This window comes from Peromyscus eremicus, chromosome 1 (genome assembly GCF_949786415.1).
Source record: "Peromyscus eremicus chromosome 1, PerEre_H2_v1, whole genome shotgun sequence".
Taxonomy (NCBI): domain Eukaryota; kingdom Metazoa; phylum Chordata; class Mammalia; order Rodentia; family Cricetidae; genus Peromyscus; species Peromyscus eremicus.
The window spans coordinates 28,654,370-29,231,085 of NC_081416.1; the positions used below are offsets into that span (position 1 = coordinate 28,654,370).

At 39.2% G+C, this 576,716-nt stretch overlaps 3 protein-coding genes, 1 long non-coding RNA gene and 3 pseudogenes across 4 annotated transcripts; 5 read left to right on the top strand and 2 right to left on the bottom strand.

Annotated features, from left to right (window-relative positions):
- The first annotated feature begins 19,742 nt into the window (after window positions 1-19,742).
- Window positions 19,743-33,102, top strand: LOC131902803 (tear acid lipase-like protein). Its single transcript, XM_059253765.1, has 9 exons — window positions 19,743-19,844; window positions 20,062-20,179; window positions 21,066-21,264; window positions 21,814-21,923; window positions 24,593-24,729; window positions 29,403-29,546; window positions 30,181-30,252; window positions 32,310-32,381; window positions 32,863-33,102. Exons 1-9 carry the CDS (start codon window positions 19,743-19,745, stop codon window positions 33,100-33,102), a joined length of 1,194 nt encoding a protein of 397 aa, XP_059109748.1.
- A 65,386-nt stretch (window positions 33,103-98,488) lies between these two features.
- Window positions 98,489-113,049, top strand: LOC131902804 (serine/threonine-protein phosphatase 2A catalytic subunit beta isoform-like; annotated as a pseudogene).
- A 786-nt stretch (window positions 113,050-113,835) lies between these two features.
- LOC131902805 (tear acid lipase-like protein) lies at window positions 113,836-122,942 on the top strand. The gene is made up of 9 exons (XM_059253766.1): window positions 113,836-113,934; window positions 114,141-114,258; window positions 114,639-114,837; window positions 116,739-116,848; window positions 117,816-117,952; window positions 118,618-118,761; window positions 120,162-120,233; window positions 122,011-122,082; window positions 122,709-122,942. The coding sequence occupies exons 1-9, from the start codon at window positions 113,836-113,838 to the stop codon at window positions 122,940-122,942; spliced, it is 1,185 nt and encodes a 394-aa protein (XP_059109749.1).
- Window positions 122,943-135,488: 12,546 nt separating this feature from the next.
- On the top strand, window positions 135,489-397,743 carry Rnls (renalase, FAD dependent amine oxidase). Its single transcript, XM_059258905.1, has 7 exons — window positions 135,489-135,787; window positions 136,609-136,714; window positions 137,191-137,333; window positions 143,434-143,592; window positions 339,160-339,333; window positions 372,328-372,503; window positions 397,134-397,743. The coding sequence occupies exons 1-7, from the start codon at window positions 135,670-135,672 to the stop codon at window positions 397,284-397,286; spliced, it is 1,029 nt and encodes a 342-aa protein (XP_059114888.1). The 5' UTR covers window positions 135,489-135,669; the 3' UTR covers window positions 397,287-397,743.
- On the bottom strand, window positions 151,694-153,987 carry LOC131895133 (nucleophosmin-like; annotated as a pseudogene).
- On the bottom strand, window positions 179,402-188,197 carry LOC131907829 (uncharacterized). The gene is made up of 3 exons (XR_009378504.1): window positions 188,095-188,197; window positions 186,279-186,393; window positions 179,402-179,588 (listed from the first exon to the last, which is right to left on the bottom strand). It is a non-coding gene; the product is annotated as an uncharacterized LOC131907829 (long non-coding RNA).
- LOC131907806 (cell division cycle 5-like protein) lies at window positions 203,160-205,703 on the top strand (annotated as a pseudogene).
- Window positions 397,744-576,716: the final 178,973 nt, after the last annotated feature.

The window sequence follows — 576,716 nt, forward strand, 5'->3', positions numbered from 1 at the left end:
TGGACTGAGGTTATCAGCATGAGCACTATACACTCTTAATTGCTGAATCATCTCTCCCTCATTGCATCCTTGTCTTTGAGAACATGATACAAACAGAATTTCATAGACTCATCAAAATTATGTTTATTAACTATTCACTGTTTAATTGTAGGAATTCCACTGGACCCTTGTTATCTGCTTCAGTATAAATTCCCCATACAGAAAGCAAAACAAAACAAGACAAAATTTAGTGTCTTCTTTCTCCTTTTCATTTTCCCTACTTTCCCTGTATGCTTACTAACTACTCATCTCTACTAGCACTTGGTATTCACTAGACTCCTCCAGTAATGCACTGGGGTTCACTTTCTGTGCTTCTTCCGGAACACTTCAGGAATAATCACAGTAGTTCAAACTGAGGGAAGTAAGTCATATTTTTTCTAGGCCTTTGAGTTCTCTAAAAACTAGAGAACATGAGATTTTATACAAAGTTATGTCATTTATTGACCCAAAGGAATATGGTTAAATTATTTTTAAAACATCACCTGTAGATGAACGGTCTTATTAAATAAGAAACACAGAGCCAAATACAGAGTTAAAAGCCAAGAGGTCAGAGCAATAGCTAAGAGCTGAGACTAAAAACCTTACCCTTCACTGCCGCTGTTGTCCTACCTCTCCGTGAGAGAGCTACTGTTTCTATATTTCTGTGTGTTTATCCTTTTTATTGACTTTCTATTCTGCCTTCTCATTGGTTGTAAACCCAACCACATGACCTCCTCATCACTGCCCATCTATACAGACCTCCAGGTCTTCTATGGTTGGTATTGAGATTAAAGGCGTGTGTCTCCATGCTGGCTGTATTCTTGAACACACAGAGATCCACCTAGCTCTGCCTGTCATGTGGTCAGGATTAAGGGCATGTGCTACTACTGCCAGACTGCTGCTATGGCTTTTATTAGCTCTGACCCCCAGGCAACTTTATTTATTAACATACAAATAAAATCACATTTCAGTACAAATAAAATATTACCATAATCACCCCCATTTACAAGGATGTCTGCTTCTGGATTACTACATAAATGGTGAATATAATAGCTGTCAATAGGCTGGAATGTTGGTTGAAGTTTCTCTCCCACCTGCCTGTTTCCAAATACCCAGCAGCCACTTTTTAAATAATCGACTCGGAGGCTTAATATTAATTACAAACTGTTTGGCCTATGACTCAGGCTTATTACTAACTCACTCCTATTCTTAAATTAACCCATAATTCTTATCTATGTTTAGCCACCTGGCTTGGTACCTTTTCTCTGTCTGACATTCTCATCTTCCTTCCTCTGTGTCTGACTGGTGACTCCTGACTCACCCTTCCTCTTTCCCAGAGTTCTCCAAGTCTGGTCACCCCATATATACTTCCTGCTTGGCTACTAGCCAATCAGTATTTTATTAAACCAATTACAGTGACAAATCTTTACACTGTACAAGAGAATTATTCCACAGCATTTCCCCTTTTTTGTTTAATTAAAAAGGAAGATTTTAACCTTAATATAGTAAAACAAAAACAGTTATTAAGAATTATAGTAACAATATCCAATCCATTTGCATTTGACAAAATTAGAGAAAATACTTAGTTATCTATCTTATCTTGGTGAGCCTAAAGTTTAATATCTAATATACTTTCTGTTATAACTAAGGAAAACTATAATTATAACTATTTAGTCTTCAACTCCATCAAAGACTCCCTAAGGATGTAATGTTACCTAATAGCAGGGACATCTGGCTGCCTGGACAGTCACCCAAAGTTTCTCTGCAACATTGGGGCATCCATCTCTGGCCTACAGGCCTAGCATATCTGACAGACTTATCTGTGAAACAGGATATTCTAAAGTGCTGTCCTACCTTGTCTTTGCAAAGTTCAGCAGTCACTTTCTATTTTGTCCTGCTTGTCCAATTTGTACAGTGTACTGTCAACAGTCAAGGCAAGGGCATTTTTTTTTACCCACATGTCTAGCTTTTGCTATAAAGAAAACAAACTCTATATGGAGTTTCTTTGATGCCCATCATCTTCTTTGAAGTAATTGGTGCTGCCAGGAGCAGATGTGTCTGCATATCTCTATCTTTTTTCTGACCACATGAGCATTTAATCTGCTAAGCAGGCCTGGCTAGAATTAAAGCAGCTGGCTTCACCCTACTCCTTCGCTTCCCGAGAGTCTAGCTTCATGGTGGAGGTACTGGTGGGAGCTGCATGTATTACCCCCAACTCTGGGGAGGTTTCAGGTCCATGCCACCACTGAGTAGCATGCTGCTGGCAGCTCATAAATACCATATAAATGTTTGGCAGCAGGGCCTCTTAAAGGAGCCACACTGTTTTTGAAACTAACACTGAGTCAGGAAACTGTCTCTTAAAGAAGCTATGGGCTGTTTGCTGCTTTCTTATCACAGATGATTGTGAGCCACCATGTGGTTGCTGGGAATTGGACTTAGGACCTTTGGAAAAGCAACTAGTACTCTTAACCACTGAGTTATCTCTCCAGCCCCACTTGGCTTTCCAGCATGGCACAGGTACCAAGGAGTCACACTTACCTCCCCAGTTCTGGGAAGCAGTATTAAATAGCATGGAGCTGTGTTTTCAAGCCTGTAGGCAGCAGCTGGGAGAAGCCTCTCTATACTGCGACCCTTGAGAGATTGTGGGAGTCTGCCATGTTGCTGCTGAAGCCCACCACAGTGAGGGAGGGAAATGTGTCTCTGTGTTGTGGCCTCAATGAGTGACATGAACTAGGAAGCTGTTCTTGGCTCCATTCTAGAATCTCTTCTTAAGCTCTCTGAGGTTTTACGTGGAAACTCTTGCCACCATGTCTGCACACCAATTGTAGCCAGATAAATCTTTTCCACCTGATAGTATCCAAATAACCAGCCAGAGGCTTAATATTAATTACAAACTGTTTGGTCTATGGCTCAGACTTCTTGCTAGCTAGCTCTTTCATCTTAAATTAGCCCATTTCTGTTAATCTATGTGTTGTCACATGGCCGTGGCATTACCAGTCTGCTGGCATGTTACTCCTTGGGCATCAGGCTGGCATCTTACTGATTCCACCTTTCTTCTTCCTGTATCTTTGCTTGGATTTCTTGCCTGGCTATTAACACTGCCAGCCACCACCATGACAAACAGCATGTGAAGATGCCGGTAAGCCACGAGCCATGTGGCAAGGTATAGATTTATAGAAATGGATTAATTTAAGATATAAGAACAGTTAGCAAGAAGCCTGCCACGGCCATACAGTTTGTAAGCAATATAAGTCTCTGTGTTTACTTGGTTGGATCTGAGCGGCCATGGGACTGGCGGGTGACAGAGAATTGACCTGACTGTGGGCCAGGCAGGAAAACTCTAGCTACAACTTACAAATCAAAAGTAAATAAAAATAAAGAGACAACTGAGAAATTGTTTATACTGAGAAAAATCAAGGGATCTTCAAAACAGAAGAAAAATCCCCACAAACATACAAAAAAAACCCACACATAAACAAATAAATGAACAAACAAAATACACACAAGAAACCATAAAACTGATCTTCATTGGTGCATGACAAAATTTCACTGAAAATGTGATCCAAAGCATCTAAGCCTATTACAAAATCAGTTATGATTATAGCCAGGAATCCTCTTATGGTAAAAGAGCTTGGAGATATTAGCTTCTAAAATTACAAAATCTGTTGGATCTGCCGAAGCATCCTGTCCACACCACTCCACATGATAGTTGGAACCTACATGTTCTCCACCTTGTAAAACTGATAATGGTGATTTCCTGATTAAACCATAAACTTATGTATGGAATCTCAGCTTTGGTCATTTAGGAATAGATTTTTCATCATGTCGTAAATCAAATAAACTGAATGATTTTTTAAACCAGAAGTTCTCCAAATTTTAGTTTCCTTGTATATAAAATTATGGCATCAATAATGTCTGACAAATCACAGCACTATGAGATTCAAATAACATGGTTTCTAGGGATGTGCTTTGTACAGTGTTATATCAGAGAACTAGTTACTGTGCCATTGTGAACACATTCCAAGGTCTCTCTCCATCATGTTCCTGGGAAATATAAAGTAACTCTGTAATAAGGATTGGGTTAGATATTTTCTTTCTCACAGGGAGGAGTCATTACATTTAAATAAAGGAAACTTACTTGATTGTAGTGTTGCATATTTAGAAGTGTACTTCCCCAGTTGTAACCTTGAAATGTACCTTTATGAATAATCTTAAAAAAGACAAAACACATTTACTTAAAAATAAATGGAATCAGAAATTTCTGTATGCTCATTGTCTCTTTTTATAATATAACTGTTGGGTGAAAATTCAATGGGTTCCATAATATGACTACTGCTTGCCACAATTCCAGGTGCCACTGGATAAGTATCTACAGAACATTTTCAAAGAGATTATATTTCAAACAAGTATAAAAAATATTGAAAGTAGCTGGGCGTTGGTGGTGCACGCCTTTAATCCCAGCACTCGGAGGTGGATCTCTGTGAGTTCAAGACCAGCCTGGGCTACAGAGTGAATTCCAGGAAAGGTGCCAAAGCTACACAAAGAAACCCTGTCTCAAAAAACAAAAAACAAAATTGAAATTATAACACTATAGAAGGAAAAGTTTGCACATATTTTAATTATTTTGAACTGTTTAACTGTTAGGCTGTCTCTTAAGAAAATATCTGAAAAATGACGTATAATAACTATTATTATAATTTCATAAAGTATTTGTTCTTATTCTAAATGGAAACTTTAATAATATCTGTTTTGTAGTATATCTAATTTTAATCATGGCAAATAAATTACATCTTATAAATAATTTTTTAAAAATGCTTTGAATTATTAGAGTTCAAGTAGATAAATTCTTACACGAAAAATAGTATGTATGCAATATCCATTTTCTAGCAGTATAAAGATTGCTCTAGTGGTTTATAATTCAGCTGAAATCAAACAATATTTGAAATTCATGAAATTAGCATTTTCATTCAACACTGACATATGACTAAATTTTTCATTCATTAGACTTTCCTTTGTATAAAAAACTTTTCAGTTTCAACTAAGAGAGAGGACATAAAACATAACACAGACTTGTGTTGAAAAAATTGTTAATGTAATTGTTAATTCTACTGATTTGAGAAGAATAAAGAATGGGGATGAAGCAGCAGTCTATCTCAGACAAACATAATACAAAGGTGTTTGCTAAAGTAGAAACGGTAAGGTTGAGGAACTATCTAAATATTAGTTCTGAAATTAAAATAAGACAACAAATCTCTTAATGTGAGTTTGGTTGCTTTATTGGTTATCAGTCAATGAATAAAAAGTCCCTTTCATTGAAGACACGTGAAATTCATGAACGTGTCTTACCTATAAAATTCAGGTGGTAAATAAATAAAATGGAAGTTAAAATAATTCACTAAATTTGTTTGGTATCCTGAGTTTAGAAATCACCTTATACACATGTCAAATGGAACTTATGAGATGAAGTCATTTTGTGCTTAATATCTGGGCTACCATGAGTCCTAACATTTTTTTGTTTGTTTTTTGATTTTTTGGTGTTGTTGTTTGTTTGTTTTTGACTAAGCAAGGACAAAATATTTCATAATTTATAAAAACACATAATGGGCTCCTGAAAGTCCTATCTTTCACCATTCCCTGGAGCTTGTAAAAAATCGGTACTAATTTAACATAAAAAAGTTCATATAAAATTTCATTTTTGAAAAGAAATATAACTTTTAAGGACTAAAAGATGAACTGTAGCATGAATTGTTAGAAGGTCTTATTAATAAAAACAAACCTAACCGGGCAGTGGTGGCGCACGCCTTTAATCCCAGCACTTGGGAGGCAGAGCCAGGCGGATCTCTGTGAGTTCGAGGCCAGCCTGGGCTACCAAGTGAGTCCCAGGAAAGGTGCAAAGCTACACAGAGAAACCCTGTCTCGAAAAACCAATAAATAAATAAATAAATAAATAAATAAATAAATAAATAAATAAATAAATAAAAAAATAAAAACAAACCTGGAGCCAGGTACTGGGGTGAACCCTGAATGATCAGAGAAACAGAACAAACCACAGCCTTAATTTGCCAGCTCCTCAGCTGATGTGTTTCCTCAAACTGGAAGGCTCTGTGTCCTCATCCAAATGGATCTCAGCTGAACTGCTGCTCAAAAGCCTAAAAACTTAACAAAACTATAGTTCCTGGTCCTCACACCTTATTACCTTTCTGCCTCCTGCCATCAGTTCCTGGGATTAAACGCATGTGTCACCATGCCTGGCAGTTTCCAGTGTGGCTTTGAATTCACAGAGATCTGGATGAATCTCTGCCTCTGGAATGCTAGGATTAAAGGTGTGTGCCACCATTTTCTGGCCTCTATGTCTGTCTAGTGGCTGTTCTGTCCTCTGACCCCAGATAAGTTTATTAGGGTGCACAATATGTTGGGGGACACAATATCATCACAATGAAATAATTCAGCTCACACATAATTATGCTCTCTCAAACTATCTATTGGCATTCGAAAATGTATTGCTTAATACTCAAAAGAAATATATTGTATTGGCCAGAAAATCACACAGATATTTTAAAGAGAATTTGAAGGGCAAAAGATCAAAGGAAAGGAAACAGAGAGAATTATACCTGGGAATAGTGCAAAATACTTTGAGATGATATTCCTGCTAGAATCTGCCCCAAGCGCATGTCCATCCAGCTCTAGAGGAAAGTAAACATGATGCGTATTTGTCAGTAAGTAGACTTTTTCAGAAACAGGAAGCTTTCAAGACAGTAGGAACTGCTATTTCTTTGATTAAACCCTTTGTTCAGTTTGGAAAGAACAGAATTTCACCACAGAATGAAATCTAAATATTTTTGCACATGAAAGTATTTGGCAAAATTATATTTTTTCCAAAGAACTTTTCAAATGAGTGATCAATGAGTAGATTATTGACATCAACTCTATTAAAATGAAGGTGGAAGATGCAGATTAAAATTCTTGAATATAATATTATGGATTCTATAAAATTGCATATGCTTCCTTTAGAAATTATATGTGAAATGAATCTTGACTTGTATGAATTATGTTAAAGAAGTTAAGATAATAATATACTGGGTTGGCAAGTTGCCTAGACTTTAGTATTTACCTTTGAAGATAATAACATCATTATTGACCCAAAATTAACTTAATATATCATTATTGACCATCATCACACAAAAACTAACTTAACTTGAAACCAAAATTATACCTCATTTAAATTTTTTGGATTATGTCCAAATAATAATGTAAGTAAATTATCACAAATGGTTCCAACTACTTGATAGTAGCAGATAAATTGACGAATATGGGTAGCTTGAGTGATGGATAAAAAGTCCTTTTGCCAAACAGTACTGAAAATGACATAACTGAAGAATAGATATTAGATGGAGACCATGCCCTTCCAAAGGATAAGCAAGAAGAGAAAGAGTATAAAAGAGATACTTTAAGATATTAAATCATGTCATGATTTAGTTTACTATGATACCATTTTATATAAGATTGAGAATAGTTTTCTGATAAAGTAGCATGTAATAAAAACACTTTTCACCAATTCAGCCAGAAAATAATATTTTTGAGGGTAATGAATTTCCTAGGCTGATGAAAATATTCTATATATTTGGTGGTAGTTATATGAATTTACAAAAATCAACAAACTTTGAAAACAATAATGGTAATGGACATATTCATATATATACGTATAAATTAATTTCATTAATAAGTGAAATAGCTTCTAAAATTAAAAATGGAAAAACAATATTAAGAGGATTAACATGTAGATTAGGTGATTAGAATGAATACCCATGGTACCTAACATTTTCTTGTTGAGATGAGTGATTTTGTATGCAAAACTGTATTATTAAGGAAATGTATTTCATGGGAAAATAATTCATCATGAATATATATGGTTTGCATGTAAAGAAAAATTAACATAAATATAGGAATTTTAAATAGAACTATATTTGAATGACAAGAAACATCTGTACATGGATAGAAATGCTAGAGAACCCAAATTCTTTTCAAAAACACAATAACAAATTCCTAAATTTTTCAGGTATGTGACTTCTACCTCAGTCTATTTTTGGGGAACTTTAGTGAGAACTGGTTAAAACTGTCAGAGTTTTCCTTTATGGTATCTTTGGAATTTAACAAAAGCATGTAACAATTCATTGTGCATTTCTTTATGGAGATGCTGAATCTTGCTAAGAGTGATGTGTGGCAAGGCCTGATTAGGTTATCAGTTTTTTCTCTCTCCAACTTTTTTAGTAGTTTGACAAACAAGACTTGACTTTCAACCCTTCTTTGTAAACAAGCAGCTGTAGACGTAACAATCTTATTAAATAAGAAACACAGAGCCAAATACAGAGTTAAAAGCCCAAGAGGTCAGAGCAGTAGCTAAGAGCTGAGACTAAAACCGCCTTCTTACCCCTCGCTGCCACTGCTGTCCCCTGAGAAAGAGACCTACTTCTTGTGTGTCTGTCTTTTTATTGACCTTCTGTTCTGCCTTCTCATTGGTTGTAAATGCAACCACATGACCTCCTCATCACTGCCTGTCTATACAGACCTCCAGGTCTCTATGGTTGGTATTGAAATTAAAGGCATGTGTCTCCATGCTGGCTGTATCCTTGAACACACAGAGGTGTGCCTGTCATGTGATCGGGATTAAGGGCGTGTGCTACCACTGCCAGACTTCTGCTATGGCTTGCTATTAACTCTGACCCCCAGGCACTTTTACTTGTTAACATACAAATAAAATCACATTTCAGCACAAATAAAATATCACCATAAGCAGCTTTGCAACAACTAGAGTGGAATCAATTGGGTGAAGACTCCTAAAACACACACACACACACACAGTATTCAATTGTCAGGACAAAAATAGAAAAAATAATATTGGAAGGAATATAACTCAATATCTATCACAAATTCACAACAACAATCTTACTAAATGGGAAGGAACTCACATTTACCATAAAATCAGGAATGAGTCAATGTTGCCTACTTTCTCCCTTTTAATTCCATATAGTTCTTGAAGTCTTAATACAGAAATAAGACAAAAGAAAGAAATAAAAGGGATATAGACAATATATAAATGTATATTATATATAAATAACGGGATATAAAGATGAAGTCAAGTTTCACATAATTTCAGATACTACAATCTTGTATATGAGAGATCCTAAAAACTCGACCAGAACACTCTCAGAACTAATAAACATCTTCAGAAAACTAACAGGACACAAAATCAACATACAAAGTCAACAACTTTCCTGTACGCCAATTATGAACACAATGACAGGAAAATTAGGATGAAAAAAATTCCACTCACACTGCTCCAAAACATTTAATTACTTAGGAATAAATCTAACCAAAGAAGTAAAGAAAAACAAGAACAAGGAAAGACCTTACAAAAACTTAATAAATGAAATACCTACAAGAACTTGATCAATAAATGAGCCAACAAAATGACTAAATAATTCTCAAATTGTAAAGACTAGCTGATCAATAGATAGGTTAAAAGTTCAAAATCTCTAGCCAGCCAGCAAATGCAAATTAAAACTGTTAAGATTCCACCTTAAGAAAGAAATCACTCTCCCAAGTAGTCCCCTTACTTCCATGTGTGGTCTATGGCAAATGCATGCTTATGTATGTACACACACACACACACACACACACACACACACACACACACACACAGCACTGTCCTGCTTTCTTTTCTATTGCTGTGATGAAGACCTTGACCAAAAGCAACTTTGGTAGGAAAAAGGCCATTATTGCTCCTTTAGTCATAAAATTTTGAAAGACTTTACTTATCTTTTGTTAACATATCCCCTAAAGGTTTTGTCACATTTATATATGAGTCATATAATCAAAATAATGACTTAAAAGAACAGAACATAGTTCTTGGAATAAGCTGTGGCAAGACAGTGATGAACACACACACACACACACACACACACACACACACACACACACACACAAAACATATCCATTCTATTAAAAACAGAGTTAGAAAAATTTAAAGGTGATGATGGTGAACTTGATAAAATACGGATTACACATTTGCCTATGATAGAAAGCATTAATAAGGATTTCAAAAGGCAGGGAGGACTGATGAGTAAAAAGAAAAACATGGTTAACAATTTAGCACCTTTCAAGATGCATCCCCAGCTGCAGAGAGGGCTGATTCAGGGAATTATACATGTTCTAATGTGAAGACTGTGCATTTTATTTAAAAAAAAAATAGTATTTCGATGTTTTGTGAATTTGTTTTCATGAACTCTTTTCCTCTTATTCATCTACAACCACTGAGCTGAGAAATGTAGCCGTGAGACTCCTTGTTTTATTAGAACATAGCTGAGAAACACAGCTGAGAAAACATGTGTTTCTCAATGTTCTAACAAAAGAAGAGTCTCATGGCTACTCTGTTTTAATGAGTCTCAAGGATATCGCTGATCTCCTCTAGGATGTTGTACTAATTGACAACTGTTTTACTTCCTGATTACTCTTGGGAAGCAGTCCTAACAACCAGATGAAAAATCCTTTTTCCTCTTTCTATGGAAGAATCACTACTAGTTAATCTTCTTATAAATTATCAACAACTCAAATTTTTCATGATCAACATCATTCCATGTTCTTTGTTATATTGTACAATATCAGGATGAATTTCAAGTCAAGGATCCCATAGGATCAATTAAGATATTGATACTCCTACTAAGAGGTTGCTCTATGCCATATTTGGCAATTAGTTAAAATTTATCCAAATGAATTTTTTAGATTCCACCATAGAACTTCCACATAAATTATTGTTTTCTTCCTGCCTCTTCTCTCTTCTCTGAACCCCCTCTTCATTTAATTTTTACCATTTTTTTTCTCAGACAGTGTCTTGTAGTACTGTCTGAATCCACAAACACTATGGAGGACACTAATGAATTCTTCACAGGAGCAAAGTGTTTGCTGGTGTTTTCCTCAGTGGATTCCACATGAATATGTAGATCAGCACCTCTCAATGTTAATTTCTTCTGCCCACCAGAGAGCTAACTCAAGAATGCAGATTCTTATAATGTTGTCTAGGTGAGATGGAAAGTTCTAGATTCCTAGTACCCAACAGATGAAGCTTGTTGCTCTTCTGCAAACTATACAGAAATAGGAGGAAGAACCTTTGCTGCACTTGAACAAAGAAGTCTAATGTGTTTCCTGGCATTTCAAGGCTTCCTGTTGCACAGAAAATAGAAGTCTTTGTGCTTGTAGCATTTTGTTTTACCAGTTGAATTGTGAAATTTCTAAGATGGGGTTTACTGTACTTTTAAAAAGAATTGAAGGTAACCAAACAAGTTGGGATTTGTTTTTTTCTCATCTCTAAGAAAATTTCCCATCTATCAAGATAAAGAACACATTGTGAAGTACCTGTACTTTCAGTCACATAAATGCTTCATGGAAACATTACTGATGAGTGTTTATTCATGGCCATCTCTAAGTGCTAGAGTAAATATTAGTTCTAAGAGATCATATGGCACATCATAATATTACCTGATTATGGGGTCACAGCCTGTGCTCCAACAAGCTATGGTTGGCCACACATCCTTGATTTACCAATGTACCAGTTACATCCAACTAAGCAAGTAAAGGCATAGAAGGGATGTCTCTCAGGTCACGGATACCTGGACTCTATTCTATCCGTCCTGAGGATAATGTTCTAACACCTTAGAAATATTGTCCCGGTTCCTTTGTCAGAGCTAATCTTGTGCAGAATGTTAGTAGTTATTCAAGAGGCTTTACAAAATCATAACTATCACGAATGACCACTTTTGTAGAATGTGAATAGACAATAATTATAAAGCTTAACAAAAACTACTCATTTAATAATTATGGGTAGGTTCTGCTTGGGCTTTCCACTATTTGGCCTGCATAATGTTCTTTTCTGAAGACCATACTCATAACACCATCAGGAATACGCAAACATAAAATTTAGAGAAAGCTGGCATCAGTAACAATTCATTATAACTAACCACATCACATAGAAAATCCCACCTTTTAAATCTGTCATTTAAGGGCAAACAAAATTCGAGATGGTAAAACAACCATGAATATGTGAATCTCAAATGTATTTTTAATCTTTGTTGAGTTAACGAAAGTATGGGGCAGATCTGTGCAAATAGAATGGAAGATACTTGAACTCTACCTTTAAAAACAGAAACTACCAATATCTAGGTTACAGTTTGAATTCCCTTTATGGTGACTGGTCATTCCAGATGCTTATGTCTATAGACAGATGTTTCTGTTTCCTGTCTGTAATTTCAACACAATGAGGGCAAATCTATACTTTCCTCCAAACATGCTATTTGTTTCTTCTCCATTCAAATAAATTAGAGGAGGGTATGGCTTTAGGATGCTTTCCCCAAGAGTCCTTGTTTTCTGCAGTACTGTGGCATCTTTTGGGTTTTTTTGTTGTTGTTGTTTTGTTTTGTTTTTTGTTTTTGTTTCTTGTTTTTTTTTTTCTGTATCCTCCCCTACCCAACACTATGTGACTTGTAGCCAACTCCTTTGATGAACAAAAAAATGAACAATTATCCAACTATGAATGGCTAAAGACACTGTAGTTGAAGCCGGTCTTTCTCATAGCACCCTATTGTATTTCAGGTTGTGCTATCATAGTAAAGCTTCACTGCATATTTAACACATTGCATACGATAACTTCCCCTTAGTATTTTTAATTACTGTTCTTACTAAATTACACCATCCAATATTCCATTACATGGGCCACAAATGTTAGTTTTGTCTTGTGTAAACTTCAATGTCTCCATGAAATGTAGCCTTGTATTGTTTATTTCCACATTTCTTTAGACACCATTTTCCCTAAAAGTGGTATATACCTGGACCTCCACCAATGCTTAACTTATAACAAAAACATAATAGGCAAACCAAAATGTCATACAGTTGGCAACATTATCCTATGTTATCTAAAAAACTAAGAGAATCCCATTTACCTTGGTTCAATCTACCTAAGGCATGGGGAATTTTTAGAAATATTCTGTATTATCTATACTTTCTGTTTTTCCTTGTGTCAGTTCCATTTTGAAATATGTATTCTACCATTAAGATCATTGACAGGGATATTGATTTCCCATCAGGAGCTGTTTGAACAGCTTCAAATTATCCTGTGTATGTCAACAGTTTCCAAAAAACAATGTTAATAAATGTCCACAGCCCTAGAGACTGCTCATGTTGAAGTGAATTCATTTACTATTTTTCTGTAAGAAGAGCCTCATTTGAAACCCAAATGCCCTCGGAGAAATAAATTTATCTCTATGTACAAGTTTGTTCTTTCACATTTTATGGAAATCTAAAAAACATAAAAGTTTTGAATCCCTAGTGCATTTTTCCTGCCTATGTTTGACTTTAAGAATACACTTAACCCTAAACTCCTTAGGGATTTATAGCCGCAGTTGTTAACCTAGGAGCAGAACATCCTGTCAAGGAGTTAAGGGTGCATCAGATCATGGGGCTCCTAATCTGAAAATCTGAAGTGAGACTGACAGGTATTCGTGATGGACAGCAGGGAAGTTAGCAACCATTCAGCCATCTTCAAAGCTATGTTTTGGTTTTGATTTTGTTTCTGCTCATGAATCATAGTCATGAAAACCCACTCATATCATTGCAGACGTTTGTGATTGCTTACGGATACTTTATGACAACAATATTCTCTTTAATCTGTTCCCATTTATTTTGGTTTAGCATACAAAATTTAGTTTCATTGAGACACTTTAGGAACACATTTCATTATCCTCTGTTCTTACTCCCCTCACCTCTGTCCTTTCTGATCCGCCCCCATCATGATGCCTGTCATCTTCTTCCACCCAAATGGACTATTATACACTTACAGATTTCTTTTTGCATTGTCCATAGAAAAGAAGATTGAAGAAGATAGGACCAAGGTACCCACAAGATAATACTACAAATATTTTCAAGCAAGTGTTTTCAGACATCATAGATTATGTAGGTTGCTAGATTTTCCTGTGGTTCTGTGTTGTGAATTCTGTGTTGTGAATTCATTTACTATTTTTCTGTAAGAAGAGCCTCATTTGAAACACAAATGCCCTCGGAGAAATAAATTTATCTCTATGTACAAGTTTGTTCTTTCACATTTTATGGAAATCTAAAAAACATAAAAGTTTTGAATCCCTAGTGTATTTTTCCTGCTTATGTTTGACTTTAAGAATACACTTCTCATTCTCGCTAATTGGACTCCCAGAGATCCACCTGGGGCCTAGTCATGGATCTCTGCCTCCAGGTCCATCAGTAGTTGGATGAGGTTTCTAGCACGACAATTAGGGTGTTTGGCCATCCCATCACCAGAGTAGGTCAGTTCGGATTGTCGCTCGACCATTGCCAGCAGTCTGTTGTGGGGGTATCTTTGTGGATTTCTGTGGGCCTCTCTAGCACTTTGTTTCTTCCTATTCTCATGTGGTCTTCATTTACCATGGTCTCCTATTCCTTGTTCTCCCTCTCTGTTTTTGATCCAGCTGGGATCTCCCACTCACCCAAGCTCTCTTTCCCTCGACCCTCGCCCTTCACTACCCCCACTCCTGTCCAGGCTGTTCATGTAGATCTCATTCCATTTCTCTGTCGTTGGGCGATCCCTGTGTCTTTCTTGGGGTCCTGTTTTCCAGGTAGCCTGCCTGGTGATGTGAGTAGCAGTCCAGTCATCCTTGTTCCACATCTAGTATCCTGTTATGAGTGAGTACATACCATGTTTGTCTTTCTGAGTCTGGGATACCTCACTCCGGATGATTTTTTCTAGGTCCATCCATTTGTCTGCAAACCTCATGATGTCATTGTTTTTCTCTGCTGAGTAGTATTCCATTGTGTATATGTACCACATTTTGTTTATCCATTCTTCAGTTGAAGGGCATCTAGGTTGTTGAGGGTTTATATGAGAGAGAATTGTTGAGACCAAGGTCGGATAAAGCACAGAGACAAATAGCCAAACAAACGGAAACACATGAAATATGAACCAATGGCTGAGGGGTCACCAACTGGATCAGGCCCTCTGAGTGGGTGAGACAGTTGATTGGCCTGATCTGTTTGGGAGGCATCCAGGCAGTGGGATCGGGTCCTGTGCTCATTGCATGAGTTGGCTGTTTGAAACCTGGGGCCTATGCAGGGTCCCTTGGCTCAGCATGGGAGGAGGGGACTGGACCTACCTGGACTGAGTCCACCAGGTTGATCTCAGTCTGTGGGGAAGGCTTTGCCCTGGAGGAGATTGGAATGGGGGGCGGGCTGGGGGGAAGGTGAGGGGGGCGGGAGGGGGGAGAACAAGGGAATCTGTGGCTGATATGTAGAACTGAATTGTGTTGCAAAATAAAAATTTAAAAAAAAAAAAAAAAAAAAAAGTCATAGAGATTTCTTCACAAAAAAAAAAAAAAAAAAAAAAAAAAAAAAGAATACACTTAACCCTAAACTCCTTAGGGATTTATAGCCGCAGTTGTTAACCTGTGAGTTCATCAGAACTGAAGATGCACTACCTAAGCAGACAGTTACAAAATTACAAAGGTTTAAATTGAATGAAGCCATGTCCTCTCATTTACCTTTTGCTGAAAAAAGATAACTACATGAGCTTTGCCTTTCATTTTCAGAGACAAATAACTTTCAAGATGTCTTAATGATTGCTGACCAGGGGTTGAAGACTCAATCTGGTAGCAGATTTGTTTTCAAGTGTACCAATGTCAGAATGATCTGGGAACATACCAGAAACTTACAGTGGGCCAGAGAACTTTAACATAATTTTCCCAGGAAGTTCCAATATGTGCCAGTGTTCTAGAACCTCTGTTTGAAGGACACTATTGTTTAATATGGTTTAAATGTATGGAGGCGATTGCTTTTACATGTGATTGTTTCACAAAATTCTGAAGTTGAAGTCACCAAATCAGTCTGTAACAGTCATTCTACTATTTACTTTTATAGCATACAATTTGAAAAAACTATGAGTGAAATAGAAAACTGTTTTCAGAGTTACAGATTTCCTTCTTGTTCTCAGAATTGTTTAACACACTAACTAGTTAATTAAGTACTTTATAAGTATCTTCCAATGCTATAACAACTTCTTGACCTAACTAAAATGTAGAAAAAGAACCTTCAATTTACTTGTCAATTTACTTCAATATACATTGATTCCAGAGTAAGAGCCACTGAAATATTTTTGAACTATACACAAATATATACTATATTTAATATAGTATAATATAAGAAAAGGCATACTGGAGGAAATAAATATACAAATAATTGTTAGCTGCACAACCATGATAATTGGGAACATTTTGGGAAAGAATCCAGACACAAGGAATTGGTAGCAAGGGAAATTAATTTGACACTAAGTTCCCATTGGAATTCATAATACACATAATGTATATGTTATTTTTATATTATCAAGTGTTGGAAAAAATGAATGGCTGATACATAAAAAAATTGAAAAATGTTTTACATCTTTCTACTGTACTATTTTGTACATTAATTTTTCTGAGTTTATTTAATTTGAAAATTAAATGAGACATAGTGACATTGGTGTTATCAGTCATGATCTATAGCTATGTGACCAAGAAATGAAAATGTATTCATACAGAAAGTACTGAAAAAAGACATAAGTGAGTCTAAGATGTCACTTAGAGGTGAAACATTTGCTGAGCATGCACAATCTCACAAAATGTGACAAAAAGGTATTTGTATGCCTCACTGTGGTCTAGAAATAGCCAGAAGACAGTGAACTCTAACCTCTAACACCTTGAGACTAAATAGATCCCTTCTTCTTAAAAATGGTTCTCCCAGGAAGATGTCACAGCAACGAAAGTCTGATGGACACAGATATATAGAGAGTTATTTCAGGTACTAAAAAGATTGTTCACCAGGTGAGTGTGTACTGCAGCTCTAGCTAAAGGTAGAGATGTGTAAATATCTTCTACCCCTCCAACAGTTCTGACACTTGGCAAGCTAGGCTAAGAAAGCTCTAACCCTAAGCCTAAGGAAAAAAAAGGGGGGGAGGGAGGGAGGGAGGGAGGGAGGGAGGGAGGGAGGGAGGGAGGGAAGGAGGGAGGGAGGGAGGGAGGGAGGGAGGAGAGAGTCAACTGTAATAGTTTTTTAGTTTTTGTGTTTCTGTGTGTCTTTATCTTTATGTGCATGTGTGCAAATGTGTGCCTGTGCATATTTGTGTACTCGGGTGCAAATGTCAGAGAAGAACCTTGGGTTTCCTCTGTGAGGTGACTTTTACTTTCCATTTGCGAAGCAGTCCTTCACTGACCTAGAAATTCATTAAGTGGTCTGTAATAGCCGGCCAGCAAGCTTCCAGGATCTGTCTCTACCTCCCATCTCCCCATCATTGAGATTACAGGTGCTCAACACTATATCCAAGTTTTTAAAATGGGTTCTTAGATCATCATACTTGGAACCAAGCAAGTTGCTGAGAGAGCCTCCTGCACAGCCCTAACATAGTTTCTTGTTGCTTCTCTGGTTAATTGCTAAGAAAAGAGAGCTTTCCTCATGCCTCCTTTTCTGTGGTTCAGTTACTCGGCTTTTGTTCTGCGTTTGTCCCTCTTTTTCAACTCTTTAAAGTATCATCTACTGAAAATAAAGGACAGATGTTCTGAATATCCTTCTTGTCTGAAACCCTGGTTCTAACCTTTTTTAGTTGTACTCTTGATCTGGAAAATGAACATCCTCTTGTAATGTAAAATCTACACAATGAATTCTGGACTCTCTCACTGCTCTATGCTATAGTTTTTCCATTTTACTTTGCTACTAAAACCAGTATTTTCTACTGTGAACCACATACTAGGAGTGACTTTTCAATAACCCGTAGTGTATTGTCATAATGTCGGTGCATGGTGCCAGGTGGCACCGAAAGAAGGTATTTAGAAACACAGGAGTAGAAACATTCAAGGAAGAAACTCTCAATCTTATTTTTAGTAGATAATGCCGTTATGACATAAAAGGTTATATCAGTTTATATAAAAAAAAATAAGAATGTATTTGTTGGCATTTCCATAAGACTTTGCTATTCCAGCTCTTAGTTTTATCCTTTGAGTCGTGTTTATTACAGAATGCATGGGTGTTTTCATGCATGTTGGGCTACTAAGATAGTTCCAAGATTTTAAGAGTCCTTTGCACTTAGTTCAGTCATAGAAAAAAAAAAAGCCTTAAATTTTGAGTTTGTTCACATTTGCAATTCTTATTGTGAGTCATTTTATAACTCTATCAACAACAAACTCCAAAAGCTTGTGATAAAATTGTTGACCATAAATCCTTCTAAATCCACCAGAAGGTCATCTTTATGGTTATAACAAAGATATATCATCAGCAGCAATGATTCTCTTACATAAAACAAACCAAAAAAAGGAGGGCATTCATGATAGTTACAATAGAGATCATTCAGGGAAGCAGGATGTGAGGAGGAAGAATTTTATCAATTGATACATCATAGACCTAATGGAGCTTGGAGGATGTTTAATAACCATGCTCACCCTGAGAACTTACGTAATATTTGATTTTGTATTAAAAAAATATCAGAGTTAACAACAAAAATAACTAACACATTTTAAGATAAGGAAAGGTCATCCAAAAACCACATTCACACCAATATTTATTGGAACACTAAGGGAAAAAAAGACTTATCATTCCCTTTACACCAGGAAACCTGAAGGCTTCACATTTGGTGGCAGTGAGTATGTGCTCTGGGATTTCAAACATGACTGATTTCATTTCACAATGGATATATCCATAAGTGAAGTTCATTCTATCTTAAAGACAGCAGGTTTTAATTAAAGTTTCCCATCTTGATTCTATTGTATAGAATATATTTTACTAAAGTGTGTCTTTCTTCTTTTCTTCTCCTTGGTGGCCTCAATATTAAGGAATTAAGAAAAGACAGAAGAGAATATTCCAAACTGTGTTTGTTTCAGGGCAGAAAAGCAGGGCAGAGTGAGTAGCCTGTCTCTGGGCTCTGTCCCTTCTATGATAGGGGTAATCATTTAATTTTTTAAAATGCATGACTTTACATCATTGTTCACAGAATAATGCTTTAGTAAGAATCTCTGTAGAAAGCAGCAAGGTGAGATTGAAAACAATGTACATTTTTATTACCAATATTTGTGCTTCTGAAATCATGTTTTTTGTAAATTCTAAAAACATCAATGTGATGTTTGTGGTATTATCAAAACAAAGGAAACACCATCGAGCAATGGTGACAAAAGAAAGTCCTTCAATTCTCACAAGTACTGGTTTAATGAGAATGGTCACTGTCTTTCTCTCTAATCCCTGCCTTGTTTTCCTATTATTGTTCCTCTCATCTTCACTCTACAGTTAAATTGTAAACGCCTTTGATTAAGTTATCAGACAGTTCTGAATGAAGAATCCAAATACTAATCTTCATCATTTAGGCCAACTAACAAAGAACTTCCTGTGAAGTTTTTTGCAGAGTGGCATAAATTTATTTAAATTTTGGTGAAAAGTGAAGGGATAAATGGGTGGCTACTATGAATAGTGGGGTCACTTACTTTTAATGACATCCATCTTGTCCTTTGATATATATATAAAGTTATTTCTAAGAGTCTTATTAGAAGATACAGCCAACTTTACAAAGTGCAATGTGTGAGCATAGTTAACATCCAATAATCTGAGTTCACTCTAAGATATTTTCTACATCTTGCTAATAACTATTTCCCAGCAGGCTTAACATGTGGGGGTTACTGAGAACAATGTGCCTTGTTCATATATTTGGAAGTATATTTTGCATATTCAAGCAAAAACCCAGGAATCCTGAAGCCAATATGAATGTTGTAAGTTATTATCATCATTAATGAACATAGTTTCAATGACTTTGTCACTATTAATTTTACTCATCATTTCCAAACTGTCATGCTTATTATAATCTGAAGGTTCTGTTTACATAGGAATTGCTACCCTGTTCAATGAGGAATTTATACTCTAAGAATCATAGATATGCCCAGATGAGCAAATTAATGAAAGTCTATGTGTTTTCTCTTTTCCATTTAGAGTGAGATAATCTCCTTCTGGGGTTATGTATATGAAGAGTATGAAGTTGTGACTGAAGATGGTTATATCCTCCCACTTTACAGAATTCCACATGGGAAGAATGAGTCTAGTCATTTAGGTAAGCTCAGAGTGAGAAAGAAAAACAAAACATTGCATTGTATTCAGTTAAATACGTTCTATGCAGAACCTTCCTATTCAATTACTTATAATAAGAACCCTCAGACCTCTATGATGCAGATATCCAAAGCTGAGGGTCTGAATGACACTTGGCTTATGTTGATTGACATAATAGCAAGGATAAACACAAATTACTTCATGGGTTTAGCTTTCTGGACAGGGTAGAAGCTCAGAGACCTGATGGGAAAGGCCCAGAACTTTCAAGTACATTGACTCTGTAGAAAGCTTTAGTTCCTGCTGGGAGAATTCATGCTATTCCTGATGTATAGCCCCCATGTCATGCATCCATCTAGAATTTCAGACTACAAAGGCCATGTTCAAAATCAGGGTTTTGTTGTTGTTTGGATTATTTGTTAAATTACCTACACACAAGGCTCTCTATCTCAAACATTTGTATATGTTTATTATATTTTGTTTTTCATAAGTTTGAACTCTACTAGATGGGAATATTACTCACAAATTTTAAAAATTAATAACTTCCAGTTAGAAAATTCACATTTATTCAAGGGGTATGAAAACAAAAAATGGGACCCAACAGGTGTGATGATTATTTTACTAAAGAGTATAGAGATATGTTTATGACTTTAATGTAAGCATAATGGCCCACTAACACTTCTTTTGTGGATACCAGGATATAATGGTGACCCAAATTCATGTTATTAAACACTTTCCAGAATGGGAATAAGGGGTCAAAGAGATGATCCTGGAGGATGTAAATTGGCTGAAATTATAATACTTGCATATAAAATGTAGCAATGAGTCTCATTATTTTGATAGAGCATAAAGATAATGATAAATAACAAAGATTTTCTCTCTTTGGCTTTTAGTTTCAAAGCCAGTAGTGTATTTGCAGCATGGGTGGACTCTATCTGCTTCTATTTGGCTTGTCAATCCTCCCAAGAGCAGCCTGGGCTTCTTTCTGGCTGATGCTGGTTTTGATGTGTGGCTGGGGAACAGCAGAGGAAATATATATGCCAGGAAACATGTGTACCTAGACTCAAATTCTGAAGAATTCTGGGCTTTTAGGTAAAGAATACAAACCTTTATATTTCCTTAAAACTGGGATAAACCCTTTTATGTCATCATAAATTTATTATGCTCTAATAAAGGCATTTCATGAAAATATCTTCTTATGGAACAATACTTAAAAAAAGATTGATGGACAAAATTTGCTTAGAATTTTGTTTGTAATTTTGACTAGTAATTAAGAGGGAAGTAGATTATATATTACATATATATGTATTTTACATGCAAAAACTCATGAATTAAACATATAGTACAAGTCAGGTCTAGAGCAAACATGCCTTGAAATTTAGTCTGTCACTTAGCTGTCTATGACAACTCCTTTCAAAGTACACGAACATAAGATCCTATCAAGGTTTCTGTGGGCATTGAATGAATGGACCATCTAGACAGCTAACAGTGAGTAAAATATTGGAGGTTTTTGATTAATGCAATCTCGTTATTCGGGTTTCTCTAGAGAAACTTCTCTAGTTCATGTTTTAATATATAAAGTGTAAGTTTTAATTATTAATAAACAATTAACTCATAATACGTTCTTTTTGTGTCATGCAGTTATGACGAACTCATAAAATATGATCTTCCTGCCACCATTGACTTCATTGTGAACAAAACAGGACAGAAGCAAATTTACTATGTTGGCCATTCCCAGGGCACCCTTCTTGGTATGTGGGGAGACGGAGATCTGATCATTTGTTATTTTTATCGTAAAAGCTCACAAAAAACTTCTGAAAATATATTTATATTTTGAAAATGACATTATCTCAGTATTTAGAGATACTTAGACTAGCCAATGATCCTGTTATTAAATGGTTTTGGGTAATAAACATCCAAGCTTCTTGTTGGTGTTTAGTAGAGGAGTTTGGTGTGTAGCCCAGTATAACTTTAACCTCACAATCCTGCCTTAGCTGCCTTAATGAGTGATGACATTACAGGTTTGAGCCACAGGATCTGGCTAAGTTTTTCAAATTAACAACAGGCACAGTTAATATATTTGCTTATCTACTTTTTAAACACCATCATTCCAAACATGTAACACACTTAAATAATCTGTTTGTGTCACATATATTTGGGATTCTCTGCAACTGGAGTTTCTAAGACTAAGTATGCATATTTGTTTCAATGTCCTTATACTGATATTTTAATAGGAAAATGATATGTAGGCACTGTTTGGGATTTTTTTTTTAAATTTGGGCTCTTTGAGCAAAGTCTGAGGACCCAGTGAGCTTCCACAAAGCTTCAATCTCCTTATATTTTTTCTGGACAGGTCTGAGGCATGTCAATTTTATACTAAAAATCCTATAAATAATAAATGCTTCCAAACCTGACTACCTAGGAAAACATTGCTGATTAAATTGCATATCATTTGTTTAAACATGTGGTATCATTACTACTTGAAAGATAATTTCCTGTCTGTTACTTACAATATATAGTGTACACTAAAGAAATCTGATTTTTCCAAAGCTCAGAAATTAATGAGGCAGGCTATGTCAAGAACAACATAAATCCTCATACATTCAGGGTCATATTTTTTCTTGTGGGGCCATCTTCCTAGGAGACTCATTGCAGGATGCTTAGTTTTATTCAAGTATCTACCAATTTGATCAGCTCATTCCCCTTTGGAATTATGCCCAGCAAAAAATATCTGTGCAAATCACAAATGTTGCTGGAGCTCAAAAGCATCCTTAATGAAACAAACACCACAAAAGATGGAATGGCAATCACAGAAGTTTTATTTGATAGACTTGTAGATAGTAAGTAGGAAAGCAGAGAGATGTGGGGCTGCCAATCTGTGGCCACAACAGAATGAATGTCTAGAGATCAGGATAGATTTAGGAGCCCCAAATATGGTTGATTTCTTTAAAATCTTGAGACTTTTGTATCAATAGTCATTAAATATGATTATATACATGTGGACATACACACACACACACATATATATATATATATATATATCAGGACATTGGAGTAAGGAGCACACAGAAAACCACAGAGATTGTCAGGTGGCATGGAAGGGACATCTTCACTCTCACAGAAGACTGTAGGCCAAAAATATTAAGCTTAACCCAAACTTACAGGCATACTTTTGGAACAAAGATTACTCAAAGAACACAAGCAATTGTAAAAAGTGTGATGATTGTGTGAAGACCCTTAATATATGCTAACCACTGTCAGGGTGACCAGAAGAGAAAAGAAATGCTAAAAAAAAAGTGCACTGGCTACACAACACTTAGGAAACAGTATTCCAAGAGTATAAGTGTGCTGGTTCATTTTTATCAACTTAATGCAAACCTTGACATATCCCAGAAGAGGGAATTTAATTAAGGTACTTCTCTGATGAGACTGATCTTCAGACATGTCTGTTGTTCTTTTTCTTGATAGGTAATTGATGTAGAAGGGCTCATCCCACTATAGGAAGTGGCATTCCTTGGCAGTTGAGCCTGGGCTGTATGACCAAGCCAAAGGAAGTAAGCCAGTACGCAGCATCCCTCTGATATCTGCTTCAGTTCCTGCTTCCAGATCCCTGCCTTGAACACCTTCCCTAGCTTTTCTTGACAATGGTCCCAAATCTCCAAAAATGATAAACTCTTTTCTCTCCAAGTTAATGTTGTATCACAAAAACACAAAGCAAACTAGGACAGGAACAGAGCTTTATTAGTAAGTTCAGGAAAGGTTCATTTATCTAATTGTTGTTTATTAAAAATTCAGTAGGAGCTGGGTGGTGGCGGCGCATGCCTTTAAGTCCAGCACTCAGGAGACAGAGGCAGGCGGGTCTCTGAGTTCGAGGCCAGCCTGGTCTACAGAGTGAGTTCCAGGAACAGGCTCCAAAGCTACACAGAGAAACCCTGTTTCGAAAACAAAACAAAACAAAACAAGATGTACTAGGAGTCACCCAATGTCAAGCTCAGCACCTCAAACCATTCATTCAAAGAAATTGATGCAAGTAAAAGAAAGAAATTCAGTGGTGTTTTAGAGGGGGATTACCAGAGATAGCCTTGAAATACATGAGAAAGAACACACACTTAATCACAGTGGTGAACTAGCCAAATGACATAAGGAGTTTAAATCAAGGTATTACAGTGATGGCTCAGTGGTTAAGAACACAACCACTCACTCATCCAGAGGATCTAAGTTCAATTCTCAGTACCCACAATACATCACACAACTGTTTGTAACTCCCATGACAGGCAATTTTCCATTATATTCTGGCCTCCTCAGGCACCAAGCACATACCTGGTACACAGACCTACACGCAGGTGAAACATCCAAACACATAAAAATAAAATAAACAGATAGAACACTAGTAAATTAATTTCTGTCTTATTCTTTTCAGCCTTTGGGGCATTTTCAACAAATACACAACTGGCTCGGAAGATCAAAATCAATTTTTCACTGGGTCCAATTACAACTCTTAAATATTCAAAAGGGGTCATCCGCTCAATTGCACTCTTGGAAAGAACTACGACCAAGGTTTGTAATACTACTAGCATGGTGCCAGAAACAGCAACACACTTAGAGTTTTCAAAACAAGGGAGTGCTGATTTCACTGCTGTTTCACTCATGGCCACAGTGCGACTCCCCCAGAACTCCAGCGGGGTCTTACAGGGCTCTGTCTTCTCATATTACAGTTAATAGGGTTTTCTTTTCTTCATTTTATCCATTTACTTTTCCTATCTCCTGATATTTTTATTGTCATACTTAATTTTGTGCAAATATGCCACCTGTATTTCTTTTTAATTTTTTTCAATTTTTTTATTTTATTTTATGTGTATGAGTGTTTTGCCTGTGTGTGTATATGTACAGGACATGTGTGTCTGGTGCTTGAGGGGGCAGTCAGAAAAATACATCAGAGACCCTTGAACTGGAGTTACTGATGTTTATCTGTCACAACATGGGAACTGAGAACTGAACCATATCTTCTTCAAGAACAGAAAGTGCTCTTAACTGCCTGCTGGAGCATCTCTCCAGTCCCTGCATTCATTTTAAAGTGTTGTTTTTTGGTTTTTGGTTTTTTTTAGTGATGCCTCAAGTATTTTCCTTTAACATGTTTCCCATTTTCATATTTTGCTGCCCACTCCTGCCAAAATGTTATGAAATGTATGACATCTAGATTTCTGAGACCTACCAGTTGCTGTTGATTTTCCTGAAATATGAGTCAGGGTAAAGATGGCCTCCTAAAACAGCTGTGAACATTTCTCTTAAATTCATTTTTAGGGAAGAAATCATATAGCCAATGCTTTCATATTTGATAAATTTCAGTGTAAATTATCTGGTCTTGTCATTTTTGGAAAATGTAAATTACAAATTCAACTTAACTAGATGTGGATATTTAGATGTTTTATCTGCTGCTGCATGAAATTACGAAATTTGTTTTCAAACAATGGGCCTATTTCATTTGTCATAATGACATTATTGCTATCAAATTATTCCCCTAAGATCCTATAAGAGATACAAAGCATGATCATAAGCTATGGCTTACCTCTGCCATTTTAGTTCTCAAGAGGGTATGGCCTGAAATTGTTGTGTGTTCAAGGGTAGCTTGGGTGTAGGGAGTTTAGCTTTGTTTTGTTTTGGATTTTATTTTTATTTTTCATTGTGTGTGTGTGTGTGTGTGTGTGTGGGTGGGTGTGGGTGTGGGTGTGTGTGGGGGTGTGTATACAGCACATGTGTGCCTGCTTTCTGGAGAGGTCAGAAAAATATGTCAGAGACCCTTGAACTGGAGTTATCTATGGTTATCTGCAGATATTGTAGTACCTGTGGAGGTCAGAGGAGGGCGTCAGAGCCTCTGAAGCTGGAGAGATAAGCCATATGTAAGCAGCCTGATGTGGGTGCTGGTAGTCTAACTCAAGTCCTTTGCAAGAGCAGTCTGTACACTTCTTTCCACCCTTAAGTTCATCGTGCAGTTTTGATGTTACACTTTCAAGTATAATTTGAGTTTAAATCACTTTGTCTTCTGCTTGATGTCTTACTTGGTCTGTTGGTGATTCAAGTGCCTGGAGATTTTGATGTATGTCTGGTGTTGATTTCTACTTCAATTTCATTTTGTTCAAAAATATGATTTTCATGTCTAGATCCTTTTACATTCACTGAGAATTGTTCTATAGCTCTGAATGCCCACCTGTGTAAACACTCTTTATGCATGTAAAATGACATGCATTGACAGTGCATTCTGCTGACCCTGGTTTGCTTTAGAGATCTGTGTTATGTTGCTCACAATAGCTATCATCTGGTCTTCATCTATAGCAACTTCTATCTTCTATTGATTACTGAGAGAGGAGAATTGAATGTGTGGCATGTCACTGGATCTTTAAGTTCTCTCCTGGCAATTATCAAATTTTGCTTCATGAACTGTTAAACTTTTTTGTGTGAATAAACACTTAGTATTTGAAACTTTGGGGATTTTTTTTTTTTCGAGACAGGGTTTCTCTGTGTAGCTTTGCGCCTTTATATGCTCTTAATGAAGTGATCCTGTTACAATATAATCCAATTAACCTCTGAAGACTCTGCTATGTGTCTCCATTGCATAAAACATTTAACGCAGCTCTAATCTCTTTGAATTGCAACTTTTCCTTCATCATAATTAACCTAGTGGGCTAAACGTAAAAATTAGTTTTATTTTAGAAAGCACGATTAGACCTTTCTTAAATATAAACCTATTTAACCATGTTTGATTATTGCATTTAGAATATTTGCATTTAAATTACCATTAATTGCATTTTTAAAATTACTATTTATATTTGAACAATCTGTTTTGTGTTCTAATTTCTTCTATCTTTGTAGTGCATATTATAATTTCATTTTATCTGCTTTATGGCTTGTTGTGACCAAGTACTATTTAATTTTGTTTTGTTTTAGGAAGCTATTAAAATTTGGCAGCAAAATCCAACCTATATCATGTTTTCTGTGCAAATAATAATTACTATATAATTGTATTATTTAAAATCTGTCTTAAATTAGTAAACTCGCATTTCTCCATTAGAACTTGTGTTACTGTGTCTTTTACATTAACATATATTTCCAAGTTCATTACTTTCCTTTAAATAAACTTTAGATTTTAAGGTACATTAAACTATGAAAAAATCTATGAATTTTTGTATATTGCTTTTTATTTTACTGTAGTGATTTTGCTTTCCACCCATGTCCATTTTCCTACAGATAAGAGAAATGCATTTGACCTTCATTGCATTGCAACGAATTACCTTGGCTCACTTATATCCAAATAATCTTTTTCTATCTGTGTATGTCGACAGTATTCTTATTACTGATAGAAATCAGGATTAAGCGGGTTTAAAATACTGGTGGATTAAAGAAATTGCTCCATTTCTTTTTCTTTTTCCTGTGCTGTTGTTTCTCAGGAGAATTCAGCCCCCACTGTCATGCATTTCCTATGTCTCGATGTCTGTTTTTTATAGTCACTTATATTTTCTCATTTATGTTTAGCAATCTGATTATTATGTGCCTTGGTGTGACTGGTTCATGTTTATTAGGCTTGAGTCCATGTACCTTAGTGTTCCTTTGGGAAGACAGTTTAGTTACATAAGGCTTCAAGAGTTACTTACCTGGGGATGGAGGCCCCTGCAGAGCCAGCACTTGGTCCATCTGGGCTGCATGTGACAGTAACACCATCTGAGGCTACAAGTAAAATGGCCTCTAAAAGCTTTTCTGTAATTATTTCTTAAAGTGTATTTTGTAGGTCTAACTTTTCAGCCTCCTCTTCAGGGACAGCAACACATAGTACTTACTTAGTTCTATTCACATAAGAATATAGGAACTGGAGAGAGGGCTCTTTGGTTAAGAGGATAACCATCTTCCAGAGGATGCTTGCTTGATTCCCAGAACCCACATGAGGTAGCTCACAGCTGCCTGCAACTCCAGCTCCAAGGTCATGCCTCACCTCTGGCTTCTATGGCAAGTATTCTTCACTTTTCAATTTATTGTCTTTATAGCCGTTCACTTATCTGGAAGTATTTAGTATTTATTGTAGGCCATGTATGCTAGTAAAAAATTCTGTTATTTATTGCATATCTTGGGAATTTTGTTACCGCTTTGTTTCCTAAGTGTGACTTTACTGCTTATGGAAGTCCTGGTGAACCATGTTTTAATTTAGAAAGTTTAATATATCCTTTCACTGTCTGTGGACCTCTGTGGTTTCTGATGACAAGTCGCCTCTTAATCACATTGAACATTCTTTGTGTGTGAATAGTTCCTTCATTTAACTGGGATTCTTTGCTTTGGACAACTTGATCACAGCATTCTTGGTGTAGTGTGTGTTTGACTGTAGGATGTCTAAGTATAGTGTGGGTTTGATGGTAGGGCGTCTTAGTGTGACTGTAGGATGTCTAAGTATAGTGTGGGTTTGATTGTAGGGTGTCTTAGCATGTCTTGGTGTAGTGTGGGTTTGACTGTAGCATGTCTTGGTATAGTGTGGGTTTAAGTGTAGCATGTCTTGGTATGAGTTCTACTGTACTGTGTCTTGGTGTGGGATTGGTTGTAGCATGTTTTGGTGTTGAGTCTACAGTAATGTGTCTTGCTGTAGCTTTGGCTGCAGCATGTCTTGGTATGGCTTTTAATGTAATGTAGTAATGTATCTTGGTGAGTCTGAAAAGACTATACTTACAGCTTGCTCACTTTTTTGTACACAGGAGTGTTGATGGTTGATATCAAATTTGAAAAATTTTCAGCCATCTTTTCTTCAAATGTCCTATCACACACCTTTTCATTCATCTCATCTACTTTCTAATCTTATGTGTGCTAATATGTTAAATGATGTCTCATTATTCTCTGAGAGTAATAGAACTTTCCTTATTAGAAAGCTACAAATGTGTCAAATAATGACAAATCCTATAAACTGGACTGGTTCAACCTTAACAAACAGGTCAGACTGAGAAATCCTTGATATTTGGTACTTCAGAGGGTTTGTTCTGACAAAATTGATCAAAATTGTTTTAAGTGCCTACTGGTTTTGGTGGAAACTTTTCTTAACTTTGTGTAGAATTATGCTGTAGTGAACTAAATCATCTAAATGTTTATCAGCATCTTAAAATGCTGCTTTGTGATTAGCATACATTCCTTCTATCCTCATTTTTTATTGAATAAAATTCACTCTCCATGTGATAGCTGATGTTTGCACATGTCATTTGCAGATCATCTTCGGTGAAAAAGGCATATTTTTCAGTGGAGATGCTAAGTATTATGCACAATTTTTCTGTCAGCGTGAGAAAATTGCAACAGTTTGTAATAATTTACTTACTTTGCTACTTGGATATAATCCCCAAAATTTAAATGAGGTATGCATGAATTTTGCTTTTCAATCAATATTTTGTGTGACTGCCATCTTCTATTTTTTTTTTACTGCTGTCATCTTCTTGATAGGTGAACATTAAAACTGAGAACTATTTATTTACATAGTATAGAATATATTTTAATTTTTTCCCTTTTTATTGAAAATAGATTTTATTATAATATATTCTGATTATGATTTCCTTTTTCTCAACTCCTCCCAGGTCCAACAGTGAGTCCACAGCCACCCAAACCCACACCCTTAAGAGTAGAATATTTTAAGCTATATAATATGTAGTTAATGTGATAAAGTGTGACACAATTTACATATGATTTATAAAGTTACAAATAGGACTATGTCAAAAGTTCTATCTATCTCATTTATGAACAAAACTGAATATCATGCACAAATAATATTTTTATTCAAACTTCCTCTTTTTAAATAAAACTTGTATTAATAATAATTCATCATTAAATTTAAGACTTCTTTCCAGAGAAATACTATCACATGAAACATGAAAATGTTTGCATTTTAAGTTAATTCAGGCAAGATTTGATTCATAGAAGTAGCACAGTTTTAGAACACTATTTTAAATTTTCATGTTCTTAGAAAGACACTAATTCTGTCTTCCTGTCTCCCAGAGTCGTATTGATGTGTATGCGGGACACGCTCCTGCAGGAACTTCAGTTCAAACCCTGCTTCATTACATTCAGGTAAAATTTGTCCATGCTTTCTTCCTTTTCCTGTTTAAAGTTTCCTCTGATAACACTTGTTAATTCTTTCTGTTTTAGTAATCAATATATTGCATTTGTTTTCAAATAATAATAAAATTTTAATATTTCAAGTTGTAACATTTCTATAAAAATTAGAAATTCAGTACAAATATATTTCATGTAAAATGAACACCAATTTTGTCAGGCTTCAGGGGCTGGTGGGAGATAAGAACGTCAGGTGCCCACAGGAACAGACATCAAACTGAAAAGTTTTCCTCCCAGTTAGTAATAAAATGTCTTCTGTTAGGCAACAAAGACATTCAAACAGATCCCTATAATGCATGCCCACTAATTAATTTTTTTCATTTTGAAATATTTTAATTTTAATTTTATGAGGAAGAGGTATTTTGGGGGTTTGCTTATACTCACTGGAATGAATTTTTTGGTTCCACTGACATACAATTTTTAGAGTAACATGTCACATTCTGATAGCTGACTCATTCACTAACATTTGACTGAGGAAATCTGTTTATCATCTCTCTGTATCTCAGAATTTGAACTTTGTGAAGAAAATCTATGTGTTCATGTTTGAATATTGGACTGCTATGAAAACCTTATTCTTTATTATTATATATTTTTTACAAATCCAAAACAATTTGTTTATCAACACAAATCTGTGATATTTTTTGGCAAAAGTGTTGAGAGTCATTGGAAATATTTTATACAAATTAAATTATACATAAATGATGAGTATTTTAATTTTATACCAATTTTGAATGCAAATATCATTTTAAAGTATTTATTGATGTAAACTAAATATTATGAAAACAAAAGTTTTTATATAGTCAGGAAATTAATATTACATGTGTTTTAATTTGGGTTCAAATAATTTTAGACATTTGGTTATTTTCATAGAGTTATGTGTTCACACATATATGTGTGTTTATAGCCGTGTGTCTGCTGGTACATGTGAGTATGCAAGTCCTTTTCACATGGGTATACCTGCATTTGTAGCTAGAGGAAAACCTTGTGTTTTGTTTTTAGACATTGAATCACCTTTTATCTGAGACACTGTGTTACAAGACATTTGATTACACTGTATAAAGATATGTCACTGTGATTGGTTTAATAAAAAGCTAAATGACCAATAACTAGGCAGGAGATATAGGCAGAACTTCTGGACAGAGAGCTCTGGAAAGAAGAAAGAGGAATTCACCAGCTGGACGCAGAGAAAGTAGGACATGCAGGAGGAGAGGTAAAAGCCATGAGCCATATTGCAGAATGTTGATTAATAGAAATGGGTTAGTTTAAGTTATAAAAGCTAGTAAGAAACTGAGCTTGATAATAAGATAATAAGAAGTCTCTGTGTTATTATGTAGGAGGTGGCTGGTGGTACAGAGAAAGATGTATTACAACACTGTCTCTCATTTGTACAGAACTTGCCTAGTAACCCAGTATGTTTGGCCAAAGGAACCCAGTGTTCAAATGCACACCATTATGCCCTACTTTACAAACTCAGGATTGAGGGCTAAATTTAGACCCTGGTGTTTGCAAGACAAGTATTTTACTGATTGAGATATCTCCCCATCCCTAAATAGTTCCTTATTAATAATTATTTACCAGTTGAATTATACTTTATCTCACTAAAAGTAAATTTAATGAAATTTCATATTATAATTAATTTACTTTTAAAAAATAACTCAAAAATAGTCTTCCCTTTTCAAATTATAATAACTAGATTTTTTTCAGGGTTATACTACATATAACAATGAGCTAAAACAACTCAGGTATTATTAAAACATATATTAAATACACTTTATTCACAAGTTTTTCTCAATCTTTTTTTCTGTATTTGTTTGATATGAAATATCTGCATATATGCTTTAGTCTCCATTAATCCAGGATCACATGGTGTGGCTATAGAGTTCTATTGAACATTTATATGGCCCCATTGAATCTGAATCAATGGTCATACAGAAAAAGGAATTAATAAAGCTCCACCATCCCCAGTTCTTTTTCTTTGGAAAGGCTTTGTAATGGTCTGTTTTATCATTCAGGGAATGAGAACAGGCATATTCCAAGCTTATGACTGGGGAAGTCTGTTTCTGAATATGCTGCACTATGGTCAGGTGAGATTCCTTTTACTCCGTGTAATCACTCCTCCCTTTGGAAAGTGTATAAAAGAATTAGATAAATGGAGTAGGTTTACACTTCCCAGGACCTTGGTAGAGATAGACAATAGAATGGCTTCAAAATTAGGAAACACTTCTTTATATAATATTAATGAAATATTATACAATGACTATTTCCAAATATCTTGTCATTTGAACTTCACAAGTTTTTTTTGAAATATTAGTCATTTGTGATACCATAATTTTACATGTAAAGAACCTAAGATTCAGAAAACTTCTGTTTTGAAAATCATTCAGTTTTTTATGATTTAAGGGTTCATCATTGGCTTATTCCTATCTGACAAGGCTGAGATTTCACAACTTGCTCTATAGTCATAAATTAATAATTACCACTCTCATTTAATAAAAAAGAATCAAGTTACTATCTACAAAGTGATATGTCATTAATTTGAACATTACTATTCTTTACTTCCTTTAGCCTACACCCCCACAATATAAGATAAGGGACATGAAGGTTCCAACTGCCATGTGGAGTGGTGGAGAAGATTTGCTGGCTGATCCAATAGACGTTAGACAATTAGTAGCTGATATCTCCAATGTCATTTATCATAAGAAGATTCCTGAGTATAATCACATGGATTTTGTGATAGGTTTAGATGCTCCCAACAAAGTTTTCAATGAAATTGTTGCAATCATCAATGAAGATCTATCAAGTTGAAGTTTATTTAGCTCTCTGTGTATTTTTCTACTTCTTTTGAGGATCTGTTGATTTTCACAATGTGAAAGATTCCTGATTTTCTCTTTAATCAGCTTTAATTTGTGTATCATTAAATCACTTTGCTAAATTATGTGCATTTGTCCTGAAAATAAGAGCACTTATTTCATGCTTATTTCATCTTATGAAAGCTTTCTGTTTCATGGATGCTTTTACATCACTAAGAAGAGGATTTTTTTGTTTATTTCAAAATAGTATTTATTTAATTCTATGTCTCTCTGTGTGCCTGAGTATATGTGTATGTACCACCAGAGACCAGGAGCCCACAGAGGTCAGAAGAGACGTGAATCCCTTGAAACAGGAGTCATGGATGGTTGTGAGCCACCATGTAGTTGCCAGGAACTGAATATGTACAAGATACGTGTAGAGTATGGTTTTCTGAATAAGATGCAATAAATTATGAAATAATAGCAGGAACTTACATGTGGAATTTCATAAGATTTTCTTAAATTCTTCATAGAAAATAGAACAACTTTTATAATCAAAAGACAATCTATAGAGTAGTAAGAAAACTCTGACAGCTATTCATGTGACAAGGGATTAATATCCAATACATATCAAGATTTCAAAATTAAGCACAAAAGAAGGTAACAACTCAGTCAATATGTAAGAAATGTACTGAACATGTAATTTTTAAATGAACAAATAAATGATCATTGCTTACATGGAAACTATTCATGTCCTTCACTATGAGATAAATGAAAATCAGAACTTCAATCAAGATTCCATCTTATCCCTTTAGAACGGCTATCATTAAGAATAAAAAGAAAACAAATAAAAATAATACATTATTATTAATGTATTATACACTGTTTATGGAAATACAAATTAACCCAACCACTATTGAAATGAGTATGGAAGTCCCTCTAAAAATAAAATCAGAACTATCAGATTACATAGTCATTTTCACTTCTAAGGATATATTGGAAAGGATTAAATAAAATGGAGAAATCTGAATACCCATATTTGTCATGCCACTATTCAGAACTGTCATGAAATAGAATCAGCCTCAGTACCAAATTAATCAACAAAATGTCTTGATTGTGCATGTGTGCATATGTGTTTGTATGTACATACACATAAATAAATGCCATCTCATTCAGTCACAAAGAATAAACTTACATCATTAACAATAACATGGATGGAACTGAAGATCATCATGTTCAATGAATGATCAATATTAAGAGAGACAAACTTTCATATGGTTTTTGTCTAATTTAGAAAAAGGAAAAGCACATGTTAGTAAAATTGGTGATGGAGAAGAGTGTAATACAAAAGGACCAGGGAGATAAAGGAGGATCAAAGGAAGATGAACATTATCAAAACATGTTATATCCTTTTATAAAAATGTAAATATGTTGTTGTTTTTCACTGCTGAGTAGTATTCCATTGTGTATATGTACCACATTTTCTTTATCCATTCTTCAGTTGAAGGGCATCTAGGTTGTTTCCAGATTCTGGCTATTACAAACAATGCTGATATGAACATAGCTGAGCAAGTGCCCTTGTGCTATGATTGAGCATTTCTTGGGTATATGCCCAAGAGTGGTATAGCTGGATCTTGGGGAAGATTGATTCCCAGTTTTCTGAGATAGCACCATATTGATTTCCAAAGTGGTTGTACAAGCTTGCATTCCCACCAGCAGTGGAGGAGAATTCCCCTAGCTCCACATCCTCTCCAGCATAAGCTGTCTTCAGTGTTTTTGATCTTAGCCATTCTGACAGGCATAAGGTGGCATCTCAGAGTCATTTTGATTTGCATTTCCCTGATAATTAGGGATGTTGAGCAATTCCTTAAGTGTCTTTCAGCCATTTGAGTTTCCTCTGTTGAGAATTCTCTGCTACTCACAACTCCAGGGAGGCTACTTAGAAAACAGGACCCCAAGAAAGACACAGGGATTGCCCAATGACAGAGAAATGGATGAGATCTACATGAACAACCTGGACATGAATGGGGGTAATGAAGGGCAAGGGTCGAGAGAAAGAGAGCTTAGGGGAGCGGGAGATCCCAGCTGGACCAAGAACAGAGAGAGAGAACAAGAAATAAGAGACCATGATAAATGAAGACCACATGAGAATAGGAAGAAGCAAAGTGCTAGAGAGGTCCACAGAAATCCACAAGATACCTCCACAATAGACTACTGGCAATGGGTGAGAGAAAGTCCGAACTGACCTACTCTGGTGATAGGATGGCCAAACACCCTAATTGTCGTGCTAGAAATCTCATCCAATGACTGAGGGAACCGGATGCAGAGATCCATGGCCAGGCCCCAGGTGGAGCTCCAGGAGTCCAATTGGCGAGAAACAGGAGGGATTGTATGAGCAAGAATTGTTGAGACCAAGATTGGAAAAAGCAGAGGAACAAATAGCCAAACAAATGGAAACACATGAACTATGAACCAATAGCTGAGGAGCCCCCAACTGGATCAGGCCCTCTGGATAAGTGAGACAGTTGATTAGCTTGAACTGTTTGGGAGGCACCCAGGCAGTGGGACCGGGACCTGTCCTTAGTGTATGAGCTGTTTGTTTGGAACCTGGGGCTTATGCAGGGACACTTAGCTCAGCCTGGGAGGAGGGCACTGGACCTGCCTGAACGGAATCTACCAGGTTGAACTCAGTCCCCAGGGGAGTCTTTGCCCTTGAGAAGATGGGACTGGGGGGGGGGGGGTTGGGGCCGAAGGCGGGGGGTGGGGGGGTGGGGGGGTGGGGGGTGTCGGGAGGGGGAGGACAGGGGAATTCGTGGCTGATATGTAAAATTAAATTTAAAAATAATGTAAATATAAATTTTTAACTAAAAATTATTTATTCTAAAATTTTTAAATGACAAATTAGAAAAGAAATAAATATCAATTAGCCTTTATATTTTAGCCTTATAAATTTTTATTCTACAATGACAGTGTATAATGGCTACTGAATCCTTAAACAGTTGAATTCCTTAGTCTCATAGGAAGACTTGGGTGCTCTTGAGCGCCCCCCCCCCCCCGGTGGCCTTGGAGTTGGTGCAAAAATGGTCCAAAATCAAGAGCCATCACAGCTCCCCAAATAGTAAGGCAACTCCAGGTTTGTGACACACATCTCTAATGACTGAAACCCTCAGACTGTAGGTGAGTGCAAAAGAGAAAGAAGTTAATGAGCTGCCATGGGAAGGGGAGCTCCTGAGAGATGGGCAAAGGTGCTGTCATTCAGCTCAGCCATCACCACAACTGCCCATCCGGAGGTATCCCAAGGGCAGATTGTCCATCTTTGCTTTTTTGTTTCAAGTTTTTAAAAATGCCTTGCAAAGTGGAGAAGAACTGTAGCGAGGGTAGACATAAGCTGCCAATCTTGTGACTATAGGCTTCTCCAGGAAACAGGAAGTCTTTAGCTGCAGCCCTCATGTGGTTGTCCCCACACAGCAATATGTCCACTCAATAGCATGGACTGGGGTCCCATCCTGGCTTCTGTGTGGGAAGCAGATACTGCAGAGAGACCCAAGGTGAGTCCTGCTGAGACCCAGAAAAGAAGATTGCACCAAAATCGAAACACACAAATACCAAACCAAGATTTGTAGAAACAAGGTGAGTGGGGACTTTGCCAAAAAAGATCTTAACTTCCCTGTCAAAATCAATCACTCAGAAGTTATTCAACTGAGATTTCTTTCACAGGTGTTAAAAATATCTCTAGATTCTCTCAAAACAAAAATGGAAGCAGGGGCACAAACCAAAACAAATCAAGGTCAAGACTAAGGGAGTACCAGAAAAAATTCCAAATCATAAAATTGGAATCATTGAAGAGTCTCCACTGATAGTACCAGGCTCCCAAGAACAATCCATTGCTTCACGAATTCATCAAAATGAGTTCACAGGAAACAAACACCAAAGTGGCAGGGAGTCACCAGGAAAGATTCAGTTAACTATGCCCATTCCTCCTTGATTGCTAGAAGCCCAAGCTGTTACTGAGTACTTAAGTCCATGACACTGCCACATTAATTTCTACTTTAAAATGTGGGATGGGGTTGGCTGGAGAGGTGTCTCGGTATTTGTTGCTCTTGCAGAGAACCCAGTTTCAACTTTCCAGCATCCACATGGTGTGGCTCACAACCATCCACAACTCCAATACCTGGGAATCCAACACCTTCTTTTGACCTACAAGGGCACCAGATGTGTGCAGGATACATAAATACTTGCAGGCAAAACAGTCATTCACATAAAATAAAATTTAAAAAATCTAAAATTAGGGCTCAGAATCAGGTAAGAAAAATGAATGAAAATTTGTAAAACTGAATATGGCCTAATATCTTCAGAATGGTGAGAGATCTGAGTGCCTGTTTTGTTTTGCTTTGTTTTTTACATTGTATACTACTTTTGGTGTTTTGTTACAAAAACACCAATTGTCAAAAATATTTTTTTAATTTTTAATTTTTTCCCATAGTGAAAGTACAAAGGAAGAATATATACAATAATGAATAACATATAGTGACTATGAAATTAAATAAAATGTGTTATTTCCCATGCAATAGTAATAAGTATTATTATTATGATGTTTAGATTTTTTACTTTTTATTTGTTTATTGTTTGATTGGTTGATTGATATTTTGTGTGTGTATGTATGTATACATGTGTGCATGTGTGTGTGTATCTGTGTGTGTGTGTGTGTGTGTGAGAGAGAGAGAGAGAGAGAGAGAGAGAGAGAGAGAGAGAGAGAGAGAGCACATGTTATGGCACATGTGTGGAGATCAGGGGACAGCGAAGAAGTACAAAGATCCAGCAACCCTTCTCACCAAGTCCATCAGCTGGGTTTTGGATTCTAAAGTTAGGGTTTAAGTGAAGGACCAGAGCTCTTGTATTACAGCTGTCTGTAGTCAAGGTGTGGGTCTCTCCACTGACCCATCACACTCTCCTGTAGAGTGGACTACCAAGTTGTACATCTCTGTCCAAGAAAAAAGTCTTTCTTCTGGATGGCCCAGGTTTTAGGCATTCTCTTCTCCCAGCAAAAGATTCTTGGGGGAATTCAGTTTGTTGATGTCCACTGTCTTGATAGTCTCATATCCAGTGCAAGGGACACAAGTGTCTCTGGAATATCTTCATCCCTGCCAAGCCTGTTACAAGTCCCCACTTTCTGTTCCAGTGCTTCAGTCTTGAATGGAGATAGATCCTTACAGGAGTCAAGGTTAGAGCATATCAGTTAGTGCCAGCAGCCTTTCATGAGAGCCATTTCTCTACAAACTCTTCACTTTTATTTCATTTAGGAAGAGCTGGACCAGACAAGTCTACATCAGTGGTTTGAGACAGAGTCTCACCATAAAGACTGGCTGGCCTCAGCTATGGGATCCTACTTCATCAGCTTCACAAATGTAATTACAGGCAGTGCTAACATGCCCAGCCTGACTTCATCTCAGTTGAGACAACTACCTCCAACCCTGGTCTTGTCTCTAAACAATGTTCTCTGAAGATATCACTGATTAACTGTCCGGTGGTTTGTCCTCCAGTGTCTTGTGGCACAAGAATAAGTTTTGGCCTAGCTTGTCTGATTTGATTCCATGTTGGGACGGAAGGTAATTGACAGAGTCTCTCCCCAGGAGTCCTGGTTTTCTGCAGTGTGTGGCATCTCTTTCATTCTATCCTCTGCCACTCAACACTGTCCACCTGTGAAAGATGTCACTTGTGGATGCTTCCTCTGGTGAGTGAAAAATGTAATATTCTCTAACTATTAAGGGGTAATAACCTTGCATTTGAAACTTGTTTATGTTACACTATCATGAAGTAAAATTTCAGCTGGTATCTAAGACTTTCGACATGGAAAATTTACATGAAAATGTTTTGTTATTATTTGTAGATAATATTGTTCAATATTTCATAAGATCCCTAATAAATGTTAATCTTCTTTTGCTTGCACTGCAAATAGCCCCATGAACTGCAAGCTTATGTCAAACTTCATTCCTATACTCTCTTGGATATCTTTATTCCCAGAAGCACTGTGTAACTGGACCTCCTTCAAAGCTGAGTTTATTCCAAAACATAACAGGTAAAGCCAAAATGTTACATGACTACCAATGTTATAATCTATGCATTGTACTTAGCTATAATCATTTTAACCAAAGCCAAGAAATTTCCATATCTCCTTGTTTACCCCTATCTACAGGCATAAAGAACTTTGGTGAATATCATGTATTATCTATTCATCTTCTATTTTTCCCTATGCCTGGTTCCATTTTAAAATATATCCTGAAATCTATTTCCTTGATTATGTATCCCATTGTTAGCACCATCGGCTGGGACTTTCATCACTCATTCAGAGATGGTTTCAATATCTGTAAATAGTCCTGTGTGTTTCTATAAGTATACTAATCTTTGGGTCCGAAAGGCAAAGTTAGCAAATTTATATAGTTGCAAAGACTCCTTATTTTGTTATGAATTCATTTGCTAATTTTCTATAAAGCAGCCTCTTTTAAAAATTAATATTCTTAGAGACCTGATGAATCTGTCTCTATGCACATGATTATTCTTTCTATGATGTCATTTTATGGACGTCTGAGAACCACGTGTTACGCTACTGTAGGGAAATACTCACTCTATTTGTATTCAGCATAAATGTTACCTTGAATGCTCAGTGTAATCTGTGCATATTTTAATTTATATTATACTGGAAAAAAGCATGAGATTTCTTGATCAATCAAACTGTGACACCTCAAGCAATAGCCTTACAATTTCCCCATGGCCATGTTTTCTTGCTTATGGAGTAATCTAGTGGTAGCTTCATGAATAGGTGTGGGTTTGAGCAGATTGATTTTGCAGTGTTACAGGAAAAATGCCCATCATAATAAACCTGTAGTTTAGTTGAAATAGAACAGTTGTTTAGTAACATTTTGATACTCTGTAAGGGTAGAAGATACCTTAGGATTTCACTTGGAATTCAAGTAACTGGCTACACATTCCAGATTTTCTTACGTCTTTGAAACATTATCAAAGTCTTTTGGAATGAGAAAGAAGAAAGTCCATAGCAGAAAATGATAGAATTCTCTTTCAGGGAACGTGTTGTTAGGAAACAGATTGCTGATATTGATTGCCAAGACTTGGCCTGTGACAGAGTTCTAGTGTTCTTTGCTCAGAACATCCTAATCGGAGAGACACCTCACTGCTGACTTCTATGCCTTGTGTCTTCTGATCCTCCAACAGAGTTACAGGCAACTGCAGCCATGAGTGCACAGAGGCCTTAACACAGTCTGGCACTCCTTCCATGTTCAAGCAGCAGCTTAATGGCCATCTACTGAGCAGTAATGACTCAGGACCCTGATCTTATAGCAGATGATACAAATGAAATTGAGCTGTGTTATTGTCGACAGTCTCGCAGTAACATTGGTATGACTTGAATGTGAAATTGTTTGAATATGTTGTCCCTAGCCTGGGGCACTACTCAGAATGGTTCTAAGTACTTAAGAGGCTAGGTTGACATAAACATCAGAGTTAAAAACTGTGTTTGGGCCATTAAGGACTGTGCCCACACCTCATTCCTGGTCCTGCTGCATAATCCTTGCATGGTCTTGGGGACTTGACCTGACTGGGCCAATGAGGGAATGAAGAAAAGACAAGCATGCACATTGACAAAAAAGCTGGGAGAGGGTGGACTCCATCTCTGATAGAGAAGCCTCAGCTCTCTGGAAGCTCAGCACATTTATTGTATCTAGTTTAACTAGGAGGCAGGGTTGTTACAAGGAGGTAAGAAAGATGATTGGATTATTATATATAGCTGAACAAGGAGACAGGTTTAGCTAATCTCAGTAGGAGCATTTATTTATTTATCATTCATTCATTTATTCATTTATATATTTATTTGTTTATTATTTTTGTCGGAGAGTCATCTTCAGGCCTGTAAGTATCCCGGGGGCTGGGCAGGAGGTGGTGGTTATGGAGGACATTTTCTGCACACGCCGTCAACATTTGCACTTGGACCAAGAGGGAAGACATTGTCATTTTCCCATGGGTCTGAGGCTTTGGAATCCTTGACATGGCTGTGCCCATATCAAACAATATATTTTCACTTAGAGCTTTATATACTCAGAGTTCCCTACACTTTTTGATCTGTTGAGGTATTAATAAGCCATGTATGAATGTTGCCCTGTGTGAGAAAATATGCATGTTTGTGTTCTGTGCTTTAGGTGACATTTTATTAAGAAACACTGTTGCTTTCACATTTATCTAAGGGGAAATTAAATATCACATCATGTGATCAATTCTAAGCAGGATGTGGTTTCAAAGCATCAGAGGACAGCTTCTGATGTCAGTCCTTCCATAGTGTTTCAGACCAGGTTCTTGCTATTTACAACAGTGTCTGCTGAGCTAGCTGGCCTAGGAGCTCTCAGGGTTTATTCTTCTACTTCCCACATGCCTGTAGAAGCCATTGGGATTACCAGTAGATGCTATAGTTACTAACTTCACTTAGTTTCTGGGCATTCAAAGTCAGGTCCTCACGACTGCAAGAAAAGCAGTCTACATAGTGATCTTTTACCTAGTTCTTGTGCCACACTCTTATGAAAATTCTTTTGAATTGTTTACCTGGATTTTCTCTAACTCATTCTCATTTGAGGCCATTATTATGGAAAGGGTAATTTATGAGGAATCATGCTACCTTGTTGCCTTGTTTTTCATATTTGTGTGTGTGTGTGTGTGTGTGTGTGTGTGTGTGTGTGTGTGTGTGTGTGTGTTTCTGCATGGAGATTTGAATTTACGATTAAGTCAGTGACTAGATTTTGGTTTGTTTGTTTGTTTGACTAGCATCTAAATTTGTAATGTTCCAATGATACTAAATTATACTAGAGATGAATTAACATTTCTCTCCCCCAGACTAGGAATCTATTTTGCTAACTAATTTGCAGGTCACAAGTTCAGGGCATCTAGCTTGATCACTTATTGAAGCAAATATCATCAGTAGTTTGGTCCACTATGAAAACGTAGTCATAGTCAATTAAATACAGTTGCCTCTTGAACATCAACGCCAATAATTTTTCTGAAATATTTTATCTTTTTGAGCTGTGAGATTGTGTCTCCTAAGAATATCAGCCACCACATCCATAAATTCTCACCAACATGACTATGTGAACATGAGCTGAACAAAAAACAACAATGGATACGATAAAGTGGGCAGAGGAAAGTCTATGAGGCCTCAACCCTATACCAGTATCTTCTTGAGGGTGAAAGGATGTGGATATTATTGTGTTTATTAGAATATTAGTAGTGGAGGGTATGAATGGGGAGCAAGTTGGCAGAGTAAGACTGGTGATTATTGCTAGGACAACAGAGATAAATTAGAATAGGATAAAACAAGTTGAAGGGGTGAACAATAATGATAAGGGAGGGCATAAGGTGGTGTTGGATAAAGATAGAATGATATGAAAAAGAAGTAAAGACCATCAAAATACTAACGCAATCACAGTACTCAGAAGGCTGAGACTTGGTGAGCACTCTGCTAAGATTTATGGCCATTTGATTTGGTTGCTTCCTTGATTTTATTTTTTCTAGGTATTTATCCTGTGTCAAATGTTGAGTGGGGAATTTTTCCCCTCTCACTCTGTTGTCTGCCTCTTCACTGGATTCATCATTTCCTTGTCTGCCCAGAGGCATTTCAGTTTCCTGATATGTCATTTGTTGTTTGTTGGCTTTATTTCCTGAGCACCCAGAGCTGTGTTTAGATGTGCCTGTACTTACAGGGTGTGACTTAACTTTTCTTCTAGTGCAGGTTTTATACTGAACACTTGATCCATTTGGATTTGATTTGTGTGAGAGTGAGAAATACAGATCTAGTTTCTCTCTTCTGCATGGAAACACTCAGTTTTTCAGGCATCATTTGTTGAGCATACTGTCTATAGTTGGTTTTCTTTACTCTTTGGTCTTTGGGGGCCCACCACCCAGCTCCTAAATAAATACAGAGACTTATTCTTACTTATGTCGAGTGGGGAATTTTCCCCCTCTCGCTCTGTTGTCTGCCTCTTCACTGGATTCATCATACAGAGACTTATTCTTACTTATGAATGCCCGGCCTTAGCTTGGCTTGTTTCTAGCCAGCCCTTCTTAAATTATTCAATTTACCCGTTGCCTCTGGACTTTTCCTTTCTCTGTTCTATATGCCTTTCTTTACTTCTTACTCTGTAACTGGCTGTGTGGCTGTGTAGCTGGCCTCTGGCATCCTTCTCTTCTTCTTTTCTCGCTCCTCCTCCTTCTCTTCTTCCCCTCAATCGATTTATCCTCTCAGTCTGGCAGCCCTGCCTATCCCTCTCCTGCCTAGCTATTGGCTGTTCAGCTCTTTATTAGACCAATCAGATAAGACAGGCAAAGTAACGCAGCTTCTCAGAGTTAAAGGAAATGTAAAAGAACGCAACACATCTTTGCATCATTAGACAAATGTTCCACAGCATAAAAGAATGTAACACATCTTTAACTAATATTCCACAACAACTGTTCTTTCTCCATCATGTAATTTTGGCATTTTTGTTAACTGTTTGGAGGCTGTGAACCGTGGGCTTGTGTCTGTCTGCTATCTATATGTATGTGTCTGTTTTTGTACCAGTCTCATGCTGTTTTTATTACTATGGCCCTGCAGTACAACAACGTAAGGTGCAGTAATGCCTCAGCCATTCTACTTATCTATTTATTTATTTATTGTTTATTTGTTCTTACTTGATGTATGTAAGTGTATGCATGTAAGTACACCACATGCTTGAATTCTCCTCAAAGGCCAGAAGAGGGCACCAGATTTCCCAGAACTGGCGGCAAAGAACCGAGCCTGGATGAGTAAGTGCTCTTAACCAGGGAGCCATTTCCCTGGGCTCAGCATTATTATTTTATAATGATTTTGTTCAGGATTTCTTTGTCCATCAGGATTCTATTATGCTTCTATGTGAGTTTGAAGATTCTTTCCTCATTTCTGTTGAGAGTAGCATGTGGGTTCCAACCACATTCAATCTGCACATTTATTTTCCTAGGATGATTCTTTTCACAATATTAATTTCTCAATCTGTGAGAGTGGGATGTTCTTTCGTGTTCTAATGCCTTCACTGATTTCTTTATTTGGAGTTTTAGCGATGTCTTGTAGAGGTTCATCATCTCCGAGGCTAAGTTTAGTCCAAGGTATTTCATTTTCTGAAGTTATTGTGAATGAGCTTGTTTCCCTCATTTCTCTCTCAATATGTGTGTTATTTGTGTACAGAAAGACTACTGATCTTTGTACATTACTTTTGTGTACTTTGACGACAGCATTGCTGGTTCTAGGAGTTTTCTGGTACAGTCTTAGGTTCTCTTAAGTATAGAATCACTTCTAGGAACAAGGGTAATTTTACTTCTTTTCCTAGTTGTATCCCTTTTATTTCCTTCCTAAGACTCTGAGAATGATTGAATGGAATTTAGAGAGTGGACAGCCTTATTTTCTTCCTCATTCTAATGGGATTCCTTCAACATTTTCTCCACTTCAGCATGGTGTTCACCATGAGTTTGTCAGCTTTAGCTTTCGTGTTGAGATCTGTTTGCTCCATCCTATTCTTTTCAGGGTTTTTTGTCATGAAGGAATTCCAGATTTTGTCAAAGGTATTTCTCTACCTATTGAGATGACCATGTGATTTCTAACTTTAAGGCCATTTACATGATTTGTTACATGTATTTTCATGTGTTGAGCAACCCCTGATTTCTAGGATAAAGCCATCTTTGTCCTGGTTTATGAACTTTTTCATGTGTTGCTGTATTCAGTTTGCAAGGATTTTGGTAAGAATTCCTACAACATCATGAACATAAGTCTGTAGTCCTGGTTTCACATTTTATCTTTATTTGCATTTGGCAACTGATTAATACTGACTTCAGAAAAGTAGTATGAGAATGTTCCTTCTGTTATGATTATACAATAACTTGAGAAGCATTGTTTGTAGTTCTTTAAAGGTGTGTGGATGCTTTATTACTGCTTCAATCTCTTTGCTTGTTCTAGGTCAGTTTAAATTATTTATATAATCTACATTAAAAGTTGGTGGGTCAGACACAGGGAGAAAAATTTGTCAGCTTTCATGGAATTTAGGTTTTTAAAGTATGTCCTTATTGAAAGACCCTAACCCTTCAGGCTTACACCCCCCAAGCCCCAGGAGAATAAGGAACTAAAAAGAAAACTAGTTCCAAGGGCAAGCTGACTCAATCATTATTCAACCAACCCTGCAACAATGTAACAATGTAAAAAGATTTCTGTTAAGAGATGTGCTCAACTGTGACTGGGATAGTTGTAAGTGTTCCAGGAAGGACCACTGTGACCTTTGTGTAAACTCCACTCCCGCCCTGATACCCCCCTTGAGGTTTCGGAAAGAATGTGCATGTAGATGTGACTGTACTCACTCTGTGATCAGATCTTGTGAAATTAGCCTCTAGACATAAATCAATCAAAACGAAATTGTATGGGAATTGTAATCTTGTGGGTTTTATGGGATTTTCCTTTAAAAGCACTCATATGGCTACAATAAGATACGACTCTTGCTCTTTGGAGCTGAGTTAGCACGACTGTACAACCACTTCATCAATAAACACCCCGTGTTGTTGCATCAACTGGACTGGAGTCTGGGTTCTTGGGGCACTCACTCGAGACCCTAAACTTTGGGGTCTAACACTTATGATTTTCTGAATTTCTTTAAAATATATTACTTTGTCTCTCTTTTATTTCTAATTTTATTAATTCTGGTCTCCTCTTTTGCTTTTGGTTAATTTTGCTAAGGATTTCTCTAACTTACTTATCTTTCATCATTCATTTTTTTTGTTGTTGGTTTTGTTGCTGTTTCCATTTTTTTAACTTCTGCCCTTGTTTTAATTATTTATGCTTATCCACTACTTCTGTGTGGTGATATTTTATTTGTGCTGAAATGTGGTGATATTTTAGTTGTGCTTTGATAAATAAAGCTTGCCTGGAGAATCAGAGGAGGAAAAAGCCATTATAAGTAAACAAAGAAGTCAGACAGTGGTAGCACATGCCCTTAATCCTATCACTTAATAAGCAGGATCTCTGTGTGTTCAAGGCCACACTAGGGAACAGAGAGCCAAGCGTGGTGACACACACCTTTAATCCCAGTACCAACCATAGAGGTCTGGAGGATTGAATAGACAGACGGAAAGTGACAGAGCTATGTAGGAAGAGGAAGTGATGTAGCTGGACAGAGAGCAAATCAGATGGCAGAACAGTAAGGCATATGTGTGTGGGTAGACAGGAAGTAACTTGAATTTGGAAGCTGCAGAGTTGGTGAGGTAAGGTTGGCTGGTGGTTTTCCCTATTTCCCTGATCTCTCTAAGGCTTTCACTCCTATATTTGGCTACTTTTTTTTTTTATTTAATAAGACCATTTAGAAATTCATCTACACTTCTGGATTCTTCTTTCTCCAAACTCTTATGTACATTAAGTCATTTATTTTACTTCTATATGACTTTTTAACATAAGCATTTAAAATTGTAGATTTCCTTCTTACAATTGCTTTCATTGTGTATCAGAGACATTGATACATTGAGATTTCATTTCCTTCTTGACTTCTTCAGTGGCACATTCCTTGCTCAATAGAGTATTATTTAACATCCATGAGGTTGTATACTTTCTGTAGTTTGTTTTGTTGCTGATTCAAGCTTTAATTCACACGGTCAGATGAATATAAGGAGTTATTTCATATTCTTATAATGCTGAGATTTGCCTTGTGCCCCAGTAAGTGTTCTATTTTAGAGCAACTTTCATGGCCTTGTAGGAAGAATACATATTCTGTAGTGTTTCTGTGGAGTATTCTATAGATATCTGTCAAATACATTTTGTCTGTGATATCATTTAACTATAATACTTTTACATTTATATTTTGTTTAGATAACCTGTCCATTGGTAAAAGTGGGGTACTTAAATCTCCTACTGTCTTAGTTTCCTTTTCTGCTACTATGATAAAATATCCCCACAAAGCAATTTACGGGACAAAGGGTCTACCGTAGCTTATTAGCCAACCACTGAGCAATATTCGATTTCAACTGGTTGTGTGTGCTTTTAAATGATTGTTATAGCTCTATTTCAAAGGAGAAGAAATTGGAGTCCACAATAAACACCTTGAAATAAAACCACTAAAAATATAATGATAAACAACAGAACTTAAATTCGTCTCTCAATTGACAACTAAGTACATTAGACTAGCACATCTCAGGAGAGGGATTAGCTTAGAGATATTGAAGTCATTTGTAGTGCAGACAAAAGGGGCAAGGCAATAAACTGAGTGATGTGAGCAAGAAGAGCAGAGGACAGACGAGGATAGGATGACACAGCACTGCATGATGGCGTGCATGTAACAGTATAGCTGTTAGGTACTGGAAAGCAGTGCATAACATTTGTTTATTTTCACTTTTAAAAACCAGGCTTTTTGATTCTCAGAATTTTTTAAGGCGCATCTGACTAGGGTGGGCTTGAACTTCTAGGTTTAGCTTATCTCTTAACACTTATGTGGATCTTTCAGCAAGCCTCTTTGGTCAAGAACCCTTTATTTTCTCGAGTAGATTAATACATAGATGTTCTTATTTATAAAAATAGGCAATACATTGCAAAAATAGAAGATATAGCACATCCTTTCAGAATACAATAAATCATGTTCTAAACTGAATATAGTCCCATAAAATAGCTTTTACATACTATGTCTAAATCCTAGCTTCAAAATGGAGGAAGCAACCAGTCTTCAAATGCTATTGCTGGACATGCTATGAATACTGCAAGTAACTGTGAAGCCACCCCTGGTGAGATATCAGATGTGCTGCAGACAGCAGACCCATAACAGCCCAAGTATAGTAGGAAGGTTTTTCTGGTTCCACCAGGCCCCCACAGTCCTATGGCCTGCTTATAAAAAAATTACTCAGAAGCTTATATTAATTATAACTGCTTGGCCTTTAGCTCAGGCTTATTACTGACTAGCTCTTACACTTAAATTAACCCATAATTCTTATCTTGGTACCTGTTCTCAGTTGTGTCTTGTCATCTTGCTTCCTCTGTGTCTGGCTGGTGACTCCTGACTCAGCCTTCCTCTTCCCAGAATTCTCCTTGTTTGCTTACTCCACCTATACTTCCTGCCTAGCTACTGGACAATCAGCATTTTATTTATCAACCAATCAGAGCAACACATATTCATAGCATACAGTTTGATATCCCGCAGCACCCAAGTGCCTTGAAGTTCATAACACTGTGTACCTCAGAGGCTGAATATAGAGCATGCTGCAGGATTTTATGTTTGCTCTGCTGGGTTTCTGTCTTACTTTTATCCAAACTTTTCCTGCTATTCTCCCATTCCATCATTTTGGAATAGGAATTTTTACTATGACATTGTATATAAGTAGTATCTAACTTCTCTCTTTTGATATTAAAGTGCTAACAATTAAAAGTTTGCTTTGCATCTCAGGATATCTCTCCATATCTCACAGAAGAGATTTTTACAAGGTGTTCATACTTGAAGACTCAAAGTTTAACTAAATTTGTTTAGCCAAGTGAGATGACAAGGAGCCTTTGAGGAGCAGTGACAGAATGTTGTAGTTTTAATATGTAAACTCTGACAGGGGCTCATATAGCAAATGACCATTTCTCTACTGATAGCACTATTTTAGAATATTGTAGAGTCTTTAGGGCGTGGAAGAATTCTTGTAGTGGGAAGTTAGCAGGAATGTGCCTTTTAATTTTATAGTCAGGCTCTTGGTTACAGAGCCCTCTCTGCTTCCTGATCTTCCACATTGTGAATAGCTTTCATCACAGGTTCTAGCCACCATAGATAGAATAAACCACTCTTCCATGCCACCTTCCTTGGATAGATTACAGAATGAATATTTCTCTGTGGTTTCTATGAGGTATTTTAGTCATAGTAGTGTAAAGCTAATTAATACAGTCAGGTGCATAGATCAGAGATGGATTTGTGTGAACTACTTTTATTGGTGTTTACAATGTGGGCTATGAATTTGTTCTCTGAATGTGAATGGAAAATCCTTGACACAAGGTTGATGGTAATGGCTTAATCGTTTTAAAAAAAGTTACTTAAATATCCAGACTCTGGAGTCAGACTTCGTGCTTCTGTGAAACCCTTCCACTCACAGCTCTAAGATATTGAGCTAAATTTTACTTCTCTGCCCAGATTACATCATCTGCAAGTTAAATACAGTGACGGTTCATAAATTATAGTCCATTTTTATTTATTAACATTTCTAAAAATACTTAGAATGTGTTAGCTGCATTGCTGCCTGTAAAATCTTTAGAGTACATTTTTAAGTTACATAAATATTAAATACTGTTTTCCCCAATTACATTTCTATGAAGGTTTAATTTTATTCACTGGATCCTAGATACATCCCTGTGGTTTAGAAATAGTCTAATTTTTACCTAGTACTCTGTGAAGTATCTGTTCAATGACTGAACTTCTCCAGGCTCTGCTACATAATTAGAAAGTGGAAGAAGAGAGGAATGTCTGAGAAAATGTTTAAAGAATTTATGGATGAAACTTTGTCAGGGTTGATGAAGACGTTAATCTTGACATGGGCAGTGGTTATGTTTCCAGTGAACTGTAATATTTGTCAATTGATATGTCAAGGACTACATAAGAACTCGTGTCACAGAAGGATGGATCCTGAAGTATTCCAAAGCTGCACTAACTCGTGATTTACCCTCTCTCCCACATCTTCATTCTGTGATTGCCTCATGTTACAAATGTCTTAAAACACTTGGAGAAGAAGATAATGTTTCAAGATGTGTATTTTCTTTAAAGCTATGACTGTGACACTACTTTTCTTTCAATGGCTGGAGATGAAAAATTCTATCAAAGCTTTCCAATGTTTTTGAAAATAGGCATGTAAAATTATTTATACCAAAATCTTGCAAACATGTACAAAACAAAATTATCAGAATGAAACATAGTGCAAAGTGTTGTGGAAAACTGGAAGACATCCGTCCACAATACAAATTCTAAAACATTAGTGACCAGGCTATAGGAAAATATCCATGAACTGATGAGAAGAACAATTCAACAGAAAAACAAACAAAAGAAAAGGAAGGTGTAGTTGGTTGTTTTTTAACTCTTTGGCTTTTGGGAGGCCTGTGACCCAGCTCCCAAAATAATACATAGAGGCTTATTGTTTCTTATGAATGCCCATCCTTAGCCTGTCTTGTTTCTAGTCAACTTTTCTTAACTTAAATCATCATGTCTACCTTCTGCCTCTGGACTTCCATCTTTCTATATTCTATATACCTTTACTTCCTTTTCACTCTATTGTTGGTTGTGTACTGAGTGGCTGGCCCCTGATGTCTTCCTCTCCTCTTTTTCTTGCTTCTCAATCTCCTCTTCCAAGATTTCTCCTCCTCTGTATTCTCTCTGCCTGCCAGCCCTGCCTATCCTTTCTCCTTCCTTGCTATTGGCTGTTTAACTCTTTACTAGGCCAATCAGGTGTTTTAGATAGGCACAGTAACACAGCTTCACAGAGTTAAACAAATGAAACATAAAAGAATGCAACACATCTTTGCATCATTAAACAAATGTTCCACATCGTAAACAAATGTAACACATTTTAAAATAATATTCCACAACAAGAAAGTTCCACATTCCTCCAAAAAGGAGCATGGTGCTTTGTGGCAGGGTCCTGTGCTGTTCTGTCCAGGGGAGGGGGCAAGTAGGCATAGAGTCAACAGACTCTGGGAGGATGTTGAAACAACAAGCTCAGTTTATTCAGGAAGAGCCTTATATACCCTCCACCCTGCCCCGGGAGAAGGTCTGATGAATATGCACCTGCTGATGTGATATGGCTGCCTCTCATTGGTCCAGGTCATCTCCAGATCATGTCTCAGCTGCTGTTGCTAAGGCCCTTAGGCAGTCCCAGGTTGACTCTCAGAAAGTATCTTATTACTGGTTTGGGCTGGCTGCCCCTCAAGCCTGTTAGGGCTGAGCCATCCCACAGTGCATATCTATTTCCCATATGTTTTATAAATAATTTCATATTATATCATTCATTTTGAATGTATACCCTTCACCTTCCCCTTCCACCTCTTCCCTCTTACTTTTCTCCTTCCCTCTTTCTCCCTTACAGACTATATGTGTATACACATAAACACATATACATACATACATTCATAAAACACAGATTTGGTTTTATGTACTTATAAAAAATTCTAAGATGCACAAATGAGAATAAACATGCAATATTTGTCCTTTTGAGTCTGGTTTATTTCACTTAGTAAGATTATTTCCAGTTGTATCCATATTTTAGCAAATAACAATTTCATTCTTATGTTTGAATAGAACTTCATGAGTATGTTTTCTTTAGACAAATACCTGTTGATGGATGTCTGGATTGATTCCATAACTTCCTACTGTGACCAATGATGCAATATGTATTGATGGGCAGGTAACTCAGTGGTATATTGACTTAGAGTTTTAGCAGATATGTAAATAGGTTATAGTTGGGTCATATGGTAAATTTTTTTCACTTTACTTAGAAGCCTCAGGATTCTTTTTATCAACATATAGAAAAGATTTCTCAGAAAGAGTTCTTCAAGAAGGTTGAGGTAACTCTACTGAGCCTTTGTTTACTATACAATTTATGTATTATTACAACAGAGAGATATGGTGGTCATCAATATGACCAAGTAATACATTTTAGCAACACTAATGGTAGGAAATCCCCTACATTTGTCAGTTTCATCGCTATGATGAAACACCTGAGAGAAGCAATTTTAGAGAGCAAAGGTATTTTGGTTCTTATTGCCAAGCAATTTCATTCATCCTTGTCGGAGGGTGTGAGTTAGCATAGCAGCTTAAATATGGTTTTCAGGAAGGAAGTAGGGGGCAACTATCTGTCCTTCTCCTTTTCCTAAGAATGTGTGGTGGTCAGAATCACTCTGAGGGTGAATTATGTTCCTTAGTTAATCTGATCTTGAAAAGCCTCCACATACAAACCTATATGTATGCTTACTAATATCTTGGTCCTTCAGACTTCAAGATGGCCATCAAGAGTGGCAATCATGATAGGGATATTTCATGATCTTACTATCTTCTTTGGTGTAGAGAAATGCAGACATGATTATTATGAATCTACTTTCCAAAGTCTTTATTCATAAATTCAAAGAAACATTGAGCCTGACTTTATTACTTTACCACAATGAAATTGATGGTGATTTATTGTGCTATAGTTGCTACAGTTTAAATGGAACTTCAAAATTATAATTAAACTCAATTTGAAATAAATTTAAAGCCGGGCAGTGGTGGTACATGCCTTTAATCCCAGCACTCAGGAGGCAGAGGCAGGCGGATCTCTGTGAGTTCGAGGCCAGCCTAGGCTACAGAGTGAGTTCTAGGAAAGGCACAAAGCTACACAGAGAAACCCTGTCTTGAAAAAACAAAAACAAAAAATAAATTTAAAATGTAATAAAGTAGACTAACATATAAGATGAAGGTTATATATATATATATATAGATATAGATATAGATATATATGATATGATATGATATGATATGATTTCTGTGAAAATATTCTTCCAGACTGAGTATGCTACAGACATAAGCACATGGAGGACTAACACCTTCCTCTCACAAGACCATATTTACACAAAAGCTTGATGTCCAAACCATACTCCTGGAGAGTGATTTTCAACAGCTGTGTTATTCACAAGGATTTCTCTCTGTGTTCCTCATAATGAAAATACTCATTCTTTGTATGTGACTTTCTCCCACTCACTGTATCTTATACTTATTTCTAATCCATACTTTGCACAGAAAGTATGGGTTACTAATTATTTAAAGTTAAATAACAAATAATATAAAAGAGCTATTACATTTGGGGAATATAAATCTAAAGATAATTATATTTTGGCCTTATCCATATTCTGGCTTATAGAAGAGGTGTTTATAAGGAATCAGAGGCATGTTATACATGCCACCAAAAAAATGTTGTTTATTGAGCAAATGACCCCAGATCTCTCTAACCTCCCCTTTCTGGTGACTTTGCCCCCTACAGTCCCCTTTGTTCTCCTAGTCTATGGACTTCACTTTCATGTTATATATGAATACATAATTTATGTAACTGTTGTATTAACTTTTCCTGAGGAGACACAAAGGAAGTCCAGTTACCTCAGATGGGCACTAAGAATAAACGGAAATCTGATTTCATGGACGTCCAACTTGATGATACCAAGGAGTTCCTTGGGCTTTCTAAAAGAACATAGGTGAGGGGTTACTTACAGGAGCATGGGTGATTCCCCCAAACAACTATATCTCCACAAAGCCTTAGCCCATCATGGAAGGTGAACTCATGAAAAATGCACCAGTGTGCTCTATGTGTTGACTTTAACTACATTCATTCTGAGCAAAGGAGTTGAGAGAATTCCATTTGACCTTGCTAGGCCCTAGCTAAATGCTTATGGAATCATTTGTAATCTCCTGTGTTATTTACATCACCTTTTCTTTTTCCCCTGTGTCTGGTTCCATCTTTACATAGCTCCTGCCTGGATTCTACATATGTATCTCCCTGTTTGCACTGCCATCAGGGACTTTCATACTCATTCAGTAATTGTATCCATAGCTGAAAAATCCTGTTGTGAGTTTTAGCAAGGACACCTTTTGTTTAAAAAGGCAGTGCTGGCAAATCAATGCAGTCCTAAATCCTTCATACTGATATAACATCATCTTGAAATGTTCTATAAAAATAGCCTCTCTAGAAAAACAGAAGTGGTGAATTTATCCCTATATCCATGGATTTAATTCATATCTAGTTGACATTTAAGGGAAATCTGAAAAATTTTATGTATTATGTTATTATAACAAAATTCTCAGAGTATTTTTTTTCTGCTTTGGTGTTAGCTGAAATGTTTTAACTAAAATGCTAGTGTTTTAATTTGCATATCCTTGAAATAAGAATAAAATTTATGTATCTGTCTGACCACAACACCTAAAGTAATAGTGTTGTGTTACCCCATGACCCCATTTTCTTACTTCTGGAGTAATCTGATGGCAGCCATATGATTGGACCTGGGCACGTACAGTAGGGTTTTCCAGTATTACAGGAGAAGACGCAGTCACTATAAACCTATTGTTTATTTGAAGCAGGGACAGTTGTTTTAGTAAAATTTTGATACACTGTAAAGTCAGATGACACCTTGCAGGATCCCCTGGAATACAAGACCTAGCTACATGGACCAGATTTTTTTTCGTCTTTGAAATGTGAACATAGTCTCTTAGGATGAAAAGAAGGAAGTCCATAGCAGAAAATGATAGAATTCTCTTTCAGGGAATGTGTTGTTACTCTCTGAAAGGAAACAGATCACTGATGTTGAGTGCCAAGCCTTGGCCTGTGACAGAGTTCTAGTGTACTTTGCTCAGAACATCCTAATTGGAGAGGCACCACACTGCTGACTTCTGTGCCCTGTGTCTTCTGATCCTTGAGGCACCTGCAGATCTGAGTGTACGGAAGACTCAACACAGTGCTTGATGCTCCTTTCATGTTCCAGCAGAAGCTTAATTTCCATCTACTGAGCAGCAACGAGCCAGGACCTTGACCTTATAGCGGGCAGGGCATATTAAGTAGCACTGTGGTATGTTCTGTAGTCACACAATAACACTGGTTTTCTTTGAATCAGAAATGTCTCCACTCTGTTTAAAGATTTTTGTCCCTAGTCCTTGGCACTATTTGTAGAGTTTTGAAACCCTGGGACGGTATGCAGACATGGATGTCAGTCAAGAACTGTAATGGGGATTTGAATTACTAGGCCAGACCCTATTTCTGGTCCTGCTTCCTCACTTCATCTGGCAAACTACATCCAGTGTCCTACCACTAGGGACTGAAACACTGCAGCCCTTATATCTTCCACACTGATGGCGAACTGGAACCTGAGCCAAACAAACCTTCCTTGAAAGAAGTTTATTGTCATGTATTTTAGCACAATAGGGAGAACCTTGTTAACATACATGACCCAGTTATATAATCAAATTATAAATCTCAATGTAAAATTATCTTTACCTAAAGTAGATAGACATTTATATAAAATATATGGTATATACTGTAACACACACACACACACATGCACACACACACACACATGCACACACACACACACATGCACACACACACACACACACACACACACACAAAACAGTTGGAACTTGAAAAATAGATTTCCCGTCTTTTGTGATCACAAGTTCTTACTCTCATTCTGTCTAAAGGCAGTACTCAGCTGTTTTCTGCTGTAGAGACTGTGTCTATTGGCTTTTGTTTCGGCTACTTAACATTGCTGGTTCTATTTTTACTGAGCTGCTTGCTTTTTAAAGATAAATTCTTGGGCGTTTTAACACTTTTTTTTTTTTTACTAATGTTTGTCATTTGTTGAATTTAAAAATACCACCCCCCAGGTATACAATGCAGCCTTTTCTACTTTGTTCAGTTGTCAAGAAATTCTTTGTAAATTTTATTCTTAGGATTTAAGTCTGAAAATTCCCCTCAAAGGTTCCTGTTTGTATTTTTGGTTCACAGGTGGTGAAACTGCTTTTGGAGTCTGCAGAGCACATGGAAGATGGAGTCTACTCGACAGAAGTAGATTAATAAGGGTGGAAATGAGAAGATTTAGGTCTGACTGTTTCCTGATCAACCCTTCTGTGAGAAGTGTCCGCCCCTAGCTCATGCCGCCATAAATTCAGCCATGCTTCCTCCACCAGAATGGCCTGGACTTTGCTCTTATCATTGATTTCTGTCAGGTATTATGGCCAGAAAAAAAAAAGAATATCTAATCATTTGGTTCATATTTACAACCATAACTTTAAATATAAACACCTATTAATATTTTAACAAATTATGTATCCCAAATCTTGAAAAAAATGAGTTATTTGCATAGATGAGAAAAGCACGTGTGATATACAATGCTTTGATGTTAGTTAGAAGACAGAACTATCAGAGAATGAGATTGTGATGTGCAGGTGCATTAAAATGTGATTGATGGTGGAAGTCTAACACCTAAGCAAAGCATTGTCGTCAGGACGGCTATTTGAACTACATAGAAATTGGTTGAGATATATAGATTTGGGACATGACAAGTGTTTGAGTGGCTACATTAGCTTAATTTTCTGATGATTTTAATTTGTGAGTTCATAACAATAAAGGGATGTTTTATAAAATCCTTCAAAAATAATTGTCATTGTCTAACAAAATTGGGAAACTTTATAATGCCACATACCTACATTAAAAATTTGGGAAGACTTTAAAAATCATGATTTAATGATGTACCTGAAGGCCCTGCATAAACAGGCACAAAGCAAACTCAAAAAGAGTAGACATAGGGAAATAGCCAAAATGAGTATTTTGCCAATTTTCCACACAAGAGAAGATGATGAACTATAAGATATAAGATGAAGTAAACCCCTTTCTCCTGAGGTGGACTTTGGTTATGGTGCTTTGTCACAGCAATAGAAACTCTAATACAGAAGGCAACAGCTCTACTTTCAATACAATGTGCCACGTTGTGCTAGTAAACAATTTATATGAAGACAAATAAAAATGCATGGCTTATATTCTTTGTCTAATTTGATGATATAGCCTCAGTTTTACAATACATTTGGAAGTTATAAGGTATGGTTTTGGTAATGCTATGGGAATTTGGATTGTTCAAGTTGGTATAAGCCAAGCTGTTTCACTTGCCTTTGGGGAACTGCATGTCAATGTCCTTATCATTGGAAAAATAAAACAAATGAAGCTGGGGGCAGGGCGCAAGGTCACATCCATTCACTTGGAACTTATTTAGATCTCTAATGTTCTACATCTTCTGACCGAAGTCTATTTATTCTAGCATGTGTAAATAATCCATGAGGAAATAAGCATTTATAAGTATTCCTTAATCATGCCTGTGACCTGAGTTACAGGTGGTTCCAAGTGTACCCTGTTCTTCAGAACTGGTAAATTTTCTCTAGAGTGATTAAAGAAGACTACCCATGTTTAACTCCTTTTTGAAATTTTTACCATTGCCAGGATACCAAGTAATGAAGAGAGAATGTGACCAAAAAAAAGACTTTGACAGGCTGGGCATGAGAAAGGTCCTGTGACATGGTCAGCCAAGGAACATAATCCTTTCAGCTTGGGTGGTTGGGTCTGTAAAGAATCCAGAAACTTGCACCTCACCCATACTACACAGAGGTTGCATTTAGTTACATCATGGTGGTTTGCACATACCAAAATTTAAGAAGCACTAATCTAGGAATTCATCACTTTCTCTCACCATGACATTAATCCATTAGGAAAGCCACACATGGAAGAATACGTTGATCCTGAATTTAATGTGGCAGGGTCCTCCACAGAACCACTGTGTTTCTGAGGGTTGAAAGGACCAAAGGACACTTGATGAGAAGACAAAAGAGGGAGAATAGAGTGAAGAGAAATAGAGGGTGTAGAGGAGAAAAGAACAATATTTAGTGAAAGGTAAAGTAGTGTCTAAGCCTGTTTGTGTTAAAAAAGAATATACAGACAGTGATTTACCAACCATAACCTTTGTTGATCTCATGGTACTGATGTCTGGGTATTTCTAGGTCCAGGGGCTTTGTCTACTAAAGATTTTTCCCCTTGTGTGGACTCTAAGCAGAGGCTTGAAGCAGCATTGGTATCTGATAAATGGTAAACAGGATGTATAAGATTGTACAGCTCATGATAAGGATAATTCAGTCCATCCACCCATAAATTCATGAATGTATTAACTCCTTCACTAGTCATCAACTAATACTTCACATTAGGAATTAAGTTAGCATATATTCTTCCTGCACATATTCACATACTCAAATCATGGAAAGTGCTGGATGAAAAATATCATCCTTCCCCTGAGTTTTACAGGAAAAAAACTAAAAAGCCATGTTTACAATATTAAAATAGTGAAAGACAGTGTTATAAAAATTATTTCATCTAAAATGCTTACAATTCTAAACAATACAGATAAAAGATAAAAATGTTATTCTCGGATATGAGTTAAATGGGCAAAGAGGTAGACACGAAGAAAAAGTTTATTTCCCTTCCATCTTGTTCTATCATGGATTTATTTATTGGTGGTTTTTCCTTTCGCTGTGTTTGTTTTGATTTCTGTCAAAACTTTCTGTCACCAATGACACACTTTGAGTTTTATAAGATGAGGCTCAATCTTCAGTCTTCTATGTGTCGCTCCCCAGTTTCCCCAGCACCGTTTATTCAGAGGCTGTCTATTCTCCAAGGTAAGTGTGTGTCCTTTCTGCAAAAATAAAATGGTTAACGCTGTTTAGTTTTGAGTTGTTCTATCGTATCCCACTGTATTTTATTCTATACTTTTGTTCTATTATATTGTATTATTTGCTTCCATTCTATCCTGTCTTTTGTGTTTATACAAAATCCATGCTGTTTTTGTTACTATGTCAAGCCTGACTTGAAATCAGATATTGTTATACATACAACAAATATATAGTTGTTGCTTAAAAAATAAAATGTCAGGGAGTAGTGGTACACATCTTTAATCTTAGCACTCAGAAGGCAGAGGCAGGAGAATTTCTGTGAGTTTGAAGGCAGCCTGAAATACAAAGCAAGTCCAGACCAGCCAAAATTATCTAGTGAAACTGTGTCTTAAAATAGATAGATAGATAGATAGATAGATAGATAGATAGATAGATAGATAGATAGATACATACATACATAGATAGATAGATAGATAAGCAAGCTACTGAAAATCCAGTGCAAATATCCTAAGCCTCTCTGCCTGTCTTAAACTGTGGTTCCATCCTGTAGTTTCAGTCTCCTTTATTGCATTAAGAACATTCTCATTTAAGGGCCAATTTCTACAGAATGGATTCAGGAATCTTCCATTCTGTTCCTCTTTGCAAAATTTCCTATTTTACTTTGTTAGTGAAACCAGTGCTTCTCATCATCTCCCTTTTGGGATGATGCCTCTCCAGCCATCCCTAGTATATTCCCCCAGAGATCCTAGTATTCTATGCATGGCTGTTTGCAGCCATATTCTACCCAAATGGATTTCACATTAAACATGCTTAGATAATGCCTTTTTTGTGTTGCTATAACAAAATGTGAAAAACTGTGTTCATTGTAAAGACAATCTTTTTGTTTGTTTGTTTTTTACTTCCTGTTCTGGAGATTTTAGAACCTGATGCTGGGGACAAAGCAGACTTTATTTTTTAATATTATTATTTATCATTATTATTATTATTTTATTTTACTGTGATTGTGCCTTAGTGCATGATGAATATGTATAAGCTTGTGCACATTGTGCATGTGTGTGTGTGTGTGTGTGTGTGTGTGTGTGTGTGTATCAGAGGACAATTTTGTGCAGTCAGTTTTCTCCCTCTACCTTTACCTAGAATCCAGAGACAGGACCAAGCTCTGGTCATCTAGAAAGAGGAACCTCAGTTGAGAAAATGTTTCCATTAGACTGGCCTGCAGGCAAGTCTGTGGAGCATTTTTTTGAATAAGGATGGAAGTTAGGGGATCCAGCCCACTGTGGGAGATGCCACCTCTGGACAGATGGTCCTTCATGGTATAAGAAAGGAAACTGAGCAAGCCATGAGGCAAGCAAATAATCAGAATCCCTCTAAAGTCTCTGCTTCAGTTTCTGCTCCCGAATTCTGCCTTGATTTCCTGCCGTGGATTCTGTTAATGATGGACTATGATCAGGACACGTAAGCCAAATGAACAATTTCCTCTCAAGCTGTTCTTTGCTGTCATATTTATCACAATAAAGAAAGCACATTAGGATAATAATCATGTGTGTTCTCACATACCTTGGTTCCTAATGCTTTGCCATGTATGTATTTTGAATATCTCCCAGGTTAGACAGCTTTTTTTCCTTAGGTAAGTTACAGAAAAACTGCTTTGAAAACCTGACTTTGTTCACTCTTGCAAGATTTGTTAGTATGCAACTCCAATAACAACAAACAGTAAAAGTGTCTGAAAAAATATGTCATACCTAGCACCTCAAAGTACAACAGAGAGTCATTTTTATAGCTTTAACAAAAACATATACTGATTAATTATCCCCCTCATAATCGCTGAAGAACTCTTTGATGATATTTACCTTAATGAACAGTCAGGGTACTGGGAAGTGAGAAAGAAGAGTTCTACCATGTGACAGATCACAGAGATAGAAAAGCAATAAAGAAATTTTGGGAACATGTCCATCTTGAGAGCTGTTCAAATGTTTGGTTTCTTAGCAAATGTCAGGGTTCACTGCAGTCATACCCACTGTGCATCGTAGGGAAGGTCATCCAAAGACATATGCATACAGATATTTTTATAGAGAGGACAAGGAGAATTAAATTTTCAATTACACTCCAGAAAGCCTAGAGACTTTACATTGGTGACAGTGATAATGAAGTGTGGCATTTCAAACTTTTTAAAATTTCAGTTTGTAATTAACATATTCATAAGTGAAGTTCATTCTATTTTAGGTACAGCACAATTTCCATTGAAATTTATCACCATAATTTATTGTACAGAAAATTATTTTACTAGAGTGTATCTTTCTTCTTTTCTCCATTGTACTTTGATATTAATCGTTTATGTAGAAATAAAACACTAGAACAGAACACAGAGCAGGGTCTACTGTGACTGGACTTTATATCAATGAGAGAGTTAATAATTTGTGTTGAAAATATTTTATTACCAGTATTTGTACTTTTTTAAAGGTATGTCTACAAAAAGTTCTGAAAGTATTTAGTGGAATATCACTTGTGTTAATATTTATTTAAAAAAAGGTCCAAGTTGGCAGTACTGACTAGATAAAGCCCTCTGAGCCACAAACTTTAGTTCCATGTGACAATTCATCCCACTTTGCTCTCTCAAACCCTATGTCATAGTCTTTCTTTCACTCTTCTTAGCTTTATTCTGTTGTGGTCAATTTGTAAACGGTTTTGGGTTAACTTATCCAACAGCTTTATTAAAGAAGCCAAATAATGATCTTGATTAAGCTAAAACAAGTTCTAAACACCTTTCTATAACATTTTGCAGAAAGTGAGATACAATTATTTAAGTTGCATGAAAAGTTAAGGGGCAGAAAGGTGGTTTTCTGGACAGTTTGGGCAATGACTTCAAATATCATTTAAGTGTTATTTGATAAATATAGAGGTATTTCTGAGTCTTATAAGATGATATGACCAACTTTCAAGTACGGAAGGTGACAGATGGACATAATGTACATCCAATAACCTGAGTTTACTTGGGAACAATAGGGTATCAAGTTTGAATGTGGTGGCTACTGAAAACAATGTGCTTTGTTCATGGAATTGGAAATGTATTTTGTTTGTTGAAACCCAAACTGCAGAATCCTGAAGCCGTAAGTTATCCTCATTAATCAACACACTTTCAAAGACTCATCACTATTAATTTCATTCACCCTTTCCAAATTGTTGCATTTATGATAATCTGAAATTTCTCTTTACATAGAAATTGTTACTATATTCTACAAAGAAAATTTACTAAAATTCATCAAAGTGTCCAGATGACAAAACTAATGAAAGTCAATGTGTTTTCTCTTCCATATTTAGAGTGAGATTATTTCCCACTGGGGCTATAAAAGTGAAGTATATGAGATTGTGACTGATGATGGTTATATTCTTCTACTTTACTAGATTCCATGCGGGAAGAATGAACCCAGGAATTCCAAGAATTCATGTAACAGTGAGTGACAAAAAGTACTGAGATTTAAATGCATTCTGTGAAAACCCCTCCATCAGTTACCTCTAATAAGAAGTCGCAAACATCCCTGGATTCCACATGCAAAACCAGGAGTGTGTGTGTGTGTGTGTGTGTGTGTGTGTGTGTGTGTGTGATACCCGCTGTGTTAGTTGATACTATTAGACAAACCAGGACCATCTGTCTCATGAATTTAGATTTTCAACAGGATAAAAGCTCAGAATCCCTGCGTTAAAGGCCAAGAACCTCCCAGCACACAGACTCTGTAATGCTTGAGTTACTGCTGTGAGAATTCACAGTTCTTGATCATGATAGCTGCACCTGATTCATTCTGACTGTATGTTTAGATGTGCCACAAATAATACTCATGTTCAAGGACTTATTGTTGTTGGAGTTATTTATTAAATATTCCTCATATTATCTTTTGCTCTACATGAGTTTGAACTCTTTACTAGAAAACAATATAGCTCAGAATTTTTATGAATTAAAAATACTTAGTAAGGAAATTCATATTTATTCAATAACGAGCAGGAAGAAGAATGGGATCCAATCCAATGAGCACAGTGATTATTTTACTCTGAAGGAAATGCATGATATTTATGGCTATAACATGAGGATAACCAGCTGTTAACACTTCTACTTGGATTATATCTGCACTATGGCAAACAAACAAACCAACAAACATAAAGACAAGCCTTGTTGCCTTTAATCACAGCACTGGGGAGGCAGAAGCAGGTGGATCTGTGTGAGTTCAAGGCCACCCTGATCTACATAACAAGTTCCACTGAGACAATGTCACAAGACAAAAACAAACAAAAACACTAGCAGAAACAATAGCAACAACAACAACAAATCCAACAGTACTATGATGACTGAGAATATTATCAAATGTTTCGCAGGAGAGAAATAGACGACAAAGAGTATAAGGGAGGATGCAAATATGAGAAAATTGCAATATACGTGTATAGAATATAATGAGCTCCATTATTTTGCATTCTTAAAAATCAATAATAAATAGAAAATATGTTTTCTTTTCAGCCACAAAGCCAGTCATGTATTTGTAGCATGGGTTGACTCTATCTGCTTCTTCTTGGCTTGTCAACCCTCCCAGCAGCAGCCTGGGCTTCCTTCTGGCAGATGCGCACTTTGATGTGTGGCTAGGGAACATCAGAGGCAATAACTATGCCAGGAAATATGTGTACCTAGACCCAAATTCTATAGCATTCTGGAATTTTAGGTAAGAGGAAAGATCTTCCTGTTTTCATTTTTGATAATCTACCAACTTTATTGATCATTTTAACATGCCTTACCCAAACATGAATAAAAACTGGTTAGACATAAGTCATAGGAATACTTTATATGGTGTGTCATCTTATAAATTCAGATCCAGAACAAAAGCATTTAGAGATACAGTCAGTCACTTAATTGGCTCTGATCCTTGGCTCTGTTCAAAGTGCACAAACAAAAGATCATGTCAAGGCATTCTGAGCATTGTAGGAAATAGGGGATTTGAGGAGTAACATGATGGAAACTATGCAGGACATATTGATCAGTTTTCTCAGTACCCATGCATCCCCTTAGAATTTTTTTCAAGTCAGGGCTTCCCCTGTAAGGATAATGTTCAATTATTATAACTATCTAAACTCCTTCATTTCTGTTTTATACAGTTTTGATGAACAAATAAAATTCGACATTCCAGCCACCATTGATTTCATTGTGAAAAAGACGGGATGGACATAAATTTACTATGTTGGCCATTCCCAAGGCACCCTTCTTGGTATGTTGAGAGAGACCAAAATCTGCCTATACTGTAATTTTAATTGCAAACCACATAAGCATTCTCTAGAAATAATTTCATTTTTAGAAAGCACATTTTTTGTCAGTATTTAGAAATATTTAGACTACCCCTCAAAATTAAAATCCAGTTATTATAATGGTTTAATTTGGTAACAGACAGCCACGTTTGTTGTTGTTTGGCACAGGATATTGCTGTGTATCCCTGGCTAGGTTCCACTGTGCAAGCCTCTGATTCCACTTCTCAGATGGTGTGATTATAGGCATGAGCAACTGTCCCTGGCTAATCTTCTTCAAAATAACAGAAAGAATAATACATGCCTTTGTTACCTGCTTTTTAATCATCATCATTTCAAAGATACGAGACATGTGAACAATGTAAATGTATTAGAGTTGCTTGGGATTATCCACACTTTCCAAAACTAAGCCTAATACATTTTCTTGATGTCCTTAACTAATTTCTTAAAGGAAAATTGATTTAGATGTACTGTTTAGGAAAAGTCTTACTCATTTGGATACTCTGAGCAGTTAAATTCTGAGGACCCAGTGAGCATCCACAGAGCTTCGAGTAGTATTTTACTGCGCTGATCTGAGGCATGTTAATTTACATAGTGTGAATACAAGAAAAAATGCATGCTTCCAAACCTCATATTCCCTGGGAAATCATTTCTACTTAATTTGCATGCTACCAGTTTAAAATAGTGTTCTTACTACTTGGGTACTTTGCTGGCTCTTAGCTATAATGCACATAGTACACCAAAGAAATGCATTTCCCTAAACTCACAGTCCATTGAGGAAAGGTGTGGGTTGAAAAGCACAGACCCTCATATTTCTTGGGCCACATGTTTTCTCTTGAAGATGTCTTTTTAGGATATTCATTGTATGATGCTAAGTGGTATCTGGAGTTTCTAATAATTAGATGGGAGTAAACGGAGCCACTCATTGCCCTTGACTTGTAACAAGCAAAATTGTCTTCCCCTGTTAGTAATACTCTCTGAGAGCAAAGAAATCCTTAATAAAGAACTACTACAAAAATGGAATGATATTTACCAAAAGTTTTCCAGGCAGTCTTAATCTATAATTTGATTATTGTGTATGTATACACACACACACACACACACACACACACACACACACACACACACACGCAAGGGATTGGAGAACAGACAAGCAGGAATCCATAAATATCATTCTCCATCCATAGAAGGGGGCATATCCAACTACTAGAGAAAATTATTATGGTAAAACAAAAGGTTAAGTTGCAACCTACTCTTCATAATTAATAGCTTCCTGTTTTCTTATTTCATGCACTTACACATATACAATCGCTAAAAACAGATAAAATTGCCAACTGTTCTTTTCTCATATATGACAAGGGTTAACAGCCTCAACTCAGGGATATTAAAAACAGGGAAAACCACTTTCTTAATCTTACTTGGAGCTCTCTTGTCCTATTTCAGTTTCAGAGCAGACTAGTGACCCATTTATCCCTGTAAACACCTTCATGTCAACTCTAAAGGTCAAATAGGTGACTCCTCTAGACTTCAAATCCTTTTTCTTTTTTTAATATTTGTTTTTGTTTATTTTATCTGAATGTTTCTGCATAAGCACATGCTGTATGTTTGTGTGTTGGTGTGTGTGTGTATATATATGTGTGTATGTGTTTCTGTGTGTGTGTATGTCCATGTGTGTGTTGTGTGTGCATGCCAGCACCTGTGGAAGTCATAGGACTATCAGATCCCCTGGACCTGGAGTTAAAAGCAGCTGAGAGATGCCTGATGTGGGTACTGGGAATGAAACTCATGTCCTCTGGAACAGCAGAAAGCCCTCTTCAGGTATCTCTCCAGCACCCACCTTCTTTCCCAAAGTTGTTTTCTTGGTTTTGTTTTTTATACCATGTTAAAGTCAGCATTCTACTTTTTATTAACTGAACAAAGCACACATTTCAACAAAGTCAAGCAAAGACATTATTGGTATTTTCATGTTTTAGCGTTAAGCCCAGCCTTTAGTGGTTGAACCATCTCTCTAGCCTGGTGTCTTGAGCCTTCAAACTTGCAAGAACAGAATATCTTTTCTTTCAGTTAATACTTCATTAACTTCTCTGGGTTTGTTTACCTTGATACCTTGTTGTCTGTTGTTAGTCTATGACAAAACTTCATTTCATACATCGAGGCTGCATCTTACATTGTTGATAAATTCATAAGTTTTGCCCACTTTTTTTTAAGATTTCATCTTTCATGTTTAGAATATCAGGTTTCCTTTAATACAGTTTTCTTCTATTTTTAGTTTTTAGTGTCTTAGTATCTACATTTGCTTTCAATGTGTGTATGTTTGCATCTGTATTTGTGTTCCTGTGTGTGTGTATTTCTTGTTACAAAGGCTGAAAAGTGCAGCTCAATGATGCAGACATAGCAAGTGCAAACTCCCTCTTATGGATTCAGAGGGAAACTATTTTATCTTTTACTATGGTTATACTATTAATTATAGTCCTATATATTTAAATATGTCACTTTCAGAAAGTGTTTGGAGAAAAGGATATAGTGACCAGGCCAGATGATAATCATGTCCTTCAGCTCTTGTGCTATTGGGAGACAATGGGAACTGTTTGTAATAATTTACTTGCAGTGCTATTTGGATATAACCTCTAGAATTTAAATGAGGTATGTGTGATTTTTGTCTTCAGGTCAATTTTTTTTGATAGTGATTGTTGATGCTATGATCTTCTCACTAGATAAACATTAAAAATGAGAACTACTTACTCGCATAGTATAGAATAACTTAACTCATATAATATGAATAATTCATGTAACAAAATGTGGCATAGTTTTAATATCTGGATATCACAAATTAAATAACTAATATTGTTTCTCTGATTTCTTTTCAATCATCATTTAAGATTAAAACTTCTTTCCAGAAAAAAAATATCTCCACCACGTATCTCCTGTCCACTATTATAGACATAATTATTTATGTCACACGGACGATACTGGAGTTGGTGTGGCAATATAACCTCATTGATGTGTATTTAGATAATTTAAAAGGGGTGTGTGTGTGTGTGTGTGTGTGTGTGTGTGTGTGTACGTGTGTGAATGTTCTTTTGTGATGGTGGACATGTGTGTGCCAGTGTCTTGGAAAATGAATGTGCTTGCATGTGGATAACAGAGAACATCCCTGGGTGTTGTTTAAAGACACTATCTATCTGTCATCTGAGATATCTCTCACCGTTCTAAAACTGGCCAGGCAGGTTAGGCTTTCCATTAAAAAGCCCCAGGAAATTGTATGTCTGTGTCTTCTAAGCTTTAGGATTTCAAATATACACACTACCACACTCTTCTTTTTAATAGTGGATTGTGGGAACTAAATTTAGGTCCTCATGCCTTCAAAGCAAACATCCTACTAAGATTATTCTCCACTTCCAAAATATTTCCTTATTAACAATTATTTACAATTTGAATTGCATTTACAGTACTAAATTTAAATATAGTGAAATTTAATGTTATAACAAATTTACACTATAAAATAACTTTTTATTTCCATTCATCCAGGATCACATGATGTGATCATAGAACTATAGCGCACATGTATGTGGTTATATCATATCTGATCCAGTGAGTCACATGAAAAAGGAGTCAATACAGATCCTTAATTCCTAGTAATTTTGCTTTTGGAATGTTTAGTAAGTAACAACCTATTTTATCTTTAAGGGAATCAGAACAGGTTTATTCCAAGCTTATAACTGGGGCAGCGAGTCTCTAAATATGCAGCAGTACAATCAGGTGAGTCTTCTTTTACAAATTGTAATGATTTCCCCATTTTGGAAAGTGTATGAAAGATCTAAAGAAATTATTATTTTAAAAATACTGTTGAATATTTTTATGCTTCCCAGGATATTAGTAGACAGAGGTCATAGAACAGTGTCAAAAGAATGAAAATACTTCTTTATAATACTTTACATAGAAATATGTATTTCTATAGCTTATCTATAGTAATAGAAGTGGTTTATCTATAGAAATAGAAGATAGCTTATCTTTAACTATAGAAAAATGTATTTCTATAGCTTATCATCAGAACTTCACAACAACCTTATGATCTATCAAGTGGTTATTGACATCATCTCTACCATAAAGAATGTAAAGTTTACAGGATTTCTTGTTTCATAAAATTGTGTATGATATATGATAATGCTTTACCAGTGGTCCATTCCTGCCTTGACACATGTTGAGAGTTCATAAATGCTTTCTGTGGTCTGATGTATATAATCACTGAATCAATTTATAAGTTGGAATGTAAAACTTACATTCCTACTTTGGTATGTTATTAATATAAATAAGCTATTCTTTGTTTTCTTTTAGTCTACTCCTCTAATATACAACGAAGAGAACATGAAGGTTCAAACTGTCATATGGAATGGTGGACAAGATATTCTGGCAAATCCAATAGATGTTAAAATCTTGGTAGCCAAAACCTACAATCTAGTTTATCACAAGAAGATTGGTCACTATAATCATTTGGATTTTATAATTGGTAAAGATGTTGCTGAAAAAGTTTACAATGATTTGTTTGCATTCATAAAAGAAGATCAATCAGGGTGAAGTTTCTTTAGTTTCCTGCATGGTTTTTTCTGCTTGTTTTGGAGGGTGCTATGCTTTTTCTTAATGCAAAGCATTTCTTGATTTCCTCTTTCTTTTTAATAATCTTTGCTGTAGCCCTGGCTGTCCTGGAACTCGCTCTGTAGACCAAGCTGGCCTCAAACTCAAAGAGCCTCCTGCCTCTACCTCCCAAGTTCTAGGATTAAAGGCATGTGCTACCACATACAGGTATAATCTTCAATTTTTAATCCTTGTATAATTTATGTAAATTGTTTACATATGTCCAGAAAATATAAAATCTAATAAAATATTTAATTCATCTTGCAAACATTTTCTAATTTATGCATACTTATTTATACATCACTGAGAGAAGAACTCTTTGAGCACAGGGCTAAATATTATCTGAAATAAGAAAATTTCACAACAGTGATGCAGGACTGGAAAAGTCATATTTATAGTTATTTCTTTTACCATTTATTCTAAATAAAACCTGAGATAATTACAAGCAACCATGACACACACCGTCAATGTCAACTTCCTGGCTCAAAAAGGCCACACAATCTCTTGTCCCCACCTCATCCTCATCTGAGGCCTTTCTTTCTCTTGTCCTGAGTCCACAAGGGAAATTCATGAACCATTCCAGCTAGCTGTATGTGAACACTATCTCTCAAACCAAATGCTCTATTCCATTGGATAATAGTCCACAACATAGACAAAATCCCTGTAACATTTCCCCCTTTTTGTCTAATTAAAAAGAAAAGATTCTAACTCTAACATATTAAAATTATATACAATAAAAATAATTATCAGGTATTGTCCAAACAGAAAGAAAAAGTATTAACCTTAAAAAAAATGAAACTATATACAATAAGAACAATTATCAAGTAACAAATACATTCACAATGTCCAGTGAATTTGTATTTGGCAAATTAGAGAAAATACTCTCTCTGCTGTCCTCTCCTGAAGAGTCCAAAGTTTTGTACCTAATTTACATTCTACCATGAATAAAAACAATTATAACTGTAACTATCTAGTCTTCAACCCCATCAGAGACCTGAGAAGGATATAATTTTATATGCGTAAACAGGAAGTACAGAGCAAGCAACTTTCCAAATTATAAGAAATGACAGAAAATAGCTGGCTGCCTGCAAAGTCACCCAAGGTTCCTTTGTGAGAGAATCCAACTTCAGCCTAATAGCCTAGAATATCTGACAGACTTTTCTGAGAAGCAGGAAATTTTAAAGTACTATCCTACTCTATTTTTGGCAAAGTTTGGCAGTCCCTTTTCTTTGTGTCCTATTTGTCCAGTTTGGACATCATACTGTCAGCAGTTGAGGCAAGGGCAGTTTCTTGCCCAAATGGCCAGCTTTTGCCACAAAGAGAATAAACCCCAATATGGAAGTTCTTCAATGACCATTGTCCTTTTATGAGATAGATTGGTGCTGCCAGAAACAGACATGCATCATTGTCAAGAAAAGCCTTATGTTATTAAAGCATTTTAAATGCCATATTCTGCAGACCTTTGAAGTCTTTGAAGATCACCTATCATATCTCTGTATGACCTTGAAAACATACCTAACATGACTGTAAGTTTGATAGTTATGGGTGACTAACCATTAAGCTGTATTTCTTTATTATCCTACATAGTTTTAAGGACTAAAACTTTATATTACGTAATTAAATGAGCTGCATAGGTACAATACATTAAACAGAAATAGAAACATATGTACAGGATAATAAAAATAACCTTAAAGTTGTATCAATATGCAAAAATATCTTAAGCAAGAGTAAAAACATTTATACAGTATAACAAAAATAACTTTAAATTTGTATCAATATACAAAAATCCATACCAATGTAAAAATTTTCAAGATTAATAGTTGCCTTTGGGATTAAAGTAGATTCTATAATCTACCCTTTTTCCTATCATTCTTATATCCCTCCTTTTTTCTTTTCAGAGAAGGGATCCCTGAATCTTACCTCCTATGAATAGTATTTTCTTGCTCATGACTAGTAACAACTTGCTACCAATCCCACTAAACAATGACAAACATGCATAATCCATGGAACAACCAAAAATCATCCACCCCACCTCTTGGGTATGTGGGCATTGTGTTTTCTAGACTGTTTCCTTTTGACATGGGGTGCTGGCATCTCTAGGGGACCCTGAGAAAATAGAGATAAAAGTCAAGTCCGGGGAATCCAGCTGTTGTCCAGTCTGGTGTGACAGGATATTGCAAGTTTATCTGAAATCCTGGCTGGAGTAGTCTAAGAGGCTGGACCTTATTAACTAACTGTCTTGAAATCGTCCTAAGCATTTTACAGTCCAAAACTGGTCTTCGGATGGTGTTTGTCAGCCTAGTGGTGTTACCACAATCCAGGTGGAATCATCATTGTGGGGCCCTATCATCTTTTGGAGACTTCAAAGGTCACTGTTAGGAATGTTCATCGTAAGCTGTGGAAAACTTAAACATCTTAAATGTCATATGCAGCAAATTGGAGAGGGTAAAGGATCATAATCTATTAAATACACCTGGGATACATATACTTAATTCCTAAATACCTGCTTTATACTCAAGCCTGAAGTCATGTACAGGAATCTACATGAAGCCTAAGGTTAGAATTACTTAGTACTCTATATGACCATTAATATCAAAACAGAAAGTTTAAATTTTGAGATAATATTTATACCTTAAGAAAAGTTTTAAAGAGTCAAAATAAATCCCAGGGATATGAGATTAGTGGCAATATAATAGTCTCTAGATTTTGGTTTTCTTCTGCCCCATATCACATGGCTGCTGTGGGATGGTCTGTAGGTCAAATGTGTTGCTCTGATTGGTCAATAAATAAAACACTGATTGGCCAGTAGCCAGGCAGGAAGTATAGGCAGGACTAACAGAGAGGAGAATTGAGAGAACAGGAAGGCAGAGAGAGACACTGCCAGCCACTGCCATGACAAGAAGCATGTGAAGATGCCAGTAAGCTACGAGCCACGAGGCAAGGTATAGATTTATAGAAATGGATTAATTTAAGATTAAGAACAGTTAGCAAGAAGCCTGCCACGGCCATACAGTTTGTAAGCAATATAAGTTTCTATGTTTACTTGGTTGGGTCTGAGTGGCTGTGGGACTGGCGGGTGGGAGAGATTTTTCCTGACAGTGGGCCAGGCAGGAAAACTCAAGCTACACATGGCTAAATAAAGAAGGATGTAATTCTGAGATCAAGTCAGGTTTATTCAATAAAGAACCAGGTTCATTCAATAAAGAACACTCACAATGCAGAATGATGTGGTGATATTGTGTTCCCCAATATATTGCGCACCCTAATAAACTTATCTGGAGTCAGAGAACAGAAGAGCCACTAGATATAGAGGCCAGAAAATGGTGGCATACACACCTTTAATCCTAGCATTTCGAAGGCAGAGATCTGTCTGGATCTCTGTGAGTTCAAAGTCACACTGGAAATAGCCAGGCATGGTGACACACACCTTTAACCCCAGGATGTGGTGGCAGGAAGCAGAAAGGTATATAAGGCATGACGACCAGGAACTAGAGCAGGTTAAGCTTTTAGTCTTTTAGCAGCAGTTCAGCTGAGATCCATTTGGATGAGGATTCTGAGGCTTTCAGTTTGAGATCAGCTGAGGAATTGGCAAGGTGAGGTTAGCTGTGGCATGTTCTATCTCTCTGATCTTTCAGCGTTCACCCCCAATACCTGGCTCCAGGTTTGTTTTTATTAAATAAGATCTTTTAGGATTTGTGTTACAGAATGAGGCTGCAATACCACCACTGAGTTACCACTGCTCTCATTTCCAGTGGTGCTCTGGCAGGTCCAAAAAAGGTCACCAAGCCATGGCTTCAGTTAGCCCTCCACAGTCCAAAAGAGCACATGACCCTTCTCCCTGGGTTTTATCAGGTCACATATCTCCAGAGACGACCACACCCTTTGTACCAAGCTTCCCCATAAAATTGGCTATCAGACTGAATCCCCACAACAGCTTTCCCTTTTAGTCTAAAATAAAAAGGAAATTTCTAATCCTAACAATAATAAAAATTATATACAATAAGAACAATTATCAAGTAAGAAATACATCTTAAATGTCCAGACCATAGGTAATAGGCAATTTTATAGAGATTACTCCAATAGCTGTCCTTTCTTGAAGAATCTAGACTTGTACCTAATATGTCTTTAGCTAAAATTTTTGAGGATTACAACTCCAACTATCAAATCTTCAATCCCATCAAAGACCTGAGAAGGAAAATAATATTAACTGAGTAAGCAGGAAGTATGAGCAAGTGACTTTCAAAAAATGCAAGAAATGACAGAAACAGTTGGCTGCCTGGACAGTCACTCAAGGTCTCTCTGTAACATTGGGACATTTAACTTGGCCTTATAGGCCTAGAATATCCACCAGACCACTTACTGTCAGCAGTTGAGGTAAAGGCAATTTCTTGCCCAATAAGCCAGTTTTATCTAAAGGAAAACAAACTCCTTATGGAGTGTCTTTGGTGCCCATCATCCTCTCAGGAGTAGATCAGTGTTGGCAGGAGCAGGCATGTCTCACATCAAAAGAATTTTAAGATATTAAAACATTTTAAATGCCATAGTTCACCTATTTGGAACATATTTCTGTATGCCTAGAAAACCTAACATGACTATAAGTTTGACAAACATGGGTGACTATTAACCTGTAAATCTTATTAACCTGCATAGCTTAAGGACTAAGGCTTCATGTTATAAATACACAAGCTGTAGAGGTAATACCTTATGCAAAAATAGAAACAAATGTACAGTATAAGAACAATAACCTCAGTATTGTGAACGTATACAAAAATATCTTAAACAGAGGCAGAAATTATAATTCAGTATGACAAAAATAACTTTAATTGGCATCAATATACAAAAATATCTAAAACAGAAGAAACATATATACAGTACAACAAAAATAATTTTGAATTTGTATCAATAAACAAAAATATCTTAAACAGGAATAGAAACAAATATACAGTGTAACAAAAATAACTTTGAATTTGTGTCAATATACAAAAATCCATATCAATGTAAATTATTTTAAACTGATAGTTGCTTTTTTAGTTACAAGTAGATTTAATAATGTACCTTTTAATCCTATTATATCTATCTCTCTTTTTTATTCCAAATGAGATCCTGAGTCTAATCTTTATTGCTCCACCAACAACACTATAACAATTTATTACCAACCCCCAGAGATGACAATTATCCATAACCCTGAGAAAAACCAAGAACTATCTACCCCACCTATTGGGAAAGTGGGCTCTGTGTTCTTAGAATTACTTTCTGTTGTCTGGGGGGTAACAGTATCTCTATGGAACCCTGCAAACTAAAACAATGGTTAAGTCTTAGGAGGACTAGCTGCAACATTTATAGCCAGTCTTGGAGTAATGGGTAAAGCTTATCTGAAGTTCTGGCTGGAGTGGTGCAAGTAGACCATCTCAGCTAGCTACCTTGGAATTGTCCTGAGCAATATGTACTCAAAGCTAACCTTTGGGTGGTGTTTATTGGCTCAATGGCATTATTATAATACAGGTAGAATTGTTGTTGTGGGACCTCATCATCCTTTTGGAGACTTCAGATATTGCTGTTAGGAAAATTTATTGTTCACTGTGGAAAACTTAAACATTATTAATACTAAAACAGAAAGTTTAAATTTTAAGATAGTATTATAACTAGAGAATGATTCTAAAGAGTTAAAATAAATATGAGGGGAAAGAGATTTGTGACAATAATCATCCCTAGATTTTGATTTTCTTTTGCCTCATACTAGGTAGCTCTTCTGATATGAGACAGAGACTCTGAATTTTTCTTTTAACAACATGTTTGGGTTTAGAGAGGAAGAGAGCCACACTCCAACTTCAAAGCCAGCTTTAGTTTTTAATTGAGTCAGGACTACACATATTTTGAGATGTAATGAGATTTTACCCTATAGAAAATAATTGTACCAGTAGGCCAGATAATTTCTTTACTTGGTAATTTTTTTTCACATAGTTTTTCCTTCTTCTTCAGGGTTCTATATGTCCAAAGAACTTTTACTTTTTTTAAGATGAATATTTTTATTTTCCTGTAAAGATAAAAACAGAACCCTGCCCTGACGCTTATTTGGTGAGTTTTCCTTTTGACTTGTTAAATCGTCATATCAGTTAATGAATTGTCACTTTTCCTTATCAAGAGGTTTCTCCTGTTCAAATCAAATCTTTATTAATTTTGATGGCATCAATAGCTATTCTTCTCCTGTGGAAACAAAATCAAAACCCCTTCCCTGCCGGATGGTGGTGGTGCACACCTTTAATCCCAGCACTCGGGAGGCAGAGGCAGGTGGATCTTTGTGAGTTTGAGGCCAGCCTGGTCTACAGAGCTAGTCCAGGACAGACTCCAAAGCTACAGAGAAACCCTGTCTTGAAAAACCAAAAAAAAAAAAAAAAAAAACCTTCCCCAATGTAACATATATCTTGGTTATATATATATATATATATATATATATATATATATGTATATAGACTGATTTAATTTAGTAGGTTTTTTTTTTCTATTGTCCAATGTCTCTGTAGCTGTTGAAGCTTTCTCATTAGCATTTAGAAAATTTTAAGTTATAACGCATTATGCAATCTATTTTGGGGGGGTCTTTATTTCCCCCTTTAAGGCAGGTAAGGCCAAAGCACTGGGCTATGCCTTAAACAAACAATGATCTGTGACATGCACAGTAGCATCTTGACCCAGAGAAGCCTGAAACTGGACCCCCAAGATGACAATTGCTGACATAAGACCCAGAGCCAACCAAGAAATGCCATAGCAGCTAGGAGCAAAAGCCTGCCAAACAGCCCACATATAAATACCTCAGCCCTTTGTTTAATAAATGAGATTGCTTGCAAACTTCCAGAGTCTGTGTTGTTGACTCTGCATCTACTCACCCCCTGCCCCCAGGATCAGAGAGAGCAAGACCCCAGCTGCAGAGCCAGCAACACTTTTTTGTTTATTAAGCATTTTTAAGAGTGTGATTAGATCATTCTATTACTGTTTGTCCTGTAGGATTGTGTGGTATACGTATAACATCCTTTATGTTGTAATATGCAAAAAAAAAAAAACCCTGTTTTATTTTACTAGAGACATATGTTGGAGCAATGTCAGTCTTAACTTGTACAGGTATTCCCATGATGGCCATGACTTCTAATAGATGTGTAATTACACAATCAGCCTTTTCAAAACTGAAAAGTTCTGAGAAAAAAAAAAAGTTGTCCATATTCAGGATTTCAATGGCAGGCCTAGGATACACAGCAAAACTTCTCAAATAAACATAAAAAAGAAAAGAAAAACATATAGAGATTAAATTGCTATATAATTGTCATATTCTCTTTTATATAATAAAATTTTAAATCTGTGCTCAACAATATAAACATTAGAAACAGGTAACTTCCTCGTCTGTAACTCTCATGGCCTTTTAGGTTCCTGAGAAGGCTAGTTGGGCATTACATGCTATGATGATCTTCATGGTATTCTCAGAGGTCAGCTATTCTGGATAACCTAGATTTGTGTGATTGCAGATCATACATTGTACTTTAAATCACCATCCTAATATTCATCCAATACAAAAGGAAAACAAACAAAACAAATAACTTGTTCATTTTCTCTGTCTTCCATCTTCCTAAACCAGAGAAACTGGTAACTCCACCTAGGGTTTTGTTTAAATTGATTTCTGTTGTTTGTTGGCACCTTCAATGGTGTGTGTGTGTGTGTGTGTGTGTGTGTGTGTGTGTGTGTGTGTGTTTTGATCCTGTACCCTGTAAGTTTGCGCCACATAATGACCAGCTTAATCCAGTTCTTTTTGGCCCTTTTGTGGATTCATTTAGTTTTGATGTACAGGATAATGTTTTAAATAACAGTTTCTTCTTTTCCTCTATTCATTTGACCACAGCATAGTGTATGAAACATACTGATTATATTCATCCCATTATCCTCTCTTATCCATCCTCCTCATGCCGAATGCCACCTTCTTTCCAACTCATCCCCCTTTGCTTCTGTAATCTGATTTTTATTAACTGAGCCTAGTTGGGTTTCTATCACAGACATGGAAGGGGCTGTGTTTAGATGGACAACTTACCACTGAAGAAAATTATATCCCCTCTCCTGGACACATATTTGTTAAATTGTCTTTTTCTATTTAAATTTTTGCTTGTGTTTTATTATATTGGGAATCAGTTGGAGAATAAATGTTCATAGATGTAGCAAGAGAAAATATTCTATCATACATTTAGTTGTAGATGCAAAATATTTAGTCTATGGACTTTTCACAGAGATATGGTTCATGATCTGAGAATGTTAACTTCCATTGCCAGTTGTCAATAAGAAATGGTTGGCAGATGTTATTGATGAATGTTTTCTATATACTTTATCATGAATGATCTTTTTTCTAGTCTTTTAACAATGCGAATTACCAATTTTCCAAGAATTAAGCTAACATTCATTCCAGGGGCAAATCTTACTTTTCTGAATGCATCATCTTTTCTATAAATCTATTTTTACCAGAGTAAGCAAAACAACTAGCATTCATATTTTCTGTTTTTAGCATTTACATTTGTTCTCCATTTTATTTTATTATTTAAGACAGAGTTTCATAGATCCTAGAGTGTGCTTGAACTTGTTGTGTAGCTGAGGATAACCTTGAATTGTTCTTGATCCTCTTTTCTGTACTTCTTAAGTAATGGAATTGCAGGTGTTTGTTATTATGTAGGTTTTAATCAACTTAGCCACACACCCTGCTGCCATCTTCATTTCTGAGAAGTATTGGTTGTGTTTTCTTCTCATTCTACATTTAGTGTTCAAGTAATGCTGGCCTCATGAAAGGAATAGGGAAATATTACAATACTTTCTTCTTTATTGGTTTTTCAAGAGAGGATTTCTCTGTGTAATAGCTCTGGCTATTCCAAAACTCACTTTGTATATCAGACTGGCCTTGAACTCACAGAGATCCGCCTGCATCTACCTTCCTAGTGTTGGATTAAAGGCTTAAGACACCACCACCTGGCTTTACTTCCTTTTTTGTAAGATTAGTGTATTTGGTGCATTTCACCTGTAAAATCATGTGGGTATGAGATTTTCCTAGCTGGAAACTATAAGATCATTTTTTTAAATGGATACAGGACTACTTAGATTATTGACTTTTAAGTGAATAAACATACAATTTGACTAAAATCCATGGCCCTATTTAATCTGCAACACTGACTTTATTACTATAGGATATCCCTCTATTATTACACTAATAGTTACGAAATGCTAAAACATAAGGTTTACAGAGGTCTAATTTTAGTTTCTGGGCCAGGAATTCTTTTAGGGCAACATATGGGCAATGTAGCACTCTGTTAGATTCATATTTTGAGAGAAGCAAGAGGGCATGCCATGTGGCAAAGCATAGATTAAAAAATATAGGTTAGTTTAAAATGTAAGAATTAGGTAGTAACAAGGCTGAGCTATTGGCCTAGCATTTATAATTAATATTACACCTCTGTTTGGTTACTTGGAAGTGTCTGGCAGGATAGAAATTTCTGCCTGCAAATGGTGCCCAAATGTTAGGCACCCTCATCCACATAAAGCCTAAGAAAGCTTAAGAAAAGGTTCCAGGCAGGGTGGTGGTGGTGCATGCCTTTAATCCCAGCACTCGGGAGGCAGAGGCAGGTGGATCTCTGTGAGTTTGAGTCCAGCCTGGTCCACAAAGTGAGTTCCAGGAAAGGCACAAAACTACACAGAGAAACCCTGTCTTAAAAAAAAAAAAAAATTACAAAAAACAGAAAAGGCCAGGTGGTGGTGGCACACGCCTTTAATCCCAGCACTCGGGAGGCAGAGGCCGGTGGATCTCTGTGAGTTTGAGGCCAGCCTGGGCTACCAAGTGAGTTCCAGGAAAGGCGCAAAGCTACACAGAGAAACCCTGTCTCGAAAAACCAAAAAAAAAAAAAAAAAAAAAAAAACCCAGAAAAGGTTCCAAACACAAAAAAACAGAGCCAAGCATGGCTTTTTACTCATTCTTACACTCTCATGACAGCCACAGTACAGAGACATGTCTCCCAGCAGCTGCCTGCGAGATGGAAAAAGCTGCCAGCTGCCATGTGCTACCACCATGCACAAAGCTGAACAGTGCTGACAGGTGATATAACAGCTAAAGATTTGCCTCACATGATCAGAAAACAATACAGATGCTCTGTAAAGAGAGATCCAAACAACAACCAAAAAAACCTCTAAATGTGTTATAGTGTATTTAATAATATACATAGGCTTGGGAGAAAAAGAAAAAGGATATATACAGTCATAGATTAAAAATTGTTTAAAAATAATAGTAAAGTCCTTTAAAAAGGAATATGGTAATAAAAACTAATATGTCATATAAAGATAGAAAATACACAGAGAGTCTGGATCCTGTATGTTATTGTGCTGCCTTTAAATTTTTGATTACTGATGAACAAGCAATAGCTGCTAAGATACATTGGATTACAAAGGCGGCTACATTAAACTGACCTATATATTTTAAAAATGCCTTGACTTCAAAATGGAAGTCAAAAGATGTTGGGTCTTTATGTGACTTAGACATCAAAGTGACTGTGGCAATGTTTGGTTTCTATTTTGTGGAATAATTTGAGTATTATTGGGGTTAATGCTTTTTTGAAACTCTTGTAGAATTCTATCTAAAACCATGTGGCCATGGGCTTCTTCTTGTTGTTGCTGTTGGGAGATTTTAATTATTGCTCCGGTTTCACTAGGATTTATAGGTATGTTTAAATTGCTTGTCTGATCTTGATTTAACTTTGGTAAGTGGTATATATTGAGAAAATTATCCATTTCTTTAAGATTTTCCAGTTTGGTGTAGGATAGGTTTTTAAAGTGTGTCCTTACGGTTCTTGGCTTTCTTTGGTGTCTGTTGTTATGTCTCCCTTTTCATTTCTAATTACATTACTTTGGATCTTCTCTCTGCCTTTTAGTTTCTTTGAATAAGGATTTGTCAATTTCACAGTTTTTCTCAAAAAATCAATTTGTTGTTACATTGCTTTTTTGTATTTTTTTTTTGTTGTGGTTGTTTTTCTTGTTTCTATTTTATTGATTTCAGGCCCAAGTTTGGTTATTTTTTGCCTTTTTACTTCTTTGGAGTATGATTTCTTTTTGTTCTAGAGCTTTCAGGTATGATGATGACTTTCTAGTGAGATCTCTCCAAATTTTTATGTAGGCACTTAGTGCTATGAACTAAATAATAGATCAATATTTATCACCCTGCACAAAACTCAAGTCCAAGAGGATCATGACTTCAACATAAAATGAAACACACTGAACTTGATAGAATTAAAAGCAGGGAATATTCTTGAGCTCATAGGCACAGGAGACAACTTCCTAAACAGAACATAGATGGCACAGGGACTAAGATCAACTATTAATAAATGGGACCTCATGAAACTGAATACTCATGAAAAACAAACAAAAAAGAAAAGAAAAGAAAATGGGGCTGGAGAGATGGCTCAGTGGTTAAAAGCATTAGCTGCTCTTCCAGAGAACCTGGGTTCAGTTATAAGCACCCACATGGCAGCTCACAGATCTCTGTAACTCCAGTTCCACGGTATCTGATACCTTCACACCAATGCACATACAATAAAATTAAATAAATAAAAAAAGAAAAGGAAAAAAGAAAAAAAATTCATGAAAAACCTCCATGAGAAAAGGCAAAGGAGACTGTCAATCAGACAAAGAGGCAACTGAAAGAATGGGAAAAGATTTTTACCAACTCCACATCCTATAGACATAAAATATCCAAAATACATAAAGAACTCAAGAAATTAGATATGAAAAATAAATAATCCAATTTTTAAAATGTGGTACATATCTAAATAGAGAATTCTCAATAGAAGAATCTCAAAATGGCTGAGAAACACTTAAGGAAATGTTCAACATCCTTAGCTATCAAGGAAATGCACATCAAAATGACTTTGAGATTCCACCTTACACCTGTCAGAATGGCTAAGATCAATAAGACACGTGAAAGCTCATGTTGTCTAAGATATGGGGCAAAGGGAACACTTCTCCATTGCTGGTAGGAGTGCAAACTTGAACAGTCACTATGGAAATCAATATGGAAGATCCTCAGAAAATTTGGAATGGATCTACCTCAAGATCCAGTTATATACACTCTTGGGCATATACCCAAAGAATGCTCCATCCTACCACAAGGATATCTGCTCAGCTATGTTCATTTTGGTTTTATTCATAATATTGAGAAAGTAGAAACAATTTAGATATCCCTCAATGGAAGAATGGATAAAGAAAATGTAGTGCATTTTCACAATGCAATATTTTTTAGCTGTCAAAAAAAATAGGCTTCATGAAATCTGCAGGCAAATGGATGGAATTAGAAAAAAATATCCTTAGGGAGGTAACCCAGACACAGAAAAACTAATATGATATGTATTCATTTATAAGTGGATATTTACTGTTAAGTCAATGATAATTAAGCTATAATCCACAGACCCAGGGAGGTTAGATAAAGAGTAGGACTCTAGGTGGGAATGCATGGATCTCCTTAGAAAGGGGAATAGGATTGATTTTGTGGGTGGACTTGGGGTGGGTTGGTATAGGAGTGGGAGGGATCAGATATTGTGGAGGAATGGAGCAATAGTTTAGGGAGAGACAACTGGAATTGTGTGTTGGGGGAACCAAGGGGTGTGAAAACCTAGTGCAGTGGAAACTTCCTGTAATGTATGAGGGTGAAACTAGTGAGGACTCATAGAAATGGAGGATATGGAGTCAGAACTGGCCATCTTTTGTAGCCAGACAAGGCTTCCAGTGGTGGGACTGGGTTACATTCATTTGAGTTGTTGGCCAAGGGGGTGGGGGGAGTCCTGGAGAGATCCATTAAACAACTCAGACTGATACTAAGACAGAGGTCACTATCTGAAAAACTGACAATGGGCTGCATTGCCAAGGACAATATCCACACAGCTCATTGATCATAGAGAGGTCAAGCTGGTACCTTCATGGGGCCTTCATCTCTATTTTCTAGTCTATTTAACATAAGAAAGTACTCTGCAGGATACCAAAGAGAAACTTGGGCATCAACCTAGCCACAAAAACCTCGATCTACAATCTGTCCTGCCTGAAAGATGTGTAGGGGCTTGGTGGCACAGAACTTGTGCAAGTAACCAACCAATATTTGATTTAATTTGAGGTCAGAACCACCAGAGGGAGCCCATGCACTTCACTACTCAGATGATGATAGCTAGGAACTGATGATATTGGATAACCCGGAAACCTAGGAAAGAAGCAAACACCACTGAGGGGAAAATCAATGAAATGATTCCATTGATATTCTGCTATACTCATAGATTGGTGTCTTATCCAGGAGTCATTGGAGAGGCTTCTTCCACCAGAAGATGGGAGCAAATGCAGAGACTTACAGCCAGACATTATGCAGCAAGAGAGACTACACTGGAAGTCTCCATCAGGTCTTTCCTCTTGAAGGAGCTCAGGGAACCCCTCGGTAGAGAGGAAGGAAAGACTGTAGGAGTCAGAAGAAATGGAGGTCACCAAACAACATGGCACACAAAATCAACTAAGCAGGCCTCATATAGATTTACAGAGAATGAAGCCAAAAGTATGCCCCTTTATGGGTCTGTACCACATTCTGTGCATATATGATATAGCTGTTAGCTTGGTGTATTTGTGGGACTCCTAACAGGGAGATCAGGTATATCACTGACTCTTTTGCCTGCTCTTATGACTCTTTTCCTCCTATTGGGTTGCCTTGTCCAACTTAGGTATGAGGGCTTTTGACTTGTTTTATTATATCTTGTTTTTTCCTGTTTAGCTGTTGTCTTTTAGAGGCCTGCTCTTTTTCTGAAAGGAAAAGGAGAGAGAGTGGATCTGTGGGAGAGGGAAGGAGAGCTGGGAGGAGTGGAAGGAGGAGAAACTGTAGTCAGGATGCATTGCATGAGAGAAGAATCTATTTTCATTTTTTTAAAAAGAGAGAATTTAAAAAAAGAAGAGAACAGCCTTAATTGTGTCCCATAAACTTGGGTGTGTTGTGTTTTCATTTTAATTCAATCCTAAAATGTTTTTCCATTTCTTTCTTAATTTCTGTCTTGAACAATTTTTCACTCAGTGCTGAACAGGTCAATTTCTATGAGTTTGTAAGCTTTCTGCTATTTCAATAGCAGTTGATATTAAGGTTAAATCCACAATGATCAGATTGGATACAAGGTGTTTTTACAATTTTCTCATGTCTGTTAAGACTTGCTTTGTGCGCAAGTATCTCAGTTAGGTTGTCTATTGCTGTGACCAAACTCCATGACCATAAAACAAATCAGGGAAGGAAGGGTTTATTTGACTTACACTTCCACATCACCAAAGGAAGTCAGGATAGGAACTCAAGCAGGATAGGAGCCAGGAGGCAGGAGCTGGTGCAGAAGCCATGGAGGGTGTTGCTTACTGGCTTGCTCTTTCCATGGATTAATCAGCTTGTTTTCTTACAAAACCCAGGACTACTAGCCCAGGGACTACTACCTACTATGAGCTGAGCCCTCTCCTGTTGACCACTAATTGAGAAAAAGTCTTCCAGATTGCTCTCCTGGAGGCATTTCCTCATCTGAGACTCCTTCCTCTCTAATGTCTCAAACTTGTGTTAAGTTGACACACAAAACCAGCCAGTACACCAAGTATGTGGTTAGTTTTGGAGAAAGTTCCATCAAGTGTTGAGAAGAAAGTATAGTCTTTTGTGTTTGGGTGATATTCTGTAAATATCTGTTAGATTTCTCTACTTCCTTTTGTTCTTAGTGGCTTATCTATTTTCAAGAGAAGGATATTGAAGTCTTCCACTATCATTGTATGAGGGTCAGTATCTGATGAGCTTGAGTGCCCTTGTGTTTGATGAATAGATGATAAAAATTGTATTGTCTTCTGTGGGAGCCCACAAGTGACTCAGTTTGAATCTGGAGTCCATCCTAACAAGACAAAAAAGTTCAAGCTTGTTTGCTTCAGTCTCTTCAGGAGCTGTGAGAAGGTTCTGATTAGCCTGTGGGAAAGAACATTTTATCTAACCAAGTGCATAACTCTAGGAAGGCTGCTGAGGTACAATGTAAGATAACAAAACTGTCTGTTCCTTGACTCAAGGACATGGTGGGGACTTGGTTTTCTTGAGATAGTGTTTGCCTATGGTATGTGACTGTAAGTATTGTTCAGTTTGTATATGAGCAAGCTGGAAATAAACTCAAGGCTACTCAGTATTGACTGAGAGTCCTCCCGATTCTGATTTTCTATCTCCAGCTATTCTTCTGTCTCTGTATTTTCCTAACCCTCATGTGCTGTGGGATGTCTTTCTGTACACTGTGAATATGTTTTGCTCTGATTGGTTGATACATAAAGCTGCATTGGCCTATGGCAGAGCAGGATAAGGTTAGGTGGCACATTAAAACTGAAGACAAGAGGAAGGGTGGAGTTGGGGAAGACATCAGCCCAAGGAGCAATAAGCAGACCTGTAACACCACAGCCATGTGGCAACATATAGAATAATAGAAATGAGTTAAGTTATAAGAGCAGGCTAACAAGAAGCCTGACCTGTAGGCCATACAGTTTGTAAATAATATATGCCTCTGTGTGTTTACTTGGGACCAAACAGCTGCAGGAATCAGGTGGGAGATATTCATCCAGACTGAAGGGCCAGGCAGGATGGGAGAAACTTCCAGCTATACTCATGCCCTAGTCAGTTACCCCAGTTGATTCATTGACAGGCTCTGACAGTCCTCTTGATGGATTTTTCCTTAGATTAGTATTTAGTCTCCTTTCCTATCTGTTCTGCTTAGTTTTTGCTTTTTTTTGCAATATATTAAAATGGGTACACTGGCTTTCTTCTTAGGTCCATTTGCTTGGAATATCTTTTTCCATCCTTCTACCCTGAAGTGAGGGTTATTCTTTACATTCAGGTGTGTTTCTTGATTACACCAGGATGGATCCTGTTTCACATCCACTCTGTTAGTCTGTATCTTTTTATTATAAAATTGAGACCATTGATGTTAGGGGTCATTAATAAACTGTTGGTTCTCATTATTTAGTTGCAATGTATTGTTTTCCTCCTTCTTTTGGAATTGGTTGTCTGATATTGTTTATTTCTTATGTTTTCTTGTGTGTGCTTAATCTTGTCAAGTTGAAGTCCTCCTTTGGTTTGGAATTATAGATAGAAATTGTTTAAATTTATTTTTATCATGGAATTTCTTTCTTTGTCAATCTATTGTGATTGAAAGTTTTGCTTGGTATGTTAGGTGGCCTAGTATCTTTCATCTCTTATTGTCTGTAGAACATTTGTCCAGGCTTTTAGAATCATCCTTCTGGCTTTTAGAGTCTCCGTTGAACAGTTTTATTTATTCTAATAGGTTTGCCTTATATATTATGTTTTTCCCCTTGAAGCTTTTAATATTCTTTGTTCTATATGTTTAGTGTTTTCATTATTATATGCCATGGGAAATTTCTTTTCTGATTCAGTCTCTTTGTGATCTATAAGCTTCTTGTACCTTCATAGCCACCACCTTCTTTAGGTTGGGGAAATTTTCTTCTGATTTTGTTGAAAATATTTTCTCTGCATTTGATTTTGGTTTCATCTCCTTCCTTTATTCCTGTTATTCTTAAATTTGATCTTCTCATGGTGTCTCTAGTTTCCTAGATGTTTTGTGTGAGAATTATTTTGGATTTAACATTCTCTTTGCCCAACAAATCCATTTCTTCTATTGTGTCCTCAATTTCTGAGATTCTTTCTCCCATCGCTTGTATTCTGGTGACAAGGTTTGCCTCTGAGTTTCCTGTTCAGGTTCCTAAATTTTTTGTTTCCAAGTTTCCTTCAGTATGGATTTTCTTTATTTATTCTATTTCCACTTGTAAGTCTTGACCTGTATTCTTCACATCATTCGGTCATTTGTATTTTCATAGGTTTCTTAATGGATTTATTAATTTCCTCTTTAAGGACTTCTAACATAAGGCTATATGGAAGTCCTTATCTTGTGCTTCAGCTATAGTGCATTTCTCAGAGTGCACTTTAGTAGGGTTGTTGGTCTCTAGCTGTGATTGTTTTTACGATAGGGTCTAGACATCTGTTTTGGGAGGTGATTGTAATTGATTGTAATTCTAGGAGCTGATATATAATCTTGTCTTCGATAGACATTTTTTCCTTGCTTTATGCAGCCGTCTGTGGTTCTTAGGAGAGTGTTGTGGTTGTGGGTTGCCTGATAGGGAATTCTTCTGGGCTTCTGCCAGATGTGGCTACTGGGGGATTCCGGGTAGAATGTGTTTCTAGGTATTAGGAGCTGACACTTGGGAATGGGGATGAGCTTGGAGTAGGGCTGAGTCAGTCCACCGGAGGAAGGAAGGCAAGTTTTTTCACCAGGATCTGCTTAGTGCAGTGGGAAAGGGGGCAAAGGGGGGAGAGAGACCAAGGCAGGTGATCTGCTACAGAGCTGGGGATAAAACTTGGGGACTGGGTTTGAAGGAGACGAGGACAATGAATATCTGAAGATCACCTGGCCTATCTGCTCTGCTGGCCAGTATGGCCATTAATTGTTGTTCAAGTCTTAGATGGTCTTTTAATAAAAAACCCAGAGCCAGATACTGGGGTGAAAGCTGAAAGATCAGAGAAGCAGAGCAAGCCACAGCCAACCTCAACTTGCCAACTCCATGAATCCTCTGACTTAAAACCTCTGAGTCCTCACCCAAAAGGATTTCAGCTGAACTGCTTTAGTTCCTGTTTCCTCATGCCTCATATACCTTTCTCCACCCTGCCATCACTTCCTGGGATTAAAGAAGTGTGTGCTTCCCAGTACTGAAATTAAAGGTGTGTGCCATCACTGCCTGGCCTGTATGTCTAATCTAGTGGCTGGCTCTGTCCTCTGATCCCCAGGCAAGTTTATTAGGGTGCATTATATATCACTAGAAGCAATTCCCAGGGAATGACTTCAGGTGTTGGTGGATGAGACAAAGCAATGGGGTTGAGAGGAAGGCTGTAGGAAAATATCTGTGTGATGCTCTTGAGATGGGGTCAGAGAGGAAGAAGAGGCTGCAGCAAGTGGTCTGTTATAGACAAGGAATGGGCAACTGCTGGAAAAGAGACTGGGAAACTGAGTTTGGAGGAAAGGAGGAAGGGGGAAGATCTGGAGACTGCTTCTAAGTACTTAATATTCACATGTACCTAGTACGTATCATGCTAAAAAGCATAAATACACAACATTTGCATGTTGAAAATGTACCTTTGGGAAGCTTTATGCAGAAAAGAAAATGAATCTCTGAATTTTAAAGACTTATAATAGTAGAACATTCCATGACGATGCAAACACTTAAGAGGGAGAGACAGAGACAGACAGAGGGACAGGGAGATAGAGAGATAGAGAGAGAGAGGGAGACCAGGAAAATTAAACAGCTGGTTCATAATGCCAGCTGTGAAAGACTAGAACTGCCTACAAACTTCAAGTATGATGGCCACTCAGAGGTTGAAAACTTTTCCAAAATAGTGTATACAGCCTTAATTTTAATAGATTCTTTTTTGGATATGAAAATATGTATGAAGAAATCCTATTGTTTGATGCAATTTAATACAGATTGTAAAAGTCAATACCCAACATTTATATTTATATCTATGGCTTATAGAAATTGGGAGGATTGTGATGTCATATCCAGAAGGCACTATCATCATTCTAAGCCTCCTGATACTCATTAAGACATATAATTAGTGTACTCCTGAAATGTGAAATTATTCTGGATTTGAATATTTCTTTCTAATACATTCAATATTAGCAACAACTGAACAAAATATTTCATGGTGGGAAACTATTTCAGATTTTTATACATTGTAGAATACTAGACAGAAATACAGCAGTAGATGTTATAGAGATAATAGGGATGGAAACGTAGATAAGTAATTTCTCACAATGTCTTATATTTTCTAATCAATGATTAAAATTAATTAATTAAATTCTTGTACTTTTAGATTGAAAATCAATTTGAGATGTTGAAAAAATAAAGTAGATGTTGAAAAACAAAATGTTATAGAAAGACAACCTTACAGAAGTTCAGTGACCCTATAAAATATAGTGCCAACAGATTATTAGATGTGTTAAAAAACGGAATCTATCCACATCTGAAAGAGACATAACTATACCTTCAAGAAATTTGTTTTGTTTTGTTTACTCTGTGTAGTTTTTGGTGCCTGTCCTGGATCTTTCTCTGTAGGCCAGGCTTGCCTCAGTCTCACAGAGACCCGCCTGGCTCTGCCTCCCGAGTGCTGGGATTAAAGGCATGTGCCACCACTGCCCGGCCAAGGAATTTTCAAGGGAGAAAAAAAAGGTATCTAACTCTAACTGAAGATAAGAATTTGTGACAGTGTTTGGTCTCGTTTAAGTTAGCATAGTCCTAAGACTTCACCATTAGTTAATACTGCTAAACTTCTCATAAATGAACTGTAAATTATAAATGTTCTTTTAAAAAATAATTATTTTACATCCTGACTGCAGTTTTCTGTTGGAGCCCATCTAGGTTTCCTGGTGGCTGTACCCAGCAGAACTGCATAAGAGGTTGATTGGACCATGAACCTGGGTACCAGGTGACTGTAACTAGCAAGGGGAAGGTCTTTTGCTCCTCCCCTTGGCATTGTTTTAAAAAGCCCTTTGGAATAAAATTCTAGGCCAGTGGATAAGGATCCAGGGCCAACCAAGTCTTCCTGTGTTTCTCTCTGTTTCTCTTCCCTCTTTATTTCTACCTAAGTCTCTTATTCCTCATTCCTCAAGAGTCCCTGGGGTAAATAAATGTGGGATCTGGTCTCCCACAGTTTCCCCTACTTCCTCTCCTCTCATTCCTTCCCCAGGTTCCCCTCTACACCACCCACCCCCAACCCACTCCTCCTCTGTTTCTACTCAGAAAGGGGCAGGCCTTCCAGGGTTATCAACAAAGCATGGCATATCTAATTGTGGTAAGACTAAGCACCTCACCTTGTATTAAGGCTGGGCAAAGCAATTTAATATGAGGAATAGGTTCCCAAGAGCCAGCCAGGGTTAGAGACAGCCCCTGCTCCCATTGTTAGGAGTCCAATAAGTAGATCAAGCTATACAACTATCACAACTATATATGTACAGGGCCCAGATCAGTCACATGCAGGCCTCCTGGTTGTTAGTTCAAACTCTGTGAGTTCCCATGATCTCAGGTTAGTTGTTTCTATAGGTTTTCTTGTGATGTCCTTGACCCCTCTGGTTTGTTCAATCCTTTCTCCCTCTCTTCAGCAGGATCCCCCAAGCTCAGGCTAATGTTTGGCTGTGGGTCTCTGCATCTGTTTCTATCTGTTACTAGATGAAAGTTCTCAGATGACAATTGGGGTAGTCACCAATCTGATCACAAGAGATGGTCAGTTTAGGCTATGTATCCACTATTGCTAGGAGTCTTAGCCGGATCATCCTTGTAGATTTGTGGGAGTTTTCCTTGTACCAGGTTTCTACCTGACCTTGAAATGCCCCCCTTTCCAGCCATCTCTTTCAGCACTCCTCAACCCAATCCCTCATGTTTCCATCCACACCAGCCCCTAGTCCACCCAGGAGGTCTCTTCTATTTCCCCGTTCCAGGGAGATCCATGTATCCCCCCCTTGAGCCCTCCTTGTTACCTAGCCTTCCTGGGTCTGTGGATTGTAACATGGTTATCCTTTATTTTACAGTGAATATCCACTTATGAGTGAGTACATAGCATGTTTGTCTTTCTGAGTCTAGGCTACCTCACTCAGGATGATTTTTTTTCTAGTCCTGTCCATTTGCCTTCAAATTTCCTGATGTTGTTGTTTTTCTTACATTCCATTGTGTGACTGAACCACTGTCTTCAATAATAGATATATAGAGATATCACATCAAAATGAAATGATTTATTTTCTCTATCTCATGGTATGAGTGAAAAGGCCAAGTAAAGCACAGGAATTATGAGTTCAGAGTATGGGAATTTAATCAACCTGTTTTCACACAATTATGTGCCATTTCTCTGACTAATATATTCATCTATATTTGTTCTAGAAATAGCTCACAAAAATATATATTTGATTCTAAATTGCAGGTTTAATCTTTGTCCAGTGAACCATTCATTCTATATCAAGTTTAATATGAAGATAATTCCTTTTTATTTTATTTTTATTGATTCTTTGGGTATTTCACATATGCACCCCAATCCCACCCATCACCCAGTCCCTCCACACCCACCTTCCACCCCTGTAGTGTCCACTCAAAGGAAAATTAAAAAACAAATAATAAAGATAAGATAAAGTTAAAAAGAGGAAATAGTAATAAAAGGTAAATAAAGTAAAAAATACAAGTAAGATTATCAATTTCAATTAAAAAAAAGACAAGCAAACAAACAAAACGACTACAAAAGACCACCTTTTACCTCCATCTTTGCCTCTCCATCATCTTTTTCATTTGTCTTAGTGGCATTGGGAGCTGCTCTGTATTATTGAGTATACTCTTCTGTGCAAACAGCTTTCCTTGCAAATGTTCGTTGTGTAATGTGTTGTTGGTCAGGTTCAAGGCCTCTGGCCTCTGGCACACCATCGACCCCAGAACCCCATTGAAACTTCCCAGATATGCCACTCTTGCCCCAAGTCATATAGACCACATGGCCATGGCTCTGCAGGATGTTGGGGTATGCCAGCTCAGAGGCCTGGATATGTACCTGGGTGGTTGCTGAGTTGGTCAGCCCTGGCCTCTTGAACCATTCCCCTCATGTGAGGGGTGAGGCCACCTCTCCCAGGATTGTGGTGATAGGTGGAGCCATCTTTCCCAAGTGTGGGGGCCAGCTCTCATATTAGGGGCAGGGCCAGCTTTCCCATGCCAGGGTTATTGGGGTCTGTTATCCCAAGACCATTGGCAAGGGCTTGGGTTTAGCATTCTGGTGAGGTGGGGATGGCCCTCCCCTAGCCAGTGAGGGGCAGGGCCAGTGAATGGCAGGGCCAACTCTGTTCAAGCCACCCTGATCTGCATGGCCCTGACAGCAGCATGGTCCTTGGTCACCAATATGTCCTCAGGTGTTGGCCCAGACCTCAGGCATCTGCATTTCCTTCAGTGGTAATGTGAGCCACAGACATTGACGTTGACCCTACTCTTTCCTGTGCCTTTCTCTTACCATATCTTGGGTCCTCCAAAATCTCTATTGCTGATTCTAGTCAGCTAGTAATTGACTCTGCCTCCAGATTCAAGGGCAACTTTATTAACAGTTTCAGAGTATCACAGTGCCATCAAAAATCCCACAACACATACACGTAAAGTGCACAAATAAAAAATAACACTCTTAGCCTTGTGTCTATATATATATCACTCCACATTCAAAGTAATATAATTATCATATCTACTTGGGTCTACTCTTCCTTATACTATATGAATAAACATGAATCTCTGTACTAGGTGTTCTTCATTTCTAAAATTTAGAGGCTATAATTTTTTAAATAAATTTTCAAAGTTATTAAAGCAAAATATGATGTACAAAAATGCATATACAGATTATTTGTTATAACTGCTACAGAACAACAGAACCTGGCACTTGAGTATTACCTGTGGAGCCCAAGAGTCTGGGACCTATGGAACCAGAAACAGCTGTTGTCACCAGAAGATGCTAGTGAACTCTTAATACAGTAACTAAAGGTCCACACAGAGCCATTGGACCTAAAAGTCCTGGGGCTTTTATGTAGCCAGGGACTCTGACCTGTCTAGTACAGAAAGCTAAACTATTTCTAAACCTTTGTTGTGAAATTACAAAAATTTCCATCTTAACAATTCCAGCATTCAAATTTTCCCTCCATTTGTTTCTGCATTTGTACTTGCACATCCTTGATATAGATATAAGTGAATTTTTTAAGTTATATTGCATCATAAAAGACCAAGCAAAGTCAAACAACTCTGAACAGAAATAATGGGCCAGGGAGTATTATCATCCTTAATTTCAAATTATAATACATAGCCATAGTAGTAACAACAGCAAACTACTGACATAAAAGCCAACATATAAATCAATGTAATAGTATTGGGAACCCAGATATAAGTCCACACAATTTCAGTTGTCTTTATTTTTTACAAAGATGCCAAAAAATATACACTGCAGAAACAAATTTTCCAGCAAATGGTGCTGAGACAACTGGATTTAATCATGTAAAAAAATTAAATTCTTATCTCTAACTGTGCACAAATGTCAACTCTAACCGGATCAAAGACCTCAACATGAGACCTAATACCTTGAAATCTGTAAAGGTAAAGGAGAGAGCAGGCTTCAACTTATAAGGTAAGGGTGCTCTGAATAAGAGTCTGACACCACAGGAAATAAATTTATAGGGAATGGTATTCAAGTGGAGGCAAATGTTTGCACAAAATTTGTATAAATATTATATACTTACAGCATTTGTGTCACACACTAAAAGCTGTTGATGCCAGAAACTGAAGGAACGGAGAGAATAAAGGAAGTTATGAACTGTGATATACCCTCAGGCACAAGGTCACATAATACAGGATTGACTTTTGAAATTAACTGTTAAAGTAAATATACATAATAATCACTACATAATATCAATGTCTAATTTTAATTTCTATTACTTAAAATAAAATATTTTATGAATCACATGAAACATACTTCTATTTCATATGCAGTCATATGTTGTTTTGACTGTATTATTCTTTAACTGTCACAAATTACTTTATTTTTAACAGTTTGGTAAAATCTCATTGTCCTCTTTTTGTTTCTAGTATCAAAAGCCTGAATGTCTGTGTGTTATAAAGAAAGCAGAATTTTTTAGTTTATAATTTTTTTGGGGATAAGAATATGGCAAAGGTACCACCTCAACACTGGTGAGGGTCTCATGGTAGTTGGCCTTACAACGGTGGGAGAGAAACCCAAGATATTTGGTGAAACAGGAATCAAGAGGATCCAGGTTCAATTTCCAGAACGTAAATGGTGGCCTACAACCATCTATCATTTCAGTTCTAACACCATCTAACACTCTCTTGTGGCTTCAGGCACACATGTGGTGCCCTGACATGCTCGAAGACAAAAGATCCAGACCCGTAAAAGAAATGCCAGTTGTCTCTGGTGAACACATTTTGGTTGAATTTCTCATCTCTAGGGCACCATGTCAGTAAATATAATTATAGAACTCCTAATAAATGACAAATTTATATAAGACAATATGGTTTGGCAATGTAATTAATTGTATTATATTGAAGTGATATCTTGTACTTTGTAGCACGAATCTTAAAAGTTCTTATTAATCAAAACAAATCTGGAGCCAGGTATTGGGTGAATGCTGGAAGATCAGAGAAGCAGAACAAGCCACAGCCACCTTCCTTTGCCAATTCCTCAGCTGATCCTGTTTCCTCAGACTGGAAGCTTCTGAGTCCTCATCCAAATGGCTCTCAACTGAACTGCTGCTCAAAAGCCTAAAATCTTAACCAGCTCTAGTCCCTGGTTTTCATGCCTTAAATACCTCTCTCCTTTGTGCCATCACTTCCTGGGATTAAAGGCTCACTTCGTGGGATTAAAGGCGTGAGTCACCATGCTTGGCTTTTCCAGTGTGGCTTTAAACTCACAGAGATCCGGATGGACCTCTGCCTCCAGAAGGCTAGGATTAAAGGTGTGAGTGCCACCATTTTCTGGCCTCTATGTCTGTCTAGTGGCTGTTCTGATCTCTGACCCTAGATAAATTTATTAGGGTGCACGATATATTTTGGAAAACATAATATATCACCACAGTACTTAATATTTTCAAAATATTTAAGAATGACTTTCAATAACTTTTAAATAGATAATAAAAAACTTGTAAGCTTGTAAATGATACCTTCAGTAGGAAAGGGAAAATTATTTTTATTATGTGTCCAAAACACATCTTTTGCTAACTCCACTACACAAAGTCATTGATGGTTTCTTAATGTAGGCATCAATAACATTTTAAACCTCAAAGAAATATACCTATACCAAAGCACTGTATTCGTGGAGGAAGAAAGGAATGGAAGACATTTGGTGATATTTAAAAAGAAAGGAAAAAGGGTCCAGAAAAATACAGGAAGTAGAAAAGGAAAGAGATGCATTTCAATGAAAGTACAGCAGCATCTAATGCTTTATGGATTCAATATATTGCCTATTTCAAAACAACAAGCATAGAGAAGTGGAACACTTTTTCAGCCTGTGAAATCCACATTGCTTTTCAACAACAGAATTGCCTTATTGACAGAAAAGTTTTACAGGTATCACTAAATTAGAATTAATGACATCTGAATTTTTCTGTGTTGGACTCAGCTCAACATGGAATAAAAAAGAAATTACAATTTGAGAAAGGTAGGGACTCTATTTAACAGTTTCTCTGAAGAAATCCCCAAACACCATGGCTTATGGCATTTGATGAATTTAATGATATGCTCTCAGTTTTACAATTCCATGTGAGGTTATCAGAGAGGGATTAAGAAGCTATGGAAATCTGAATCTTTTAAATTGAAAATAAGACAATCTTTCTCAAACAGGCCACTGGAGGAATTTCAATCAAAGCTCTTGCCAGTGGAAGAATTAAAAAAAAAAAAAAATGAAGCTGAGAGGGAGGTCATGCCCTGCCAACTTGGAAGCTAGCTGTGTGAAGCCATAATGTTCAATATAGTTTGACAGAAGTGATATTTATTCTAGTCTTTATCAATAAGATACAAGGAAATAAGCATTCATACGTTTCCCCTTAGGCTGCATGTGACATAAACTACAGGTGCCTCAAAGTTATTCAAGGTTAAAAAATCTCCAGGAGTTGACCAAAAGGAATCCCTACCTCTTTCAGGGAGATTGCCTCCATCATTGGCTTGTGGGTATGTCTGTGGGGGCATTTTCATTCTTTTCTTTTTTATTAAAAACTTTTAATGCAATATATTTTATCATGTTTTCCTCTTTTTCAATTCCTCCCAGATCTTCAACACCTCCCTACCCACCCAGCTTTATATTCTCTCTCTCTCTCTCTTTAGAAAAAAAGACAAGAAAAAACCCACAAAAAAAAATGAGAATAAAAGCAAACAGGCTAATGACCAATAAAAAAAAATGCCCAAAGTAAAACAAAACAAAAGGTCCATGAAAATGACATGGAAAGGACCCCTATTTCTAAACCTTTGTTGTGAAATTACAAAAATTTCCATCTTAACAATTCCAGCGTTCAAATTTTCCCTCTGTTTGTTTCTGCATTTGGACTTGCACATCCTTGATATAGATTCAAGCCTGTATATTTGAGTCATCTAACTTCACCTCCAGGTCTGTCTAGCAACCACATGACAGAGTTGATATTAAGCTGTCTTTAAATCTCCTCTCTAAGGAAATTAGTCCACTACTTCACAATTTAGCCTCAGTACAGAAAGTAGCCACATCTTTTTCCAAACTACATGTGTGATCTCTAACCCACTTGTGAATATTGTTCTCTTTGAGACCTCTTGAGCTGGGTCGCCATAGTCTCCATATGTTGGTCCATATGGTGAGAAACACGAGTACCAACTGGTTCATGAGTTTAGCTTTCTGTACTAGACAGGAGGTCAGAGTCCCTGTCTGCATAAAAGTCCCAGGTCTTTTAGGTCCACTGATTCTGTGTGGACCTTTAGTTACTGTATTAAGAGTTCACTAGCATCTTCTGATGACAACAGCTGTTCTTGGTTCCATAGGTCCCAGACTCTTGGGCTCCACAGGTAATATTCAAGTCCCAGGTTCTGTTGTTCTGTAGCAGTTATAACAAATAATCTGTATATGCATTTTTGTACATCATATTTTGCTTTAATAACTTTGAAATTTTTATTTAAAAAATTATAGCCTCTAAATTTTAGAAATGAAGAACACCGAGTACAGAGATTCATGTTTATTCATATAGTATAAGGAAGAGTAAACCCAAGTAGATATGATAATTATATTACTTTGAATGTGGAGTGATATATACAGACACAAGGCTAAGAGTGTTAATACTGCCTTTTGGGTTACAACTTAGTTTCAGTTATACAATGACTTCTAAATCATTAAACATTTCTTAGGAGGGAAGTATGGGTAAAACAGAAAGTAATAGATATGAATATGAGAATATTTCAATCATACATATGTATATAATACAATAATGAGCTCTATTATTTGTATGCTTAGGAACAAATAATAAATAACAAGTGTTTTCTTATTTTCTTTTGCACCACATAGCTAGTCATGTATTTGCAGCATGAGTTGACTCTATCTGCTTCTGTTTGGATTTTCAAGCCTCCCAGTAGCAGCCCAGGCTTCCTTCTGGCAGATGCTGTTTTGATGTGTGGCTGGGGAACAGCAGAGGCAGTAAGTATGCTAGGAAACTCATGTAATAGCCTGGGATTCTAAAGAATTCTGGGCTTGTAGGTGAGTATTGGGGGAGGGGGAGATCACTTTTACTCTAGTTTTACTTTTTTTAACTGCTTAAAATGTTTTGTTTCATCCTAAGTTTATCAAACTCAGTTGAGGGAATTTCACTAACATATCAAAGTATTGAACAGCATTTTTTGAAATGTTAACGGACAAAATTTGCTTAGGATTTTATGATTTTAATTTTATTAGAATTAAAAGATGAAAATAAACATAAAATATTAATTCCTATATAACTTTCTGCATCCAAACTAATAATTATTTTGCCAATTCACCTACTAATTTCAGAAAACAACTCCATTGAAGTACGTTTAAATAAAAAGTTTATATTTCATATATATAATTTCATTAGTGTAGCCATTTGTAAATTCCCACAATAAGCAATGTTTCTTTTCATTTGCCATGGTTATTCGATTTTTCTGATAAAAGAGGGAAGGAAAACTATATATAATTAATTTCTGCCAGAAAAATACTTTCTATTTCTCTCAATTTATTAAAATGTCTTCCCATTTTGATCTTTGCACATCTACCAGCTTTACTGACACCTTTAATATGCCCTTCTCATATACAAATATAAAACTTGTCAGCTGGGTGATAGAGTTCTTAGGATCTGAACACAAGTTGGTAGTTTGGAAAAACTGCAGCCTTGTTTCCAGGGGCCACACAGGGACCAGGAAGTGATGCTGTCATCCATGTCATTCCACTTTCCTATGGACCACCAAGGTTAGAAATGAGCATTGAAGGAAGTTTCCTGGATTATATTATCCTTCTTGTTTCTTGGATACAAGGGTCACCCTTTCCCTAGAGCCCCAAGACCTTGCAGCCTTCTGGTATCTAGGGTACCACTTCTCACATGCAGAAGCACTGAGCACTCAATGAAGTTCATGCTAAATGCATCTTAACCCTTCTTTAGTTCTCTGGCGCTCTCTCTCTCTCTCTCTCTCTCTCTCTGTACTAAGAATCTGTATTTCACAGCACGTTATCTCCTGTGTTATTTCACCATGACATATATTCTATTTAAAATATTTATATCTATTCTATTTTATAGTTTTAAAGTGCATTGTTTGAGAATATATAGGGAAAACACAAAATTAAATTTAGACCAACTCATAGATTGGTCTCCAGATACATGTCATGCAGGGAGATGAATTACTCTCCACGTGGAAATCATTTAAATCTTTCTCCTTTTAACTACATATAGATTATCATGGTTTATGACTGAAAGGTCTTTAAAATCCCTTATGTTTTTAAGACAGTTGTTCATATGCATTTATGCTCATTATGTTATTTACTTTCCACCAGCATGTAGAGGGAAACAGACCAGTATTATATGAGAAAAGATACTGGGCAATCTCCTGTATGCTCTATCAACGTCTGTTACAATGTTCTACTAATAGAAGTATTTTATAAATATCAGGACATTATTCTAGAGTCATCTGACTTTGTTTGCTCTGGATTTATCTCAATATGGAATATAACAAAGCAATAAAACCTGAGGAAGGCTTTAGTTTTGTTTTGTAGCTATAGATGATGATATCCTGGTGAGCAGTCTCTCAAAAAGAAAAATATTGCATGGTTGGGCCTATTCTTGATTTTGTGCTGCCAATCTGTAGTAATTGAATGTGGATTCCAAAAAGACTGAACTAGACAATGAGCTCTTTCAGAACAACTTCAGATGAGCTGCCCCATGATGCTATTGAAGAAACAATAAACAGGGCTGTTGTCAGTACAAGCATAAAACAAGAGAAGTGGAAGAATAAGACAAAACCTGCCAATTTGAAAATACTGTAAAACCAAACACTGCATCATTCAACAAGACTAAGACTAATCCTAGCATTTGGAGACAGGTCACATGGACATATCTACGTGTAAATGTCATCTAAACATGCATGTGACTGATACTGCACGTGTCATTCAGGATATCTTGTTAACGAGTGGCTGAACAAATGTTTTCTGAGCCCATCAGAGAATCTTGATGTTTTTATTTCAAGAATTTTCATCTCCCAAGTTTCTGTGTTCAGGAATGAAGACAGGAACATGACCAGAAAAAAGGACTCTGGGGCACAGGGGCCACAGAGCCCATGATGCCTGATGTTCTAAGCACATCTGGCAACAGCGGGGTGAGGTGCAAAGCTCAACGTTTCTAACTACTAGCTAAACCTCCTTCATTCACACACACTAGAAGAAGCTTGGTGTGTGAATAAGGGAGGAACATGGTGGGTTTTAAGTGCATTGAAGTCTGAAAAGGGCCACTTTTCTCTGACTCTACCTTCAGATGAAATTCTAGGACAAACATCTGGAAAGCAGTTGTTTCCTGAGACAAAAACTTCCAGTGTGTCCCTCTCAAGTGTTCTCTTTGTAGATGATGAATGGACTAAAATTTACTGTGTCTGCGTAGGGCACTGAAATACATAAGGGATTGTGGTCTACTATTCTGCTTTACTTTATATTTTATTTCCTTTATTTTTGAGATTATAGTAAAATTCATAACTTCCTTATTCTTTTCCAACTCCAAACCCTCCTATATAACTCTCTTTCTCTTTTTAAAACCCATAGCCTGTATTCCATTAATTGCTGTTACACACACACACACACACACACACACACACACACACACAGAGGCATGTACACACATTTGCATGCTTTGTTGTTGGTTGTTTGGTTGGTTGGTTGGTTGGTTGGCCTTTGTTATGCAATTCTGGGGAGGGACTGAGCATAGAGTCATTTTCATGCTGCTAAGCAACCCCAGGTGGTGGTAGTTCTCACCAGGGTTCTAAGGAAAGACAGTTCAAAAAAGCTACATTCAAGAGACACAAGCCAGCTGGATTTTATAATCAAAATCTGACAAGCTGCATAGGAAATAGAAGGTACACATGAAAGACAAGTCATTCACCAAGGAGCTGGAGTGGGTGGAGCACTTGAAGGAATATAAGCAGCTGAACCAGAACAAGTTCAATGCTGTGCTAGAAGGCTAAGAAAATCTTAACAAAAGAATCAAATGTACAAAAGGTTTGCTGTCCTGTTACTGTCTGTGGAGATGTGCATGGCCAATTCTATGACTTTGTGGAACTCTTCGGAATTGGTGGGAAATCACCAGATACAAACTGTCTATTCATGGGTGACTATGTAGACAGTGGTTATTATTCTGTGGAGAATGGGACTCTTGTAGCATTAAAGGTGCGTTATACCAAGTGCATGACAATATTGCAAGGAAATTATGAAAACTGACAGATCACCCAAATACATGGTTTTAATGATGAATGTATTCAAAAGTATGAAAATGCCGATCAACCCGTGGAAATACATTATAGATCTCTTTGATTATCTTCCACTTATAGCTTCAGTAGATAGAAGGTTATTCTGCCTCCAAGGTGGCTTCTCTCCATCCATAAATACACTGTATTCATAAGAGCCCTGTATCATTTCAAGAAGTTCCACATGAGGACTCAGTGTATGATTTCTTACAGTCTCATCCAGATAACCATGATGGATGGGGCATTTCACCATGTGGTAAGGACTACACATTTGGACAAGATAATTCTGAAATATTTAACCACCCTAATGCCAATGGTCTCAAACAGGTGTCTCCTGCTTGTAATAAAAGGATATAATTGGTGCCATTATCTGATGTGGTTACCATTTTTATTGCACCCAATTACTATTACCATTGTGGGAACTAGGCTGTTATCATGGAATTAGATGACACTTTAAAATATTCTTTTCTTCAGTTTGACCTAGCAGCTCACTGGGAGAGCCTCATGGCACAGATGCATCTCAGACTACTTCCCATAAGTTCCTTCTCCAGACCTTTCTTTGTATGTGAAAGTATACCTGATATATATGTATATATGTATTTATATGTATGTACACATATGTGTGTGTGTGTGTGTGTGTGTGTGTGTATACACAGTTATCTATGTATTTCTGCAACAGATTGTGATGTCGTGACATTAAACTACATCATGGATTAAACCTGCCATACTGGTGATGAGCGCTTAGCACATTTGAGACTGAACTTCAGTACACCACATCCTAGATCAGGCAGCCTAATGGTCTGCCTGCTGTGTTGTAGGAACCACTTTTCTTGACTGGTTAAGCAAAAATGGTCATTGACTGCTTAATCTCCTTTGGCTTACTTGGAAATGTCATTACAATGTTTAACTGGCATGAATTAATAGAGTTGTAGTTATATTTTTAAGAATTCACAAGCTGTCTTCCACTTAATTCATTATTCTTTATTTTATTGAAATATAGAATCAGAAGAGATGCTTGGAAGTATGTTGTCATAACATTAAAGGGATTTCCTTTCATTTAAACTAAATTACTGTTTGATGTTGGTCTGCATATTTCTGAAAATTTGTCATGACAGCACTTATGTCCTATCAGGTGTACTGAAAAAAAAAACTTTGCAATTTAAACAAACAAACAAAAGAAATGTTTTATTTCAGTAATACCCTGAAAAATTTCCATTGCTTTTCAACAATGGGGTTGACAACTGTTTTATTGATAGAAGACATTTTTATAATTACTATGAACTTATATTTAGGAACATTCAGGTTGCTTATGTTGGACTTAGCTGAAAATTGAATAGTGCAAGTGTAGGAAGGCATTGGCTTTGCTTTCAACATGGCATTCAGTAATGACTTACACTAGGCTGCAGAAGTAACCATCTTATTAAATAAGAAACACAGAGCCAATGGAGAGATGAAAGCCCAAGAGGTCAGAGCTAAGAGCCTTACCCTTCACTGCTGCAGCTATCCTCTTCAGCCAAGAGAGCTACTTCCTGTCCATTTGTCTGTTTTATAGACTTTCTATTCGGCCTTCTCATTGGTTGTAAACCCAACCACATGACCTCCTCGTCACTGCCTGTCTGTACAGACCTCCAGGTCTTCTATGGTTGGTATTGAGATTAAAGGCCTGTGTCTCCATGCTGGCTGTATCCTTGAACACGCAGAGATCCACCTAGCTCTGCCTCCCAAGAGCTGGGATTAAAGGCATGCTCCACGACCGTCCAGTTTCTGCTATGGCTTGCTATTAGCTCTGACCCCCAGGCAACTTTATGTATTAACATACAAATAAAATCACATTTCAGTACAATTAAAATATCACAATACTAGGCAGTTTTTCTGAGGAATAAACAAGCAAGTTCTGTATTATTCTGTGATTTTGATAATATTACATTTTTCATTTTGATATCTGAATTTGAGAGTTTTAGGATGCATATTTGAGAAAGTTATAGACATTTGTCTCTTTGAAGTTGGCACAGGCAGTGTGAAATGAACAACTCTGACACTGGAGAAATGTAAGAATAAAACTCTAGCCAGTGAAAAACGATACAACTGACATTCAAGAACACCAGTTTCGTCAACTTCAGTATGCAAGACAGTAATATCACCCAGCAATCAATATTTATTCTAGCATTTGAAAATAAGCCATGGTTATATAACCCCATAATGTTTTATTCAAACACCCGTGTCCTAAACTACATGTGTCTCACTGTATTCCTGTTCTTCACAGCTAGCAGAACTCTTGGGCAATCAAAGAAGAATTTTGGTTGCCACTCCCTCCCATCATTTTTGAAACTTTAAAAATTGTTATCTTTGGTAGACACTAACCTCAGGTGGCTACTGAGTCATCAAAATGTGACAGGTTCAAGTTGAGATGTGCTATAAGTTTTAAAAAAATAAGAAAGCACACATATTTAAAAAACATTTTAAGGAGAAATAATGGAAAACATTATAATATGTTAAAGCAGTCAATGTTGAAATAATAAATTGTATACAATGGGTTAAATATATACAATGATACATTTTTAAAAATATACAAGTTCTAGCCTTCAATGAGTGAAACAAGAAGGCATCCAGAAGGAAGGCGTTGGTGTTCTCTGCAGCAGGGAGCCTGTGCCATGCAAATGCATCTGACTTCAGTGCTCAGCTCTTGAGAGTCCTTCTCCCTGTTTCTTTCTCTTCCAGTGCTCAGCAGAGGAAATGTTCATCTGGGGGATGGGAGTTAAGCCGGGACCCAGAGCCTCCTTCTACCATGCATTGCACTATCAGAATCCGTATTTATTTAGATCGCTGGTGGGTAGTAGAGAAAATAACATTTGTCTAATCAGCTTAGTCATCATTTTGCTTTGAGAAAAAAAAAACTATTTGGAAAGGACACTTTTCTCCTGAGATGAATTTATCAGAGTCCTCCAGTGAACCATTGTATTTGTTGATAGAGAATGTCTACAAGATACTTGAGGAAAGATAGTAAAAGAAGAAAGGGGATGGGACAGGGAGAAGGAGGGGAAAATAGAATTATGTAACTCAAGGTAAAGTTTTATCTAAGTCTGTTTTACACTAATTGGATCTCACAAACAGAATGACTTACAAAGCAAGAAGTGTTATCCTTTCATGGTTTAGAGGCCAGGAGTTCATAGGCCAGAATATTTTATTTTATTTTATTTTATTTTATTTTATTTTATTTTATTTACTTACTTATCTATTTATGTTGCCAGTAGGTGAGGACTCTAAATGGAGGCAATATAAACACCTCATAGCAAGAAGGGTATTTGAAAAGAATAGATCCAATTGAGATTTTTGTGACAGACCCACAGTAAAGATAATCATTAACCCACTAATCCACAAATTCATGAACCATTAAACCATTCACTAGTTGTCTCCTAAATGCCCCACATTTTAATACCTCATAGTGAGAATAAAGTTAAAACATGGATGTTGGAGAGGCCGGCCCCCAGCTCCCATCTTGCCCCGGACTTCCATTCTGAAGCACAGCACAGGAGAGAGAAAGAGAGAGAGAGAGAGAGAGAGAGAGAGAGAGAGAGAGAGAGGAGAGCACCCATCCTCCCTGGACATCCCTTCTGAACAAGAGCTCCCATCCTGCCCCGGACTTCCAATTTGGACAAGAGAGCTCCCATCTGGACAAGAGAGAGAGACTTCCTGAATCTGTCAGCTCTGTCTGAACCAAGTGTGTGGATAAGGCCAAGAACGAACCACAAGGAGATGGGCAGACGTCAAGGCAGAAACACATACAACAAAATGAATAGCAATACACCATCACCAGGCCCTAGCCCTCCTCCAACACCTAGACCTGAACATCAGAAATTGGAAGAAGCAGAAGAAAATAGCCTTATGAATGTCATCATGAAGAAGCTAGAGGCTCGTGTAGAGGAAAAGACCAAAAAATGTGAAGAACGCTGTAAACAACTAGAGGAAAGGGCAAACAAATTAGAAGAAATCAAAAAAGTCCTGGAAGAGAACAATAAAATACTGAAAGAAAATCAAGAAAAATCAATGAAACAAATGAAGGAAACAGTCCAAGACCTGAAAAGGGAAATAGAAAAAATGAAGAAGACACAAACAGAGGGAATGCTGGAAATAGAAAATCTGAGAAAACGATTGGGAACTTCAGATGCAAGTATAATCAACAGAATGCAAGAGATGGAAGAGAGAATCTCTAGCGTTGAAGATACAATAGAAGAAATAGATTCATCAGTCAAAGAAAACACTAAAGTCAACAAAGTCATGAACCAAAATGTCCAAGAAATTTGGGACACCATGAAAAGACCAAACCTACGAATAATAGGGGTAGAAGAAGGAGAAGAATACCAACTCAAGGGCACAGAAAATATATTCAACAAGATCATAGAAGAAAACTTTCCCAACTTAAAGAAGGAAATGCCTATGAAGATACAGGAAGCCTATAGAACACCAAACAGACTAGACCCCCAAAAAAAGTCCCCTCGCCACATAATAATTAAACAATTAAACGTACAGAATAAAGAAAGAATATTAAGAGCAGCAAAGGAAAAAGGCCAAGTGACATATAAAGGCAAACCTATCAGAATAACACCCGATTTCTCAATGGAGACTTTGAAAGCCAGAAGGTCCTGGACAGATGTAATGCAGACACTAAGAGACCATGGATGTCAGCCTAGACTAATATACCCAGCAAAACTTTCAATCATCATAGATGGAGTGAACAAGACATTCCATGACAAAGCCAGATTTAAACAATATTTAACCACAAATCCAGCCCTACAGAAAGCACTAGAAGGAAAATTCCAACCTAAGGAAGTCAGATACACCCTCGAAAACACAGGCAATAGATAAAGCCACAGCAGTAAACCCCAATGAAGAAAAGTACACACACATCACCACCAAAAAATAACAGGAATGAACAATCACTGGACATTAATATCCCTCAATATCAATGGACTTAATTCACCTATAAAAAGACATAGGCTTACAGAATGGATACGAAAGCAGGACCCATCTTTCTGCTGCATACAAGAAACACATCTCAAATTCAAAGATAGACACTACCTAAAAATAAAAGGCTGGGAAAAGACTTTCCAATCAAACGGTCTTAAGAAACAAGCGGGTGTAGCCATCCTGATATCCAGCAAAATAGACTTCAAACTAAAATCAATCAAAAGAGATCAAGAAGGGCATTACATACTCATCACAGGAAAGATCCACCAAGATGAAGTCTCAATTCTGAACATTTATGCCCCAAACACAAGGGCACCCACATATGTAAAAGAAACATTATTAAAGCTTAAATCACATATAAAACCCCACACATTAACAGTGGGAGACCTCAACACCCCACTTTCACCACTGGACAGATCCCCCAAATCGAAACTTAACAGAGAAATAAAGGACTTAACTGATGTCATGACTCAAATGGACTTAATCGACATCTACAGAACATTCCATCCTAACAAAAAAGAATATACCTTCTTCTCAGCACCTCATGGAACCTTCTCTAAAATCGACCACATACTTGGTCACAAAACAAATCTAAACAGATACAAAACAATTGGAATAACCTCCTGTGTTCTATCAGACCACCATGGTCTAAAGTTGCATTTCAACAACAACAAAAACTACAGAAAACCTACAATCTCATGGAAACTGAACAATACCCACCTGAATCACCAATGGGTTAAGGAAGAAATAAAGAAAGAAATTAAAGACTTCCTAGAGATCAATGAAAATGAAGACACCACATATCCAAACCTATGGGACACTATGAAAGCAGTACTAAGAGGGAAATTCATAGCACTAAACGCCCACATAAATAAGCTGGAGAAATCTCACACTAGTGACTTAAAAGCACACCTGAAAGCTCTAGAACAGGAAGAAGCAAAGTCTCCCAGGAAAAATAGATGCCAGGAAATTATCAAAGTGAGAGCTGAAATCAATAAAATAGAAACAAAGAGAACAATACAAAAAATTAATGAAACAAAGAGTTGGTTCTTTGAGAAAATCAACAAGATAGACAAGCCCTTATCCAAACTAACCAAAAGACAGAGAGAGAGCATCCAAATCAACAAAATCAGAAATGAAAAGGGGGACATAACAACAGACATTGAGGAAATCCAGAGAATCATCAGGTCATACTTCAAAAACCTCTATTCCACAAAACTGGAAAACCTAAAAGAAATGGATAATTTTCTGGATAGTTACCACATACCTAAATTAAATCAAGACCAGATAAACTATTTAAATAGTCCAATAACCCCTAACGAAATAGAAACAGTCATTAAAAGTCTCCCAACCAAAAAAAGCCCAGGACCAGATGGTTTCAGTGCAGAATTCTACCAGATCTTCAAAGAAGAGTTAATACCAATACTCTCTAAATTGTTCCATACAATAGAAACAGAAGGAACATTACCAAACTCCTTCTATGAGGCTACAATTACCCTGATTCCCAAACCAAACAAGGATACAACAAAGAAAGAGAACTACAGACCGATCTCCCTCATGAACATTGATGCAAAAATACTCAATAAAATACTGGCAAACAGACTCCAAGAACACATCAAAACAATTATCCACCATGATCAAGTAGGATTCATTCCAGGGATGCAAGGATGGTTCAACATACGAAAGTCTGTCAATGTGATACACCATATAAACAAACTCAAAGAAAAAAACCACATGATCATCTCACTAGATGCTGAAAAGGCATTTGACAAAATCCAACACCCCTTCATGATAAAGGTCTTGGAGCGATCAGGAATACAGGGAACATACCTAAACATAATAAAGGCAATTTACAGCAAGCCAACAGCCAACATCAAATTAAATGGAGAGAAACTCAAAGCAATTTCACTAAAATCAGGAACGAGGCAAGGCTGTCCGCTCTCCCCATACTTATTCAATATAGTACTTGAAGTTCTAGCCAGAGCAATAAGACAACATAAGGAGATTAAGGGGATACAAATCGGAAAGGAAGAAGTCAAGCTTTCCCTATTTGCAGATGACATGATAGTATACTTGAGCAACCCCAAAGATTCCACCAAGGAACTGATACAACTTATAAACACCTTCAGCAACATAGCAGGATACAAGATCAACTCAAAAAAATCAGTAGCCCTCCTATATATAATGGACAAAAAAGCGGAGAAGGAAATCAGAGATACATCACCCTTTACTATAGCCACAAATGACATAAAATACCTTGGGGTAACACTAACCAAGCAAGTGAAGGACTTATATGACAAGAACTTTAAGTCCCTGAAAAAAGAAATTGAAGAAGATGTCAGAAAATGGAAAGATCTCCCATGCTCATGGATAGGCAGAACTAACATAGTAAAAATGGCAATCTTACCAAAAGCAATCTACAGATTCAATGCAATCCCCATCAAAATACCAACACAATTCTTCTCAGACCTGGAAAGAATAATACTCAACTTCATATGGAAAAACAAAAAACCCAGGATAGCCAAAAGAATCCTGTACAATAAAACAACCTCTGGAGGCATCACGATCCCTGACTTCAAGCTGTACTATAGAGCTACAGTAATAAAAACAGCTTGGTACTGGCATAAAAACCGACATGTGGACCAATGGAATCGAATTGAAGACCCTGACATTAATCTGCACACCTATGAACAAATAATTTTTGACAAAGAAGCCAAAAGTGCACAATGGAAAAAAGAAAGCATCTTCAACAAATGGTGCTGGCAAAACTGGATATCAACATGTAGAAGGCTGCAAATAGATCCATATCTATCACCGTGCACAAAACTTAAGTCCAAGTGGATCAAGGACCTCAACATAAATCCAGCTACTCTGAACCTGCTAGAAGAGAAAGTTGGAAGTAGTCTTGAACGCATTGGCATAGGAGACCACTTTCTAAATAGAACACCAGTAGCACAGACACTGAGAGAAACAATCAATCAATGGGACCTCTTGAAACTGAGAAGCTTTTGTAGGGCAAAGGATACGGTCAACAAAGCAAAGCGACAGCCTACAGAATGGGAAAAGATATTCACCAATCCCACATCTGACAGAGGACTGATATCCAGAATATATAAGGAACTCAAGAAATTAGACACCAAAATGCCCAACAGTCCAATTAAGAAATGGGCTATAGAACTAAACAGAGAATTCTCACCAGAGGAAACTCAAATGGCTGAAAGACATTTAAGGAATTGCTCAACATCCCTAATCATCAGGGAAATGCAAATCAAAACAACTCTGAGATACCACCTTACGCCTGTCAGAATGGCTAAGATCAAAAACACTGAAGACACCTTATGCTGGAGAGGATGTGGAGCTAGGGGAACTCTCCTCCACTGCTGGTGGGAATGCAAGCTTGTACAACCACTTTGGAAATCAATATGGCGATTTCTTAGAAAATTGGGAATCCATCTCCCCCAAGATCCAGCTATACCACTCTTGGGCATATACCCAAGGAATGCCCAACCACACCACAAGAGCACTTGTTCAGCTATGTTCATATCAGCATTGTTTGTAATAGCCAGAACATGGAAACAACCTAGATGCCCTTCAACTGAAGAATGGATAAACAAAATGTGGTACATATACACAATGGAATACTACTCAGCAGAGAAAAACAATGACATCATGAGGTTTGCAGACAAATGGATGGATCTAGAAAAAATCATCCTGAGTGAGGTATCCCAGACTCAGAAAGACAAACATGGTATGTACTCACTCATAACAGGATACTAGATGTGGAACAAGGATGACTGGACTGCTACTCACATCACCAGGCAGGCTACCTGGAAAACAGGACCCCAAGAAAGACACAGGGATCGCCCAATGACAGAGAAATGGAATGAGATCTACATGAACAGCCTGGACATGAGTGGGGGTAGTGAAGGGCGAGGGTCGAGGGAAAGAGAGCTTGGGTGAGTGGGAGATCCCAGCTGGATCAACAACAGAGAGGGAGAACAAGGAATAGGAGACCATGGTAAATGAAGACCACATGAGAATAGGAAGAAACAAAGTGCTAGAGAGGCCCACAGAAATCCACAAAGATACCCCCACAACAGACTGCTGGCAATGGTCGAGAGACAGTCCGAACTGACCTACTCTGGTGATGGGATGGCCAAACACCCTAATTGTCGTGCTAAAAACCTCATCCAACTACTGAGGGATCTGGATGCAGAGATCCATGACTAGGCCCCAGGTGGATCTCTGGGAGTCCAATTAGCGAGAATGAGGAGGGTTTATATGAGCGAGAATTGTTGAGACCATGGTCGGATTAAGCACAGAGACAAATAGCCAAACGAACGGAAACACATGAAATATGAACCAATGGCTGAGGGGTCACCAACTGGATCAGGCCCTCTGAGTGGGTGAGACAGTTGATTGGCCTGATCTGTTTGGGAGGCATCCAGGCAGTGGCACCGGGTCCTGTGCTCATTGCATGAGTTGGCTGGTTGAAACCTGGGGCCTATGCAGGGTCCCTTGGCTCAGCCTGGGAGGAGGGGACTGGACCTACCTGGACTGAGTCCACCAGGTTGATCTCAGTCTGTGGGGAAGGCTTTGCCCTGGAGGAGATTGGAATGGGGGCGGGCTGGGGGGGGAAGGTGAGGGAGGCGGGAGGGGGGAGAACAAGGGAATCTGTGGCTGATATGTAGAACTGAATTGTATTGCAAAATAAAAATTAAAAAAAAAAAAAGAATAAAAAAAAAATCCCAAAAAAAAAAAAAAAAAAAAAAAAAAAAAAGGTCTTCTGATTTGGTGGAGTATACCTGAAGCAGGTGAGGGAGCTGATCCTGTGGTCAGAAGGTCGGGAGAGCTGCCCCTGCCTACCACCAGCTACAACACTTGGAAGAGCAGGCCATGTACCTTGCTTGGGCAGCACAATAGAGCAGTCCTGTTGGCAGAAGTGTGGGTGAACCAGCCCCAAACTTATGAGCATGGGAGAGCTGTCACCATTACTCATCTGTCATGCGGCAGCATGGGTGGGGGAGAGATGACCTCCTCCCCTGCCCATCGATGCCTGAGTGGCCCCTATGCCATGCCTGGGCAACATGATGGAGCTGGCCCAGAAGGCATAGATGTGGGAGATCTGACCCTGAGAACATGAAAGTAGAACTGCTCTCACTGCTACCCACTTGCCTTGATCATCTATCTCTGCAAAGGGTGAACTTGCCAAGGCAATGTAGAACAGCTCACCCTGGTGGTGAGGACAAGGGAGACCTGGCAGGCTGACCAACCCTGCAACTACCTAGGCTCAGAACCAGGATTATGTGTAGACCCACCCCATCTGTGATCTGCTGGAGCAGGTGAAAGGACTGGTCCTGCAGACCCAAAGCTGCAGGGTTTCCACAACACAGGGCAAGAGCAGAATAACCAAGAGGAGTTCCAGTGGGGAGCCAACATCAGTAGTATAGCAGAAACCAGAAGCCTCGAACCAGAACAATGACTCTGCAATGAACACTTGCAAGTAAAGATATGTGGACAAAAGCATTTACTTCATGACTCGCTATGTCATACTACAGCTTCCGTGATGAGACTTACCCCCTGCCCCCTATTTTTTCTTCTTTTTTCTCTTAAATTTTATTTTGGAGGGGGAGTTTCAAGGGCAAAGGGCAGATATGCAGGGACAGGAAATGAATGGGATTGAAATGCATGATATGAAAGAAAAAAGACTAAATAAAAAGAAAGTTAAAAAAAAAAAAACATGGATGTTGGTGGAGACAGGTAATCTTTAGCAAGTGGTGGACTAGAAGTCTGAGCCCAACAAACACTTAGAAAAAACACATAAATTCATGTCTAGACTATCATAGATAACCTAATTAATGTAATATAAAACAATAACAAAAATTTAGGTAAATCATGTTTAGAGTTGTAGCCCTTTCTGTAAAATATAGCCTGTCCTATAAGTTAAATGAACACAGATGAAAACATAATAAGAAATTTAAATTTCTTCTATGTCTATTTTTTCCTTTACTTGTTATCAATCCAATAATTGAAATGTTTCTCCATTTCTTTGGTTTTCATTTCTTTCAGTACTTTTTATTGTTTGTTGCTAGTAAAATACATTTAGTTTTTTGATCATATGAACTATTATATCTGTATTTCACTGACTTCAAATTAATGTTACTTTCTTATCCTCTTAAAATTGTATTACAACATGCTGAAATACAAATGAACTTATCCACATAAACATAAATAAATAACTACATATAGCATATGAGAATCACTGACTAGATAGACATAGATATAGATATAGACATAAAACTAATGTTTTATGTGGTTAGGAATATGTATGAAAAATATGTATGTAAGAAATAGGCACTATCATGTAGACAAGGTCAAATCCTACTGAAAAACTTTAACTATTGAAAAACCCTCTTAAGAAAGGTTGATTTTTACACTAAACTCTGAACTGTGTGGCCAGGTAAAGGCCAGGTCCTAGGTCTTCTACAGACTACTTGAGGAATGATTTTATATATATCCTTCATTGACTAGGAACTCACTGCGTAGTGCAGCCCACATTGAACCCATGGGCCATCCTCATGTCTCTGCCTCCTGAGTGCTGTTCTGAGCTGCCATGATCAGCTCTATTTCTGTCCTCCAATATTTCTCCATAGACTATTCGTAACACAATAGAACATTACTTTCATAGATAATTCAGTCAACTACATTTTAACTTTAATTAGAATCTATGGTTTGTTGAAATTTTTAAATTAAACATAAAATAGTGATAGTAGAATAATTAATTACTATCAGTTAGTTTCTTTGTAACATGAGATGGAATACCCAATGTTCAAATATTAACTCAAAGTTCTGAAAATAGAGAGAAAATCATTTTTACAAGTCAGATAAAGATTCTCCATGATCATGTCTTATCTGATCAATTTCTTCTCAATATATGTGTAGACAGGATAAACCAGGGGTAGAGATCACAGGTACAAATGCAGAAGTGGAGACCAATTATCATAACCATTCCCTTATATTCTGAGAAATTATTGACAGCATGTATACCAAAGAAATATATCTGTCATAAAAAATCAAACTCTTGATGCTGGCTCTCTTTATCCTACAGGGAATTAAGAGATTAGACTAATGTTTTAACTGTAGTCTCCTGAATGAATTAATTAAGGCAAATGATATATTTTCTCTGTGACTAAACACCCATTCATCCTTTTATTCACCACTCTCCCTCCAGCTCTCTACTCTGCAAGTATTGTTGTCCCATTTTAGCAGGTGCTTTTCCTATGCAACTGGGAGGTATTAATGAACAAGAAAGAGAAAATAGAACCACATAAAACTGTATATTATAGAAGGAAATAGAAAAACACTTCACAAATAGGTTAGAGTACTTCACATTTAACAAATATTAATTAGAGTAAACAACAACAGTGGAGCAGATTGTCTTAGAATTTGCACTCTGTTTGCACAGCCAGTGAAAGTTTCAATGAAGAGGTAGCTTCAAAATGGAGAGCACAGATAAACAAGGAAGACAAAGTTATGAAGGTTAATATTCCAAGCAGAACCGGATTGTACAAAACAGAAATTTGGAAGTCAATGCATATGAGTAAGAGGTTAAAAGTTATCATTGCCAGAGACTAGAAACAAGGGAGAATGGACCAAGAGATGAGCTATGAAGTACAGAGACTGTCCTGCAGATAGGGCTTTTAATATTTCACACAGGAATGTAACAATAGTAGATATTTCGTGTGAGCTAGTACATTTTACTTATTTTGTTTTATAACAGTTTTATGTACCATAGGTTGTCCCCACATGTAGTTTATGACTAGCTGTAATTATGCTATATTTAGTGTAAGTGAGAAATTTTATTTAGAATAGATTTGAACAATGATCTTGCCCAATTTCTGATGCTGAAACAAAACATCACACACTGCATACTCTGTAAAAAGGAGTTCAAGTGGCTCACACTTGTGTGGATTTTAGAGCATGGTGTGTGTTCAATTCTGGGAATGCAAGATGCCAAGCATCATAACAAAGTTAGAAGTGCAGGGAGAAGAGGTCACATGGACATCTAGAAAGGAAGACTAGAAGACAAGCCAGATATGCTTTTCTCTTACTTTTATGACAAAGTTTCTTTTGGAAACATCACTTACAACCATACATGACCTCCTCCTGAGATTCAGCATTGATCCATATAATGGTGAGGTGCTCCTGACTTAATAACCTCAACAAAGTTCCAGTTCCTAAAGGTACTACCATGCCAGCACTGTAACTCTGGACACCAACCTCGATCACATGGGCCTTGAGGTACAGGTCACATTCAAACAATAGCAGATGCATTCCCTGCTATCAATATGCCAGACTTTTTTATTTATTTTCTCAAGACATTCTATTTTATCATAGGGAATATGAGTTTGCAGATATTTTCATAATCTTTCAGTGATTGCAGTATGTTTTTTCCTACTGAAATTTTTACATGTTCCTGAATGTCTTTAACATTCTTGCTTTTAATGCTTTGTCATTTTTATATTCTGAAAATATCATCACCCACATTTGTACTCATGTTGTACTTAAGTCATATACAGAGGAAAAATGCTTTTAAAATGGCATTGTTCACAGTCTCAATATTTATGATGACTCATATTGTAACTCTATACAGCAGCTTTCAAATTTATTCAGTTAAGAACAAGGGTCACTACTACAGTTTTGAGGAAGGTACAGCACAGTGAGTTCTTCTCCAGCCTAAAAGCTAAAGAAAGCTTCACTAAGAATTAGGACATGGAGAAGGGTGTTGGCATGTGAAGATCCCAGAGCTAAGGAAACTCAGTAGAGGTTTTGGAACTATGTCAAGTTTTAGTGCTTTGCAATATTTGACTTCTAACTGACAAACACTTGAGTTCATTGTTAAAGTCAGCACTGTTCATTATTAGGAAAGGTCATCCAAAAAATACATTCACTGATATATTTCTGGTGAGCAGGATGAAAAAGGAGAATTAATTTTTCATTCAGACTACAGAAAACAAAATAGTGAGTATGATACTCTAAACTTTGTGTATTGTATTACTTTAGGTTCATTATTTAAAAAGAGATAAAATTATTTAGACCTTGGGTGCAACATGACTGCTGAACTTTACGACTTTGATTTTATTGATAAAATTATTGCGCTAATGTGTATCTTTCCTTTTTCCAGGTTATCTGGCATCTTGATATTAGAGAGCTGAACAAAAAATTTAAATAAAAGAAAGATCAGAAGCCATATCCTGTGCTCAGGACAGGAACAGGGACACTATCTGTGGGGTCCACTTCTTCTATCAACCTGAATTGACAAATATATGATTATTAAATCTGTGTGTACAGAGTAGCACTTTAAAGTAATACTTATAGGAGGTGGAAAAGAGATGCTTATTACTCATGTTTGTGTTTTTTAAAAAGCACGCATTTTAGAAATTCTAGTAACATTAGTGGAATATGCATGCTCTTCATAGTTATGAAAGGAGGCCAAGATAGATATGGTGGCCAGACAAGATTCCTTGGTACTCAAAGCTTCAACATGTGAAAGCTCATTCACTCTGCTTCTTTTTATCCACCTGTGTTATCTTTTTCATTAACCTTTCTGACTGTCCTCATTCCACTGTCAAAAACTAAAGTGCTCTGAATTAATTAACTTCTTTAAAGTCATTAATAAACAAATTATATGCTAATCTTGGTGCTTCAGGATAAATCCCAAGAAGGCATCAGTGATGTTTTATTAGCAAATGAGTGAGAAATATTTTATTTTTATGAACAGCTAAGGGAAAGACAGATAACTGTTATAAATAGTATAGTCAACTTGAATTTCATCTAAGCTGTTCTTTGAAAGGTATACAGTTCATCTAAGACTCATTATATAATATGAAAACTTTCAGTTATAGACGATTTCATATGGACATAATACACTTGCTATAAGCTGAGTTCATACTGTGCTGTTAGCTACTTCATGACAATAACTATTTCCCTGCAGGTTTAAAATGTGGTGGCTGCTGGGTACAATGTGCCTCATCCGTGTATTTGGAAAGATATCTTGTTTATCTGCAATAAATATGAATCCTGAATCCCACATGAACGTTGTAAGCTACTCTTATCACTAATAAAATTACATGCATTTGCTTTATCTCTATGCGTTTCATTCATCTTTTCTGAATCATTGTATCTCTTACAATCTGAACATTTACCAGGGGTGATGACTTCATTCCAAGAGGAAATTCTATTTTAAGAATTATGAAACATGACTGAGTATTAAAAAAAAGTCATTACTGTGTGTTTTCTTTCCTAGAGTGAGATTATTATCTATTGGGGTTATCCAAGCGAAGAGTATGAGGTTGTGACTAAAGATGGTTACATCCTCCCAATTAACCGTATTCCTCATGGGAAAAACAATGCTAATAGTTCAGGTAAGATCTGAGTGAGGTAAATATTGAAGCATCCTGAGTAAATGACACTCTAAGCAATGACTTCCTAAATAGTTACCTTCAAACTGAGTAATTTCAAAAGAGCAATTGGAGCTCCTTGACTCCCATAGTTAATGTTGGGGATTTAATGGAGCCTGGTTTCCATTTGTCACTATGAAGACTGAGATTCTGTAGGAAAGACTATTCTTTTGCACAGTTGAATACTGATTAATGTTGACTGACATCATAAGTGAAATGAAGTCTTAGCACATCCCTGTTCATTAGCCTCAAAATCTTTTCAGTTCCATTGTGATTATTTGAAATTTGTTGCTTTCATGTTCAATAGACACTAACGTCAAACATTTTCATGATTGTTTTTGCAGCCCCAAAGATAGTAGTATTTTGTCAGCATGGCTTATTTTCAACTGCTGGTGTGTGGGTTTCCAATCCTCCCGACAACAGTCTGGCCTTCATTCTAGCAGATGCTGGTTATGATGTATGGATGGGGAACAGCAGAGGAAATACCTGGGCAAAGAAACACTTGTACCTAGACCCAAATTCTAAAGAATTTTGGGCTTTTAGGTAGGAAAAAATTCTATGTAACTTTACTTTTGCCTTAAAAGAATGTCAATTTTTTGTTTGTTTTTATGTTTTTTTTTCAAGACAGGGTTTCTCTGTGTAGCTTTGCGCCTTTCCTGGAACTCGCTTTGGAGACCAGGCTGGCCTCGAACTCACAAAGATCCACCTGCCTCTGCCTCCCAAGTGCTGGGATTAAAGGCGTGCGCCACCACCGCCCGGCGAATGTCAAATATTTTAATGGTTGAATAAATCTGTGGAACTAGATTGAAGGCATTTCACTTGGGTGATATTTTAGAAGATTGATTTGGATGACGTAGTTTAGGACTTTATGTATTATGGTTACTATGCTTAATAATTATAATAAAATTCTAATTTTAATCCTATTTTTCTACTCTTGAAATACTAATTGTTTTTCTAATCATTCCACTTATTTTAAGAATTATACCTGTCTCTTTTTCTCTCTCCCCATATGCATGCGTGTGTGTGTGTGTGTGTGTGTGTGTGTGTGTGTGTGTGTATGTGTGTGTGTGTGTGTACACAAATGCTTCAGTGTGTATTTGGAGGCCAAAAAACAAGGCTCTCTTCTTCAACCACGTTAGTACTGGTGATTAAACTCAGGGCAACTGGCTTGGTAAAAAGTGCCTTTGCTCACTGAGTCATTTCACAGGCCTCATCCATGTCTTTATAAAATTTTTTATTGAAGTAAATTTGATATATTTAAACATTAAAACAGGGCTGGAGAGATGGCTCAGAGGTTGAGTACTGGCTGCTCTTCCAGAGGTCCTGAGTTCAAGCATCTGTAATGAGATCTGGTGCCCTCTTCTGGTCTGCAGGCATACATGCAGGCAAAACACGGTATACATAATAAATAAATAAATCTTAAAAAAATAAAATAAAATAAAACATTAACACAATGATTTGGAAAATGTAGAAGTATGCATACAGCCATCCTCCATTACTTTTTACTTGAGTGTGTATCCTGATTTGTGTGTGTGTGTGTGTGTGTGTGTGTGTGTGTGTATACATGCTTGTGTGTATAATACATGTGTATATTCATGTCCATGTGTTTGTGTGAGGATTAGAGCACAAATTCAGGTGTAATTCCTTAGACACACTGTCCAGCCTTGAAATCACTAAGTAGAAAAGGCTGGCTGGTCAGCCAAATGCCCATGATATGTTTATTTCTGCTTCTACATTGCTGGAATTTCAGGCACAGACCAGTATACCTGACTATTTTATTTTAGGTGGGTCCTGCAGGTCAAACTCTGACCTCAATTGCTTTCCAAATTGAACTACCTCCTCAGCCTGATGCTATTGATGTTTTGTGATTGGAAGGAGTAACAGGCAAGGGAGAAAAAACAAGGGTAAAATTTAGTACATATGAGTACTTTGGGTCACAGAGTACTAGAATATCTCCTGGAGGTTATTCTTATCAATTTGTTTAAACAAGTTCCTTCACATGTACATCATTGTAACTCTAACAACCTTTCCCTTTCCCTCTCCCGTATCCATTCCCCCACCCTCTGTTGGGAATTGGGGGAGATTTTATGACTTGTTTCCCAATCTTAAATAATATGATGTTCATATGGAGAACCTAGGATTTTAGAAATTTGGCTCTAGAGCAAAGGTGCTCTGAATTAGTCTAACTATTTATTCACTGTGGACAGAGCAACGCTAGCTTAATTCTGTGTCATGTGTACAGTTGTAGAAACATATCATGAGAAATCTATGAACATGGAGAAATGATGCTTAAAAGGTGGTACCATAGTAAATAATTGATTATTTATACCATTTGTGAGTTATGTCTCCCTTGATATAGACTCGATAAAGACATCATTTGAAACAGAAATTATTTACTTATTGGTTAATAATTGGATCACATTTTGTCCATTTTTTCCATGCAGTTATGATGAAATGATAAAATACGACCTTCCAGCTACCATTAATTTCATCCTGAAGAAAACAGCACAAAAGCAGATTTACTATGTTGGACATTCTCAAGGCACCCTTATCGGTATGCTAAAATTTTATCCTGAAGAATAAAAATATATATGCATAATTTGCAACTGTTTGTAAAATACAGACAAGCTTTTTGACAACCTGCTTTTAAAACACCAAATGTTGAAACTATAGTTTCTAACACACAAGATATTTAAATGAAGTGCATGTGCGAGATACCTCTAATTTCTCTTTAGCCAGAATTTCTGAGACTAGTGACTCACTGTGTGTGTGTTACTCCTCATATGGCATTGTACATGTGGAATATTGGTATGTCATTTCTGCTTAGGAAAGGTTTTATGAGTCTGACTTCACTGAGCTCTTAAGCTATACTGTCTTGGTCATTTCTCAACAGCTTTTACTGGTATTGTTTGAGCTTGTACAAAGTATATATTTTCAAACAAAATGTAAGAAAGGACAGATGGTTCCAACTGTCTGACTGCCAGGGAAGTATTTCTAATTCATGTATTTGTTCAATTTATAGTGTGATAGATGACTGATAGACAGATAAATTGATTGTACACAGATAAGTAGATAGATTTGTATATATGTGTTCACCTGCACAGGTGGACTGGAGCTGATACAGAGAGGACTTGTGAAGATAGAAATGACAGAGTTCATAAAATCAATATGTGATCTTTTGGGTATGTGTCTTCTCTAAGAGTTAGGGAAAAGTTTATTTTTTAAGAGTGCTGAGCAGATCCTTAAAATATGGTCAGTCTGGCTACTCAAATATGTGAGCCAACAGTCAGTAAATAATAAGCAGAAAAACTCAGAGTCAATGTGGGAGAAAAAGCAAATTGAATGGAATTTTAAAACTCTAAAGTCATAGCACTCTGGTAAGCAAAGTAAGGGAACTCTCCAAGGCCAATTTTAAATATCTGACAAAGAGCAGGCATAAGCTCTGTAGAATAGCCTAACCATCCAGACAATTTAAAGGAGGAGGGAACAGAAGCAAAATAATCTCTTTTTATTTCTTTCAGCTCTGGGGGCATTTGCAACAAATCAACAACTGGCTGAAAAGATTAAAACATGTTTTTTACTGGCTCCAGTTGCTACTGTTGCACATATCAAAGGTACCGGGCGCCTTCCATCTTACTTCACTCCAACGGCTTTTAAGGTTTGTGATGAATTCAAAGTGGTGGTTTACTTCAAAATTAGCTTGTTAAAGAAGAGATCTGCCTGTAGAGTCCAGTGCTGACTCACCTGGATAGCCTCACTTGAATGGCTACAGTGAATCTCACCTCAAGTTTGGGCAGCCTGAGGATCGTCTTATGCACTTTCTCTAGAATGATTGTATTTTTCTTTTATCTCTATTTGCTTCTCACTGAATTAATTTTTCATTTTTGAGAATTTCATACATTAATGCTGTTAGTGTCAGTGTTTTTATAGTTTTGCTCATTGAAAACTTTTTGTGTGGACCTGTTTTCATAGTATAAGCATACACCAAAATTTCCGCGTCCTGTTTAACTTAGCAAGCCTGCCCGTCATTAACCCTGAGTAACCTCTCCACAAGATAGAAACAGAGAGACTGCTGGCAAACCACAATGCTCGTGATTCTCAGAAGTTTTTATTCAACTGAAACTGATTTTTTTTAAAAAAGTCTAGTACATTTTATAGGATGTTTATGTACTGAATGTCATAATAATAAACTAAGCCAATCTACCCTTCAGTAACATGCTATGGCTTTGTTTTAGGCCTTTCACTCCCTATAAACTTTGTGCTTTCTACTACACAAAACACTTTCCCAGACTAAGAGCTGCTCTTCAAATTTGTCAATTTTAGCTCCTTTTTGGTGAAAAAGAGTTTTTACCCACTGCTGCTTTCAGTAAGCTGTCCGGATACATATGCAATGTTATGGTAATCAATACTGCATGTGCTGCTCTATTAGGATCGCTGGGTGGATATTCCCCAGGGCAATTAAATAAGGTATGTGATGTTTTCTTTCAAATTCATTGTTTTTTTCATGCAGATGAGATAACAAGTCTATATGGCAATTAATCTTTAATTCATTCAGTATGATCTGTGTTAAAGTCAAGATGTGCTTTGCATACAATTCCCAAGTTATTAACATAGAAAATCTGGTATACACCACATATAAATGAATAACTGGGTGTCATGTATGAATGAGTTTCATCTTTTTCTTCTACTCACCTTGGTTTAATGCATCTGCTGTCACTCATCTGTAACTGATCATCCAGTTCAACACTTCTGTTTCAGAACTAAGAATATTTCCACATAAACTATCATATAAAATATGAATCATTAACAAAACAAAATTCTTTAAGAGAAGACAAGTAAATAAACTGGCTCATATTTTTGTTAATAGCTAAACTCTGCTTAATCTTTGACCTTCATAGCATGTTACATTCTTTGAACAATTTAACATCAAAATCCACAAAATATATGTTTATAGTGATTCTTAAGACAACTAGAGTTTGGGTTGCTTCATCCAGCCTTAATATGACGGGAGGTGCTTAATCTTATTGCCTTCATCTGTCCTGTTTGGCTGATATCCCTGGGAGGCCTGCCCTTTTCTAAAGGCGTAGATCTGGGGGGGAAGGGATGTCAGGGATTGTACTAGGAGGAAAGGAGGGAATTTGGCCAGGATATAATACATAAGAGAATAATGAATAAATGAATGATTAAACAAACAAATAAATAAATAAATAAATAAATAAAATTAGAGTCAACTCTCTTGAGAAGCTCACATTCAACCACTGGTGTGTGCACGAAATCTACTTAATAAAACTCAGTGGTGAGCCATGAAGTCACAGGCATACAAATAATGTTATATGACTTGAGAAGATTGTATTTATATATTTAGGAATATGTAACATCAATTAAGGAAGATATAGGTAATGAATGTGAGAGGGAGCAAGGCAGAGGTATGTGATAGGGGTTAGAGAACCAAGAAAGGGGGAAATCATGTAATTGTATTTTAATTTCAAAAAATTAATAAAAAATCAAAACAAGAACATTTAGATTCTTTACCATGTTCAAAGTCCAGTCTTTCCTTGTAAACTGATTGGAGATATACTGCATGAGTGTTCTATGTGCATGTACGTCTGTGCACCATCTGGTGTGTGTAGGGTCATTGAATACCCAGGAACTGGAGCCATGGGCAGTTGTGAGCCACCGTGTAAATGCTGAGGAATTGAATCTGGATCCTTTGCAAGAACAGCAAGTACTCAACCACTTAGCCCTCCCTCCAGCCCTTAAGACATGTTTTTATGGGAGCAATACAGTTTCAGTATTTTTGAATGGTCTGTTTCTGTGAAAGGAAACTAAATACTGACAAATATATGTGGTGTCTGACTTTCTCCCAGAGCCGCATTGACGTGTATATAACACACAGTCTAGCAGGAACATCAGTTCAAACTCTTCTACATTATGCTCAGGTACAATTTTTTAAAATATATCTCTTTCTTTTGAAATTCTCCTCCTTTATAAGTTTCAGAAAATCTCTCTCCAGTTGGCTTTATGGTCAGGGTATTACATCCCTGTAACACGAATCTTAAAAGGTCTTATTAAGAGAAAATCTGGAGCCAGATATTGGGGTGAAAGCTAAAATATCAGAGAAGCAGAGCAAGCCAGCCACAAGTTCTTATCCCTACGAAATCCTCAGTCTAAAGAGAGCAAGTTCCTGTTTCCTCACACTTTATATACCTTTCTGTGTCCTGCCATAGTACTTCCTGGGATTAAAGTGTGTGCTACCACTGCCTGACCTCTGTATCTAATTTAGTGGCTGGCTCTGTCCTCTGATCCCCAGGTAAACTTTATTGGGGTACACAATATATCACCACACATCCCTTTTGTTACATTAAAAGGAGTATATCAGTAAATAGGACCCTTGTAGGAAAATGTGATAAAAGCACAGTGGTTGTATCATTTTATTCTCAAAGAAAATGGTATTCTATTCCAATAAGTAAATCTATACACACACATTTTATGTCAAATTAGCACCAGTTTTAGTAATTAATTTTACAGATTGGTGCAAGATGAGAACTGTAGGTGCCCTTAAGGTCTACAAGTAAAGTGTGATAGCTTTTCTATCTACTTATTCAGAAGAATCCCGTGTGACAGTGAAAACACTCTACATAGAATGAGGTCTTTATACTAGTGTCATTTGACAGGAGGTAAACTGGAACCTGCACATAGGGAGCAAATCCATCTTATAAGGGTTTTTTAATTATGTTCTAACATATACTTTTTAAATTCTATACATAAACAGAAGCTTTGCATAAAATTTGTCTACATTGACATGGTAAATTTTATTCTATTAGCCCATTATCAATAAATCAGTATATGTCACATCCTAAGAGATGCCTCTTTATAATGCTTTGCTGACAAAATTCTATTCCACATTTTGCAACTCTCTTTAACATTTCCAGTTTATGTTACTTACCTTTGATGACTCTAATTCTTATTTTTTCTACATTTAGATACAGAGATTAGGCAACATATCTTAATATTTTTGAAAATTCTTGTGTAATTCTACAGAACTACTTAAATGAAATTATATATGAAGGATACAAATTTTGTTACATATAAAATATTAATGCAAATAGTAACGCACTAACAGTGAAGTATATTTTGAATTCATTTGAATTATAGAGCAGTAAAGAAAGTTTTACAAGTAGTAATTTGAGATTTCATATATTTGAATTTTCTAATAAGCATTAATTTAGATTCTTATAATTAAAAACATTTTATAATTAAAATACTTATAAGCTGAGATTTACTACATACTACTAAAACTAAATATAGCATAAAACGATGCATCAATTTTGCATACTTAAGTAATTAAGCTTTCTCTTTCATGGATGATATATTCTCAGCTTCTTATGGGCTTTTCTGGCTGTGGAGTACATATGAATTGATACATTTTAAATAATATTAAAATGTTTGCAAAGTATATTTTATTTGAGGTGTTATAAAATTAAGTTTATGTTTTTAATGGTCTTTTTATATATATTCATATAATGTGTAATTTTCTAGGACTGTAATTTAGTAACCATTGATCAGGCAGTACATACCATTGAGACAGAAAATGTACTGGGTTTAATCAGAGCCAATGTGTCATTATTGTACAATGAGGTAATAAAACTCAATAACTTCTGGTGCTATTATAATATAAGGCTTTGTAAGTAATAGTATGTTTTATCTTTATTTAAGGCAATTAACAAAGGTGTATTTCAGGCTTATGATTGGGAAAGTCCAGCTCTAAATATGCTACACTACAATCAGGTAAGTCTTTTCATCCAGTTTTAATGATCTGACCCTTACAAAAGGCATATAGTATGAGAAATCTAACCAAAGCCCTCTTTTTAGTAAGGGAACATTTTATTTTTCTTAGGAAGGTGGACTGCACAGAACTTTAAGAGGACTAAAAACAAATAGCATTATCTTTTATAAGACAATACTGTGAAAAACAATATCCTATCTATCATGTCATTTTAATGTCACAAAATTATATGGGATTTGTCATATAATGATATAGTCATTTCACATGTAAAGAACCAAGGTTCAGAGAATATAGGACTTACATGATTTCAAAATTGAATAACAGTTCACTTCAGCCTTTGTGAGGTGACACATCCTGGTAACCTCAGGATTAAGAATGCTGACTGCAGAGGATTCTGACAAGAATCCAGATTAGGATAGAATAGAAAAGTTAGAAAGTAGCTGTGCCCAAAACTAAAGTAAATAAATATATAAAAAATAAAGTTAAATTATTTCCTGACAAAGGCTGAGATCATCAGTATTTTTTATGGACATAATAAGCACATCACTATTATTATCCTGTCAAGAAAGAGAATAACCCATCAACAGTATTACATTTTTCTGTTAAGCTCTTTATTATTTTCCATTAGACAACTCCTCCGTTATACAATGTGGAAGCCATGAATGTTCAAACTGCCTTGTGGAGTGGTGGAAATGACTTTTTGGCTGATCTGAAAGACGTTGCAAATTTGAAACCCAAAATCTCTAACTTGATTTACGATAAAATTATTCCTGAATTTAGCCATCTTGATTTTATAGTGGGAATAAGTGCTAATCATGAGGTTTCTGAGGAAATTTTAAAACTTATTGATGAATCCAAGTGAGATTGAAATTTTGCTTTAGTTTTCACATGTTTTTCAAACCCTTCTGAAAGTTTCTTGCTTTATAAGTGCAAATATTATCTTTCTTGACAATTTTCTTCTTAATTATCTATGATTTTTAAGCTATTACTTCATTTATTATATCATTTGTATTAGTGAAAAATTATGAACATCGAGAAAATAAATCATTTTGTGACTGTTTCTTAATTGATGTAAGTTTTTAAAAAATAGTTTGACATGCGCGTCCTTGAAGAGAAGGCCTCCTTTTGATTTGAGGTAATAAAATCCTAAAACACCGATGCAGGAAGAGCCAGGCCAATAGTGTGATATCAGATATTATGCTGTCTGGAGAGCAGACTGTAAAATATTTCACACATTAGGACCAAGACTCCGTAAGAGCAATTAGTCTTGTTGCTTAGAATCCACAAGACTTTTCTTTCTTTTTATTAAGAATTTTTTTTCATTTTACACACCAATTAGAGATCCCCCTCCCCTTCTCCTGCTCCCACCCCCAGCCTTCCTCCTAACCCACCCTCCATTCCCCTCACAAGAAGTCTTATTTACTAGTCTTTGGAGGCCCACAAAGATTCCTAGTGAGATCTGAGCTTGCTTTACCCAGCAGAGCTGCATTAGAGGATTGCTTGACCATGTGCGTGGTTACTAGGTGTTTGGAAGGGTCTGCACTTGGCTGTGCTAGGGGGAGGTTTTCGACTCCACCCCTTGGCATCCCTTTAAAAAGTCCTTTAGAACAGACAGAAGGGACCGGTGGATAAGGATCCAGGCCGTCCCAAGGCTATCCTGTGTTTCTGTCTTTTTCTCTCCCCTCTATCCTTCTATCTAAATCTCTTGTCCCTCACTCTTCAAGAGTACCCTGGGGTGCGGAGGAAAGTGGGAGCAGGTCTCCCACACTAGTCTCAGTGCAAATTCCCCCTGTCACACTATCTGTGAGGACCAAGCACTGTTTTGAATAAGTCACTCTGTCAATATTCTCTGGTTTGAGAGGAAGAAGAAACATTTCAAGTGATCTGAGTCATTGACAGATAATTTTCAGCATTGATAATTCATAGAAGGTCCTGAATAATATGATTAATAAAATATTTTATTATATATATGTATATGTATATTATATATGGCCTGGTACTCTCCTTGCAACCTAAACTGACTGAAAATTCAGTGTGTGTGCGTGTGTTGAAATACGTTCCTTGTATTCCAAGTTTGTTCAGAACTTTTATTTGATTAAATGTTGGATCTTTATGAAAATCCTTTTCTCCATCTATTTATGATCATATAATTCCTGTCCTTCAGTCTATTTATATGATAATGTATTATATTTATTGGCTTGGAATATGTCAGACCATCTCTGTGTTATTTCTGGAATAAAGTCACCTTAATGATAAGTAAGTTTTGCTTCTTGAAATTATTATCTTTCTTTTTCTTTCACACATTACATCCTAATCACTGTTTCCCCTCCCTCCACTCCTCCCAGTCCCTCCTATCCCACTTTTTCTCTCCCCTCAGATCCACTTCTCAGAAAAGAGCAGGCCTCTCAGGGACATCAACAGAACACAGCATAAAAAAGTACAATAAGACTTGGTACAAAAATCATCCTGAGTGAGGTAACACAGACCCAGAAAGAGATACATGGTATGACTCATTTATAAGTGGACATTAGCTGTTAAGTAAAGGATAATAATGCTACAATCCCCAGACCCAGAGAGGCTAAGTAAAAAAGAGGGCTCTGTGGGATAGGACATGAATATCCCTGGGAATGGGAAATAGAATAGATTTTGCAGGTGAACTGGGGGCAGGTTGGGATAATAAAAGCAGGGATGAGGGGAATGGAGGGAGAGAGTACTGGGAAAGATAACTGAAATCTACAAGAGAGAACCTAGTAATGAGGGATACAGAGCCAAAAGAGTCATCTTCTGTAGCCAGGCAAGGTTTCCAGTGGAGGGATTGGGACAACAACCCTACCACAAAACCTCCGTCCTATAATTTGTCCGGCCTGCAAGATATGCTGGAATATTCATGGCACAGAACTTGTTGGAGTGGCCAATCAAAGAGTGATCCAACTTGAGGTCTACACCAAAAGAGGGAGCCCATGCCTGACATGCCTGGAGGTCCAGGAACCAGAGGCTGGATAGCCCAAAGACCTAGCATTAAACCAAACATGACTAGGGAAAAAGTCAATGAAATGATTCCTAAAGATATTCTAGTATATTTATGGGTGCCTAACGCAATCATCCAGCAACCACTGGGAGCAGGTGCAAAGACCCACAGCCAAACATTAGAAGGTGGAGGGGAGGGAAGGTGTAGCAGGAATCTTAAAAGTTCTTATTAATAAAATCAAACCTGAAGCCAGTTATTGGGGTGAATGCTGGAAGATCAGAGAAGCAGAACAAGCCACAGCTTCCTCGCCTCAACAGTTCCTTAGCTGATCCTGTTTCCTCAGACTGGAAGCTTCTGTATCCTCATCCCAATGGCTCTCAGCTGAACTGCTGCTCAAAAGCCTGAATGCTTAACCAGCCAAAAGCTTCTAGTTTCTGGTCCTCACGCCTTATATATCTTTCTGCTTTCTGCCATCACTCTCTGGGATTAAAGGCGTGAGTCACCATGCCTGGCTGTTTCCAATGTGGCCTTGAACTCACAGAGATCCAGAGGGATTTCTGCCTCTGGACTGCTAGCATTGAAGGCGTGAGTGCCACCATTTTCTAGCCTCTGTATCTAGTGACTGTTCCGTTCTCTGACCCCAGATAAGTTTATTAGGGTGCACAATATTTTGGGAAACACAATACCACCACAGGAAGGAGTATAGGAACCAGAGAAGTTGAGGACAACATCAAAACATGGTCCACAGAATTAACTAAACTGGGCTCATAGGGGATCTCAGAAACCGAACTGAAAATCATGGACCCTATATAGGTCTGAGCTAAGTCTTCTGCATATACGTTATGGTCGTGCAACTTGGTTCTCTTGTGGGACTCCTAACAGTGCAAGTGTGACTGCATGTAGAGGGGGGTGTCTCTCTGATTCTTTTGCCATCCTTAAAAGTTTTTCAAGGAGAGAATTTTCACCTGTGTTCATCAGGGAGTTTGAGCTACAATTTTCTTCTCCTTGTGTCTTTATCTGGTTTGAGTATCAGGATAATATGGCTCCATGAACATAATCTGTCAGTGCTCTAAGTGTTCTACTTTCCTATTTTAAAGGCCAGTATGAGAACAATTGGTGGTAATTCTTCATTGCTGAGTGGATGGAACTGAGTAATGAGTCCATTTAGCTATCTAATGAGGACTTTATTTTCTTTTCAGTTTAGAGAATTTTTAATAATGCTCCAGTCTATTTGTTACAAATTTGTTTAAATTATCTCATCTTGGTTGTTTATGTGCATCTGGAAAATTATCCAATTCTTACAGAATTTTTTAATTGACTGGAATATAGGCCTTTAAGGAATACCCTAGAATTTTTTTCTTAATTTCATTGGTATCTGACATAAATGTCTCTTTTATTTGTATATTTATTGATTTAGTCTCCCTCCTTCTCTTAATTATTTCTTCCACCTGCTGATTTGAACTTGGGATGCTCTTGTTTTTCCAAGTTGAATTACTTTATTGAAAACTCCCTTTTTTCTTCATAGAGGACATTAAAGCTACAACATCTTTCATGATGGCTTTCATCATATCACACCTGTTTCAGTGTCTTCTGTACTCATTTCAGTTCTCGTAAGTGGTTTCTCACTTTCCTTGATTTTTTCTGACATATTCATTCAATAGTGTGGATCCTGATTAATCTCCATGAGTTTCTGTGTGTTCTATAGCTTCTTTAGCTGTTAATTTGTAGCTTTGTTCCATTGCATGATACAGAAAACAATTATTTCCCTTTTTATATTCGTTATGACTTATTTCATGACATAGTATATGATCTATTTTAGAAAACATTCTATAGGCTGATAAGAAGAATGTATATAGCACATTTTGGGATGGAATATTCTTTAGATGTCTGCTAAGTCTATTTAATCTATGACGTCATTTAACTCTGACATTCCTTTTATTTTCTGCCTAGATGACCTTTCAATGGGTTAAATGAGTTATGGAAATCACCTCCTATTATTGTATAGATGTTCACACGTGACTTTCCATTCAATAGTATCTCTTACATAATTTAGTGTGCCTATGTTTGGCACATATATGTTTAGAATTTTAATTTATTCTTGATGGGTTGTTACTCTAATGAATATGAAGTATCTTGCCTTTTCACTGTTAACTAGTTTTGGTTTGAAGTCTACTTTGTCAGATACTAGAAAAATCACGTCTGCTTTTATCTGATTTTCAGCTTTCACCCTAAGGTAACATCTGCGCTTTATAAAATGCATCTCTTGGAGATTAAATGGATAGATCCTACCCTTTAAGTCAATTCTGTTAGTCTATATTTTTAATGTTGAAATCAAGTCCACTGATATTCAGTTATAACTGAAAGACAAAATTGTTCCCTATCATTTGTTGATTTTGTAGTGTTTCCTAATCCTCTTGCTAAATAATTATTCAAACATTTATTCTTTCTTGTGGCTTCATACATGCATCTGTCTCTTTTATCAGTATGAAAGAGTCCTTCAGTATTACTCTATAGATGCTGCTTAATAATTATGAATGACCTAAGCCTAATTTTACTGTGGGAATTTTTCTTTACCTTTCAATTATTATAGTTTGTTGGATATAGTAATCTTAATTGAGGTTTCTTTCAGAATTTGACCATATGTTATTATAAATGCCTCAATCTTCTGACATCTATATTGAGAATTCTTATGGAACTTGTGCGATATACTTACTTTGTTCTGAATATTTAACAACTTAGTCATGCTATTATGGAGGAATTGTCCCCTCAATGTCAATTTAGGGTTCCCCCAATATCTGTAGTATCTGTAATGACATATATTTAATTTAGAGAATTTGGGGTTATAATTTTATTGATACTGTTTTCTATTCTTTAGAATGAAATTCTTTACTTTCTTCTGAATACAATATCCTTTTTAATTTTTAAAATCATTTTAATTTATGTGTATGGATGTGTTACCAGAATGTACATCTGGCACCAAATGCTGGCATGGTGCCCAGAGAGACCCTCGAACCAGAGTTACAAATGGTTATGAGCAAACATCTTTGTGCTAAGAATTGAACCCAGGTTCTCTGAAAGAGAAGCTAGTGCTCTTAATCTCTGATATATCTCTTTAATCCCATAATATACAAGATTCTTAGATTTTATTTAAATGGTATATTGCATATCCTGAAAATCCTATTAGTACCTTCTTAATAATTTCTATTGTCTTCAAGCTGAGATTCCTCTCCTTGAACTAGTATATTAGTGAAACTTTCCATAATCTTGATTCAACTTACTGTGTTGTTCATTTCCATTACTCTAGTTTCACTTTTCTATTTCTTTATTTAGTTCCAATTTTATATCACATTTAGCATTTTTTGTTTCCTTAAGTTGCTTGTGTTCTTTTGGGATTAGTTCGGGAATTTATTTTCTCAGTCAATTTTTTTTTTAACATTTCAGGCTTTTGATTTTAAATATATTGGCAAAACTAAGTGGACACAGTGGTTTTTTAAAAAGAAAAAAAAAGTACATAAAGTAGGAAAGGAATAGCAAAGGAGGGGATAGAAGAGAGATTACAAGAGAGGAATAGAGGTGTATTAACTAACATTAAAAATAAAAAATGAAAAAAAAAAGTATAACTTACCATAGTTAAAAATATTCTACAACAGAGAGAGAGAGAGAGAGAGAGAGAGAGAAAGAGAGAGAGAGAGAGAAAGAGAGAGAGAGAGAGAACACAGGAGGAAGGAGAGAGATGAGAGATATATACCAAGCAAAGAAAGGAGGTGGTTTGTAATGCTAAATGCGAAGAATGAGAACTGCTCACAAAAAAAATAAGCTGGAATTTAAAAGCTATGTAAAGTTAGAATCCTGAAGTGGAGGAGACATTTACTCAAACATGGAAAATCTATTTGGTGAAATTATGGCAAACCTCCCCAAATATAAAAATAGAAATATATGTCTAATAGAACAGTCATTTAGAACCACAAATAAATGTGACTGGGAGAAGAACTCTCCATCATATATGACAATATCAAAACTGCAACATAATAAAAATATTAGAATTTGTAAGTAGAAAACACTTAAAAGTCAAACATACCAAATAATATCAGATATTTAACCAAAAACCCCTTAAACCAAGAAAGAATGAAACAATTAACAATTAAAAGTAAATAATTAACAAGCTAATTTAAAGCTACTCTGAAGGGGAAACTAGGAAAAGAAATTCTGTTGACCATAAACATCTTACAAATGACTAATAAAGTACTTTGATTTCCTTAAAACTCTGGCTGGCAGCATTTTAGAAAACCTTCATTTACCTACACATGCCTTTATTTGAGCATTCTTCTCCAACCAAGTGCTTCAGTCCTTGTACTATCCCCACTACATGCAAATCCAGTTTCTCTTTAAAGACTTCCCAATGGAACAGCTACTTCCTAAGAACGTCTATTCTATTTTTAGATGCTTCTAATCATTATTTCAAAATATTCTTTGGTTAGATCCATTATCTACATTTTGTTTTAAGTCACTTAATTTTAGTATATTGAAAATACACAATTTCCCATATTTTTTCACATATATTAATATAAATTTCTCTAGGCTGGAAATCTCTATCTTATCAGTTTTTCACTTGAAATACCACCAGTTTCTGTATGATAATTTTAAAATATGGAGCCCAATACTACCAAGCATAGTACTGATCTGGTCAAAATAAATGTTGTTGGCCATCAGCTCTCTATTTCTGTGCATTATAATAAATTTACCATAACTTAGCTTCAATCATAATGAACTTAAGGATAACTGAAATCCTGAGTATTCTCCCTTTATTCTGAAAAGTTGTTTTCTAGATATAGATTAAAACTAAAGAGTCTAACCCAATTGTCTATTAAATTTATTTCATAGACAGCATGTTGAAAAAATTTAAAGTATTAGTTTTATCATTTACATGGGACACATCTTTATTTTATGCCACTTGTGCCATCAATGATCATTTGACTTACTAATAATATAATCAAGTAATCAATAGTATAGTTAAATAAGCTCAGAGAGATGTACAACAAACACCCTATGACGTGTGTTCTTTGCTGAATGGCATTTGTGTATTTTTACACTCATGTTATACAATTAAACACATTCTATGGGAAAGGACAGTTCTAAATCATTCAACTGATTTATATATTATCTTCAAAAATCATGTATATCTTCTCTGAAAAGTGAACTTCCACATATATATTAATATATGTGGAAAAACTGATAAGATAGAGATTTCCAGCCTAGAGAAATTTATATTAATATATGTGGAAAAATAGGGGAAATTGTGTATTTTCAATATACTAAAATTAAGTGACTTAAAACAAAATGTAGATAATGAGAATTCTTTGATTCTAGTTTCCAGAGATACTGTAATGGCAATATTTCCACCCATTTTGGTGATTTTTTTTAGGAGAAAGACAATGAATAAACAAACATGTATAACACAAGATAACTTCTCCAAATGATTAAGTGATAAAAAGACATTAAAATGGGTTACTAATATATGAAGTCACTGGCTGGCTATTTTAGGTTGAGATGTTAGAGATGACCTTTTTTAGTTGGCTTTTAAGCAGGACTTTAATAAACAAAAGATGACAACCTTGCACAGATCAGTAATCAAACAAAATAAAGGTAATTAGAAAGAGTAAATATATTAGAAGAGGAATATATTTCAAATTGTTTTGCAACTAAAGTCTTCTTTAGGTGATAGCATCATTCCCACCTATCTAGAAAGATAAATTAATGCAAGCAGTCAACTATGGGCCCATTACCTTATACCAGTAGCTCTCAACTAAGATTATAATGCACTCTGGAGGTAAAAAGTGATGAGAATTCACAAATCATTAAGTTACCTCTATTCTGTGGCTGTACCAAATTCTAATTCTGAATAAATCACTTACAAGAGCACAGTTTGTCATATGTAGCAAAATTAAAAGAAAAAAGTGGGAGATTAATGTCAGATTTAAATGGAAGATAAATATAACAAAAACAGCATAAACAAAGGTCTTCCATTGCTGTGGATTGTGGAAAATGTGGGTGTGAGTTCATGAAACAGAAATTTCATTAACTAAACCATGGGAAATATGAAGACAATAAAGTAAGATGTAAAGATGTATTGTAGAAATACCGTTGAATACTTTTTAGGCTAATGTAATCAGAGAAGACCTTAACTCTATCTGCCACCCAGAGCTGTGGAAGTTTGTGGAACCAATAATGATTGTTCTACAAGGTAGGTTCCAAATAGAGACTGGGAGCAAGAAAACCAATTAGAGAATGACTGTACTAATTCAGGTAAGAATTAATAATTGCTTGAATTCAAGTAATAAACACTAAGACAATTGCTTTTTAAAACTTGGAATGTCTAGTTCATAAGAATAAGGTGAAAAGAGCTTCCAGGCAATTAATACCTCCTTGACAGAAATGTAATTTGGATACCTTTTCTGTTCTAATATTCCATGAAATCAGATACAAAAGACAATGGAGAAATTGTCAGAAACATCTGATGATAAATCAATGCCATGCATGAGAAAACAGTAGTCCTGGAAGGCGACTGTGAAGTTTCAGGCCTAATTGTCTGAGATGATTTGACTATTAACAGAAATTGAGCAACAAGAAAGATGGTCAAGTTCAGAAAAGCAGGCTCCAAGGATGAATGGTGAAACCCATTTGAGGCTTACTATTGCCATGATTTATAGCCCTGGACAAACTTCCTTTAACTTAAGTGTATTTACCATGTAGACCAGTCTTCACAGACAACAATCAGAATCCACAGCCTCAAACACACCTTACTATTTGCCAATTTTGAGACATTAGCATTGTATGACTAAATATCACATGATTTTCTGGGGACAATTGTAAGAGCCATGCCATATTGCCTGCCTGAGTTAAGTTTCTGCTGTCCAATATTGAGCCACTAATCAGAAACTTTTGACATGACAAGTCCTGAGTTATTAGAAAATAACTTATCATTTCCTTAACTTTCTGCTACACTGACCATTAGTAATAATGTTTTGTGGTTGGGTTGCTTAGCAACTCAACAGTCCTCTGATCTTTTCCCAAAGAAAGTTTCCTGGTCTGCTTACTATAAAACCTGCCTGAGAAAAATAAAATTTTGCAGCTTGATTAGAATACTGTCTTGCTGTCAATTCTTTGTGTCTCTTGTCCCTTTCATTCGCCATTCCCCCTTCTAGAGTCTCCGCTGAAGATCCTGCTGGCCAGGACAATGATTTACACTTTTAATTTCAGAGAATTATCTCAGCCTATAATCAATCTGAATGCAGTAACTTATCATTTCATTCTTTCAAACATGCTAGCTTTACCTTACTTATAGCTAAGAAATAAATGGCTATATTATTTTCTCCACAACATATTTGGAATTATGTGTCTTCTCTTGCATTTCTCTGATATTGTATATGTGTGTGCATCTATTGAAGTATGGGATTACACTATTTTGTAGCCTGGTTAATCAGTATTATGCGAGAAGTAGTTTTTCATACATTTTTTTGGTGTGTGTTTATATCTTTAATACAGATATATGGACAGTCATATCTAACCAATCATCTATTTATTGTATACTTCAGTATTTCTAGAGGCATTGCATTAAATACATTTATAAAGCTTAAGCTATACCTGTGTATTCTTTCCTCCAGCAGAAATATCTAGCTTGACAGTTTTAAGACTTTTGAGGCAGGCCTATCTCAGAGATATTACAGGTTAGGTACCAGATTTCTGCAATAAAACAAATGCAACGATAAAGTAAGTGATGGAAATTTTTGATTTATGAAAAGTTCTCTTAATACTATATTACACTAAAGTAAAATCTATGAAGTATACAATAATAGCATGCCAAAAATGCATATGCCTGGGGTGATGTATTGTGTCTCCCAATATACTGTGTCCCCCAATAAAGTTTATCTGAGGATCAGAGGAAAAAGCCAACCACTATATTAAACATAGAAGTCAGGCAATGGTAGCACACGCCTTTAATCCTATCATTCGGGAGGCAGAGATCTGTCTGGATCTCTGTGAGTTCAAGGCCACACTGGAAACAGAGCCAGATGTGGGAGCACATGCCTTAAATTCCAACACTAGTTAACCATGGAGGTCTGTACAGACAGACAGGAAGTGACAGAGCTGGGCAGGTAGAGGAAGGAATGTAGCTGGACAGAGAGAGCAAATCAGGTGGCAGAACAGCAAGGCATATAGTTGTGAGTACAGGAAGTAGGTCTCTTTAGAAGCTGAGGTGCTGGTGAGGTGAGGTTGGCTTGTGGCTTTTCCTATTCCTCTGATATCTCAGGTTTTCACCCCTATATTTGGCTCTGGATTTTTATTTAATAAGACTGTTTAGCAAATTCGTCTACACATGCCTTTAAAAAATACTTTATTGGGGTCAGAGAGATGGCTCAGTGGTTAAGAGCACGGACTGCTCTTCTAGAGGTCCTGAATTCAATTCCCAGCAACTACATTATGGCTCACAACCATCTACAATGAATGAGATCTTGTGCCCTCTTCTGGTATGAAGCCAACATTCAGGCAGAACACTGTATACAAAATAATTAAATCTTAAAAAAAATTAAATACTTTACTGTTGAGCATAATGATTATCTGAGATGCTGATAAAATGATACCACACAAACTTGCTCAATTATACCGTAGGATTGTCAGATCCTTCAATTTGTTACAAAACAAAGGGAATACACGTGAAACGCAATGAAACAACGGATTCTTACATATTGCAAAACTGTATTCCTGAAAAGATATCCATTACATTTGAGTGGTTTTTCAGTGTTTTTTTTTTTTTTTTTTTGCTTTATCCTTAACAAATGTAGGCATTTAGTATTTTAAACAAGAATTCCTAACATGGAATATTATTACCAGAGTCCTAATAGAGGTCTGCAGTTGAAATGTATCAGTAAGTTAGGTCCAGTCACTCACTTCAAGACAACAAGTTATGCTGAGAAAGCAGGGAAGGATTTTAATCAATTAAGGTGGAAGACAGAGGTTAAGTTCTCAGCCCCTCTGCAGACCTTCCAACAGGAGTTCCCAGATTACATGGGGGAAGGCAGGCACAGAAGTTGAGGCAGGGAGCATAAACACGCAGCTAATCTGTTTTGGACAACCTGTGTCTGACTGATCAGTATTTCAGGATTGGTAAGGTAGCTCTTAGCTCCCTAAGAAAACCACTGTTGAGGTTGTAGTTTCCACTCTCATTACTGATGTCTGTCTATTAGACTCTCCTGGAGTCTAAGATGACTCAGGAAAGAACGAGAGTAAAAGAGACAGATACAAAATGAGGGTAGTGATATTAAGTCTTATCCTGATTCTTGGACATTTGCTGGCCACTGTTAAGTCTTTTTACACTTACATTTTAAAATACATTTATTTATTCTTCTCTCATACATTACATTCCCTACCGCAGTTTCCCATCCCTCCACCCCTCCCAGGTCCACACCACCCTCCATCTCCCCCGGATCCACTCCTTATTTTTGAATGTAAAACAGTTAAAGATATCTTTATTGAATTTTGTGGGGTTTTTTTTAATTTTTAGAATTCTATTCGATTTACATACTTTTTGGCTTTGTCATTTGTCTTGAGATTTTATAAGAAATTCATTTTCACACATAAAAATTTATTATTTCTACTTTGTAAAAAAACAGTTGCAAATCATTATGCATTCAATCCTTTTTCTGTTCTTTTACTGCTATCCTTAGATGTCTTCTTAGGGTAGCTGGGTTCACCCATATTTTCTTGAAGTTCTTTTCTTTGATTAAAAAAAAAGAACTGATCAACTAAAAATTTGATTCATGGGAACATTTGTCATCATGTAGACATTAAGCAAAACTTGATTTTTAAATGTTTTTTGCTACTGACTACTGCCAAGGTTCCACAGCGTTTTTCAGGTAACACTTTATCTTTAATGGTTCCTGTTTTTTCATTCCTTTTTGTTTCACTGAGAACTTCTAGAACAAAGTTGAAGACAGAGCAGTCACTGGTGGTGGCAGAATCCACTTCCTATTACATCCCCTGGTGCACAGTGAACCTATTCGGACACAGAAGTTAGCATTTGTGGACGTGGTAAGTGATGTAAAATTTTCTGGTGAACCAAGTACCTGTATTCTTCACAACTCTGAAAAGGAAGCATTGTTTCCCACATTTCACAGATGGAGATGTCAGGAAAGACACATAATTTGTGGAAGGATACATCATCTGTCATCTAGGAACTACAGTCACAAAAACATCTTCCTGATTTCCAAATCCTTTTCCGTCACCAGAAGCAGCCTCTTAAGACTCCAGAAGAAATCCAGCTGTGGCATCGCCGCTGTTTCAGCCTCCTCCCGAGGCCGAGGCCGCCCTTCCAGATTTTTCTCCGGGGGGGGGCGGGGGGGCCGATGGGATTGGGGACTCACCGGGCGAGCTCCTCGGTGCAGGCCGGGCTGGGGCGGGCTGTCTGGGTCCGGGTCACCGCGGCGGGGTTCCCCGCCCTCTCAGGCGCAGGCGGCCCGCCCAGGGCACGCTCGTGAGCCTCGCGGGGACACGGTGGCCAGCCGCGGGAGACGGCGCCACTCGGAGCCTCCGCCGCCGCCGCCCGGCCAGCCGAGAGCCGGCCGCCATGCCCCGGGTGCTGGTGGTGGGCGCCGGGCTGACCGGAAGCCTGTGCGCCTCGCTGCTGAGGAAGGCCATCGCGGGTCCCCTGTACCTGGCCCTGTGGGACCAGGCTGGGCAGGCAGGTGAGTCGGAGGGAAGGCCTCCGCGGAGCTGCAGGCCGGCCACCCCGCCGCCGCGGCTCGCTCGCCGGCTCGCCCGCCCGCCCGCGGGCTCTCGGAGCGCGCGCCGTCACGTGACCCGAGGCTGCGGCCGCCGGAAGGCGGGGTGCACGCGCGCGCGGCCCGGGGAGGCCGGCGACCCTCGGCCCACCGGGTCCCTGTGGGCTAGGCTGCTCTGTGCCTTTGCAGCTTTCTCTGGCGTCTGCAGATTCCCAAGCCTCCCCTTGATCAAGACTTTTCGGAATGTCTAGACGGAATGTCCTGACTGAACAGCCTTCCTTAGTCATTCTGGCATTCCATCCATTTCGTTGTTCAGGTTCACACAGTATGTACTAGTAACACTGTGAGACCAGGTGCATGATTCGCGAGTCCTTTATTTATTCAAATAAAAATTACAGTGACCTAAGGCCCAGGACAATAAGCAATGATAAAGACTTCAACTTAGAATATATATATGTATATATATATATATATATATATATATATATATATATATATATATAAAATTTTATTTTTTTTGAGACAGGGTTTCTCTGTGTAGTTTTGGTTCCTGTCCTGGAACTCACTCTGTCACCCATCCTGGCCTCGAACTCACAGAGATCCGCCCAGCTCTGCCTCCCAAGTGCTAGGATTAAAGGTATATGCCACCACCACCCGGTTTAGATTAATAATATTTTTAATGTATTTGGACAGAGACAATGAAGCCACCAGACTATCTAGGATGATTTGTATACTTTCAAAAGGTTCATTCAATGCACTGACAATTGTTTATGAATTATTTTAAGGGGGAAGAATGATTACTGCCAAAAGTCCTCATAATCCCCGATGCACAGCTGACTTGGGAGCTCAGTACATCACCTGCACTCCTCATTATGCCAAAAAGCATCAAGAGTAAGTTAGTCACTATTCCGGAGTCTTACTTAACACATTTTAAAACTTAGTCTCTTATGACAGTGAAATAAATGTTCTTATGATCCTTGTGAAGATTGTATAAGATTATATATGGAACAACAAGAAAAAAAAAGCTCAATACATTTTAGTAATTGTTAGTGTTGAAGATGGCAGATAGTAATGAAAGTCAGTATTTCTAAGCACGTTTAGATTGGGGTATATAATACTTTTCCATGTGCTTTTCTTGACTTCACTTTTATATAGAGAAATAGGACTTGAAATAGAAATTATGTCAGTAGACAATTTAAAGACTCTTGAAGAGTTTTTTGTTCTTCACCTGAATTACAAGTTTTGTTTAACACAGTGTACATTGAGTTGGTCGTATGAGGATTTATAGCGTGATTTGATTTTTGTTAGAAGACAAGACAGTGATTACAGAGCTAATCAAACTGTACATTTCCATGTAATTATTTCAGATTTTATGAGGAGCTGTTAGCTCATGGGATTTTGGAGCCTCTGACCTCTCCTATTGAAGGAATGAATGTGAAAGGAGGAGATTGCAACTTTGTGGCCCCTCAAGGAATTTCTTCAATTATTCAGCACTACTTGAAAGAATCAGGTGGGACTTGGATTTTCTCTGCCTTTTAAGATAAAAGTTGTGCATTCAATGTTAGTATCATATAGATGGTTATAAAAATAGTCTCGAAAAAAAACAAAAAAAATAGTTATACTCTTGTCTTCTCCTTTAAAATTAGCCTTTCTTTCCTCCAAAGTAAGCCTGGAATCAGTTTCAGGGTGTGATTTTTTTTTTTTTAACAAATGTTTATTTTCCTATTGAGCTGTATGGCTGTCTCTATTTACTACTAATCTGTTTATATTCGTTTCCTTATAATATGAACAAAGTGGATTATTTTATATAAGCTATTCAGTATCCTCTTTTGTTTCATATCTTTGGCCTATTTTCTACACCAACAAATTTAATTTGCTTTGTTTTCTTTAATGTATGCCCAAAATAGTATAGTATGTGTGTATAATCATTTATTCAACTTTCTTGTGTATATTTATATTTTGAGGAATGGGAGCTGTCTTGAGTTTTAAGTATACAAACAGTTTCCCATCTCTCACCTTGATGTGGTTGTAGGATTGAATTTTAACAGGCTGTGTTACTCTTAAAGACCATCTCATCGGCAGAAAATGAGAATGTTCCTCACACCTTAGTGTTATGGAAATTTTAAATTTTTACTGGCATCATAGATTAAAAATAGCATATTTTTGTAGTTTTGTTTTTTATTTCCTAACTTTTGAGTAAATTTATACCTCTTTTGCTTTGTTAACCAGCTCTTTGCAGTTTTTCTTTGAATGTCTTATTCATAATTGGACCATATTCTATTAGGATTTTCATTTTTTTCTATATGCATTTTATGAATGCTATGAAAGTTGATATTTTATAAAAAGAACAAATAGAGGTTTTCTTAGGTGATAAATTATTTTTTCTATTATAGAGCAAGCTATATATATTGGAATATTTGTAATCTGGCTAAGTACTCCATTCAAGATTACTGTAGAAAGGTATAAGCTAAAAATTTGTAGTTTCACAGCTATTTGTAGAATTATTACAATTTTTGTCTTCTTTGTCAAACATTACTTAATGAAAGCCTCAAGAATCTGAACATGAGAAAGGCCAATGAGATTGAATATACAACAGGACACTTAAAAAATACAGTTCTGGGTTAGGCCATTTCTCTATTCAAGATTCAGACTATGAAAGTGTAGTTGAGTTCTTCAGAGAAACAGAACCAGTGGAGTATATTTTGCTCCCCCTCCCCCATTCAGATATTCTATTCCCAATACCAACTGTAGTTCAGAAACATTGAACAACGGCTAGGCATGGTGGCACATATGTTTTCTTAGCACTTTGGAGGCAGATGTAGGATCACCACAAGGTCAAGGACAATATGGGCCACATAGTGAGTTCCAGGCAAGGAAGGGCTGTAGTGTGAGATCCTGTCTCAATAAACAACCAAATAAACCAAAATCTGAAAAACAATTCCAGAAAGTTCTAAAAAACAAACATGAAGTTGCTGCACAACTTATCGTATGCTCCATGAGAGGGAAGTGATGTGTAGGCACATTCACTGACTCACGGACCCTTAGTCTGTCATTAGGATATGGTTCACCTCGTTTTTTAATCCATGCGCAATGATATGTATAGTTGTTTTTTTGTGTACTGAATTTGTACGCTTTTTTCATTCCATAATTCTCTAACAACACATTATAAAAATCTATTGGCCTATCATTTATATTGTTCTAGGTATTGTGAGTAATCTAGAGATATTTTAAAGTGTATTGGAAGACGTGTTAGTTACCTACAAATATTTTATGTAAGTGACTTGAGCATTGGTGAATTTGGGTATCTTGGGGATAATATATTGGTATCAATTTTCAATAGCTATGAGAGGATGAAAGTGTGTGGGAGAAGCTTTTATTTGTTTTGTCCTGTCAACAGGAGGGAATATTACTGCATTAATTTTTTCTTTATTTTATCATGTACCTTCAAAAGGATGTTGGTCACTATATGCAGTATAACTTGTCAAAGTAAACAGGATTCATTTATTTTAAAAAGATTGTTTAATTTGCAGATGCTATTAGTTCTGGAGACTTTGGATAATAATACTTTTTATTGTCTTCGCTTTTCATTTGTTTGCTTTTTTCTAAAATGGATGTGAGGGAAGTGAGTCTGTGTAGTTCTCTACCACAGTTCTCCCTGCTGAGTAATCATGACATTTATCAGTACAGTGTTCTTTCAAGGAATGCTATAAAGTAGTACGCAAACCATAAGTGAATCTTCCTTTGTCTTTAATCTTCAATCAGTACATTTAGAGCACTTTCCTATGTCTTCAGGTCTCATCTCAGCATTTCCAGGTGCTGTTTACTAAAACGAATCCATGGGAAATGAGACAAGAAAAATTTGCTTGGATTTTCCTCCTTAAAATGGAGGAAAATGGATAGGGAGATTGCTTAGTGAGTAAGAGGCTTGCTGGGAAAGCAAGATGGCCTAAGTTTAAACTTATTTGAATCTCCAGAACCCACATAAAAGCTGGGTGTGGCAACAAGAGCCTGTGCCCCCAAGCACTGACAGGGCAGAGACAGGAAGATCTCAGGAATTTGATAGATAGCCAGCCTAGCTGAAGTGGCCAGCTTCATGTTCAGTGAGAACTTTCCTAAAAAAATTAGGTAGGGAACATCGATTCCTCTTCTAACTTCCACATGCTTGAGCATAGCTAGGTATCTATGCATGTGCGCGCGCGCGCGCGCGCGCACACACACACACACACACACACACACACACACACACTGGAAGAAATTGGGATGGAATGAAAAACTATATGGTAGGAACACATTTGCTTTTATAAAATGTTTAAAGCTGAGTAGTCTTCTATCTATGTAGCTATGTGCAAAATTAAAAATTCTCTTTAAGTAGCATGCACTGGATGTTGTGGAATTCTGTCCTCTGGGCATCACTTGGCTGTTCAGTCTTTCAAATCTTAGCAAGCTATGATTACTGGTCCAAGACCCTCACAAGGCTGTTCCCAGTAATACTTCTTCATTAAACTGGTGGTAAAGGCTTCACAAAGCATCTCTCAGCTCAAGAGGTGCATGAGTTCCACTCTTCCCTGACGATGTTTAAATGGTTAGTGTAGCTGCCTGTAAGTAATCCCAGTTAAACTCATCAGTTTGTCAACTTGGCCTGGGATTGAACCATTTCTTGGGTGTTGTTGCCCTCTCCTGACTGAATAGAAAAAGTGCAACATGGAGAAACTGAACAATAAGACAGTTCCTGTCTGTTAACGTAGAGTGCAGTAGTGGGGTAGGGAGACATTAAACTGTTCCTTTAATAAAAGATGTATAGTAAATGCTAAAGAGGATGTAAGCACTGTGAACAAATATTTAGTAAAAATACCAAATGTGATGTAGATTTTGGAATGGTGAGCTGAAAAAAAATGTCAGGAAAAGTGTCAACAGGGGAATTGACATTTCATGGATACTTTAAAGTCAACAAGGGTGAACTAGGGCAAGAGGCAAGGGCAAGAAGCAAGGGGTTAGAGTTCTACAGAGCAAGAATTGGAGCAGTCATGAAGTAGACACAGCAAAGTGCATTCAATAAATTAGAAGTTAACTATGACTGGGGAGTAGTTTGAATGAGCGAGAACGTGGAAAGATGAAGTACAAGATTAAACTTGGTTCAAGTGTAAGTGCTTTGTAAATGGTGTTAGAAGAATTTACACTTTATCTTAAGTGTGGTAGGAAGCCATTGAAGATTTTCTGCGTGCAGTTTTTGAATGATCAAATTTCCTAAGCTCAGAGTGCCTGTTGAGAAAATGTATGTTATTCTCCAGAGCATTTATAATTTTAATGTGTCATGTCTTAGGAAAGTTATTAATTATTTCTACAAGGAAATTACTCTGTCCTGGAAACTTTGATCCTAGCAGCAAGAAAGACAATTTTCCTTTCTTCTTTGTAAATACTAACTATGGGGTGGATTTTTCAGGAGTCATATTAGCTTTGGGTCTACTCAACTACTGCAGTGGCTTTGCATTTTTCCATGCATCATACTTTACTTACCCTGCTAAATAAAGGATCTTGTAAAAACCAAGGTTTCTGGGCCTTGGAATTTAGTTTTTGTGACTTGCTTGGGGCAATGTGCACATGTGTTCCTAGTGCTGCTCGTCTTGGGTCAGCACTTACACTTCTGATGGTCAACTTACAGAACACCTTGAGCCATTGGAATTTATGTCTAAGAACTTCAGCTCAAGCACAGAGAACTTTATAAACTAGTGGATTGTAATCCCTTTAAATATGCACACAAACACATACATACATACACACACACACACACCACACATACACACACACATACACACACACACACACACACACACACTTATACACATCTTCACACACATACACTCATACACACACTCTCACACATAAACACACACTCACATACATACATACACACAAATACACTCACACACACACACACACACACACACACACACACACAGAGCCAACAATAACAGTTCTCTTTTTAAAGGATTATTTGTAGAGGACAATGTAAACAAAATAGAATTATTTGCTTGAATTGGGGTCTGGAAGAGACCATGGAGTAAGGTAAGCAGAGCAAGACATTCCAAATAAGTCAAAAAGTTAAACAGAGTTGTTTTGTTGGGATAAAGAAATGATGGGTATGGGTTAAAAGTGAAAATTATTTGTACCTTCCCAAAGCAGAGACCTCAGAAAGGCTCCAGGCACCTTAGTAACCCCCCTTGCCTTCATATTTGAACAGAACAATGTAGGATGACAAAGTAGTCAGTGATTCTCTTAGTTCTGATCCTTAATGAGGACTTAATCTCCCCTACAGACATATTTTAAGATTGTTTAAGGGTATATTGCCAGGTATTACTAGTGAGAATTAATTGCTAATACATTTACTGACTGATGTGTATTCATAGAGTCTGCAAAGGTGACAAGCTTGCTCGTCACCTGTATATGTTTTAAGTCATGACTTAACAGATTGGTATCTATTCTTTATTTTTGAAATAAATTGGTATAATATGTAACAAATAAATTAGTATAATATGTAATAAATGTTTGACTAGTATGGTGGCCCTCATATAGATACCTGTGTTTAAATACTTAGTCCCTAGTTAGTGGGACTGCTTGAGTAGGATTTGGATGTATGGCCTTGTTGGAGGGGTTGTGGCCTTGTTGGAGGGGTTGTGGCCTTGTTGGAGGGATTGTGGCCTTGTTGGTGGGGTTGTGGCCTTGTTGGAGGGGTTATGGCCTTGTTGGAGGGGTTGTGGCCTTGTTGGTGGGGTTGTGGCCTTGTTGGAGGGGTTGTGGCCTTGTTGGAGGGGTTGTGGCCTTGTTGGAGAAGGTGGTTCACTGGAACTGGGCTTTGAAGTGTCAAAAGCTCACACCCTTCCCAGCTAGTCTTCTCTCTCTGCCTCTAGCTTGTTGTCTCAACATATAAGCTCTCAGCTACTTCTCTAGTACCATACCTGCCTGTTTGCGCCGTGCTTCCCACCATGATAGGCAGACTCACTCCCTGAAAGTATAAGCAAGCCTCCCCCTCATTAAATGCTTCCTTTATAAGTAGCCTTGTCATGGTGTCTCTTTGCACCAATGAAAAAGTAGCTAAGACAGCTAATAAATATTTTTCTCTTTTATTTAAAGTAGATTCTTTTCTCATACAATATAATCCTGATTCACATACTCAGGAGTTCCATTAAAAAAAACAACAACACTAAATTGAAAGCCATAATATATATGCAGAGACCTGGTGAAGACCTGTGCATGCTGCTTCAGATTCTGTGAGTTCATTTGAGCTTTGCTCAGTTGATTTCAAGGGAGCTAACAAATTCTTAATGGAAGTTAGCTATGATGTAGTAGAAATAGATTTAGAAGAAGTAGTAGTAGTCACTGTAGTAGTGTTGCATAATTGTTTCCTTCATAGCAAACATTGACTGGAGGCCCAGGGGTACAAGTGGTAGAGGGAGGAATTGCTATTGAAGTAGAAGGTAAAGAAAGATTTGACTACAGAAGATAAGGTTAAGGAGTGATCCATTAACCTGAATGGATCTAGTTTGACTTTTCATTTCCTCCTCACTCATGTGGAAAACTCTGGTAACAAGCACCTGATTTTGCCTTTGGAGCAGGTGCAGAAGTCTTCTTCAAACAGCGTGTGACCCAGATCAACCTGAGAAGTAACAAGTGGGAAGTCTCCAAGGAGACGGGCTCCCCTGAGCAGTTTGACCTTGTTGTCCTCACCATGCCAGCTCCTCAGATTCTGGAACTTCAAGGTGACATTGTGAACTGTGAGTATGCCTTGCTATTTACCTACTCAGAGAACAGATTGGAGGGCTCCGATTTGCTCTTCCCTTTGAGAGAAAGATCTATTATCAGTGCTACCGATGTTATGTTTAAAAAATGGTTATGGTATACTTCCTGAAGTTAGTCTGGGTCGTAATGAAACTTACAGAATGGTTTTTAATTAGTTAGAAATTGAATAGTTTTCTTATTGCCCTTGGTTTAAAAATTTTAGTATTGTTTTGGATGTGCTATAATGTGGCTCAAAAGAGCAGTGTCTGTGTGGTCATTTTGAAGAAAAGCTGTTCATCATGGCTTCCTATTGGCTTGTCTCATCTCCTATCTTCTGCTCTCTGGGATACTGCTAAGTATTTACGCTGTTGGATGAAGTCACTTAGCCTTATTGATGAGTAGGTGGATGTGATAGAGGATACATTGCCCTGATGGAACTAAAATTATTTTAAAAGAGCTAAATGTATTAAAAAAAATTCCTCCTTTGTTTGAATAAGAAAAAGGCAAAAAGAGCATTTTCTCCCTAAAATTAACATATTTTAAGAAGGAATTTGGTGGGCCATTGAAAAGCAGAATAACTCATCTTCATAAGCAAATCCAATATTATTGTTTTATATTCTGTTTTCTTATGTGGAGAATCTATTAAATATTACAGAGGTGTAGCTAGAGTTTTCCTGCCTGGCCCATGGTCAGGGCAAATCTCTCTCACCCGCCAGTCTCACAGCCATTCAGACCCAATCAAGTAAACACAGAGACTTATATTAGTTACAAACTGTATGGCCGTGGCAGGCTTCTTGCTAACTGTTCTTATATCTTAAATTAATCCATTTCCATTAATCTATACCTTGCCACATGGCTCGTGGCTTACCGGGATCTTCCCATGCGGCTTGTCATGATGGCGGCTGGCAGTGTCTCTCTCAGCCTTCCACTTCCCAGAATTCTTTTCCTTGTCCCACCTATACTTCCTGCCTAGCCAATGGCCAATCAGTGATTTATTTATTGACCAATCAGCAACACACTTGACATACAGACCATCCCACAGCACAGAGGTTTTGTTGGAGAAAGCAAACATTCATTGTGAACCTGGGAAATGTTGATTTATCCAGCAGGGTGGTCAATTTTTATTTATTTTATGTACCTGAGACATGACAAGTGGGAAGTCTCCTCAGAAGCCATTCTCTCCAAGGGTTTGAGCCTGTCCCCATGGTACCAGTTGTTCCTGCTTCCTAGGGAGGCAGACTATGAATCTCCATTTTCATAGAACCTAGATGGTAAGGGCTGTGGAGAATCAGTCACTCCCAAAACATGCTATGGTGTGTTCAGAAAGAGGACCAGGAAACCCAGCATGGACTGCTTTGCCTGGAACTTACTCAAGATGACTAACTTACTCATGACTTTGAGCTCTAGAGCCTCTCCCCCCCTCCCCCCGCTCTGATTCATGATCCTGCTACCATGATGGATTTTAACTTCAGTGTGAGCCAGAGGAAACCCTGCTTCAGTGTGAACCAGGGGAATCCCCTGCTTCAGTGTGAACGAGGGGAAACCCCGCTTCAGTGTGAACCAGTGGAAACCCCTCTTCAGTATGAGCCAGGGAAAACCTGTAAAAGTGACTAGTATAGTTGGTGTATACAGAATTGTGATTTTTATCAGGCAAAATAGTCAGATATTGGAAATTCCATGTGAGCCAACCAAAGTACTAATAGAGATAAAGGAGCTGGAATAAAATAATGAGTAAGGACAGTCATTAGTGATGTGGATTTCAAGTTTTCTTAGGACAGTACAGACTGCTTTGAAGCCAGGCATCTTAGCACTCAGGAGTCTGAGTCAAGAGCACTACAGATTTGCGGCTTGTATGGGTTACATAGCAAGGGACTGACTTACACACACACACACACACACACACACACACACACACACACACACACACACACACTAACAACTTTAGCTGTATTTTTCCTTTTCTTTTTAGGTTTTTCAAGATAAGATTTTTCTGTGTAGCCCTGGCTGGCCTGGAACTAGCTCTTTAGATCAGGCTGGCCTCAAACTCAAAGATCTACCTGCCTTCTGCCTCCCAAGTGCCGGGATAAAGGCATGTTCAACCACTGCCTGGCTCTTTGATGTGTTATTTCTGATTATGGTGTTATTCATTTTTTTTTTCACAAGTTACTGAAAAGTCTTTAATAGCCAAATCTTTCGTTTTTTTCTTTTGAAATAGCATTTTAAGTGTTACAATTGGTTTAGTGTTATTGACTTTAGATAACTATCTTGTTTTATTTATTTTTGATATAAAATATGCAATGGCTAGAAATGTGTAATGGAATCGGATTTCCTGTATTTTCCCCAGACTCTAATGTACAATTTAGGAATGTGCTTTAAATGCAAATATCTTTTCTGTTGGCAACTGTTATCCACCTTCGTGGGTGGGTAGGGAAAGTTGGATACCTAAGGTTTGATTGAATACAATTAGTGATAGGAGACATCCACTTGCAAAGTTACATATTGCCATCTAGTGACACAAATATATTGCAGTTCCCCAGATTAGGCTAGAAAATGCCTAGAATGTAGGAAAACACTTTGACTATAGTATAAACCACACATCACAAGCAAATTAATATAGTCCCAAGACAATGCATTAACCATGCGCCCAAATCTGCAAAGTTTGCACAAAAGTTCGGGTATGCTACCAGTCTCACAATTATATCAACTGTGAACAGCGTGCTCTTCTCTCTCTAAATCATGTCTAAGCTGTAGAGTCAACATACTACCATATTTTACCTGAAAATTTTTGATTATTGTTTCAGTATATTGTGAGTTATCTTATCTGCTTATCTCCTTTTCTATTTTGTCTTTTATAGAAAAAACAGAACTATTTCCTTTCTTCGGGCAATTAATAATTATTCTTTTTCCCAGCTAGAAGAATAGGGATGCTTTAAGGACCATATACTTAACCTCTTATGATTTACTGCTCTATAATTGTGTTACTTTTTCCATGTTAATATTACCAAGACTGTCTCCATCCCCAAAGCAACCCTAGGCATTATTGTCCTCTCCATTCTTGCTAGGAAGACTGAGATGTGAACCCCCAGCATTCTGGCCAGAAGGCCAGTACCAATGGAGTACTGAAAGTGTCCACTCCAATTGTGATGTTACTCTGTGCCATTACATCCAGTAGATTTTTATTATTGCTGTTGTTTCTTTTTTTTTTTATGAAATTGAATGCCCCAATGAGTATGTTTGTTGGGCCCTGACCCCCATTCCTTGAGTAGCTGTTGCCTTGCTTGCTGACCTTGATCAGGTGTCCTCCCTATGCTAATTTTCTGCCAGTTTCCTTCCTCCTAAAACAGCTTATATGAGGTTCCTTGTTTGTGTATCCTGCATTTGGTGTAAACAGCTAGGATGCAAGATGTAAAACATCTGCAGCAAACTTCTGCCCTCCGGGGTTCTCCCACTGTGCTGTAAGCCTGTATTTAAGACCTCCTCCCTCCTTCAATAAATGGCATTCGGCATTCTACTGAGACGAATGACCTGCTGTCTTGTCTCTGTTTTTAATCCTAACCCCCTCACTCGGACATGGTGAACAGGTGGTAGCGTGAGCACTACATATATTAATGTCCATATATATTTAGAATTTATATATCCTCATGACAGACTGTCCCCATAATCATTGTGAAACTTTGATTTGAAGTATAATTTGCCAAATATTAGTATAGCTATACTTGCCTCTTTTTTTAGTTCTATTTACTTGGAATGCCAATTTCCATCCTTTTTTTCCATGAGATATATTTCTTGCAGGCAATAAATACGTGGGTCTTGTTTTTAATTTAATCTACTAATCTGTCATTTTTTAATTAGAGACTTGAGGTCATTAACATTTGGAGTTATTATTGAATAGTATGTAGTAATCTTGGTTGGAAATTGCTGTTTTACAGAGTTTAAAATGTATTATTCCCTGTCCTCCTTCTGTTTCTAAATCTGCTGTTGTTCTGATGGTTTTGCCTTGTATGTGATTTGTTCTTTCTAGCAACTTTTCATATTCTTTCCTTGTTTTAGATAATGTGATGTGTGTGTGTGTGTGTGTGTGTGTGTGTGTGTGTGTGTGTGTGTGTGTAGCTGGAGTTTTCTCCAGTCCTGCCTGGGTCCACAGCCGCTCAGACCCAAATAAACACACAGATGCTTATATTAATTAAAACTGTTTGGCCTAATGCCTCAGGCTTCTTGCTAGCTAGATCTTACACTTAAATTAACCCATAATTCTTATTTATATTTAGCCACATGGCTTGGTACCTTTTCCCAGTTCTGCCTTCACATCTTGCTTCCTCTGTGTCTGGCTGGTGACTCCTGACTCAGCCTTCCTGTTCCCAGAATTCTCCTCTCTCTTTGTCCTGCCTATACTTCTTGCCTGGCTACTGGCCAATCAGCACTTTATTTATTAACCAATCAGAACAACACATTCACAGCATACAGAGTCATATCCACAGCATGGATATACAGTTCTTTTCTGGTCCTTTCTTGCTGATGTTCCAAATGGCTCATTTCCAGGTGGACATTTCTTTTTCTAGATAAGGGGAGTTTGCTGCTACAGTTTCATTGATTATGTTTTCTAGGCCTTTAGTCTGTGCTTCTCCTGTGCTCATTTATAAATTTGGTCTTTGTCTTATTTACTTTTCTGTTGCTGTGACAAAACATACAAACAACACAGCTTACAAATGAAAATTTTTAATTGAGCTTATAGTTTCATAGGGATAGGATCCATGGTGGCAGAACAAAGACTTGGTGGCAGGAACAGCTGGCAGCTCAAATCTTAATTTGCAGGTAGGAGGCAGAGAGAAAGAGGAGAGAGAGAGAGACAGAGACAGAGAGGAGGGACACTAGGAATGGCAGGAGGAATGGCATGAGTCTTTGGAAACATCAAAGCTGTCCCCATTACACACCTCCTTCAATAAGAACATACCTCCTAATCCTTCTCTAAAAGTTCCACCAACTAAGGATCAAATATTTAAACATATGAGCTTATGGGGAACATTTGCATTCAAATGACTACATTCCACTCCCTGGTTCCCATAAGTGTGGCCATATATGGGAACTAATACAAAATGCATTTAGTCCAACTTCAAAAGTCCTTATAGTTTTTTCAGTCTCAACACTGTTTAAGAGTCTAAAGATCAAAGTCTTTTCTGAAACTCAATACAATATCTCTATTGTAATCTACTATAAAATAAAAAGCCCATTCCATATTTCCAACATATAATGGCAAAGAATATACATCAGCATTACAAAGGGTCTAAAACAGGACACAGTGAGGAAATACTGGAACAAAGCAAGATCAAAATCCAACAGGTCAAACTCCAATTCCTTTAGCTACATCTCTAATGCCAAGTAGCTTATATGGCTCTGCTGTTCAGCTTTCTTGCCTACAAGATGCATCTGTCTCTTGGGCTAGGTCCACCCCGTGGGTAGGACTTCTTAACAGATATCCCTGGCTTTGGCACTTGTAACCTTTTGACATCTCCAATGCAATCCAGGTTTCACTTGCACAGCTTCACATAATAGCTTTACAGGCCCTCCATGTGGAGACAACCCTGATACACACCTGACCTCAGTGGTTTTCTGTAACTATGGAAGAAGAATCCATAACCTTTTTACTAGTGCATCCTTAAGCCACGTGGATGACACTGCCAAGTTTAGCTACCAACTTGGAGTGAACCCTGGCCCCTTGGATCACATTTGCAGCAACTTGAATTGTTGCTTTTTAGAAGCAGAAAATTTCTTAGGCCTTTTCCTTTTGCAGGCTGGAAGCTTAGCCAAGTGGGCTCTTGCTCTGAAGGGACCCTACCTTTATTTAAGTGAGTATCAGGCCTCCCTTTAATCTCTTTATCCCTTTCAGCACAAGCCTTAGCTCCAATATTACATTTCCTGGTGCTCTTTTATACATTAGACTGTACATTTTTTATTTTTTGTACCCACATGAAAATGATAACTAATAACCACACCTCAGAGTCTATATTAAGCTGTCTTTAAATATTTTTCCACAAAATAATTAGTTCATTACATTTCAAGTTAGCCTCAGACAAATACTTAGGACAGGGGCAGAAAGCAGCCACAGTTTGAGCCAAATATCACAAAAACAGTCTCTAGCCTAGTTGCTAATATTAATCCTGTGTGAAACCTCTTCAGCTGGGCCTCCATAGTCCATGTTGCTTTAAGCACTTCTGTCTTCCAAGATTCTACTAGGATGGTCCATTATGCTTTGCTTACAACACTCAACTGTTTTTCTAGCCCAAAATGCCAAAGTCTTCCACGTCTCTCCAAAACTAACAAACAAAAAAAAAAAAAAACAGTCCAATTAAAAAATAGGCTATAGAGCTAAACAGAGAATTCTCAAAAGAAACTCAAATGGCTGCAAGACATTTAAGGAATTGCTCATCATACTTAATCATCAGGGAAATGCAAATCAAAACGAATCTGCGATATCATCTTACACCCGTCAGAATGGCTAAGATCAAAAACACGGAAGACAGCTTATGTTGGAGAGGATGTAGAACAAGGGGAACACTCCTTCACTGTTGGTGGGAATGAAAACTTGTACAGCCACTTTGGAAATCAGTATGGTGCTTTCTTAGAAAATTGGGCATCAACCTCCCTCAAGACCCAGCTATACCACTCTTGGGCATATACCCAAGGAATGTTCAATCATACCATAAGGACACATGCTCAGCTATGTTCATAGCAGCATTATTTGTAATATCCAGAACCTGGAAACAACCTAGATGTCCTTCAACTGAAGAATGGATAAATAAAATGTGGTACATATACACAATGGAGTACTACTCAGCAGAGAAAAACAATGACATCATGAGGTTTGCAGGCAAATAGATGGAACTAGAAAAAAATCATCCTGAGTGAGGTAACCCAGACTCAGAAAGACAAACATGGTATGTACTTATTCATAAGTGGATACTAGATGTAAAGCAAAGGATAACCAGACTGCAATTCACAACTCCAGGGAGACTACCTAGTAAAGAGGACTCTAAGAAAGACACAGGGATCGCCCAGTGACTTGAGCAAACTGGGGGTGAGGGGGAGTAATGGAGGACAAGGGTCAGGGGAAAGTGAGCTTAGGGGAATGGGAGGTCCCAGCTGGATCAGGAACAGAGGGGGAGAACAAGGAAAGAAATACCATGATAAATGAAGACCCCTTGGGAATAAGAAGAAGCAGAGTGCTAGAGAGGTCCCCAGAAATCCACAAAGATACCTCCACTATAGACTACTGGCAATGGTCGAGAGAATGCCTGAGCTGACTTGCTCTGGTGATTGGATGGCTGAACACCCTGTCATGATAGAACTCTCATCCAGTGACTGGTGGAGGCAGATGCAGAGATCCACGGCCAAACCCCAGGTGGAGCTCCAGGAGTCCAATTGGCGAGAGAGAGGAGGGATGATATGAGCAAGAGATATTGAGACCATGATTGGAAAAAGCACAGGGACAAATAGCCAAACTAGCGGAAACACATGAACTGTGAACCAATAGCTGAGGAACCTCCATGGAACTGGACCAGGCCCTCTGGATAAGTGAGACAGTCGATTAGCTTGAACTCTTTGGGAGGCCCCAGGCAGGGGGATCGAGACCTGTCCTTGGTGCATGAGCTGGCTTTTTGGAACCTAGGGCCTATGCTGAGACACTTTGCTTAGCCTTAGTGCAGGGAGGAGGGGACTGGACCTGCCTCAATGGAATCTACCAGGCTGAGCTGACTCCCCAGGTGAGACCTTGCCTTGGAGGAGGTGGGAATGGGTTGTGGATTGGGGGGGAAGGCTGGGGGGTAGGAGGAGGGAGGACAGGGGAATTTGTGCCTGATATGTAAAATTAAATCAATTATAAAATAAAAATATTTATAAAAAAATAACTAACTAACTAACTAAATAAATAAATAAATAAATAAATAAAACTCTCCTTGGAAGATGTCATAGAAACAAACAAACAAACAAAAACACATGATCAGGTCTGTCATAGCAATAGCCCACACTCTGGTACCAACTTATGTCTTAGTTATTTTTTGTTTGCTTTTACAAATCACCAATGCCAAGACAACTTAATTGGTCTTAGAGTTTCGGAGTGTTAGGATCCATGATGGCCGAGTAAAGGCACAGTGGAAGGAACAGCTGAGAGCTCATGTCTTGATCTGCAAATAGGAGGTAGAGAGAAAGAATACTGGAAATGGTGTGAGTCTTTTGAATCATTAAAGCCCACCCCCATTTTACAACTCCTTCAACAAGAACACACTTCCTAATCCCTTCTAACAGTCCCGCCAACTGGGAATCAAGCATTCAAGCTGTGAGCCTATGGGAGCAATTCTGTTCATTCACCACAGTCATCTAATACTAACTCAAGAGATTTGGCATCACCTGTTTGTTCTTTCTTTTAATTTTATCTTTATTGTTTGTTCTTCATACTCAATATTCTACTTTCTACCTAGTCTATTTTATCAAGGAGATTTCTTACTAAGCCTTTTTATTTGAGATTTTTGCTTCCAAAATCTCAATTACATTTTTTCAGTATCTATTCCTTTTCTAATCTTTTATCATATTCTGTATTGAGTTTGTCCTTTTATTTAATGGTTCTCATTCATTTTGAAATTTTGTGAACTTATTCTTGACCTATTGGACTTTATTCTTTGAATCCTCTGATGTTATATCCAATTAACTCTCTCTCATTGGATTCTATCACTCTGGAATTGGCTATTTTGGGCAGAGTTGTACTCTCTTTTTCATGTTTCTTGTGTTTCTAAGTTATGAGTAGCATATCTGGTCATTGGATAACATTTTTTCTTTATAATTCCTATATTCTTTCTATTGCAGTATTTTTAGTATTCAAATGGATTGGAGTGTATTTCCTTCTCTCTGGACTGAATGTGTTGCTCATTAGCTAAATCCTTATCCCACCTGATCATTGTACTAATCACTATCTCTAGCACCATTCTGAGAGTAGGCTATTACTCAACATTCCTTCAGACAAATACTCTATTTCATTACCAAGTGCATAAACTTTTCCATAGTTTGGAAATTCCATGCGTTAGATCTTGTCCCTGTTGATTACTGATTGATAGACATTCATGTGATTTCTGGCCCTTTCCCTACAAAAAGGTGTGTATCAGTAAACATACTTGTCTACATATGCTTGTGTCCTCATGCTTTCAATCGTATACTGAGTAATAAGTATCACCCAAGGGTAATTTGTAGGTCAAAGTAGCCATATGTCTTTTTTTTTTTTTTTGGTTCATTTGAAAATTTATTGAGCAGCATATGAAGGCATTAAAACATGGTCAAAGATATAAGGCATATGTATGAACAGTAGAAAACAGTAAAGTTCTCTCCATCACTATAGTGAAAGAAAATGCTTTAGGAAAACAAGAGATTGCTTCCAGCATTCAAGGATTGAAGGGGAATGGGTGGCCAATCAGGAGAGGGGATTGAGATGAGACTAGGAGCCTTCAGTCTGGATTGTCAATGGTACTCAGTATGGACTATATTTGTTTCTCCTTCTCCTCTTTCCCCATCTTTTAGCTTAACTTACCAGCAGCACCCAGGTATGTCCAATGTTCTTTTTCTATACTTGCTTGTATCTTTGCCTTAATGTCTTCTACAGAACCAGGTCCTTTTGGTGTTTTAGGAGTTTTTTTCCTGTCTTTTGAAGGACTCTTGACCTTTTGATCTTTGGTGTTGATGGTTTTGTCTTTTCCATTTTGGTTTAATTTTTGGCTGCGGTATCTTGTACAGATTTCTTCACTGGAACTTTTTCTTCTGTTTTCATCTCATTAGCATCTTAAATCATCATCATCTTCATCATCATCATCCTCATCATCTTTGACAAGTTTTACTTTTCCTGTGGAACCTTGTTACCACCTCTAGGGGCAGATCGCTTTCCAGACATACTTCTGAGTTTTATATCCTCCTCATCTTCATATTCTGACTCTGCATTTTCCTCTCCAGGTACTAATATGCTCATTCCCTGAACCACACTTCAACTTTAAGACCACAGGTAGTGCAGTCTCGAAACCCCAGGGGAAACTATTGGTTATACAGACACTTTCACAGTTGCCAGTGTTACTTTAATTGCTTCTGCCTACTATGATATGTAATTCGTCTTTTGCCCTGCCCCCAAACTGATGGTTCTTAGTGATAACTGGTGTTCATTTTCATCATTACCACCATGATAATTTCATAAGCCTTTAGTTCACAACCATAAAGGTATATCTGAGGCCTAAGAGGGCTCATGTCCATGTCCATCAAGTCTTCCGTGAGGTGGAGGCATGCACCTGGGTGTGAGAGAATCCAGACAGAGAAAACCACCTATTGCTTCTCAGAACAGACACGAAAGATGGAATCATACCAGGCATGTCTGTATGTCTTAATAGGCTTTGCCATATGTTTGTAGCTAGTCTTCTTAATATTGAATAACACATGGGGTTTTTTTGTACATATATCAGAACTTAGTATTTTTAATTTCATATCATTCTTTTAAAATTTCTGTCAAAGGAATAAAAAGGTACATAACTCTGGCTTTAATTTGCAGTGTCCTTTACTTAAAGTAAAATTCAGCCTTTTTTTAAATAAACGTATCCGTCATTAGATTCTCTCTTCTGCGAATAACCTGGTCATCTCCTATGCTTTGTTTCTCAGTCTCTGTTCTTTGAGAACACTTTGCACATGAGGGTACTGATATTTGTCACGTATAGTTACAGATGTTTAGGAGACTGTCAATTGTCTTCTACTTTTGTTTAGGTCAGTTAGCATAATTTCTTGAGGTTTTTACTGAGTCAGGTATCCTTTTTTCTTAAATTTATGATACACTTCCTGACTTTATAATGACAAGCTACTCCCCCACTATGAAGTCAAACACATATCCTTGATTTAATTATTTATGCTTTATATTTAAATATTTATTCCACCTAGAATATGTGTGTCTTAGTTAGGATTTTATTGCTGAAGAGACACCATGACTATAGCAAATCTTATAAAGGAAAACATTTAATTGAGGCTAGTTTATAGTTTCAGAGGTTTAGTCCATTATTGTCATGGTGGGCAACATGGTACCATGCAGGCAGACATGATGCTGGAGAAGGAACTGAGGGTTCTACATCTTGATCCATAGGCAGCAGAAGCAGACTGTGAACCACACTGGGTATAGTGTGAGCATACAAGACCTCAAAGCCCGCTCTCACAGTGAAACACTTCCTCCAACAAGGACACACCTACTCCAACAAGGCCACACCTCCTGGTTGTGCTACTTCCTATAGACCAAACACATGGGGGCCATACCCATCCAAACCACCACTGTGTGTTTATTATGAAAAAAATAAGACAGGTTACTGACTTTGTTTCTCCCTACAATAACAGCCAATTATATTGACACTACTCATTTAATGTGAGAGTCTTTTCCCTCTGAGCTGAGATTCCTCACTTACCATATGTTAGGTCCCATATACACTTCTTTCCTCTACATATCTATTCTGTTCTATTTTTTTTGCTCCTTTTTTTATATATTTGTTGTTTTCTTTATAGTCACTTGGTGATTGTAACTCAGTTTTAGAGTCTAAACTCTATGGTGATAGGCATGAGACAGCTTGATTTTACCCAAAATTGCCCTCAAAATTCTTCATATTTGTACTTTATATCTTTCTAGAGAGGGCTATTTGATCGTATGTTTTTCATTTACTATGACTTTCTAGTTATTTTGACTGAAAGTGCCACTTGGTTTTTAGGACTCTGTAGTGTTTAGGTTTAAAGTTCAGTAAAAATTTAGAGCTCATTCTGTCTAAATTTCACATAAGATGCCTGTCATATGATGGGCTGGCAACAGAGTTGATTAAGTATTCTGTTCTTAATTGGAATATCTCTTCAATATCTCTTTGAATATCTATTCTTGGCTAATGTTGTAAGGACATGGCTTTGATTCTGTTGTTGTTCATATGCCTTTTCTTACTTATTGGTAGTCTATTTAGAGACAATGTGTAATTTGTTTACTTGATACAGTGAACAATGAGTGCTTAGGTTCACATGACCATTTCAATTGCTATGAACAGACCTGTCTTCGAGCCTAGGCAGTGCTACAGCCAGAACTTTGCCAAAGTCCTGAGGACTCTATAGTTTAACAAATACCATTTCACAAATGAAGGTTTGGTTACTCCATCTCGAAGCTTCCTCCCAGAAGGAATCATTTTTCTGAATCATTCTCTTCCAAGGAGGGATATAATGTCCTTTCCCATTTGCAGGGTTTGTAGAATAGAGCATCCTTCCACTAACATGGTATCCCCTGAAAGCCTGAGCTGTCACATCCCTTTGGGTTTTCCTGTCTTGACTGGCCAGTAGAACTCAGAATAGCAAGGTCAGTTATTATTGGTCTTTTCTAGAACTCATTGTGAACAGCTTTTCCTGGTGACTTCTTAACTCCAAATGTGAGATCATTATTGCTTCTTGTCTCAAGATTAATAGCAAGAAGGAAAATAGGGTTAAATATCGTTGGATTAAGTTATTTTATTTTTTGTGAGGTGGTCACTGTGTTGCCAGGCTGGTTAAGGACTCATAAACTCAAGGAGTCTGCTTACTTCAACCTCCTAAATGACTAAATAATGGCATGTGCCATCATACCTCACTCATATAACCTAACATCTGGAATGCAAGGATTTTTCCTAGTTATATTTTTATTGATATGTCATAATTTAATAACAATCATGACCCTATAAAGAAAATTGACTTATTGATCCCCTCTACCTTATTTTGGGTTCCTATTTATCCCCAAAACTCAATTCGAACCCATTCACTCAAAAAAAAAAATCTCCCTACTCCTTGTTTTCTCTGTATAATATTTTTAATACATAACTTATTGTGATTTATTAATGGCTAAATCCCTGGTGTAATGTGTACCTTAGCTGGTAGAATTTAAATAACATAAAAATAGTTGCTTGCTGTGTCTTTCCCACTCCTGTTTTCCTGGGGTTCTCTTCGGGACCACACATACCATAGCTCATCAGTCTCTCTCTAATGACTAAACAAATGAAAGAGAAGTAGGAATTGCAACTTGAAGGGCATTCAGTATAAAGAGAGAGACTGCTTTAGAGAGAACCAGTTCTTAGCAAAAAGAAAGTTGGAAATAGAAATGCCTTTTAAATATGGGGAAATGAAAATAGATTATCTTGGCAGGAGAAGCTTTGTAGTGAGAAATTCAGGAGATAAAAGTAGATGTGGATTTGGAGGAGTGTGTGGTGAGCTTTGAATCTTAACATTTGTTGAACTTAGTTCATCAGGAATACTGAATCTATCTTTGAAAACTTGGTTAGGCACATTAGATGGCAATTAACTTTACTTAATTGGATTGGAAGAAAAAATACTAGTAGAACTTAATGAAATATTATTGAAAGGTCTTTTAGCCATAACATATGTTCATTTAAAAATGATACTTAAAATATGAGTAAGCTATACTGCAAGGTCTGTGACCTTGGTGTCCAGGTGCTGTTGTGTGACTCTTTCCTGGAAAGAGATGAACTGTCTATTCTCTGAAGATGTGCATTGACAACATGCCAGATGAATATAGCTTCGCAAACATAGCTTGGTGAGACAAAGACTTTTCTTGGTTGATTTGCTTGAACCCACCCCAGCATGGGTGATAATTCCCCAGAGCTGTATACCTAGAACTCCCTGTCCAACCTGCAGGCAGGCAGTTCTATCAGAGTCTTCACCTTTGTTAACTGCATTTATAACTGTGAGGGGGAGCCTTGTAAATCTTGTAATTTTTCTGAGCTTCCTGAACCTTCTAAGTTTCCCTAGCTTCCTTAGGTTTATGGGATTCTGTAGATGTAACCAACCATCCATATAATGATAAATTATAGATTTAGGAAATTTTTTACGTATCATTTCCAATGGCTGTTGTACAAAATATTGGCACAGAGTTGGGCTATTCAACATTCCCTGTGGGAGGACTCTCCATTGAAATCTTTTAACCGGTTGAGAATTATTATAAGTAGGCATTGTGAAAGCAAATCTTTCTCTGTCTTTTTCTTGTAACGGTATTGAAAAGAAACAGTCTTTTAAATCAATAACTATGAGAGGCCATCCTTTTGGTAACAGAGTAGGCAGAGGAATTCCAGATTGTAGAGAGCCCATTGGCTGAATTACTTTGTTAATTGTTCTAAGGTCTGTTACCATTCTCCATTTACCAGTTTTCTTTTTAATAACAAATACAGGAGAATTCCAAGGGCTGGTTGATTCCTCAATATGCTGAGCATTTAACTGTTCTTCTACCAGCTCTTCTAAAGCCTGGAGTTTCTCTGTTGTTAAAGGCCATTGCTGAACCCATACAGGCTTGTCTGTTAACCATTTTAAAGGTAGAGCTGTTGGTGTCTTTGGAAGATCATCAATTGTTGTGCCCTGTTCTTGTATAATATGGATGGCTGGTGACCACGCATTAGAATAATATCTTCTAAGTGACTTACCAAGTCCTTGTAGAACAGTACCAATCCGAGGGAATTTCAAACAGCCACCTAGTGTCCGAGGTGTGAGTCCAGAGAGAGAGAGAGAGAGAGAGAGAGAGAGAGAGAGAGAGAGAGAGAGAGAGCAAGCGTAGCCACAAGTTCTGCCTAAGAGCTTGAATCCAGCCACGTGTTCCCGCTTGAGCCTAGTCAAGCCTTGGCTCTGGCTACCTTAAGCTCCAACCATGTGCGTTGGTTTTACAGGCAGGGGCCCTGTTCGGCAGGGCAGGCCTGAGTTGTTTGTAGCATTGGCTTTAAGCAAGTAGCTCAAGGTTAGTCCGGCCTGAGGCCAAGCCGACCTGGGCCCGGGCTAGGGAGCCGGCCGCCCTGGCGGGAAACCAGACCTGCCGGCCGCCCTGGCGGGAACCCGGACCTGCCGCCAAGCCAAGTTAAGCGGTTTTAATGGATTCTTGTCATGTTGGGCGCCAAATGTAGATGTAACCAACCATCTTATTAAATAAGAAACACAGAGCCGATTCAGAGAAGAAAGCCAAGAGGTCAGAACTAAGAGCCTTACCCTTCCTGCTTCAGCTATCCTGCTTCAGCCAAGAGAGCTCTCCGAAAAAGGGGCCTACTTCCTGTGTGTATGTCTTTAAATAGTCTAGATGTTCTGCCTTCTCATTGGTTGTAAACTAAACACGTGACTGCCTTGTCATTGCCTGTATGTACCGCCCTCCAAGTCCTTAAAGGCGTGCGCCACCACCGCCACGCACTTGCTATGGCTCTATAACTCTGACCCCCAGGCAACTTTATTTATTAACATACAATTAAAATCACATTTCAGTACAAATAAAATACCACCACAGGATTCCTGTTTCCTACTTCCCACCAGAAGTGAATATTTCAATTTGGTGGAAAGGGCTACTAAGCATGTGCTTTGGAATATGATAAAACATTGCCCTAGTGAGTACATTGATCCTCCTTTTTGGAACTTCTAGATCTTTCTATATAGAATGAAAAAATCATATCAAATAGTTTAACTTAAAGTAATTCAAATGTTTGATTTGTCTTTGCCATTGTGCTATAAAGATTTTGACTTGAAGCACAGGAAACAGTTACTTTGTTGACCCAGCAACATGTTTCATTGCTATTTTAGCCTGAAGGTCTCCATAGGAAAGGAGATAATTCAATTTCTCTGTGAACGTAAATGATTGTGCCTAGCTGCCTACAAGTTTCTGAACTGAGATCTCAATTTTAGAAGAAGCAAGCATTAATCAGTAATTCTATTTGATTTTTACCTTTTATACTCACCTCATCTACTTATCTTTAAAAATAAAGTGTTTGCAAAACAACAGATTTGGATCCATTTCTACTTATTGTTCTACCTCTAAATGCTAGAGCAACAGCCCAAACTGAGCTTTCCCTCTGCAAACACAAGAGTCACCAGAAACAAAAGAGATGGTCCTTGCTGTGCTTGAACATGGTTTGAATGTAAAGTGTACCCTGAAGGATCATGCATTTGGTATGGGGGTCCTCAGCTGGTGAAGCTATTGGGGAGCTGGTGACACCTGTAGGAGATAGAGTTTCTCTGGAGCAAGTACCCCACAGAAGCAAGTCTCCAGGTTTATAGACAGGTTGTTTCCAATCTGTTTGTTCTCTTTTCCTTTCCCACTGAGATGTAAAGATTTGAGTCTGCTCCACACTCTAACAGCAGCCATGAAGGCCCTGTCACCATGCCTTCCCCACCATAATGGAGCATACACTCAAATAAGCAAATAAATCCCTTCTCTCAGGCTCACTTCTCATCAGGTATGTGGTCACAGCCACAGAGTAAGTAATACTGTCCTCATTTTGGAGTTGCAGGTGACCAGGCATACCATTGCTTATTCTCGTTTCCCATCTGTGGTCTCAGCCAAACATAGGGAGATTTCCTACATGAGTTCCCCTCTGAGACCAGCTAGAAGATTATGGTAGTTCAAACATCAAACACATTTTGTGAATATGAAGCAAGCATTTGTGTACATTGTGTCCTTTTTTATAAACAAATCATAAGAAATATTTTCCCTGGTTTACAAAAGAGGAAACAGAGACCTAGAGAAAGTAAGTTAACATAGCTGTTGAATAGTTTCAAGTTCAATTTTGGCTTCCAGTTTTGCTCCAAACTTTAGTAATTGTATCAGTTCACCTGTGTCCCTTTTTATCCAACAGTGGTACATGAGGATGTCCCTTGCTTGAGATGGATGCATCTGTGATACAGTTCTCTCACATCTTCATTCTTAATAGCCATGCTCTTGATAGGGTAAGATGATTTAACTAGCATATCTGGCTTCTACCTAACTGAAGAAAATGCCATAGTGCTGCCTTGCTGGTACTTCCTCAGAACTCAGAACTACTTTTCATTCAGAGTTCTTTTATAGCAGACAGACTTGAAAAGAGATATCAAAGCTAGAGTTAATGTGAGAGGGAAAAAAAAGGAAAGCTAGAATTCACTGAATTGCATCATTATCACCAACTGAGTCATTGAATCAAATTAAACATTTTTCCTATCTGAACTGACAAAGACATTTTAAAGATAGAACACGTTTGAGAAGTAAGATGTTGGCTTTCAGGCACAAGCTTCCAACGATTCATATAAAATGTACTGAATTCAAAATTAGAAAGTATTGCTGTAATTACTAACTTAAATTACGGAATTTTAAGCATTAGGCTTAAAAGAGACAGGATAATAAAGGAAAGGAGACATCTCAGCATTTTTAACTGGATGAGCTCTTACTAAGTTCATTTCTGTTTTTCATAACAGTATGTTATTTGAGAAATTTTACGCCATATCCCATCACAGTATGACACATGCTGAAGCCGTTTCCTGAGCCTGACATGTTCTCATTCTGACTTGAATGTTTACTTCTAGAAAAGATACATTATAAAATAATTTGAGTAGCCAGAAAGGAACACATCTGTAATTTTAACTGGTATATTAGTCACAGTTGATTTAATGAAGCCTTTCAAATATTGATCTGTTCTAAATTTGCTATATGAAGTAGCTATAGAAATCACTATATTCAAAGCAGAGTTTACTCTATTTCTGTGAGTTCTTAGATTTTTTTCTTAAAAATTTATAATTTTGTTTGCCAAGTACATATGAAATTTTACTCTAGGAAAATGAATTAAAATCCTGTTTATTTTTAATAAAGATTATTGATACAGCTTTACTTTTCCTTAAATGTTAAATTCATTTTTACTATAAAATCTACATTAAACATTTTCTTTACACTAGAAATTTTAAGTATAGCTGTGTCAAGAAACTTTTATTCAAATATACTCAAAACAACTAGATGTCTATGTGAGATGATACTAATAGATGAGAAATATTCCATATCATTTTATAACAGTAAGAAGAGAAACAATTAGAGATCCATGTGTAAGGATGGTGAGTGCTAAAGGGAAATAAAGCAAATTAGGTACATGAAAACCACGGGGGGGGGGGGGGGGGGATTTGTAGTCCACCTAAGCAGAGCTGTGGGGAAGTGGAGGAGATGTGACATATGGACCTATGAGACTTTTTGATGGGATGTCCCAAAAGAAGGAGCTAGAAGCAGAAAAGCACCAAGAAATGGCCACTGAGGCCGTGTCTGGTCTGGAGAGAGGACAGTGGTGGGAAATGAAGCAGAGAGGAAGCAGGGGCTGGTTACCGAGGGGTTTGTGGACTATGACAAAGACCAGGTTTTGTTCTGCATCAGAATGAGGAATCATATGATCTCACTTGGATTTGAGGACCATTTATCTTATTGTATGAAAATTAGACTATAAAAAGTGCTTTCCATAAAGCAATAGAAAAGCTAGTTTATTTTTAATTGACAAGTTATCATATGTCCTTATGGGGCCCAGTGTGGTACTTTAATATATGTATACGTTATAGGATGATCAATTCAGAATAATATATCTCAATTTTTAGACATTTTCCTAATACCCTCCTATAAAAATCTTTCACGTACATAATTGTGTTATCAATACATACAGAATAACATGCTTTATTATATAAAACAGTTAGACCTTTTTACCAGCAAGAATCAAGTTTTGCTTTGTGTGGGAGATAACCAGTCCTACCGAGAATGGCATGTTAAGAGATGGTTCTTCAGAGGCATTTTTCTGTGAAAGATGGAGCAAAGAATTGGGCCGGTAGTTAGCAAATGAAGTAGGATAGGTTTTACTGCATTGTTTTGTAGGTTTAAGATGGGTGCATTATGCTTGCGTGCCCATGGAGACAATCTATTAAAAGAGAGACAATCTATTCAGGTCATATAGAAGCAAGCCAGAGGTGTCACACACAACCTGGTCTTGAGGAAACAGAGTGGGCCTCTATTGGCAGCTCGGTACCATGCGGCAAAGGAAAGCCCATGAGCACAGGCGGGGGAGACTTGGAACCTGTGGAAGGAAGGCCTGTACTGAGTGATTTGTTTTCCAAAATCATTAGCTGAACTTGAAGAGGAGCTGCAGATATTGAAGACTTGTTGAGAGGAGAGAGGAATTATACAGTCCCTTCACACTTGAGCTAAGTGGAAATTGGAAAACTGGGCAGCACCAGACCCTTTTGTGAGTTTCTTGAGCTCAGTATGAGACTAGGTCATCAGTCCTTTTTTTTTTCTCTCTATCCTTTAGATCAGTGATTCTCAACCTTCCTAACGCTGTGACCCCTTAATTCAGTTCCTCATGTCATGGTAACCCCCAACCATGAAATTATTTCATTGCTACTTCATAACTGTAATTTTGCTACTGCTATGAATCATAATGTAAATACCTGATATGCAGGATATCTGATGTGTGACCCTCAAAGGGGTCACAACCACGGGTTGAAAACTGCTGCTTTAGATGCTTTAAATATTTGAATGAATAAATAAAAGAATCAAGAAGCGAATCAGCACTATTTGTGCTGCCCGTGTCTGAAGTGTTTTTCAGTTTACTACTTACATGGTTTTAATTGGAATGCTTTCTACCAAGCACTGCTTTCATTCTTGTGGTTCTTGTGATTGATAATTAAAATCAGCAGTGTTCTGAGTGCCATTTTTTTTGTTTGGTGATATGAGGTAAAACTGAAACCTAGTTTTGAATATGTATATATGTGCATATATTTTACATATGTATAATTTTCATGTAAATGAAAGAAGAATTAAATGTTAATTTGGGGGGAATGTGGCATTCCTTCTTTATATATTTCTAAACTTCTGAGCTATGCTTAACCACTCACGAATCTGTTTATATTTACTCAGCCTATTCTTGGCTTGCCGTCTCTTCCTAGTCACAGGAGGGATGAAACTGAATAAAACATGGCTCCTACCTCTGAGTGCCTTGTAGCCATCTGGGTGTCAGGCATTTTTAGAAGAGACATGTATACTGTTCCTTAGAATCCATAGAAGATATACTCAGTGTACTTAGGAAACTAGGTTCCTATATAACATCACATAGAATTATCACTGAAAATGCAGAATGTTTTGAAATTTATAAAATAAGAAATAAAACATGGTAAATTTAGCATACAACATACAAAATCTTCCTGATAGAGCATTTGTTTCTCATAGGGTCTGCTTTGTTGTTGCTATAATTGAGTACTTTGTAGAATGATAATTAGAAATAATTATTATATTATTAAAATTGCTTGGCTTTTTTGCAAGATCAGTTGGGTTATGGGGTGGCTAACATAAACCTGTCAATACTTTGTTGAGCCTTCTGAGGCCCAGGGGACTCAGTACTCTTAGACTGCAAGACACAATACTGAACAGCAGGTGGCACCACATGTTCGTTCTTTTGAAAGCCAGTACCTCAGCCCTAAGACACTTTGCAGTGGTTCTCTGCAAAGATTGCAGGTGCATCCCAGGATTCTATTTTCCCTTTAGATTGCTATTTGCCATGCCTTGTTTGCCAAACAAGATACAGAAAATGAATAGGCTGTTTGCTAGTGCATTTCTTAGCAGTCAAATTGTCAGAATAAACTCCATTGCTTAAGAAACAAACACAATTAGTTAATGGTTTGTCTATATAGATTGTTGCTAGGGGGAAGTTTAACTGGACAAATGTTATTTTAAAAATCTAATAGATCAAGGTTCTATTTTTTTTCATAATAATCCCTCCCCCAAAGAAGTAGTCTGCCAGTTTGCTAAGGTTCCAATGTAAACACAACATTGCACATATTGACTCAATAAATTGTGAATTGATTTTGCTATGATTTTAACTATAGCTATTTGAATAAAATGACTCAGTGTCCAACAACTTCTTTATGTAGTTTCCTTTACATAGCATGTACAAGAGAATATTTAAACTATACAAACTGTCGGGGGGGGGGGCATGTGTGCCTGTTTGTGTATGTGCTTGTATGCATGTTTGTGTATGTGTATGTTTGTTAGTGTATATTGTATGTTTGTGTGCATGTGTATATATTCTTGTCATTGACCATCAGGTATTGAGATCACATCACTCCACATTTGAAATTTCATGTAATGGTATACTGGGGAAAACCCTAGGAACACAGTAGCTCTTATAAGACAGTTGATGTGTACAGCAATTTCCCGTCTGAGGCTCTTTGTCCCTACGTGTGAACATCCTTTCATCTCTTCTATTTTCATATGTGCTGTCGTAACAAACACCTGCGATTGAAGGACTTAGAAACAATTTGGTTTCATTTCACTCCCTTGGTGCTATCCATTCTTATATGGTCAGATGGGAATTTAGATCTTGAGTGAGTAACTGTAGCAATTCTGAGCATTTGATTGATGTAATGACATATCAGCAATCATTGCACGTGTGAGTGCATGTGTGCACATGTGTGTGAGTGTGTGTGTATATATGTGATTGGTATTTGAATGGAGTTACTTGAACACAAGTTCAGAAAGTAAACATAAAGGCAGGTGAAGGCATTTTATTGTTATTTATAAGCACCTTGGTTATAAGTTTATATTTTTCTTTGTAATACTAGATTTGGAAGAAAAAAAACAAAATCAGGATTCAGTTGAAAATTTAAAAATAATTGTGTAGCAGGAATCTTAAAAGTTCTTATTAGTAAAATCAAACCCGAGGCCAATTATTGGGGTCAATGCTGGTAGATCAGAGAGACAGAACAAGCCACAGCTAACCTCACCTGGCCAACTTCTCAGCTGATCTTGTTTCCTCAGACTGGAAGCTTCTGAATCCTCATCCCAATGGCTCTCAGCTGAACTGCTGCTCGAAAGCCTGAATGCTTAACCAGCCAAATGCTTCTAGTTCCTGGTCTTCAGGCCTTATATATCTTGCCTTTCTGCCATCACTCCCTGGGATTAAAGGCTTACTTCTTGGGATTAAAGGCATGTGTCACCATGCCTGGCTGTTTCCAATGTGTCCTTGAACTCACAGAGATCCAGAGGGATTTCTGTCTCTGGAATGCTAGGATTAAAGGCGTGTGCTACCACTGCCTATCCTTTATGTTTAATATTGTGGCTGCTCTGTCTCTGACCCCAGATAAGTTTATTAGCATGCACAATATTTGGGGGAATACAATACCACGTAATTGTTTCTCTCTCTCTCTCTCTCTCTCTCTCTCTCTCTCTCTCTCTCTCTCTCTCTCTCTCTCTCTCTCTCTCTCGGTTTTTCAAGACAGGGTTTTTCTGTGTAGCTTTGGCGCCATTCCTAGATCTCGCTCTGTAGACCAGGCTGGCCTCGAATTCACAGAGATCCTCCTGCCTCTGCCTCCCAAGTGCTGGGATTAAAGGCGTGCACCACCACGCCTTTTTTTTTCATCTCTTTAATCTACTGAGTTTCTTGAGTTATTTTCTATTACCATGTAGTGCTCCAAGTAAATATTTCTTAGATAAATTTTTAATTGAATAGCAAAACCCTTAATATTACATGTTGCCAGGAATCAGAGAAAGTCATTTTCAGTCTTTGTTTTCAACTGCTCCATATCCAGAATTTACTTATATTGTGTTGAGGGATAGCAATAACATGTAACAACCCTTTTCTTCTGTCCCTTCATTAACCTTCCCGTGGTGGCTGGAAAGATGGTTCAGCAGTTAAGAATACATGTTCTCTTGCAGAGGACCTGGGTTCTGTTCCCAGCACACATATGGTGTCCTACAACCATCTATAACTCCAATGTCAGGGAATCCTGGGGCATTTTGGCTTCTGGGGACATCAAGAACATGTGCAATGCACGTATGTACATTATTGGTGGAAGTATTAAAGCAACTCCACGTAGTTGAAAGGAGGTTTATTTTGTGGGATAATTTACAAGTAAAGGGATAGGTCCGGGAGAGCTGGAGTTCAGTCCAGCGGTGTTCTCTGGAGAACTCTGCTCAGTCTACCTCAAGTGTCCAGAATCCAGGAACCAAGAGAGCGAGCACATCCAGATCTCAGGTTTTAAGCGCTCCTGTCTTGGCCCCGCCTAGTAGGCATGACAGTTACCGGAAGCCTCAATGGGGGTAGTATTTCCAGGACAAAGCTGGAACAGCTACCCATACCATACATGTAGGCAAAACACTCATATACATAATAAAAAGAAATAAATCTTTTTTTTTTAAAAAAAAAAAAAGAGGCACAAATTGTTCTGTTTGCTTTCTTAATGGCTGGCAGAATGATTTTTGAAGTGTTATAAACACAACTTTCATTTCTATACAAACAGTTACTATCATACAATAAAGCCACTGGAGAATACAGGGGGGAATCTGGGTAGGATTTTTCTACAGATCTGCTGCTGCTGCTGCTGCTGCTGCTGCTGCTGCTGCTGCTGCTGCTGCTGCTTTGACTTCATCCATATATAGAAACCAATCCCAAATGGATAAAATACCTAAATGTAATCTAAAACTTCTATAAAGCTACTAGAAAAGTAAAAAATCAAGACCATGGAAACTCCGTGATGTCTGGGGTTAGTTTCTTGGATAGAACTCTGAAGGCACTGACAACAAAAGTAGAAACACATAAGTGAGCTTGCATCAGTCTTAGAAGTCCTGCCCAGGAAAAGGATCTCATTAAATAACGAAGAGACTACTGATATAATACATATATAATAATACATATATAAAATACATATATAATAATAATATAATTTCTTTTGACAGCAGGAAACATGGCTTCATGTTTGCATCTAGGCACTAGTAGAATGATATATACTATGCATTTATTTAATGAATGTTCTTTCAATGTGTGGAATAGGAAACTATGTTTAAGCTGCCATGATGTCATATTTCTGTTACCTCAGCATTGAGGAGGCTGAGGCAAGAGGATTATTATCAGTTCAAGGCTAGCCTGGGGTACATAGTGGGACTCTACCTTTAAAACCCAACAAGTATGTATAAAATGTGTGACTATATATGTGTAATTATTTAAAAGTGAGCACAACTAGTTATCTCATGAGGTTTACCAAAAGTGAGTTTTAAAATTTTATTTAGGTAATCTCTTAAAATAGCAAATATTTACTAAATGACACCAACTCCTCAAATTCTTTACCTCAAATGCTTGGTCTACAATTATGGATTGGCCTGTTCATATGAATATAGCAAATAATTACCTTTTCATATTTGGAAGCATCCACTCAGACACATGACTAGTGACAAAATAAATTGGAGACAAAACCAGAGGAAACTGGTTTGGGGCCATGAGTGAAATTAAAATATTGTTAGCAAATAATACAGACAGTTTTACTTGATGTCTCAAGAACTGAAATGAAGATCATGTGAAGAATTTTCAGCAGTGTTTAGAGGGCACTGGAGTTAGGGAGTGTATTGAGAAGTACACTTTTTCACTTTGGAAGATCTTTTTAAAGGCTCTGATATTTATTTCCATATTGTCCATAGTAACTTATTCAGGAAGAATTTCTAAAAGTTTTTGTGGACTTCACTGCATAAGGTGCTCAGCAGGTAGATATTCAGCATCTGTTAAACTCAAGCATCTGAAGCATCACACGTTACATTATTTAGATGTGGTATCTCCTCTAAGAACATAACAGTGTAGACAAGACAGACAAATGAGACTAGAACAACCAGATGTAATTAATTCCAACTGTGTAAACTTTAATGAGGCCTCAGCAAAGTCCCTTACTCACAGCCCCTTGTCTTTCAAATGAATTAGAAGATGAAAAGTCAACATGGTCAGTTTGAAGGACATTGTAGATGTATTATGCTAAACGTATTTAAGAAAATAAATATCACTCTCAGTTAAGTAAACAAAATTAATTTTGTTTACTATTACTACTACTACTACTATTACTACTACCATTGTTTCTTAGATTTTTTTTTTTTGAGACAGAATCTTATTCCATAGGCTGCCTTGAACTCACTATGTAGACAAGGCTGGTCTCAAATTCATAGCAATCGACTTCAGTGAGTCTACCAAGTGCCAGGATTATAGCCATGCTCATTTTCAGTTAAATCTTCACTATTATTTTCATCATTGGAATTTGTAAAGAGTACAGTAGTTATTGGGAATTTGTGCTGAAGTCTTGGGTGACAACACTGGTGTCCTATATGGCAGTTCTCAAGAGAGCCTCTAGCTTCAGCATGAGCAAAACTCTAGTATTGCGACCACTCTGATCTACAGCAATGTTTCAGAATAAAAGATACCAAAGGTGTATAGCTCAGGGTTCATCTAGCAGGTGTAAGAGACAAAGTTTGATCCTCAGCTCCACAAATAAAATATAACATATCAATTTCTGTATTAGAGTTGTGTGTTATGCAGTGCTTTTGGTTGATGATTGGCTGCATGTACAGTGATTTTCCCACAGATTATAGTGGAGCTGAAAAGTTCCTTGTAACCTGATAGCATTGTAGCCATGTTAATCTCCATAGCACAGTACATTACCCTCATGTAGGTGATGAAGCTGTTATAAACAAACCCTCTCTCAAGGTCATGTGAAAGTACAGAAAGTACAACTGTAGATGTAGACAATAATAATTTTTATGATGATCATAAATAACCCTTAGTGTCTTATGTATTTTATAAATTGTACTTCCTATGATTGTTTGAAAAAGTACTTCAACTAATTAAAAGAACATTTCCTATAAACAGTATGATGTGGGTTTTTTTTTTTTTTGCAACAGCCTCAAGCACATTATGTTAACTGTATCTGTCTCTGTCTTTCTCTTTGTCTCATTCTCTTTACCCTTCCTTCCTTCCTTCCTTCCTTCCTTCCTTCCTTCCTTCCTTCCTTCCTTCCTTCCTCTGTCCCCACTCTTTCCTCCCCGCTCTTCTTTTTAGATAGTTTCTTGCTGCATAGTCCACTATGTCCTTGAACTGCCATTCATCCTGCCTTTGCCTCCAGAGTGCTGGAATTAAAAGGGTATACTGCCTCCATACCTGAAGAATTTAAATTATTGTTAGTAGTACTGCATTCTGAGGATTAAACTCAGAGCACTGAACACATTAGGCAAGCCCTCTGCCATCTCTAGCTCTTTTCTACATCTACTGATTGCATTTTATTATCTTGTTCTTCACGACTCTAGGAACAATAGATTATATACACACATATATAGTTATAGATATGTAATATGTGTACATTTATTATACTTATTTACGTGTGTATATTACATATATACATGTATACCACATGTACATGTATTGCATAGCCTACTATATAGTAGGCTATACTATCTAGGTATGTTATGTATTCTGTATGTTTTCACAGTGGTGACTATTCATTTCTCAGAATGTATCCTCTCAATCCCCATGTTATAAGTGACACATGATTTACATGTTTTTTTGTAATAAATCTTCCAGGAAGCCCAATGTAGCATGGCACTCATATAATGCAGGGTGGCCTTAAATTCAAAATATGCCTGCTTTGGCCTCCTGAATGCTGAGCTAACAAGCATGAGCCACCCTGTTTAACCTACATATACTTTTGATATAGTAATGATTCTTTATTTGGATTCAAATTTTTAGGATTTATTTTCTTTCCTTATTCTACTTATGGTTGAAAGTAGCATTGATGTTTATTTAAGATGTAAAACATGATGTTTTGATGCACATATATGCTGTGGGATGGTCTGTATGTCAAATGTGTTGCTGATTGGTCAATAAATAAATCACTGATTGGCCAGTGACCAGGCAGGAAGTTTAGGCGGGACTAACAGAGAGGAGAATTGAGAGAACAGGAAGCTGGGTGAGAGAGACACTGCCAGCCACCACCATGACAAGCCGCATGTGAAGATCCCGGTAAGCCACAAGCCAGCCATGTGGCAAGGTATAGATTTATAGAAATGGATTAACTTAAGCTGTAAGAACAGTTAGCAAGAAGCCTGCCACGGCCATACAGTTTGTAACCAGTATAAATCTCTGTGTTTACTTGGTTGGGTCTGAGTGGCTGTGGGACTGGTGGGTGAGAGAGATTTGCCCTGACCGTGGGCCAGGCAGGAAAACTCTAGCTACACATATACATCATAAAGTATTTACCACTGTAAAGCTAAAAAACACATAAGATATTCCACATATAGTGAGCAATTTAGTCTTCACAAGAATTTAAAGATGAGGAAATTGATGATTAAGTTTACATGGCTGAGGGAACTGAATTTGCAATCCAGAGCACATGAATCCATGAGCCATATCTTAGCTGTTACATCACACTCTTCATCGGTGTTTACATTGCTTCTCATACCAAAAAATAAGTAAGTAAACAAATAAAAATAAACTGAACTATGGTTTGTCAGCTGTAGTAGAATTGTGGTAAAAAGGCAAAAAGGACAGTTTTAATTTTCTATAGTTTGATTTCTGGTGTGCCAGTCAGAATAATCACTCCTCAAAGATGTCTGCATGTCAATTCCAGGAACTTGGCAATGTGTTTTGTCATAGGGCAAACAAGACTCTGCAGATATAATTGTTAATGATTTTGAGATGGAAAGATTATCCTGTAGACCAAATGTAATCTGACAAGAAGGGAAGAGAAGGAAAAGAGTCAGAATCCAAGAGGGAAATGTGATGACAGGAGCAAAATTCATAGCAATTTGCCTGCTGGCCTTGAGATGGAAAGGGGTCGGCCAGCAGGAAATGGAGGAAGCCTTTGGAAGCCGGATAGGGTGAGGTCTGTGGCCTTCCAGAGTGTATCAGGAAAAGCACAGCTCTGTGGGACTGCAATTCTGTTCTTGAGAGATCTACTTCAGACTTCTGAATTGCAGAACTTTGAGGTAATAAGTTTGTGGTTTTTGTAGGTTCTGTGTTTGTGGTAATTTGTTAGAGCAGTAATAGAAAACTGATATAGCAGTTCATTCCATTGGAACAATGCTTTTTAAATTTATATAATTAAAATATAAAATAAAATATATTAATAAATGTAATAAATTAATATAAATAAAATATAATAAATAAAAATATAATAATAAAATATATTTTATTTTTAATTACATCATTTCCCCATCTGTATCTTCCCTCCAACACCTCGCATGCCCCTTCACGCACTCCCTTCAAATTCTTGGCTTCTTTTTCTTTAATTATTATTGTTACACACAGAGAGATAAATCTATGAAAAACAACCTTCTGAGTTCATTTACTGCTACTTGTATGTATGTGAATGATTGTTTTAATGAAATTAGCTCATTCTCATGTGATTATGATAATAGTATTAAACACAACCTTTTCTGAGTCCTTTATGTAGTTATCTTTTATGATGAAAATTAGTGTGTGTGTGTGTGTGTGTGTGTGCCTGTCTGTCTGTCTGTCTTTCTCTTTCACTATTGCTAATGCTTTTTTCCAGTTAATTGCTTCATAGTTTATTTAGCAAAAAATGATAGCCTGCCTCATTGTAAGAAGGTTTTGAGAAAGTCATTGGGAAATTGCTAGGAATTATGTAAGCATAGACTCTTTAATGAGATAATTCTCTTCCTTGTCTAGAAGAAAAAAGGGCTATTATTTCATAAAGGATTATTTATATGCATCTTCTCCATAATAGGGAAACCAAATACTTTGAAATTTCAAAATTCAGATGTTTGATAAACATATACTTTAACCAAGATAAAATTTGTTTCACCTGTAGTTTCACTTAGCATGTTCCTAGAATCGGTATGTTAGTAGGCGCTGCATAACTTTACTAACTTAGACTATTTAAAGAGGTAGTTGTCTTTTAATTAAACGAGTTCAGGGTAGTGTACCACTCGAATGTGCACATGCCAGAACAGGCAGGGGAAATTCACATCTACTTTCACTTCAGACTCCAGGGTTCAATATTGGATTAGTACTGCCATAAATCAGTATATAAAAAAGAGAAAACATTATAAAAGTAAATTAGAGGAAACTTAAACCTCTCTAGACTCTATTTCAAGGCGTTGCTATTTTGTTTAGGACCATGCTTCAGAATAGTCAAATGAATAAAGCATATGTTCCCTTCTCCTTAACCTTTCATTTTCAACACAATAAAGGCCATGGATATGAGTCATGAACCCAGTTCAGTGAGCGTTTGCTGCACATCAGCTCCGAGGGCACTGTAGGCCTTCTACACGGCTTTTTTATGTTTTTGTCCATTGCATTTGTCCATTTGTCTCTTGTCTAACCATTACTTTGGTTTCTTAATAAGAAGTCGATTAAATCAGAACTTGAAGCCTTTAAAATAGTGTTGCTGGGTTTTCTTATACTTACTATCTAGAAATTTTATTTAATATACTCTATAATAACATGACATAATTAAGAAAGATTTTCCACATTTCTTGCTTAGATGATTCCTAATTTATCACTGACATGACGGAATTTTATGAACCATAAATTAGACCACACAATTTCTTTTTCTCACATGAAGCCAGTCATTTGGGCTATTTTTAACTGTTACCATTATCAGCAGCTGCTCTGTGGTGCTGTTTTCATTGGCTCATTCATTGTTTGGGGTAGGAAAGTCAGAAAACAGTGTCTAACAATTTCTAACAAAGTTAGAAAAAAGGGCAGCACTTCATTCTTCACTGTTGCTTGCTATGTAAACCAGTGAACTATCTTCATTTTAACAGTTCAGAAATTTTAGCAGCCGTTAAGTTTAGAAGCTTGTACTTTTAAGTTCTCATTCAACTCAGCAAAGAGGTCAGCAAAACAGTTCAAAATATTCACAGTTGTTGGAACGTCTCCAAATGGGCAACAATGTTAAATACTTTGATGAATTTATAAATGACATTGTTATCAGGTATAAGAAATGAATCTAGAATTAATTGTATCTGTTTGATGAATAACACTCCAGAGTGTGTCTGAAACTCATTGTTCATTTGGGTACACTGAAGAATGGTGCATTTGTCCTAAATAGCTTCTCCCTCCAATAACCCAAGTAAGCGACTGAGGAGAACTGATCCTTTTATGTTGCTGGACTTTGAAATAATAAACAGGTATGGGTTCATGAATGACAAACACTACTCTGTCTAGGAGACAGAACTTATATTTTTTTGTGTATTCAGATGAAGACTGAATTTCAGGCTTCTTTCATGCCCTACATTGGAAGCAGGGCCATGGGGACGATGCTCTTGTACATACATAAGAAAGTTTTGAGCTGGTATTTCAAAATAAGGCTTGAAAGATAATGTGCCATTTGTATCATGCAGTATCACATACAAAACTTGCATTCCCCCATGAAGCCATGGAACAGTCTCATTTGGTATCTGTTTAATGACTCAGAGGTACACTTAGTACCTCTGCCATTAGCAACTTGTCTGAATTTGATATCCCTTGCCACAGTACTGTCTTACTGTGGAAGCCCCCTTTCTTAGCTACGGCTATTCTTTTAGAATTAATTGATTCTACAGTATTTAGCACTCATCCTGATTAGTTTTTTGCTGGCCTGACATTGACTAGAGTCATTTGGTAAGAGGAAATCTTAATTCTGAAAATGGCCCCACCAGATTGGCCTGGTGAATGACTAGGGGTATTTTCTGATGTGGGAGGTACAAGCCCACTGTGGGCTGTGCCTTCCCTGGGCATGTGTCCTAGGATGTATAAGAAAGCAGGCTGGAAAGCCATGGGGAACAAGCCAGTGATCAGTGCCCCTCAGAGCCTCTACTTTGGTTTCGCATCCACATTTCTCCCTTGCGTTCCTGCCTTGATTCCCTCAATAGACTGGGGGGGGGGTATATAAGTCAAATAAATACTTTCCTACCAGTGTTGCTTTGCTTATTGGGTTTTTATCACAGCAGTAGAAACCTAAGACAGCAGCACCACAGCATGTAGTTGGTGTAGTAAGTCATTCCTGTGGTCACTTACCTTATCTAAATGTTTGATCTTCACTGGCTAGAATATGGATGTAATTTTTAATAAGCTAAAATTTTAATAAAAAGAGGACAGAAAGAGAGGAAAAATATAAACAAAAATCTGCTGATAGTGCATACACATTTCAGAGTCTGAAAATTTGCCAGGATGTTGAAACGGTGCTTAATTTGTGTCATAAATTATACAATGAGAATGGCAAAAATAAGTATGAAGTGGCATTTAAGAAATTTCAGAAAGATGAGGACTTACAGATTAGAAAACTTAAAAATGTTTTAGATGAATTTTCTCACACGTAGGTGTTCATTTTTGAGATTTATCCATATTTCTACAATGTACTTCCCAAATGAGAACAGCAAGAACTTGGAATCCTGTGAACTGGGGAAGAGAAAATGGGTTGGGGAGAGCTTAGAGCATGGGAGGGCTCAAGGAAGAGGCTGGTGCCTCATCAAGTCAGCAAACAGTATGAGGAATTTGACTGGAAATACTGAGCAAAAGGGCTGTGTGATTGACATGTGTGAACAAAGGGAACCATGAGGAAGTGGGAATACACAAGCTGTGGTCAGTGAAAATAAGCCTACTTCTTTTTAAACACCCATTTCCAAAAAGGCTCCTATAGATTTTTTTGTTTTATTTTTTTCTTTACTGTGCATTGAACCTAGGTCGTTACTCATAGTAGGCAAGTTACTACTGAGCTCTAGCCATACTTCTTTTTTTTTTTAAATAGAGTTTTACTGAGTTTCCAGCCTCTCCTTGAACTTGCTATCCTCCTGCCTCAACATGGCTAGTAGCTGAGATTGTAGGCCTGTGTCACCAGGCCAACAAGAAATGATTTTATGTTATTCTAGGGAAATGTATTCGAAAGTCTCTTGAGATGCCTTAGCATTTTTATTGTATTTTGTGATTACATTTGAAGATGCTGATTATCTTATTTCTTATAAAACTCTGAGGGAAGCCTTCCAAGGACTTCACTGCTCTCCGGGCCCTTCATAATTAAATCTGCCTCTTGAGCAATAATTTTAGTATCTATTATCAGTGCTCAGGCCCCTGGAAGCTCTGCAGCCTCCCAGCTTTGATATCACTTGTGGTTTGCAGACTCTCCAGCAGTGCTGTCTAGTGCTCCTGAAAATAGTTCCTAAATGCTTTGCTAATTTATACTGACTGGAATGGGCCCGTCTTTTCCTAGCAATTGAATTTGGCAAATTAATCATTTAACCTTTTCTGCTCCATGCACAGGCCTCACTGTGGGGTCATTAGTGTCCCACCAAGTGTCACTTCATCTTTACAGAAAAAAGTCAGGTCTAGAATTATGAATGTGTAGTAGAAGAATTGCACTCTGTCTTTGTAGATAAACCAAAGCAAATAAGACTATTTCTTTCCAAATATATTTAGTGAATCCATAGGAGAAGTCAAAAGGGAATTCTATGCTTCTCCGCTGTTTATTCCCAGGCATGATCTAAGCTCCTTGGCTTCTTTCTCTTGTCACTGAAAGTTTGTGTGGGTCTAAACACTCATGCTTCCCCTCAGCCTCATACTTGCTCTCAGAACTTATTGCAAGACATTTGGTCTAAACACTTAGGCTCCTCTGTGGTTGTGAGTGACAGTTCTCCATTCATTGTACTTGGGAATTTGTAAATCACAGGGATCTGCTTTTAATCAAGCCATGTCACTAAGCCGAAATTTGCTAAGAATAATCCCAAAGGTGCATAACTACACCTCCATGCAAAATACCAAGCTGTCTCTCTTTCACCCGCCTCCTGGGGATGCTTTAGCATATCCTTGAAATGAGCTGTGGAAGATAATGTTCTCTTCATTCCTCTCATACACCCATGAGGGATACCAGACTGTGAGGGCAGCTTCTTTCTCTTGAGACACCCCACACACACACACAAATGAACACTAAAAGCAGGAAATCTTTGTTTGTCTGCTGTGGGATGTTCTATATGGCAAATGTGTTGCTCTGATTGGTTAGTAAATAAAACACTAATTGGCCAGTATTCAGGCAGGAGGAAGTATAGGCGGGACAAGGAGGAGAAGAATTCTGGGAAGTGGAAGGCTGAGTCAGAGACACTGCCAGCCGCGATGACAAACAGCATGTGAAGATGCCGGTAAGCCACGAGCCACGTGGCAAGGTATAGATTTATAGAAATGGATTTATTTAAGATATAAGAACAGTTAGCAAGAAGCCTGCCACGGCCATACAGTTTGTAAGCAATATAAGTCTCTGTGTTTACTTGGTTGGGTCTGAGCGGCTGTGGGACTGGCGGGTGTCAGAGATTTGTCCTGACTGTGGGCCAGGCAGGAAAACTCTAGCTACATTTGTCCCCTGTATTTTTTCACAGGTCAACGTAAATATTTCTCTTTGCCTGAAGGGTCAATTTGACCTGGACCTGGACTCGACAAGAATCCAGAGGCTTAACTTTAGAGGCTAACAGAGCTGGCTGTTAAAAGCCAATTGTCTCCTCAAGCTAAAGGAGGTTAGAAGTATTCCTCTTTAAAACCCTAATCATCTAGCCCTGACTTCCTGGTTTCCTAATGCAATGCAGCACAATCTGGTGTCAAGCCAGTTCTTGGGTTGTCCAGAAAGGGCCCTCTGCTCCTTCTCCTGCTGCCTGTTGAAAGGCAAAGAGGGTAAATGCGTCAGACACTGCCGGTCATTTTCATGACAAACTATGTATCAATAAAAATGATGTGTAGAATTCAGGTATACTGGGTATGCTTCATTATGTTTTAGCACTTGATTTCAAATAACTGAGAACAGCCAGAATCTGTCAAAAGAAACACAAAGTGAATGAATTACATGGCAATGAAAAAGTTAAAATATGTATATCAACATTGTCCCTTTTAATCCTCTAACTAGTATCGTTGTGGTTGTTCTTTCCAAGTACTAAGCTTTTAGTTTAAACTTAGAAAACTTGGAAAATTTATGAATTGCTTTATATCCCATTCTGAAATATGCAATTTCAATTATTTTCTCCATTTATAATAGAAATGTCCAGGCTATAGTTTTCGCAGTCAACAGTTTTATCATGTATGAAAACAGCTGCAAATTGGCATTTCTAAAATGCAAGCCATATTTTAGAATGTTTCTTTCAGGCCACTGAAGAAAATTACCTTCTTTGTGAAGTAAGGGGAAATGTATGGTCACCATATTATATCAGATGTGATCATGTTGAGATAGACACCAAGGCTTTCACTGTGGATGTAGCTCAAAGGGCAGAGTGCTAGCCTAACATTCCAGCAGCCCTAGATTTGGTCCTCAGCTGGGGTTTGGCTTAAACTGAAATGATAGAGTTACATAGACCTGTAATCTAACCATTTCAGAGGTGGAAGAGAACGATCAACCTCAGCCAGCTCTAAGCTATCTTGTCTTGAACTCAGAAGAAAACTAGGGTATCTGAAACTCAATTTCTGATATGATACAGCAAATTTTCCTTCTTTCTAACAATTTACCACACAAAGCACTTAAATTTGTAACATATGAGAAATTATGTGTGGCATACCCACAAAATTTTATTTGGGTCCACAGTCTCACAGGTTTCAGACTGTATTTGAACAGCTCTGTTCCTTTGGGCTCAGGCAAATGCAAGCATCATGACATGATGAAGAGTCAATGGTGAGACAAAGTTAGACATCATTTGGTAGCTAGGAAGTAAGAAGAGACAAAAGAAGGTGCCAGGAGTCCAACACCCTTTTCAAGGTTGCTTCCCCTCAGGAACCTTTCTTCCAGTAGGTCCCACCTCTTAAGCCTTCTGCCTCCCAGCAATACCACAGGCTGGCAGCCAAGCCTTTTGTATGTGGATCTTTACAGAATATTTAAAACCCATACCATGGCACACACTATTGTTGCTTCCTCATAGCCCTTAAAAAAATAGGTTCTTTAGTTGTAAAAATATGTCAGCAAAGTAAAATTTCACTAATTGTGAGAAAAAGCCTAAATCTTAAAAATTGGATAATTATTTTAAATCTTTTTTTGTCACAGTACCTTTTATATTTGAAATTATAATGGCATTATTCTGATGAAAGTGACATCTAATTTAATTAGTTTAATATAACTTTTTAGTTTATAATTATAAAAGTTATAGCACAATGTCTTGTCTATAAATTGTTAAAATCTATTAATGACATAAATGAAAAAGTTTCAGTTTAGTTTTTAGAAGTTACCAGTTGACTAAAATATCATTACATCCTTTCTGTTTGTCTCTCTCCTCCCTCTAGCTCCTCCCACGTGCCCTCCCTTCATCTCTTCCCATGTTCCCCGTACTCTCTCTCTAATTCATAATCTTTTTCTTTGATTATCATGGTTACACACACATATATAAATACAACTTATTGAGTCTCTTTAGTGTTTCTTGTATATGTATGATTTCAAGGCTGATCATTTCCTATTGGATAACCAGTTAGGAGTCTCATCTCTGGGGAAGATTGATTCTCCCTCTCTGTAGTTCTTTGTCTAGGGGTGGTGACCCCTGAGATTGCCCCCTTCCACATTAGCACCTCTATTTGTGTTTCCATTGTTCAAATCTTGTTTAGACAGTCATACTGTTGAGGTACCATGGCTGTAGCGTCCCTGTAATGCCTAGGAGACACAGTCTCTCAGCAGATGTTCTAGACCTCTGGCTGTTATAATCTTTCTGCTTCCACCTCCATCTTATGTGATAGTCCCTGAGCCTTAGTTTAAGTGCAGGAGCTTGCTGATGATGTATCCATTGGGGCTTGACTGCTTATTTACAAGTTGTCTTGATGATTATGTAAAAGTAAATAAAGATGTAATTTTATGATCTTAGTTTGAGTGATCAATTTTTTAGTATACACAGTTTTTTACATTGATTCTAAAATCATGAACCTGAAACCAGTTTTAAGAAAATATTCAAGCCAGGCAGTGGTGGTGCATGCCTTTAAAACAAGCACTCTAGATGCAGAGGCAGGCAGATCTCTGTGAGTTCGAGGCCAGCCTGGGCTACATAGTGATTTCCAGGAAAGTCATAAAGCTACACAGAGAAACCCTGTCTTAAATAGATAGATAGATAGATAGATAGATAGATAGATAGATAGATAGATAGATAGATAGACAGACACAGAGAAAACCTGTCTTAAATAAATAGATAGAGATAGATAGATAGATAGATAGATAGATAGATAGATAGATAGATGAATGAATGAATGAATAAAAGAAAATATTCAATATATCTGTGTTAAAGCTAAGTTTGGTATTTATAGAGGTTAACTCATGGCTTATATGTACTGAGAATTCCTGTGCTTCCAGGTACCACATTACCTTTACTAGATGCTGAAGGCAATGTGGTAGAGAACCAGATAGTGTCTTCTTTACAAGTCTGTACTGTATAGTTCCTGTGGGGCTACAGAGAGAATACACAGAATGAATGGCTATAGCACCCTCACTCTGAAAGTCTGGGTCCTGTTCTTTGCCTAGAAAGACAGTGAATTTGAGCTAAAGTCTCTAATTTCATTCCATTCATTCAGAGTTTAATCTATCATTTTCTGCATTTTTCATTATCATCTTCATTGGTATAGACCTAGCCTTCAAATTATTAGTGTTGTTATTGTAGGATATTATATGTAAAAGTATTTTGTAAGCTGTAAGAATTGTTTAACTGGAAGGTAGCTGTTACTAAGCAAAAAAAAAAAAAAAAAAGGTCTATATGTACAGAAAGTAGAAAACAACATAGACTTGTATAAGTGAGTAGATCATAAGAAAGTAGCTAATAGGTTAACTTCTGTTCCAGGGGATGATGCTCTCTTCTGGTATTTGTGGGCACTGCATGCACATGATGCACAAAAACACCCATAATTAGAAAATAAATTAATCTTTTAAAAATAGCTAAGCAGAAGGCCTTTTAGCTTTTTTTTTGCCTGACATCAGTGGTTAATCTGTCGCTTGTCCACCTCACTAAGTCTTTGTAGAAACCATAGTTTGAGTTGCTGTGGTTTAAGGCTTGAATTTTGAGATGGCACAGAAGAGTCACCCCATTAAAGAGAGACAAGATACTCAATATTGCTTATAAAGTCACTCTACCCTGTCTGGCCACCTTCTTTTAGGAAAAGTGATGCCAAATAGTTAAAAGACCCAGTTAACATTGTTTCATAAATCTTTTCCGTAAAGGCAATGGATAACTTCTGTCAGAACTCTAAGTCAGCAGTCAAAGTCTGATGTGGGACCTTGAGTGTGAAAGTCGGAACAAGGCAAATGACAGAGCCAATTCCGACACACTCTCCCATCTTTCATAATTATCTTGTTGTTTTACTTTTATTTTAAATGCCTCACTCCATAGGTAAGCCTTTTAAAAAATTATGATGCAACTGGATATATTCAAAACTCAAAAGAAAGACAAAAAGTTAAATCACTGTTCACTACTATTGTGTTTCACTAGGAATGTATACATTTTTTTTCCTTTCCTCAAAGCCTTCCTTTAAACTCTTAGGGGATTATCTCTGAATGCAGGCATTACATGAGTTTTGGGTATTGTTGTTTGGTTGGTTTAGTTTTGAGGAGGTTTTTTTGTTTTCCAGAGAGATAAATGCTGATCAAAACCAACCATGGTAGAAATGCCTTCTTTCCTTAGGGGTTAATGAGGTCCTTTGGGGTTTTGTGTTGTTTTTTAGGTCTTGCAGATTTTAATTCTGAAGACTAACTGCAGCTGTTTCTAGTCATGGCTTTTAAATAAAACTCTTTCTTAGTTATAAGCATTTAAAATTCAGCAAATTTTGGGGCTGAGCATCAACTTTCCCTTATATGCCTTCTTTGACATTCATGTATCTGTGGGAGTCATGGTAACCTCCAAAGGCAGATTACTTCTGGTAGACTAATATCTGAGCAGATAAAAGCTTCACCTTGCTTTGTACATCCTTGCTTTGGATGGCATGTGTTGTTATTATATATATTTTGGATATTATATATTATTTTGGATAATATATATATTATTTTAGATGGTATATGTTGGGTGCTGGTCTACAGGGCAGTAGGTAATTTTAGCTGCCTCCCTCACCAAGACTTTTAAGGTGAGCTCCTCTGCCCTAGTTGCCCATGGTAGCTAGGCTGCAAAGCCATGCCACTCTCTATACTTAAAGGACATGGTTTCTGAACTGTTGTGAATGAATTTGAAATGATAAATATATCTTCAACTAACAGAGAATTAGCTGTGTCTGGATCGAGGATGACTGCACTGAAGAACTTCCAAATGTTACTCATAAGGTCATCATGTGCTGAAGCGGATAAGTCTTGACCACATCTGAGATGTCCTCAGAGCAGGAATCCAACAGCTATACACTAGATACAGTGTGGTGCAGTCCACATGAAGGAAACACTACACTCACATTGATAACTACTGTACTAGTGTAATCAATCTCCCTAAGCATGGGGCATGGGGGAAGCTGGAATGCTTCCTTCCAAGTTTAAAAAAAAATAATAATAGACACCTGCAGGAGCTTGGTTTGCTGGTTTGAAACTGTACAAACAACTTCAGAAATTTTTGAAGATTTACATGACAAACATTATAAGGAGAGATAATCTGATGGATGTGGGTGTATTGAACTTCTGTACTCAGTGATGAGAGGATTTCTAATTCTTCAGCAAAGTGCTGGATGGAATCTATGCCTATCTCAGTACCCCTTAGGTTCATCATGAATGCGACAGAGGACAAAAGGAGTCTAATCCATTCACTTGCATTGATGACTTGGAGAGACTGTCTTTTCAGGCCATTGAATAAACAGGTAGGTAGCATGCTATTTAAAAACTGTTTGAAAAGTAAGAAGTGGCGAAACCATCAATACCAGACTGATTAGTGATAGAGTATAATCTTACATGTAACTGGACTGAATGAAGATCATGAATTGCAAATTTTAGTTGATATAGAGAGACTTTACAGCAGAGAGAGGACTGACTTCCTGCACCAGATCTCAATTGTTGAATATATAGGAAGGCAGAGGTTGTCTGGAACAACGGAGAGTATGGGTTTGCCTTCTGGAAAGCACAAAAGATGAGAGAGCATGGAAATGTGAGCAGATCCCCATCAAACCATATTTGGAAATTTTTAGAGTTTATTGAATGCTAATGAGGCTGAAGATTTGGGCCACATGTAAAATATTGGGTTTGGAATTCAGGATGGCCTAGAAGAATCAAAAAAAAAAAACTACTGGATATAGATTCATAATCAGGATAGTATATCAATTGATAAGTATAAATAAGCTGATTTTAAATGACCCAAAATGTGCATATAGATAATACTGGACATTCATGAAAAAAAAATAAGCATCCTTTGGGTTCATGTCTGAACTCGATAAAGCTTTTGCTTGCTTCGTAAATAATAATGCAGTTACCAAAAAGGCCCAGCTATCCAGTGACCACCCTCCCCCTACAACCTGGATTGCTTTCTTGATACTATTAGTACTTGTTGAAGCAAAGTTCTAACAATTCAGAAGAGGAGGAACTAGAAGACACCCCAGTCAAGTGGTGGTTGTCTTCAGGTTCCTAGATAACAGATATGTTTCAGAAGTTCTTTGCAAAGACACTGCCCAGGAGACTTATGCATCAGAACACTGTGGTGATGCTGAAGCCAGCATGATCTCCAAGTTAAAACAGGATTGTGGTTTTGAGAATCCCCCAAACTTCAGTCCATATTTCAAAACTTTAGTGTAGGTGAAGATTTGAATGGATAATTCAAAAAGTACATTACAAATTCAGAACAGCTGGACCCCTGTGTCAGCACTCATGCCTGGGTTCTAGACCGTGGACTGGCCTTTTTAGCAGTCTTTCACAGTCACCTTGCTATTTGAGTTAGACCGCACTTATCAGTGATACATAGCTTTCTATACCAGCCATTACAATGACAGAAGATCAACATGATTCTATCAACTATTGAAGGAAAATTTACTAATTCTTTCCAAAAGGGGTTCAGGGGCTGGGGAAATGGTCTGGTGTACAAGAGTGTTTGATTTGCAAGCATGAGGATGTGGGTTTATATCTTCAGCACCAAATAAAAAACTAGGCACTGCTGTGTGTGCCTATATGCCCAGTTTTGGGAAGCAAAGTCAGGTGGATACCCAGAGTTTGCTGACCAAGAGGCTAGACAGCTGAAGCAAGGACAGTGAAATGCTTAAAGTATGTTACATTGGTACAATGTGATACTACACAGAAGAAAAACAGAACTTCTAAATACCTATAGTACCAACATAACTCTCAAAGCAGAGTGAAAAAAAGCAAACAAACTAAATACACAAGAGCATAGAGTATTTGATTCCGTTTATGTGAAATGTAAAAACTACTGTGTGCTATTAGAAGTCAAGGTAATGTTGACTTGATGTAGAAAGATGAAAGAGTTAGTGACTGGGAGGAAGGAGTACATGGGGAACTTTTCAAGTCCTAGTGTGTTCTCTTTCCTGATTAGGATCCTGGGAATGTTGGAGACCCAGCAGGAGTCATCTTGGTAAACAAATCCATCAAGATGTGTACTTAACTAAGCATCCAGTTTTCTAGCAAAAGGCTTAAAAGTCAGGGGAAAGATGTTATTGATGATAATTTTATAGTGTAGTTCTTCAAATGTAGGGTTCCCAGGGGTATTTGGAAGAGAAACAAAGAATGATGTCTCTTAGAACTTTTTGCATTCTGCAAAGCTCTGGAGTTTCAGCAGTGGAAAACTTTAATTGGTGGTCAGGGATGATTAATGCAACACAACTGGGTACAAGTAAGGGATGAATTGATTCATTTTTATTTGCACAGAAATCTTTTCAGCTTATTTTCACATTTTTGGAATAAAAACACGCTAATAGTTTTCCATAGCAAATTACATGTTGGTCCTTTCAGACTTGTCCTCAAAACACTGCCAACGTTTTGGGTGCTGCTTCAGATGACAGCTGTTAATCAGGTAGCCAGTCTTTTGATTTAAATATAGTAGCATGCAACCCTCAGCGTGGAAGGTTCACTTCTCCTCTGTTTTAAAGTTAGATTAAATGGTGTTGGTGTCCATCTTTACAGACATGAAGTGCATCAGTCCTGAGCCGTTTTGCTTTGGTTGGAAGCTAGCTGGTAGGAGCTGTGGTCTTGGTTTTACACAGGGAGGTGCAGGGCTGCTCAGAGAGACCTTGTGGCTCTCTTCTGCAAGGGTTAAGTAAATATCTGTATTGTTTTTAGCACTAACTAGCCACAAGTATTCCTTCTCAATGAGAACGTCAGTACATTTCTTAATCATGGGGACCATAGGTTTGAACCTCCAGGGCAGCTGAGTGAGAACTTCAGTAAGTAACTGCTGGTGTTTTAGGACCTTCCTCATTTTCAAGATTCTCATGATGGCTAACTAAAAACAGAGTTCACCTAGCACATTTTCCTCAAGTGTTCCATGGTGTTTGCCATGCTCTGTTGGAGTATTTATTTGTTGTACCAGGTTTGAAGTTTCTTAAGGCTGTAGTCACATCTTGTTCTTTTTGTATCCTCTTTAGAATTCATGGAAATAACTTATATGAAATAAAAGCTTAATAAATGGTTGCTAAATTTTACTTTTGATCCCAAAAGAAGAAATTATTAAAAATAATACCATAAAATAGATTATGAAGAAAGGAATGATTTATTATTCCCATAGGAGCAAAGTATTAAGTATTTCTATTTCAAATGAGAGATTCATTTTTAGCTATAACTAATGGTATATCATCAAATAAAGTACATAGCAACTAAAATATTCTATGATATATTTAATTAAATAATATTGTAGATCTGATAAAGTTTTTCTTATTATATCATTTACAGTTTCTATGTAGGTATGACAATGCATAAATAAAATGTAAAGACGTAAATTAGATTATGTAGTTAACAGAAATGCAAAGGCAGTCATATATATCGATTCAAATTGACAGTAAATTCTCTTCCCCCTAAAAAATTTAAGGAACTTAGGTAAATGAATTTTATAATATAATGCTTGAAAATATCTCCAGTGAATGTCAAACTGATGCTTTTATTCTTAAGAGAGATAACAGTTGGGAGACAAAAGCAATCCAATGTAATTTAAGTATGTCCATATCTTCTTGTAGGCATGCTCAATGTTTGGCTTTAGAGGCAATTATGATTTTGCTTCTGGGAATGAAGAGCTGATTTGAAAATTTCTGCGTTCACCATCTATTTATCCAACATAAACCCATGCAGTACAAATAGATTTTACATGAAAGTAAAATGTACTTATTCCATTCTATTTAATATCTAGTTGTGAGAATACTTCACATCCATTGGGGAGCCATGAGAAGTATTATCACTGCACTGGAACAGGCTTATAAAAGGGATGTTTGGCAAAAGTTGTGCACTGGTTTATTGTGTGTGATTATGTGAAATTTACTTAGATTAATAAAAGTAGCAAAAATTCAGCACTGGCAAGAGATATATAGCTATTATTGAGTAGCACAGAAATCTGTGCTGTGGCCAGGTATAGAGACCACTTATGTGGCTAAACTCAACCTAGGGAAAAAAAGCATTGATTTTTGTACTTGGAATGTCCTTGCTCTCTCCAGCAGCTTTTATCTGGACTAAATGGAATTATAGTGCACCTAATGCAACATGGGTTTTTCAAATGCTCTGATGAATTCAATTCACCATCAAGATAAAATACAAACAACTTATCCGAAGGATGAATCTAGAAATCATGCTTTTGTACTCTCCTCTCTTCTTGTACTCTTGCATGACCTTCTGATTTTGTGGTTCTCTTTGTGGCCCTGCAATACTTATTAACTTCAGGAATGCTGATAAAAGAAGGCTAACCTCTGATGTCCTCTGTCCCTCATGTAATCACAACAACCGAAATCAGATATTGTCCTCCAGTCCTTAAGAGTTGAATACAGTGGCTTATCCACTTTCATAAATAGTTCTTAATTTTTGCATCAAGCATTGGAACCAGTGTCTTTAGGAATGTTTACTGGAAACACATCCTCATTTTGCCTTCCATTACATGATACTTATTCTTTTCTTTTCATTTTTAAAAGCAAATTCTCATTTTTTTTCTTTGATAGGGAGTCAGCCACCATGCATTTCTGTCAGCCATGTGTTATTTCATTACCTTCTTTGATGATCCTATCTTGGGGTTCTCACTCTGTTCCTATGGATTTATCACATACTTATTAGGAAGAAGGTTTTTCTGAACAAGGCATATTCACCCAGAACCAAGGCCACACCTTCTGAGAATATAATACATTTTTAGTTATGCAAAGACTAAAGGATTATTATCATCTAGCTGCAACCACTGTAAGATGTATTAAAGGTTGTACTTAAGAGAAGCAAACCATTTAGAAAAGAAGTCAGACATGAGAAGCAATGGTGAGTTCAGTCAGATTTGTAGAAGTATTTCATCACTGATCAATCATGATAAACAAATAGCTTTTTCATGGTTTTGAAACTAAAACACCAAACAAAATATGTACATGTATTTGACCAGTAACTAACTTTGGAATTCTAAAAAGAGGTAAGTAAAATTACAGATTCTGAGGTGACAGTAACAAAAATAAACAAATGAATAAATAAAACTTTGAATTTTAGAAATATTGAGTAAATTATTATCAAAAAGTGGAACAAAAGAAATGGAGAGGAGAAGTAAGGGGTTAGAAATCAGTTCAATATAGTAGTAATCAGGACAGAGTCACCTTTTAGGGACAGAGACTTCACTATAGCCACATTTCCTCAGTCACTCTTAGTAACAGTGTGTGAAAAAGGTATAATAATTTCTTTATTTATGTCGAGATGCGTTAGAGGTTTTTTTCCCCTTCAAATTGAATCTCTACTCTTAGTCCTCTCTGTTTTGGTTTTGTTTGGTTTGGGCTTTGGATGTTTGAGAATTTCTTTGTTTGGATTGTGTGGTACCACAATTCCTATCATCAGCTCTGTGTGTGTGTGTGTGTGTGTGTGTGTGTGTGTGTGTGTGTGTGTGAAGATGGGTTTCCGTGGGCTGGTACATTTCACTGAGGACAACAAGGTAATGCTAAAATCATGTAATGTAGACCTCTCAATAATGCTGAAGTAGCTTGTATGAATTAGGTGAAAGTATTCCCCAGTCTAAGCATGTGGATTTAAAAGTTGAAGATTTTATGATGTTTTGGGGGAAATAGTCCCTTATTCTGAGTTACCAAAGTGTTCCCTGAGGAATCTGTGAGAGGGTGCTCCTGAACACTAGTACATTGTGGCCTTAATTTAAATGTGCCTGTTTTTCAGAGACAGGCCTTTAGTGTCCTGCCTGGGGTGTGGTAAAGCTGGAGAGTATGGGGAGAAGCTCAAACCAAGATGGCTGGAGTCTAGGAAGCCCCAATGAGATAGGTAGCTAGGAGGACTGAGCTAGAGAGTGTGGTGATATATTATGTCCCCCAATATATTGTGTACCCTAATAAAACTTATATGGGGTCAGAGAACAGAACAGCCACTAGCTTAGACATAGAGGCCAGACAGTGGTGGCACACATGACATTAATCCTAGCTTTCAGGAGGCAGAGATCCATCTGGATCTCTGTGAGTTCAAGGCAACATTAGGAACAGAGCCAGGCATGGTGGCACACACCTTTAATCCCAGAACTTGAGATCTCATGTCTTGCTTAGTAAAGACACACACCTTTAATCCCAGGAAGTGATGGCAGAAAGTAGAAAGGTATATAAGGTGTAAGGACCAGGAACTAGAGGTTTTTAAGCTTTTAGGCTTTTAAGCAGCAGTTCAGCTGCGATCTCCTCCGGGTGAGGACTCAGAGGCATTCAGTCTGAGGAAACATAGTCGGCTGAGGAGTTGGCAAGGTGAGGTTGGCTGGGGCTTGTTCTGTCTCTCTGATCTTTCAGAATTTACCCCAATATCTGGCTCCAGGTGTTTTATTAATAAGGCCATTTAGCAATTCGACTTACAAGAGAGTGCTTCACCACTGAGGACGTGAGCTCTCACTTCAGTTTCACTAAGGAGAATCAGATGCACCCATATTGCCATCCTATCTGCCTTAGTTACTTTTCTATTGCTGTAAAAAGACACTGTGACCATAGCAACCTATAGAACCTAGAGTTTTGTAGTTGTTTGTTTTCTTACTCTTTTTCTCTTTGGCTCTCTGGAGGGGGACAGCACCCAGCTCCCAAATAAACCACAGAGAGGCTTACTCTTACTTATAAATGTCCGGCCTTAGCTTGGCTTGTTTTTTGCCAGGTTTTTTTTTTTTTTTTCATTTTAATAATCCCAACTACCATTTGCCTCTGGGATTTTACCTTTCTCTATTTCTGTATATCTTTCTTTAGTTCTGACTCCATGGCTTGCTGTGTAGCTGGGTGGTTGGCTCCTGGAATCTTCCTCTCCTTCTCCTTTTCTTGCTCCTTGATCTCCTCTTCCCAGATTTCTCCTCCTATTTATTTTCTCTGCCTGCCAATCCCATCTATCCTTTCTCCTGCCTTGCTATTGGCCATTCATCTCTATATTAGACCTATCAGGTGTTTTAGACAGGCAAAGTAACAACACAGCTTCACAGAGTTTAACAAATGCAACGTAACACATCTGTACATCATTAAAACAAATGATCTACATCATAAGCAAATGTAACACATCTTAAAATAATATTCTACAACTAAGTTTATTGGGGTTTACAGTTCCAGAGGGTTAGAGTCCATGACCAAGTAGTACTGGGGAGTATGGCAGCAGGCAGGCAAGTGTGCCACTGGAGCAGTAGCTGAAAGTTTACATATTTCTCTACAATAGGAGGCAGGGAGAGAGAGAGAGAACTGGAAATGGCATGAGCTTTTGAAACCTCAAAGTCCACCCTTGGTGACATACCTCCTTTAACTAAGCCACACCTTCTAATGCTTTCCAAACAGTTCCATCAACTAAGGACCAAGTATTCAAATACATTATTCTATGGAGGTCATTCTCATTTAAACCACCACACTGTCTAACTTCATGCTTTTGGAGACCAAGATTTCCATCTTCTGCCTTGGTCCAGTTGAGAATCTAGTTAGAACTGAGTAAGAAAAATATGCAGATTGTTAGAATCTAAGTCCTTTTCTACCATTATTTGTCATGCTCCAGTTCCTGAAGCTTTCCATAATTCTGTAACTCTGCAGGCTTCTTGATGGTTATCTTCTTCACACATTTAGACTTCAGCTCTTGAGAATAAAGGGCAGTCAATCTCCATCTATTTGCTACATAGTTTCCAAAAGATTGTTACTCTTGTGTCTTCATGGCAATACTAAGGAGACAGAATTTACACGATCCCCATTTCTTCCTATTTCATCAATGCTCCTATCGTCTTTATCATTTTGGGCAGGAGTTTTAAGTATGTACATCAACTTTTAAATGAGATTTCTAATGTGATCATTAAGTACTTGCTATACTGTGCTGAAGGTTGCTGTGGCTGCATGGCTCTCAGTCTTTAAAATATATATATATATATATATATATATATATATATATATATATATATATATAAAAGGCCTATTCCGCCAACTCTTGCTTTGATTTTCTTTGGCAGTTGTTGAGTTGCTATGGCCTTTGCAAGGCTATGAAGATGAAGTCTACTTAAACCAGAGTACAGCTGTAGATTGCTCGATTCGTTGCACCTTGGAAGCCAATTCACTTGGACTTCACATCACACAATCTTGACTGGTTTCTGTGGCACTGGGCCGGTGTTTCCATGAGTCATATCATAAATTTCATAAGGACGAAGAGATCTTGGCAGATTAAGCATGCTTCTATTATTACTGGGTGGTATAATCTCCAGTGTCTGCTAAAACTGTGATTTGATGTTGCAAAAGAATACAGAAAAGTACCAAACCACACTCTGTTTTTACTAACTTTGTTGTGCCCTGAAGCAATATTCTAATCAAATAAATAAAAGTCAATATTCTTTACCACTCCATGAAAGACCTGAAAATGGTCTTCATGAGTGAATTTCTGTTTGCAGTACCATAATAACAAATGTGAATATCTAGTTTTATAAAGTTTGCAATTTGGAAGATATGAAGGTTCACTCTTTTTGTACTGGATAAGTTTGTATCCCAATATGTGTCTGCATTTATTGTAAGTGAACACCTAAGCCACCGTGGAAACCCAAGGAGCACTATTCACATATGCAGGGAAAACTCCTGCTCAGAAAAGCAGTCCCTCCTTAGCTTTGAATGACCTTCTGCGTTGCTCAGGATGCAGCTGTCTCAACTCTGATTACCTAGGTGATCTACATGAAGTATTGTGGGAGTCTCTAGAGTCTTTATAGATACAAAGAAAGTTTATAGTATCATTACAAGTCAATACCTGTAGGTCCTCCATGCTTTATAGATTATATTTCATATAGGGGTGATCACTAGGATTTGGGGGAATGGGAAGTAGAGAGAAATAATTATAGTATTAAGTATTTGGTCCAACCACACCCCAACAGCAAGCCATGTATTGCTTCCCTGATAACTTGAGCATGTAAATTTCTTGTTGTGGCAGTTAGAACGTGAGATCTACATATTCCTTGTCTTTATGTTGCAGAAGTGGAATAATAAACTGTAGTGCGATCTGCTCTTGGAACCAGGCAAATAATTTAATACTTGAAATTTAGTGAAAGATTAAGTATAGTTAGTGTTTCACCCAGTGCCATACATAGAGCCAGTGTTTGTGTTGATACAAAGAGCAGAGCTTGCTGTGGGATGTCTTTCTGACAGGAAAATCTCCAGCTACATGAGGTGACTCAGTTCTGTGTAGTAGGACTTTTCTGTGATTCTTAGTGTGCTGTCTATATCCTCTGATATGATAAGCATTAGTGATTTGTGGTTCTTGAGCATTTGAGACATGACTAGTGTAACCAAAGAACTGAAATTTTCACTTTGTTTAATCTAAATACCTAATTAAAATGTGCTGTTATTTTACAAAAAAAAATTAAATTATTTTATGCAGCTGATACAATTTGTAAAACAGAAAATGCTTTTAGCATGACTATGGCCCAGGTCAGAATCTCTTTCATTTATTCACTTATCTATGCTAGAAATATTAAGTATTAATATACATTGTACTACACCCACTGTATCATACTAGATACTATAAGAAGTATATTCTGCTGATAAATTCAGCTCTGAGAAAAATGAAAACATTTTCAAAGTCACAATATATAAGTGAACTTGACCCAGTTAGGATGGTATGCAAATTATTCTTGTGCTGCTGTAGAACAGTGCAGAATGAAAACAGTGTTCTGGAAGCCATTAGGAACAGTACCTAAAGCCAAGCAAGAGAACCAAAATCATGAACCTAAATATTAAAAAAAAAAAATACCTAGTCAGATTAAAGGAATAATACAACTAGAAATTACTGGAACATAGAGTTCAAAAAACTATAGTCGGAGCTGGGTAAAGACAGCTGGAATTGCTTCAAGTGTAGAAGAGGGAATGGCACATCCCAAGATGGTTAGCTAAGATGCAAATGCTGTTCTTCAGAGCAGCTGAATGTCAGCGACCCTTAGGTGAAATCCACCCAGGAAGTGTGTGGGTGTGCGTTGGTAGGATGAGCCTGGCTTCAACCTGTATGCCCTAATAAAGTCCACCTGGCTTAACAAGGGGAGGAGGGGATAGTTTGGAGTTTGAGCAGTGATCCTAATATGTAGGTAATTCTGAATCCATGCAGGCTAAGAGTCCAGTTGGCTTTGTATTTGCAGTTTCCACAAAGTACCCTCCTTGTCAAAACTGATCTCCTGCTAAAAAGCTGTAATGATTTTTTTCTTGGATCCTAAGGAAATTTTGGAATACAGCAGTGAAAAGGGAGTGTTTCATCTTTTACTTTTATTCTTTGTGATTTTCTAAACTCACAGGGAGAGATGGAGTGTAGCCAGATGGTCCTGATGCAAAGTAAGTGAAACAGAACAGTCCTGGTAATGCTGCCATGGAGTTACTTTGTTTTGTAGGTTTGTATCGCCCTCTTCATGAATGATTTGAAATTCATTGTTCAAAGGATCTAAATGTTTGGTTTTTAATAATAGAAATTACTCTTCACACTGGGCCAGAAATAACTGAATCAGTTTACTTTTTTTCTCAGCATGGTGGGGCACATATGCAGCAGACCAGGAGCATTCATTTGTGGTGTAAAAGAAAAACAATTTTTTCTTTAAACACTGTATTGCTGTGCAGCTCTGGATGGCCTGGAACTCACTATGTAGACCAGGCTGGCCTTGAATTCACAGAGATTTTTCTGCCTCTGCCTCTTATGTGCAGGCATAAAAGGTGTGTGTCACCATGCTGGCATTTAATTTTTTTTTTTATGAAGGTTAGAATATGTTCCATGTTTTAGGAATCTTAAGAAAAGTGACTCTTAAAAGTTCTTTCTCATAACTTTTGTTGGTATGATGGTTTTAACAACTACAAATATACAAGAAAAAAAAAATACTTTTTGTTGCATAGTTATCCCCTCTTCCTGGATGCCATGGGATCCTGTAAACTATCCATCAGGCCCTGCGGCAAGACAGCTTTTCTTTGGGGAGGAGAAGTAACTGGTGAATCAGGGCTTTTCAGCTTCTGCCTTTTTTGTTTATCTGTTTTGTCAAGGGGGACATCAGAGCTGGACTGTGTGCTAGACAGGAACCTGCCCCAACCACATCCCAGCTCCCCTTCTCTTCTCCTGTCTTCAGTGAAACAACTGCTGGCAGCCATGGCAAAAATATTTGACCTGATTAGTTGCTTATCAGCCTTGCTTTCTTATATCATGTAGTTTCTCTTTTTCTTTTTTTCCCTACATTTAGCTGTGTCCAGATCTGTATCGTCTCCCTTCCTTATCTTGTTCCTTTAATTTTGATTATTTATTTGCTTGAGACTCCTCTGTAATCTATAGATACTTTCAGTTTGCGTGCCTAAAGGGAAGCTGAGAAGTACCTTGATAAGGGAGCCTTGTGTTGGACCAGAGGATTGCACTTCCTATCAGTACCATACTAAAGATTTTTTTTTTTTGTATAAAACTTTGACTTTTATAGAATAACACCATCTGCTTAGAATTAGCCTATCATTTTCATAAGATTATGTGTTTTTGTATCAGGGACACTCAAAATTGGGCTTATTAAATCCTTACTGGCTCAGGATGATTTTACTTAGACAAAGCTCCTATAATATCATTGACATTAAAATTTTCATTTTGCTTAGTATTCCTTTTTCACTTTTATTGTTGAGATACCCTGGCTTGAACCAAGGATCTCTAGCATGACAGGCAAGCATTCTGCCAGAGATACTTTACTATTGCTTAGGTTTTTTTTATCAGGATTTCACAATGTTGTACAGACTGTCCCAGAACTTCTAGAACCCATGACTCCCTAGTGCTGGGATTATGGGTAGGCTACCACACCCAGTTAGTACTCCAAGTTCTAATCCAGTTTGTGCAGGATTAAATTTTTGCACATTAGATTAGTCATATGCTCTTTCAGTATACACTTACTGACCTTTTTCAGGCACTACCACACCATTTGCTAATGTTTCAAAAATACTTTGAAATCCCACTGTAACTTTTGTTTCAGGACAGACCATAAATTGGCCCCATTTCAGGGAAGTGCAGTTAATAAACGATAAAAAGTCCTCATTAGAAGTTAAGTCTTCCAAACGTGCTAATGCCATGTTCTGGAATAGCACTAGCCAGAAAGCTGAGCCTGCCAGCACTTGTTTAAGCATTTGCTCTAGGATGGAAGTAAAGCAAGAGTTACTGGGTCTTAAGTAATATCATTTAGCAAGAGTTACGATGGAAATAAGTCCAAATATTGTCTAAAATCCAGGCTCCGTTTTCCTTGGTGAGTGTTCCAGGGTTCGCTTAGATCCTGGTCTTCTCTTCTTGCTGCCCTTTTTTTTTTGATGTTGTTTTCCTGTGCCACAATTTTAACTTCTCTTTTTTTTCTTTTGTACTTTTGGATATATTTTCCTTATCTATGCTGCAATTGGTAGTTTTTTCAAACTTTTAAAATTATTTAGTTTTTTTTTTTTTTAATTAAATCTTATTAACCAAAAACCTTGTAATCCCCATTCATATTGCCCACTGTGTGTAGGCTGGATTTCATCATGTCTCACTAAAACTCACAGCAGTTTATCATCACTTATGGGATAAGTACCTATCATTGTCTTAATCCATCCAAATCTGGGAACAAAAACAGTCAGAAGGTTAGACACACTTGCTTACTCCAGACTCTGGAGCTTTGCTTTGCCTTCTGGTTCCAACTTCCTTTAAAGTTATCCAGTCGTTCCTGTCAAACCACAGTCTATCAGAGCAACAGAAAGCTTTTTAAGTGTGGTGAGTAGTAGAACCAGTGAAATAGGCATCAGCATTATAGGACCTGACAACATCCTTATTTATTTCATCTTGATGGAGGCTTGTAGTTCTATGGAAACAAGATTTTTAGAAACTCCCTTAATGGCACTATTTTTTCAAGTTGGAGCAAATGAGCTAGAAAAACTGATTCAAGAGTAGGATGATTAGATATTTTTCAGCATGTTTCCATGAAGGACCTGTAATACATAAAACAAGAGAGCATGGTTTGTGTTTGAGGGGGCTGATGAAGTAAAACAAGAAGCCAAGGCAAGAATATGATGCTTTGAGAGGCAGGGATAGATCCTTCCAAGGACCTGCATGTTAGGACAATGTTTACATCGAATTTTAGCACCTGGTAATTTACCCCTGCCCCCAAAGGTGGTTTGAATGTCTTCAATAGATTCATGTTTTTGAATACTTCATTTCCACTCGGTAGGTGTTTGGGGAGGATTAGGAGATGTGATCTTATGGAGGAAGTATGTCACTGGGGGTGAGCTTTGAGATTTCAAAAGACTCACTACTTTGAGTTCATTCTTTGCCTCCTACATATGGATCAAGATGTAAGCTCTTAGCTGTTCCTGCTGCCATGCCTTTGCTCTGCCATCATGGACTCTTAACGCTCTGAAACCATTAGCCCAGTTAAATGTTTTCCTTTACAAGTTGCCTTGGTCATGGTGTTTTGTCACAGCAATAGAAAGGTAACTAAGACACCCCCTGTCCCCTGTAACTCCTCCAAGTTGGTTTTCAGTAGCCTAGTATACTGGATACATAACTCTGATTGTAGATTTAGAATTTCTCCTCCAGGTAAAGACTTTTCTGTATATGTTGTGTAAGACATATATTCAAAAATGTGACTCATCTGCTGTGTGCGTAGGAGATAGAAAGTGGTTAAAAAGAAGACCAGATATAGGATCCTCCACCCCTCTTACTTCAACCATTTCTTTCTTTCCCTTGCCTCATCCTTTAGGAAGCTGTTCACATTGTGTAGACACATCTTCAAAATTTCCATATGTTAGGCACAATCTTTTGGATTACTGGAACTTGCCCATCAGACGATAATCCATAGGAGAGACTAGGTAGCATTTCTAGAAAGAGAGAATACTCTTAGAGGGAAAGTGAAGTTGGGCTAGCTTGTTTAATAATTATTTGGGAAATACTGCTTCTGAGAATATTGTTTGATTCATTGTCAGGGACAAGGACAGAATCTCTAGTTAGTGGAAAAATACAGACCCCCCCCCCCCATAAGACAGGGAACTAGATCATCTTACAGTCAGGTTGCCTAGCAACAGGACATTGAGTAGAGCCCTTGACCTTTCCACCCTGTAAACATCCTACACAAACATCCTGTTAGCTTGTCCCACCTATGCAGATAACAGCTTCTTGCTCCCCCACCACCCTGCAGGAACTATATAAACCCTCCTATATTGATTTAGCTTATGTAGTATGTGGGTCGTCAACTTCCATTCCCTTTCCTTGGAGTTCCATTGGCTGAGCTTTAGCAAGCGTGTCAGTTAGAATGGCAATTCATCACTGCCCCCCCAAATATCGTATAAATCATGCATGTAGAGATGGAAACTGTAGAAAAAGATGAAAACATTCTCTCTAAAGCCTCAGAAGCTTTTGAAACAATACTATTTTGGTATCTGAGTGATTGCTACAGCATCAAATCAAGAGATAAGACATTTCCAGTCTCCAAATTGCTGTAACTTTTACATATTTTAGGAAATGCAAAGCCACTGAATCTATTCAAGGGTTCTGTTCCACATGTAAGAAAGCAACAGGAGATCTGGTATCCATAAGAAATGAGTGTGATTGGCAAGGGAAGCAGCATCCTATTATTTATGGTGATAAGTCAGTGATCTGTTAGCCAAAGGTGACAAATAAACACAATTAGATATCGTATAAGTTCTCAGATACTGAGTTTCAGATGGTTCCAACATCGTGAGGATGGAGCCACCCCTCCAAAGCAGAAGGAAATGTCAAGTATGTATTGCATATGGTAGGCCTTGTTCAAGATCCTTTGTGAGATGATACTCAGAAATCAGTAAATATTGTAGAGCTTTTCAGGATGTTTTAATAGGGTTGAAGGCAGCAATCTGGGTTATTCTTTCTTAGGCTTAAAGAAAAACTTTCCTATTTGTTGAAGAAGTCTCAAACTCAAGGGTGATAATTGGCATTTTAAAGAGACATAAATTATTTTTTAGAAATTATATGTGTTACTTTCATAAGATTAAAGGAGTGATAACTGTGCTTATATAACCATAGACCCACAGTATTCTAAATTAAATTCCATATGGGATTTTACCAAATACCTGGTGTTCATTAAATATTAGTGTGCATATACTTCTCATCTTTCTCTTTCAAGCTGGCAGATGTTTTGTAATTTAAGGAAGGATATAGAAGGAACATTAGCTAGGCCTTAAAAAGAACAACATATCAAGCCTAAATAGGCATCTTATTCTCCTGTAGACACTTATATTGTAGGGATTGGGATACTGGAAATCAGATCTAGGGTCTTCTACACACTAAACAAGTACTCTGCTACTGAGCTATATTTCTAGCACATCATGTATTATAGGCTAGGACAATAATACCTACAATAAATCCTTACAACCCTCCTGCTTCAAGTACAAAGATGCCTCAGGAGGAACCAACCAGCCCTTCTGAATCAGGATCTGTAACTATAGGACTGAAGACTGAGATACTTTTTTTTTCTTAAGATAGGGTATTAGTGGCTCAGGTTAATCTTCAACTCATAATCCCCCTGTCTTAGGCTTCCAAGTGCTGACATTTTGGATGTGAGCCACAATGCTAACTCCCAAGATACCTTCAGAATGTTCTTCAGATAATTCTGATGAGCAGCAAAGTTTTTGAGTCACTGATGTGTACAATGGGAAAGTATTGACATTTTTCTTTTTCAAACAGAGGCACAAAAGTGTCACTTTTTTCTTAAGGATGTGGCCTGGTTAGTTGAAAAGAATACTGGGGTGAAATCTAACATTAGACTTAATGATGTTTCTGTAGCATAGGAGTTCATTGGTAGCAGCAGATGGTAGTAGTAAATGTTACTTGTTCATCCCTTTCCCCATTCATTGAACAGTGATTCCTTAAAACAAATGGCTATCATCCCAGGTTTACTCTGAAGTTTAGCTTTCTGTCTGCATTTATTGTTGAGTATCAGCTATGTGCTAACCACATATTAGTGTTCTTAGTTTCAATTTTTTACAGTTATTTAGTGAGGTGTGTGTGTGTGTGTGTGTGTGTGTGTGTGTGTGTGTGTGTGTGTGTGTACATGAATGTAGATAGAGGTCATAGAAGGTCAGAGAACAATTTGCAGGAGGTGGTGCCAGCTTTCCACTATGTGTTCTGAGTATTTCAAGTCATCCAGGATGGCAGCAAGTGCCCTCATCCTCTGTGCCATATGTCAGGCCCTCCTTTCCAGTTCTGATGATAGAGATGAATAGCAATTTTGTCAATGTTTATTTGTTTACAATTTAGTTATGTCACAAATATAAATGCTTATATTTTTATAAAATATGCTTTATAAAACTCCACAGTAAGATTATCTAACCAAATTTTCATGATCATATTTGTCCTATTTTAACTACATACTGTTATTTTGATATATTGAATAGTTTCTCTCCAATGTTAATGTAGGAAAGCTTATAGTAGGGCATAAAAAATCCTTTATCCACAGCATAAATAAAGATACCTGTGATTATATTATACATATGCATGTTATTGTTATGCATAAATATGTATATTCTTAATGTCATTTGAATGAAAGCCCTTATGTACTTCAGTAAAGTACCGTGGTATTAAATTTTACATAAACTTGGGCTGGTGAGACAGCTTGAAAGCTCTTGCCTTGCAAACTTTGTGTCCTTAGGTCAATCCTCAGAATTCAGGTAAATGTAGGAAACAACCAATTCCCAAGGGTTGTCCACTGATTTCCACATGTACCATGCCCACCCCACCCCCATAAAATAAGAATAAAAATCATAAATAAATAAATAAATAAATATATATATATATATATATATGTATGTATGTATTTGTGGGTATGCCTTTGGGGCGTTGTCTTTTTTTTTTATTTTGCAATACAATTCAGTTTTACATATCAGCCACGGATTCCCTTGTTCTCCCCCCCCCCTCCCGCCCCCCTCACCTTCCCCCCAGCCCACCCCCTATTCCCACCTCCTCCAGGGAAAAGCCTCCCCCGCGGACTGAGATCAACCTGGTAGACTCAGTCCAGGTAGGTCCAGTCCCCTCCTCCCAGGCCAAGCCAAGCGATCCTGCATAGGCCCCAGGTTTCAAACAGCCGACTCATGCAATGAGCACAGGACCTGGTCCCACTGCCTGGATGCCTCCCAAACAGATCAAGCCAATCAACTGTCTCACCCATTCAGAGGGCCTGATCCAGTTGGTGACCCCTCAGCCATTGGTTCATAGTTCATGTGTTTCCATTTGTAGGCCCTGGGTGGATCTCTGGGAGTCCAATATTTTTAATTACTTAACCTGTTAGGGTGAGGGATTGCTCTTACTATGATCCAACTTGGAATAAAGCAGTGATTACAAAACATCCAGTGAGTTTCCTTTGGGATTAAGGTTTATCCTAGGTATCCATTCAGAAAATTTAGATTTGTAACAGAATCTTTGGCTTTGTGTGTGTGTGTGTGTGTGTGTTTAATTATTTGAGAATTTCATACACTCACAAGGTGTTTTGATCTATTTTCTATTCCATTCCTTCCAAATCATCTCTATCTCCCATATTGCTTTTCCCTTCCAACTTCAAGTGCTCTTTTTTTAAACCCACTGAGTCCACTCAGTGCTGCCAGGATGTACATAGGTGAGGGACCATCTACGAGAGCAAGAACCACCTTCAAGGGGCCACTTAACTAAAAACGTCGTTTTTCCCTTTCCTAGCAGTTGTTAATTGCCCTAGCTGCTCAGTTAGGAGTGAGACTTCACGAGTGACCCTGCTCCCACCCATTTTTTAATTCCATTAGGCAGAGCAATACTGTATTTGCTTTTCTCTGTGTTAGAAACACAATTTTCCTTTTCTTTTTTTTAAATTTAACTGTTAATTATGTGTACATGGGGCTGGGAGGGCCTTGGGTATATGAAATCTGCATGCAAATGCCTGCAGAGAACAGAGACTTTGGGTCCTCTGGAACTGTAGCTATAGGCAGTTGTGAGCTGCCTAACATGGGATCTGGAATTGAACTCAGATCCCCTGAAAGACCAGTACACTCTCTTAATTGCTGAGCATCTCCCAGTCTCATAGTGTTTCTTTTCAAATAGCATAAGAATTGACTCTTGGAGCCAGCCAGCCTTTCTTTCTTTCTTTCTTTCTTTCTTTCTTTCTTTCTTTCTTTCTTTCTTTCTTTTTCTTTCTTTCTTCCTTTATTTCTTTCTTTCTTTCTCTCTTTCTTTCTTTTGTTCGTTCGTTCTTTCTTCCTTCCTTCCTTCCTTCCTTCCTTTCTTTCCTTTTCTTTTTTGTTATTTTACTCTCTTTTGTTTTTGCTTGTTCTTTTACTTTTCATAAGTAACTTAGACTTCAGGAATTTGTGTCAATAGGAGATATGAAAAAAAATTCTCTTAACTGGATGACTCAGGGGCCTATGTTGAAAGATTTTTAGAGTGTCATTAAAAATATTAGGTGAGTAAAAATGGCTTGTACCAATTACTTTTTAAATTTATCAGCTTTTATGTATGTTTGTATGTATAAAACAGAATGCAGTTTCTCTCAGTTTACATTACAAAACACATAAAAATAAATACCAAATTGAAACTCTGAGACATCATAAAAATCAATACATTCAAGCCATTTGGATTTCCAAAGCACTTCTGAAACACAAATCTTTTAGATTTGTCTTCAACTAAATATTATTTTCCCCATTTTATAGCCAGTGTCTGAACATCCAAGGACAATGTCAATTTTGTTAATAAATGATCCATCAAATCCATGCATAGTATAAAAATGTTGATACATTTATTCATTCCTTATTATGTAAAAATCTGTCTGTAATAAAAGGATTTTTATGCATAGGGCAATGGATTTATGCACAGTGAATTTATAATGGTTTCCCAGATGTTCATATTTAACTAGCAACCATTCATGAAAGAAGTAAGGCTTTCAAAGGTTATCTTCCTGATTAATAGCTTTTGCTGTTGCTAGCTGGGTGATTTTATAGTCAGGCGGAAAATTAACTATGTCATTTCCAGATCACAGCTATCAATATAAACAATATAATTTCACATATTTCAATAATATTTTGAAATGAAAACAAGACATTACTTTATTTCATTTAATGATTCATGTAGTATCATAGATCTATTGGCTCCTCTTAAATATTACCAGAAATGAACCATTTGTCGAAGTGATTATATTCTAATATAAACATATTGCCACTATCTGAGATGAAACATAAGACCACAAGAGCACTCTTAATGAAGGACTTCATGTTTCATGTTGGAATTTTTTCATAATATTATTGAGTATGCTATTGTGTCAAATTTTGTTTTCTAATAATGCCATCTCTTTGAAGCCAACTACCACAGTAGTAAAGAGGGAAATATTAACGCAGAAAAACACCAGCTTTTTAGGCCGACTAAAAATTATAAGGATTGCTCAACAGACCCAGCAATGAAATATTGCTGTGAATGCATGTGCCTTTATCAGCTTAAGTAGCTTATTATAATCAGATTAAATCCCTACTCATATAAATCTATTATGGCTTATGACTTAAATCCATGAGAATTATAACAGAGCTTTGTCTAATCAAACTCAAATTTAATTATATGTTCACATTATAATCTAGAGAACAGAGGTTGGGGGTTAAAATGAGCTTCATGTTTTTGTCTTGAATGTAAAATAAGAATCTTTTTTTTTTCTCAGTTGTAACATGCTTGCCAATACACATGAGTAATCCCATGTGCCTCTAATAATCTGTATTTAGGAAGACCCTAATTCAGCCATCTTTAGCCCTGTATAGTTCTTAGGGCCCTCGTAACAAGATACTACAGGTTTGGTGTTTTAAACAGAAGAAATATTCTGATATTTCTACACCTAAATATCCATTAGGGTGTTGGCAAAAATTTACCCTTTTTGACATATTTCTCTTAAACTGTCAGTAGCCACCTTATCTCTGTATTCATATGGTCTTTCTGCATGTGTACACATTAACATCCAAAAGTTCCCTTTCTTATAAGGATCCCATTCAGATTGGCTTACAGCCCACAGAATTACATCATTTCACAATAATCACCTCTTTAAAGAAATTATCTCCAAACACTGTCACATCTGAAGTCCTGGGGATAAGGACTTCAGCGTCTGAATCTGAGAGGGACATAATTCAGTCTGTAACACTTCCATGCATTACCTTCACTGTCGTTCTCTTCTTCTAAACATTTATTTTGTGTCTACTAGTATGACAGATAATGGGCTAGAGTCTGAAAAGCATTGATTAATGAAGAAAATGTAGCCCTTTCTTGCAGAGATCTGGAGGACAAAGGAAATAAGTAATTAATTGCATTTTAGTGTAGTGTTCTGATCAGGATGTACAAAAGATACTTTGAAAGAGCAGAGCCACCGAAACCAGCCTTGGGAAAGTTATGGAAAACCTTTGTCATAGAAACAAACTTATAGCCAAATCTTAAAAGACCATAGCCATCACTAGAGGGAAAAACAGGTAGATAAGTCTACAGAGAAGGAACAGGTAAGAACTGATACATGTTTGAAGTAGTACAGTGTAATCTCACCCTCCCAAGTCTGGCAGGTTTCTAGAGAAGTCTGTAAGAAATGGGGGAGTACTAAATTGGAATTTAATACTATGGAAAAGTAAATTTACATAAGATGAAGTTATTGTGCTTAGAAAATAAGTCATGTCAACAGAGAAAGGAAGCTTGGAAAAATTAACTGATAGTATAAAGACTTACTTAATAATATAGAGTATTCTACAAACCAATTAAAAAATGTCCAGTAATCAAGTAAGAAGATAAGCAGTCAAACAGAGTTGAAGTAAAATAAATGTGTCTATTTGTGGTGGTATTTTATTTGTGCTTTCATAAATAAAGCTTGCCTGGAGATCAGAGGAATAGGAACGGCCATTATAAGTAAACAAAGAAGTCATGCAATGTTAGCACACGCCTTTAATCCTATCACTTGGCAGGCAGGAATCTGTCTAGATCTCTGTGAGTTCAAGGCCGTACTGGAAACAGCCAGATGTGGTGGCATATGCCTTAAATTCCAACACTAGTCAACCATGGAGGTCTAGAGGTTTGCACAGACAGACAGGAAGTGACAGAGCTGGGCAGAAAGTGGAAGTGATGTAGCTGGACAGAGAGAGCAAATCAGATGGCAGAATAGCAAGGCATATAGGCATGGATAGACAGGAAGTAACTCACATTTAGAAGCTGCCGAGTTGGCGAGGTAAGGTTACCTGTGGCTTTCCCTAATTCCCTGTTCTCTCTCAGGCTTTCAACCTTATATCTGCTTCCGTGTTTTTTATTTAATAAGACCATTTAAAAATTCATCTACATCTATTATTAAAAAAAAAAAAAACACTTAACGTAAGCAGAAGGTCGCTCTTGGAGGAAGTGGCCTCTTTGTGCCCTGTGACCAGAGCACAGTTACTACTTTCTCCAAGCTCCTCTCGGCCGCTGGCCGCGACACTCCATCGCCAAGATGCCTCGGATTATGATCAAAGGGGGCGTGTGTGTGGAGAAATACCGAGGATGACATTCTGTAAGCAGCAGTAACAAAATATGGGAAAAACCAGTGGTCTAGGATTGCCTCCTTGCTGCATAGGAAATCATCAAAGCAGTGCAAAGCCAGATGGTATGAATGGCTGGACCCAAGTATTAAAGAAACTGAGTGGTCTAGAGAAGAGGAGGAGAAACTCTTGCACTTGGCCAAGCTGATGCCAACGCAGTGGAGGATTATCGCTCCAATCATTGGAAGAACAGCAGCCCAGTGCTTGGAACACTATGAATTCCTCCTGGACAAAACTGTCCAAAAGGACAATGAAGAGGAAACAATAGATGACTCCTGAAAACTTAAACCTGGAGAGATAGATCCAAATCCAGAAACAAAACCAGCTCGGCCTGATCCAATTGATATGGATGAGGATGAACTTGAGATGCTTTCTGAGGCTCGAGCCCACCTGGCCAATACTCAAGGAAAGAAGACTAAGAGGAAAGCAAGAGAGAAGCAGCTGGAAGAAGCAAGGTGCCTTGCTGCCCTCCAGAAAAGACCAGAGCTCCAAGCAGCTGGCATAGAGATCCAGAAGAAGAGGAAGAAGAAGAGAGAAGTTGATTACAATGCCGAAATCCCATTTGAGAAAAAGCCTGCTCTTGGTTTTTATGATACTTTGGAGAACTACCAGGCCCTTTCATGCAGATTTCAGGAAATTACGGCAGCAGGATCTTGATGGGGAACTGAGTTCTGAAAAAGAAGGCAGAGAAAGAAAAAAAAGACAAACAGCATTTAAAAAGGAAAAAAGAATCTGATCTGCCATCGGCTCTTCTTCAAACTAGTGGTGTCTCGGAGTTTACTAAAAAGAGAAGCAAGTTAGTGCTGCCTGCCCCTCAGATTTCAGATGCAGAGCTCCAGGAGGTTGTCAAGGTAGGCCAGGCCAGTGAAGTTGCTCAGACTGCATAGGAGTCTGGGATCACAAACTCGGCTTCCAGCACTCTCCTGTCTGAGTACAATGTCACAAACAACAGCATTGCCCTGAGAACACCACGGACACCGGCCTCCCAAGACAGGATTCTGCAGGAAGCTCAGAACCTCATGGCCTTGACCAATGTGGACACTCCATTGAGGTGGGCTGAATACCCCACTGCATGAGAGTGACTTCTCTGGTGTGACCCTACAGCGGCAGGTTGTACAGACTCCAAATACGGTTCTGTCTACCCCTTTCAGGACTCCTTCTAATGGAGCTGAAGGGCTGACTCCCTGAAGTGGAACAACACCCAAGCCAGTCCCTAATGCCACCCCAGGTAGAACACCGCTTAGAGACAAGTTAAACATCAATCCGGAGGATGGGCTGGCAGATTACAGTGACCCCTCTTACGTGAAGCAGATGGAAAGAGAATCTCGTGAACATCTCCGTCTAGGGTTGTTGGGCCTCCCTGCACCTAAGAATGATTTTGAAATTGTTCTACAAGAAAATGCTGGGAAGGAGCTGGAAGAGCGTGAAATAGATGATAACTACATTGAAGATGCTGCTGATGTAGATGCTCGAAAGCAGGCCATTCGAGATGCTGAGCGTGTAAAGGAAATGAAACGAATGCTCAAAGCTGTTCAGAAGGATCTACCAAGGCTGTCTGAAGTAAATGAAACTATTTTAAGACCTTTAAATGTAGAACCACCTCTAACAGATTTACAGAAGAGTGAAGAATTGATCAAAAAAGAAATGATTACTATGCTTCATTATGACCTGCTACATCACCCCTATGAACCATCTGGAAATAAAAAAGGAAAAACTGTTGGATTTGCTACTAACAATTCAGAGCACATTACCTATCTTGAGCATTGCCCTTGTGAGCAGTTCTCCAAAGAAGAACTGAAAAAGACCCAGGATGTTCTGGCACAAGAGATGGAAGTGGTAAAACAAGGAATGAGCCTCGGAGAACTCTCCAGTGAAGCTTACAGCCGGGTGTGGGAAGAATGCTACAGTCAAGTTCTGTATCTTCCTAGTCAGAGCCGCTACACAAGAGCTAATCTTGCCAGCAAAAAGGACAGAATTGAATCCCTTCGAAAGAGACTTGAGATAAACAGGGGTCACATGACAACAGAAGCCAAGAGAGCCGCAAAGATGGAAAAGAAGATGAAAATTTTGCTTGGCGGTTACCAGTCTTGTGCTATGGGGCTCATGAAACAGTTGAATGACTTTCGGGACCAAATTGAACAGGCTCACTTGGAGCTACGCACTTTTGAAGAACTCAAGAAACATGAAGACTCTGCTATTCCCCGGAGGCTAGAGTGTCTGAAAGAAGATGTACAGCGGCAACGGGATCGAGAGAAAGAGCTTCAGCAGAGGTACGCAGATCTGATGATGGAGAAAGAGTCTTTACAGGCAAAGTTCTGAAGCCCAGCTGATGCTCTGCCACAGAAGTAGTTGCTGGTTTCATACTCTGCAAGGCTGAAACTGACGTTTCTCTTCATTGACAAATTCACCTAGCACCTGTGGTTTTCAGTTGTTTGTTTTGAATGATACCGATCTTGCGCGTTCCTTGTTAGAGACTTGGACTCCAGGATAATGAGGGTCTAAATTATCCAGATGCTCAGCTCATTCTTTGCCAGTGTCACATTTGCAAAATTTCATAGTTTAGGCCTTTAATTTAAAAAGCCTGACTTAAAATACTGCCTGTGAGTAAACCCTTGAATAAAAAGAACATGTGAAAAAAAAATTAACAAAACATGTGTTGGCAAAAGTATAGAGAAATTGAAGCCCTGTGCACTGTTGGTAGGAATGTAAAGTGCTAAAAGTACTATGAAAATGAATATAGAGGTTCCTCAAAAAAATAAAATTGTGATTACCTTGTCATCCAGCTAGCATACGACCTGTTTGTGTGTGTGTGTGTGGGGGGGGGGTGTACACTGAGATCATGAGTTCAGTGAGATATCTGTGCTCTTGTGTTCACTGCAAGGTTATTCACCACAGCAAGGTATGGAGGCAACCTAAGTGTCCATCAGTGCAATGGATACAGAAAACATGACATGTATGTAATCAGAATGAGATTTAGTATTTCATATTCAGATTATAAAGTAAGGACTGTGTCTTTTTTTTTTTTTTTTTTTTTTTTTTTTTTTACTGTGGATGAATGTGAGAAGCATGCTGAATGAAATAAGCCAGAAACAGAAAGAAGAATATTGTGATCTAACTCCTGTGAGGAATATGCTTTTAAAAGAGTTCAACATATCTATATGCGAAATATAATTTTAAAAGCTTCAAACACACAGAAATTGAGAGAGGAATTTTGATGGTCATGAGTAGGGTACAAGAAGAAATGGACAGATATGGTTTAAAGGGTATCACATTGTGGGCATCTACAATAAACAGGATTCCTCTAAACACAATGGTGAAAATCAACTTGTATTTGGCTGAGCATGTTAAAGAATACCTGGAATTCAGAACCTAAGAAATTGAGGCAGGGAAATTCTGAGCTTCATGCTAGCCAAATCAGTGATGTAAGATCCTTTCCAAGAACAAAAATTCTATTTTTTCTGGATTTTTCTTAAGTAAGTAGATTTTAGGTGCTTCGTCTCACATAAAGAGTAACTATGTGTATTAACCTGCTTTGCTCTCGTAATTACTTCACAGGTTTTGTGTATCCCATAGCATTGTGTTATACATCTGACATATGCACAATGAAAGCTATTCAGAACAAAGGTAAAAATTTAGTGTAAAACAAGAAATGAAAATCAAGTGGTTCATAGGCATGTAAAAAGACCAAACTTGTATGTATAAATGCAAAACAATATACTTTCACTTTTTAACATTTGATTATAATGTATCATAAAGATGAAGAAAAAGAGGCCCTACTCTACATTGATGGTAAATCTGTCAGTTGTTAGTAATCTTGACAGAGAGAAACTTGGCATTATCCTTCAAAATAGTAAGTGTACAATCTCAGTAATCATTTTTTAGGAGGTAGCCACACACATATGAAATATAGTGTTTATAAAGGTTTTCAGTGCAACATGAAATTATAAATGATATTAAGTATTTCAGAAGAGGTATAATGATATCCACAATTTATTCTGTAGTGAGAAAGGGTGAAGGTACAAAAGTATGATAAATTTTAAAATATTCATAGAAGCTTCCTAGTAAGTGTATGAGTGTTTAATGTAAAATTATTTAACTTTCATATACATTTAAAAATATTTTAATATAAGAGGAAAATCCTGCTGATAATTAAATCCTAGCATACGGGAATTGCCTTTTAATGAGGGTGCATTTCTATCATAGAGTACTATAGCTGTTTCAAACAAAAATGAGACAAACGCTCATGTGTAGAGAGGGTTCTACAATACATATTGCAAAGTGGAATAAGGCTGTTTCCACAACTATTATTTTAAAATGACATCTCTAACAGAACATGCTAAAATTGAGGAAAATTTAGCCGTTAACTGGAAGAACTTCGTCTGGAGGATGGAATGGGAGATCCATTCTTTTATACATTTTTGAATTTGGAATCATACCCACTTATTATTTACTTATTAGTTATTCAAAATAGAATTTAAATATGCACTTGATATAATGTTTTACTTTATATCATTATTGCTGCCCGCTTGCAGGCCAGGTGTTGTTATTACCATGTGAAGGCAAGCAAATTCAAAAGGTCCCGAGAAACTCAGTAATTTTCCCAAAATCATGTAACTAATGACAGAGATAGTGATCTCTTAATTCCGAAGTCTTTGCACTGCCGACAGACATAGAAGCACTGTGTCCCAGGCAAAAGACACCGTGATCAAAGCCTCGGAGGGGACAGGAAGCATGCTTTGGCAGCTGTGCGCAGCCTAGGGTCTGGAGTGCAAGAGGCATTGTGCAGAGGTGTGGGGAGGGCAGGAAAGGAAGCTGCAGTCCAGACCTGTGCAATCGGAAATGCCTCATTAAGAAATCTATGCTCCAGCAGCTACTTAGGAGTCAGGGTTAATGTTAGCAAATATCTTCAAATTACTTATTGATTATAAGCAGTGAAGAATTCGGAGAAATAAAATGCAGTGTTTGGAGAACCCATGTTGTTTTCTGACATAAGTGAGATAATGGATAGCAAATGTTTTATAAAACAGTATGTTCCATTATAAATTGTCATGTTAATGTTTTATAGGCACCTATGAAGATGCTTCTTATGTATAAATGAAATCTCACAAGTAGAAATATCCACAAATAACATACTGGAGAAAGAATTTTGACAATGACACTTGTTCCCAGTGTGAGAAGATACAGATAGAATGCTGCCCACTTTTATCTTTAAATCTGGCCTTTCAAAAAGAAAGTGATAATAACTAAAAAGAAGACAACACTAATGACAAATTTTACATACAAGAATTTCCCAGCTTATTATAGTATTCATCACCTTTAGTGGATTTTTGCCATGAATTTTATTTTTTACCTTCAATTGCAATTTTTAGCTAACATTGTGTGTATTCATGGAATGTTTCAGTGCATGCTATATAATTTATATAACTTTACTGATTTGCATTTAATGATGATTTTTGTTGTTTATATATAGAAGTTAAAACCTGGAAATTATCTAAATATCCACAATATTAATATGCTATGTAAGCAAACTGTATATTTATATCATGAAAGATTGTATAGATATATTAAAATAAAATTTCAAAGACTTTTGACTGGAAAATGTAAGAAATAGCCGGAGTTATAGCTGCAACACGCCTATGAGTGTGTCAAGTGTCAGGTCCTTTCGCAGACGTCATCACCCTTGGCTGCCCAGAGAGCTTTGTGCACAGTGTCACCCCTTTCTTCAAGCACTGTCTTCACTTGGCTTCAGTGACACTATCCCTCTCTTGTCCTTCTTTTCCCTGAACTGTTTTTCTCAGGAAGTCTGTCCTCTAAACCATCCAGTGTTGGAATGCCCCAGAACTGCAGCCAGTGTGCTCTACCTCGCCCCATGCTTCCTGTCCTGATGCATTTGCAGGACCTTCCAAATGTGCTCTTGGCTTGGGTCTCTCCCCTGACCTCCTCCTTATTCAAAACCTTCTCCTGCTTATCCAATAAACACTTGCAATGAGATTGTCCCAGATAAACATCAGGCTTTTCCCTTCACAAATGTGTTCTTCCTACAGGATTCCCCATCTCAAAAATGACAACTCGAACTCTGATTGCTCCTGTCTTCATTTTTTCATACCCACATCTTGGTTGCCCTGGAGTGAGGGAGCTGCTGTAATTATGTGTGACTTGTGACTTAGTAAGAGGTGATTATCCTGAGAAGCAAGGGCCCAAGTTTCTCAGTACTGATGCAGATGGCAGCAAACCTGCCTGATCACTGAAAGTGGAAGATAACCCTGTTTTAAAATAGGTAGACATCCCCATCTGAATCTGTATCCTTATGTATCACATTGATTGCATTTACAACCTCTGTTTTTCATTTGTAAAAGAGGCATAATAATTGCTTATACATTATATAGTCCTTTTATGTGGATTAGGTTTAAGAATTTGATAAGAGTGTTAACAATGTAATGATCATATAGTACACCTTTAATATTGACTTGCTTATTTGTCTTTTTTTTTTTTTTTTTCTGGAGCTGAGGACCAAACCCAGGGCCTTGCACTTGCTAGGCAAGCACTCTACCACTGAGCTAAATCCCCAACCCTTGTCTTTTGTTTTAATTTCAGGCAATACAAACATATACTAATTATAATAGAAGTTGCTATGCATTAACCATAATTATGAAGCACTTTAGGAATATAAGAAGTTTGACAGAAGCTATATTCTAAAGAGGATTATGATGTAAACCAGTGGGTTTTTTTTACTTCATACTACTAAATAATTTCTTGCTAGTTTATATAATTGAAAAAAATAAAGCATTTTAAAAATTCTCCCTTTCTATACCACTTTTTGTAAGTAAACTTAATAAGAGGACTAACTGCACATAATATTTAGTTTTTTTTTAACGTAGAATCTTTCCTTCTGTTACATAACTCAGTTGTAGCAAGTGTACATTCAATTTCTACATACACCATAGTTTTCTATTGAGGAAACTATAGTGTTCCCTATAAACATCTAATATAACTTTGATATACTTTCATGAAATAAGTAATGGTTGAGACTTCCAATCCTAAACTATTTTCTAAATAGTTCATTTGTATTAAAAGCCTCAGTAGATACATGTATTCTAAATATTAATATCCTGGGTATTACTGACTGGTTATTTGGACAGTGAGAATGGATATCCTGACAAATATATGACAGTTGGAATAAGGCTACATAGACCATATTAGCAACAGCATTCCTCAATTCTTCCAGGCACGTGAGTATCCTTACTAGTGCTTTAACAGATATATGAGAGAGAAAAATTATTCAAAAAATTGATAGTTTAGTGGTTAATAATCATAATTTGTAGACCTCATAGATGATTCTACATAATCCATTTTATCCTTTGCAGAAAATAGATCATATATAATAACTCTTCAGATTTGTTTCTCATTTCTTATATAAACCATAATCATTTCCAATTAAACTATTCTTAGGGATTAGTTTAACCATTTTTTAAATTTTTAAATGGTAATCAAGTGTTTTATGTGTTTCATTCTCAGAACTGAGCTTAGAACTGTCCTTTTTCTCTCTTCTTTGTCTCTCCTTTTCATATTTTCATTCCACCATTCATTTTAATGTTCAATGAATTCTTTCCCAAAAAAATCTGTCCACACCATCTACCTTGTTTGGAGTTGGGAGTGCACTGAAGAACAACACACACACTGTCCATTTCTTAATGGAACTTGAGATGGATTCAATTCTGTCATTCATTTAGGATAATGGGGAATAATGACCTGTCTGCAGTACTGTCAAAACTAGCTTGTCACAAAATCATGATCATGCAAATAGAAAAAAAAAATGATGAGTCTATCAAGGGACTCTTTAGTATTATAACGCTGGCCTTCAGAGTTCTACCTTATATTCCATATCACTTCACTGTGAGCTAAATAGTAGCCACTGAGGGATTCCATTTAGACGTGCACAAGAAAGATGTTGGGCAATATTAGAAAAGGTTTAAGAATTGAAAATAAACAGTTAATAATTAAATAAAAGTGATTTTTTGCTGAAGGAATATGGTAATTCTAAAACTCTTGCATCTAGAGATGTATAAAGTGTAGCTTGAGTTTTCCTGCCTGGCCCACAGTCAGGACAAATCTCTATCACCTGCCAGTCCCACAGCCTCTCACCCGACCAAGTAAACACAGAGACTTATATTGCTTTCAAACTGTATGGCCGTGGCAGGCTTCTTGCTAACTGTTCTTATAGCTTAAATTAATCCATTTCCTTTAATCTATACCTTGCCACATGGCTCGTGGCTTACCGGCATCTTCACAAGCTGTTTCTCATCGTGGCGGCTGGCAGTGTCTCTCTGACTCAGCCTTCCACTTCCCAGCTTTATTCTCCTCCTTGCCCCGCCTATACTTCCTGCCTAGCCAACGGCCAATCAATGTTTTATTGATTAATAAGCAACACATTTGCCATACATCCCACAGCACTTCCCCCTTTTTTTTTCCCAAAAAGGAATGTTTTAACCTTAACAAAGTAAAATTACATATCATTTGGGAATTTGGGCGTAGCTTCTCTTACTACTTCCTGCTGGAAGGGGGCGCTGTATCTTATGGGGAAACAAAGAAAATTTTAGAATTATGGAATAGTCCATGAGGCTGTATCGTCTGAGCCAGATGCCTTCAAACCATTCTGGATGTTGGATCATCTGGGCCATGGTGTCATTGGAGACCTTCAGGGGGTCTTGGCTGGTCAAACCTGATGTATCTTAATCTGGAACAAATCCATAGCCTTTGGCTTTCTGTGGGAACAAAAGTAGAGACTCCTTTCCAAAGTAACATATCCTTATATCCAAATTTTGAAGTCAAGGTACCTTTAAAATATACATTTTGGCATAACTCAACAGCTTTTACAATCAAATGTTTTTCTGCAGTTAAAAATCCCAGAGACAACACAATCCAGATTCTCTGTGTAATATCCATTTTTACGTGGCTTATTTTTTATACTACCTTTACTGTCTCTTTAAAGACTTTATTTTTTAAAAACTATTTATTTCTTTATTTAACTTTATATATCACCTTTTTTGTCTCTTTCAAGCCTACGTATCTTTTACACACATTGTAAACTATTACACCTGAATCTGTCTTATTGTGAATCTATTGCTTTAAACTGCAGCAGCTGTGGCTGCTGACTCCGCCCACCTCAGCTTCCCAACATGGCTACGTTTACCGCCAGCTCTGGGAGCTATCGTGGGTCTATGCTTTTATCCAAGCAGCGTGTAGCCCAAAAACCTCTTTTTTTGTTTTGTACCTGCAAAGGCTAAATCCACCTCGCAGCTTAATGTGCCACTTGTAGAGGCCTGATTCCCGCCATACTGCAGGTTGAGCACGCACGCCAGGAACCCACCAGTAGCTGAAACCAGCAGCTCATTTGAGAGAGACAATTAGGAAGCTGTTTTTAGCTCCGTTTTAGAATCTTTTTTCTCAGTTTTTAGGTGGAAACTCTTGCCACCACGTTGGACGCCATTTGTAGCTTGAGTTTTCCTGCCTGGCCCACAGTCAGGACAAATCTCTATCACCTGCCAGTCCCACAGCCTCTCACCCGACCAAGTAAACACAGAGACTTATATTGCTTTCAAACTGTATGGCCGTGGCAGGCTTCTTGCTAACTGTTCTTATAGCTTAAATTAATCCATTTCCTTTAATCTATACCTTGCCACATGGCTCGTGGCTTACCGGCATCTTCACAAGCTGTTTCTCATCGTGGCGGCTGGCAGTGTCTCTCTGACTCAGCCTTCCACTTCCCAGCTTTATTCTCCTCCTTGCCCCGCCTATACTTCCTGCCTAGCCAACGGCCAATCAGTGTTTTATTGATTAATAAGCAACACACTTGCCATACATCCCACAGCAATAAAGTCATGCATGATACTTTTGAAAATGGTGGAGTGACAATAAATTGTCAGCTGTACCTAAGTACTAAGCTTACAATGGAAGTGGTTGACGTCAACATGGTCAGTGCTACTGTTTCTTTAAACTCCTATGCTGTTTTCCTCCTTAGAAACAATCTCAAACTATCCTAGATGGGATAAAATATTGCAAAAGTAAAAGGAATTGTGGAAAACAGATTCCACTAAAGACAAGGACATATGTTCTGGCAAGCCTTTTGTCACTTGACATGAGCTAAAGTCATTTGGGGAGAGAGACTCAGTTGAGAAAAAGCCTCTATAGGATTGGCCTGTAGGCAAGTCTGTGGAGCATTGTCTTGATCAGTGATTGATATGGGAGGGCCCAGCTCACAGGGGCCATCACTCCTGGACAGGTGGTCCAGGATGGCAAAACAACAACAACAACAACAAAATCAGGCTAAACAAGCCACAAGGAGCAAGCCAGTAAGCAGCACTCCTCCATTGACCTCTGCATCAGTTTTGCCTCAGGTGCCTGCCTTGAGTTCCTGCCCTGACTTCCCTGGATAATGTACTATAAGCTGTAATATGAAATAAAACTCTTCCTCTTCAAGTAAGTTTTGGTCATGGTGTTTTATCAGAGCAGTAGAAACCCTAAGACATAGGATCTTTTAAATTCCACTGAACTATGCAGAATTTTATTTTAAAGTTGGAACTGATATGTCACATCTTGATTGTTAGCAACTAAAGCTACCAGCATCAACTTTACCACCATTACCAACAATAACTAATTAAACATTGATGATGAAACACTATTAAAAACTGTTAGGATCCTATCAAAGTCTGAATAACAATAGTACTGAATAGTAACAACAGTGTAATCTTGGCACACTTACAGAGCACTTATGTATGTGTCCTGATTGTGGCAAATACCATTTTAATGGACATTATCTCATTGAATTTTAATAACATGTTCATGTGGTAGACAGCTATTAATATTCCCATTTTACAGAGGAAGAAATAAAGGCATGGAAAAGTTAGGCAATTTTTATTAGGTTAGAGTATGTGAGTGGTGGGATTATTCAGTTTCAGGCCTTTATAATCTAGCCATAATTACAGTTACAATTCCTCTCCTGACCTTTTGACTTATTCAACAGTGTGTCTCAAGCTACTCATCAATTGGAATTTGTTATTTTCTTAGAGTCTAATACACACACAGCTGACAACTGAAGACAGGATAAGAGACTTAATAATAAAAGGCTTCAAAATAGTGCTTACTTATTGGATAGAGAGCTTTCAGGATTCAAATTTAGAGTTTCAAAAGACGATGATTCATTTTGCAGCTGTGACTGTTAAACCATTAACTGATTAACCTCTCTCACTATTGACTGTTTACCATATTTTAAAGTTGCAGAAATACCCAGTTAATCCCACAGTTATCAATTGTAATGACATTAGATTTACATATAATCACAGCTCAAAATCATGCTTGTGGCTGTAATAAGTGGTTACATTCTTTTATCAGTGGATTTAGTTTCCTAGCAGCTGATAATTTTGAACTCTTGATGTGTGCTGCATTGAAATTAAATATTCATTATGATCTTTTGAAGTTTACATTGGAAAGTGCTTCAAAAACTATCAGTATATCAAATTATAATGCACTGCTTCTCTTTTAAGAAATGTGATAATAGTAATCCTTTGTGAATTTTTCTCTTTACAATTCTTTCTTTGGTGCAGATGTTAGCAACTAACATGGAGCAGCTAAGAAATGCCTTCTGATAAAACTCTGGAAAATTTTCAGCCATAAATCATGAGTTTTAAATAGGGGGAGAGTGCCTTGTAAGCCAGGATAATTTTCAACCACGAATGATTGTAAAAGGATAGGTATAAGACTTTTATTAACACTAACCTATTTTAACACTGTTTTCTGGATTGCTTTGCAGCTCGTTAGACTCTTTTAGGGATATCTTGGGGACTAGCTGTTTTGTACTTTCCAATTGATAATCTTAATAGCTCAGAAAAATATCCAGAGAAAATGAATATAAAAATTAATGTGTGACAGTACATGCATGGGTGTGTATGTCTGTGTGTGTGTGTGTGTGTCTGTGTGTGTCTGTGTGTTTCTTTTGGACGAATAGACCTGCAGACTATGCATTCACATTTAATTGCATTTCATAAATTTTACCTCAAAGTTCTTAAACTTGACTGATGGTTAACAGTAAACACATATAATTATTCTTTCATGCAACTTGGCTACTAGCAGTGATTTTCATGGCAGCAATTTAACAGCTGAGGATGTAAGTCAAGATTCATCATCAAGGATGCTGAACTTAAAAGCATGTGGTTTATGGTGCTGTTAACTCTCTCTGCATCTACTTTGTAGGAAAGGGAATCAGAAGTACAGTTCTCTTTTCTTCTGTTTGGAAACAGCTCTCTCTGTAGTCCAAGCTGGCTTAGAAGTCACTGTGCAGCTTTATTTATTTATTTATTTATTAGATTTATTTTATCTTTTATTTGTATCTAGGGGCTGGAAAATGGCACAGTGACCAAGAACTCATGCTGCTCTGGCAAAGGACCCAGGTTCTGCTGCCACCTGCCAGGTCAGGCAGCTCCGAACCACCTGTTAAGTTCAGTTCCAGGGTAATCTGATGCCTCTGGCCTCCTAGACAGTTATCTGCAATCAAGTGTGCATACCCCCCACACAGAAACACAAACATATACACAATTTCAAAGTAGTCGAAACAAATCTTTTAAAATAAGTCAATTTGATTCATATATTTATTTTTGCTTTTTAATTGGTCTGGGTTTCATATTGTTATTTTGTTGTTAGAGATGTTACTTTTGGCATATTTGAGGTGTTCTAGGAAAGGAATTGGGGCCTCATGTGCTTTTAGACAAGTGTTTTGCCATGAACTACAACCCTGGGCCTTTTTTTTTCTTATTTTTTCCTGAGCCATTGTAAAATAAGCTGCTGTGTTACAGGCATTGTAAGATCTAATCCCTAAGTATTTTATCATATATCACCTAATTACAAGGAAATCCTATTTAAGGAGTAACAGTAATGTATTTTGTTGTTTGTTGTTTGTTTGTTTCCCATAGAAGTTAACTACAACAGTCTGGTGACTGTGGGTTTGGAACTATCCATTAGGGCCTGTTGGCTCATCAGGGTGTTCACAACAGGATACTAAACCCTCTCCACTTCTCAGAATCTCTTAGCTGCCAGAGGTCATCAGAAAGCGGTAGGACCCAGTGAGCCCTTTCCCCATCCACAGCTGTTTGTCAGGAGGACCCAACTTATGTAGGGCCATTGCCAATAGGTACAAGTATTTGAGTTCATGATTGCCACAAACATGTCCTGCTTAGGAAATGGTATTTTGTAGCTCTTCTCCCTGTTTTTCTGACTCTTACATTCCCATATCCCTTCTTCAGGAATGTTCCCTGAGCCTTAAGGGAGTGCCATAAATGTCTTGTTTAGGGATAAGTCCTCAACTCTTCTTTAATCTCAGAAACTTATGCAGCCAAAGGTCTTTGAAATCATCTGCACTCACTACAAGGAGAAGCTGCTCTGATTAAGACTTAGTGTAGCTTTTGCCTGTGGGTATAAACACAGATGCTAAAAGGTGGATGGTGCTATATTAGGTGAGCAAAGTAACAGTATTAAGTCCCCACTGGAACCTAAGACTACCTTGGTTTTGGACTGGGTTTACAGTGGAGGGATGGATACCCACGTGTAGAGTCGTCTCAAATCCAATCAGTGAACAGTTGGTTATACTGTAACAGTTGTGCCACTGTTCTCCAGAGGGCTCATCTTGCCTGGCTAGTTGGAATTACAGTTCATAAGAGTTCACATTTGGGTAAGACTGTTGATGCTTTTACTTTCCCAGCAGCCTGCATAACACCATGGAGCAATATGTAAACTAGCCAGTAGGGAGAAATCGTCCAGTTCAGTTCCAACTGGATTTCTCTATATCCTGCATCTAGAGCATGTGGCATCTTAAGCTACATGCTTAAGTAGAGTTTTACCAACTAGTACTGGTGGGTAAACAAGAGAAATGGTAGGAGCCTATATTGTTGGGGTGGTTACTAGGGCCTCCCTGAGCAACAACTCCTATAGAAGAATCCTACACCTGGCACGGGGCTTTTTGTTTAGTGACCCATTACTTCTAGGACTGAGATTGTCTAGTTTTGTGAAGTGTTGGCCTTTAAACTCTCTTTTACGTTATCTTTTAAAATTGAGTTACCAGACAGTAGGTTTCCTAGTGATTTTTTTTTAAAGATTTATTTATTTATTATGTATACAGTGTTCTGTCTGCACATATCCCTGCAGGCCAGAAGAGGGCACCAGATCTCATTATAGATGGTTGTGAGCCACCATGTGGTTGCTGGGAATTGAACTCAGGACCTCTGGAAGAACAAGCAGTGCTCTTAACCTCTGAGCCATTTCTCCAGCCCCAGGAGTGATTTTTATACCCTCTTTGTTTTGGCCTTTTTGCCCCAATTTTTCCTTCCCAATCCTCATTATCTATGTACTAACATCCTTCTTATATTAGGATACCCCCACACTTTACTGTCTCCTTTAACTGTAGTCTGAATTCTGGAAGTACTCCAAATTAAACACACAAAATGATGGAGTCGAGGCTAGGATATTCATACAAGAAAGTATTGTGGCATTTGTCTTTCTGGAGTAAGATTATTTAATTCTTTAAGGTAAAGTAGATACCCAGGAGTGATATGGATGAGTCATACAGTAGATCTAGTTCCAGTTTTTTTGTTTTTTGTTTTTTGTTTTTTTAGGAATCTCCAGACTGGTTTTAAAGTGCCTCACTAGTTTACACCCCCACCAGCCATGTAAGGGTTCTTCTTGCCCAATACCTATGCTGTCCATTTTGTCAGCCGCTGTACATAAATGCACATTATTGTTTCTTCTAAATTTTTTAAAGTAATTTTTAGTATTAATACCACATTTCCTCATGCTCATGGTATATTTCTTTAAATATACATAATCATAGTTCAATTATCAAAATTAGGAAATTAGCACAATTATGTTTACCAAACCTTTTTCAGACTTTACCAATTGTATCAAGCAATAAAGAAATAATAAGTTGGTTTTTGTTTTGTTTAGTTTTTTTGCTCCAGGATTCTGTTCCCGAATCCATTTTACTATTCTTTGTCACATTTATATAATTTTCCTTGATCTGGAATAGTTCCTATGTTTCTGTCTTTCTAACCTCAATGTTATTTTATTTTCAAGTATTTGGACAATTATAATGGAAAATGCCCTTTAATTTGGATTTGTCTAAATGTTCCTCAGCAGATTTGAGTTTTGCATTGTTTGGCAAAGTATGAAACTGTGCTATTCTTAGTATGTTTTTATGTTTTTGAGAGAGAGAGAGAGAGAGAGAGAGAGAGAGAGAGAGAGAGAGAGAGAGAGAGAGAGTCCATTATGTTGATTTGCCCCATCATGCTGTAAGTTCAGTGATGCTGACTGGGGATGAGCTTGGATAATGTTTTTGCCACTCTTCGATACTGTTTCCTTTTCATTCTTTACATCTTGTCCAAATCCTGTCCAAACACAATTTATGCTCTTTACTAAGATCTTCTGCTTTTTCTGTCCTAAATGATGTCACAATCACTTTCTTATAAATATACTTTGCTCAAAGTTACTTCCAGAACTTTACTTGCCTTGGCTCACAGAGCCTTTCTCTAATATATTCTGAGCCCAGGTGTTGTTGTGTCTCTTCCTTCTCACACCTTCCCTTTGGACAGGTGCTCCTTCCTTCCCAGAACTCTTACTGGCTCAAGCCATCAGTTCCTTATGTAAGACATTTTGCATGACGTTTCTTCTTTGTCCTAGTTTTTCTCCTGCCTGTTCCTAGTCTGTCTCTCTCTCTCTCTCTCTCTCTCTCTCTCTCTCTCTCTCTCTCTCTCTCTCTCTCTCTTGTTTAGGCTTTTGGTATAGTTCTTTGCAAATGGCTTTCCCATATATTTTATTTCATTTTAAAATAGCTTCTTTTTGTTTTTGCTTGATAAATTTTTGTTTGTTTTGCCTGAAATGGCATGGTCTTGTTGCTGCATGGAACAAGTCCAGGAAGGGTCAATTTCCTGAGCTGAAGCAATTCTTTACCTCAGCATCCTGAGTAGCTGCCACTAAGGTGTATAACACTATCTCCAGCTCTTTGTTGTCTTTTTAAATATGTGACTTTTATTCTCCAAATCTCCCATCTTCTTTATTGCATCCTTTTTATATCTCCAACTTTAATGTCTGAAAATCACCTTCACTAAGCTTTTTAAACTCTCTTTCAAAATAGGCTAGGGGAGTTTGATGCCTGCTTCCCAAAGGCTGCCTTCAGACATGAAAACTAACAAGTTAACTCTACTGTTCCTCTCTAGACTGTGCTTACCAAGAACTGACTGGGGCCTGTTTTTCTTCTTCCTATGTTTACTTGAATTTTGTTTTTGTGATATTTTCAATAACTACAGATTGTCCAAAACAACTGGGGCCCACTTTTTAAAGCCACTTTGCTTATTTTCTATTTTCTTAGATTTCACATCTTTTATCTCTTGGCATTGCTGCCAGAACCCTGCGGTTCCTCCTGCTTCCCATGACATGCTTGTTCTCTTTTGTCTTTCGCTTCATTTCCATCTTAATATAATCTTTAAGGTAACATTGCATTCATTAGCTTTTTAAATTTAGTGAGCCTATTCTTATTCTCCCTGGGACCATCTCCATAGCTATGTCTGTCTTCTTACTAGAGTTCTTCAAATTTGCTCTCATATGAGACACTAAGATGTAGTTCCCACTGTACATCACAGGTAGATGCTTTCTTGATCTGCTTACTTATTGTTTCTTGAGCAAGATCATATTTATTTACTTATCCCAACTTTAAAAATCTTCTCCCATGAAGTCATCTGGTTTATGCAAATTCCTTCGTGTTGCTTATGGACAAAGGTAAAGTATATGACTGCTCAGAGCCTCAAAGTTGTCAAAATTGTGGTCAGGGTTTTGAGTATTCATGTTGAGATGTGGCTTATAGTTTCATCAAATTCTCTTGTATCAAGTTCTGGTGTAAGTGCATATTCTCCAACGCATAAGCCAACTGGTACTTTTTGTGCATTTCAGTGCCTGAGGAAATAAACCATCAGGTGCTTGAGTATTCCTTCTGTTACACCGTTCCTGAAGTGTGGCCTCTGCTGGGTAGTGCAGTCGTTCTCCCAGAACTCTTCCTTAACTGGAGGCGTTTCAGATTGCCGTGGACTCGTGAGTGTTGTCACTCACTGTTCTCTGGGTCATTGTCCTCTTCCTTTTATGCAGAGATTGTTTCGCTTGCTTTTTCCCGTACAAGTGTCCATCTGTGGTGCTTCTCTCTACAGGAAGCTGCATGAATGTTCTTTCCAGCTCTCCAGCTCTGCAGCTCTCTATTCTGCCCTCTTTGCCTTCTGCAACCCAGATGGAAGGCAAACAGATGAGTTAAAAATGCTCGCCTCTTTCCCTTTCTGTCCTTGGCATCCCGCTACAACTTTTTTAAGGCAGCATCCTCTGTCCTGCCCCAGTTTTACAGAAGTGTTCCGCCTTTCCTCCTTCCAGAGTTCTCACTTGAGTCGGACACTAAATCCTGAACCCAGAAAAATCTTCTGAGAGCCGCCTATCTCCGCTCTCATTCCGCTCCTGTAGACCTTAATCTCACAAGCTCAGTTAGTCTGGTATTGCCCTAACTAAATTCAAGCCATTTCCTTCCATTTTTCCTCCCACTACCAGCCCTTCTTCACTCCTTCTATGTCCCCATATATCATAGTACTCCCATTTCTGTTTCCTTTCTACATTGTCTTCTTGCTCCTAAAAGTTTCCTCCTCTCTCACCCTCCACATGGGTAGCCAATCCCCTTTGATTTCCTTTTTTTACAGTATGCTTCTTCACTTAAATGGAGATTATTTATTTTGATACAACCTCTGTAGGTATGTAGTGTTGAGATCAGATGTATATATTATCTTACAAAGAATAAATATACAAAGTTTAACTTGAAAGTCTAACAACCCCTTGCCATAAAAGTTATAGTCATGGAGCCACCTTGTCATGCTATTTATCTAATGATTCCCATTTCCTCTTTGAGTTAAAGGTGAAGATTAAAAAAAAAAAATGACTCCATTGGCTGTTTTTCTTGTCACTTCTATATCTGTGTGCATTTTTCTTAGAAAGATAATCTTTACTTTTTGCTACCAGTAAAACATGATGTTCTTGAAGTTATTCTGTAAAATCTTTGTCCAGAAGCTTGGTACCAGTTTATCATCTAACATTGTTTCATAAAAATAGACCAGGGTTGGGGATGGAGAAACCACTCAGTTGATGAAGTGTTTGCTATATAAGCATGAAGACCTCAGTTTGAGTCTCAGAACCAACATATAAAGACAAGCATGGTGGACTAAGTTTGTAACCTCAAGTCCTGGGAGTAGAGGGAGTAGAGATGGGAGGATTTCTGGCATTCACTGGCCATCCAATCTAGCCTAGTCAGCTGTCCCCAGGCCAATGAAAGATCTCCCAAATGACCCACTTAAAACAAATGGGACATGGAACTAAACTGAAAGTTTTCAAATTGAAAATGGCTGAGAAACATTTTAAAAGGTGTTCAACATTCCTCATTATCAATGAAATGCAAATTAAAACTACTTTGAGATTTTATGTTATCCCTTTTGGAATAACTAATATCAAAAACCAAATGATAATCAAATACTAGTGTGTATATAAGGATAGAGGAAAACTTATTCATTGCTGGTTGGAGTGCAAACTGGTACAGCCCATTCTGAAAATAAATGTAGAGGTTCCTTTAAAAGCTAGAATAAATATACCACATGACCCAGCTATACCACTCTTGGACATATATCTAAAGGACCCTATATTCTGCTATAGATATCTGTCCATCCATGTTCATTGCTGCTGTGCTGTGTCCTGCATGTTTCCAGTGATTGACTCAACTAGGGCAGTTAGGGAATGAAGAAAAGATAAATATGTGAATACACAGAAAATCTGGGGTCAGGTGGACTAGAGAAACCTCAACATGCCAGAGGTTCTGCATGTCTCTGCTATACAGTGAACTAGAAGTTGGGGTTATTGTATACAACTGAACAAGGAGGAAGGGTTTATGGTATGCAGCTCAATCAAGAAGACAGGTTTAGCTAATATAGGTAGAAATAGTCTCCATAGGGAAGAAGCCTTGACCATAAATATCCAGGGGTAGAAAACTATGGTGGATATTTTCTGCACATACTATCATCATTCACACTTGGATCAGAGAAAAGCTATACATTCCTTCTAAACATCACAGAAGGGGGAGCTTTGCCAATTTCTCATGGGTCTGAGTTTTGGATCTTTGAGATGGCTGAATCATGTCAACAACATGAATCTGTTCAGGACGTCACATACTCAGAGATTCCTCGGCTCCCCAGCCTGCTCTATTCATAATAACTAGAAAATTGAAAAAGCCTAGATGTTTATAAACTGATGAATGAATAATGAAAATGTGGTACATTTGTGCAATGGAATATTAATCAGATGCTAAGAAAATAGCATTATAAAATTCATAAGTAAATGGGATGGAGCTGGAAACAGTTATTCTGAGTGAGGTAACCCAGACCACCCAGAAATACACATTGTAAATTTCATCTATCTTATTTGCAGATGTTAGCTTTGAATCTTCAGATATGTGTGCTTGTGGTAGTTTGAATAAGAATGTCCCCCAAAGGCTCACATATTTGAATGCTTAGTCATCAGGGGTGGCACTATTTGAGACAGATTAGAAGAATTAGGAGGTGTAACATTGTTGGAGTATGTGTGGCCTTGAAGGAACTATGTCACTGTGACTTGGCTTTGGACTTTCAAAAACCCATATGAAGCTCAGAATCTTTCTCTCTGTGTCTCTTAAATGGACCTAATGTTAAATCAACTCCTAATGACTTATAACTATACCAATAGATTATCGCATCTTCCAGCCCTCATCAGAGAAGCTTCCATTTGTAGTAGATGGCAATTAACATAGAGAGCCCCAACTGATTGGTGCAATACTAAGAGACTATGGAATGCTCAGCCCTGAATGACAACAATAACACTCTCCCTCTTACCAAGGGATCAAGACAGAAGAGGGAGTAAAAAGATTTTAAGAACATTAGGCAGTAGATTACTACAAGGAAACTGTTTTCTGGACATAGCAAATACAGATTCATTGCACCTATCAATTCATAGCAGTTGAGACAGCATGCAAAGACTTGCATGGACTTGAACCAGACTGAATCCTATCATAGAGAGGGTATATGGGCATGAAGTCCTGCCCCTAGCTAAGGGACTACTTTGTTGATGGCTGCTGGGATTGGAAGGGTCAGGTTTCTTTAAGAGTGTATTCCTTAGTGGTAGACTACTCTTCAGTAAATATCATATACCCATGATTATATGGGAAGCCTAAACTATGCTTAATAAGTGTAAAAAAAAAAAAGCCAGGCAGTGGTGGCACATGCCTTTAATCCCTGCACTAAAGAGGCAGAGGCAGGATGTTCTCTGAGTTGGAGGCCAGCCTGGTCTACAGAGCAAGTTCCAGGATAGCCAGGGCTACACAGAGAAACCCTATCTTGAAAAGAACAAAATAATAATAATAATAAAATGATAAAATTAAATAGGACACAAAGTTAGAGAAGTAGGGAAGAGAGTATGGACATGGGATGAGAAAAGGAGGGGTGGATGTGATTGTTAAATAAATAAGAGTTGCTCTAATCACTAGGAATTGGATGTTGTAAATGCAGCTATAAAAAGAATAGGATTCTTTCTCCTTCAAAGTCAATGAATTGAAAGCAAATCAGTGCTGAACCTGTAGACAGTTGGGGGCAAATGTTGTCTGTGTTTGTTCAGAAATACTAAGTAGTGATATTTAAATGCAATTTATTATTTTCTTGATATAAAGATATCAAAGTAAACTGTTGGGTAGTTTTCAGTGAATTTAAATTTACATTAAGTTTTTAATGAAAAGGAATCAAGACTTAGGTTTGGCCTGTAGAGAGAACTCTTCTTTTATTTGACAAGTACTGATCAAATTTGCCCCAGATTCAGGAAAACAACTGGACCAGCACTGGCTCAGTGTCTCTAGTCCAGATGAATGCTCTTCTGTTACATTTTGCATTTGAAAGCAGTTTCTCTACCAAGTTGGTCTATGAATATGTACCATTCATATTTAGAAACACAAATTTTGAGTCAGCTTAGGATCAATATAATGAATATTTTATAAAATTATATAGAACTTTAAATACTTTAATTATAATGCAAAGAAAAAACAATCTGTTCCCTTACATTATAGTCTTTTATTAATTTGATTTACTCCCTATTGAGTTCCTTATTTATCCTAGACAGCCTGTACACAAAGTAGCCACAAGGGCAAATATTCCTCTTGTAGACTGACTATCCATGAAGCAAACACCACTAAACTTCTGTTTTCACCTTTTTACGGGAGGTCTTCATCATTTTGGCATGTAGCCTCTGAAGCTAAGTGCAGCACTATGCAAAGTTTGCAGATCTCAACCCTTGCTTTCCCCACTCCTTTCAAACCTGTCCTGCCCAATGCATGTGCTTTCACAGCATCCATGTGCTGTCTGCTTTTCTCTGCCTGCTTTTCCTGTGTATCTGCTCTGTGGATCATGCCTGGCTCTTGGTGTTCATCTTATATCTGACATTTTCATTTCAGTGTTAGAATCAAGACATTGTTATTTAAATACTACATTGTTTTTCATCCTATAAATGATCTTCCAATGCTCAGAAGCATTCTGGGTTTTTTATAACCTAGTCATGAGCAGTGACAAAAAAATGACTATAGCTCTGAGCAGCTTCATATCACCATTATACCTAAGAAGATAGTTGTGATATTTGTGGTCTTAAGGTGTTCCTTACAGTGGAAGGGAGGATGAAGGAGAAGGAAGGGCCAGAATAGAGAGAAAAGGAAGAGGAGTGGTATTACCCCACAATAAACAGTCTGAATACAGATGTATATCTTTGTGGCAAGACATTAGTTTGAACTGGTTAAGATGGTGGAACAGGCAGCTCATTTGTATAAAAAAATGTTCAGGAAGAAAAAAACTTTGAAACAGGAAAAAATAATCTGAGAGAACAATTTACTGAGTGTTTTAGAAATGATCCTAGAGTGATTGATGTCATGTTGTAGATTTTCATCAACCAACAGCTCATGCCTGACCTACATGCTGCCCACTGTTCTTATGTGTAATTCCTGTTAACCACAAGATGCTTCACATGAGATGGGGAACAAGATTATGACCAGCTTAATCCCCTATTAAATATCCATTCACTACATTTATCATATGCTCTGCTAGTATATCACAGTATCCATCACTAGTGGGAAAATATTATGCTACATGTAAGTCCTATTAAGTATCCATTTATTATCTATTCTAACTATACACAAGATTATCATAATGGCTCATTTAAAGCTGGTTTACAGATAAACTCATGCCAGATCCAGAGACGATGCATGCTGGTAGGATAATAAAGATAGGAGCCCATCACATGGATTTAATTGCTCAGAGAGAAGGAAAAGCAGACTAGTATGTCAACCAGCCAGCCAAAAGTTAATGAATGTAGAAAACACTTGTCCACAAGTATTTTCACGAAAACAGACTCAAGTACTTCAAAACATTTCCTTACTTTAGAACATTTAGTTGCCCATACTCATGATTTTATCTGAGTTGTAAAGTGGCCTTCTGTAAATAGTGGAAGAGAAGAAAACCTGTGCTTTCAAGCTGAATCATTCTTTTCTCCCTATTGTCAGAATCCACCTACAAATCATCTTCTAATAAACATTTGAGGATAATACAAAAGGAAGAAGAATTTAGTGACTCCAAATGCACAAAAGTAGGGAGGAAAAGTGTATGAGACAGTAATTTATATTCGCCTCCCATAAAACATTAGCAGTTTGCATTCTGGTTCTCAGAACTACCCCAATATAGCCTTTCAAACTTCTGATGTTTCTTCATAGAATGCACCGCTACCCTGAAGATTTCAAAGCATCATTTCCCAGGGTGTATCCCAGGAGATGCTCTGTAGAAGAGGGAGCAATGGGACTTAGGGTCAAGTTGCCAGGGAAAGTTTTAAAATCTCCCTTTCCTTTGGAAGTACACAGTTCATCCTGTATGAAAGGCTGTGCCACACAGCAACTCATTTATCTTCAGTTACCCAACTCTTCTCAAATCAGCTTTCACCATTTTAACCTTTTATATGATTTATTTTATCTGTTTTTATAAAACGCTTTTTGTCCCAAATATCCTTTAACTGATATCCTCACTTTGGAAAATACTGGGTGGAGCCAATTCACATTTTCAGTTTTTGGGTCCTCCTTGCAGCTTCTTTACGTCCTGACCACCTCTTCTACAGGCACATACCAATCACAATTGTAAAAAGGCATTAATTCAACACCCCCTATATATCTTGCATATCTGTACATTGGGTATATTAGAGTACCTTTAACATTATTTGGTTATAGTAACGTATTTTTAATGCAATTTTATAGTGACTTAAAGCATTAGGTTAGTACCTAATTTCGTAATATAAGTCAGAGTATTAAATAGACATCATTTTTAGTTAGGTCATTAGGTTGGTCTCGCATATTCAAACAATGATGGAAACTTTTAACTCAGTTCTGCATTCTGAGAGAGAAATATAACCCTGGCATTAAGTATCTTTATTTTTAGGCCTAGTGTTTATAGTTTTTCAATTTCCTGAAAAATTTGCATTTCAGTTCTCCGGTCTAGAATCTTACCATAATCTTATCCAGTGCCAGCCAGGAATCAGACCCACTACCCTAACAGTCAAATGGAAAGCAGGTGCATGTACCTTATGCTAAAACTGGTGTGTCTTACTGGAAATTGTATCCCTGCTGCCACTTTTCTCTTGTGATTTGCAAGCCATGGGGTAGAAAGCCTGGGAATCCTAAAAGGAAGCCTCAAGTGGAGTACTGAATAGAAACACTAGCACTGGCAGGCCAGGCAAGCAGACCAGTTTCCTCAGAACATGTAGAAAATGAGACTCATCAGCTACATGCTTGCCATAACCAGCAGTCTTAAATGCTTTCAATGCATGTGGCATTTTGTGCTTCGTTAGAGGTAATTAATTAGAGAAAATTAACATGTTGTGGGCCTTACTGCGAGGGATACTATGAGCATGAACATAGAGTTGGATCATTGTTTTGGATGAAGTTACAGTCTTAAAAATGTTAGGTAATTTGTCATTGCTTTATCTGTATACACAATTAGAGTCCATTTAATCCTGTTTGTGGTACAAAATCAAGACAATTATTTCTATAAGGTTTGAAATGTCCAAGGTTTTGTTTTGTTTTGTTTCATACCGTATTGTTCTTCTGTTTTAGGATTTAATATGTTACAACACCTAGGTGGTGTATGCTATAGCTTAGGCATCAACATAAGGGAGTTTCACAAGAGAAATGCATTTTATTTCAAAATCCAGTTTTAGTTAAGAAGAGACTGATGTTTAGGTAGTTCTGCCTCAAAAGTCTGGAAATCTGAGTATACTGAAATCTGATTGAATGAATGAATGTTGAAAAGTCTGTAAGTTATACTTTTAAGCTGGGCTTTGTAGCTCACAGTCTATTCATAAACTATAATTTACACTGGCTGACAAGAAACAGGAATTCTTTTGAAAAATAAATAGCTTTCTGTATTATCTGGCCCTGTTCTGTGTTGTGTGGCAGCATTGCTAGCATTTGGTTTTTTGTGTGCACAGTTCTTTGGTGAGTGGATTATAGGAGCTTCCACTCATGGGCTTAAAAGGTTAAGAGATGAGAATAAAGAAATGTCTGCAGCTAAAAATTCATCTACAACTGAAGTAGCTGCATGCTATGTGTATTCTTTTGCTAATTTTCTTTTTTGTTGCTTTATAAAATTACAAACTTTGTATTAAAGAATTAACCTTAGGCCGGGCAGTGGTGGCGCATGCCTTTAATCCCAGCACTCGGGAGGCAGAGCCAGGCGGATCTCTGTGAGTTCGAGGCCAGCCTGGGCTACCAAGTGAGTTCCAGGAGAGGCGCAAAGCTACACAGAGAAACCCTGTCTCGAAAAACAAAAAACAAAACAAAACAAAACAAAAATAAATGTCATTTAGGTAACTGTTAGATAAGCAAATTGAAATTAGAATTCTGTAATGTATTTTTCACTATAACACCTCACCAAAAATCTGTAAAGTTTAATTTTAAAATAATTTCAAATACTCTCTCTGTAATTCTAGGCAGGCTTCCAGTTTAACTGGTAGCACTAGCAATCCCATCTACTCATCTCTAGTTGGTCAACACAGAAATTAGTAACTCTTAAAAAGATAGTGGTTTGATCAAAACCAGACTACTGAATTTTCTTTTTTTCCTTTAAAAAAAAAGTAGCCTGAATATGGTTTGGTTTTTGTTCTGATTTTAGTTTTGGTTTTTATATAAGAAATATGTTTGATATTTTTTAAACTCAGTTTCTTAGCTATTATTTGACATTATACAAAGCATATTAATGACACCATAGACTTAAAAAGATTTGTATAATGGAAATATAATCAGTAACAATGTCTATGTGCAGAATCAACAGGCGTATGATTTATCAGCACTACCTTTCCTTCAAAGCCCTCCCCAAACAGCAAAGCATCATTTACCAAATAATTTTAATTTCAAATAAACGATCTTTAATAAATATATAAGAATGTCTATCCTTTGCATATGATATTTTTTAGAATACTTTCTTCTGATGCAGTAAAATCTCTGGTGTACAAACTGATGGCTGAAATTCTTATACCTCAGGTGTTGAATTAGGCATCAAGGATAAATGCACCAGGCATGGCTATTTGTTGGAAATAGCTGAAATGTACATCCCTGTGTCAGGACTGGTGTATACACATAGCCCTTTCTGTAAGAAGTACCTGCTTTATAAAATAAAATAAAATGGTGGATCCAAACTGATGAAGTCCATCCTATTAAGGTTTCATTGGGAAACATAGACTCTCCATCCATTTTGGCCTTGTCTGTGTTTACACAAAGGGAGCAGCATCAAAGGCTGCATGCTCTGGCATTCATTCCGGCCTCATCTCACAGAGCTGTGGTTTTGATGTTCCCAATTCATTGCCAGGATCTAAGTACCTGGGTACCATGGTGATAAAGTGCCATTGAAATACATAGGTAATCAGCCAGTGTGCTGGAGAATTGATTTTTTTTCTTTCCTTTTCTGAACAAACAAAAGCAGTTCTCTCAGAAGCAATGAGGATAAGAGGACACTTACCATTTACTTCATGAGAACACCAATGATAAAGAGAAAGATGCCATTTAATTAATGATTTTTCTTAGGCAAAGACTGTTTCTGAAACTAAATTATTGAAAAGTCTAATTGAATTCTCCATAAGCAGAACACAGGCCTCCCTTTCCTTTGTTTAAATTGGAAGGCATAGAAAAGGAAAATCTTTTGGTTTCAAGCTGACTTCAGATCCATAAAGGAATTGGAACCAGGATTCAGAACTCATGAATTTTGAGATAAGACCACTGAATAGTGTGTATTATTACAAGTAATTATCCACACTTTAATCACTTGTGTGTCTAAAAGAGCATGTTGCAGTTTAAAAGAAGGCATGCTGTCTAAAATGACTGAAGAATATTTCAAAGTCCTCTAGGATTTCGATTGCATACATTTCATTTTAAATGTTGGCAGTTTTGCCATTCAGAACTATGACCCAACTTTCTTCTTCCAACATTTTACTTTAAGATAAATTGCTTTGCTTTGTGCTTTTACCTAATAATGTAGCACACTCTTTGCTGTGTCAGTAACTATTGAAAATCTGGCTTCTCGTACTTCAACTTCTCTTCATACTCTTTAATATTTTACTATACATCCTCATTTTTGATATTATAATTATTTGTTTCTCTAATCTAGTGATCTTTTCTTTGAACTCATCTCTCTGAAGATTTTCAAGATATCATCCAACCACTTCCACTTTCTTCCATGACAGATTAATTAAAGTATATTTGACATATAGTAACCTATATATATACAGTGTACAGTTTGATGTGTTATGTATGTAGATGTCCATAGACCCATTTGAGACAGTGTGTGCATATGTTATCCTCCCACATACAAACTTCCTCATTATTCTTTGTGATCTGTACCTCCTTTCATCTTCAAATCCTTCAACACCTGGCAATCACTGCTTTCTCTCAGTAGACAGGCTTGCATTTCCTCAAATTTTATGTAAATAGAATTATAACATGCATCTTTTTATGTCCTACTTTTTATTTATCATAATTAATTTGAGTCTTATCCATGGTATTTCATGCATCATAATACAGTTCTTTTTTCTCATTAGTATTCTCTGTGTGAGATTTAGAACACTATCATTCATCCATCTGTTGATAAAAAAGGTGTCTTCAGTTTTGGATTATAACAAATTACTGTGACCATTTGTGGCAACCCTTTGTGTGAACAGACATTTCCTTTTCTTTTGGGTGAACACTTAAGAGTGAAAATCTATATCATATGTTAGATATTTGCTGATTTAAAGAAAGTCAAGTTATTTTACAAGTGGAGTTAATCACTTTAAATGTCCCAACAAATAGCAACACATGATACAGTCTCCTCTATTTTAGCCATTCTAATATATGTGCAGTGGTATTTCATTGGGCATTCAGTTTAAAATTCCCTAGTGACTAATGATGTCTATTTTCTTTGGTAAAATATCTACTCATATCTACTGAGACTTTTCATTTAAGTGCTTCTTTAATTGTTTCTGAATTTTAAGGGGCTAATCTAGATTCTGAGTCCTTTCTTATATATATGCTTTTAAAATACTTTCCTTCAGTATAAAGTATCTGATGAGCACTAAAAGTTCTTGATTTTAAAGATTTCCAATTTGTGAGCTTGTAATTTTAAAACAACTGTGAGCAAAATGTTGCAATCAAGATTTTCTAAACATAAGTATCTTCTAAAAATAAATAATATAGTACTATATGAAATGTGGTTTGAAGGTGGGCTTTGAGAGTTGAAAGACTCTGTGCCACTTCCAGGTCATTCCTTCTACTTCTTGCTTTCAGTTCAAAGTGTGAGCTCTTCACTGCCATTCCTGTTACTTTCCACGCCTCCAGTTCATCATTGTGAACACTTATACCCTGGGATCATAAGCCAGAATAAACCTTCTCTTCTTTAAAAATGTGTGTGTGTGTGTGTGTGTGTGTGTTTGTATATTTGTGTGTGTGTGTGTGTGTGTGTGTGTGTGTGTGTGTGTGTAACCTGCTGAGTCCATTTTTTGTTGTTTGTGTGTATATGGCTCTAGGGTTGATCACTTTGTATTGGATAACCAGTAAGGAGGCTCATCCTTGGGAGAAGCTAATTCTTCCCCTCCCTGAAATCAGTAGCTGTAATAGTTTCTTATCTTGGGACAGAACCACATAAAAATTTTCGCCTTTCAAGTTAGCATGTCTATTGATTCTAACATTGTTCTGGCCATTTTTGTTCAGCCATTTCTAGGAGCATCTGTTTCACAGAAGATGCTGTTATTCCAACTCTTACAGTCTTTCCACCCCCCCCCCCTCTTCCACAATGTTCCCTGAAGCATAGATGGAGGAACTGTGGTGTAGATGTATCCATTGCAGCTGGATTCCCCAAGATCCCCTGATCTCTGGACTGTGTACAGTTGTGGTTTTCTGTAATGGTCTTCATTTGTTGTAAAGAGAAACTTCTTTCATGAGGAGTGGTAACAATACTTATATTAATATCTGCAGATTGGTGCTAGGAACTGAAGATGAGAGAGAGAGCATGGAGCATGTCTTTCTCAATCTAGGTTACCTCATTCCTAGTATGCCTATGCTTCATGTGCAAGTTATCCTAAAGGGAAGGTAACCTGACAAAATGGGACCTTAGAAAATAACATACAGATCAATTAGACATAACTAACAGCTTTAAAAAATTGAAAAAAAAATCTGTTCCAGAAATAAGCCTGAAGTAATATCAATATTTAGGGATATTTCTGATAAAATATCTGAGATACAAACAATGAAATTATAAAACACAGTTGATCAAATAAAGATGTAATAAATAGAGATATATCCATCCAATAAACATTTTTAAATTTTGCCATGCCTTTTTTTTTACCATCTCTTTTCAGTAATTCAACCTCAGGGGCGAAAAAAAGAAAATATAATCTTAAGGGTGTTCTGTTTGCCTCTTTCTTTGATCACAAATAAAAACACAATTTATAGAAAATTTAGTATCATTCACAAATAAATTATTCATGGACTCTTTAGTACTCTCTGCGTTAGCCTAGCAGTCTATTCTGTATCTTCTCCTGCTTTCTGTCTTTGGCACATCCACTTCTCATGATCATATTCTACGGTTCATAGAAGTGGAGGGAAGAGCAGATCTGAACTTGGTTTTATTTTGCTCTGTAATTAAAGGCCTTTCTGAAAAACTAAATTTAATGCCATGTTTAGGAATTGCACTTATCTTCCCTGTCCCCACTCAATGTCCTTCGTTACCATAGACAAATGAGAATTGGCGATAGTTGCAAAGTACAAATATGCACATTTAAATATCAAATGATGCTTTCTAAATCTGTTCATGTGCTTTATCAGTGAACATTCAGAACATATTTGAACTGCATTTCTCAAGAGAGAAGCCTGTCTTTTCCAAGAAGAATTTATCATAACAATAACCATTTACTTTCAAAATTGGCTACATTATAAAATTTGCTAGCTGTTGAGATTAAAACAAGCTTTTACTGAAACTCCCATGGAGTTTTATTCATCCCTCACCCTTAATTTATAATCTTTTATAAAGATTTGTCTAATGTGCTTATCTTGTCATAGATACAAGATATAGCTGAAATATTATGTCATGACAAGACATGTCAAAGTTGTTCAAAACAGTATCCTAAGTTATATAAATTTTACTGTGGGCACAATAAGCAAACAAAATATATATTGTAATATAATCTTTCTAATTATATTCACTTGATCATTACTTTTCAAAATTTGGTCCTTTGTAAGATACTCAGTTTTTACTATCACTATGTAAAGTTTCTGTGATCTGCAAAAGAATAAGGTTGATTTTATTATCAATTTGTAAGGCTTTTACATAAATTAATTTAGAGTACAATTACTTGCACAGTAAAAAAAATAATGTTTTTTGCCTTAATATGAGGTATGAGGTTATTGATTTTCTGGAAGGAAGTATTATGAACAATCAGCAACATTCGAAGATAGTGAAACTCAAATTGTCAAGAAAAACTATAACCCAAGAATTGACAAATGAAATTACATGAAATTAGAAAGCTCCTGCACAGCAGAGGACACTGTTAGCAAAGTGAGCAGACAACCTGCAGAATGGAAGAAGATCTTTGCCAGCTACACTTCAGAGAGCTAATGTCTAGAATACATAAGAACTGGAATTTTTTAAAAAAAGAAAACAACAAGCTGCCAATCGATATATGGGTTAATGAACTGACAGTTCTCAGAAGAAGAAATACAAATGGTCAATGAATATTTAAAAGGTGTTCAGCATCCATAGCCATTAGAGAACTACAAATTAAATCTGTTTGAGATTCCATTTCAGTCAGGTCAGAATGTCTGTCATTAAGAAAATAAATGGCAGGGGCTGAGAAATAGCTCAGCAGTTAAATGTTCTTGCTATGGAAGCCTGGCTATTTGAGTTCATCTCTGAACCCATGCAAATGATGTAAAGGCAGAAGGTAATGGACTCCACAAAGTTGTCCTCTGACCCCCACATGCATGCTATGATATATGTGCCCTACATGCATACCATGCACAAACATACAATATTAGTAATAATAATAAAGTAAAAATTAAAAATAAGAAAATAAATAAGAACAAGTGCTAGCAAGGATTGAAGAAAGGGGAACTCTTATTCACAGCAGATGGAAATGTAAAGTGGTGTAGCCATTATAGTAACCAGGGCAAACCGGCTATCCTACTGCTGAACATATACCAAAATGGCCTGTATATTTCAACACAGATACTTGCACATATGTTTGTTTTTGTTATGTTCACAATAGCAAGGAAATGGATTCATCCTAGATGTCCATCAACAGATAAGCAGAGAATTAAAGTGTGGTAAATAGAGGGTAGAGAGATAATTCAGTTATTAAGAACACTTGTTATTCTTGCAGAAGACCCAGGCTCAGTTTCCAGCACCCGCATGGCAACTTACAACCATCTGTGACTCGACTTCCAGGGGATCCGACACATTCCTCTGGCCTCCAGAGACACCAGGCACATGCATAGTGCACACACATGCAGGCAAGCAAAACACTCATACATATAAAATAAAAATGAATAAATCTTTTAAAATTTGGTAAATATACATAATGGGATTATATTCAGCCATTATAAAAATGAAGTAAGGCAGTTTATAGAAAATGGGCAGATATGGAAATTGTTACATTAAGTGAAATCACCCAGACTAAGAAATACAAAATCTTCATCAAATATGCAGATTCTAGTTTCTGAGTTTAGCATATATGCATTACATGGCAGTGTGAGTATAAGTCATAAAACTAGAAAAGGGACCATAAGAAGGGGGAAGTGACTTTAAAAAAGAGGATGGATACAATAGAATTAGTGACAGATGAAAGTGGCATTATGTAAAACTGTAATACTGGGTGTGGAAGTGTACGATTGGTTAGGGGAGGGGCACAGGGGAGGATGATCACCTAAAAGAAAGTGGTTGTAAAGTACATAAGAAAACCTGTTACTTTGTGTGTTAAGTTTTTAAGAACACAAAATAAAAGAAATAATTGTATTTGATCTTTGATTAAAATAAGTAGAAAAACAACTGTAGTAACAAGAAATAATTAAAAATATCAACAAGCACAACATTTATTCAAGCAGCAAGGTCTATGATTACACATCATCAGACATTGAGGAAATGTTGTTAGCCATCAGTTCAAAAACTCAGTTAAAAGAAATCCATTCCAAATGGTCTTAGGAAATGTATCCATTCTATAGGCTGCCATTTTGTCCTATTGACGGTGTCCTTTGCCTTACTTTGCTTTTCAGTTTCATGCCATCCTATTTGTTAATTGTTGATCTTAGTGTCAGTGCTATTGGTGTCCTGTTCAGGAAGTTGTCTCCTGTGTCACTGTGTTCAAGGCTGTTTCCCACTTTCTCTTCTATCAGATTCAGTGTATCTGGATTTATGTTGAGGTCTTTTATTCACTGGGACTTAAGTTTTGTGCTTGATGATGAACATGGATCTATTTGCATCCTTCTACATACCTGCATCCAGTTAGACCAGTACCATTTGTTGAAGATGCTTTTTTTCTTTTTCTTTTCTTTTATCTATTTTTTTATTTTAAAAAGTTTTTTATTCATTTTACATACCAACCACAGATCTTCCTCTCATCCCTCTTCCTGCTCCCCACCCTCTGCTTCTCCCCTTCTCATCCACTCTTCCAAAAGGGTAAGGCCTTTCTCCCATGGGGAGTCAACAAAGCCTGGTACATTCAGTTGAGGCAGAACCAAGCCCCTCCCCCGTGCGTCAAAGGTGAGCAAGGTGTCCGACCATAGGTAATGGGATCCAGAAAGTCAGCTCATGCACAGGGACAGATCCTGATCACTCTGCCAGGGATCGCTCAAACAAACCCAGCTGTACAGCTGTCTCCCGTAGGCACAGTGTTTAGTCTTGTCCCATGCAGTTTCCACAGCTGTCGGTCTCAACTTATTATTATTAGTCTACTGTTGATTGTGATGAGTCCAGGTGCATCTTATAATTGTTAAGTCACCCATTAAGAACATAAATTCCAAATAAGATTGTTTAAATTCAGTATAGAAATTTAAGTAGCATACAGCAGTATAAGTAACAACAAAAAAAAATTAGGCAAAAAAAAAGAGTAGTAGAAAAACAGAAAAAGCAGCCAGTATACCTCTCCCCCCGTCCTGCCCCCCCCCCAAAAAAAGGAAAGTTCATATCATACTGTGTTAATTTGATGTGACTGGTCAGTCAGTCTCTGTCGAAAGACAGAGTCTGCCACACTAGATTGAACAAAGCAACATGCTACCTTCAGAGATGAATCAGTTTAAAGTGAACTAATGAAGGAAAGGTATCTCATGTGAGAGTGTCCACAGAAAGCTGTGAGGGCAATATCACCATCAAAGAAGACAGATTTAAGACAAGGAAAATATTAGAAAGAAAGGGAAATGTTTCATAATAAAGGCTCACTAGCCCAGGAATATATATGAACTGTAAGTACATATACTCCTAAAAACAAAGCAAAAAAATTACATGAAATGAATCTGACAGATTTAAAGGGGAAAATTAAATAAGAACTAAATCAATTAATTTTGAACAATTGAAAAAAACTTAATGCTATTTTTCATGTCAGTAAAATTAACATCGTATTTTACCAACATGGGCTCCATTTCTATATATGCCATATACATACATAAACTCATATACTCTCATGTGAACATGTGACAAAACACAGGAGTGAGCAGTACTTACTTCAAAGAACTGCACACCAGTTTATAAATTTTACTAAAGCTCTCCTCTACCTAGAAGAAGCAGGTATTTGATAAGAGGAAAATTAAGAATTTGGTAATGTTTCATAAGAAGTTCAGAAAATATGAATTTGACTAAAGATTTCTCCTAAGGATAATATTCAGCAGTTAAGCATCAACTTAGAAGTGATTACCATATTCAACCCAAAGCTTTTTCAAAAAACTGACACTTAATTGGTTACTAAATTGAAAGAACTCAGGGTATGCTTAACAGACTTAAAAAGTCCCACATGAGTTGACATTTTTTTCACCTCCTGATACTGGGAGTGGAACCACCTTGCTTATTACACCAGACAATTGGCTGCTTTGGATCTACATCTCCAGTCCATGTGATGTTTCTAATGTTCTCAAAGGTACGACAAAATCCACAATATTCTACCGAAGAAGCAAGCAGGACTGTGCAAACGAGATGAAGTTCTGGTGAGGCAAGCACACTGGTGAAACTGAGTAATATAAAAAATATGCCAAAAGTGAGTATGACTATGTTGAACCCAGAAGACCGCATCTGTAAGCGTGCAGAGCCCTAGGAATGTGAAGGTTTATTAACAAGGTGTCACATGCATGATATTGGGAATGAAGATTTTCGTCACCATCTGGTGAGGAGTTTTTACTCACATATAGCAGCCATACTTTTCTTACTAGTTACTCAAAAAAGTAGAAACTAAAAAAATATACAGAGAAGAACAATGGGTCTGAAAAAAATTGTTAATAGAAAATGGGTCTTTCATAGTGACAAATAAAAGGAATTTGTTTTACTGTTTTTTGCTGAAACAGACCAAGAGATGGCAGTATAAATTATGCTATTGATTGATAGTTGTAACGTTTGACTCTAGTCCCTTGGGGTATCACAAGTCCAGGGGTGACAATGATGGCATTGCTATTTCTAAAATCACTGGTGATGTTTCTGGAAGTCTGATGCTTGCTGCTTATGTGGTATATTCTGCTAAACCTTCATAATCATGTTGTGTTGTGAATGCTCAGATTCGCTCCATTTTTCAGAGTAAAAAGCTGGATATTTTCCTCAGGTGATAACTAGATAGTTAGAGCCTGTCCTACTTAGAGCACTAGGTAGGAACACATAGATGCTCTGTAACACCTGAGCTGCAAAGTTAATTTCTATCTTTTTTAATTATAGGAATTCTTTGCAGAATAATAGTAAAAAAAAAATAAGTAAGTAAGCATTTTCTTCAAAACAAGACCATTGAATTATTCTTTTAGTGTAATTAAGGTCAACAAAAGAAGTGGAGGGCTGGAGAGGTGGCTTAGCAGTGAAGATCTTAGCAGTTACTGGCTGCTCTTCCAGAGGTCCTGAGTTCAATCCCCAGCATCCACATGGTGGCCCATGACTATCTATAATGAGATCTGGTGCCCTCTTCTGGCCTGCAGGCATACATGCAGGCAAACACTGTATACATAATAAATAGTTTTTTTAAAAAAAGAAGTTGAACATCTGATATATGTTTAACATGGTTCTAGATACAGTGCTAGGGCATAGGAAGAAAAAAGCATCAAATACATCAAAAACAATCCAAATAAGAAGTGTAGAAAAAAATGTTAAACATTCACTCCATGCTCATTTGAAACTCACAAGTTTTAGAAATGGCTGCTGCCATCTTCACTTTACAAGTAAAGAAGTAGAAACTAGTTTTATTTTTATTTTTTGGCATGATAATTTATTTTGACCTAACTCGAATGCACACTTGGTTTCTCATGTGGTTTTAGAGAGAAGATGGATGAATAAATGGTAGGTAGATATACACACACATAGATAGATACAACAATGGTGCAAAGTAATGCAATTATGGCTGTGTGAAGTCAGAAGGGGAAGAACTCAATTTGAACCATTTTGGACAAGTAACCCCAGTATTCCTGAAACAGAGTGAATGGAGTACGTGACAAATGTGTTGTATAGGGATGAACACAGCTTGTTTGATGTAAACAGTTTATTCATTAATTTACTCATTCAATGGGGATTTATTCAGGTCTTCCTGTCAGCTACTCAATGCACTAATTGCTAGCATCTGAGAAACCAGCAAAGAGCATGACCAGCCCAAATGACTCTGCTGGGCAATGAATGCTGTTGCAGAGAAATGGAGGTAGGCTAGCCAGGCAGAGCATAAGTTGAGGGTCAGAGAAGAAGCCCCCTTTTTCCTGTGTCTCTGTATTAGTCACTATTCTGTTGTGATAAAACACCATGACCACAGACAATTTAATTTGGGCTTTGGGTTCCAGAAGGCATGCCAATGGCTGGGAAGGCATTACAGCAGGTGATAGATCAGGAAGCTAAGAAATCACATCTTCAATCATACACGGAAAGCAAAGAGAGCAGACTGGAGGGGTGGCAAAGCTATGGACTTTCAAATCTGTCCCCAAGGATTTGTTTAATGTTCTCTAATTGTATTTCCTATTGTTGGTATTAAGAAAATAGATTACTGTGACAAAATTCATGAAAGAAAATTGATTGCTCTCATAAAAATCAAACATGCAAGCTCAAACTTCAGTAAATTAAAAAAAAAAATGTCTCTTCTGTGGTTCCCTCCTTTGGCTCTTCCCATAAGTAACATGCCACAAAGCCATTGCTTCTTCACATTTTTAGGCATGAAACTGCAGTTTTAATTTTTCAATAGAGCATTCATGTAGGTCAAAATTATGCATTAAAATGTAAATTTCTTCCGATGAATAAGTTGAAATGGAAATATGAACTTGAGCAGGCTGTCAGCGTGGCTCAAAGGCATCAGCACAAATAAGTACCACTTATAATTCTGACTCTATCTGTGCAGAATACACTGCATTTTTAATGAATAAGTTGACTTTACCCATGAAAATATAAATGCAATCACCTGGGCTAAGATAAGATTTTTTAATAATTGCTTATGAGCAGCAGAGGGATCCCTAGAATTCAGCTCAGGCCTATATATTCATGACAACTGCTTGGCTCTTCCTATTCTGAATATGGAGCTCAATTCACCAGTTCATATGAAGACATTCTTCATATGTACAATAGTGATTCCCGATAATGTCGATAAATGGTCTCAGTGATAAAGTTGAGCTAATAAAGTTTCTCCCTTGAAGCATGAGAAATGTGACCAAGATTTCAACACTTTTGAACATATAAATTATAATCTGAGTAAGGAGTTGCTGGTTTGGCAAACAGAGATGGGCAAATAGGTAGGGTTGAAGAATGAAGGAAACATGAAGAGGAAATAGAGACTCTTGTTGGGGAGCCTTTGTGCTTCAACACAGATCATCTAGGTTTTTAAGTAATAGATAAGTAATAGAATTTGACTACTTCTTCATAATTACTGAATACCTATATTTGTAGGGACAGATTTCTATATTGAAGTTTTTTTTAAAACAACTTAATGAAGTAGTTTTTGTGCTGATTTCTACTTTGAAATATTCTGAGATTGCTTATTTAGAGGGTAGCTTTGATGAATATTACTCAAGATAAAGGGATTCTGCTTCTCAGTAGGTCATGCACCCATATTAGAGAAAGAAAAGGCCTTATTCGTGTTCTTCATTGTTCCCTTCCTGGCGTTGAACAGTCCACTGAGGTTAAGGGGAGTGCACAGAATTAGGGACTGCTTTTCAGTACCTGTGACCCATGCCTGTCTGCTAGGAGTCTGTGATGCTGTGAGGCCCATACTGAGAATGAGTGCTTAGAAAAGGGTTTGGTAATTTGATATTGCCATGACATCTAAATATACAATTTTTGTATTTAACAAAAATTAGACATTATTTGATTTGAAGAGTTTTTAAATTAAAAAAACTAAAGCAAAAGAAGTAAATTCTAGTCCTTTCCTACACTATTTACAGAATAACAATTCTGCAAGTAATCAGTAGGTATTTTATAACAAACATACTTTGTCCTTAGAGATATCAGTAAGTTATTAGCTACAAGATTCAATGACTGTCTTGTGAACTTATGGGTAAATGGAGGGCAGACTTATAAAACACTCAATTTGTAGTACATCTACAAAAAGTAGTACCATGTCTTACTGCTTTAGTATAACACCAAACATTCATTTGATTGTTGATTTATTTGATTGATTTATTGTCTCATTATATGTCCCACACTGACCTCTCATTCACAATGAGGCCAATTTAATGAGCTGACATTAAATTTATTATTCTGCCACCTCAGCCTCCCCTGTGTTGGGATATCAACATGAACCTCTACATCCGCTATGCTGTCATTTTTAAACTTAATTTTCGATGACTTAACATGATCTACAATGTTGTTCCTGTACCCAATGCTACTATTTTTCTAACTCCATAGTTTTTAATTATTTTAGAGGTAACAAAAACAGTTGAGTAAGTGAATAGTAAGAGGGAAGGGCCCATCTTAGGAGCCAGAAGTTATGGTTCTCCTATGATTTCTTGATCATCATTAAAAAGGGGAGGGGGATTTCTGAAGTTCATATGAGGGCTATCTTGAGACTAAGAGTGTTGAAGTTCTTGATAGAGGAAGGTATGATTAGTAACTGAAAAGACAACACAGTGAGTCTGAACTGATGAGCTATTTTTAGTGTCCCTTATAGAAGGTAGAAGGAAAGAAAGAACCGATTGTTTTAAAGATTCACTGAAAAGGTGCTTCAGTAAGATGAAAAGTGGCCCTAGAAATGCTCTCAGATGCCAGGCCTCTACAGCTGTGATGAATTCATCCCAGGAATAATGTCTATGAAGAAGATTACTGAATTTCCAAAAAGAAGCACCTTGCTTTGTTTTAACTAGTGTACTTAACTTCCAGTCACCTTTCTCTTATGTATGGTAACACTGAACCAGCTTCATTGGTCATAGGCCACTGTTTCAGAATGGGATTCTTATAAAGTGTACAGCAGATGAAACTCCCAGTGAAACTGGTCACATGGTTCACACAGAGAAACACAGCTTCATGCTTACAGAAGCTGTAGTGGAAGGCCAGAGGAAGCTTTCAACTCTTTTGTGTCCAAGACTTATCAATCTTATAGACCCCTCTTTCTATGTCCTTGATAATAATACATCTAAAATTAATAAGTCTCAGTTTCCCATTGTCTACCCTCCCACAGCCTTTAGGACATATATATTAGTTCAATATTTTAGGATAGCAATAGCTGGCAGTCTACTGTCTTTGCTTTTTATTTTTGCCTTTCCTGTTTTTATATTTTTCCAAAATTGTTGAATAGGGCATCTTATTTCCTTAGTTCCAGACATCTGGCTTCAATAATAATGATGGAAGCAACTGTGCCTTGTTTGACTGAGTGCTGACTCTGCCTAAGGATTCATGCTTAGTGTTTGGCACTCACAACTTCACTGAATCCTAGAACAATTCTCTGAGCTAATATTACTTACTCCTATCGAGATTTTATACATGAGATACTAAGGATTGGATGGAGCAATTTACTACACAGAGAAACTATTGACAGAGCTGGGATGGAGCCCAGGTCTGCCTGACCTCAACACATTCTCTTAACTCCCTCTTTGTTTACTCAAAACTGCCTGGGAAATGTTCTAATTTGAACTTCCCTACTGGAAGAGGTATTGTTATAATCCATTCAGTGCTATTGTCAACTAGTAGTGTCACCACCTTCTGGGGGACATTTAAAGTTAGAGGGGCATTTTGTTATGGGAATGCTGGAAGTGGGCATGTGCTAGTATTTAGTAGTGAGAAGCAGGCGAGAGATAGCAGTAAAAACTGGCCTGCAATTCTGAGAACTGCCTCATACAACAAAAAAATTACCATGCCTCAAATGCCAATAATGCCCCATTTAGAAACAATGATAATGGATGAGAATCTAATAATGGATTTAGAAAGCCTAAATAACTTCCCTGAATCCGGAGCAATAAATCAAGCTGAGTTCTTGTCTGACTGTAAAGCTTGTGCTTTTTTCATTTGATTCAACTCCATCTAACAGAACATTAAAATATTATGTATAATTTGATTTGCTCACAGAAACACTGTATTTTACATGCAGCATCTGAAACATAATTTATTTAGAGACTAGTTAACTAATTTCCTGATTGAATGTTCTTTTAATATGTTTAATGGAGATAGCATGTATCTGAGTATTTGCCAGATTTTCAGAGGAATGTTAAAACTTAATGAATGAAACCATTAAAATTATATTAAATAAAAAGGCAGCATATTCTGGAACATGCAGTCTTCTTCACTTCTAACCAGGAGTGTAATAAACTCATTTAAGAAAGGGAAGAAACAGGATGGAAGAGAGCTCAATGAAGACAATAAGAGAGAGGAACTTTTTACTTGGCTATTTAGTTCATGAACGTGTGTGGTGAGATCTGTGTGTCCACTACATTATTTGCTTCTTCTAAAACTTCATTTTAAAAAATTTCCAGGAATCCACAAGAATGACCCCAGATTAGACTATTAGCAATGGTAGAGAGGGTTCCTGAACTGGCCTACTCCGGTAATCAGATTGGTGAATACCCTAACTGTCATCATAGAGCCTTCATCCGGTAACTGATGAAAGCAGATGCAGAGATCCACAGCCAAGTACCAGGCTGAGCTCTGGGAGTCTAGTCAAAGAGAAGGAAGAAGGATTATATGAGCAAGGGAGGTCAAGATCATGATGGGAAAATCTACAGAGACAACTGAACCAAGCTTGTAGGAACTCATGAACTTTAGAACAATAGCTGTCGAACTTGCATGGGAGACTGTACTAGGCCCTCTGCATACAGGAGACAGTTGTGTAGCTTAGTCTGTTTGAGGGGCTCCTGGCAGTGGGATCAGAATTTATCCCTGGTGCATGAGCTAATGTTTTGGAGCCCATTACCTATGGTGGGATGCCTTGCTCAACCTTGATGCAGTGGGGAGGGGCTTGGTCCTGCCTCAACTGAATGTACCAGGCTTTGCTGACTCCCCATGGGAGTCCTTACCCTTTTGGAGGATGAGATGGGGGATGGGAGGAGGGATGAGAGGGGGATCTGTGGTTGGTATATAAAATAAGTAAAAAATTTTCTTTAAAAAATAATTTAAAAATTTAAAAAAGAAAACAAAAACAAAAAAATTTAAATAACTCCTTCAAAAAAATAAAAAATTCAATCACAAGCATTTTATGGTCTAAAGGTTTGCCTGAATTTAAACAAGGTGATACATCCTCCATATAAAGGCACCTCCTTAATGTGCTTTTTTTTTTCAGAATATATGCCATATTTTTGCCAGTATCTATATAATTTTCCAGACAAAGATATAGCTACTTCTGATGGGAGGGATTATGATTTTCATGATCATAGGCAGCACACCATTGGGATCTGCAGAATGTATTCATCCTTCCCTGACATTAAGGCCATTATTTCGTACACTAGGAAAAATGAAGAGTAGCTGCACATGAAACACACATGTGGGAGAAACTGCCACCCAGGATTGCCTACAGGAAAGAAGGTGTTTCTGTATGCCAATTTTTCCTTCCTATTTTTATAACTTGAGATATATTTAAAATCCCCAGTGTAGATGATTTTCTGGGACCCAGTGAAGCCAGAAATCACAAACTTGAGCATTTGTAATATCTTGGAGTCTTATTTAAAATCAAGATTTAAAAACCCTCTATTACATTTTACCACGCTTAGTGATGGGGGAAGCTTTGTCAACAAGTGCTTCCAAGTCATAGACTACATGGGGCTCATGGGCCACACTCACAAGGTGTTTGGTACTCAATCTCCTTAATAAGTAGTTATTGAATATATGGATTACCTGGAGCCTGGCCTGGCATATCTATTTCTGTCCACAAGGGTTTTAGCATATAGCACACAAGTCTACAGTCTGAAAGGTCTTTTCACCTTTTTCTTCCTATTATCTATTTTCAGAAACTTTTGAATTCTTACTGTGGATAGGTCTTCCATTTTCATGGCCATCATACTGTTTCAAGACATCCTGTCTCCTGGCTTATTATCACATTTTCTCTGATCCAGATGCCTCTTCAGTTCTTCTTTAAAACATCTACCAGCGTCATCTTCCCTAAACCTATGCTTATATTCATTTACTACTTTTCTAATGGCTCTGTCCACTTGTCTACCTAACCTCCCTCTTTTGCTTTCTCTGAAAACATACTAATTCTCATTTTTGTTCCTAATTGTGCTTTATGCATTCCTATACCCTTGTCTTTACCTCTGCAATTGCCCTCTTCTGTGGACAAATAAGGGTTAACTCAGCAGGCTTGAGTTATTACAGAGCTTGTAAAGTTCAAAGAAAGTCTGTCTTCAAGACTAACCCTTGGTGAGCTCCTGAGAGATAATCTCTAAACTCTTGACATATTCTTCCTGATTAGTATTTTGGTATGCCTATGAGCCTTAGGCCATGTTATCCTAGTATGAGAAAATCCTGACAATATGATTTATGGTAAAAGTCAGTTTGGGGCCAATAAGATGACCTGAATCTGATCCCTGGGACTCACATGGTGGAAAGAGAGCAGCAGCTCCCCCAAAATGTCCTCTGATCTCTACTGGGTGTATTATGATGCAGAGGGGGGGGGGATTTGGGAGGAGGTGTCTTTGAGGCATGGCCATAAAAAAGGGCTGGAATTTGAGTAGACAAGATCAGTCATGAAAGCTCTGAAAATCTATATAACTGATTCCCCAAAGCAACTTTGAACACTGAGGCTCAGGTAAGCTTCCCTGGATGGCAATATTATGCATATGTTGACATCAATAATCCTATGAGTCTATGGGCAGAAAGTACATGGAAGATGGTGCTACATTTTTTTCTGGACATCCACATACCCTTTCCCTTTGATGACTGTAATGTATGTGTATATAACCTGTGTATATAACATCTTTTCTAAGGTCTGTGAAGCCTTCCCACAAATCATCAAGCCTTAAAAATGGCTTAGGTCTCCTAACATGACCACATAGGACCAACCTTTATTTTCTTCCTCACAGTACATAATGCAGTAGACATCCCTTACTATGGTTTCAATGAACCAAGATAAACTGGCATCATCACAGATTGATGATCCTTATTCTAACATAACTAATATCAGAAGGTCAGTAGTAGCCTGGCAAAAGGTCCTAATGGATATGTTATTGGCCTCCTGCATCTTATCATGTAGGCGTTGTATGATCTTATACCATCACAAGAAGCATGTACATGATGGCGTGATAGGGTTCCTGAAAAAAAGAAACAACATTCACACAACTTTTATTACAGTGTACTATTATAGTTGTTCTATTTTGTTCAAAGTTATCAATCTCATGCCAGGTTTTTAAATTAAACTTTATTATAGATGTGTGTATAGGAATCAAACTTGTACACTAAGACTTGTCCATGGTTTCAGGCATCCAGTGGATGTCTTGAGTGGATCTCCTGCATGTAAGAAGGAGCCTGAAGTCCATTCCTTAAGAGGTTGTTATAATCCTTCCTTTCTACCTAGCTTTCTCAGAAGGGAAACAGTAAGCAGAGCCCTCTTCTGGTAAGAATGCCTACTGAAAAAGGAGCTTGTCCGTGTTAGCAAAACTTATGTGAGCATATCTTTCAGTCCTGTTTTTTTTTTTTTTTTTTTAGTTCACCCTGTAATATTTCACAGAAGGGTGTAGTGTGTGTATATCTGTCTTGTTGAAGAAAAAATTGAAAATATTCTAATTATCCACTAGTGACAGTATTAATGTAATAATCCCTTAATAATAATAAAGTTACCATTACTCAGTACATTCTATTTAGATCTGTACTAAACTGCTTTGTTTAAATATTATGCTAAGTGTACAGCAGATTTCTGTAGAGGTAGGTTGTATTCACTTAGACAAACACTGAGACACATGCTTAAAATCCATGTGACTCCACCTATATAATTATCACCAGATAATCATGAATAAAGAATGATAGAAATATGTATGCTGTCATGGATAGGTTCCTAAACCTATTAAGTTAAATAATTAAAATTAAGTCCTAAAACCATTTTATAGTATCTTACAATTTTGTAGCACCACGTATACACACGGGAAGTAGACTACAGTGCTATTCATTAATTTGTGGAACTAGTAAGAAGTAACTTTTTTCCTCCTAGTACATTAAATAATGATGAGATGATGAATTTGTCTACCCTAGTGAAATAAATATGAAACAGAAAAAAGATCTGAAATTAAAAATAAATATTATATGTATACATAGGTAAATGGGGAGAGTTTCAACCTAAATTTAAGGCAATAAGAATGCATTTATATATACTATAAATTCTACTAATACTTGTAAAAGGAAAGAGTTTTGGGGTTTTGTTACATATCTATTTCACAGGGACACTGTTTTAAATGTAAGACTATATTCATGGATCTAATTCAGTATATATTGTGCATAATCTCACTTGCAGAGAAATTAGAAAATGGAAAAAAGAACAAAGGAAAATAATGACCAATTATTTCTAAGAGCAGCACTTCCTTGCTGTATTCCAAGAACAATTCTTTGAGCAGATATGCCAGTAAGCTTTCTCAAAGAAAGGAAAGGGAGGGAAAGGTAGGAAGGGGAGAGCTTAGTGCTTAAATACATTTGACTTTCCCATCTTCTCCTTACTGTAGTAGAGAGATGTAGATTAAGGAAGCCTTCCACTAAAACACTTTTCTCTCATTCAATAACTAAGTTGTTTAACTACATAGTTAACTGTATAACTTTGACCCCTAACTACCTATCCTTGAGCAACCCACAAGGATATTGCTTCCTCCCTTTGAGATCAATGAAGGCAACTGTTTTTATATGCAGGACCATTCTGTGTTATTCCATTCTGGAAGATGCAAGCATACATGCCTTAAAGAAGATAGAAATGCTCGTGCCTTGCTTGTGAGCATCTCATTCTGTTCTGTAGACCGTGGAGTCCCTTGCATTGTCCGTGGAAACTCCTGTGCAAAATGAGATGCACATTACATATGTCCAGGTCACTTTGGATTAGAAGACTTCTTCCCTCAATAAGCCAGCTGTGCTGTCATTGTTTCTGTCTGGGCAAATTCAAGGTCCCTGCCATGGTTATGTCCAGTTACAAGAACACCACGCTCAAGGAAGCTCAAAGCCACAGCTTTTGTCAATTATTTTTTAATTCTTCTAGTCTAGGCACCATTTAACAATCCAAGGTCAGTTTTACTGTAAGTCGGGTTGACTTGTAAACATAGTCAGCATACTCCTTCATCAGGTAGCCAGGTAATTAAAAGTTGAAATCTCAGAAAGAAATATAAATAAGTTTTGGTAACTATCAGCAGACATTCCTAAAGATAAATCTCTGTGCATGTATAGGATTATTTTTTAACTGAATTTTTCCTCTTTTATTAAAAAATAGATTGTTTTCTCATATAATACATCCTGATTACAGTTTCCCCTCCCTCTGGATATCCCAGTTCCTTCCCATCTCCCTCCTACCCAGTCTGAATCCACTCCCTTTCACCTCTCATTAGAAACAAAAAAAAAAAACCCAAAAAACAAAACCAAAAAAATCCAGACTTCTAAGAGATAACAACCAAAGTTGGCAAAATAAAATAAATAAGATAAAACAAAACCATCATATCAAATTTGGACAAGGCAAACCAACAGAAGGAAAAGACCCCAAGAGAAGTCACAAGAATCAGAGAGAGATCTACTCATTCTCACACTCAGGAGTCCCATAAAAATACTAAGCTGAATGCCACAATATATCCACAGAGGACCTGGTGAAGACCCATGTTGGCCCTGTGGTTGCTGCTTCAGTCTCTGTGAGTTCAGATGAACTTTGCCCAGCTGAGTTGGAGGACTTGGTTCTCCTTGTGTTTTCCATCTCCTGTGGCCCTTCTGTCCTTCCTGCCTCCTCTTCCAAGGGGAGGTATTTGATGGAGACTTCCCATTTAGAGCAATATGTTTCAGAATCTCACTCTCTACATAGTGTCTGGCTGTGGGTCTCTGTATTTGTTTCCATCTGCTGGAGGAAGAAGCTTCTCTAATGCTGGCTAAATAAGGCACTGATCTATGAGTATAGCCGAATACTATTAGAAGTCATTTTACTGTTACTTTTTTTTTTTTTAGGCCAGTAGTGCTTGGTTCTACCCTAGGTCTCTGGGCTATCTAGTCTCTGGTTCTTGGTCACCCAAACAGTATCAGGTATGGGTTCCATTTTGTGGAGTGGGTCTTAAGTCAAATCAGACATTGTTTGGATACTCCCACAAGCTTTGTGCCACCATTGCCCTAGCATATTTTACAGGCAGGACAGATTGTAAATCAAAGGTTTTGTGGCAGGATTGCTGTTTATGTTTCTCTTTTGGTAACCTGCAAAGTACCTTCCCATACCAAAGACACTAGGGGTGAATGTTCTATGTAGGCACCAGCTTGCCCTCTCCATATTCAGTGAGTTGTGGGGGTGTTGTCTTCAACAATGGATTCATTGTCTTGGTAATAACCTGGGTTAGTTGGGGATTTTCATGGCACCCCTTTGGCCAACAACTCAATTGGATGTAACCTAATACTGGTACTAGAAGCTTCATTTGGCAACAAGAGATGGCCATTTGGGACTCCATCTTCCTTGTGTAGCATGAATCTTAAAGAGTCTTGTTAATAAAATCAAACCCGAGGCCAGTTATTGGGGTCAATGCTGGTAGATCAGAGAGACAGAACAAGCCACAGCTACCTCACCTTGCTGGATCCTCAGCTGGTCTTGTTTCCTCAGACTGGAGGCCTCTGAGTCCTCATCCAGAATGGGTCTCAGCTGAACTGTGTTGCTAGAAGACTGAACGCTTAACCAGCCAAATGCTTCTAGTTTCTGATCCTCACGCCTTATACACCTTTCTGCTTTCTACCACCACTTCCTGGGATTAAAGGCTGCTTTCTGGGATTAAAGGTGTGATGAGTCACCATGCCTGTCTGTATCCTTGAACTCATGGATTTCTGCCTCTGGAATGCTAGGATTAAAGGCGTGTGCTATCACTGCCTAACTAGTGGCTTTTCTGTTCTCTGGCCCCAGATAAGTTTATTAAGGTACACAATATTTTGGAAAACACAATACCACATTTCCTCCCTTTTTGTCTAAAATTTAAAAAAGCTTATAACTAATACAAGAAAAATTATGTCCAATAAGTATATACAATATACACAGTCAAGATTACATTAACGATGTCTAGTCCATTAACATTTGATAGATTCAGATAAAAACTCCGTTAATATATAACAATGTCCAGTCCAGTAACATTTGATAAACTCAGACAAAAATTTTTCATTACTTACCTTATTTAAAACAAGTAATTCCTTTTCAAAAGTAGATTCCATAATCTCCCTTTTTATCTTATCATATCCATATTCTCTTTTTTCTTTTCATAATACAGTAGTCTATCTTTTGTCATTTTATATCTTCCCCTTTTCTTCAGTGTAGATTCAGTAGTCTACCTTTTGTCATTTTATATCTTCCCCTTTTCTTCAGTGTAGATTCAGTAGTCTACCTTTTGTCATTTTATATCTTCCCCTTTTCTTCAGTGTAGATTCAGTGATCTACCTATTTATCCTATTATTTCTTTATCTTATTTCTCAGAGTAGATTCAATGATCTATCTCATAGCTTATTCTCTTTTTCTTTTTGCTTTCTAGGGGTGAAGATATCTTTAGGGAATCTTGAAAAGAAAATTTTTGGGTTAATTGTCAAGTCCTGTATCATTTGTCCAGTCTCTGCATAAAAGGAAAGTTTAGGACTTGTCATAAGTCCTTGCTCAAGTCATCTCGAAATTGTCCTGACCAGTTTGTAGTCCAAAGTCGATTTTTCCGTGGTGTTAATCAGCCTAATGGCTTTACCATAGTCCATGTGGAGTCATCATTGCGGAGTCCTGTTGTCTTTTTGAAGATTTCAAAGTCACTGTTAGGCATGGTCATGGTTCCCTACAGACTTTTTTTTTTTTTTTTTTTTTTTTTTTGCCTCTGTGGTTTGGAGTAATCACAGTCTGAAAAATGTCTGTCTCTCGGAACCATGAACATTCTTCCCTAGAACAGAAAATCTTCACAGCAATTTCTCCCCACCATTTGTCTTGCCAAACTTTTCCAGACTGACCTTTGCGGATGCTTTCTTGTAACACGATGGTCCTGGCAATTCTCTGAACCAGCAGCAGTAAACCCTTTGTCCCAGGTAGCAGCATCATTGCAGTCACCAACACAATGAGAAGGAGCTGGCAACTCGGAGTAGCAGCCACTGCCTCCATGGTCCCACCACTGTTTGGGGTTCGGTCCGGGCCGAAGCTTCTCCCAAGCCTCCTAGGCCGGCCTCAAACTCGGGATCCTCCTGCCTCTCCCTCCTTCAGTAAAACCTACCGGCATGTGCCACCACAACTGGCTGAGTGTAGCTTTTAAATGAATTCATACCACGAACGTTGGGCGCCAGATGTAGCATGAATCTTAAAGAGTCTTATTAATAAAATCAAACCCGAGGCCAGTTATTGGGGTCAGTGCTGGTAGATCAGAGAGACAGAACAAGCCACAGCTACCTCACCTTGCTGGATCCTCAGCTGGTCTTGTTTCCTCAGACTGGAGGCCTCTGAGTCCTCATCCAGAATGGGTCTCAGCTGAACTGTGTTGCTAGAAGACTGAACGCTTAACCAGCCAAATGCTTCTAGTTTCTGATCCTCACGCCTTATACACCTTTCTGCTTTCTGCCACCACTCCCTGGGATTAAAGGCTTGCTTTCTGGGATTAAAGGTGTGATGAGTCTGTGATGATGCCTGTCTGTATCCTTGAACTCATGGATTTCTGCCTCTGGAATGCTAGGATTAAATGCGTGTGCTATCACTGCCTAACTAGTGGCTTTTCTGTTCTCTGACCCCAGATAAGTTTATTAAAGTACACAATATTTTGGGAAACAATACCACATCCTTGTTACATGGGGACTTTATTAGGATCTTAGATTTTGAGAAAGTTTCCACTGCACTAGGTTTCCATACCACCCCTCAACTGCCCCTCAGTTCTAGCTGTCCTTCCCTGAATTTCCTCCCTCAATACTTCCCTCCACCTACCTACCTGATCCTCCCATTCCCATCCCTCCTACCCCCAGGCCACCCATAAAATCTATTCTAGTTTCCCCTCCCAGGAAGATCCTTGTGTCCCCCCAATCCCTTCCTCTATATCTAATCTCTCTGGGCCTATGGATTATAGCTTGGTTATCATTTACTTAATGGCTAATATCCACATATAATTATTTTTATTAAAATGAATCCCCCAAAGTGGTATTAAGTCAAAAAGAATATGTTCTCTAGAAACTCCTGATGCACGAAGCTGGAATTTTTTTCTACAAAGGTATACCAAATTATAATATAATTGGTAATATACTTTTCACAGCTAGATGTTCACCTGACTTTCGAGATCATTCCTATCCCTTTTTACCTGAATAGCCCTACCAGCCTCTTTAACATTCCACATATTTCAGTTACTTTAACAAGCTTTGCTTATCCTTGTCTTCCAAATAGAATGGTCTTATCTCATTTTTTCTATATGGTGCCATCGGCATTATCTTTCAGAGGACACTAGAAATGATATGTAATGTTGAAAAGGTATTCAGCCACAGTTTTTCCTGATGCCAAATCAATTAGAATTCTTACCTCACTGCTTTCATGCCTTTTGTATTTTGTTCCACTAGCTGCTTCAATTTTATTGCAGGTATCCATTATTAAATCAATGTGTGTCCCTCATCCTAGATACATTACAGACTTATATTTGTGATTCCAGAGCTCAAAGCATTCTCAGTGGTCTGTAGGACAGGCACCATTAAACATACCCAAAACCACCATCTTATACTATTCTTGCATATGATCTATATAGTCAGTGTGTACTGGTTGAATGTATGAGTTAATGCTGACACAATACCATATTGACAAAATCCCTGTTCTCAGGAATCATAAATTTTAAAGAAGAGAGAAAAATAATAAAACAATAATAATAATAATAATAATAATAATAATAATAAAAACAATGAGAAAGTCATATATGTTGTATGGTGATATATGATAGGGATGATTTTAGAAAATACTAGCTGACTACTCTCAATAAGGTTGTCAAGAAAGGTTTTGGTGTGGAAGTGACAAGCTGAGATCTGCATGCTTAGGAGTTGGCAGTGCAGAACTGTAGAGAAGAGTGGTCGTGGTACACGTAAGACCTAGTACAGATTGTGCAAGACAGAGGCTAGTGTATTGAAGGGTTTACCTAACCCCCTTTAGATATCATGTAGTTACTTTAGATATTTTTTCTCAGTACTCACTAAAGACCCAAAAAATATTCTGAAGTGTGCCTAGAGGTATATAATTTCCAAACATTTAGTAATTGATACACAAACATTAATGAATTATAACTCATTTCAGCCATTGTCTCTGTGTTTCTACCCACTAGCCCTCCAGTCAACCCACTCTCCATCTCTGAGTCTGCCCTGGACCTGAAACACAAATAGCTTAAAGGGCAACAGGAAATTCAGTGCCATCTTATGTTGCTTTTTTTCCAGTTCTTAATCAGATGTAAGAGCAATCCTCTATTTTTATTCCACGGAATGTAAGGTGCATTAGAATTTTTGTAGGTATTTTGTAATGCTTCTAAAGCTGTTGGGAGATTACGAGGGCAATGCTTTCCAAACTTTATGAATGGAAGACCTCTGAAGACCTTGTTAAGCACTAATTCTGGTTTGGCAGGTTTTAGGTGGGGCCTCCATTTCTATCCTTCTAAAAACCTTCCAGAGAATGCTTGCTGCTACATGTCCATGGTCCCCACTTCAGTAAAAGGGCATAGACCCTCAGCTCTGATCTCAGCTCACCCTTCGATTCTATTAAAAAGCTGTGAAACCCTCTAACCTCCAGGGTGCATCCCAAGATGATTAAGTCTGAGTTGGTAATGTTGGGACTCAAGACTAGTTTACAGATGTCCCAAGGAGATCCCATTATTTGAGAGGTCATAGCTTAAGAGTAAAGGTTAGTAAGTTGTCTATTCTCTTTTATTAGATCCTGGGCTAAATTCTAGTTATAGATGCTCCCCACCCCAAGTATTCTTTTAGAAAACAGACCTCAGAAGAAGAGTTAGTCCTGCTATCACAATTCTAAAAGTCTAAAGACAGTTATAATGACTGAAAAAAACATAAAAGTTTTATTTTTACTGGATATGTGTGAGCTTCCTCCTCTAGGAGCAGGTGGGAGTCCCTTCTTGTCCTTTGGCTGTCTTCATCTTAAACTTTTGTTACCAAAACTGTCTTCTTTTATAACAAGTTTTCATTTCCTGAAATCTTTGGGCAAACTTTTAGGCATAAAAGAAAAGACCAGCTGCTTATTGGCCTTTGCCTTGCAGCCCAACAACGTGAAATAATAGTCTGATATTGTATCATGCTAGTGTTCTTTCCAAACTCATGGAAAAATGACACCCAACTAGAGCCCACTATAATTAACTCTTGGATGGCCTTCCCATTATAAATCCCAGTTTTAAGAGAGTTGTTATACAACTGTGGAGTTGTGCTCTTGGCTATTGCTTGGCTATAGACAGTTCCAGCTGAGAGATGTTTTAAAAATAGTGGAAGAATATTCATTGAGCAAGGGGAGTGGTTTCAAAACCAATGAAATACTCACAATACTCAGACATTCTTACCTCTCTATTTTGCCACAAGAGGTCTTGATTTCTAACCAGTAAAATGTAGTTTGTTCAAACATATTGAATCCAGATGTTTAATTTGTCAAATATTTGGTAGTCTGTGAATTAAACTGAATGCATTTTGAGGGTCACAACTCAGTGAGAAAGATGTTCTCTGCTATTTTTCATGTGCAGAACTAGGAAGAGGCAAGGTTATGTTCTTTGAAGTTACTGGGTCTCTTGCTTGTGCTTTATAAAGGGAAGAGCTAGAGGGGGAAAAAAACAGCTGAACTGCAGTCTAGTCACTTCCAAACTCCCAAAGGGTTTCTAAAGTGCATGCCATAAATTCAAAGTTTTAGAAACTGCTGACACATTTAGGAGTGTCAACATTAAGATAAATATCGACCAGTATCATGATAGAGATCATGATTTCTGCTTATTGGTGTTGTGAGTGTTTTCTGAGATAGCCCTCTCCTGATATCCAAAAAGGAACTGTGGCCTTTTTCCTATGGACCTTTTTCTTCTGATGAGCATTCTGAGCAAGCAAGTCTTAGCCTTCCTGTAGTACATCTGCCTGTAGTATATGTCCTCTTTCCTCTCTTTTCCCCACTTTCCCTCCTGCAGTTGTGTCCTAATAGAACCAACCCATCTATACACTGGTTGCACCAACTAGCTCTATCCAGATCTTCAGTCTAGAGTGCATAAGTATTAGTTGTGTAGTGATCAAGTCAAGCTCTAGGATTTTGTGTGCCCAAAAGATGGTACATATGTGCAACTGAAACAAACTAAAATAAATAAGTATATATTGAAGTCATAAAATTTGATGTTTCCTTTGAATTAAAAAAATGACAAAATAGCATAAAGGTTCTATTTAATAACTATAAATAGAAAAGTGGTCATTAACTTTGAAAGCATACTTTTTTTTCCTGAGTCAAAGATACTAGGGGACCAAAGGTTTTCTGGCTATTACTGTCCAGTTGCTTGGCCATGTTTATTGCACCTAAAATAGCTACTAGCCTGCATTTAATTTAGATTTAATTTCTAAGGAGTGATGCATATCATCCCTCCTCTTCTCTGGACAAGAGATCCCTTCTCCTTGCATACTGTCTGTACTGTCACTTACCATCCACATGACTCACACATACCTCATTGGCATCCTTGATCTCTCTGTTCTCTATCAACAGGGCTCTTAGCTCTTTGAGTTCAGAGACTATGTATGTAATTGTTGGAATAATAATGCTACAACAGTTCTCTAGCACTGTACTCAACAATTATTTATAGTACAAATGACTGATGAATGAACAGATCAACAACATAGAAGTATAGGTATCTCTACCTAAGTAAGAACATGAATCCATTTACTGGTATCCCATAATGCATTCTAGTTCTAGTTAACTAATTTGAGAAAAATTATTTGGTTTGAGTGAAAGAAGTCTCCTTACCTAATAGTGGCAAGTAGGAATAGTAATGGCAGCTAGCATTTACTGTGTGATCAATTTCTAAACACTGTCTGAAGTACTTCACTTCCCATGCTTCCTCTAATATGAAGCGCACTGCTGCTGTTACAGTGTGCAGATGCAAAAACAGAGCTTCTAGTCCAAGTCACTACAGCCAGTGTTTCGAATCCATCATTCTAGCTTCAACTGCTTTGGGCACCACTCTATGTGTATGATATGAGCACACGCATCCCATCCCACTCTCGCCTCCTTTCCCCATGTGTGTCATGACTGGCTGACAATCACATCACAGGATTTGAAGTCATCGTTGTTACGTTTGATGGCCACCACACTCTGTGAAGTCCATATTCTCAGAAGACCATTTCTTGGTAGTGTGCCTGTGTTTTTCTTTCAGTTCTTTACTATTTGTGTTTTATGATTTGGAGATCATGAAGTGGCAAGCTGTGTTGTGAATATAAGCCATTGCCACAGAGATTTCGGCTTCATTTTAGAGCCTCATAATTTGTTAGGAGTTCTGGTTTGAGTTTTCCTCACATCTTAGTGCTGACAGTTTTAGCAGAACATGTCACCATTATCAGTTGTCTCCAGGGTACTGATGGGGACATAAAGATTTCTGTGGTTGTCTAAGATCATTTGCTGCTTTATGAAGTATAAATTGCTCACCTAGGTATGCGTACTACTGCTAAGGGATTTGTCTGACCCCGGTGGCCGTATAGTCATTTAATGATGCTTTAACTTTAGAGATAGCAAATATTAACTTAGAATCATTTAGTTTCATTAACTCATGTATTAAGGCTGTCTTTATACATAGAGAGGGATAAAATGATAACCTGTGAAACTGAGGGACATGAAGAAATCTTTCCTTGTCACACTTCTTTCCCTTGCTGATGTTACTGAATAGCAGGGCTGCTGATAAGCTGTGTGTGAGCACTTTCTCATCTTACAGCATGAATATTTGCAGATTCTGCAAACAGTAGCTGATGGCCAGTATGGAAATCTGCTATTTTTTCTTGAACTGATAGCTATGTGAAAGTTATTTATATGTCCAAGACCATACAGCCTGTCAGCCCCAGAATGAAGGTGGTCTCCAGACACCTAGTTTACAGTATTTTGTATTGTTCTAAATGCTCAAAACTTGTTTGAGAGAATAGCAAATATAAACATTGGAAAAGAGATCAAACATACACGCACATGTGTGCACATGCACACACATACACATGCACCCCACAAATATTTTCCAAGAACCTATAATAACAGATATGAAAACTATATAACCTAGACAGACACTAGACTGATTTAAATTTGAGGTTGAATAAAAAATGTATGTATTTTGAATTCTTCTACAGAGGAATTTAAAAGAAATTGCAACTTCGTAATTCCTTTAGGCCTTTTTTTCTGAGTGGAATTAATGCCTAAGTGATATATAGAATCTTGTCCTTCATTATGTCTCCAAGAAAAATGTAGTGTACTTGGTTTACTAGGCTACCTTGACAAAGTATCACTGACTGAGTGTCTTTTGGTAGAATGTATTGACTAACAGTTTCGAGGCCGGGAGTCTGAGATGAGGGCATCAGCTGGTGAGTTCCGTATGAGTTTGGAGAGGAATCTGTTCTACTTATATCCAACAGCTTGTGTTTGATCTGCTGACCATCGTTAGCATCCTTTGCTACATAGAAGCATTACCTTGTTTGCATTTGTTTTCATACAACATTCTTATTTAAAAGATGGCTTTCCATCTCCTGGGGGCAGGTTATTCTCTTTGCTGTGCTTCAGAACTATTAAATACATGCTTCTACTGTAGCATTTTCATTTATTAAAGCAGTTTTGCTTTTGTATTTGACTCTTCTGACTGAATAACTGGAGCAGACAGACGGTCTACCTTATTCATGAGACAGCATGTTGTTTATTTTCTCAGTACCTAGCATGGTGACTCACACATGATGCTCAGGATGTTTTAGATACACAGTGAAAGTTCATTAAAGCTGAAATTGGCACAGAAGAGTTCACAAAGGAATATTATTTTAAAACTAGAACAGGTCTCATATCAAATTTTATCCATAGTGTTCATCATACCAATTGTTCATCCATTATTTGTTAATCTACACCAATATAAAATGGTAAACAAATAACCCAAAATACTGCTTGTTGAGAAGATATTTTTAAGGATAATAGAAAAGCCAAAACATATTTATAGGATAATTATCATTCACAAATTCTAAATAATATAAAACATATGGTCTATGGAACCCTTGTACATATTTTCAAATAAGTTCTAAGCATTATAATCAGATAAATCACCCTGGGAAATCTTTACCATGATAAAATTATTCTAAGAAATAAGTAATGAATAATGTTTATCTAAGTATATTTTATCTGCTATTTTGCAGAAACCAATAGCAATGAGTTTGTCTTTCTTTGGTATTTACTAAATATCACACCCCTAGTTCAAGTCCCTTTTAACTACAAGATCATATTGCTCAAATACATATCCAAAGGTTATCTAAAGCACAGTTCATATATCCCTAACCTTTTATCACATACCAGATCTTACCTATGTACCCAAAAAGAGTGAGATGTGTTCTAGTGCTAGATTCTGTACACAGTTCCAAAACACATGAGAATGTCTATCACACAAACTTTCTGTCAGAGGCACAAAGACGGTGTGAGATCCTGATTGCTTTAGGAAGCCAGGGAAAGTTTCTCAAGGACTTTGATCTGGGTTTCGAGCTATGGCTACTGAATGGTAACAGAAGAAAAAGAAAAACTGTCATGGGAAAGCCCTGCTGGTTTTAAATTTGGAAGACTTTAAAGGCATCATCTGGTTATCACTTTCACTTGCCTTTGAATTGACATCTGAAAGATCAACTACATTTTGCAAAAGGAACAGAGTCCTACTGAAACTACTCTAAACCTTCTAATCTCTGAACCTAAGAACTGTAATCTTACATCTTACCTAAGCTCTGAGCAGATTGTGACCCCTGAATATAGAACCTGATTATGGAAGTTCAGGATGTACAGCCATAGGGATGGGCTCAGCGGGAGAACACTTCCCTAACATATGCAAAACCCTGTGTTCTGTCCCCAGCAATGAGAAAAAGAATAAGAAAACTTGCTGTAAGTTCAGAATCCAAAGAAAAATTATGATCATTTTCAGGAGCCTCCTGGGAGGATGGGCAATGATTAGGGCAAGTTTCTTCATCCCCAATAAGTCATTTTTTCCTTCTCATTGTGAACTGTTTCCACCATCTCAAATGTTGACTCAGAGTTACCAGAGCATTTATTTGTACAACTAATTTACAACTGGGCCCAACTCAGACTCCACAGAGAGACCACATCCCAGGAGCTACAGAAAAACAGCCCAAGTCTTTTTTGTTACAGAGAAGAGGCAAAGTTGGCTTTCTTGTCCTGTGTCAACTGAAGTTCAGTATGGCATGATAGAGGATCACTGGTGAGGTCACAGGGAAATAATCCTTAAGAAGTCAGAGGAGTAGAAGGAAAGTTCGTATGTATTATCTCTGAAGTTATAAATGCAATTTTTCAGCCATTCCTCAGCCATGCAGTTTCATTCACTGAACTAGTTCGAGTAGCAACTACGTGCCAGGCATGCTGCTAGACGTCAGTCACAAAACACCAGCAAAATAGAGGCAATCCTTTGGTACAGGGCTGCATTTTGTGGAAGAAGAAGAAGAAAATTAATTAGATTATATCTTATGATAAGTGCTATAAAATTGATAAATGGGAAGTGACAGCAAGTTGTAAATTAGGGAGACTTTGAATCTGGGAAGACTTGCTGGAAGCAGTGATACTTCAGCTGGGACATGAAAGAAAAGTAGGAACCCTCAAATATCAGCAGATGTAAATGTAACAAGCTAGTTTTTTTAAGATCTGTTTATTTTTATGTTCTGTGTGTGAGTGTTTACCTGAATGTATAAATGTGCATATGTGTATATAATGCCTGGGGCATCCAGAAGAGGGCATCATACCCAATGGAACTGGGATTAAAGACACTTTGAACCAATGAGAGTCCTAGGAACTGAACCTGGGTCTTCTGCAAGATCAGAAAGTACATTTAACAGATAAGCCATCTCTCCAGTTCCTGAGATATTTTATTTCTATCTCACAATAATGGCTTTATGTAGATGCCACTCTCCATTTTAGTAACAAGAAGATGGAAGTAGGAAAAAAACATATGATTATTAGGTTTTTAAGTTGTGTACTAATAAGCAGATAGTCATAGAGAAGTGAGATTTTCCCATTTTGCCTTACAACATCACTTCCTCAAAGAGTGACAAAATCATTTTTACTGTCTAAGCTCTAGTTTTCACTTCTACATGAGAAAAATAAAGCACCACCTTCCTGAGGGAAGAGTATTAAATGGCGGGTCTTAAATGAACTTGTATGCTTCCGAGAACTGTGATGAATTCAGGTAATGTCCCATCGTTGTTAGCTTGTTTGCTCTTTGTTTTCATTTTCTGTGCCAAGCTGAGAGACAACATGAAGTATCAGGGATGTGAGGTAATTACTTGGTAGCTGTGTATTTCTGAGCTGTAAATTGTAGAGGTCACTTCAATTTCAATTCTGCCTAATAGTCTACTTAGTGCTGTTAAAGATCTAGAGTGACCTAGTGCCCTTTAATCAGAAGCACAATTCTGCAGAACACAAGTGTCTCTCACTGAACGGGGACTGACCTGACTGAGGTGATGCTGGACAGGAGTCATCGACGCTCACATTCTCCATCTGCAACGAGCAATGTTTGTCCTCTGTTGACCAGTAGAAATGCAGAGAGAAGCAAGCCTAGTCGTTTGTTTGCCTATCACTGCAAACCTTGTATTTCTTGAGTTTCTTGGAGTTCTGTTGCCTCAATCCAAAATTGATTAGCAAGTTCCCAGGGGTGCATGGATATACTACTACTATGGCAAATACCAAACAGACCTGAAGAGCAAATTGCTTCATATAAGTTTGCCTTTGTGAATTGCCTCTCTTTCTCTTCCTGATATTCAAAAAAAAACATAGTAGTTTGTAGACCAATGACTCTTTGCAATGAACACTTTCAAGTAAAGATATATGGATAGAAGGGTTTATTGGGTGATTCACTGTGTCACACTACGGCTTCCATGATGAGACTGATTTTTTTTTCCTTTTTTTTCTCTTAAATTTTATTTTATTTTATTTTGGGGGGAAGGTTGCAAGGGCAAAAGGTGGGCACGAAGGGATGGGGAAATGAATGGAATCAAGATGCATGATGTGAAAGACACAAAGAATAAAAAAAGGAAATACACACACACACACACACACACACACACACACATATAGTGGTTTGGTCTTGTGGCATGGACTCTAGATTGAATGCTGAAAACACAGGAATAGACTTAATCACTATAAACTTCTAAACACATTTCCATTAATGGACATAACTGCTGGAAAATATAAGTTATAAGAGCTATAAAATTCATTTTAATGTCAAATGAAAATGCAAAACTGGGCTTACTCTTCTCAAAGCCTTTTGCAAACAGTCACCCCCCTTCTTCTCCCACCCACCTTCTACTGCCAGATCTCTCCTCCCTACTTCTCTATCAGCCAAAAAGGAATGAAAGAAAACCTCATACCATATGTTCCCATTTACCAGTAAATTTCTGTATTACAAGAAAATTTAAATTAAAATTTAAAAAATGGAAGCATTGTCAGTTCTTACTGTGTCTATGGTACCATACAATCTGCCCTCCATTTATTTCATCCTTAGAGACTTGTCCAGCTGTCCATTTTTATAAGCCATTTCCGTGTGTTCTCTAGGGAAATGCACCCTTTGACTTCTCACCTGAGGTTCTTATTTAAAATATCAACCAGACTAAGATGAGAATTGAGAAACATGCCTGGTCTTTTCCAAGCCTTGTTGAGGACTGTTTCATTTTTTTTCTCTCATAATCCATACACAAATAGTATTCTTCTGATAGACTTTGTAAGGAGTGTTGTTCTATACCAGTGGTTCTTAACCTGTGGCCCATGATCACCTTGGGAGTTGTGTATCAGATATCCTGCATACTATATATTTACATTATAATTCATAACAGTAGCAAAATCACAGTTATGAAATAGCACCAAAATAATTTTATGGTTGGAGGTCACCACAACATGAAGAACTCTATTAAAGGATCATAGCATTCAGAAGGTTGAGAACCACTGTTCTAGACCTTATAGGAAAAGCAAATGACAAATTAAATAAGGCCCTATTTTTTAGAGATCATAATACAATAAATTCAAAACATCACAGAAAAATTTAACCACACCAAGTAGTGGGTCCTTACTTTAAAACAGTTGTGCAGGAAGAGCCAATAACATTCAGAGTACAGAAAGAACATCTCAGGATGGTGCAGCTAGAGAAAAACAGTGTTGAGTCCCACTCAACCTATTGAACGGTTCTGAAGCAGGGAGTGTAAAATTGGGAAACAACAGCTATGAAATATAGACATCGATAAAGAAAAAGATAGAGACACAGGATTGCTTCAGGAGGGCTCTGGGTTAACACTGCAGACACAGAGTTAAATTACCCAAAGCCTTTAAATACCCAAAGCAAGGGGGGCAAAAAGACCTCCCCCTTTCAAGGACATCATAGTTCAAGCTACACAGTACAATCAAGTGTAAACACCTCCTTAGTACTCAAGACATCTTGCTGTGGGATGTCTTTCTGTATGCTGTGAATATTTGTGGCTCCCATTAGATAATAAATAATGCTGTTTTGGCCTATGGCAAGAAAGCTTACAGCCAGGTGAGAAATCTAAGCAGAGATACAGAGAGAAGAAGGGTGGAGCCAAAGCATCAACAAGATGCCACCAGAACGGTGACGCCACGGCCACATGGCAACATATAGATTAATAGGAATGGGTTAATTTAATATGAAAGAGCTAGCTAGCAAGAAACTAAAGCCATAGGCCATAGATATAATTAATATAGCAATTAATATAAGCCTCTGGGTGATTATTTTATAAACGGCTGCTGACCCGCGGGGCCAGGTGGAATCGAGAAACATCCAGCTACATCTGGTGACCACGCCTTATGGCAAAATATCCTGTAAATAAGCCTTGAAGTATAAGACACCTGGTAACCACACCTTTGACCAAAATATCCTGTTATGCAGCCTTGCAGGGGAGGAAACAAGCTAGGATTCTCTGACCTTGAGTCAAGATGAAAACAAGCCACAAGCTGGGGTCTCTGTGGGCCCCCACAAAACAGGGCAGATTCCTGAGTGGGACTGGGCTCTGAAGGATGCAAAGTTGTAAATGTTTCTAGAGAAGGAGGATGAAAAGGAAGCATACTAGAGAGGGAACACTTTAACAAACAAAGAAAGCACTATTTTTAGTGGTCTCTGTCTCATGGAAAAGTGTTTTCCATATTGAATATGCCCAAGAGAATAGACTCTTGACATAGAGTAGCCTTTGTTATGCTTCTGTTCACATGTGTCCCACATCTTTAGAATAGATGTGCTGGCATCTAGTTGGAGGATTATGATGAATGACCATAAAAACAATTCAAAATCCACCTGGCTAACATACCTTGCTGTAAGCTGGCCCAAAGTTGGACTACCTTTTATACCCATTTCATGATTAATATTCTTATTGTTATAGGGTAAAGAATTTGTGTGAGAGGTTTTGTAGATGGTTCAGTGGTTAAGAGAACATGCTATTTCTGTAGAGGAACCAAATTTGATTCCCAGTACCCATAATGGGCAACTTGCCACTGCCTGTAACTCCAGCTGAGGAAGATCTGACACCTTGGGCCTCTGCAGGCACCTGAATTCATACACACACCCACCCACACGCACACAAAAATATATAGATAGATAGACAGACAGACAGATTCCTTTTTTTTTTTTTTTGAAGAATTTGAGTGATGAATCAGGAGGAATGCCCAAAAAGTGACAAAACTATGTCTCCACTGCCCCCTTTGTCTCTGTCTCTGCCATTGTGTTTCTCTTCCTGCCCCCCCACAGTGTGTGTGTGTGTGTGTGTGTGTGTGTGTGTGTGTGTGTGTGTATGGGACATTGTTTTTAAGAAGCTCAAAATTGGCTCAAAATCCAACAGGATGGAAGATGTGCACACTGGGAAAATTGCTGCATAATTATCTCGCCCCATTGTCTTGCTACCTCAAAAGTCAAATCTAGCTTCAAGACTGTCAGGCCTTCTATTGGAGGTCTGTTTGAGAGTTCAGAAGATAGATTTAATGGACTCATCTAGATATTGAAGGTGACTACATAGTGGAGCTGTTGAGGGAACGTTCACAACACTTTCTGAGGCGTAGACATTCTAGTAAAATGTACCTCCTGGCTCTAAGTTAAGTTGCAAATGGCCTACTAAAAATTGCAGTATATCAATGGAAACCCAAGAGACCCTATATTCATTTCCTTATGGTGTACCTCTCACCCATGCTTTGATTTGAATGTCCTTGCATTCATTCAGCAGAATATCTATTAGGCATGAATGAGTGTGGGACTCCAGTAAACTACACATGCTCTGGTGAGCAGTTTTGGCAGCAAATGGTTTCCTTTAATGATTTGCATCATCATCTTCATTGTTCCTGCACCCTGCTGATGTTTTTCTCACTGGGATGGATCAATGCTTCAGGTAACGAGCTCACATTTAGTATTATAATTTTGTTAAACATAAATCCTCAAACTCCTTGCAAAAACAACCATTGTATGCTCATGCTTTGTAGATGAAAAAAATGGTGTATATTATCGACCATGACACCTAAAACTTAGCAGAAATTAGGAGGGCTACTTCCAGTTAAAATTCCCCCAACTCATTGCTGTACCACCAAATGCTAATCCCCGGTTCTTGATCAGAAAGAAGAGCTCTTAAGACTTCAGAGGAAACCTGAGGAATTTTGCTAGGCCTGATGTCTTTCCTAAAATGTAGATTTGTTTTAAAATGTGAACAGAAGGAAGAAGCTGCATTTATATCCTATTCTCTTTAGATCATTTAGAAGGGCTATGCTATATAAAATCTGCAAGTAGGACTTAATGGGCTCCTTCCAAAAGCCACTGGTGGTGTGTAAAAAGGCAGTAAAGAAAGAAAAATCTCAAGACTTATTATGGTGAATTTCAATGGTAAACCACAAAGCTGCCCAGTTCTCTAAAGAAAGCAACATGCTGAAGGAACCCAAACTGCAGAATACCTCCCACCTTGAGCATGAAAACAATGGAACAATTGATAGGTTGCTAACGACCCTGGAGTGGCTGCTATACAGCAGTCCTTAGAACATCCACTAGGGTTGGTTCAAACCCAGTGCTGGCTGTACTTCCAGGGCATGTTGCCCATTCTGTTGTGAATGTTGCCTTTGAGTCGTGGAGTGGGTGGCCCTGCCTGTGAGGTAGAGGTCCTTGTTCCCTCATCTGGATCCTATTCTCAGCTCAGCAATTAAATTGTACTTGACGTTGGGCACCTACAAACCTTAGCTTTGCCTTATCTATAAAAAAATCCCCATGCTTCCTTCAATTTCTAAAGTTACCACATGTTTGATTTCTGTTGTTCTTTTTTTAATATACTCCTTGATATTATATTAGGACTTCTGGATACAGGCTTTTATCAATATAGTACACTGTAAAAAATGTGTATTATCAAATACAAATAAATATATAGTATATATTATCAAGGCAAGAAAGAAAAGCACACTGTATGTGTACATCAAGAAAGCCATAAGGCCGGTGGTGGTGGTGGTGGCGCACGCCGGTAGGATTTGCTGAAGGAGGCGGAGGCAGGAGGATCACAAGCTCCAGGCCAGCCAAAAAAATAAATAAATAAAAATAAAAATAAAAAAAGAAAGCCATAAGAACTTTAATCTGCTAGACCTCAGGTGTTTGTCCAAGCCCTGTAGTGACAGTCTGGATCACCTTTAGCTGCCATGCCTAGTATGGGGAGAAACACTGTGGATTGTTTGTGCTTCACATGGTTGAAACAGGGAAGAGTTTTCCAACAACAAGACAAATAGGACACCCTTTCCAAATATTGAGAATTATGCTGAGAACATGTTTCGCCAGCAGGTGTTATTACTGATGACCCCACACATGGCATCTTCCTTCCTTTAATCCCCTAAATTTACTAGAACTAAGGTCACCTGGGACCTCCTCAGCCTTTTCTGGAGGTGGATTCATGTTCACTTTCAAACAAAAAAGACTCAACAATGACTTGGTATACAGTATAACACAGTGATTTAATAGGCTTTTTGTTTTATTTTCTGCAAAAATAACAACAATTATTAGGAGGTATTTTTTGTAATATAAATGTAAATAACATATTGACTATCTGTTCCAGTGTTTTCTCAAAGGAAAAAGACAAGGGAGAAAGGCTTACAATTATAAGACCATGAAGCTAGAAGCAGTTACAGTAATAACTTTACCTGCATAGACTAAAATCCTTGAACTTATTGCCTTAGGTTAAGAACTTTTATTTCCATAAATTTCCTATAAAACATCAGACATACCACTTCTGTTTTACATGCCAGCCTTGTGATGAACATTCCAGAGCTTACTTCCACACCTGCTATTATTACAAGTTCAATATGCATCTAGTGCACACTGGACCATCCCCTGCTCTGTGTCACCATTATGCTTTCATAGCTATTCTTCCAATGCCTTTGAAGCTATGTGGCAATTTTGGGTGCCCCTCTTGTTACTCATATATGAAGTCATTGATGATAGATTTTGCTTATTTTCATGTTTATCATTTTGTTTTCAACCTTTCCTCACAAGAAATTACCACAGTGCTTAACAGTTGATAGCATTCAGTATATCCTGGTTAGTTTTCTGTCAACTGGACATTAGTTAGAGTTGTCTGTAAAGAGTGAATCTCAGTTAAGAAAAATGCTTCCATAATATTTGCCTGTAGGCAAGTCTGTAGGGCATTTCCTCAATTAATATAATTGATGTAGGAGGGTCAAGCCCGTTGTGGGCAGTGGTAACCCTGGGCAGGGAGCAGCAGGCTGAGCAAGTCAAGAGGAGCAAGCCAGAAAGCAGTGTGTCTCCATAGCTTCTGCCTGAATTCCTGCTTCCAAATTCCTGCTCTAACTTCTCTCTCTGTTCCTGCTCTCCCTTAGTGATGGAGTGTGATTAGAGAGTTGTAAACTATAATAAACTCTTCCCAAGTTCCTTTTGGTCATGATATTTTATCATAGCAATAGAAACCCTAACTAAAACAACAAGTATCTATTAAACTGCAATAAAATGACTATTTATATAGATGATAACAAGTGTAAGAAGTACATCCAGACTTGGGTAACTTTTAGAGAAACAAGCAGATTGTCTCTGTTCCTTGATTCTCAGCCACTCCTGCACATACCCTACTTTCATTCCCAAAATTTTAAAACTCCTGGCTCCTTTGTTTGTGGGAGGGAAAGAAATCTGATAAACCTACCCATATTGACTTTGTTATGTTTCCCTTGGGTGACCTAATCACCTCTGTTTATTTGAGCTCTGAGTAATTCTTGATTGGGTTTTATAACTTTCAATAAGGAGTTGACCTTGGGGGAAGATTGAAGGTTAATCATATACCTAACCTCTCTCAATTCAAACCATTGAAAACAAATACAAAGGGCTGTGGAACTGTTGCAGCATTCTTAATGGAACCCCAATAGACTCCTAAAGAGTAATGTTCCTGCTGGGCTGCAACATGAGAACATAACTTTAAAAAAGAAGAAGTTGGAACTTCCTATTACTTCTCCAGACATACTGAAGAAACTACCCACAGAAAAAAAAAACTGGATCTGCAGAATCAACTCAGTATGTATTTCTTCCCACCATGCCACCCAGATTCCACAGGAAAAGGTCAACAAGATCTCTGCTATAGCTTGGATATTTAATACCTCCCAAAGGCTCTTATGTTAAAAAACTTGCTCCCCAAAGTAGAATGGGGACCAAGAGAGAGTCTTTAGATTATTGAGAGCATGCTCTGCAGGAAATTGTGGGACCCCAGCTCCTTCCTATTCTTTATTTCGATCCTGACCATGGGGGAACATTTTGCTCTACCACAAACTCCTTGCCATTGCTATTTGACCCTGCCACCAGAGGTCCAATAACAGTAGTCAGGCTTGGAGTGTCATGACACCTTTACTGTATCGTTTAGAGGAAGCAGTTCCTGTTTAGAAACCAGGATTTCTAAATCACAGGTCCTGGAATTATGGGAACTACTTGGGAGGGACAGAAGTGGAATTTTTTACATAGCTAACCCTTGGTTCCCATGATTATGGAGATACTCATTTAGAGTGTAGACTAATCCTGAGACAATGGCACCCTTTCCTTCCAGAAAATCCCCACTAAACTCTTGCCACAAGTATACTGTCAATGGGCTGCTTAACACATAATCTAGCAACTCCTAGAGAATGTAAAAATCAAACTAACTCTAGTAAGTCCCATTTATTCATGCCTTTGAGATGGAGGGAATTATACTGGGACATGATACATAACCATAGGTCCTAATTTTAAGCCCTAAAAATGAGGCAATTACTTGGAAAACACATTTTATCTATACAGATGAAGAATTTGACTCTCCAGAGTTCTCTCTTTGCCGGTGTCACACATGACTGAAATTCAATATTCATACCTGCTTTTGAATTTGTACCCTTTCTATTCTATCACCAGGTTCCAATTACAAAGTCTTATTTAATTGTCAAAAATATAATATTACCATGAATAACATAAAATGAAAAAAAAAAACAAAAACAGAGACTTCTTCTATTTAGACAGTTTGTAGTGGATTATGTTTCTGGGAAGTTGCTTATCTAAACTGAGAAAAAGCTCGACTTGCCGCATGATTTGTCTTTTGCAGTAGGAAGCAAGCTCATATACATATACATGTACGTATACATATACGTATATGTCCCCATTCTAGCTCACCACTTAGGTTAGGACACATGACCATACTTGGACCCAGTTCTAGTTTACCATTTGAGATTAGGGAATCTGCCCATACTTTGACCCTGGCTTCAGTTCACCATTTGAGGTTAAGGACTATGGTCCATACTTCAGTTCCAACATCTAGTCTCCATTTGAGGTTTGAAAACACACTGAGAGTTCAGCTCCCACCTCATATCATCCTAAGAGGCCAGGGAGTCTGCAGAGAAACTGGCCTCACATGAAGTCTACTCAAGCCTTGATCCTCTCTACAGCTCTTCCTTGTTTAGATAATACCCAAGGCTAACATAATAGGCCACCTTGGTCCTTCACTGTTCCTGCCCCTTTGTGTCTTGCCTCCCCCCCATGACCTATCTTCTTTCTTTTCCATCTCCCTAAGAATACACACTGCCCTATTACAGATTTTCTATGACTCAACCACCAGAGAGAGGAGACTGTCCTGTGTTATTTGTGTGTATCTTTACCAGTCTCTTTTCAATCTACTTTTAATCAAAACTCTCACATCTTGACTCCTACTTCTTTTCTCTGCTTCTACCATTCCTTCTATGTGTGTCCCTCTTTTCTACTTCCTATCCATAAACCTAATAGTGCTCACTAATCCTGCTATGATTTCTTTCTCTTTATTTTTACACTCATTTCCTTAATAACTAAGATACTAGTACATACAGTACTATTGTGTCCTTTTATTCCTCAAAACAATTGGTACTTTAAAAATGGCTGTTTTATAGTCAACTGACACTCTAATTTCATGGTGAATTTACTACCGGACAGAGACTGTGGTTGTAGACAGTAATCAGTATGAAGGAGAGGTCTGAGGAATGGGTCTGGTATCTCTGAAGCAAACCAGTGAGTTAAAGAACACCAATCCTATGGCAAGTGCCAAGTTCACCTGTGACTGTGTTTACTTAGACCTAAGCCATATAAAGTAGAGCTGTCTAGTGGAGAACCGAATGTTAAGGTCTTAGTTCAGCTAACTACTGGAGTTGGGTGTATTGTGTGAGCAAACGCCAAAGTAGTGGCAGGCATGATCAAAGGGAGCATAAAAACACAGAGAAATAAAAATGAAAGCACAGAATTCTGTGCAATTGAGTGCTGTCCATGAAAAGAAAACCCAAGAATCAAAAGGGAAGGAACTGCGTGTGGGAGAAAAGAAACAAAAAAAGAGCTGTGAGAGCATGAGAGATGATGGTAAGAAAAGTTTGGGAACTAAGAAGGAAGTTGAAGTAGTGAGTGAAGAGGCAGGCACAGAACTACAGTGTAAGGGGAGGAAATGCATGAATTCTAATTGGTCCAGACTCAGAAGAAAGACAAGTAGAAGGATGGAATCAATAGAATTTTGTAAGTACCAGTCAGATTCTGAGCATTAAAATGAGGCTTTCTTCAGATGAATACCCCATTCTGAACCATAAATGATAGGGAGGCTAATTTGGGTGAGCCATACATAGACACACTTTCTGGGTCAAGTTGTGGTATTAAATATATATACACACGTATATAAATCATCAATTATGCTGAAGAGACTAATATTTTGTATCAGTAAACTACTTGCTTTCCTTCTCTCTTCTGAAACTAAACAAAATTCCACACAGAAATGCATTATGCTACATATAAGAAAATACTAACCCCTTATCAATTTATATGTAATACTTTTGAGGACCCACGAGGATCCTCCCTCCGGAAAAGGGCTTCTGAACAGTTACTATAGTCCAAAGAAACGTTCCCACTTCTTGTGAACTTGTTACTTCTGTCAGAGAGCTTCTGGGAAGGTGTCACCATGCAGTATATTAGCTGTGCTGCCTCTTCTGCAAGGGGCCACTTCTTTCCTTGCACACATGAAGCTTCAAGTTGGCTGAGTAGATAAACGAAGGCATCATGGCTAGGACCTGTCCTTTTCAGGAATCCCCTTAAGATATTCTTTCTCTGTTTATTTGTCACAGAACAAACTCCCTAACATTTGAAAGTAGCTGATGCATCTTGAGCCCATTGTAGATGCTTGTTTGATATTTTAACACTTCAAAAGTGAATCTCTCAGGAAACATGCCCCGGAATCATAACATAGAAAAGCAGCCCTCACTGCTGTGCCTACCAAGCAGGATGTGAGAGGAAGGGAGTTTACTCGTGCTTCCCTGTGGAAACAGAATCCCTTTCACATACTCCAGATCATTAAGCAGGGGTCTCCAGACTTAGCATTTACCTCCTCATACAGGGGGCAGTGTTGAGCACTGCAAACATACTGGGAGAGAGCTAAGATCCAAGCTAACTTCCCTTTCTTCACACCTTTGAAAAACCTTGACACAAATGCCAATTGCCAAGCACACGCGCGCGCGCGCGCGCGCGCGCGCGCACACACACACACACACACACACACACACACACACACACACACACACAGTACTTTTTTTCCTTTCTTACCATGATTCCTCCAGCATGATTTCAATTAATTACCACCAACTTGTGTATATAAGGGGACCTTGGGGGAGGGGGGCACTAAGCTCCCTCTTCATGGATGCTGCATAGATAAGAATGCAGCAGAATTAGAAGGGAAATTTAACTGGATTTTTTTCTATTAAAGAAATTGTTAAATATAGGAATTTATAAATGGTCATGAATTCCCAAAACAGGTATGGGTACATGAACAGATATGAAAACGAACCTCCTCCTGATGTCTCAGTGTCATCAGAATATACGTAACTTGTAGGACCAATGGAAAGACAACACTGACATTCTTATTTATAGCATCTGATTCTTTTTTTTTTTTTTTTTTTTTGGTTTTTCGAGACAGGGTTTCTCTGTGTAGCTTTGTGCCTCTCCTGGAACTCACTTGGTAGCCCAGGCTGGCCTCGAACTCACAGAGATCCGCCTGGCTCTGCCTCCCAGAGTGCTGGGATTAAAGGCGTGCGCCACCACCGCCCGGCTGATTCTTAAAACAAACAAAAACAAAGCAAAACAAAACAAAAACAGTGTTTGCCTTTCTATTGAGTCAAGTTAGAATTCCATAAAATTTGTACAGATTTACAACTTGAAGAGTTGTCATTCTTAGTGTGCACCTGTGAGTTCCTATTCAGCATTCTACCTCATCCTGCTAACAGAAGTTGAATTTGTTTGAATAGCCACCCCTCCCAAGAGCATTCCAGGAGACTAGGGGGAAACTAAGTCTACTCACAGTCCTGGGTATCAGGGCATGAGCTAACTTTCCTACAGTAGCTGTAATTGTTCTTTTTTTTATATATATATATAATATGATGTAGGAATAAATGAAGGGGAAGATTTTATTGTATAATAGGATGGGGTTTTTTTTCTTCTAGCTTTACAAATATAAGAAAGTATATAGTCATCATTGCTATAAGCTATTGGTGAAATTATTAAGGCCACTCCACGTAGTTAAAAGGAGATTTATTTAATGGCGTAACTTACAAGTTAAGGGATAGGTAGGTCGTGGGGTCTGGGGAAGATGTATCACAGTCCAGCGGTGTTCTCTGGAGCTCTGCTTGGCCCACCATCCAAGGTCCCCGGAACCCAGTCATGCACGGCCCATCCAGATCTCAGGTCTCCAGGCGCCTCCCTTGGCCCCGCCTTGTAGGCGTGACAGTTGCTGAAGTCTCAATGGGGGTTGAAACTTCCAGATCAAAGCTGGAATGGCTACCCACTACAATAAGCAAATACCTAATGACTTGGAAGGGAGGCAAACATTGTTGAAAAACAATAGCCAGTGCTATTGTTTTTCAAAAGAAAGTACAAAAGGAAATTATTATCCCAGATAAACATGAAATGGCCAGTGACTCAGCCATGCTTGTGAGCTTACAATTATGTCAGAGACCCATTTTCTCATATTGAAGTCAAAGTCAGAGTCTTCTTTCTTTGTATTTGAGGACATCCTAGATGATACATTATTGTAAGTGTTTCATAATCCTATCTGGGCAGAATGTAATTAAATGAAGTCATGGCATGCTTGGATTGGAATATTACCAGTCGTAGATCATCTGTTCTGCAAGTCTGAAATCCAGAACTGAAGTCCCAACAGTTTATGTTCTCCCTGCTCTACTCCCGCCTCTCTCATTACTCTCTGTGCCCTGCTAGTCTCCCCTCTCTCACAGACAGCCTGGCCATGCCTAGTCTGCTGGCCATTCTCAGTTTATTTCTTTCTCATTCTGCTCTGGACTCATCCAGATGCCACTGACTGTTCTCTCTCCCATATCTACAATAAAAGCCTCCCCTTAACCATACCAGGGGTGGTCATGTCATCAGTTTATACACTCACCAAAATTACCTTATGTTATCAGCAATAAACAAATCCTCACAGGGTGGCATTTGAATGACAGAACAGATGTTAGGCTCCAGAAAATTGACAAATGGCCCATAAATAAGCTATGAGGCCTTCATTATTAAGTAACACACATTTCTGTTTAAAATTACTTAAATAAGGAGCTGGAGAGATGGCTCAGTAATTAAGAGACTGCTACCCCTGCAGATGACCAGAGTCAGTTCCCGTCACCCACACTGGGTGGCTCACTACCACTGTATCTCCGACTCCAGGGGATCTGATGCTCCCTTTTGGCCTCCACATGTACAAATGTGCTCATAGACATACCAGAAAGCATTCTCACAGATCTCGTTGCTGGGCCTGGACCTCAGGAGCATCTGTGAGCACCAGAATAGTATTTCCATGGTTGACTTGGACTTAATTACATCTTCCCTCATTCCCTGAAAGCCAGGAACAAGTTAGCCTTATATAAGACATGAGTCATATGGGGGTTAATGGGATGCTGTAATGGATTCAAGTTTTATTAGAAAGTAGGATGTGGGAATAAGAATTGGGAAATCTTCCAGCAGTCTCCATGACAGCCCATTATCCTGGGATCTGGAAATTCTTTGCACAGAACTTCTCACTGAGTTTCCTTATAAAATACGTTTTATAATATAAAAAAAAACATTAGGAACAATTATTGTAGTGATTCTTATTATGAAATAAGTGTCTAGGTTTTAACATAAATTATTTTCAGTTATAAATTTAGTTTAGCTTGATCTCTTCCTATTTAGTGCTTTAAATTCATTTTTTTTACTGGTATTTTTTCTACATTAAAATGTTAAGGAAAAGTTGCAGAGATGGGCAGGTAAAACATAACAACCTTCCTCATGCAGACTGATGCTTCTTCAGGGTAATCACACAGGGACAGAAAACAGTCTATTGGTGTCCCACCAAGAGATCCTCGTTATAAAGGAGAACACTTAAATACCTTAGTGAAAGCAAGTGTTTTCTCAGACAGGACCTAATGTGCAATTGTTACTCTTGTTGTGAAGTTGCTTAGTGTTATAAATTATACATTAGCCCCAAAACTGCTGTCAGTACCACCTCTGTTATTTGTGTGCTCCATCAATAAATCATTCTTTTTCACTATTAAGCACATCTTTATCAACATTTTGGTCTTGAAATTATAAATATCAACCTTGTATAAATAATACATGAAAATGTAAATGTTATCTGCAAACTGATGTTTTTATTGGTCCCTTAATAGTAATGAAGTATGACATTTAGTTGGATGAGTTCTTTCTAAAATCTAGAAAGGGGTCCCCAGATATCGTGAATTCTTCTCTTCAGGCCTGTTATGGAGACAAATGGCAGAAATCTGAGGGACAAAGACCAACTTGGAGCCCAAAGGATAGTTTTAGAGAAACAACTCTAAAAGGCACTAGGGGAGTTGTTTGTGTTTTGAGTTTTGTGGATACATATAGTACTCTGTAGCCTGGCAAGGTTTCTCACTAGCAAACTGAAATTAAATATGAGATGCTTGGGTCAATTAATAAATACAGTTGGGAGTGTTTTGTCAAACCTGACTAACATAAGATATAAAACTTGCTTTAAAAAAACCTATAAATTTGATATATGTTATAAGGCAGAGAGCTGTAATTCTTATTTTAATTTGGAGCTGTCTTGGGAGACCCATCTGGTCTATAGTTATCTCTGATCCAGAAGAAGAATAGTAAAATTTTGTAGGATAAGAAACGAAAAAACACAGAATGAGTTCACTGCTGGCATGGGTGGTATAGCACCTGGCACATGCATGGCCCCCACAAGTCTTTGGTGACATCTCTCTTTGTTGAATGACAGTAGAAAGTTAGCATGCTGAAATCTAGAGAGCCCCCACCACCAGGCCAGGAGGTATTCCTGTCTGATCACTGAGGAGGTGAGAGCTTCCTCTTCACTTTCTCACTGTACCTTTACTTGTGTTCTTGGACCTTGCTCCATCTTCCCTAACATTAGTGAGTGTCATGACCCTGCCGCAGGATCCTGTCATCCTTCTCTTGTGGCCCCTCTTTGTTTCTTTCTTTTTTTCCACAGTGCCATTGGGTTAGAGTCAGCTCTGGGACCTTTCAGATAGATTGCCTGTTGAGACACTTTGCTTATAGATACCACTCTGTGAATAGATCACATCATTATTTACTAACAATGATGTGTAAAAATATTTCCTAAGTATAACATTCCTTCTTGGTTTGGTAGATCCTGGATTAGATCATCTTAACTAGTTTATCTTGTTTAATCCTCTAAAAAAAGTCTCTATAAGGGTGTTGATATGATAGTCTATGCATAAGATCTCAGAATCTGGAAGGTGGAAGCAGGAGGATCATGAGTTCAGTACATCCTCGACTATATAACAAAGTGGAAGCCAGTTTGAGTTACATAATACCCTGTGTCAAAAAAAAAAAAACCTATGAAAAACTATAATCTTTTTTTTCTGTACTAGAGCTAAGTCCCTTCCGTGATGTAGATGGATGGATAGATGGATGAATGGATGGATGGATGGATGCCCATCAACACCATAAATGTATCTTTATCACTGCAACATATTTTACAGTCATTTAAATTTTTTTCCTATAATTTTAAGAGATTTTTCATGGGAAGGGACAGAGATTCCTGTATCCAGTCAATCTTTTTAGCCCAAACTTTACTTCCATCCTCCAGATTAAATACTACAAGGCTGAGTACTTGCCTACCATGTGCAAGACCCAGAGTTGTTCGTGTGTAGGGCCCCTATGTTTTTCCCTAGCACCAAATATAAATGAATTACTATAGTTAACTTAGAGATTGTGTCTACAGACCTGAGCTCTGGCTGTTCTGAGTCTTTGTTACTGGCTTCTCTGTCAGCATTATCCAGTCACCTTTTCAGAACACCGTGCATTCACACACCATGTCCTGTTTGACCCACACAGTATAGCCTGGTAGAGATTCTGTCTGTTGTGCCCAGTTTGTTAGTAAGGAAACAGACTTAGAAATGTTGACTATTCAAGGAACTCGTAGCTAATGATATTGTAGAGAAAATATTTCAACATATGCAGCAAATAATGATAGGTAGGCACTAAGAATTACAGATCTAAAAAAAAACAAAACAAAACAAAAAACAGAAAACACTCTGTGCTTTAAGACCCCACTACATAGGACCTGAAGGGTACTCCAGTTTCTTATCTGCCACCATTTTAATAAGTCTGTTTATACTCTAAGCCTTGGTCCTACTGTTATACTTCCTTCCCTCCCTCCCTCCCTCCCTTCCTCCCTCCCTCCTTCCTTCCTTCCTTCCTTTCTTTATTTTTACCATAACATGCACATGTCCTTATTCTTTTGGGAGATTTCAAGCACCCAGCCTAGTTTCGTTTTGATATGAACATATCCATTAATACATCATTGTGTCTTGGAAGAATATATCAAGGAATTAGCCCTTGGGTTTGAAAAAGATTTCTAAGATGTCCTCAGTGCTCAAAAAAGTATGCATCTCTGATTTTAAGATAGCTATATAGTATGATTGGAAATAAAAGAAAATGAAACAGCTGTGTCAATGAGAAAGCATTGATGAATGAAAAACTTGTCTTCCAATTTAAGCAACACTAAATTCTTCTTAAGCAATCATATCAAATGTCAGACTTCTGAAGACTTCCATGTCAGAGACAAAATAGCAAACCTATAATGAAACAGTTGCATTGTATTATTCTGATTTGGGTCCTGTTTCTTTGCTGCCTCTGAAAGAAGACAGTCAGCAATCCCTCATTGGCAGAGGACAGTGGCTTAAAAATTCTGTTACCTTTTCTGAAAAAAAAAAAAAAGAAGCTTGATCTAAATCCTTAGTTAGTCTTCATTAGAAGTTAATGTTAGTAACACTAGTAATGATCATCACTGGATGTTCACAAAGCTGGCATCTCTTGGTTCCAGGGCTGGAATCTTCATCTCTTCATTACACCTGTGCTATCTAATATTTGTTGTCTCACTAACACAAAGACAAGGAAGTAACTAATAGGAGCAGTAAAATTACATTATATTTAATTGATTGTAGATAACTTTATAATGTTTTAGCCCCTATCAGAATATTATAGAAGAAATATTACCATGCCTAGATAATATCTGATAACATCAAAATTATGATAATCAATGGGATAAGATAATATACTATTAAGGAAAGTGATTAGGCAGCACAGCTTGCAAATAATCACATGATAAAATCAAAACTCAAACTTTAGTCACCTTTTTCAAAATTCCCATGGCTATGCTACACTGTCTTGTATGCCTAGCAATGTTTGGAACAACTATGCCATTGATCTTTTCTGTCCTGTATCCATCCATCAAATGGAGATCTTGGTCATATGATATGTGAGTTTAGGATTCATTAATGCCTTGGAGTGTTTCTTCTCTGCCTCCCAACTCAACTTAGTAGATAGTAACGGAAAAATCACAGTATATGTGAGAAATTCTGGACTTTCTCCCCATTTTACTGGTTGAATATGATAGATTTTGGTTTGGGGGGGTCCCATTAAAAACATGAATTGTAAATATTTATTTCAGCCTACTCTCCCAGGTCATTCATTTTGCTACCTTTCCAAAAATTGAAGCTAAAATACATAATCATGGAGTTCTTATGGAAGGCCGGATTTATAATCTCATTGATTTTTTAATATTTATTTTATTTTTTTAATGTGTATGGTTATTGTTCCTATGTGTATTTCTGTGTACCATGTGTGTACAGTGTCCATGGAGAACAGAAGAGGGCATCAGGTTCCCTGGAACTGGACTTACAGATGGTTGTGAGTCACCATGTGGGCAGTGGTAATTGAACCTACTTATATGGAAGAGCAGCCACTGCTCTTTAACCATTGAGCCATGTCTCCACCCTCATTTGTATTTGATTTGAAAACTTTGACTTTTGTAATCTTAAAATAACAACATCAAGAGTTATAGACCATATATCAGCAAGAGATAATAGAGTAGGTCATAAAAACTACTCAGTACCAAAAAACTAATAAAATAGAAATGAGGGGACCTGGAACAAAGTGTACCTGAGGAGTAGAAAACAGTTATATACGTATGTCTAACCATACAAATAATGGAATTAAATGTAAACCAAAAAGTCCTTTAAAAACAAGACATAACTGCATATTTCCAAAAGAAACATACTTCAAATAGAAAGTTAAAAATTGATTAAAATAAAAAGGTGACATTATCATGCTGACCAAATAAAGCCAGAGTGGCTATAGTAACAAAGATTTCTTAGATATAACACCAATAATACACTCTATGAAAGAACAGATTGATGAATGGGACTAGGCTCAGGAAATGATCCCAGCCAGCTTGTCCTTCCTAGTGCTTTAAGACAGACCAGGCTGAATTCCAGGTTCATTTAACATTTCTATTCAGGAAACGAAAATGTATGTATTGCCTAGTGATCCTTTCTTCTTCTTGCTCTTCAATGTAGCAGTTAATAACTAATATTTGTACTAAAGTTTAAGCTACAGATAGCTTTTTCTATGCGTCAACTTAATTGTATATCGTCTTTCTAAATAAAACTGCTTGGTTCCTCTTGGAGTAAACTGATGCTCTGTGAGTTTCAGTTCCTTGCCCAAGTTGCACCGCTAGAAAGTGGTGGTGCCTGGCTTCAGGACACATTCCTGAACCACAGACCCTGGTTCATTTCCTCGTCTCACTTTGTCTCTCTATACAGAGTGTGATTTAATTCCTTGTTTTTAAAGGGAATCTCCTTTAAGCCAGTTCTTGGGGAAAGAGAGAGAGAGAGAGAGAGAGAGAGAGAGAGAGAGAGAGAGAGAGAGATTAATGAGGGAATTAACTCTTTCATCACATCAAGGTAGTACTTAGTAAACCTTCATCCGTGCAATCGATCATGGCTAACATGCATGTTGGCAAGTATTCCGCAGACCAACTAGCTTCTTCATCTTGATGAGATGCTTTAGCCTCCAGTGACACTCTGCCCTTCTGCACTCAGGCTACTGTCACTTAATGTCATTCCCAAAGTGACTAGCCACTGCCCATAGTGTAACTTCTTTGTCCAGTGAGGTCTAGCTTGCTGTTTCTCCAATGCTATGTAAAGAGTGACTCACTTCAGGGAGCCTCCCTTTGAATTCAGTCCTCTTGGCATTCGGCCCAGTTCTGTAACAGCCATACCCCAGAGGCAAAGTAATGCAATTCTGGCAATCTGAGTGTCCTTTTTATTTCTCTTTTACATGTGTTTACATGTTTGTGACTGTCCTCTGAGAATGGCACAAAGCAGAAACGATAACATCCTCCCACAGTTCTCTCAAAGCATCAAAGCCGCATGGACCTCCTTATCACTCTCTATCACCTTATTGTGTTGCCCACACAGTTAAGCCATTCAGAAGCCTCAAACACTGTATTTAATGGTGTTACATTTATACCAGTATATCTATTACAAAAGACACTGAGCAAGATAAATGAATAAAAATGAATTACTCACCAACCAATTAACATGAAGGAAACAGACTCTTTACAGCGTTATAAAAAAAAATGCAAATTCTATTTTCTTGCTAGGAATAGTCCTAGTCCCCTTACTTGAAAAAATAAATTCAATATCATATTTTCACATTATCTTGAGGCAGAAATGGAATAAGAAATTTGAGCAGCAGAGGAATCAAACTAATTTACGTCAGGTGCCGCATAGAGTTCAGTGTGCCTAGCACTAACACACTTTGACCTTTGTGATTTGCTTTACCTCTGACACTAACCTCCATTCTTGTGGGAGCCCGTTCTCGGGTTCCTCGTGGCTTTACCCAGCAGGTCTTCATAGAGGATGATTAGACCACGGGCCTGAGTGCAGGTGTCTGGGATGGTCTGCAATTGGCTGTGCTGGGGGAGGAGGTCTTTTGCTCCACCCCTTGGGGTCTCTATAAAAAACCCTGGGGCAAAGACAGTCAGGGCCTGTTGGAATAGGTTCCAGGCCCTCCGAGGATAGCCTCAAGAGGATATTTTCTATCTGTTTCTTTCCACAATATTCTCCGCAATAAATCCTTCTATCTAATATTTCCTGCTGCTCGCACTCAAGAAAACTCTGAGGAACTGTGGGGGTGGTTGGGTAAACGCCCCACACATTCTTTCCTGGGTTTTTTGTTTGTTTATTTGTTTGTTTGTCTGTGTTGTTGTTGTTTTAATTATGAATGCCTGGCCTTAGCTTGGCTTAGTTTCTAGCCAACTTTTCTTAACTTTACTTTAACCTGTCTATCTTTTGCCTCTGGGCTTTTCCTTTTCTATTCGTGTATACCTTTCTTTGTTTCTTACTCCGTAGCTTGCTATGTAGTTGGGTGGCTGGCCCCTGGAGTCCTCCTCCTTATCTCTCGTTCCTAGCTCTCCTCTCCCACTTTTCTCCTTCTACATATACTTTCTGCTTGCCAGCCCCACCTATCCTTTCTTCTGCCTTGCTATTGACTGTTCAGATCTTTATTAGACCTTCAGGTATTTTAGACAGGCACAGTAACATAGCTTCACAGAGTTAAACAAATGAAACATAAACAAAAGTAACACACCTTAAAATAATATTCTATTTGTTTGTTTTGTTTTTGTTTTGTTTTGGTATATTCTGATCCTGGAACAATTCTCGTAACAAAAATAAAGTTCATTTTCTACCATCTACCAGAGGTAAAAGAGTTCAAAACTTGTATATGTCTAATTGCCTTTGCTACTTGTTAGCTATTTGACATGCGGTAAACATGTTTACAGAGGCCAGGATATAGTTGCTTCCCACGTGAAAAAAAAGGTAGGTCCCTAAGAGACCTGCTGGAGTTACCATACAAGATATAAAATCCTGGGCAGTTGTTTAATATTAGATATTGCAATGAAATTAAATTTTCCAGATGGGATGATGAAAGTTTCTAGTTGCAGATTATCCAAATCCCAAGTAATTATCTCACTTTGAAATGCCGTAAAGAGCCAGCCACCCTGTCAGAGAAATATAGATTTGTTCTTCCATGCCATATTCATCTCATTTCAACTTGGAGTAATTTTGGTGCCCCAACAGATCAACAGAAGCTGGGGTAAATGCAGAGCATCCACCAGTGATCATAGATACAGTTAATATATAGATGGCAGAGATGAATTCAATATACCAACCTTCCCAACCATACAAATAGTGCTAAAGACAAAAGAAACCTCTATGTAGCTCTTTCTCTTTGAACTTCCTCTTTAAAACCAGGGCTTGTGAGAGTGCCTGTGGGAAACACAAGGCAGATAGAGATAATCAGTACGTAGATGCTGTTTTGCTAGCTATGAAAGACACCATTCCCTGCCGTGTTATAAAATGGGGAAAAACAGAACCTCTTTGATTCATTTTTCTCTGGCTGGTTTTATTTTCCTGAGTTAATTCATCTTTATTTCATATGTTTCTGAAGCTCTCCCCATTTCCATGGTACTCATGATCCTATAGAATCATGCTACACATAAGAAATCTATGTTGCAGACCAGTAAAAGTAGAGGCCAGTTTGAATCCACATGAGCCACTTGGTACCTGTGATGTTCAAAATAATATTTTCTGACGCCTGGGGCTGTGATAGTTGAGCTGATAACACAGAGCATCTTAAATAGTCCCATGTAGGGCATGTATCCTCTGTGAACACTACATAGATTAAGTCATCAGAGTGAAGGCTAGGAAAAGGTATCCATCTGTGCTCTACATTCTCCTGTTTGTTCAGGGGCTTTGATTTCCTGTGGGGAGAGGATGAAGTCCTGAGTGAATGTGTGTTGTTGACATAAACACAGCTGTGTCAAGGGCCCAGCGCCTCCAACTCGTGAGAATGCCAAAGCCTTCTCCTGCTTAGGATCAGGGAAATGACAGAAAATGTCAGCTCCAGCTTCTTCCTCCCAGATGTTTACAGCCCAAGACTACACCCCTAAAGAAACCTCACCACCACCAAGATTAGTTAACCTGTCCTTATTCAGCTATGTATAATAACCTCCCCTTATCCTTCAATTGTGTAGAGTAAATCCACCTCCTCAATTTGGATGTATAAAATAAATGTGCTGAGCTTCCATCAGAGTGCACATGCCCCAGCCAATCCCAGCTTTTTCCGGATGTGTCTATATGTCTTTCCTTTCTTTGTTACCCTGTTTCCCCAATCAGATCACTCCCTAAAGCTATGCAGAGCTTGGAAATTGACTATTGTGAAGATTTTCACCCATGATTTCTTTTTTCTAAAGTAAAAGAATGAGGAAGTGTGTTATTTGTATACAACACATAGCCCCCATGGTGATGCAGTTATCTCTGTTGCTATTGAGGATGAGTGATGACTATTTACATGAGCCTGCTTTATTCAAACAGGACTTTAGTGACCCTGACAGCTGTGACTTTCCCCTCTGTTTTAATTCATGTGTTCTTCTCTGTGTTCCACATTAGACTACTATCTTCTTGAGGGTAGAGAAACACATAAGGAGTGCATGAGCAAATGAATTCAGAGATATTGAGTATACTTATTTTCTAGCTTTCTGTTTATAAATAAAGTTCCAAGTTAGTCCTGTAATATTCTAGAAACTTTTAAAGTTGGGGGATTCTCTCATGTATCCTTTTCTGGAATGTCCTGCCTTATCTCTAGTTTCATCATTTCTGCTATAGTTCATCATCCCTCCAAACCAAACACTCCCCTCTATTCTTACCGTCTTTTCTTGTTGAAATGCATTTCCTTCCCTTTTACTTACCTGAATTTTTACTACACACACTTCAGAAATCATTTTTTATTTCCTATAGCAGCTAGTGTCTAAACCACTTAGCTGTCAGCTAACATACACTGCTCTGTACCTTTAATCACCTTTTTACAAGAAATACACTTAACCACATTGTAAACTTAACTACAACCAGGCCTTATATTTCCACAACCAGCTTTATACTTTATGCTTGGTACAATAATCCAAAATAATGTTTAATGCGATGACTTGCTCCAAACCACCTTAAACATACTGCATGGCAAAATAATACTAAACACAGTCTTCTGGAAAGAGTAACCTGTAGGTACATTGGGAAAGTTCAAGTACGGTGATACAGTGGAACCAAGTGGGAAGTTGCCAACAGAGTTTCACCTGTGTTAGTTCCTGTTCACTTTGTACTTTATTTTTATTGATTCAATATGTCCTTTTTTTAGTTTTTGCTTGATTTACACTTTGGAAATAGGGAAGTGACATAAGAGCATTTAACTTTTAATTTCATGCACTAACAAAAACGCTACTGCAGCATTGTTTATTTTACAAAAATCATTTCAAAACAAAGCAAGAGACAGCTACTGAATGTGGGCCATCTGTTCCGATGAAGTGTAGGGAAGGCGTGGATGGGGGTGAGGTGTGATATGCACAACTCTCTCCCTCCTCTTCAAGCTTTTCAGGAACATAGTGCTAATGACTATGGTGTGGAAATCACCCATATTTACAGTGTGCTGCAATATGCTTGAGCATCCTGATTATCAGAGTGTAGCCAACCCCCAGGCTGTCTAGAAGACTGTAAATGAGCTGGACTCTGGAAGGCCATACATGTAAGTTCTTGTTACATATTTTAAATTCTGATGAATTAGTCTAGAACAATCACATGACAGTGAAGCTTGTTCCAGAAACTAAGGTTGTCTTTGACTCTGGACACCTCCTCTAACTCATTGGCTGAGAGCATCTGGTGCTGTGCATGTTTCTTAATCTGAATTCATGTATTAAAATCTTTTGTATCAATTCAACGTGTAAATAAGGCAAATGAGTAATGTGCCAGCATCTCTGGGAAGCTAGATTTCTTCACTCATTACCTTATGAACAAAACATTTGCCTGTGACTATATATCCATAAGGGAGAATAATGTCCCATTTGGATGGACATCATTGACAGCACAATACTTGAGGACAGTGAGGGCTGCTTAAAATCACCAGCTAGCACAGAGCTATCCCCTATGGCTACCCCTATTTCAGTGAGATTGCCATGCTGCTTTTCTTATGTTCTGTTTCCCAGAGAGTCAGAGTCCATCAACTTCTATGAAAATACTTTAAAAACACCACCCTCTTTTGTAGACATGAAGTTCTCAACCTTGTTTCTGGCTTATTTAATTTTTTCTAGTGATGGCCTTCCAGATTTTCTCTGCTTAATCTCGCCAGTCTTCCAGAGGCATCAAGTAGAGCTGACATTCTGCATAGTCAGCCTCCACCTCTGTTTTCTACTCATTCACTCATTCATTCCTCTGTCAGCTTATGTAGATATACTCAGTATGTGCTATTTATTCACTGTCATGTGTGCTGAGAGAACAAGACACAATGCAAGTGCTCAAGGACCTTTAATTCTAGTTGAGAATGAAGGAACAAATGAGCAAACAGACTTCAGCCCAGCAATAGTAAGACTATGTAGGGAAATAAAATAAGATAAAGGAGAAGGACAGATGAGGTGATAAAAACAAGTTTTTGCATGACAGGTGAGAAAGGTGAGATACAAAGGTGACAAATAATTGACCTCAAGTCACATGCTTAGTGAGTGACTGAACCAGATTCAGAGCAGAGATGCCTACCTCAAGAGCCCGTGCTCTTCAGCACTGTACCAAGTTGTGTTCTTGACCCTATGCCATCCCATACTAGAGAGCTGGAGCATTTCTGTGGGAGGGCCCACATCTGCCCTCAGCATTGCTACAATTCCTACAAGAATTAACGCTATAAAAAAGAAGACATCCAAGAGGATTTGTAATACCAGTGTGTAACACGAATCTTAAAAGTTCTTATTAATAAAACAAACCCAGGGCCAGGTATTGGGGTGAATGCTGGAAGATCAGAGAAGCAGAACAAGCCACAGCCACCTCACCTCACCAATTCCTCAGCTGATCCTGTTTCCTCAGACTGGAAGCCTCTGAGTCCTTATCCAAATGGATCTCAGCTGAACTGTGCTGCTCAAAGCCTAAATGCTTAACCAGCCAAATGCTTCTAGTTCCTGGTCCTCACACCTTATATATCTTTCTGCTTTCTGCCATCACTCCCTGGGATTAAAGGAGTGAGTCACCATGCCTGGCTATTTCCAATGTGGCCTTGTACTCACAGAGATCCAGAGGGATTTCTGTCTCTGGAATGCTAGGATTAAAGGCGTGTGCTACCACTGCCTATCCTCTATGTTTAATATTGTGGCTGTTCTCTTCTCTGACCCCAGATAAGTTTATTAGTGTGCACAATATTTTGGGGGACACAATATACACATTTCCCCTTTTTTGTCTAAAATTAAAAAAAGCTTATAACTAATACAAGAAAAATTATATCCAATAAGTATATATAATATACACAGTCAAGATTACATTAACGATGTCTAGTCCATTAACATTTGACAGATTCAGACAAAAAACTCCATTAATATATAACAATGTCCAGTCCAGTAACATTTGATAAACTCAGACAAAAAAAATTTCATTACTTATTCTATTTAAAACAAATAGTTCCCTTTTAAAAGTAGATTCCATAATCTCCCTTTTTATCTTATCATATCCATATTCTCTCTTTTTTCTTTTCATAATAGATTCAGTAATCTACCTTTTGTCATTTTTACATCTTCCCCATTTTTCTTTCTAGAGTAGATTCAGTGATCCACCCATTTATCCTATTATTTCTTTATCTTTTTTTTCAGAATAGATTCAGTGATCTACCTCATATCTATATTCTCTTTTTTCTTTTTCTTTTCTTTTTTTTCAAACAAAAACTCCGAATCTAATCTCCTTTGTTTAACTTTTTTCCTGACCATTAACAATTAACAACTTGTAACCAACCATCATAAACAATGACAATATCCATAACTTATTAAACAACCAAAAACCTCCCATCCCACCTCTTGGGAATGTGGGCATCATTTTCTTAAAATTAGTTCCTGCTTTCTGGGGGTAAAGACATCTTTAGAGAATCCTGAAAAGAAAATTTTTGGGTTAATTGTCACATCCAGTATCATTTGTCCAGTTTCTGCATAATGGGAAAGTTCAGGGCTTATTTCAAGTCCTTGTTCAAGTAGTCTGTCAAGCTGGATCATCTCAGCTAGCCATCTCAAAATTGTCCTGAGCAGTTTGTAGTCCAAAGTCGATCTTTCCGTGGTGTTAATGGCTTTACCATAGTCCATGTGGAATCATCGTTGCGGGGTCCCATCATCCTCTTGAAGATTTCAAAGTTACTATTAGGCATGGTCATGGTTCACTGCAATTTTTTTTTTTTTTTTTTTTTGTGCCTCCTCGGTGGTTTGGAGCAATCACAGTCTGATAAATGTCTGTCTCTCGGAACCATGAACGTTCTTCCCTAGAAGAGAAAATCTTCACAGCAATTTCTCCCCACCATTTGTCTTGCCAAACTTTTCTAAACTGACCTTTGCTGATGCTTTCTTGTAACACAATGGTCCAGGCAATTCTTCTCTGAACAAGCAGCAGTAAGCCCTTCATCCCAAGTAGCAGCATCACCACAGTCATCAACTCGATGAGAAGTAGCTAGCAGCTCGGAGCAGCAGCCGCTGCCTCCATGGTTCCACTGCCACCGTTTGTGGCTAGGCCGCAGCTTCTCCTTAGCAAGCCTCCTAGGCTGGCCTCAAACTCGGGATCCTCCTGTCTCTGCCTCCTTCAGTAAATCCAACCAGTGTGCCACACCACAACCGGCTGAGGGTAGCTCGGATCTGACTTGGGGCCTGCAAGGCTGCAGGCAAGCGGCTTTTTCACGAATTTGTACCACGAACGTTGGGCGCCTATCAATTGAAAACAAGCCAACAAACAAGGCTTTGTTGAAATACCAAGGTGGTCAGTATATTTGATTAATTTTTAAAAATTCAATCAGCAAGATTTTTAAGCATTTACCCAAAGTCTCTTTTGAAATTATTCTGTATGACTCAAATGTATTGTAAACATTGTTAATTTCAGGAGACTCTTAAACACATAAACTCATTATCACTCTCTATTCGATAAAATATTTTCTCAGTCAGTGTTTTCTTGGATGTGGCAAATCCTTAGAAACTTACTTTAACAAAGTCAGTCTTGTGTCTATTTCTATAAAATTAGCTTGTAAACAAGTATTAAGAGCATTGACTATACCACAGTGTCTATGAATAATATTCCGGGGATGAAATGAATAACATGTCCTTATGATGTAAGGGATGTGGAGATGTTGACAGACGTCCATGTGTCTGGGGAGGTGCAGCATATCTGCAAACACAAGGCAAGCTCACTGAGCCATCCTCTCAAACTTGGGCTCACAAGCAATCCTGTTAGATAAAGTAGAAACTAGATTCCATGGAAACCGCTTTAGAAAGAGAGGCTAATTGGATGCCTTACCATAACAGAAATATTCAGCAGTTTTAGATCCATCACCAAAGCCCGTGAAGTTTCTAAAAGTACTGTTACAAATATCTCATGATAAAAATCCTGCAACCTCCTTATAATAGCAACAAAGGAGGACAAAATGACCTCCCCCACTGTCTTTCCTTTTTTTTTTTTTTTTTTTTTGTTTTGTTTTGTTTACATGATCTTGTCTTCTGTGGGGTGTCTATTAGCTTCACACCTAAGAAGACCAGATCATAGCACTGGGACATTTTCTATTTGTTTGTTTGTTTGTTTGTTATCTTGTCATTTGTGGATGTCCATCAAGCTTCATACCTAAGACCAGATCATGTCACTGGAATACTTTGTTCATCATCTTGTCCTTTGTGGATGTCCATCAAGCTTCACACCTAAGAAGACCAGATCATGTTACTGTAATATTTTTGTTTGTTTGTTTCTTTGTTTGTTATCTTGTCATTTGTGAGATGTGCATCAAACTTCACACCTAAGACCAGACCAGGTCACTGTAATACTTTTAAACCAAATATCAGAAATCTGTTCAGAGAATTAGTCACAATTAGCAGATAGATAACTCTGAAGAAGCTTAAATAGACCAACCCTCATAATCTCTAGGTCCCTAGAAGAAATGGCAGTCCAACAGTCAACATTCGCTGAAGGAAACTTGGGCCATTTAAAAAAAAATCCATTTCTAATTCCTTGAAAGAAATGAAAGGCCAAGTGATTTTTAAGTGATTTGCTATATGCCATAGCTTAGATTTGAAATAGTAACTATCAAGATAAAAATTATATTCTTTATGGACTTAACTTTTTCTTCAAGGCTTCTAGTTTATATCCTCCATTCTTCTGTATAATATAATATTTAAAAAACTATCCAAAATAAAGCATTGAGTAGACAATATTAACCACAGGATTGAGTATAAGAAAATAGGGCACTCTCCTTCTCCCATAGTAAGGCTATGCTTAATAAGTTGTCATTTTAAATGTAAGTGAATGTTTCATAGCAGAGCACACATTAATGAAAGACAGAACATTTCTCTTTAAATATATAAGCCTTCTCAAGAGTTAGCTCCTTACAGGAGATACTTGGGTGCTAGAAAGATTTTATAAATTTCTGTCCTTGAAGAACCAGATCAAGAAGAGGTAAGAAAATAAGCACATCAGAGATGAGTTGCAAACTAGAATGATCTTTTATAATGAGTGGTAATGAAAACAATGATGTGTGGGCTTTTACATGGAGCTTTTTAAAAGAGGAGTGGAAAATAAAGAATATACTGTATAGAGGAATTGTCAGCAGCACAGATGAGGGACACATACCAGCAAACAGACTGGCTGAGACAGAACATTGTGTCTAGGTTCTTTTTTTCTTGCATACAATAAAACAGTCATCAAAGGGTCGTGATTGAGTGGTAAAGGGATATTTGAAGACAATTAATCCAATAATAAAATACAATATTGTTTTGAAAGGAGAATAGTTGAGGGAAGGCAATCTAGTTGAGGGACCAATTCAGGAGTCCAGATGTGTGGAGAAAGCACAGACTGGAGAGAAGGCAGTGATCTGACGTGTGAGAAACTTTATTGAGGTACAGGTGGGCCCTTTCTGGTGTAGTTGCTGATATGGACTTGATCTAATTACAGGTAGCCAGTCAGATACAAGTAACTTTTTGAAACCAGCCTTACCCTTATATTTCAAACAGTGGTAGTGCTTAGTGCTGTTCTAATTGATTGATTGGTGCCCTTTGCCCCAAAATTCACACATTAATCACTGGAATTCATAAACATGACATCATTTGGAAAACTGATCTTTTCAGACGTAAGTAAAATAAGTCTTGAGAGAAAACACTCAGATTATCTAGATGGTTCCTAGATCCACTAAAAACTGTCCTTATAAAACAGTCATAAAGAAGAGAAGGAAATAGAGTAGCAGACAGAAATTTGAGTAATGTAGCCACAAGCTAAGAAAAAGCAGCCATTGGAAGCAAGAAGCGGCATAGAACAGACTGTCCTCTAAGTCTCTGTAAGAACTGTGATACTACCAATAGCTTGAGGTGGTCATGTACCAAGTTTCCAGAAAGCCTCTAAGGTCAGACAGTGTGGATTCTCTGAAAGGAGAACCAATATATCATTGCATGGTATCACTCTGCTTCCTGCCTGTGGACACAATGTGAGGAGCCATATCATGCTTCTGTATCCATTCCTTAACCCCCATGATAGACTATGTCATCAAACTGAACCAAAATAAATCCTTCCTTCTTTTCAAAGATTCTATCACAGCAAGAAGAAAAGTAACTAATGCATAGCCAATAAGAAAGATTTGATATTTATGTGATATTTTGTTTTACAATAATAATAATAATGACTGTAAAACTAGGTGCCTACTCTACAGTAGGCCTTCTGTCAGTGGCCTTTGTAAAAATGTTCTTCTTTTATTCTCACAAAAAATCAAGGAGATCAATTCTAAATATCATTTTATAAATGATTAAATAATAATCAAGATAAACTAAAGTGATACATATGCCTAGAGCCAAGGCTGTTCCTCTAACCCTAAATCAAGTGCTCTCTATTAAGTACTATGTAGCATCCAAAAAGGAAAATATGACAGGGGAAATAGTCTTCAAATTCAAAAAATAAGGAAAATGAAATGTTTTTTACCTCATTAAAAGACATCTGAATGTTTTGGGTTTTCTGTTTGTTTGTTTGTTTCATTGTGTTCTGCTGATACTATACCTTTCAAAACATAGAATAATCAGAATAGACAAACTTGGAAGGGAGTGGGGAGAAAACATAGTCCCAGTCTTATTTTCTTTTGTATCCTCACTTCTTTCCATCCATGAAAAAGTCAGAGAGAATTCTATATGGACACAGGGGTGCTTACATCTCAGGAGAGAGACCTCTAACAGCCAGTTGAGTGGCTGCTGGAAGTTTGGGGAGATACTCAGCAGTTAGGAGCTGGTACTGCAGGGGGCCTGGATTTGGTTTACAACACCCACATGGTGCATTATAACCATCTGTAACTCCACTTCTAGGAATCTAACACTCTCTTCTGTCCTCTGTGATCAACAGGAATGGACATACATACATACATACAGGAAAACACACACATAAAATAAAAACAATAAATCTTAAAAAAAAAAGAAAAAAAGGAATGTCTCTGTGGTAAAGAAAATTATGACACATGGTCAGCCAAAAACCCAAATCATAAAAGTCCCAGGGGGAAAAAATATTTTGCTGCTACCCTAAGCTTGCAATTTCATGAAATAAAAATGAAGAACACTTACAATGAACCAGTTGACATGATCCTGTGGGCTGGATGTTGAGATCTTGTCACTGTCTTAATAACGTGTGTTTCAAGGACTATGGCTCCTATTTCAGGAGCTGGCCTTTACCATTCTATTCAGCGCTGTTGGCACTTTGGCCTTTTAGGGAACCATCACACCATACAGCACTTTTTAATTTGTCTATGAAACTAACAAAGTGGACTCTTTACAACTGTTCTATGTAAAGTGTCGCTGGTGAAAATTCCTCATAAATATATATTCCTATCAATTATAAAAGAGCCACTTCATTAGTCAAAGGCCTTTAAATCTAAACTCCGCCTTACAGATAGGCATTGGATACTAAGAGTCTGTAATTGCTGGAAGCACATAAAATGAAACAGTCAATTTAAAAGGTTTGAGAATTATCTTCTCATGCCACTTGATCCATTAGACTAAGTCCCAACAACGTAGTTTTTAGACCCTGCTATTTCAGAGCCTCAATAATTTTAAAACATATAAAATTTTGACTAAAAAAAAATACAACATTCCCCAGATGAATACAGAAAAATAACTTAGCTGACCTTCTACTCCCCTCCTTCATTTCATGAAGTCTGAGGAGACCAAATTCCCATCCTATATTACTGAGAATTCCCATATGGAAGTTTGTGAAAGAATTCAGTCATTTCCCTAGTGGAAATTCTCATCGAGCTACAGAGGATGAGAATCTGGTTTATAAACAATAAACATGAAATTCCTTAAGACTTGACCTTTGCCCTCCATGAAGCCCCAGATGTTAACTGAGAAAAGATACTCTTGGGGCTACAATAACTGTGTTTCCCGGGTTCTCAAGAACTTAGTAGGCCACTCAGAAACTGACTTTATTGCCATCAAGGGGTGTAACTGTATTTATAAAATTGCTTCATCTTTTTCTATTCAATTTTCAATATGGTCAGAGCCAGGATGCATAGGAACAAATCAAATTTTAAGCAGAAGCCTAAAATCGTTTTTTGCAAGTGGGGTTTTAAGTACAAAAATTGCATATGCTTGTTGTAAAACATTTGGAAAAATAAAAAAAATTAATAAATGAAGGTCCATAAAAATAACCAGTAGGCTTTTCTGATTAACAATTCACATATTTCCCTTTTTAGAGAAAAGAGAAAAGATTAGGTCAAGTTACCAGGTACTGATTGAATAATTTTGAAATCTTCACTTACTTATAATTCACTGTATCATTTTCTCTACACAAAGACAAGGGAACATTTTTAATGTACCTCAACTGATAAGGCAGATTTGCAGTGGTGAGAAATGAACTCAGTAGATCTGGCCATGCTAAATTCCGTCAGAAAACCAAAAGTGGCAAGAAAGCATGTGAGAAGTCACCCTGTAGGTCACTGCCAGAGCAGTATGGATCAGATACAAAGAGAGGGGCACCTGAGAACCACAGCTGCTGGAAACCTTCATAATGTGTCCTCTTTCCCGGCTCCTTGACTTTGTTGTTAAGAAATCTATAAACCTCTAGTCTAGGAGATAGAACAGACATCCTCTACAGAGTGTGATGGCTGTCTCTGAGTGATCACTATGTGCCAAGATTCTAATCTAAGGACTATACTTGCTTGCACATCTGATCTCATCTTGACATGAACCCAGAAAACAGGACTACTGTTGTGGGCAGTTAGCAGATGGTAAAACGAGTAACTTGCTTTTTTTTTCCTTTGGTTTGGTTTGGTTTTTTGAGATTTATCTATTTTTATTTCTTGTGTGGGTGTTTAGCTGGCATGTATGTCTGTACAATATGTTCAGGCAGTGCCCATAGAGGCGAGAAGATGGCATCAGATCCCTTGGAACTGGAATGAAAAATGGTTGAAAACCTTCATGTGGATGCTGGGAATGGAACCCTGGTTCCTCTGAAAAGGTAGCCAGTGCTCACTCCAGCTCCAAGTAACTTGCTTTATTATACGACTAACAAATGTGTATGACGTCAACTTTTACTCTATAGATACATAAATCAAAGTCACTCTAGTCACCATATTGTTCTGCAGAGAAAACAACTGAGGAAGTGCCAGTCAGTCAACACAGTCTAATAAATGGTATGTTTGAAGTTTTAGATATGAAATTTCAGTTTTGTCAATGAAGTCAAAATTAGTACTCTATCTTTTGGCTATAACTGCACCCTCAGTGTGCTCTTGAATTATAGGTCTTTCAAGGGCCATATGCCTTCTGAGCTTCATCACAAGCTCCAACTATATCATGGATGGTTTATCTGGGGAGAGGTGTGAACTGTTTCAACTATTTTTAGGCTCATTTGCCCATATGCCTAAAGTATTTCAACCCACTCAGTGATTCTTTTCCAACCTGCCAGAGTGTCTTTGTTCAAACAGGTATAGTGGCCCAAATGTATATATAATGCTAGTGCTTGTCATGCTGAGGTAGGAGGCTAACCGTGGGTCCCTGGGCTACAGAATGAGACACTGTCAAAAGGGAAAAAAAAACTTTTGGACCTGAAGAACCATGAGCTGCCTACGAGTTTACACATTCTATCTAGCATCTGTTTGCTTCCCATCTGAGCTGAATGGTACTTTGGTTGAAGGAAGCATTTAAAACTAAAAGATTTGGGCACTTTTTAGCCTTCCCTCTACTCGTCTGTCCCAGTGCTCTAGACACCCACAACCTGACTTTCTGCCTATTTGTCCCAAAGTATTCCTCCATGCTCAAGATTACGCTTCTATTTTTCCATTGCAGTAGATGTGCGACCACAGAGGCAGTCTGGTAAAGTCATTACAATCAACTTAAAAGCCAAGTTTGGTTAAGTGACTGAATTCTTTATGGGAAGCTTGATGGGGATGGTCATTTGAGTACAAAGGAGTCATGGAAATATTTATAATACTTTTTAAAGGAAGAGTTATGACCAAAAGGCAGATAGTGAAAAAAATTACTTACAAATTTTAAAAGAATATTTCTGTTTTTGTTATTTTCCCATGCAAAATAAAAAACTATGCATATACTTTAGAATTTCATATGAGAAGGAATTACAGTTTGAGCTGAACCTATAAAGCCAAGAACATGAATAATCTGAAACCAAGAGTTCTCATTCATGAAAGACTTTGAAAAGTACAAACAACATATTGATGGTATGACATCATAACTTAGGCCATCAAATAACAAAGAGAAGAAACAGTAGCTAGTCCCTAAGACCAGTGAAAAGAACAGCTTCTTTGCTCTGAACTTCAGTTTCCCCATTCCTAAAATTAAGTGACGTGAACTTCTTTATCTCAGCTTTCTCTTCAAAGTTAGGAGTGGTTGACTACTTTTGTCTTGTGTACATGGGTGGCTTTCTGCTCTGCTAATAATACATCTCTTGGGGGCAAGCTTCAATTAATAAAAACTGAATTATAAACCTGTGCATTTTTATGAACAGATTGAGAATATTGACTTAGTAGTGCCTAGGTGTCAAAAATAAATGGTTAAAGAACTCCTTATAGTTCCTTTAACGTGGAAGATGTGTTTCCATGGAGCCAGCCTAAATAAGAAAATGACTTATGATATTTGTATTAATGACTTCCAGAAGGGTTTCTATTTATTTAATTTTAATACAGATATATTAGTGGAGACTGTTTAATTTTCATATTAAATATAAAATTAGGTGACCGAATTAAGGCCATGGTTCTAAGTGGTGTACCTGGTAAACTGAAAGGATGGGTAAAAAGTACTGACAAAATAAACCTCCTCACCGTCTCTGCAAGAGGAACACAGAAAAGACTTGTCTAAAGCATAGTTGATCATGAAAACTGAAGACAAAGAGAACAAGCCTTTAATAGTGTAGACCAAACTAAAAATAAAACAAAGAACATTTGTTAGCATCTTGGAGAATGACCATCAATGCAAAGCATCTATATTGTAAAATAAATTGACAAAGTTTAGGAACATTTGTGTGTGTGTGTGTGTGTTTGTGTGTGTGTGTGTGTGTGTGTGTGTGTGTGTTCCTAACATATATATAGACATATATGTGTTCCTAAACTTTGTCAATTTATTTTATATATATATATATATATATGCATATGTATATAATAACAATTAATGAAAAAGAGGTCATAAACTTAAAAGAGAGCAAGAAGGGTATATGAAAAATTTTGGAGGGGAGAGAAATTATATAGTTATATTTTAATCTCAACAAATAAAGGAAATAATTTTTAAAATAAAAACTTTAGATGATAAAAAACACTTTAAATTGACAAGACTTGCATAATGGCATAATGACCACACAAGCTGATATGCCAGTGTGAATGGGGGAAATTTCACAAAGCCCCACCCATAAATAAAGAGTTACAGTCAGTCAATGGCTAACGCAAGAGGGAGAATCAGTTTTCTCCAGAGATGAGCTCCCTAATAGGTCATCCAATCTCAAGTGGCCAGTTCTAAAACCATGTACATGTGAGCAACACTCAAATGGACTCAGTAGGTTATGTACACATGAGTGTGTAAAACAACAACAAGTAAATATATCTTACATATATTACATAAATATATGTATATTAAATGAGATCATGAATTTGAGAAAGGGGGAATCATGGGAGGAATTAGAAGGAGGTTTGTAAATAATATAAATACAGTACTCATTTATGAAAATCTCAAAATATTTGATGATTAAGTTGATGTAAAATCAAGTTCTTATACTGTCAGGTTGGAATGGATCCTTCAAAGTAAACTTGCTCTATCAGGGAAAGGAACACTTGCCGTTCACTCTCGTTACCATACCAAAAGCAGTGCTGGCACATACATGCTTAACATTTGTGGAATGAATAAGTGAATGTCAGATGGTAGGAATTAAGTTTGCAAAGAGAATGAGTGAATGAAGCCAGTAGATAGTACAAGCCAATAGCTGGGACATGTGATCTAGAGCAGGGTGGAGGAACAGGAAAGAGGAAAAGATGAAGAGCAGAAAATGTTGTCCAGTGCCAAATGGTCAGCCCTAAAAATATACATGCAGGGAATAGTATATGGACTGAACAGGTTGTGTATGTATAGGCGTGCAATAACAATTAGTGAAAAAAGAGGCCATGAATTTGAAGGAGAGAGTGAAGGGGCATATGAAAGGGTTGATGGGAGAAAGATGGAAAAAAGAAATATTGCCATCAAATTGTAATTTAATTTAAAAAAAAAAAGAAAGAAAGAAAGAAAGAAAGAAAGAAAGAAAGAAAGAAAGAAAAAGCCATTTAGTGCTGGAGCAGAGTTGGGAATGTGACATCTGGAAGCAGCTGAGAATGAGAAAAGTGATTCTGGCCCCAACTTTGATTAGTTATGTGAACTCTTTCTGAGAATCTGACTGTTTCTTCTTGACATTTTCCTCACTTTTTAAGGGACATAAGAAATTCATTAAACAAATAGTATATGAATAATTCTTCTTTAGTGCTGAAAATCAAGAAGACCTGTCCAAAGATACATAGTCTTTAAGTATTTCCAGTTTCTCTTCAAGATCACTGCTAGGGTAAACATTATGCAGTCAGCCATTATTTAGAAAGCACCACTTTCTGACATGTAGTATAGTAGACATGGATAAAACTTTCCATATGTTAGTGGAGTAGTTTGAGGCATAATCTATGAAAAGCAATTGGAAAGCTGTGAAAAATTTAGAATCACTTTGTTTTCAGTATTGCTAATGCCTCTCCGCCTCCTGTTCATTTCTCTGCCCTTTGCCATCTGGTCTTCATCATATGTGCTTTCTGCAAACTACCTTTCTCAAGATCACACATGACTGCCTCATCCCAATTGGCCGATGTTTCTTTTTCAGAACTTTTGTTGTTGTACTTGATATTATTGATATTTTTAAAAACTGTTGCTTCCTCTGGTGCTGTGGTTAGAATATGGTTTGCTACACTCTGACACTTTGGCTAAATTTTCATTGCTATCAGTGTTTGCTCAACAGTGTTGAGAGGGAACCATCAAGGGAAGTGTTTGGGTCATGAAGACAGAACTTCATTTACTGACTGATGCTTTCCAAATGAGAATGATCTCGAATTTTCATATGACTAAACTATATACATTGAGACTGGATTGTTATGAAAGAGAGCTCAGTCTTGGCTTTCTTTTGCTTCCTCACTTGCCACATGATCTCTGCTCAATGAGATCTTTACCAAAAGCCAAACAGATTCAGCCACTCAATCTGAAACTTTCTGGCCTTTCTGGCCTCCAGACCTGGGAACTGAAATAAACCACTTTTCTTTACAAATTACCAATCTCAGGTTCCATTTTCACAACCAAAAATACACTAAGACACCTGATCCATAAGTTTATAAAATGAACTTCAAGCCACAGGTATGTGAATGCAGATCAACTGTTTGTTATGAACCTGAGCTAGTTACTCAAACTAAATTATTCTCTCCATCTGTACCATAAGCTGAGTATAGCGTCACTTAGTACCCTTCCTAGAGGGAGGATTTCATGAGGAGAAGGCCTGATACCTGGTTCATAGTTAAATAATAGGATAAACACAGAAATTGTTATTTTGAGTTCCCATTCCCTCCAGCCATACTGCTACTGACTTGGTGTCAGCTCATTTCTTCTCTGAATTATTCCAGTGGTCCCCTTATCTATACTCCTTCCTCCAGCCTCTGGTGGTTCCACTCTGTACTGGGCAATAATATCAAATATAAATTGGTTCACTCCTTAAATGAACCAATTAAATGCTTCTTGAAATGCTTTGGAACACAGTGAGTTATGGAATAAACAGAGAGCAGACACCTAAGTGTAATCTATCTCAGTCTCATCCTTTCAGCCTCATTTTATACAGCAACTCTCCTCACCCTTCTCTCTGGCCATGTTGAATGACATTTCGGAGTACTTTCTGTACTCATACACTTCCTTGCTCTACTTGGAACAATTTTTTTCTATAATTCTGCATAGAAATTCTCTGTGCATCTTCAAGATTAACATCACCATTATCTCTTTTGAAATTCTTCCTAAAACAAAGACAACTCTCCCTCTGAAGTGATACTATCATGTGATCTATAGTTAAGAGGTAACTATTAATCATCTAGCCTGTCTTCCCAAAAAAGTTCTACTTAAAGAGGGACTGTATCTTTGGCTTTCAGTTCTTTTTGTAGGGCCTGAAATATAGTATACATAATGCATGTGTGTTGGTTTAGCCAGATAAACAATGACTTTTAGTGTTTTGGTGAAGAAAAATGGAATGTATGATTTGAGTCAGTCTGAATATGAAAGCGAACAAAGCAGAATTAGGTGGGCAGATTGAAAAAATGGTGAAAGCAATGTGAAACAGTATTAAAGTTTACCTAATAAATATGTATACATGTTTATTTTTCTCATGATCCATTGAGGAAATATATTTTAATTTTTGAAAAGGAAAGAAAAGTATACATGTATGTGTAAGCCCTAAAACATGGAGAAATGATTAAATATAAATTACTTGGAGCATGAAGAGTGAGGTAAGGCCACAAGGATTGACATGAGGTTGGCTAATAGACTCTACAGTGATCACCTCCTATATAGCTCACTGACAGATGAAAAGCAGAAAAGTCATTACAGGAAATAGCCTTGTCTTTTGGAATCGTGGAAATTTAGCCTGCTCTGCAGCAAGACTCTAAGCCAAGCATGGATCAACTCCAAGAGAACAATATGAAAACCATGTATCTTTTTATGCATTTTCATGATTTTTAACCTCTTCTGAAAGAGTCCTTTGAATTGATTCTTGGGTTCTTGGATAAGTTCAAGTGAGGAGTCCCTTGAACCATACTAAAAAGGGCTGTGGTGCTTGTTTTTAAATACCTCAAACTGTTAGGCTTTAACACTGATCACCAAATTTAATTCTTAGACCTCATTATATTTTTACAGGGATTAGTTTCTTTTGTAACATCCTGGAATTGTTATTATATAGAGAAGAGGTGATAATTCTGTAACTCTAGTTCTCTGGAGCTCTTACGGTACTGTGATCAAAACTCAACTTTTATTTTCTGAAGCCATGGTCAAAGAAGAATGATATGAGAAAAGGTAACAATTAACTTAATTATTAATGATTGATTATGCTAAATATGGTTAAAATGCCAAATTCATACTTACTAGAACTATAAATATATTTGAGGACTCATTAAAAGATCTTTTATGTATCTCACCTATAGTACAAACAGTAATAGAGCCATTGTATTTTTTCTCCCTTACCTAACTTGGCATAAAACATTTTTTGAATTGTTTTCTTTCCTCTAGGCAAATTACTTAATTTTTAATTTAAGATCAAATGAAAAACATTCCACAATTAATAATGAAAAGAATATTCAAAACTATTAGCCTCTGTTTACAATACAGAAAATATATGCCATTCTCTTAATGTTATTATTATTTTGCTTTGTTTTGTGAGACAAGGTTTCTCTGTGTAGTTTTTGGTGCCTGTCCTGGAACTCACTCTTTAGACCAGCCTGGCCTTGAACTCACAAAGATCTGCCTGCCTCTGCCTCCCAAGTGCTGGGATTAAAGGTATTTGCCACCACCACCCAGCTGCCATTCTCTTATTTAAAAAGAGTTACTTTTATTTTATGTGAATGAGTGCTTGCATGCATGTATTTTGTTACCGTTTATATGCTTGATGCCCATGGAGGCCAGAGGAGGGCAACATAGCCTCTGAAACTGGAGTTTGTGAGTCACCATGTGGGTGCTGGAAATCCAGCCCAGGTCTTCTGCAAGAGCAGCAAGTGCTCCTAATTGCTGGGCCACCCCTCCACCCCAATTCTTGAATTCTTTAGTACTGTTTTGTGAATATTACCATCAAAAGATATAAAATACACAGTCCAATGGGCCAAATCCAGTCTGACTTCCAATTTTATAAAGTTTTATTGAAACATAACTGCACATTCATTTATATATTATCTGTTAATGTCTTCACAATTTAATGTCAAAGTTAGTAATTATCATGCATTGTACTATTCATGATCTAAAATATTTACTATCTAAGCCAAAAAACAAAAAATACTTGTTGCTCTTTGCTTTTAATAGTGGATATTAAGGTAAATAAAGTCTGATGTTTAGAATCTGGAACACAGACTACTAAGATGGTAAGTTTGACATAGATTTTATTTTTTAAAAAAAATAAAGGAATTTAAATTAAATTTAATTAAAGAAAAAAGTCAGTCATCAATAATAAATTTAAATCCAACAATAATTTTAAAAATGACTTAGTTTCTCTGTTTGAAAGCTTAATATGACAAGTATTTATTGCACAGTAAAATGAATTATTTGGCTATCTTTATTTCATCCCTTAAGTAAGTAACATATATTTTTCTGATATAGTGGAGATGGCCTGTGATCTGCAACTGATTTCTTACAGAAAAATAGAGACAATGAGCTATCACCATCTGAATTTGGAGACCCTGATGACTCAGAGACTCTTTCTGGGCCCTGTTCAAATCATTTGAAATGGAAATGAATGATTCATATGTGTGATGGCTCTAGCAGAAGTAAGACAGGAGTCATGATTCATCTAATATTAGTCTGTTTGTGTGCTTTGTTCTTGTGGCACAGAGTGAAGAAGTTCATTCCTGGTGCCTTGAGATGTGTGTTCTTGCACAGGTTCCCTTCCAGATTTGGATCCCGGATGGAAAACAAGGCTAATTAAATTAGCTTCCTAATGGCTTTACTGTGAAAATGTTCACATATAATATCTGAATGAGAAGTCATTGATGGGACATGGTGGCCTCAGTGTGCATTCAGCTAATGGCTAAAGGATATTATTTATAGATGATTATTTGCTCATATCTGCAGCACCATATGTGTTACAGCAGATGGTTTCCTAAAGTTGAACAATTTTGTATAAAGTAATACTTTTGTGAACTGAATTACATTTTCCTATTTATTTAAGTTGCATTTTACTAAATGGATCTCAACTAAAGTTTTATTCTCAGCACATTGTTCAAGAAAATATACCCTCAATTTAAATAAAAATTCTCAGAGAGAAATATAATTTACTTACTAGAATCCTGTTTTGAATAGAGTTATAAAAAAATAAACAGTAAGCAAAACTATCCCTAAGTAAAAATAAATAAATAAATAAATAAGTAAAATGGCACTGAGTAAATACAGATTGCAAATATAATTGTCTTAGTCTATGTTGCTGCTATAATACACTACCTTAGACTAGGTGTCTTATAAGCAATAGAAATGCATTGCTCAGATTTGAGGACCAAAGGCTGCAAGATCAGGAAGCTAATAAGTTCCGTGTCTGATGAGCTCTTGTGTTCAGCAGCTGGTACCTCTTACTACATTGTCACATGATGGAAAGGGCAGCACAGCCCAGTTCAGCTTCCTGGAGAAGGCCACTCATCTCACATGTGAAGGATCTTCCTAGAAGACCCTAACTGTTCATACTATCACATTATCTTCCAAAATGATGCTTATACATTAAACAAAGAAACAAAAACAAGGTTTTCATGTCGTAATGAACATTCTCACAAAGCTACCACATTTATCTTTTTACAATATATTTTGTGCACATTTCAGAAACCCTTAGCTGAGATGAAGAAAATATATGCATTTTAGCAGCTACATTTATGTAATATGCATATAATCTCCATAATAACTTCCTTCTTTTGTCTTTCTTCAGCACACTGCTGGTGTTGAGAGTGAGGGTAAAGAGATACATTTAAAAAAAATCCAGCAAAACAGTGGAAAGGACCACAGAGTCAAAGTTCAGATTAATAATGATTCCCTCAAGAGAAAGCATTTGTGTGCTATAAGTTAACCCAGTCTGCAAGTCAGGTCAGCAATGTCATTCATGTTTTATATACAAAAGCAGATTTCCATGTGTTGTAGAACAAATACTCATATTGAAATTAGAGAGTGCAAATTACTTTCAAAGAAGGATCAGCTCTCCTTTCCCCGTGATGGTGGTCCTATGGCAGCAGCTGTGGTTGGGCAGCAGTAGGCACTAGGGGACATGACTGTTCTCTGTTCACCACTGTATTCCTAGCACTTAACACTTAGCTCTTAAGCTCCAGAAGGAGCTAAGGTGCCCTTTCTTCATTTCTTCTTCTAATTCATGCACAAAGAGGTCTTCTCCTCTCTCTTTTCCTCTTGTGATTCTACCTGTTTAATTCTTATTCCTCTTGCCTCTTCTATGTTGTTAGTCTCTGCAAAAAGCCACCCATGAATGACATGGCTACCTCTCTTTTTCTCATTCTCTCATCATTAAAAAAAAAGAAAGAAAGACAGAAAACTAAAAATGTGTAGCTGAAGAAAACTAAATCTCAAGTGAACTCAGCCCTAAAACATTAAAATAGACCTTCCCTGTTGCATTCCTGGCCCCCATGGAGAGAAAGTTGTCACACTCGAGAAGATGGATGTTGTGTTTCTCATTGGTTGTAGGCTCCCAGATAACACGTACATCTAGACCTTAATAAGAATTTTTTGATGTTGATTATTATGATGGTTCAAGGGAGCAGGAAATTGAAAGAATCAAAGAAGAAATGAGTTCTGATCTTTGTCTGGCAGATTTGTATCTGTAGTCCACACCAAAGCAATTATTTTTAGCCACATCTATGAGATTTGAACATAAATCACTAGATACGCATCACTTAGTTATCCTTAAAACTTCAAGAAAGCTACACTAAAGCCATCTCAATGTGGTCATCGTCTCTGTGCTTAGGGATCCCCAGAGGAAAAAACATTTTCTATTTCCCAGGTGCCAGGAAGCTTTTCCTACGCCTAACTGTAATTCTTTCTCTGTGGTGTAAACCCTGACTCCGCCCAGCTGACTGAACAGCTCTTTATCTTCATCTGGATAATATTTCTTTGCCTATTTGAAGATTGTTATTACAGCTTCCCTCTGCTCTAGCATTGAGTTGGCCAAGTGATTTTAGTTCTCTTAGCTTTGCCTAGTTTGTAACTCAGAACGTTTGTCCGTCTTTTCGGTGCCCCTCAGGTATGTAGCATCGGGCATAAATTAGCAAAGAATAATCCCAGTTGAATTTGGGCAATGCTGTGCCCAGTGTCTGCATCACCTTGGGTTTTCCTCACTGCAGTTATCTACACACCTGGTTACTGAGCTTGTGTTGGCCACAGTTTACTACTTTTGTGTCTGTTTGTGATCAGTTATATACTTTAGAACTTCCCTATAATTCTTGAGTCATGTTTTTCACATCTTTTAATTTAATTAATTCTAATTGTTTCCTAGGTAAATGATGCCTCTATTTTGAATACTACCTGATTCATGCCTTGGGGGTTGAGACATCATTTTAAAGTCTCACCTCTTTGATATCAGGAAAATGTTATAGTATTTTTTCAGTACAATGCCATGCAGTAGCAGAGAAGGTATATCCAACTCCTTAATGATACAGATAATGAAACTGAGTCTAAAAATAATTAAACAAATTGTTCCAAGCACAAAGATTCCCAAAATCAGAGCCAGGAATGAAGCTAAGTTCACCCGCTACTCAGTTGCACATGAAGACTTTCTTTAAGACACCAAAACCTTTCAGACCTGCCTTGAACACCTCACCAATGTTGATAAGCTAGAGTTGCCACATGAGAAATGTCTAGAAGCTGACAACTTGAAGGGGTTTCATAGAACATCACTTTTATTACAAATTCCACAGTGCAATCAATGAGTAGTATGTACACCTTAGGCTGTACTTTAAAGTTACATTAAGTGAAAGTACTTAATTTATTTTAGTTATCCATAGAAAAGTACAAGAACTTTTTTCAAAGTAGGTTCTTTTTAGTTGAATTGTGTTTTATTGTTGGTTTTCTTGTTTTGTTTTGAGACAAAAATCTCTGTATTGAGCCCTGACTGGCCTAGAGCTCATACTGCAGACCAGACTGACTTTGAACTTGCTGTCATCCTCCTGTCTCACCTTTCTAAGTTCTGAGATTGCAGGTATTCACCAACATACCTAGCTTGTTCTTTGTTTTTAAATTTCTGAAATGTAGGTCTACAAATTTCATCAAATGTAGACAGCACAGACTAATTGCTACTTTAGTAGATAAACTGCTTTATCAGCAATCCTATGTGTTTTCCAATTATTTGATGGAAATTTTAGACACTATACTATTTCATCTGTAACTATTTCATCACATAAAACTAAAATATCAAGATGCTTATTTTAAATTATAATGGTAATTATAACAGACTCAAATATTAACAAAAATTTCTAAAATATTTGGTCACATATTTGCTTAATAGAATCACATGATCAAGTAATGTTCACAGTTCTGTAGGTTTTGTGTGTGTGTGTGTGTGTGTGTGTGTGAGAGAGAGAGAGAGAGAGAGAGAGAGAGAGAGAGAGAGAGAGATCAATACTACATTTACTTGAGATAAAACTAATGTTTTGTAGCATGTATACAATTTCAACATAAGCAGTTGAGTTTAGTGTCTTTTAATCTATGAATTGTCTCCCCTACACACACCTCAAAACCAGACATTCTTTCTTCTGCTGTTTATCCGTCCTACTAAGTACACTATGTGACTTAGTAAGTTCATCTAATTCAAATGTCCTGTAAATTCATGGTTACACGAGGTATCTGATGACATCCAGCTTTACTTTGGAGGTGGGTAGAGAAGACTACTTCAGGTCATCTCCTGTCAGGAGTTAAGTTGTTACTAACTACTAATGTGAGTTTCTGAGACCCGTTAGTTCATTAGGGATTACAAAACTTTGATAGTTTTCTTTATTGGCTAGAATATTTTTGAGGAGCAGTCCCACATTAGCTATCATCGATTCATCAATGCTTTGATAATATCTTGTCAGTAACCACAGGTTAAAACTTGTTCTTTTGCAGGTTCACTTAATAAAGGTGGACATGAATAACTTGAGCTCTTAAGTCCCTGTGTCCTCATCATGGCTTCTCTATGGCCTCTTAAAGATATTTTAGCATATACTCAATACTTGCTTTTGTCCTCCTTTTGGTGCTTTAAATGTGACACTCCATTGTCTTTTCAAAAAAGGGAGTTAATGCAAGAGTCTGATGATAATCTGAATTTCTTTCCCATATAAATGATTTAATATCTCTGCTTGGATACCCAAAAGTCTTGTTAATATTTCAATAATACTTTTCACTTTGAAGCTATTAGAGTCTTGTAGTGTTAGTGGGCTATGTTTCATCAATGCCTGTTCTTGGTTGGTTTTCTAGGCACATGGTGCACTCTTTCAATGCGTAGTATTGATGAGACTTCTTCAAAGAACGGTTTTCTTGTTTGTTGTGTTCCATTTTTCTGATTTTCTTCTGCTACTCCCATCAAGGCTCGCCCTGGCATCCTAAACCATCTGTAAGGGAATTATTGTTTGCCTCCCTCTTGTCTTAAAATGCCTTTTAGGGGCAACCCATGAATTTTAATAATTTTTGAGAAGAAATGAGCCAGAAGAGATTTTATTTTCTTTTCCTTTATTAAAATTAGCCTAAAATAATTAGGTTTCAATGTGGCATCTTTTCTCAAACAAACTATGTTTTTGTTCTTTCTCTCCCCACTTCCTCCTTCCTCATCCTGCCTCCTCCCCAGTGTCCTCCCACTCTCAACTGTCCCCTGTCTATGTTCATGTCACGTGGGAACCTGTACCCTTGCCCCTTCTCAGCACCTCTTGTTCCCGCTCATGGTCTCCCATCTAGTTGCGTAGACTATGCTCACTCTTACAACTCCTTACTTATATACACACAAACATTAAACATTAGGATCCTCATGTGAAAGAGAACATGTGATTTTTATCTTTCTGAGACTGCGCCACCTCATTTAATATAATGCTTTCCAGATTCTTCCATTTTCCTGCAAATTTCAAATTTTGTTTTTCTTTACAGTTCAGTTAAATTCCACTGTGTGTATGTTTCACATTTCCATTATCCATCCAAGCAGAGTTGTTTTTAATTCAAAACTCTATAGCACTCTATATTACAAGACAGAATCGGGAAGGTTAGTCCTGGTATTTTCAGAAACCTGCCTTTTGCAACTGTTTTCTCTGATCCACTCTCTCCACACTTGCTTCAGTCCCAGCCAATCTGGATTCTCCTCTCAGCAATGTGTCTGCAGTGCGAGGTGAGACTCTGTCTCCATAGGAGGCTGAATTGTTTACTTTTAAGAATTTGTAATGCTGGGCTGATCTAGCATCCCCACACCTTACTGAACCACAAAACCTTAAGCCACTTACACCTGGATTCTGCCAATCCAAGGGTTTCTCTTGTACACAGCATAGATTTGGATCAGGTTAGTTTGGTGGTTTTCCTCTTTATCCATTTGCCAAGGCCAGCCTTTTAACGAATGTGTTCATATATTTTAACATTATTGTTAAGTAGGATACAGCTTCCATTTTGCTGTTTGCTTCTTGCATTGCCTGTGACTCTTTTGTTACATATTCTTCCACCTCTGTTTTTTTTATCATAGAAGTGTTTTCAAGTGAGACATTTTAATTCCTCTGTCATTTCTCATAGGGTAATTTTTAAAGTTGTTTGCTTGGGGCCAGTGAGATGGCTTAGAGTGCAGCTGTGCTGGGTGGTGATGGCGCATGCCTTTAATCCCAGCACTTGGGAGGCAGAGCCAGGCAGATCTCTGTGAGTTCGAGGCCAGCCTGGTCTACAGAGTGAGATTCAGGACAACTACCAAAACTACACAGAGAAACCCTATCTCAAAAAAAAAAAAAAAAGAGTGCAGCTGTTTTCCCCAGGTCTGACAAACTTAGTTTGATTCCAAGGACCCACATAGTGTAGAAGGAACGACCCAATTGTGTGCTGTGGTACATGCATATACATACACACCATACGCAATAATAATAATAATGATAATGATAATAATGTAATTTAGGGTTTTTTATTATTTTAGTAGTTTCCTTGGGGCTTATAGTTACTGTCTTAAAGTTATATGTAGTATATACCAGTCCACTTTGAGTTACTATTAACTTCAATATTATACAAAATCTTTCTTCCTATTTATTCTCTGCACCTCCCCTGGTGCTTTTATGATCATACAAAGTACATATTCAATGTGCTATGTACATACCAACACAAATGGTATTATTGTTTTATAATCTGTCTTTATAATTTTATAAACATGATAATTACAAATGAAATATACTCGTACTTTTTGCTTTATAATTATTGCTTTATAAATCTGTCTTTTAAACATGATAATTACAAATGAAATATACTCATACTTTAAGATTTATTTTATTTTATGAGACTGATGTGCTGCCTATTTTACTAATGACCTTCCTGCTAGATTTATTTTATTTTTAACTATGTGTATGTGGGGGTGGGGGTGATAAGTGCCCCTGAGTACAGGTGCCCATGGAGGCCAGATCTCTCTGGAACTGGAGTTATAGACAACTGTGAACCATCTGACATGTGTGCTGGGAATCAAACTCAGGACTTCAAGAACAGCACACACTCCTAACTGCTGAGTCATCTTTTCAGCCTCCTATTTAAACTTTCTTTTATATTTACCTACAGCTTGTATTTGCTAGTGGGTGGTAGTAAAAATAACTGTTTGTTTGTCCTTCCTCTGGACTCAACTTGCTGTCTATCAGCCTTTCATTTGTGCCTAAAGAATTCTTTTAGCCTTGTTTGCAAGGCTGGCCTACTGCCAATGAACTATCTCAGAGCTTCAGTCTGCTAAATATGTCTTGGTTTCTTCCTCACCTCAAAGGACAGTTTTACTGGACATACAGTTCTTAGTTGGTATTATTATTATTATTATTATTATTTTCAGCATTTTAAATATCATAGGCTACTGTACTCTATCATTACAGCTTCTGATGGAAAGTCATTTGAAAAGCTTTAAACATGAATCACTTCTCTTTTGATCCTCCAAGATTCTCTTGGTTTTTAGCTTTTAGTAGTTAAATTAGGAGGGTCTACATGTGGGTCTCCAAGGTCTTCATTCTCTTTACTGAGTTAAGCTTATTGCAAGCACAAACTAACAGCTTTCATCAAATTTAGAACATTTCTTGTATGTGTTCATCTATTCTCCCCACTCCCCCCTCTCTCTGTGTCTCTCTGTGTCTCTCTGTCTCTCTGTCTCTGTCTCTCTCTGTCTCTCTGTCTCCTCCTCCCTCCCTCCCTCACTCCCTCCCTCCCTCCCTTCCTCCCCTATCCTTCTGTGACTCACCTTTAGAATAGACTGTATTCCTTGACTCCCGATGACACTGTTCAGTCCTCTTGGGGGGGGGGGGGGCGGTGTTTTGTTGTTGTTTTGGTTTTGTTTTGTTTTATCCTCAGCATCAGTACTGCTAACTGACCTTTCTCTGGGTAGCTGATTATTTTGTGGAACTGTTTGGATCTTCTGCTGAGGCCCTTTAGTGCAATTTTTACTCCTGTTAGTTCACATCTCAGCTCTAGAACTTATATTTGACCTGTCAATAATTTTGCTGTGTTGATCTCTACTTGTTGAGAAACTATTCTCATATTTCGTTTTACACAGTCTTACTTAGTTCTTTGGACATAGATAAAATAGATTTAAATCTTTCACTAGTACCTACATCCTGACCCCTATAGGACAATTTTGTATTGACTGCTTTCTTATTTATGGTGTACTGTGTTCTAGTTTCTGAGAATAGTAACTAATTTTATTGAAATAGTACATTTAAAATAATGTCACGTGCCAACTCTTAAAATTTGAATCTCCCACCCCACCATGGTTAATGTTTCTATTTTTGTTAATGTTGACTTCAGTTTCAATTTCAATGTCATAGATGGCCACCTTAGTCTCTGACAGTTAGCTTTGAATTCAGCTAATGGTTGGAACAGAAGCTCACTAACACCCCAGTACTTTCCAAGGAGTACTGTGTGTATTTGAAGCACACCCTCAACACTCCAGGGCAGCATGGAAATCTGTTTTAACTTCCATTTCCTGCTTTCATAGAGCCGTAACATTAAGCAAAAGTCAAAGTTTTGGGTTCTTCCTGAGTCATACAGCAGTAGGTATGCTGACATCCCTGTGAATGTGTGGGTGGCCTTATAGGCGTCAATAACATGCTCGTGCTTTTTAAATCCCCCTTTGGACATCTTCCCCACCTTTTCCTTTAACCTTTGCAAAGCTCCTATTGTGCCTCAACAGTTACTCTCTCAGGTAGCTGTGACGTTAGACAAGCTCTGCCGATTCTTTTCTACAAATGATTGCAAATCCTTTCTACCGTGGAACATTGAGACTCAGTGAGTCCTGAGTCAAGTCACCCACAGCCAATGCTGTGTGCGGTTTATTTTCAAGGAGCCATCAAGCAGGTCAAATTGTGGCAATTGTATGGAAGTGGAGTTTAGATGGAGCACCAACCTGTTCTACTTTCCTGTGGCTGCGCGGCAGCCATGACTGTGGGATGGTAGCTTTTAAGGTTATTACGAAGCTGGAAATGATGTGGTAGTAATTAAACAAAGTAGAAATCTGACGTCACTAACTGTTTTAAAGGGTCGTCGTCCATGTTTCTTGACCAGTGCTCTCCCTGAGTGCTGTCAGCCTTCACTTCCTCTGAACAGTCCCTTCTGGCCCTGTTTGCAGTGGCTTCATGAAGTGAAGGCTCCCAGCCCTGGTCTGCCCTTTCAGTTCATCTCTGTGTCTTCCTGTATAGCAAGCATTTTAGCAACAGTCTTTGCTACACTAAAATGAAATCCATTGGTAATCTGACCTACCCAAACACACATTCTCAAAATGGTTGTTGTAACTGTATAATTGGAAAGAAGTTGGACACATCTAGTTGTGGGCTCTCTTTGAATTGGGACATTACAAATGAAGTGACTAGAGTTGTGTTTTACAGAAGACTCCAGAACCATCTGTGGGCATAGATGTTAAAACTAAAGTTCTCCAAGTGTTGACACTAGTGAAACAATGTGCGGTCTTCCCTTGATTTGCATAAGATTTGCATTTCTGAAAAAAAATGGGAAAATAGTTGGATTTTTATTTGTTCTATTTTGTCTTAATGTAAAACTGAATTTGATCCTGGGAACAAGGCATTGCAGACAAGTTTTAGACTGTGTGAATGGTTGGTAGAGCCATCAAAACCAGCATGGAGTGGAACCAACCTTCATGTCCCTGTCCCCTGAATATTAGCCTCCTGAGACAAGCTACTCATACCTGGCCCTTAGAAACTTTCCAAACAGCCGCTAGGGGGCAGTACTGCTCCTCGAGAGCCTGATTTAGATGGGCTTGCTTTAGATGATCTGCTGGTCATTGTTTTATTTTTCTTTGGACTTGAGGTTCACAAAATTCAAAGATGGGTCTTCGGTCAGTAAAGCAATGATCTGACCAAAAGCAATTATGCCATATTCATAGCTTACTTCTACTGTCTATATCCTATCTTTTAGGAAATTTTAAAAGTCACTAAATAATTGGAGGACGTGTTTATAGATGTTTAAATGCTTGTTTATTTTCCTTTTAATTTTTAAATAAATTTTATTTAGTACATTCAGATAAACAAATATGGAAACTGATCTACTCGGATAAACATTGCTTCCCTCTGTCTTAAAACTCTGGGTGCTTAAAGAACAGCCTTGATATCTTCGTGGAATTGGCTGACCCCAAAATCTGCTTTTATAGCATGTTTCTTTTTGGTGCATGATCCAGATTGCCTCTCAAAAATCCTCACTTTATCAAACTCTTGTGACAGTCACATATCTCTACAAAGAAATGCTGGAGTCAAGACCTGGTGTACTGAACCAGTATTGAAAGCCTTGTCGTTTTGGTGGAGGCATCATGATTTTATCAACTTTTATGATGAGTATAATGACAAAAGTCCTACTTATTCTTAGTGAATAAGTAATTCTTATTCACCAAATTCTACTCCTCTGTTCTGATCATGACTGTTTGTAAATACAGCCATGAATGTTGTAATTGCCATCATCTTTATCTGACTTTTGAGATATAATACCCAGTTAGTCAGCACTGCAAGGTAATATGAACACTATGACTCTTTTATTTCACTCTGATGAATTTCAGAGCACAGTCTTACATGCTTCCTCTGCCTCTGCAGCACCTGCTTGCTAGATCCCTAATTGTGCGAGTAGACTATATCATTTATATTAAAGTTGATTCTTTCATGTCTCTATGCAATCATTTGGTCTCTAGATAACAAGAAGGGAAGAGGAAGGGAGGAGAAGAGGGAGGGAAGGAAGGAAAGAAGAAAGACGGGAAGGAAGAAGGAAGGAAGGAAGGAAGAGGGAGGAAGGAAGAAAATTCCTTGTTTATTCCACCAGAGGGCACCATGACAATTTTCAATTTCAAAGGAAACAATAATAGGCCAGCTTTTCCAAAATTGGAATGTTAAAATAAATGGACGTAATTCAAGCAGCAATAACTCAATCAAGACATTGTTCAGTTATGAGTTTAAAATCCTTATAGAGTGATTCATTTTGCTAAGGATATGTTAGTCTCACAGACATAATTTGACAAATAAAAAAAAAAAAGTAACAATGTAAATGACCAATGGGTAATAGTCATTCATTCCTGCCATCCCCCGAGCCTCAATCTAAACAAGAATTTCCTTTCTTTTTCAGAAACTATGTGAGGAATTCTACAAAAATAATTCCTAAATGATAGCTGTTTATTAGAGATCACAGCTTCTAAAAGAATTAGGCCATACTAAGATGTCCTACAGGATCCCCGTCCATAAGTGTTGGTGCAGAGGTGACATAGAACACAAAGAGAACTAAAGCTGTGGTGCTCTGGCATCCATCCATTCATTCATTCATTCACTCAATACAGTTCTTAAGTTCCCACTATGCACTACTTTCCTGGGCCTCCAGAATAGTAGCCATGTCAGAAATACTAGGTTTTGCTTTGATGGAACGTGACTAGAAGAGAGACATAAAAGAGGGGCTTAGCAGTCAAATAAAAACATACGCATTTTGTGCCGGGCAGTGGTGGCGCACGCCTTTAATCCCAGCACTCGGGAGGCAGAGCCAGGCAGATCTCTGTGAGTTCGAGGCCGGCCTGGGCTACCAAGTGAGTTCCAGGAAAGGCGCAAAGCTACACAGAGAAACCCTGTCTCGAAAAACCACAAAAAACAAAAAAACAAAAACAAAAAAAAATCATACACATTTTGCAACTGAGAAATCAAACAGAAAGCCAATGAAAACGTTTTATAAAAGAAAATACTGGGGGACTTACTGAGACTAGCTTGGAAGAGAAGCCCTTGTGCAAGGGACAGGGGACAGGAAGAAGAGTCTGCAGTGTGATGATATGAAGATGAAAAGGAGTGTGACTGAGGAATCCTGAGCTGGGGACAGAGGTTCTGATCAGGGACACTAAGGAGGCCTCTGTGTGTGGAGCAGTGTGCCCTGGGCAGAGGCTCTCAAAGTAAACTAGGCTGGACCATGTTAAAAATTTGGAATTTCACTCTTAGTGTAGCTTTTAAGCATTTGACATGCTCCAAAGAATTGATTTGAAAGGATGAAGATGAAGTTAGGGAAGAGAGAGTATAAGAAGCTGAAGAAATGAACTGAATCACCAATGCAGTGGCCAGGAGGAGAAAGTGGTGACTGGGGGGGGAGGGGGGGCGGGCAAAAGCAACGTGACTTCACTGTTTTAGAAGGATCCTCGACAGGCCTTGCCGTGGCATTGCATGTGGGGAGGGGATTAAGACACACACAAAAAATGACTTGCCAGTTTTCGGCTGGAACAACTGGATAAATGGTTATGCTGTTGGCTTAGCCTGAGAAATGGGTGGCTTCCCACTTATATAGAGAGGGCTGTGAGCCATCCCAGGTAAACATGCTCCCTCTGAGTGCTCAAGACAGAAGCCTCGTTTATACCACACAAGTCCCTGTCCTAACGTGCACAGAGATGTGCCGTGTGCCATGTTTTCAAGGTCTGTAGGGAAGGGCAGGGAGTCCTTCACCCTTGCCGCATCTCCCACTAAGCTCTATCCGATGTGGCTGCTGATGTTCGTTTCTGTGACCAGAGTGTTAGCTCTCTGTTCCTCAGACTAACTCCCAGTTGTTATCCCTGGAGAATCTGGAGTGTCAACAGCTCTGGGTTTGAGACAGGCGACCTCGGCTTTTTTCCTGCTAACTGTGTAACCTGGGGGATGTCGTTTCACTTGTAGAAGCCTTGAAGGTCTTTCTGAAGGCAATATCAATGATGGTGTGTAACCCATTGTGTAAACTGGAAGCAGTTACATAAACAGATATTTTTGTTCTCAATTTCATCTCAGCTGCCACCTTCCTTACAAATAACCTGCCATTCATTTTGCCCTGTTCTCTTCCCTTTTCTTCTTGCCTGCTTCTTCCACCTCCTGTCCTTTCTGCCAGATAAATTTGCTTCCCTGCAAAAGGCTGATTATTTGGAGACATCATCACTAGCCAATCAGAGCTCACCATTCCTTCTGACTGGGAAGCCAATCAGATGTAAGCTCCAGGTCTCCTTTCAGTGTTGCTAGGGTTTCAGGTCTACTTCTAAAAGCTGGCTTGCTTGCTGCTGGCTCATCCCCACCCCCACCCCCCTCCCTGATCCCTACCCCTTTCCCTCCTCTCCTCTTTTGGGTTTGGAGCAATTCCAAATGCTTAAGCCTTCCGGAAGTTTGGGTTATTAAGAATAAGCAAGGTTTAACTGTGTATTTTTTCCCTTGAGAAACAGAGGACAGCTATTCCATGTTCGATTTTTAAAGCATGTGTTTTAGCAGCTTAATGTCCCTTGGCTCCATAAAACGAAATTTAGTTGTGTTTAAGAGAATTTTTTGGTACAGAGTGACTTTTATTCAGATGACTAGAATATTAAACTGGCATTAAATTTGGCAGTGAAATGTCCTATCACTTGAACCTCATTGGGCTTAACAGAATGAATCCTAAGTATCTTAAAGCATTTCCGGTTTTAACTGATGATGGATGACAGCATCTGATAGCATCCCAGTTAGTATGTTTTGTCTTGAACTTTCAGTGCTGGGATTACTGGAGAAAACCACTGATCAGCAGTGATGGAGACTGTCACCTTATTGCTAAGTGGGTGTCTCTTCACTCACATCTGACTCATCTATGGACCCGTGGGTCCTCTTTAAAGGCTCTCTAGCTGGGCGTGTGAAGATGTCCTAAACACAAACTGGCTCTGCCTTGCAAAAACCTAAGGGCAATGCCAAATTGATTAGGATAACAACAACCACACAGTGATGTCTTTCTCGTAACCTTTGCTACATACTTAAGAACCGGAATAGTATGAAGATTCGCGTGTAAGATGACCAAAGACAAGTGGCACAAAGCCAGAATTCTGTCCGAGGCAGCTTAGAAAGGCTTAATGATTAACAGAGGGGTCGCTGCCTTCAGGCTCTGACCTTTAGAACTAACCAGCTTTAAGCTTTTGGTGCTGTTCATTCAAGTCACTTGTATCTAGGAGAAAGCTACTCCTAAAAGGCATTACCAAAAAGAAAAAGTGCAGTACTAGAGAATGTGTTCTCGGATAATGAGGACTTAGTCCTAAAGACAGTGTTAATTGCTCAAATAATATTTTAGAGGGCTGCATTTAGGGAAGGCCTTGGTGTTACTGCATATCCTGCAGGTGAAATGTATGAAATTTGGTTAACATGGTAACGGCTCTAAAAATACCTAGGCTACAGTTTAACCACAGAGTTTCCTCCTTAATGTAAAAGAGCCGTTGTCGTGAGGTGTTCGAAAGTGCAACAAAAGCGATCTGTCTGACTTCGTGCAAGCAGCCTGTTAAGTGAAGCCTGGCAAGGCCAGTGTGCAGCCTCTTGGCATCAGAGCAATAATTAAACTTTTGTGAGCCTGGCGAGCCTCTACAGCAAAGCACAACCCAGCTGATAAAAATGTTTAAGCATTCTTTCCCTGTTTCAACCTCTTCTGCCCCCACCCTCTGGCAACCAAGCAGGGTGTGGCAGGGGTTCAAACAGTCACTACAGCGTGACCACAGGGCCTCACCCAAGGAAAAACCTGGGTCACAGAGACCCAAGGGGCAAGGAGGCTGCGGCAGTTTCCCCGGCACCCTCTGCACCAGGCTCACGTAGAGGGTGCAGGGAAAGCAAAATTGCTCACTTGAGGTTTTGCAATGAGGCTCTTTGCTTGACAGAGACAAGGGGTGGTGGAAGGTGTGACCTTTCCCTGGATGTCTCTGCAGTTACCAAGGCTGGGCTCTCCTGAACTCCGAGTCGCCTTTACAGGGTTAAGAGCTTTCTTACAAAAATCAGTCTGTCTAGATTGCGTGGTTTGGTAAATGAAAATAGTGACACCCACCTAAACTAGAATTTCAGATAAACAATGAATAATTTATTTAGTAAAAGAATGTCTGGTGCAATATTTGGGATACACTGAAAAAACTCATTGTTCATCTGAAATTCAGATTTGGGTGTCATGTATTTTATCTGACAGCTCTAGTAAAATCCTTCCATTCCTTTTCTTCCTTAGAGTCTTCTCACCTTCCAACGCCCAAACAGCATGTTTGATTGTACTTTTGCTGAAGGTTTTTGTTTTGTTTTCCTCTACCCTGCCTTTTAAGCCTGGGTCAGTTTACAAAGGCAGAGGTGGGGAGAGGAAGCAGCCACTGCTGGGTTCATTCTGACCTCAGTATTAGGTGCTTTTGATGCCTTTTTCACATATTTTCTTTTCTATGTATGTATGCCTTGCCTGCATGTATGCCTGTGCACCACGTGTGCGCCTAGTGCCTGCAGGGGCCAGAACAGGGCATTAGATTCCCTGGAACCGGAGTTATAGGTGGTTGTGAGATGCCCTGTGGGTGCTGGGAATAGAACCTAGGTCCTCTGAAACAGCAGCCATTGCCCTTACCTGCTGAGCCTTCTCTCCAGCCCAATGAATGGTCTTTTTAATCACCATATCATTCTGTGTGATGAGCTACTTAGAGCCCACATTTTATAGATAAGGATGCCCAGCTCAAATGAGGGACCTGACCAAGGTCATACAGCTAACAAGTACCAAAGCCAAGTAAGAATGATGCTAACCAGGTCACAGTTACCTAGTCCACTGCATCAGTCATATGTAAATGTGGTTTTGGTAGTTAATGCATATTAGATTCTCTTTCCTAAGAAATGGTGATGGCACCAGTTCATAAATGAAAAGCACAACTTGACACCTGAATTGGAAGTGTTTCCTTCAACTCATTCTAGACAACTGTGTCACTTTCCTGTAAATGAGCTTTCAATCTACTTCCAATTGCTCTTTCCTAAAGTGACTCTTTATTTTATTTTATTTATTTATTTATTGGGTTTTTTCGAGACAGGGTTTCTCTGTGTACTTTTGGTGCCTGTCCTGGATCTCACTTCTGTAGACCAGGCTGGCCTCAAACTCACAGAGATCCACCTGGCTCTGCCTCCCAAGTGCTGGGATTAAAGGCGTGCGCCACTGCTGCCCGGCTCCTAGAGTGACTCTTAAGTGCTCTCTGCATGATATGTGATGTAGCACCGTACATGATAAACATCACCCTGTGATCTAAGTGGCACTGAGGCTGTGACAGCAGCTGCCACTATGATTGTAATCCCTCATAGACAGATTTAAAAGCCAAGGCTCCTAGGTGTCAAGCCATTCATTGAAAGCCACACATCCTATACCTGGCAGCTAAGAAGACCAGATTTAAGTCAGAGTTGATTGACTTGTCGGTGTACAACCTTGGGAAAGACTCTGAACTTCCATTTCTCTCCTAGATAATTATAAACCGTAGGACTTCTCTCCTACAGACTAAGAGCTTGCCACATAGTAAACACTCAACAAATATAGGCTGAGAAATTGGGTTTGTAAATTCCACTGGGTGTTATAGTTTGGATATAAAATAGTCACAATTGCCTTTCTGATGAAAGCTTAGTCTCATGTGATGTCATGTTGAGGAGTGATCGGATCATGAAGTGCCAACATCACCAATGGACTAATCCTAGTTTGGGGAAGTTGGGACTGTAAAGGTGGCCATACTCTGAAGCAGTGGTTCTCAAAAGAATGACCCTTCACAGGGGTCGTATATCGGATATCCTGCATATCAGATATTTGCATTACGACTCATAGCAGTAGCAAAATTACAGTTAGGAAGTAGCAACAAAAATAATTTTATGATGGGGGGGTTACGACAACACGAGAACTGCATAAAGGGTCACAGCATTAGGAAGGTTGGGAACCACTGCTCTGCAGGGTGTATCTTGCCCTGGCTTCAGCTTCCTCTCTGCACTTGTCTGCCCTATGAGACACTGTTCCACCACGCTCGCTGCATGGTATTCTGCCGCAATGCACGAAGGCCCTAAAGTGAAACCCTTGAACTTGAGATCCACAATAAGCCCTCCTTCCTGTGTCTCCTCAGGTATTTTGTCATTGTAATGAAAAACTAACACCTTTGACAATGAGGGTCATCAGAGAACGTTCCGGGTTAAAGATTGCTTACAGTTGTTTTCGGCTTTGCAATCTAAGAGGCAGAATCAAGGATATCATGTAGGCACTCTTTTGAAAAGAGAGAAAAAAATTCCAAGAATAATAAGTGACTTAGTAATTGTCTGTAATGTAACTCTACTGATGAAAATAGAACACGTTTACTTGGGGAAGGGGGTAATGTTTCAATTAATTGAGACTCAAAGTCAGTGTTTTCTATCATCAAAATCAATTGTACATGTCCATCTGTTAATGCTGGTTCAGAATGAGGTTTTACATATTTCATCTTTGAAGTGTCTTTTCACACAGATCAGCAGTGCCAAGTGCTAATGTGTGTCCATGAGCATTTGATTTTCACTGAGCGCGTTCATTGCTGGGAAGGTACTTAAAGAATTCTGTTCGATTCCTCTCCTGCTTTGCCACTTCCACCTGAAGGCTTGGTGGGACCCCCTTGCGGCAGTTCAGTCAGTTTTGAAATATGGAAATTGCACTTGACTTGCATCAAGGTCCGTGAATGTGCTGCTGGATCTGTAATTTCAGCTCAGGAGAACAGAGCCCCTGCATATTTGTGTGGAAATTGAGGTCTTGCTTCTTGTTTTAACTCTGTCAGCACAAGAAGTAGAGAAAACAGCTTGACGCTACATGTCAAAAACAACATTAGTCTTATTGAAATGACTTTGCTGAAGTATAAATTACACTGAAATGCCATTTTTGTCTTGTAATTTCAGTTGAGTTCATTAATAAACATTATCAAGTCTGTAAGAAAGTTCAGTTTCAAAACTATTTAATGTGCAGTTATAATAGTGGGTGGTAGTCTGTCTCATTCAAAACAAATTTAGTCTTGGCCCTGAGCTCAAAAAAAATCGTAATAACTTATTACCATACTTAGCAATTGGCCTGCTATGTGTTAGAAAAGACAGACACTCAGATTCTGTTCTGAAAAAAAAATTATCATGATTCTAATGCTGCTTAGAGCATCAAAGGTGAAAGGACCTCAATAAAACATGCTCACTCCAGAAGTCCCACGGAACACCTGCTGATGACTAACACAGCAGATAGTCCTGAGTTTAGAGAGCCAGACTTTCGCAAGCTCTGTAAATTTTTACAACTTATCTCTTTTTTTCTACTTCAAAACAAGTGTTTCTACAACTCTTTGTTGACAGTTCTCCTTTAGGTTTTCTGAATTAATGTCCTCTTAGCTCTTCAGGAAATACTATCACCTGCAGTTTTAAAATATAGCTTGTTCGTAGAGGCTAATACTTAAGTCATTTCAAATGCAGGACTGATTCTTCATCTAAGTAATAACTACTGTATCAGTTCAACCTCTCAATGCATCCAGAGGCAAGGTAACCACTCACAGCCACTTGCCTGATGTGTTCGTTTTCAGATGCTGCTGCTCTCAATATCGTGGGTTCCAGTAATTATTTTGCCAAAAAGCTAACAATAATTTTATTTTCTCTGGATAATTTCTTCAACATCTGTAGTCAAACACAATTTAATTTATTCACTGTCAATATACAGCTTCATTGCTTAAGAAATAAATGAGCTATTAAGAAAATCATCTTAGATACAAGATCTTTTTGTGTGAAGAAAATCCACAAAAATACGATGAAGTTACCTTTAAAATTTTTCGGGCTTTTGCTCACACTGTAGTGGGAATAATGTGATGAATGTTTTTAAACTAGTACTAATGATGTATCCTACCCTTTGAACAGAGCTACAACTTAATATTTTACATCTCAAATAATAAGTCAGTCACACTCAATGGTATATATCACTTGAAGTCCATTTGCCTTCTTTCAATGTGTTTGTTGTGAAGTGATAATTTCATTAAGAAGTTACCATGTTACAGAATTCCATGACACTTCTATCACTTAGCAAGTAACAGGCTGATATATTTGTACTATATGTAACAAAATGAGTTGAAGAGCATGTGAGAACAAGACAAAACAGTAAGTCCAATGGGCAAAACTCATTAATGAGCAGTATGCAGAAGAAGTCAAAATTGTCAGTAAACACACAAAAGCCAGCCTCCCTGGATATTGCAGTGTGGCGTACCATCCCACATTAGGACCAAAGCAATCCTTGTACTAGATCAAGAACTCTGTGGCTTAGGAAATTGGACAGGTTATAAGATGTAGAGCTTGTCTCTACAATGTCTGAAGTCTCAGCTGGAAAGGCTCAAAAGCCGGATGACAGGTAAAAAAGTTCTGAAGTCATCCTGAAGCATCCTCACTCACAAGGCTGTGGTTTGATGTTGGTGGAGGCTGGAGCTGTCAGCCAACAACCCATGTTAGCTCCTGCAAATGGCGTGAGAGTGTTCAGAATAGCTGGCTTCCACAATCAAACCTCTCAAGAAAACCAAGCCTAAGGTGTGTTATCTTTTATATGATCTAGCTTAAAAGTCACATATTGTCACTTTTGCCTTAATCACAAGCCTTTCTAGATCCAAAGCAAAGGCATGTGCAGTCTGTGCCTCCTGGCAGAGAGGATGCCAAAGTCACACTTGAGAAAAGAAGGTAGAATGGGGGATATTGCTGCAACCATTGGGAGAAATTTTATCTACAGCACTGTTTATCAGGAAAAAGCAAATTAAGTAACTACAAATCCATTAACATGTACAAAATTGATAATTCCTTTCAATTTCATTAATTCCTTGGTAGAGAGAAGGAGGAAGAAAGAAGTTTAAAATAACAGAAACAGAATGAAAAATAGCATTATTTTTAACTATGAAAAAAAAATTTGACCATAGAAGAACTTCTTTCTGCTCAAAATGTTGTTAAACTTGAGCGTTTTAATTGCTAATAATCATGGAGTAGTAGCAACCAGCACCCTCATGTGTTTCCACAAATCTAGATAAAAACATCCAATTTGCAACTTCAAAAGGAGGTGAGAAGCCTGGAAAAGCAACTAAGCACCACAGCAAACACTGTGAGAGACGAGGTAAAGCACAGAGATTCTAAACACGGGACTGTAAGGGACATGGCAGACAGTAACCTGCCGCACCGAACAGAAGTAGATGGGAGGGGAGGGAATCCACCCCACTCCCAATCTTAAACAAAAATGAAAACTCTCCAGAAGCAGAGACTGCAGAAATAAAATTGTCGACAATGGAGTAACAAGCTCTGTGAGGCAGACACGGAGAAATTACCCACGGCCACCATCCTGTGACACTGCCCATTACACTGGGCATGCAGGGAGCAAATCCCAAGGGAACTCTGCGACTAAAACTGCTCTGCTGTAAAAAGTACAAAATACTGTCACAACTATGCTTTCAAATGCCAAAGCTCCCCACCTGAGCTTCTAAAAGCAGGAGACCCAGAGAACCATAGGGACACCCCGATGGGAGCTACCCCAAGCTGAAACTGACTGGAGCAAGAACACTCACACTAAGGCGAGGCCCCGGGTGGTCTGATCTCTAGAAAGATGAAAAGATCCAGCCCCAAAGGTAAGCATGAGTCAGGGAAGGTCTACAGCAGAGCCTTGGATGTAGAAATCTTTATGAGGAAAAGTCGGACCATCCAGCACCCGTGGGAAAGCAGACCTGGCCTGATTACACGTGTCCTGAAGTGACAGGCCATGCTGAGGGCTGGAAATCCCCTAAGGGAGTGCTGACCATTGATGAGGCCAGGGCAGAAGCTCAGCCCCACAGGCAACCTGGGCATCTACACTGAACACTTCATACCAGCCAGTCCGGTCAAACAGATTTGAACTGGAGACAGGTGGGCAGCTCTCACATTTGCAGAGGTAACTCAGGTAGAGAAGGGACATTATCTAATGCTGTAAGCAAGGGTGGGATTTTTAACTGAAGTTGTAATTATTTTTATTTCCCTTATATTTTTAAATCTTCACTCTTGCAAGTACTGGTTTTATGTTAGTTCTTCTGTTGCTTGGTTAGGCTATATAATTATTGTCTCTATTTCTGCATATATTCTATTGTGTGCCATATGATTTCTCTTACCTAGAGCCCATTTTATTTTCTTTCTATTTCATCCCATTCTATATGAACTTTGTAATTATAATTTCTTATACTTTTAGTGATCTTTAAGCTCCATTTCCTCTAACAATATCCCAATTAGCCCTTCTATTCATTAGTTGTTTATCTTACAAATTTCTCTGTTGCTCTTATGCTAATTTCTAGTCTTAACATAATTTTTCATCCCTACCCTTAATAACTATATCCTAGCATCCTTCATTCTGTTCTTGTCCACTATCCTGCAAAACTTGTTAGAGCTAACGGGCAATTGTTCCTATGATTATATATTTTCCTAGTAAACCTATTTAGTAGTTGGTAGTTGTTTCTTCAGTTAATATTCTATTGCTAGAGTGATGCTGCCGATCATGGCTGGTGTCCTAAGAACATGGACTGAGGGTCTAGGTACTAGACTATACCCTGATCCAGAGGGTGGGTAGGAATGACCTCAACCCTACTATAAGCTAGTCTCACTTCAACATAACAAAATCTTCAACTGAAAGAACATGAGTGATTAAAAAAAAATGACCTAATCCCAAATGTGTAAATGCCAGTGTATAAACACAAGAAACGTGAAAAATCAAGGCAATATAATTGCTCTGAAAATCAACCATTCTACATTAATGGGTTCCATGGGAATGAATTGGTGAAATACCAAATAATTAAAAAGAATGGTTAAAAGAATGTTCAATGGACTCAAAGAAGACATCAACTCCTGCATTGATTCGAAGAGAATATCAATAAATTGCTGAATGAAATAAGGAAGACAATAAAAGATATGAAAGAGGAATTCAATGGCAGATAAACTAAAGAACAATGAAATTGAAATCTTGGAAGTGAAATATTCAAATAAATGCACTACCAAGCCATCCTAATAGAAAAGACCAAGTGAAAGACAGTACTGCAGGAGTAGGACAAGGGAGTTAGAACATTCTGACAATAATTAAGGTAAAATAATAAAGATGTACAAAAAGACTACAGGAGCTCTTTGGGACAACACTCTAAATTAGATTTACAAATTATGGGTATAGGAGAAATACAAGAAATACAAGAAAATGAAAGCATACAGTATACATAATAAAGGCATAATAGAACACCCCCCCCCCCAAATCTACAAGCAGAGATGGCCATCCATACACAGGTGTCATTTGGAATGCAAAAGGCAAGACTATAAAAGAACCTCCCCATATCATATTGTAGTTAAACCACTGAGTCTATAGAACCAAAAATGTGAATGATAATGTGCTATAATAAAACATGGGAGATAAACTGAAAGAAACTCTAAGGAGGAAAAATTTACAGCTACAAAAACCTACATTAGAGAGATTGTGAATAGGTCTTATGAAACAAGAACAAGCCAAACCCAGACTGAGGAGATGGAAGATGTTTCTAACAGAAACAAAAACAATAACACAAAGAATCAGAGAAACAAATAGTTGGTTCTTTGAAAAGATAAACAAGATTGACAAATCCTTAGATAAGCCAAAAGAGAGAAAATTCCCAAATTGATAAAGTTAAAGATAAAAAGGGAGACATTGAAAAAGAATCTCTGAAATTCAGAACATCATTCTGGCTTATTTGAAAACCTGTGTTCTAATAAATTTGAAAATCTAGAAGAAATGGATTCATTTTTAGATATGTGTCATCTACTAAAACCAAACGAAGATGATATAAACAAATAGGTCTATAACCAGTAATGAAATTGGAACATTAATAAAAATAGAAAAAATAAATAAATTCTAGCTGAGATGTGTTCACTGCAAAGTTCTCTTAGATCTTTAAAAAAAAAAAAACTAAGCCAATGCTTCTCAAACTATTTCACAAAATAGAATAGGAAGGGAGGCTAGCAAATCTATTTTAACCAGTAGTACCCTGATAGCAAAACCAGATAAAGAAACAATAAGAAATGGGAATTATAGGCCAATCTTGTTATTGAACTAGGATGAAAATGGCCACAATAACAGACAGGCAAACCAAGTTCAACATTACATTAAAAGATCATGATCAAGTCGGTTTAGTTTCAGTATTGCAAGGATAGTTCAATGAGTGCAAACCAGTGAATGCAGTATATCACATAGAATGAGCCAAGGGTGTTATTCACATGAACCTACCCATAAATGCACAAGAGGACTTTCACAAAGTCCAACATTCCTTCATAATAAAAAACAGAAGAAGTAGGAGTGGAAGGAACACACCTTAATATAATAAAGGCTATATACAACAAACCTACAGTCAATATTATACTAAATGAGGAAAAACTCAAAGCATGTCCACTAAAATCAGGAATGAAACAATTCTGCCCACTTTCTTCATTCTTCTTCATTATAAGACTTAGCTAAATCAAAAAAGGTAAGAGAATGAAATTCAAAGGATACAAGAAGGAAAAAAGCAAAGTCAAACTACCCTATGTGCAGATAGTAAGATCTGCATATGAGAGACCCTGTAGCCCCCACCAGAAAACTCTTAGAACTGATAAACTCCTTCCACAGAGGAGCAGGATACAAACACATCACACAAAAAGGAGCAGCCCTGCTGTGTACCAATAACAAACATGCTGGGAATGATGCCAAAAAAGCAACCCCATTCAGAATAGCTTCAAACAATAAATAAATAACATTTCTTGAAATAAACCTAATCACGGAAGTAAAAGGCTCTATAAATGACATTTAAGAAAGAAGTTGAAGAAGACACTGAAAGATCCAAAGACCACCCTTGCTTCTTGCTCATGGGTCAGGAGAATTCATATTGTACAGATGGCTATATAACTGAAAGCATCTACAGAATGAAGCAATGTGATACCCATCAGTATTCCAAGGACTGCTTACACAGAAATAGAAAAACAATCATAAACTTCACATGGAAGCATAAAAACCTTGAGTAGTCGAAGCAATCCTGAGCAAAAACAAGTAGTGGAAGTATCACCATGCATGTTTTAAACATATACTTTATAGCACAAACAGCTTCAGACAGCATGGTGTTGGCAATATGTAGATCACTGGTGTAGAGCAAAACACTCTAAATAATCTCACACAACTGGAGCACCTGATTTGTGACAAAGATGTCAAAGGGGTACACTGGGGAGAAGACAGGCTCTTCAAACAGTCTAGGAACTGGATACCCACCTCTACAGGGGTGACCCAGATATGTGTCTCTCACTGTATAAAAATAATCTCAATCATACTACAAGAGCACTTGTTCAGCTATGTTTATATCAGCATTGTTTATAATAGCCAGAACATGGAAACAACCTAGATGCCCTTCAACTGAAGAATGGATAAACAAAATGTGGTACATATACACAATGGAATACTACTCAGCAGAGAAAAACAATGACATCATGAGGTTTGCAGGCAAATGGATAGATCTAGAAAAAATCCTGAGTGAGGTAACCCAGACTCAGAAAGACAAACATGGTATGTACTCACTCACAGGAGGATACTAGATGTGGAACAAAGATGACTGGACTGCTACTCACATCACCAGGGAGGCTACCTGGAAAACAGGACCCAAAGAAAGACACAGGGATTGCCCAATGACGGAGAAATGGAAGAGATCTACATGAACAACCTGGACATGAGTGGGGGTAATGAAGGGCGAGGGTCGAGGGAAAGAGAGCTTGGGGGAGCGGGAGATCCCAGCTGGATCAACAACAGAGAGGGAGAACAAGGAATAGGAGACCATGGTAAATGAAGACCACATGAGAATAGGAAGAAGCAAAGTGCTAGAGAGGCCCACAGAAATCCACAAAGATACCCCCACAACAGACTGCTGGCAATGGTTGAGATACAGCCCGAACTGACCTACTCTGGTGATGGGATGGCCAAACACCCTAATTGTCATGCTAGAAACCCTATCCAATGACTGAGGGATCTGGATGCAGAGATCCATGGCTAGGCCCCGGGTGGAGCTCTGGGAGTCCAATTAGCTAGAAAGAGGAGGGTTTATATGAACGAGAATTGTTGAGACCAAGGTTGGATAAAGCACAGGGACAAATAGCCAAACGAATGGAAACACATGAACTATGAACCTGGCTGAGGGGTCCCCAACTGGATCAGGCCCTCTGAATGGGTGAGACAGTTGATTGGCTTGATCTGTTTGGGAGGCATCCAGGCAGTGGGACCGGGTCCTGTGCTCATTGCATGAGTTGGCTGTTTGAAACCTGGGGCCTATGCAGGGTCGCTTGGCTCGGCCTGGGAGGAGGGGACTGGACCTGCCTGGACTGAGTCTACCAGGTTGATTTCAGTCTGTGGGGGAGGCTTTGCCCTGGAGGAGGTGGGAATAGGGGGTGGGCTGGGGGGGAGGTGAAGGGGGCGGGAGGGGGGAGAACAAGGGAATCCGTGGCTGATTTGTAGAACTGAACTGTATTGCAAAATAAAAATAATAATAATAATAATCTCAAGTAGATTAAAGACCTTACTAGCAAACCTGGAACCATGGAAAACACAGAAGATGTAGTCATGGGTGAGGACTTTCTGAATAGGATTCCAACAGCTCACAAATGAAACAAAGCACTGACAAATGAGATTGCATGAAATTGGAAAACTTCTGCATGGCAAGGGAAACAATTGAGTGAAAAGACAGTACACAGAATGGGGGGAAATATGATCTGTTTATCCGACAGAGGATTAATAACTACAATATATAAAGAACTTAAAAATTAAATATCAGAAAAATCAATCTAATCACTAAATGGACTAACAAAACAGACAGTTCTCAAAAGAAGAAACACAAATTAACAACATCCTTAGACAACAGGGAAATAAAAATGAAAATACCATTGAGAGGCCATTCAAGCCAGTCACGATGACCATCATTGAGAAAATAATAAATGCTGGAAAGGATATGGGAATTGGAGTGGGATCACATAATACTCTGCTAGTGGGAATGTCAGTTAATTCAATTACTCTGAAAATCAGCACAGAGATGCCCTAGTAAAAAAAGAGAACTACTATATGGCTTGACTGCATCACTCCTGGGTATGCACTCAAAGGACCCCAAACCAACATAACAAACTTGCACATCTGTGTTTATTGCAGCACTATTCACAGCTGCAAAGTTACAGCATCAGCTTAAGTGTCTGTCAAAAATTAATGGACAAATAAATTTTGGAAATATATATGCCAGGGAGTTTTATTCACCCATAAAGAAAAATGAAATTATATTGTCTGTAATAAAGTGAGTGCAACTGGAAATCATCATATTAAGTAAAATAAGACTTAGAAAAACAGCCCATGTTTTCTTTCATACACACACACACACACACACACACACACACACACACACACACTGCATAAATAGATGTATACATATGACATGAATATTAAAGTGAGATCATCTGGGAGAGGGAATGGAAATATTGGAAAGGAAACAAGAAAAAGGTGGGGTAGGAAACATGGTTTAAAAAAATCATGGTATACATTCATGAAAATGCCTTTGTGAAACTCATCACTGCAGTGAATATGATAATAAAACATCACAAAAATGCAGTTTCTGATTTTAAAGTAATGCTTAGGATTATACAATAAAATATCATTTAATCACAAAACATTTTTAATGTAAGTGTAGACGAATTTCTAAAGGTCTTATTAATAAAAACAAAAGTTTATAACTAATACAAGAAAAACTAAATATAATAAGTACAATAACTATATACAATATATACAAGCAATAAATACATCAACAATGTCTAGTCCATTTTCATTTGACAAATTCAGAGAAAATATTCCATTATCTATTCTATTGGTGAGTCCAAAATGTACCTAATTCACTTTCTATCCTAACTTGTATTATCAAGAGAAAACTATCTTATAATGTCTTTGAAATCTATACACTTTATACTTCCTTAGTGAGTTTCTTTTCTGAAATTTCTTAACAAGGAAAACTGTAACTATAATTATCTAATCTTCAACTCCCTCAGAGACCCAAGAAGGAAATAATACTATACTACCTAGTAAGTCAGGAAGTGCAAAAAAGCGACTTCCAAAAAAATGTGAGTTGACAGAAACAGCCAGCTGCCTGGACAGTCACCCAAGGTTCCTCTGCACGTTGGGGAATCATCTTTGGCCTACAGGCTTAGCGTATCTGACAGACTCATTTGTGAAGTAGAATGTACACAAGGCCTACAGCTCGACCTCACATTCAGTGTGAGTATTCCATGTACCAGATAAAACTGAATTCCACCAGTGTCCTGTCATGATTCAGGATTTTAAATTTTAGACGAATTTCTAAAGGTCTTATTAATAAAAACAAACCTGGGAGCCAGGTATTGGGGTGAATGCTGAAAGATCAGAGAAACAGAACAAGCCACAGCCAACCTCACCTCGCCAATTCCTCAATTGATCTTGTTTCCTCAAACTGAAAGGTTCTGAGTCCTCACCCGAATGGATCTCAGCTGAACCATTGCTCAAAAGCCTAAAATCTTAACAACGGGACTCTAATTCCTGGTCCTCATGCCTTATACAGCTTTCTACTTCCTGCCATCACTTCCTGGGATTAAAGGCGTGTGTCACCATGCCTGGCTGTTTCCAGTGTGGCTTTGAACTCACAGAGATCCAGATGGATCTCTGCCCATGGAATGCTAGGATTAAAGGTGTGTGTGCCACCATTTTCTGGCCTCTATGTCTATCTAGTGGCTGTTCTGTCCTCTGACACCAGATAAGTTTATTAGGGTGCACAATATATCGGGAAACACCAATATCACCAAATACTAGGATATAAAACAATTATTTATCTTCCTCATTGTGCCTTAATAGCCGTCCAGTGTCATATCCAAATAAATAGAATCAAGTTCCCTGTCCTTGATTCAACTCGCTCTTCAACATGAGGGACTCTATGTACTGAGCACACAGGAGCATGTTTTCTGTACTTATGTCCTTATCTACTGGGAGTTGGACAAGAAGGTAGAGAGAATGACAAGAAGATTATGGAGGTGTTGGATGGGGAGGGTTGGGAGCCTTCCCTGACTCTAAAAAACCAAAAAAGATGTTTTACTTAAAGAGAATTTTCCAGTATACAAGATTTCCTTCCATGAATAAATAATTTTTAGTGATGGGTTGATATTGAAATTTGTTTATATGAGAAATGTATACCTTATGTGGCAGTATTCTTTCCAAATCTGTTAGAACAGGGCTTTTCTTTTCACAAAAGAAAATGACTTTATGTTACTTACCAAAGCCACCTGCATATCTTACAATATTGTAAATCTGAGTGAGTGACTTTATGCCTACTTACTGTCCTAATGCTATTCATGTGATGTCAATTATATAGTTAATTGCATAGTATATAGCAGAAGATATTCATGTGTTTCACACAGTTGGATTACTGTATGTACTGTTGTGTGAGTTTCATTATCATACTCTGAGCTTGGTATCTAATGCTATTGAAATAAAGCCGAGGATCAAACCACTAGCATAAAACAACAAAGACTGAATGGTTTTTCCAGCCATGCTAGAGTAAAAAGTGGATCTGCTCTTCCTGCCATATCATTTTGACACTCGTAAAAGGTTATTAACTTGAAATTACTAATGAAATATAAGCACTTGGTTTACAAATTGTATCTTAAATCTATCACAGAGACTTTGACTCATCTATGCTGTATCATTCAATTTCACAGTATGCATTACTTCAAATAGAAGTAAGTTAATGTTTTTATGGGATGCCTGCTCAAATTTTCTCCTTTTGCACATAAATCTTTATGCAAATGGGAAGCTTGCACAGTGAAAGTGTTGCTGAGTGAAAAACCGGAGTGTAAATCAGTTTTCACTCCAGGCATCTCTGAGCTCATGAACTCAGAATATGAAACAATTACTTATTTTGCACATTCTGTTTAAATAGAAATCCAATTTCACATTTAAATAAACAAAAACAGACATTATCCATTCCTAATTTAACTCACTGTACAACATGAAAGCATGTATTCTATTGAACATAAAAATTGCATTTTTTCTGCTAGCTTGTCTTTTGCTGTGAGTTAAATGAATAAACTTATTCAACAAGTTAATAATTTATTTATTTCAAATTACAGATCAGCATTTCTATAGAAAAGAAAATGACCTAATCTTTTTTAGGCTTACATGCGACAAAGGTTATTTATCATTAATAAAGTAGAAATAATACTGTCTTACAAATAAAGTACAGCTGGATAGAAGTAAAAATTTATTTATATTGAAAACTGTTTATTAGGCAATGCCAAACAAAGAGTCAATGCAAGCTTACAAAGGGGATTTCAGGGAACTCTTACAAGTTGGTGGTCCCTTTGGACTTGTGATTCCATGGCTTCTTAAGATTTATTTATTTTTATGTGTATGTGTGTGTACTACATGCATGCAGTGCCCACAGAGGCCAGAAGAGGGCATCAGATCCCTGGAACTGTAGCATTCTGAGCTGCATGTGTACTGGGAACCCAATACCAGTCTTCCGCAAAAGCAGATGAGCTCTTAACCACTAAGCCATCCATCTCTCCAGCCACCGATCCCGTGACTCTGGATTGCACTTAGAAACCTTGTGGCTTTCCTTATGCTTTTATTGCCGAGTATTAAAAGTTATTTCCAAATTTATTTGTTTTCTGTTATTTTCCAGGCAGAGGCCTGTTTTGTTGTGGTAGAGATGTCCTGTGTCGTATTCATAAATGGAATAAAGGAGAAAAGAAAAGAGGGCAATCTGTGTGCTGAGAAAGGATCTTCCTGTGACTGAGGAGAGAAATGGGAGCAAGGAGAGGGAGGGGAGGAGAGAACATACTGCGGGGTTTGGGGGTTTGTTTTGTTTTTAGGTTCTAGACACTCTGAGAGGGAACTTTGAAGGAAGCTGTCAACTGAGAAACTTGGAGGGAAGCAAGGATGAGGTGACTTGGGTTTGGTAGAGGAGAGGAAAGGCAGGAGTGTTGCACCAGGTGACAATCAGCCAGAACAGCTTGTTTGCTGACGAAGATAGGGCGTGAGTACCAGGATGCGGGACAGGCAGTCAGTATGGGGCATGCGCAACTGAGGGTAGAACTGGCTGCATCAGAAAAGGTTCTGACGCTGAAAGCTATGATATTGCACGTCTTTCTGAGAGGAAACAGGACAAAGTCTTCATTTTCTTCTTCCTTGGTTCTCAACACTGAACCTCCGTCAGTGATCCTCATTACAGCTATGTAGTATAGTTCTTTCCTGTGGCAACCATTGTTTTCACTTGCCCTTGTTCTGTTCCAGGGATGTAAATATGAAATTTCTAATCTTCACAACACAGCAGCCCTCTCAGCTGGGTCATACTACTGTTTAGCGGGAAGAGAACCTGGGGTTCAGTGAGATGATGTGAGAAATATAGATATAGATATAGATAGATATATAGATATAGATAGATATATAGATATAGATAGATATATAGATATCACATTATTTTGTTATCACATTGTTTTGTCACATGCTTAGTTAGACACAATGTTTTGATTAGACTCAGAAATGCAGGTACAGTTAACCCCTGTGGTTGGCATTGAACATTTGCAGTGATAGAAAGTTAAGATGAGAAATTAAGGAAAATAATCAAAACCTTACAGTGAATATTTACAGTTCAATATCATGGATAAAGTGGAAACAAAACAAAAACAACAAAAAATGAATAGTATTCCCTAATGTGTATTAAGAATGTACTTTTAAAACATTGAAAAGAAAAAGTTGACCAGAAAATAAAAAATAATTGTGCTTTCCATCAAATTGAAAATGTTGCTATTCATGAAAGTATAATTATTTAAACATAAATAAAAATCCCAAAGGTTACACTAAATGAAGAATAGTGCCACTTATTATTTTTGTTCCCTATTTTGGTTTATTTTCTTTGGCTTTAGCTGAGCATTCTGGGTAGTTGTTATTTTGTAAACAGAAAAGCAGCTTGCAGGTCTGCAAAATACAAAATGAACATATTTTTTTGAGTAGCTCATTCCACCAGATTCTGACATTTTGCCTCAACACCACAGACTCCAGGTCCTGGCAAACATTGTTTTATGATTTCTAAAACCATGAAAGTTTTGAATTAGAATATTAATTCTTTTAAGTCTCAGTACAAAGTGACTCTACCCATATATATGTGTAATACATATAATATCTATGTGAGAATGAGAAGTGACTTGTAATAAAATTTTTATTATTATGAATTTTAGAACAACTATACTGCTCATGAATGGCATGTCCTGAAGTAATTAAGTGGCTCAGCTAGGAAGAATGGTTGTAAAATATGCATGATGTTCTGTGACATTTTGTATAATAGCATACACAATGTTGTATTTTCATATTCTTTCCCATCTGAAACTCAGCACTTTTCCTGCAGAAAGAATGATGGCATAATGGTCTAAAAAGTTTAGAATGCACAGAAATAAGGAAAGCATTTTCCAATCATTTTACTGTGGTTTGCTGACTTACAATATGTGTCCTAAAAGGAGAACCAGAAAGCCAACTCCATTTAGATTCTGAAACGCCCAAATGAAAATTCCTGAGGATGAAATTGTCAGTAACCAGGATGGAACTATCTTACATCTTTGTCCAAAATCCATACTCTGCTCTTGTAAATGTTTGATTGATAGGCATTTTATAGTGGCCAACATAGTGCTAGATGCATAGTGGACTTCCAGTAAACATTGCTTAACTTAACTAACCATTCATTATATCAAAAAAGCGTTTCTACAGCTGAAAGTGGATTTTTTTTTTTTCATAATGGGGTGGTTAGAACTTGTTGCTATAGAAACAATCGAATGTCATTTTAGCTTCAAGGAACCTTCAGAGAGAGAGGAGTGGGGAGTGAGTTTGTAATACAGTGATTGTAAGAAAGTCAGAAGGTCTTATGAGGAGCCAGCTGCAACCACATCTGCACAGCTAAATACTCTTTCACTTTGGTCACTGGGGGACAGGAGGAGAGAGTCAAAGAGGGAATAGAAGCAGGACCCAGGAAAGTAAATGTCTTTTTTACTTGAGATTGTTCTTTATAATTACAGAGGGAGAGAGTCAGAAAGAAAACAAAAACCAAACAAACAAACAAAAAACAAAACAAACAAACAAACAAACAAAAACCTCCTTCTCCCTGGTGTCTGAGGAGAAAACAGAGGACTCAATTCACCACCCATGCTGGCAGCAGGCTCAGTTTGGGCCTTCCCAATGCCATGCCTTCAGAGTAGAGTCTGTCCGGTATGGAAGGATCGATCACCTATTCAACCGCAAAAGCTAAGAACTTGCTCCTAAAAATCTGCCTCAGCTATATGCATCTCCACTAGGAGCAAACTAAGAGGAGTGGGGATTAATTAAATGGTATTCCATTTATATGCCAGAGGTACTTCTATGTTCTTTTCCTCACTTTTAAACAGGATATAAAGTGCTGATAATTAGGATTCCACATCTAGGAAGCATGTAGATAAATTGGTCCTGCTCAATGGGAACTTTATTTTCCTAGAATACCAATTGCTTTTGAAATTCATCCCATAGGCTTAAAAGAAAATCTATGTATAGCAACTAGATACAGCTTACATGCTAAATGTTTTTATTTGAGTAATAGTATTATCAGCAAGCATGTGAGTGTAAACATAGCTTAATTCTGAAATTTTCAGCAAAATACAAACTCAAGTGATCATACTACAAAACAGAGAAATTCATTTTTAGTGGCATTTATTTTTATGCAATTCTGGAATAGAATTAACATTAAGAAAAGTAGCCGAATGTGGTGGTACACACCTATAACTACAATACTTAGTAAGCCAAGGCAGGAGGATCACTAGTTTGAAGCTACCCTTGGTGGTAGGAAATTTACCCAAAATACGGGATCTTATTCATTTCCAAAGACAAATACCTAAATCTTCAGTCTTCTAAAGCAGATTTCTTTCTTAAATAAATCCACAGTTTACATTAGGTTTTCAAAAATATTACCTCTCCCATACCTTTCGCATGCATGATGATTGACCAAGTGTGTGCTCATTTTGTTTTTAACTTCTGCTCTGAGATACAAATTGGCCTTTACTAGTCAGAAGATATTGTTAGTGTAGACTACTCTTGTGTGTCGGAACATCAGAATGTCACCACGCTGGAATGTAACTCGGTAGTAGAGTTTAGCAAGTGAAAAGCTCTTGGTTGGATCACGTGTGTGTGTGTGTGTGTGTGTGTGTGTGTGTGTGTGTGTGTGTGTGTGTATGCACAGACACCTAATTACCCACACAAAGGGTACACTCCAAGACATCCCAAAAGCCTTTTAAAAATCAATTACTATTGTGATTTCTCAATGCTCTTTTTGTACACTAGGTATTATGTTAAGTACTTTCTATTACCTAATTTCATTTTTTAACAGCCCTTTAGGGTGAGCGCTATTATTATTCTCATTTGACAAGAAAACAGATGCTTGCAGAGATTAAGTAACTCCACTAAGGTCATACAGATGTCAGAACCAAAATTCAAACCCAGATTTTCTGGCTCCATAGATGCCTCTCGGGATAAAAGAACTATTTCCCCAGGGAACTCCTCCATAGCTATAACTGCTGAAGTCTGTCATCAATAAACTCTAGATTTATTGCTTGCCAAAAGTACTTCTGAAACTGTGCTCACAGGCTTAATGACTGCTATGCCTATGGAGTCCAAGTGCACACTCGATGTATTCCAGGTGAAATGAAGGAAGACTGCTTCTGTGCCGGCCTTACACGAAAGGAATAAGTTGTGAATAGTGCATTGTCAAGCCCTGTACTGACTTCCTGTGGGAACTATTTATGGAAACTTGGCCTTTGATTCTATTCTTACATCCATTTTAAGTACAGAAAGCCAGCTCTCCTGGCTAAGATACCATTATCTTTGTGTATCCACAGAACTGGATGGCCTGATCTTAGGAGTTGAATCAGTATAGTTACAATACAAATTGCCCTCCTAACTTCCACTGCCCGTGAGCCACAGTCCTTTCCATATGGTGGCCAATCAGAAAAGTAGCAGTGCTCTGTAATTAGCTTCAAGCAACAAACTTGTGGTAGGAAGTTGAGGCTTTGAGCAAATATTGACATGAACAGTGTTGCCATTACCTATAATATTGGGAATGGACACACAGTAATAGTAAGGATAGGTGCTTTATTATCAACATCACTGCATTCATTATCATGCCCAAAATGTCAACACCAGGTGAAGAGGACTACAGTGGAAAGTAAAACCAATTCCGTATAAAACAGTGCAGACTTCAAAAACCATAAAACACTTTCACTTTCACTCATCATACTGCAGGGCCCATGATTTGACCCTAAGATGTTAATTTCTATCATTCATGAGAGTAGAATGTTACCTGACTTTGCTTGGGTGCTTTCCTAGAAGAAACTAGAAAAGCGTAAACTTAACACAATTTCACTCAAGGTCCCAGCAAGAAAGACATTATCTTTGAATGCATCTTACTGCAAAGATTTGCTGCAAGCCCTGGAATGGTTAAAGCAACCAGTAAAGGAAGTTGTAGCATCCAGAGATCAGTAACAGCAGGAAGCCATTACCACCAGTTTGCCTAAATGAGTGTGGGAAAGATAGGTGGCCAGCATCCCAGGAGAATTGGAAACAGGAGGGAAAAGCTGCCTGAAAGGAACTTAGCTGTGGAAAAGACAGTGGTGCTGGCACCAGCAAATTAGATCAAATGGGAGGAATCCATAGTTATCATAGTTTCTGTCTAATTTTACACTGCCAAGCCCTTCTATGTTCCTAACTGGCCAAAGGCTTCGAGAAACCAGAGCTGAAGGGAATTCAGATACTAGACAGTCAGAGCCCTGGCTACAGGTCAACACTGAGGGTGAAGGTGGCTGTGACACATTTCTAGTTTCTAACTGTTGAAATACAAGGAGTGAAGGAGAAACAGCTCCTTGATTACCTGCATAAATATTGTAACATCATATAAACAAATAAGACCTCAAGAGAGTTATACAACACACAATAAGTGAAAAATCTCTATATTAATCATTATTAAAACTCACATTAGTAACATGAAGAATGAAATAGGTTGAAACTGTTAACAAAGTGATATTAACAGTTTCCAAAGATGCAAGTACATATTTGCTACTAGGTATGTGAGAGATGTTCGATTTTATTATATGAAAGCCAAAATAAAATGTCTCTTTCCTTTCATATTAGAAAAAAATAAAATAGAAGCAAGGGTGTAATAAATTGGTTCTTTCCTGTATCATTAATAGAAACTAAAAATTGGCATAGCTTTCTAAAAATTAACTTGTTCTGCTTCAAGTCTGAGGGGTATAAATAGAAACACAGATAAATATCTATACATGAAAATGTTTATAATGGCTATGATAACAGAAGACAGAAACAAGGCCCAACATTAAGGAAATGATGACACCATCACACAACATCTATTTCACCGTGAAAAGGTATATTCACGTAGAGTTCTTCTGTCATGTAGCAAACAAAAGCTTAGTCTGTAACAACTGTGTGTCTAACATGTTCACAGTCCTCTTTGAGGAAAGCCAGGAAGATAGAAAGGAAAAGTATTATCAAAACATTAATTGTTGTTTCTCTGGGTACTGGCAACATAGTGATTTTTTTCCCATTGTATATTCTTATGAACTTACCAAACCTAACATGAGGATGTCTTCATTAATAGCTGTTAATGCCACACAAGAATGAGTTATAGAAATGGACATGCAAAGCCCATGAGATATAGCTCTTGCCTCAGGTTATTTATAATCTAGTTCTTTATTTTATGTTGTGATTGTTTAATAATAATTATTCATTTAACTAGGGCATGTAAAATTAAATAGCATTCTCTGTATTCTTCAACTGATCTCTTTTCCTCTCACCAACTTCCCAAGCCAGACTTAACCCTGTAGCTAAAGTTTGCCTGCTTGCCCACAGTCAGGACAAATCTCTGTCACCCACCAGTCCCACAGCCTCTCAGACCCGACCAAGTAAACACAGAGACTTATATTGGTTACAAACTGTATGGCCGTGGCAGGCTTCTTGCTAACTGTTCTTATAGCTTAAATTAATCCATTTCTATAAATCTGTACCTTGCCACATGGCTTGTGGCTTACAGGCATCTTCACATGCTGTTTCTCATCGTGGCGGCTGGCAGTGTCTCTCTGACTCAGCCTTCCACTTCCCCGCTTTATTCTCCTTGCCCCGCCTATACTTCCTGCCTAGCCAACGGCCAATCAGTGTTTTATTGATTAATTAGCAACACATTTGCCATACATCCCACAGCATAACCCTATCAGACTTAATTTCAAAATAATATCTAAGCTTTCAGTATCTTGACATAGGATATTAGATGCATGAAACCATACTGTTAAAAGAGTAAGAAGTGAGCCTCAGAGGAGAAAGCTTTGCATTCCTCTTGGAAGAGTCACATTCAGAATGTATAAGGAATTGCTACACAGTAATAAGAAAGTCAGACAACCCCACATGCCAACATTAGGGCCTACTCCATCTCAGTCCAAATGGATGGATGCTCATAATTGTTACCTCAGTATGCATACATATACACTTACATGGACAGACACATGCATATATCATATACCTTATATGTATACATATAGATATCCTATCTAAAATGGAACTGCTTCTAAGTTCCTCTGTTGTTATATCAAATTGAAGATTACTGCAATAGCCATTAAGCCCAGTTTCATTCTTACATGCCTACTGTCTTCTCCTGTACCCAAAATTACAATTATTACAACAGAAAACATGTCATGTGTGTCTTTGACTGGCAAAGCAGTAGTAGCTTCCAACGTCAATCAGAGTAGAATCCTCTGAGGAGACATCTCTTTGACAGCTGAAATAAAATAGCCATACTGTCCTCACCCATAAATTGTCCCCTTAAACTGCTTTATTTTTCTTTATTGCTTATTCTCTATTTACCTGGTTCTGCATTTTAGAATTTGCCTCTCTCCAATAACATGGAAGTTAAATGGGAGCACCTACTTTTTATTCCTGTTTTAAACCCCTCACATCAATATGAGAACCTGGCATAGGGTAGGGAAGGATGATGGATGAATATTTTGTCACCAAAAACAGAAAGCAGAAAAAGCATATATTATCAGCCTTCTTTTATAGAGTAGAAAACTAGAGGAATGAGTCACAGTAGGAAACTAAGAAAATTAAATTACTTAGTGTTACTCAGGAGTACAGTCCAAGTCTTCTGTTCCTGCCCTTTCCTCCTCTTCTTCCTGTCAACCCGCATGTGCACAAATGTGCACAAAGACACACATGAAACGGTCATGCAATAGGAACGGTTCCCTAGTTAATGAACTGTTCTCCTCACTCTACCTTTGAGCACTTTGACTGTCATCATAATCATAAAATGTCTCATAATTTATATGTATAAATATATAAAATAATAGATGATTTGAAGGTTATTGTAATATGCACATACACATTACATAACTATAGAGGTTGTGTAATCCCATTGACTCACAATTAAATGAATGTGGCGGATGGTGGCATTCAGGTAAAAGTTGATTATACAGAAATGATACACTTTCATTTGAGCCTTGTTTTGTGGTTATGTGTCTTTTTGTTCCTTTGAGATGGGGCCTTACTGTGTAGCCCTGGCTGTCCTAGAACTCAATGTGTAGATTCAGATGGTCTCAAACTCGCAGACCTATCTGCCTTTGCCTCCAAAGTTCTGAGAATAAAGGTATGCATTACCATGTTTGGTTCTCATATATCTTTTTTATATACCATGATACTTGATAAATTATTATTTTGCTTTCTAGAATATATATACATATGTACATACATATTTGGGGTCCTTTAAGGTTAGTTCCCTCAGCATAAGAAATTTTCTTTCAAACAAAAATGAGACAGTTTTTTAGGTCTGATCTGTATTTCAAAAACCAAAAACTTGACATCCTAAAGATGACATTTTTGATAAGTGAGCCTGTTGGAAATTGGATTGTTTGAGTCAGAAGTCTTACCTCCCATGCCCCATCAGACATGAGTGTTTATGGTTAGTTGCTTTTTCTCTATAGATACCAATTACCTTTTCAAAAGGTTACCCAAGGGGATTTTCCACTTGCCAGTTTGTTTAAAATTTAGCTACATGTACAAACATGGTGGAGGTGAGATCTAATTTGGCTGTCGACCTACTTGACCCTTTAGTTTTGATTTTAAAAAATGTTTCAAGCCCTTGTGGGTACTCAATAGCTCACAATTTTGTTTGGTTGGTTGATTGCTTTCTTTTCAGTTTTTCTTAATTGAAAGATTGTTTGGTTGTGTTTGTAATTCCACAAATGGGCAATTTGGGGAGATGATCTTAACTTCTGTAACTTACAGCTCTCACCTCTTCTCTTTCAGAAAACAGTAAGCATAACTTGATGTCAAGCCACAGCTTGAAAAGTGAATTAAATTAATAAAAATAAGGCCCATCATTCTCTGAATATAATAGGGCCGGTGTCAGGTGAACATTTGTTTGTTAAGCAGGTAAAGCTTTTTAATAAGGCAGAAAATCGTGTTTGGAGGAAATGATAAGCTTTTACTTTTGAGTATAAAATAATCATTAATGTCTGAGAAGAAAGTAGTGTTGGAATTTAATCTGAAACTACAGTCAACAGGAACAGATTGAGGTGATAAGGATGTGTCAATGTCTAAAAATGAGAATTCTAGCTTCATTGTGGCCAGTCAGCATGATTAAACCTCTCCAAATTGCAGCTTCCCAGAGATTTGAAATAAGAATATTTAAGAATATATAACATGCAAGACTGGTTAAACTCAACAACATAATTCTAAAAAGTTTGTCAACTATTGCTCTAATACTATTTGTAATTTTTACTAATATTTCTGTGCTTAAATAATTTATGGAATATTCTTCCCACCTCTTTGTATTCCTAAAGCCGCTTCTCCAAGGTTTGACCAAAGATCCTTGAAATGTGCTCTTCTAAATCAGGATATTTCTCACTACATGAGAAATTTCCAAGTATTCTGTCTAACTGTATAAGTTTATATACTAACTGTCTTCCCTAAACCTTATTGGGCCTTGCTGAAGATGTGTATCAGGAAGGGTCCCATCACACTGATGACTGAGGTGTGGTCGTTTGCCTAAAAAATGACTACAGTGCAATAATGGGAACGTGACCAACAAGCAAATTAAATCGCACAGACATATTGAAGGGGCCATAAGAGGTGAAGAATCAGTCTCCTCACCTACTACATGGAAGTAATACTCAATTTTATAAGATTGTGGTTATAATTATGTGAAATGCTGTGATAATGATCAGCAAAAGCATTCAACTCATAGTTAAGGGGCAAGTATACAAAATCTATAATGTTGCCAGACAGTCCATGGCCAGCAAATAGGATATGAGGCTGGAGCAGCAACTGAGAGCCAGATTTTGAGAGTCTAGTGAACTCAAACCTTCATCTTACTAAATGGAATTGTACCAGCATTAGTAAACATTCTGAAAAAAAAAATATAGAACAAAGAGCATTTTACATGACCTTTCAGAATTCACGGTGAGTAAGAGGGGGCTACTGGAGACACTTAGAACTTAGTTAAAGGAGCTTTGGATTTGATGACTAAAGGGAAAGATGATATTTTTGAGTTTATGTTTTGTTTTGTTTTTTTTTTCTTCCACAGTAATTAGTGAATGCCAAAGGCAGCAACTGGCATCAGTGAGCTACTCCTCTCGCTATGCTCTGGGCCTCTTTTATGAAGCAGGCATGGAGATTGATGTCCCTTGGGCTGGCCAGTACATCACCAGTAATCCTTGCATACGCTTCATCTCCATTGATAATAAGAAGCGCAATATAGGTCAGTACTCGCGTTGTTTCCCTGAAACAGAGTAATGATGGTGGGTGTAGGTTGAGAAAAAATGCTGTTTAATTGAGTGGTGCCATTCTGAGCAGAGCAAGTGTCTAACTCCAAGCCACAGGGGATAAAACTTAATGTCACATTTGCTCAGTCATGAAATACACAGTGAAACCAGAAAGGTTTTTCAAAAAAAATCTTTCACCACGTGGTTTGTTTTACTGAGTTCATAAAAATAGTGTCAGAAAGTTTAAGATTGCAAAATGGCCTGGGTTCTCTGATTCAATTTGGATCCATGTATATGCAAACATTTCTCTCACTGTCTGTTTCTTGGTAAGATTCCGTTGGGTTATTTTGCTTAGGCTTTTTTAAATTTGGTAATTGCTGACCTTCCACTTCCACAGCTAGATTAGAAGGTAAATTTTACCGTGCTATGAAATCCATCACTTCATAATATTTTGATGTCTATGTACATTTCATCTTTTTTAAATGGAGTAAAATTGGTTACATGCAATATCACTAAAGTGCCTGGCAAATGCTTCATGAGAACCTTCCCAGGACTCAGTAAACTCCACACTTTACCTTTTGGTTAAAGATAGTTCTAAAACTTAAATTTGATTTGGAAAACCATATGTTGCAGAGGCATACACAGGCTCTGAGAGTTTCAGGCTAGCCTGGTATGCACAGCAAGTTCTGGGCTAGCCAGAGCTGCAGAGTAAGACAAAGAAAACAGAGAGAGAGGAGAGAGAGAGAGAGAGAGAGAGAGAGAGAGAGAGAGAGAGAGAGAGAGAGAGAGAGAGGAGAGAGAGAGAGAGAGAGAAGGAAAAAAGGAAGGGAGGGAGGGAGAAAGAAAGAGAAAGAGGAAAAAAGATTGAATCACAAGAAAAAGGTAACTGATTGATTTCAGAAAAGTGTGTGTGTTTATATCCATAGGATTGTGGTAATATCTAAGGTAATGCTTTTCATAAATAAACCATAATGATCTAAGATGACAAAACTCACAAGAAGAATCATAGTTGAGTTTGTTTGTGCAACAATGTTTTCATCAGCCCATTAGTTGGAAGTCTTGCCTGATGAAATCACCAACTAGTGTCTCTTGTCTTGCCAGAAGTTTATGATGGGCCTAGGCTGGAGTGTGTTTTCTCTATCAGAGCACACAATCTTAGGAAAATGTTTCTTTTATAACTTAAATCTCCCCAAGGGCTGGGCTGCTTATGTTAACACAATACTACATCTATATGTGATCAGCAGCTGTGAAATGCCTTGTAACAGCAATGGACATTAGCTGTTAGATGTAACCATTTCAACTCTATACCTGTTTGTTCTGAGAAAAAAAAATAATCCTTGATCTTCTCAAGTTATAGACCATGAATTAGACATTATCTTTTGTGTGTTACTTTATAAGCTAGGATATCTATGAGGATATATAGTCAGCTGAATGTAACCAAAAAACCATGTTTGAATAACATAAGATCATTTGTATGATTTACTATGGACAAAGGTTGAATTTCCTAGGTTGATCTGTTAGAGACATAGGATGTCTCTCAGTGGTAGAACATTTGTCTAATATATGCAAAGACGTAGGTCCAACCCTAGCACAAAATAAAATGAAGAAAGAAATTTGTAAGTGAACCCTATGCTGCTCAGTATTTTTATCACTATGACAAATACCTGAGAGATCAACTTAAAAGGAAGAAAGCTTGACTCTGGCTGGTGGTTCCTAAGGTGTCAGTCCATAGTCTTCATATACCACTGCTCTGGGCTTGTAGTGAGGCAGGACATTATAGTGTATGTTCTCTCTCATGTGCCAATCCTAGCTGCTAATTGTGTGTGTGTTGTGTGTGTATGTGTATGTATGTATGTATGTATACACATATATATATATATATATATATGTTTAGAGACAGTCTCAATATATTTTGTGTGTGTTTGTGTGTGTATATATATATATGTTTAGAGACAGAGTCTCAATATATTTTGTGTGTGTGTGTATATATATGCACATACATATATATATGTACTTATGTATATATGTATGTATATATATATATGTTTAGAGACAGAGTCTCAATATATAACTCTGGATTTTTTAGAACTCACTATGTAGACCAGACTATCCTGGAACTCTGCAGTTATCTACCTGCCTCTGCCTCTTGAGTGCTGGAATTAAAGGCTATGCCACTATACCCAGCCTGTATTCCAATTTTTTATATGTATGCATTTATGTAGGAGTGATTGTGGGTATAGGACATGAAACTGGAAAGGGAACCATGAGACAGGAAAAAATGGGATTTAATAAGGAGGCAACATGGGAAGAGTCAACAACATATGAAACATGAAAGTGGAAACTATCAGGGACAGATGGTACATGTGAAAAAAGAGACCAGGGAAAGGAGCTAAAAGGGAGAGAGATCAAGCCAAACAAAGTATGTGTAAAAATGCCATACTGATACCTGTTACTTTGTATGATAGTTCTTAAAAAGAGTGTATGGCAGAGCAAAATTATCCACCTCATCAGGGCAAGATGCTGAAGTAAGAAATGCCAGCATTGACTGGCTTCTTCATCCTTCCTCTTTTACTTCTCCTGGCTATCCGGCCTTTTATGTCTCCTTCCACTCAGTAATTTATCTCCAGAAGCATCCTCACAGACATATCGATAGATGTTCTACACTAATCTAGTCAATTTTCATCCCAATGAAATTGACAGTTAATATTAACCATCACAAAGCCCTAATCCCAATGAGATTGTATTTGGAGATTCAGTTCAGGTAATAATGATTACATGGAGTCCTAAGGGTGGCATCCTAGCCTAATAGGATAGTGGCCTTAAGAGAGAAAACAGAAAAGCTTCCCTTCTCTCTATTGCTACTTCCATATACCAAGGAAAAATCTATGGCAGAGATATAGCAAGATCATAGGCATCTGCAGATCAGGAAGCAAGCCCTCACCAGGGACGACATCAACTAATAACTGGATTGCATCATGGGGTTCTCAGGCTCCAAAACTGAACAGAGTCCATTTATGTGAACTACACAGCCTCCTTAAAGTCTTACATCTGTTCTTTTTCTCCCCAAGTTCCAGAGATCAAAGCTAGGGCCTTGCACATTAGAAACCTAGCAACACACATGGGAAGAACCACCACTGAGTCTTCTCCTTCTGGAGAATCTGTCTAGTACTTCTTTAATGTACCCATTCTCATATTTGCATATCAGACCAGAATTGCTGCCTGGACCAGTTCTCAACCAGGCAGTTGAGAGACAGATGAGAGTATCTATCGTAAGTCTGAGGTGGGAGAGTATTGTATGCCTAAGTCAAATATACTCCTGGAGCTGGTATCACAGTCCTCTTTGCCATCAGAAGGGTCACTACCTGAAGAAATTAAGGTTTTGTTATAGAGAAAAGAGGAAGGCATGCTGATGGCTGTGTGGCCCTCAGTACTTCCTGTCATCTTCAAGCAGAGTTACGTCTTACGTAGGAGGTAAAGTTCTAAACTTATCATAAAAGAAAAGAATCACATATATTCAAAATTACCTTTTGAGACCCATAAAACTACATGATACTTTTGAAAATGGCAAAAATCAGTAAATTTGATTGTGGCAGTTTGAAAGAAAATGGCCCAACTGGATCAGGAGCAGTGTGGGAGAATGGAGAGAGAAATACCATGATGAATGAAGACCCCAGGGGAATAGGAAGAAGCAGAGTGCTAGAGAGGTCCCCAGAAATCCACAAAGATACCTCCACTGTAGACTACTGGCAATGGTTGAGAGAGTGCCTGAGCTGATGTGCTCTGGTGATTGGATGGCCAAACACCCTGGCTGTCATGATAGAACTCTCATCCAGTGTCTGATGGATGTGGATGCAGAGATCCACGGCAGAGCCCCAGGTGGAACTCCAGGAGTCCAACCGGTGAGAGAGAGAGGAGGGATTGTATGAGCGAGAGATGTTGAGACCATGGTTGGAGGAAGCACAAGGACAAATAGCCAAACTAGTGGAAACGCATGAACTGTGAACCAATGGTAGAGGAACCCCTATGGAACTGGACCAGGCCCTCTGGATAAGTGAGACAGTTGATTAGCTTGAATTGTTTGGGAGGCCCCCAGGCAGTGGAGCCAGGAACTGTCCTTGGTGCATGGGCTGACTTTTTGGAGCCTGGGGCCTATGCTGAGACACTTCACTCAGCCTTGGTGTAGGGAGGAGGGGACTGACCCTGCCTTGGCTGAGTCTGCCAGGCTGGGCTGACTCCTCAGGGGAGACCTTGCCTTGGAGGAGGTGGGAGTGGGGGGTGGATTGGGGGGAGGGCTGGGGGTGGGAGGAGGGAGGACAGGGGAATCCATGGCTGATATGTGAAATTAAGTTAATTATAAAATAAAAATTTTATTAAAAAAAAAGAAAATGGCTTCCAAAGAGAGTGGCAGTATTAGGAGATGTGACCTTCTTGTAGTAGTTGTGGCCTTATTGGAGGAATTGTGTCACTGTGGGGGTGGATCTGAGGTCTCCTGTGCTCAAGCTATGCTCAGTGACACAGTTCACTTCCTGTAGCCTGTGGATCAAGAGGTAGAACTCTCAGCTCCTTTTCCAGCACCATGCCTGGCTGCATGCCACCTGCCATGAAGATAATGTGCTAAATCTCCAAACTGTAAGCCACCTCAATGAAATGTTTTTCTTTATGAGTTGCTGTGGTTGTGGTGTTTCTTCATAGCAACAGAAACTCTAACTAAAGCATTGATACAACCGCTTTTCACCATTTGAATAGATTTACATTTCCTTGAGTGAGATTAGGTTAAATAGCTGGGTTGCATGTATAGGATAGAGGGATGTTTTCTACTGGAAAAGTCACACAAGAAGGAAAGAAACAGTCTGAACAGACTGAAGTTTTCTCTACAGATGAGGTGGGTGGGTGTGTGAAAGCACCCACACAACACAAAGTAACAATTTATAAAACTGAATGGATCTAAAAAAAGCAAAACATATCAAGAATCTCATGGTTGTCAATTTTTGTAATTAATAATAAGTATTTAAATTTCCCTTAATATCAGCAGCCACACAATTTTAAAAATGAGGAGCCAGATAAGTTAGAAATCATGTTTTGCTGTATGCCTATTGTGATAGCGTTTCAAGTTGCCAAGAAATACCTTCTTTTGTCAACTATATGGAAATTGATCTTCTCTCATGTATGCATTAACTTGTGTAAAGCCTATAGTAACAACATTTTTTAACATAAAAATCTAACCACCTTCACCTAAGCTGTTTTAGTTTTTCTATCAGAGTCCAGAGTATTAAGTGTGTCAGGCTGACGTAACATGATATAAATGCTTTTAATATGTAATCCCATGTATTTTAGCATACTAACATCTAACTGGGTGAGCAAGAGACATATTCTTGATGTTGTTGTTGTTATTATTGTTGTTGTTGTTGTTTCTCTAATACTACCCCATATCTAGCCTTTGGTGGATTTTCTTGAATGAAGAACTAGTACCATAATTCACACACAAATAATGAAGGGGACATTTGTGTTCTGTCAGGGTAGAGCAATGAAAACGCAAATAAGATAGACAAAACTTACCAGGATTGAGACCAAATTACAATCTGTTAATAAGTCTCCAGGTACAGAAGATAAAGAAATGACCAAACCAGACGAAGGTCAGGATATATTCACTTGTCAGGTGTTGGAAACAGGCAGAAAGTGCAGAAAGCCACAGCCAGAAGCAGCTTTCCCCTTAGGGAGAGGAAGGTAGCTCCAAGGTGTGCCAGACCCAATTTCAAGTGCCCACAGTTTGACTATGACTCAGTATTAGTTCATGTTCCCAAAAATGTTTTCTGTGGGATACTGGTTCCTCGAGTGCTCTTTTCCTAATGAGCTCTGTTATCAAATCAGCTTATTGACAGATTTAGAGACTTCCAGAAAATACCTTATTAAAAGAAATTTCTACAGAAAAGACACCTTCATTTCTTCAAGAATTTTCCAATTCATGGATCATTTGAAGGTGCATCAAACCGATGAATATTTTTCAATCCACACCTGAGAAATCCTGACTTGATGTTATCTTTTGTACTTCCTATTTGGCAGGAACATCGGGCCAGATAGGTCTGGTCCTGAAGGCATTCAATTTTATGGGCTTGGAAACTAATATATTGTAGGATTAAATAAAAAGGCCGTTATCATTTCAATAGTTCGGATCTTGAATGTCCCTAAGGCTAATGTGTTTAAGAGGTCTAAACCTCACTTAGGAAGTGAGGTAAACTTAGGAAGGTGAGGCCCTAGTCACTGGGGGTGTGCCCCAAAGGAGATCCTGGAACCTCAGTGCCTCTTTTTCTCTCTATTTTGTCTCCCAGTCATGAGGTCAGCAGTTCCAGCTATGGTGTGCTCCCTTAGCACAAGCCCAAAAGCAATGAAGTCAAGCAACCGTGGGCCAAACCTCAAAACCTCTTAGCCAATGTAAACCTCAGATTTTAATTATAATATTATCATCTATGGTAATTATCGCTATAATGAAAAGCTCGCTAACTTACTTGAATGATTTTTGAAATTATTTTTCAGGTTAATATGGGGGATTTGGACATAAAATTAAGATCTAGATTAAAATTCTGGTTCTGAAACAGTCCAGCAATGTGCCCTAGCATAAGCCTTTTACTTGCCAGACCAAACATGTGGAAAACTTTAATGGCCTGAGTATGACTGATGTTTATTTCTTGATCAGCCCAAATGGGTGTTGATTGGTAGGTAGCTTTCTTCAAAGAGCTTCTTCAGGCAATCAACATTTAAGGACATAGAAATGCCAATCATCTGGTTTGATCCTCGTATGTTGTACATCTGTATCAAATTATCACTGTGTCCCATAAATAAACACAATTAGTATATGTCAATGAAGAATGTTCAAAAGGTGATGGAAAGATGGCTCCATGATTAAAAGCACTGGCTGTTATTCCAGAGGACCTGGGTTCAATTCCTAGCACCTGTATGGCAGCTCACCCATGTAACTACAGTCTCAGGGGATCTGACGCCTCCTTCTGGCCTCTGTGGACACTGCATGCACATAGTGCACAGACATACAGGCAGGCAAAGCACACATATGCAGCAAATTAAAACTTTTAAAGGGTTTGTAAGTGTTTAAAGAATATTAGAATAAAAAGGAAATCATTAACAGACCCAGAGTCCTCTATCTTTTGACTTGCTATCTCCACAAGCATCCAATCAGTTGATGGGGGAAAATGAAGGTCTAGGCCTATAGACAGTGTACATCAGGTAGACTCACATTCTGTTAATTAGAGTACAAGTAAGTGGGACACACTGATTCTGAAGTCAAGTTGGGCCTGTCTTTTGCCTGTACATGTGGAAGAAGAAAAGTGGATTTGGCAAACATATTGCCAGTTCTTGATATAATATGTAGTATATAGTATTCTATAGAAACCTGATTAGACATATATGAATGGTAATTAGCTTTCAAATAAAAGTGCAAATACTTTAACAAGTAATTACCACAGAGAACAAAAACTGAGTAATTCCAAGGAAGGCTACAGACTCAGACAAAGATTCCAGATATAACTAACAATGTTGTTCATGTAGAGAGGACAGGAATGTGCCACATTAGTGATGTGTTTACCACCTGAGATGTCTGAGGCCCCTTAAACATCTTGAATTTGGTGTTAATCTAAGCTAGGAGTTAAGTTGCTCATATTCGACTTACTCCTACCACTTACTAATTGTATAACAATAACTTACTTAACCTCTCTGCATCCCTATCAATATATTGAGTAACAATAATCCCGGAGTTATTGAGGAGTAAAGAGTTTGAGTATATACTTCAAGTAAGGACTTCACATGGCACTTAGCAAATGATAAGTCGGTGTGTCTGGTACCTACTATTATATTTAAAGATTCTAATCTTCAACTTAGATATTATATTCTCCAAAGCAAGGGATATAAACATAAAAGTCAAACTTAAGTGAATTTTGTCCTCTGTTACCAGTACATTTAGGATTCTGGGCAACTTAAATAAATAAAGCATATTAATGATCTTGAAAATAATTGATTATATTTTTATCTTGCATTCCTATTGTACATCTGCAAGACTGTTGGTGATCAATAAATGGACAATGGGTAATAATCTAAAGCAACTAATGCAACTTGCAACTCTAGAAACATGATGGCCAGTGGACATACTTGAATAGTTTTCAATGTCTGATCAAAGATACCCATCCAATTCTTTTAAAAAAGAAGATAAACAATTTTGAAAAACTATCCTTATCACATGAAACATATCATTGCAAGAATTTTAGTGTTAGGATGATTTAATAACAAATGCCTTTAATGATTGTTTCCCAAAACATTTAGAAATGTTCTTCATGGATTGTTTATTTCATCAGTGTTTTACATCATGAAAGATAGGCGTATAATATAAAAACCAATAAGTAATCATGATAGATACAAGACCTTAAATCCAGTCAACTTGTGATCAGCTAATAGATTATTCTTGATTATTCCAAATAAGTGAACAGTCTGTGATATGACAACATAAAATGATCTGTTCTGAGATTTGAATAATGTGGAATTACTTGGATCTGCAGAAAGTGGAGTCTATTGTAGTCAGACGTTCTCATTGGACATTTTTGGACTGCCAGTCCCCAAATAATGACATGAAGACTGATTATTAATTATGAAAGCTTGGCCTTTAGCTTATACTTGTTCCCAACTAGCTCTTATAACTTAAATTAACCTGTTTTTATTCATCTACATTCTGCCATGTAACTCTTTACCTTTCCTCAATAATGTATGTCTGACTTCCTCAGTGTCTCACTGGAGTCTCTCACATGCCTCAGATTTTTCTCCAGTTCCTCTCTCTCCCTGGAAGTCCTGCCTATTGGCCATTCAGCTCTTTATTAATCCTATCAGAAGGCAACTTGGCAAAGACACATCTTCATAGTGTATAAAAAGTTTATCCCACAACAGTCTAGAGAGGTAAAAATTTTTATAAATAGAATACAAAAAGATAAAAGCAAAGGGAAAAACGGGAAGGGAGAAAGGGGAAGAACCATAATCATAAAAATTTGTCATGGTTCTAGTTCAGATTTCTGCTTTAACATCTGAGTTCTCAGAGTAAATAGCAACCATGCTAAAAATAATAGGCAGTAACAACTTACAAAACTGTATTATAGAAATAGCAGGTTTCAAGTTCAATTATAAAACTGATGCTTCTATATAAATCAGGTAAGACATTTTAATTAAAAATCAAATACTAATTGCAAATGAGAATTATTATAGTTATGCTATAGAATATCACAGGGTGTATCTATATGGATGATAATATAAAAACTTGTTAAATAATGACTTAACAAGAAAAAGTTATATATTTGAGCATGTAAAAATATCTATATACATAGTCATATATAACATATGTAAACACTTTTATAAAAATGCATGTTGTATATGCATATATATTCATATTTTAAAATAATAAGTTGTAAAGTATGCTCATTTTATGTATTTCCCACATTTAATAACAAAAACGATCTTTCATTAGAGAATGAAATAACTCAGCCTATTTTGTAAGGAGAACATTTGCATACAAAGTCAGACCAAACAACAGACCCCTTTTAGCCTCTGTTTGCCCTGTCAATCTGTCCTCAACGGGAGATTACATCTAAAATAACACTTGTCCACCCACTTGCCAAGCAATTTATTTCAGCAAGATAATTGGTGCCAGGGTTGGAAAGAGAATACCAGCTAAATCAACTAAATGTATACATCAAAAATAGTCTAAAATATGAAGTATATTACTAGGATGTGTTTGTGTGTGTGTGTGTGTGTGTGTGTGTGTGTGTGTGTGTGTCTGTGTCTGTGTCTGTGTGTCTATCCTGTGGCACGCACAAACACACACACACACCAAGCATGCACACCACATGCACGCACACCATACACACATGTGCGCACACACACACTCACACACCACACACACACACACACACACACACAGAGTGATGGGTTCTTTCAGCTAAATTTAAGTCTAAGATTTTTTACTTACATGTTTTCCATTTTCAAATTATTCAATTAGACAAATATACACAAATAAGTTTTGAATGCTTTCTTTGTGTCAGTCCTTGCACAAAGAACTGAAGATTCCAAAGTCCCCAGTATAGTTTCATGAAGTGAACAAATGGAAGATTCTGAAGGTAAAAGGCACCATTTGTGTTTGGTTCCACTAATGAGTGGAAAGCCATTTAATGATCCAGACAATATACAGTGTAAACCTTAGGGCTTTTAAAAAACACTTAGAAGCTTCTGTCATCACATACAAAGTAATTCTTTTAGGTGAGAAAACAAAGGATGAGCCTAAGAGATCTGCAGATTTTTAAGTTGTTTGTTGCATAAGTTACACTGCAACCTTCCCATAACTTCCTACTGTCTCAAAAGATGATCCTAATCTGAGCAATTGTTTCATGTCCTTGCTTCCTTTTTGCTTCAAATGGGGCTGGTGTAACAAGTTAAAGCCCAGGCACTTTTTACAATGTCTTGGCTGAAATTAGGTAGGAATGTTTAAGTGGGGTCCTTTGCCGAATCTCCTGTCAGCTGAATTAATATGACAACCCTCACATCTGGACAAGAACCTTATTTTGAATTAAGATAGAATTCATCCTCTGGAATCTAATATAGAAAACTCATGTCGATGTTTCTGTAATGTCTGCAACCATGTCAGCTTTTAGGAGAGATAGAAACTGAACGAAGGCTGTGTCTGTAAGACTGGGCTGTTTTGAAAGATCTTCAAGTTCGGTCCTTATTGCTCTCTGAAATGAGGCTGTCAGCACTCTGAGCTGTAAGCCAGGGCTCAAAATAATGTGTGCTGCCCAGCTTCCCAGTCAAGTGCCTGGTTTTCATCATTCTGGAGGCATCTCAAAACCTTTGCAAGTTGAGAACTGTATTGTAAAATTGTGTAAAACTCAGACAGCTTGTGAGCCTCGGGTCCTGGGAAATAGCAAAGGCTTGAGCTGGATGAAAGCTTGACAAGTCTTCATCGTGGTCCATTTTTATCTGTGACCATGACAACACTATCCAGAAGATGTGGGATCATTACTTTACCTAGAGGCCCTTCAGAAAACAATTTCACCACTTCCCTTACTGTCAAGAATTTCTCCTCAGATCAATCTAAATGCCTCATGGGCTAAGAGGCTGCTGCTCTCACCAAAATTAGAGGTTCTGTTCTCAGTGCAAACATGAGCCCTCACTCATCAGACATGCCATATAGTCACTGGTCCTTCTTACCTTGATCAATATTGAAAATAATAGATAGACATTATCATCATGGGATCATAGGGTTCAATATCCAGTGCTTACCAAATATTTTCTGAGACAGCCATATCTCATCTGCAGGTCTGAAGATCCCTTCCCTGACCCTGAAATAACACTTGAGAATATGTAACTTAGTACTAACCATCTTCATAGCTGGCCATGAAAAGAAATGGCTGGGCAGTGAATTGTTTATCCTTAGGCAAACTGGGAACCTGTTACTGTTACCCTTAAATTGTAGAAAATGAATGAACTCTTTGTTGAATTGCTAGATCTGAAGGTCACTGAAGAATATATATGAATCTCTGGCAATAATGAATAGAAGTCTCCTTTTAGTGATGAGAATATTGGGACTACTGGATTATGAGGTATTACCAGTGAGATCTGGAAGTTTTACTGAAGTTTTTTCTCAGAGAGGTATTCTCAGTAACTATTTTACCAAGGTCCCCAGGGAATATACATCTGCTTTCAATGGTGCCCTGTAACATAGACTTTAATTTCCAAAGTTACACTTCAAAGAATCCTGCTGTTCTCTTTGTGAAAGATATTTCTTTTTAATGCTTGGTTGAAAAACAACTGTGCTCCAGCTGAGATATTTAACTTAGAAAATATGTGATAAACTCAATAAAGTTGACATTTCTCCACTTTATGTTAACAGTTTTCTATTTGAATATCAAAATAACATTAAAATATTATCCTGGATAGTATCTTAGTTACTGCTCCACTGCTATGAAGAGATATTACCACTGAAGCAAATCATATACAAGAAAGCATTTAATTGGGGGCTTGCTTACAATTTTAGAGTGTTAGTCCATGAAGATCATGGTGGGAAACAGACAGGCATGGTGCTAGAACAGTAGTTGAGAGCTTTACATCTGATCCTCAGGCAGCAGGCAGAGAGAGACAGAGACAGAGACTAGGCTTGGAATGGGCTTTTGAATCCTCAAAGCCCACCCCCATGACACAACTCCTCCAAGAAGGCCACACCACCTAAACCTTACCCAACAGTTCACCAACTGGGGACTAAGCATTCAGATAAATGGGCCTATGAGTACCATTCTCATTCAAACCACCACAGATAGTAATCTTTCACAAGTGAGTTCATGTTTAATCCAGTGTTGGTGGGTGATGAACTCTTTATTGTGTAACTCATTGGTGATCAAGTACCAGTGTTACTCAGCATTGTGCAATGGACTTTGAAACATTCAATCCTACCTTTAAGTTGTAATTTAGCACTTAAAATTAGGTTGACCCATGTGATGCTGCTTCTCTCTCTGTAGAGTAAAATCAGTCCAAATCCAGCATCTTTATGTGACTCAACTAACAGCTCTGTAACCATGTTTCGTAGTTGCTGAGTTTTATAGTGCTGTATGAAAAGTATGTTGTCTTTCTAAAATGTTATAAGGTTGAATAAAATAGTATATACAAGTCCCCTGGTATAGCACCAGAAATGTTCATAGTAAATGCTATTTTTATAATGTCACAAACAATGTATTCTATGCTATTAGTCTATCATTTATATAAGCATACTCATTTTGAGAATCAGACAAAACGCCAGTAAGATGGGTGTTTCAAATATTATCTTTGTTAAAGTGACAACTCTTACATATAGTGAAGCTAAACAATATCTTACAGTGTTAAACTCAGAGCACAATACATTAAATGGGATTCTTCCTGTTTCTGGAATCTCAGATCCCTTTTCAATAAGATTTTTGTTTTTAAGATGATGTACAGACTATCAGAGAATAGGACACTATCTGATGAGAGCTGACTCCAAGGAGTGAGACTATTTCAAAAGTCTAACTACAGAGTTTCACCACAGGAAATCACTGTTTCATAAAAACTTTATATCACTTGGCATTTTGAACTGCCCAGAATCACTAGTCCGTCTTTTTGCCACTTTTAACATTATTGACTCAATTCAACCTAAAAAGCCTTTACCTTATTATTAGTGACTTTCTTGTTATTAAGTGAGCAGAGAAGACTTTGATGTATTCTCTAAGATCCTGTGCAGACCTTGGCATTTTTAATGGTAAATCCCCCTATAGACTTAATATATGTGCTCACTTATATAATGAGAGTAATCCACATATACCATACAGGATGTTGAATTCCCTAAATAATATGAATGAATATTAAACATCAGAATCTAAGAAGAATCTGTTGAAATTCCATTAATATTTATAACTGATCTGTGAGACTAGGGGAATTCTTTAGTATAATATATTTCAAATTCATAACTGTAATAATACATTTCTCACTGAAATAGGTTTCTATTCTATGTATTACTAGTGAATCCTTTGCTGCTGTTGTTATATGTCCTTACCCTACTTAGTAGGGTCAGGAAGGTCATTTGAAACCTGAGGTCAATTGAGCCTAATTCTCTTTTTTATTAAAAACAAAATCCCTGCTTGTTTCCTTTTCCCCCTTATTTCTATAATAGTGGCTTCTCAGGATTGAAGAAGTTTCCTTTAATTGAAGAATCTTGCCCAAGTACCCAGATATAATCTCTAATATTTTTTAAGTCAAAATATATACAGGAAGGATAATTCCATTCATCTTATTAGGAAAGGAGATAAGAATGCCCACAGTGGCCTGGTTGATTTCCTCTACAAAGAACATTATAGCACTAGCTTAAATAACTTCACCATCTGATTGGTCTCAGATTTTAAAATTCAAAATTTTGTAATATCAAAGCAAAATCTTCACTGTAATGAATCAAATGAACTAAAGCAAAGCTTTTGGTCAACTCTAGCCAAGAGATATATGTCATCTTTCCACAGAATCCTTTTGAACAGTGACAGATCTAAAGCTGAACCCATCCATGCAGCTATGACAGTGACAAAGTGACATTCTTAGAGGTAAACTAGTATAGAGACTCAAGGAGGAAGTCCTGCCTGATTCAGGAAAAAACGGGACAATCTTAATATCACTTAACACACAAAGTTCCATATGGGACATCAGTGCTGGGTAGGACAGAATACCAATTCATAACAAAGGTGACTTCATAGCTCTGGTAAGTATTGAGGAAGATGGAGCATTTCAGTAGACTCTCATCATAGAAAACCTGGGCTTTTGTATATATTGTGAAAAGTAACTGCAGCTAGCAAGAGCCTAAAATCTGTATGTGAGTTAGGTTAAGCCCTCTGCCCTAGGGACCTGAGTAAGGTCCAGTTAAAAGACTATTGAAACCTTCTGTTTTTTCCTTTTGGCAGTGCAAGTAAAAGCTGTAACGGGCTGAAAATCTCCTGTTGTCCCAGGATAAATAGATGTTTTCATTAAGCTTGGGAGGTCTTAGCCAAAGAACAAAATTTCTCTTAAACGGGTCCAGAAATATATACAGTTCCACTAAATGTGGTTTTAAAAAAAAAATGAGCAGGATCTATGGAAGTTTTAAAGGAATTAATGCTAGGAAAAAATACTCCGGCCCTGGACAAAGGTAGAAATTAGAAATATTTGTGAAAATCGCTTTATTCATTATTTTCACTAACCCCTTTGTTCCTCCATGCTACCTACAAATTGCTTATCTTCACAGCCCTATACTTGGTCCTTTCCCAGTCTTTAATCCTAGCACTTGGAAGGCAGAGGCAGGTAGATCTCTATGAATTTGGGGCCAGCTTGGTCTACAGAGCTGGTTCCAGGACAGCCAAGGCTACACAAAGAAACCCTGTCTTGGGTGGGGGGAAAAGAAATGAAAAAGGGAGGTAAGCTGAGCACAAAGATGCAATGTGAGCAGTTACATCATCTTGACTCTCTGCCATTGTACCTTGAAATGTGTGCCAAAATAAACTTTTTTCCCCTTCAGTTTAATTTGTTGGGATATTTTATCAGAGCTACAGGAAAAATAACTAGGAAAATAATTATATATGTGTCCATGATTTCTTTGTTTAATATCTACCTTATCATCAAATTTTAAGGGTCCATAGATGGATCTGTCTGCTCAGCCTTGTATCCACTTGTAACCACTTGAGTTGATGCTTAACATACAGTGTTCTCAATAGCATATGAGTTGATTTATAGTTAATTATGAAGTCCAATCAAAGAATGAGAGGAAAAAAACAGAAAGATATAACTTGGTTATCTCAGATATGAAATATGAGATTCTGTCTTTGAAGTCCATTCTTCCTGAAATACATCTTTAATGTTGTGTATTTGAATACCAGTCAGGGCAATTAATGGGCATTTCCCAAAATTTTAAAAGTATATAAAGGCCTCGGGAGTTAGAACTCTGAGTGAGGTTTATGCGATCTGATGGATGCTGGGCAAAGCTGCTGCAGCTGGTAGCTCTGCCATCTGAAATATAAGCCCAGAAAATTGGGGTGAGTGGAAGTAAGAAGCACAGGGAATGCAACCACTTTCACTAGTATTGGCCTAAATGTAAAGCACTTCTCTCCTCCTCATAGTTCACTGATCAAAAGATGGTTCCAACTTATTGCCAAATAGAAGGAACTTCTCCGAGAGCGTGAAATGTTTGGTAAAGTTTGAACTGTCTCTTCCAGAATTCAAAAATCAATCTAAAGATGTTTCCAAGTCTTAAACAAAATTGGCTATTAGAAGGTACTATAAACCCATATATTGTCTTAGTATTGGTTATATATTAGATTATTAATGTCTTACTTTCACAGAACTCTCAGATCCTTTCTGCAAAGGCCTTTCATATAATAGAGCAAAATGATCATTTTAAAAATTATTCCTTGTTATGACCATGATTTTATTACATGGGCTATAATATTCTAATTATTTTTAAAGAATTTTATGTCACTTTTTTAAGATAAAGATCAGCATCTATAAGCCATTAGAGAAATCATCTTTATAAGGATAGGAATGTATATGTTCTTTTAGCTCCCAAACTATTTTTGATTCTATAAGGAATTCATCAGTCACACATATGTTTGTTGAGTCTTTATTGTTCTGTGGCAGCAGGCCAGACATTGTTCTGGGTGTCTAGGTGAAAGAGAGAGCCAAGAGTCTACTCTCCTAGAGCAAGGAATATTTGAGTATATCCCTATTGAAAAGATTTAAAAGCTTCCATGTAAACCAAATCCTAATAATATCCCATCTGATTTTTTACCTCTTTTATTTCAATAGAATTTTGAGGATATATATAGTTTTTAAATCCTATGCAATGAAATCTTGATCTGCAGGCAGCAGAAGTGAACTGTCTCACTGGACATGGCTTGAGCATATATGAGGCATCAAAGCCCGCCTCCACAGTGACACACTTCCTCCAACAAGGCCACACCTACTCCAACAAGGCCACACCTCCAAATAGTGCCACTCCCTATGGGCCAAGCAGTCAAGCATATGAGTCTATGGGAGCCAAACTTACTCAAACCACCTGTCTTAGATAAGGTTTTTATTGCTGTGAAGAGACACTATAACCATGGCAACTCTTATAAAGAAAACATTTAATTGAGGTGGCTCCCTTACAGTTTCAGAGGTTCAGTCCATTATCAACATGAGAGGGAACATGGTGGCATGCAGGCAGACATAGAGCTGGAGAAGTAGCTGAGTGTCCTACATCTTGTAGGCAACAGGAAGTCGAATGAGACACTGGGCGGTATCCTGAGCATAGGAAACCTCAAAGCCCACCCCCACAGTAACACACTTCCTCTAACAAGGCCATAGCCACTACAACAAAGCCACACCTCCTAAGAGTGCTACTCACTATGAGCTTATGGGGGTCAATTACAATTAAACTATCACACCATCACAGACACAGTGTTCTTTCTAATTCCACTTGCTCCCTCCACCCTTCCCTCAGATTTAGGTTTGTCAAATCCTAGGTACACACCTCTGTTACTACCCTCCTATCCCACTCCCATCACCATCACCAGCATGGAGAATCCTGGAAATGAAGGACTCTAGAAGTGTAAGTTCTCCTCCTATGAATTACACTGAGATTCATGACACAAATCATGAAAAGAACTTGTTATTCAGACTCTCAAGAGACCCAGAATTCCCTCACACAAGACCATTTAAATCTTAATATAGGCAACCAAGAGTAATATTTTAGAAGTATATTTAAATTCACCTGAATAAATCTTTAAAAGTTAATAGTTCCCAATCCTAACTAAGCTATTGTTTTTTTTACACACAGCTTTCCACAAAACTGTGATACTTGTAAATTTTTTTAGCCATTTTAGTATATAAATAAAGTATCTATAGTTTATCAACAACTATTCTAGATAATTGAAGTGCTGAAAAGAAGCCAAAGCTTTCTTAAACAATGTAGTGTTTTGTTGTACAATATTATTTTAAGGGGTGTTGCTTTTGTTTATGTTGTATTTGTTTAACTCTGTGAAGCTGTGTTACTGTACCTGTCTAAAACACCTGACTGATCTAATAAAGAGCCGAATGGCCAATAGTGAGGCAGGAGAGAGAAATAGGCAGGACTGGAAGGCAGAGAAGATAAATAGAAGGAGAAATCTGGGAGAAGGAAGGAGAGAGAGATAGGAGCCAGAGAAGGAGGAGGACCCAGGGGCCAGCCATCCAGCTACACAGCAAGCCACGGAGTAAGAGTAAGATTTACAGAAGTAAGAGAATGGGAAAAGCCCGGAGGCAAAAGGTAGATAGGATAATTTAAGAAAAGCTGGCTAAAAACTAAGCCAAGCTGAGGCCAGGCAATCATAATTAATAATAAGCCTCCGTGTGTGAATTTATTTGGGAGCTGGGTGACAGGCCCCCAAAAAGAGTAAAATACTAACAATAGTGCTTTTCTCACCATACTATAAAATAGCTCATTTGACCTCAAAAGTGGTCTGAAGGTCAAGATTAAAGTCACAGGAAAAGCTTCAAGGATTAAAAAAACTCAGATGAAAGTATTTTCATCATTTTGTCCCCATGGACCAGAAACTTCCACACTGGGGACAGCATAGAGATCAATCAGAGAAAGAATGAGCTTCCCTACTCAAACTGTCATCACGAATGGGACCTCATTATATGTGTGTGTGTGTTTATGCATATGTGTGTGTGTGTGTTCCATTGGTGTAGACCAATTTTATATGGTACTGAGTTACATAAAACAGTTTCATAGAAGTATACACTATACTTTGTGCATATCCTCCTTGTCTTCATCCTCTTCCCTTTTCTTAATATCCATTCCCACTAGCCCCCCCTTAGTCTCACACAGTTTCAATTCCACTTTCGTGCCATACTACATATACGGTTTTATGTATCTATATAAAATCCAAGACCAACAAGAGAAAGCGTGTAACATCTGTCCTTCTGAGACTTACAATTTGCTTAATATGATTATCCTTGGTTGCATCCATTTTCCTACAAATGTTTATTTCTTACTGGAAAAAAAATGTACATGTATGCCAACAGAGGAATGGATGAAGAAAGTGCAGACCTTATTCCAGAGACTTCTGGAAAGTTAAAGCTAACAGTCCATGAGAATGGACTGTTTTTTAAATCCCTTTACTTTACACATGAAGAAAATGAGGCCCAGAAGAGGAAGTCCAAGGCTTCTTCAAATAAACAGTCAGATCTAATTTTCTACAATATGCTAAAAACAAGTAAAATTCAGACCAAGAGGAGATGTTGCTGGGGATTACAGGGTCTCTTTTGCAGATCAATAGTCTCATAGATAAAAGAATTTAAAATGAGCTTGGAAAAAAGCTCAAGGATAATTTTATTGGAATGTGAGAGAGAAAACAATGGGACAAATTAGGGATCTCAGCAGCTGCTGGGAAGAGAGAAGTGGACAAGGGGAAAGTAGAAAGCCATGCTTCCAGAGAAAGAGGAAGCAGGCAGGCTCCGCAGTGGGAGGCTGGCCAGTGCAGAGAGCCGTGATCTCAAGAGAGAATGCCTAGCATGTCAGGGTCAGTAGGCTTAGGACTCTGGCCATGTCTGAAAAGGGAGCTATAAAGAAGGAAAGGAAGAAGTTATGCTTTCTGCATTAGAAAACAAAACATGCCCAAGCTTAGCAGTGAGGCCTGTAGCAACTACTGAATGCCTTGATCTTATATCTTACATTTTTGGTGTGGTGTGACACTCTTCCTGAGGAGGAACAAACAAAAGTCTACTCATCAAAGATAGGGGAAAATGTCAAATCAAAGTAAGGATCCCACTAAAGTCCAACCAATGAGTTTTATTGAGATCACTTAAGAAAATGGGTATGTTACTTAAGGAGCAGAAATGGTTCAAAGCAGCTGTATCACCAATAGCCTTCCCCAGAATAGGTGACAGCTCACAAGAGCTATAGCTAACAACTTGCAGGTAGGTCAACAGGCTGTAAAGTGTCTCTTCCAGTCAGCTCAGTCAGTCTGAGCCTCTGCCAGGCAACTCAGCTGGTTGAGGGTGCCTCTCAGCAATCCTTACTGCCTACATAAGCTTGGGGAGGAAGGGGCATGGTGAATCTGATTTTAGTTTCAGGGACTTCCTTAAGCTTCTGAATTGTTTACTTTCTGATTTTAAAAGCTTCCTTAGAAAATGGAATGAATACATGTCCCACCCCCTTTAAAACATCTTGGGTCGTAAAGAGCTTCCCCCTAAGATATAATATTTTATCTCCAACAAATTCAACAATAGGGCTTGCAGATGCCCAGTTATCTGTAGAAAATCATCCCCAATGTTCCACCCCAGCCCCTATGTCCATCCTCCTGCTCCTTTGCCACACCTCTCTCCAGCACCAGGAGATGTAATGGAAATAGCATGTTTATTATTCAAAGAGGCTGAATTACTGGAGAATGTTATCATTTACTTTCTTAGCTGGCTGCACTCTCTGTGAATCATTTTCCATTATTTACTGTAAAATTGTTTCCCAAATTTGTATACATTTTCTTACATGGGTGCTTCAGGAAAACATCTCAAACTGGAAGTCTGAGCTTTATTTCATTTCATCGTGTGGGGTTTTCCAACATGTTTATAGTTAACCAAATGCCCATCAGAATGGTTATCTTATACAGAGCTGTTTAGAGGATATCCATGTGCCTTGTTAAACATAATCTATCCAAACATATGTAGCTTTGTATAACAAATATACATGTGCATTAGTTTTAAAACTTCCCTTGTAGAAGTCTTTATTTAAATTGGCAAATGCATACATCTACAGATTTGTTAATGTTTGCTGACCTAGAATAAACAAGTTAAAGATCCTTCAAAATTTTTACAGAGGAGAAATTAGTAGGTATGTTAGTTTTTTAAAAGATGTATACATACAGCAACAGTTAAAGAAAAAGAGGCCATGAATTGAAAGGGACAAACTCAGGAGGGTTTGGAGGGAGGAAAGGGAAGGAAAAAACGATGCAATGTATGTTACGGTTTTTAAGAAGCTAATCTTTCCTACCCGGTGATGGAACAGCTCCTGAGGGCCACATGTGGCACATGTGACTGTTCGGCTGCAAGCATTCCATGCTGCGGCCTGAACTCCAGTGCTGCTGATCTGACTGTTCACTCAGTAGGTGGGGAAAGCTTGTTTTCTGGATCCATACTCCATAGAAGATGAGGACTAAATTATCCCTTCTTCAACAAATATCAAGTACTTGCCATTTGCCACATCCTGATATAGCCATCAGAAATGTAAAATATAAAACAACAAAAATTCTCAAACAGAAAAGAAAAAAAAAGCACTGAACAACAGTCAAGCCGGTTTTATGGAGAACTTTCTTTAATTGCAGGAAATGAAGCCCAGGTGAGGTTTGGGTGCTGGTGAAGGACACTGGGCAAACTCCACCACAGACCCCGGGAAGCTCTTCCAGACAGATGTATTCTATTCTGCAATACCACTGCATCCTGCTTCCTTAATAATGATCTTTGCTTTACAAACTCATACATCCAATGGGTCACCTTTATGTGAAGAGTTGTTGAACCTACATTTAGAACATCTGGAGCCCACAGATCGGTGTGCCAGCCTTCCTGGATATTCTGCATGTGGGAGCTTATGCTCTAAGCATACAAATCACTTCCCGATGTGACATGTTTTAAAAACAGGCATTTTGATACTTTTGCTATATAAAACAAATTTTAGAGGGGATTTAAAGATGATTGTGTGTCTTAGAGTTTCTATTTCTGTGAAGAGACACCATGACCATGGCAACTCTTGCAAAGGAAAACATTTAATTAAGGTGGCTTGCTTACAGTTCAGAGGTTCAGTTCATTATCATCATAGTGGTACATGGTGACTGTGCAGGCAGACATGGTGCTGGAGAATTAGCTGAGAGTCCTACATCTTATAGGTAATAGGAAGTGGTCTGAGACACTGGGCAGTATCTGGAGCATATGTGAGACCCCAAGCTCACCTCCACAGTGACACACTTTCTCCAACAAGACCACACCTACTCCACCAGACCACATGCCCTAGTAGTGCCACTCCCTTTGGGGGACATTTTGTTTCTAACCACCACATTGTGAATATTTTATTTTCCTATAAATTGTTAAAAATTTTACCTAGTTAGTGCCTCAGATGAACTAATTGATTAGTTAACTTAAAATGCTAAGATGTTATTTGAAAGAGTTCTAATTTATTCCTTTGGGACAAGGAATATGATTATATGAATGTAAAACTGTAGAGAAAAAGTTGCAAGGTGGTTAGGAAGGTTGGACAACATTGCCTTGTACATTGTTGAGCTGTGGGTACATTCATATTGTACTAATTCCCAATTGCCAAGTACAACCAACTCAATTAAATCCAGATTTCAACTATAGTAACAACAAAAAAATGCAAAACAAATAGGTCCTGACCTATGAATTCATGTACCTCTCAGTCTACAGAGAAGACAAATAGACATTTTCACACAGCGCAATACGCGTTGTTTGAGAGCACCTTCTCCCTCTATTTATCTGTGCCCTATATGAAGTGAGGAATGGCACTACCTCAGTAATTCCACTTCTCGGAAATGAAGTGACTCCAGCTTGATAAATGAGAGGCAGGGGGTGTCGTTTGTTTGCCCGTTTGTTTGTTTTGAGCACTTGCTGTGTGCCAAACCCCAAACTTCTCACTTTACATGGCTTTAATCTGCATAGTAATCCTGGGCTTTGTCACCTAGACAAAGAAAAGATAGAACACTGGGGGGAAGTATGCAAATTCAGTTTACATGTGGAAACACTATTCATAAGTTAACCAGCTGAACTAAAATTAAAATAAATGTACCAGGCATGTGAGCAAGAGTGCTGGGACTAGGAAGAATGTGGAGAGCGCCACTGTGAAGGAAGCCAGTCTGCTGTGTCTAAATGCTTCGAATGTTTCTACTCGTCTTAGCTTTCTTTACTTTTTATTTATGTGTTTGGGTGTGTGCCAGCATGTCTGTCTGTGCATCGTGTGCCTGGTGCCCTCCGAGGCAGGAAGAGGGCCTTGGATCCCCTATAACTTGAGTTACAGGTTTCTTAGGGTTGTTGGTTGCAATGTGGATGATGGGAATCTGATCCGGGTCCTCCTGGAAAGCAGCCAGTGTTCTTAACCACTGAGGCATCTCTCCAGCCCCAGTGTGCTTACTGTTCCTTGAGTCAGCGACTCTATTTCTAGGACATTTGCCCTGCAGGTAGCTAAATAAAAGTGCAAGAAAGAGATAGGAATTAGTCTGTTTTGACTCCTGGGACAAACTGTCTTCGACTTGCACATCATTTATCAATAACGAATTGCTTCCGGTTCTGGAGGCTGAGAATTGTGAGATCGAGACACAAGACACATGAATATGTGACAAGGACTCACTTCCCATCTTGGACATATCTCCTCATTCTCACACTGTGGAAGAGGTAAACAAACTCCTTTAGAAGGGCACTGAGGCCACTCAACAGGCTCTGCTCTGTGACCTCTTTACTCCCCTACAGTAACACCCCCCAATACTATCATGCTGGGCCTTAGATTTTAGTGAATGAATTTAAGGACAGACATTCAGTCTCTGGAAGAATAAACATATTCATCACAAAATTGTTTGTAATAGTAGCAAGCTGTGAAAAAAAATGTCCATCTGTAAAAGATTAAATAGTAAACCCTGGTAATCCCAATATTATTAAACTACATAGATGGCAATGAACTGATAGGAAGCTCTATAATATTTTTTGAGTATGCAAATCCAGTTCAAAACTCGTGGCTATAGTTGGCTTCCATTCCATTTTAATACTGTGAGTAAGTATTCAGGCTCATGTGTAGAATATTTCTGAAAGGGAACCTGGGGAACCAGTGAGCAGCATAGCTATCATTGGATAGTGGAGCTTCCAGGTCTTGAGACAGAGAGGTACTTGTTGCTTTTCCCCTTTGACCATGTTTGGATAGCTTTTTATAGTGTTTGCACTTAGACAAACGCCGTTTAAAAACAAAGATGATCCCACCCTCCCTTCTATTACTCACAATCATATTAGAGACTTTTTGATTTTGTTTAAAAATGGCATTTCAAAAATATATCAGCCTAGACAATTTTGCTGTTGTTTTCTCTAATAAGTATCAGTGCATAATATTGACTGGAGACACACAGAAACATCATGACCAGCTAAGTCATTCTGCCAATGAGTGAGGAGATATTTCTGATGCAATTTCAACTAATGTCCCTCAGATCTGGATAGAGTGGAAGGAAGTACCCAAGGTGTCCATGCTAAATGAAGCATATATTTTTTCTTAAGATAGAAGATTATAGTCCTGGATTTTCTCTAAGTCTTATGGTATGCCATAGTTTCCTAATAAATGTTAGATCCAACCTTCTGTAGGAAAGGGAGCAAAATGGCAGTGAACATCAGCCTTATTTCCTGTCATTTAAAAGACTGCCATTTCAAGTCTTAGCATTTCCCCTTTCAAGATAGGCATTTATCTTTAAAAGGGAAGTGAAGACTTCTCAGGTAATCTTCATGTCTGATTGCCTGCCGACAAGTACGTGATTTCCCTATTCATTTATCTTCAGGAATCTTTGTTGGGCCATTTGCTTTCTCCTATCACTTCTTTGGAAGTTGTTACATTTGTCTCCCAAAGGGAAGCTGTCCATTCCACTCTCTTCTGTTTTTACTGGATATTTAAACTGGCTGCTGTTATTGATTAATATGGACAGATTCTACCTCAAGAGAAGCAACATGAAAGAAAAGAATCAATATTTTCTCCCAAAAGATAGTGGAACAAAATGAAAGCGGTAAAGGGGAAGCCCATAAAGCCATCTTTTCTCTATGCCCAGTCCTTTTGAGAAGCACTTGTTCCCTGAACTTGGCACTTCTGTTAAAACCATAAGCTTATGATGGATAGATATAAATACTCGCCATAGAAATCCCTGAAGCAGACGAAGTTGGAGGTACTGAACTTGTCTGGGACGTGACTTGGGGAGAGTAGGCCAAATTTTAGTATTTGGTTGATACTTTTTAAAGCAAATAAACCCTGAGAGTGTTCCCTCTGTTCCTGATGTGGACCAACAGCAGGCTCAGAGCAACCGCACACTGCCAAGAGACAGGATGCCAAGAGAGAATGCTTTATGCACATTATTTGTACCTCAAAGAGTGAGGAAGGAGAGAGACCTCAGACCATGTGTCAGTCTGCTGAAGTCCCTTCCCTGCCCTTCTCTTCTTCTTCCTCTTCCTCTGTCATTCTCTCATCAAGGAGGAACTAGAGCTTAAGTGGAGTCTACAGATATGATTTACTTCCTCTCTGTCAGAGTTAGTGTTGGGTCCCTGGGCCAAGTAGAAGAAAGAGACACTGTTTAAAAAAAAAGCACTTCCAGCAAGAGGATGAGGATGGTTGACAGGTCCACTCAAGTGGAGAGAGGGAAAATTACCAACCCAACATGTGACTCTTGGCTTGCTTAGTAGTGCTTCAAACAAGTTCGCACAGATGTGTTTCCTGAGCCTCACTTACACCACGAGTGTGGTTCCATTTAACAGGTACCAGTCCTGCAACAACATTGTACATGCTTTGTCTCTTCCTCACAGAAACGTACCCCCCTGAAATGCCCCCCCGTGTGTCTTGTGGTGCCAGACACTGCACTGAACACACATGTGCCCGTCTGCTTGTACCAGTGAAGAAGAATCATTTTCGCCCATTTCCGTTTCCTCTGGGTCCACAGCTGTGTCTGCCGCTTCCTCAGTAGCTTTAATCCTCTGCTTTTCTCTCAGAGATGAAATTCAGAGCTGGCTTTTGGGAACCAAATCCCTGTCCCTTGCTACTGAGAAAAAAAATCATCTACTAGATGAAAAATCATAGATGCATTTGCATGTGAATAAGAATTTCAACTTTTAGTGTGAAGAGTGAAAATCTGGGGACAGGAAACCTGTGTGACCTAAGGATGAACATCCCACATAGATTTCAAAATGGGAAATCAGAAATGACAGGAAGTAGCAAGAGACTGTAGAGTTAATTTTTCCATGTATCCAGGTTTCCAGGTAATAGTAAATGCACTCTTTCATATCCCTTTGTGTTTCTATGACATCACTATAGTGCTAATAAGGCTAGGAGTTGGTCAGTGATAGCCATTCTCATTCACTATCTGTTATTATCAAATAAGACCAAGCCATTTTAATTATTGTAGCTGTATAACACATTTCAATATCACAAAGTCTTCACTTGATTTTTTTCAGAAAAAAAAAGGTATACTGTCATGTTGAATAGTCCCTTTAGACCTAGTTGTCAGCATCCAAGTGATGTTACAGAATTAATTCATTAATTTTCCTAATGACTGTCCTTAAATAGAGAGAAATCATCTTACTATCAAAATGTTTTAATTTGATCAATTTTTATGTAATTCGCTGTTTTTAATCAATTTTCCCTTCTTACCTGTAAGTCGCTTGTCCATTTTTATCTTATTACAATGACCAGAACAATTAAATACTATTGTTGTTTCAAAGAATTTTTGGTTTTAATGTTACAATGAGAGTCTACATCATTTCATTTTAAAATCCAATTAAAAGAGTAAACAAGCTATTCTATCTCCTCTTGATAAAGTCTGCTTTTTCATGTTCTCGTGTATTTCTCATAAATTTATATTAAATGACAATGGATGTCTCTAGTATAAATTGAGATCATCACACTTCACTTAATTGTACCTATCAACATGATATATTAGAGTAGATAAATCATTGGAAGTCTCTATGGTTCTTGATGCAATTTGTTCATAATTTTTCCATAACAATTGCTTTCTTTATTTTATAATTTAAACGTGTCTAGCTTGAGTCCTCCACTCTTAAGTCTTTAAGAATTTCTCTATGTCTGATATGTCCTGTCTCTCAGAACAACACAGCTAGGGTGGTGTGCCTCTCTTCCAGTAGAATGGAAAAACACAGGACAAAATAAACACGGAACGTATCTCCCCTGAAATGCCAGAAACCACAGATCTACCCACAGGCGAACTTGGTGCCAGAATTCATTCTGCCAGCACACTGCATAAATCTAGTTAAAGTGATCATAGGCAATATTGCCCACAGGTATCTAGCAGAAATAAAAGATTGTGAAGGAATACTTTCAGCTTGGGCCTCAAAGAAATTGTAAGATGAAACTCCTAGGAACCTCCATTAAAATGATGTACATGTGTGATTATGTGTATATATAACGTGTAAATATAGAAGTATATATTATATATAGGTCCATTAAAAGCATACAAAGACACACACATCAGCAGCAATCATCCAAAATAAATTTTAAATTATTTATTTAAATTATAATTTTAAAAAAATTATAACCAATTTCATAAAGCCTGAAAATTTAGGAATACCTTATCCTGATATAAAATGACCCTATTGGATATGCTTAAAGAAATGAAAGACCATTAGTAATATGCCTGAAGAGAAAGAAACTGGCAAAATTGATCATGGAGATTCAAAAGGACCCAAATAAAAGTTTGCCAATGAGAAATAATGTAAGTTTGAAATTCGAAGGACAAATTAAACACAAAAATAAACAGAGATATGGGGAGCTGGTGAATTGGTGAATAAATCAGAAACAAAATATATTTAGAACTTAGAGTAGAGAGAACAAAATAGGAAAGGTCTAAAATGGAATCAAGCCATGAGGGTGGGCTGAGGGTCTCAAACGTAGTTACTTGGATTCCCGTGAGAGTCAAATAGAAAGTGCAGAGAGGAGGAAACGCTGGGAGAACCAGAAGCTGAAGATAAAGCTGAGTCCTTATGTTCTAAAAACCCAGGGAGTTCATAGAAAAGTAAACAAAATTCAAACTGCAGGAGCGCTGAGTCAAACTGCAAAACACCAAGGCCACAAAAGAAAAATGACATGCAATGGCCTGAAGTCAAATTAAGGATTGATTTCTGGAAGCTAACTTACATTGGAATTGCATCTTTAAAATCCTAGTGACGACACTCTGGATTTATTATTGTATACTAATAAAACTCACATTTCACACATGAGGATGAAGACCGTTCTGGAAAATCAAAGCCTGAGAGTGACTACCTCCGGAAAGGCATCATTTAAGGAACTTTAAGATAAGACACTTTGGGAAGAGAAAATAAGGCTCATGGCAGATCTGCTACCTGCATCAGATGGTGCTGGCACTTCTGCACACACCAGTAATTGCGGTGCTGGGAGGTAAGACAGCTGGATCTGGGACCTGATGAGTTCCAGGGTTAAGGACAGATCGTGTCTCAAAATCTAAGGTGGAGAGTGATTGAAAAAGAGCCTTGTCATCAGCCTCTTGTCTTCACATTCACACACACACACACACACACACACACACACACACATGCTCACACCTGCTTCCACACTCACCCCACACATACACAAACACACATGCTCACACTCACTCCCACACCGCCCCACACACACACATGCTCACACATGCTCCCTCCTGTTCCCACACTCACCCCACACACAAAAATGTTTTAAAAATACATAACAAAAAGATAACGTTTATATAATTTTCAAAAAGCAACTCACACTGAAAAAAATCATATACAAAGAAAAAATAAGATTTCAACCAAAAACAATTCTAGGTATTTAAAAGGTTCAAAATATGTTATTAAAATGTTCAAATATGAGGAAACTAATAATGTAACATCAATAGAAAGCAGAAATTGTTTTTTTTTAATGACAGGAGAAATTGCCAAAGGTACTACCATCAGACATTTCTCTCATTGACTGACAGTCAATTGTCAGAATTTAGTTGATAAGAATCTCAAAATTAATGTTATACTAATGTAAAATGTTAATTTAGAGTAGATAGCTTATGGGTAAATCACTTACTGCACAATTATGCATGAGGACTGCTTTTGGATGCTCAGGACCACTTAAAATCCTGGGTGCTGTGGCACACACCTGTAGCCCCACTACTGACAAGACGGGAAGCAGAGACAGGCAGATCTCAGTAAACTCATGGCCATCAAGCCAGACCTATGTGGCAGAGTTCCAAGACAATGAGAGAGCCCATCTCCAATAAAAGGTAGAATGGTAACACTTACAGAATTTTATGAGAACAAAAGGAGTTACAATCATCTAACTGATGGCAGAGCTCCTAAACATCAAGAGGTCAGATATTGCTTGTAAGGTAAAATTGCTACCTGCAGATAACCTTAGATCATTCAACTCCAGTGAGATGGTTGCAAGACTGTCATTTTCTTTGAACAAGACAATGGCCGCTACCCTTACAACTCTGATGGAGGGTTTACTGAACCAACCCAGGATTCTTTACCAGAGCATTTTACAACTTGAATTGTGTTATTGTGGGTCAAGGGCAACAGCCTACTGTCCTGGGCAAGTGAAGTTGTAATGAGGGTGGCAATCTTGAAATCCCCATGACACGAGTTGTACACAGGGAGTTTTTTTCCTACCTTCCTGGCTAGCACTGACCTCTGTCTTTTCCCATGTGTTTTGTTTTTTTTTTAAATATCCAAGAACTCAAGTCTCTTAATCCTCATTCAATTACAATCTTTCTAAATAGGAAATCTGAGGCACTATCACTCAGTAATTTTCTTAGGTACCTTTAAAAGCACTTGAAGATATAACCAAGAGATCATCTTGTTCAAACTCTCAATATAGGGATCTCTGTTCTGATAGCCTACAAATGGAAAACTAAATGTGGTTTTTATCACTTTTGCAACACAACTCTTTTATGCAGAATGTAGCAATTAGAATTATAAGCAGAACCATGTTTTTCTATCAAAACTTATTTTCTTTCTCAGTTTTCTAGTGTTATTATTAGCCTATTAATAGCCTTACCTATTGATATTGAAATGCTTTCTTTCATCTACCAAACTTTAAAAAAAAAAGGAAATGAGTACCAACACCCAAGACTGTTTTTGACTACACGTGTACATGTATGACCAGTGGGTACAAACACATACATATACAAAGCTTATTCAACATCCAAAATATTATATTCAAAATCAAATGTAACATTTGAAAGGATAGACTATGTATGAAGTGTATGAAGTCATTTGACAGATTTTAATGCAACATCTAGATCACATTTTACCAACACAGTTTAGTTCAAATTTTGCTTTCTTTAGTAACTTTTTAGGTAGTGTGCAAAATACAGGTTTCATCATGACAGTGTCACACATATGTGCCACTGCATAGCTTTTGTCGGCCCTGGGTCCCCCATCCTGTCTCCTCCATTCTTGCTAGTCTTACCCAGCAAAAGTCCCTTTTATGCAGTCTGGTAACCTATACATATGTGTTTACCCATGTCTACAAACTGCATATGAAGGAAAACATGATAGTTCGTCTTTTCCTCCATTGCCCTCTCTTGTCTCTCCCCATAAGACCTAAATCCTAGTAACCTATTTGTTGCTCTTTGTGATTTCCTGTTCCGAATCTTGGTTGTGTTTAAAATGGCCGACTCTTTCTATCTTCTTTTTTCACTTTCGCTTGGAAAAGTGACTTTGAGTTTAGGGTTTGGAGTCATTTGCTTTTAAACTTATTCTTTAGTGTAAATTTTAACATAAATTCTCAAAATATGTTCAATTCCAAGAATAAAAAGTAACCAGGTTGTTCTCTGTTTTTTTCATTATTATGTAAAAACCGTTTCAATTTGAGTTTTAAGGTTCCGTTCTGTGTTGATCTCCTGGTGGGAGATGGCCATTGTAACCGGGCAAAACTCATCCTGCACCGTTGTTGGTCTCAGTGACTGGAAGAGAGCACCTCCTGATGCTCAGCACATCTCTAGCATTTGTGTCCCTTTAAAGCCTGCCCGTAATAGCAAGCAGAGCTCTATTCTCCTGCTTCCCAATGCTGATGAGGTATCTTTCTGTCTCTAGGAAGATTTGGTACCACTTGGCATTGCACCCTCCACTGTGAACAAACTTCATGAGTTTTTTAACTGATATTTAATAAAGTTATTAACTGACATGTAAATAACATCTGCTGTCTTAGGTGCTTTTCCTGTTGTTGTGATCAAACACCCTAGCAAATGAATTTAAGTAAGGAAGGGGTTATTTGGCTCACAGTTCGGGGTGCAGTCCACCATAGTGGGGAAGTAAGTCATGGCAGCAGGAGCTGAAGCAGCTGGTCACGTTCCATCAGCAGCAGGAAGCAAAGAAGACCAACTACAGGTGCACAGACGGCTCTCACCTTTTAAACCATCAAACTACAAAGGCAGCAGCATAAAGAGAGGTTCTTACTGTGGGAGCAGTCCCTGGAAGAACTTTCAGTTTCACACTTGTAGAAGGCCTGCTCCCACCTTTTCAAGGGTTCCTATGAGGAAGAGGGAGAGATAAGAAATACTAGATAGAAAGATAGCAAAGAGGGGAAAGACAGAAACACAGGATAACTTCAGGAGGACCTGGATCAAAACCCAAAGGTCCCTTCTGCCTCTTCAAAAAGGGCTTTTTATAACAGTGCCAAGGGGTGAAGCAAAAGACCTCCCCCTTGCTAGATTGAAGCACACTGCACAGCCAAGTGTAGACCCTTCCAAATACCTGGCAATCACACTCGTGGTCAAATCATCCCCTTATGCCATGCTGCTAAGGAAAGCAAGCTCAGATTCTCTAACCCTGAGTAATTTGAGCCTCCACAAATTCCCTCTTCTTAATATATTAAAGGACTCCTCAGCCCCTTCAGATAGACTGTGCCTGCCTTAGCACTGATGAGTCTTTCCCTCTGTGTAGTGCCAGTGAAGTCTGCACTCACAGGAGAAAGACTCAGCATTCTAGGGATGTCTTCTCCATTGCTTAGTCCCGTTGTTCCAGTTACAGTGAGGTGAATGGTGGACAATCTGATTCACCATGCACTTAGAGCACAGTGTCTCCATCCATACCCCAACCTCATACATGTGATACACATGGGATTTGATGGAAGCACTGATTGTACTTTAGAAGGCTTGTAGCATTTTGAGACTATCCCTTGTGTTTATCTTTAAAATTCGTAAGCCAGAGTTCCTTGAGCTGAGTGAAATGGGAAAATGAAGCACCTATATTAAAAATAATTCATGGCTATAATTTGAGCAACACCTAGGAATGTTGCCCTTTTAACTGATTTATTGCCTTCATCCTGTATCTTGCTTTTATGAAGCATCACTTTGTAAACCTAGGTAAGTGCAAGCTTATTCTGATTTTACAGAAAAGAAAAAAATTAAATCTCTAAAATATAGAGAGGCTAACTGGGCGTATGCGAAGTGATTGGCTTATGCCATTCAACCTTATACTTTTGTATGTAGAAATGAATCAATACAGCTCAAATAGCATAAGCTCTTATAATACAAAATTAGAGACATTTAGAATCAAGTTGCCAATCCGTCAGCGCCTTACTACATAAATATATTCTTCCTAACTTTTCATCAATATTATTTAAACCAAAGTCATGTTAACATTCCTTCCAAGATTACATTTTCTAATGGCTTAGTTTCTTTTGTCAACTGGAAGATAAAGTATAGTGGCACAACTATACTCTCACCACTTAAGAGGGTGAAGGAGGTGATCTCAAGTTTAAGGCTAGCCTGGGCTACATAATATCACCTTGTCTCACATACACACAAAAGATACAAGAAATAACATTAGGAGGAAAATTCTCATTTCAAAGAGATAATTTCTTTTTCAAAGTGCTAAACATAATGTAGAACTGTTATAATTTTAGTAAAGTATTTTGTAGCTGGAGAGTTTTCTCTCCGGGTCCCTCCAAGCCCTGGCAGTCTGACAGCCCACTTATAAAATAAACACACAGACGCTTATATTATTTAAACTGTTTGGCCTAATGGCTCAGGCTTCTAGCTATCTAGTTCTTACGTCTTAAATTAATCCATTTCTATAAATCTATACCTTGCCACGTGGCTCGTGGCTTACCGCCATCTTCACATGCTGCTTGTCATGGCGGTGGCTGGCAGTGTCTCCCCGCCTCAGCCTTCCACTTCCCAGCATTCTCTTCTCTGCTTGTCCTGCCTATACTTCTTGCCTGGCCATTGGCCAATCAGTGTTTTATTTATTGACCAATCAGAGCAATTTGACATACAGACCATCCCACAGCAGTATTTTGCAGTCTTCCTAACATAAATACCTTTTTGAACATCCATTTCATTCTCAGAACTTAAGAAAAAAGAACATGTATGATATAATATATAAAAGGCTTACAATTTGATAATCAGAGAAGATAAAAATACCAATGAATTTAACTGTACCTGGGGCAGGAGTTTCTTACCATCTCTTCGAGTTTCTTAGAAAGACCTGACATCTTGTTTTCTAAATCGTATCTGCAACCTACCTACCTCTCCAGGAGAGCTAAAGCTGGTTCAGAAACAGCCTGATGTATACTGGAGCCGTTAGTCTGTCCTCTGGTTATCATGATCGCTTTCTAACTTCAGATTCAAACCCTGGGCTGTGCTTCCAGGTTTCCCTGCTTTAACACACATCTTTCTGTTCCTCTCACACTGCAGAGTCATCAGAATTTGGTCCGTCCCTGGTGATCCACACCACTGTCCCATTTGGAGTTACGCACTTGGAGCACGATGAGGAGGAGGTGCAGGAGTTAATCAGCCAGCAACTGGAAACCATTCTGCCGGGTTTGCCTCAGCCAGTTGCTACCAAATGCCAGAAGTGGAGGTATTCACAGGTAATCTAAGAATATAGTAGCAAAGTGTAGGCATTTTCTGGATCAGCTAGCAGAACTGATGTCACTTTATATTCCCCACCATTCTCTGATAGGAGAAATGAATGATGGCATCTTTGAAGTTAATATGGGTTTATCATACACACATGTGATTTCTACAGGTGTCACTGTCCTGCTACTTGTCAGTGAGATGTTCATGTCACTTTTACCAGTTTTGTCCACATCCCAGCACACCCTGAAATTCTGGGGTTTCTTATGCAGGCAAGACAGGTTATACAATCAAATGCAGCTGTTTCTCTGGAGATTTTCCAAATTGGCACTATGGCTGTGTGGTGTAGCCACTTTATCTACCCTGATTTTTGCAGTATGTCACGTTAACATTGTGTGCATAGTTAGTTGCCAGCATTTTCTTTTTTATTGAGTTTTTACTTCAGTCTGAGTGGTGACAGCAGAGGTCTTTCATGAGTAACTCTAGAATACTGAACTGAGCTGCCTTCCAGGGTAAGCTAACCCCGCTTATCATTCTTCTAGGTCAGCCTTAAAGCTCTTAATACAAGTAAATCTTGACTTAAACACACACACACACTTTTACTAGAGTTGGAATACTGTTCACGGCATTGTCTTCAGATCTGTAAACTCAGTTGTGAAGTCATGTGGGGGTCAATGAAGCAAAGGTCAGATAGAGTGAAAATGAAAAGATGCAGAGACTTGGGTTTCCCCCCTAGGGTTTCTGAGCCCGTTGATGAACAGATTTGTGAGCACTGTTGGTTATCCAGCTGTAGAAAGCCTTCAGAAAAAGTGGTGTTATGGGAAATCGCAGCAGATTCTGTATGTTTTAAAGGGCTTTCCAAATTAGAGGAAATAGTAAATTACTCACTAAAATATTGCAGCAGGTCTGTGTTTACCCATATCTTCTCAAGTTAAATTATACAGTGAACCTTTGGAGAAAATATTTACTTAAGCATGTCATAATCACTTTAGAAGACTTTGCTCTTTCATTTTAAGAGCGTTGAAAAATCTCAATAGCTAGTGTCTCTAAATGATATTTAACTCAGTTTTAGGTTGACGTGAAAAAGAAGCTGGGGAAAGCATCTTGTAATGATTTGAAGCTGGGTATATTGTACATAAGTCATCCTGTCTATTGTAAATACTCCTATAAAAGAACAGTACTTTGTGAAGTTTCTCTTTGTGCTCTTCTCATAAAAATTTACTAATAGACTAAAAAATAGTTTTTGAATCTACTCATTTCTTACAAGTTGATAATATTCTAAAATTAGCATTGTCCTAACCATTTAAAAAAAAAAAGGTTGTACAATATCACAAAATTTAATCAAGAGATTATTTTGAACACCAACTCTAGCAATGGTTTTAATTGGATGTTGAAATCTTCCCACTGCACTTATAACTCTGTAGACTTAAAGCTATGCTGGCTGCAAAGGCTGAAAGGAGACAAGCTGTTGTCCAGGATTTAAAGCCTGCATTTCCCACTGTTCATACACTTTGCTAGGATCTTGAATACCCGTCTACAAAGAGCAACATTGTCTTTGTGAGAAACATCTCACCCATACACATTAGAAAAAAAGGAATGACCAATGAAAGGACTTAAATAATCTACTTACTTTTAGGTACTCTCCTCAAACAGTATGTCCCCAGTGCTTCTCAAAGGCCCATCTTAACCTTTGGAATTTGACAGAGAAGTGTCTTCCCTAAACCTTGCCATCATGGTACAAGTGGCCTTGGTGCAATTAATCAACGTACATTTGTGTGAGAGTTGGATATAATACAGTACTAAACTGATAAGAAGAATAATGTAAACCAGAGACACAAAAAAGGAGGAGCAGGGGGCTACATTTTCTTTGCCAACCCCCTCCCCGCCACATCTCTGAGCAGAAGGTACTTTTGAGGAGGAAACTCCGGCAGGATTTCTGTCTAAACCAGTTCCCACTGTGTTCCTTCTCTTTGTCTCTCCTCCTGTCTCTTCCTTCTGTTCTCCATACACTATCTCATTCCTTTTCTTCTCTTTATCTGAAAGACAAAGTGCCAGAGCCCTACACACCTTTATTTATGAAAGTTCACGTAGACTATAGAGCCAGAACCTCTGTCCCAAACAATGCTAGATGGTGTGGATTCCCTATCCTAGATCCTGCAGGATCAATACTTTCTCTCCATTAATTTCTTTTCTTCCTTTTCTCTTCTTTTGGGACACTTGAACTGTATCTTGGCACTAAGTGCTAGAGAGGGTGGAGGGACTGGGTTCGAAGCTGGGTAACTCAGAGGCATGATCTTATTTAATGTCAGAAGTGGACACACAATTGGAATAGCCAAAATGCAAAAGCCTGAGAACATGCGATGCTAGTGAGGGGCAGAGCAGCAGCAACTATCACTCGTGACTGGTGGGATACAAACTAATAGATGCGTAAGTAGGCAGGTTAGTTGTTTTTTAGAAAGCCAGACAGTTGGGAAGGATGGAAGAATGGCTAGGCTAGCAAAGATTTTTAAGGTACTGAAAATATTCTGACTCTATAATAGTAAATTACATTATACATTTCTCTTAATCCATAGATATACAATATTAAAGATGAATCCTAATATGAGCTATGAACTTGGGGTATTTTATTTTACTCTCAGCTATGACAAAAATACCAATATAAAAACAGTTTAAAGAAAGAACAGGGATTTGGGGAGTAGGATTATGGTTTGAGGGATTATGATCCATTATGGCCCAGCAGATATGACTACAGAAGCACAAGGCTCAACCTGTTTCTGCAGTCAGGAAGCAGAAAGAGATGAATACTGATTCTCAGAACACTTTCCCTTTACCCTCTTATATTCAGTCTAGAACCTCAGCCCCTGTGAAAGTTCTACCCACATTTAGGATGTGTCTTTTCTGCTTAAGCATCTCTGGTAACACCCTCACAGGTGCATCCAAAGATGTATCTCTTAGGTGATTCTAAATCAAGACAGTGAAAGATTAACCATCATAGGGTGATAGGACATGTCAATTTAGAGTCATCAATTTAATTCGTTCACAGATCTGAAAACTAAAAGTCCAAACATCAGGGCACTGGCACCAGCGAAAGCCCCGTTGGCTAAGTCACCTCATGGTGTAGCATAGTAACAGCACAGAGCAAGCATGAGAGATTACCTGGTGACCCATGAAGCCAGAGTCAGAGTCAGAGGAGCTCTGTTATGACAACTGATTCTCACAAGTAGCTCAGAGCCTGATAACTATTTCAATTTCGTCCAACTTCTATCCCCAACAACCCAACCAGCTCCCACTGAACTCCATCTCTTTTTTTTCTTTTTCTTTATTAAGAAATTTTCTACTCACTCCACATGCTATCCACAGACCTCCCCTCCTCCCTCCTCCCACTCCCCAGCCCTCTTTCCCTAGCCACCCCACATCGCCACATCCCCCAAATTGAGGTCTCCCATGGGGAGTCAGCAAAGCCCAGCACACTGAGCCTAGGCAGGTCCAATCCCCTTCCCACTGCACCAAGGCTGTGCAAGGTGTCACACCACAGGCACCGGATTCCAGAAGCCTACCCATAGACCAAGGACAGATTCCGATCCCCCTGCCTGGGTGCCCCCCGAACAGTTCGAGACAATCAACCGTCTTCTCTTTAATGTCCTACTGCTGCCACACAAGGAACATAGCTTCCAGCAATGTGAGTCCTTGAAAGACACCCACAAGCCCTGTCCACACCATCATTTACCCTAAAAATGCTCATAAGAGGGAGCTGGAGATATGGCTCAGTGGTTAAGAGCACTGGCTGCTCTTCGAGAGAATCTGGGTTCAATTCCCAGCACCCACATGGTAGCTCACAGCTGTCTGTAACTCCAGTTCCAGGGGATCTGGCACCCTCACATAGACATGCATACAGGCAAAACACCAATATACTTTAAAAAAAAATCCTAAAAAAAAGACCTTGTCTCAACAAAAAAAACCAATGTGGATAGCACCTGAGAAAATGAAGAGTGACACCTGAGGCAGACACACACACACACACACACACACACACACACACACACACACACACACACGCTCATAAGAATAATATATATACAGATTTTAAAAATCTACTGGAAACCCCACATAGTCATATAAACACATTGTGCTTTAAAAGAATCTTGAGTTGGCTAGTGTTAACCCACTATAATGATGAGAAAACAAAGGCTCAGGGAGGAAAATTAAATAACTTCCTTACACTCCCATAATGATGTTATGGTGGACCATAGATTCATCAGATGAGTATTCTTTCCTTCTGGGCAACTAATCATTCACAGGTTCAAAAGATTAGGATGTGAATATCTTTGATGAGGGCTTTATTTCTCTCAGTCACACCCTTTCCTCCGGTTCCTCTGGAAGATCACTCTAAGATGCCATGTAAAATCTTTTTTTTCTTTTTTTTAATTAAGAAATTTTTTATTCATTTTACATACCAACCACAGATCCCCCTCTCTTCCCTCCTCCTGCCCCCCAGCCTTGCCCCCCCAACCCATCCCCTATTCCCTCCTCAGACAAGGTAAGGCCTCTCATGGTGAGTCAGCAGAGCCTGGTACATTCAGCTGAGGCAGGTTCAAGCCCCTCCCCCTGCACCAAGGCTGTGCAAGATCCCACATAAAATCTTAAGGGGAAGCATCGACACTTTAAGGCTCCAGCTACGATCTTTAAGAAACTGGGGGGTATTTGTCCATGGGGACAGTTTCTTGTTTCCCTGGTGCTCTATCTCCAGAACATCCACAGTGACAGGAGGGTGAGCATGTTCACTGGCCTCCTCTGTGAAGAATGCCTACAGCATCATCAGTTTTTGTTCGGAAACCAGAGACACTAATAGCTACTGGGGCTCTAAGACTCTAAATTCAATTTTGTCTTCAGCAACATAGCGGTACATTTTTGTGGGTGCTGCCAATGGAGGGAAAAAATGTGTTTGGACAACTTGGCAACTCTTTCTGTGCTTCTCATCTAGGGTTTGGATAGAATTCCTCAGCTGCTGGGTTTGGGTTTAACTGAAGAGAGCGGTGGCAGATTTTTTTAATGGTTCTCAGTTCTTCCATTTTACATCAATTTCCTCTCCATAATTTAAATGTTTATCCAGTTAACGTAATTTGGTATTTAGTCCATACAGCATTTCATTAAGGATTCTGGAACAAGTTGGTTATTTTGACACTTTCAGCAGAAAAATGATCACTGGAAATGCCTTCCCACATAACCTGACACAGGACACTCAGGTGTGCTGCTGACCCTGCTGCTCTCCGCACCCTGGGCCCGTACTTCATTGTTTCAGTGTCTACCTTGGGAACTCCTTAAACTATTGCGGGTGACCGACTGGGGTTGAGGTGGAACTATGATTGCCCCATCCTTCTCTGGTTAAAAAGAATTAGTGGCTTTTTAATAATAATAATAATTATTATTATTATTATTATTATTATTATTATTATTTTGGTTTTTCCAGACAGGGTTTCTCTGTCTAGCCCTGGTTATCCTATAACTCTCTCTGTAGACCAGACTGGCCTCGAACTCAGAAATTTGCTGCCTGCCTCTGCCTCCCAAGTGATGGAATTAAAGACATGTGCCACTACTTATTTTTAAAAGTTGTCAAACACTAAAGAGATCAGGAGAATTTTAGAGCACAGAAAGGTAGCTAGTTGACATGTTAGCATCCTTGACAAAATAAATGAATGAGCTAGCCTGTTGCACAGTCAAATGAGTTATCAGTACAGTGATCTTTTGTCACTAAGTTTTTTCCTCAGAGGTTGGGTCTCTTCTGCACAGAATGGAAAATGACCTCCAGACTGAAGATATGGCAGAGAGAATGGGGAAAATAGCTTTTTCTAGCTATACATCTGACATCTATAAGGTCGAAAGAAACTTAAGAATTAAGTACCAATCAATAAATGAGCAATTTCACTGAACAGACAGGTCTAGAAAAAAAGAAAGAAAGAAAGAAAGAAAGAAAGAAAGAAAGAAAGAAAGAAAGAAAGAAAGAAAGAAAGAAAGAAAGAAAGAAAGAAAAAGAAAGGAAGGAAGGAGGAAGGAAGGAAGGAAGGAAGGAAGGAAGGAAGGAAGGAAGGAAGGAAAGGGAAGGAAAGGAAGGGAAGAAAAGGAAAGGAAAGGAAAGAAAAGAAAAGAAAAATATAGATGGCCAATAAATATTTGAAAAAGTGTTCTTAGCATCTTTAGCCATCAAGGAAACGCAGATTAAAACTGCCTGGAGATTGTCTCACCAAAGTCAGAATGGCTGACATTAAGCCCGGGTGAGGATGTGGGGGAAGATAAACCTTTACACACTGCTGGGGGGAATGTAACCTGGGGCAGCCACTGTGGAACTCGGTGTGGAAGCGCCTCAAAAAAGCGAAAGTCGTGCTGGAGAGATGGCTCAGAGGTTAAGAGCACCGACTGCTCTTCCAGAGGTCCTGAGTTCAATTCCCAGCAACCATGTGGTGGCTCACAACCATCTGTAATGAGATCTGGCACCCTCTTCTGTATACATAATAAGTAAATAAATCTTTAAAAAAAAAAAAAAAGCAAAAGTCAAAGAACAATATGACTCAGCCATTCCACTCAGGTATACACCTGAAGGACTCTAAGACAGAGCACTACAGAAATACCTGGACAACCATGTTTACTGCCGCACTATTCATAACTGCTTAAAAAAAAAAAAAGAACCAGCATAGATGTCTGTCAACAGATGAATGAAGAAAATTTGACACATATACACAATGTGATTTTGTTTAGTCATAAAGAGAAATAAATCATGATGTTTTCAGGAAAATGGAGGCAACTACTCAGTCTGTATGTTACTTGCATGTGTATGTTTTTGTGGCTGACCATTTAGTATTGAATAACCAGCTGGTGATCTCTTACTCAGCAAAGACTGCTTCTCCAGCTCTCATCAGAATTCCTTAGCTGCCTGTAGTTCTTTGTGTGGGGTTGAGGCCTCACGAGCTTTCCCCCATCCACATTAGCGTGTCTATTGATGTCAGCCTTGTTCAACTCATGTTTAGGCAGACATGTTTATGTATGTAATAACAATTTATGAAAATGTGGCCATGAATTTGAAAAAGAACAAGGAGGATTTGTAAATGCAAGGTTTTAGAGGGGAGAGGGGGAAAGGAAGTGTAATTATAATCTCAAAAAACAAAAAATATTTTTTTAAGCTAACAAAAAAAGCAAGCTCTGTTGCTATAATTTAACAAAAGTCTGTTCCAGAATGGAAAAAATGCAATTTAAAAAAGAAAGAAAGAAAGAAAGAAAGAAAGAAAGAAAGAAAGAAAGAAAGAAAGAAAGAAAGAAAGAAAGAAAGAGAAAAAGAAGCTGGACTCAGAAAGGCTATTATTATGTTTTCTCTCATATATAGATTCTGGATCTAACTTTATATTTGTATGTGTGAGAGAGAAAAGTTGCAGGATTAGAGGAAACTGTGAAAGAGGAGAAAGAGAACTTCAGTTAGAGGCATGAGAGGGGGAAAAGAAAGAATATTGAAATACACATGGCAGCAGAATGCACACTATTTGAGGGAATTAAGGGAACAAGCAATAAATGGTAAATGAGACTAAGGAAGGATAATGGGGAAGGGTGATTGTGTAGTCTAGGTGAGAATAGCCCCCACCAGTTTCATATGTTTAAAGTACAATGGTGTATACCCATGAGAATTCCATAATGAAAGCTATTACTTTGTACTCTAGTTAAAAAAAAAAAGTAAAGAAAACTTTACATGCACATGAATACAAATGCTGCATATAGGTATGAGGTTTTATGAAGAGCCTGAAATCCTCCCATGAACCCAGTGTTAGAAACACTAGAATCCACTGTATTATACTGTAACAGGAATGCTGTAAATACACCACTATTATTGGAATAAATCAAGAGCTCTTCAAAACTTAGTCTTTAACATGCTATTGCAGTCAGAGAAATACAATCCAACAATTCAAAGGTGTTAAAAGCAAATTCAGCCTTTGCTGATCTTTGGTAGAACCTTAAAGGACACACAGAATCCTAACATCAGCAGAGCCTTTAGAAGCATCCCTTCAGCACATACCACTTGTCCTGGCTAGTTTTATGTCAACTTGACACAAGCTAGAATCATCAGAGAGAAGGGAGCCTCCATTGACAAAAAGCTTCCATAAGATCAGGATATAGGCGAGCCTGTAGGACATTTTCTTCATTAGTGGTTGATAATAGGAGGGCTCAGTCCATTGTGGGTGGACTACCCTTGAGCAGATGGTACTGGGTTCTATAAGAAAGTAGCCCGAGCAAGCCATGGAGAGCAAGCCAGTAAGCAGCATTCCACCATGGCCTCTGAAACAGCTCCTGCTTCTAGGTTCCTGCCCTATTTGAATTCCAGTCCTGGCTTCTGTCAATGATGGACTGAGTTTTGGAAATATAAGCCAAATAAACCCTTTCCTCCCCAATTTGCTTTTTGGTTGTGGTGTTTTATCTCAGCAATAGAAACCCTCAGACACCACTTGCATAAGATCCCTGTTTTCTCGTTGTACCCTTGACTCTTAATCTTCCACAGAAACATCCCAACATTTAGGCTCATCTTCTCTCCTCTTTTCCTCACCCTTCCATTCACATTCCTGCTTCTAACACTGTCCTTTTGTCTACTCAGACAAGGAAGGATTTGCCCATTTCCATAGAAAACCCCTTGTTAGAAGGCATAGGAGAGAAAAGAGGAACTATGGACTACTGCAATGCTAGAATTTTCCTTACAGATTGGATTTGGAGAGGTCAAGGCAGTGTGTACAGAATTACACTATTCTCTCATGGGGATAATTTTGGGTAGGTGATTGTGTCTACTTTCAAGACTGAACTGGCAGGAAGCAATCCATGTTTTTTCTTTCGCTTTCATTTTCTATTGTTTTCTTCAGTAAGTTGAAATTGCCAGGCAATTTCATATGGACTGTTTTTTTGTGTTTTTGTTTGTGTGTTTGTTTGTTACCTTCAGAGTAGTCAGTTCCTTGACAAACCACACCCCCTTTTCAACCAGACTGGACCTTTATTGTGTCAGCTTTCCATTTCTATAACAAAATGTGACACATAATCAGCTTATAAAGAGAAAGGATTTCCTTTTACAGCTGTAGAGAGTCCACTCAAGATTGGTTAGTTTTACTGTTGGGATCATGACAGGAGCCTGTGTCAGAACATAACCACTCAATCCAAGAAAGAGCCAAGGCAACAAGGAGGACAGGACCGGGGACCCACAACCCTCTTCAACAGCACGTCTCTGGTCACCTGAGGACTCTCCTCTTGTCCTCAGAGTTTAAAGCCTGCCACTTCCCAATGAGACCACTCTGAGGCTCAATCCTCTAACACATGAGTCTTTGGGGGACATTTACAATCCAGTCTATCACACTTTGCAAGCCTATTATCTGTTGAATCAACTCTCTGAAATTAGACGTTGTATTTGATATTTTAGAAACAACAAAAGTCATTTGATCTTTTTAATGAAGTAGATTGTCAACTTGATAATTTTATTAAATTTTTAAGTAAAACCTATAGCTGATCTTTATTCAACTGTTTTAATGAAACTCATAAGCTAATTTTGAAAGCAATTTAAATTTATCACCCATGAAAGACACTATCTAGTGCAGATCACAGATTTAAATATGTAGCTTTCTAGCGTGAGTGCTCTGAAAGATAATTGTCAATTTTATTTATCAAAGCATATTATGTTTCTTTCCATAATAAAATCATTTTCTCTTAATTAGTCTGTCACTTGTATTGGGATTTTTCTTCTACACATGTGCTTTATGATTCCTAGATTTTTAATAATGTGTTATAATTATGATCTTGAAACTCTGCAGTCAGAGTGACTGGGGTTCTTACCTGGGTTCTGTATGTGCCTCTGGGCAAAGAGATTGCAACTCTAAGTCCTCACTGGAGAAAAACAACAGCTAAACCTACCCCGTAAATTATGGTTAGGGTGAACATAGAGAATACCATAAAACATGTAGCACAGACACTGCACAGAGCACCTTTTCATCACCACTACTACCCAAAGTAAGTGCAGGAGGAGGGGCCATGCAGTGGCTGTGGAAATGTTATCCTTACCTCTCAGCATACCCCACTTTTCCTTTTATTTTTTAACTCTTCTGTTTTGAGAACTTCTCTCTTCTCATTTAATATACATAAATCATTCCAAAATAGGATGTGTAAGAACAGATTTGATGCCAAAGGCTTTGGCATTTAGCCACGGCCTATAAGGAAGTGTTGGACAGCATCAGAATAGGACAAATGAGAGCAACAGAGTGTTGTCTTCATCAGTGTATCGTTTTTTTAAGCTTGAAAATTTCCCTGCTTTTAGCCATTCTCCTAAACTAACTTGTACATTTTTGGTATTTGATAATTTAACACATGTGCCCTGAACCAACATGGCCTGGCATAAAGTTATGGCCACAGAGCACTCTTGCTTACACACCATATGTCCATAGACCTTTGACATATTGGGAGAGCTAGACTATGGCATGAGCCAATCTAGCAACAACAGGAAGCCTGGCAAGTGTCATTTTAAATGCTCCATTGAATCATCTCGCACGTAACTGGCCATTTACCTCAGTTCCTACGACAAAGCATGTGATGATATCATTAAGAGAAGTCTCATCCTTGATTTAGAAATATACAGTAACAGTTTAATTGAAGTTTATGCAGTTAAATATCTCTTTTTACAAAATTCTGTAATGTATGAACTATTAAGTGTTTGAACACATGTACATTTAGTGAAGTCATTTTTCCCCCTCAGGCACTACTGAGACTCACCCTGCCATTTAGTCATTATCACACTTACTCAAAATAGCTAAATTATTTTAAATGATGATACTTAATAGAAAATGTTTTAAATGTCTAATGAGAAGAAAATGTCATATATTACATATATTCATATTCATCTGAACCCAGTATTAAAACTAGATGGTGGGTGCTATTGCGTGGGTATGGACACACTAGAAGTAGCTGCTCTTCCAGCAGTATTTTTTGAAAATTAAGTCTACTTGATCTATTTAAAGTAAATATTGGTGTTATGCTATAAAACTAACAAGTTCAGTTGATAAAACCTATTTATACTACATTAGGAATTGATAGTATATATTCATGTTTTCATCAACACACATTTGTTGAACTGGATTCAGAGTCATCTCTCATCTTTAGGGACTTTCCATGTAGTCACTCAGAAAGGGTGACCACTGAGCATACAGTCATAGTGAAGTACAGTGTGACACAAAAAATACAGAGGGCTATTTGGAAGCACAGAGCAGACTTGGGGAAGAAACCATAAGAAACAGCTTCTTAAATCATTTTAGCTGTGTACTCCAGAATGTGAAAGTCTGTAGCTGTGCAAATCTTTCACACCCACCAGTACCCGAATAACCAGTCAAAGGCTTAATATTAATTACAAACTATGGTCTATGGCTCTTCTTGCTAGCTAGCTCTTTCTTCTTAAATTAACCCATTTCTGTTCATCTATATTTTGCCATGTGGCCATGGCATTACCAGTCTGCTGGCATCTTGCTCCTTGGGCGGTTGGATAGCATCTGCCCCTGACTCTGCCCTTCTTCCTGTATCTTTGCTTGGATTTCCTGCCTGGCTATAACCTGTCTTGTCATAGGCTAGAGCAGCTTCTTTATTAACCAATGGTAGCAACACATATTCACAGCTTACAGAAAGACCATCCTAGCAGAAGTCAGACTGGAAAAGACCATGATAGTAGCAGAGTGTTCAACAATACATGAACTTTTATGAGAGAGAAAGAGAGCGGGGAGAGAGAGGGAGGGAGGGAGGGAGGGTGAGAAGGAGGGTGGGAGGGAGAGGGAAAGGGAGGGGAGAGATAGGGAGATATATGTGTGTCTGTCTGTCTGTCCCCTGCATCTTCCCTCCATTCCATTCCTACTTCTTCCCTCTCCCTCCATTCTTCCCCTTCCATTTCTTTCCCCTCCCTCCTTCCCCCTGTATCCCTTCCCCCTCCCTTCCCAATTTATTAGTCCCTTCCCTGGTGTAAGTCACAGAGATCTGTCTAAAACTCAATCCCTCCTTTCCCTGCTCTAAGAGACTTAGAGTCTTCTCTATAGTATAGGTGAGTTAAGGATTGGAGAACTCCTGGACCATTACAGTTCTAGAAAGTAAAACAAACAAACAAACAAACAAAAACTAGAACTCAGACACAGTCCCATTTAAAGGCTAGTCCTTTTCTATAGTTTTTTAACTGCTGGCAATTTTTGAGTTTTAGTATTTCCCCAGTGGTGACACATTGCCATCCCATTCTTCCCTTCCTAGAATTAATCATATTAGCATTTATATTCTGATTTTAGACAGTCCTCATATACTATTCCCATCTGATGTTCACCTCAGTCCTGATATCAGGAAGTAAATATTATCTCTGCTTTAAATGAGAAAACTCAGGTTTCTGATGCATATTGTGCCTATAGTGATACAACTAGTTAGCAGTGAAACAGAAACCAGAGCACTTCACTTTAGACTCAGAAGCCCATGTTTCACATCCTCTCAAGAATGAGCTGAAAATGGACCAGAGACCTAAACATACAACCTTAAACTATAAAATTTTTAGCTGAAAACATAGGGAAAAAATATGTATGATCTTGGGTTTCATAAGCATTTTTAGATAGAATGGAAAAAGCAAAAACTACTGAAAAAGAAAATAATAAATTATATCTAATATATATATTAAAAACAGTATCTTTGAAAGGCACCCTAAGAAGAATGAAAAGACAACTGCAGAAAAAAAGAAAATGTTGGGAAAGCATATATCTGATAAAAGATTAGTATCCCAAATGTATAGGGAATTCTCACAAATCAATAACTTAAAAAAACAAACAAGATAAACAAAAATGCAAATGATTCAATTACTTGAAAATGAGCAAAAGATTTGAAGAATATGACACTAAAGAAGATATTGAGATTTAATCATTGGATCATGAGAATTTTACTCAAGAACTATCTACACATTGTTGAAAGAAAGGAACAATGACCTAAATAAACCAAAAGATGCCATGAATTGAAAGACGATTAGACCTGTCAGAGGCACTGATACCCAAAGGGATACTCAGATCTACTGCTCTCTGTGTCTAGATCCTGCCTTCCTGTGCAGAAATGAAAAACCCAATTCAAGAGGCTAGAAAGACAGTTCAGAGGTGAAGAGTGGATGGTGCTTTTGCAGAGGACCCCAGTCTGGTAGCTCACAGCCACCTGTGTTTCCAACTTCAGGGAAACCAGTGCCTCTGGACTCTGCCAGTACCGTACTTACATGCATGTATCCACAGACTCACACACACACACACACACACACACACACACACGTACACACGTACACACGTACACACGTACACACAAGCACACAGTATGCAAAATTAAAAATAAAATATTGTATTTAGAAAACTGATTCAATATTTTTCAAATAGAATTTCAAGTCTTCCTTAAAGAGCCCAAAACAATCTTTTAAAAGGAGAGCTAAATTGGAAGACTCACACTTTTCAGCTTCAAAACTACTACAGAGCTGCAGTTGTCGATTTAAAGTGGGACTGACATAGGATGGGCACGATTGACAAGACAAGTGACAGTCCCGATCAGCTGATTTCTGACAGTGCTCCTAAGTCCATTAAACGGAGACAAAAATAAAATTGTCCCACCAGCAGGGGCACTGAAGCCACTGCACCTCCATAGACAAGAGGATGAGGCTGAGTCTGTTTCATACGGCATAATCAATTCTAGACAAAATAGAAAACACAAAGTACAATATAAAATTCCTAGAAAAAAACAAGGGCAAATCTGCATGACCTTATATTTGACAGTTTTGTAAATATTACACACACACACAGAGACAGAGAGAGAGAGAGAGAGAGAGAGAGAGAGAGAGAGAGAGAGAGAGAGAGAGAGAGAATAAAATATAATTTTAACTACTTCAGAATTCAAACCTTTGTTCAAGGATTTTCAGGAGAGTAAAAAGAGACTAGAGAGATGGCTCAGCAGATAAGAGCTTTGGCTAGCCAGAGCACTGTCTGATCTTCCAGAGGACCAGGGTTCAATTCCCTTCACCCTTATGATGGCTCGTCACCATTTGCAACTCCAGTTCTAGGGCATCTGACACCCTTTTCTAGCCTCCACATGTACCAGGCATGTACACTATTCACAGCTGTCCATGCAGGCAAAACACCCATAACATAAAAGGAAATAATAACTTGTAAAAGAAAGTAGAAGGACAAAATGAGAGAAAAGATTAATGGGTCACATATCCAATAAGAATATACATGGAGGCTATATAAAGAACTCAATCCTACAACTCAACCTGGGGAAAAGCCCAATTTAAAAGTGAACAAAGGACCTCAATAGTCATGATGCAAATAAAATACAGATGATTACATGAAAATGTACTCAACATCGTTATTCATTAGGCAAGTGCATAGCAAGACCACAGTGAGATAAACCATGAACTTACACCCATTAGGGCTATAAATTTATTAGCATGTATTAATTATTTAAAATAATAGTTTTCATTGAGGATGGCCATAATTTTTTTAAAATACAAAACAAGAGTATCTGTGAGGCTATGGAGAAGTGAAGTGCTTGCACTTTTCTGTAAGGAATATGCAATGGTTCAACTCCTTAAGAAAACAGCTGGTGGTTCCTTAATAAGTTAAACATGGAAGTAAATTAAGATCATGTCATTCCACTCACAGTTAGCTGTAAACACAGAGGAGTCAACAGAATGTATTCAGATGTTCTTGCCAGAAGTGTTCAAAATACCTGAATTTATAAACAGCCCAAATGTTCATCAGCTGATGGAATGTAGCATCTCCATACACTGAACTACAATTCAGGCATAAAAACTGATTAACTACTGATAGGTGATATCTCATGAAAGCATCATGCTAAATGGAAGAAACCAATCACAAAGGTCCTATCTCAAATAGTTCCATTTATGTGACATCTCCATCACAGGCAGATCCAGACACAGCACTGAATATATATTCCAGTACAGGCCACATGTTCAGGAGTAGTTGACCAACACATAATGGACTCCACAGTTTTTTGTGTTCTTTTATTTGGTTACAGTTTGGTAGTTTTTTTGTTTTTGTTCTGTTTCATTTTGTTTTTCTGTTTGGGTATTGTTGATTTTTTTGTTTGTTTCTTCTTCCTCCTCCTCATCCTTCTCCTCTTCCTCCTCCTTCTTTTTCTTCTTCCTTCTTCCTCTGCCTCTTCCTCTTCTTCCTTCTTCTTTTTCATCTTCTCTTCCTCCTTCTTCCCCTCCTCCTGTTCATCTTCCTCCTCCTTGGTTTGAGGGGTTTTGCTGTTGTATTGAGTTCTTGTTTATCTTTTGAGAGAGAACTTAAAGTTGAGTAGAGATGGAGGGAGAGGAACTGAAAGGACTTTGGGGAGTGGAAGAATATAAACAAAGTATATTTAAATTTAAAAAATTGTTTTAAATAATAAAAATACAATGGAAAAACCAGGCATGGTGGTACATGCCTTTAATTCCAACACTCAAGAGACAGAAGTAGGTGGATCTCTTATGATTTTGAGGCAGCCTGATCTACAGAGTTCCAGGACAACCAGAGCCTGTCTCAAAAAAAAAGATATATAGATATAGATATAGATATAGATATAGATATAGATATAGACATCTTAAAATGTTAACAAAAAAGAAAAATGCTTTTTTTTAAAAAAAGGAAGTAAGTGAATAAGTGTATGCCAGTCAATGTACCTTAGTGAGTTTTATGTTGTTTACCACATACAAATAAGGATGAATAGAAAGTAAGCTCATACACACACACACACACACACACACACACACACACACACACATGCACACAGACAATGCTGAACATCAGAATGTCATTGGCTATTAGGGACATGCAGTTTAAAATTTCAATAAGAAACTATTACTCATCTAAAAAATGGCTCATATAAAAAAGTTCTGAAACTGGCACATTCTGGAACTGATGTGAAGGAACTAGAACTCTGGCATGTCACTGTGAAAAGCAGGGTGTCACATCTTCCCTGAGAAACAAGTTGCACCATCTTGCAAAGTTAAATATACGCTTACCATGTGAGCCAATGAATCCACTCTTAGAAATGAATATATGCATATCAAAACCACCTTCCAATGAACATTCCAGCTTTATTAATAACTTCCCAAGCTAGCAATAACCCAAATATTCATTACCTAAAAGTAGATAAAAATTTATTGTTTATTTATGAATGAAAAATTACTCAGTAATAAAATCTTTTAATAATGTGACTGAATCTCAGAAGCATTAATCTAAATGGATGAAGTCAGATTCAAAGTCTGCTTGTATGGCTCTCTAGTAAAGAAAAATATATAGTGACAAATGATCACAGGAGGGAATTACCCATGAAAGAGCATGAGGGAATATAGTGCACAGATTGAAATGGTCTCCATATTACTCATAATGATGGTTATGTGACTGTGGACATTGCCAAAGTTACAGAATAGTCCATGTATCAAGAATGTTTTTACTGCATTTAATTTTAACTTCAACTAAGCTGACATTAAAACTACCTGTGCCTTTTATAATCCATGATTGTCTCTCTTTAGAGCACAAAGTTGACTCTTTTATTTTCATGGTATTAAAAGTAGAAGGCAGGTCATTTCAATAACCCAGAATCCTTTTTCGACTTAATCTCATATTTCAGACAAAAAGCTCCTAGGTCCATTCAACATGAATGAGAACCAGAAAGAAATGTCAAGGGCCAGACTTCAGGGTCATCAAGAAGAATGGACGGAGAATGGGAGATGGGATGCAGAAGGGCTGGATGAGTGGAGAATTAAGCATTGATCAAGTTAAACACGGGAGAGTGCTGAGTTGGGAGCAACAGTTTTTCATTTTACCTCTGGATTCACCACTGGAAGCATTTTTGCCTCTATGCATTCTACAAGCTCAAACAATCAGATTCACTAGGAGACTGCTGTAGAGCACTTATATTCAGATGAAAATAAAATCTATCTGCCCTCTCACCTATCATAGTACACAGCAGCACCTGGGAACAAGGCAAATATCTGAATAATTAATGAGTTAATATACTAAAAGTTGCTGAAGGGCAGAGCAATTTTCCACTAAATTAAAAATTCTAAAGGGACATGTGTTGTGACTATTGTGTTGTCTGTTCTAACTGAGACAGGGCTGGAGGAAGCCATATGCTGTTCTTTATTGTGTTCTTGTTCTGAATAAAGTCTATCCAAATAGGCTGCTCCAATGCTTTTGGAACTTTAAAAGAGACCCAATATAGACCTCAGCAATCAAACTCACAATGTCAGCAAAGTGTGTCCTTTGCAGTTTGAGATCACTGAAGCTGCTCTGTGGATCCTATCATTGATTTGTGGCATATTCATCCTGCATCTGCCCGATGGTTTATTAAAATTGGATATACAAATACCAATAAAGTGAACAGCCCCACTGAGAGTTGACCAAACCACATCATTTTCTCCCACACCGAGGACATATTGTAGCCAGTAGTAATTTTACAGCAGCTCTCTGTCATACTAGACACAAGGCTTTACAGCCAAGCATCCATAATATAGTAAAACTTTCCCTAAAGGACAACAAAGAAATGGGCTTATGAAATCACCATTAAATATAATAGAGCATTGAAGAGGTGAGTAGACCAGAGGAAAGATGAGGCGACAAACAGAACGCAAATGGCCCAATTAAAATTTACCTTCTCCGCGGGAAGGTACCCGTGTGTAGATAAAGCTCTTTATGAATATTAAATTCTACAACATGAGATGAGGTGGCACTGGGATCCTTAGAAATCACTAGTCAGATGTGGTAAACCACTCAAAAAAATATATTTTAAAATGGACAAAAAGGTATAAAGAATGCCCCAATTTGTCATTATTTTTCCAGTTCTGAGTCAGTTTTCCATAATATTAAGTGTGTGGTTGACAGATGATTTTAACACTATTCTTAGTTATAAAGTGATATAGAGACATATAACAGACATATGCTCTGTGTGTATATTGTTCCTGTTGTGACACAAAACATAAACATATAGAGAATTTTTAAAAAAGAATATTTAAAGGCATGGGCATTGAATGGCTAAGTCACCCAGAAAAAGTGATCTCTGTACTCTCTGATACCTGTAGCTTTCAAAGAAGCTTGTATCATGTGTGTCCTCTCTAAAACACTACTGAAAATATTTGACTTCACTGAAGTGTAGTTACAGTGTGGTAATAGTATGAACTCTTAGGTTTCCCAGCTTTTGAAATTAAGGTGAATGTGTTTACATCCCAACAGACACATAAACTGTTAGTTAGCTTTGTGGTTCTGTGGCAATATACCTGTGAAGAAAACCTTTCTAGGGAATATTTGTATTGTCTACTGATTTGAGAAGCATCAATTCATGGTCATCTGAATGAGGTAGTACTTCATGGTGGGAAGGCCACAGAAGAGGTAAACTGTCACTTCACGCAACTGAGAAGCACAAGAGGGGTCAAAGTTCAAACATCCCCAGTGACCTAACGTCTTCCTACAGGACCATCTTGAAATAGTTACTCCACCACAGGCTGGGAACAAGTCTTTAAGACATGGGCCATTATGGCACACTTACTCTGATATCATAGCCTGGGTTTACATTCACATTTCAGAATGCTAGAAAAGGCAAGGAACTGTGAAAATGTGTCCATCAGTCCCATTCTTCTGAGCCTTCAGAGCTTTGCATTACTGCCAGTGTGGCCAATACTACACACACACACACACACACACACACACACACACACACACACACACACACGGAGGAAATGCAGGGCAGGGATATTAGTAGTCGAAATGCACCGCAGGCAAGTGAATGTGTGACTAGGAGACAATACAGCTTCCCTGAATTCAGGTAAAATTTAAGGTTCACCCTGAATGGGTCCACCAGAATGAATAATTTTTTTTAAGATACAATATTCCTATTAAAGTCACAAATGAGCACTTGGACATCTCTGCTATCAAGACCCATGCAAACTCAGGGAAATTAAAGTACACTGGAATGTAATATAAGAATGTGTGGCCGGATGGTGGTGCCACATGCCTCTAATCCAAGCATTTGGGAGGCAAAGGGAGGCAGATCTTGGTGAGTCTGAGGCCAGCCTGGTCTACAGAGCTAGTTCCAGGACAGCTAGGGCTGTTACACAGAGAAACCTTGTCTCAAAAAAACAAAAAACAAAAGAAGAATATGGTAAAAATTATTCAATCTCTCACATGGCTAATTTTTTCGTATGAATTAGCTCATCCTATATTCCCTCCATTATCCATGAATTGGCCTTGCCAAGACCTCCAGTGAATGCCTGAAATTGAAAATAGCAACCATCCTATGTATATTCTGTTTTTTCCTGTACCTATGTAGTAGTGTTAAAGTTTATTTATAACTTAGACTCAACAGATTACCAGTAAATAAAGCAAAATAAGACAACTAAAATAACATACTGTAATAAAAGTTCTATGAAGAACTGCCATGAGTCAGTTCATACATATAGCATGGATATGTTAGACAATTGATTGACATTCTGGACAGATGAGTGGATGCATGAGAGCTTGTCAGGCTGCTCAAAGCAACGTGTCACTTTAGATGTATGAATTGTTCGGTTCTGAAGTATCGTTTATCTTCAGTTACACATGGTAAAGGAACTGTGGAAGCCAACTGTCATTGGTGGAAGGGACTCATGTTTACACAGTACTATCCTGGATATCTGCTGGGGATCTTGATATGCATCCCCTGTGGATAAGGAGGACTGCTGCCATCAGAAACATGTTGGGGGATCCATACAGGTTTCAGATACATTGTTTATGCTTTGAAGTAATTGACACATGCCTTTTCACAATGAAAAATAAAGCTTTGAAAACTGTGAAGTATTATATAGAAAAACTGAAAATTCTACAGAAATACCTTCCTTTGGTGCAAACAGTAATTTTTTCAAAGACCTCCAGAATTGTAGGAATTTCAACCGTAACAGCTTCTTCCACAAAGGTGCAAGCACAGATGATTAAACCATAAAGACACTTCCTCTGAACCAAAATGGTGGACTGATGAAAAAGCCTACATCCCAGATCATAGTTTTTAATTTATATCAAAATCATCTCTTAGAAGCTGTATCACAAAGGACCAGCACAAAGCGCAAGGCTTGGCAGCCGAGAAGGAATCACCACAGCTGTATGCAGAGGCTGGGACAGCAGAGCTGCTAATAGCTTTACAGTGATACTCATGGTTTTGTTAGTTCCTGACTCCAAACTAACATCTTCTAACATCATCTGAGTCATCTTCTCCGACTCTGTTTTTCCCGTAATTTCTGATCTTTGTATATGTGGTCCTGCAGAACTACACCTGCAGACAAAGCTTTCTTTCCAAATACAGTTGGAGCCCTGGTATGACATTCTATGGAAGGGCAGTAGTCTGTAGGGGAGTTTAGGAGACTTTAGAAAGAATTGTAATTGAACTTTTAACATAGAGGAAGTGACTCTGCTCCAATCCTTTTTCTTCACATTGAAAGGTCTCTAGTTTGGAGAAAAGCGGGACATGAGGCTATCTATTCTAGCTTTAGTGGAAAGAGAAAAAAAAGCAAAGAATAATGAATTCACACATTTCTTTTTACATCTGTTCTTTAGTCTTCCGGTTTATGGTTGGTGTATAGGATCCTAACCACTGCCAGCTGCAATCAACTGGAGTGGCTGCCTGGAACACTGAAGCAAAGGTGCTGCAGCCACTTCCGGGCTCGGTGCAAACGAATACCACGATTGATTAGTGATGTCTGTCAGGAGTTCCTGTACATGTCATACATGTCACCCTGAGACACTGTGGCACTACTGGAGAAACCACACTAGGCTCTGGCTGGATTCAACGCCTTTCCTTTACCTTTGTAGATAAAGAAGTCGATTCTCTGATTAGCAGCTATTCCTGTCAGTTCTACATGATGCTGTTTATTTAGATGGACTGAGAAAATGAAGAGCTTGAACCAAAATGGCTGGATGTATTAAAATCCAGACAAAGAGATGCTGTAGCCCTGCCTCAAGAGTCCTGCCACTCCTTTATTATCTTTTTACTCGTGGGCTTTTACTACTTATTATGTATTTCACCATATCTCCTCTCTTAATCTATTTAATATGTCTTATTTAAGCCATTATAAGATACCAGCAAGGAGCAAGGAGACAGTCAAGATGTGGGTTTCATACATGTGAACTTGGTTATTTTCTCGTTAAAGTGGGCAGCCCCTGAACCACAGATTATTTAATTATTTAAGCAGTCTGGCTTCCATCTGGAAACTTTTGTTCCACTGAAAAGAAACTCCAGTTAAGCTCTTTTTCTGTAATGTGTCATCTGAACTTGCAGAGGAGATGTCAGTGGCTCAAAGGGAAACCCCAACAGAACTCAATAATGCACTCTTACAAGAAAACCATGACACCCATGTTCTACACGGTACTGAGAGAGGATGGATGGTGTGGGGAAGAACATGAATGTCAGAGGTCAGCAGCTCTGTGTCATCAGTGAAGTCAAATCTTGAATATGAAGGAGTCTCAGGAAAGACTTACTCAGTATATTTCTTTATTAATTTTTTATGTTTACAAAAGATGTATTTATAGTTATGATTAAAATAATGTATGTGAGCGAGTATGCATGTGTGTGTGTGTTTCTGTTATGTCTTAGGGTTTCTATTGATGTGGTAAAATACCATGACTAAAAGCAACTTTGAGAGGAAAGGATTTGTTTCATCTTACACTTCCAGGTAACAGTCTATGACTGAGGGGTGTCAGGGCAGGGGTCAAGCGGGGAAGGAACTGAAGCAGAAGCCATGGAAGATCACTGTTTCTTGGCTTACACAGCCTGCTTTCTTATATCCCAGGACCACCTGCCCAGGGATGGTACCATGCACATGTGCTGGGCCCTCCCACATCAATCACCTAGTAAGAAAACATGCTACTGACCTCCCTACAGGCCAGTCTTATGAGGACATTTTCTTAATTAAGATTCCTTCTTCCCAGGTATGTCAAGGTTTGTGTCAAGTTGACAAAACCCAGTACACTATGTATAATTTGCAAACAAAGCATTATAAGTAGTTACTTAGCTTTATGCATCTAGGAAATTCACACACAGGGGATGGAGATAACTCATTGGTCCACATCAGTATAGACAGCATATGAAGAATAGACACACACATGAAATCCCTGCTTGTGGTGATTTTAGTACCTTCCAGTTGCCATCTTCCTAATGAGCTTGCACACTCTTAAACTTACAAATAATAAGCAGAAGGGAGCTTTAGGGGAAATGTTCTGCTCAGTTGTGAGCTGGTAATTCGTCAGTGCCATATAATTTAATTTACTCAATAGTAAATGCCAGATGCCAGATCACATGGCTGAAAAAGTGGGCCACTGATTAGGCAGCCTGCAGTTTGGATGAAATCAATCCCATTGCGTTGAAGGTGGAATCACCCATTCTGCAATTACCCAGTGAGGAAAATATGAAAGCGTGGAGTGTGTTTTGGCAAGTGTCTTCAGCCATGTGAAGCAAAGAGTCCTGCAAGAGAGGATCTTGTCATTGTCAAAACCACAGTCTCTCACAATAATACAGCCCTTGGCTGTGCTTCCAGCCACAGCCAGGAACCACATCTCAATAGTTGTATTTAAAGTATATGTCAGGGCTGAAACAGCCCTGTGGAAATTCAGGTTTCTTTGGTTCACATGTATGACATGGCTGAACAGAAAGAAAGAACTCTTGCCTGCTCTGGGTGGCTAATGTAATACTCCTATAAACTTAGATGGATTAGAAAAGGCAAAGTGTTTTTTTTTTTTCTAAGTGATTTAACTCCACCTGCAGAATAAAATGAAAACTCTCAAGTCTTCCTCATAATGGAGAGCCATCATAACAGAGAGCCACCCCCCCACCCCACCGGGCTGATCTCAGGTCCTACTGACCATTGTTCTCTTTACCATATGCCCTGTTTCCATGCGAGCTGAGACTCCCTTGCTTTCAGACTTGAAGCATTTTGAAATTGTGAATGTTACCACCTGACTAGCTTAGACCTTAGACATTTCTTCCTTCTTAATGTTTCACTGACAAATCAAGTAACCCAACTTGTTAAAATCCTGCCTAAGCAGAAATTGGAAGCTCTAGTTGAATACCCAAGTCTGAGCCTCTCTGCCCCCAATATTTGCTTGTTTACTACTCAAAGGTCTTTGTCTCAAAGGTTTCAAGGTTATCATCTGTGTGTATAGATGTTTCTATAAAGTAGCCTCCAGAGAAGTGTGATTATGAGACTATCAGCATTGTGTTTGTATACCATAACACAGGTGTCTCAAGATCTTTACCTCTTGTTAAAGCAAAATAGAAGGGCTAGGAACAGCTTTGGGGTTTGCCTAGCATGCTGAAGCCTGTGGGCTCAGTTTCCAATACTGGGGGTCAGGGGAGACAAAACGTAGCATAAAAATAAGGATGTCTACAAAACAAGACCTCTGAGAACAGTGCTTAAAAAGCACATGAGGAAGGGAACCCCCATCTCCACCCATCCAACACAAGTATTACAGGACTATGTGCTCCTGGCTTCTTATGTGGGTGCTGGCGATGCCAATTCAGGCTCTCATGTTTGCACAGCAAGCAGGCTTGCCAACTAAGCCATTTTCCCTCGCCACCCCTTAGAATCTTTTAAAGCAGTGGTTCTCACCCTTCCTAATGCTGTGACCCTTTAATACAGTTCCTCATGTTGTGGTGACCTTCCAACCATAAAATTATTTTGTTGCTACTTCATAACTGTAATTTCGCTACTGTTATAAATTGTAATGTAGATATCTGATATGCAGGATATATGATATGCAACCCCTCTGAAAGGGTCAATAGACACACACACACACACCCAAAGGGATCATGACCCACGGGTTGAGAACCAGTGTTTTAAAAGCAGAAAAGTTTTGCAGAGACATTGGGGTCAGGAGCTGTCTTAGTTAGGGTTAGTATTGCTGTGATGAAACACCATTACCAAAAAGCAAGTTTTGGGGGGAAAGGCTTTATTTAGGTTACACTTACATATCACTGTTCATCATCAAAGAAAGTCAAGGCAGGAACTCACACAGGGCAGGAACCTGGAGGAAGGAATTGATGCAGAGACCATGGAGAGATGCTGCTTACTGGCTTGCTCCTCATGGCTTCCTCAGCCTGTTTTCTTATAGAACCCAGGACCACCAGCCCAGGGATGGCACCACTCACAATGGGCTGGGTCTTCCCCATCAATCACTTAATAAGAAAATGCCCTAGATGCTTGCCTTTCTTAATTGAGGTTCCCTCCTCTCAGATGACGTCACCTTGTGTCAAGTTGACATAAAAGACATAAAATTATCCAGCACAGGAGAACAACATAGGAATTTGGAGAGGGTGGGTAAGCATTCAGACCATAGCATCTACAAATCTAGAAGTTCAATGCATTTCCAATTATTTGGTAATTAAAATTTTAAACATTTGAGAATATATATGCAAATATTTTGGCAAGAGATAACCTTTGGGACAGTCTCTTTTTTTTTTTTTCCATGCGTGAAAGTTTAATTTCTCCAGGTAGTAAAAGCCTAGCGGACATTGCCATGACAATGCAGTGGCACACTGAACGTCAACTCCAATCTTTTCTTCATGTTTGCCTTTTTCAGGTAACAAACTCAGCTGTCAACTGTCCCGGCCAGATGACTCTTCACCTCAACCCTTCCCTGGTGTGTGGAGGGGATGGATTTACTCAGTCCAACTTCGATGGCTGCATCGCCTCTGCCCTGAGTGTCATGGAAGCGTTAAAGAATCATATTTAGTATCTATGTTCTTGTTTTCTACATTGACTTTGGGATTCTTGTTTTCACAGACCTCTGTTATTAATTATTCTGTTTTCCATTTTATGAAGAGGAATTACTTGGAAAAATGTCTCCACTTAACTGTCATTTTTCATATGAAATATAAAAACAATGTTATAATTTTGATAGCTACCACCCATAGTAAAATGATAATTTCTTAGACTTTACTCCTTCCCTGTTTTTCTGATTTTCCAAGACCAATCCTTGTTGGAGTAAAATGGTGCTTATTATGAACAAATAACCCATGCCCAGAATTATATTAAATCAAAGTTCCCATCCACAGGCCCAAACCTTTATCATCCTTTTGAAAATTTCAGTCTGAATAAAGAACAATCAGTACCATGTCTCTTTTTATAACTTCACACATATTTTTGAATTGACATTTTTGCAAATTATTAAAATGCAGAGTTTCTCTTAAGATGTGGAGTAATTTTGTTTCTCTTTTGCTTTCCAAGTTATTAAGGCTCTGGGTAGTAGGTCACATATGTCATAGACTACAGTTTGAAGAGCAGCTTGACCCACAAAGGGACCCCCTACAGGTTGGCAGAAAATGACATGAATCATCTTCATTTTCCAAGTTACACAATACTTTTTAGCCTTAAAGCAAATTCCAGTCTTCATATGTGAGATAAAAGCTAAATAGAACTGAGAGGAAGTTTATCAATCTTTAGTACTAGACCCCCTGTGGTTGCTGCTGTCCATTATCACTCTTGGACTATGCCACAGCTAATGAATTTTCCGTTGTTCAACAAAAATCCTACTGAACAGCAAAGAGATGCATTTTCAATCTCTTAGTATTTTCTAACTTAGCAGTTTGGCATGTCACCCATATACTTCCACATTTGGTCCCATAATTGCTGGCTGGAGAAAAATTAAGCCTTGGGTTTCCAAACAAGCTAATTTTTGTTAATTTAGAAAGCAAAATAATGACGGGTTGTCTTTTTAAAAAATTCCGTGGGTGTAAGGGTAAAAGTGTTTAGAATGTATCAGAATGCAGTTAGGAGTTCTGCTGGTTTATTAAGTGGTGGTAGTAGGGTCTCCTCTAAGAGCTATAACCTTACCGGCCCTGGGTACTAGGTTTCTAGTATTAGGCATGGTTTTCATCTTATTGAGAAGACTTTGAATCCTATTAGACAGCTGTTGGTTACCACCAATGTATGAATACTACTATTGCTTCAAGGACATCTTGCCATGCTGGACATTGTTGTGGTTGTAGGTATCACAGCTGGATAGGACTATTGGTGCCTTCCCTCCCTTGTTTACCAGCTCGCATAGCACTTTCCAGTACTATGAAAACTTGTCTCAGGGAGGAGGCTTTCAGGTCAGATCCAGCCTTATCCTCTATGTCCTGTGTCCAAAGTGTCTTCAACAACAGGGTCTTACTCCAATCTCTGGGAGGCAACAAAGGACAACAGCAGTAGCATATATTGTTTGGGGATATCTCTTGGATTCTCCTGGCCAACAACTGGGAAGGGGGTTTGTCATGCCTGGTGATGGAGACCATTACCGAAAACCACAACTGGTCAAAGGCAAAAAACAACTAATCATGAGGTGTCTGGCCCCAGTGGATGCATCCACAGTACAACTGCTGTACCTAAAGCTCAGAGAACATCTTGGAAGAGTTTGCAAAAAGATTGGAAGAGCCAGAGGACCAGGACATCTGCAGTGAAATTTTGTCTCCTAGAAATCATAGGGAAGCTGCACTCAGGATACCTTAACACTATGACTACCTCAACAAGACCTGAACAAGGGCACCAATGGACATGTTCAGGGCCCCACCCCTGAAGAAAGAACTACAGGCAGCAAAGGAATGCTGAGAGAAAATGAGTCTTTCCCAGGGAGAAGTCTCCTAGTTGGTTATCAAGTGCCACGTGGTCAGCTCTGAATCACACACATAAAGCAATACTAAACAGACTCAGCAAATTTCATTTACATATTTATACATATATGTAACAATAATAATTGAAGAAAAAGAGGCCATGAATTTGAGAGTGGGGAGTAGACATGGGAGGGTTTGAAGGGAGGAAAGGGGAAGGGGGAAATGATGTAATTATATTTTAATTTTTAAATAATTGAAAAAGAAATATTAACCAAAGATGGCCTTAAATTTATGATCCCCCTACCTCTCCCTCCTGAATGCTGGGATGACAGGTATGCATACTACTATCTTGGCTACTTTTCAGTTGCTGTAATGAAACACCATGACCAAGGGAACTTGAAGAAAGAATTAATTGGGACTTACAGTTTCAGAGGATGAGTCCGTGACCATCATGATAGGGTGCTTGGCAGCAGGCAGGCAGGCACTGCACTGGGGCAGTAGTCGAGAGCTTACATCCTGAGACACAAGCACAAGGTGGAGAGAGCTAACTGGAAATGACATGGGCTCTTGAGACCTCAAAATCCACCCTTTGTAGTACTCTTCCTCCAACAAGGCCACACCCACTCCGACAAGGCCATACCCCCTAATCTTTCCAAATAGTTCCATCAACTGGGAGCCAAACACTCAAATATATGAGCCTATGGGGGCCATTCCCATTCAAACCACCACAGCCCTGTTCATGTGGTGCTAAGTATGGAAGCCCAAGGCTTTGTGTGTGCTAGGCAAGTACTCTACCCACTGAGCTACATCTCCAGCCCACTGTTTCATCATTTTGAAAGCAAAGAAATAATTGTTTCAGATTCCTAAAGTAGGAAACATTTATCCAAAGAGTGTGTCCCTTGGCAGTGTTAAAATTACATTCACCTGCTTGTTCTTGCCGAATGCATACCTACACAAGCACTGGCGGAGCTTTCTGGTTTATCAATAAATAAAGACCTGTCCCTCTGGCATGTGAGGATAGCTTGCCTTTTAGCAATAAATGGGAAAAACTAAAAAACTAAAAATGCCAGCATGTGACTAGTGTCACTTCATTTGAAAGTATAAAAAGGAAAAAATAAAATGTAGTTTCTGATACAAAATAATGAAAAGTGATTTATTGCATGATACTGGTCCATGTTTGATGAATATTTGTCTTTACTTTTTTCTTTCAAGTACCTAAAAAGTCATTCAACGGTCTTTATTATTGTGTTTTAAACAGATATGTCTGAAGCTATTGGACAAAAAGTGTCCTGAACCTTTAAGAACAATGGCACACTTATGTCCTACAAGGGAAGAAAAAACTTGCAAAGAGGGAAGTAGGTTAGTTACAGAATCATTCTTCCAAGCCATTACTAAAATGTTTCGTAGCTGTTCATCCTAAGCATGTTATCCTAATACTCCTGTACATTTTGTTAGATGTTGACTATGTGGGCAGAGACCCACCCTCCTCACTACCTAGATCATTGTCCCTTCACTGTTTCAATCATTCTGAAGACCCCCTACTGCATTTGAATTGCCACTTGCCTCTTCCCCCTTAGAAAAGAAATAGCTAAGGAAATCCATGCCTTAGTAGCTACTGGAAGGATGCTATAAGAGACTGCAGGAAAAGATGTTCATCATTACCCACCTGAGACTATGGGAGTCAGCGACACTTTGAACAGTGCTGGGGTATACTTCTACTTCACAAGACCACATGTCACCAGTGTATTTCCAAATAAGGACTTTTATTAGTCAAGCTAGCCAAAGAAAGCTGCTGTGTTTTGAAAGGAGCATATTCAAGTGAGAAACGGCTTGAGCAGTGGGGTGATTTAATACTTGTTAGCTGATAAATATAGCCTTTGCTGGAATAAAACTTTATGATGCACATTGAAAAGCTTAATTACTGAACTGTCTCTGCACATCTTGCTCAGGCAGCCAGGGTGACAAATTACAGCAGTAGAATAGTGTTTGCACCTTTGGCATTTCTGAAAGAGAAGGGTATGCCTAAAAATCACCAGGAAAGCAGTAATAATCCCAGACCAGATATTACTGAGGAGAAAAAAGACACTTCTTTGAGTCACCAAGCCTTCTGCACACAATGCCATCATATCCACCCCCCACCCCCACCTACCCACCACTTTGTTAAGTGAAAAAGAATAAGGTCAATTTTACATTCTTCTGGCATTTCGTCTTTATGGAAGCATGTGGGTATATATCCTCCAGTGTTTCATCTTCCCAACGCCCCTGTGAAATAACCAGGACAGAAAAGCCTTGTCCATGTTTAACAAATAAAGAAACCAAGACCCAGAGCTCACCCAACCAAGGTCATACACTGACATGCCAGGACAAGAACCCACCCTTTCCATGACCCATTTCTATTCCCAGCACCACTCGGCTTCCAGATGAGCATGATAATTACAGCTGGCTGAAATGGTCACTGGGGTACAGTCCACACCATGTGGGCTTCTCGCTGCTGTTTCATTTCAGAGAGCTAACACGAATCCTGGTGTGACATGTGTAGGAGTTGGATGTGGAATAAAACCTCCATAAGTACTGGCTAAGTGATTTCTACTCCTCTCGTTTCCATTGGCTGGTTTATCACCTTCTCTGAGGGATGGGGACGATGGGGGCACTTGCTGTGGAAATAGCTGCATCTTAAAGATACTGAATTTTCATCCAGTGGTATTTGCTTCCCCTCTGATCCATCCGTCCTTCTGTACATGTTTCTCTTGTCCATTTGTCCCCCACGTTTCATTCTCTTCTCTTCCACTTGCTTTTATTTCTTCCTTTCCACTTGTTTCTCCTGCTCCTTCCTGGTGTTTAATTTCCATGTGTAAATCCAACCTCACTGTGACCCACAGGAGCTGCACGTCCTGGCTTTTGTAGTCAGGATTTTGTGGTGGTTGTTATTCTTGTTTCTAAAATATTTAAATATTTAAAGTTTGTTATACCACAACTCTAGTTTCTGATTTCCAACCACCAAAAAAAAAAAAAATGCAAAACTTTAAAAACTGGCTGTAGCTTGCACTGATCTCAGTGCTAATGACCTCAAATTGTGTAATTTTTTACACTAATTTATTTTTCCTGTGACATATGTGCAGAAGCGTAGTGCCAGTTCTTTGGTGGAGCCTTGTGATACAATGGTAGTCCTAACGTAAGAGTCAGTCTGGGAAAGCAAAATCCAGATATAGGATCCAGGGCAAAGGTGCATCCATTAGTCCGTTTCCTGGTGCTGTCTGAAATACCTGAGGCTGGATGCATTGTACAGAAAAGCAATTTCTTCTCCACATCCCTGAAGCTAGTTATCAGCTGCAATGAAGCCTCGTGGCATAAGGAATAGCAGTAATGTGAAAAAGAGATCCCATGGTAGATAGGAAGGCAGAGTGACCAGGTTTATCTCAGACCCACACATGGCTCCATTCTTCCTTGATCTTAGGCTACACAGAAAATCCTTTCAGACAAGCCTATAACATCCCTTGGAGGAAAATCTATGTTTTAATGATTGAAAGGATTTTGTTCCTCACTATGTGACCTTGAGGCAGTTACAACATCTCACTACACTCCTTCTCCCTCTGAAGACTGAGTCAATGGTGCATACCTGGTGAAGGAGGGAGAGGGGGGGTCAAGCAGGTCCTTAGTGTGTCTGAAAGTCCATTTCCTTGACATTTACCTGGGACACAGAAAAGCAGATGTTTAGGAGTTTGTACACAAATAGCAAATGTTTCAGTAACTTTTATATTGATGTGATAAAACCTGTTGATCAATGTACAGAAGAAAGAGATTGTTTGGGTGAAGAGTTCTAGAGGGTTAGAGCCCATGATGGCAGAGTGGAGGCGTGGTTGCCGGAGATGGAAGCTGAAGGCTTCCATTCTGAGCCACGGGCAGAAAGCAGAGAGAGTGAACTGGAGTTAGCATGTGGCTTTTGGAACCTGTGTGGTTTGGCTGAGATGAACCTCATAGTCTCGTATATTTGAATGTTAGTGGACTGTTTAGGAAGGATTGGGAGGTGTGTCACTGGGGGTGGGCTTTGTGATTTCAAAAGCTCATGCCACTCCCGGTTTCACTCTCTTTGCTCCCTTCTTGCAGGTCAAGTGCAAGCTCTCAGCTGTTTTTCCAGCACCATAGCTCTTGCCTGCCACCATGCTCCTCACCAGGATGATCATAGACTCACCTTCTGAAACTGTAAGCAAGCCCCAGTCAAATGCTTTCTCATATAAGTTGCCTTGCTTGTGGGTTCTCTTCACAGCAATATAACAGTAACTAAGACAAAACCCCCAGTGACATCCTTCTTCACACCTTCTAAACCAATCCAAACAGCAACACTGAGAATCAAATATTCAAATGCCCAAGACTATGGGGCCATCTCATACAAACCACAGAAAACCATGGTAGAATTCAGAAACTTTAAAGCGTCTGTCAGGCTGCATGAAAACCTTCACAAGGGCGGAAGAGATGGCTCAGTAGTTAAGAACTCGTACTGCTCTTCCAGAGGACCAGAGTTTGATTCTCAGCACTCACATTGAGTGATTCACAACCACCTGTGACTCCAGCCCCAGGGTACCCAACACCATCTTGTGGCCTCTGAGGGTACTGTACTCACATGCACAGAGCCACACTTTGATATATATGCAAAAATAATTTTTTAAATAACAAAATCAAGTTGAAACAAAACTTTCTTGAGACAGAAGGGTAGTCTACCTGGGAGAGCTAAGGCTTCCTTCTCTTTTCCTTTTAGAGTCTGTAAGTTGACAGCCCAGCTGGCCAAAAAGATGTTAACACAGTGTAGTGGGTAGCCATTCCAGCTTTGATCTGGAAGTTCCAGCCCCCATTGAGGCTTCGGTAATTGTCACGCCTACAAGGCAAGGCCAAGAGAGGAACCTGAAGACCTGAGATACAGAAGCACCGCATCTCTTGTTTCCTGGACCCTGGACGCTAGAGGTAGACCAAGCGGAGTTCTCCAGAGAACACCACCGGACTGCGCTGCGTCTTTCCCAGAACCTGCAACCTACCTATCCCTTCATTTGTAAGTTACACCACCAAATAAATCTCCCTTTTAACTACATGGAGTGGCCTAAATAATTTCACCAATAACACAGTCCTCAGAAAGGAACCAGGAAAGGTCAGTACCAGTGAGGATGATACAAAATAAGAACCTTCTCTGCAACAAATAGTCTTTTTCCTTATCAAATGCAAAGAACTACACACTTGCACTCTGCTGAAGATTATCTGCTGTGGGATGGTCTGTATGTCAAGTGTGTTGCTGATTGGTCAATAAATAAATCACTGATTGGCCAGTGGCCAGGCAGGAAGTATAGGTGGGACAAGGAGGAGAATAAAGCTGGGAAGTGGAAGGCTGAGAGAGAGACACTGCCAGCTGCCACGATGACAAACAGCATGTGAAGATGCCAGTAAGCCATGAGCCATGTGGCAAGGTATAGATTTATGGAAATGGATTAATTTAAGCTGTAAGAACAGTTAGCAAGAAGCCTGGTACTGCCATACAGTTTGTAATCAATATAAGTCTCTGTGTTTACTTGGTTGGGTCTGAGCGGCTGTGGGACTGGCAGGTGAGAGAGATTTGTCCTGACTGTGGGCCAGGCAGGAAAACTCTAGCTACAATTATCTACTTAATTTTAGAAACACCAAAAACTAGAAGGGAGTTAATTCCTGTTCTTAACATGCTTGGCTAAGTATGCAGATGCATTTACTGCCCCTAGTCTTCATTTTTAAAAGCTTAATTCAGGGTGGCTTCATGAATCCACTACTTCCTAGATGTGTGATCTTACACCTTTTTTTATGTCTTATCATTTCATATATAAAATGTGGATACTAATTGTACCTACCTTAGGATTGTTCTGGGGTTATATGTTATAAAGTACTTAACATTATGCTCTCTATATAGAAGACCCTCAATAAGTGTCAGTTGTTATTATTACTACTATCATTAGTGAAATGTGACTAAGAAAAGGATCCCCTTTTGCCCATTATTGTATCCATAGCTAGCTAGGACTCAGCTAGGAGCCAACTGAGAACTCACTGGGAACTGTATTTAGGTAGTATTGTAAGACTAGCTTCTGAATGGTTTTTCTTTAAAAAAAAAAAACTTATTGAAAAAGAAGGAGACAGGAAGGGAAAAGAGAGGGAAAGAAGTGAGGAAGGTAAAGAAAGGAAGGAGGGAGGGAGATGAGGGGGGAAGAAAAGGAAGGAGAGATGAGCAAGGGAAAGAGAAGAAGAAAGGGAAGGAGGGAGAGGAAGGAGGGAAGAATGAAGGAAACAGAAAGGGAGGGAGAAGGAAAAGGAAAGAGAGAGGCAAGAGGAGGAAGGAGGCAAGCAAGCTATGGTATATTTTCTGTGATGCTTGACAAGTCTTGCAAGGCCCTGTTCTCCCAGCTCACCTAACTGTCCTACCGTAAACAGATTTTTCTTTGGGCCACCAGCTTGCAAAAAATGACACAGAGACTTCTTATTGATTACAAAAGCTTGGCCTATAGCTTAGGCTTGCCCCACTAGTTCTTTTTTTTTTTTTTTTTTTTTTTTGGTTTTTTCGAGACAAGGTTTCTCTGTGTAGCTTTGCGCCTTTCCTGGGACTCACTTGGTAGTCCAGGCTGGCCTCGAACTCACAGAGATCCACCTGGCTCTGCCTCCCGAGTGCTGGGATTAAAGGCGTTCGCCACCACCGCCCGGCGCCCCACTAGTTCTTATAACTTAAATTAACCCATTTATATTAATCTATGTTTTTGCCTTGTGGCTTTTTACTTCTCTTCCATCTTGCACCTCCTGTTTCTTCTCCATGTCCTTTGGCATCTCTCCCCTGAAGTCCCGCCTAACCTCTTCCTGCCTAGCTAATAGCCATTCAGCTCTTTATTAAACCAATCACAGTGACACATCTTCACACAGTGTAAATGAATATTCCACAATGCCCTACTGTTGTGACAGTCCTCACAAACACTCTCGTTTGTCCAGTATTTACTTGTCAACAAAACTACAAGATTCACAAAAGCAGTGCTCAGCTCATAGGTGGTGCTCAGGAACTATCTCTCTATCCAGTGAATGAATGAATTCAGCTGGGAACCATTTCCTCTTCTACTGTCTAAAGGCACCAAATGAAAGCATCACTGTGGCTGAATAAGCTCACAGAACAAAAGCATGCCTGCATCTCTTTAGTAGATGACAACCCTACAATAGCTATGTGTCCCTCGCTGAGTTTCTGTTCAAAGATGTTCGGTTTCAGAAAGTCTTTATGTCACGCTCATCCCCATCACTGTGAAGGGCAGGAGAGCACAAAGCTGTTCCACCCCTGAGAAAATACACATATGCACTTCATACCATCCCATGTTGCTTACTAGTGGAAGTTTTCTGCAGAAGAGGCAAGAAAATGGAGCAGAAAAATGCACCTGGGTACAGAAATCTGCAGAGTCTGCTTTATGATCTACTTGAAAATCTGGGGTCATATATACTGATATTTATTTAAATTACAAATAATCGAGTTACCTGGAAAAGATGGGTTGTGAATTTCAATTGAAGTAATTTTTAACTAGAAATTCCTATACTGTGCCTCCTATCATACTGGTATCTTTATAGAATGATTGGCTTTTTCCTTCTGTTTACTTTTTAGTCTTTATACATTTAGACAGCATAATAAAATCAGATGGATTTTTGCAAATATAAGGAATCAAGACTTCATTCGAATATAGTGAGCTCCATAGAAACATATTTTAGCCTTTTATCTTCACCTTGGAATCTCCAGTGTCCAGAATAGCATGGGATAGGTCAGAAACACCGAGACATCAGCGATTAGGAAACTACACAGTGCTGTGTAATTAAGTGAGGCAGCAAAGAAACAGACACTAACATTTACGGAATTTGACAAGGTCTGGAGAGACGGCTCCATCAATAAAGCACTTGTCATAAAAGGACAAGGACCTGAGTTCAATCCCCAGCACCCACATGGAAAAGCCAGGTACCCTCTAACAGTTATCAAATACCATCTGGTCAGCCCTAAGAACATATGTATATAGGCAACACTAAATAGACTCAGCAAGTTGTATTTATCTATTTATTCATATGTGTATGTATATATATAGAGAGAGAGAATACATAAGTCTATATATCTAAATAGATAAATACATTTATTTATATAAATTTATATATAATTTATATGTAAATAAATATTTAAATATATGAATGTATAAATACATATATATATGAGGCCATGAATTTGATATTTGAGAAGGAGTGGGGGATGTGGGAGGAGTTAGAAGGATAAGAAGGAGGGGGTAAGTTTGTGAATAACAGTACACATAAATGAAAATTTAGAAAAGTAATACCTGTGGTCCTAGCCCTGAAGAGGCAAAAACAGGAACATCACTGGGGCTTGCTGGTCAACCAGTCTAGACAACTGGTGAGCTCCAGGTTCCATAAAAAAATTAGGTGAAGTGATTGAGGAAGAAAACTAACACTGCCTTCTGATACACACATACATGCATGCACAACTGCACACATGCACTCACACATATGTCATACACATACACAAATGACAAGGTAAATACAAACATTTTTAAAATGAGTCTCACTTGTAAATATGTAAGCTCTACAAGACAAATATCACATCTGACTTAGATGATACATATCATTAAACCTATCATAACTGTCTCACATTGGGGCCTTCAGTAAATTTGTATTGAATGAGTAAATGATTGAAAATGAACACACTCGATTCATAGAAGCTGTCCTTGGCACAGAATGCTCAAGATGTGCTTTGTCCATATACTTGGTATGCATGCCAGAGTGGCAGGAGGGCAGGGGACCCAGATTCTCCGTAGTAAACTTGCGTCACCATAGCTCTTTGGTGACATGTTCTGCTGCTGAGCTTCAGCTAGCAGTGTGCAATCAAGGTTCATTGGCTGATACTTTCTTTTTCTTTCTCTTAAAAAGTTGTTCTAAGGTGGCAAGGGTTAGGCCTGGAATGGGACAACTGCCAATTCAAGTTTACACCAGGCATTTTAAACCCTGTAGCAAGTATGCTTACTTACCCCTTGGACAAACAAGCAGACCATTGCCTGTGAACTAAAAACCTGTTCAAAAATGGGAAATTAGTGAATGAGTTACAGAAGGTGAAAGTGTAAAGTGTCACTCAGTTGAGACAGGTTTAGCCGTCCTGGATGGACAAAATAGAAACATATAGGAAAGAGCTAAAAGAATCATTACTGATAGTGAAAATTATTAAGGTCTACAATTATTTCAATAGCTCCTGAGATTATAAATTTTAATTACATTATTTGTAAAACCTCATGAAATTTTAGAAAAGAGGAATCACTTTAGGAAGATAAAGATGATTATAAACTATAGCAAACATCACAACTAAGAGCAAATTGAGGTATCACAAAAAACTGCAGAGAAGTTAGAGAACCCTGTATATCGGTGCTCTAAATTTGCATGTCTGAGACCGAGAAATCTTAGGAAAGATTTCCTAAGTGGAAAAACTTAGGATGGACAGATGTTGGAAAGAAAGGGCAAAATGGCTACTGTTATCTATATAATTAGATTGAAAAAACTCAAGAGTTTTCACTTTTAAATTAATGAGATGTGACTAGAGAAGGTGAGCTATAAATATTCTATGGCCAATGGTTTTCTAAGTGTATAATAAGCAATACAAATACATATTGCACATGATGTTAACATAAAACATAATATACAAAGGAATGAACCTAGCAAAGTATATATGGAATTCATACAAGGACAATTGTTTGGAATTTTACTCAATAGTATTTTATAAGTTTTGAACAGGTGGAAATATAGCATATCCCTGGAGGAGAAAAGCGGCAATTATAAAATTACATTATCTCAACAGTTTTAGGTGATACATGATTGTGGTGAGCTTTCTTTTAACCCAAAAATGTAATTCTAAAGCCAATCTGAAATATATTAACAGGTTAAAACAACAGGAAGATAATAAGCATGTAGCTTTGGTCCTCCATAAAGACAGGATAGATACATTAGGCTACAGTTGGCTCAAGTTGACACAAATCCAGAAAAACATTAGCTCAAATGTAGAACTCCCTGCGGTAAAGGGGATAGTACAAAGCCAATGAGAAATGAAGAACTGTGTAACAAGTTACTTGAAGCAAATTTGCAAAGTATTTGTCTTTAAAAATTATGACTTTGTTTTATTCTAACAACATATTATTTGTGTTTAAAAGGGAGAAAAGTGTGTTACAAATCAGCAACAATGAAGCCCTTCGTCTGCAGAAAAGTTAGACTCAAACTATTTCTTTTCCTCTCAGTATCTCATTGAGTAAGAAGAGCTAAAACATTTCAGTACATATGCAGACACACAAATACATAGAAATATGTTTTGTCTCGTGAGTAATGAAATTGCATACACATATATGTATGTCTCTGTGTGTGTTTAAAATCCTGATCTACATCATGAGTAACCCAAACATGCAAGTAAGAAACCACAATGTGAGGCAAGTTTCACTATATCAAACTGATACCTTTTTTTGTGGGGGTTTTCAAGACAGAGTTTCTCCGTGTTGTTTTGGTGCCTGTCCTGGATCTCACTCTGTAGACCAGGCTGGCCTCGAACTCACAGAGATCCGCCTGGCTCTGCCTCCCAAGTGCTGGGATTAAAGGCGTGCGCCACCGCTGCCCAGCTCTGATATCTTTTTTTTTTTTTAAGATGAAATGCTAAAAACAATTGAAGAAAATACTAGAGGAAGTAGAAGCGTTTACAACAGTGGTTCTCAAATGACTTTTTCACAGGGGCCACCTAAGACCATAGGAAAACACATATTTACATTATGATTCATAACAACAGCAAAATTACAGTCATGAAGTGGCAACAAAAAAAATTTTATGGTTGGGGTCACCACAACATTAGGAACTGTATTAAAGGGTCACAGCATTAGGAAGGTTGAGAACCACTGGTTTACAATGTTTCTGTGTCTTGAGTTGACAATGTATGCTTTAAAAGAATAACGTTTAATTCAATGCTGTTATACATTGAGAAATCTTACTTTAAAAGTAAGGATAGCCAGTCAGTGGTGGTTCACGCCTTTAATCCAAGCACTAGGGAGGCAGAGGCAGGCAGATCTCTGAGTTCAAGTCCAGCCTGGTCTATAGAGCTAGTTCCAAGACAGCCAGGACTATATAGAGAAATCCTGTCTTGAAAAAAAAAAGATAAGAATAGAGATGAGCTTTATCTGCAATATAATTAAGAACTAATCATAATAAAGAAAAACCAGAAATGACCTAAACAATACCAATACAAAATAGCTGAATAAATTCTGGTAGATCAAAATGACAAAATTTAATGCAATCATTTTTAAAATGTGCTTTCAAAACACATTTATTTCTTATAGTATTAAGAGAAACTATGATACACTATTATATACTCTTCTCTCTAAAAATATAGGAGAGTGGGGGCTCAAAGAAAAGCTTGGGGGAGGAACTGGGGAGTGATATAATTCTATGAAGACATATTTTTAAAGCTATGAAGTACATGTCATCTGTGATTACCATGCTCTGGAAGGAGGCTGGAGACTGGCAACAATAGAAAAGGTTTTTAAGCTACTACCGGATTTTGGTGAGATTAGAGGCATTCAAAGAGACCATAGGCAAGAAAGAAATTTTAGGCAAAACTCTCCTGTGTGAGTGTGAGATCTCCAGCCAGTGAGGAAAGGCCACGCTAACTGTGCTTCCATCCTTGGCTGGGCCATGGCCTTTAGAAGGGACAGAGTGGAGGTTCCTGGGTTATGAAGCCCAGCCACCGGCACAGAAGCTCCAAGGCCAAAGCTGGGGGTTCATACTTGCTCTCAAGTCCCTCCATGGAATTCACAAACCTGAGGCAAAGTTTCTGCAGGTGAGAATCCCTTGGTCAGACTTCTAAAGATAGTGGGAAGACTCCAAGCGATCGTGATAGTCAAAGGTCTGGAGATGATCTGGCTATGTGTTACAATGCCAAGGTCAGCAAGGCGGATGCCGCAGGAGCTTGGCTAAAGGGGGAAGATAACTCACTGGAGAATAGGTCTACCCACCATTTACTAACTTGGGCTTTTAGGCCTGGTCTAGGGGCTTCACACTGTAGCCTGAATGAAAAAGTACACTTTTCTTTAAAATACCAAAAAATTGAGTGAGAAATCCAGAGGTAACTCTCTGATGGTTCAGAAGTAAAACAATTAGACATATAGAAAGATAAACAAATGTATGGGTTAAGAGAGACAGAAGACGTAAAAGTAACTAAACTAGACGTTTAGATTAAAGAAAAACAGGGATATCTGTGTTAAAGGAGCCTTAAAAGCCACTGAGGATGGACATCTCACTAATGGAATCCATCTCCAGCCCTGGGTGGAAACACGGCGTTCTGATCTCTCCAAAGATTAGAACATTGCATGCTACTGTCTCCTTCCTTAAGAGGTAGTTCAAGTAGGCCTGTCAATCACCTAGCCAAAAGACCACTGCTCAGGATTCACCTAAAGCCATGCTAATGGTAGGAGAGCAATAATTATTCCCTTAACTCGATAATGTACTTTCCCCTCCAAGAAACTCCACCCTCAGCATGGTCATTTAAAGAGCTGCCATCTGCAGCTTTGTTAGGCATGGTCTTTTGGGGCCAGAGCTCAGAAGAGCCTGTCTTCTCATCTTCTGCCTCTTGGTTGCAACCCTGAGCATGTTTTCTCTTGCACTGTGGGCTTTTCTCACTCTTTCTCTGATGTTATCGCTGTTTGCTGCCATGTGGTGGCTTGCTGACCTCCAGTGTTGAACATGCTGGCCTAACCCAAAAGCCATGGCTTCCTCTCTCCTCTTCCCCACATCCCTCATCCTGCAACTGCCAAGATTTACAACTTGCCTCTTCTTTAGTTTTCTCTCCAATTCTAACAAATCTGTCTCTGAGCCTGTTTTTAAAACTTTTATCAAGAAGACTAACAAGCCAGAAAGGAGACCCCAATTTCCCTGATAACATATGGCGTCCAAAGTGGGGCTCACTAGAATTTCTGGAAACATTTGTCCTTTTTAAAATCTTTTCCATAAGTTTAAAATTATAACACCTTCCCCCAAACACACACACCAAAAGAAACCCAAAACAAAACAAAACAAAAACAAAAAAAAACTTATTTAAAAGGTGTACCAAAAACAACTGTAATGTACAGGCTACTTGAATTAAAATCACTTTTTTGTGGGTCCCTGTTCACCTAGCAGATAATCGAAATGGTCATAGCTCATTCAGAGCTTAGCGTAGAATAATCTGTGAAGATGTGTCTTTCTGACTGGTTTAATAAAAAGCTGAGTACCCAGTAGCGAGGCAGGATTTCTAGGCACAGAGGAGGCTGGGAAGAAGAAGGCAGGGTCACCATCTGCTCACAGGGAGGAGGGAAGACATGGGGAAGGAGAGGTAAAAGCCGCGAACCACGTGGCAGGACAGAGATGAGTAGAAATAGGTTAATTTAAGATATACGAGCTACTTAGAAACAAGCCTAAGCTATCGTCCAAGCTTTCATAATTAATAATAAGTCTCTGTGTGGTTATTTGGGAGCTGACACACAGGACAGAAAAAGACTTGAAACAGGAGCTAGACTCTTTCCTAAGCATTGGCGATATAGTAAGTGTTTCTGCCTTCAAAGTGGTTACATTCCAGTTAGTTAACATAAAATTCAAATTATTGGACCCTGAAGAAAGTTCACAGAAGCCACATTTTAATAAATGCCCCTAAGGAACAGGTTATAAACACCAATGCACTATTGTTTTCAAATATGGGCTTTGACTTATGTGCTTTGTTACAAAAGTTTAGTGAGCCAAGATACCTCTTCGTTTTTAATTAAAATAGTCAAGAAAAGCAATTGAAAACAATGAATCATGACACAGGAAAGAAATGGCCATCATTTCACAAAGTTTGTTCCCATGCCCTGTATCCCAGGGCATACTAAGGTTCATTTGGAAAAGCGTTGCTAGAAAGTATGTGTTCCTAGAAAGTATGTATATAAAATGCATCATGAATCCAGTTCTTCGACCTCACATACAACAGTTTTCCTCTGGCCCAAACAATAAGATATGAAGATACTGGGACAAAGAGTCACCTTAGGAGGGACAGGCGTTTTGGAACCTGACTCAATGAATATCCTTGCTTGTAATGCTTCCTCCTTTTCCTCCTGGGCTAAGCTGAGAGCAGCGCTTTCCATAGATGGCCCACATCTCCAGCATGTGCTGCATCACTTTGTTTGAATGGTGTTACAGAGCTCAGTGCCATCTCTGTTCTAGTACCCCACAGCAGAAGGAGGGTAGCTGTGGTAGTTTGAATGTAATTGGCCCCCATAACCCTGAAGGGACTGGCACTATTAGTATATGTGCCCTTGTTGAAATAGGTGTGGCCTTGTTGAAGGGAGGGTGTCACTATGGGGGCAGGCTTTGAAGTTTCTTTTGCTTAAGCTTCCCTCAATGTGATTGTCAGGCTACTTCCTGTTGCCTTTTGATCAAGATGTAGCCAGTACCATGTCTACCTGCATGCTGCCATGCTCTCTGCCATGATGGTAATGAACTGAACCTCTGAACTGTAAGACTACACCTCAATTGGTTTCCATTGTAATAGTTGCTGTGGTATCTCTTCACAGTGATAGAAACCCTAACTAAGGCAAAAGTACCAGGTACCAGGGACTGGGGTATTTCTGTGATAGGCCTGACCACTCTTTTGTTTGAAGGAATATGGACCTTGGGAAAGTGGATTAGAAAAACAGTTGAATGTTTTAAGTGCTGCTTAAAGGATCATACTAGTAGGAGTGTGAAAGACGATGATGCTAAGTGTGATTTGATGAACTGTGGGGGTCTTGCTTAAGAGATTACAGAGGAGAAGAATATTGGTTATATGTAACCAGTCTGTTTCTGTCCCACCTGCCAGTTCCCAAATAACCACATGGAGACTTCTTATTAATTTTGAAAGCTTGGCCTTAGGTTAGGCTTGTTTCTAACTAGTTCCTATAACTTAAATTAACCCATATTTTTAAATCTTTGTTCTTTCATATGGCTTGGTTACCTCATCTCCATTTTGCCCATCCTGTTTCCTCTCCATGTGGCTGGTGACCCTGACTTTCTTCTTCCCAGAACTCTCTCTGTCCAGAAGTCCCTGCTGTACCTCCTGCCTAGCTATTGGCTGTTTAGCTTTTTCTTAAACCAATCACAGTTACATATCTTTACACAGTGTAATCAAATATCTTGCAACAAATATATGGCCTAGAGATTGTTCTTGTGATATTTCGTGAAGAATGTGGCTACCTTTTACCCTTGTCCGAAGAGTCTGCCTGAAGCTAAAAAGTTTTGGATTAATTCCATTGGCAGAGGAAATCTCAAAACAGTCTAGTATAGACTCTGTTTTGTGGTTTTTAGTGGAAACTCTAATGAAGATTTATAATGAAAAGGAGCAAACTGAGCAGAGTACATTACAAAATGTAAATCTTGAGGAGAAAAAGAGCACCAGGAAGTGGAACAGAGCTAAGTTCTGTGTTCAAGGAGATAAACAGCCTAAGAAATGGAATAAAGGGAATGGTGACCTCAGGGCAAGATCCCACCCAGCTAAGTTTCCAACTTGTGAAAAGGAATTAAAGAAAAATTTAAAGCTGGGTGTGATAGTGCACACCTTTAATCCCAACACTGGGAAAACAGAGGCTGGTGGATCTCTGAGTTCAAGGCCACCCTTGTCTAGAGATCCAGTTTCAGGACAGCCAAGCTTAGGCAGTGAAGGACAGAAAGCTGGTGAAGATGTAATTGAACAAAGGGGCCATGTTCCAGCCCCAGTAAGCAGCAGAACTTGGCAACTTCAGCCACATGGTTCTGGCTTTACAGTTAAGGATAGAAGAAGTGGGTTATGGAATTTCCCTCTGTGCCTAAAGAAAGCCACTGACGCCAGGCATGTGTCAGGGGTGTCCTTGGATGGAGGCCTAGTAGAAAGACCATTGCATGTAGCTGTGAAGTTGAAGCCTGGATTGCCTTGGAGAACCTAAGATGTTAGAGATGCCAGAGCCGTGGGATATCTGCCAAGGAGGGCTGCTAACAGGGAGTGGAACCAGTCCAAGAGAAAGAAGTGTGTTGCAGTCAACAAAGTTGAATGGAGTTGGAGATCTGAAGAGCATTTTGACATCAGACATGGAGATGCATTTTGGAGTTTACCCAGCTGGTTTTCAGTCTTACTTTAGTTCAGTATTTCCTCACTGTGCTCTCTTCCCTGCATTTTGGAATGGTAACTTTTATCCTGTGCCATTGTATGTTGGAAGTATGTGATCTGCTTTTTAATTTTGACTTTTACAAGTGATTACAGTTAAGAGATTGCATGAATCTCAGAAGAGACTTTGAACTTTGGACTTGAAAACATCGTTGAGACCGTGACAACTATGAGGACTGACTCTGAAGCTGAACTACATGCATTTTGCATCATGATATTGTTACAAGTTTATGGGGGCCAGGGAGTGGAATAATATAGTTTGAATGTAATTGGCCCCGAAATCCCAAAGGGACTGGCACTATTAGGAGGTGTGGCCTTTTTGAAATAGGTGTGGCCTTGTTGGAGCTAGTGTATCAATGTGGGGGCAGGTTTTAAGGTCTCTTTTGTTCAAGCTTCCTTCCCTCAGTGTGACAGTCAATCCATTTCCTTCTGATCAAGATGTAGCCAGCACCATGTCTGCCTGCACACTGCCATGCTCCCTGCCATGATGATAATGGACTGACCCTCTAAACTATAAGCCTCCACCTCAACTAAATGTTTTCCTTTGTATGAGTTGCCAAGATCATGATGTCTCTTCACAGTCATAGAAGCCCTAACTAAGACAATAGCACACAGGAACTGCTGACACCAAATAGCTCCATTTGCTCCATTTTTTGCTTATTTTGGTTTGTGAGGTGTTTTGCTTTGGGTTTTGGTTTTTAAGATAGGTACTCCTGTAGCCCAGGCTAGTGTGGAAACAGCCAACTCAGACCTTGAACTACTTCCTGGTCCAGCGTCAGCTTTCAGAGTATTGGGATTACGGGCATATGCCACTGTTCCCTGCTGTGGGATGTTCTGTATGGCAAATGTGTTGCTGATTAGGCAATAAATAAAACACTGATTGGCCATTGGCTAGGCAGGAAGTGTAGGCGGGACAAGGAGGAGAATAAAGCTGGGAAGTGGAAGGCTGAGTCAGAGAGACACTGCCAGCCGCCATGATGACAAACAGCATGTGAAGATGCCGGTAAGCCACGAGCCATGTGGCAAGGTATAGATTAATGGAAATGGATTAATTTAAGCTGTAAGAACAGTTAGCAAGAAGCCTGCCACGGCCATACAGTTTGTAACCAATATAAGTCTCTGTGTTTACTTGGTGGGGTCTGAGCGGCTGTGGGTCTGGCAGGTGAGAGAGATTTGTCCTGAGGTGGGCCAGGCAGGAAAACTCTAGCTACAGTTCCCAGCTACTGAGATGCAGAAACAGGTACTTAGGGTATAACAAAACCTTCTTTTCAGGCCAGAATGCTGTCTGTGTGATTCAGGCTCCTGATGCTCAATCAAAACCACATGTAACTCATGTGTGACTCAGATGAGAGATTCCAGTTGTCGTAAATCAAAATGAAACAGGATAGGGTGAATAAACCCACATGAGACAAACTGAATCCTCCTAGGTACTTGGGGAACCCAAGAGCCTGCTGAGCTGAACAGCACAGACGTGTTCCTGTGGTTCACTTATATGCTAGCACAGAAGTTTTCTGTCACCAAGAAGAGAAATCCAAAGGCTGGTTCTGCATCAATGATCCCCCAGGTCTTCGAGGGCAGTTACAGGTGAGTCATAACTGGATACACAGAGAAGTACTCTCCAGGCAAAAGGCACTCAGCATTTATCTGTTTCACAGCAAAAAGAGTGGCTTGTGGGGAACCAAAAATGGAATTACTCAAACTAAGAACCATCCCTACTAAAGTGATTCCATCCCTGACTCGAGTCTTGATGTACCACCTGTGAGCCCCACGTAGGAATCGGCTCACTAGAGAACAGAGCTAGATAGTCCCAGCTGGACTCAGATGTTCTCACAGCATGGGAGGCCAAGCCTATCCCACTTCAAGCCAAATCACTGAAATGCTTAATTCTGTGCAGTTGTGGTGAAGATGCCCTCTGTCAAAGAAAGGCTGCTACACCATATGCCAGAGATAAATAAGAGAGGACATGATTGTTACCACGGCCACATGGTGACCCCCACAACCTCCTAGTGACCTCAAACACCTCATAGTGACCCCACATGACCTCATAGTGACTCCCCCAGATCAATCTTTGCTAGATATCAACATGTCACACAAACCACTAGCCCCAAAAGGGTGCTTTGTATATCAACAGCACAGAAACCACCTCAGGCAGAGAGTCTGGCTCTGCAAGGGACAGAGGGAAGAAATCTCCAAGAAATATCTTGTTCTGTCCCCCAAAGCAAGGATTTGTGCTCTGTGTTTTTAAATGAGAAAACTCTTTCCAAATAAAGTCATCCAGAAAAGTACTTCCCATTCACTTGGTAGGTGGGATTGTGTATTCATGTTCACTGTTGAGATATCAGCATTTGAAAAATGTGGTTTCCCTCCAACAAACAATGAATGAGCTAGAAATATACAGGCCTCCTCCTCTGTTAAATTCCAGTTGTGGACTCAACTCAGCAAACGCTGTGGTATCCTTGAGCTGAGTTTCCTGAGAATGCCAAGGAGAGACAGACTCAACTTGTAGCACAAATCTTAGAAGGTCTTATTAATAAAATCAAACCCAAAGCCAGGTATTGGGTTAAAGCTGGAAGATCAGAGAAGCAGAACATGCCACCTCTCCTCGCCTTGCCTCGCCAATTCCTCAGCTGATCCTGTTTCCTCAGACTGGAAGTCTCTGAGTCCTCATCCTAAGTGAATCTCAGCTGAACTACTGCTTAACCAACCTAGTTCCTGGTTTTCACGACTTATATACCTTCCTGCTTTCTGTCATTACTTCCTGGGATTAAAGGCATGAGTCATCATGCCTGGCTATTTCCAGTGTGGCCTTGAACTCACAGAAGGCTAGGATTAAAGGTGTGAGTGCCACCATTTTCTAGCCTCTGTATCTAGTAGGTGTTCTGTTCTCTGACCCCAAATAAGTTTATTAGTGTGCACAATATTTGGAGGAACACAATACCACCACATCAACTGACTCAACTGTTCATGGAGGGGAGCATGAGCACTTTCACAGAACAGTGTCACAGCAGTCAGAAGCCATGCCTGCAACGTAGCTCAGCAGTAAGGACACTTGCTGCCACACCCCATGACCTGATTTCCACATGGTAAAGGGAGAGACTAATTCTAACAGATTGTTGTTTGACCTACACACACACATGCACGCACTCATGCACTCAACACACACCTACTCACCCAAGAAAGAGAACACAAAACAGACCAAACTAACAATTGCACCAAAGTCCACCTTGGTGAACCACGAGATATTATCGGTGTTCCTAACACGAGTATGGATGAGGGAGTGGTTCCTTACAGAGACCAGGATGATGCAGGAGCACCTGCTTCACTGAAGGGCCCGCCCCACGTGATGACTCATGGGAACTGCAACCCCGGAGGTCTCTTCAGGGCTTGCAGAGAGCTTCACCGCTGGAGAAATCCCTGCAGCTGGGATGGTTTGAGTTTCCTTCCCCATCCGTTGCTACTATGAGGCTGGGGAGGGACCTCCAAGAGCTGTGCATATTTCAGCTTTCCCAGACATGTGATACTTCTTTATTTCCTAAGTGTCATGAGCCCACTCCCCACCCCTTCCTGCTGGACAGGAAGTTTCAAATTGAATGAAACTTCAACACAAGGTAGCATCTTTTGTCCTTTCCTCTCCCAAACAGATCCTATCTCTCCCACAAACTAAAATGGCCTAAAAAATTTAAAGATACATGTTTGCAAATTATTCTTAAAAACAACTCCACTTCTTAGGGCTTATTTGGAAATATAAAGGATTTGAGTTAGGTGAGCAGACACTAAACTTTGCTATAGAAAAAATCATTATTCAAGTAAATCCTTCTATCATAAATTTATCACATATGGGAGCAGTTCTTCAGATTGAAGTCATATTCCAACTTCTGAGGGTTCCTTAAGCCATGAATAAAGGGACTTCCCAGGTCCTGCTTCCCAACTCTGTGACCTGCTACAGATGGCCGTCAGACATTCATGGCTTCTGTCCTTGGCCCATTGTGGAGCCCAAATGATGTATTGGAATGGCCCAAATGATGTATCGGAATCTCTTATAAATCCAGAGCTTCCTGTTATAGTTATATACTCCCTCTAGGCATGAAGCAGGCCAGACCCCAGCTTGACAGTGGCTGTGCATGATCTAAATCATGTCACTGTCACTTTGTGTTTCTGCCAGTGCATCAAATAAGCAGGGGGAAAATATGACATTAGGGAGGAGTAACTAATAAAATTGATTTCATGTACAATTCCCAATTTACATATAGACAACCCAGCCTTAGGAATCCCACTATAAGTGCCTTTGATTTTCAAGTGTCAGTTCCTATGCACCCTGTGAATGTCAAACTAGGGTCTTGTACATGAAAGCATTTTATTCACTCTCCTGGTTATAAATACTTTTGAAAGTGACCAAATGAGTCAGAAATATTTTATTTTGTATTGCGTCCTCCCCCAAAAGGGTTACAGCTACCCAAGTTTTAATGATCCTTTATTATGAACTCCAGTACCTCACTGACTGTGGCAAATGTTTGCTCATTGTTTGAACACTCAGTGCCTTTCTCCCTAGAGATTTTGTTTGAGTGCCCTTCCTCTCATTGCCCCCATTTCCTGTGGTTAAGGGTGGACGAGGCATAAGTTCTAGACTAAAGTTAATCAGCGCTTCCAGAATTGTTGGTCATGACAACTAATTCATCAATAAAATACTCGTGAGAGAAACTTGTGCTACCAGATACAGAGCTAAAGCCTGGGGGAGAGCTTCCCACTGCACTTACACAAAAGACCTGAAGGTAGGGTTTGCAAGAGCATGGCCATCCTGTGGAGCAAGTCTGAAGTTGCTTAAGAAGCACTGCAAGGTCATAAAGTCAACACAGTGAAAAGGAAGGACAAGAGGTGGAGACTCACTGACATGTGATCATGTGAGGTCTGAGTCCAGACCAGGCACTTTGAGCTGAATGAGTCAAGAAGTTGTTATTTTGATTAAGTGAGCCTGATCCAGTTTGTAACTCTCACTCTAGAGAGAGAGATACATAATAGATATGAGCTATGTAGTCAACCCCATGCTCTCCAACTCTCTCCCTTGTACAATATGGCTATGTCTAGTAAGTTTCAATTTCCTTTTTAACTCAGTCAGTCAGACACCACATCTATGACAGTGGGGATGGCATCTGGAAACATGTGGGAGCTTTCTTCTTATCACAACGACTTGAAGGAGCGTCCACCCCCGACACTGGATGGACAAGGCCAGACATGCTAGGCAGTCTGAAAATTATGTGACTATTCTGTGCAATAAAGGACAGTTCCACCCACAATACCAGTAGTGGCATCATTGAGAAGCCCTCAGAGTGTGGTTGTTGATACTGAAATCCAGCCCAGAACTGATGGCAGGTGGCAGTTAGACTCTTTTTGCTGGAAGGATGAGAAGGGAGTCCAGAAGTCTAAGGAAAGAACATATAATGAAGACAGTTGGACTCCTGATGCTCTTCTGCCCACCATTAACCATTCACAGCACATTTCTGCTTCTCAGCCACTCTTACGTCACCGTTCTTCTCTAAGACCACAAGCATGTGACTCAGTTTCTTTTGTGGTATTTGTCATTGGAACTTCTCTATGAGCAGCCTGGTATTGTCAGGCTTCTGTTCCTTCTAACTATGGCTCTTTAAGAAGACCCTGGAGCACATTCCCTGCCAACCATTCACCCAGAGTCCCTCTTCTACCTCTCCTCTCTAACTCCTTTCCGAGAACTACCATTAACCATTTTTTAAATCATGTCCAAACTCAAAATAGGAAAGTCTGACTTTCTTGTTGACTTGTCTACAAATTGTAGGCTTTGTATTCTCCTTAGGTAATTTTGCAGTATGTTTTGGCAGGATTTTCCTTCTGCAGTCTATCTCCTCTTTGTAGTAGCTTGAATATATTGTTTATTGAGTCTGTAGCAACATGTCTTCAAACATCTGCCAAGCTTCAGCACCCTGACCTGAGAGATTTGTGAGTCATTGTGTCTGGTATACCAGTTTGAGTCTTCTGAAAAGCAGATGCTGAGGCGAATCAGATGTAGCAGAGAAAACATCCACAAAAGATTGAGACAGGGAGGAGGAGTTGGCCGACGTGGCTTCAGACAATGAAGTGGAGCTGACCCCTACATCAGGAGAGGAAGAAGGAAGGAGGACTATAAGGAGGAAGCGCCAGTACAGAACAAACAGGAAATGACCTCAGCTTGGTGCTGTGAGAGCTCCATAGCAAATATCGCCCCCTAGAGGACGGAAATGGCTCATGTACAACTGACCCTGGGTCTGGTAAATGCAGCAGTCTTCTAGCTACAAACCATCTTCCTCAAGCTGCATCCTGTTGCTTCTTGAGATATGAAGGAAGAAGCATCCTTGCCCTAGGAGGAAGATTAACTAATTCCCTTGCTAGACCACTTACAACAAACTCAAACACTCCCTTTACTAAAAATGGAAAGATAACTCAGTTATAGTAACTAGTAGAAAATGTGTCTTTCTGCATGATCTGATTTTATTTTTAGGACAACACTGTTGAGAAGGTTTTGCTAGGCTGGGATGTGGCTTGGTAGTTGAGCACTTAGACAGCGTGTATGAACACCTGGGCCCAATCCCTGGCTGTGGAGGTGAAAAGGGCTTTGTACCATTCAGCTCCTTGGATGGATGAGGCCACTAAGGTTAAAGAGAGCATATGTAATTTACTTAAATTGATCAAGTTATTAAATAACTAAGCTGAGACTTAGCTCAAGTCATTATGACTCCAAAGTCTATAGTCTTAAACATATTCCCATAATTCTCTATTTCTCAATTGGTGTACTCAAGGCAGACCAAGATTCTGTGGAGCCTGAAGTCTCTGGAGTCAGAGATACAAGGTGAAAGGAGGTCATGAAACACATTCAGTAAGAAAATAGAAAATTATGAAGACAAAATTCAACACAAGGCCTCAAAGAGATGCATGTAAGTGGAGGAGAGGCTGGGGCTCATGCTTCGTCAGCCTCAGTGTGTTCACTTTTGATTGTGACACTGTGATTATTGCCAACACTGTTGCTAAGAATGATTATTATTCCCCAAATTGAAAATACTCATCCTACCAAAAGCAATCTACAGATTCACAATCTTCATCAAAATTCTAATACAATTCTTTATAGAAATTGAAAAAAAAAACCCTTGAACTGCATATAGAAACAAAGAGAGAGAGAGAGAGAGAGAGAGAGAGAGAGAGAGAGAGAGAGAGAAAGACAGTGACAGAGACAGACAGAGAGACAGAGAAAATGAGAATAAAATAAGTGCTGGACGTATCATCTTTCCTGACTTTAAACAGTACTATAGAGCTATAGTAATAAAAACAGTGTGGTATTGACATTAGAACATATATTTGTCAATAAAATAAATTGAAGACCCTGACATAAGTCCACACACATTCTAACATCCAATTTTTGACAATTAAGTAAAAAATGCTGGAGAAAAAGACAGCATTTTTTTATTTTATTTTATTTTTCTTTATTAAGAAATTTTCTACTCACTCCTCATGCTATCCATAGACCCCCCTCCTCCCTCCTCCCACCCCCCCAGCCCTCTTTTCCAAGCCACCCCGCATCCCCACATCCCCCAAATCGAGGTCTCCCATGGGGAGTCAGCAGAGCCCAGCTCACTGAGCCTAGGCAGGTCCAAGCCCCTTCCCACTGCACCAAGGCTGTGCAAGGTGTCACACCACAGGCACTAGATTCCTAGAAGCCTGCCCATGCACCAGGGACAGATCCCAATCCCCCTGCCTGGGTGCCCCCAAACAGTTCAAGCCAAACAACCATCTTCTGTGTCCAGAGGGCCTAGTCCAATCCCATGAGGGCTCCACAGCCACCAGTCCACAGTTCATGGGTTTCCACTAGTGTGGTCCAAAAAGACAACATTTTCAACAAGTGATTCTGGTTCAACTGGATGGCTGAGTATAGAAGAATGAAAATTGAACCATGTCTCTCACCCTGCACAAAACTCAGCTCCAGGTGTCTAAAGGACCTCAATAAGGCCTGATACCATGAACCTGATAGAAGAGGAAATAAAGATTATGCTCTATCTTGTAATATTTTGAATGTACTCATTATTTTGTATTGAGCCACATTCACAGCTATCCTGGGGTATATCAGCCCATGGACCACATGCTAAACACACCTGTGGGAAACAGAATTGACTAAAGTCTTCAGGACAAACAGTCAAGGAATTCTGGAGCAATCCCAGTGCTCTTCTGAGATGAAGGGTGTTGAAGGATGCCTCAAGTGTGGGTCTGAAGATAAAAACTTAGGTGGCAGTTCATCACTATGTCCACTTAGTAGAATAATAGATTAGCTTTAAAAAGTTGGTTTGCTGATCAGTGATGGAATAAGCCTTTAATCCCAGCACTTGGGAGGCAGAGGCAGGCAGATCTCTGTGAGTTCAAGGCCAGCCTGGTCTACAGAGCAAGTTCCAGGACAGGTGCAAAGCTACACAGAGAAACCCTGTCTCAATCCCCTACACACACCAAAACCAAGTTAGGCTCACCAGGACCAGAGCATTAAAGATTGTTCTTTGATCAAAGAAGAGTCCTAATATCAATCTTGGGCCTACACACTCTCACACGCACAGATACACACACACACACACACACACACACACACACACACACACACACACACGCTAACACTGTACACTCAGATACACATGAAAAAATAGAAAATAAAACCACTGACTGCTCTTTCTTTCTCCGCAATCACTGTAGCATAACTCCTAAATTCTGAATGAACCCGGCTTTCCTATTTAATATCTGGGTATCTCAAAATTTCCTAGGTCAGAATACCTCTACATAGGGTGACCAAGCAGGTCCTATTTTGGCCAGCTGGCCAGCTTACAAGACTGGGGTTGTTGTCAATAACCCTTTCCCTCACCTAGCAGCTATGGGGAGTCATTCTCCATAATACCTCAGTTTGCTCATGGGTAAAAGGTAAGAATGAACAATTGTGGTCATCTAGTCATGGTTGAATTTCATATGGAAATCATCCCAGTAATGGTTACAGTCGCTATTAAAATGATACCTAGGCTGTATGTCTTATAGGCATCTCCTCATGTACTTCCCACAACTGTGCTGGAAGAAAGTGACACTATATTTTCTCCATGACAGCCATGGAAACTGAGGCTCAAAAAAGCCAAGTAACTGGACCAAAAGTATCAGAGCAGGGAAATAATGGAGTCAGGATTAAATCTGACTGTCAGTGTTGTTCTTTCAACCAGTTGGATTATGTTTCATTTAATAGATCCAGAGTTCACAATCCTGTACATATATCTTCACTGTCCAAAGTCCTCTGAAAACGCATAAAGTACTCTCTGGCAGGAATTACCAGGAATTACAGTTAGTTAGCAGCACTAATAAACTACTCTTTCTGTCCTGTCAGGGAAAAAAAAATGACAACATTTGCATTCTAAACCTCTTCTCATCTTCTCAAAATATTATTGATATCTATTGCTGCGCTTTATTATCATAGAAATACTTTGATTTATTAGACAGGGAAATGTGTACTCTGAAGGTCAAAGATCTTGCCTAATGAGTCATAAGTTCCACTGATTCCTTAGCCCACAGAATTACTTTTGTGAGTATTATGTGTGCTTCAATTATTTTACTAGATTGTTTTCAGGTGAAAGAACACGTATTTGCTGTGATGAAGCAAACCATACAGCTCTACATTAGAGTTTAATCTTCTTTCCCCTTCTTCCCTTCAGACTCTAGTGAAACCACAGATCCGTGTGTAACTTTCTGCTACTGATTGTAGAGATCCGTGGTTTGAAAGATAGTATCAGAGATAGAATCATGGGGTAAAAGGCGCTAGTTTCAGTAAGTCAAGGAGCATGACATTTACGATTTGTAGCACAAAAAATGATGTGAGCCTCCCTCAGTGGTGTTTAGAATCTGTTTCTTCCTCTTTCCCTGTTTGCTTTCCCCAGTGCCTAGCTTTTGCTGCACAGCCTCCAGGAATTCATTGACATTGGCTGAATTTGCTGTGTTCTCGGCTTGTCAGACATTTGACATATCTGCTCATCCTAATGAAGAGAAGGTGTGAGTCATACCCACCCTGCCACCCTCACCAGCTGCCCACCAACTTCCTCTGAAGGGTGTTCTGTAGTCTCTGAGGGGGATGTTATTAGATATTTGTATTCTGAGTGACGTCTTGGTGGGCACGGCATTGCCCTGGTGTAAACGCAACATGAGGGGGATGTTATTAGATATTTGTATTCTGTGTGACGTCTTGGTGGGCACGGCATTGCCCTGGTGTAAACGCAACCGAGTTCTCCCATGAGCCTTGCCGTTCCTCTAACAATGACAGTGTTTCTTGGGCTCTGTCTTAAAGTTGTTTGGCCAATGTTAGATTCATGTCATGTCAATCTTAGCATCATAATGTGAGTGGCATTCATCTGAGGCATAGACATTGGGATGAGCTCTGTTGAGTAATTAAAGAACTTATTTTGAATGTGGGGGATGATGGAGCATGGAAAAAAATCACAGGAAAAAATCAGCAACAATACGAGCTCAGTAGGGAAATTTTAGACATCAAACATTTTTTTTTATACAAAATACCAAAGGTCACTAGTCTCCCACATCAAACACACAGACATTTTTTTAAACAAACCCATTTCAGTCTGAGTCTCAACACGGGCCTAAAATATGTGTTTTTGAAAAAAAAAAAAAAGGCTCTAGGATAATTTTAATTCTGTTGTTTTCCGAAAATGAAGGAGGAACTGTTTGAGATTTAGTTGTGGGGAATTGTGAACAGCATTTCAACCTTGCCCAAGAGGTTGACAATTAAATACTGATGTTGAAATCTAAATGTTCAGAAGTACATTCGTTTCTGATCGTAAGATGTTACTAGAGGGGCAAAGCAGGTTCTAGGGTGTGGCTTCCTCCCTGTTTTCAAGGAACATGCAGCCCCCTTGTGCCCACTAAGTAAAGGCTGAGTGTAGCATTCTACACTTTCTCCAATATCCAACCTCCACATTCATCTTGGCACCGATTCAACAGGAGGTTGGGGTCCAATGAACTCAGCATAGAAATGATCCTTCACCCACGTTACCCCATGGAAGAAGGCTGATCGAGACGAAGGCTTTCAGGCTGTTCCCCAAACCCTCAGCTTGTTCTCCTTCACATCTGCAGCCGAGTCCTCCGCAGGGAGTTGTCCAATTCAATGTGATTTTAAACATCTGTCAGCTAAATCAGAGCTCCAAATTTAGCACTCGGGAACGTTATGTGGATTTGCGATGCTCGCTGGAGTACACTGCATCCATAAACAGCTCACAGGAGACAGCCGGGTGGTACTCCGCTTGGTAATTTTATCTGTGACACGTTTAATTTGGCTGTACATTTATGACAATTATGTAAAAGGAAAAATGTGACCGTTTCCTTACAAAGGGCTTTCTGCTGAGGACTCTGCCTTTCTCTCCGACCATTTGCCTGTGTGTTTTTGTTTGTTTTCAATCCCCAGAAGCCAGTTTTATCTGAGTTTCCTGAAATTCTATTCTTTATCCTGAGACATCTTTCTGCTCCAGCAAGAATGTAACTCTGCTGTATCCATCCTGAGGAAGCAGAAGTTCTACAATGCATGGTTCTCACTGGTCACCTTTGATCAGCGCATAGCATGGCTCCTTTCTCTGCACTGAATGGATACTTCTGAAGAAATGCTGAGCTAAGGAAAATAACAAGCCCATGTCTTCGCAGAGGCAAATGTCTACTTGATGTTAAGCTCATTTAGGGGTGTGTAACTAATCCTTTCATTTCCTGAAATTGTGATATCCTTAAAGGGAGACATGGGGAGAAATAGCCTTGCAAAATAGTATGACCATCAATAAATGTTTTATCACAATAGATGTAGACGTATTTATTTCACTTAGATTCATACAAAATCTCACAGCTTCCAAGATCCAGTGCCCCCTTAAGCTCTCACTCACTGAGCCTCAGACTCAGTTATCCTTTCGGCTCGGAGGCAATCATATGAGTCTCAGCTCTGATTTTAATGTATGGTGCTATTAGGGAGAATCTTCAAATGTTCCTGGGATTGTGAAAGCAGCAACTATGGTGTATGATTGGTCCTGTGTCGGTAGGCCCAGGATGAAGGCCTAATGAGACTGTAGAGACAGTGAATCAGCCCATGGGTGACAGGCACAGATCTGAACTGCTTAAGAATATTGTCTCAAGGCAGGGGAAGATGCCCTAAGCACACTGCGGATGGTCAGAGGAGATGCCCTACAAAATCACCCTGGCAAAACCACACGTTTCACTCACGCATGGGCTGGAACAAGACCCAGCACAGGTTTTCCTTGCTGCTGGAGAAAAGGTGAGACTCTCAGAGGAATTATAACCAATTAACAGCCAGGACACAAGGTGGCCACAGAGCCTGGAGGTGGCAACCACCATCTCAAAACGTTTTCTTCCTGACAGTCTTGGTGTTTAACACATACTCTTGGGGAGCATGATGATTCTTCCTTCTCCTCACCCCACTTCTATGTCAACACACTTACCTTGGGAGGACACACTAAGGAATAGTTAAAACTAAAGACTTTTTGCGGCATCAGACAGAACAGGATTCAAATCCCAGACCACTGAGGCAAATTATCCTGGGGAAATTAGCAAACATCTGAGCTAGCTCATTGCATATAAAGGATTAAACTCGAGTAGAAATAAAGTACCTGGCACTAGCAAATGTTCAGTGTGACCAAAATTGTCATCATTACTGTAATTAATTTGGGTTCATTTTTTGCAAGTAAAATAATAACAACAACAATACAAGCATGTCTTGCAGAAATCAAGAGCAGAAATGTGCCTAGGCATCGGGGAAATCCTGTCACCACTGCCCTCCATTGCTCATCTGGTTCACAGCTCTCCCTCAGCCGCATCATTGTGCCAACCCCCTCAGGGTTGGGGGAAAGCCATCTCCCACCCCCTAAACTGCCATCTTGGAGGTTCAACTTTCCCAAAAGAGATCAACCGGAATCCTTTTCTTGCCCTTGATGTCATAGACTCCAATGGATTCACTCTGAATGTAAGCTACTTATTCACCTGGAGAGGGCCCGGCATGCCTAGAGGCAGGGGTCAATTGACACTGTGGTCCCCAGGAAGTGGCAGATGTGGAGAGTCACTGGATTTATGGGAGGGAAATTATGGCCAGATGTTACAAGAGGTACTTTCAAACTAGTAAAATGGTGGGAGTGCGATATTTTTAAATGTGAGAAAGTGTAAAAATGTCCTTAGTGAACAAAATTACATATATATCACGGCCATGAGCTATACTCATTTATAAAGGTAAAGATTTATAGGAACACAGAGAAGTTGGTTTATGCTGTGGTGGTGATTTTTTAATGTTCTCTGATTTAATAACAAAACTTTGTTGAATGTGGAAAGCTCTTACAAGATTAATAACCCTTGAGCCTCTGCCGCCTAACACCTTAGCAAGGATTAGTTGACAACTGGCTAAGAGCCAGGCCTCTCGGGGTACAGCCTTGGGCCAGAAGCAGGAGGGAGGCGGCAGGAAAATGCCAAAAGTCCTGGAGGCCAAGCTCCTCGTTCTCCACTGTGTGCAGGCGCTGAGGCCCTCTCTTCGTGGAAAGGCAGAAACCTGGCTCGGAATCCTAAAACCTCCACCGTATTTTCACAGGACGTCTGTAAATTCCGGCTGGAGACAGGACAGCTACTAGAAAACTCCCTGGGCAGTAAGAAGGCATCAGAAACATTGTGAAAAGCCGCAACGTGTTTTTCAGAACAAGACTGATTCCAACTTCCAAAAGCCGGACAACCATCCTATGGACACATTTCTATAGAAACAGACAATCCCACGCCCACTCTGGAGCCTCTGAACCCATTTGGCATTTTGTTCCCAGTTCCACCCCTGGATGCAGTGAGGAAAACCCAGGAAAAGTCCTTCCATTCAGTCTTTGGCACCCTGCTTCTTCTCGCCGGCGTGTCCATGTGCTGCTTCCTTTAATGTGTCCCTCGGGGACTGGGTAGGACAGATGGTCACTGTCACGTTAAAGCCAAAGACATATGAAGCAACTTTGGGAGCAGCGTGAGTACTTAACTCCTGCCCCAGAGACAGACCCCTGAGACTCTCGCCTGAATGGGGACAGGACTCCGTTTCAGTGTAGCACAGCGGGCAATCACATTCACTGTCCCATCTTCAGGGGAATGGTTTTGAAATTGCTCAAGCTGCCTACCCTGACACATTGCCCAAATGTTCCCTGAAAACTGCTTTCATCTGCAGCAAAGCTGTCTATGGCCAAAGCTCCAGAAAAATTCACCGAAACCTGAGGACTTTGTGTGTTCAAGACAAATCCAAAGATTCCAAGTTTTGTGGCTGGGTCTGTTCCTTCCGCTCCCATCACTACCTTCTGGGTTGAAATCGTTAATATCACCAACTTACACAGTTTGGCAGAGTTCATCTATAACGGGCCCTCTTTGTCCTCTAGAGACTAGACATACATGTAATCTGTATAACACGTGTATAAAATGCATTCATTAAGCAGTTGATTAAAACTTACTCTCTAAAATTAATGGCTTTAAACACATTTTTCTTAAATTATCTTATAGTTGTAGGGGTCAGAAATCTGATACAGATCTTGTGGGCCCAGCATCAAGATGTGTGAGTAAGGCTGGGTACTTTTCCTGTGTCCACGGCTGCCTGCATTCCTTGCCCTGAGGCCCCTTCTACCTGCAGAGCCAGCAGGTGCGAGCAGAGTCACTGTTTCAGTTTCCTTTCCTGTTCTGCAATAAAATATTCTGCTAAAAGGAACTTAAGAAAGAAAAGCCTTCTTTAGTTCACAATTCCAGGTCACATCCCATCATTGCAGGGAAATCACAGTGCCAGGAGCTTGGAGCAGCTGGTCACAGAAGAGGGTAATGTGTGCATGTATGCTGGTACTCAGCTAGAGGGTAATGAGTCCATGTATGCTGGTACTCAGCTAGAGGGTAATGAATCCATGTATGCTGGTACTCAGCTAGAAGGTAATGAGTGAGTGCATGCATGCTGGTACTCAGCTAGAAGGTAATGAGTGAGTGCATGCATGCTGGTACTCAGCTAGAGGGTAATGAGTCCATGTATGCTAGTATTCAGTTGACTTCCTGTTGTTAGACAGTATCCCTAGTCCAGAGAAGGGTCCCTGTTGTGGAATATTAGTTTACATATGTAAAGATGTGTTACATTTCTTTATGCTGCAGAATATTACTTTTGTGTATAGGTATGTTACATTTGTTTGTGCTGCATTTGTTTAATGAGGTAAGGATATGTTACATTTGTTTGTGCTGCATTTGTTCAATTATGTAAAGATGTGTTGCATTTGTTTCACCTTGCCTGCCTAAGGCACCTGATTGGTCTAATAAGAAGCTAAATGGCCAATAGCTAGCCAGGAGGAAGATAGGCAGGGCTGGTGGGCAGAGAGAATAAGTAGGAGGAAAAGTCTAGACTCAAGAGAGAAGAAGGAATCAAGAAAATGAGGGAGAAAGAGAGGGACATGCCTGGGCCAGAAGCCAGGCAGCCACTAGCCAGCCATGGTGACGAGAGAGAGAGAGAGAGAGAGAGAGAGAGAGAGAGAGAGAGAGAGAGAGAGAGAGAGAGAAAGGTTAAAAAGCCCTGAGGCAAAACATAGATAAAGAGAAACAGGATAATTTAAGTTATAAGAGCTAGCAAGAAGTAAGAGCTAAGATAAGACCGAGCATGCATAACTAATAAGAAGTTTCCATTTTGTGATTTGGGAGCTGGTTGGTGGCCTGAAAGAAAAAGCCTGCTGCAGATCCCACCTACAGTGGTGATGTCTTTTCAAATCAACTGACTTAATCAAGACAGTCGTCCCTCAGAGGATTCTAGGCTGTGTCATGCTGGTCACTAATGCTATCACAACTGGACCCCTTGTCAGCTTGACGCCCAACACATCAATTTTAAGCCATAACCTTTCCCCTTGTCTCCAATGTTTCATATTTGTCTCATAATGAAAATACACCCCAGTTTTAAAAGTCTCCATAGTCTTTAACAATTGCAGCATTTTAAAAGTCCTATATCTCTTAACTGGTAAGTACTTCCAGAATACAATGGCTTAGAGTTAACACTCTTTTTTTTTTTCCAAAATGGAAGACTTGGGAAGAAATAATCACACCAAAACAAAACCAAACTCCAGAAGGGAAAACATCAAATGTTGGATCTAGTGCTCATAATGCAATCAACTGGTTTCCAAAGGTCTTGCACAGCCCCATCCCTTCATCTAACAGAGGTTGTCTTCTGTGATAGCACCAGTCCATGTTACAACTCTTAGGCTCTATCCCATAGTCCTGGTATCTCTAAAGCCCTGGTTCTCCACTGAAACGGAGGTTTCATCTTCATAGCTTTACACACTAGCTTCTCCGGGCCGCCCTGTAAGAGCGACACACACTGCCTGGGCTCAGCTGCTTTCCACAAATCTCTCAATGTTGCACAGTCCATGCCTTCAAAACTAAGAAGTAATTGAATGGAAAATGATTCTAAGTTCTTCCTCCAGCTCAAGATGCAGCTCAACCACTCTCTGGGGCACCTCCTTTTCAGGAGCAGGGAATCCCTTCCCCTCAGTCTTTCTCCTTCTAAATGAACAAGATGGAACCTCTGGGAAGTGTTGTTTTCCTTTCAGGACAGCTTGCTTGTTGTCCTGGTATATGAGACTTTACCTCAGTGGTGCTGAGCTCTGTAGTAATCACAGCTGCTTTCTCAGCACCAGCCCTGAATGGTCTCCTGTCTTAAGATTCTTCTCTGGCAAACAAATTAGTCCATTACCTCTCAATTCAACACCACTTGGGTTCTCAGGACATGTACACATGACAGTCATATTCTTGGCCAAAATAACACATGAATGGCCCCTACCACAGTTCCTGATACAGTCCTTATTCGCCTCTGGAAACTTACACAGAAAGCTTACAATGTTCAGTTTCTCTTAGCATTACTATTCCCAACTTCCAAGGTGTCACAAGAATGGCTTGTTCTGATCTAATTCCAGCTTTCAGGACTTTTCCTAACCCAAAATACCAAACTCTTTCACATTCTAGCCACAAAATATCTCCAAGGCCCTAGGAACCCTACAGTCAGGTGTATCACAGCAACATCTTTACCTCTCAGTACCAATTTCTATATTAATGGCATTTCCTGTTTCTTGTGATAAAACGCTCTGATGAAAGTGACTTAAGGAGAAGTGTGTTTGGCTCACAGTTCCGGGTTACAGTCCAGCATGGCAGGGAAATCACGACAGTCAGAATGTGTGCCTTTGTCACACTCTCCATTGTGGTTGTGAAGACATGTCCAGCAGCCCGGAGTTTCTGCCACCCTAACCTCCCCGAAACACCCTGTATCCCTGAACCAGGAGCTAGAACAAACTTTTCTCCATTCATTTGCCTTTGTTGGAGTTATCACAGCAACAAAAAGAAATTAATGCAATAAAAAAAACTAAGACAATGAGAAAGAACAGACTACAATCTCCAATTGAATCACTCCAGCGCTGACTCTTCCGGCCCCCTCTTCAATGTCAAAAAGATTCCTGTGATGATCTTAGGCCCCTCCATGTAATTATGATCATCTTTTTTTAATTGAAAATAGTTTTTTTCATATAATTGTGGTCTGACTTCAGTCTCCCTCCCCTAGTTCCTCCCAGATCCCACCCCCTTCCCTACCCACCCAAATCCACATCCAGATACTCTTTTGAAGTCATCTCACCTACTCGGCTGCGATGCCTCCTTGCCAAGTAGTATACTATTTTCTCAGTTCTGGAGATTTGGTTGTATATACCTTTGGGGAAGAGCATTATTCTACCCACCACAGATACTTACGTGCCAAGCTTTAATTCACTTAACTTTCTCATCACGTCTCTATCATTGTTCCCATTTTACAGATTAATAGATTGAGACTCAGAGAGGTTAGTAGACCACTCAGAAAATTGCAAATCAGGGCCTCAGTACCAGACCCAAGGAACCCCTGGGGTCACAAATGAGGCCAGGCATCTCTCTGCTACACGGACATAACTGCGTTTGGTCATTTGTGTGCAGTTTTACCTTTCCTCAGAACAAAACACCCTCTCCTCACCAAGTCCCTGCATGACCCAGCCTCTGTCCTCTCTAACCTCATTTCCCACAGCTTCCATGCTCACCATCTCTGAGTAACTTGAACTCACTAGTACTCTCCTGCCTCAGAAGCTTCACATAAATCTCTCCTCTAATACGGCTTCCCTACCATTCTGCCTGATGAGCCCCACACTTCAGGTCCCAGCCTATACGTCACTCAAGAAAAATATAGGCTTAGCATAACACTTCTTGTATACTGTGCGGTTCCTTATTAGTGCTCATAATGGTTCAAATGTTTGTCTACCTATGTGCTCAGTAGCATCTCTGATGCCATATCGAATCCATAATATGTCTAATAAGTATCAGTAGATATTGGTTAAATTAGTTAAGTAATGGAATTTGGGCCCATACTGGGTATGGCTTTGGGGACATGAAAAAGAACCAAAGGTTCTATTTAAGGCTACTGGAAAATTATGATGTGTTGTTGCCTTTAATATGCATTTAAAAATCCAAACTCCTCTTCTCTCTTCCCCTCACCGCTGTCCACTCTTAATGGTCAAGACTGGTTCAAATCAGAGACACCGAGCAACCATGTGAGCCAGAGGAGTGAGTAAAAGAAGGAAAACGTCTATATTTTAGCGGCCACTACTTTGGCTGTGTCAGTTTGTATGTGGTTATTTGTTTGTTTGATTGATTTTTTTCTGAAGCACGGAGTCCTCTCAAACTCATGATACTCCTGCCTCAACCTCCCCAGTGTTGGGATTGCAGGCGTGAATCAATGTGCCCGTCCAGGTGTCTTGTTCCTCTTACTCCCCTGACGTCCGCCCCCGCCCCCCGCGCCCGCCCCCGAATGAACTGGAGAAGGCGGTTTTGACCAGGGGGTCTTGATCTTCAGTGTGCAGCAGAGTCACTAGGGAACCTTTTCTGTGCCTCATCTACAAATTCGCATCAGTTCCCATGTGAATCTGCAAGGTTGGGAAGTGGGAAGTGGGAGGCTAATCTTGCTGGTCTCTGGGTCACCCGTTGAGTAGAGCCATGAGTGGTTCTGAAACATAGGTCCCTGTTTCCTGGAGCCCACGGTTACTGAAATACAAGAACTCCATTTCCACCAATTCTCACGAGAGTTTCAACATCTGCTTCCAAATTTGGCTGCACACTGACACTCCCTCAGGAGTTTTAAAAACTACTCAGTGCTGTGGCCCTCCCTTAAGAATAGAGACTTGGTAGCTCTGGGGTGTGGCTTGAAGAGGTTTAAAACTCCAAGGTGATTCGAATGTGTTTGGAAGCATGGAGGGTGTTGACCTAGATAGGGACCAACTTAATGGTACTGTGTTGACCAAGGAGCCTCTTAGCCCACAGACTGAGGGGGGTTGCCCTCGGTTCCCCATTCAGAAGGGCCATGTTGAGGCCTTAGAATCTGCATTTCTAGTAAGTTCTCAAGAATTGCTGAACCACTCTGAGAGCCCCTCATCCAAGACAAGGAGAAGAGAGCAAGCCCAGTGAGTCTGCGTCTCTCAAATCAGAATAGTAATAGAAGCCGTTAAGGATCCTGCAATGTGTTCTAGTTGTGACAGGTTTACGGGGAAGGGGTTACAAAACACATTTCTAGCAAGTTCTCAGGTGATACCTTTGCCGCCGGGCCAGAGACTCTACATTCAGCAGAACGAACTGGAACATGTAACCCTCATTCTGGATAGAATGGACCCCTTTCCAAGGCAATCTCTCTACTCAAGCCATGCATTGGGCTGCATCTTCACAGCCTTGGATATTAGTAAAGTGTCCTTTTGAAAGTGTCCTATATATATATAATTATATATCTGAGATATATTAATATATATTCAGTGGCTTATAGGGTATGGAAGCTGTCATAGAATAGGATGTAGCTCCTCCCATGACCCTGGCTGATCATCTCTCCAACCTCTAATATGTCGTTTAATGTTTTTATGTGTGTGTGTGTGTGTGTGTGTGTGTGTGTGCATGTGTGTCCCCCAGAGTTTTCATGTGGAAGTCAGAGGACAACTTGAGGGAATCAGTTCTCTCCTCCTACCATGTCGTTTCCAGGAATTCAGCTTGTTAGGCTTGGAGACAAGCCCTTCACTCACCCTCTGAACCATCTCCGTGGCTCCCAAACAGTCCTCATGTCACCATGGTTTATAACAAAACAATCAGGACAGTTACTTGGGTCAACTGCTTACCACATGTGCCCAATTACCATACAGTTTAAAAAATTAGTCCAAACACATGTCATGGTATCTCATATGAAGTATATTGATCACAGCAGTAACCTGCACTCCCCAGGCTAACCTTCACGGCTGGTTACACATGTAAAATGGTTGCCTGCTCACAGCTTAAAGACATCAGAGGGAACACTGGTGTTAGAGACACGGTAAATTATCTAATGCATTGATTTCCTGCAGTCCTGAATGCTTAAAGCTGTGATTGCTATTTGAAAGGATCTGTCCATATACCTTCCTCCTTATTTCTACAATGCTAGTCATGAGAGATTGTGGAAAGAAAGGCGAAGGAGCATGAAGACAAAAATGTGATTTGTATAAACAAGGTAAGTCCATTATAGTTCCCCACACTGGACACGGTCAAAGAAAAAAAAACCCTCTCAACTCAGAGCTAATGCAACAAATCCCACAGCCCTGGTGGGGAGGTGGGACTCCTGGAGGAAAAGCCAGAAGCAGTGAAGGGTGGATGTTAGCGTGTCCTGCGCATGCTTATTTATGGCGCAGCACTTCATCGGGTGACACTTCACAGGCTGCACGCTGGCGAACTGGAGAGCTTTGAAGAAAAATAATGAGCTGAGAGGTTCATGACACGCTATTAAGAAGTTTGTGATTGGATTTGGGAAATCAGATGGATCTCCAAGGAAAAGGGACCATTTCTGAGCCATTGCATTTAGGATATTTTTGAGCCCCAGAGCAGCTATTTATGAGAAGGAAGAGTTGTTTTTGTCTCAAATCCAAGTTCTGACTTATGTGTAGTGAAGAAGCTGCTTTTCGCAGCAGACCTGAAGTCCCTGGAATATCTATGATGTCACCTTTTCCTACTGATCTGCCTTTGACTGCACAGAGGCATGCTATTAGCTTTGTGCTGTTTGAGCTAAATTCTCCCACATGCAGCCTAGCAATCCCAGCCAAAACAAAGTCAGCAGGAAATTTCACACTGGATGCTCAAGGTGCTCCAGGCTCAGGGAGATGAAAAGATCTGTTTTGGATGCTTGCATTATGCTAAGGATCAGGACAGAAAGAAAAGGCATCCAGGGTGGGATGTGGGAGTGCCTAGAGTGTGCAGCTTCCTGTCTTTCAGGCAGAGAGTGAGTGCTTCAGTGCTCTACATTGTCACCTTGTATTCCCAGGGCTTTTGTGACATATGTGACTGAAGGAAGCATTCCATTTCATTTCAGGTGGTGACCCAAGGAGACCTTGTTCCTAAAAGACAGAGGAGCCATTTTAGGATGTGATATCATAAAAGATAATAATGTCTGAAAGGAAAAAAATATACACAGAGTAACGCATACCCAGACAAGCACAGGATGACTTTGTGGTTAAACCATTTATTCCATTGCAGATGACAATTTAACTCTTTGGATCCCAGAGTTCCTCCTACATACATGCAACCTTAAGAGGTGGTTCTGTAATTTGCAGGTCGAAGTGGGAAAGTTTGGGGACACTTAGTAGCTAGCCATGATCTTGAAGCTTAGACTGAGATCCCCTGTGACCCTTTCTTCTCCCCACCAACCTCATAGTAACAAGAAGGCAAAACCCTAGCCCCCCACACACACACCCCAAATCTATTGAACTGCATAAACAATGGGGCAGGGCGCTCACACTGTGAAAAGACTAATTTGGAGAAAATAAGGGGTGGGGATTAAAATGTTCTGCTAATCAAAAGCAACAACTGTTGCTGCTTCTCCAGCTTTCTTCAGAAATGTCACATGGCTGATGGTACATTGGCAAGCTTGCGTGCGCCAGCCCAGCTCTAAAATGGAAAAGCATTTGTTTTATATGAGCAAACCTTCTCTTCTTGTTTCTTCTCTCTCTCCACTGTGGGAAAAATGAACTTGCTCTCAGTTATGCCTGACATCTGACCACTGTACTGATCACGAGGACACTGTGGTAAACCACAAGCCTACTTGAAAATCTCTCTCTTAGGCATGGTTCCTGTGCTGGAGAGGGCACCATCCCTGGCTCTCGGCTCTGGCTTCCTCAGTCAAGGTTCCATTTTCTCTTTCTTCTTCTCCTGACAGTGAGTGGTCTCATCCCAATGGCCTCCAACTGGGCCAGTTCACAAAACAAGTGAGTAAAAATGGCAGCAATTTTCCCATCCAAAGCCTCAAAAAGAGCTCTATTTGTACATGGCATCCTTCAAAAAAATAAAACAATGCATGAAAACTTAAAGAGAGGCTGATGAGATGGCTTGGTGGGTAAGAGCACTTACTTCATGAATGTGAGGATCTGAGTTCAGATCCCCAGCATGCACATAAAAAGCTGAATGTGGCCAAGTGGGCCTCTAACTCCCTCACTGGGACAGGGGAGGCAGAGACAAGAGGATCACCTCATCTTCTTGGTCGTCAGCATCACCAAAACACACCCAGCTCCCGGTTCAGTGAGAGAGCCTATATCAAGGGTATAAGGCAGACAGCAATAGAGGGACATGCATGTAGACACACACACACACACATACACACACACACACACACACACACACAAAATCACTAAATAAATAAATTTTATTTCATTTTAAAACTTTAAATCTCTTACAAAGAGGGGAGGGTGTATGTCTTGATTAATACTGAGATGACCAGGCGGGATTTACACAAACTCTCTGGCTGAATCATCTTGTTTTTTGTAGCTGTTTTACACTTCCAGGATCCTGCCATCTGCCCACTCCACAGAAACACAGGAAAGCATTTCAAAAACAATGGCTAGGAGCGGGAGGGGGGGTGGGGGTGGGGAAGGTGGGTGGTGGCGGGTGGGTAGTGGAGAGTCAACCCCCAAAAACCTGCCTTTCTTTGCTGCTTTCCTGGAGAGAATGCAATGCCATTCACACTGCTGTGGGCTTGCCCCGATGCTCCTTCACATCATCAGGCTGACAAGAAAGAACTTTGCACACAAATGTGGCTGCCCTCTCTACTAAGTGGGAGGGGAGATGACACCCTGGGCCATTTGTCCTCCTCGGATCTGATGTGTGTCGCTGGAATATAGGTCAGCATTTTGATAGATAGGTTGAAGCAGGCCAGAAGCGAGAGGACCCCAGATCCATCCCCCTCCACTCTACTGTCTTCTTGCCCACAGCAAGTGGAGCCCCAATGGCCCTGAGAGAGCCATGCGCAGCAGATGGAGCCAGTCTTTACATTTTGCACACTAATTCTGTAGAAATCTGGAGCTTAGCTGTGGCTTTATCAGTCCAGGTTTGGGCCAAGCTTCGGGCTGAAGTTCAGCTGGCCTGGCCAAAGGCAGATGCTGGCTGTTCACACCTCCCTCGAGGACTTATCCCCAACCCTTGATTTAGATAGCAGAGTGGCCAGGGGACATGCATGTAGCTGTTGAGCATAATTGGGGAAAGGAAATGATTTTTGATTGCTGTGCAGTTCAGGTGGAAGCAGAAAGCTCAGGAAAGGTTCTTTTCCCTCAACAGTGAAGGGAGACAAAAGAGGGCACTGGCCTTGCAGCAAGATCAATGCTTTAAAGGGATTTGGGCAACCGCTTTGGGTTGACTACTTCCCTCTCCCCCACAGCTCATAGAAGGAAAAAGATAATAAATAAAATGAGATTTTCCTTGTGAATGCAAACATCAGTGCCTCGATCTGGGGTGACAAACACTGCCAGATTAATGCTGAGCAGACAGACAGGATGGCATTTGGGTCTAAGGTTTTTAACTTTGGGGAAATGCAAAATATGCTCACCAAAAATCTTCCATTGATAATTGAAGGTCACTGAATGGAGTATGCTCCGTTCATATCTCAAGACTCCTAGAGCCCAGCATGTGACTAATTGTTCTTTGTCTAAAACAATGAAAATGAAATGGATTAGTAGAGGGTACTAGGCTGGGCTGAAAAGTTCAGCTAGCAAGCAGAGCTTCAAGGAAAATGAGATTCCCTTTAATTAGGTCGACATTGGATGCCTCGGGAAGAATCTTGCAAATATGAAATTTATCATTTTCCAAATAGGTGTATTTGTGTTTTCCAACCACACACGTTGTGTTTAAGTGTTAGTGAGTATTTGTTCTGTTTCTGACACGAACCCAGGCACTCCTCCACACGTCACGTGACTTAGCCCTTGTAAGGACCTGGAGGGTCAGCTAGCCCCATCATTATTTTACAGTTTTGACTTACACAGATCAAAGCCCAGCTGGAAGACTCCTTTAGAGATGAGACTCAAACCTTCCTTTTTAAAAAACTCTGCCGGGGGTTTAACAACCACACCCTGCCTGCTTTAACCCGTGGCTTGTGCTCTGTACTCATGTATGTCAATTGCTATGAAGCCTTAAGTTCCCAGTTGAGAAAACCTATAATCTATGGCAGAGCCTTCTTGAAATTGTTTGCCTACAATAGTTAGACAAAAGAAGGTTTAAAACGTATTTGTGTTGGTCATAAAATATTGCTCTTTTTGATTTAAATAGTGTGCGAGTTTACAAGTAAAACTCTTAAATCTGATCTCTGTTATGTAAAGTTCACTGAAATCTCTAGATATAAAATAATACACAGTTTGTTTGAGACAAAGTCCTATTACAGCTTGTGCTGGCTTTGAACTCACTATGTAGCATAGTTCGGTCTAGAATCCATAATATTCCTGCCTTAGCTAGGATTTTTATGTGCTAGGATTATAGACATGCTCCATCATGCCCAGCCTATAGTCTGGACCTTATAAGAAAAAAATATTGGCTTCAAGAGTTGTAAAGTTAAAAAATATTAGCATATAGATGATTCAGTGCTAATTCAAGTTCATATTGACAGGACAGGCAGAGCGAAATGAACAGCAGCTTAGCTAGAGTTGGTTGTCAACACTTCTTAAAATAGAAGAAAGGGGCATAGTGTAACCTTTACTCTAATTTTTGTGTTGCCTTTTCAAAAAACAGAAGTTACAAGGGATAAAAGAAAGAAGTTTAAATTCCCAGAGATACAGAAATTCACAAAGGATTGCATTGGTCCTCAAGGACCAGGGGCAGACACAACCAAAACATGCAGAACAATGAAAACTGTAAGAATGCATGAGGCAAAAACACATGCAGAGAAGGAAGTAATTACTGCAGAGAGAGCTAGGAGGAAAAGGCCAGAAAACCCTCACAGAAAAGGAAAACTTGAGCTGGAATTTCTAGACGTCGATGTGTGGGAAACAGAAGGAAGAAATAGATCTGCACAAAGGCACAATCATGCGGCTGCCTGGCGTTTGGGGCTGAGGCTGTTGGGAGCGGGGATGGGGGGTGGGTTGGGGGTATTGAGCACGGAGAAACAGGTTGTAAGGACATGGGAGCTTGGATGTGACGTGAGACCACCAGTGGGTTTTTTAAGTGGATTTGAGTTTCTGAAGATTACTGCTGTGGTGCTTTGAAGAATGGGCTGATCATCTGATCAAGAAAATGAAAAGCTGGTTGTTCCCCAAAAAAGTAATCAAATAGACAAACTCTTGGCATGATTGATGTGTTAAGAGGCAGAAATAAACAGTGCTAGATATGAGAGGGGACACTGAAGCAGAAAAAGTAAATATTTAAAAGCCGTAGCAGAGTCATGGCGACTGCTTGAGGCCAAGACAGCTGAAACCTGAGATCCACTGTGTGAGTTGTTCCATGGGTCTTGCTTTTTGAGGCAGTGTCTTGCTTTGTAGCCCAGGCTGCCCATGATTTTACAATGCTACTGCTTCAGCCTCCCTAGCTCTGGGGTGCACCATGTGTACCACCCATGCTCAGCCGCACTGTCCAGATTTTAGAAAGCATAAATTATGGAAATGAACTCAAAAAAACTTGACTCTGCAGGAACACACAACCTGGAAGGGAGTGGGGTGATAATCAAAAGGCAGAAATAGGCCAAAAGGGAATATTAGATTCAGAGATCTCAGATAATTTTCTTTCTGAAAATTAAAAGAGGAAATAATAGCCTTTGCCAGTACAGGAACTAGAAGAATATTTTTACAAACAGATTAAAAGCCATTACAATCCTGATGTCAAGGTCAAGTAAGGACAGAGTGAGAATCAGCCTCATATATGGGTGTACATGAGAAAATGCTAAATATTAACAAGCAACCCCAAGTGAGTGTGCATAAAAATAGCACACAACAAATTTGTGTGGCATCTGAGGATCACTTTGCACTCAAACATCAGCTCTATGAGGACCACACTGACACATTGCACAGATAATGGAAATGGTCAGTAAAATTCTACCCCCACTTGTAATGAAAAAAAAAAAAAAAAAAAACTTTGCCAGCTGGTGTGACTCATAGTTCTATGACCTATTAATTATTAATTTAGATTTTAAAAATCTAAGATTTCTATAAAAGGGAAATGAATAGGTCAGAAGAAGATTGAGAGTGAAACAGAGAGAGCCACTGTGGCAATTCCAGGTACAAGGTGTCGATGGCTAGAAAAGGCACACCGTGGTGAAGACAGAGCAGAGAGCAGACTGTAGCAATGATGGAGTGAGGAGATCAGTGGAGATGGACAGCTGATTGGATGGAGGAGGAGGGTTGTAATAAAGAGAAAAGAGTCTATTAGGACTCAGGACTCACAGCTTTCCAGAGCAGGTGGCTGGATGGCTGCTAGTTAATCCAATAAAATAAAATAGGAAGTACACTTTAAAGACTTGTCAGAATGTAGCAAGGCACTTACAGAGGACTGCAATAACCGCTGAAAAAAACCTGAGTGTCAGGAACCTAGAAAATAAATAAATCATGCATACATGCATACATGCATACATACATACATACGTAAAACTTTGCCTTCCCTGGGTTCCATTAATGTCAAGAAAAAGAGTAAGCAGAGGGGAGCGGGTGGCAAAATGGGCTTCTAAACCCTGGTCTGCCAAAGAGTCACCACTTGATAAATGTTTGCCCAACTAGCCCAGAGCCACCAGCAACTTACTGAGCAAGTCAGTATGGAGATAAGAGCTGAGATGCCCAGATCCACAGAGATAAGGAAATATGGTATCTCAAAGCACTATATAGAGAAAATCTATGCTTAGTCGTGCCCAGTAGCAATATCACTAAGTGACACCTTTTTTTTTTTTTTTTCTGAGATGGTCTCACTACATAGCCCTGGCTGTCCTAGAACTCACCATGTAGTAGACCAGGCTGGTCTTGAACTCACATAGATTCACCTGTCTCTGCCTACCAAGTGCTGAGATTAAAGGTGTGTGCCACTACTCCCCACCCCCCCATAAAAATATTTTTAATATTAAAAGCAGAAAATGAGGGAAAGATATCTTTATCCTCTTAAATCCTGTCCCTTAATACATTTCTGAATTTGGGGACAACTGTTACGATTTGTGCACTGAAACTTAAACCTTGAGGTAGGAGAGGTACTAACCTCTAATCCCAACCTTGGGAGACTGAAGCAGGAGGAACCACACATTCAAGGTCAGTGTGGGTAATTTAGTGATACCCTGTCTCAAAGTATTTTTTTCTTTCACGTGCTAAGGGTATCGTTCAGGGTTGAGCTGTAAGGGTTAATCTGGCATGCAGGAGGCTCTGTGTTCAATACTTAGCACAGGCTTCCCAGTAGCTCACAGTGATTGTGTAATGGTTAGTACTCAGGAGCTCACCACAATCCTTTTATTACTCAGTAACTCATTGTGATCCTATGATGGTTAGTACTCAGTAACTCACCACGATTGTGTAATGGTTAGTACCCAGGAACTCATCTTGACTGTATAATGGTTAGTGTTCAGTAACTCACCACGATTGTGTAATGGTTAGTACTCTGCATCATGGCTTCAGCAACCATGGCTTGAATACTTAGCTCAAAATATCATAGAAATAAATAAACAAATAACATTCACTAATGGCGGCATTACCAGTCAGTTGCTAAGATGCTCTGTTAACAAAAAGACTAGTCTTCCTCAAGATGATTGACAATTACAGTTACTTGGCTGTAAGGAACTGTGGAGAGAGTGTTGGAAACATCTGAGTGGTCCAGCTAGAGTTAGGGCAACTGTTTCATAACTGCCCGGTGCTAACACTTGGAACTTTTGGGACATCAGATTTCAGATGGCATTACCCGGGGGCGGCCGGGGGGGGGGGGCAAACTCAGAGCAGAGGGAGAATATACTAGAATCCCTTGCCAGGAGCAATCTCTTGCTGATCCAATCCAAGTAGCAAGATCCACACCAGGACAAAGGACTTTTGAAAGGCACTTGGAAAGAGTTCAGTTCCTCTGTGGTTAACCCATCAAAGACATCTTCCTATAACCCAGAGGACAGCAGGCCTCGACATGTGCTGGCCATTTGGAGAGCAGATTCGTACAGAGGAGATCAAACATTTCAGGAGAGCCTCTTGCCTTGAAAGGACAGAGCCTTATGAAAATCATTAAGCCATCCGTTGATATTTATTTGCTTATGCTGAACTTGAAGCACAGCAAGCAGGAAGCTGAGGATGAAAGGCACTGACTCAGTTTCAGAGGCCTTAGTTCAAGAAAGGATTCCCCTACATGCTTGATTTTAAAGAGCCTCCTAAGAGGACATCCCACCACACAGTTGGCACAAAGACGCCGTCTCCCTGTGTGGTAGGTTAATGGTCACCTAGAGCTCCTTAGAAACCTAGACATCCCCAGGCAGTTGGAGAAATTCCATAGAACTAAGAAAACCCTTGCAATCTCAGGGCCTTAACCAGAAAAAGTATTTCCAAACATCTTCCTTTCTCCCTATATGGCACTTCCAGCCTTGTAAGACTGGGTAGCTCCATGACACACGCAATAATCCTTCGTAAGGAACCAAAACTCTTTATTGATGCCTCTGATCCCATGACTTGGAAAAGAACACAGAGTGAGTTCATTTTGCACATTGAGAATTAGCAGGTGATTGCAATGAAGCCACTCCAAACCAGTGGTTCTCAATCTTCCTAATGCTGTGACCCTTTAATACAGTTCCCCATGTTGTGGGGACCCCCAACCACAAAATTATTTCCACTACTACTTCATAACTGTAATTTTGCTACTGTTATGAATCACAATGTACGTATCTGATATGTAGAATATCTGACATGCAACCCTTGTGAGAGGGTCATTCAAACCCCCAAAGGGGTCATGACCCAGAGGTTGAGTGTTCTAAACCAAATTGATGACATGGGAATTCTACCTGTGCTCAAATTTGAGGAAGCAGACTTGCAAGATACATCTGCCTCCTGGCCTCAACTTCCCCTTTCCTCAAATATGAAATTCCTGCTCAGAGGAGGGTACAAGGGAATGGCATCATCCTTTCGCCCCCAGATTCAAAACATTGTGCTTCTCGGTGCTGTGGGAAGTAAACCAGCACTCTCTGAAGCTCTGGACAGTCAGGAGGAGGTTGGCTCTCAAGGAATGGACTCAGTTTATTCCAAAGCATTAACAGAGACTGCAAATCTGTCCTCAGATATTCAACACATATGTTCTGAAATTCATTAAGTTAGAAAAAAACAAAACCAACTTTTAAATCCAGCATGGTTCGTGTAAAGTACAGATACTCAAGGAATGCTTGTACACTGTTGAATTCATGAGCTGATAAATTTGAGAAATACAGTCTGGTTTGTACCATGCGACAGCTGAATTGCTAGGAAGCTGTCCTTGGCTGCCATCATACAAGTTTTAGAAAATGAACTACTCACTCCACCCCTATATTCTAAGGACAATCTTCCTTACAAAGTCTTCTCTAAATTCTCCTCTGTTATTTTTCAGGGGAGCAAGTGTCATTTGGGTCAAAATTGTCTATTGGCTTTTTTTTTTTTTTAACAATGTGTATGCACATGGGTGTGTGTACGTTTGAATGTACATAGATCTATTTGTTTGGAAATATGTATGTGTGGGGGACAGAGGATAACCTCAGGACGACTACTATGCCCCACATTTTCATGTGGTTTTGGGGAATCAAGCTCAGGACTCCATGCTTGTAAGACATGCACTTTACTGACTGACCTATCTCCCCAACCCCTCCACTAACTTTTTGATATCTCCAACTTACATGGTCCTCAAAGGGGAAAACTGTTTTGTTCATTAATTTACATTTAAGGAAAGGCAGTACCTCCATGTTCCCTCACACATTCTCACTCAAAGCAGGTACCAAGTGACTGTCTGTTGCCTGATTGATTTATTCATTGGCAAACACTAAAAGTACAATCTGGCTTTTACCACATGTCAGTTACATTTGCAATACAAAAAAAATATCACTCTGCATTTTTACAGGCTTGTATTCTTTGAAACAATCATTGTCTTAGAATTGGCTTGAAATTAGCTTCGATCTCAGTATTTATGGGACAGTGTGCTTTATGCAATGAAGTAATGTATGCTTTCACTACACGTGATGCAGTGTTGCTCTAACATTTTCTGTTGCTTGACAGATGCTGGTTACTTCTCAGTAGGCCTCAGGACAGCCATTTCTGTAGTAGATATGGGGCCTTGTGTGTGGCTGTTTCTGGAATAGAGTCACTATTTGGGTATGGCCATTTCTGTGGTAGATGCCTAGCCTTGGGTATGGCCATTTCTGTGGTAGATGCCTAGCCTTGGGTATGGTCATTTCTGTGGTAGATGCCTAGCCTTGGGTATGGCCATTTCTGTGGTAGATGCCTAGCCTTGGGTATGGCCATTTCTGCAATCTAAAGGACCAGCATTTGTTGCAGCTCCTTGAAAAGCAAAATACACTCACAAAGACTTCATTACTAAATACTGTTATGATGATTCTATTATTAGTTATTAATTCCATACTATGCTTAATTTATAAAGCACACTTTATTGTAGGTCTGGACACAGGTGAAAAGTGTATATGGAGTTTGGTAATCTATGAATTTAGACATCTGCTAGGGAGGAGGGAGGGAGGGAAGGAAGGGAAGAAAAAATTTTATTCTTTAAATCTGTTAAAATCTCTAAATACATGATTTAACTGCTTGTTATCTACAAACATAGGCACAGCACACGACAAATGTCAATTAAGCCTATGCAAAAGAAAAAAAGCAAACCTAGTTTGAGTATCTTTTTAAAGACCTTGTAACTATCAATGACCACTTTGCCTAGTTCCATCTCACTTCCAAGCCTACGGAAGTTCAGTCTTTCTAAATGTTAAAGCTTGTAGGTAGCTCTCTACTCAACAGTGTTTCGGGGCGGAGCTGCTCCCGGGGCTGGAGGAATGGACCAGTAGCCTCAGGCCCAGCAGTATCAACTCACTGGAATGGTATTGAACCAGTCCAGCAGGCACTGTCGCTGTATGTGCAGGAGGCTGGCACAGGGTAGCAGCTGAGCAAGCGAGCTGTAGCAACCTTATGAATTAATAGCATGATGTCATTTTGCAGGGCATGAGGAAACTGAAGCAGGAAGAGATGAAGGGAGCGTGCTGAGTCTGAGCGTGCTGAGGCCCTGACCTGAACCGCACCTCCTAACGAATGCTTGTGTTCTGCAACCTGCTTCCTCATAGACATGTTCCTCCTTCTGTCTACAGCACAGCCCTTCTTTTCACCAGTGAGTTAAAGAAAAAAAATGTCCACCCTTGAGAATCAGCTGAAAAGAAAACTGAGCCATCAAGGCTAGTGTTTCCCTATAACCTTTTTTCTGAATCAAGAAATGGTTGCTTAGGCCCCCAGAAGGCCAGGCTATCCCCTCCTCCTTTATGAAGACTTCCTGGGCTTGGGAAGTTGTTCTGTGAGAATTGGGCCAGGCTGCCAGAGCCTCTGCCCTTTTCTTAAAGGAGCCAGAACCTTTTCTCTTCCAAAACCTGAAGACACAATTAAGTCAATATCGGCTGTGAGCAAAGAGTGACACACTACAGATCATCATTTAAGATGCATTTAAGAAATCATGCCATACGTTAAGGACTTAACATAATATGGGTGTTTAATACCAATAAACACCTAAATGTTCTTCTTAAAGACCAAAACTTCCTAAAGAGGTGGTAGACACTGATCAGACACCATTAAAAAACAACAACAACAACACTTGCTATGCGTAATTTTTCAGTGAAGTAGATGTGTTACGATTGACAATATATTAGTTGGTGTTTAGAACGAGATCTCCAAAGGTCTTTAATAACTGAGTAGCTACAGGAGTAATTAGTCACACAATTAGCTCATATTGGTTTATCTCACTGAAGCCACGTGTGTTAGGGTTCTCTAGACAAACAGGACTGTAGAAGGAATACATGTTATAAGGGAGGATTTATGGAGTAGTGAGATGCTTGATGGGTAAAGGTGCTGTCACTGAACATGACTGTCTGACTTTTTTTAATCTTTTTATTTTTTTATTAAGAATTTTTTTCATTTTACATACCAATCACAGATCTCCCTCTTCCCTCCTCCCACCCCTCCAGCCTTCCCCCATCCACCCATCCCCCACTACCCCCTATAAGAAGGTAAGGCCTCCCATGGGGAGTCAGCAGACCCTGGTCCACTCAGTAGAGGCCGGTCAAAGCCCCTCCCCCTTGTCTCAAGTCAGAGCAGTGAGTACCCTAACTGTCATCATAGAGCCTTTCTCCAGTAACTGATGGAAGCAGATGCAGAGATCCACAGCCAAACACCAGGCCGAGCTCCAGGAGTCCAGTCGAAGAGAGAGAAGAAGGATTCTGTGAGCAAGGGGCATCAAGATCATGATGGGGAAACCTACCGAGACAACCAAACCAAGCTACTTAGTAAGAACTCATGAAATATAGACCAACACTTGTGGAGCCTGCACAGGACTGGACTAGGCCCTCTGCATAAGCGAGACAGTTGTATATCTTGATCTGCTCAAGGGGCCCCCTGGCAGTAGGGTCAGGATCCATCCCTGGTGCATGAGCTGGCTTTTTGGAGCCCACTACCTATGGTGAGACACCTCGACCATCTGACTTTAATCCCTCGCACCCACATGGTTGGTGGAGAGAAAGGAATCTGGCAAGTTGTTCTCCTGCCTCCACACAGGGGCACATGTGCACACAGGCCTAAAACTGGCAATAAAGTAAGACGGGATTGACTCGATTGGCTTACAAGATGCAGACTGGGGAGCTTGTCAGTGGCCATCGGCATGATGGAGAGACTGGGCACCTGTAGTTACTAGGTCATTAAAGCGATGGGCCCCAGGAGTCCCAGTCTTGATCTGAGAGCTTTGAGGATCTTGGATGATCACTGGTCTTCAGTCTACACTGGAAGGCTGCAGAAGCTGGATTTTGATACCAGCAAAGGATGGCATCAGCGGTGACAATAAAGACGTGCCAGACAGCAAGAAGCCAAAGGGGAAAAAACAGCACCTTTCCTCAGACATCTTCATTCCTAGACTGCCCGCTCGGGGGGAGGAAATTCCTTCAGCCGGTCCTCCATGGAAATCCCTCACAGACCTGCCCAGGTGTGTATTTCAGAGACCACTCCAGCTCCAACCAAGTGGACAGTCAAATCAAATCAAATTATACTGCATGATGACAAAAAAGGTACCTTACAGAGAATAAGTGGAGAGAATTTGGTAGTGTACTGACTGCTCCATGATACAGTGGAAAAATCCTGCATCTGGGAGAGAGGGGATGGGGTGGGATTATGTCCTAACCAAACCTTCCTAATGCTGAGATGGATTGACAATAATGACAATATAATTCAGAAAGTTCACACTCAATTACATTGAGGAAATCACACAGCCCAGTGTCTGGCTCATGGTTTTGGTGTTTTGCATTACTTTTCCTTGTTAGGCATTGATTTCACCCAGGACAGAATTGCTCATTGTGGATCTGCTTATCATCCATGGAATTTGCTTTGGATCTATTTAAAGGCTGAATTTATTTTATGTGAAATACAATAAGACACAATTGTCAAATACACCTTTGTTCTATGGCCATCCTAGTGAAATGCATGGTTCATCTTGAATACCTCTATAGTGGCTCATCTTGATTGCTCACATGATGGAATCTGGAATCAAGTAAGAGATACAGCTCTGTGAAAGGGAAGTGTACTTCTAGAAGGTTAACTAAGGGGGGAGACCCTGACCTAGAGTGAGCAGCACCTTCCAGCATTGACCTGGATATAAGGAGGTCTGAGGAAAGAGCAGCACTTCCCATGGCCTGCCTTCCCTTCTTTCCGGTAAATGCATCTACCCCGTTGTTGCTGCTGCCATCAGAACCCAGCTTCTTGGGCCTTCCGACATGGACTAAGGATCAGTGTCTCCAGAAATCTTCAGCACCACATGGGGACTGCTGAGACATCCAGCAACGAAGACTGAGGAACTGCGTGGTTCTCACCCTCTCCAGCCTGCAGGTAGCCATTATTAGACTGCTCTCATGATCCATATAAGTCTCTTCTTGTAATTATATTCTTTCTATTGATTCTATTTTTTCCCTTAGAAAACCTTAGTAATACAGCCATCTATGGTATAACTGCATTAACTGTTTCTTTTCTTTTTTTGATAGGTTCTCCTGTAACCCAGGCTGGCCATAAATTCATCATATAGCTGAGGATGACTATGAACTGCTGATACTTCTGCCTCTGCCTAGCACCTGGAGTGTTGGGGTTGCAGATCTGCACCATCACACCTGACTCCTTAACTGATTTCCTAGTCTCTGCTTGAGCCAGTTTGTCCTCAGTCTTCATCTTCAGACTTTTAGCTCTTACCCACTCCTGGGATCCCTGTCCTGATCTGCCCCTTGTTTTACTATCTGTCTGTCTTGACCTTATTAGCTTTCAAGTCTCTTGACAGGAGAAATCAGCTTTATCTTTACAGCTGCTACAGGCTGTTTAGGGGATGTTGAACCTACAAACTCAAGAAGAGTGTGCTGAGGACTGAGAAGAGACCTTAGTTGGTAAGGCACCTTGCTTTGTAAGCATGGAGACCTCAGTTCCATCTCCAGAACCCATGTGAAAACAGGCAGGAGTGGTGATATGTACTTAGAATCCTAGTGCTTATGAGGTAAAAGTAGGTGGGTCCTGGGACTCACTGGCCAGCTGGTCCAGTATACTTAGTAAGCTCTAGGCCAGTGAGAGACCCTGTATTAAATTTTAAAAGGCAGATGGTGCCTGAGGAATGAAACCCAAAGTTGCCCTGTGGCTTCCATAATTGCATACCCCCCCACACGCACACACACGTGCCATATACACCTATGTGCATACACACCCACATGCACATTTACCTGTATGTGCATCTGCACACACACAAAGTGTGTTGAGTTGCAGTGAATGGAATCTTGACCTGCCCTAGCTAGCAGGCCCTCAGCCAGCTTCAGGGTCCAGAACACAATAGGTCCTTGTATTCACCACTGTGCGTGCCCACTAACACACACTCGACACTTGCAAATATTGGGGATACTTAGTGACTTCATTTTGAAAAGGCTTCTCTGGCAGCTGGCCCGCTGCTGGTTAGACAGGCACTGCCTAGGAAGACCCATCTATCTCTTCAGTGAATGACCAAATTTATTGTGCCAAAGAACAAAAGACACAGGGGCAAGCAGGTGATGCTCAGTGCTAGAAATGCACTCTCGAACATACAGATGCGAGAGAAGTTTGGGCACTGTGATGGGGAACTGAAGCCTCCTCCTCCTCCTCCTCCTCCTCCTCCTCCTCCTCCTCCTCCTTCTCCTCCTATCCCACTTCCTCTTCTTCCTCCTTCCCCTGGACCCAACCCCCCACAGCCACAGGGAGCTACATTGGAATTCAATCCTAACCCCCAGGAAGTAGCCTCCACTGCAGGGAGGTCAGGGCCTATTCCTAGCTGGCTCCCACTTCCTCTGTGAGACCTCTCCAAAGACGCCCTGGTAGCAGGACTCTGAGGCATTTAATTGAATACAAATTGGACTGACGAGTTTCCAGGAATTTCAGTGGAAAGTTGACTCCCCCCCCCCAGCCCTCAAGACATTTCCCAAATAATGAGAAAATTATTATTATCGCTGCTGTTATTATTTGCAAAGCCCACAACCTTTAAAAAATATTTCTTAAAGGAACAAGGTCGAGCGAACAACTTTCAGAACGTGCCTGAAAATCTGCTCTTCCTTACAGTATTGGTAAAGCTGGCTGAAAGAAGGGGGTGGGCTTCTTGGAAGCCAGGCAGAGTTGTGAGATTTGGTGAGTGAAAATACAGGATGCCCAGTAGAATCTGAGTTTCAGGTCAGTGATGAAAAGCATGAAGTGTGAGTGTATCCCGCACGTGGAGAAACCATATACTGATGGTTTCTTTGACATCCAGGTTTCCCTGGTCATCTTTTATTTCACCAGACAGCTCAAAACCAGAACGAGGCAGATCAGCAAATAGATTCCACCAACAAACATTTCCTTGGAGGCCCTGGCTTTGGAAGACCCTTCACTCAGCCCAGGATTTCCCCTGGAGTGAAAGTTGGAAGATGAGCACTGATGAATGCTCTGTCCTTCCCTGCCCGCTGCAGCCTGTGGCAAATTGTGCCCCTTGAACAGCTGCAGAGGAGAGAGGCTTGCCCTGTCAGGATGGCTTTCCCCTTCCTTTGGCACGTTGAATTGTCTCTCCAATTCCCAGGAGGGAGACTTTTGCTAACTGCTTGCAGCCTGCCATCTAGTCTGGCCACCGACTCCAGAGGTGGAGTGGTGGGGCTGAGTGGTGAGGAGTGAGGGAGTGGACTCCTATCCATGAAACATTAGGCAAGTTGCTAACCTCATTGGGCCTCCGACTCTGTGTCACTAAAATAAGGATGCTTGTGAGTTGTGTAGAGTATCTGGGGACTGGAGGATATGCAACATTTGTCACAGTCCCTGACACATAGTTGTCACCTCTCTCATGTAGTAACCATTGTTATTATTGCTCTCTCTTAGTACTTCATGCATCACATGTGACACATGGGGTTGAGGCTCTCTATGCTCGTCACTTGGAATTATAGTATCTTAGTCACTGTTCTATTGCTGTGAAGAGACGCCATGATCATGGCAACTCTTATAAAAGAAAGCATTTAACTGGAACTTTCTTATAATTCCAATATTTTAGTCTGGTGTCTTCATGGATGGTGGAGAGTATGGCAGCATGCAGGCAGATATGGTGCTGGAGAAGTAGCTGAGAGTTCTCCAATCTGTCCCACAGGCAGAAGGAAGAGACAGACACTGGGCCTGGCATAGGCTTCTGAAAACTCAAAGCCCAACCCCAGTGACACACTTCCTCCTAGAAGGCCATACCTACTCCAACAAGGCCATACCTCCTAATCCCTTTCAAGTAGTGCCTCTCCCTGATGACCAAGCATTCAAAGATGTGAGCCTCTGGGGACCACTCTTATTCAAACCACCACATGTACAAACATGGGTGCTATGAGAGTATGAAGTCCATGTACACCAGGGAGGGGTCCCTTGGCTGAAAAATGACTTCATCCTCTCCTCAAGGACCATGTCCCCTATTCAGTTCAGCACCCTTGTGGATAATCACTTCCACAAGCAATGATCAGATCACTAAATAGATCTGAAAAAGGTTACTACAAGAACTCAGACTACATTAAGAAGGAGAGATACAGAGAGAGAGAGAGAGAGAGAGAGAAAGAGAGAGAGAGAGAGAAAGAGAGAGAGAGAACACGCCAAAAGGAGAGAGAAAGAGAGGAAGGATTTCTGTCTACAATCACATCCTTGTAAGCATGGGTGTGGTGGCCATCTACATGGAGCTGCTATGTAGCCATCATCCATTCTAGTTTTATCTCTCTTGCTGTGATAAAACATGCTGTCAAAAGGCATCTTTGGGGAGAAAAGAGTTTATTTCAGCTTACAGGTTACAGTCTATCACTGAGAGAAGCCAGAGCAAGGACTTAAGCAGGAATCTTAAACAGAAGTTATGGAGGAATTCTGCTTGCTGGCTCAGAGAGATTCATGCTCAGCCAGCTTTCTTATATAACTCAGGACTGCCTGTCTAAGGAATGGTGCTACCCACAATGGATTAGGCCATCAACAATTAACAATTAACAATTAAGATAATCCCCCATAGACATAACCACAGGCCGGTTTGATCTGAGAAATTCCTTAATTGAGGTTCCCTTTTCAGTTGAACCTAGGCTATGTCAAGTTAACACTTTAAGGTAACTAAGACATCATCCCTCCAGTAGTTGCTCTGGTTCCCTCCCTCAAATTTCCTCTGGGGGTTCAGATTTGGTAGAGACTCAGGTGATCTAGGCCTAAGCCAATCAGATAGTTGGATTCCTATGAAGAAATGACTGTAGAAGTGGACAAGTAACACCAGCAGAGATAAGCAAACTCCAAGAGAGCTAGTCTCAGGTCTCACTCAAAGGATTAAAGAAACTATGGGACTTCTGCCACTGAGGCACAGAACACACAAGTCAGAATGGATGAGTGGCCCACCTTCCAGCAGAACTGAACCCCTCCCTGGATTCTGTCCCAGGAGACCCTTCCCCAAGCCCATGCTGTCCCAGCTAGTTCCTGGCCCTGTGACTGGGCCCTCTCCCCAACCCCAGAAGACTTCCACAAAACAGGCACAGGCCACACCAGTCAGAACTGGTAAGTGACCTGACTATCAGCAGAACTGTAGTACCATCCTTGGATTTTGCCCCGCCCTTCACTGTACTCCCCCACCAATGCCATCCCACCTCATCCATGGCCCCGTTGTTGCTGGATTCTGCCTCAACTCCAGCAGACTTCCGCCACTGAGGCACAGACCACAACAGCCAAAACTGCCCTCACCAGTCCACCAGTCAGTAAGGGGTTCTTCCCCAGAATTCCAGCAATCTTCATAGGCCTAGACATAATCCACACCACTTAGAAGAACAGATGTCATAGGTCCATGTACAATCCACACTATTCTAAAGAACAGTCCCAGCAGCTCTACCGGAGGCCAGGCTGGTCCTAGGTGCCTCAGAAGAAGACTCAGTCTTTACCAGAGGCCAGATGGGATCAAAGGACCCAAGGCTTCCAATACCCCAGTAGAGACACCCTACTGGACTGGACCTGAAGACTCACCAGTCACCAGAACCCTTTGGTCACTTAAGCCAGAAGACCAGAGAGGAAACAGAAACCAAGGAACAAAACACCCATTCAACAAAGACAAACACAGGAATCAACACCTAGACCTATAATCATCCCAATCCAAATGCCTAAATGCCAGTATAAGAACATGATCAATAACAGAAAGGGCAAAATGTCACCATCAGAATGCAGCTACCCTACGACAGCAAGACCTGAACTTTATAGCATAGCTGAAGCACAAGAAAATGATGTTAAAATAACTTTATGAAGATGATAGAGGTCCTTAAAGAGGAAATGAAAAAAAAAAATCCCTTAAGGAAATGGAGGAAGAGACAACCAAAAAATTGGAGGAAATCAATAAATCTTTTAAAGAATGTCAAGAAGAAGAAAAAAAAAAAAAAAAACAAAAAGCAAAAAAAACCAGTTGATGGAAACAAATAAAACTGTTCAAGACTGAAAATAGAAATAGAAGCGATTAAACACACACACACACACACACACACACACACACACACACACACACACACGGAGGGAATTCTGGAAATGGAAAACCTGGGTAAGTAAACAGGAACTACAGCTGTAAGCATCACCAACAGAATACAAGAGATGGAAAAGAGAATCTCAGGCACTGAAGATATGATAGAGGAAATAGATTCATCAGTCAAAGAAAACGTTAAGTCTAAAAAATTCCTAACCCAAAACATCCAGGAAATCTGGGACATTATGAAAAGACCAAACCTAAGGATAATAGGAATAGAAGAATCCTGCTCAAAGGTCCAGAAAATATACTCAACAAAATCATAGAAAAAAATTCCCCAACCTAAAGAAGGACACACCTATAAAGGTACAAGAAGCTTACAGAACACCAAATAGAGTGGGCCAGAAAAAAAGTTCCCTCACCACATAATAAAACACTAAACATACAGAATAAAGAAAGAATATTAAAAGCTGCAAAGGGAAAAGGCCAAGTAACATATAAAGGCAGACCCATCAGAATTACACCTGACTTCTCCATGGAGACTCTAAAAGCCAGAAGAGCCCAGATAGAACTCTTGCAAGCTCTAAGAGACCATGGATGCCAGCACAAACTTCTATACCCAGCAAAACTTTCAATCACCATATATGGAGAAAACAAGATATTCTATAACAAAGTCAAATTTAATCAATGTCTATCTACAAACCCAGCTCTATAGAAGGTACTAGAAGAAAAACTCCAACCTAAGGAAGTTAGCTACACCCACAAAAACATAGGCAACAGATAATCCTACACCAGAGGGAAACATGCACACACACACACACACACACACACACACACACACACACACACACACAAAAAAAAAAAAAAAAAAAAAAAACCTCACATGCAAACACATCACCAACAACAACAACAGAAAAAAATAGCAGGAATTAACAGTCACCAGTCATTAATATCTCTCAACATCAATGGACTCAATTTGCCAATAAAAAGGATGGATATGAAAACAAGATCCATCCTTCTGCTGCATACAAGAAATACACCTTAACATCAAAAATAGATATCCCCTCAGAATAAAGGGTTGGAAAAAGATTTTCTAATCAAACAGACCAAAGAAGCAGGCTGGCGTGACTATCCTAATACCTAACAAAATAAACTTTAAACCAAAATTAATCAAAAGAGATGGAGAAGAATATTTGATATTCATCAAAGGAAAAATCCACCAAAATGATGTCTCAATTCTAAACATCTATGCCCCAAATACAAGGGCACACACATTTACTTGTAGCATTACTAAAGCTAAAGTTACATATCAAACTTTGAGAAAATCAACCAGGTAGAAAAACCCTTATCCAAACTAACAAAAAGGCAGAGAAAGAATATCCAAATTAACAAAACCATAAATGAAATGGGGGACATAACAACAAACACTGAGTAAATCCAGATGATAATTGGGTCATACTTTAAAAAACTGTACTCCACACAATTGGAAAATCTAAAAGAAATGAACAGATTTCTTGATAGATACTCACACAAAAATTAAACCAAGATCAGATAAGTAACTTAAGCATACCTATAACCCCAAAGGAAATAGAAGCAGTCATTAAAAGTCTCCCAGTCAAGAAAAGCCCATGGCTAGATGGTTTCAGCACAGAATTCTACTAGACTTTTAAAGAAGAGCCAATACCAGTACTCCTCAAATTATTCCACAAAATAGTAACAGAGGGAACGTTGCCGAACTCTTTATGAGGCCACAGTTATCCTGATACTCAAAACACACAAAGACTCAACAGAAAGAGAATTACAGACCAATTTCCCTCATGAACACTGATGCAAAATAAATAAAATACTGGCAAACTGAATCCAAGAACACATCAAAAAGATCATCACCATGATCAAGTAGGCTTCATCCCAGAGATAAAGGGATGGCTCAACATATGAAAATTTGTCAGTGTAATCCACCATATAAACAAAATGAAAGAAAAAATCACATGATCATCTCATTAGATGCTGAAAAAGCCTTTGACAAAACCCAACACCCCTTTATGATAAAGGTCTTGAAGAGATCAGGAATACAAGGAACATGCCTAAATACAGTAAAAGCAGTATACAACAAGTTGACAGCCAACACCAAATTAAATAGAGAGGAACTCAAAGCAATTCCACTAAAATCAAGAACAAGACAAGGCTGTCTACTCTCTCCACATCTATTCAATATAGTACTTGAAGTTCTAGCTAAAGCAATAAGACAACAAAAGGAGATCAAGGGGATACAAATTAGAAAGGAAGAAGTCAAACCTCCGCTATTTGCAGATGATATGATAGCATACAGAAGTGACCTCAAAAATTCTACCAGGGAACTCCTACAGCTGATAAACACCTTCAGTGATGTGAGGGACTGGGAGCAGAAGAGGGAAGGGAGGCTGCGTTCCAGACGTAAAATAAATTAATTATTAAATTTTTTAAAAAAGAAGAAACTATGAACTTTCCCCTCATGATCTGTGCAAGGGAGTGGGGGTCTTGGAGTCGCTATAGGCTACTTAGGAATGCGAACAAATCTATTTGAGAACAGAATTATAGTAAAAGGAGCTCAAGCACCTGGCAGGAATCTAAGGTCCTGTGAAGTCTCTTGAGCTGCCACGTGGCAGGTCAACTTCATCCCTGCCTTCGTTTCATGGTTTGCTTAGGCTTTCCTGCTGTTTGCAGATCCGTGCAACATGTCTCTCACTGACTGCCAGTCATTCGGTGTCCGACCAGCACCTTGACCTTAGCGTCTTCCATTTGTAGCTTCTGTCACTCCTGTCGCCTTGGCTTGCTCACTTGGCTTCACCAGTGGTTAGAGGTTTTAGCCTTAAGCTCTTGCCAAGGGCAGCACTGCTGCCCCAAAGGTGTCTCCTTAGGGGAACAGGAAAAGAATACTTCACTGATGGTTACTGTACAAGGGAGTACCTGCCACCCTGCTAAGAATTTTGTTCCGTGAGATTATTCCACGCACCCGTTTTCAGATGAGGGAACTGAGGCTCCACTGCTGAAGGCTTCCGTCACAACATACTGTAGGCTGGATGCTATCAACAACAGAACTTGTTTTCTCATGGTCTCTGAAGGTGGAAATTGGAGATTAAGTTGTTTGTAGAGGTGGATCTTCTGTATCCCGTCTGCCTGGCTTGCCTTCACATGGCCTTTCCTCTGCACACACCTTCATCCAAATACCTTCTTGGAAGATATACGATGCTGTATAGGTGCATGCCTCACTTCAATTCAATTCCCTAGTAAAGGCTTTATCTCCAAATAGAGCCACACTATTAGGTAATTACTGGTTGTGAGGACTTCTACGTGTGAATTTTGAGGGGACACATTTCCACCCATTGTGGGTGGATCGTTTCAGCATCACATAACTGAATGTGGAGGTAGCAATAAACATGGCAACAGTCAAAAGCTTTCTGAACCCACAACCACTAAAATTTCAAAATCAAATGCCTAATGAATCTGAGGTGTCTCTGGTCTTGCTTACCCATGCTATATCATGTGACTTCACTGCAGCTTCTGGTGTGAACACTTTGCACTGTGCATGCTGTCATAGCATGCCACGTAACACCAAATGCTGCCTGACACACCTCAGCTCATATTCAAGCCAGTTACATGCTTATGAATTGCAGTGATTTGTACTGTGCATACAAACTTGTTTGCTCTTATAGCAACATAATGGCTTAATCACAGGAAGGAAATATTCTCCTACCATCTGCCTCAGCGTGAAAGTATCAAATTAGTGTATCTTTGTATTGTATTAGAATGTTTCATTTTAAAAATTGCAATTTGAGCTACTAGTTTGAGTTTCACACACACATACACACACACCATTAAATGAATTTTGGCTTGAGGTTAGTACAGAATTTCCAAGAAATTCTAACATGGCCCTAAATATACTTCTGCTGTTTTATACTATGTATTTATGCAAAGTGACACTCTCAGCATTGATGATTACAAAATCAAAATATCAATCAACTCTGAAAAACACTGTAGAGACTCTGTATCCTGCAGTATCAGATATTCAGGCACAATCTAATTCTTTATGTAAAAATAAACAAATCTATCTCATTAGCGTGCAAATTTACTTTCATCTTTAATAAATAATAAAATTACACATATCCAAGGAATAATTTTAAAATAAATTTCTTTATGACTTATCATCAGTAATTATATCTATTTTATATACCTCTATACTCAGTGTTATAAAATTTTGTCAAGTTGGAAGAGATCATGAGTGGAAAAAACTTATGAATATCTAGACTAAGTAAATCCTCCTCCCCCAGCTTATTCAGGTGGGCACACAAGGAGGCTAGAATTTATGCTCGGGTCTGTGTGTTTTCTGAGTTCAATTTTCCTTATAATACATGCTTCAATTTTCTCATCTCAACCAGATAAGAAATTTCAACATCTCAACATCTCAATCATTCTGCCAACCAGCACGACCGAAACTGCTCTGATGGGTAGTACCAGGGATGTAAGACGGGGAAGATGTATGTTTATCACCACCCAGCATGTGACCCAGAATGGACAACAGAGGAACAGGATGATCCTAAGACCCTGCAGCCATATATGGGAAGTGTGATGGGGCTGAAGGTCACGGAAGAGGGTGGAATCAAGGAGGAAGCATCAGAAAAGGCTTCAGGAAGCAGTAAGAGTCAGGCTGTCAGGAGGGGAATGGCGGCTTCACCTCCTAGCTGTGTCACCCTAGGTAACACATGTAGCCTCAGTCTCCTTATCAGAAACACGAGTTGAGCATCTCTAATCTTCAAATCCCAAATCTGAAAACTCTTTCGGTATTGGCATGATGCCACAGTGGAAAATTCAACACCTGACTTTATTTGATGGATTGCAGTCAGAACAGTCACACAAAATAATATTGCATTAAACTCCCTCCAGACTGTATGTTTTAATTTGTTATGGTTTGGGTCTGAAATGTGTCCCCAAAGCTCCCATGTTGAAACTTAGGCCCCAAGGTAGTTTTCATAGGTCAAGCCTTTCTGAGGTGATGGATCTGTAGGGTCTACCCTCGTCAATGAATTAACTCATTGATGGAGTCAGAGCTGAATGGGCTGTTGGGAGGTAGTAGAATTGTAAGGTGATAATGCCTTAGATGAAATAAATCATTGAAAGCAAATTCCCTCTCCCTCTCTCTTTCCCTCCCATCTCTCTCTCTCTCCCTCCCTTCCTCTTTTTCTACCTCTCTCTCCTTCCTTGGCTATAGAGAAACAGGCAGGTTTTCCCTACCACTTACTCCTTAGCATGATGTTATACTTCGCCATAGACTCAGAAACAATAGAACCAGGAAAATCTTCGGAAGCAGGAGCTAAAGTAATTCTTTCCTCCCTTAATAGGATTGTCTCAAGTATTCTGTCACAGAGACAGAAAGCTGACAAAGTTGTATATGATTTGGGGAGTTTTTTAGAATTAGATATTAACCCCCAAATATCTCATATATAGATAGATATAAAATTTATAAATAGTCGAGATATTTGCATATATGTGCAAATATTGTCAGCTTTTAAAAATGAAGTCCAAACCATTTCCAGTCCTAAGCATTTTGGATACAGGATTTGCAGCATGTACTTATAGTAGGAAGTCATTTATTTCTAGTGAGAAGCCTTTGGAATAATCCCAGCAGGTGTCAGAATGGTGCTGATACACAGCCATCTCCAGGTATATGTCAGCTGTTGTCTAAGAATGGTTCTTATAACTAGAGAAGTGAACTCCAGGCTGAGAGAGATGCATTTGTGAACAGAACTGATGCCCAGTTCTTGCCAGTGGCTGTAATGATTTCTGCTTCAGTCTACTTAAGCTGGAGTACCCTTCACTTTTGTCTAGAGTGTTCTCATGAAGTTCCATTAACTGAAATTGCTAGGTCAAAAGGTCTGTTTCTCGGAGAGAATGAATTTATGTTAATTTTAAAGGCACGAGCATAAACTCAGTAAAAGAAAGTGTAATCCTAGATCTGGAGAAAGTGACGGGTGGGTGGACTGGCTGAGCATTGGAGTGTTACATGCTCAGAACTGAAGGCCGAAACTTAAGGGAGAGCACTTAGATAAGGGAGAAAACAGCCTAGGCTACTGGGTGCCTATATTAGCAGGAAGAAGAGCAAGAGAATTTGGTGGAGGATGCTAAGAAAATGAAGCATAAAGGGAAAGAGGAAGGCTTCCAAAGCTTTGCCACCATTCAGGTTGTGTTAGTCAGCTTCTCACCGTAATAGATGCCTGAGACGATCTGCTTTGAAGCAGAACAGTGTACTTTGGCTCATGGTGTAGGGGTTTCAGGCTGTGGTCAGTTGGCTCTGTCAATTGGCATCCTGTAGCATGCCTGCTACATCAAGGTGGAGTAAAACTTCTAACCCCATGGCCAGAATGAGATCAAGCAAAAAGGAAGAGAAACACCCTTCTAGGGAACACTCCTTAGTGACCTGAAGACTTCCACCCACACTCCACCTCTCACGGGTTTCACCACCTTCTCGTAGCATAGAGGCTAGATACCAAGCCATTAACATGGGGGCCATGAGGTGACACCCAATGCAGCACAAACCAAGAAGGGAATTCAGAGAGAAGAGCGACAACATCTGTCGCTTTACAAAGGAACAAAAGGGAAGTAGCAGAGAAAACATGGCTGTGTAACCCACCAACAGGACACTGAGCTGAAAGACAAAGAGGAAAACAAAGACAGTTTCAGCACTAGGGGAGGGGAGGGAGGATGAGAGAACAATCATGAAGAACGGGCCCCAAGTTGGGTGGTTGAATAAACAAGGCTCCATTCACCAATGTTGGTCCTGCATCCCTCCAATTAAGAGGAGGATGCTGTTTCTCACAGCTCCTGCATGTGAGGAGGGGTCATGCTGCAGCTCTGTAGTGAATCTGAAGTCTGTCTTTCACTGGACCAAAGCAGTGGAAAGCCTATGGCTAGGTCTTCACTCTCCTCTCTCTCTCCCTCCCTCCCTCCCTCCTTCTTCTGCTCTCCTCCTCCATTGTCCCTCTCCTTTTCCTTCCTCCACTTCTTCACTTTTCTTCCTCCTTCTTCCTCATACCCCTCCCCCAGTGACTCAGGAAGAGAGCCTGTGCATGGATGAGAAAACCCAAAGATTGAAATACAGCCAACTGGTAAGTCACAGAACAGATAACTGCTCTCAAGGAGGGTCACCGGGCCTGTGGTCATTGCATGTGCAACGAATGAACTCTTGGCAAACCACTGAGATATAAAAATAATTTGTTACCACAGCATCACCCAGGCCTATCCTTGATAATAAACATCAGATCTGGGAATGTGGCAAAAGAAAGTAACAGGGTTAAGGGAAGGAGGGTGTTGTTGTTGTTGTTGTTGTTTTTGGTTTTATATTTGATGTTACAAAATGGAAAGAGCCAGAATGGAAGAAAATCTTAAAGAAAATAAAACAATGTTTTTGTTTGTGTGTGTGCCTGCATGTGGTGGTCAAAGGTCAAGCTCCAAGGTCATTTCCTCAAGAGCTATCTATCCGGTTTTTGAGACAAGGTCTCTCACTTGGATCTGAGGCTCCCATTAGACTAGACTAGCTGGTCCACAAGCCCTGGAGACCTGCCTGCCTCTGCCTTGCCAGCACTGGCATTCCAAGTGTCCATCACCACACCTAGTATTTTATGTGCATGCTGGGGATTGAACTCAGGTCCTCCTGCTCGCACACCAAGCCCTTTACCAACTGAATTGTTTCTCTGGCGCTGATAAAGCAATATTCTAAAGAAAGTAGAGTACACGGCAAGGCAAAGCTATGGGTCAGTCCCTGCTTTTCTTCTTCTAAGGGAGAATTAAAAATCCAGGAAGAATGCCCTAAGGTTTGAATTGGAGAGGGAGGATGTACCCACATCGGCGCAGGCACTTGATTCCTAAGACAAAGGAAGGGTGGAACTCAGAGTTCTTCGTGTGAGGCAATTTCAAGGGATGATGAGCATCTGTGCCTGAATTAAATATACTGGCAATGATCACCTTTGCAGGTCAGCGTGCTGGCCGTCTAGGAAGACTGGCAAAGACTGATCCAAACTGCATTTGACTCTTTTGGTTTAAATTTTCTAGACATTTCTCAAACAGAATCATTATTTAAGAAGTCGGCCCTTGGCCGGGCGGTGGTGGCGCACGCCTTTAATCCTAGCACTCGGGAGGCAGAGCCAGGCGGATCTCTGTGAGTTCGAGGCCAGCCTGGGCTACCAAGTGAGTTCCAGGAGAGGCGCAAAGCTACACAGAGAAACCCTGTCTCGAAAAACCAAAAAAAAAAAAAGAAGAAGAAGAAGTCGGCCCTTACCCAGAAATGGTGAAAATGAATCCTTTTCTCTGCCCTAACCTTCCCCTCCCTCTCATACTTTGCCTGTGTCCTTTAACTAAAGTGTTAGTCCACTGACAAGCCAGTGCTGAGCCCCTACAGGACAAGACAGGCTGCGTTCTCCCTGCAGTGAGCTCCTGGTAAACTTTGAGCCACACATCTGTTGCAGAGAAGGATCTTGTATTCCCCAATGGCTGACATCAGCTGAGGGCTTGGGGTCCATCTCCACTGGACCAAGGAGTAAATTAGGTTATTCATCTCACTACAATCACTACAATGCCTCCCAAATAATTATTCATTTCATCCTCTTGATACCACTGTAAGACTCTTCCTACAAATGGATATTTGGGTAAAAATCAGTGTGTACTCTCCTTTCCCCCTGAGCCATTTCAGCACATGGAGTAGGGATTTGTTTCCAAAACTTCTCCAAGCCTCTTGCTTTGATTAAGACCTGGGGTTGGCATTTTCTGTAAAGAGCCAAAGAGTAACTGCTGTGCTTCATGGAATGAACATTCTGTTACAATTAGCAGCTAGCAGCCAGAGATAATACCTGAAAGAATGGGTATAGTTGAGTACCAAAGTTTTATTTACAAATAGAGTAAGTGGTTTTTGTTGGGTTTATGGTCTATCCTTTGTTAGTCATGACTTAAGTATTGTTGATCACCAGAAAGACTTCATGTGTACTGACAGTTTAAAAAAAATAGTAAAAATAATATTTTAATAAAACAATACCTTTTTGCATATCTCTCTTTTAGAAGGAAAAATTAACTAAAACATTAGTTTTTGTTTTTGTTTTTGTTTTCCCCTCCTAAAATCCTGTATTTTAAGTTAGATGACTCTTGCCTACCATACACAAAGGGGGGAAAAAAGGTTAAGAAGAGCAATGGACTTTAATTCAGAGATGAGAGAGTTAAATGGCTAAAACTTGGAGGGTGAAAGTATCACGGTCTACCGACACAGCCTCTTCTTTAGGAGTGAATTTACCCAGACAGCAAATTGATTATAAGATGTGTAGAGTGAAAACAAATTTGCTGACCTTCATTGCAGGGATCAAAGGTTAAATTCATACGCCGTAGGATGGTTCTGTTAAATTGCTCCTAAGATGCCTGGTAACATATTTTTGAAAAAATATTTCTCTTCAACTTTATCAAGTGTTCTTTGTGTTCTGAAAACATGATTTGATGTCCCAGCTGGAATGGAGACTTCCTGAGTCTTAGATAGTTGAAATTCTCCTCCAACTGCATCCGGAGGCACAAAATTAGTTAGGATAGGCATTATTATAAGGGTTAATATCTCCAAGTCTAGTTACTTATGGAAGACTGAAACCAGTATTTTATAACCACATTTTTTTTATGAACCAGAGGTAGATAAAGAGCTGAAATTATCTACTTGGATGTCCTTGGCATTGAGTTGTACAAATGTCTTAGATAGTAATGTCTGGCAACGAATGAATGTTCCCAATTTTTATGCCCCTAAGCAAGTCTCAAAGTGAAACTTCACAGTTTAAAAGTTAGGAAAATTGGGCTGGAGAGATGGTTCAGCAGTTAAGAGCACTTACTGTTCTTGCAAAGAACCTAAAGTTTGTTCCTAGAACCCAGAGGTACAACCACCTACAACTCCAGATCCAGGGGATATGATGCCTCTTCTGGCCTTTGCAGGTTCCCAAACTCACATGATGCACATAGATACACTCAGACACACACACACACACACACATACACACACACACACACACACACACACACACACGTGTAAAATAATTTTGTTCTGTTTTGTTTTGGGACAGGGACACATACACACACACATAAAAATAAAATATTTTTTTTGTTTTGTTTGAAACAGGGACATACACACATAAAAATAAAATAATTTTGTTTTGTTTTTTTGAGACAGGGTTTCTTTGTGTAGTCTTGGCCATCCTGGAACTAGCTTTGCAGACCAGGCTGGCCTCGAACTCACAGAGATCCACCTGCCTCTGAGTGCTGGCATTGAAGGTGTGTGCCACCACAGCCCATGTGTGCATGTGTTTGGAGATCAGTTGACATCGGGTCTCCACCTTCTTTTTTGAGATAGGATCTTTCACCAACCCTGGATCTTACAGATCATCTAGGCTGATTTACCCAGGGGTCCACCTGCCTCTGCCATTGTCTCCTTTGTGGTTGCTGTTTTTTGTTTACTCTTTTTCTTTTCGCTCTTTAGGGGCCCACCACCCAGTTCCCAAATAACCACACACAGAGACCTTTTCTTTCTTACAAATGCCTGGCCTTAGTTTGGCTTGTTTCTAGCCAGCTTTTCTTAATCTTAAATTATCCCGTCTACCTTTTGCCTCTGGGCTTTTATCCTCCTCTATTCTATATACCTTTCTTTACTTCTTACTCTGTGGCTTGCTGTGTAGCTGGGTGTCTGGCCCCTGATGTTCTCCTCTTCTTTTCTTGCTCTTCATCTCTCTTTTTCTCCTTCTATTTATTCTGTCTGTCAGCCCCGCCTAGCCTTTCTCCTGCCTTGCTATTGGCCATTCAGCTCTTTATTGGACCAATCAGATGTTGTAGACTGCCAAAGTAACACAGCTTCACAGAGTTGAACAAATGCAGTGTAAAATAATGCAGCACATCTTTGCATTATTAAACAAATGTTCCACAGCATAAACAAATGTAACACATCTTAAAACAATATTCCACAACATCCCTTGCCTGCCTCTACCCTTTTGCTGGGTTGCAGATCTTTGCCACACACTTGGCTTTTAGGTGGGAGCCAGATTCAAACTCAGCCCTTCATGACACACAGCAAGCACTTTACCATCTGAGCCATTTTCTGGCCCACACATTTTTTAAATAATGCAAATGTTCTGTCTCTTCACTTGTAAGCTTATACAAAGCCTTCCAAGAGCGAAGGTTCATCAAATTTATTTCATGACAAAGTTTCACAAAGTCTTACTGGGATGAAAAAATCAGGACAACAGTATAAGCATTTAGTTTTAAAGAACCATCCTTTAGTCTGACATAACTTCTGTCTGTTTATGTTAAATAATTACATTTTATTTAGTTAAATAGTTATTTAGTGAAATTGTACAGTGTAGTAGCCCTAGGTTAGTTGTTTTATTTATTTATTTTTTATTGATTCTTTGTGGTTTTCACATCATACATTCTGATCTCACTTATCTCCCCGTCCCCTCACATCCACCCTCTGCCCTTACAACCTCACCACAAAAAAAAAACAATTTTAAAAAAGAAACCCCAAACAAAACACAACAGAAAGACAAAACAAAACAAAAAAATAAAGAGAATCATCTTGTCATAGAAGTTGTAATGTGGCCCTTTGAGTCACACAGTTCACCTTTACTTACAAGTGTTCATTGCCATGAGTCACTGGTCTGGCTCGAGGCCTCCAGCTTCTGCTACACTATCAATAATGGGCTCTCACTGGGGATACTCTTGGATATCCTGTTGTTGTCCTGTATCTTGAAGATCCTGCTGTTTTAGATCTGTATATTTGTCCCTTTCACATGCTCCAACAGTTCATAGATTTGGTGGATGTTGGGGTGGACAACTCACAACCCTGATTCTGGGCCCAGGTGATAGGTGGGTTGGTCAGCCTCACTATCACTACCTGGACAAACTCTCCAGCACTGCCCAGGCTAGCTCACCCAATGCAGTCTGCAGCAAGGAGCAAGACCATTTCTCCTACTCTTGGGCCCTCAGATCTGGGTCCCCCTAACTTGCACCATCAGGGCCAACTCTACTGTTTTGCCCAGGTGAGGTGCAAGGCTCTCTCTCCTGATTGCTGTAGGAGGCATACAGATTAGTTGTTTTAAACCATTGTTTAAAACATATTGTTGAGTGAATAAGAAATTGAGTATGGAGCAACATTACCAATTGCTACTTAAATAGGAAGTGACAATCCAGAATTTCTTCCCTACAAATTTTAGAGAGTATGTTATTGTAGGCTTCTAAAGATCTGTAATGTGAAGACAAAGTCCAGGTTTTGTGCATACAGTTAGCATGACTGTATACACAAAAAGAGGGCTCATTGAGATGGGAGGAGGTACGTACCACCATTCCTCACTGGTGGGTATAAAAACTACAACAATGACAGGAATACAAATGAAACCCAAATATTCTCATAGATGTCATTCCATTGATATCTTGGTCACATGGTATTTGATGTATGTGTTTGGGGTGGGGTGTGCACACACACACAAATGCAGACCCAAACTTGACATCAGGAATCTTTCACAATTGTTCTTTATTTATTGAGACAGGGTCTCTCACAGAACCTCAAGCTAACCAAGTCCAGCTTGTCTGGCTAGCCAAGCTTCCTCCAAGTATCTGCTATTTCTTTGTCCTTAATGCTGGAATTACAGGTAGATTGCTATGGCTACCTAGCATGTACATGGGTTCTGGGGTTCTGAATTCCAGTCCTCACATTTACCCAGCAAGCTCTTTTATCCCCTGAGCCTACTTAGTCCCTGTTTTAACATGGAGCAGATCAATGACAATTAAGGCATTGGTGTTTCCAAAAGGATACCTGCTGGGTGACCTTGGTGTGCTTTATCCTCACCAAGAGCAGGGCTTCCAAATCTATAAATGAAGATAATGATATGCCTGATCTCATGGGAGTCACTGAGAGATTAAATGAGATAATGGTTGTACCACACCAATTTAGTGTTTTGGCACAAAGTATGTGCTCAATCAATGTTTTCAATTATTTTAAATGATATGTTAAAAAGAGATTTAAATGGATGCTTTTATTCATGGATCGCTTTCCTAAATTGTGAGGCTAAAATAGACAATAAAATTAGCTCAGTTTTCTATCAACTAATACCAAGCTGACGGTCAAAGCTGTTGATGAAAACCATCTCCTTCCATGTGCAAATCTGACATCGAGTGTGTGTGTGTGTGTGTGTGTGTGTGTGTGTGAGAGAGAGAGAGAGAGAGAGAGAGAGAGAGAGAGAGAGAGAGAGAGAGAGGACAAAGGCTGATGAACTTAAAGGCTTAAAAACACTATTCTCTTGAGAGGTGGAACAGTATCAGTTGTTCCAGACTCATGTTAAAATGCTACCTCTCATCAAATAGGAGACCCCCTTCTCCTGTGCGGGTGGGTAGCGCTCGCTCTCTCTCTCTCTCTCTCTCTCTCTCTCTCTCTCTCTCTCTCTCGTCAAGAAAGAGAAAAGACAAGCCACTGGGCTAGATTTCACAGAAGCCATAGACTTTTGAACATGTAGATATGCCACAAAATAAATCAAATATTTTACATAGGGTATGGGGATATGGGGAGGATAAAAGTTTCTTACCAACTAATTGGGTGGATAAAACTGCTTTTTCTTGATGCTATTCAGAAAGAAACTATTGGAAAATCTAAAAATGGAATAAGTTTCTGGAGAGGAGGGGTGGGGACACTGTGAACCTGAAGTCTGCCTCAAGCTCTGCCCCATAAGCTGTGTCCCCTTAAGCAAGTTACATTTCCTTTCTAGGTCTCAGGCATACCAGGGTGACAGAGCCTTAAGCTTGAGCTCACAATGTTTGAAGGCTCAATTAAATAAAAATGTGCTTATATCTAGGCATGGTGGCTCACACCTTTGGTCTCAGCACTAGGAAGGCAGAGACAAGCAGATCTCTGTGAGTTTGAGGCCAGCCTGGTCTATGTAAAAGTCCAGGCCAGACAGGACTATATAATGAGACCTTACCAAAAAGAAAGAATGGAGAAAGGAGGAAGGAAGGAGGGAAGGAAGGGAGGGAGGGAAGGAGGGAAGGACTTACATAAAAGTATAGCTTGAGTTTTCCTGCCTGGCCCACAGTCAGGGCAAATCTCTCTCACCTGCCAGTCCCACAGCCGCTCAAACCCGACCAAGTAAACACAGAGACTTATATTGGTTACAAACTGTATGGCCGTGGCAGGCTTCTTGCTAACTGTTCTTACAGCTTAAATTAATCCATTTTTATAAATCTATACCTTGCCACATGGCTCGTGGCTTACCGGCATCTTCTCATGCTGTTTGTCATCATGGCGGCTGGCAGTGTCTCTCTGACTCAGCCTTCCACTTCCCAGCTTTATTCTCCTCCTTGTCCCGCCTACACTTCCTGCCTAGCCAATGGCCAATCAGTGTTTTATTTATTGACTAATTAGCAACACATTTGCCATACAGAACATCCCACAGCATAAAAGTATTTTCCTCATTTGAGAAGATGCTTCAAAAAGTGGGATATCACTGTTGTTTTACTAAATGGACTTCTTTATGCCCACCAAGCTGCCTTCTAATTAATAGATTAATTGCTGTCAGCTACAGTCAGAGTTTTTTTTGCAGAGGGTGGCATTTACCACAGAGACATAACTGGTCAAAGGACAAAGAAAAGTGAGTGTTGAGTGCTCAGCCCTAAATGGGGCATCTCAGGGAACATCTCAGAAGAAGGCAGAGAAAAGACATGAAAGCCAGAGAAAGGAGGAAAACACTGAATTCCACAGCACGACCATTGTACTGCTGAACTTACGTAGCTGTGATTACCTACACAAGATGGAGCCAAACCACACCATGTCATAGGGCAAGGTTGGACTCGTGAGGTCCCACCCCTTTTTGAGCAGTTAACCAATGATGGGAAATGGAAAGATTGTTCCTCAGTGGAGTAGCCACTGGTGAGTTGCCCATGCTCCTGTAAATAACTCCTCATCCATGCTCTCATAATCAATTCATGATAAATTCAGTCTCTCTCTCTCTCTCTCTCTCTCTCTCTCTCTCTCTCTCTCTCTCTCTCTCCCTCCCTCCCCACTCTCTCTCTCTCTCTGTGGTCTCCCCCCCTCTCTCACAGAGAGAGAGAGAGACAGAGAGACAGAGAGACAGAGACAGACAGATGAAAGCAGGAAGAGGTTGGAAAAGAGGAATAGGACGAGATGGAATGGAAGGGGACAAGAGAAGGTAACGGGATGGTGAATGTGATTGAAACACATTATGTACGCCACAGTGAAGCCCATTATTTTGTATACTTAATGTATACTAATTTTTAAAGGAAAGAAAAAATCTGGCCAAAAAGTTGTCCTGCCTAGCTGGAGCTGCTGAGAAAGAGTAACTTCAGCTGCATGCAATAGCTGAATGAATATATCACTAACCCTAGGGAAAATATGTCTTGTGTATCACTTGTGGAATTTGAAAAAAAAATGAAGTTCATTTTTTTTCATTCTAGCTCTTTCCTCTACTAGTAATCATATGTCAAAGGGGAATGTCCCAAGATGCTCCATGAATGACGAAAGTTATGGATGGTACCTAATCTATATGATCATGCATATATAATGCTTTCCTATGCATATATTTAAATTATAACATTTAGTTTATATATTAGATACACTAAGAAATTAAGACTAGTAGAGAAATTATAATAATTTACTATAAGTTAGTGTCCTGTTTTGTTTTGTTTTGTTTTGTAATTCTTGCTAAGGAATTCAGGCACAGTAGCCCACACTTATGATTGTAGCCCTCAAGAAGTTGAGGCAGGAAGACTCCCAGAAGTTCAAGGCCAGCTTGAGCTACATAGCAAGTGCCAGGACAGCTGGAGTACAGCAGTATGAGATCCTGTCTCAAAACAAACACACAAACAAAAGTAATAATGACTAAAGAATACAAACAAAAGTCGGGTGTGGTAGCACATGCCTTTAATCCCAGCACTTGGGAGGCAGAGACAGACAAATCTCTGAGTTCGAGGCCCGTCTGGTCCACAGAGCAAGTTCCAGGAGAGCCACAAGTATACAGGGAAACCCAGTCTTAGGTGTGGGGTGGGGGGTGGGGGTGGCAGGGGAAATCCCTTCTAAACAAACTAACTAGCACTTCCTGCTGGACCATGTGACTCCAGCTATGTCCAGTGACTTCAGAGGTGAGTGGCTCCAGACCCTTTGTACTAACTCTGACCTATTCGTCCCTGAGAGCCTTGTGGACAGATCTTGCTATATCTATTTCCCCATTCATTGGATCAGTCCCTCCAAAGGCAGGTACTCATGTCCAGTAGTCATTTGATAATTGAAATCATTCAGGGCTGGGAGTGTCACTAAATGGTGCAGAACTTGGGTTTAATCCCTAGCAACACCACGAAACAAAAATAAACAAAACCAAATCAACACACATTAGCATCTGTTGTCTATCAGACATTGTGCTAAGCCCTGATTTACAACAATAGTAAGAATAACAGCAGTATTCCAGGTGGTCTTTAAAGCATTTTCTATCAATAACATAGTTGGATGTGTCAGAGGTTAGGTGTGGAAGCAAGCGTGGATCTGAAAGGTAACTACGGCCTTGTGCTTGATGCCAAGGAGTCAATAATACACCAGGAGCTTTCTAGTTCACACCACCCACCCTAGCCACTGCCCAGCTGAAGGAACTTGGAGGGGAGCTTGATTATCTTCTACTATTTCTATAAGATCAGCATCAAAGAAAAATTAATGGGTGGCTTAAACCTTAGACACAAAGCTGAATTTGCCAGACTTTCCTTGGCACCATCCACTTGGGACCCCAACCGGGATTCACATATAGTCCTTGCCATAGTTTCAGTCATTGTATCAGAGGGAGCAAATCTCAACAAAATGATGAAACACTTAGTACTTGATAATGCCCCAAACTCTCCACCACTCAACTTTCTACTGAGCATGCATTCAATCCAGGCAGCTGACAAAATCTGACACCACGGTACAGTGAAGGAAAATTGGTTGCATTTCACATGCCTACTCCAATCCACGGAGGGTGATTACTGAAACAGTGAGTCGAGGGAGAATCCCGAGACTGTCATGGATCAAAGAAAAATGTGGCACGCTTGATTAGTGATGGCCGATGCAGGCCCAGTCGTGGGGGAGGATGACATTCACACACTGTGTACTGGGACGAATCTGACACAGTGTATTTGTTTTACCGGGGAGGAAAGAATACTCCAAAATGGAAAGCTGTATGCTCAAAATCACCAGGCAGGTGAGTGGCAGAACCACCAGCTTTCCATCCGTTTCCTTAACGCCTTGCCTCCTGTTGTGTGATAACTGCTGTCCACAAACCCAGCAGCCAAAGCCAGCAAGGAAATTGCTTTATGCTTGGTACAGTATTTGTGTCAACCATATTTCATTCTAATTCCTTGAAAACTGCTGATTTGTGTAATGTAACTCTCCTCATCAGAATATCTGAGTCTTCAGAGCACATATTCCCTGGCTGGGCTGGATAGTAGTAAATAACCATCCCCCAGGCAAGTAGCAATTTATTCAAGACAAGAGAAAAGAAGATGGGTCAAAGGCTGAATTCTCTTTGTGACGGGCCAGTGACAAAGGTTTTTATAGTGCTGTTTGCCAGTCTGACCTGGGCTTGTCAGTAAAAATCGTACACAATAGAAGACATTTGATGGAGTGATGGTTCTTGAAACAGCAAGCTCAGCTAAACTGAACCTCCACGGCCAGATTTCATCATCCTTAAACATTCCTGAAGCATGAGCTAATCAGGATGAGCCCTGAGGGACAAGTGAGGATACAAAAGTAGAAAGGGAGAGGAGAGGCATGCCAGGTTGGGATTGCACACCCAAAGGCTTGCTGGCCAAAGACTGTGGAGTCTTGGGAGACATTTAGAAGCAAACACACCATAATGAAGAGCCTGGACTTTGGACTTCTTAAACTTCTAGCTGAATCCTAACTCTGCCACTGTTAACTGCAAGGTCCCAGCTTTTCCTGGACCTCTCTGGGGTCTCTGCTTCCTCACCCTAAAGAGACAATGACACTTATCGGTTAAGATGGTACAAGAAGTGACTTAGATAATTATGTTGAGCATGCATTGGTCTTAGTAGGTCATTAGTAGGTGCTCAAGAAATGGCAAAGTCATGCACAGTAAACACACTGGCTTAATATACTTCATAGGGGAAGCAATACTGGACCAGGAATGAGAAACCCTGGGTTCTGTTCCCAGCTGAGTTACAAATGTACTAGGACCTTGGATGGTAACTAGTAAATAAGTATTTACTGAATGGATGAATACATGAATAAGGAAATACAAGAAGGATTTTTGCATATTCTTGTTAGGCTCAGTTTTCTCATCTAAAGAAAACTAGTCTCTCCCGTCTCTTCTAGTGCTAATGTTCCTCACACAGCTGAGGCACCTGCATGAGCGCCATCTCACTCATGTCATTGATGGATGAGGGAAGCTCATAGGCTACTGTAACACAGCTGGAGAGTCCAGCTCCCAGAACTGCTTCAGGATTTGCCAGGTGGGGCTCCCCATCAGAGAGTTATTCATGGGGTGGGTTGACCTGTTGAATACCAGTTGTTACCTGCCATATACTCCCATGGCCTGTGGTAAAGCCATTGCTACCAGCAGCTCTCAGCACTACTGCCCATATCCTCTGCAGCCCCGAGGTTAAGTCACATCCTAAACCTTCACCCTGCCTACCCAGAAACCATCACACTCTGCTCCTTTTAAAACAAGGGGGATCCAAGAGTAAGGCGAAGCCTGAGAATGCTCCCAACTTATGCTGTCCAGGGGAATGGCTGTCATGAGCTCTGTCCTCACCCTGGGCTTTCAACCTCCTCAACTGTGGACCAGGATCTTCCAACTAGAGAGCTTATGCTACATGGCTCCCATGAACATCAGAGTTCTCCATCTACCTTGTATCTCCTAGAATCCTCTGGTGGACCCCAGCTTGCTCAGAAGGAAGGGGGTGGTGGGAGACAGACTTTGTTTAGCTCCGGGGTGCTAATTCAGCTCACTAACTGCCACATGTTTGCTGGCTTCCTCTTCCCCAAGGAGATTTTCTTGAAGGGTGGGCTCAGGCCCCAGAGCAGGAACATGGAGACACCAACAGTCCTAGGAGGAGAGTTCAAGAGGAAGTAGCACAAGCTGGAAGTAGTTGGTGTGTCGCTAATGCTTTCAATATGCTTGCTTTGTTTATTTATTATTTATTTATTGTTTTAAATCTCAACAAGTCACAGACACTGAGTGGTAAGTCGGGTTTCTGTTTCCCCCACTTTGGGAAGGCCCAAAAGGAGAAGCTTTACTAAGAGGAGCTTTTACATGGCCTTTAAACATAAACCTTCAGAAGGCCCTAAACCTATGCCCCCGAGACAGGGAAAGCAGTCCCATGAGCAGACGTTGCTGGGTCCTCCTCACGGATGAGGCAGGAATGAGGAGGCAGGCGGGAAGGAGTCAGGAAGATACGTCTGGGGGGAGCTGATGAAAGCAGAATCACAAGACCACAGAAATAAAAGGGGCCATGTGTAACCTACATGCGTGCCAGGAAGACGTCACTATGGGCTTCTAAGCAGGGGATGGCAGACATTTGGAAAATCCTGTTGTTGTTTAAGCTGGCTCCAGTATCTTTTACAGGGACAGGTTAGAGTAAGTGGTATCGAGAGCACATTGGCCTACTAATAAATCAAATTCAGATTTGGAACATGCAAGGACGGGCTAGGTTATTTTCTAGCTTGTGTTTTATACAGATTTCAAAATTGTTTTCAGGGCCACCCAATACCATTTAGCAATGTGTTCATTTAGTTGATGAATAATTATTAAATACCCACTATGTGTGCATTCCTCTGAGACACATAAGGGAGGAAGAAATTGACAGCCTCATCAACGCAAGTGTATAAAAAAATTATTTGAAAAAAAAAAGGGTACAACTAATTGCCAGAGGAGTTCAGAACACTTACGTGAGATAAGCAACCTGATAGAGAAGTCTCAGAACTGGAAATGCCTGGGTAGGACAGGTGCATGGAAAATAGTGCAGAGGAAACATTCCAGACCAGAGGACACCAAGACAGCAAAGATTTGGGGGTAGGAATGAGGACAGGGTTTGTACAGTGGAAATGCCATCTATTGTGGTCTATCGAGATGGAAGTGTTCGGAGGCTCTACCGGCCACAGAGTGAGAAAATCTTCCTGGTCCCCGAGGCAGAGATCATCAATTTTAATGGTGACTTAAGAAGCTGCATCTGGCCCCCGTGTTCAGGTCGGTCAAAGGCAGGAGGACTGAGGAAGGAGTCAGCTGGGTACTCTACAGGAGGAGAAAAACTAAGAGAGAGCGCCGGGAGCCAAGCGCCGCAGAATCTGCCGCAACAGCAGGTTTCTATTGCCCCTTCCAACTAACTATTCAAGGGCTCAGCCAGCTGTTCAAGCCATCAAAAGAGCAAATTGGACACCGGAGCTCTAAATCCCTGCTCATGCCAGAAAATGAATACTTCTGGTGCCTAAGAGGAGCCTGGAGAATAGAACAAAACCCCAGCAAAGTGTGCTTCCCGTCTGCAGCCCACAGCCCAAGCCACCCACCCACCATTGTGGAAAGGGGGGATTAATGAGATACAGACCATCTAGGGCCTAACCTCATATTATTCATTTTTCTTGGAAATGTCTGAGGTTCTGTGATCCCTCTCTAATCCCATATGCCATACTTAGCTTAAATTTTGACAGACGTGGGGCTGGTTGCTTGGGCTAACATTGACGGCCTTCAGTGTGTACTGAGGCTGGGTTGCCATGGCTGGGCAGGGCACAATTCCAGATCGAATCACTCAGCCCCAGAGCCCAGCTCTGAGTCACTAATCACACAGCTGGAAACCAGAAATGGAGAGTCTTTATATCTCTCCCCCAGCCCCCCCCCCACTTATTTTCTTTCTCTTTCTTTCTTTCTTTCTTTCTTTCTTTCCTTCTTTCTTCCTTACTTCCTTCCTTCCTTCCTTCCTCCCTTCCTTCCTTCCTTCCTCTCTTTCTTTCTCCATTATTCCCTTTATTTGAAGGCAGCACAAGTTTTGCTCGTGTCAGACTGAATTACTTTGCTGAGTTTAAACAAGCTGCAAAGCATTCTTGTCTGCCTTGTGAGTGAGTGTCCTCCTCCCAGAGTGTCTTCACAGCTCAAGCCACTGGACTCTTTCCAGCTGAGACTGTTCGACTTTGCTAAATAGCCGCAATTTACCCTGACACTCAGTGTCCTGCACCCAAGAGTCCCTGCTCTTCACTGACGGTTACACACACACACACACACACACACACACACACACACACACACACACACACATCTGATAATGCTCATTCCTCGGAGAGGATCCCTTCTGACCACTGGGAAGCTAAGATGTTTCTTTGGTGTTTTGCTGTCTTTGTTTTTAATTTAAAATCATGAAACAAATCAAACATTTTAAGATATTTACCCAACTAACAAAAAAAATAGTCCTCCTTCTAGAGGACCTGGGTTATGTCGGTGTCACCAGTACCACTCCTGTCTCGTCTTGAATTGCCTGTCCTGCATTGTTGAAGGTTGTCTGTTGCTTTCTCCTTATTTTCCAGGCTCTAGTACCAGTGAGTGCTACCCCCGCAATATCACATCTTGAGAGTGACAGCCAGCAGAGTATAACATAATACTGGCCTTGAAAGTGTTCTGAACATCTTGCTTATTAACAACTCCCAATGCTGTTTAAAAAGCAGAGTTTTCTCTCGGGCCTGACCCTGTTCTTTCCCACCAGCTCCCCATCAGCACAGGTACTCTCCTCATAATTCACCTCTGGATTGCACGGCTGTACACCCAGGAGTCATCTTCGGAACCCTCACCAAGGTCAGCATAGTGGCTCTGGTACCATCACCTTCTCCGCTGCATCTCCACCTTAGTGGATACCTCAGGGGACAGTATTCTGGAGCTGGAATACTTCTTGGTAGAAGAAACATTGAGTTCCTGAGAAAACGTGATAAACATCTAGCTTCTTATTTGTCTGCTTGGTTTCATATGGCATAAAGTAAAAAGAAAAACAAAGCTGGAGATGAAAAATAAAATTAAGCAGAGGGGCAGGAGAAAGGGCTCAAAGTCAAGAAGAGCACCGGCTGCCAGGTTCAGTTTCCAGTATCCAACATGGTGGTTCACAACCATCTGGAACTCCAGTTCCAGGGAATCCAATGCCCTCTTTGGCCTCTGTAAGTACCAGGCATGAGGTTCTGTGAGGTATGGTACACAGACATACATGCAGGCAAAACACTCATAAAATAAAATATTGAAGAAGTGAGCAGAAAAAATAGCATATATCTAAATAGAAAAAAAATAACACCAAAGAGTATAAAAATATCACACACGTCTTTGTGATGTTTGCTCATAACTGTATTTTCAGTGGCTTTACATGTCAGCTCTCCCTTCCACCCAAGCCTGATCTTAAATGGGGTGAATGAAGAAGAAAGGGAAATTAAAATTGCCCCACTGACTTTGTAGCAAAAGACCACTGAGATGGGTGTGTCTTGCCATCTGTTGGATTTAGTACTCTTTGCCCTCGCTTCCAGCTGCCAGCCACAGCCCTCGCTCCAGAAACAGGTAATGTGAAAATATTCCAACCAATGATCGTGTTCATGCTCTTGATGAATACCTTAGGAAGGAAACTCAGACAACTTTTGTTCCAGAGGACCTGAAGTGGGACGCAGTACCACTGTTGCCTGTGATGTCTGAGGCCAAGCCACCAACGTCAAGAAACGGGGCCAAGAAAAGGAAGCCGGGTCCAGGTAGCCCCTGTGAGCCCTGAACGCGGCCTTGGCTTTTCAATTTATGAAAACTAACGAATCCCACTTTTCTGTGAGCAAGTTCTGCTGAAGATTTTGCTACTTGCAAATTAAAGTGGCCTAATAATATAAAAATCCAGTTCCAAAAATGAACAAAATAAAGAAATACCAAACTTTAAACTAGGCATAGGCAATCCAGAAAAAAAAAAAATGTCTAGGATCATAGTAGAAGGCCAAGCACAGCATCCAGATGAGCCCAAAAATCCCTACAAAATGACCCACTGGCTCATGATGCAACTTCAGATAAAAATAATTAAACAAACAAACAAGACATCCGGTTTCTGCTGGGAACCATATGTATTCAATTGCAGAGTTTCAAGAGAAACTGGAAAAAGTGTCTGAACTCAAGATGGCCGCTCTGGCAGGAACATGGAGGCGGCTGTTTTACATCTGCCTTGATCAGGAAAGGCAATAGGATAGCTTGCTAAATGTTCAACAAGGATGCTCGCAACAACCGTATTATTTAAAGCTTCTGTGACTTCTTATTTGAGAGATTTTTTTTTTTCCAAAAAAACTTGGAAAGCAGCCCTAGGGGCCCGAAATAAAGGGGTGTGGTTTTTCCAGCACACAAGCAGGCTGAACTCAGACAAACGGGGGATTGTAGCTTTATAATGCGGGGGCCGTAGAAAGCAGATGCATTAGGAATTTGGAACCAGCTCACGACAGCACATTGTTTGATCAGTTCCTGGTAGAAATCCTGCCCTCCAAATTATTTTTAATCTTATATGGTCATGCATTTGCCAAAAAAGGACTTCAATGCAATGTTAGCATACAAATCACTTACAGCAAGCACAGTTTAGAAGAATCCTGGAACTCCAAGGCTTTCCTGCCAGCCAGGGTTAGTTCAGCGCCCATTCCAGCAGGGTGGGGTCCGGGGTGATGGCAGACTGAGAGCTAGGGAGGCACAGGACGAAGCCAAAATGTTTCTTTACTTTAAGAGCTCTTCATTGTGTCTCTCGTTCTTCTAAGTCCTGCCTTTGGAGGATCTGGTACTGTTTAGTTCTGCTTCTACTGCGTAAACAGCAGGAACTGTTTAAAAAAACAGGACAGGATAAACTGGATCCAGTCGACACTCAAATACCCAAATTCGGGTCTTTTGTGCAAGGCATGTGCCAACTATCAAAGCATTCCTCCTAGAGAGCCAAAGGAGTTGTTCGGTCCCTTGGTTACTTCTTGTGTCTTGAGATGGCACATTTGAGTACCACGTGTTTATATCAGGAAAAAACTTCTGGTCCCCTTAATTGTCATGTTGGAAAACATGATATCCACGATGATATGAGAAAGTCAGTAAAAAATCAAAGTATCAAGTCTGTAAGATGGAAGGCTTCGAATAAATATATTGAGTACATGATTAAAAACATAAGCAAATGAATGGAATGAGTCCCTAGGTTTGGCTAAATGATTTTATAATGTAAGATGAGATCTGGGGGGTGAGGGGTGGGGGTGGGGGGGAGACCCAACCAGAGAATTTTCAGAACCAAGGCAAAATCACAGTTGATTGACAGGACAAATTCTAAAGGCACACTATGTTTCACGGATACCAATGAACAATCAACAAATTCTGGGAGAAGAAAGACTTGGCCTGTTGGGATTACAGTACATCCTCAGCACCCAGTATAAGGCCTGGCACCAGCTTGATACTGAATATAGTTTTATTGGATTGATGGATGGATGAGATGGATAGGTGGGTGGGTGGGTGGACGTATGGGTAAATAAGAGGAGAAGAAATAGAATTGTGGAAGACTTGGAATGATAAGGCAAAGTTTTTGCAATTGATATAATTGATTTTATGTGGAAGAATATTTAAAAAACAAAATTTAAAAATTCAGTTCACAGAGTCTTTTTTTTAAGGGGGAGGGGACATAAATAGCATTGTTGAGATGGTGGAGTACTTGCTGCTCTTGCAGAGGACCCAGAACTGGTTCACAGCACCCATATGGCAGCTCATAAGTGTCCATAACTCCAGCTTCAGAAAATCCAGTATCCTCTTCTGGCTTCCTTGGGCACCAGACATGCACATGGCACACATATATACATACAGGAAAAGCACTCATACACATAAAATTTAAATATATTTTTTAAAGGAGCCATGGAGTCTACAATACACAGTCTAGAAATACTTTAGTATTTGCATTAACTATTACAGTATCAAAAGTATAAAGTTTAATCAAAATTGGTCATCAGAAACACACATCACTGTATTTCCTCAGTGTCTCACCCAGAAAAACACACAAAAAAGTTCACAGAGTTTGGTAATAACTCTTTCCACATGAGATAAGCCACATTGCTTTGACTTGGGAGCAAAGTAATGCCAATTCCCACTTGAATAGAGGAGATGGACACTTAAGCTCAATTCTATTCTACTTGCATTAGAGAATCAGTGTCAAACAAGCTGGCCATTGACAGGCCTGTTCTGGAAAGCTGAACTGGTCCTTCTGAAGAAGATTCAAGAAGAAAAGGAAAAGTGTAACATTGCTACTATTGCTCTATGACTATGTGCATGGTAAGTACCATGGAGCACAGGCAGGACAGGAAACAAATGTTGGAAAGGTCAAAACAGTCAGAGTTACCGTGAGCTGTCTCCAAATACAGTGGCCTGGGTGAGTCCTAAGCTTCACTGCACATGGAGTAAATATTGTTTGGATTATAACATTGAGCGAGGACTAACTTGACCCACACTATTATTAGAAGAGTGGAAAATTGCACAACTGAACATCTTCTTTGTCGTCCGAGCCCGGGGGTTCATGAGTCGCTGGAATTACTGTGCTGCCTTGATACTGATTATTTACTCAGAAGTTTCTTCAACTTCCTACAAGCTAAAAAAGAAGTCCCAACCCCTCCCACGGAAGTGATGATGTAAGTTAAGCAGGCAAAGAGTTCAGCATAATATAGACAAGGTGTGGCTGTATGTAATGACAGGGAAATTTTAAACAAAAATACTAGAACTTACTGTCCAAAAGAGCTGTTCTGCAAATCCATCCGTGGCCTCGGGGCAGGGTACAATTAGTTCAGAGATATGTGGATCGCTCAAGCATTGTTGGAAGCCGTCTTCAGACACGGAGGAGCAGTGTGGAAAAGTAACAAGCATAAAATGACGTTATAGCTGCGTGACCATAGGCAGCTCTCCTTATTTATTCTTCAAGTTGGTTGTTTTATAATCTTGTGGGGGGAAAAAATACCAGTAATGTATCAATGAGATAATACATAAAGTGGCAGCCTGAGAGGTATTTGCCACCAAAGACAATCATTATATATTAGTGGTGTCATTTAAGTTCACTTTTGGTCTACAGAGTAAAATCTGTCTTGTTAAGATAGTCACAGAACTTTTGGATAAGCAGCAGAATTACCTGTATTGAATACCTCTTAGCTATCCGACATAGTCTCTACAGCGATTCCTTAAGGCTGCCAACAAGGAACCACATCATGGTAGTTTAAATATTTAAACAACAACAACAAAAATCCCTAGCAAGTCTGTAAATTACACATTTCAAGTCAAGCTATTTGCAAAACCTCTCTGTCTCTGCCTCTCTGTCTCTCTCTCTCTCTCTCTGTCTCTGTGTCTCCATCACTGTGTGTCTGTGTGTGTGTGTGTGTCTGTCTGTCTGTCTCTCTCTCTCACTGTCTTTCTCTCTGTCTCTTTTTCTCTCTGTGTCTCTGTCTCTCTCTTTGTCTCCCTCTCTCTTTCTGATAAGATCCTTCCCCACTTTCCCTAGATCTTTCCAGAAATGCTTGGTATTCCTTGGCTTACAGATGCATGGTTCTGGGATGTGCATCTATCATCACCTGGAAGTTTCAGAAGACAGCGCTATGGCTGTGTTTCTTCTCTCTTTCAAAGGACATCAGTCATCATGGAGGATTTGGAATTTGGAGCCCATCTTAATCCAAAATCAAATTTTAAAAGATTTTGTTTCCATGTTGGGAGTCATTAAAAAATAATCCAGATGTGATTTTATTAAAACTAGCCAAAATAAAGAGAAAATGAGGGAGGAAGGGAGGAAGGGAGGGAGAGAGGGAGGGAGGAAGAGAGAGAGGGAGGGAGGGAGGGAGAGAGAGAGAGAGAGAGAGAGAGAGAGAGAGAGAGAGAGAGAGAGAGAGAGAGAATGGATATGTTTGTTTCAGGCAACATCACTTGGCAACTTCGCTGGAAAACGTGGCTCGGCTATTACCAAGATGTATTTAAATTCACCATATCTGATGTTGTGTGTAAATCTCATGACTTCTGAAACTTTAGTTAAATCACTCTTTTGTCCCACCATGAAAGGAGGGTTCACTCATGCTTGCCAACTGACATTCACCTCAAGGAGACCAAAAGACCTTTGTCTTAACAATAATGAAAATAGCCTTTCTCTAAGTGTGATCTGTTTGGAAAGAGTTGGGCTCAATTATCCCTTTCCATTTCCATTTGGGCATTTGAAGAAACATCACCAATTTCTATAGAAAATAGCATTTACACTTATATTGGTACAAACAGAAAATGAAGGGTATTGTCCAGTCTCAGGTGAAGCCATGCCATTAAAGAAGGAAGATTTTAGGTGGTGATACCTGCCTGGAGAACAATGAAATTACCTCAGAGCTTTAACACTTAAAATGGTAGGAACTTCCCTGTAGCCAAGGTAGTCAAACCAGCTCTTAAAAAGAAAAATCCAGGTTAGGGCTGTAGCTTAGTGGCAGGGTGCTCGCCTAGTAACTGAGTGGGGCCCTGGGTTCTATCCCCAACATTAGGAAGGAAGGAAGGAAGGAAGGAAGGGAGGGAGGGAGGGAGGGAGGGAGGGAGGGAAGGAGGGAGGGAGGAAGGAAGGAAAAAAGGAAAACAGGCAGGTTGGGTTACAAGGAGTTATGGGCAGGTGCCACAGGACTAGAAGGAGAAACCAAGAGTGAATTAAAATCTGGGGCCCTTAAGAAGAGATTAAAGAATTCTACATTGTTGTGGGAGACTATCATGGTTTCACTAAGCAATGCCTCCCGTTGGCTCTCAGTTCAAATATTTGGCCCTATTTTAGGAGGTTACGGAAACATTGGTCCTATTTTAGGAGGTTCCAGAAACATTGGGAGCAAGGGTTATCTTGGAGGAAGTAGCTTACTGGGAAGCGGGGAGCATCCTTGAAGGTATATTATTTCTGGCTATTTCCTACTGCAAAGTGGGAAGCTCTTCTCTGCCACATGATGCCATTTCTGCCACAATGCCTTACCCAGGGGCACAAACAGTTGATCACGGACTGAACCCTCTAAGATAGTGAGCCAGACTTAACCTACTCTTCTTGTCTACATCAGGACATGTCACCACAGTTACAGAAAAGTGACTACTACAGAAGTTCACCAGAGTGATAGGAGTTTGAGTCACTTGAGTTTGAGTCTGTGGTAAAAACCATTTTCTAATCCTCAAAGAATGGCTTGTGTCACCCTGAGAAGATACAATGACTCTCTCCAAGTTTAGCCTCATGTCTTCTTAGGCAACTACATCCAAACAGAAGGTAAAAATTCAAGAGGTGGCCGAGGGTAGCTGGGTGTTATTAGAATTGTCTACTAAATCAGCAGGTCAGCCTCCAATTCATGGTCTTCTTTTGCTGATCTCTAAGGAATTCAAGGAGAATTTTTCAAAGGCTATGATTTAAAAAAAAAAAAGGTATCCTAAAAGCAGTAACAGTGGGCTATGGTCAGAACCCTGCCAAATGGAGGCCCTGGCATAAAGAAACCCTCTACGCAGAACTGAGTGTCATGCAGAGAGTGAACTTCTGAAACTTCGAGTCTTATGATCTTCAGCCATGGCAAATTCTATAAGCTTCATCAATTTTCTTCTTTTATAAAGCATTCCTTTGACTAATGCTGACTCTGAAATGAAGAGCTGAAATTGGCTTCCCAAGCAGGCCAGGGGAACCACTGTCTCAGATTGCTAGTTGGGAGCCAAAAGAAATATTTTCCCCATAAAGTTTCCAAATTGCCTTTCTTTGGTGATTATTGATCCCAGGTTAAAGCTGAGATAAGTTACCTAAAGATAACTTACTCTAGGAAGCAAGGAGAACACGTGAAGACTAAGATATTTGCAGGAGGCTTGGCTAGCAAGCCAAATGCTGGTAAGGGTCAAGCAGGTAGCCTTTAATGAAATGAATTAGTCAAAGACAACAGTTTACAGAAGGGAGCTGTCTTGGCTAAAGAGCCCAGTGGCTCCCCAGATCCAGTTTGTTACTGACATGCAAGAAAATGAACTTATATCTGTTTATTTTTTAACAAAAAAAATTTTCCCAATATTGGATGTGATATATTTTAATAGCTTTATTGAGATATAATTGGCATTCAACAAAGTACACGTATTTTAAATGTGTACTTAATAGAGTCCATATATTTAAACTAGGCAGCATTATAGCAAGGTAGTGAACACATCCCTTATTCCCAAGGCTTTCTTCACTTTCCTCCATATCCCATCTTTTTCACTCTTAGGCTCACTTATGTTATTATGCAGGCCAATGGTTCATTCCTTCTTGTAGCCAAGGATTATGCTCTTGTATATATACCCTACCATTTATCTAACTATCTGGTACTGGACATTAGTTTTGTTTCTACTTTGGGGCTACTAAAGTTGTTACTATAACATTTGACTGCAATGTCTTTGGATACATGCTTAGTCTCTCTTGAATAAACACCTGTGAATGTTTACTCACAGCATGCAATAGCTGCACATAGACTCTTTTAGGAAACGGGCAAAGTGTGCCAGTTTGTCTTCCCAGTGCCAGCATATAAGTGGTCTGTTTGTTCTACACACTTGGTAACATTTGGGATGGGCAGTGTTAGAAATTTCAGCCATCCGACTAAGCAAGTAGTGGTTCTTCACTTATGTTTTTAATGTAGATGTGTTGTGACCAATTCTGTTGTATGTCCCTATGCATCTATGTACCCATTTGTGTATCTCCTTGAGTGAAGTGTTTACTTACCCCTTCTGCTCTTTTTATTGAGTTGTTTATTTTTATTACTGAGGTTTGTATTGTGTGGTATATGTGTGTGTGCCTGTGTGTGCACATGCTCTTGTGCACATGTGTGTGTTCCTATCGAGGCCAAAAGTCTACATCAGGAAAGTATATCCCATATCCCTCTATCACTTTCCACCTTATTTTTTTTTTTTTTTTTTTTTTTTTGTGACAGGGTCTCTCATTGAACCTGGAGCTCGCTGATTGAGCTAGAATTTCTGTGCGGCCAGCCCTAAGATCTTGTTGTCTCCAGCTCCCTAGTGATGGGATTACAGGTGTGTGCTACCAGACCCAGATGTTATACATACATCATGAAAATCTAAACCCAAGTCCTCACGCTTGCACGGCAGGTACTTTACTGAGCTCTCTCCTAGCCTGTGCCAGTGCCCTGACAGTCCTCAACACACTCTATGTAAGTATCTTTGGTCAGATACATGGATTTTCAGACACTCCCCCAATCTATAACTTGTCTTTTCATTCTTAAGCAATAGTTGCAAAAATTAGGTTTTACCTGGGAATTATGATCAGTGGTAGACTGCTTGCTTAGCACATGCAAGGCCCTAGGTTTAACCCCCAGCACAACAAAAGAATGCTATATAAAATATAGGGGGGTGATTTTGCTGAAGTAGAACTTATCTTCTTTTTCTCTTGTTAGATCATGATTTTGATGTTATTTTAGAAATACTTGTGCATCAAAGGATCATAACGAGAATTCTCTTATGATTCCTTCTAGCTGATTCCCCAATTTTATAAAGTCAGAAATAATTTTAAATTTAATGAAAATGTTACATAAGCTAAACTAAACACATGTATAGAGCCCCATATAACCTGTGAAGCAGTTTTACCTGTAAGATCTTTCCTATTCCCAATTTTATATCAGGCAAGGACAACAAAGACCTTGATTAACTTTTTTTTGTATCCTATTTTATCGTACATATGCAAAAGCTTTGCCTGTCTTCTTCAGGGTCATCTCTGTGGATGGAGTTAGGGGAAGGGATTATGAGTGGGTGGAGTTAGGGGAAGAGACCATGAGTAGATGGAGTTAGGGGAAGGGTCTATGAGTAGATGGAGTTAGGGGAAGGGACTATGAGTGGATAAAGTTAGGGGAAGGTACTATAAGTGGATGGAGTTAGGGAAAGTTACTATGAGTGGGTGGAGTTAGGGGAAGGGACTATGAGCGGATGGAGTTAGGGGAAGGTATTATGAGTGGATGAAGTTAGAGGAAGGGACAGTAGACAACCAATAGACAACCAGACTTTCATTTTCAATTTTATATCCTGGCAATTAGTCTGTGCCAAATGGAGATCTGTATTCTTCAGTGTTAAGCAAAATTTTAAAAAGATGGTTTCAAAGGCACTCATTGATTGAATGCTCTTCTGTTAACAGCATTTTCATACACTGAAAGATAAAATTCTGACTCTGGGCAAATGTTAAGAACATTCTTGTATAGTCAACAAAGAAAGTGCATTCTGAGTGCTTCTGACATAATTCTGGAACTCCACATGTGACACATGGAATTAGTTGCCTTGTATTTCAATGTTGTTCATAGCAATACTCTTAAAAATGTAACCCAACCACAATTAAGTTCCAAGTACCCCTGGGAGTGCATGGTGTGTCGAGAGGGCACTACTGAGACTGAAGAGCAGCGTGCAGTTCTCAGGCAAGGAAGGATTTGACTTTAGCAGAAATAGTGGGGAAATCTTGGCTGACCCTTGCAACGTTGACCTTCAGAGACCTAGCAGGCTCTGTGACACATCGGCCTCTCCTCTACTACAGCTGAGAGGCAGTTTCAGTCCTGGAGCGTAGGGTTAGCATAAAGTTAGCGGTCGACTCCTTCACCCGAGGATGTTGCAATGATGGTTCTACTCTGACCCCCAGAAGTAGAACTGTCAAAGGAGTGAAGCTTTCTCCTTTCCTTTTCAAAAGAACGTTGCTTCCAAACCTCCTTAATCTTCTCTTCCAGAGTACATGTGGCATCACTGAAGAAGAGCCATAGCTCATCTCCCAATGAAACCACTGCAGGCCACCATAATTCATTTCCTGTTATAAAGGGGGAGTGGGGAGAGCTCCAGGGAATCAGAATGACCTACCTGCTCCAAACTTTCATCAAAGAGAGCAGTTGAGGTCTGAGTGTGCCCTTGGAGCCTCACACTCCAGAGGGGTCCTCTGTAAAGGGACACAGAGAGACTCACTTGCACGTGGAAACTAGGGACTAGGTTTCCTGAAGTGTGTGGACAGATGATAGTTTGGCTACAAAGTAAATAAATATAAATAAATAAATAACTCCCGTCTTACTTAGTTGTAAAAATATTGCCTACCTTAGAGAAGATGAGCTGCTCCATTTTGGTTTACTTTAGTTGGTCCAGGGTGACTTGGTTTGGTAAGGAAAGCACAAACGTTGGAATTTATGCTTGAGGGTTAAGTAGACAAACCATGCCCCATCATCTGGGCGCCCTTAGCAGATCCTCTGTCTTCTCTGGAAGTCAGCGTCTACACCCGCATGCAGCTCAGTGGATTGCTGTGAGAGTTCACCTATACTTACAAGTGCCACAAGGACCCAGGAGCCTGAATTCTTATTTGTTTATTCCTACAGCCTATGTATTTCATCTGAGTATCCAATGCTACATTGTATTACCTTATAATTTTGTTTCTGGCTTTCAGATACTCAGGAGAACAAGCACATCTCACTTGTCCATCTTGGCATTTTCCACCTGCCATGTGCTTAGGACAGAACATGCGCCAAACAAATGTTTTATGAAGGGAAGAGAGAAAAAAAGAGAGGGGGAAAAATCAATATGATTTATCAAAATATAATAAAACCATGGAGATCATAGATGGAGTTAAACTAGACTTCAATTCCAAACCCTGCTACTCACTAGCTGGGTGACTTCGGCCAAATCATTCAATTTTTACAAATAGGAAGAAGACAATACCTGCCACAAAGGGTTATGATAGGAGCTAGGGGGAAAAAAACATCTCAGTATAGTGCTTGGTCTATGAAGAACACTCAATAATACCCTTTACTCTCTTGTTGCCATTTTATTGAAACTCACCTGAAATCTGTTTATCGCTTTGCAAATGTCTGGGTACTAATTGTCTTGGTCCTTAGCAGATAAAACAAGCATGAAAACCCCAGGAAGTTTCTTTTACTCTCACAGGCTGTTGGAAAGAAGCAGCCTGTCTCCTGTACAGCAGACAATGTGTGGAGTATGTCTGTTACTGTCGGGAGTGAGGTAACTTTATTATTTTTATACAAGCATCTGTATGACATTTTTCTCTACGTTCAAGAAACAGGAATCCAGGTTCTGAAACTTTTAGCAGTAATCCTAGCCTGATCTCCAGGAGCCAGCAACACATCAACCACTGATGTTTTTTGTTTGTTTTTTTTTGTTTGTTTGTTTTTGTTTTTGTTTTCTTGTTTCTTTGTTTAAAAGCAGAACTCTGGGTGCCGGCCTAGATAAAGCATTTCCCATGCAAGCATAAGAAAAGGATCCCCAGTGACCAGGTAAAATCCCTGTGGGACTACCAGCTCACCTATAACTCATCTCTCAGGAGGCAAAAGGGATCTCCCTGGAAAGAAGCTGGCTAGACTAGCCAGGTTGGCAAGCTCTGGGTCTAGTGAGAAACCTTGCTTCAGAAAATAAAGTCCAGAGTGATTGAAGAAGACAGCTAATATCAACATCTGGCTTCAACACTCATACACGTACATGCCAACATGTATGCATACATTACATATGCAAAACATGACTTTTTTTTTTTTTCAAAAAAAAAAAACAAGGCAGAACTCATAATTAGATATTCTGGCCAAACCCCACCATCTAAGAAGTGGCTTACTGATTGGGAAAATAGGTTCTGGATTCAAGTTGCTGTCTTTCTGTATACTGGCTGGGTGAGACTTCACTTCCTCATAGACCATCTGAGAGCATATGCCTTACACATGAAGATGAGCATTAACTAGCACTTTTGGAAGGCTAAACATAATGCCCATAAGTGCTCAGGAAGAGGTGGCCATTAGTACTGTGGCTGCTTTGTTGTCCAGCTAGGATTGCTTCATCTAGATAATAGTAATATTATAGGTCCTAAAATTTGGAGCCACTAGGGTATTAAAACTAGTATATTATTTATCTGTACTTCCCTATACTTCATGTAATTGTACTATTAATTATAATGACCTTAGTGGTACAATTTAATAACTGTAACATGGCACATGCTTCATGGACCATCTGCCATGTCAACTGAATCTTGCAGAATGGGGAACATGGGACTAGAGAGATGGCTCCGTGGTTAAAAGCACTTGTTGCACTTGTAGAAGACCCAGATTCGGTTCCCAGCACCCGAACAGTGGCTCACAACCATCTGTAACCCCAGTTCCAGGAGACTCAACACCCTTTTCTGACCTTGGAAGGTACCAGGAACACACGTGGTTATTCATACACATATGCAGGCAAAACACTCATACTTATAAAATAAACAAATACATCTTTAAACAAACAATGGAGAGCACTGGGACAGTATAGGCTACTGAGCATCTGAGGAATAAAAGCAGGCCTTTGTATTTGATGTATTTGATGTATTGGTTCCAATACAGAGGGTTTGCAGAAGCCCTTGGAGCTAAGGGTTAAATGGAAAGGAAGCCCCAAACCAAAGACTTCTCAGGGATAGAAGCAAAGGAATGTGGCTCAGCACGAATTCCCCTCCTCTGCCGCTTTCCCATATTTGCTTGACTTACCCAACCTGAAATCTCCCAGGAGCTGATCAGAACACTCAACATACTAAAGATACTGGCCTCACAATTACTGTATTATTAGTATTTATGTTGAAAACAAACTCCCCTTTGGGATTGCTGGCTCAACTGTATTGGCACCTGCTGGATTCTTTAATATTTAAGTTCCTCCCTCTTCAAAGATCCACATCAGAGTCTTTCCTGAGGCAGAAGACCAAATGCACTTGCACCTGGGAATTTCCCTTGTGGCCCAAAAACCCAAAGGGGGGAAAGGCAGGAACGATTCATGCATAACAAAAATTTTAAAGGAAGAAGATAAGGTAGGGAAGTGGGTGTGTGGTGAGTTCTTGAGGTCTAAAAACCACATATAAAGATTTAAATTAACCTTTTTCATAGCTTTCCCCCATCTCCTTTAGAAGCTCATAGACCACCCCCCACGTGTGTGTGTGTGTGTGTGTGTGTGTGTGTGTGTGTCTGTAAGAAAGCAGTAAGTCAAAACTTCAATCTGTATTGATGTCTCAAAAAATGCGTCATGAAATTTATATAAAAAATAAATCTAAGACAATCATTCTCAGGTTTCAGTGAACACAAGATGCACATGGGGGCCACTGAAGATTCCAATTTCCACCAGAGAGTTCTGTGGGGTAGGTCCAAGACAGAGCTCTGGGACTCTTACTTTAACAATGGTGCTCTGGGCCTCTGCGAAGTATTCCAGTCAAAGGTTTAGAATCTGAAATTCATTCATTTTTCCTGTGCTTCTATGCATTTGGGATAACTTATAACTCTTTTCACCAATTTTCTCACTTTGCATAATATTCCCATCATTTATGCAGATGGATCTTTTTCGGTTTTTTTTTTTTTTTTACCCTTTCAGGACTTGGTCTTTGGATAGTGATGGGCTTTCCCTTTAATAGGATTGGGGCAGGTGTATGTGAAAGATGCTTGCCTCACAATTATGATTTTCCCCAACTAAAGAGCTTGCATCTTGAGGTTTTGCTCATCAGAGCCAATTAAACTGAGGAAGCAGAGGAGCTGGATTGCCCTGTGACTTAGTCCATTCTGTTCAATCAAAAGTTCTGGCCAGAACATGTCCACAGAAACAGAGATTTATGTGCCAAGGACCCCAGGGCTCTTGCGTATAGCTATATGCAGGCCTGAGAGAAAGCAGAGGACCACAGGTGCCCAGTGATGAGCAGCGTAATATAGAGCCTGTCCCGACAAAGTCTTGCTATCTTGGGATATATACCCTTTCTTGGCTACTAGTGGAACAATCCAGGCACCCATTCTGGAGGAAGGAAAGGTGATCACAAGAATCACCATGTCTTTTGTAGCCCCTCCACATTTGGCATTGAACAAGTTTGGCCTGTGGTTGAAGTAGCAGGAAGACAAAGGGAGGATTCTGGGCCCTGGTGTAGCATGAATCTTAGATGGTCTTATTAATAAAATCAAACCCGAGGCCAGTTATTGGGGTGAATACTGGAAGATCAGAGAGACAGAACAAGCCACAGCTAACCTCACCTGGCCAGTTCCTTAGCTGGTCCTGTTTCCTCAGACTGGATGCCTCTGTGTCCTCATATTCAAATGGCTCTCAGCTGAACTGTGCTGCTCAAAACCTAAAAGCTTAACCAGCCAAATGCTTAACCAGCCAAATGCTGCTAGTTTCTGGTCCTCACACCTTATATACCTTTCTGCTTTCTACCTCACTCCCTGGGATTAAAGGCTCGCTTTCTGGGATTAAAGGCGTGAGTCACCATGCTTGGCTGTATCCTTGAACAGATGGATTTCTGCCTCTGGAATGCTAGGATTAAAGGCGTGTGCTACCACTGCCTAACTTCTATGTTTAATATTGTGGCTGTTCTGTCTCTGACCCCAGATAAGTTTATTAGGGTACACAATATTTGGGGAAACATAATACCACCACACCATGAGACCTAGCTGAGTCCTCTGGAAAGGAACCCTGCATGGAGTACAGATTCGGGAAGAAAACATCAGGGAGAATGGAGACACGGACTGTGAACTTAGTGAAGGTAGTAAATGTCTTTGTACACATTTGAAGATCAGCAGGGAGGCCCCAGAGACAACCAAAATAGCACAGACTCTTGGTTGCTCATCATAACCAGATAGTAAGACCCTAGTGCTGATGACACCACATTCTTTGGTTGCAAGACATAGAGAAATTAGCCTTAAACTGACCAGGAAATGCTCCCTGTTGTGGAGCTTTCATAGTGCTAGAAGGTACAATGCAGGATGCTGGGAGGTGGGGTGGGATCAATGGTATCATCTAGCCCTGGACCGTATGTGCTACAGCACTGACATGCCAGGCAAGACATGGTCCACTGGAACAAGTCTGTTTATAAGGGGTAACCAACACCTCTCTTGATTGGATTTGAGGCCTGCCCCAAAGGAGGGAATTTATGCTTGTACTATAAACGTGGTCAAAACCTATGACTAGGAAGTCATGAGTCCTAAAGGAGAACCTATTGGTGTTTCTCTAAATGGTCATAACTGTCAAACTCCCTTCTCAACATGTTTATATCTATAGATTTGTGCTGCCTCTGACCCTGGTCAGAGAAACCTTTTATTTACAGTGGATAGTGATTCATGCAGAGACACAACTGGTCAACATGCTGAGAATAAACAAGGATGAGTATTCATCTATAGATGGACGGCTGTGTCAAGCCCCTGCCCCACCAAGGCTCAAAGAACATCACAGAAGAGGGGCTGTAGGACTAGAAGAGGCAGAAGATGGGGAGAATGCTGTGTAATTCTGTCCTCTAGACACCACATGGCTATTGTGCATATGAGCTCACAGTAGCTAAGATTACTGACACAAGATCTATGCAAGATCAAGCCAGTTAAACTTTCTAGCACATGGCTATTGTGCATATGAGCTCACAGTAGCTAAGATTACTGACACAAGATCTATGCAAGATCAAGCCAGTTAAACTTTCTAGCATGAATTGGGGAAAAGTTCCCGAGGCCCCGCTCTTAGATAAGGAACTATCGGCAGTTGATATCTTCCAGGGAAGGCACTTTACTTTAGGAATGGGGCCATTATTATGGTCCCATGAGAAGACAGGCAGCCCTAATGGGACTCAGTGAATTAAAATAAATAAACACATGCAAAAATAAATGTAAATGTAGGACATGAAATTGAGACAAAGATGTGATGTCGTCTCCTGGGCGGGGGTGGGGGGGTGGGGGGGAGTTGGGGAGAGGTGGTAAGGAGTGAATATGATCAAGTTATATTGTACCTATGTATGCAAATTTCAAAGACTAAATAAAAATACACATTTTTCTTTTTTTTTTTTTTTTTTTTGGTTTTTCGAGACAGGGTTTCTCTGTGTAGCTTTGCGCCTTTCCTGGAACTCACTTGGTAGACCAGGCTGGCCTCGAAAAATACACATTTTTCAAATTTGAAGACCGAGCCTAGGGAGATGTCTCAGCTGATAAATTGGCCTTTTAAGCATGAAGCTATGAGTTTGACCCCTATACCATGAAAAAGCTGGATGCAGCACATGCCTATAATCCTAATATTGGGCAGCTGGAGACAGGAAGATCCCTACTGTGCACTGGATAGATAGACAGTCTAGCTGAAGGTGAGCTCCAGGTTCAATGAGAAACCCTGTCTCAAAAAGGAAGATGGAGAGTAACAGGAAAGCACTCAACATCATGTTCCACAGCAACATGGTTACTCACAGTATAGGTCAAGAAGTTTGGAAGGACTTAGCTGGGTGGTTTATAGCCAAGTCTTTTAGCTATCAACTCAGCAGCTAGGTCTGGAAGATCTACTTCTGAGACTGGGGGATAGCTCCTTCCCTTACCCATTTGATGCATTCTTTCTCCCTTCCCCCTTTCTTCACACACACACACACACACACACACACACACACACACACACACACAATCAGGCTTCAAACATGAACGTCAGTGTCCAGTTGGGTCAAGGCAGAAGGAAGCTGTTCATCCTTGTCGACTCAGAGCTGGTGTAGCATCATGCTCACTGCATATTCTTTTGGTCAGAATGTCACAGGCCAACCCCAACTCAGAAGAAATAGAAATCCACTGCTGTAGAGTAGGAATGTCAGGATTCCACAGCCATCTTTAATGTGACACAGCTACCCTTCATGTAGAAGATGAAGTTTTTCCCCATCCCCTTAAATGTATCAATACGAGTGACTTCTTCAAAACTGGGGTTTTGTTTGTTTGTTTGTTTTTGTTGGTTTTTTTCCCTCCTGAAATTCTAAAGATCTAAAATTCTTAAGTCAACAACACTTGGGATATCTAGCATGTGTTTCCTGGCTTGTTCTCTCCTCACTTACTCGGCCGGAAGTGGAGCCCTAAGGCCGGTCAGGGCTATGAAGACACTGTAAACAGAACAAGAGCTGATTTTAAATAGAAAGTGATGACAAGAAAACAACAACCACAAACAAAAGGACTCCTTTTCATCTAATTGACTTTTATCTCTGCCAATGCCCAGTCCGTCCTGTTTCAGAAGACAGTGGTACTGGGAAGGCGGAGGGCTCAGTAACTCAATCTACAAAGCATTGTTGCATCAGCCTCTTCAGGAGGCCGAGAGATAAGTTCATTGTTCAGTGCTCTGCTTATGGCATCCAGCATGACCCAGATGCCACCCTGTAGTCCACACACAAACACGTCTTTGTTGCCCCGAGTGTAGCAAATTCTTTACCATGAATAATTTACTACAACAAATGCTCCCTTTAGTTCTTTCTCTGTTGTTGAGAGTATTTCAGCTCCCCAGAGAAAAGAAATCGGTCCTCAGTAGGAATTAGATGCTGGAAAGGCTCTTTAAACGTTGCGGCAGGCAAGAAATGGAATGGCACAATTTGTCCTACAAGGACCTCGAAAGGAATAAGTGACTGGGTTTGGGACACAGACACAAAGCACCCCATTGTACGAAGACAGTGTGGCAGAGGCTTGAGGGGTCTGGAGGGCAGGAGTTATCCTGCCTTGGTTTGCATCCAAGGGTCATCACTTGGACCTATAAAACGATCCTCACAGGTGAAGAACAGGCTGTAACTGGGAACATTTGCCCTATGGGACTGCTGCCTGCAGGGTTAAATGCCATGACCCTAGCATAGCTCTTAGCATGCAGTAAGCATCTAATTCCAGCTGGCAGCCATTCTTATTACTCTCATGATCACACAGAGACTCACATCACTCTTTGAATGCACAAAGGAAACATAGCCTCTTACTCTGTCCATTATTGGTATGATAGTCCTCAGGAGTCTATTACTACGGTGGGAGCTGGGAAGGGGAGAATTTTCGATAGGCCAGTTTACGGTCCCTTAGTGATGCCTTCTTGTCTTGAATGTTTTTTCTGAGTCATTCCATCTTGTTTGGGTCATCTATATTCCCCTCTGTTTCTCACCAAACGTGAAGTGAGATACAAATAAGAGGTAAGAGCCAGGACACCCTGTGCCTTCCTCGGGGTCCTGCCTAACTCTGGAGTGGGTTATACCCTTGTCCCTGGCCTAACACTGACTTCACCAACATCTGTGACTTCTGACATCTGTTTCCAGACTCTACAGTGCCGTGGCCTCTGCTCACCACCTCTGCTCAGCACCTCTGCTCTCCGTCATCAGGTCATATTGGAATTTTGTGATTTTTCTATCTGCCAAGTGAAAGGCGCTAAAGAGCTGGGAGCCCTCCCCCACAGTCCCCACCCTTCACTACGGATCCCGCGTTGGGTCAGATGCTAGTGATCTCGCCACACACTGGTTCCTGTGTAAAGGAAGGGAGCACAGCTTTGCTTCTAGGAGACATCTTTATTGTGACAGTGGAGACAAATTCGCAGCCAGAAATGTAGCTTAACATCCTCCAGTTCACAGGACAGCTGACAACCACCAAGGAATATAGAACATGTTATAATAGCCCTGGGCTGAAGAAACATCTGATGCTGTGAACTCATGGCTACTTCAGCCCACCCTGTGGGAGGTAGACCACCTACCAGTTTCAAGAGTCTCCATCTTCCTTCAGCCTTCTAAGGGTTTCTAACATGCAGGAATACCTCCCTCTCCTGCGAGCAGCTGTTCTTCCCTGTGACTAGAGAAAGGGCAAATAAGGACAGAGTGCCTATGTCTCTCTGCCTCCCTCTTCACTGGGACAGGAACACTGGGCCTTCCTAGCCATTCCTTTATGTCAGAGTTTTTCCAGACATCATTTTTTTCCTCCTCCTTACAGAGCTGCCATTTGCCCCATGGCAGGAACAGTGGGTGACTACCAAGAGAGAGGTTGGTATCACCAACAGGAGGTAAACTGAGAAATGTTTCAGAAATGCCTTTTATGCCTTTATTAATATTAAAAATTATTATATAACCAGCCATTTTCCTTATGTCAGGCATAAGGCATGATAAAATATGCATCAAATGGAACTACTTACACTATAAAGAATTCATTACTGCCACAAACATAAAAGGAACAACCCATATATTGTTTGGGTTCTTTTTGTCCAGGTGGCCTCCCTTGTGTCGTTGAGCAGCTCTCTGAAGAAGTCTTATTCCGTGGCCAACTTCTTGCTCCTCCCCCAGCATGAGGCTAGGAGTGCTTTCTCAGGTTCAGGCCATCCATATGTTAGAGGCTGCATGGACTGCTCCAGGCCTAAAAGCTGCCTGCAATAAGTAAAGATAATCCAGAGCTGAGTGCTCCCCAGTAGAACACAGGCTCAGGGAAACATGGCCGACATCTGCTGGAAGTAGCATATTGGTTACTTCATCATTCTGAGCTTCAGTTTCCTGACCTGTAAAATGGACTCAGTGATCACATCAATCAGTTATTTGGGTTGCCTTAACACAACATTAGACTTTATTTTCTCATCATTCTGGAGCCCAGGAGCCTATGATCAAGGTGCCATCAAGATGGCTTTCTGGTGATGGTTCCTCCCTTGGCTTGTAGATGGCCAGCCCTTCACTGTACACTTAACTGGCTTTTCCTCTGTGCTATATTAAGGGGGGGAAAAAGAGAAGAAACAGGAAGAGAGACAGCACGCTCCCTAGAAGGCCATCAATCACATTGAATTAGGACCAGACCACACACTTATGAATTCATTTAACCTCCTTAATTATCTCCTAAAGTCCTTAACTCTAAATACAATCACATTGAGGGTTAAGACCTTGTCATGAATTGCAAATGAGATCACCCATATAAAGAATTTGAACCAAGAAAGCATCCTGTGATTGACTGTGATTGTTCTAATTGTTGTGGTTGCTGCTGGTTCAGGAGTACAAAGCATCATCTATCCAAGATGGCCAACTGACTGATTGACACCTACCATGTGAGAGAAGTTTGCTGAATAGGACCTAGGGAAGAAAGACACAGAATCAGACGCAGACAGCCAGACCCCAGGAAGTACCAAAAGAAGATGCCATGTTAGGCTATAAGGAAGAGATGGCCATAGAAAGGAAACCAGGTCATCTGTAATGAAGGAAATAGCACGCACTGATCCAGAAACAGAAGAACAGCTCCCATTTATTTAAGACTTAGTATGTGTGAAACACTTTCTTTTTTAAATTTTATTTTAATTTTTTATTTTCTTGAAATTAAAAAATAATTAAATCATTTCCCCTTCCCTTTCCTCTCTCCCATGTAACCCCCACATTGCTTATTCTCTCTCTCTCTCTCTCTCTCTCTCTCTCTCTCTCTCTCTCTCTCTCTAATTCATGGCCTCTATTTCTTTAGCTGTTGATACAATATGTGTGCACATGTATATTCCTAAATATAAACACTAACTGTTTCATCTGTATAATTTTACTCATATATAAATTATTCCAGGGCTTACCCCTTGGTATTGGATCATAAATTGGGAGCGTCTTCCCTGGGGAAGACTATCTCTCCTGCTCTCAGCATTCCACAGTTGCCTATAGTTCTTTGTCTGGGGTTGAGGCCCCATGAGATTCTCCCTTCTGCATTAGCACGTCTATTGCATCATCCTTGTTCAGGCCTTGTTTAGGTAGTCATGTTCACAAGACTTCACGAGTGCATCTTCTCTGACATTTCTGGAAGACACACTCTCACAGAAAACTTCTTGTTTTTCTAGCAACAAACATTCCGCCTACTCTTCCTCTACGGCCCCTGAGCCTTAGGCACAGACTTGTGTTGTGGATGTATCAGTTGGGGCTGAGCACCACATGGTCACTTGGTCCCTGTAGTTTGGTCTCTTGTGGTTTTCTGTCACTGTCTCTATCTGTTGCAAATGGGGGGAAAATTGATGAGGGGTAAGACCTACACATATCTGTGAGCATAAGAACAAATGTTTAGAATGTAGTTAGGAAATAAAGTGTCAGTTGTAGGTTCTTCTCCAAGATCCATAACTTCACTAGCCCTGGGTAGTTGGCTGTATTTATGGTACCAGGCATGATTTCTCGGGACTGGTCTTAAGTCCTATTAGAGAGCTGTTGGTTACCACCAAGGTACGCATACCACTACTGCATCCTTAGGGATATGGGGCCATGCCACTCATTGTTGTGGTTCATAGGTATCATAGCTGGGTAGGACTATTGGTTGATTCCCTCCCTTGGAAGCTTGCGTGGTACCTTTTTGCACCATGAAAACTAGTCCTCAGAGAGGAATGATTAAGGGCAGATCCAGCTTGAATTCTCTGGGACCTGGGTCTGAAGGACATGCTGCCATCAGCAAGAGGGATTTGTCTTCAACCTCAGAGAGATTTCCAAGGGCAACAGCCATAATGTTTGGGGAATCTCTTGGACAGCACTGACCGGCAATTCAATAGGGGGTATCTCACGCCTAGTAGTAGGATTTTTGTTGGAAAGTCTATGGCTCTCAGGTGAAGCATTGGCAGCCAAAATGGGAAATTTTCATTTAAACTATATGTACATACATAGTTATATATGTATGTATGTATGTATATATGTATGTATGTATGTATTACAGACTTACATGTATTATATGTAATTTTAGGTAAATAGATTTAAAATATGGTTTCTTATGACTTTTTCAAGCATTCTTACTGTTCTTTTACCCTCCATCTTCTGTATTTATCTCCTTCCCCTTACCTAACTAACCACAACCCCCCATTTTTCCCATTTCCTTCCTCAAGTTGTTTGTACCCTGCTATTTCCCCCTCTAGTGCTCCTCCCCCACCCCATGGTGTCTTTTCACTGTCCTGGTTTCTGCAGTTACTTCAAGTTAGACACCCCCCATCTAAAGGTTTGGAGCTAGGAACCTCAAATAAGAGAGAATATATGACATTTGTCTTCCTAAGTCTGAGTTTCCTCACTCAATATGGTCTTTTCTAGTTCCATCTATTCACTTGCAAATTTTAGGATTTCATTTTTCTTCACAAAGACAAACTCGTATTCCAGCGTATATATGTACCACATTTTCTTGCTCCACTCATCTGTTGTTGAAGGACACTTAGGCTGTCTCACTCTCCTAACTATTGTGAGTTGAATGGCAATGAGCACACCTGAGCATTGTCTTTGGTACACTTGCTCTAATAATGCTCTCTCAACAACCTCAGTATGTGAGGGAACAGAGATTCTGAGAAATTAAGTGACCTGACCACAGCTGCACAATGGTTGACAGAGGCTTGACCCAATTTCAAGTTGTATTTCAACTTGATCTCACATACAAGTTTGGTGCTGTAAACATAGAGACTGGAATCCATGTCTGTTCCCTAGAGTCATCATTAACTAGAAAGAAGAGCTAGCCTCCATAGCAACAGGCTTTATTGGGGGCAGGGGGCGATTGTCCAGAATCAGCTCTCGTGGCAGTCTTAAGAGGCTAGAAAAACCATCTACTTCCCTATAAACACAGTAGGCTGACAATTACTATACAAATTAGTTAGAAACCAAGAGTAAGGACATTGTACCAGTTAGTTATTGCTGCATAACAAGTCATTGGCTCTAAAGTTTGGGGAGTTAAAACAATAGCCACCTGTCCTTTCTCACAAGTCTACAAATTGGATATCATCACAACTGGGCCCAACTGAGTGTCTCTGTCTACAGCTATATATCTGGGTGCTCTGAGCTCCTTACAGAGCCATCTGGACCTCCGGCTGAAGGGAATCAACTATCTAGGGAAGGAGACCAGAGTACAAAACTGGCAGGCGGCCACTGCTGCCCACACTCTGTTGGCCAAACCAAGAAATAGGGCCATGGGGAATGAGCTCTGCTGTCTGGAGGACTCTATTGGTACATGGCAAAGGATGTGGATGAAGGAACTACTGAAGAACCGAAGCCAATATTTCTGTCTACCAAAGACATTTTCCTCATGGAAGGTTGGTTACATAAAGCGGGTGGAGTGGGAAGAGAAGATCTATAAAATCCCACTAGCTGTCAAAAGATTTGCTACAGAGGACTTTGTCTAGGAATAAAACACCACATTTCCTCATTTCTCCAACTGAGATAATGAAGGACAAGCCCTCCCACCCTCCCACTTCCCTCTTCCTTTTCCTTAAAAAAGTATACAAAATTGTAGGATGCCAAATATTAGGCAAGCCTGGCTATAAAGAGATCCCTGAGTCTCCAAAGTTCAACAAAAGCAGCATTTGGCAAGTCACTGAAAAGCTCTGTCCCTCTGCATCTGGGTCTCATAGTCCCCACTGGTGTTTGACCTACACATCGGATTTATAAACACAGGCAGCAGCCTTGCTGCTTGACCAATAGGAATGAATGTTCTAAGCAAGCAGAAATGAAAGTCTCTAGAAACATAGATCTGAAAGCACTGGGGCCGAACTGTATTGCAGAAAGTCAGGAGAGGTCTCCAGAGGCATGGGATCCCTGGATATAGCCATATTTACTTTTCCTTGTGTTGGCTCAGCCATTGCAATGAAGGAGTTGTTTTTATTGGGGAGGTATAAATTTATTCATTTTAATTTTTATCGTATTAAACTGGGATATATAAGGCCATTTCCATTCAAGTATATCATTATTTTGAGCATTACCCTTACCCCCTTTCTTACTACCCTTCTCCCTCCTCTCTGTTAGTACCCTTTGTTCCCCTAAAGAGTTTCACTTCTACATTTGTGTCATATATATAGGACTACAAATGACAGAAAATATAGTATTTGACTTTCTGAGACTGACTAAATTGGCTTAAAATACAACTATTTCCAGTGTATCTATTTTTCTGCAAATGACATAATTTCATTCATATTTAGGACTAAAAACACTTCACACACATATGCACACACAATTTCTTTATCCATCCCTCTGGTGACAGGCAACAAGATTAGTTTTGTAACTTTCCTATTGTAAACTGTGCTGCATAAACACTGAGGTGCAAGTTTCTCTTTGATATGTTGACTTGTAGTCTTTGGGATAAATCACCAAGAGTGACATCGATAGGTCTTATGTTGGGTTTGAGTATGGTTTTTTGTTTTGTTTTGGTTTGGGTTTGGTTTTTGTCTGGGGGTAACCACTAAACTGATTTTTATAGTGACAGGACTAGTTATGTTCACACCAGCAGTGTATATTGACTCCTATTGTTCCACATCCTAATCGACTTTGGGTGCCATTTGTTTTCTTAGTGACTGCCTCTCTGACTAGGAAGAGATCGAATCTCAACGCAGTTTTCATTTGCATTTCTCTGATGGCTATCGATGTTAAGCATTGTTCCATAGGTTTATTGGCCATTCCTAATTCATCTTTTGAAAACTACCTCTCCTTTCATTAGCCTTGTTGGGTTATTGACATTTTGTTTAGTCTTTTTAGTTCTTTGTATATTCTAAATACTAGTTCTCAACTAGAAGGATAGCCAGCAAAGTTTCCCCATCCTGTGGACAATCTCTTCACTCACATAACTGCTGCTTTGCTGTGCAGAAGCCTTTTAGTTTCATGAAGCCCCACATGTTGATTGTTGACCTTATTTCCTCTCCATTAGAGTCCTCCTCAGAAAGTCCCTGCTGATTCTCGTGTGCTTTCCCTGTTTTTTCTATAGGAGAGTGCGGGGTCTTAGAGTAAGAACTCTGATCCGCTCGGAGTTGATTTGCATACAGAGTAAGAGACAAAGAGCTCCGTTTGTTCCTCTTCCTGTCCGTAGCCAGGTTTGCCAGGACCCACTGTTGAAGAGATTATCTTTGCCCAGTGCACATTTTTGGCATCTTTTTCAAAAATTAATTCTATGTGGGTTTATATCTAGTTCCTCTCTTCTATTGCACTAATATAACAACTGGTTTCACGCCAGTATCATGCTGGGATTTTTTTTTTATCATAACTGTAGTAACTTGAAATTAGGTATTATGATACCTCCAGCATTATTCTTTTTGCACAGAATTACTTTGACTAATCAGGATCTTTTGTGCTTCCTTATGAATTTTAAGAATTTTTTTCTATTTCTATGAAGCATCTTAATGGAGACCTCCTTGACTTTGCAGACCACTTTTGGTAATATGGCCATTTTCACAATTCTTAATTCTTCCAGTCCATGAGCATGGGAGGTCTTTTTATCTTCTACTGTAGCATCTTCTTCAGTGTTTTAAAGTTTTGACTGTAGAGGCTTTTCACTTCCTTGGGTAGGTTTATTCCCAGGTTTTGTTTTATTTTGTTAGACAGTCATGACTAGGACTGGTTCCCTGATTTCTCCCTCTGCACACTTGTTACTGTTTAGAAGGCTCTGGGTTTTCCATATGTCAACTTTGTATTCTGCCACTTTGTTAAAGTGTCTACGAGATCGGAGGTCTCGGCATCTCTCACATATAGAAACACACTGTCTGCAAATAGAGATACTTGGACTTCTTTCTTCCTATTTTTATCTCTTTTTATCTCCCTCTTTGTCCGATGAATTGAGGACACACAGTTCCAACGGAAGCCGGATTGTCTGTATACCCCTTGGTATCGCTTTGGTTCTGCCTTGTTCAGACAGCTCCACAGTGCCAATTTCTGCAATTCTTAAGAAGTAAAGAAAGAAACTCTTTCCAGGGGTCTATGCAGCATGTGGGCACCCTCCTATTCCCAATTCCTTAAGCAATAGGAAATCTTGTGTGTAGCATGGTGCGCAGCCCAGTATCCACATGCCTTCCCAGCCTGGATTACAAGCCCTTTCAATAAGCGAGTGCATTGCACATTGCTGCCACATGATGAAGGTAGAGAAGTTTTTTGTTTTTTTTTTTAAATGCATTCTCTCCACAGGAAGTGTTGGCCAGCTACCGAGGGCTTCAAAGCTCTTACCATTTTAGTTGCATTACAACTGGGAAGTTAAGGGGTTAAGAGTTTGGGCTTTGCTTATAAAAACACAGACCTAAATCAGATAACTAATTTAGAAGCAATTGCAATGCACTTTACTCTATTCTTTTGCCAAAGATCATCTTATCATAGCTTGCTTTCCTCTTTAGTCTTTCTTTTAAGTCTCAAAAATGCCTTCTCTTGAGCCAGGAGAGAAAGTAAGCATGCACCCCGCACACTACAAAAGGGGGTGATGCATGTACTGGGCACCCACATTGCACAAAAGAGAGTCTGGGTTTCATATCCAGCAGGCCCTACAGACTTACTCAAGTCTGCCTGATCAACCTCCCATTCTATGGGGATATTTTCCCCCCATGAACATATGGACTGTGTTAGTGTTTAGTTTAAAAAAGAAAGAAAGCAAAGCTAAAGTCCAGTCCTTTTTATTACAGCAAGGTCTGCTTCCTTTTTTGTGCTAGTTAATACAGTATATGTGGTTATATGAAAATAAACAACCTTAACATAGTTAAGCCCTCCTGTCTAATGCAGTATTCTCAAGCTCTACAGTGAGTGCCCAAATAGCCCAGATATAGCCATCCTTCCCAGCACAACTGAATAGCACTTCCCTAATAGTCTTTGGTTGCCCCTTTATGTTACATGTCTTATGGTCTATTTCCAACAGTACTGTGAGTGAAGCCCATTAACTACGTCTACTTTTCAGGAAGTATGTCCTTCTACCTTCCTTTGCTGTGAGTTCCAAATGACAGACAGACATCCTGGAGTCAGTGAAAAACACTAAGAGACCTCTAGATCCATGCTTGTAAACCAGGAGTGACTTGACTGTCTGTGTCATGGTGTCTGGAGACATTTGAGTTTTCAACATTGCAGGACGGGTTGGACAGTGAAGAAGAGTGCTGCTGTATCTGGCGTTTGGACAGTGAATGTTGCTACACCTAGTCCCATACACAGGCTAGCCCTCCACAACAAAGAACTCCCTCGAATGAACTGTTAGCCATGAAGAGACTGAGAAATCCTTACAGAGACTCTGCTGAACTTCAAAGGAAACTCAGGCAATTTATGAGCATCACCATGTGCCCTAAGGATACAATGTGCTCTGAGGATGAAGAATCTTGATTGCCATTCTCAGACATGTTTACACTATTCCATGTTTGGTAAGCTCAAGGAAAGAAAATCACCTATGTTTGTAAAGCAAATACCCCAGAGGAGACTAATTATGATGAATGCAAACTAAAAAGCATTAGTAGATGTATGCACCCTCAATTCTGACACTTTAGAAACCTCACCATAGTGGATCAATGTGTTGAATTCATTTTAACAAAAAATAATTTAGTACAGATTTATGATTTATTAACATGTGGCTGAGAAGTGTGATTAAATCAGCACACTTCCCACCCTCAGATATATTAGTCTCTATGGGAGGATGAAGAAACAGACCTGACTTCCACCAACTCAAATTTCCTAAATAAAATAGTTTTATTTGAGGACCCTTTATTAATTTATTTTCAATAAATTGTCCACAAATATTTCATTAAGACCTGGGTATTATGTATATATGCACTGTGTATGCAGATGCACTCACCCATGTGTAAGTGTGGGGAGTCCCGGGGTTCATATAGCATTTCTTTCTGTATGGCCTTCCAACTTCCTTTTAGAAGCAGGGTCTGTCATTGAATCTGGAGCTTGGCATTTTAGCTGGACTGGCTGGCCAGTGAGCCTCTGGGGTCTGCCCCACGGTGTGGTTACAGATGCCCCACCACACTGGCTTTTACTTGGGCGTGGCAGTCTCTTGTGTTTTCACAGAGAACATGTTACCTACTGAATCACCTCTCAAGCCCCAGTTGGTACTTAAATGTTTTAAAAACACTTTCTGTGGGCTGAGTGCTGTCCTCAATACTTTAGAAACATTAATTCACTTGATCCTCATAGCGTACCTGTGAAGCAGATGTTATTGTGTGTGTGTGACTTTTGAAACAGGGTCTTGCTCTGTAACCCAAGCTGTAACATAACTTGCAACCGTTATCATCTTTATTTTACAGATTAAGAGAACTGAGGTGAGTGGCAGGCCTGCCTAGGTCACTCTGCAGTAAGGCTTCATGGTGTGTAGTTTTTGCAACTGATACATAAAGCAGAGGTTCTCAACCTGTGGGTTGCGAACCCTTTGGCAAACCTCTATCTCCAAATATATTTACATTACAATTCATAACAGTAGCAAAACTATAGTTATAAAGTAACAACAAAAATAATTTTATGGTTGGGGGTCACCACAAAGTGAGGAACCGTATTAAAGGGTCTCAGCGTTAGGAAGGTTGAGAATCGCTGATATAGAGTATTGTATAGAAAACAGTCCCCAGACAGGCTGTCTGGGGAAGGAACCTGGATGGAGTCAGGTTCTGTTTGGAAAATCCCTTAATCAGCTTGTGATTATTCTAGGCACCCCATTGACATGTGTTTCCAGGCTGTGGATCCAATAAAGTCTTTTGTTAAAACGATCTGGAGGCAAAGGTAGGAAGAAGAGCATCCTGGGCTGAGAGTGCCACCTCAGACACTGCAAAAATAGAGCACGGATCAAGAGATGGCGTGTACTCGGGTATAGTACAGACACAGTCAAGACCTGTAGCCTGAAGGGGGATTTAGAGAGTACAGCTCATGCTTCACATTTTAAGCACAAAGTGAGAAAATTGAGCCTGAGACAAAGTCTCCCTAAGAGCTCACAGAGGTAGTCAGCTCCTCTTCCTCCTCCTGATGCAGACGTGTCCCTACTTCCTCTATCATTGCTCATCCTGGAGACTGAACAAGTTACACCGTGCTACCCTGAGAGTGGAAACAACCCAAAGTCATTCCCTATTGACAACAGTGACCTTGAGAAGTCCACAAGCACCCCACCCCCACCCAAGCCATCTTCCAGCTTGACTCTCCAATCCCTGCATTTGGTTTGCTTAAGTGAGATGAATACTTTTTTTTTTTTTTTCCAAGACAGGGTTTCTCTGTGTAGTTTTGGTACCTGTCCTGGATCTCGCTCTGTAGACCAGGCTGGTCTCGAACTCACAGAGATCCGCCTGCCTCTGCCTCCCGAGTGCTGGGATTTAAGGCGTGCACCACCACTGCCTGGTGAGATAAACATTTTTTTAAAAATATGTGTTATTTGAGAGAAAGAGAGACAGAGAGAATGCATAGGGTGTCTTGGGAGGCCAGAAGAGGGGAACAGATCCCTTAGAGATGGGGTTATAGGCATTTGTGAGCACCCTAATATGGGTGCTAAGAACCAAACTCCAATCCTCTGAAGGAGCAGCAAGTGCTTCCAACACTGGGCCATATCTTCAGCCCCACAACCACTTTCTTAAAGAGCAAAGTACCCTTCATCCCACTGAATTCTCTGGGTTGATTTTCACTATTTAAATAACCCTTAATCCATATATTAATCCAGTATCATGGATTACATGATAAATACATCCAACATTTATTTGTCAAACAAAGAATTAAAAGCAAATGAAGGTATTTAGCAAAAAAAAAAAAAGAGCCTGGTAGCAAAGTACAAGTTTTAAGTCTTTAATTTCTCCAAAATGCTCCTACTTGCCATGGCGGGTAGATGTACTGTACAGTGCTCTGCCAAAGAAGGGAGCTGCTAAATTGCTGGGAGGTAGAGATGAGCACCCTTTGAAGGTTAGTGTGGGAGGGAAGACTCAGGAGCCACCCCACAGCTGCAGAATCTGCCAAAGTCCCTGGAAAAGTAGCATAAATCCTGCCCCCACACATGTCACTGTCGCTGAGCCCAGGCGCACCAGGTCTAAGAACAGGAGCCCTTAGAGAGAGCTCCTGACAGTGCTGTGTGTCCTCCACCAAGCCCTGGATCAGGCAGGCAGAGAGGAACAGGTCTGCCGCTGGGCCCTGAGAGCTTTCCTCGGGCCTGGTCCAGACCAGCCCTGGACCTGATGTTACCAGACGCCTGTTTCCTGCACCGTGTGTACAGCTGCACACAACACAGCAGGCACAGCTGGCATGCTTCTCCCCAAAAGGAAACTCAGCTAAGAGATGAGCTTTCTGGACCATGAACCCTGATCTAAGGAGATGGAAAATAAGCAAATACAGATATGCATGAGCGCACGGGACAGAGGAAAGGAACTCAGGAAGGATCATACACGCAAGCAGGTCAAGGAAGCAGCGAAGTGCTTAGAGCGTGCAAGGGAAACCAAGAACACTCACAAAGCGCAGAGAATCAAAAGGGTAGTGTGGAGGATGACGAGCCTCAATATTACAGCTTGCTAGAGAAGTTCCACTTTGTTATGCATAGGCTCATATAGCATTTTTTGATGAACCCTAAGGGGCAAACAGAGTTAATCAACATCCAAGTCCCACCTCTTCCCTTAGGAAATCCTGCCTAACCTCTCTAATTCACAAGGACCTCTCCTTCCTGTGTCATGCTCTTGAATGGTTGGCCTATGTTTATTTGCCTGTCTATCTGTTTTGGGGTTAGGGGTGCTGCATGCGTGCCGGTGCACAGGTGTAGAAGTAAGAGGACAACTTTCAGGAATTCTCTCCTTCCATCATATGGGTTCCAAGTATCAAAGTCAGGTCATCAGGCGCAGCCACAAATGCCTTTACACACTGAGCCATTTTGCTGGCTCCGTCTATGTTTATCTTGTGTTCTGAACTGGACATACGCAACTTGAGTCAGGTCAAGGGGATGCTCTAGAACACCACAGCCACAAGTTCAGGCGTGCCTCACAGTCTCTGGTGGGCTTCCAAAAGCAAAACGTAAAGAGAGTCAAAAGTCCAGGTATGAGACATTGAAAGAATGAAGTGGGTCCTTTAAGTCAGCTCAGACAGAGGGTAAAGCATAGAGAAGAGAGCACCATGTGAGCCTGATAGGGATGTGTGATGGAAATAAAGCAGAGTCAGAGGGCAACTATCAGAGAAGCTGAAGGGAGAAAACCACACAGCAGGAGCCGCAAACACAGGGCCAGTGTTAGGGCAGAGCAGGATGTTTGCCGCTCTGACCTTACTCATTTGAGCTTATTTTCCTAGGGAGAGGTGAGAACACATCTATTCAGCCCAGATAGGGGAGTCAATGACTGACCAAAGACATGATTCCATTCAAGTCTAGCGTAGTGAACCGTTAAGTATGGCTTGGGGGATACTCACAGAAGCACCGATGACTCAAAGACAGGTGAGTCCCCTGAAAGCCCACACCAGCGTGGGTGACAACTACCAACCACCTTAGCCCTAGAGTCCCCTGCAGGACAGACTCTGAACCTTGGATGTTTCAACAACTTCCTAAGCCTTATAAATTTCATTTGCTTTTATTTCTTCATGTGTGCACATTTGTATGTTTCCATGTATAATGTTTATTTCTTGAGTCTTCCAAGCCCATCTCCTCCCTCTAATTCCAAGAAAAACAATAATTCGACAACAGTAGCTGAGCTTCCCGCTGTCACTGAGAAGTCCCTGGACCCCCAAAGAAGACAGATTTTTGGCTACGATGTTTTGAAAAGGAGTACTGTGGAAGTACAGTTAGTATTTACATTTTCCTACCATCCTTGACTGGGACAGTTGAGGGATTCAAAGAATGAACCGAAGAATATTCTGACCTTTGATATCCTTCGAGGTGCAGTGTAAGGCAGTGTGAACACTGGAGGATAAGACAGAAGGGACCCCTGCTTCACCAAACTCCACTCAGCCTGAAGATGTCCCTTCTTTCTATCTCCCTGTTCCTTTTCCTCATCCCCTTGTGCCTTCTTTCCTACCTATCTTTCTTGTTTTAAAAGAGTAACTTCCATAGGTTCAAGTAAAAGCCCATCATCTATTTCCTATATAGTAAAACTCTGCTATATCTCGGTAGAGACCCCAAAATTACTCTTCTATGGTGTTCAACATAAAATATGTAGAATAAAAGAACAAGCTCTTGGCTCTTTCAAAATTACAAATCTCAATAGTTGTAAGATGACTTACTTATGAAAATAGCGTTTGTGTTAGCCTCCCTTAATCTGTATAATATTATGAATCAATATATATTTCATATATCTATCCATAAACACACACACACACATACCATCAATGGTTCTCTTGATGTCTACAGAATGTATACTAATATCAGAATAGCTTAAGATGTTAGAACTTTATACTCTCGTGAGGGTTACCCTTTTGCCAACTCGACACAAACTAGAGTCATCTGAGAAGAGGGAACCTCAACTGAGAAAACGCTCCAAACAGATTGGCCCATAAACAAATCTGTGGGGCATTTTCTTGATTGATGATTGACATGGAAGGGCCTGGCCTACTGTGAACAGTGCCATTCCTGAACTGGTGGTCCTGCGGTATATAATAAAGAAAACTGAGCAAGCCAGGGGAAGCAAACCAGTAAATAGCCTCTGCTTCAGTTCCTAGCTCAAGGCTCCTGCCCTGCTCGAGTTCCTGACCTGACTTCCCTACTTGATGGAATGTAAACTGTAAAAGAAACCCTCCCCTTCTCCAAATCACTTTTGGTCATGGTGTCTTTACCACAACAACAGGAAGAAAGCTAAGCCAACGCTCTAGAGCACTGCAATAAGAAAACTGACTTTCGGCTATGCAATCAGATCATGAGCTAGACCTTATCTCTGAAAGCCGCTGAGAAAGGAACAGTGCATGAAGACCATTTTAAAACTCTACTCTAAATTACAAGTGAGACCCTGGAACCTACCAAACTCCAGAGCTTTCAAAGAATTGTTAAGAAAGACTCTAAGTGTGTCATCTTAACTAACGACACAAAGGTCAGACGATGCTAAACTACTCTGTTCTTCCTAGCATATTGTTCAGCTGGAGACTCCCAGCATAGCGCCTATTGTGCATTTCCTAGAAATGGGAGCTAGCTTTTCAAAAAGCTAAATAATTCATTTTACAATAAGGCCCCAAAGGCACACCAGTTAGCATTTAGGCTAAGTATGTGCGACATCACCCACAGCTGCTTTGTCTGGACAGTTTACACAGGGCTCCCCCTCAATGTGAGTGCTCTTGGAGTCCAGTCCAAAGGCAAGCCACAGAACCACAACCTCCGTCTGACAACCCCCTGTGATATAACAGTCCATGTGGGAACCCTCATTTTTTTTAAATAGCCACTGTAACATAACACATTTAAGATCAGAAATGTCCTATGAACAACTTAGTAAAAAGAAATGAATAATTTTCAAAATCTCTAACTGTCATAATGAGAAAGGATACCATACCTGAGAAGTTTATAAAAATAAACAAACAAACAAACAGAACGAAGAGAATGAGATCCACTGAGCTCTCAGTGAACTGAAGTGAATTTCTAAATGGCTTTAAGATAAAGAAATAGCTGAAATGTTTTCTTGTTTTTTTTCTTCTTTTTTAAAATAAGGGTTACATAAGGCCATTTTCACACACATGTATAGACTACCTTAAGCGCATTCTTTCCCAGAGATTTTTTTTTTTTTGAGTGAAGAACATTGCATGTCATGTAAGAGCCAATATTGCAGACATACATCTTTGGTTTTATGTAAATTTAATTCTAAACATCCATGAACACAAAATATGCATTGTTAGTGCAAATGTCACTATTGTCTGTGTGGAAGACCCTGGATCTAGCAGTAAAAAACTGAAAAATAATTTGGATTGGGAAAAAGATCACTCAGAACTATTCAGAGTCCCTCAGAATGAAAAGCTATTTTAACCCAGCTTGTGTTGGCCTAGGTAAGTAAGGTTACAGTTTGGTAGTTAATACTTCCTTTATTCTCAGTGTTTTAACACACAAAGACTCATTTCTCAGTCTCCTTTAGCATTAGCTCAGGGACACAACCTGCCCGCACGTTATAGGTGTGAAACCAGGAACAAACACATCATCTGACATGGTACAGCAGAGGAAGCAGGGTAGTTCATCAGCTCCAAACTGCTTCTGCCTGCTGGCCACCTACCTACCAAGGGGCCAGAGATAATAGAACCACCTCTGAATCATCTGTGAGGAGCAGATGTCTGTCCTATCTCAAGCCAGGACACCACCACCATCAGAACGCGCTGGGAGAAACCAAATGTTAAACCCAATCATTCTCAGGCAGTTTTCTCCAGGCTCCTTCTATTAGGCAAGACTCCAATTCCCACATAAATGCTCATTCCCACAGCAAAAGATTCTGGAGCCTTGTGACGTTTGTGGGGGCAATTTCTCCCCATAAAGAGCACACATCAGTGTCCCACCTGCTGAAGGACCAGGCTCTGTAGGTACACATTTCTTAGCCCCAGGAGGGCCTGGTGAGGCAGCTACCATCTTTGAGTGCTCAGTGTGGTCAAAGAAGTTTTGTTCTTTCCCACACAGAGTTCGCTTTGTGTCATTGCTTTCTATTTTAGGACATGGGTGTGCTTACATTAATTTGATAATTCGCTCTAGAAGGAACACATGGAATGTGTAATGCTGCCTTCGTTCTTAACAGCTTCCGTAAAGTGAGGCTGCTGGGTCCCCTACTATTCCCAGAAAAACGGGGGTGGAACATTCTGGGATTTATATCTTCTTTTTTGTTTAATTTTTTTTTTTTTTTTTTTTTTTTTTTTTTTTTTTTGCCATGGAGAAATCTCTATATAGCATTTTCCAAAAGGGTTATAGCCAAGAACACATCCTAAACAGGAAGTGTTACATGTGTTACCATTTAGCATTGATATATCACTTAAACAGGCGGAGTAGTTAGAGTGCACTTCCCCCCAGCAGTGTGAACTCATGCACATGGCCCTGAACAGGTGTCTAGGGTTCATCTCCTAAGCGCTTGCCCATTGTAATGGGGATTGAGTTCCACAAACAGGGAAGAGATGAACTGAGATGTAAAATCACTTTCTTGGAAGGAAGCAGGATGGGAGTATGTGCATTGAACAGTGAGGTGTGAGTAATTGGAGAAGCATTTATATGCTATGTCGCTGATGGGAGACATTAACTCCATTCTAATGTTTTTTTAAGTGGTGTAAGAAGGACTAAGAATGTAGCTCACTTGGCAGGACCCTTTCCTTGCATGCAAGAAGTCCTGGGTTCAATCTTCAGTATGTCACAAATCAGATATGGTGTTACACACCTTTCATTCTAGCAATTTAATTCTTACATCCCTTTAATTCATATCTTGCAGGCAGGATAACCAGCTGATCAATGCCATCCTCACCAAATAACCAGTTCAGGGCCAGTCAGATACATGAGACATTGTCAAAAACAAGATGATATGAGTAGACCTCACCTTGACTGTTCTGATAATGAATCAAGAGTGGTCTGCTAGGAAAGAGTAAAAAGATGGAGAAGGAAGGGTGAGAGGGGGGTAGCAGGGACCATAGATGTGAGAAAGCATAGCATCTATATGTATGGGAATGTCATAGTGATGTCTATTAATGTGTATAATTAATTGGCAATCATAATTATAATAATAAAAGAATAATCTTACAACATTCTCTTTTATTGCTCTGGATTGCTTACTTGATTTCTAGCCTCTGCTCCTCTATTAGAAAGCAATGGGTTTGTTTCAAGTCTGTTTAAATTTCAGCTTATGTCTGCAGGCCAAATTGAAAAGTGCACTCATTTCTTTTAACAGCGGATTTAATTTTACTTATTTGCTTTCCTTATCTCCTCTGGTCATCACCCATGATCTCTGGCTTCTTTCAATATGCAGTTCAGTAATACTTTCCAGAACAGAAGAGACGGTCTTCCTGGAAATATTAACAGACCTATGGTAAGAAATGATATCTCATTAAAACTATGTGGGCAAATCGAGATCAGTGCGATATTTGTCAGAGTGCTTGGCAAAGTTTTATTTTAAAAGATGTTGATTTAAATTATATTGGTTTTGAAGTCAATGATGCAGTGACATGGTATTTTATCTTTCCCTGTTACTAACAACTATCCACCTTCCTCTCTTCCTCTCTCTCTCTCTCTCTCTCTCTCTCTCTCTCTCTCTCTCTCTCTCTGTTTCTAAGTCCTTATGCTATATCAGGTCTTGAAATATCTATGATAACTTTGACACCAAAATATTTGATCAATTTGTAGGGCTTTGTCACAAAATGAGTTCATTAGATTTTTAAAAAATAGTCAATTTACAGAAGGTCCTTAGATCACTAAGTTAGCCAAATGAGTTGTAAAAGGTGCGTTGGAATTCTATCACAAAGACGCGCCCAAGATGATGGTGAAGAGTCCAGCAGATGTTAAGTAGAGTGTGACAAGCCATTACAAGCTCTGGGGCAGAGGTAACATGCTCAACTGTGCTAGTAAAATGACCAAACCCTGGTGAACCATGACTCAAACTCGATAGTGAAATGACAGAGACAGGAGACTGACCATTGAAACTGGCTCTGTGAGTGACCAAAGGAAAAAACGATACTTCCAGATCTTCCTTCCCCACATTTGTTTTGTATGTTTGTTTGTTTTTTGTTTTTGTCTTAATTTAGTCAAAATTTGACAATCTGTCTTTATGTATGGCAACAATATTTCTCATTACCTGATGCTAATCAGGGGATGTTTAAACTCTAGTTTCTCCCTTACATTGCCTTAAAAAAGAACTCAGGCAAAGCACCAATAAATGAAGAATACAGGTTGGTGGAAACACTCTAATCATCTTCCTGGACTCTGAGCATCTATGCCTCAGTCTCCAACAAGCTACTCAATCACTTAAGACCCAGAAAACCTGGGGACCACAGAAGAGTACTTCCCAAAAGCATTCCAGAGTGTCAAGCTTTAGAGAAAAACTTAGATCCCACTAGATTAGCTTGGAGTCAGATAGATAGATAGATAGATAGATAGATAGAGAGAGAGAGAGAGAGAGAGAGAGAGAGAGAGAGAGAACTATCTTATCTCAGCGGACTAAGGCTACATACATAATATAATAGTAGTTCTTGTAAATATGTGGAAAGACTTGTTAATCACACCCTTACCCTTACAGCTCAGTGATCTATAGAGAAGATGAGGCAGAAAGATTGTAAGAGCCAGGATGACAGATGACTTCAAGGAAACACAACAGGGCAGATGGACATATGAACTCAGAAACTGACAATATGCACAAGCTCAAACCAGACAAAATCCCACTATGGAGGAGGGCAGGTGGGCACAAAGTACCACCTCCTAACCAAGGAGCTAATCATTGGCATTTGATTGCTGCTACGTGAGGGGATGTCAGATCTCTTCAATGGAGTGACACCTAGTATATTGACCACACTCCAGGGCAGATGCTATACCCAGGAGTAGTTGACCAACACAAGTTGGACTCCATGGGTCTTCTGTTTTATTTTGATATGGGGGGTTATTACGGTGGGTGGGTAGGGAGTTAGGGGAGGATCTGGGAAAAGTGGAGGAGGGGAATGATTATGATCAAATAAAATATGAGATTATCAAATAATAAATAAAAACATTAAAAAAGAAAGGGAAAGAAAGGGAAGGGAAAAGTTTCCCTTTTGGAAGGAAAAATAAAGGGCAAGGGAAGGAGAAAGGAAGAAAGGAAAGAACGGGAAGGAGGGGAAAGAGGAAAGGATGAGAGAGAAGGGAAAGGGTTTTTTTTTTCCTGATTGTTCCAATCAAGCCTTCAGAAGACACACACTGATTGTCCAGTTCTACTGTCTTCCCAATAAGGACCCATTACTGAGGAAAATACAAGATCCTGGAGGAATCAGAATGCAAAAACCATGCTTCAAGAGGTAAAATAACTTGCAGACAATCTACACTAATTGTTTACATGTGTTACAGGAAGTGAGCAACCCAAGGTGGTTGAGGAAGGCATCATCAAGGAGCCAAAACTTGAATGAGGCCTTCAAGGAAACACAGCTTTCTATTGGGTAGAGAAAAAGAGAACGTGTTTGGGATATGAGAAGCTCCAAGCACAAGCTAGTAGCTCTCTCTCTCTCTCTCTCTCTCTCTCTCTCTCTCTGTCTCTCTCTCTCTCTCTCTCTCTCTCTCTCTCTCTCTCTCTCTGTCTCTCTCTCTCTCTCTGTCTCTCTGTCTCTGTCTCTCTCTCTCTGTCTCTCTCTCTGTCTCTGTCTCTGTCTCTCTCTCTGTCTCTCTCTCTCTCTCTCTCTCTCTCTCTCTCTCTCCTCTCTCTCTCTCTCTGTGATTGTGGGAGAAAAAGTGAGAACAGAGACAAACAAGCCTTACTGCACACTACTTACACGTAGTTCTGATTTTGTAAATTATGTGTGACGTCAGATTCCCAGACCTCCAACACTTAAAAAAGGAAACACTGGAATGAGTCTATTTTGTGACATGAACAACTTCTTAATGTGACTACTCTCTGTGTTATGATTCATAGCTTCAGCTGTGGTATTTTAACCCTAATCCTCGATGCATTCTGGATTTTTTTAACTGATCAGCGTGTGGCTCCAAAAAAGAGTAAACACCCAAAATGTTAAATATGTTATCTGAAACCTAATGTTGTTTTAAACTTAAATCATCCTAAAACATGAAAGATGAGAGTTGGTTCAGAGCTGGGAACACAGCTCTGAACATCCGGTACATTCGGTCACCTGGGGTGACACTTTTTCTAAAACTCTCATTCTCATTAGCTGTCTTGGGGTCAACAATTCTGAGTTCTGATGTGGTCGAGTGTATTTGTGTACAGTGACCCTTGAGGTTCATAGAAGAGGCAGCTCGCCTCTCACCAACTCTGACTAATGTACGTGGAGAGAACCCCATAAAATAAACATACTCCAAGTTGTTTGCACAGTGATGGAGATCCCCACCCACTGCCTCCCTGATGCCAATGCAACTGGTGTTTGAAAAGCTAAGCAAATTCCATTTTAGTCCGAAGCTCGGTCTGATGTCCTTTGACTAGCGCTCTAGACTTTGGGACACAACGTCACCAAAGAGATACTCTGGGACAGCTCTTGGTTTGGTCATTATTCCACTAATGCAGCAACTATTTCTGTCTACAGAGAAAACATGACAGCTTCTATGGGTGGCCGAGAAGAGGGATGCACCATGGGAAACAAACAGCTAGAATGAAAAACAGCCTTCTCCTGTCCTCGATCCCATTCACCATCAGATCACTACATTCCATAAATGGATAGTTTTTGGTTTTTGTTTGTTTGTTTGTTTTCCACATTAAAAACCTGAAATTTTCCCGAGTTGAACTTATCCTAGAGAAATAATTAAATGTGCATCAACAAGGAATGTTGATGACCTAGGTAATCGACTGTAGGTCTACTGGTTTTCTATTACTGATGAACCATGGTACCACAGGCTCAGCAACTGAAAGCACCATAAAATTATTATCTGGAAGTTGTGTAGGTCACAAGTTCCATGGGTTTGCCTGGTGTCTCTGCTTTTAATCTTTGCCAAGCCAAAATGGAGCCATTAGCTGGGTTTTGATTTCCCTGTGGAGATTATGGGAGAGAAGAGGTCTTTGTTTGCTTTGGTAATAGGACTTGGATCTCCATTTTCTTGTTTTCAGCTGAGGACTCTGGCCAGCTTTTACAACCTCACGTTTCTGACTAGGGCCCCGTTCTTGCTCTTGAAGCTTGAAGAGTGAGGACAGTCCTTGCTACATGGTGTCTCTCTGCCTCTCCTATCTCCTCCTCCTACCACCTTCATCCACGCACGTGATCGTGTTGGTCCTACCAATAATCCCAAATGAAGGCTGCTAACCATAAGTCTATCCTTTGCCACCACTTAATATAGTCACAGAGTCCTGGGGTTAGGGCATGCTGATCTTTGGACGGCTGCCACAGTGGGATACCAGGTAGACACAGAATTTACATGGGAGTAAGTCGGATTTGAATAAAAGCAATGACATAAAAAATATTTACTAGTGTGGGGAAAATGCTAAGTAAAATATCGCATTGACAGAAGTCGGGAGATTGCAAGCTTGAGGCAAGCATGCACTCCAGAGCAAGACATTATCCAAAAAAAAAAAAAAAAGTGTATGTATGTTTGTGTTTGTGTGTGTGTCTGTGTGTCTGTGTTGTATTTTTATATGTGTGACTGCAAAATACTAAAATAAAAAACAGGCCCCGAAATATACTGATATTTTCATCACATTTTCAATAGTGAACAAACTCTATAGTTTACAGGTCTATATATGCACACCTGTGTCTACATTTACTTAACATGTGTATTTGTACTTAATTGTAAATGTCTACTCAAAAATGTTTAGTGGTTATCTCTGAGGTAAGAAATTTCTGGTGAATACATTTAGATTAACAAATACTTTTGAACTTAACTAAAATGGGTGTGAATAGCATCTACCACACGCACACTCATTTAAAAAGTCTCATTTGCAAAATACACACACATTTAAAACTAGCTTTCTCTTACAAATTGAATGCATTAGGCAATCCTTTGCTCAAACGGTCCAACATAAACACCAAAAAATGCCTTTTCTGTCCTCAGTATCATACTCATTACCATGGAACTGAACCCAGTTCCCATGGCGACCCAAACCCAGGCAGCCTTCTGAACATTTTAGAAACCCGTTCCCTGTAGTCCAGTGTCCCCGTGGTTATTAAGCCATGTTATAACAGAAGACTCTTCCACATCACTGCTCTCGTCATCTCTGAGAAATCCTCTGACATGATGTAGCCTGAAGCATCTACGTGCCTGGGTTGGGTTGGGTTTAAATTTCACACAGCTAAAAATAACTCTTTCTCCTCCTTTTGGTTTTAAAGTATAAGCAGATCAAGCTTTTGATGTACAAGGCTTATAAATGAAACAATTTGCTATCTCCACCCAAAGGCAGCTCACACAACTCCAGAAGAGGCTATCTTTAACAGTTTACTCTGTGTTCTAACTGCTGTTTCCGTAAGAACGCACTGTATACAAACTTTGTTCCTAGGGTTATTTCTGTTGGTGCCAAATTGACTTCAATTCACAAAAATCATGTGGTGCATTCCATGTAACTTGGATGTTTTGTTCTAAAGAAAACAAGGAATATTTTCCCCCTTCAGCAACCATTCTTGTTTATGGAAGATCCACCTCCACCCTGTAGATGATACGTGGGGCCAGTTACCAAGTGGATGTCACAAGACTTTGCAAAGAATAAAGACTACGGACTATATCCTGTCTGCGCACTGTTGGAGCACCTGAGAGCATTATGGTGTAGAGTGGAGTTCTCTACCGAAGTCCTGGAATGCAAAATCAGTGGGCCCTAATTCTATCTCTGACCCTTGCTGTCTGTGTGGCTGTCGGTGACATTGAATTCTTTGTAAAATGAAGATAACAGAACTGTCATGAGGATTGCATGAATAAAACAGATGGAGTCCTTGGACTGCACTCTGTGGTCTAGAAATGGCATAGGATGGAGTCCTTGGACTGCATTCTGTGGTCTAGAAATGGCATAGGATAGAGTCCTTGGACTGCATTCTATGGTCTAGAAATGGCATAGCACTAGTTGTAATAGAACAAGGCAACAATAATTGTAAGAACCATGGAAGGGAGACAATAACACAGTGTTGAGAGAGAGAGAGAGAGAGAGAGAGAGAGAGAGAGAGAGAGAGAGAGGAAAAGAGAGAGAGAGAGGAAGGGAAAGAGAGAGAGAGAGAAGACCAAGACAGGCAAAGAGAGAAAGACAGACAGAGACAAGCTCCATCTATGGCCTTTGCACTGCCCTGGAGCAGGTCACATGCTCTCTCATAAAAATATACACATGGTCTACTTTTCGTACTTTATTCAGGTCTTTGACATAATAAAAAACTTCTCAGGAAAGCTCACCTGAATCACCCAACTTAAAATTATAATCCCTGTCTAGCACTCCACATCTCCCTTACCTGTTCACTTTTCTATTTCATTTTAGCATATCATAGGTTAATTGTAGTTTATTTATCATGTTCCCTGTATATAAATCTCAGGAAGGCAGATATAATGGCAATTAGCGAGGCAATTCCACGTAGTTTATCTGGTAATCAAAAGAGGTTTATTTCAGGGATAACTTACAGCCACTAAAGGGTCAGCTACAGGATCTGGGAGAGATGAAGTGCAGTCCAGTGTAGTTCTCTGGAGAACTCTGACTTGATCTGCAGTCCAGCCTACAGGTCCATGGAGAGCCAAGAGAGCAAGCACATGTGCATCTTGGGTCTTAAGGGGTCTCGTCTGGGCCACGCCCCAGGGGCAGGTCATAGGCAGGTGTGGCAGTTACTTGCTGCCACACTAGGGGCAGTGCTTCAAGGTCAAAGCTGGAACAGCTACCCACTACAGGCAGAGATATGTTTTTGTCGTTTATATATCTTTAACATCTATGAATAGTACGTGATTCATCACTGAGCTCTGTAAGTACGTTTTTAACAAGAGAGTGGTTACTTTCCTCAAGAGTGAAGGTTTGCCTAAAACAGGGCGGCGGGTATGGCAAAGCTCCAGCCTGAACTCCCTAAGCAATCCTAATGGGAATCCCAGTGAATGTGCATCTCTACCCTAGCATGCTTCAGTAGAAGGTCTAAAGAAAGAAACAGGCAGGACAATTGTGTTGGGGAGCAAGAGACAGGGTTTTTGCATTTCTTTTTATTTAAGAATTACTAGGTAATTTTTCTGTTGGGGACTGAGGGGCACTTGGATCTCTGTTGGCTTTCTCTAACAGTATTGAAGTATCAGCTTGTAGGCAATAATGTCAGGAAGCAGCCTTGTGACTTTTAACATATAAAAATTATCCACATTTTTGGACAGCAAGGTTCCCATTGCTTTTTGGACTGCTTTCAGGGCAACAGCTGCTAGGGCATTATTAGCATCTCTGCTTCCTGTCTGGGTTTCTGGGAAATAGAAAACCCATGGGAGATGTAGATCTTATCTCCTCATCTGCTCCTTGAGATGTAGTGTTGAGCTTAGGTCTCTTGTTCAGAAGCCTACCTGAAGATTCCTGTGAACCCACAGATTGAGTACTAAAGGTTAGAACTTGCACTTCCCAGGGTTCAGGGTTCAGTATAAACAGCTGAAATAAAATGACTCATACAAGATGGCAGATCAATCTTTCTCAAGTAACAGTTCTGTGGTTCCCAGAACAAGGAAGGTATGGTGATGCCTCACAGTCCAGCTTTCATGCCTGAGTTCTGGCTGACTGATCTAGTGCCTACCATGACATCTGTCTTCCAGACAGCAGGAAGAAAGAAAGAGCATGCAGAGCACATGTCCTTGCCTTAAAGTCACAATGTGGATGTGCCATGTCTGCTCATACTCCAACTCCTGGAACATCTTGCGCTACACAACTAGCTGCGAAAGAAGCTGAGAACAGGAGGGGGTTTGTTTGTTTGTTTGTTTGTTTGTTTGTTTGTTTGCCTGAGCTGTTTTAAGTCCAGCTTCCAAGGAAATTCTTTGATCAAAGGGGAGAGAAAATACAAGCTGGAGCACACCCACCAGGCTCCATCACGGTCCCCATCATACACCACCTTTTCTAGGCACACAACGTCCATTCACACACTTCTGGCCAATGGAGCATGTATGCCTCATCCCTGCGGGATTCAACACAATGTCTGAGCTGCTTACTGAATGTAGATCCAGACTCTGGTTCCCCTATGAGGAATTATCTTTTCACTAAGCCCAAATATGACTCCTCGTGATCTATTGAAGAGTTACCTGCCACTTCTATACACACACTCAAAGGAGCACATGCATACACACATGATCAATAATGGTAAAGGAGAAACAAATTTTAAATTTTTAAAACTCCTATTTGAGGAAACTGAAAATGCGACCTTTTAAATTTGATGGGAATACAAGGACATTTCAAGACAGCATAAACTAAGGCCGTTTATGACTACCCAGTCAACATTGCAGAAGATACTTCGATACTATCTAAATGTGAAGAAGAAAGACATTCTTAGTCATGAGTATAAAGAAGGAAAGGATAAACTTCATAAGCAGAGCTAGAAAAGAACCCATTGTACCCAACACAAATCAACAAATTCTCTGAAACTAATAGAAAAGAAAATAAGGAATAAGCAATAATCCAACTAACCAAAATAACAATCAATGAATTTACAGGAACTCGATAGCATCTTTCAATAATAATCTCCCATGTAAATGGCCTCAACTTACCAACAAAGAAATTCATATTAGCTAATTAAACGAGCAAATGAGGTCCAACTATCTGTTGTCTCCAGAAGACAGGCCTCACTGATAGAGATGCCCACACACAGAGTCATAGAATAGAAGTCAATCTATCAAAAAACCAGAAGCTGAAAATGGGTTGACACAGACGTTAAACAAAAATTCAAAGAGATAAAAATAGCCACTAAATATCAATGAAGGGGATAATTCTCAAGAAGATTTAACAATTGTTATAAATGTGGGACTCTCAGTTTCATAAATCAAACGCTAGTGGTCCAAAAGGTCACGTAGGTCCTGTTTATAATGGGTAACTTCATTATCCTATTCTTGTCCTTAGATAGGTCATTCAAACTAAAAGTAAAAAAGAAACCGTACAATGAAACTACGACATAGATTAAATGGCCTCAAGAGATATCCTCAGAACTTTCCATACGAGAATATGAAATCCCCTTTCTTCTTAGCAGCCCACCACACTTTCTGTAAAATCTAAAACATCTTAGACCACAGAACAATATTTTTTCTTCCACATATCTTTATTATTATTAATTAAATTTATTCATTTATTTTACATCCTGACCAAAGTTTCCCCTCCCTCCTCTCCTCTCATTCCCTCTCCCCTCCCCCCCCCCACCTCCCAATCCACTCAGAGAACAATTCTTAAAAACTATAAAAGAATCAAAATAACTCTAACCAGATCATTGTGGGACAACACTCAAAAATCAATAGCAAGAGAAAATACACAAATTCACAAAGACTGAGCAGTGTGCTCTTAAATGACAAGCAGATTACTGAAGAAATCAGGGAGGGACATTTTTTTAAAACTCTTTCTGCCGGGCGGTGGTGGCGTACGCCTTTAATCCCAGCACTCGGGAGGCAGAGCCAGGCGGATCTCTGTGAGTTCGAGGCCAGCCTGGGCTACCAAGTGAGTTCCAGGAGAGGCGCAAAGCTACACAGAGAAACCCTGTCTCGAAAAACCAAAAAAAAAAAAGAAAGAAAGAAAAAAAAACCTCTTTCTGTTTGTTTGTTTACTTATTTTTCTGTTTTTACATCCTGACCAAAGTTTCCCCTCCCTCCTCTCCTCTTTGCCCCTCTTCCCACCTTCCCTCTCTCCCCTCACCCCTCCTGTTTCTCTTCAGAAAAAGGCCTACCAAAAGCAGGCAACAGATTCAGAGATAGCCCCTGTTCCCATTGTTATGGTCCCACAAGAAGACCAAGTTACACAACTGTAACATATATGCACAGTGCCTGGGTCAGTCCCATGCAGGCTCCCTGGTTGTCGTCCAGTCTCTGTGAGCCCCTATGAGCCCAGATCAGTTGGTTCTGTGAGTTTTCTTGTGGTGTGCTTGACCCCTCTGGCTCCTACAATTCTTCCTCACAGAGGGAATTTTTAAATTCCTAGAACGAAACAAAAGTGAATCACAACTGATCAGTACCTTTAGAACACAAACGAAGCAGCTCTCAGAAGAAAGTTTACAGCTGTGAGTACTTATGTTGGAAAAAAAAAAAAAGCTGGATCTCAAATCACCGAAAGATGCAACTCAAAATCTTAGAAAAACACCAAGCTAAACCAAAAGCAGTAGGAGGCAAGAAATAATAAACACTGGGCTGTAAATTAATGAAATTGAGACTAAAAGAACAATATGTGGAATTAATCAAACAAGAGTTGGTTCTTTGAAAAAATAAACAAGATTGACACACACCCCCAGACAAATTAATCAAAAGGAGAGAAGTCTAAAATTAATAAATTAGAGAACCAAAAAGGGATATTACATCACAGTCCAACGAAATTCAGAAGGTCACTGGCAAATACTTTGAAACTTTATGTTTTAAAAAAAGGAAAATTGAAAGGAAATAATTTCTTAAATATGTGACCCCAAAATTTATTCAAGAAGATATAATTTAAATGGCTTAATAACAACCAATGAGATTAAAACAGTAATAAAAATCTTCCCACATTCTATCCAACTGTGAAGTCTGAAAGCTATAATAATGACTGGTCTGACTTGACATGCCCACCATTGTACTGGTAGGCATGTCTTGCCTAGCCAGTCATTATTCTGCATGAAGTATAATAGAAGTTCCTTGGAACTTCATGAAAGTAACCAACTACTTTCTGATTGAATTTAAGTCCTACTCCAGAAGATGAAAATCATATCTGGTACCAAGATATTGGGCCAAGAACTTATGACTTGGTAGGTCATAGGCCCTAGTGAAAATTTACTATTAGCTACTTGGAGAAAGAGCGTCAGTTTTCTCGAAGAGTGTAGCCTCTGGCATGTGAGCCATGATCCCTGTTTAAGCAGAAGGCCACACCACCAACAATAGTCTGGTGTTACAAATTGGTCTTGAGGGGTGGATGGGGAGGGGGTAGATCCTGCAACAGCTGTGAGGGGAGAGTAAAGGTGACTGTGATCAAAATACATTGTATGCAATTCTCAATAAACTTAAAAAAAAAAAGTTAAGTTTCCCACAAAGAAAGGCTCAATATTGGATGTATTCACTGTTGAGTTATACCAAAACTTTAAGGAAAAACTAAAATGTTTATCAAACTGTTCCACAAAATAGAGAAAAAAAGAGCACTATCAAACTCATTCTATGAAGGTAGTATTGTCCTAATATCAAAACTAGGACAAATTTTGAACACAACAAACAGAAAACTATACACTTTTCCTGATGCACATAGACACAAAAACTCTCAATAAGTCTTGTAAGCCACATTCAAGAACATATTAAGAAGATTATATATCCTGACCAAATTGGGTTCATTCCTGGAATACGAGGTTGGTTCAACATACACAACTCAAAATAAAAGTAATACAGCATATTAACAGGTTTAAGAACAATAATCACACAATCATCTCAATAGAGGAAGAAAAGGCATTAGTCAAAGTTTAACGTCCCTTCTTGATAAAAACTCTGAAGAAACTAGACAAAGAAAAATATATCTCAACACAATAAAAACTACATATGTCAAACTAATAGCCAGCATTATACTAAATGGGGAAAACAATGAATTCCCGCTAAAATCTGGAGTAAGACAAGAGTGCCCACTGACTGCTCTTAACATACTCCTTAATGTCTTAGCCAGAGTAATAAGACAAGAGAAACAAATAAGAAAGATGAAAATGGGAAAGGAGAAGTTACAAAGATTCTCTGTTTGAAGATGACATAATATTATTTATAAGAAACCCTAAAAACGTTTCTTCACAAGGAAATTCTTATATCCAATAAATACTTTCAACAAAGTAAGCAGCAAAATACAAAATCAATCAGCTTACAAAAACTGGTAGCTTCTCTATGTGCCAATAATAAATGCTGAGAAAGAAATCAGGGTAGGAAGAAATCTCATCCACAATAGCTTCACAAGGGAAGAGAGAGAGGAAGGAAGAAAAAGTAACTGTGGAATAGGATGTTAAGTCCTCAGGAACATGCTGAGGAGTGGTATTGCTGAGTCATATAGTAGATTTATTTTTATCTTTTAGAGGATTCTCCATACTGATTTCCTGAGTGGCCAGATCAATTTTCAATCCCACCAACAGCGAATGAGGCTTCCCTTTTCCCCACATCCTCTCCAGCATTTGTTGTCTGTTACTTCGTTGATCTTTGCTATTTTGACCAGCATAAGAGGAAATCTCAAAGCTATTTTGATATGCATTTCCCTAAGTGCTAGAGATGATGAACAATTTTTGAGAAATTTCTTAGCCATTTTTATTTCTTCTTTTGAGAACTATTCAGATCTCAATCCCATTTTTTTAATGGGTTAGGGTATTTTTGTTATGTTTTTGGCTGCCTGTTTTGGAGTTCTTTGTATATTCTATATATTCTATATATTAATCCTCTGTCATATGTTTAGCTGGCAAAGTCTCACTCCTATTCTGTGGGCTTCTTTGTCTAGTGGTTTTCTTACGTGTGGAGAAGCTTTTTAGGTTTATGAGGTCCCACTTGTCAATTGTTGACCTTAACCTTTGGGCAAAGATTTTGGTCATGTGCCTACATTTTCTTATAGGAGTTTTGGTGTCTTCGGTTTCACATTTAGGTGCTTGGAGTTAGTGGGGTTTTTTTGGTTTTTCAAGACAGGGTTTCTCTGTTAGCTTTGCGCCTTTCCTGGATCTCGCTCTGTAGACCAGGCTGGCCTCCAACTCGCAAGGTAATAGATATGGATCTACTTTCATTCTTCTGCATGTGGACTTCCAGTTGTCTCAATACCATCTGCTAATGTTTTCTTTTCTCCAGAGTATGGTTTTGATATCTTTGCCAAATATTAAATGACTGAAGTTATGTGTACTAATGTTTGGGTCTTTGATTTTGTTCTATTGGTCTATATGTAAAAAAAAAAAAAAAAATGCACCATATTTTTTTTTGTTTGTTTGTTTTTTAACTGTAGCTCTAATAATATATCTGGAAATCTAGTATTGTTCTTTTTCCTCAGAATTATTTTAGTTACTGGGGATCTTTTAGGGTTTCATATAAATTTTAGGATAGTTTTTTTTTTCCTATTTCTGTGAAGAATGGGATGGGGATTTTGATTGGGATTTCATTGAATCTATAAACTGCTGTTTGTAGAATGGTAGTGTACTGGGATGGGTATAAACATGTATCATTACTATAGAAGTTTGTATAGAGGGTCCACAAATTTATATACCATATGATTCAGATATACCACTCCTGGGTACATTCTCAAAGGACTCTAAGTCAAATCACAGAAACACTTGCACATCCACAATTATTGTTCAATAGCTACAAAATGGAACCAGCCTAGATATCCATCAATAGATGAATGAGTGAAGGAAACAAAACAAAAATATGTTACATATACACCAATGGAATTTTATTCATCCCTAAAGAATGAAATCATGACAATTTCAAGAAAAATGGATAGAATCAGTGATCGTTATGTGTAAATGAACAGACCACGTTCAGACTGAAAATACTACATGTTTTTTTTCTCACATACAAAATATAGATTTAAATTGATAAGTGTTTATGTTTGTAGGCTTTGAAAGCAGACCATGGGGAGGGAGTCCTAAGAGATGAGGAGGGAGGAAGGGAGGACAATGGGATCCATGTACATGAAAGCAGAAGGGGACTTTTTGAGGGAAGGACCAGCCACCAGAGAGATGAAGAGGAAGGTAGTCAGGAAAGGGGATGAATAAGGACACATAAAATGACAGATATGTAGGGAAAATGCCCTAATAAGACCTATTACTTTGTTTGCTAACTTGAGGAACTAAAATAAATAAACAAGCCTTGCACTAAGAAAGGTAAAAGAAAAACCATAGCAGTAACGTGTCCATACCAGTCACCAAAGATCGCAACTATGACCTGAAAAGCCCCCTTGACTTCATCCCTCTGAGGTCTTCCTTTCCCTTTACACATCCCCCCTGGAACCAACATGGCTTTTGCAACTTTCTTCCCGCTTGGGGCATATTGGGGAGTTGGAGTATTTTTAGATGTGGAAGAATTACAGGCTTTCAGAAAGAAGAATTGTGGTTTCATTGGCAATTAAAATTTTCAAAAACTATTTTTTTGGTTTCTGACTCTTTAGTTCCAGTTGTTTCCATCCTTGTATATACAAGTGTAGCTAAAGAACTCATGTGACCAGAGTTGCATTTTGTCTACAGATGCACCACTAAGAATGTGCCTGATCTTGTCTTTTCTTAAAGATTTATTTGAGTGTGTGTGTGTGTGTGTGTGTGTGTGTGTGTGTGTGTGTGTGTGTGTACAGGTGCCTTCAGGGGCCAGAAGAGGGCATGGTATCCCCTGAAACTGAAGTTATAAACAGTTGTGAGCCACCAACGTGAGTGCTAGGAACAGAATTCAAGCCTTCTGAAAGAGCAGCAAGTGCTCTTTTTATTTTATTTGTATGTTAATAAATAAAGTTTGCTTGGAGATCAGAGGACATAGATAGCCAGCCATAAACAAAAGTCAGGCAGTGGTAGCACACGCCCTTAATCTGATCACATGACAGGCAGAGTCTTTGTGCACCAAGCATTGTGACACATGCCCTTAATCCCAGTACCAACCATAGAGACCTGGAGGTCTGTACAGACAGGCAGTGACAAGGAAGTGAAGTGGCTGGGCTAAGAGCCAATGAGAAGGCAGAACAGCAAGGCAATAAAAGCACAGTTTAGACAGGAAGAGGCTGGCTCTCGTGGGAAGCTAAGGTGGCGTGGTGAGCTAAGGTTAGCTGGTGGCTATCACTATTTCTCTGATCTCTACAGCTTTCACCCCTGTATTTGGCTCTGTGTTTCTTGTTTAATAAAACTGTTTAGAAATTCATCTATACTGAGCCATCTCTCCAATGCCCAGAATTCTTTTCTAATTGGTCTCCATCCCTTTTATGATAGCTCAAGGTCATCCACCTAAGAGTAGCAAGAAGTATCTAGGATATATTAATATTCTGAGTTTTCCTGGTCAGTTTCATTGAAGTTTCTGTAACTAATGTCATGCGGTCTATGTTTCAAAATAAATAACATTTTTTCTGAGTATTTTTCCTAAAAAGAACAAGATTACCAGCTTCCTAGTCCACAACATTTACCTATGCTTCTCAAGACCCAATAAACTATGCCATTTATTTTGCATTTCATTGTGGTGGGACTCCTAAAGGAATATTCTCTGTTAAGTAGGAAATACCATCAGCTATTGTGGTAAGAAGACTCAAAGTGCAAGGGCTTAAATAAGATAATTTATGGGTCTGGAGAAATAGTTTGGCAATTAAGAGTGCTTGCTTCACAGCTATCTTAGTTAAATGTCTATTACTGTGATAAATACCACGAGCACAAACAACTTAGGGAGAAAAGGCTTTACTACACCTTACAGGTTACAGTTCTTGATGAGGAGAACTCGGGGCAGGAACTCAGTACAGGAACTTGGAAGCAGGAACTGAAGCAGTGGAGGAGTGCTGCTTGCTGGTTTGCTCTCCATGACTTGCCCAGCCTGCTTTCTTATACCACCTAGGACCACATACCCAAGGATGTCACCACCTACAGTGGGTTAGGACCTCCCACATCAATCATTAATCAGGAAATGCCCTACAGACTTGACTGTGGTGATCTGATGGACAAATTTCCACAATTGAGGGTTCTCTTCCAGGGTAACTCTAGCTTGTGTCAAGTTGACAGAAAACCAAGCAGGACAACCATCATGAGACTGGAGTTTGGAACCCAGAAACCATGTAGCAAACTGGACATTACACATACCTGCGACCCCAGCTCCAAGTAGGGCAAAGATAAGAAGATCAGTGGAGCTTGCTGACTTTCAGACTAGCCTGGAAAATCTAGGCCGCAGGTTTAGGAAAAGCCCCTACCTCAGAGTAGTCTGATGAAAGAATACCTGGCGTTCTTCTTCTGGACTGTGTGCACAAGCACCTGCGCGCGCGCGCACACACACACACACACACATTCATGTACACTCACATGGACACATACACAAACATATACAAAAGTCAATAAATAATCTCTTTAAAAAACAATTTCTCTATTTCATTTCATTTCATTATTATTCCTTAGACATCTATTTGTTTTCTAACAAGAAACAGAAAGAGTTAATCCTGGTGGGAGGGGTGTGGGGAACTGGAGGGAATTGGAGGAGGGGAAAGTATAATCAGAATATATTGTATGAAAAGAATCTATTTTCAATAAAAAAAAATTATTATGTTTTCTTGATTTTAGGGCATAAATTTTTCATTTTTAAACAGCTGTGAGCTGAGGGTGTGACTTACAATCAGTGGCACTTCTGTGTTGTGTTAGTAATTGGCTATGTATGTTTGTCTTCTTGAGGTTACAAGAAAGGTGATTTTGAAACTTACAGTGTCTTAACTTGTTTTTCTCTTTTTAATAGTCTCAATGTTGGCAATCCAGGCCTGCTAAGGAAGTTCTACCTTCCTCAGCATGAGAAGCCTAAGTTTAGGTCTAAGGTAGCTACTCCATTTCTTGTGTTATTCACTACCCAGTCAAAATGGGAAGACTGGCAGGGACATGCATGGTCTTTCCCTTTGGGATGCTATCTGAAAATAATAGGTGTCATGTTTTGCCATGCCTTGAGTTATCTTAACTTGCATGTTCACATGTACTTGAACAGCAACATTCACATAAAGAATTGAACATTTCTTTAGTGGGTAAAAAAGAATTAATGCTTAGCAATTGCTGAAGAACCCTCTTCTATTAAACTTCCTATTCCTTTAGCTATGCATGCTCTCCCAAGTCACTATTTCCTCAAATCCAATGTGAAACCCCATCAGTTCCTAGGACCCAACAAACCCACTCAGTCAAGGACATTCATCTCTCTATAGATGGACTTTACTGAAGCCACAGCAGTGGAGGGGCAAGATTCCCATTGCTGCCTCAGAGAAACTTCCGACTGGGTAGTGGACATCTGTTAGTGGGAGCCTTTCCATGCGCAATCATCCACGTTCTAGAGTCTTTTCCAGATCCATCCTAAGCTTTCCCTCCACACCTCCTGTTTTCTTCTCCCTCATCACACATTCTCCCCTTTCAGCCTACATTCAACGTGAGGCAGCTTTGCCTTCTCCTGCCTGTTAGCCCATGCTTGACGAGGCTCATTCTCATCATTAGCAGCTTGGAAAATATTTTTCCTAAGTAAAGACAGATACCCACCCTGAAAAGAATTCTCATGGAGCCAATGGCAAAGATAGTATTATCGTGTTACTTCAGAAGACTATCAAGAACCTCAGAGAAAAATGTAGAAATCAAGGCCAAATGCCCAAAATCCTAGTAAATGTCACTTGGCAGAAACTTAACATGGAAAAGGTAGAATTCCACAGAGGCACAGAGCTGAGTATTGTCTTAACACTTTTAAAAGGAGTCATAAAGTAACTTTTCCTGTCTCCTTGGGCTCTAACCACATAATCTTCTGTATGTGTCTACCAGTTTTCACTCTACGGTCTATAATAATGCCACCGTGATCCACACATCAGTGATGGTATCTACTCAGTTAGATGATCTGTACAGTTCCTTTTTAGATGTCAGCAATGGGTATTGATGAACCCCAGTTTCAGAAGGGTGGGGGGTCTGTCTTCCCCTTGGCTTCCTATTCCTGTACATCAACTGTTCATATCATCCTTACCAGTGGCTGCTCTCTGTTATCTGTATATTTCTCTCCATATTGGTTTAAACTGGACAAGTCTGCCATGCTAGCCTGGAAGTCCACAGGATCCACCTGGCATGTACTTGACACTAACAATGGTTTCCAGCCAGCTTTCCCAGCATCTGCAACTCACCACCATTCTTGGGATTTCCAGATGGGACAGATCTCAGATCTCACCAGCATCTTGGCCCAAACATGGCAGATTGTAGCATGGTGCTGTCTCACCGCAGCCATTGGAGGTGAAGGAGAGTCTAGTGGCCTCATACCACTCACAGACTGCCTCTAGGTTTGGATCAATTCCTATAGCGATAGAACGAGCAACAACTCCTTTTACTAAGAGGTAGACTTTCAGGTTTTGCTTTCATGGAATTATACATGAATACCTCATATGGTCAAAAGAAGGAAGCTTTGCACGCCTATATTTAAATGTTGCAAGTAATTCCCACTCGCTCTAACTCCATCCAGATGTGGGTACTCAGTGCCCATGTAAATTAGATGGCTTCCTTTTCAGCCTTGTTGAGAATCTGCACTCTGACTCACACAGGGGAAAAAAATGGAAAGAATGTGTGGCAACTCCACACAGGACATGCTATTTTAATAGTACACGCTCTGTTGAAGGGAAAACCAGGGCTTTTATACTGCAAACAACAGCATTTGCATTTCGAGGGGCTAGACACTATTGCTCAGTACCAATCATGTCAACATGGCCTTTCGTCCTGGCTGACAGCTATTCCCGTAGCTGAATTTCTGGTTTGGGTTCTAAGTATTCTTGACTAAGAGCCACATCTGTTCTCTGTCCCCAGCCTTGCTGCGGGGACTTTCTAAAAGGGAATAATTATTTTGAGATAATGGGCCCTCTGTAGTGCCTACAGCACTTTCCATTCTATTCTCTCTCTCTCTCTCTCTCTCTCTCTCTCTCTCTCTCTCTCTCTCTCTCTCTCTTCCCCCTTCCTCCCTCCCGCTCACATGCTGGGCAAATGTGGGCACCAAAAACTCAGTGCAAGAAGCAATTCACTTTGCCCATCATGTTTTATGTTTCATAGAATGTCTCATTATAATGCATGCCACTAAACTCCATTTTGCTAAATTTGGCTCTTAGAAAATGGAGAAGGAATGGAGGGAAGGAAGCAGGGAAGGAGGAGGAAGGAAGGAAGGAAAGAAGATGGGAAGGAAGGAAAGAAAGAAGGAAGGAAGGAAAAAAGGAAGGAAGGAAGGAAGGAAGGAAGGAAGGAAGGAAGGAAGGAAGGAAGGAAAGAAGGTAAATAGCAACCCATCTTCTTAGCTTTTCTTGGCCACTTCCTGGCTGCTCTTTGAGAAAGCCTGCTCCCTGTCTGACAGAATGGAAATAGTCTTCAGTCTTTACCCAAACGCACCTTCTTTTCAGGAGACAGCAGGGAGGAGAAGATCCACAAATGGTGGGGGTGCCTGTCAATGCCAGAGATTTATTAGTATTTAATCACATTGCCAGGATGGCATGCTAGCAGTCCCTGGCCCTGCTCCAGTTCTGTTACCCACAAGTCTTGCCCTCACCCATCCCAGAGTCTGCCTGAGACACAATAGGGGCCATTGTGCGTGTGTGCTTATCCCCAGCTGAATGTGTTGATGAGAAGTGGGAATCGGAGAAAAGAATAACTCATAACCGAGCACGTGTCACTGAAGCACAAGTGCCCTAGGATGATAAAAGCTCATGCTGCTGCCCAGGTTCTTGGCATATTCCAAGTGCTCGCTTATGCAACATCACAGTTGATCCCTGAAGCCATTCTGTGAAGAGGGCCTGGAGAGCTGCACCAGGTTTCACAGATGAGAGAAATGAAGCAGGAGTGTTAATTTGCCCACGATCACACAGCTCCGAACAAGAGAAAGAAAGGAGCCGAGTCCCTGGTCTCGAAGTCCATGATGCCTCCTATCACTAGAACACTTCAGCTCAGAAACAAATAGGACCTCTATTCTCTGTGCCGTTAATGTTAATGGCAGCCCTGTTAATGGTCTACTTCTGTGTATTCCAGATGTGACCATGTGCATTAAAACCCTCAAAAATATGCATGTCCTTTAGAAATAAACTTTTAATTTTGAGAAATTAGATCTCAAAAGAATGGCCTGTGTGCATATACATATATATCCATGTAAATAAAATATTAGTTTATCATAGCCAGGAAATCATGTTGACATGTAACATTGATTGCTGGAGATTCAGGAAGATCTGAGATGTTTTCAGCAGTAACATTAGATGCAAAATAACTTATGCTGTGCTCAAAACTGAGGTTTAAAATGAGAAGGGTGTATGTGGAACTGATAAGGTGGTGGAGATGACCATGTCTATGTCAGGGGTGTGAAGAAGCAGACTGAGGACCAAAAGTGTCCCAGGAGGTGTCCTACTCAAAGAGTAGAAGCCAGGCATGTCAAGGTTAGCCTTGGGCAAGTAGAAGGATGCTGAGGCAAAATTGAAGGCGTTTATATGGAATCAATCACAACCCCAACCCTGGAGGCATGAGTAAGGGAGAGAGAGAGATGGGCGGGGCAACTAAGAGATTTATCTCAGTAATTCTGCAACAGTCTGGGACCCAAGAAACACTTGGGGAGAAGGCAAGTCGTATGGAGGAAAGACATAAGAGTGCATAGCTCTGGCTCCACGTGGAGCCTTGTCAGCCACAGAGAGTGGGAAACTGGGCTGGAGAAGCAGAGGGGGCTACAGTGCTGCCCAGTGCACACCCGGGCTACCCTGATAACCAAGGCAGCAATAACTGAGGAAGGGTTCCTGAGCACAAGTATATCAGCTTTCAGGCATACAGAAAAAAAAACCTTGGGGACTATGAGGGCTGGGGCTACAGACAGGCCACTGGAATGGAACATCATAGTTTATAATATACCACAGCAAATATCCACCACAAGAGATGCCTTACAGAAGGGAGAATGTGGCCGTCTGAAGGAATCTTATAGACAGGTGTGGTAGCAAACACTTGGGAGGCAAGATCATCATTAGTAAAATGCTAGCCTGTGATACACAATGAAACCCAAAATAACAAGGAAAAACCTGAGAGAATATTTAAAAATATTAAAACACTGCTCAAGGATGACATTTAACTATAAAAATGTGACAACACATTAACTTTGTAAGTTCAAAACACATAGGTGTATATACCCTATGTATACATACATTTATATGTATATGATCTGTATATGTGTATATATAATATATACAGAAATCCATACAGATGTGTAAGACCCTTACAAGACAATGACCATAATAATAATAATCAAATAGCTCTTGATTTCCCTGTTAAAGGTCCTTAATAAGAAAAAGTCAACCCCCTTTATTTATCTTAATGTTCTTTTTTTTAACTTTTTAAACTAGTTCTTTGAGGATTTTGTACATATTTACCACCTTCCCCCGTCTCCTCCCAGATCCATCCCCCTCTCCTTCCCTACCACCCAGTTGTTTTTGAAGATCCATGAAATACAGTTGGTGCTGCAGTTATGTTCTCGGGTATGTGGCCTTACTCTGCAGTTTAGCACAGTTGTTGGGGGCTTCTCTGAAAGGAAACTGACTCTCCGTCTCCAGCAGCTACCGTTTAGGGAGCTTCTAAAGAGATGTCTTTGGTAGTCCTGCAGTGGTCCAGTCTCAGCATCCTGGGTCTTCCTGCCATGGTCCACCTGTCCACATCCTCTGACTGAAATGCCAAGCTCACGGCTGCTTACAGTCAAAACCCACTCATGTGTGCCAGTGATTCACTTCCAATTTGGGGGGGAGCCAAAAATACCCCTGGGTTTGGTTCTGAGGTTGGAAAAATGTCTCCCTTTCAAGTTCTGTGCCACGCTTTGACACCTCGCCCAGAGACTGGCAGCCTCACTTAAAACAGCTCTATGAGTTTTGGCCTTCGGTCCTCTCACTGTGAAAGTTGAAATTCAATAAAAGGCTTGGGCAGGGATAACACACTATGCTACTTACTCCAACCCTTCTGCTCTCCTCAACAGTCCAGATGCCCTTCCCTGCTATAGACAAGTGACATTTTCAAGGAAAGGAGAGGCTGGAGGGTGTTTTCAGCACTCACAGAGTCTTTAGTCCTGGGCTCCACCCATTGAAAACGCCAGGCTGTAAGAAAGAAAGTTAGAAAGAGAGTCGTGTAAGGGGGGAGTGGGAAGAGCATTTGGGGTGACTGCTCAGTGGTAAGAGCACTGCAGGCCTGAGGACTTGAGAACGAATCCTCAGCACCCATGTAATAACCCAGGAGAGGTTGTACTTGCCCGTAACTCCAGCATAGCGGGGGCAGGGACAGGTAGAACTCCAGGGCTTGCTGGCTGACCATCAAGCTAAGCAGAAAGGATTTCATAAGAGACCTCCAGCCTCTTCATGTGTATCCATAGACATGCACACTTGGACACTCACACACATGTGAACATATACACACACTAGTTCCAAGAGGATATAAACAGTTCCCTTTTTTCCTAAGGTCTAGACTGGGTTAAAGACAGACCTCAGGAGGAAGACAGAGAAGATCCAAGACCCAAACTGCAATCCTCATGGCCAGCAAGGGCTGATCAATATGCAATTCTGGTGTGCTATGGTTTCCATGTATGAGAAAGTACATTTTCTGACCTTCAACTCCTGTTCAGCCATATTTAACTTCCTTACCACACCATGGCCTCCCATCACCTTAACGCTAGCTTTCTGTGTGACCAAGGCCAGGTAGGACACATGTTCCAGGGCCAAGCATGTGCCAATAAACAAAGAACAGGAGCTGGTACTGCCCATGCCTACTTCTTCTCCCAAACTTGCCATCTAGTAACATTCTACCCAGTATTCACATGAAGAAGGGTAAGGACCGAGACTTAGTGGTCTTAGTGGGATTCATGGTTCTTTCTCAACATAGGAAGATCAGGAATCAAAAAGATGGCTCAGCTGTTAATACTACTACTCTCACAAACGGTGAGTTCAGTGCCCAGGACCTACATTGGGTGGTTCACAGCTGCCCATAACTCCAACTTCAGATGACCATATGGCCTCTTCTGGCCTCCTTAGGCATCTGCATTCACCTGCACATCCTCACATTCAGATATACACACACACATGTAACTTAAGTTAAGGAATGAAAAATAGAATCCTGCCCCCAAGACTCTAGGTAAGGAAAGCTGTCATAGTTGTTTTCCTTGAGTAGTAAAATTGTAGGTCTTTTGTTATTGTTCTCTCTCTCTCTCTCTCTCTCTCTCTCTCTCTCTCTCTCTCTCTCTCTCTTTCTCTCTCTCTTTCTGTGTGTGTATGTGTGTATATTCTCTCCGTGTGTGTGTGTGTGTTTGTGTGCATATAATTTTTTACATTTTTTTCAAGACAGGGTTTCTCTGTGTAGTTTTGGTGCCTGTCCTGGATCTCACTCTGTAGACCAGGCTGGCCTCGAACTCACAGAGATCCACCTGCCTCTGCCTCCCGAGTGCTGGGATTAAAGGCATGAGCCACCGCCACCTGGCATTTTTTCACATTTCATAAATAGATAATATATTTGAAATCAAGTTAAGCATTACAAGTAATTATTTGGAATCATATTTTAATAAAACCAAAAAAGAAAGAAAAGGAAAATCCCATCCCAGCTCCTACCTAAAGGCCTGTGCTCCTTGCCTTCTGATGATAGCTGAGTTGAAGGCCTTTAGGAAGTAGTGCTTTTGTACCACAGAAAGGAACTCTCAACCTTCAGCCCAGTGCAAGAAAGAACAGAACAAATTTTCAACAAGAAAATGTTTTCTTCCAGCTTTCCAAAAACAGAATGAGGCCACTGGTATACCTAAACAGCCACTGGAGACCCCATGGAAAATCAAATCCATAGCAATAGGACTCTGGTGGGACACTCTTGGGGTATCCCTAGAGGGTTAATTTGAGTGAGAATGGTCTCCTAGAGGTTCATATGCTTGAATGCTTAGTCCCCAGTTAGTGGAACTGTGTGGGAAGGATTAGAGGGATGGCCTTGTTGGAGAAGGTGGGTTGCTGGGGGTGAGCTTTGAGGTTTCATAAGCCCATACCTAGCCTGGGCCCAAGAGTGTTCTCACTCTCTCTTGCTCTTCTGCTCTCTCTGCCTGTCTCTGTCTCTGTCTCTCCATCTCTCTGCCTACTGCCTGTGGATCAGGATGTGAAGCCCTCAGCTTCTGCTCCAGCGCCATCCCTGTTGGCTTCCTGCCATGATGATCATGGACTAACCCTCTAAAACTATAAGCAAGCCCCCAATTACATGCTTTCTTTTATAACAGTTACCTTGGTCATGGTGTCTCCTCACAGCAGTAAAACAATAACTAAGACATCTCGTAAAGGGGAGGAAAAGGCTGAAACAGTATTTGCCAATGCGTTTGTGAATTTGTACCACAAATATCTTTGGCCATGGAAGCTTCTATTCATCTTGAAGGATTAATGGTATACAGATGGGTAATTCTAAGATACAGAGTCATCATCTCAGTCTGAATTGGTGAATTCCTCAAAAGACCATGCTTGTGTTTTCTATGGTTGTGGCCCTCAGGACTGTACTCTGTGTCTTTCCAGAGAAATTAAGAATTTCGTTCAAGAACATTCCTGCACAATCACATGGCATGAAGGACCACACCTTTGTTTATTTTCATTTTGTTAATTTCTTGTTCTTTCATCAGTCATCCCAAAACCATTTTATAGCATTTATTTTTATCATAAAATTTTATTTTTAAAAAATACTTCTCATAAGAAATAATGAGTTTCAATATGTGGTTTTCATACATATAAACCATTGTACCTTGCTCTTATCTGTACCCCTGCCCTCCCCAATCCTTCCTCTTGGGATTCTGTAAAGCCCTTCTTTCTGCCAAATAGCCCTCTTTCTGCTTACTACACACACACACACACATTGATTTGAGCATAAATTCTGCGTATTTTGTCTTACTTTCACCTTGCCTCCTTCCTTTACACTTCTTCCCTACTCACATTTTTCCTTTTACTTTCATGACCTCTCTCTCTCTCTCTCTCTCTCTCTCTCTCTCTCTCTCTCTCTCTCTCTCTCTTTGTGTGTGTGTGTGTGTGTGTGTGTATGCTCTCTCTCTTTCTGTGTGTGTGTGTGTGTGTGTGTGTGTGTGTGTGTGTGTGTAGATATTTACATGTGTATCTATTTAAAGAAGATGTTCCTTTGATGGACTATGGAATGGTGCCAAATAAAATCAAAAGAGAAAATCAATGATGACTGACAAGAGATCTTAGGAAAACAAACAGCTTCAACAATTCCTGCCAATCAGCTGAGTGACAGCAGTACATGAAGGTATGAGATATTGATTTCATGTTTCCAGTCAGTTTTATATTTCAAAAATATATTTCTTTAGCAAAAAGTAGTTTGAAAAGGTGTATGTTAACTGGAATGAGCGATGGTGTTTCAGATATATCTTTACATGGAACAAATAGGTGGGGAATTAAATGCTACCTACCTAGGCACACAATCTTGTATGCTGGCTTTTGCTGTGAATGGGCCATTTTCTTAAAAGACAACAAATAAATTTGGTAAGCATTGACCTCAGTTATTAAGATCTACAGAGCAAATACCTAAATCAAGACACAAAGAAAAGATGAGGCTAAAGAGAGACAATACCTAGATGTGAGATGATCCAATTTGCCCAAGAGAGGAAAAGAGAGAATGTCCTTGAAATGACAAAATAGCTCTCTTTGTTTCAAACCTATTTCTAGGCATAGTAGTATGTGTGATGGATGGGCCTTAAAATACTTTAATAGCAGTCATGAAAAAGGTAAGTCATCCATGTATCATAAGTGTGTGCTCCATAGTAATGACTACTTAAAACTCAACACATGTAACTTGTGACAAGATACGTTCTCCTTGTGAAAAAAACCCCACAATTCCTGGCCTCAAATGAAATTCTAAACTAGAGCTCCTATGGGGAAACCCATGGCCAGTGAGTGTCATGGCAACAAAAATGGGGGATACTCGAGTATTTACGTACAAGCAAGTGTGCAAAATACTTCGACTGAACCATGGCACAACTGTAACAGGGAAGAACAGTCAACAGGCGACTACAACATAGTCTCTACTCCCAAACCTGAGTTTCCCCCCCCCCTTCCTTTGGTGACGTCTTAATGACTGGCCTTGCTGTTCTTACGGTCATCCAAAAACATTACCGACCTTTGTGCTCTCTAAGTCTTCTATTGCATCAACAGGAGTCAGTCTTCCCAAATCCTTCCTGAAGAAGACATAGTTAAAGAAATCTTTGTCCTTGAAGGCAGAAATGTCAACTGAAGCATGATTAATTGATCTTCTACCTACTGTGAAATTTAATCTGCATTTGTTTTTTAGAGAAGACTTTTTAACGCTGCTGGGGATAAGAAAGGTGAAGCTTGCCCTGTGCTCAGGGGTGGGGCATCTGCTCTTTCAAAACTATAGGTTGGAGGGACAATTCTTGTCAGGTAGCACTGTGGGAAGGAGGGTGCGGCTAAGTCTCCCTGTGTCTCGCCCCCACCCTCCTCCTCTGAATCTCCAGCCCCATTTGGGTTACATTCTCTTCCAGGTGGTTCCTGAACTTCCAACTCTGGTTCCTCACTATATTCACGGGGAGGGGGGTTGCATTTACTATAAAGTGGCAAGGCTACTTCATAGCAGATATTTTGTTTAAGATGAGGTATATGTGTGATTTCTGGAACATAAGACACAATAGGAGGCAGATGGAAGGACAAAGGGAGAGAAAATGATAAATCTACCAGTACCTGGCAAAAGCTTATGAAGCTGCATGTGAAAGTTGAATGTGCCTTGTCTGAAATGCTTGTGACCTGAAGTGTTTGAGTCAAATTTTCTTGCATTTTGGAATATGCAAATTCCAAATAAAATATCTTAAGAGATGGGGCTCAAGTCTAAACAGAAAATTTATTGCTGTCTTCTTCTTGTGTGTGTAAACATATATATACAAACACACACACACATATATATATATGTATGTATGTATGTATGTATGTATGTATATTACCTCCAGGGATTATATACAATATTTTAGTGTGTGGAGGCTTTTACTAGGGTCTATTACACAAGGTTAAGCACCTAATTTTCCACTAGGGCTGTCATGTTCTTATTCAAGAAGTTTTGGATTTATGAACATTTCAGATTTCAGATGAGAGAGAGAGAGAGAGAGAGAGAGAGAGAGAGAGCATTTTAATTTAAGGGAATTAACCTCTATAGGCAAAATGAGCAAATTTGGGGGCCCAAATTGAACAAGTTTAAACAAGAAGAATTTAGAGCACATGCCAAGGACTTGGAGCTTTGGGCAGGGTAAAAGTAAAATAAAGGTTTCGCGAAAGAAAAAGCAAGAAGAAACCTCGATAGCCAAAGGTGCATTTTGAGGGGTAGAGCAGAGCATGTCATTCTCTTCTATGGGCACCTTGGATAGCTGAAGCTGGTGAGTCAATTCTGGAGTTCCTGGTCATGACAAACCTCTGCACAGGAAGAGACGTGTCTATGTGTGCATGGGTAGTGGCTTGTTCACTCGGCATTTTACTCATGTGACAGAAATGTTTTACTGCCTTACTGTCTTTGCTTTCCATTAAGTTACAGGATTCAAACGATGTAGAATTTTAGCTTATTTCCATTCATGCAATGGCAACTCAAAAGCCACAGTGACTCTGTTTATGTAATGCAGATACATTTCAAAACAAAACATGAGCCATGCCTTGCCTCTTGCAAAAGCAATTGTGAAGAATCGTAAGTAAGTTGACACAGTCTTCACTCAGTAAGATGCTTTCATTTTGTTTGGTCTGTATCCCAAATTGTGTTTTGTTTTAGAATTCTGCTCATTTTCTTTTCTTACAGAGGAGCTATTTAAGGCCAAGTCTCAATTTCCCCAAACACACTGGTTAAAAATGAATTATTGATTAGAGAGAATGAAATGCTATCATCCTGGATATCTCATTTTCTTCCCCGGTTCCAGCTGTGGGCTTACCACTAGTCCTTTCTAATTTCTGTCTGAAAAACAAATGTACCGAAGGAAGGAAGAGACTGAGCTTGCAGCCAGTGGGTGTGGACGGCAAACTGCAAGACTGTTGATCTGGTGGAATCCTTTCAAGATGGCGTTGCAACAGAAATTGGTCATGGCAGTCAGACAGTAATCTATCATGCCACAGGCTTATATGGGTGGTGGCTGGTGACGGACTAATATAATAAGAAGTTTTAATGAGTGAAAGTCAAGAAGGACTGGAAGAAGAAACGGACGCACTGCTCTGACTGCAGACGCTTTGGCTCCGGAACTACACAGGAAGCCATGCTGGGAGTCGGGAATGTTGTGAGAAATACAGTGAGGGAAAAAGTCCTATCTGTTTACAAGCTGGATAAACTTGGATAAAACGCGGAGATGCTCTGAGACTGAGTCATGAAGCAGGGCAAGGATAACCAGGACTGACCATTAGAAGAAAGCAGGAAGTAGCCAGGAGAAACCTCAGCTTTTTATTTTTATTTCCCTTATGATGTAGAGAAGATAGACCAATAGACATGGGCATTAAAGAAACCATGTGGGGATAAAATATTCATAAATCCTAAAATTAGTCAAGCCACCTTTAGAGGACCACATCAGTATAGTGCTTCCAGCATGGCAGGTCAGAGCTGGGGCAGTGTGCCCATGCAGGCTGCGGTTGTCAATCTCAGATGGTCATCAGAAAGGGGACATATTATTCAGGACCAGAAAGGTAGCCACCATTAGGAATCTAGGGGGTGTCTTTTATGTCTTTTTGATGTCACAAAGAGGCAACGTGTCCTAACGGGGGAAAAATGGATCCTGCCTTAAACAAAGACAAGGAGAAGCAATATGCTCTAGTGAAGTTTCAGATTAACACAAATGATCAAGCAAGTCATAAGAGCTTTCACAAACAAGTCCCAAATGCCATCTCTAAGAGCCTGTGGGGATGAAGATTGGATCTGGGAGATAAAGGTAGGAGGTAGATTCTAATGTGGTACTATATAATCACCCTAGAAATAGTTTTCTATATTTACGTTGTAACTTGCTTGTTATGTTATGTACTTCTAAAGGTCTTTATAGGTGCAAGCTTTTGCAATGTTCTTTTGAAAGATTATCTCATTTAATTCCTAGAATCAAAATACTTACTTTCAAATTCCCCTTTTTCTCCAACTCTTACTCACGGTGATCTTTGGCCAGTTAAGCCACTGAGCTGAAGTCTCATCATCAGTGAGACAAGGATAATCAAAGCTGTAACTTTCAAGTGCCCATTTAAGGTGAGGACAGTAAAGCTCAGTATGTGGCTTGCCTAACACCAAGAGTGCAGGCCCTCACAGATGGAAACCAGAAAAGATATCACCCGACTGGGCATGGTAGCGGGGCACACCTACAATCCCGGCTGAGGTGGGGTGTTGACATGTCTGAGGCCAGTCTGGGCTACACAGAGCGTCTCAAAAGAAAATATTTTATCCAACCAAACCCAGAGAGTTTTGAACAGCGGTGTCCTGGAGCCCTGTGTCCATGTGTTTACACCCCATCAGAGGAACTAATGAGTTTCAGGGGTTTGTTTTGTTTTTGTTTGTTTATTTTTATTTTTTTCCCCAAAGGAAAACTCTGACAGAAAAATCTTCCAGTGTTTGTTTTGTATCTCAGAGGCAGAACCATGCTGATTGACATCCAGAAAGATTCAGGTTTTATGGTTGGGAGAGATAGCCAGATCTAAAAATACAAGAAGTGGGCACTGCTCATCGGAGAAAGATTTGATCCAGAAGCCTGGACACATCCACTCTTGCTAGAGCCAAGTGTACATGCTGTCCCTGGGGTCACATCACACAACCCACCCCAACAAACATCGATGTTCTGGAGTCCCCCTGGACTGACTCACCATAGAGACAGTTGAAGACCTACGCCTTAAGGCGCCTAAGCCTCCTTTTAGACCACGGCCGTCAGTGCACGGAGCATGTGCTAATGGATTGCAGGCAGCCCTGCCTTTCAAGTCAGAGAGCACTGGGCACGGCAGCCTTTCCCTGGCACCTCAGGGGCATCCTCATGAACACTATTTATCGGGTTGTGTGTAGTCATCCTCCTGCGGTGTTTCAAAGCTTCTCAGAGAAGGATTTCGAGTAAACCAAAAGCTTCTAGTCTTATTTTTATCTCTTACCATGAGTGGCATCTGGCCGCTGCCCACCAATCTGTCTTCTGTTCCCTCCAAACCCCTTGAACTTGCCTTTTCTCACCTACTATAGGAGCCAAGGTTTGTAAAGCGGGTTGTAAAACAAGTACAAATAACACTTTAAAAGGGTGAATTTTATGATATGTGAATTACGGCTCAATAAAACTATTTTTAAAGTGCACTGCAGACTATAAAATCTTGGGAAAGGTGAGATCGCACCTTGGTCTGTTTATATTGATAATAAACTATTTCACTCTTTTATGTAAAAATTAAGAAGTACAAATGGGCTCTGATAAGACTTAGAATCCTCTGGACAAGCAGTATTCTTCAGAGCTAGTGTCTGGTCTGCACCATAGCTCTTTATTTCCATGGTTTCTTCTTCAGCTTCCTTCTTAATTCTGAAAGTGAAAGTGATTTTATGAAATGCAGCACACACCTGCACTCTTTGATTAGAGCTCCCAGAATCTTTTTCACTCATGGCATTTGGGGATGTCTTAGGTCCTGGGAATCAACATGAATCCCCAAGTAACCTCGGAGCAAGTCAGTCCCCGTACGGATTTATATGCAAATCACTCTGAATTTGAGTTTTTATGCTTTCTTGCATTTTTTTTCATCATATCTCCATGACTGTCAAGTCCAATCAGGCTCCAGAGAAGCATGTTAGAGTCCGCTTAGTCCATCTTTGGAAAGCTATCTGTGGTGTGGTGGCTCTTAATAAATGGATACAGCTTTCTGTTGCGTTCTCTAGCACTTTCCCATGGAGAAACTCAAAGTGTAATTGCTCAGGACACAACAGCACCTGGTAATGTATTAGAAACTTAAAACCTTAGGTTCTGCCCGGCAACTATGACATTAGAAGCAGCCTTTTAACAAGACTCTGGAGTGATTCGTATGCACATTAAAGTTTGAAAAGCACTCATCTAGATAGTATTGTACATCAGAACACCCAAAGCACGTGGCATTTCATCCACTGTAATAAGCTTGGCTCTCGGAGCCCTTAGGTAAATGATTCCAAACTAAGAGGCCACTGAGAGCTACATCTCACTAGCCAATAGCAGAGCTGTGCCAAGGGCTGCTGAGCTGACCTTCAACGTTCTCCTCAAATAGTCAGAGACCACTGCTGCTCTCTTCACCATGGTGATCAGCTTCAGTATCTCTTCTCTAGCAACTCGGAGCCTCATCCACATGTGTTGTAATGATCAGCCTGCCAGCAACATTCAAAGCTGGGCCTTGTTCCTGTGTTGCAAACTTCATCCACGTTCTTGTAAAAACCCTCCAGTTCAAGCTCAGCTGTACTCATCTTGACACCGACTCATCTATCCCTTCGTTCCCATGAACAACGTTGCTGTACTTTGTGCCAGGTACTCCTGGCATCTCCTGCATTTCTCATTCACTAACCACTACGTAAACTATTGCATTCCCGCCACGCCCATCAGCTTACTTGCTTCCTAACAGCTACCACTTCTTACATTGTACTGGAAACCTTGTCTAGATAGATGACTTCTATTTTGAAAGAACTAGTACTGGAATTAAGAAGGCAAGAGTTAGAATTTTGAAATAGATGAAGAACAAGATCTCAAGGCCACAAAGGAAGGATGGATACTTCCTAGACTCCACACTGGATTGTGCTCAAGTCCAAAGTCTGCTAACACACTTCAGATCTAGATAAGTTTTACTGTCTTTCTACACTTCAGTTTTCTCAATACTTAAAAAAAAATAAGAAAAAGTGTCTAAAATCCTATCTAGTCTTTGATAATTCAGATTCCACAAGGATGGCATCCCAAACCCATTCCCATACAGAAACATTAAAGAATATATTCTTTAGAGATTTGAACTAAGGAGACTGTATACAGCGTGATTGAGAGTTTTGGTTTTGATACCAGACAGATCTAAAGCTAAGACCTCTTTCAGCCTTGATAAGTAATTTTATCTTTTTGATCCAAAGTTTCATCATCCGGAAAGTAGGGGTGAGAATACATCTGTGTTGTGCTTTATAGTGAAATGGAATAGTTCGGAAGACACTCTTAGCACAGGACCTCACATAAGGAATGTGCTTAAAAAGAAAACGGCCGTGGTGGTGATAACAGTAATTTTCAAGGTCCCAGTGAAACATACAGGTCTTTCCAGGAAGGATAGCTTCATCCCTGGTATGAGGGAACTAACCAGATATGTGAGATTAGCTGTAAGGATACTGGCTGGCTGATATCAAAGAAGGAATGGTAAGAGGTAGGAAAAATGAGAATATTGTCAAGTTGGTAGAAAATGGCACTAAGGGTAATGACTAGAGAAGGGGACTTGGTTTGATAGAAGAAGCGGCGTAGAGTGAAATCCTACTGTGGACAGTGTCTCCAGCATCTTCATGCAGGGGAGGAGGGAGAGAGACACTTAGGCATCTCTGGTCAATATTGGCACCTATAAGAAAGAGGCAACGTATGTAGCTCCTCTTCAAGATCCACCATGTGGGCTGGGGAGATGGCTTAGTGGGTAACGTGCTTACTGTGCAATCCTGAGGACTTGAGTTCGAATACCCAGAACTCCCTCCCTCCTGCCACCCACATGGACACACACAAAGCAGAGCGTGATGCTACACTTGTAACTGAAGTGTGAGAGAGGCAGCAAGAGGCAAATCCCTGGAGTCTGGTGGACAGCCAGGCTGAGCTAATCAGTGAGCTCTAGGCCAGTCCTCTGCCCTGCCTCGCATGCTCACACACACAGACATGCTACATAAACTTGCACATATACACACTCAAAAATCATCTCAAGAGATTCCTTTTATACACACATGGTTAGTACTTCTTCCCATCCTAATTAAACTGGAGGAAACACATGATAGTGCTCCTGTGCCTGGAAGATATGCAAGGAGCTAAGATCATATCCTACCCATGAGTTCTGACTCAGATAATCCAGTAGAAACACATTGAGGGTTGTTAAGCATGCCAGGTCACTGTTGATCTGGCTATAGTTGAAACTCATATTTTAAGAGCAAAGATCAAGCCCTCCAGGCATGGCAAGGTCTCTGCAGAACTGTGTGGTAGTTATTACTCAGCGTAAACAATAGAACGAGAGTCCGTACAGCCTATGTCCATCCTGATCTCCCTCAACCTCAGGGTTATTCAGAACAGACAGTGCTGCAGTATTAACCATTGGAGGCAAGCAGTATTTCTAAGAGACCTTCCAGAAGTGGACATAGGGAAGAACTTTCCCTAATTGACTGGCATTTCACCATTGCTTGGCACACTTGACTTGAGGCTAGGGCGTTTGGAGCGAGAGGATCACCTCTGTAGCTTCCTACATTGCCTCAGGCCTGTACCCAAACAAAGCAAAGACTGAATGACAGCAGAGTACTTGGTGTAAGGTGGATTTTAGCAAGATGCCTTAGCAATACTCACATAATACATGCCCATGATAGGAATCAGGCATAATTTCATCATCTGTGCTACTAGTAATTTACTAGAAAAAAAAAAAAAAAAGAAGAGATGGAAGCAAACCTTCAGAGCAGACATGTGGTCATGTCCCCTAAGCTGTCACCAGATGGAGAAGGAAGGCAATCAGGCTGGTAAAGAGTGTGGTTTCTTTGAGACAACCACAGGACTTTTTCTCAACTCCCTCCTTCCCCCACCCACCCCTCAGAGGTTCAGCAAGTGATGACTGAGTGGTAAGTATATCACCAATCACCCTATGTACTTCTTGGTTTCCAAAGTCCTGACCATCTACTCAGTAAGAATTGCCATACAGGAAGAAGAGACAGGGACCTGCATAAGGTCATGGATGATAAGCAGGTTGTCCGTGACATAACAGCAGTCAGCCCTGGTAAAATGAAGTGTGTTTCAGGGACTCACCTGAGCAAGCCCTTCCCACAGACCATTGCTGCCCATGCAGCCAGCAATTAGGAGTGGTGAGTGAGGGTCCCTCTCTAACTCTTATCTCTGTGTCCTATTTTTCACCCCCCTATCCCAGGAGATATGCCCTGCAGTGGATGTGAATGGTTTTCCTGGAAGTGAGGGGCTCTTGGCCATTCCGTGGCTGTCTTGGTTACTTTTCTTGTGGCTGTGATAAAACATCCTGACAAATACAACTATCCTGGCTCACAGTTCAAGAGGACAGTCATCGTGGCAGAGAAGTCAAGGAGGCAGGAACTCAAAGCAGCTCTTCAGACCACGTTCACAATCCAAAAGTAGAGAAGGGATGGAGGCAAGCTAGTGCTCAACTCACTTCTCCATTTTCCACACTGACGGGCCCCATCTGGGAAGTGGTACTGCCCATGAATAAGACAGATCTCCCTACAGCAGTTAATGTGATCAAGACAATCCTATATAGTCATGCCCAGAGGCCCATCTCCCCCATGATTCTAGGTCATGTCGAGTTGACAATTAACCCTAGCCACCACTGTGGCTTTCCCTCTATCTTCCTGGTTGACCCCAACCCTTTTCCTTAACACTGTCACCGAGACCACTAACCCACCAACATTTACATCAGCAGAAACTGAGATCTTTTTCTGCTGCTTTGGTACTAGAATGTGTAGCAAGAAGCACTAAATAAGACAATGTCAGGATAGTGATGTGGAGGTAGGTGTTTAGTAATGAGCTGGGAGATGAGTCCTGATGTATAGCATTCACTCATTTCTGGGATATAAATATTCCAAGCACAGTTGATTTTAAATTACTAACAAGGTTAATGGACCTGTAAAAATGCCTAAAAATTTAACAATCAAAAGCTACTACTCCAGGGACATTAGGAGCCCCCTGAGAAATGCAGAACTTGGTTTGCCTGTACTATGGTATCTAGGAGATGGGAGGAGTCACTCAAATTCTCTCTCAGAGTGCATGTAGGGTAATAATATTCTGAAACGGCTAAGACTTCCTATGAGCTGAACTTGATGACCCGAGGCAGGCACTGGCTTATTTTCAGGATATAGAAGGTAGCTAGTTTGACCAAAGGTAGATTTTTTTTCTTATATGTCACTTTAAAAAAAAAACTTTTTTGATGTTTTATGATAACAGTCTCACTCTGCAACCTAGGCTGGCCTCAAACGTTTGGTAATCCTCCAACCTCAGCTTCCTGAGTGCTGGGATTACAGGCTTGCAACATCACACCTGGCTTTCAGTCTGTTCTTACTTATCGAGAGGGGATATTTTTAGTTTTATTTTCCGAAAAGATATTAACTAGTCCACAGAAGTTTGGGGTGATGGGCATAGCCAGGCAAGGATCCCAGTAGCAATGTTCCGCACCATCAGGAAATCGACATGGCACCAGTAACGGCTGGTAGGGAATGAACTAAAAATCCCATTACAGGGTCTTCCCCAGAGTAGCCTCTGCCAGCAGTCTGGCTACTGCTACAGACTGAAACAAAGATGAAATGTCCACAGGGAAGCTGGAGTGTAGTGTAGGATTTTGATCCCAATACAGAGGAAGCTGAGCTAGGTTCTACTTATAAAGCAAGTTCTAGGCCAGCCTAGGCTACATAGTAAGGCCTGCCTCATAAAAAAAAAAAAAAAAAGGAAGGTGGGGAGAAAATAGAGCAGGAAGAAGAAATTCTATACAAAATCCATTTGTTCTGGGCTCTCTTGTAAAGGCATGACTTGGATCTCATAAAGTGTGTGATTATCAGGGACATCGGTGGGATGAGTCCTGTACCCACCTCCTACCCCTGCAGGAAAGTTTGGGTTTGAGCTCTGTACTAGGGTAAGGAGAATCATAACACAGACATTCCCCAAACAGGAAAGTTAGGGGTAAGCATTGTTAATGAAATGTGGTATGAATTAACTTCAGCCCTCCTCCTTCGTAACAGAAAAAAAAGTTGGCCCTACAATCTGACTTTGCTGTTTCTTAAGTTCTTTCTGCAAAGAGATGCCATCTTCCAGGGGAGGAATGTGTTGCACATTCTGCCCATTGTTTCCCTGTCTTACATCGCTGTCACCAACTCTAGCAGTGGGGAGTGAACACAGCCATGCCTCCCAGTCCAGCCTACTTGCCTACCCTCTCTCTGTCTCTGTTTTGGCATCTGTAAAATGGGGCACTACTCCTAACACCTTGCTTCATTTGGTTATGATGAGGATTCAATAAAATCTAGGTAAAGAAATGTGTATGGCATGGGAATGAAGCACTTATAAAAACTCTGTATGTTGGGCTGTGTGGCAGTGGAAGAGAGTGCATTCTAGAGTCTGCTTTCTCTTTCCTGAAGATTATGGGTTAGTGAAACGGCACAGCAGGCAACAGTGTTTGCCACCAAGTCTCAAAACCTGAGCTCTATCTCAGGACCCCACAGGCTGGAAGGAAAGAGCCAACTCCCACAAATTCACAAGCTGTCCTTTGGCCTGTGCATGGGTACTATGCAATGCTTACCTTCCCCCAACACACACCCACAAATAAATAAGTGTAGTAGAATGGTGGTGGTGGTGGTGGTGGTGGTGGTGGTGGTGGTGGTGATGATGGTGGTGGTGATGGTGATGGTGGTGGTGATGATGGTGGTGGTGGTGGTGGCGGTGGTGGTAATGGTGGTGTGGTGGTGTGGTGGTGGTGGTAGTGGTGGTGGTAATGGTGGTGGTAGTGATTCATGTTAGCATGGTTGCTGTAGTGATTTAATGCATTGTGACAGGCTGGGAATACAGCTAAGTGGTAATATGTGAGCAGTGAATGCCCTGATTTCAATCCACAGCACTACAAGAAAAATAATAATGCTGATAATAATGTAACCTGGCTGCATACCAGCTGACTAATAATAATTGCTCAGAAAATGATAGAATGATCTATGTCAACACACAGCATAGCTTACATGAGAATGTAATCCGGTTCCTTACTACTTTCGGCTTAGTTGCCTTCTCAGAAACCAGTATGTATCCCGGCTAAAAGTTTAAAGAGTCACCAAGTTTTCCATTTTTAACATTTGTATCATATAAAGAATCATTTATACACATAAAACCCCGTCCATGTCTCATTTGCCCCACACCCCAGTCTTTTGAAGCAATCAGAGCGCTCCGTAAGGGAAGTCTACCATAGTCTGCCTGACAAGACCTCGCTTCAACTGCTAAGTAACTGTCGAGGTCACACAGCAAATTAGCGACAGGACTGAGACCAAATCTGAGGACCTCTGCCTTTGTGCAGTGAGTCCCTCAAACGACATCTGCACTTCACGGTTTGTTGCTGTTTTTATTCGAGACGGTCACCCATCCCCTTCCCTAGTCAGCCACTGCTCTAAGTTCTGCTGATGTGAGGGTGAATTAAATAAGTGTTTGCCCTCTAACCAAAATAATCCAGGAAAATATTCCACCCCAGCCCCAGGGATTCAACAGAAAATGTTTTTACCCATTATATGAGCCTCAGTATTTCAAAACCTGTACTTGCAAGCAGAATAATCAAATTTTAAAGGAGACAATGAATGATCCTCACTGGAGCCATACCTTGTAAAATTAAAAATAATAACAAAATATTAAAATCACTAAAGTGAAATTTTAAAAGCTTGGTTTTTTTTAACTTGCTGAATTTTTTTCTTTTCTTTTTTTTTTTTTTTTGAAATTAACTATATTGCAAGCAAGGTTGGTGAGTTTGCCAAAAGAAATCTAAATTTGATGCCAACATGTATTATTTTCAACACACAAAATCTTTAAAAGCTCTTAAATGTCTTTGACTCGAGGTATCCTTAGACAACTTACCCTCTGGCTTTGCTTTGACCCCAGCCTCTATGAGAAGAAGATATAAAACATTGTGGGTTCCAGAATGTTCTGTCCTTGGAAGATCTCCATTTGATGTTTTTGGCCAAAAGTCCCATTAATTCCCCTATGACTAAGGCACTTTGGGGTCAGCAGAACTTGGGGTCTATGGGGATTTCGGAAGAGGGACAAGCTTGGGCCGCCTGGTCCAGAAACTTGGGGTAAAGCCAGACCCTGCTACAAGGATTTAAAAGGGAATTAGCTCAGAGCAGCGCTTCCCTAATAATTTTCCTGAAATTAACACCATCATTCTGCTATACCCAATAATAACAGAGGCTCCCACTTCATAAGAGGTAAGTAAAGACCAACCACTTTACATACGGTTTTTATAAATCCTTATGAATAATAAAGGGGTCATAATTCCTCCTTCACAGTGATACACTAGGACACAATGGTTAAGAATGTCTATTGGGGTCATATAAAAGGCAAAGGGAGGGCTTGCAGAGCAATCTGCTCTTCTGACCTCTCTCTTCTCTGCCTCTGTTGCCTCACCCACTTCCCCTTAGGGTGGTGAGACTAGCCCTGAAGATTCTGATACACAGGAATCTTCCATTCTTGTTCTAAACATATTTTCTAATTACCACCTACATACCCGGCACTATATTAGGCACTGAGGAATGTTAACGAAGAATTCTGGGTTTGGCTTCATCTTTGACTTGGGGGAAAAAAATTGCCTCTTTTTCCAATGATCTCTTTCTTGAGCCACTAAAAATTAGTAGTTCCTTTCTGAGGCTATTGGGTGGAGAGATAAATACTTTTTTAAAAAATGCAACTACATTCGTAACAGTTTTGAATCTCGTAGATCTCATTTAAGATAATCCCCGTCAAAGTGATAATTCAAAGTGTCTGTTCAAGAAATATGAGTCACCTCATGTGCACTATATTTTTGTTTTGTTTTTAGAACACAACGAATTGACTTCTTTTGGTATGCATCTACGTTTCAGCATTTAGTGGTCCTGAACAGAGTGGGGAATGTATCAACAAGACTAGACCCACCAATGCGAAAATGCTATGACACAGAGCTCCTCCAGTTCCCTGTAGAGGGTTTGAGAAGCAGCGACACTGAAACCTGAGTCTGTGGGGTCAGGGCCTCGTGTTCCAGCTGTCTGTCAGGCTCCACAACAGACCCGGCGGGTAGCCAGGGTGATGCGAGAGGGTGTCATTGCTGTCAGGGTGACATTGAAGAGGTTCAATGTGTAAAAGTGATTATGGGGAAAGGAATCGATTCAGAACCTTGCTCTCTGCATAGCCTTTCTCCAGGCATAATCACCAAGGACCCTGGGAGCTGGCAGGGTCCAGCTGTGCACTGTGCTTTTAAAGAATACCAAGCCATTCTTAAAACCACAAAGACTGGCGCTGGCCTTTCTGTTCAAATGTCTTGAGATTCTTGGTTATAATTAGATGTAGATTTGGTGTCCTGAGTAGGGCAGTCAAAATTGCATTGTCCAGGATGTAAAACTCAGAATTGGGTATGGTAAGAGGTAAGATGGAGAATGGGCTTCTAACAAAATGTCTTCAATACTGTGTATTTCCCGATATGGACTTTGGAAGTAAAGCTTGACACAATGGGACATTCACATGAAAAGGTTTACTTTGAGAAATGGAGACTGATAAAAAGTTCAGTGGACACACACTGGTACCCGTCAGCCTCAAGTCCATGGACAGTCCTCAGATCCATGCAGATCTGTCCTCTTTAAACTCTAAGTAACATTTCAGTGACTGGATTTCATCTGTGCATTTGATTTGTTTAAATTTTCATCTTCTTTTACTTAGAGAATTAGACCAATGTCTTCTCCCTAAATAACCTAGAAAGGAAAAATACTGTAACAAATTAAATTCTAATGAGTCCTGGATACCACTCAATTTGAGAAGCTGAGTGTTGGACACACCCACTCCATGAAGCAAGATCGTCTGGTAATTCTATCTCAGATTTCACACAATTGAAAGATGGTCCAGTCCATTAGCTCTACTGAGTCAAAGCACTCTCTACCCACCCTTATGACCAAAGAAAGACTTTCAATTGGCTCATCACCTTTAAAATAATTCTTCATCTATTACTTTATACAGAGCCTCAGAGGATCAAGGATGCATCAGCATTTCCCAAGTAACTCATGAAACAAACGGCAAAGTCAATACAGCGGTGGCAAAGGGATGGGGAATAGTAAATATGGGACCAGCAAAAGATTATCGTAAGTGATCAAAAGCTCAAATAGGATCAATCAAGGTCAATTAGGAACAGCCCCAGGCATTTAGTTTTGCAGGAAAATCAAAAGGTGAACAAACATTTAATTTGTTAAATAATTTAAATAAGCCATAATAGTTATTATTCCATTTATTCCTCACTGCCATCAGCAAGGTGGACACTTACATGTCCCAGCCATGGGACTCTTGACTCCCCTTACTGCTCATCTCCTCTTCCTGCTCCCTCCTCCTCTCTTTCTCTTTGTCTCTTTTTATTGACTTTTACTCCCCCCAAAAAAGGACTTCACCCCAATGATGCTGGTCTCTTGTTTAATCACGGCTGATTTCTCAGTCCTAATAAAGCAGAGCTATCACTTCTGTGATTTCTTCATTAAAGTACATCACAGGAACAGCCCCAAGAGAGTCTCTGAGGGACCCCCAAACTTCCTTCTTAAATTTTGTAAGGCCTCCCATGTCTACATAGCTCTTTGCATTGCTGTCCAAGTTCCCACAACACCTCATTTCTTTCTGAGCATTTCCAGCCTGTTCCCACAGTTTCCACGGTCCTCCCCAAAAAGCATTAGGGTCAGATCCACCACAGTAACATCTCATGTTCCGGATACCAATTCCTGTCCTGTTACTGTGAGACCACACTAACCAAAACCAACTGGGGAGCTTTTCATCTTACACTTTTTAGTCCACCGTCAAGGGATGCTAGGGCAGGAGCCCAAGGCAGCAGCAACCCGGACGCAAGAATGAACTAAAGCAGAGACCGAGGGGGAATACCTCTTACTGGCTTGCTTTCAGGCTCACATTCAGCTACCTTTCTTCTACACCCAGGACCACTAGTCCAGGGGTGGCATTGCCCACAGTAGGTCAAGCCCTCCTCTATCAATTACTAGATAAGAAAATGCCGTACAGCTGTGCCAAGAGACCAATCTCACGATGGAAATTCCTCAATTGAGGTTTCCTGTTCTCACATGTCTCTAGCTTGTGTCAAGTTGGCAAAAAAAAAAAAACAAAAAACTAAACAGCACAGGACCCCAAATACACGTGACCAAATAAAAACCTCTCCAAATATATACTCAAAATACCAAAAATACAAAATAAAGAAACAATATAAAGCTGTCAGGGAAAGGCACCACTCACAAAGACAAACCCATCAGAGTAACACCAGATACCTCATCCACAACCCTAAAAGCTGGGTAAGTCTGAAGGGGATAAGTGGGTAACTGTCAACCAAGACTGTGACAATACCCAGAGAAGTTAGTTTTAAAACTGACCGAGAATAAGGGCATTTCAAGGACAGCACAAACTAAGGCATCATGACCAGCAAGCCAGTGGTGTCGAAGATGCCTAAATGAATACTGTATACAGAGGAGGAAGACGGTGGCCTCAGACACTGGAGGAACAGATGAATAAAGGAGACTTTAGAAAGAAAACCAGTATATCAGCAAACACACAGGAATGAGAGTATATAGAATAAAGTTGGCTTTATTCTAAGAATTCAACATTAGCTTAATATTAAAAAATCAATTTTTTGTGGTTTTTGTTTCTTTGTTGTTGTTGTTGACAGGGTTTCTCTGTGTAGCCCTGGCTGTCCTGGATCTCACTGTGTAGCCCATGCTGGCCTCGAACTCACAGAGATCTGCCTGCCTTTGCCTCCCGAGTGCTGGGAATAAAGGTATGTGCCACCACTGCCTGGCTAGAAAATCAATCTTATTCATTCCAGTCAGGGGGTTTTAAAATTATATTATCTATAAATAAATCTATAAATAAAAGACACATTACTCGACATATATTCATAAAATTGGGCTTTTGTTGTGTGTGTGTGTGTGTGTGTGTGTGTGTGTGTGTGTGTGTGTGTTCTTCCTTTTGAAAAACTGCACATAGAGGGGATTTTCTTACTATGAGAAAGGATATGTAAAAGAAGACTCCATATTTATATAAAATGAATAGATAGATAGATAGATAGATAGATAGATAGATAGATAGATACCGTGCTTTGTGGTGACATATTGAATCTCTCTGTAGTTTGATATTTCATTTAGTCTCCAGGGAACTTAGTGGGAAAAGCAGAGCCCATTTCATCCGTCACATGATCTGCGTTGTCAAGAGTCAAGAACTAGAAACCCTACCTAACCACTTCAAACTTCAAATTCACAGGTTTCTGACCCTAAAAACAGAAAAAATCCCCCCATCCCAGAGTGTCCCCAAAACTCTGCTCAGATAAATAATTCAGTCTTTGGAGCCAAAATAAGTGTGAGTTTTTCCTAGGGTATCTAGAGCCCGGAGACTAGGCTTTAACACAATCCATCTCTAAACACCAGCTGAATGTCCTTTTGAGGAAATTTAAAAAGAATAGTCCCTTGTCAGCACAAACTCTCTTACTAAGGCTCTACACGGAGTGGGAGTAACAGGTGGTCAAAACAGGAGGTCAAATCCAGCTCCTGTTGGGGCAAGGAGATGGTATGTCCTTAACAGGAAGTTACACAATGCAGACTGGGTGTATGCCAGAGGCTTAGGTTCTCACCACAGTCCACAAGCCCTCAGGGAGTGGAAAGAGCCTTGGGGATGTGGCTCAGTTGCAAGAATGCTTGTCTAGCACATAGAAGGTCCTGAGTCAGTCCCTCAACACTGCACAAACCAAGTGTGGTAACATACATCTGTGGTCTCAGCACTTGGAGGGTGAAGGCTAAGGGATCAGAAATCCAAGGTCATCTTTGGCTATGTATGGAGTTTGAGGCTATCCTAGGAATCATCAGACCTTGTCTCTAAATAAATGAATGAGCATAGAATACCATAAACTAGTTGATTCAATTGGCAATCACTCAGCAAATGGTATGAGTTAGGTACCTTTGCTAGCAATTGGAGGAACAACACTGAAAGGTAACATCCTAACTTGAAAGATCCTTGAACGTAGTCATGGAAACAGGGCCATCAACATACAACAAAAATAATCACTTCACAGACTTTTAAGTGAAGGCAAAGCCCTTGAGAAGTAATTGAGACAAAGAAATTATCTTCAAAGAAGTAGCATATGTTTGATGATCCATGATGTTTGAGGATGGCCAGTTAATTGGATGGAAAGTTATAAATTTTTTAAACTCGGAAAACAATGCCTTTGAAATCTCTGACAGATGTTGTCAAGATTCCTATGAACAGATGTCTATAAAACACCAAAAACAACCTATTGAATAGTTCTCAGTGGTACCAGTTGCTTTTTTCGTCAACTTTATGCGAGCTAGAGTTATCTGGGAAGAGGAGCCTCTTTTGAAAAATGCTTCCATATAAATTGAGTATAGGCAAGTATGTAGGGCATTTTCTTGATTAAAGACTGATTCGGGAGGGCCCAGTGGATTGTGGATTGTGCCATCCCTAAGCAGATGGTCCTGGGATATATAAGAAAGCTGACTGAGTGAGCCAGAGAGCAAGCCACTACGCAGCCATCCTCCATGGTCTTTGTTTCAATTTCTGCCTCTGTTTCCTGCCTACCTTTCCTCCATGACGAACTATTGCCTGGAAGTATGAGATGAAAAAATCCCTTTTATCCTCAAGTTGCTTTTGGTCATGGTCATGAAAAAAGAAACCTAAGATACCTGCTCTCTCCATTGCTTGTTATTTTACTGAATCTACAGATCAACATGTTGACAGTAGATCTGTAGGGAACATGCATCTTTGCCCATGGTTATGTTTTTGTTTGTTTGTTTGTTTATTTTTTTAATTAATTTTTTTGTTGGTATTTTGCCATGAGTGTTATCCCCTGGAATGGGAGTTACAGACAGTTTTGAGCTGCCATGTGGGTGCTGGGAATTGAACCCGGGTCCTCTGGAAGAACAGTCAGTGCTCTTAACCTCCAGGCCATCTCTCCAGCCCCAATGGTTATGTTTTAAATCCTATACTTAAGGGAGAAATTTTACATAGTAAAGAATATGCTTCAAAAAAAAGCTGTTTACTTTTTATAATTTGCATATATATAATAATTATTAGACACAAATTGCAAGGATCGTGAAGCTAAACTCAAGAAAGAAAAAAAGGACAATCTCATTGATGATGTCTGGGCCCTCATAATACTCCAACTATAGAATAATTACAAATTTCAACAATGAATGGAAGATGGTTAGGAGTTCCTTAGTGTTGTGTCCCATCTACATGGTTCATTGCATTGTTTTACACTTCCCTTCGCTAACCTTAATTATTTTCTGTTGCGAGTTAGGTTTATGAGGGGGATTAGAGACCAAAAGCAGCATGTGGTGGCATATGGAACCCAAGCTGAGGATGCTCTTTCTGTGGCACCTTAATACCTGTTTTCTTATCACTTCCCTCAAGTGGTGACAGCTTGGTGCATTCAAAGTCAGTTTCTAGAAAGCTATGCCTATTTTTGAAATATGAAATTTAAATAGACTTAAGATGACACCTAAATCTTATGTTTACTTGACTGCAGAGCTTAGAAACCCCCCGTTTGGGATCTGAGGAGATGGTTTACTTGTAAAGTACCTGCTGCACCAGCATGAGGATTCTACTTCAGATCTACAACACAATGAAACAATTCAGGTGTGGCAATCTGCTCCCCTAATCCCAGCACTTTGTCCTTTGCAAGCAGGACAACAGGATCCCTGGCACTTACTGGTCAGTCAGTCTAGTAAACTGGTGAGCTCCAGGTTCAGAGGGAGTCCCTATTTAGAAAAATCTAATGTGGAGAGAGATTGAGGCAGCCAACAACCTCAGGCCTCTATGTGCATGTCACTCACACATGAACACACACACACACACATTGAACACATACACACACACACACACACACACACACACACACACACACACATTTTTTTTAAAAAGTTAAATCACACATTTTAACTCCCATCCAACAAAGACAGGAGATACATGTGCTTCAGTCTCATCTCCACTGGGGGAAAACCACCCTGCCTTCTTGCAATCCTAGTTTATCTATGTACTTATGAACTGAGGTGTGAGTGTTTTAAAAATATAATCCCATGGAACTTGGGCTTGTACAACCATAGCCAAGTCATTCAGTATTGCCATGACTTAATTTCTTCATTTATAAAATAAAAATAATAGTTTCAGCTTCACAGGGTGTTAGAAAATTCAACATTATAAATCATCGGATAAATAATTGTATTTACACATACACACATACTATGAGAGAAAAAGAGAATGACGGGAATTAATCTGCCATATAGAATTCACTCAATGCAATTAGCTTCCATATAAACATATCCCTGTTATCATAATTAGGATGTGATTCTTTTTCCCCCTTATGAGTTGGGAACCAAAGAGTTCAGCCCAAGAGAGGGTATCAGAAGTTATAAGATGGTTACCAGTTAAATCAGCATTTTATTAGCTTCTGATGATCATATATATCTGGGCTAAGCCAGCTGTCTCCTCCAACCTCACCCCAACCACACAGGGGGTGGAGGGTAAAAGGAAGAGAGAGAGAGAGAGAGAGAGAGAGAGAGAGAGAGAGAGAGAGAGAGAGAGAAATATATCAAACTATTAGGTGTTAACTTTGCCTATAACTGAACCATGTCAACTATCCCATCTCAAAGGCAGATAAGTCACTTAATAGTGATAGACAACTACTTTTCCACACCACAGTTTGTTTTATTCTAATTGTATGCAGCCATGCTGAAGTGTCAGTCAGGGCTCTGGAGGAGCAGAACTGAATATATATTACGAAGGGTATTTACTAGATCGACTTACACAGTACAGGCTGAGTCATTCAACAGTGGCTCTCCGCATCCTAGAGGCTGGATATCTCAAGGGTCATAATCTGGCACAGAAGGCCTGGGAGGTTCCCAGGGAGCTTTACACCACCTTAGAAGACTGGAGTCAGCAAACAATGTCAGCATCAGTAACAACAACAGAGTAGATGTCCTTAACAACAAGGAACTAAGGTAGGCAGGCCAAAGTATCACTGTTTTCCCCTCAGATCTCTTGATATGTGGGCCACTGTCAGAAAGTGCTTCCCACTCTGAAGAAAGCTCTTCCCCACTCAGCTAATCCTTCCAGAAAATTCCCTCACAGACCTACCCAGAGCTATGTCTCTTAGTTGATTCCAGATCCAAACAGGTTGACCCTGAAAATTACCCATTACATCTGGAAAGACACCTAGTCAAGAAAGATTTACTAATTTCCACTGTCGCCTGTACATGTCATTATAATGAGACGGAACCCCACCCTCACCCGCACTCAGGTCTCAAAATAGTCTTATCTGGGAATCATCAGACCAAGTGGTTTCCGCTGTCCTTTCTAAGCTAGGAATTCTATACTAGCATTCCATTGCTTCATAATACCTTCAAAATGTAGAAAGTGTAATAGAAAATAATCAATGGAGGTCTATTCTGGCATTTGCTCAGGGTTTTGTACTGAAGGTCAAAGCTGGAGCTTTCTGTTTCATAGTACTTTCACTGCCCAGCACTTCCCCTGGTTGATTCCTTTTTCCACACTGACTTAGACTTGCTCTTCCTGGATTCTTCATTTTCAGCTTGCTCAAATAAATGACTTTCTTGCCTTTCCAAACCACCTTGCCCTCCTTCAATAGAAGTTTGGTTTCTCAGAATCTCCTGAGTTTTAAGATTGCAACTACCAGCTACCCTGTGCCTTCTCCATTTTAATTATAGCCTCCATTCAAATAAAGGAGAGAGAAATGGACGTTAACCCTTATAAACATGTTTCAAGAACCACCACTCCATGCCTTCCGTCTGTGTGAGGCTGAGGGAGAAATGAAGGGTCACATTACATCACATCGTGGCTCCAAGAAAGGCTTAGAGCCATGTCACTGGGGACAGTCCTTGCAAAACCAGAATGTCGAGTCGCTTTGACCTACAGCGAAGGAGTAAGGAGTAACCAGGACCGATGCTCCGGCAAGCATCTGAGAAAGCCATGAGAACAGCAGAGCCTCTGAAAAGTGGGAGCATTCGAGGCTGTGGCCGAAAAGCGATCTGGGAAAAGAGAGCAGGGAAGAGTTTTGTTTGTTTGCTTATTTTTCCTTTTCCTTTTCTGTTTTCCAGAAGGACCTGAGACCTGCTCAGCCAACTGGCAGAGTTCCTTACAAAGTTAGCAGAAGCATTTGTTCGAAGAAAAGAGAAACCCCTTACTCTACCTCAGGAGCTGCTGCTGCTGCTGGGAACCAAGCTCGTGGCGACCAGCTGGGTGAGGCCCTGTTTTCTGCCATGTGTCTATGGTTTGATGGAGAAAATGGTTGCATTTTAGTGGTCCAAAGAAAACCCCTTGTTAGCAACCAAGCAGCCTTCCATGAAAGCGGTCAGAAAGTGCAGATGATGAACGCAGGCGCCCTACCTATTCCAGGTGTAGGAGGTTATCAAGTAGACCAAGGCAGAGATCAGGAAGACTAGAATAGCTAACGTTTCTGTGCCCCGGCGGTCACAGGACCAGCCCCCACGTTAAGCACTTTGCGAATATTAGCATATTTGATAGATCCAGTAACCTTAGGAGTGGCTTCTATGAGAAGCTTAGTTTTTCACACACAGAAACAAGAGTGGACTAGCATCAGCGTCAATTCAGGGTCACAGAACCCAGCAACTGCTGTTGTTACTCAAGAACAAACCCGATCATTCATTTCGCTGTGTCAAAATGTACTTACTTACTCAGGGATGTCCTGGGATTTGTTCTTTAAATAATATTGTCTCGATGAAGGTTTCTATTGCTGTGATAAAACACTGTGGCCAAAAGCAACTTGGAGGAGAAAGGGCTCATGTACCAGCTTACCATTCCACATCACCATCTGTCTTAGTCACTGTTCTATGGCTGTGAAGAAACACCATGACCATGGCAACTCTTATAAAAGAGAGCATTTAACTGGGGGCTGGCTTACAGGTTCAGAGCTTTAGTCCATTATCATCATGTTGGGGAGCACGGCAGCAGGCATGCAGCAGGCACGGCACTGTAGCAGTAGCTGAACGTTACCTCTTGATCTGCAAATGGGGGGTGGAGATGGGGGCTAGGCCTAGCATGGGCTTATGAAACCCTAAAGCCCACCCCCAGTGACACACTTCCTCCAAAAGGCCACGCCTACTCCAAGAAGGCCATACCTCCTAATTCTCCTCAAGAAGACACCACTTCCTGGTATCTAAGCATTCAAATGTATGAGCCTATAAGAACCACTTTTTTTAAACGTTCTCTTTATTTATTCTTGTATCTTTCACATCATATCTCCACATCATGTCTCTCAATCTCACCCATCTCCCTCCCCGCCCCCAAATAAAACAAAATAAATTTTAAGAGAAGAAAGGAAGAAAGGGAGAATCTCGTCATGGAAGCTGTAGTGTGACACAGTAAGTCACACAGAAACTCCTTTATCCATATATTTTTACATGTAGGCGTTCATCCCAAAGAACCATTGGTCTGATTTGAGGCCCGTGGTCTCTGCTACACCATCATTGTTGGGCCCACACTGGGACTCTTCCTGGACATCTCGTTGTTGCCCTGTGTCGTGGAGACCTTGCAGCCCTGGGTCTGCAGGACTGACCCTTGTGTGTCCACCCCCACTGCCTCCGTGTTCCAGATCACTGATGGCATGGATGTTGGGGTGGGTCAAGGCATAACCCTAGTTCTGGGCCTGGATAGTTAGATGCAAAGTTGGTCAGCCCCCCAGCTCTCCCTTGTCCTCATCACCAGGGTGAGCTCTCCAGCATTGCCCTGGCTAATTCACCCCTTGAGGCAATGAGCAAGAGGCAGAGGGTGGGAGCCATTCTTACTCAAAGTCCCACACCACTTATAATCAAGGAAGTCAGGGCAGGGACTCAAGTTGCTCAGGAACCTGAAGACAGGAACTGACACAGATCTGTGGGGGAGTGCCACTTGCTCCTCGTGGCTTGCTCAGCCTAATTCCTTACGTATCCCCAGGACCATCTACCCAGGGGTGGCACCACCCACAGTTGTCTAGGTTCCCACACCAACCTCACGCTTGCCCACAGGCCAGTCTGCTGGAGACGCTTTCTCAGTGGAGGTTCCCTCTTCCAAAAGCTTATGTCAAGTTGACATAACACTAGCCAGGACAAATCTTGTTTAGCGTTTTAATAAATAACTCAAGAAACAAATTTTGTAATGTTTGCCAAGAACAGAAAGAGATTCTAGGCAATGAAATACTTAGCAAAATGATAAAGCTAAACATCTGGCCTTATGTTTAAGACTCTTGAGAGACCCAATGAAATGCTTGCTTTCTGGGCTAAGCAGACTTGAGTTGGAATCCTGCCCCTACTTAGAGGCACTAATAGGGCAAATAATTCTTGCCCCCATGCCTGTATTTCTTGACTTTTGAGTTGGAAACCCTAAGAGAGACTGCTTTATAGGTTGAAAAGATTACATGATATTAGGCAAAGAAGTCCTCCCTCAGTATTATGCCTGTACGTGGCAAGTAACAGACACATGCCAGCCAACAGGAGCGTTAGTGATCCTGGCAGTAAGGTAGTCGTAGTGGTGATGGTGATGATGACAGTGGTGACAGAGATGGAAAGGGTGTTTATAATGGGTACTGATGACGGGCGTGGTAGAATGACCATTATTATTATTATTCCAATAGAAATAGTCCCTCCCAGGCTGATTGTTTGGGGGTTTGGTTCCAGCTGATAGAACCATTTTGGATGGTTTTGGAAACTTTAGCAGGTAAGACCTAGTTGGAGGAATTGCTCCCTGGGGTGTGGTCCTCTTTTTCTTATCCCCTTTGTGACACTGATTCTGTCTCCTGTCCACCATGAGACGCTCCTTTACCCTTTGTTCCTACACTAAGATGTTCTTCTGAAACACATGGAAGTAAGTCAACGTGACCCAAGCACTCTGGAATTGAGAGATGAAATAAATCCTTCCCCCACGGAGTGATTTTTTTATAAGGTACTTTGGCCACAATGATGAAAGGTTAATATAATCATAACAACTGTGGTGATGGTAATGGTAGTGGTGGTCGTAATGATGGTGGTGGTGACATACTCTCAGCCACGATGCGATGCATGTCCGAGTAGTCTCGGCAGCAATATTCTCCTCTTGACAGAACCCCACTCACATTTCCACCTGAATCTAAGAAATATCTCTTTTATGAACACCCTCTGGCTTTTGACGTGAAACTAATGGCTTCAACCCCTGAATGTCTTTGTTTCCTCTACAAATACCCAACATAAGACCTATAATTCCATATTGTGTTTCACAGTCACACTTCTAACTCTCCTGCTAGATTTCTAGTCTCTAGAAAGTGGGAAGTTCGTGTCTTATCTTTGCATCCCCAGTACCTAGTGCAACATCAACCCAGATACTTAACAAGTGTTTAGAGACTGTGGTCAAAGGAAGAAGAATAATCAAGAAGTAGTGCATGAAACAATGGGTTTATAAAAAATGCAACATCTGTCAGATCATTGTTTGTGAACTTTAAGAAAAATTTAGAACTACAGAAGGCTATATAAGGGTTCTGTGGCTTCTACACATTCACAAAATAACAGAACATTGAGCCTGAGTCCCACAGCCTGTATAAAAAAAAATCTCTAGGACAGTCAGATCAAGGATACTTTTTTTTGTTAATGAATGTATGAAACCAAGTGTTAATTCAAGTTGAGAACTACAAATGAGCCTCCAAAAGTTGGAAAACATTCAGTGATAGTTGACCTAAGTTCTTCCTTGTTCCCGTCTACTACAGCAAAAGATGAAGGTCACTCACTCATGAACTTAAGACTGAGATATGAGAGCACACACACACACACACACACACACACACACACACACACACACACATAAATAGTTTTTACCATAAGGTAGCTGATACTATGGTGGAAAGGCAGAGGTCAGCAATGGGTCACCAAGCTTCTCAGAATACCTATGGGTAGAAAAGCATCTCATTGTTTTCCTTCCAGTGGATCACAGAGGGACAGTTTTGCCAAAGAGTAAGTACAAACTACTGAAAAGAACGCAGTTAAGAGCTGGGGACATAGCATAGTGGAAACGCACTTCCCTAACACGCTTGGGACCCCAGGTTCAGTCCTCAGTACAGAAAAAAAAGGGGGAGTGAAAGAAGGAAGGAAAGAGGGGGAGAGGACAAAATTAGGACATAATGCATAGATTTAGCTCAAATTTTTCACAATTATCAGTTGACAAAAAAAATTACCAAATCACTCTAATCATTAGTAAGTGCACCATCGATTTCTGTACATATGGAACGGTCACTGTTTACAGGCCTGCAGTGGTCCACAAGCTATGTCTTGAGACTACTGATATACAATACAAAAAGTTAGCTCTTCTGAAGTGAAACGACAATAGGAAGACAGGACAAGATGATGGTGAAGGAACACGTTATTTAAGAGCCAAGCCTGCTTGGTTGGGATGTTTTCTCCATACCTAGCCCTTGAGAAAATACTAGTTTTCTCTTCCTCCACCATAGTTCACTTTCTTAGAAATATAAGCCATATTTGTTTCCTCTTCTCTAAGCCAGAATCATTCTAGAGCCTGGAGGTGGGAAAGAGTTTCTGCAGTTCGCCCACTTCTGTTGTATTTACATCCTACAGTGTGGGCTAGCTTATCATCTCTCCTTCATTAGATTTCAAGCTTCACCACACTCCCCTTAATAACCCCCACAACACCTATGAGAAGCACTAAGCAGGGTAAGTCCTTAGTAACTAACTGCTTGCCAAACTAGTGAAAAAATGAAGTAATGAATGAACAAATGAACTGGCCTCTACTCAGTGTCCCCTGAAACAGGTTATTGCAACACCCTATGTTTTAATTTATTTGATATCAAAGGTTAATACTTGCCTTCTCTTCAAGCTGCTGGAATCACTTCATCTCTCTGTATTTGGTCCACATGTGAAATTTCAACCAACATCAAATGAAAGTTTGATTAAACAGACCAGGAACAGCATGTGGGATGGCTGTCAGTTCCCCCGAGGCAAGATGTGGGTCTGGAAACCAGAAGATATGATACTTCAGAGCTGAGAGCTCTCAAAAGGAACCTATGCCTTGCCTTTGCCCAAAGAACAATGAGGTATCCCTCACCCCCCAAAAAACAAACAGCTAAGTTCAGAGACCCATCAGTACCTGCAGCAAGCCTTCCCTTTGTATCTGCTCTTTGTGTCGTGAGCCCTGCACTCTCCACCCATTGCTAGGCCGATTCCTCATCTTAAAGGATGTGGCAATGGAGAATTCAGTGCTATTGCAAAAATATTTACAAGCTAAGAAGACAAAAAAAAAAAAGACAGTTTCCTTTCTGAGCTTCTTCTAGCTTCTCAGAAGCCCTTGTTACCCTTGAAGCTAGTTTCCTGGAGTAGGAAAGGTTCCTGGGAATCTGCAAGCAGCCACAGTTATCTGGTTAGCCATCAGAAGGCTCCTGGTATTGCCCCAGCTGGGATTCCTTCCAAACCATGTCTGCACCACCTGTAACTCTTCACTCCACATGCTTGCCAGAAGACCGTCCCAAGCCTGGGGGAATGTGGGGAGCTGCCACTCCACAGAGAACTACCAGCCAACTTTGGCTGCAGAAGGGCAACCTTGTACATTGCAAAGGAGTTGGGGCTTCCAGCTAAGGGCATCTGGCCAGTCCTGGTATGCAAATCTGGGATTTGTGCCCAGGGAACCTGCCCCAACTTGCCCAGGAGAAAGCGAGTCCAGGGGAAGAGGGGAAAGATTCTCATTCCCCACCTCCTTCCACTTCCAACCTGCTCCAGCTAGCTCCAGCCAGCTCTAGCCAGCTCTAGCCAGCTCCAGCCAGCCAGCTCCAGCCAGCTGCAGCCAACTCCAGGGGCCTTTGAAGTTCTGGATCAGGAGGCATGGCCAATACAAGTCTGGGGATGTTTGTTTGTTTGTTTGTTTGTTTGTTTGTTTGTTTGTTTTAAGTTGTCCTGTTTTTCAGTAAGCCTCTGAGATTCAGGGTCTTTCTTGGTCTCTAGAAGGCATAGACTTTGGAAATAGATGAAGTCCAGTTCCAATCCTGGCAATGCACTGGGTTTATAAGCCTAAGGAAGCTATTTGACGTCTCTGAACTTTTGTGTTCTTATCTGAAATTTTTAATAAACCTAACCCAGAGACGCTCAGCGCTATTGAAATTTTAGACTAGATATTAGTTTAGGGGTAGTTAGGTCCCTGACCACTAGACACCAGTAGAACTCTCATGCACCCACTTGTGACAGCTAAAACTGATTTCAGACTTCGGTAACTATCCCCCAAGGGAGGAGGCTAAATTCCACCCAGCTGAGAACCAGCTACCTAACTTGATCTTGTAGGTTTACGTTGTGCACATATTATTGCAAATTCAGAGTCTGGTTCCTATGAGCAAATGCAAGGAAAGCACTTGAGGCTTCTTAACTGGTGTTGCACATTCTCTCTACCCCTTCAGCATTCATCTAAAGACACTGGTGGCTGCTGTCAGGAGTACCCAAGACTCTGGCACAGCCGTACAGTGAGGCTGAGCACAAAGTAAGATGAAAGTTTATTCCTCAGAAGCAGACCTGAGAGACAATAACCCAGCCTCGTTGTCTCTTAGATAAGCCTGCGGTAGACCCACCCTCTTCTCAGGGGTCTCCAGTGAGATCAGATTCCTGCTTCCCTGTCTTGCCTTCTGCTCCCCAACAGATATCTCTCAGGCTTACTTCCCAAACTCTTCTTACAACTTCCTCTGTCTTTCATGGTTTTTGAAATAATAAACTAAGAAATAAAAATTATACATTTTCATCTCTCTAAATGTCGCCCTTTACTGATTTGTCAGACTTATTATTTCTTAGCTGGGTTGTGGAGTTTCAGAGTTGGACTGTTTTGATGTTGCCTTTCTAAATTCAAAAAATAAGTTAAAATAGCTGCTCTATTCTAGGGACTGCAAAAATAAGAGTCTCCACAGAGGTAGGTGAGAGTCTGTGATTCTGACTTCTCAGCTGGACTTATACCTCATCTATTCCCCTTCCACCTCCACCTGAAGTGAACACGCACGTCAGTTGCTGATTTACAGGAACGAGGATAACACAACCACTTGGAAGCATTATTGCAGAGGGAAAAAAAAAGATCTTTGTTAATGAACGGGCTTTTTCTTTTTTCTTTCTGAGTCCCTAAAATGAGTTGGGCATTGAGGGCATGTTCAAAATAATGACCTGGTCCCTTATGTGAAGCTCTCCACTCTCAGGAGATTAATTAGCAAACTCAAGATAACAGAAGTGTAGCAGATGCAGACAAGGCCTACTTTCACTCGGAGGGATCCCCAAGACCACACGGAGGAAGTCAAGCTCGAGCAGTCTGAATTTAGGACCTGCTGGCATCAACAGAGAAGGACTCAGAAATGACACCCAGATGCAGATAGATAGAAGCATGGGTACTAAACAGCACACTGTTTTGGGAACCCACAGGTAGTATAGGGCGGCTCTAATACAGGTTGAATGTGTGTCTTTGAAGAGGGATCAGGAGAGCTGGCTAAGTGGTGGGAGAGGAAGCTGCAGAGGATAACAAACTGAGCCATGAAGCCTCTGCCTTCTGTGCCATTTTGAGAAGTTTGATGTATATCCTTGACTAATAAAGTGGGGAGGCATCTGAGTTAGTGATCTTTCTGTGGCAGTGACTATTCGAGATAAAAGGCCTTATTTGGCTCATGGTTTGGGAGGTTTTAGTTCATGGTTGCTTGGCTGTGTGGCATCTGGGCTTGTGGAATGCTGGAACACTACAGAGATGTGAAGCAGAGTGGAGATGCTCACCTCACAGCAGCCAGGAAGCAAAGAGAAGCAGAATGACAGGAGCCAGGGTTCCAACAGCCCCTTCAAAGAACCCCCTTAATGGCCTAACGTCCTCTAGGACACACTTCCTGAAGGTTCCATCATCTCCTGAACAAGCCATTAGCACATAGTCTCAGAGAGACACTTAAGATCCAAACCACAACCATTATCTAAAGATCTTAAGCGTCAGAGTGATGTTCACTTAGTGATTTCATAAACACTACCAGGTTCTACTGTGCAGAATCTGTGCTCTTAGGTCCCAAAGTCATAGCAAGAGAGAAGCCAGTTGATTGATGTCAGACATGATCTGGTGTGCTTTTTTGAAGAATGCTGTATGACAGTAGCATATGTGTGAGAGAGAGAGAGTTATCCTTATGCTGACTCAAGTATACAACCTGCAAGTACTAAGCATCATCTAGTTGCGCAGCCAGCTCACTCATCAGGAGCAGCCTGTTTGACCCTGGAAAATAACATTTATAAGGTAGGAAGGCCCTCTGAGACAAAGCATCCTGACAAATGCCAGATGTGGTGTCTGAAAAGCTGTAGATACAACGCACACAATACTCTCTTGCATCTGGCAGGAAGGAGGCACTACTTGTAATCTATCTCATGGAGTCTCTCACTAAGAATCAGCCGATACGTCTTCTTTTTTTTTTTTTTTTTTTCGATACGTCTTCTTAACAAAGAAGATAAATAGATCTTTTTCCAGGACCACCTGCAACTGTCACTCAAACTTTCCCATCCTTGAATAACCTGTTAATATTGGTTTATTTAACAAGCAGGCCCATTCTACAACTGCATAATTAGCTCCAGTTCTCCTTCAGCCATTACATCATCTACATCCCACGCCGAAACCTGAAAGCATGTGAATGCTGTCTTTTTCTCTCTGGCTTCTGAGATGCTTTCTCCTTGCCACCCCAAGATAATATAAGCCATGACTTGAAGAAGGTAATCTAACATCACAGAGGATCCCCTCCACTCAACAGGTGGTTGCTTGTGATGAGGTTCTGGGAGTTGCTTCATTGGAGGCCATGCCAGATAGAGAGCTAAGCCTCCCTTAGGAAGAAGTCAGAGAACCACCAAAAGCCCAGACTGAAAGGAATTTCCAAAACCAAGACACCAAACAGCTCACTTGGCAGCTTAGCATCTCTCCTTAGAGGTCAGAGAAGACAGTGCGCAATCAGGGATCAATGTCGGGCATCCACACTGGGCATGCTCCACTGTACCACAGGAGCTCCATGGCCATGGAGAAACTGCCCACATTTTGAACAAGCTTGCCTGGCATCGGTGGCCCTGGGCATTGATGACATGTGTTAGCCACCAGTTTGGAGAATCTGAAAGAACGAATGCCCTTTTCTGTGCATGCTCCATGCCTTCGGATGCCACTTCCCTTCTAGCCAACCCATGTGGAATTTACGAGAAAACTCAAAATGCTGTTTTTCCCCAGAGCCTTGCAGAATACAGTGAAATCATTAGGAATAAAGTTAGAAGCTAATTCCTGGTTCTCCCGACTTGCTTCACAACAGACTTCCTAACTCTCTTAAAATCTCCTGTGCTCTCATATTCCAGCAAAGAAATCTCAAAGAAGAAATGTTGTATTTCAGCATTCAAGCCTTAAACCATGCTGATGCCAGTATACCATATAATATCTCATGTCACCAGGTATCGCTGGGCAAGACAGACTCCTTCAGCTCAAACCTCCCTAGTGTCAACCCTCATGTTAAACATGAACACACTCAGCTCCAGTAAGTGACGAAGTGCTCTAAATATGCATTATTATTTGTAGGGCTGCACAAAATGAGGGGCCTTTCTCTTTAATGTGCAACAGTGATGAGGATGTTTAAATGTCATGTTGATTTTTGACAGTATTTCAGAGGAGAGCACTAATGCCACAAAGGCCACTGCTTTTCCAAACTGGAGTCTCTTAATGGGCCCAATGGTGCCAAGGTGGTACAAAAAAAAAAAAAAAAAAAAAAAAAAAACCACCACAGCTATGACTTTCATGGTAAAATTTTAAATTCTGACATGAAAGCACAGGGTAGGGCAGCTTGGCAATGTTGTGTTGAGGTGATGTAAGCTTGCTTTTGTTGTAGTTCATGTCCCAAGGCTTTCTTGCTCCAAAGCCTCCTGAGTTTCCATGTAGTTTCCTTACTTTAGGATAGGCTGAAAATATAAAGAGCAGCTCAGCCACTAGACCAGTTGCGGAACGAATTTACTACACAAATGGTGTGTTCAAGAAATGATGCTTTGACCAAAGATGGGAAAAGACAGAAGGGAGTACTAAATGCTCGTTAGTTCTTATCGTGAAAAATGTTACTTAGTGATGGGGAAAGGAGTGTTGTTTAGAAAGCATGTTGGAGACCAGTTAGGGCCCCGAGACTTTCAGTCCCCTTTGCTATGCACTCCTAGAAATACCTTTGAAACACAGTGCACGTATAAGGCACACTGCAATGACAACCAAGGAGGGGAACAGGGGACGTGTACACAGGGAAATAAAGGTGGCTGTTGTCACGCAGACTAAAGCCTGTCAAGGGTTTGGAGGAGCAAAACCTAATAACAACCTCCACGTTCGACAATAAAGATAGAATGCACAAGGATGTGAGGGCGATCTGGCGGCCACCTCTGTCACCCGGTTCATCACCAGGGCTGACTAGGCTGGTGTCCCCTTCCTCCTTCACTGCTCCATGGGCATCCCTCCCAAAGCTGCGTGCTCAGTGTAAGAGGACGATCTTACCCAATAGAGGAGGTTCTGTCTTTGGTCAGGGGTATACAAGTAGCTGTGCTCCCTTGCTGGAACCTCCAAACAGGCTCTCGAGGTTTTATCACACACTAGTGGGCATGGGAGGGGAATACAGGGGGGGAATGAGAAGTGAATATGGCCAAAGTACATTGTACACATGGATGACATTGTCAAATAAATAAAAACAATTTTAAGAAAAAAATACACAATGTAGCAAAACTGCTGGTGTAATTAAGTATACAGTAATAATTGTAAAATGTGGAAGCAAAAGATTTAATTTAAATGCAGTTTGGGAGAACAAAAACAGTATGCTGTTTCGAGGACAATAGCTCTCTGCCTCCAAGCTTTCAGGGACTCCCTCTTGCCCCAGAGTCCTTAACAAGATCACTAGACCTTTCTTTCCCAGGGTTTGACATTACCAGCCCTCACCCTGCTCTCTAACCGCCTTGGTCTGACCGTTTAATGATCTTAAACACTGCCTAGCCATGTCACCTTCAGCAGTAAACTGACATATCACTTCTTCCAGAAGCTTCTCCAGCCTTCCCCAGGAGGCTCCCTAGCCCAGCATCTCCAGCTGCATCCTAAGAGCCTGAGAACTTTCCAGTTGTCCCAAGTAGACTGTGTGTGTCTTTTCAATAGAGATCTTGCCCACTTTTCTAATTGCTTTGTCCCAGAGCCTTGCGCAGAACCTGGCATGTGGTGGGGCCGGGGACACACACTGGATGGATGAATAGCTAAAAGCATGATTGATGGGTGACTGAATGAAAGCCTCTGAATACACATTTTGCTCCTGGCCTCCCTCTCCACTGTCAGTGAGTGACAGTGTCTCTATCGGGCTCCACAATACAAGTGACCAGACACCAGGGGAGAAGAGAACCAGGAGAGCCTATGGCATTAAGGTTGACCCCCTCTTCAAATTTGTTTTAAATACTGTGGAGAGTTTGAAGCATGAGAGAAGGGGATAACAGCTTTATACATAGAATTCACCCACCACAAGTTCACTCATTTTAGAGTATAAAGGCCTTTCTTTTGTTCAGAGTTGAAAAGTGGTCACCACAAACAATTCCTGAGCCTTGTCATTGCCTCAAAAAGATACTCCACACTCTTTAGTTATTGTCCCCAACCATCTTCCCATATGTGCTCTCCCTAAGTAATAACTGATCTGTTTTATGCCTCTATACAATTATTTATTCTGGACCTTTTTTTTTATAAAGGAAATCATCTAAAATGATCATTCATGTCTCACTTTCACTTAACATGATGTTTTTAAGATTCATCCATATTGTAACCTGCATCATTACTTCATTCTTATGTATGACTGAATAATATTCCATGTGTATAGCCATGTAAATATTCCATATATCATATTTTGCTTATCCATATATCACTCACAAACAATGGTGTTTTTAATATTCATATATAAATTTTGTATGGCCGTAATGTTTTCATTTATCCTGCATGTAAACTGCTGGGTCGTACAGTAACTCTGTTTAACTCTCTGCAGAACTGTGTTCTGTGCTCCCTCCAGTAGCATATGGCCATTAAATACCTCTGCATGCTTGCCAACACTATTGTCCTGCCCTTTGAATTATTACATCCTAGTCAAAACAAAATGGTAGTATGGTTTTGACTTATACTTCCTGAGGACTAATGGCATTGAACATGTTCTAATGTAGTGAATGTACTTATTGGTTATGTATATTTTACATTGTTTTTATTTTTTACTTATAAAAAAGTTTATAATGTAAAATAATTTATTTCTGATAAATATAAAGCATTTATATCGCTCTCAGATTACGGTAATAAACATCAAAAGCAAAATGTACAAGAAAAACACTGTAATGACTATAAGAGACTAAAGAAATAGTGGGCTAGGAGCCAGAGACATGGCTCAGTGGTTAAAGCACTTTCCATGCAAGTATGAGGACTGGCATTTGGATCCTAAGAATCCACATAAAAATTGTGTGGGCTAGCCGGGAGGGGGGGGGGATGAGATGGGATGGGATGCCTTTAATCCCAGCACTTGGGAGGCAGAGGCAGGTGGATCTCTGTCAGTTTGAGGCCAGCTTGGTCTACAGAGTGAGTCCAGGAAAGGCTCCAAAGCTACAGAGAAACTCTGTCTCAAAAAAAAAAAAAAGAAAAAAGAAAAAAGAAAAAAACCCAAAACACTGTGTGGGCATGGCTGCCACCTGTAACCCAGCATTCAGGAGGCAGAGACAGAGGACCCACCCACACCCAACCCCCAACCCCAGTCCCTCCCAACCCCCCACATGCTAGGCTAGCTGGAACCAGTAAGCTCCAGAGACCTTTGCCTTGGAAAATAAACTGGAAAATAATTTTCATGCAACACACACACACACACACACACACACACACACACACACACACACATACACACACACACCACACAGTAGACTGTCTCTTGGGAATAAACATGAACTTTGGTCCCAGAATCATGTGGCAAAACTTTTTATTCCTCACTCTGAGCTAGTTACTCAGCCTTTCTGAGTCCTTGTTTCCACATCTATAAAATGGAGCATTATGAATACCTGTATCTTACAGGTCATTTGGGGGAATAAAGTGTTCACACACAGCACACAGCATGGTCACTAGCACACAGTAAGCTTTCTGTAAGTTTTGGTACATGAAACTAGGCATTAAAATGAATCCCCTTTTAAATTCTAGGATGGCTAGGAGGTTTTATTAATATGCAAATGCAAATTATGGCTTTCAAGGAAGAAATCATTTGCTTTCCAAACTTAATCAACCACGAAACCTTTCTCACAGGTTCTCTGACAGGGCAGCCAGTCCAGCAAAAGGCTTTGGGCGATGCTCCACCTACCTACTTTGCTTCCCTCTCTTCATGCTAGAAAGTTGAGATCCTGGAAGGAAGGGACCCACAGTCTCCACCACTTGACAACAAATCCAAATGGGGAACCTGAGTTCTTGTGCTCCCCAACTTCTTCAGTAAGAGTTCTCCTAAGCCATCATCTTGGGAATAGGTCAAGAAGTCCTGTGTTCTTCCCACCACACTCTGTCTGTTCATTCCATCAAGTACAGCTCTGGCCCTCTCAGCCCACCCTGGCCCTCTCAGCCTACCCTTACATCATCATAGGGGAGAATAAAGAGCCCTGGTCTGCTGTGGGATGTCTTTCTGTATGCTGTAAATATATGTTGCTCTGATTAGTTGATAAATAAAACCATTTGGCCTATGGTGAGTCAGGTTATAGCTAGACGGGAAATTGAAGAGAGAGAAGAAGAAGATAGGCAGAGGGGAGAGAGACCCCAGCACCTCCAGGAGAAGCAAGATGTGAAAATACTGGTAAGCCATGGCCACGTGGCAACTTATAGATTAATAGAAACGGGTCAAGTTATAAGAGCTAGCTAGCGAGAAGCCTGCCATAGGCCATGCAATTGGTAATTAATATTAAGCTTCTGAATGATTATTTTATAGGCGGCTGTGGGACCTTGGGGCCAGGCAAGACCTGAGAAACCTTCCGGCTACAGTAGTCACATATATTCTAGCAAGCTTACCAATGACCAAGCAATATGTGTTGTGTTCAAGCCTCCTTCTTTGGGAGGGAACCGCCACAACAACCTGCAAGGCTACTTTATAGTTCAGAACCACTCTGGACTCAAGAAGAAAAGGAGCCATCTTCCCACTGCTGGCCCTCCTGCACACTACAAAGGGGAGGGGCCACAGATCCAAAATTCATCTGAGATTGCAGCCAACCAGTTCCTTCTCAGAGCTGGGGGTGTACAGGCTGGTGTGTGGCAGACACTTGGGGAGTCAGACTCAGAAAAGAAGTTTAGGTGGAGATGGAGGAAAAGCTGTTTGGGGAGGAGTGTTAGAGTCCGTGCACCTCCACACATCACTGCCCTGTAGGATAATTGCAGAAAGGAGGATGCTAATGCACATGTTCAAGGGCAGTACTTATCACCCAACCAGCCGAACGCCACCACGACTGTTTCTGAGAAGACACATGAGACTGTGAAGCTCATTCCTGAAACAGCTGACCAAAGCTGGCCCCGACAATCATGTAGCTGCCTAGGAAGATTCCAGGTGACAGAGGCATCGCAAGGACCACACCAAGGTGACCTAGGAACTTCTCCTCTACCCTCCTACCCCCACATGGTAAATGAGAGAAGGTGAATCAGAACCAGAAGGAGACTCAAGGCTCCCATTAGCTGTGGCTGATTTGCTGGTTATAATGATCAGGGCTGGCTGGCAGAGAGCAGTCTGTCCATTATGATTAGTGTGATTCCAGCATTTACAGCTCCTCGGCTCGTTGAGAACATATTTTTAGTTCTAATATCAAAACATGTCAGAATTTGTTTTGCCAAAGCTAACAGGATGGTCCATGTCTGATCTATTATTATGAACAATTTAACTGGGAAAGCAGAGCACATGGTGCTGTGAAAAGTGGATGTCAGCAGCTCGGTGGCTAGAGGACCCAGTGGCTTGGTCCCCTGCACAGGCATACTCTTCAATCCCTAGCTACAATAGAAAGGGAGATGCCCACTTCCTTCTCCTTTCAAGTTTCATAATGTTCCTCTCTGTATCTCAAAACCTGCTGGCCTTCTTTGGAACTCCAACCCAGAAGACCTAGAAAATGTCCAAATTTCGTTTGTCTACAGTAAACTAGGTAAATAAGATTTCTGATATTACAGAGAATAGGCTTTTTTTTTAATTTCACATATGTATACATATTTATATCATTTTCCCCCTCCTGTGTCCACCTCCCTACAACTCTTTCTCAAATTTATGGTTTCCTCTCTCTCTGTCTCTCCCACTCCCTCTCCCTCTCCCTCTCCCTCTCCCACTCCCTCTCCCTCTCCCTCTCCCTCTCCCTCTCCCCCTCCCTCTCCCTCTCCCTCTCCCCTCCCCACTCTCTCTGTCTCTCTTTCCAGAAGTTGTCCCTCTTGCCATAAACTTCAGACCGGACTTAGAGGAATCCAGCTGGAGCTGAACCAGAAGGCTCCTCCCAGGGGACTGACTTTCACAGTAACAGAAGGTGCTGTGCAGGGTGCCAAGGGATGGGGCCAACCACTAGCCTAACCCAGCTGTGACATCTATAAAACACAATGACTTTGTTAGTCCATGGATCTTTGAGGAAGGGTTATCACCCCAAGCGGCTGAACTTCTTCATTTAAACCGTGTGGTGTGTCTGTGTGTGTGTGTGTGTGTGTGTGTGTGTGTGTGTGTGTCTCGCGGTGTATGATTTTAGGTAAACATAAAAAGAATACGATTCCCTATGGCTGTTCAACATCTTTAGTATCATTTAGTGCTCCTCCCCTCCCTTCCTCTATCTCTATATAGCCCTTTCTCCCGCTCCCCAGTTAAAGCCTCTCCCTCCATTTTTCCCATCCTCCCCTTTATAATATCAATAAAGCTTAATGAACAACTGAAAACAGGAGGCCAGTTTGGATTGGATGCCCCACCTCTGACTGTTTGGGAGAGTGCTCAGAAGTTAAGAACAGCAGCTCTGGGGTAAGATTAGCTAGGCTTAGCTCTTTGCTTCCTCCTCCATGTGATGGTGAACCTACTTATTTCGCCTCTTTCTGCTTCCGTTTTCTTATCTTTCATATGAGGGAAACAGCAGCTATTCATGTGCCTGATGGGAGAACGAAATGAGATCATGTACATCATCGCATCTAGTGCTTCAGTGATTCATATTAGGTTATTATTGTTATTTTGATGTCTTAGGCAGGCAGCAGGTTTGCAGAAAAGCGTACACTTGAAGTCAGGAAAGCTGACCTGTCACTTGGGCTGCTCAGTTCCCATCTCTGGGCCTCCTGCTTCCTCATCCACAAAGTAGAGATGATCAGCCGCCTGAGAACTGCCTGAGGCTTCAGGGAGCTACAGCATGGAACAAGTGTTTGCGAATTGTTATATGATACTCAGTGTAATCTAATATGATTATCCTCCAACTGACCCAAGCCTCTGGAAATGCTGGACAGAGCCAGTGACAGGCGTTGACAGTCTGGGTAATGGATTAAAACCTAAAACCACACTTAGAGCCTACCAATGCAAAGCAAAAACAAGTCAGAAGCATTGAAACATGGACTCAAAAGGATGTGAGGCCAGCGCCAGAGCAATCTCTATAAAGTAATTGCCTGACTGATTCTACTTATTGGCTTAGCGTCCTTCAAGTAGACTGGCTGTATTTTTTTTTTCCAATTCACATTCAATGGCACTAGCTCCCTTTGGCCTAAACTCTATAACGGTTTTGTCCCTATTCAAGTAAGCCTAAGTATTCTGGCTTGAATATGGTTTGTCTCTGCAAAAACCCATGCTGAGATTAAATGCCAATGCAACAGTACTGAGTGATATCGAGGCCTTTAAGAGATGGTTGGTGTCATGGGGCCTCTGCCCTCTTGAACAGATGAATGTAGCTCCCACAGAGCGAGTTATACGCTGTAGGGGTGTGAGTTACACAGTGTGTTCTGCTTCCCCAGGCTCTCCCTAACTCCCTCTCAGTGTGTGAGCTCTGTGGCATGGGGCTGATTGCCCTTCCTCTCACCTAAGGCCTTCACCAGAAGCCAAGTGAAGCCAGAGGACTTCCAGAAAATGAACATCTTTCCTCTATAAATTATCCCGTTTCAGCTAGTCTGCTAAAGCAGTATTTCTCAACCCACGGGTCGAGACCCCTTTGGGTCAAACAACCCCTTCACAGGGGTCACCTAAAACCATCAGAAAACACAGATACTTACATTACAATTCATAACAGTATCCAAATTACAGTTATGAAGTAGCAACAAAAATAATTTTATGGTTGAGGGGCCACCACAACATGAGGAACTATATTAAAGGGTCACAGCATTAGGAAGGTTGAGAATCACTGTGCTACAGCAACAGAAAACAGACTGAGACATGAAGAGATGCCCACCTGGGGCTGAAAAGTTATATCCTAATGGTATTCACCTTGGGCTAGCCAAGCCTGGCCTGAGGCTTCAGCTAATAGAGGCAGCCAGAGATCTGACTACTTGGCTCACATCATGGAATTTATCCACCTGATGGGCCCTCTGAACGCCTCTGCAGCCTGATCATTCTCCAAGGCAAAGAGAACTGATTCTTCACACAGCAATCTTCCTTCTTGAACTCTTGTGTCCTAGGGTGTGCTAAAGTGCTTTTATTGACGGTCTCTTACCTCATGAAAGAATCAGAAAAGTATAAAACAGGAAGGAGGAATGGGTGTTGAAGAAACACGAAATAAAGAAGGGGGAAACTGTTCTCCCTGACCCTGCCCTGCTCTCAGGTAATGGAAAAGAAAGGGTGTGTTCAAAGTTGCTCCAGAGCAGCTCTGAGGAAGAAGCCGTTTGGGGAAGCAGGGGCCTGCAATGCTCAGGGAAGTTGCCAGGGCCTGAGGGAGGAGGCCCATGTCAGAGAGACTCATCTCAGCTGGCCTCAGGTGAACAGCTCCCCAAAGATACCTTTCGTGTGAGGAAAGGTTGGTCTGGGACCACAGGCACCATGGAGGGAGAGATGGAGTTGAATCTCCTGCTCTCCCGTGCTCTGGCCTTCTTCACCCATTTCCTCTTAGCTGGGGTTAAAGAGAAAACATCACATTAAACTAGGACCCCTCAAAC

Excerpts from the sequence above, each read along its gene's own strand:
- LOC131902805 (XM_059253766.1), top strand. The coding sequence starts at position 113,836 with ATGTGGTGGCTGCTGGGTACAATGTGCCTCATCCGTGTATTTGGAAAG. Across the intron at positions 118,762-120,161 it reads CCCCAGGGCAATTAAATAAG|AGCCGCATTGACGTGTATAT; the intron begins GTATGTGATGTT and ends ACTTTCTCCCAG. Across the intron at positions 122,083-122,708 it reads ATATGCTACACTACAATCAG|ACAACTCCTCCGTTATACAA; the intron begins GTAAGTCTTTTC and ends ATTTTCCATTAG.
- LOC131902803 (XM_059253765.1), top strand. The coding sequence starts at position 19,743 with ATGTGGGGGTTACTGAGAACAATGTGCCTTGTTCATATATTTGGAAGT. Across the intron at positions 24,730-29,402 it reads TGGAAAGAACTACGACCAAG|ATCATCTTCGGTGAAAAAGG; the intron begins GTTTGTAATACT and ends TGTCATTTGCAG. Across the intron at positions 29,547-30,180 it reads ATCCCCAAAATTTAAATGAG|AGTCGTATTGATGTGTATGC; the intron begins GTATGCATGAAT and ends CCTGTCTCCCAG.
- Rnls (XM_059258905.1), top strand. The coding sequence starts at position 135,670 with ATGCCCCGGGTGCTGGTGGTGGGCGCCGGGCTGACCGGAAGCCTGTGC. Across the intron at positions 136,715-137,190 it reads TATGCCAAAAAGCATCAAGA|ATTTTATGAGGAGCTGTTAG; the intron begins GTAAGTTAGTCA and ends TAATTATTTCAG. Across the intron at positions 372,504-397,133 it reads AGAAGTGGAGGTATTCACAG|GTAACAAACTCAGCTGTCAA; the intron begins GTAATCTAAGAA and ends TGCCTTTTTCAG.